General features: G+C 45.3%; 4 protein-coding genes, 2 long non-coding RNA genes, 1 other non-coding gene and 2 pseudogenes across 13 annotated transcripts; 4 read left to right on the top strand and 5 right to left on the bottom strand.

The window, feature by feature from the left end:
* The first annotated feature begins 16,644 nt into the window (after window positions 1–16,644).
* On the top strand, window positions 16,645–16,958 carry LOC136145462 (large ribosomal subunit protein eL38 pseudogene; annotated as a pseudogene).
* A 10,701-nt stretch (window positions 16,959–27,659) lies between these two features.
* VSIG10 (V-set and immunoglobulin domain containing 10) lies at window positions 27,660–68,603 on the top strand. 5 transcript variants are annotated; one of them, XR_010658845.1, is made up of 9 exons: window positions 27,660–28,051; window positions 34,981–35,268; window positions 47,745–48,022; window positions 49,581–49,680; window positions 49,950–50,210; window positions 57,023–57,316; window positions 60,769–60,879; window positions 62,696–62,907; window positions 63,788–68,603. XR_010658845.1 is itself a non-coding variant. In XM_065904375.1 (9 exons), exons 1-9 carry the CDS (start codon window positions 27,973–27,975, stop codon window positions 63,841–63,843), a joined length of 1,695 nt encoding a protein of 564 aa, XP_065760447.1. In that variant the 5' UTR covers window positions 27,660–27,972; the 3' UTR covers window positions 63,844–68,602. The 5 variants fall into 5 exon arrangements, 4 of the variants coding, with proteins under 4 accessions (XP_065760447.1, XP_065760449.1, XP_065760448.1 ...); XM_065904375.1 differs by having other exon boundaries at window positions 60,769–60,898; window positions 62,699–62,907; window positions 63,788–68,602; XM_065904377.1 differs by lacking the exon at window positions 49,581–49,680 and adding an exon at window positions 61,194–61,209 and having other exon boundaries at window positions 47,745–48,047; window positions 63,788–68,602.
* Window positions 41,236–41,487, bottom strand: LOC136145998 (anaphase-promoting complex subunit 13 pseudogene; annotated as a pseudogene).
* On the bottom strand, window positions 57,330–65,734 carry LOC136145755 (uncharacterized). The gene is made up of 3 exons (XR_010658846.1): window positions 65,607–65,734; window positions 64,500–64,653; window positions 57,330–59,538 (listed from the first exon to the last, which is right to left on the bottom strand). It is a non-coding gene; the product is annotated as an uncharacterized lncRNA (long non-coding RNA).
* A 1,184-nt stretch (window positions 68,604–69,787) lies between the features above and the next one.
* Window positions 69,788–89,475, top strand: WSB2 (WD repeat and SOCS box containing 2). Of its 2 annotated transcripts, XM_065905050.1 has the most exons (9): window positions 69,788–69,903; window positions 76,089–76,257; window positions 81,942–82,186; window positions 82,330–82,461; window positions 85,046–85,146; window positions 86,267–86,439; window positions 87,146–87,256; window positions 87,370–87,477; window positions 88,072–89,475. In XM_065905050.1, exons 1-9 carry the CDS (start codon window positions 69,891–69,893, stop codon window positions 88,232–88,234), a joined length of 1,215 nt encoding a protein of 404 aa, XP_065761122.1. In that variant the 5' UTR covers window positions 69,788–69,890; the 3' UTR covers window positions 88,235–89,475. The 2 variants fall into 2 exon arrangements, with proteins under 2 accessions (XP_065761122.1, XP_065761121.1); XM_065905049.1 differs by lacking the exon at window positions 69,788–69,903 and having other exon boundaries at window positions 76,070–76,257.
* On the bottom strand, window positions 81,108–81,214 carry LOC136146239 (U6 spliceosomal RNA). The gene has a single exon (XR_010658957.1). It is a non-coding gene; the product is annotated as a U6 spliceosomal RNA (small nuclear RNA).
* Window positions 89,476–89,878: 403 nt separating the features above from the next.
* On the bottom strand, window positions 89,879–100,261 carry RFC5 (replication factor C subunit 5). 2 transcript variants are annotated; one of them, XM_065905051.1, is made up of 11 exons: window positions 100,104–100,261; window positions 98,545–98,609; window positions 98,141–98,277; window positions 96,910–96,989; window positions 96,199–96,272; window positions 94,845–95,004; window positions 94,044–94,125; window positions 93,535–93,664; window positions 92,935–93,012; window positions 91,827–91,881; window positions 89,879–90,780 (listed from the first exon to the last, which is right to left on the bottom strand). In XM_065905051.1, exons 1-11 carry the CDS (start codon window positions 100,163–100,165, stop codon window positions 90,684–90,686), a joined length of 1,020 nt encoding a protein of 339 aa, XP_065761123.1. In that variant the 5' UTR covers window positions 100,166–100,261; the 3' UTR covers window positions 89,879–90,683. The 2 variants fall into 2 exon arrangements, with proteins under 2 accessions (XP_065761123.1, XP_065761124.1); XM_065905052.1 differs by lacking the exon at window positions 100,104–100,261 and adding an exon at window positions 99,645–100,065.
* Window positions 100,262–133,571: 33,310 nt separating this feature from the next.
* Window positions 133,572–553,065, top strand: KSR2 (kinase suppressor of ras 2). The gene is made up of 19 exons (XM_065904540.1): window positions 133,572–133,751; window positions 215,032–215,172; window positions 219,158–219,308; window positions 294,949–295,462; window positions 377,901–378,085; window positions 449,486–449,555; window positions 453,780–453,863; window positions 467,764–467,829; window positions 470,946–471,072; window positions 479,947–480,115; window positions 488,200–488,241; window positions 488,908–488,980; window positions 491,896–491,944; window positions 493,763–494,130; window positions 540,725–540,821; window positions 541,775–541,908; window positions 546,242–546,373; window positions 551,806–551,935; window positions 552,928–553,065. Exons 1-19 carry the CDS (start codon window positions 133,572–133,574, stop codon window positions 553,063–553,065), a joined length of 2,850 nt encoding a protein of 949 aa, XP_065760612.1.
* Window positions 470,829–476,270, bottom strand: LOC136145849 (uncharacterized). Its single transcript, XR_010658860.1, has 4 exons — window positions 476,164–476,270; window positions 474,516–474,656; window positions 472,183–472,354; window positions 470,829–470,941 (listed from the first exon to the last, which is right to left on the bottom strand). It is a non-coding gene; the product is annotated as an uncharacterized lncRNA (long non-coding RNA).
* Window positions 553,066–576,716: the final 23,651 nt, after the last annotated feature.

Genomic DNA, 576,716 nt, shown 5'->3' with positions numbered 1-576,716 from the left:
AAATGAATGTGTGTGTAAGGGAGAGAATAGAACCACTTCCATTAAAACAATGGTTGAAAGTGAAAGTCACTCAGTTGTGTCCAACTCTTTGTTATCCCATGGATATCCCATACATTCCATCAATTCTCCAGGCCAGAATACTGGAGTGGGTAGCCTTTCCCTTGTCCAGGGGATCTTCCCAACCCAGGAACTGAACCCAGGTCTCCCGCATTGTGGGCAGATTCTTTACCAGCTGAGCCAAAAGGGAAGCCCAACAGTTCTGCAGTGGATAGCCTATCCCTTCTCCAGAAGATATTCCCAACCCAGGAATCAAACCAGGGTCTCCTGCATTGCAGGCAGATTCTTTACCAACTGAGCTATCAGGGAAGTTAGAACCAGCCAAACTATATTTACTGACCATCCACTGTATTCAGGTCAGCCTGGTTCCATAAGGACTGCTGCCATTACCAAGTGCATGCTCCCTGTAGGTCAGTTCATTCCAAGGATGACTAACATTTACCAAGCATCCACTGTATGTATACCCCAAAACAACAATTATCATTACTAAGCACTGTGTGCAAGTCTGTGCTGCAGTGAGAACAACTTCCATTACCTGATGGTTATCACTTCCCCATGCCAGGCCTCGTCCGAAGACCTTGACGCTCAGAGTTTCTTTTAAGCCTCACACCAATCCAATGTGGGAGGCACTGCTCTTCACCCATTTCATAGATAAATAAACTGAGACTTGGAGAGGTAGAAGTGACAAAGCAGGTTGAAAGCCCACCTGGCCCCCAATGTCCGATGGACACAAAGTCCTTAAGCGTGCTTTAGCTGGAAGTGCTGGCAGTAGATGAGGCAAGCATGGTCTTTGACTCCAGAAAACTTTCCTCTGGTGAAGGTTTACACAGTAAATCACCATTACAACCCTGCCCGGTCGCCATTAGAATGCAGCTCTCACACCTCTGACTGCAGGGAGAGAAGTTGGCCAGGGCCCCAACTGCTGGTCTCTGCTCTGAGGCCAAGACTATGCTTTGGCAGACTGCCCCCAGCCCATGACCAAGCTTGGCAGGGTCAAGCTGCCACAGCTGGGAGGCTCAGGGCTTTCTGTGGTCAGGACCAGCTTGCCTGTTTCCTTGAAACTGCACCTCAGGCTAGGTTGCTACCTTCGCTAGCTCAGGTTCTCTCCCCATTTTTTCTCACAGTCATATCTCCTAATAAATCCCTTGCACATTGAATCCCATCTTGTCATCAGCTTCTCAGATGACTGAGAGTGACACTCCCAAGTTTAAGAGACAGTATGAGGACCACCTGCAGTGGAAACAAGCTTGGGGTGTGTTTGAGGGTGCTGGACTTGGACCAGTGAGCAGACTGGTTTTGCTAGAATGGGAGATTTAGGTAGGGGCAGATGGATGACATAACGAAAAAGGCTGAATAAGGCTGAAAGGACAGGGAAAGGAAAGTCCTTTTATTCATTTTTTAACATATAAAAAAATTTTAACCATCTTTAGTATACAACTGGGCTTCTCTAATGGTTCAGCGGTAAAGAAACTGCCTACAATGCAGAAGACTTGGGTTCGATCCCTAGGTTGAGAAGATCACCTGGAGAAGGAAATCGCAACCCACACCAGTATTCTTGCCTGGAAAATCCCTTGGAAAGAGGAGCCTGGTGGGCTACAGTCCATGGGATTGCTGGAGTCAGACACGACTTAGTGGCTAAACCACCACCACTGATATACAATTAATCAGTCAAATAACATAATCTAAGGGCACAGGAATGGAAATCAGAATGCACTCACAGTTCTAATTCATCACCTAGTACCCATGAAACCTTGGGCAAGGGAAACAGGCAGAATGGCTTCTCAAAGATGGCCACATCCTAATTCCCAGAGCCTGTGAATATATTCATTATGTGACTAGGGGGGATTATGGTTCCAGATGGAAATAAGGTTGTCAGTCAGCTGAACTTAAAATCAGGAGATTACCCTCAATTATCTGGGTGGGCCCAGTGTGATCACAAAGGTCCTTAAATGGGGAAGAAGGCAGGCTTTTTAGAAGGACAGGGATTCCGTGTGAGAAAGACTTGACCAGCCATTGCTGGTTTTGCAGGTGGAGGAAGGGGCCAGAAGCCAAGGATTGCAGGGAGTCTATAGAAGCTGGAAAAGGCAAGGAACTAGATTCTTCTCCAGAGGCTCCACAATGAATGTAACCCTGCTGACACGTTGATTTTAGCCCAGTGAGACCCATTTCAGACTTTTGACGTCCAGAACCATAAGATAATGAATTCACGTTGTCGTAAGCCATTAAGTTTCTGGTAATTTGTTGTAGCAACAATAAGAAAGTTATACAGAATATGACCTTTCCTCACTAAGCCTCAGTTTTCCTCTCTCTAAAATGGGTTTATCAACACCCTGAAATGATCATAGTGAGAATTAAACGAAACACAGGTGGTGTGCTTCATACACAACTTAGTACCTCCTAATGGAAGGCTATTATTATTTTTACATTATATAAAACTCATAAATACAAACAAACATAAAATTAACTAATTATTTAATAATCCAACCAACCAAAAGCAATGAGCATCTTGCGATTTTCCTTCCAGACTTTGCTGTATATAAATGTGAATATGCATATATGATGGTTTGGATTCAATATTAACTGGGTCAAATTATACATACATGCTACTGTGTAATTTGCTTTTCTTCACTTCCTCCTTTCATGTCTATAAATAAACCACTACAGCAACATTCTTAATGGCTACACAAGATTCTATTGTATCTATCGACTACTTGTTTAAAACACAATATTTCCCGTTTGGGAATACTTAAGGTGATCTCACTACTAAGCTCTAGAAACATCTCACAATATGTGTTCTTTGACATGTACACTTATTTGGTTGTTGTTTGTTTTCTCCTAAGGACAAAAATCATAGAAGTGAGCTAAACATTTGCATTTTAAGTTTGGGATACCATATTCCATACTGTGCGGGGTCTCTGTGACTGATTGATTTTTAAACCAAAAGGAAACCTTGTGGTCAACAGATTTACTCTGTTGTGTGTATGTCCTTTTTTTTAAATTTGGTCGTGTTGAGTCCGAGTTGCGGCACACAGGATGGGCCTGCTCAGTAGTTGTGGTGCTCAGGCTTAGTTGCCCTGTGGCATGGGGGATCCCAGGTCCCCGACCAGGGGTTGAACCCATGTCTCCTGCCTTACAAGGCAGATTTTTTTTTTTTTGAACTTTTTATTTTATATTGGGATATAGCTGATTAACGGGCTTCTGTGGTAGCTCAACTGGTAAAGAATCCACCTGCAGTGCAGGAGACCCCAGTTCAATTTCTGGGTTGGGAAGATCCCCTGGATGAGGGCATGGCAACCCACTCCAGTGTTCTTGCCTGGAGAATCCCCATGGACAGAGGAGCCTGGTGGGTGACAGCTCTTGGGGTCGCAAGGAGTCAGAGAGGACTGAGTGACTAAACACAGCCCAGCACAGCATAGCCAATTAACAATGTTGTGATAGTTTCAGGTGACCAGTGAAAGGACTCAGACAAGCAGATTCTTAACCACTGGACCACCAGGGACGGCCTTCCCTCATGGTTTTTGTTTGCTTGTTTTTGTTTTACCTTCTCATTTGTTGTTCCTTTCTATCTCCACGAAGTTTTATACTCATGATTTTAACAATATATATAGAATATATCTGATCCACATAAGAATACAAACTTCTGTATTATCTCTTATTTAGTATTCTATATTGAACATTTTCTGTTACTAAAGTGAAGTCGCTCAGTCGTGTCCGACTCTTTGCGACCCCACAGACTGTAGCTTACCGACAGTCCATGGATGGCCCCTCCATCCATGGGATTTACCAGGCAAGAGTACTGGAGTGGGTTGCCATTTCCTTCTCCAGAGGATCTTCCCGACCCAGGGATTGAACCCAGGTCTCCCACATTGTAGGCAGATACTTTACTGTCTGAGCCACCTGGGAAGTCCTAAATACTTCCTAAATACACCAGGGAAGTCTGTTACTAAATACATTTCAAAAAATTGTTTTTTAAGACAACTGTCAATTATGATATCATGAATAATTTGATCATGCATTCGTTGTTAGATGTTGAGTCTGGTTCTCATTTACCCTCCCATAGTTTAGGAAACTGATGTTCAGAAAGCCTCAGGGACTTGCCAAAGGCTTAAATCCAACTGAAAGGAGAACCTGTCTGGTCTGTGGGGAGAAGACTTCTGCCAGCCAGATTGGTGGAGCCAGGCACACCTGCAGATGCCTCCGGAAAGCCTTGTTTTTGTCTAGAAACCAGGAAGTGCCTTAAAAATCCTGGTAAAAGCTCAGCCCTGGGGCCTTTTGGGGCTCCTGGCATTTACTGCTTACTCAGGTCATGGTAGAGGTCTTAAAGGAGGTGGAGAAAGCAATTTTTAAAAAGAAAAGCAATATTAGTATTTATGGACACACATCTACTCTGTACACTTGCCTTTCTGGGTTATAAATTGTCTGTGAGTCTCGGCAAGGAACTTTTGTAGGGCTGCTGTGGGTAGACTAGAATGAATGAGCCTGTAAAACCACAGGCTGTTTTTGTTTGTTGAGTAAGGGCAGGAAATTCACTGATGTGGTTATTCAGCGGAATGGCTTCATTCCAGTTTTACTCTTGTGCTTCTGCTAGAGAAAGTGTTTCATAAAGGAGGTCTGGACAAAGATATATCTCCCACCTGTGGCCAAAGCTTGAGTTCATAAACTGTCATCAAGGCCATGTCAGTGACCTTGGAACTGTGACTCCAGGGGTCCAGGCTCTGGCTCTTGGCCGAGAAGATGGACTGAGACATTGTTCTAGAAATTGACCTTCAACTGGTTTCCAGCATTCCACTTGTTAGTTTTTTTGTTTGTTTGTTTTGTGGGAGTTTTTTGAGGTTTTTGCTTTTCCTCTACGAGAATTTCAAAACATTTTAAAACACACTTTCATTCCCATTGCATAAAATATTTTAGGAAAGAGGCAGAAAATTAATTTTGAAAACAAACAAATTCTAGTTCTTAAAAAAATTTAAAATGGAATTACCATATGATTCAACAACCCCACTTCTGAGTGTAGATCCAAAGGAACTGGAAGCAGAGTCTCAGAGAGCTCTTTGTAAGTTGTGTCTACAACAGCCTCATTCACAATAGCCAAGAAGCAGAAGCAGCCAGTGTCCATCAACAGATGAATGAATAGACAAAATGTGGCGTATACATACAATGGAATACTCTTCAACTTTATAAAGGAAGTTTTGACATAAGCTACAACATGAATGAAACTTGAGGACATTATGCTAAGTGAAATAAGCCAGAAACAAAAGGACAAATACTGTATGATTCCACTTACATGAGGTATCTAAAGTTGTCAATTCATAGACACGGAAAATAGAATAGTGTTGCCAAGAACTAGGTGGGGAGGAGGGAATAGAGAGTTGTTTAATGAGAATAGTGTTGCAGCTTTGCAAGATGAAGAAGTCCCAGAGGTTGGTTGCACAAAGGTCTAGTATAATAACACAAAATTCCCAAAAAAATATTCCCAAAAGGAATGAAGTGCTGATATAAGCTACCATGTAGATGAACCTTGAAAACCCTGATATCAGCGAAAGAAGCCAGACACAAAAATCAAATATTTCATGGCTCTATTTATATGAAATATCCAGAATAGGTAAATCCACAGACACAGAAGGCAGATTGATGGTCACCATGCCTAGAAGGAATAGAAAATGGGAACTACTGCAATTTTATTTTGAGGTGATAAAAATGTTCTGAAACCTGGTAGTGGTGGTAGTTGTACAGCACTGTGAATGCATTAAATGCCACTGCACTATTCACTTTTTAATTTTTATTTATTTTTTTTTGCCACACCACGAGGCATGTGGAATCTTAGTTCCCCCACCAGAAATCAAATATGAGCCCCATGCAACACAAGCTCAGGGTCTTAACCACCGGACCACCAGGAAAGTCCCTCCTTCACTTTAAAAATGGTTAATTTTTGTTACATGAATCTTCAGTTCAGTTCAGTTCAGTCACTCAGTCATGTCCGACTCTTTGCAACCCCATGGACTGCAGCATACCAGTCCTCTCTGTCCATCACCAATTCCTGGAGTTTACTCAAATGCATGTCCATTGAGTTTGTGATGCCATCCAACCATCTCCTCTTCTGTTGTCCCCTTCTCCTCCTGCCTTCAATCTTTCCCAGCATCAGGTCTTTTCAAATGAGTCAGTTCTTCACGTCAGGTGGCCAAAGTATTGGAGTTTCAGCTTCAACATCAGTCCTTCCAATGAATATTCAGCACTGACTTCCTTTAGGATCCAACTTTAGGTTGGATCTCCTTGCAGTCCAAGGGACTCTCAAGAGTCCTCCAACACCACAGTTCAAAAGCATCAATTCTTCGGCGCTCAGCTTTCTTTATGGTCCAACACTCACACCTATACGACTACTGGAAAAAACCATAGCTTTGACTAGATGGACCTTTGTTGGCAAAGTAATGTCTCTGTTTTTTAATATGCTGTCTAGGTTGGTCATAGCTTTTCTTCCAAGGAGTAAGTGTCTTAATTTACGGCTGCAATCACCATCTACAGTGATTTTGGAGTCCAAAAAAATAAAGTCTGTTACTGCTTCCACTGTTTCCCTGTCTATTTGCCATGAACTGATGGGACCGGATGCCATGGTCTTAGTTTTCTGAATGTTGAGCTTTAAGCCAACTTTTTCACTCTCCTCTTTCACTTTCATCAAGAGGCTCTTTAGTTCTTCTTCGATTTCTGCCATAAGGGTGGTGTCATCTGCATATCTGAGGTTATTGATATTTCTCCTGGCAATCTTGATTCCAGCTTGTGCTTCATCCAACCCAGCATTTCTCATGATGTACTCTGCATATGAGTTAAATAAGCAGGATGACAATATACAGCCTTGACGTACTCCTTTCCATATTTGGAACCAGTCTGCTGTTCCATGTCCAGTCCTAGCTGTTGCTTCCTTACCTGCATACAGATTTCTCAAGAGGCAGGTCAGGTGGTCTGGTATTCCCATCTCTTGAAGAATTTGCCACAGTTTGCTGTGATCCACACAGTCAAAGGTTTTGGCATAGTCAATAAAGCAGAAATAAATTATTTTCTGGAACTTTCTTGCTTTTTCAATGATCCAGCAGATTTTTTATTGCTTTTTTGATGATCCAACAGATGTTGGCAATTTGATCTCTGGTTCCTCTGCCTTTTAGAAAACCAGCTTGAACATCTGGAAGTTCATGGTTCATGTATTGCTGAAACCTGACTTGGAGAATTTTGAGCATTACTTTACCAACATGTGAGATGAGTGCAATCATGCGGTAGTTTGAGCAATCTTTGGCATTGCCTTTCTTTGGGATTGGAATGAAAACTGACCTTTTCCAGTCCTGTGGCCACTGTTGAGTTTTCCAAATTTGCTGCCATATTGAGTGCAGGACTTTCACAGCATCATCTTTTAGGATTTAAAATAGTTCAACTGGAATTCCATCACCTCTGCTAACTTTGTAGTGATGCTTCCTAAGGCCCACTTGATTTCACATTCCAGGATGTCTGGCTCTAGGTAAGTGATCACACCATCATGATTATCTGGGTCATGAAGATCTTTTTGTACAGTTCTTTGTATTCTTGCCACCTCTTCTTAATATCTTCTGCTTCTGTTAGGTCCATACCATTTCTGTCCTTTATTGAGCCCATCTTTGCAAGAAATGTTCCCTTGGTGTCTCTGATGTTGTTGAAGAGATCTCTAGTCTTTCCCATGCTGTTGTTTTCCTCTATTTCTTTGCACTGATCACTGAGGAAGGCTTTCTTATCTCTCCTTGCTATTCTTTGGAACTCTGCATTCAATTGAGTATATCTTTCCTTTTCTCTTTTGCTTTTCATTTCTCTTCTTTTCACGGCTATTTGTAAGGTCTCCTCAGACAGTCATTTTGCTGTCTTACATGAATCTTACTTCGATTAAAAAAAAATAAGCAAATTCTAGAAGTCACCTGCAAACGTTTTTAGACTTAGAGATTGCTTGCATGGTTACTCTGCGATTGGCTTGTGCTTTCAGAGACTGGGAAACAAAAATAGATTAAGGAATACAGACAGTGGTGTTGCTATTGCCAACACCCATTTTCTTTGAATTAATATCTCCCTACTCTTCCTTTGGAATCATTCCTCTGTCACTCTCAGTTCCTGTGGTTTAGGTGGGGCTGCAGGGATAATCATGTGACCCAAGTCTGGCCAATCAAAGCATTGCATCCCTCTTGTCTAGCCATTGGTTCATGGACGCACAGGTGAGTCAAGCCAAACCAGTGCGACTCAGTTCCAGGACCTCAGGTGGAACCATTGGGAAGAATGAAACTCTCTTCCAGCAGTGCTGCTGAGGAGAGAATATGTCAGCCTAGAGATGTTGGTGGTTACCTTACCACCAGGACTAAAGAAGCTGCCTGGAAAGGAGCCAATGCAGAGGAAAGTAGCTCTGCGACAGTCATCATGACATGATGACATTGACACTGTTTGACCCCTAGATGGAGCCAAGCATGAAACAAGATCTACCCTTGGACTTTTCAGATACAAATTCCATTTTGGACGTGTGCCTATTTAAGTTGAATGTTTTTCATTTGCAACAGAATGAGTCCTTGATCACTGCAGATGATTTGGTCATCAAAAAGTAGCTAGAAATAGAAACAAGGTCTCCCAAGTCATGCTAAAACTCAGTGAAGCCTCATTGATTCAGACCTTAAGCTTTCAAGACAGTGATTATTCAAACTGGAATCTTTACCATCTTCATGAAAAATGGCTTGCCTTATGTCTTTTTTAAAAATCCAAATCTCTGTATCCAGGAACCTGTTATTTTATTATTATAAGATTTATTTATTTATTTTTGGTTGTGCTGGATCTTTATTGCTGTGAACTGGGCTTTCTCCAGTTGCAGCCAGAGGGGGCTACTCTTTGTTGCCTTATGTGGACTTCTTGCAGTGGCTTCTTTTGCTGAGGAACACAAGCTCTAGGAATGCGGGCTTCAATAGTTGCAGTGCATGGGCTCAGTAGTTGTGGCACATGTGCTTAGTTGCTCTGCAGTATTTGGGATCTTCCCTGCCTGGGGATTGAACACATGTCCTCTGCTTTGGGAGGTAGATTCCACTAGACCACCCCAGGGAAGTCCCTTGCTTTATGCCTTAAACAAGAGAAGCCATAGAATGCCCAGCCTGCCCACAGCCCCTGGGAAGTCCTCATGAGTCCAGGAGTGGATTGCTGAATCATGTGGTAACTCTATTTTTATTTTTTTGAGGAACCTCCACGCTGTTCTCCACAGTAACTTTCTCAATTTACATTCCTACCACCAAAAGAAACACCTTACTCTTAAGGTGACTGACTGCAGCACTTTTCTGTCCCAAGAAACCAAAAGACCCTGCCCACGTTATTTTTATGTTAATCAGTACTCTTTCAGTTGCAAGTGACTAAAACGCAGTGCAAATGGAATCCTTAAAGAAGAAAAGGTATTAGTTCTGGTACTGGGATGCCAATGGATAGTTGACTTCAGAAGTATCTGGATCCACACGCTTAAATGGTGCCTTAAGTATCCCTTCTCTTTCTCAACTTTGTTGGCCTCTGGGCTGGTATCAATCCCAAGTAGACTCTCCCTTAATGTTACCGGACAGCCATTACGGTCAGCTGCTTCTAAGACAGCCCCAGTGATCCCTACCTCCTGGTATTCACAGTCTGGTGTAATTCCTTCCCCTTGAGTAACCAGCTTCTAATCAATAGACTGTGTCAATATTAATGGGATGTCACTTCTGTGATTAGGTTATATAAGACTGGGACTTAGCTCTGACTGGCACAGACTCTATTGCCATCTCCTCTGGTTAAATTTCATAAAATAGCCTGCCAAGTAGAAAGACTCATGTGATAAGGAACTGAGGGTGGCCCTTGGCCAACAGCCAGTGAGGACTTGAAACCCTCAGTCCAATGTCCCACCAGGAACTGAATCCTGCCAACAACCAGTGGGTGAGGTTGGAAGCAGATTGTTCCCCAGTCAAGGCTCCAGATGAATGAACTGTCTGGCTTCCAGTGAAAAACCTATGTGTGATTTCTCAGGCCTGATCATAGGCAATTCAAAGGCTTTACTTTACCTGGCAGGCCTCTGGGAGGAAAGCTGCCTTTCCCACACCAGACCTGGTGCATGGGCAGCGTATTGCAGTCTCTAAGGGAGTTGCATTCAAGGACTCAGCCCCTCTGACCTGTCAAACTCTCATGCATATTGTGCTCCTTGCTTCCTGGGTCCCTTTATCTGAGGTCCTGGGCAGAGGTCTTCTCCAGGCACCTCTGCCAAGGCCTCCTTATGGAGGAAAGTGGGACATGACTTTGCAGTCACTTGCTCACTCTGACCTTGTACCCAGTATTTTCCCCCCCTATCCCTCCTCTCTCTCCGTCCCCACCACAAAAGTCCCAGGGGCTATAAAATCCCTTCAACAGTGAGTTGTATATAGATGAAAATTCGACAGGGAGAGTAGGTACTTCCTCCAGTTTCAGTCTCTAAACCATCTAAGCAAGTGATCAAAGGCTTAACTTTTTCATTTTCAGCTTGTAGCTTTAATTGGCTACTTGCATACCTGACACTTTAGCACTCTATCCCAGCTTGACTGGGATCCTGACAAGGAGACCCCAGCTTATGCCACATCTTCACCAGGGATTGAACTCATGCTTCCTACATTGGGAACATGGAGTCTTAACCACTGGACCACCAGGGAAGTCTGACACCTTGATTGCAGTCTTTTGAAAGACCCTGAGGCAGAGCTCCTGGTGCACAGAAATTGTGAGATAATATATAATATATTAATATTATTTTAAACTGCAAAGTTTGTGGTGATTTCTTATGCAGCAGTAGCTGACCAATGACAGCCACCAACTGCTTCAGGCCTGAATTTGTTCAGGTTAGCAACTCCAGCAAGAAGAGGGGTTGCCCCATACCTCTAGCAGAATACAGGGACTGCCTTTCACTAATCCAGACCAGCTGTGGGCCCCGCCTTAACCCACTCATTATCACTCTGACCCACCTGGGTCCTCATCCACTCCATAGCTCCATTCCAACCCTGTTTGCTTAGAATTGGGGCAGGGCAGATTTCCAAAGGAAAATAATTGTGCCAATACCAGAAAGAAGAGAAACAGAGGCAGAAAAGCAAAAGTGAGACATATTCTACAGGTAGCAAGGGAGTAAAAGTATACACCTTTGCAGACATCTTATTAACCAGCTCAAAAGAGCAACTTGCAAGCACTGTATTAGTAAGCTCTTTGCATGAGTTCACAGCTAATACTAATTCTAATTACTTATGATACTGGCCATGTTTTTACACTCCATCATTAAAATTTTATGAGCTTACTAGAACTTTCTGCATACTCCAGAAATTAAGCAGCTGCAGCTGACCCTTGAACAACATGGATTTGAACTGTGCAGGTCCACTTATACACGGACTTTTTTCAATATATATACTGAAAAATCTTTTGGATATTTGTGACAATTTGAAAAAACTGGCAGATGAACCATATAAGCTCAGTTTAGTTCAGTTCAGTCGCTCAGTCATGTCCGACTCTTTGCGACCCCATGAATCACAGCACGCCAGGCCTCCCTGTCCATCACCAACTCCCGGAGTTTACCCAAACTCATGTCCATTAAGTCGGTGATGCCATCCAGCCATCTTATCTTCTGTCGTCCCCTTCTCCTCCTGCCCCCAATCCCTCCCAGCATCAGGGTCTTTTCCAATGAGTCAGCTCTTCACATGAGGTGGCCAAAGTACGGTCTGTCACGGCTGGCACACTTCTGCCCCATATAACCTAGAAATATAGAAAAAAATCAAGAAAAAGGTAAGATGAGTGCATAAAAATGTATGTAAATAAATAACACACCAAATTTTAAAAATAAAAATATCACATACAAAATATACGTTGACTGTTTATGGTATGAGTAAGGCTTATGGTCAGCATTAGCCTTGACCATGAAGGAACTGGTACCCCCTAACCCGTATGTTGTTCAAGGGTCAACTATACATTTATTAAAACACATTAACCTACCATTTGCTTTGACTTCTCCAACTTGTTCGAATTAGGAAGGTTTTGCTGTTAATTAACTTTTGTCCAGAAGTTCGAGGGAAGTGAACAAAGAGATTAGATAACCAAGGGGTGCCCAGATATTTCCCTTAGTCAAAGTTCTGGAAGGGCAAATGTCACAAATACAGAAATATATATGTATATTAAATAATAAATGTATTGTCTACATATATCACTTTTGTGAGTTCCATTTAGGAAAGAGAGTTTAATTAAAATGAAATTTACTTTAAAAAAAAGTATTTTATTTTTTGACTGTGGTGAGCCTTCATTCTCTAGTTGTGGCAAGTGGAAGCTACTCTCTAGCTGCAATGTGAGGGCTTCTTATTGTGGTGGCTTCTCTAGTTGAGGAGCACAGGCTCGAGGTGTGTAGGCTTCGGAAGTTACAGTGTGTGCGCTCAATAATTGTGGCACATGAGCCTAGTTGCTCCATGGCATGTGGGATCCTCCCGGGCCAGGGATCAAACCAGTATCTCTTGTATTGCAAGGAAAATTCTTAACCACTGGACCACCAGGGAAGCTCCCTGCTGAAAAAAAAAAAAGAGAAATTTACTTTTCAAATTCAAATTGACTATAATATAAGCCCCCTGCTGAAAAAAAAAGAAATTTACTTTTAAAATTCAAATTGACTATAATAAAAGCCCCCTGCTGAAAAAAAAAAAAGAAATTTACTTTTAAAATTCAAATTGACTATAATATAAGTAGTTTAGGGGGCTACATGTTAGACACTGATGTTGGACTCCTACATAAGATATGGTATATTGTTCTTCTCAGTTTCCTGTGAGAACCCTTGACTCTGATTTTACATCTCAATTGCTGTCATGGGAAGTAAGATACTGCATTTCACTGAAGTATCTTTCATCTCTCTAACACAACCCCTCCTCCACCCACAAAAAGTCTAGATACCCCCCCTTACACAGAAATATATATATACATATATATACACACACACACACACACACACACACACACACATACTATCATCCGATAACCTCTTAGACTAAGATAGAATGGTTCCCACACTCATTTTTGCGCTGAAAAAAACTACCCCTAAAAAAGTTCTTTTGGGAGGATATATGTGCCTGAAGGAAAGAGATGCAAGAACTAATGGAGACGGGGGTAACAGGGAGGGATAAACTGGGAGATTGGGGTTGACATGTACACTACTATATATATATAATAGATAACTAATGAGGACCTATTGTATATCACAGGGAACTCTACTCAATATTTTGTAATGACCTATATGGGAAAAGAATCTGAAACAGAGTGGACATATGCACATGTATAACTGAGTCACTTTGCTGTACACCTGAAACTAACACAGCATTGTGAACAGACTCTACTTCAACAAAAGTTAAACAAACGGGACTTTCCTGGTGGCCCAGTGGTTAAGACTCTGCACGCCCAATTCAGGGGCACAGGTTCAATTCCTGGCTAGGGAATTAAGATCCCTCATACTGTTAGGGGAAGCACACTGATTGAAACCACCCACCCTGGCCAGGCACCATAGTAACCATTTGCATGAGTTGTTTTATGGCAGGAGATCCTGATAAGGGATACGGAACTAATAAGCCACCACCAGCCGAAAGAGTTCGGGAAAGGTGGAGAGGAGACACTACCTGTCCGTCCTCTTTCCAGAATCCCTCTTGCTAGCATCCATCCTGGCTGAGCGATGCGTGCGCCACCAAGAAAGACTCTGAATTAGAATGATTGGCCAAAGACTACCTGGAAACGAATCCCATCACCATAAAACCCAAGACTGCGAGCCATGCGGCAAAGCAGTTCTCCTGAGTTCCCTTACCCTCCTGCTCTCCACCCGGGTGCCCTTTCCCAATAAAATCTCTTGCTTTGTCAGCATGTGTCTCCTCGGACAATTCATTTCCAAGTGTTAGACAAGAGCCCAGTTTCGGGTCCTGGAAGGGGTCCCCCTTCCTGCAACAATACCACGTGGGGCAGCCAAAAAATAAAACAAGTTTTAAAAAATTAAACAAAGAAACAAAAAAGAAGTCTTGGAGAACAAAGAAACTGGTAAATATATGGATAAATATAAATGTGCATTGATTATAGAAAGCAATTACAGGATATTCAAGAGGAGGATAGAGATCATGGTTAACTCTAGAGCAGCAGCATCCAATGAAATAAAAGTTGAGCCACATATGTAATTAAAAATTTTTCAAGTAGTCACTTTTAAAAAAGTGGTTTTTTTTTTTTTTAAAAAAAGGTAGTAAAATTAATTTTAATAGTATATTTCATTAAACACAATGTACCCCAAAATATAACTACTTCTACCACAAAATCTGGTGTGACTGCAAGTGGGCTTTGAAGTGACTTCTCTTTTAAATCTAAAATATACAGCATTTGGACTTCCCTGGTGGTCCAGTGGTTAAGACTGTGCACTTCCAATGCAGGGGACATGAGTTCGATCCCTGGTTGGAGAAAATCCCACATGTTGTGTGGCATAACCAAAAAAGTAAAGAAAAAATATATATATTATTAATAAGGGTGGGGGGCAATGGTCAGCTAACGTACTATTGGCAGGAGTAGAGAGTAGTATAACTTTTTTGATGGGCAGTTTGGGAGGATCAATCAAAATTCCAACTATGCATGCTTTTTTATCCAATAATAATACCTGTCCTATAAGACTTTTTCCTGCAGGAAATTTCACTAGGTTCATAAAGCCTGAACATTGCTGTGAAGCCGGGGGTGTTCATTGCTTTGTAGTTTGTGATAGTGAAAAAGAGGAAGCAATTTAAATGACCATTGAGTGGAGGATTAACCGAATTACAGTGAAGCCACAGTATGGAATCATCATAACTACAGAATACTGGGCAATCTTTAAAAGGTATTGCTGCTGCTGCTGCTGCTAAGTCTCTTCAGTCATGTTAGCTGAACTTAAATGTAGTGACAGGAAGCCAGACACAAAAGGCCATATATTATATGATTCCATTTATATGAAATATTCACAGTAGACAAATCCATAGAGACAAAAATTAGATTAATGGTTGCCAGGAGCTGGGGATGTGAAGGGAGGAAATGGGAAGTGACTACCAGTAGATATGAGGTTTCTTTCTGAGGTGATGAATTAGAATTAGTGGTGATGGTTGTACAGCCTTGAGAATTTATGAATACCCACTGAATTGTACACTTCATTTAAAAGAGTAAAAAACAAAAAAAGCAAGTCACTTAAAAATATATAGTGTATGATCTCATCTATGCTTTAAAAAAAATCTATTTGTTTACATGTTGTGTATAATACATGTATACATTAACACAACTGGAAGCATAAACAACACTTAACTGGTTTTTTTTAGCAAGAAATCTAAAATTTAAGAAGATTTGTTACAGGGACTTTTATTTCCCACAAGTGGACTTAATTATTTATTTTAAATTAAAGATTTACAAAATTTCCCTTTAAGACAACATATCTCTTCTTAGTTGACAAGCAAAAAGGGTTTTAAAAGATAGGAGACTAAAGTAAGCCAGATAGTTAGTATGGTCATGTTGATTATTTAATATATAAAATGTAGAGAAAATTATAATTTTTATAATTGTAATAGAAAGTATTATAAATTGTAATGTATTATAAAATTTTATAATTATAACATGATATGTATTATCCTATTTAATGAATAATATTGCTGAGGCAATCTGAACATGGGTTGGAAAAGAATTTCCAGACACAGAGCATTTCAGAAGGGAGTGAGTTTATTAAGAAGAAAGAGCAGAGATAATGTGAGCACAGTGAGCGCAAGGGGCTGACCTCCTGACAGACCAGGGAAAGCCAACTTTTTGTGGGTTAGTAGCCACTTTTTATAGCCTAGAGACAAAATTCCTCCTGGAAGGTTGGCAATAGGTGACTGGTTTGGGTGCTATAAGCTATATAGGGTGTTTACTGGAGTGGGCATCTTTGCCTAATTTGGCATCAGGAAGCTTGTTGGTAATGATCAAGGGCTTTTGACAACAGTTACAAAGGAACTCAATTAGCTTTGGAGGTGTCCTTGGTTCTGGGCTCCGTTTCTGTGGCCTTGGGGCAGGACTCAACAATTATCTTTTATATAATTATAATATTATCAATATAATAAGTTATAAAATAAAATAACACTATACATATTGTGCATGTCCCAAGTGACATAATGATATTTATTCAGCTTTCTTCTTTGTCAGGTTTCATGCTAAACATCTTGTAATGATTTTCTCTCATATAATCCTCTCAACATATCCTATGGTAAGGGCTATAATTATCATTCCCATTTATAGCAGAGGAAACTGAGGCTCAGAGAGATCTCTGGGAGAAGCTTAGAAGCAGTGGGATAGAATATAAATCCAAGTGTGTTTGATACCAGAATGCAGGGTCTTATCCTGCAGCCAGTTAGAAAAGATTGCAGTGCTGACCAGGGAATAGAGAGCATAGGAAAAGTGAAATGCCAGGGAGTGTTTCTCAGGCTGTACATGGGGAGTGGGGGCTAATCCATTGGAGCCTTGGTAATCCAGGCAGGGTGACGTCTGGGAACCCCAGGCCTAGATCAAAGGTTCTGGCCCCTCTCTCTGTGCCTCATTGCCATGCCTTGCAAAATTGAGGAAATCAAGGACTTTCTGTTTACAACCATGCAAAAAGACCTCAAGCCTGTTAAGATCCAGAAAAATAAGGATAATGTGAAGTTTAAAATTTGATGCAGCAGATACGTTTACACCTTAATTATCACAAAGAGAAGGCAGATAAACTGAAGCAGTCCCTTCCTCCAGATTTGGCAGTGAAGAAACTGAAACGAACTACATGTGCTGGTTTGAACTGTATTAAAAGCTTAAAAATTAAAAAAAGTAAAGTCACTAAGGAGGTAAATGTTGAGGACAAGAGCAATGAAACTTACCTGTGACTTTATATAAACTGAAATGAAGATGCCCCCCATTAAAGATGATCAGAAGACAAGCTGAGCCTGAAGCAGGGAAGATAAGCAACTCCTGGGGAGGCCAGATGTCCCCTGGAAAGGGACAAACTGAACTGATTGTCAAGAAGATAGTTTTGGGCAAACAAGAAATCTCATCAAGATTCTAGATCTTTGTGAGCATGAGTTGCCAAAATAAATCCTCTCCTGAGTGTTATATTCAGTTTTGCCATTTGCTTCTATTGGGACCAACACTCTATTTGTTCACGTACCGTTTGCTGAGGGCTTCCCAGGTGGCGCTAGTGGTAAAGAACCCAGCTGCCAATGCAGGAGACTTAAGAGACATGGGTTCAATCCCTGTGTGTGGAAGATCCCCTGAAGGAAATGGAAACCCACTCCAGTATTCTTGCCTGTAGAAATCCCATGGACAGAAGAGCCTGGTGGGCTATAGTCCATGGAGTCGCAAAGAGTCAGACACGACTGAAGCGACCTGGCATACCATTTACTGAACATCTACTAAGCCCTGTGCTAGACTCTGAAGACAGAGACGTGAATGAAACATTGTCCATGCCTTTAAAGAGATTCCAGACTGGAGCAGGAAGACAGACATGGAAAGTGATTCTCACAATTCAGAGCGGCAAGGATTCTAATATGAATGTCCACAGAGTGCTACGTGAAGGCAGAAGTATATCTGTCTCTGTTGTGTACATCAAGGAAGACTTCCTGGAAGAGGTGACCACTTGAGCCCAAAGAACTGCTGGAAATTAACTAGGTGAAGAACAAGTAACAAGTAGTAAAGAGCAAGAACATGGGTGAGGGATAAGGAGGTACAAAGAGTTCACCGCAACGTTCATTGTCAGACATGGCTGGAGCTATGGGAATGAGTGTGGGCTCCACAAGGGGAAAGCCCACTGTGTGTTTTGTTCTGTTTTGTTACTGTAGTATCCAGCACAGTGTCTGGCACGCATTTCCTTCTTCCACAAATGCTCTATATCCTGTGAAGGTACCCACCTGGAACCCTTACTTTCCAGAACCCAGTCAAGAATCAGAACTGCTAAGTTACAATACAAGGGCATAGAATCCATAATGGAGCAAGTATTTTTCTTATTTGGTGTCTCTGTATTCTTACTGATATTGTGTGTGTATGTGTGTGTGTGTGTGTATGTATACTTACTTGTGTATATATATATAAAAGGTCAGAACTCCAGTGAGGAGTGTGGGAACAGAGGGAAGAGATGGAGAGGGAAGAGTGTGAATGACTGAAGGGTGTACATCTCTAGAAGAACTTTGGCAATGAACATATCTACTGAAAAGTGAAATTTCACATTTCTTAGAGCTGTGCCTTTTGGAGATCTCCTATTTGTAAAAATACAATTTCATTGCTATTTGACATTGGAATTGTACAACAAAGAATGTTGCTCACCATCCATTTCTACAAGGATTAAGTCATTAGCCACTCCAGTGATTGACCAACAGTGCATCCTAAAAGGAATTCAGGATGAAAAACAGGGTGCGGCTCTCTATGCTTTGGAAAACAGGTCCCTTAGTTAATTAGGGTGTATTTTTCAGGATTAGTTTTAATGAACCCAGATTCTTACATCTTTCCATACATAGTAAATCACTAAAGTCATGAACTAAGATACCTGTTTCTTTTGACTAACAATCATCCTTTTACTGAGATACATGCTTGAGTGCAGGTATTCCCTCTCCAAAATCATACATATACTGGCCTCTCTTACGTCTTTGGAGCAGTTTCTCAGAGTTAGAGAGAGACACTTTCTCAGACTGTATTCCTCAGTAAGATCCCTGAATAAAACTGAAACTCACAAATCTTTTATGTTTTCTTCTTTCTGTCCACAGAATGGTCAGAAATACATGTTGAAAAGAAAGAAGAGGTCTAGGGAAGTTAAACTTAGAAGTAACTTGCTTATCAAGAAGTTTAACCTTCCATCTCCCTTCTATGTTCACAAATGCCCTACATCCTTTGAAGAAGGTTCTACCTGGAACCCCTGCCTCTCCAGAACCCAACCAAGAATCCAAACTGCCAAGTTACAAAACAAAGGTCATAGAGTCCATAATGGAGCAGGTAATTTTCTCATTTAGTGTCTCTGTATTCTTATTGATGTTTTGTGTGTGTGTTGCTATTTGCTTAGTCGGGTCCCACTCTTTCTAACCCCATGAACTGTAGTCCACCAGGTTCCTCTGTCCATGGAATTTTCCAGGCAGGAATACTGGAACAGGTTGCCATTTCCCACTCCAGGGGATCTTCTCAACCCAGGGATTGTGTCTCCTGCATTAGCAGGCAGATTCCTTAGCCCTGGACCACTTGGCAAGTCCCAGATATTTTACCCAGGTCTATTAAGTTTAGTTGTCTGTGTTCTAAGGTAGAGAATATATAAAGCAGCAAATTGACTGGAGCAAGAAGAACAATTATATCAGTAGTTATCAATTACTGAACATCTATTGTCTACAGGGTATTTTACTGGCACATGCCTCATCAAATCCATTCAATAACCCCCGGAAACAGAGGCTCTAAGAGGGGGAAATAACTATCCTAAAGACACAATGAAATGTAAGCAAATCTGACAGATAGGAAGACCCAAACCCAGTGCCTAATCTGCAGGAGGAATTAACAATGAAACAGCAGTCTGGGGCCATTCTGTGTGTGGGATAAGCTCTTCTAGTTCCCACAGTTAGCACGGTAGCAATGTTCACACACAAAAAAGCTCATTCCTGGAATCGGTATGAGAAAAGATTGCATTGTGTCCACTGTGCTCTGTTCAGAGTAAGGGAACTATGTGTTACATTTCAGAAATAACAGAATTTGGATAAGTGGGTGAGTTTTGGTTTTGTCCATGAGCTTTGACCTTGAGCAAACTGCCTAACAACTCTGGGCCTCGTTTCCTCCCCTGGATGGTGAAGGTTATTGTTTGAATCAACAATCTCTGAAATTCTTTGAGTTCCAGGCAACTTGGGCCAACTCCTATCTCTTGGAAGACCTTGGCTGTTGAACCCAAAGTCCATGCAGGGCTGAGAGCGCCACCTGGTGATTCAAACTTGTAAGTGAGATTTTTCACTTCTGTGCACAGCTAACCCAGTTTACAGTTCCAGTTTAGACCTGCAGGATGGTTTTTTCCCCTAACTCCTTGAAATTGCTTTTAAAATGTTGTGAATATGTGCATTTTCCTGGGAAGAGGGTACATAGTTTTCATCCAGCATTTCTTAGTCCTCCCTTTCCTCAGTCGAAGTTTTTACTACTGTCATTGAATGTGAGGCCCAGAGCAGAGGTGATTCATTCCATAAGCATGGGCTTGAGGCTATGACTTTGTTTGGAAAGTTATTTTATTTCTCTGAGCCTCAGCTTCCTCATTTATAATATGTAGATAAGATTAGTGCCTCCTTCTGAAGTTTGCTCAAAGGATAAGAGAAAATCCATGGAAAGTGTGCCTGGTAAGAACAGTTGGTATATATTATGAGGAAATTTTCTCAAAACTCTTACAAGAGGGACATCCCCAGCAGTCTAGTGGTTAAATTCTGCCTTCCAATGCAGGGGGCATGGGTTCTATGCCTGTTGGGGGAATTAAGATCCCACATGCCATGTTGAGCAGAGACAGGGAATTCTACCAGAGAGGGAATGCAAAAATCTTAAGAGTGGAATCAGGCATAATACACTTGTATTTGAGAAATGCGATAGAACTTATGCAGCATGCAGGAGAAAGAACCAAAGCAAACAAAGATCAGATGCTGGGACCCTAAGAGGTTGAGAATTCCTGGTTACACAGCCAAAGGAGTTTGACTTTGGAAAAAGAAAAAATAATGGCATAAAATGCTACTTGACCACATTTCAGGCAGGTGCCCTGGCATACAGAGAGCCCAGTCTAAGTAAAGAGAGGCAGACTTCTGTAAAATGCCAACATCTCCTCAGCCTCACAGAGAGTGAGAACAATCTCTTTCCAGATGTGAGTGGAATTATGGTTAAGGCAGAGAGGAAATTAGAAAAGAGGTGCCCCAAGTTCTCTGAGTCCCTTAGTAGCTTCATTGTCTGTTGAATGGCCATCAGGTGATGAATGGCTTAACACTATGTGGTTATCTCCATACACTGGAATATAATTCCAGCGTGAAAAGAAAAGAAGTACTGATACCCACTACAACATGTTTTACTAATTGAAAACACTATGCTAAGTGAAAGCAGCTTATTGCAACATATTCTTTGATTCCATTTATATGAAATGTCCAGAATAGGCAAATCTGTAGAGAAAGAAAGTAGGTTAGTGGTTGCCAGGGTTTACATGTTGCAGGTGGAAGGAATCGAGAGTCATAGCTAAAGGGTAGGGGGTTTATTTTGGGGGTGAAAAAAGTCTGAAACTGATTGTGGTGATAGTTGGACAACTCTGTGACTATACTAAAAAGCTATAGATTGAAAAATAAAAAATAAAAAATTTAAAATAAATAAATAAAATTTTTTAAAAAGCTATAGATTTTAAATGGCAGAATGAAAATATGGCATATGAAACATACCTCAATAGTTATGTTGAAAAAACTTAAAAAAAATAAAAATAAAGAAAAAACTTTTATTGAAAGTCACACATCTGGGTAATCATAATAGATGGATCTTCTATCATTACATGGGCTTTCATGGTGGCTTAGCTGGTAAAGAATCTGCCTTTAGTGCAGGAGACCCAGGTTCGACCCCTGGGTCAGGAAGATCCCCTGAAGAAGGAAATGGCTACCCACTCCAGTATTCTTGCCTGGAGAATCCCATGGTCAGAGGAACCCCACAGGCTACACAGTCCATAGGGTTGCAAAGAGTTGGACATGACTGAGGGACTTTCACTTCACTATCATTACTTCATATCATAAACTTTGAAAACAAGTGTTACTGGATATATAACATTCCAATGAGTACATATTAGGTAACCACCAAAACTAGTCTCTGGAAGTTGCTGCGTCTGGTTGTCCCTGGGGAAGAGGACGGAAGCCTGGGGGAGGTGGGCAGATGGCTTACTTTCAAGATATAACTGCATTACAAAAGTGCTTGGATTTTGTTTGATTTGATTTTTTAAAATTAAAAATCTTATTTTTATTTTAATTTAAAAATTAAAATCTTATTTTAGGCTGTTCTGGGTCTTCATTGCAGTGTTCGGGCTTCCCTCATTGTCCATGTCTAAGAGTCAGCGCTCCCGAGGCAGGGGGCATGGGTTCCATCCCTGATCAGGGAACTAGATCCTGCATGCCACAACTAAGAGCTGCATGCTGCAACTGAGACCCGGCACAACCAAATAAATAAATAATATATTTTTTAAAGTATACATAACATAAAATTTACTGCTTTGAGAATTCCCTGGTAGCCTAATGGTTAGTATTCTGGGCTTTCACTGCCGTGGCCCAGGTTCAATCCATGGTCGGGGAACTGAGATCCTGTAAGCTGCATGGTGTGGCCAAAATGAAAAACTAAAATTTACTGTCTTAACCTTTTAAAGTGTATGGTTCAGTCGCATGAAGTACATTTGCGTGGATGTGCCACCATCACCACCAACCATCTCCAGAATTCTTCATCTTGTAAAATGGAAATGAGAGACAAATTAAATATCTCCTCATTTTCCTATTTACTCCCTCACCCCCTTTACTTTCTGTGTCTAGGAATTTGACTTCACTGGGTACCTCTGAAATAACTGGTATCATACCATATTTGTTCTTTTGCGACTGCCTTATGTCACTTAGCACAGTGTCTGCAAGGTTCATCTGGCCTTTTTTTTTTTTTAAGCCACTAGCATTTTATTCATTTTCCAGTTAAATAAAATTAGTTATCAAAAACACACGAAGTCTACTTTTAATATAGAATTAAGGGGTAAAAGCAGGAATGAAAACTCCCTGTAAAATGTCATCACAACTTTGCATTTAAAAAATCATATATTGGAACTCAGCAGAAAAGACTAGAAGTTTCTAGTGATGATGGTGATTACTTCTAGATGACTATGGTTACATTTTATTTTCTCTTTTTCCCCCCATTATTCTAGAATGAGCATAACATGCCTATGTTGATAATCAGGAACATAGAAAAAGCTATTTGAAAAACAGACAACTTCAGGGAAATGCTTCATCAAGCTTTCTCAGGGTACCTTGAGTTTGCTACTTTTTTCTGTCCCTGTGGCTTCAATATATTTGTGATTGTCAATCCATATGTCCTGATCTGGAGTTAGGAAGATAACAGTTATGTTGCCCAACAGATGCACTCAATAGGTGAGGGTAAAGGAATTTCTTGGTGGTCGTGGCTAAGAGTCCATACTTCCAATGCAGGGGGTTTGGGTTTAATTCCTGGTCAAGGAACTAGAGCCCACATGCCATAACTAAGAGTTTGCATGCCACACCGAAGATCACAGATTCTGAGGTGCTGCAACTAAGACCAGGTGCAGCCAAATAAATAAACAAATAAATTTAAAAAAATAGGTGAGTGTGAGAGCAGAGAATAGGACTTTTTTGTTTGTTTTCCTTTGGTCACACACATTCAGGATCTATAGTTCCCCAACCAGGGATTGAACCCATGACCTCAGCAATGAGGGTGGCGGCCCTAACCACTGGACCACCAGAGAACTCCTGACAACAGGAGTTTGATGGGAGAATGTATTCACCTGAGTCATCTGATACAGCTGGCTCCCACGAGCTCTCCTCCTGGGTAATCCTGGCAAGTTTCCCACTTTGGAGTCGTCTCATAGAGACAAAGTTCCAGTGGTACAGGTTTGGGAGAGCTGGCTGTGCTTATGGCTCAGTAACTTCACAGGATAACCTGTGATTGGCTGTTGTGGAAATATTTACACTATGGAAACTGACAGACACTATACTCTCTCGTCTCACTGCCAGGAGTGATTCCACATTCACCAGCACGTGACTGGGCTCCTTTCATCCCTTAGGATGAGTGAGTCTTCCATCTCTTGTCAGTCCCTGGTTAACCCTTTCTCAGGGGACTGGTAGGATATTGTCATCCGCCTTTTAGTACTTCTTGAAGCAAGGGGTTCAGAGCCAGACCCCAGGGTCAGGCTGCTACTCAAGCTGTTCCTGACTGGCCCATCCTTTCTGAGCCCCCAAGAGGTTAAACAGAAAAGCAGGTTGTTGCTAAGAAACCTTTCAGCGTTACCTCTAGGGAGGGGACTTGGCAAGAGGAGTAGTGGGGCAGAAATAATAGGTGGCTGGATGGCTTCAAAGACCCAGGATGCTTCAAAGACTGTTGGCTCTGGTGTCAGGCAGGAGCCCCAGCACAGTCCTTCCACCAAGACTGATCAAGATGACACTGCCTCAGATATGTGTTCAAATCCAGATTCCCCCTTTAACTTGAGATGTAAATTGGTTGCTCTGAGCCATCTATCAATTGGAAATTTTAATGCCAATCTCTTAGGGTTGTGCTAAGATTCAGTGAATGGACACAAAGCACCTTAGCATAGAGAGAGTTTTTTCAATTCTTAGGAGGTGAAAATGAAAGAAAACAAAAGTAGCCATGCATAGCAGCCTGAGCTGAGAGGTGGTTGAGCCTCATGTTTAATATCCAATTGTGGGATTTAAAAGTCCTGACAGGTTCTGACAGGGTGCATCTCAAATAGAAACCCTAAACCTTTAAAGATTGAATCCCTCACTTTATTTTCATGACAGTATCATGATGTAAACATTGACCATGGAGCTTCCCAGGTGGTTCAGTGGCAAAGAATCTGCCTGCATTGCAGGACATGCAGGTTTGATCCCTGGGTCAGGAATATCCCCAGAAGAGGAAATGGCAACCCACTCCAGTATTCTTGCCTAGAGAATCCCACGGACAGAGGAGCCTGGGGGGCTACAGTTCATAGGGTCACAAAGAGTCGGACACAACTGAGCACACGGCAAATACAATAAACATTGACTATAAGGTACAGATAGTGAAACTAGGGCTTTGAAAGACTCCTATCTTGCTAGAGACCCCATAGTGAACCCCCAACTCACTCCCAACATCGTTGTTCTGGTAGGGCATTTTCTACTGTCCAGAGTGGCCTGGAACACATCCGGATGTTAGGGCAGGGTGTTTCCTAACAGGTCCTCTCTCAGAGTCAGTCACAGCCTTGCTCAAACCAGAGAGAGTGGGTGTTACCTGCACCAGCTCTGTCCCAGCTCTGAGTGGTCTGGAGGCTTCCTTTGAGCCTTTCTTAGGGGAATGCCCATGTCCGTTGGCCTGGTGACACCCAAAACATCCAGAGTGTAAAGAAACAGTTATCGCCTGCCATTCCAGTTCTACAAGGATCAAGCCATTAGTCACTACAGTGGCCCATGACAGTGCACCCTCCAGGAAATTCAGGATGGGAAAAAAAGCAGGAAATATTCTGTGCTTTGGATATACAGCCCCTTGAATACTTAAAATGCATATCTAGGGACTTCCCTTGTGGTCCAGTGGTTAAGAATCCGCCTTGTAATGCAGGGGATGTGGGTTCAATCCCTGGTCAGGGAATTAAGATCCCACATGCTGTGGAATAGCTAAGCCCTCGAGCCACAATTACTGAGCCTAGATGCTTGAGTGTGCCACAACTAGAGAGTCTGTGCACCCTAAGGAAAGATTCCGCATGATACAACTAAGACCCAAAGCAGCCAAAAAAAAATGTCTTAAAGATGCATATCTAAGGAAAATTTTCAAATGACCCCAGATTCTTGCATCTTTTCGTACACCGAAAAACATTAAAATCATTAATTCGATCTGTGTGTTTTTCATCATTGGCAGTAATCTTTTGAAGCTTGACTACTTGTTTTTCCCAGCAAGAAAGTTTATATATAACCTGGCTCATCCCTTACCTCTTCAAGCGGTTTCTCAGTGCTATTTGAGAGACTGTCTCTATGGTCATGATCTTTGGTAAGATTTTGGCATACATCTTAACTCGCAACTTTCACATTGTGCATTCTTCTTTCAAGTCGACAAGACTCAAGTGACAGGATTGGAACTTGCTTTGGGAGGAATTGGAGTCAGATAGACACGGTTCCAGTCCTGGCTTTACTGCCAACCAGCTTCAGGCCCTTGAGCTTAACCTCCGAGCTGTACTTTCTCACTCGAAAATGGGAATGAATGATTTTTAGGTCCAAGGGTTGGAGGGAGAGACCAGTGAGATTAAGTTTCTAAAACTACTTTAGAAAAAAGCCCCAGCTATGCAAATGTGAGGTGCTGTAATCACTGTTGTAAAACATTGTGTAGGAGGTTGATCCTTCTAGGAGTGGTGAACTGGGTGTAAGAGCAGTGTGTTTGATTCAGCAAATATACCAAGAGGGTGTGCTCTGAGCAAGTTCCCTGTGAAGCACCACTAGGGTCACAGAAAATTCCAGACCCTCAGCTGAAAAACTTGCCTCTTATTGATTTTACTTGTATCTTGTTAACTTCAGGTGAGGATGTGAGAGGTCTGTCAGAAAAGTTTGAGGAGATGTAATATCAAAACCAATGAACTCTCATTTGTTTATTTTACAAATATACATTGGGTGGTACCTGAGGTACCAGGCACTAGGAATACAGGACCTGTGCGTCCAGGATAGACTTTACTTTCCATCACCAAGTAAAAGATGAAAAACAAAGACAAAAGGAGGAGAGGAACGAGGAAAATTTTCAGGAGATGGCTGAAGACATAAACTCATTACAAAAGGTGGGGGGGGGGGGGGGGACTGTGCAACTTTATGTCTCAGGTCATGGGCAAAACACATTTTTATTGGTTTCAAGAGGATTTCCTGCTAGAAGAAGTATTTCAATAAGGGGTCTTCCGGCAACAGAATGAATGATTTTCTTATAGCATTGTTTTCTGTTTTTTCCCCAACATTTTACAATGAGGTGATGGGGAAATTTTCAAAGACCGAAAAGTTGAAAGAATGGGAACTCTCATATGTTCACCTCCTAGAGTCCACAGTTAATATTTCACTATGTTAGCTGCAGTTTTTTGTTTGTTTGTTTTGTTTTGTTTAGAGTAAGTTTCTGGTAGGGCTGTTTCAAGGATCATCTCTTCCTCAGGATGTCATAACCGCATTTTCCCTAGGACAGAGGATGGGTTGGGGGGTGTGGCAGGAAGAGGGGGATTTTAGCTTGGGAATGCAGTTCTCTGGGAACCAGACTGGATGGGGGATGGGGGAACTAGAAAAAACAAAAAAGCTCCCAGCACCCAGTTCCGCTGCCCTCGCGCTTACAGTGTGGTCTCTGCCAGTTAGCCGGAGGACCAGAGTCTCGTGGCAGCTCTTGGCTGGAAGGTCTAAAGGATCATCTTTCTCCTGCTCCAGACCTGCCTTCCTTCTGCAAAGGGTAGAGAAAGGCAGCGATGGCGGCTCAGGAGTCCGCCCGGGGGCACAGGAAAACAAATAGGAATCCCTAGAACAGCTAAACTGAGGGGACCGTGAATTCTGCAGCTTGGCAACGGCCCCTCCGAGTCGAGACGGTCCTTCGAGTGCCGCAGCCCGGGCGCCCGGGAGGGAGCAGCCGGCGGGTCGAGGGGGGATGCCGTCCTGCGGCAGCTGCAGGGCTCTGCGCCGCCCACTTTCCCCGCGACTCAGGGCCGCTGTCCCGGGCGAGTGGGCTCGGGGAGTGACCAGCCTCGGCGCTCCGCCCCCAGCCTGCCCAGACCCGACTCGGCGCGCCCGGGCGCGCGCCCTTTGCATAAAGCCCTCCTCCTCGGCCAAGGTAGAGGAAGTTGGGCTCCCGCCTGGATGGGAGGCGGGAGGGAACTCAGCTCCTGTTGTTTTCCGTCTGCGGGAGCGGGTGGCGGGCGCAGGGGGCGGGGTGCGCCCTCCCACCCCGGGCCGGGCGCTCGGGAGAGACAGTCGCGCTTGGAGCCTAGTGCAGCTTCTAGCCCTTGACATCGGGCTCACCCCAAGCATCCTTCCTGGGGGCTGCGGAAAGGGGAGCTACTCTGTTGTTCCGAGGACCTGGGAGGAGTACTGGGTACCCCTGGGTCTGAGCCCTGGGGGGCGCACACTCAGCCAAGCCGGACCTTGCGTTTCCCGAAGGGCCCCTGCCCGCATCTGGGGCGAGATGGCCGCAGGCGTCCGGGCGTCCGAGTCCTGGGTTCTCGTCTGCTTCGGAGCGCTACTGGCCCGCTGGGTCGCCACAGGTAAGGGGCGACGATCTGGAGGCAAAAGTTGATGCGAGGCAACGGTGGGAAGGGGAGAGCCGGGGACCGAATTCCCTCCGACTCCCTGGATCCAGTCGTGGCCGAGGCCTCGAAGTCGCCCTGGGGGGGTCTTGGCTTTCCTACTCGCAGCTCAGCTTTTTGCAGGAAGGAATTTTACCGAGCGCTTGATAAAGGGCAAGACATCCCTACCCTCTTAGAGTGGGCAGCAGGCGAGGCTGCAAAGGGCCTGCGGAGGTGAAAATTGGGGAAACTGAAAATGGAAAAGTTGAAGAGGTGTGGAATGTTTATTTTTATTATCTTTTTTTAAACGGCGTATATAAATTCGCGGTCTGGTTTTACGTGCTGCGCTGGTTCTCAAACTCGAGGCTGCTTCAGTTTCCTCTTCTCCCTCTGCCCGAGGTTGAACTCGCCTTGCACCTGTAACCTGTGGTTTCCCTGCACACCCCCGCAAGCCGACCTTTGTGGACTATGGCAAAATTCTGCTTTTCTCCTTTACTTAAAAGAAACGAAAAACTTTTATTTTGAAATAATTTCAAACTTACAAGAAACTTCCCCTACACTTGACATTGCCTCTTACTCTTGATATGATTGGCGAAGAGTCTTACTTGCTCCATCTGTGATCTGCCTTGGAGCAATAAAGAACAGAGGGTTGCTTACAAAAACAGTTTGCTGTTGCTGTTGTCTTGTCGCTAAATCCTGTTTGACTCTTCTGCGACCCCATAGACTGTAACTTGCCATGCGCTTCTGTCCTTGGGGTTTCCCAGGCAAGAATACTGGAATGGGTTGCCATTTCCTTCTCCAGGGGATCTCCCCAACCCAGGGATCAAACCCTTGCCTCCTGCATTGGCTAGCAGGTTCTTTACTACTGAGCCACCAGGGAAGCCCTTACAAAAACATACATAATTTTAAAAAGGCTGAAAAAATGTTTCTGAACTTAATTCACCAGTGAATGCATATCTTTTGCATGCAGGGTAGTGTGACAAGCAGTAAGAGGACCTGAGGTGAGGGAAAGGAGATGGAGTTTGCCAGAATACTTACAGAGTCCTATTTTCAGGGGTCACCCAGTTCAGTGTGGTCTGCTGATCTCTTGTAGGTGCCTAGAGGCATTGCCCCCTGTGAGCTTCCTAGCTGCTGCTGCTTCTAAGTCACTTCAGTCGTGTCTGACTCTGTGCGACCCATAGACGGCAGCCCACCAGGCTCCCCCATCTCTGGGATTCTCCAGGCAAGAACACTGGAATGGGTTGCCATTTCCTTCCTTCTCCAAAGCATGAAAGTGAAAAGTGAAAGTGAAGTCGCTCAGTTGTGTCCGACTCTTAGTGACCCCATGGACCGCAGCCTACCAGGCTCCTGCATCCATGGGATTTTCCAGGCAAGAGTACTGGAGTGGGGTGCCATTGCCTAGCAGCAAGTGCCAGAAGTTCCTAATTGTGAGGCTCTCACAAGTTTTTATTTTGCTTTGTTTTTAACAATAATTTAAAAACAATAAAATTCCTCATAAGCTAGATTTCTAGTTTAGGTGGGAAAGTCTGAGGCTCTTGCCATATAGGGCCTGCTTTCCCAAGTGGAACTGAGTTGTGGTCACCCATTTTCTTCTAGGATAGGTGACTTCAAATTTGTAGACATGACAAGGCTGGCACCTCCAAGCATATGTAGGGGTGGTCACTGGGCTTTGGGGAGAAGTGGATATACCGTCTCCAGTTGGCTGACCCTCAAAGTTAAAGGTGATTGTGTATTCCCTACTCCCCAACTGTCTGCAGTGTTTACTGTACTGTGAATATCAAGGGCCTGGGGACATCAGAACACTGGGTTGAAATCATCATTGTGGGATGAATTGGCTGCAGCTTTCCACACAAGGATGTTTCCTGCACTGCCGTGCCCGGTTTTTCTGATGCCCAGGTCAAGTTCATCTTTGTGTACAGTGCCAGAGGGCTTCCCTTGCTTAATGTATTTTTGTTCTTCAAGCTGGGAGTTGGGGAGAAAACCATCTTTCTCCTATCACTTAACTCCAGACCGTGTTCAAGACCCCACTGTCACCTCAGGTTGTGAACCAGGTGTCATTCTTGAGGAAAGAATAGAAAAAAAAAAAAAAAACTTTGATATAGTCTCAACTCTGTAAATGTTAATATGATGGCTGCTTCAGAAAAGGGTTGTTTATATTGTTCCTTCCTTTGGTCCATATTTTTCTTTTTTTAATTGGATATAACTGTTAGTTTCTACAGTACAACATTGTGAATCAGCTATATATTTATACATATATCCCTTCCTCTTGAGCCTCCCTACCACCCCTACCATCCCACTCCTCCAGTCCATATTCTGAATTTAAGGTTGGGGGACTTTCAGGGGCCCTCTGGCCACCTTATGGACCACTTTTAGTAACACAGAATGTCTCACTCTTCTGGTTGGGAGACCGAGTAAATTCCTGTGACCTGGCACATCAAAGACCTGAATGACAGTCCCAGCTCTCCCAGTGGCTTTTGTGGGAGCTTAAGTAAATCACTTAAGCTTTCGGGACTTAAGTTTTCTCAGCTGTAACATGAGGAGGTTTAGGATGATCAAGCATGGGACCAGTGTACCCTCAAGGACCACCTATTCCTTCTCCCTATCAGACATCACTAGTTGATGACTGTGTTCTTCCCTACCAAGCCCTGACTCAGCCTGTCCTGAACTCAGCCCTCAGGACTGAGGGATCTCTAAGGTCACCTTCAGCATCAGTGTTTAAAAAGAATGGAGTGAGCAAAGTCAGGAGAAGTGAAATGCCTTAAAATGGTGTAGTTTGTCATTTTGTCATTCTATTCCTTGGAGGAAAAGACAGTGTTAGCTCAAGTTCCAAGACTAAAGTTTCACTGGGGCTTTTCCAAGGCTTTTTTTTATTCCTTTGCCAAGGAGCCTGGGAAGGGCAGGTCTTCAGTCTCACGAACACATTGTTGCATCTATAATTCTCCAGTTTTTTTCTCCTCAGTGGGGATTGCCACTGAGAGCTTGGGTTCCCAGGCCTAACTATTTAAAAATAATTCTCACTTGTTTTTTAAAGTGATTGTTTAGAAGCGTTTCTTGCTGTTTTGGAATCTCAGCATTAGGTCACATTCTCCGCCTTCCAACAAGTGGTTAGATTTTTTTTTTTTTCATTTTACCCTGGTGTCGGGGAATTGTGTAGCCACAATGGGAGAGTGTGAGAACATCCTGTAGCTTCAGCTGTCTTGTGATTTTTCAGAGGTAGCCCCTTCCAACCAGATAAAAGGCCAAATACAGATAACGGTTACTCTTTGTTTTATAAAAGGGAATGAGTTCCAAAGGCAGGTAACATTTTTTTTACAACAACCTAATTGAGATATAATTTGCTTACATACTATATACTTTACCCTTTTAAACTGTACAATTAAGTGGTGTTTAGTATATTCACAAGATTGTGCAACCATCACCATTAGTTCCAGAACATTTTCATCACAACAAAAAGATGCCCTCTACTTAAATATTAAGAGTCTCTCCTGGGCTCCCCTGGTGGCTCAGTGGTAAAGAATCCGCCTGCCAGTGCAGGAGACACAGGTTTGATCCATGATGTGAGAAGATCCTACATACCCCGGAGCAACTAAGCCTGTGTACCACAACTATTGAGCCTGTGCAGTAGAGTCCAAGAACCACAGCTACTGAAGCTCATGCACCTAGAGCCCGTGCTCTGCAACAAGAGAAGCCACCACAGTGAGAAGACGAAGCAACACAGCTAGCGAGTAGCCCCTGCTCACCGCAGCTAGGGAAGGCCCACATGCAGCAATGAAGACCCAGCCAAAAATAAATAAACAAAATTTTTAAAAAGTTACTCCCCACTATGTGCCCCTGCCCCCAGGTAAGCCACTTCCCCAGCCCTAGACAACAGCTAATCCACTTTCTATCTCCATAGATTTACCTATTTGGACTTCTCTGTAGGTTTACCTATTTGGACATCTCATATAATTGGAATCACAAAATTTTATGACTGCCTTCTTTGACTTAACACAGTGTTTTCAAGATTCATTCATGCTATAGCTTTTGGCCTTTTTTAATGACCAAATAATATTCCCATTATATAAATATATCACATTTTATTCATTCATCAGTTGATGGGCATTCAGGCTGTTACCACCTTTTGGCTATTATGAATAATGTGAGCATGCATGTACAAGTTTTTGTGTGAACAAGTTTTCATTTCTCTTGGTTATACACCTAGGGGTAGAATTGCTAGGGTAGAGTCATATGGTAGCTTTACCTTGCTAGGAAATATCAAACTGTTTTCCAACGTAGCAGCACCATTTAAAAATCCTACTAACAATGTATAATGGTTCCAATTTCTCTACATCTTTGCCAACACTTGTTATTGTCTTTCATTTTAGCCATCCTAGCAAGTGTGAAGTGTTAGGTATCTTATTGTAGTTTTGATTTGCATTTTCCCTAGTGACTAATGTTGAGCTTTTCATGTGCTTATTGGCCTTTGTCTATCTTTTGGAGAAATGTCAATTTAAATCCTTTGCTCATTTTAAAATTGTTTTCTTATTGTTGAGTTTTGAGAGTTTATATATATATATTCCACATACAAATCTCTTCTCAGATGTGATTTGCAAATATTTTCTCTCAGCTTGTGGGTCTTCTTTTCACTTTATTTTTTTGTATCCAAAATGTGTTTATTGGGATGGTTTCTCATTCATCTTGTTTCCGCATGCTTTTTAAAAAATATTTATTTATTTATTTATTGGCTGTGCTGGTGTGGGCTTTCTCTAGTTGCAGTGCGCAGGCTTCTTATTGCAGTGTCTTCTCTTGTTGCGAAGCATGGGCTCTCGGGTGCCTGCAGGCTTAACTCAAAGTCACAAAGATACATTCTTTTGGGTTTTTTTTCCCTAAGTAATTTGTAGTTTTCTAAATATTTTATAGACCATATAGATCTGTGGTCTATTTTGAGTTCCTTTTCTTTTGGCCTCTCTGCCTGGCTTGCAGAATCTTAGTTCCCCAACCAGGGTTGAACCCAGTCCACAGCAGTAAAAGTGCTGTGTCTTAACCACTGGACTGCCAGGAAACTGATTTTGAGTTAATTTTTATATGTGATGTGAGGTAAGGGGTCCAACTTCATTCTTTTGTGTGTGGACAGCCAGTTGTCCCAATACCACTGTTGAGGGCAGTTTATTTTGTAATGAAATATCATCTTTCACGAAACCCCAGAATATTCACATACTTTGAAAACTTCCAATGTGGTGGAAAAAGCACTGAATGGAGCAAGAAATCTAGACTCTGGTCACATACTGCTACCTTCTCATTGTAGGACTTCAGGCCAGCCCACTTCCCTTCTTTGCATCACAGTTTTCTCATCTATTGAATGTGCCAGCATGAGTGAGACTGGTTTTGCCCATTATTCCTGCGCCTGTGACCTTTTGTATATGGGTGCTGATTGTGGAGGGGGCTGAAAAATTAGGACTTTTCTCAGCAAAATGGGCTGCTTTCGCTTCTTGTTACCTGGTGGCAGTCTTAATGCCAAATCAGTTGCCTGAGCATTAGTCAGTCTTGAATGAGCATCAGGGTTACCTGGAAGGCTTGTGAAAATGCAGAGTGCTACCTCCCACCTCACTCCTGGGTTCTGATTTAGATGTTCTGGGTGGGACTTGATAATCTGAATTTCTGACAGTGCTGCTGCTGATCTGCACTTTTCATTTTGCCTGGGAACACCAGCTTCATCTCTCCCTAGCTAGTTCTTTCCTGACCATCAGATCTCAGTGTGGCTTCCTAGAGGAAGCCTTCCCTGTCAAAAACCACAGCTAGACCTAAGAGCCCCTTCTCCAAGCTCCTATCATGCTATTTATCACACTGCATCCTAATTGCCAGTTTATTGTCTGTTTTTTTTTTTTTTTTTTTGCCATGACATATGGGATGACATATGGCATGACATATGGGATCCTAGTTACCTGACTAGGGATCAAACCCATTCCCCCTGCAATGGAAGCATGGAGTTGTAACCACTGGATTGCCAGGGAAGTCCCTATTGCCTATTTTCTCCACTAGACTGTGAGATCCTGCGGGTCTCTATTTTGCCTGTCATTGGCTCCCCAGTACCTAGCTCAGAGTAGGCCCCAAAGTCCCCACTTTGAGCCCCTTCCTGCATGGAGCTGCTGAGTGGTGTTGCATTGTACCTGAGATGGAGAGAGACAGAGGGAGCACAGGAAAGAGGAAACAAAGCCAGAGCCCTCTTCCTTCCACCTTTCTGGATTTCTAGGCAAGTAAAGCCACTCGGGTTCTGTATCAGTTATTTATTGCCACAATAATCTGTGTGACAAAGCATCACAAAATGACCATAAGTGCTTGTTTCTGAAGGACCTGGGGGTACTGGGCAGTTGGCCCTGCTGATCTTGCCTGGGCTCACTCATGTGTCTGGGCATCAAGTGAGTGGCCAAAGGCTGATCTAAAATGGCCATAGCTGAGAGGATTGAGACAACGGGGGTCTGCACCGTGTAGTTTTCATCCTCCCCTGATACCTAGCCCAGACACATCCTTCTCAAGGTGGTAGCAGAAGGTGAGAGTGAGCAAGCCCAATCACACCAGTGCTTTTTAAACCTCTGCTTGCAACACATTTGTTAACACCCCAATGATCAGAGCAAGTCACATGGTGCTACCAGAGTCAGGAGTGGGAGGGCGCTGTGGAGTGACATTGTGAAGGGCATAGACAGTGGAGGAGGGGCTGATTAGGACTGTTTGCAGTTGTGATCCACCACAAGTTCATTACTGTCAATTACTGGCCAATAATCCCAACAGGGTGGGGCTCTGTGTATTATTGCATCTCAAAAATACATGCCTGTTTTGTTTTTTTTTTTAAATCTTAATGCAGGGAGACTGCAAGAAAAGGAGATTGTCTAGGATCAAGAAAGATAGTAACAGCCTGACCTTTCCTTGCACAGGATTGGAGGCTGTCATCATTGGAGAAATTCATGAGAACATCACCCTGCACTGTGGCAACATCTCGGGACCTAGGGGCCTCGTGACCTGGTGCCGCAATGACTCGGAGTCAGTCTTCCTCTTGTCCTCCAACTCCAGCCTCCCACCAGCCCAGTCGCGCTTCTCTCTGGTGAATGCCAGCTCCCTGCACATCGAGGCGCTGAACCTGCAGGATGAGGGGAACTACACCTGTTCTGAGGTCCTGAACAAGACTGAGACCCGGAGGTTCCAAGTGTGGCTGCAGGTGGCCAGTAAGTGGTGGGTGGGGATTGCAACTGGTGGGGAGGCGCTTAAAGCCTTGGACCTGAGGAGGCCTTTGGAGTCAGTAGCCTGGGTTTTATTCTGGGCTCTCCCATGTGTAAGCTGAGTGATCTCTCACATCTGTCATTTCCTCATCTGTATAATGGGGATAATAGGAATTTTTGCCTCATAGAATTGCTGTGAGGAATAAATGCTGGTATATCTACATATATACTCCAATACTTTGGCCACCTGATTCGAAGAACTGACTCATTTGAAAAGACCCTGATGCTGAGAAAGATTGAAGGAGGGAGGAGAAGGGGACGACAGAGGATGAGATGGTTGGATGGCATCACCGACACAGTGGACATGAGTTTGAGTAAACTCCAGGAGTTGGTGATGGACTGGGAGGCCTGGCATGCTGCAGTCCATGGGGTCGCAAAGAGTCAGTCACAACTGAGCGACTGAACTGAACTGAACTAATATCTATGTAAATTGCTGTAAATGGCTCCTGGCATATTATTTATTAATAGTTAGCTATTACTTTTAGCTTATTAATATCATCCTTGCTATTAATCTCATTTTATTATGCAACAAAGTATAACATAATCAAGTCAGACTGCTTGAGTTCCAACCCTAAGGACAGGTCATCTTGAGTAAGTAACTTAATATCTCCGAGATTCAGTTTTTCTTATTTGTTAACTAGGGACAATGCCTTGCATGCCTTGTCAGGTATATGCTCTTATGCTCTAGTGCTAAGTACAGGGCTTAGTATGAACTACTATTACTACTGTCCTTCCTAAATCAGTCTATCATGTCTGTCAATATATATGCATGAATTTAGACCAATAGTTGGCAAATTATAACCTGTGGGCCATTTCTAGACTGTTGTATATTTTTGTATGACCTGCAAGCAGCAAATATTTTTTTACATTTTTAATGGTTGAAAAAAATCAAAAGAAGAATAATACTTGTGACATGTGAAAATTATATGAAATTCAACTTTCGGTTCAAATAAGGTCTTATTTGAACATAGCAATGCTTATCCAGTCACATATTATCTCTGATTGTCTTTAGTGCTATAATCTCAGAGCTGAGTGACTGTGAAACTGATTGTATGTCCCACAGAACCTAAAATATTTACTTTCTGGCCCCTACAGAAAAAGTTTGTTGATCCCTGTCTTAGAGGGACATCCACATTCTAGTTGAGTGGAAATACCCATGTGATCATTTTATTGCTCCCTGATTTTCTCATCTATAAATTAAAGAATTTACTCGTTCCTTTAGTCAATGCATATTTATTGAGAGCCCAATGCCAGATACTGTTCTAGGCACTGGGCCACAGGAATGGATCAGACAGAGACTGTCCCTACCCACACGGAACTGACATCCTAATGGCAGAAGGCAGACAGTCAACAGGTAAACAAATGCGTCAGGCAGTATCAGAGTGACAGGTGTTGTACAGAGAATTGAGATGGCGTGATGTGATTCTCTGAAGCACTTTACATGGGTGGGTTAGAGAGGAGCTTTTAGAAGGTGTGACATTGACAGTGAATGATATGTAGGAGCCAGTCATGCAAAAGTGAGAGAGAGGGATCCAGGCAGAAATTGACCTAGTGCACGACGGGTTGAACATGGTGCATGTGTAGGTGAGAAGAAGGCTGGGTGTGGTGGGAACCCAGGATGTGAGAAGGCAGGATATGTGAGATATGAGAGGCAGGGCCAGACCATGTGGGGCTGGGTAGGACTGGTGTTGTGGGTTGAATTGTATCCCCCGGAGAGATATGTTGATTTCCTAATCTCAGTACTTGTGAATATGACTTTATTTGGAAATAGGCACTTTGCAATTATAATCAACCTAAGATGAGGTCATTGTGTGCTCAGTCACTTAGTGGTGTCCAACTCTTTTGTGACCCCATGGACTATAGTTCACCAAGCTCCTCTGTCCATGGGATTTCCCAGGCAAGAATACTGGAGTCGGTTGCTGTGCCCTCCTCCAGGGGATCTTCCTGACTCAGGGATTGAACCTGCGTCTCTTGCATTGGCAGGCAGATTCTTTACCACTGCGCCACCTGAGAAGCCCAGAAGATAAGGTCATTAAAGTGGGCCCTAATTAAAATTGACTGTTATCCTTATAGGAGGTAAATGCATGCAAAGACAGAGACACAGGGAGAACTCACACAGTGGCAGGCAGAGATTGGAGTAATGCAGCTGCAAGCAAAGGAATGCCAAAGACAGATGGCCACAAGCAGCAGCCACCAGCAAAGAGGCAAGGAAGGGTTCTCTCCTAGAGCCTTGAGAGGAATATGGCCCTCCTGACATCTGATTTCACACTTCAGAATGGTGGGAGAGTCGGTTCTGTTCTTTTCTTTAAAAAATATTTATTTATTTGTTTGGCTGCACTGAGTCTTAGTTGCGGCATACAAACTCTTTAGTTGTGGTATGTGGGGTCTAGTTCCCTAACGAGGGATCAAACCCAGTGCCCTGCATAGAGAGCATGGAGAATAGCCACTGGACCACCAAGGAAGTCCCAATTTCTGTTCTTTTAATCTGTCTAGTTTGAGGTACTTTGTTAAGGCAGCCCAAGGATACTACTACAACTGGTAAAAATAATTGGGACGCTTATTCTAGGTGTAGGAGGCACCCCTGCGACTGTAAGCTAGCAGGGGTCTTGTATCATTTAAATTACACATAGAGAATGAATGTGTCTGGTCACAAAGAAAACTGGTAACATAAAAAACAAAGAAGCCAGTCAGAGGTACCAGATGTTAGTGGTCAGAGTTAGGGTGAAAATGTATGGTTCAGAGAATATTTTGGAGGTAGACTGCCAAGATTTGCTGCTGGATTGGAAATGGAGGATGAAGGAAAGAGAGGCTTCAAGGACTTGTCTAGATTTTTGGATGGTTTCTAAGGTTCCCAGCAACTCTCAAGGCTTATGGAATTTGCAAACACAGTGTTTTTGGGTCTGCATAAATTGCTGAATGACCCGGAATGAATGTGGGTGTATCAAAAAATGTCACCCAATTTGGCCCAGTTCTTATTGGTTCCTGGCGGGTGCCAACAGACCTCCCTCACTCCAGCTGCCAAACAGTAATAATTCCTTTGGGACTACCCTGGCGGTCCAGTGGTTAATACTGTGCTCCCGCAACACAGGGCACACGTTTGATCCCTGGTTGGGGAACTAAGATCCTGCATGTTGCATGATGTGACCAAAAATAATAATAATTCCTTCATATCAGTCTGTCAATAAATATCTTTTTTTTTTTTAATTTTTGGACACACCGTGAGGTATGCAAGATCTTCTTAGTTCCTTGAGCAGGGTTTAAACACCCCCCCCCCCCACCTGCAGTGTAAGTGTGGCGTCTAAACCACTGAACCATGAGAAAAGTCCCTAAATGTCTTTGCTTTTGACCTCAGAGGAGTAAGGTGGCATTACAACTTTGGGTTTTTATTTTATCATCACTGTCTCTGATTTATGATGATTTTATCTGACACTAACTTATTAATCATTGGCTAAGTTTATTGGAGGATGGATTAGTTTCATTATTGCCCTGAGGGAGATAAATGCAAGGTCTTCTTGTGATGAAAGTGAACTTACATTTTTTTAAAAAGTCACTAAACTCAAATGGTGCTTTGAGCTCTCTGAGTTACTGTGGTGTGATTTGTGTTATGGAAACTTCATTTGGAAACATATGGTGTCCCTGACTGGTTCATGAAAACAGGACATAGGCTGTCTTAGTCAGTTTGGGCTGCTATAACAGTAGCATAGAGTGGGTAGTTTAAAGAACAGACCTTTCTTCCTCACAGTTCTGGAGGTTGGAAAGTCCAAGATCAAGGTGCTGGCAGATGCGGTGTCTAGTGAGGGCCTGCTCTCTGATTGGTAAATGAGTATCTTCTCTCCTTGGTAGAGAACAAAGATGGAGGAAGCAAGCTCTGGGGGCCTCTCCTTATGAGGGCACCATAAGGGCACCCCTTCATGAGAGCTCTGCTCTCAGGACCTAACCTCCTCCCCAAAGCCCCACCTCCAAATGCCATCACACTGGGCACAGACTTCAGCATATGAATTTGGGGGGAAACAGGCGTTCAGTCCACAGCACAGATATCCTCTGGTCTCACATATACCGAAAGGAACCCTCTGCACCGTCAGGCTGTGTTCCCATTTCGGAGAGACCCTGAGCTAACACCATACCCCTCCAGACACCTGCTCCTCAGACAGTGGCTGAAGGGGAGGCCTTGGCATCTCAGATTGGAACTCAGCTCTCATTTCTGCATGGGAGTTTCAGAAAATGGATTAGGCTTAACCCCACTATTCTGGAGGGTGGTGGTGGTGGTGCTGAATGCCTGAGAGCATACTCTCTGAGGTCTAATTGCCCAGGTTCAAATGCAGGTCCTGCTTGCTGTTGTCTTTATGACCTTGGGGAAGTCACTTGAACTCCTCCACCCTTAGTTTTCATATGTGAATTCAGGAGTAATGGTACAAGCTAGGCAGAGGTTCCCTGCACACATATCATGAGATAAAACAGCATAGAGTTGGGCACACAGTGTATATGCACTTGGTTCATGTTAGCTCTGTCAGCTGGTTAAGCAGGTGACAGAATTCTTGTGGAAAAAAAATATATCTTAAACTCCCAACAATCAGTGCATCTGAGCTTTTCCAACAACATTTGCTGTGTCAGGGACTCTGTGGGCCCGGATTTCCCTTTTCCCATCTTTCTATTGATGTGGTTGATAACTTAAGTCTCTTAAGGAGAAAAGTTTGGAAACATTCTAACATGGCCTTAGAAACTAGGGGGAGAATTCTGAGATGTGACAAGTTGTTATCTGTAAGTGACTTTGGTTTTGTTTTGTTATTAAAAAATTTTTTTTCTTCCAGTTTTTTTGAGGTATAATTGACTTTGTGCTGTATAACACAATGATTTTACATATACACATCAAGAAATGATGACCACAATAAGTTTAGTGAACATATGTCATGTCATATAAATACAAAATTAAATAGAAAAAAAATTTTTCCTATAATGAGAACTCTTAAGATTTACTTTCTTAACTTTCATATATAACACATAGCAGTGTTAAGTATATTTATCATCTTGCACATTACAGCCCTAATACTAATTTATCTTATAACTGGAAGTTTGTACCTTCATCCAATTTCCCTTCCTCCCATCAGCCTACCTATGGTAACCAGAGATCTGATCTTTTTCTATGAGTTTGTTTGGTTTTGAACTTCTGGGTTGGCCAAAATTACAGATAAATCCGAACAAACTTTTTGGCCAACCCAATATAATTGACCTACAACACTATATTCTTTTTTTTTCTTTCACTATATTAGTTCTTGTTACACAACGCAGTGGTTTGATATTTCTGTACTTTTCAAAATGATTATTGCAGTAACTCTAGTTATGATCTGGCACCAGACAGAGGTATTATATAATTATTGACTATATTCCCCAACACTGTACATTTCATACCCATGACTCATTTATTTTGTAACTGAAAGTTTGTACCTCTTAATCTCCTTCACTTATATCTTTCCTCTCCTTACCTCTCTCCCCTCTGGCAACCACCTGTTCTCTGTATCTGTGGCTCTGTTTCTGATTTTTATATTTGTTCATTTGTTTTATTTTTTAGATTCCACATGTAAGTGAAATCATGCAATATTTGTCTTTCTCAATCTGACTTATTTCACTTGACATAGTACTCTCTAGGTTTATTCATATTGTCACAAATGCAAGATTTCATTCTTTTTTATGGCTGGATAGTATTCCATTGTATTATGTATATATATATATATATCTGTATATATACATATATGTACATCGTATATACCATTTTGCTACTGCAAAATTAGTTGTATATTTTTGAGTGCTGCTCTATCACTAAAAGATTCAAGTTAGGAGACTGAAAAAAAATGTTTTATATCTGTGTATTTTATTTTATTTTTTTGTTTTTAATTTTTTTGTATCTGTGTATTTTTTTTAAAAATCTGATGATGAACAAGGAGCCAGGCATCGGTTTCTTACGGGAGGAACACTATCATGGAGGTACTATAAGGCCAAGTCGGTCCACTTCATTTCTTGTTATTTAACAGATTCTGCGTTGCCGCTCTTGTCCTGTTCAGGAAGCTCATTCAGCGGCCTTGCAGCATTCTCATAAGTCAGCTTGTCTTCTCGCCAAGCATCATCAATCAAATCCAAGATCCTTCTATCACTCTGTACCTCACTGTCCATTCTGTTACAACTCTGATCTTGTCAGACACACAATTGTGACTGTCCCAGTGCTTGGAATGCTGTCTTCTTTTTTATCCCCAGTAATTTTTTTTGGGATATGTCTTCTCAGGCAAAGGGGACAAAAGTAAAAATCAACAAATAAGACTATATTAGACTGAAAAGCTTTTGCACAATGAAAGAAACTATCAACAAAACAGAAAGGCCAACTACTAAACGGGAGAAGATAGTTGCAAATGATAAGAGATCAATATCCAAAACATAAAAAGAACTGAAAATGACCCTGCATGTGTGAATGCATAGAAATGCTGCAGAAACACGAGGCTGGCCGTATAAGGGCTGGTGGCTTTCACCCTCCTTACCACCTGGATCTCTGCTTATCCATCAGTGGGCGTTTGGTGCCTCTGTCTTCTAGGAAGGAAGGTTTTCTATAGGCTTGGGGTGATTCAACCTGCCTGGAATGGGCGCTGTGATGTGATTTTGTTATTTGTCTCAGAAGCAAGGGCTCTGCACTGTTCATTATTAATTTAATGATGCGGTTGAAGAATCTAGCCATCAGGATTGGGGCTGCTGCTTCTGAGGGTACAAAAATTCCTTAGTCTAGAGCAGTTCAGGATTGCCATGGCTGTTTTTTTCCATTGCCTTACCCATCCCCTTCTGCCTCCATACTGGGTGGGCATGATGTTAGCACCGCTGTGTGTTTACTTGCAGAAAGTCTGGGGGGCTAGCTGTTGTTGTTCAGACACTAAGTTGTATTGGACTCTTTGTGACCCCATGGACTGTAGCACGCCAGGATTCTCTGTCTTGCACTATCTCCCAGAATTTGCTCAAATTCCTGTCCGTCAAGTTGGTGATGCTATCAAACCATCTCATCTTCTGCCACGCCCTTCTTTTGCCTCAACCTTTTCCAGCATCAGGGTCTTTTTCAGTGAGTAAGCTCTTCACATCAGGTGGCCAAAGTATTGGATTTTCAGCTTCAACATCAGTCCTTCCAATGAGTATTCAGGATTGATTTTCTTTAGAATGACTGGTTTGATCTCCTTCCAGCCCAAGGGACTCTCAAAAGTTTTCTTCAGCACCACAATTCAAAAGCATCAATTCTTTAGCACTCAGCCTTCTTTATGGTCCAACCTTTACATCTGTACATGGCTACTGGAACAACCACAGCTTTGATTATAGGTACCTTTGTTGGCAAAATGATGTCTCTGCTTTTTAATACACTGTCTACGTCTGTCATGGGCTTCCCAGGTGGTTTCCCAGGGGGTAAAGAGTCTACCTGCCAATGCAGGAGATGCGGGTTTGATCCCTGGGTTGGGAAGATCCCCTTGTGAGGAAAATGGCAACCCACTTCAGTATTTTTGCTTGGGAAATCCCATGGACAGAGGAGCCTGTTGGACTACAGTCCATGGGGTCAAAAAGGAGTTGGATATGACTTAGCAACTAAATGACAACAACAAACAACTAGGTTCGTCATGGCTTTTCTTCAAAGCAGCAAGCGTCTTTTAATTTCATGGCTTCAGTTACCATCCACAGTGATTTTGGAGCTCAAGAAAATAAAATCTGTCACTGCCTCCACTTTTTCCCCTTCTATTTTTCATGAAGTGATGGGACCGGATGCCACTATCTTAGTTTTTTAAACGTTGAGTTTCAAGCAAACTTTCTCACTCTCCTTTTTCACCCTCATCAAGAGGCTCTTTAGTTCCTCTTCACTTTCTGCCTTTAGAGTGGGTAGCATGGACCTTAACACATTCCAGTAGACTTTGTGCTTCTTTCAAGAGATAATTTCTTAGCCACTGGGGAGTTGAGTGGTACACTATGCCAGCTGCTCCTGTGTCTGTTTTCCTCAGGCCAGGCCAGTGTTGAGGGAGCATTGGACCTGGTGGGCACTCGGCCAGTGAGGAAGCTGGTTCGTATTAGCCTCCAGGAGCCCCTCTGGATGATTCAGTTGGGGCTTGGAGAATAGGAGTGCTTCTGTCTAGCCAGGGATGTGACTGCCATGCCAGACTTGCAGGAAAGGGAGTCTTGAGAAAGCCCCATGTTCTCTGACTAATTGGGCCCATCTGATTTGTACACGTTCTGTGATGGTGGTAGTGACATTGTGCCCTGCCACAACATAAGGTCCTAAGGAAAGGGGGTATTGGTGTACTGGAGAATGGTTGCTGGCCTCATCAGAAGATGGAGTAGCCCTTGCCTAAGATTGATTAACTCAAGTCTTGCCAAGCTCATCTGAATGCTTATAAGATCCTCTGGGTTTTGGCCTTTTGAACGGGAACAGTGGCCAATAAAGAGATGTGGAGTCAATGGGGTTGTTATATTTGCCTCTATATTTCATCTCTCTCTTTTTTTAATTTCGTTGCTCCACACGGTTTGTAGGATCTCAGTTCCCCAACCAGGGATTGAACCTGCACCCTCGGCAGCAAAAGCGTAGTTCTAACCAATGGACTACCAGAGAATTGAGTACTTTTTGGTACTGCAGGCCTACTAATGAGAAGAATGGAATTCTTTGTTGGGGAGATAGCATTTCACTTAGTTGAGGTTCAAAGTTAGTGTTTTCTCTCAAATCGATTGTGAAAGTTCATCTGTAAATACTGTCTTAGTTTGTGGGCTGTACAAAAAGAGACAGTGAGCTATCATTTGCCAATGCCTGTTCTAGAATCAGTCTAGAGGTGTACTATTGATAAAAATGTTAGAGAACATGTATAGAATATTAGTGAAGTGAAAGTCGCTCAGTTGTGTCCAACTCTTTGCGACCCCATGGACTATACAGTCAATGGAATTCTCCAGACCAGAATGCTGGAGTGGGTAGCCTTTCCCTTCTCCAGGGCATCTTCCCAACCCAGGGATCAAAGCCAGGTCCTGCATTGCAGGCAGATTCTTTACCAGCTGAGCCACGAGGGAAGCCCATAGAATGTTAACCACATATCAAAATACTAGGGTAAGTGTTCTACCTCTTTCATCTCATTGGAGCCTTTGATAACCTGGTGGCAGAAGTTACTCCTTTTCTTTTCATTTCATAGGAAGGACAGGTGACTGAGAATGGAAGGGAAGGACACTTGCTCAAGGTTGTTCATGTAGAAGTGGCAGAAAGTTTTATACCTAGGTGTGTCTGGGTGCAGAGTCCACACCCATAACCATTCGGCTAAGGTGTTCATCCACAAGTCAGAACTTGACATGACTATGGCCTCCGTAAGATACTAAACCTTTGTAACCACTCTATATTTTGTTTATTTGTTTGCTGTTTTATTTTTGTTTTCTCCCCGTCTGTCTCTTCGAGTGATTGCCACCATCATCCTGCAAGCAAAAGTGGCTGGTGGTTTCTGTTTAGGAATATCAGCAGGGTGGAGAGGAAGGTAGGAGGGATGGAAATGGGTGCCGCCTTCTTCATAGTCAGAGTAGGGGAAGAACCCTAAGGGTTTAAGAAGATGGCATCAGCTTTTTTTTTTTTTGGTGGAGCAGTTAGAACACACACATTTATTAAGTTCATCTTATATGGGTGGCATCAGCTTTAATTAAGAAAGCAGACTTGGGACTTCCCTTGCAGTCAAGTGATTAAGACTCCATGCTTCTAATGCAGAGGGAACAGGTTTGATCTCTGGTCAAGGAACTAAGATCCCACAAACCAAGTGGTGTGGCCAAAAAATAAGCAAATAAAACTGAGTATAAATTGACTCCTAAGTCCTAGGTTGGGAATGAGGAGTCCTACATTCTAGAACTATTAAAAAAAAAAAAAAGCAGACTCAACCCAACCGTTTATAGATGAACTGTAACTTTTGAACACTTAATTCAGAAAACCCTCAGTTTCCCTCATTTTATTTTTTTTAACCCTTTTATCTGCTTCATTCTCATCCATTCCTTGTATCCAACATCATTTTTTTTCCCCTGAGGATTGTGCTTGTCAAAAGTCCTTCCCAGTAAGTTTCTGAGGGTCTGCACTGTCCATGACAGGCCTCTGTGACCCTCCAGACCACAGTTTGGAAGACCCAGGCTGCCCAGTCTAACACGATACCTCTGCTGGTCCAGATGTGGACCAATACAGAGGTACCCTGTGCTTGACTGGGCGCATGCCAGCTGTGGGCACTCCCTAGGACCTGCTGGTCCACATACCTACCCAGCTAATTGCCAACATTCAGTGGGAGATTTTAGCACCTCCAAACCACCATATAACTTTTCCCCAGACCCTCTATGGGAAGTGACATGATTCCAGCAAATCACTGCACCTGTTAGAAGCCAGCCCCAACTAGAAATGCACATTGTCAAGAATAGTTTTCTCAGAAACTCACAATTCCTATAGTTACATAGTGGCCCCAAAATAGGTGAAGTAACTTCTGTACTTTAAGGGGCTCTGGGAAGGCCGTTTCCTCCCTCTAATAATGTATCCCCCTGGCATTTAAAAAAAATTATTTTTTGGCTGCGCAGGGTCTTCATTGCTGCGTGCAGGCTTTCTCTAGTTGTGGTGAGCGGGGATTGTGCTTCTTTGTGCTTGGGCCTCTCATTGCGGTGGCTTCTCTTGTTGTGGAGCATGGGCTCTAGGCACGCAGGCTTCAGTAGTTGCAGCTTGACAGCTCAGTAGTTGTGGCACATGGGCTTACTTGCTTCGCAACATGTGGGATCTTCCTGGGCCAGGGATCAAACATGTGTCCCTTGCATTGGAAGGTAGATTCTTAATCACTGGACCAACAGGGAATTCCTTGCTGGCATATTGTTGTTCAAAATTCTACAGTCATAGATTTATACATTTGGCCAAGCATTGCCATTTCTGAACTCTTCTTTTTTTTTTGAACTCTTCTTAAGAGGAAGTCTCTGGCAGTGGTAACACTCTACAGGACTTTAGCATAAATAGTTGATGGATCTCTTCATCAAAGAGGATGTGGCATCTTAGGGGTAAAAATGGTGGGAGGACATTTCTGGCACTGTTTTGAATACTGTATAATGGCAAGTCATTTAGTTGTCATGACGACCCCATAAAGTGGGTTCTAGCATCCCCCCATTTTACAGATGAGGAAACAGAGGCTTGCTGCTGCTGCTAAGTCGCTTCAGTCGTGTCTGACTTAAGAGAGCTTAAATACTTTGCCAGAAGTCACACAGCTAGTAAGTGGAGTTCAAGATTGGGGCTGGAACCAGTGTTCCTTCTCTTTCAGTGTGACACTGTGTGGGAGGTCCCCAAGACCACCCCCAGGCTCACTGATTCCCTAGGAGAATTCACAGGACACAGCCAGGAGCACACTTCCAAGAGTCCTTTGCCAGTGCAGTCACATGGGTCATGCTTAATTCCTCCAGCAACAAGTTGTGACCACACGTGTGAAATATTGCCTACCAAGGACACTCATCAGAGACACAGTGCTCTAGGTTTTTACTGAGGCTGGTCATGTAGTCATCCTCTGCCCAGCACATACCAAAATTCCAGACTCTCAGAAGGAAAGCAGGTGCTTAGCATAAACCACACTGTTTGTAGGAACAGTTTAGGCCCAGCGAACCCCACTCTTACCAGTTCTGGGAATGGTGGGAACCCCCCTGAAATCCAAGGTCTTAGTCACCAGCCAAGGCCAACCTTATAGACAGGCTTTTCTAAGGAAAGCATACTCAGGTCTGTTACCTTAACTCTCTTTTTGTTTGTGTTGTGGGTCCCTGACCAGGCAGTAAGAGCACAGAGTCCTACGCACTGGACTGCCAGGGAAGTCCTGCTCTGTTATCTCTTTAATGCCCAGATACCCTTTCCACTCATCAGTGTTTTTGAAAAGGATCAATTTGCGTTTTCCCTACTGTATAAGGATTAATCCCCTCAGTAAAGCTCATGTCGTTGCTCAGGAGTAAAGGAGAGCATGCCTAAGAGCGCTTGGCACAGCATTCGTCACATAATAAGTGATATCATGGGCTTCCCAGGTGGCTCACTGATACATAATCCACCTGCAATAAGGGAGACGCACGTTCAATCCCTGCTTCAGGAAGATCCCCTGGAGAAGGAAGTGGCAACCTGCTTCAGTATTCTTGCCTGGGAAATCCCGTGGCTAGAGGAGCCTGGCAGGCTACAGTCCATGGAGTTGCAAAGAGCTGGACATGACTTAGCAACTTAACAATAGCAACAGATGAGAGCATGCCTAAGGGCACTCAGCGCAGCCTTTGTCACATAGTAAGTAGTATCGTCATCTTCACTGGCTGCTCTCATCTTCACTGGCTGCTGCGTGATCATTTCTATGTCCCTTAATACTGCTGAGGGGCTCCAGTTAACTCTTCTGCCTTCCCCACCACCCTGTTGTCTGCAGACGGCCCCTCGCAGGTTGAGGTCAACATCTCCAGCACTGGCAGGCTCCCCAACGGCACCCACTACGCTGCCAAGGGCTCCCAGGTGGACTTCAGCTGCAGCAGCAGATCCCAGCCTCCGCCCCTGGTTGAGTGGTGGTTCCAGGCCCCAGATTCCACCCCCGAACTCTTTGGGAACAACCTGACCACCAGCTGCTTCACGCTGTTACTAATGTCACAGAACTTGCAAGGGAACTACACCTGTTTGGCCAAAAACGTGCTCAGCGGGAGACATCGAAAGGTGACCACCGAGCTCCTGGTCTACTGTGCGTAAGAAACGCTCCCCTCCTCCTCTCCTCCAACTTGACCCTTTGTGACCTGTGTGTGTGTGCCTCCCTTTGTGCGCAAAGACTTCCCTGATACATGGGTCCTAACCTGCTTCTCTGCTTCCCTCAACACACATGGACACACCCGAACTGCATGTCAGAGAGAATGTTGCCTTTTCTGGAAGCTTGCTGCTAACTAGGGGTACAGGAGTATGCTAGGTCTAAAGTTTTTTTTTTTGAGGTGAAACTATATAATGTAACATTAACCATTTTAAGATATACAATTCAGTGGCATTGAGTCTATTCAGAGTGTTGTGCAAGCATCATGTTTATTTCCAAAACATTTTCATCACCCCAAATTGGAAACCCTGTACCCATTAAACAGTCACTCCCATACCGTCTTTCCCCAGACCTTGGCAACCACTAATCTACATTCTGTATCTATGAACTTTCCTATTTGGGACATTTCATATAAATGGAATCATACACTGTGTGACCTTTGGAGACTGGCTTCTTTTTTTTTTTTCTTTTTTTTTTTAATGGAGGTTATTTTTGGGGGCGGGGCTGCAATGCATGGCATGTGGGATCATTAATTCCCCAAACAGGGATGTAACCTTCACCCCCTGCACTGGGAGCACGGAGTCTTAAACACTGGGCCACCAGGGAAATCCCTGGGACTGACTTCTTTCACTTAGCATCATGTTTTCACGGTTCATCCCTGTTAAGTAGCTTCTGTCAGTACTTGTTTTCACCTATGGCTGAAGAGTATCTATTTTATGGATCTACTAACATTTGTTTATCCATGCATCTGTCCTTACTCATGTTGTCCATGAACTCAGGCCCTCTAGTGCTGTTAAGAACACGTGGTTCATGAAGCTTTATTTTGCAGGTGAGGAAACAACCAAATACACTCATGCACACATTGAGTGGAGGAAAACCACTGTAGAAACGCAGGGTGCACCATAATCCACGCTAATGAAAGGGAGCATGAGGACAACAAATTAGAAGGCAGGGTAATGACACACTTTCTTTATACATTACTCAGAGCCTTTGTAAGTCTCAATGCTCTCTATCATAAATGACATGTATTGTGTATAAAGTTACATAAAGTCATTTCCTTGTTGTGGGAAACACAGATGAGTAAAAAGAAGAAAATAATCACTTGTACTCTCACCATTGTTTTGATGTATTTCCAATAATTTTTCTTGTAGATGCCACATATCTACCCATATGAGATCCAAATTTCTATTTATGCATATTATATAAAATATATAAAGTATTTAAAATATTTACATATTATAGAAAATACTTTTATATAAAATATTTATATATTATATAAAATATATAAATGTATGATATATACATAATACATAACTTTTATGTATAATTATGAATACATGGGTTACATTACAAGTTTGTAATTCGTTAAATTTTTTAATATATTTTTTTTAATTGTATTTGCACATAGTAAAAAACAGTGTGTGTTGAGGATTGGGGATGAATAAGTCTCTCTCTTCCTGTTATGCCCTCCAGGGATCAGCAGTGTCCAGTAGAACTTTCTGTGATGAAGGAGATGTTCTCTTGTGTGTGGTCTACTTCAGTGGCCATCTCCTACGTGTGATTACTAGGAAATGTAGGTAGTGTGATGGAGGAACTAAATTTGTAATTAATTTAAATCAAATAGCCACATGTGGCTAGTGAGAAATGCAAATCTCTTCAGAGACTTAACACCCAGTAGGGGAAACCCGACTTCTGTCAGGCACTGACTTGTGCTAGGATCTATTTCAAGATACACTAACTGGAGTTGCTGTTTCTCTGATACCCTGGTTCTGTAATCTTTAGAGTCAGCCCAGTGGCTCATCTTAGCCTGTGATTAAGGCTACGTTCTCTGGTATTTTGCAGCTCCCCCTCCGTCAGCCCCCCAGTGCTGGGCAGAGGTGTCACCAGGATTGTTCTCACTGCAGCTCAACTGTCGCTGGGCTGGGGGATACCCAGAGCCAGACTTCCTGTGGACAGAAGAGCCAGGAGGTGTGGTCGTGGGGACATCGAAGCTGGGGGTGGAGATGCTGAGCCAGTCCCAGCTGTCAGATGGCAAGAAGTTCAAGTGTGTCGGGAGCCACATAGTGGGGCCGGAGTTGGGAGCCAGCTGTGTGGTACAGATCAGTGAGTCTGCCTTGCCTTGACCTGGGGTTGGGGTCCACTCACCTTCCTGTCTTCTGGGACAACCCTTTGAAAGAGGGTCTAGGAAAGAGATCCTGGGGTGTTGGAGTAGACTGAATTACTTTCATATCTTTCTCCCATTTTCTTTTTTTAAGAAATCAAAGTATTATTAATTAATAATTATTTATGAACAAAATCAATCATTAATTTAAATTAATTTATTAAAATTAATTTTAAAAATTGACGTATAGTTGACTTACAATATTGTGTTACTTTTGCTGGGTAGCAGAGTGATTCAGTTATACACACACACACACATATACATATATACATATTCTTTTTAATATTCTTTTCCAATGTAGTTTATCATAGAATATTTATTTATTTGGCTGTGCCAGGTCTTAGCTGTGGTACACAGGATCTTTAATCTTCAATGTGGGCATGTGGGATCTAGTTCCCTGACCAGATATAGAACCTAGGTCCCCTGCATTGGGAGTGTGGAGTCTTAGCCCCTGGACCACCAGGGAAGTCCCTATCACAGGACATTGAATATAGTTCCCTATATACAGTAGGATCTTGCTTATCCATTCTGTATATGCTGGTTTGCATCTGCTAACTCCAAACTCCCACTCCATTCCTTCCCTACGCCCTTCCTTTTGCTTTATGCTTCCTTCCTTTCAAACTTTAAAGATGCATAATGAAACTTCTTGGCTCTAGTCCAAACTGGTGTTCTCTTGACAAGTAATAACTGAGCACATACTACATGTCAGGCACAAGTTTCTAAGTACTGAAGATGGAGCCGTGAACAAAACAGACAAGGTTCATTAGTCTGTCGACAAATGACAAAGGTTCAATTTGTCCACGGAACAAATTATCCCTAAACTTAATGGCTTCAAACAACAATCATTATCTCATGATTTCTGTGGGCCAGGAATTCATACAGGGCAAGGTGCTGACACCTTGATTTAGTTCTGAACTGTGAGAAAAAATTTCTGTTGTTTTAAACCACCCAGTTTGTGGTTCTTTGTTACAGCAGCCTCAGGAGACCAATGCCATGAGTAAGCCAGGGCCAACATATGTTGGATTGTGTTGGCCCTGGTGAGGTTGTCCTCACAGTTTATGAGAATAATCCACGGAGGTGCAGTGTGGAGAGCGGACACGCTGAGAAGTGAGCCCTGGTGTACCAGCAAGTGCTTGTTCTCCTAGGCAAGTGGCATTTGAAAGGCTGACCCTTCCCACTAATTGAGCACACTGTCCCCATGTGTCCCCTCTGTCAGGTACTGTAGCTGGCCTTGGGCAACATAAGGGACCAGGACTCACGTTCTGCCCAAGGACAGGGGTTGGCACACTGCGCCCCATGGACCAAATCTAACAGAACTGTTTTGGGGGCAATTTTTAAGAAATGAGATATAATTCACATAACATAAATTTCACTTTTTTTTTTTTTTTTTTTGGGTGGGGGAAGGTCTGCACCATGCAGCTTGTGGGATCTTAGTTCCCCAATCAGGATGAACCTGCTCCCTCAGCAGTGAAAGGGTGGAGTCCTAACTACTGGACCACTGGGGAATTCCCTAAAATTCACTATTTTAAAGTGTATAATTCAGTGCGGTGGTTTTTTTTTTTTTTTTTTTTTTTTTTTTTTTAGTATATTCACAGTGTTGTACTACCATCACCCTTCTAACCCAGAACATTTCCATCACCCCAAAAGAAACCCTGTACCTACTGGCAGTCACTCTCTCTAGAAAGACCACTCGAGGATATTTATTTCCCAGTATCTCCACCAACATTGAGTCTTATTAATTTTTAAAAATTTTTCCTGTTTGTTAGTTGGGACATGGCTAATTGTTTTAATCTGGATTTCTTTGATCACTGGTGGGGTTGATAATTTTCATACACTTACTGGCTTCCTATATATTATCTGTGAATTATCTGTTCATACCCTATCCATTCTTTTTTATTGGCTTCTTCGTCATTTATTATTTCACAAGAGTCACTTAATTTCATTGAACTGTCATGCACATTATAGATATTATTCTGGCATATCTTGTTCCTAAACCATATTTGTGACATTTCTGCTAGTGATGAGCAATTTCTGATTTTGAAAGGGTCGCCTCTGTCAGTCCTGTTTTAAGTTTCTGTGCTTAAAAGGTCTTTGTATCTTACTTGTTAACTTATTATCTGTAATCCTCATAGTAGCCTGCAAATTAGGATGATTCGTAACTTGTAGATGATAACATGTATGAACTAACTTACCCAGGATCAGCCACCTCTTAAGTGATGGAGCAGCACTTAGCTAGGCTGGTGTGACTACAGGGCCCTTGCTTTTATCCAGGTGACCTCTTTCCACACTTGATCTGGCAAATCTTTTCTTCGTGTGGGATTTAGGTACTCAGCATGGTGCCAAGTGGGGTTCGCAGGTGGCTAGTGATAAAGAACCAGCCTGCCAATGCAGGAGACATAAGAGATGCGGGTTCGATCCTTGGGTCAGGAAGATCCCCTGGAAGAGGGCATAGCAACCCACTCCAGTATTATTGCATGGAGAATCCTATGGACAAAGAGCCTGACAGGCTACATAGTGTTGCAAAAAGTCAGACAAGACTGAAGTCTGACACAGATGCATGTATGGTGCCAGGTGCTATGAAGGAATACAGAGTCCTTCCCTTTAAAAGACTTAAACTTGGGGAGAGAAGTCTGGCAAACTTAAACCAGAAAATGGCAATATCACAATACAGCTGATTCTTGAACAGCATGGGTGGGTTTGAACTATGAGGTTCCACTTATATGTGGATTTTTTCCCCCCAATAAATATAGTACCTATATTTTCATTTTATAGATCTTTAACTCAGAGTGGGGGAAAGTTTGTGTCTGATTAGAAAGCATAAGATGTGGAATCAAAAGAACTAGGGTTTGAGTCCTGATGCTATCCATAACTATTTCAGCTTCCTATCCTTGGGTGAGTCATTTTCTTTGTGTTTGAGGCAGGGATAGCAGGACATGGATTTTAGATTCCACACAGACTGGCCCCCCAACCCCCATGTTGTTCTAGGGTCAACTGCAATAGAGAGAGTAATGTTTTATTGAGTGCAGACCCGAGTATTTTGCACACAGCATCTCGTTCAGTCCTCAATCAGCGGTGAGCTGAGCCCTTGCAGTATTATCCCCCAGAATCAGTCTCCCAGAGTTGCAGTACTACAAACTTGGTGGTGGCTTAAAACAACAGTTGTTTATCCTGTCTCAGTTTTGGAAGCTAGAAGTTTGAAATCAAGGTGTTGGCAGGGCCATGCTCCCATCAAAGCCTTCATGGCAGAGTCCTTCGTGGCCTCTTCCACTTCCTTATGGCTCTGGTGTGTTCCTGCGGCTCCATCACTCTGTGCCTGCGTCTGTCTTCATGTGGCCTTCCTCTCTGTGGGTGTGTCTCCCTGTGCCTTCCCCTCTTCATTTTTCTTCTTTTGCTACGTGGCATGTGTGATCTTAGTTGCCTTACCAGGGATCTAACCTGCACCCCCTGCAGTGAAAGCATGGAGTCTTTAACAACTGGAGCACCAGGGAAGTCCCTCTCCTCTTCTTATAAGATACCAGTCCTTGGATTTTGGGTCCCCCCTCAATCCGGGATGATTTCATCTTGAGATCCTTAACTAGTTACCTCTGCAAAGACTCCATTTCTGAGTAAGACCACATTCTGGGCTTCAAGATGAACACAAATTTTGGGAGGACACTCCATTTTACAGAAGGTGAAACAGAGGGAACTGACTTGCCCAGACTCAAACAACCAGAAAGCAGTAGACACACTCAGGGTGGTACATAATGGGGAAATGCCCAAAGTGTGTCATGGACCGTAAGTCCCAGGAAGTGAATGAATGATGGACTAATGCTGAGAGAGGGTGAAATTGGCAGAGGCAGCAGGCGAGGTTTGTTATTTTGCCCTCACCCTCTCATTGTATTTGCACATCTTGCCTGAGTCATTATTCCTGTGGCTCCTGAGACTTGATCTGTAATCTGAATCTAAATATGTGCTCAGGGCTAAGAAATGTGTCTGGAAAAGGGAGCTGACCAGAAGTTTTCCCCATTCCAGGAGCACAGGAAACAGGCACAGAGCCAGGACCCTTCTCAACTCTGATACCATCCAGTTCTCCCCGCCTCCCTCATGGGCACTTGACCCTGGATGTGCATGCTGGTGACCTGAGGGGCTGGTTAAAATGCAGATTCTGACTCTCTGGGTCTGCGTGGATCCAAGACTGCATTTCTAACTGGCTCCCAGGAAGTGCTGATCTTGCTGATCTGAGGACCACACCTTGAGTAGCAATGCCTTGGGGATGAGGGGCTCTGGATCATTCCACATAGAAGGACTAGTGCATCACTGAGGGGCAATACTAACATCCACCCAGGGATGCAGGGCAGCATAGCCCCCAAGCTGATGAAAAGCAATGCTTTCAGGGATTCCTGCTGCCCAGATCTCTCTTTATTTTTCTCTTCCCCTTTTTTTTTTGGCTGTGCTACATGGCTTGCAGTATCTTAGTTCTCCAACCAGGGATTGAACCTGGCCACAGCAGTGAAAGCGCTGACTCCTAAGCACTGAACTACCGGAGAACTCCCCAGATCCCTCAGACTGGGGATCATGTCAGACTCTTTGCGACCCCATGGACTGCAGCATGCTAGGCTTCCCTGTCCTTTACCATATTATATGGCATGTAGGACCCCTAAAACTGAAGAAACCAACTCAACTCATGACAAGCTGCAGTGTTGTGGAGCCCCGTGTGTGAGGGCCCTAGCATGCTGTCCATCTCCTGCATATCTGTGAGGCTCACCAACCCTACCCCTGCCCCACCCTTGCACGCAGCATCCTCTTAAGTGAAACTGAATTTATAAGTGCCACCCGAGCTGGTTGGTGACATAGCTTTTTGAGGGGTGAATGCTGTGTTTGGCGAAAGTACATACCTTTGGATTGCAGGGGAGGTGTAATGGGGGGACTGTTTGTTTTGCCTTTAATAAAGGAAGAAGGGGCCATTTCTCAAACTTCAGTTTGGGACCCTGAAATACAAACGTGCTGATGAGGCTTGTCACTGCTGCCAGCTTTGTGAGCCCAAAGGAAATTCTGGTTAACCACAAGCAGGGAAGGAGCAATTTATCAACAACATGGGGGGAATCTGATAGTTGATTCAAGAAGGGGTGTTCGCAGGTGATTTTTCTGAGCAAAACCAGGTTTGGGCGATTCTCCTCTGTTGACCCGACCTAGAGAGAGGCTGTTCCACCCCCAACCCTTTCCCCCTTACCTCTTCCTTCTTCCCTAGACGCCAGCAGTGAAACCCTAGATTCTCTCGTGGAACAGCTGCCAAGGGGAAGCGTGTAGTTTCACTCTCCCGGGCAGGAACCCAACATGCCGCTCTGTATCCCTCAGCTGCTGAAAATTCGGATTTAATAAATCCTCCCAAGATGAATTCACTACCCTTCCCAAGAGGATGTGTATTAGGGGAAAGGCTTCCTGTGTGAAGGATACAGACTGATTCTCATGGTAGATCTCATGGCTCCCCGTCTCCTCCTTAAATTAGACCCCCAAGGCCACAGGGATGCAGAGTCTTTCTAGGACAGACGTGTGGTAGACAGAAGAATGGCCCCCCAAAGATATCCACATCCTAATCCCCAGAGCCTGTGAATTTGTTTCCTTACATGATAAAGGGACTTTGCATCCGTGATCAAGGATATTGAGATGGGGAGATTGTCCAGGATTCTCTGGTTGGGCCCAGTGTGATCCTGAGGTCATAAGAGGGAGGCAGGAGGGTCAGTGATTTGTGATGACAGATGCAAGCAGTAGGAGTAATTCATGGAAGAGGTCATGAGCCAAACAATGCAGGTGGCTCCTTTCTAGAAGCCGAGAAAAAAGGAAATAGGATTCTCTCCTTGAGTCTCCGGAAGGAACCAGCTCTGCCAACACCTTGACTTTAGTTCTGTGAGATTAGTTCAGATGCCTGAACTCCAGAACTATAAAACTATAAAGGGATTCATTTGTATTGTTTTAAGCTGTTAAGTCTGTGCAATTTGTTACAACAACAACAGGAAACTAATACAGGTGCCCTCCTGTCCCCTGGAACACCCTTGTCAGGGTGTGTGCCCGTATTTTATCTGATCAGTGTGGTTATTACACACAGAAGCCTAGAACATAGGAAGTAAGGAGATGTGGACCACAAAAGCCTGACTTCTTGGGTTCCATTCTTACACAGACCAGTTCATCCTGGTTTGCCTAGGACTTCACAAGCATTGAAAGCCCCCAGGTGCTAGGGATCCCCTCAGTCTTGGGCAACCCAGGACAGTTGGTCCCCCTAAATTCTAGTTGCTCACTTTCTTAGTTGTGTGACTTTAAGTTACTTGACTTTCTCTGTTCCTCTGTTTCCCCATCTGCAAAATGGGGATAACAAGATTTTTGTTGAGAACTAGTTGGGTTGATATATATGGTGCCTGCTGCTGCTAAGTCACTTTAGTTGTGTCTGACTCTGTGGGACCCCATAGACGGCAGCCCATCAGGCTCCCCCGTCCCTGGGATTCTCCAGGCAAGAACACTGGAGTGGGTTGCCATTTCCTTCTCCAATGCATGAAAGTGAAAAGTGAAAGTGAAGTCGCTCAGTTGTGTCTGACTCTTAGCGATAGTGCCTAGTCCATAGTAAATGCTCAACAAATATTATCTTTTATTATTTTATGAGACCAGGTGTGGTACAGATATTCCTGGAGTTGCTTTGTTCCAAAACAAGTAACATTCTTGAAATTCTCAGGTCACCGTTTGAATCTCTTTAAATGTTTATTTTTCTTTACCTTCTGATGGCCAGGGAGCCCCTCCCTTCTCTCTGAGCCCATGAAGACTTGCCTCGTGGGGGGCAATGTGACGCTTACCTGCCAGGTGTCTGGAGCCTACCCTCCTGCCAAGATCCTGTGGCTGAGGAACCTCACCCAGCCCGAGGTGGTCATCCAGCCCAGCGGCCACCACCTCATCACCCAGAGTGGCCAGAGCTCTACCCTCACTATTCACAACTGCTCCCAGGACCTGGACGAGGGCTACTACGTCTGCCGGGCTGAGAATGCCGTGGGGGTGAGGGAGCTGGACGTCTGGCTGAGCGTGAAAGGTGAGTGATGGAAGTGACCCTGAAGGAGCAGAGCTTCAGAGGACCAGCATGGGGGCAGCTTGTTACTTCCCTCTATATGTCTCACTGCCATCAGGGAGGAGGCATATCTGCTTACCTGTGGCTTGACAAGAGGGATGGGAAAATTACTGTCCAGTCCTAAATCTCTAACTATTGTATCAAGATAAAAAATTTATTTCTTCCCAACCCAGGGATCGAACCCGGGTCTTCTGCATTGCAGGTAGATTCTTTACTACCTGAGCCACTAGGGAAGATACAAAAGTTATTTAATATCAGTTACATCCTAAAGGAAAAAAAATTATATATATATATATAAAACATAAATATATATTAAAATACATGTCTAAAATAAAAGATATAATGAGATATATATATATACACACACATATATATATATATATAATGTAAGCTGTGAAACATAACAGCAAAATGAACACCCAAGAAACTACCATCCCACTTAAGATATAGAACAGTAACCAACACTGCTGAAGTTACCTGTAAGTAGTGTGACAGATTTAGAAAACAATAGCAGCAAAACTAAAAAAACATGCTGCTCACTTAAATTTGCACTTTAGAAAAACAAAGGATTTTTTTTTAAGTGTTATGTCCCAAATATTGCATCGGACATACTTATTTTTAAAAATTTTTATTTTTTATTTGGCTGCACTGAGTCTTAGTTGCAGCATGTGAGATATAGTTTCCTGACCAGGGACTGAACCCAGGCCCCCTGCATCGGGAACATGGAGGCTTAGCCACTGTCCCATCAGGGATATCTGGGATATACTTATTCTAAAAAAATTATTCATTGTTTATCTGAAATCCAAATTTAAGTGGGCATATTGTATTCTATCTGGCAACCCTACCTGTAGGCCTGTTTTCAGTCTCATCCTGGGCCTTCTGAAAAAGGTAACTCCTGAGTTTCATGTTTTATTTAAGAAAAACTTTGCTGCAAATGTACACATTTCTAGATAATATATTGTTTAGTTTTTGTTTTAGAGTTTTGAAAAGAATTTGTTGTTCTTATACAAATGTAGTCTTTTTGTGACTTGCTATTTTTACTCCACATTTTGTTTTCCAGGATTTATTCATGCTGACATGTGTAATTTTATTTCATGCCTCTTCATGGCTGCATAATTTTCCACTGTAGCACTATTCCACAACTAAATTGTTGATTTTCCTGCTGATGGACATTGGTGCTGTTCTGATTTGTTGTTGTGATGAACAGTTGCTGTGAAAGTCTTTTACCCACCCCCCTGTGCACATATACTCAGGTCTCCAGGCAAATATGTCTCCAGCATATCTGTACCAAGAAGTAGAAATGAAGGGTTATAAGTTATGTGCATTTTTATCTTTATGAGGTAATACCAAATTATTTTCCAAAGTGGTTATACCAATTTCCATTTGAAATGGCAGTTGTCCCAGATTTTCAACCACAGATTTTGTGATTTTTGCTCATCAAGTAAGTGCAAAATGAAATCTCACTGTGGTTTTAATTTGAATTTCTTTGATTACTAGGAAGGCTGAGCATTATTTCATATGCTTATTTGCTACTTAGGTTTCTTCTATGAAATATATAATTGTGCTTTTTTAAAAATAGTTTTCATTTATTTAAATTAAAAATTTTTTTTCTTGGAGAAGGAAATGGCAACCCACTCCAGTATTCTTGCCTGGAAAATCCCATGGACAGAGGAGCCTGGCAGGCTATAGTCCATGGGGTCTCAGAAGAGATGGACACGACTTAGCCACTAAACAACAACCATCCATCCATAGTCCATCCATAGTTAGAGGTAATTTGTGTTACTCTTTTGGAGTGATGCCAAATAACCTGTTTGTTAACATGTGAATTCAAAGCACTAACTGATTTGCTCTTGGAGCATTTGAAGCTTCCAGTCTGAGGAATTCTCAGGTTTCTCTAGGAAGAGGCATGATATATGAATCTGGAATAACAACAGCCAAGTCAAGAAGTCCCCCAAGGGCCAAGGTCAGAGGGGTCAGAACCACGAGAAGGTGATCCTTGAGCAGATGCCCAGGATGGAGACAGAGCCAAAGGGTGGACAGCACCCCTTCCCCAGCTGTGGCCACTGCAGGAAGGTTCCTGAGAGTCACAGGTCCACTAGCCTCCTCCCCATCCAAATGACTGCTCTTCAACTGCTTTCTGTGAGAAGAGTCTTAAATGGAGTCTCTGTTTCATAAACGATGGAACTCTGTAAAAAAAAAAAAAAATTTTTTTTCTTTTGGTCACATCACATGGCTTTCTGGATCTTCCCCAACCAGGGATTGAATTCAGGCCTGGAAGTGACTTGGCAGCAGCAGCAGCTGGAATCCCAACCACTTGGCTACCAAGGAACTCCCCATAATTGTCTCTTTTGACGTTTTCCTCTTTCTTATAGATATATAGGAGTTCTTCAGAAATTCCACACACTAATTCCTTGTTTTACATGTTACAAATATCTTTCAGTTAGTCCTTCTTGCTTTCTTTATGGTATCCTTTGATTTGCAGAGGTTCTTTAATGTGGTTGATTTTATGAATATTTTCTTGTATCAGTAGCATTTCTGTGTCTTAAGAAATCCTTATCTATCCTATGGTCATGAAGGCATTCTTCTATATTGTCTTCTTAATGTTTTATTGCTTGCCTTTCACAGTTAACTCTGTAGTCCATCTACAGTTGACTTTGGTGAATGGAGGAAGTAGCCATTAAGTTTCCTCCACCCCCAATCTGGATAACCATTTGGTCTAGCACCACTTCCTGAAGAGTTCCATTTTTAACTCACTAGTCTATCCTATATCAAGTTTCCTTTTGTTCATAGACCTGTTCTTATCGAACCCATGCCCTATAGAGTAGAAGCCCACTGTCTTAACTGCTAGACCACCAGAGAAGTCCCTTCCTATTCCATTCTGTTGATCATGTCATTGTGGCACCAGTAATTCACACTCCTAATTACTGTAGCCTTAACAACAGTCTTGATATATGAAGACACAGAGATTTTAACTTTCCAACATTCTTTTGCATCACATACTTCATTTGATTCCCACAAACTGTCTGAAGTAGGAAAATGAGATATCTGTCTTGCTCTACAGAGAGGTCATGAGACTTCCCTGTAGCTCAGATGGTAAAGAATCTGCCTGCAAAGCAGGAGACTAGGGTTCGATCCCTGGGTTGGGAAGTTCCTCTGGCGAAGGGAATGGCAATCCACTCCAGGATTCTTACCTGGAGAATTCCTTGTATAGAGAAGCCTGGTGGGCCACAGTTCATGGGGTTGCAAAGAGTCAGACACGACTGAGTGACTAACACAGTCCACAGAGAGGTCATATGCCTCATCCAAGGTCATGAAACCAAGGTAAGAGTAGGATCCAGGCAGGGGAGGAGAGGTATTGCACTCCTAGCTGAGTGTGTATCACGGGGATGAGTGAAGGGTGTGGTGTGTCTTTGCAGAACCCTTAAACATTGGGGGAATTGTGGCCACCGTCGTGAGCCTCCTTCTGCTGGGACTGGCCCTTATCGCCGGGCTCCTGTTCTATTACAACCCTGTGTTCTGCTGGAAAGGTAAGGGCTTCCCGGAATGGTAAGGACTTCCTGGGCCCCTTTGTTTCTCTTGTAGGCTTCCTGAGAGGGTATGGGTGGGGGAAGATGGTCCCTGTTATGCTCCCACCTGAAGCTCCATTCTGTAGGCTTCCAAACTGGGTCCAGATTTGCAATAATGAAGCACCCAAGTACCCTTCCTGAGCGCCCTGCCATCTCTCGTATTGGGTCAGTTTTCTCATTGCCCATCCTTTTGTAACTGTTAGCTGGCTTAGAAACTTCTGTGAGGCCAAAGTGGATCTTATTGGATATTAATGTTTTTTCCTTTCTCCTTTCAGTAGGAAGCACCTTCAGGTGAGTGTCCCCTAGACGCAAATCAGAAACCCATTTCCATAGTCTGTTTTCACTGATGTTTTGTTTATAACATTTCGTAAGAGCAGTAGTAACCACTACCACTGGGGACCCACCAGGGGCCAGACCCGGGGCTGGGGCTTCCTCAGGCATTATTAGAGACCCCATCACACACTCCTCAGGGTGCTGCTAGCATCCCCATTTTCCAGATAAGGCAAGGGAGGCTCACTGAAGCGAAGCAGTTTCTGCAAGCTCATCTAGGAAGTGATGGCCATGCCTGCAGTCAGACCCAGGTCTGATTGATTGCAAAGTCTGTGCTCCTTTTCAATGCCAGACCTCAGGGCGAGGCACATTGCTGGTTTGTCCTTGAGGTATAAAGACAGCATGTATGTGTTGAGCTTAGTCATTCATGTATTTATCTAATTTTCTGCAAAGAGCTAAAAGGAAGAATAAGTCATAATCTTACAGCATGCTTTGGAAAACTAGTCTGTACATGCCCAGAAGCTCCTCCCAAATGGAGGGAACCTTAGTAGGGGAGAAACAACTAAATGGAACTTCACTTTCCAGGAGAGCCTGCACAGAAGCAAGGAACGCTTCTCTTCGCTCCTCTTATCTGCTTATAATTTGGGGTATTACTGTTCTGGGATGAATAATGAGATTTCATTGTTCTGGCACCATCTCTCGTGGAAGAGTGTTACCTGTACTGCCCCATTTTGAGGGTCATTTTGGCATGAGTCTGTCCTTCCCCAGGCTTATTTCTCATAGAGGGAGCAGCTTGGCATAATGGGAAAAGGCTTTGGAATAAGTGGACCTGGGTTCACATGGCTGCTCTACCCTTCAAGCCTGCGGATCCTGGAAAAGCCCTGACCCTCTCTGAGCCTTTTTTCCCTCAGCTGTTTCTCAGAGGCAGGATGTGAGGATTAAATGAGAATGTCATGCTCACAGGATTGTGACTGGCCCATGAAATGTACAGTCTGGGTGGGGAGGCAGAACCAGCAATCATCTAGAGGACAATTCAGTGCCAAACAGCTGGCTGTGGACGCCAAACTCAGTCACACCTCAAGGCTGCAGGGGGAGGGAGGGGACTTTACTGGGGCTTTGAATAATGAAAAGGAGGAGAAATTTCAGTAAGTAGAGGAGAAATAAGGGCATTTCAGGAAAGGAACAGAGCATCTGTGTATGTGCTGCGAGGGGAACTGAAACGGTGGGTGCTTGGGACCATGAGGTCACCTGCCAGACGAACAGTGGGGAGACAGGAGGGGGGATGATAAAATTCACCCAGCACAAGGTGTGATTATCTAGACAGTCTGTGGCAGCACCTCTCTGAAAGGTCATCATCTCCATCTTACAACTCAACCACGTTGAGTCCATGAAGAATTGTCCATGTTACCAAAGAGGATGCAGAGAACTGAGTGTTCCTATTCAGTGAGGGCTGAAGTTGGAGAAAACAGGATATCTTCTTGATCATTTCTTCCCTTTTGGAAATTAGGAGGCAAGACATGGGTGATGTCATGGTTTTGGTGGATTCGGAAGAGGAAGACATGGAGGAGGAAGAAGACGCTGCAGAAGAGGAAGAGGAGGAAGCTAGTGAGAGGGAGGAGTCGCCAGTAGAAATAACCAAGTATGGCCACATTCACAGAGTGACTGCGCTGGTGAACGGGAATGTGGACCAGATGGGCAATGGACTGCAGGCTCTGCAGGGTAAGCTCTTTGCCCTTTAAAGCACTCTGCAAGGTTGCGGTGGGCTTCCCAGGAAGAAGTCTCCAAGGGTCTGCTTTTTAAGGGCTGGGAAAGACAGTTAAAGTTTAATCTAGAATCTGAGAATCTCCCATCAACTATAAACACAACAATTAAACTGACAAATACTTACTGAGGGCCAACTCTGGGAAAGACACAGATTGGTACTGTCAGGCACCAGAAAATCAAGACCAATGGTGATGGGCTTTACGAAAGCAGTTAGGACGAACAGACTAAAATATGAAGGGAAAATGAAAATAGAAGGAATATTTAACCAACGCTTTGCGAGGGTAGTAGAGTTGTGGCTCGAAGGAATGATTACTTGCCTGATGAATGATACTTTTACAAATTACATGATCTCAGGAGAAAGATGAGAGCCCAGAGGGATGCATTGGTTGGGAGACATTTTGTAAAAGATGTGGGCTATGAGGCATGTCTTTCAGGACAGTTGAGTTTGAACAAGCAGAAAGCAGAGGGTAGTCCAGGTGAGGGGAATGTCAGGAGCTAAGAAATGTGGACAGTGTCAAGCATGTCAGTGGATTCTGAGTAGAAAGAATGGGTACAAGGCAGGGAAACCCACCCTACTCCAACTGCTCATTCATGAAACTCACCAGTAAAGGACTGGAAATCAAGGTGACTGAAAACTGATGGGAGGGACTTCCCTGGTGGTCCAGTGGTTAAGACTTCCATTGAAAGGGGCACAGGTTCAATCCCTGGTCAGGGAACTAAGACCCTACAAGCTGAGCAGCCCCCACCTCCTGAAAAAGAAAACTGAAGGGGGAAACACAGTCATCTCTACTGAGAGCTCTGCTCAGAGTTGGGTCTACTTTTCCCTCCCGTACAGATGACAGCAGTGAGCAGCAGAGTGACATCATTCAAGAAGAAGACAGGCCAGTGTGAAGAAGACAACTGTCCTTTGCTATCTTCTCTCAAAAGCTTGGAAAGCTGTGTTCAAGATGAATTTCATATTCTGCTTTACTTGACTTGCACCCCTGCCTGAGGGCTGCAAAGGGTTTGGAGGTTCTCAGCGAAATAGGAAAACATATATACATCTTTCCTACCCTCCCCCTCCTTTTTTTTTCTAAATTGGTTTGATTTACTGTAACTTTTCTCAATGATGGTGAAAAGCTTTTGGGAATGGGTAGTGTATGTGGGGAAAGCTCCATTTGGGCTTTCTCCAGGTTGACTGATGCTGAGATGGGGAGCAGGAGTAGGGGGAGGCAGTAGGCCTCGATGTCCTTTGTCACTATTAAAGGTCTGTAACTAGCCCGTCCCAGTACACAAGGGAACAGTATGGGGTGATAAGGACATTTCCTTTCTCACTGCCTAGGTGAGCTGAGGAACCAGGTGAACATCAGCTCTCTGGAAAGGTGAAGAGGTGCCAGCTACTGCTGTTAATCAGAGGGAGGCAGTTTGCTTTGGGATTTGAGTTGGAAACACCCAGGCTTCAATCTGGACCCGGCTCCTTGCCTGTTTCATGGGCTTGGGCAGGTAGCTTTACCTTTTCCCCTGAGCCTCAGTTTCCTCATCTGTGAAATGGGTGAAATCACACTTACTTTACATCTCCTTTGCCTTCTCTAGTGGAAGGAAAAAAGATGTCAGCTGTTCAGTTACAAACTGCTGCCTGGGCCTTTCATTCTCTGTAGAATGGTTCCAGACCAGGGCATCATCAGAGTTCTGTGGATTTTTGCTCTCCTGGAGATGAAATTCCTTTCAAAAGAGATAGGGGGCGATAAGAGGAAATGCCTTTCACCAGAACGTCACATATGTCAGAGCTTCATATTTATAGAAAAGCCTCTTAGGTGATGCACAATTAATTTTGACTTTCCCACCCTTCCTTTCTCCTGTGGCTTTGAAAAAGGCAGGAGGAATGTTTTTTAACATAGTAGACCTGTGGCCTCGGTTTCTTGATCTCAGAAATGGGATTGGGAAAACATATTTCCTTCCTAAGGATGTTATGAAGATACGCTGCTCAATAATGCTAAGTTCTGAATGAAAATAACATGTGATGAGTTGAAGCTGCTATTGTTTCCAGTAGATCCCTGTATAGAGTTTTTTTTTTCCTTTTCTTTCTGATTTCATCCTAATCTCTTAAAACATCAGGGACTTTTTAAGGGTGTAAAATATGTGTGCTAAACTTGAAAATCTGACTTGAATTTGCACTCTTTAATACTGCATATTCTGCTCTAACAGGCAAGACTTAAAGGAGAACTTCCTCTCCGATAACAGGGCCTGGGACTTCTGAGAAGCTGGTTATCTGCAGGGTTACCCTGCAGGTGTGGTTGGGGCAGGTCAGTTTTCTTGGATGAAGGAACTAAACTGAGGAAGTCACCAGAAGTGAGAGCCCTGTCCTCAGCTCAGAACACTGGGGAAGTCAGAGGCTGGTTGCAGTGTCCACCGCTCAGGAATTCCTGTGGCCTTGTTCTCTTGATGGGCTGGATCTTTCGCTGCATGGAACCTCATGTTCTTAACCACTCTCACCAGTCTAAGTTAGTGTCATTTCAGAACGGGATCTTAAGACAGGCTGTGTTTAAAATCATTGAACACTGAGCTAGTCTTTGATGAATCCATTTCTGGATCTGACAGTCCACTGTGCAGGGGCAACCATATTTTACAAAGGAAAAAGCAAAAAAACTGTAGGTGGGGGGGGCAGAATTCCCTACCTGGAAGGCAGACAATGATTTGCAAGAGGACGGAAATGCTCCCCGTGACTTCCTCTTCTCTTGCGTGCACACCTGATGATAGGAAATCTTCAAGAAAGGATTTTCCCTTTGCAAATAGAAGCTTCAGGGTCATGGTGCCAAACTTGATAAACCCTTGTCCAGCTGAGCTGTGACTGCTGTCACGTATATCTGAGCCCTGTGTGCACAGATAATATTGTTGGGTCAGTTAAGAGCTGAAGTACTGTGCGGGGGCGGGGCGGTCTTCAAGCTTTAAGGATTTTTAAAGAATTAGGGCTTTTTTTCCTGTTCTTTTAAGATAACCCATCCCCAACTCCACTAGCACGTGGTCGACAGTGGGTTATAGACTTTTCTGTGGCAAAGTCCAACTCGTTACAGTGTGCTTTAAAAAAAAAAAAAAAAAAACTTACCTGAATGAATTGTGAACTGGAGACCAAGAGATATACTTATCAGAACCTAGAAGATAAATACTTCTGGGCCATTGCAACTGACATTCCTTTTCCGCAAAACCTGGTGGACCTTGGGGAGGGGGTCCCATAATCCTGTGGCTTTGATATCAGTTTCCATTCTCACAAGCACATACCTATACTCTTACTGCAGCAGGAAAACCCATGATAGAAAATCTCCCTCGCCTAGGCACTGAAACCTGGAAAATCATCTTCGTTGGGTAAAATTTATTATGATGCAACATGTGACCACTGGTATTTCTCACCATGGTTCTGGCCAGGAACTGCTGCAAAAAGAAATAGCTCTCTCTGCACTGCTTACATTTTAATATTTGGTATGGAGGTGGGGGGCTGGGAGAAATTCATCCTGATGTTAGAACATGGATTTGTTTTTTAAGATAATAGAATAAAGTTATTTTTAAATAAATGCTTTAGTGATCTTCATTTAGACCTGATTAGTCAACTAAAAGATTTTGGGAAATGGGATTGCCATCCACAATTTTTTTTAACTTGATTTCCCAATACTGATCACAATATTGTTCTTGCTGCCATTTTATTCTTTTCTATGACTTGTAGATGCTACCTACCCTTTCATCTCTCCATTGTATTTGCATATCCTCAAATACATATCTCTTTTTTGGTCAGACTGCCTGTTTTCTCACATTAAAGGGTTAGGGTAGGAATCATCATAGAGCAGTAGACTGATGGACGTCTGAAAAGACAGTTTCTGCAAGCTGCTGGGTCGCTGCAGTGGTTGGTGGTTTTGGAGGTTCTCACCGGGCTCAGCTAATAGTAGTCCCCATACTTCTGCTTCACTGACTACGCTAAAGCCTTTGACTGAATGAAAACAGACTGAAAAATTCTGAAAGAGATGGAAATACCAGACCACCTTACCTGCCTCCTGAGAAACCTGTATGCAGGTCAAGAAGCAACAGAACTGAAGATATACCAATGGACTGGCTCAAAATTGGGAAAGGAGTATATCAAGGCTGTATATTGTCACCCTGCTTATTTTAACTTACAGGCAGAGTACACCATGTGAAATGCCAGGCTGGATAAAGCTCAAGCTGGAATCAAGATTGCTGTGAGACATATCAGTAACCTCAGATATGCAGATGACACCACGCTAACGGCAGAAAGTCAAGAGGAACTGAAGAGCCTCTTGATGAAGATGAAACAGGAGAATGAAAAAGCTGGCTTAAAACTCAGCATTCAAAAAGCTAAGTTCATGGCATCTGGTCCCATCACTTCATGGCAAATAGATGAGGAGAAAAATGAAAACAGTGAGAGATTTTATTTTCTTGGGCTCCAAAATCACTGCAGATGGTGACTGCAGCCATGAAATTAAGACATCTGCTCCTTGGAAGGAAAGCTATGACAAACCTAGACAGCATATTAAAAAGCAGAGACATCACTTTGCCAACAAAGGTCTGCATAGTCAAGGCTATGGTTTTTCCAGTAGTCATGTGTAGATGTGAGAGTTGGACCATAAAGAAGGCTGAATGCCAAAGAACTGGTGCTTTCAAACTGTGGTGCTGGACAAGACTCTTGAGAGTCCCTTGGACAGCAAGGAGATCAAACCAGTCAATCCTAAAGGAAATCAGTCCTGAATATTCATTGGAAGGACTGATTTTGAAGCTGAAGCTCCAATACTTTGGCCACCTGATGGGAAGAAGTGACTCATTGGAAAAGACCCTGATGCTGGGAAAAAAGATTCAGGGCAGGAGGAGAAGTGGGCAACAGAGAATGAGATGGCTGGATCACAACACCGACTCAATGGATATGAGTTTAGCAAACTGTGAGAGACAGTGAAGGACAGGGAAGCCTGGCATGCTGCAGTCCATGGGGTGGCAAAGAGTCAGACAAGACTGAATGACTGAACAGAAACAGTAACGAAGTCTCACCTCAACTCCCACTTGAGGAAGCCCAACTCTACTCCCTATCCCTGTTAGAGGCTTTTTTCCTTGGGTCATTGTCTCTCCTGTGTTTCTTTACCTCACTCCAAGCTTCCTAAACTCTAATCAAAACTGTCCCATTTTCAAGTTCCTTACCTTCTAACCAAATCCATGTTTCCTACTGTCACCTGTTTCCCATGTTCGTTTTAATCCAGTCTCTCCATGTGCTGGGGCTTCCCTTGTGGCTCAGCTGGTAAAGAATCCGCCTGCAATGCGGGAGACCAGGGTTCAATCCCTGGGTTGGGAAGATCCCCTGGAGACAGGAAAGGCTACCCATTCCAGTATTCTGGCCTGGTGAATTCCATGGACTGTGTCCATGGGGTCCCCAAAAGTCGGACACGACTCAGCAATTTTCACTCCATGTTGTGTGTGTGTGTTTGTTACCAGCTTGCTTCTCCAGCCCTTCATTTTACCTCTGCCTGCTTTCACTTCTGTTCCCTGTTTCCTGGGTCACACTCAAGTTCATCTGGCTGGTCCACTTTTGGAACCCCAGTCTTTTTAACTCCTCTTTTTCTCTGGCTGTTTGCCCCTTGCCCTCTACCCCTTATAACCAGAGCATTTTCGTTTTCATCCTCCCTTTTCCAATGGGCTTCCTTTTTCCGGTTCCCATTTTTTTTAATAAAACGACCCCTTCCTCTGACCCTGCACTCCGCCCCTTTACTCCTCTACCGCGGCTCCCATTTAACCTCTGAGCTCCCTGCTGCCTCAGGTCCCCAGTTTTATTCCTCTCATTTCTTCCCTCTCTCCGGGGTTCCCAGCCCCTCAACCTCCCACCCCAATTCTTTCCTCAGTCTTCGCTTTTTGTCTTCCCAATACTGATTCCTTGGGTCTTCAGGTTCACCTTCCAAAGTGATTCTCGCCCCCCACCCACTCCGATTTTCACCCTGCCCCATCTCCCCCAGTTTCCTCCTCAGCTCCCCATGCGTTTTCGTACCCCAGCCTTCGTTTTCCCCTCAGCTCCACCGCATTCCTTTTTGTGTGTGTGTGTGTGTGTGTTTTATGTTTTTAACTCACACCTCCTCCCTCCATCTCCGGTCCTTATCTGGCCCTTATAGTCCTCCCCACTCCGTTTGACCCATCTCTCCCACAACCCGGATTTCTACCCCAGCACCGCCATCCCCGCCCCCGCTTTTCCACCCGAGCACGGCTTCAGCTTTACCACAGGCGTTCCCTCTGCCCCTGGTTCTCCCAACCCCGTGCCCTCGCCGGCCCGGGTTTCCTTTCAGCCCAGCTCCCCGAATACCCTGCCACCGCCCCCTTTTTATCCTGCGGGCCTCACCTGCCCGCCTCCCACGCCGGTTTTTCCCTCAGTACCACCCTCGCCCGGGATTACTTCCTGTCCGCACCGACCCCCGTCTTCCTCCGAGCCCCACCCCCACCGCTGGGTTTTACGCCGCCTCGCCCCCACTTTCCCCTGGACCAGGCTCCTCCAAACCCCAGGTTCTTCTGCCCGCCACCCTCCCCATCTCCTTATCAGCCCCGCTGCCCCTCCATCCGCGCTCGATCCTGCCTGAGGCCACCTGCCCCAACATCCCCGACTCCCCCTCAGGCCTCGCCTCCCCCCGGCCCCCAGGGTCCACCTGCCCGCCCCGCGTCGCCCGCAGCCGGGCTCCCGGCTTCTCCCCTGCGCGCCCCGGCCCCGCCCCCCGCGCGTCCCCGCCCGCGCCCGCCGCCATGTGACGGGAAGCAGCTGATGGCCTCTCCGGGTGGCGGCGGGCGCGGCGGCGGGCGCGGCGGCGGGCGCGGCGGCGGCGGGGCCGGGGCGGGGGCCGGGGTGGGGGCGGGCTGCGTGGGGGCGGCATGAGGGCCGGCGGCCCGGGGGGCTGAGGCGCCCGCCGCCTGCCGCGAGGCCGCGCGCGTCCTCCATGGAGGCCGGAGGTGAGTGGGGCCGCGGCGCGCGTTCCCCGCCGGCGGGGCAGGGCCCGTTCCCCTGGGGGTGGGGGTGCAGGCTTGGCCCGGAACGGTCCGCGGGGGTGGGGTGGCATGGGGCATCGGGCCTGGGACGTCTGCGTCGGCCGGCGGCGAGGTGCACGCCCGGCACCCAGCTTTGTTTCACTTTCGCTGTCAACGGCCCCCACCCCGTCTCCAGCCTCTCCCGTCTCCCGGCCGGACCCGGGGACTACGGGCCTCTGCGCAGCGGGGATCCCCCCCCCCGGGGCAGTGGGGGGCGCCTGGGGCCGGACGCCACCGCCCGGTTGGGACGGCGGGGACGCCAGGCCCTCGGAGCGGTGGGTGTTTTGATTCCCGAGAGGGGGTGGGTGCTCAGGTGTCAGGTGACGCACTCGAGGTCTGGGTGGGAGTCCGCTCTGCCCCATAGAAGCTATGTGATCGTGGACGAGCCACTTAACACAAGTCTCTTTTGTATCTGCAAAATGGGCTAATAATAGTATCTGCCTTCACTGACTGTTGGGAGCTTCTCAAACTTGACTGCGCATGAAAATCGGGTCTGGAATTTTATTTGAAAACCCATACTGCGAGCCTGGTGACATAGATGGGGGGACAAGTTAGGATACACCAGTGAGTGAGGTACTTGCTTCTATCCTTGTTAACAGCTGTATCAGAAAACGGTGTGAAAGTCAGAGAATATTGGAAGCACTTGGAGGGTCAGCCCAAATGAACATACAGTCTCAGTGGGAATGGTGTGCTTGTGCTAAGGCCAAACCTCAAGGCGCGTGCTTCAGAATCTTTCCAACCACTTTGCCTCTAAACCCTACTAATATAGAAACTTGGGGTGGGCTTGTGGTTTATTCTGGGAGTCCCAACTCTTGAATATACTCCCTTGCTTAAAGGCAGTTTCCTCAGGGGAAATTTCTCTGAAGGGGTCAAGGCCTGGGCTCAGAATTTGTTCCAGAACCTCTTTGTATTCTTCCAGTGAAGTGCAAGGTTTATTCTGGTCTGGAAGATTATGATTGTGGGTGTTTTTATGTTTCCCTGACTCCTTGGATGGAATAGGGATTACCGGTGGGTGGGTGGGTTGAAATCAGGGGATTCCCCCAGGGTGGTGTAACTTTTTAATTTGGGAAATGACATTTCTTTGTTGGAGTCAGGCATTCAATACCAGGTGTAGAGGTAGCTCTCTATGCTTTCCCATCTAGATAAGGGCTTTCTTTTCAGTGAGTGTGTTACCCATAGAACTCTTGTTAAAGGGCCTCTACTGTTTGCCTGAAATCTTACATGAATCTTTTTCTAGCTTCCGCTGTCATTTCCATTGACTCCTTTTAGTTTGTATCTGACAGTGATCTGGAGCTAGTCTCCCTTTTTAGCAGGAATCTGTTTCCAGTTCTGGATTTTTCCTAATGATTGACGACTGTGTTTTGGGGTGGGCTGAGCTACTGAGAGCTGCCAAGCTACAATTTTAAAAAAAAGGTCAGTTTTATTTTCTTTTGAAACTGAATAAAGGCCATTGTGATGGGATTACAATGGACAACAGTAGATCTCTTCAGAGCAGTGGTTAGAATGCATTGATACGTTGAAATATTTATTGAGTATCTACTGTATCCCACTCACTCTCTAGAGCAGCGCTGGCTGATAGAGCTATAATCTCAAGCCACATAGGCAATTTGAAATGTTCTAGTAGTGGTGTTAAAAAACAAAAAAAAAAGTGAAACAGGTGGATTTAATCTTAAAATTGAATGTGTGTCAATCCAGCATATGTAAAATGTCATCTCAACATATAATCGTGATAAACATTTTTAGATTTTTGTTTTTATACTGAGTCTTCAAAATAAAGCATGTGTAGCTAACAACCCATCTTAATTGGGACTTACCACATTTCAGAAGGTTAGTAACCACATGTGGCTAGTGGCTACTGAATGGGACAGTGCAGTCTGGTAGCAGTGAACAGTTTGAAGTGAGGCTGGGGAAGAGAGAGACTACAGTCACCTAAAAACAAGCAATCAAGAGAAGATGGGTGAGTGATGGTTAAAAGGAAAATTCAGTGCAGTGAACACAAGTCACTGGGCCACTTTGGGTAGTGAGGCCAGGAAGATCTCTCCGACATTGACACCAGCACTGAGGCCTAATCTGGACAAGTATGTGGGGCCAGCCAGGCAGAGTTTTCTAGGATGATGGAATGGCTAATGTAAAGATCCTAAGGCAGGATAAATCGTCAAGCTTCCTGCCAGCTAGAGTCCTTCATAGCTTCCGTCTCTGTGTACAGGCAAATCTCCTCCCACAGAAGAGGCCCATGGTACGTATCTTTCCACTCCGCCAAACACATCCCAATGTTTAATTAGAAAACTTGAATCCATAGGCCTTTTCACCAAGAAGGTCCAGGGCAGGTACAATCCCAGATGAAGCTGGATCCTCTTGCCCCTGGGTTTTTTGTTTTGTTGTTTTTTTTTAAATTCTGCACTAATTATGGCTTTCTCTTCCAGCTGCCAAGTTTAGTTTGAACCCAGACTCCCTTTTAGAATCTTCATAGTTCCTTCATTTTTTTTTTTTCCTCCTTATTTTAGTCTTTGAATTCCCGAGCCTGAGATAGCAAGAGATTAAATCCCCAAATGACAGAAATAGAGTGTGAAATCTGGATGTGGCTTATGTTTAAGAAGCATTTCATGTTAAATTTTTGGCAAAGGCATCACAACCGTCTAAGGGACTTCATTTCCTGTATATTATAGAGAGATACCATGTATATTTATTCCACAAATATTTACTGATGGCCTGCTCTCTGCCAGGAACACTGCTAGGCATTGGAGATAAACATACAAGGTCCCTACTCTGTGGCATTGATGTCCTAGTTGGAAGGTGACAGATAATGATCACAATGGTGTTTGTGCTGTAAAGAAGATAGAGTGAGAAGTTATGAAGAACCTTGACTTGGGATAAGAGAAGGGCTCTCTAAGGAGCCTCTCTTAGGGCTCTCTCTTTTCACATATTCTAAGGTGAAGAGAATAGCTGGTGCAAAGGCCCTGAGGTTAGAACTAATTGAGCACCACCAAGGGGTGAGAGAAGGCCTGTGTGCAGGACTTCTAGGGCAGGGTGAGGTTTTTATTCTGAGATGGAATGAAACTGAGAGGTGAGGAGAATGGGTGGTGGGGGCCAGAGAGGGGGCTAGGAGAGCAGTTGGAAGCTGCTTAGAGATAATGTTGTATAGATGAGCTGATGCTGATGAAATGGTGTTACATAGTTGAGAATAAACAGCCATGAGGTGGAGGGAAGTTAGATTTGCCAAGTCTTTTGGGAGCAGACTTGATAGAACTTGTTCATGGGTCTGGATTGGGAGGTCAAGAAAAGAGAGAAGTCAGGGATGACCCCTTTTCATATTGTGTGAAGCCTGCGTGGCGTTGAAAGGATGGATGACATGCATATCCTGGAGGAAACGAACCAAGTGTGACTCTTACCAGGATGGAATAAAGTCAGGTGATAAAAATATACCTTCAGGTCAATGTCGTTTAGTATTTGACTTCTTCTGGTTTCTCAGTCTCAACACCATTCCATTGACTTTTTTTTTTTTTTTGTAATAATTTTATTTACTTATTTTTTGCTATGTTGGGTCCTCATTGCTCAGGCTTTTCTCTAGCTGTGGTGAGTGGGGGCTACTGTCTAGGCTTCTCATTTTAGTGGGTTTTCAGCTGCGGAGCACGCACGGGCTTAGTTGCTCCATGGCATGTGGGATCTTCCCGGGCCAGGGATCGAACTAGTGTCTCCTCATTGGCAGGCAGGTTCCCCACCACTGAGCCACCAGGGAAGCCCTCCATTGACGTTTTAAGCAAAATAATTTTTTCTTGTGGGAGTCGGGGGGCGGTCATCCTGTGCGCTGTAAGATGTTTAGCAGCGTCCCTGGCCTCCACCCATTAGATACTAGTAGCACCACCCCTCAGAGAAGGCAATGGCACCCCATTCCAGTCAGTACTCTTGCCTGGAAAATCCCATGGACGGAGGAGCCTGGTAGGCTGCAGTCCATGGGGTCGCTAAGAGTCAGACATGACTGAACGACTTCACTTTCACTTTTCACTTTTGTGCATTGGAGAAGGAAATGGCAACCCACTCCAGTGTTCTTGCCTGGAGAATCCCAGGGACGGGGGAGCCTGGTGGGCTGCCATCTATGGGGTCGCACAGAGTTGGACACGACTGAAGCGACTTAGCAGCAGCAGCACCACCACCACCACCCCCAGTTGGGACAACCAAAATATTTCCAGATATTGCCACATGTCCCCAAGGGACAGAAGTGCCCGCAACTGAGAACTGGATTACATGAAGGAGGTGTTGACAGGGTAGGGAGGGTCTTGTTACCTTAAGATACCTAGAAATAATGAGAATAAAGAAAACACCACAGATTGATTACACAAGTAACTGTATAAATGAAAGGGTCACATATACAAAAATACAGATTTCTAGGAGGAATTACCTAGGCCTGTACAAATGCCAATTTAGACAGACCTGATATTTCAAAACCTAGATTTCCACATAGAACCTCAGGGAATGAATATTCTCTTTACAAAGGAAACTTTTACAATTTTCTTTAAATAGCAAAGCCGCGAAGTCTTGATATAATTCATTAAAATTCTATTTAAAGAGAATTTTCAGCAAAATATATCCACATAAATAAGATATACTCCTGTATATTCCTCTAATGCATGCATCAGGAAATATTATATATATATGCACACATAAAAATATACATATATGTGTGTTTACCATCTGATTCATTGAATCTGAGATATCATGGATTGTATTGCCATTATGTATCTCTGAAAAAATACTGCTTATTAAACTATGAGAAGTCATCACTTGACACACCCTGATTTTAACAAGGTCAAGCTATGAGAAGACATAGATATGTCCTAAAATACACAAAACAGGAGCTGTTAAATTAGTATCTATCTGGTAACAGCTATAAGAGGGTCAGACTCAAAACTGCTAAAGTGGAACATACTCATCAGATAGTGACCTCATTCAGGATGGAAGCCAGCTTTTGTATTCATATGTATCACAATCAAAGGATCAGTTCTGAAGGCCTTGAACTTACAGGCTTTGTCAGCCATTGAGAATCTTCTGTCAGAGGACAGAGTTGAATTAGGGACTGCCCTTCAAGTCAATGAAGAAGCACCAGTCCAGCCCCCACCCTTCACCCTGAGAAACAAGGATTGAATTGGCTTGGTGTTTGAAGGAGGCTGTGTAAATTCCGAGCTGGAGATGAGGTTGGGGCGGAGGGAATTGATAACTATAGGAAAACAGTGAAATAAGCAGGGTAGGACTTATTTCCGCTTTGATAGTGTGAGACCTGGGTACGCTTCTCAGTTGCTAATCTCGGTGGGATTCTCATAAGCAGAACATGAGTCCAGGTGTGAACTCGAATGAGCTACTTGGGGCATAACAGGGAGACGTGTGTGGCCGGCACGCGGCATGGACCGGAAAGGGCAGGCTGGGGCCAGTGGGGTGGGGAGGAAGGTTGCCTTTAGTGGTAGGCAGGTGGGTGCCTTGGGATGTATTTGAAAGAAATGTTGGGATGTAATGTGTGTTTCAGCTTTAGCAGGGTCCCTAGGGGCAGGAAAAAAAATGAATCTTGTAAAAAAAAATCTGGGCAAGATGGGATGAAGATTTAAGCCAGAACAGAGAGGAGATGGAAGAGGAGGGCAGATCAAGAGGTGGTGAGCAGGGCCAGTATTAGCCTTGGTGGTGGGAGGGATGCTGGTGAGTGAGGGGAAGCCTGTGAGTTTCAAATATTCCTTTCGGGAGAGAACTTACGTACATCTGAAGGCCTCCTGATCAGTACCTTCTAGCTCGATCCTTGCCTGGCCTGCCTCCTTTCTTCCTCTTTGGGCTTTCATGGGAAAACGAGGCCCCCCTTCACTGGGTTCACCCTGACAAAGGTTACTCTGAGTCATGGTTAACCAGCAGTGCCAGAACTGAGTAACCCCACTGGAATTTGGCCTGTGGCTACTGTTATTGACCAGGGTCATTTAAATGACAACTCCCTCCGGGAATCCAGACTGTCACTTTTTGCCAGGGGATGACCTCTGCTTTCCTGTGTCTGAGTCAGCAAGGTGCTGGGGGGCTGGGCTCTGCCCTTTCCGGTGAGGCGAGAGTGCCTTCTTGAAGTATGTTGTCTCCTACCCCAGAGGAGCCGCTGCTGCTGGCCGAACTCAAGCCCGGGCGCCCCCACCAATTTGATTGGAAGTCTAGCTGTGAAACATGGAGTGTTGCCTTCTCCCCGGATGGGTCCTGGTTCGCCTGGTCTCAAGGACACTGCATTGTGAAGCTGATCCCCTGGCCGCTGGAGGAGCAGTTGTAAGTTCTTTCACACCCAAAGGAATGAGGAAGCCCTGGGGAACTTTCCCAAATGACTTCCTGCCCAAGAGCAGGAGAGGGAAGGTGGCTGAACAGTTCAGAAATTGATCATTGGGATTTCCAGGGTCCTTCATCCTGTACCTGTGAAACCTCATTCTGTTGATAGACTCAAGTGTTTTTTTTTAACAGCTTTATTGAGGTATAATTTACATACTGTACAATTTTCCCATTTACAGTGTACAATTAAGTGACTTCAATATATTTACAGAGTTGTGCATCCATCATCATGACCAATCTTAGAATGTTTTTGTCACCCCCAAAAGAAGCCCATCATTCTTTAATACCCTTCTCCTCTCCAGCCCTGGCCAGCTTCTAATCTACTTTCTGTCTTTAAAGATTTGCCTATTCTAGGTATTTCATACGAATCTAATCGTACACTATGTCATCTTCTGACTGACTTCTTTCACTTAGGGTACTGTTTTCATGGTTATCTGTGTTTTAGCATGCTCCGTAACTTAATTTCCCTTTATTGCCAAATGATATTCCATTTTATGGAGACATCACATTTTGTTTTATAAGTTTTTCAGCTGGTGAGCATTTAGGTTGTTCTGACTTTCTGACTGTTAAAAATAATGCTGCTGCGAACACTCCGTACTGGTTTTTATGTGGATATGTTTTCGTATCTTGTGTGGATATATGTTTTCATACACGTTTAACCATTTGAGGGTGTGTCAGGCAGTTTTCCACAGTGGTTGCACCATTTTATAATCTCAGCAACAGTGTTGGAGATTCCCAGACTTTCCACATCCTCACCAACACTTGCAGCATAGCCATCCGAGTGGGTGTTAAGTGGCATCTCATTGTGGCTTTTGATTTGCATTTCCCTATTGACTGCTGATCTTGTGTGCCCACCCCCACCTCCCGCCCCGGCCCCCAGGTGCTTACTGGCTCTTTGCCTATCTTTGGGAGAAGTGTCTGTTCAGATCCTTGGTCCATTTTAAAATTGGCTAGTTGCCTTTTTTGTTATCAACCAAGTTGTTTCTGATATTAACTTGCTTTTCTTTCTCTGGGCTGGACAAGTCTCAGTGTTTGAAGGCTCTGAGCTCCCAGTCAGATGGCCCAGCATCTGTATTTTTTTCATTTGTCCCAGGGCAACTCTATGTCTGTATTTATTTATTCAGCCAGCAATTTTTGCAAATCCTCCTTGCCTGACCAGGAGCCAAGGGTTGAGAATTCTGAAATATATCAAACATGGCCCCTGCCCTTGAAGGTCTCATTTGTTTTGCTTTAAGCATTTTATAAGTTGCATATTAAAGTTTTTCATAAGTTCAGTCTGAAACTTGTTGCCTTGATAATAGGTAATGCTGATGCAAGTTTGCTGAGATGAGTACTTTGCACACTGCAGGGGTTGAAGGGTGTACATTTGTGCATTTTCTGGAAGGAAGGCCATTTCAACGATCTTAAAACTGTTCTTCCTGCAATCAGGAAATCTCAGAAACGAGGTCATCTGTTTATTTGTTTTTTAAAAAATTTTTATTGGCATATAGTTGATCTTCAATGTTGTGTTACTTTCTGCTGTACAGCAGAGTGAATCAGTTATACGTACACATTTATCCACTCTTTTTTAGGTTTTTTTCCTGTATAGGTTATTATGGAATATTGAGTAGAGTTCTCTGTGCTGTAAGTTGGTCCTTATTCGATATCAGTTTTATATACAGTAACGTGTATATGTCAATTCCAGTCTCCCGATTTATCCGTCCCCTTTTCCCCGTAACCATAAAATTATTTTCTACATCTGCAACTCTATTTCTGTTTTGTAAAATAAGTACATTTGTACCTTTTTTGTTTTTAGGTTCTACATATAAGTGCTATTATAATGTGTTGTTTGTCTTTCTCTAACTTACTTCACTCAGTATGACAGCCTCTAGGTTCCCCCATGTTGCTGTAAATGGGAGGTCATGTATTAGAAACACTGCTTTTCAACATGACATTAATCATATGATAGTTAAAAATCAGAAATAGCTTAAAATCTGGTAACGAGAAGAGCGGTGAAGGAAATCATGGCATTGCCATCTGATATTTTTGCAGCCATCAAAGATTGCAGTGTATGCATTTTTTTTTCATGTTTATTTATTTACAGTTGTGTTTGGTCTTCATTGCTGTGTCACCTTTTCTCTGTAGTCGCAGGTCGAGGGCTCCTCGTTACCGTGGCTTCTCCCGTTGCAGAGCACGGGCTCTAGGCTGCTTTGGCATCAATAGTGGCCACACGGCGGGCTCAGTAGTTGCAGCGCCTGGGCTCCAGAGCACAGGCTCAATAGTTGCTGCGCAGCATGTGGGATCTTACTGGATCAGGAGTCAAACCCGTGTCTCCTGCATTGGCAGGGGGATTCTTTACCACTGAGCCACCAGGGAAGCCCTGTCTTTTGTTTTTGTTTTTTTAAATCACAATTTTCAGTTGCTTCTGTACTCGTTTAGTGAAAATGTCAAAATCATTCATTATTTATTAATCCTGCAGTCTAAATGCAAGGGATTCAGCTTCGTATCCAGACTTGGGTCTGATGTAGATTTAGTCTGAAAAATAATTTTTTTAAAAAGTAGAAAATCTGTTATTTCCTTGAAAATCACTCCTGTATTCAAATAGATATATATATTACTAGACATAAATATATTTTTCCCATATTAATTAAGGAAAGTAGAAATTTGAGCATTAACCCTTTTTGTGTATCTTTTGTTTAATATAATGAAGGGAATATTGTTTAACATGTTAAATGGAATGTTACTTATTTTAGAGAAAAACCATATATTTTGAAGAGTAATAACTTGAGGAAATATTTACAGTAGAATGCTTACCCAGAAAAGCAAGCTATGAAACTCTTTGCAGTATGACCCCAAATTTGTTTTTGAAAAACATGTATATACATAAATAAAAGTCATGGTACAGTGTTTACTGTGGTTGGAGTGGTGTTCAATTCAGTCACTCAGTCGTGTCCGACTCTTTGTGACCCCATAGACTGTTGCCTGCCAGGCTTCCCTCTCCTTCACCATCTCCCGGAGTTTGCTCAAAGTCATGTCCATCGAGTCAGTGATACCATCCAACCATCTCATCCTCTGTCATCCCCTTCTTCTCCCGCCTTCAGTCCTTCCCAGCATCAGGGTCTTTTCCAGTGAGTCAGTTCTTCGCATCAGGTGGCCGAAGTCTTGGAGTTTTAGCTTCAGCATCAGTCCTTCCAGTGAATATTTAGGGCTGATTTCCTTTAGGATGGACTGGTTGGATCTCCTTGCAATACAAGGGACTCTCAAGAGTCTTCTCCAACACCACAGTTCAAAAGCATCAATTTTCAGTGCTCAGCTTTCTTTATAGTCCAACTCTCACATCCATACATGACTACTAGAAAAACCATAGCTTTGACTAGATGGATCTTTGTCGTTGTCATTAGGATCTGGGTAATTTTTATAATTTTCTCATTTCCAAAATTTCCCCATTTTCCACTGCTATTTTTATAGTTTTAAATAATTGTTATTTTCAAAGTTCCTTAAAAGAGAAAATTTGAGTCTTTTATATTCTTGTTAGGATTTTTACATGCTTAAGAAATCATACAGTGCTTTCAAGATTGAGCAAATAATTGATATTAATGAAATAATGTACTACTTTTAGAAATAACATTTTCAGACACTTTAATTTTGATGAATTTAAGTTCTAATGACTCTACCCGGGTCCCGAGCCACACCCACCTTCCACGTAGCTCATCCCTTGAATTCATTGCAGACTCTGAAGTCCAAGGCATTTGCTGGACACTAGGCTAGGACACCCAAGACTTGGCTCTGATTCTGCCTGTGATTTTGTGACCCTGGGAAAGTTATCTCTATCCCAAGCATGGAGATTTTAATATCTTGTTCTAGAAAAATTAAATTTATGATGTTAAAATGAATTAATATATAAATGTGCCTTAATTCCTTTAAAGTAGGTACAGATGCATCTCTTGATTCAAATACAGAAGTTAGGATTTTATAAAAGAAATAAAAGGAACTTTGGAGGTTCCAAGCTGTCCTGCAGAGCTCTTGCATGGCCAACTCGGGCTCCCAAGTCAGAGCCGGACAGGTCTTTGAAGTGCATGTGTCAGCCTGTCTGGGGCCATGTGTACACTGGACAGCCTTCATTGAAAAGACATTCACTGTCATATTCAGGTGTTCTGTCAGAATGACAAGTTTTCAGAGCACATTTGGCCATTTAGGCCAGGAGTCAGCAAACTTTTTCTTTAAAGGCCCAGATAGTAAATATTTTGGCTTTGGGGGCATATGTCTCCCTCAGGACAAGTCAGCTCTGCTGCTGGAGGGTCTCAGCGACCCTCAATGAGATGCAGGCAAACAAGCAGACTTCATGTGCAAAACAGACTGCCCACCTGGGTACTCCCTGCCAGCCTCTGCTGTGGAATAATAAGGTTTCCAGAGCTGAAAGAACCTACACTGGCCTCAGTCTCTTGTTGCCAGTTTTGTAGATGAACTTGGTTAAAATTCTTTAATATATTTCAACTATGCAATTGACAAAAGCATGATTTACCTAACTTTTGGGGAACAAATGTAGCACAGAGGTTCAGCTGCATGTATGTCGACTATAGGATTTTTCATGGAAATGAGTTCCAGCTTTATCATCACCATTCCTTCAGTTTGATAAACCCGAGAGTGTGGTCAGAGTCAGGTAGAAAAGCAGGACTGAGTACTTGCACTGATAAAGTATACCGCAGACCAGAAACTGCGTTTGCAGGCTGAATCGCAGGGCAATTTAATTGCTTGTTCCTTTGAGAGGTATGTGAGGCAGAGTGTGGGCAGGGCCCTGTTTCCTTTTTTTTTTTTTAAATATGGAACGCTTCACGAATTTGCGTGTCATCCTTGCGCAGGGGCCATGCTAATCTTCTCTGTATCGTTCCAATTTTAGTATATGTGCTGCCGAAGCAAGCACAGGGCCCTGTTTCTTAAGGACAGAGTCTTATTTAGCTTGTCTAGCCTGTGTTTCAGCATAAGTAGAAGGTAAAAGGCAAGGCTTGGGCCACAAGATCTTTGAGGTCAGCGTACCTCTGAACAGCTCTGAGTTCTTTCCTTGACTGCCCTGCTGGTTGGTTCCTGGGCTGAAAGAGTCATCAGAAAAGAAATGAAAGAGCCTCACTCATGGATCGGAGCAAAGTGAGGAAAGGTGGAAATCATGTGTACTAAGCAAATTGTTGGCCAGAAAGGAGTTTATTTTTCTGCTCCTAAGGTGGTTTCTAAGCTAGAGATAAAGGGGTATTATGAGGTAGGAGAGTAGCAAATGGGTAATCAGGCTCTAAGTTCTGTCCTAGTTCCAGACTTCCAGCATGCTTTCTTTCTCATGGGGAACACTGAGTGTCTCTCTCCTTCCATGCACCAAAACCCAGGAGAACTTTCTGAAGAAGAGAATGACTCCCTGGAGCATCTGTGATCTAGTTCTCCCACAAGGCAGGTCACCCCACTGCAGGGCTGTCAGAAGTGGAACGAGCCATGGCCAATGAAGTCCCTGTTACACGAATTCTAAAAGGAAACAGGAAGAAAAGTCATGCTAGAATTCACCAAATTTGTTTCTAGGACTTCAAAGACTTAGATACCCCAGAGTGAAAGGTTGGTTGACTTGGTGGCAGTTTCAGATTCATTAAGAACTCTTCTGCTTTCCCCAGCATCCCTAAAGGGTTCGAAGCCAAAAGCCGAAGCAGCAAAAATGAGACAAAAGGGCGAGGCAGCCCAAAGGAGAAGACACTGGACTGTGGGCAGATTGTCTGGGGCTTGGCCTTCAGCCCATGGCCTTCTCCACCCAGCAAGAAACTCTGGGCTCGCCACCATCCGCAGGTGCCAGACGTCTCTTGCCTGATCCTTGCTACTGGACTTAACGATGGGCAGATCAAGATTTGGGAGGTACAGACAGGTAGGTCATTTCTGGCTGGGATCAAGGCCCCCAGGGCTCGCACATGCTGATCAGGGATGGCCTGTTGACCAAGGGGTGTGGCCGTGACTGGAGGACCAGGGCTTCATCTCCCCCTGACCTAGTGCCCCTCTCTCTCATGCTAGGGCTCCTGCTTTTGAATCTTTCCGGCCACCAGGATGTCGTGAGAGATCTGAGCTTCACACCCAGTGGCAGTTTGATACTGGTTTCTGCATCTCGGGATAAGACTCTTCGCATCTGGGACCTGAATAAACATGGTATGGAGGTGGAGGGATGACTTGGAAGCCCCCAAATACTATTTATTTGCCCCTCTGTCTGCTTGACCAGTGTCATTTTATCCAGATCAGTGTTTCTCAACCTTTTTTCTATTAGTGCCTTCTAAGGAGACTTTTTAGATACACTTTTCCTAGTCACCTCCCGCTGCCCACTACCTGGGAGGTTTTCATACCAGAGATAGAGAGATACACTGTATCTGTTAAGGTGCTGAATGCTTATCTATGCTTCGTACTTAAAAACGGTAGGATTTTTCTGACCATCAAGAACCAGTTTTCACCCCTGATGAAAATACATAGTATAGCATAGGTTTTCTCAGCTCTGGCACTCTTGAACTTTGGGCTAGATAATTCTTTGTTATGGGCCAACCTTTGGGTTCTTGATTGTGGAGCAGTATACTTCTCGTACCCGTGAGATGCCAGTAGCACCTTCTTCAGTGGTAACAGCCAAAAACGTCTCCAGACATTGCCTGGTGTCCACATGGAGGGCCACAGTCTCCCTGGGTTGGGAACCAGCGATTGAGAAGAAATCATCCTTGTTGGGTACTTCCTGTTAGAGAAACAGAATCTAGGTTAGAAGGATTCTCTCAGGCTAGGGGTGGGGCGGGGCGGGGCGTTCATTTCTCCTGTGAGCAGAACAGTATCCAGGAGTGGCCTGATGAAGAATTCCATGCATCTCTGGTGTTGCAGCTAGAATGGTGACGCAGGGAAGAGGAATTTATTTCCAGGATATTTCTCCCTCACGTGGGCAGGGGCATGAGTGTGGAAGGAGGTGGAGATAGAGGAAGTGGCAACATGGACTGTGAAGCGCACACTTGTCCCCTGACAGTGCAGAGTCCGAGCCGTGACTGTTCCAGCCCCGCTTACCTGTCCCTTCTCTCAGAAACAAGCCTGATAGCTTGTCAGACAACTAAGGAGGTGCTTGTGGAGGCCTTACCTGGAGGCATCTCATCACCCAGAGAGCCCTGGGGCCTTTCTGCCCACTGCTGTGGAGCTTGTAGTTGCGTGGTCCGAGGTGGGCCTGCAGACTGGGAGGCCTGCTCAGAGGCAGCACCATTTGTAATGTGTGTCCGCAGGCAGCTTGCCACCACCTAAGGCGAGGAGCGGAAGGGAACCGAGGCCAGTTACTAGGGCTTTTCAGGGAGAGAAGGGGCTAGAGTTGTGTCTCTAGGAACCCGGCCCTGCCTTGCTATATTCACTCACACCTACCCCGGGGCAGGTGCTCTTCTTACAGCTAAAGAAACCATGACTGACTTTAAAAAATTTATTTCCAACATATAGTCACACATAAACTCATAAATGCATGTATGTGACCATGTCCATTTTCCCCCCTTTGTTGGGGTTTCTCCCCCTAAGCTGTCCCATCCTCCCCTCAACTACATTCCTTCATAGCCCCCTGTGGCGCTGTCACCCATGCTCAGAGCCTTCCGCGTTTCCTTCCATGTTTTTCTCTATACTTACATAATCTATGCAGACACTCACGTTTCCGTTTATGGATTTGAGGGTCATTGTCTCACAAAAATGGAATCTCATTTTTTACATTTTTTTGCATCTTGCTTTTTTTTTTAAATTAAACACTTCATGGAAAATCTAGTTCCTTAATTTCATGTGACTTAACAGGTGGATTACTACCCTTTATCCATCCATTCCTCTGTTGGCGGGCATTTGATTTTTTCCCAAAATGGAGACCTGGAGAGGTGAAATGAGTGTCCCAGCATAATGCGCTGAGTAGACAGTGGAGCCAGGCTTCAAGCCCAAGTTTGCCTGCCTCAGAGCACGTGGCCCTGCTCACCTGTTCATCCTGGCGAGGTGTGGAGAGTGGGATCCTGTGACTGGGGGAACCGTTACAGAGCATGGATGACAGAGAATTGAAGGTCTCAGATTTGGGAGGATGCTTCAGAGTAATCCAGGTGGTTGGGGGACCTGAAAAAAATAGTCTGCTATAAAAGGAGCCCTTATCCCATTGACCTTGTGGATTTTGGTGAAGCAGTTGATAATGATTTCCCTTGGGCATTATAATGTCACATTAATAGGTTTCAGGCATTTAAATGACAAGTCTTGTCATGTCTCTGCATTACAAAAGGAGCCCAAATCTAGAAAGATGGTACTGATAAAATCTATTTGCAGGGCAGCAGTGAAGATGCAGATATAGAGAACAGACCTGTGAACACAGTGGGGGAAGGAGAGGGTGGGATGAGTGGAGAGAGTAACGTGGCAACATATACATACCATACGGAGAAGAGCTAGCCAGTGGGAATTTTCTGAATGACTCGGGGAGCTCAAACCTATGCTCTGTGACAATCCAGAGGGGGTGGGATGGGGTGGGAGGAAGGTTCAAGAGGGAGGGGACATATGTATACCTATGGCAGATTCATGTGATGTATGGCAGAAACCAACACAATAATATAAAGCAACTATCTTCCAAATAAAAATAAAGAGGGGGGCGTGTGGCTCAGCTGCTGGAGAACCGCTGGATGTAGCAGGTAGGGGGGCCGCCAGCACTGGTTTTGGGCTTCCTGCTTTGTGGTTCTGGGAGTTGGCTAACCGTGCGCTCCCACTTCTCTGCCAGGTAAACAGATTCAGGTGTTATCGGGCCACCTGCAGTGGGTTTACTGCTGCTCCATCTCACCAGACTGCAGCATGCTATGTTCTGCGGCCGGAGAGAAATCGGTGAGTCTCAAACTAGGGGTGATCTTAGCTGTGTTGTTTCAGTTCCACGAGATGTGGAGGCCTGTGTGTGAGAGGGTAAGTGAGCTAGTGTCCTTGAAACTTGCCTGCAAATCTGCCCCAGCGGGAGCCGCGCTGCCCGCTGAGGCCCCTCCTGCATGCCTTCCTTCTGATTTGCACTCTGACATGGACCCTCTCCATTACTGGAGGGCCGTTGGCCTTCACAAGATGGGAAAGTGGTGTTTTTTAAATGTCTTTCCCCCTCAGAGTCTAAGATTTTTAAAAGTTGCTACCCACACTTGGATCCATATTTCCTTCGAACCGTCTAATCTGAATCCATTTGATTAGGATTTCCATTTCAAATCATAAAACATACAGAACCTTCTTGAACTTTGTCCTGATATCCTATCTATTATAAGAAAAGTACTGGAAACCCAGGAACAGTTTGGAAACCGTTTGAGTTTTGTATCTGCATCAGGCCGTTGGTTGCTATGACTGACTTGGGAAAGTTAAGAGTCCACTATTTGGTACAGCCCAGGAGGTTAATCATTGATTTGAGGTTTGGAGCTAGCTGAAAGTGAGAGTTTTCTTGAAGGAAAGAAAAAAATCATTCTTTTAATGATTCTCAGAAGTTTTAAGTAATGAGCTAGGTCAGACCTACAGTTCTGGGGCAGATTTCTGTAGTCCTGTAAACCAAAGGGGGGTGTTAGATGGCTCTGTTGGGTGCCCTGGAATTCCCCTGTGACCCCTGTTTTTGGTTTTAAGTGAAAGGGCAAGATAGCCACTGGCTTAGGTCTTCAGCATGCATTGCCCTCCTTGCTAAGAGAGCTCAGAAGCAGAACCCAGATGCCTGCCCTGAGCCAGGTTGGCAGCCATCTTCCTGAGGTCAGTCAACTGATCTCCCTTAAAGTAAGCGTCTTGAGCATGTCCCTTGCTCAGGCACCTCAAGAATTCAGACCCGTCACTTTATTTAAGCCTGAATGACACGCTCTGTAGAAACGTAGAAGAGCAGCTGGAGAGCTTGGCTTCCCCTGGCTGTAGAGCCAGGAGAGGCAGGGCTGTACCTTCCCCTCACTGGTCATGTCCTGAGTGCTGTCTGATCAGGCACCTGCTCTTCCCACAGGTCTTTCTGTGGAGCATGCGTTCCTACACATTAATCCGGAAGCTAGAGGGCCACCAGAGCAGCGTGGTGTCTTGTGACTTCTCCCCCGACTCTGCCTTGCTCGTCACGGCTTCTTATGATACCAATGTGATCATGTGGGACCCCTACACCGGCGAGCGGCTGCGATCACTCCAGTAAGGACTGCTCCCCTACTTCAGCTTCCTGGTGGGGTGACCGATGAGAAACCTGTCTTGGTGCAGGACACAGTGTGGTCCTGCGTATTCTAAGGCACTGGTGTGCAGCGGTGTTTGTCAGTGAAGTTCTTAAATGAGCCCCCAGTGCCTTCAAGTCTCCTGTGATCAGAAGCTCACTGTATTGCTTGGATTCGGCGTTATGAAACTTCACAGTGACTCTTTCTTTCCATTTACTAATAACTGTAGTAACAGGTTCAGAATGATCCTCTTATTGAAACTGTTATTTCCAAAGTGAGTTTTCATGTTCTCACCAACTTGGTCTCCTTTTCCCCTTTGTCTCTGTTGTTTTCTGAAGCAAATAATAGGTAGTCCTATAATTATCACGCATCTTAGCCTAGAAAAGACTTTCAGTTTGTACTGGGGCATTAAAGTGAGGGCTGACCTACTTTGCATAAGGAAGTTAGCGCAGGGAGTGTTGATAACTCTTCAGCCCTCTCCATGAGACACTGGGGCTATGAAATGCGCATGTTTCCAGTTGTCTTTTACCCAGTCTGCAGATCCCCAGGTTTTTCACACAGGGTCTAAGACATGTCTGGAACCTCTTTGTGGCCAAGGCAGTTTGGCCTCCTGCCTGGGGATGAACACTGAAGGGTGGAGGGTGGCCGAAACTCCAGGCCCACCTACTGTCCTGTGTCCTTCTCCTCAGCCACACCCAGCTCAACCCCCCCATGGATGACAGCGACGTCCACATCAGCTCCCTGAGATCTGTGTGCTTCTCCCCCGAAGGCTTGTACCTCGCCACGGTGGCAGATGACAGGTAATGAAGAGAAACCTCTTTACACAGCCTCAGAGCCAAGTGCTTGAAAGGACTTGTACCATCACCTTCGGGGTCTGACCTCAGGCCTACTGATGCGTCCCATTCTCCTCCAGGCTCCTCAGGATCTGGGCCCTGGAATTGAAGACTCCGATTGCGTTTGCTCCTATGACCAATGGTCTTTGCTGCACATTTTTTCCACATGGTGGAGTTATTGCCACAGGGTATGTATCTGTTAGCTGAACAGATGGGTAGCGATTTCTGCTGAGTATTCCTTGTAGCTTTTTAAGGAAATAAAGCATCTAGAATTTTCTTGCCTATGAGGAAGGCTTTAAGGAAATCTGAAATTACATAAAATTCTAATACTCACTTTTACCAGTAGGGTTCATCATTCGCTTTTAATATTTAACCTAAATGTAATGAAAGATCTACAATTCATGCTACCTAAGAGGCCAAGTCTGCAAGGAAACAAATTAAGATGATGCAGAATTTATATGGGAAACCATTTTGGGCAGAGACCACCTTACAGGGAACATCTATAATTCAGTAAGTGGCACTGCCCCATTACATTTGAAATCATAGTATGATTTATAAAGGCCTGCACTCCCAGAGATAGCACTTGGGAACCAAGGGTGTCTAGAGTTCTTGTAATACTCTCAGCAGCCTTAATTATTCAGCACCACAGCCTCTACATGTATTTCCAAGGTCCAGGTTGCATTTCGTTCTCTGCAGTCTCCTGCCAGTGCAAGTCAGTAGAAACATTTATAACTATCACAGTGAAAAGACATTTCCTAGGCCTGTCTTTCGTTTCATTTCAGGACAAGGGATGGCCACGTCCAGTTCTGGACGGCTCCTCGGGTCCTGTCATCACTGAAGCACTTATGCCGGAAAGCCCTTCGAAGTTTCCTCACAACATACCAAGTGCTAGCACTGCCAATCCCCAAGAAAATGAAAGAGTTCCTCACATACAGGACTTTCTAAGCCAGTCTCCGTAGTCTTACTTGGTGTTCTTCGTAGCAGGATAAATCTTCCCGACAAAGGAGTAGGTGGAATAATGGGCCAAACATCTGGCCTTGGGTTGAAATACAATTTCTCTTTGGGAAGCTGTGAACAGAATGTAGCAAAGCCAGATTCCAGTGGACCCGCCGGGGTCTCTTCCCCAGGACACACGAGTGTCAGTCATAGAAGAGGGACAGTGGTGGAGCCTGACCTTTACCTACTTACGCACAGCCGCGCTGGGCCCTCTGGTCATTTTGATTCCAAGTGCAGTTAAGGAGTTGTTTCACTGAGAGGAGCGCCTGGGCCTCACGCCTCTGTGGCAGCAGGGAAGTTCCCACTCCCTTGACTGGAGTGTGGCTTCTCCTAAGTGTCTGTCACTGATCCAGATGCAGAAGAGGCCTTGGTGAAGTTCTGTCCTGCTGGTCAGAGCGGCTCTGGTGTGAGCAAGGGCTTTCCTTCCCCCCGCTCCCCTGTGGCCCGCAGGACAGGTGTCATAGAGATGTCTGGTGGGAGGCATTTCTCAGCTCAAGTCCAGGTGACTCAAGAGGCCGTGCTCCTGATAGACACTAGACTTGGCTTTTTTTTTTAAATAATGGTGTACATGTGCCAGAGGCGACAAATTTGTGTGTCAGGTTACACAGAACGTATTCCTCAAATGCATGACTGTTCCAGTGGCTACTGAGTTATCTGTCAGTTGTTTGCCAGTTAGCATATTTATTTGTATTTCCTCAACAGATGTTAAGGTACAGCTGTGTGTTTTTCAATGGTATCTAAAAACCATAGTACTCAATTCCAACAGTTGTGAAGATGTCTCTTCTTAATTGTGTGAAGAATTGGTGTTGTCATCATTTCAGCTGATTTTCTTCTGTACGAGATCTGACTTGACTGCTTCAACTCATTGGACTCATCAGCCAGTCTCAACTCTGCCCCTAAACACAACTAGCTCCTTAAAAGTATTGTTCTCCTTCAGTGGTGTAGAGTTATCTAATCAAGACACCTCATTCAAACAAAATCTGCCTTTGGAAAATTTAATATATTTTAAATTATTTTAAAAGAAATGCAACATCTTATCTTTTGGCTTTCTTACTAGGTGCTTTGTGGAGGCCTGTGTATTATGAAAAAAACATGTTGAAAAGGTAGAGGAGCCTCTCCTCTGCTGCCTTTGTTGCTTCAAGAAAAACATTTGTTTTCAAGATGAGAGGCTTTCATTGAAGGAAAAAAGGTATAAAGCTTTTGGCTCACTGTTTCATTTTTTCCATTAAGGAAAAAAAAAATCACCTTTTAAAACAAATGAGTACAAAGCAGCTGGGAATAGATTGGGCAACATTTAGATTTCGTGTTCATCTTGAAATATTACATACAGTGTAGTCTGAGAGGCCCTGGGCAGCTTCCTTGAGACAATCCTCCACCCCCACCCCTAGGCCATTAGCTTCAGACAAGGGCCACCTGAGTGATGGGTGTAACCAACTTCTCCCTTTTGACAGTATAAGAATTAGACACCTTTATAAAGAACAGCCTCCAAAGAAAGTTAATTCTGTGATAATCAGGGACGGAGGCGGCTTTTTCATATAAATGCAAGTTGAACAAGGCAGCCTCTGTATAGCTGGCTAAGGAAAGAGGAGTCACTTAAACAGTAAGTAAGCTGCTTTATTTTTACTGTGCAGAACCCTGTCACAGATGTAGCACAAATGCTTGCAGATAAACTGTCTTCTATTTAAATACAAAGAGTTCCAATCCTTTCAGCACTTGCAGGCTTAGTCAGGCTTCATCTCATGTGCCCTGGGTTAAACAAGTCAGTGTTGGATGATCTCTGGCCCCAATGGCATCATTTCAAATGAATGTTTTCTCTCCTGTCTACACTACAGTTAGGAATAGGCAAGCAATTATTCTACTTCAAGAGCAGAAATAAAAAGGCCAGGTTTTAAAGGAAGAAAATTGAGTTCATTTTATAAAAGCATAATGGCTTGGGCCAGAAACCCATTAACACCTATTTAAAGTATATCACAGATTGGATTTACGAACGTGACTTTGGTGATATTCTTTTTACCTTGTGTTGGAAGATACTTGGGCCATATTAGATTTGAAAGCCTGATGTTCCAAATGGGGTAGGCCAGTTTCCTACCATCCAAGCAACTGAAGGGTTAAAGCCTTAAGGCTAAAAATGGGTTTTGCTTCTTTCCCTGGCAAGACACATTCGCATAGTGCAGCAAGAGAGCTGGACATTAAAACCGCTTTGTACAGCCCTGTTCCAAACAGCCACAAACACAGTGGTTTTTAAATGTCTGCCCATCCATGCCTGGAACAGTTTTACACAGTTGGGGGTGACTGTGTAAACACCCAGTCCAGGCAGCAGTTCATTTGTGACCGAGTCCCATGCTCTCCTGTCACTGCTGGGCCTGAGAGTGAGTTGGCAGCATGTGGTCCCTGGCATCTAGGCCTCAGTGACAATCAGGTCTCTGGTGACTTGAAAAGCGGCAATGAGGGAACTCAGCTGAATCTTCTCACTGGTGCCAACAGAAAGTCTGTACCTAAAAGAAAGCAAACGGAAGTAAGGAGAGAGAATAGCACGACAGCTGCCTTTTGACCAGAAAACAATAGCAATCAGACCTAAAGTCCGCTGCAGGACAGGAAGGAGGGCATGGAAATTCATCACAGGCAGCAATCTTTCGTGTTCCCTGACATTTTCTTTGCTGCCACAAATACGCATTCGTAAATCTGATTCAGACTACAGAGGAAAAATTTTTTAAAAATTGTTAACAGTAGCGGTGATCTGAACTTAACTTTGTTCAAGCTCTATGTGAATATGCAAAATGCATGTGACTAGGGATTATTTCTTCACCTACAAAATGCATTGAGAGGGATTTTAATTAAGTTTCCTTTCTCCTAATTCACTGGGAAGTTTGGTTTGCCATATCTGTGGTTCTGTGGTTTAGTCAATAAAGCAAGACTGGTATTTATCTTGCAACCTTTTCAAGTGCCCAGCTACTGAAAGTAAAATCATGCAATTCACAGTGTAGCAATAAGAAGTGACCTAATTGGTACGTGTGAAAGCCAGTGACGGTGAATTGGAGTTGGCTGATGAGGATGTCTATTTTGAACCCAGTGCTTGTTGTCTACTCAAATGAGAGCTGCCAGCTTCACTGGGGGCTAATAACTGTGTTTACTGAAGCAGCCAAAGTGGAAAATTGAGTTTTATGTTTACTTTCCCTGCAATATGCTTTCGTATGCCAAAATGCCTTAATAACAGCTGGATAGCTGGCTGTCCCCAAACAACCTAGATATTTGAACTAAAGCAAGCCTTCCAAATAACAGGAGCACATGGAGAACAAGGTGGACCCAGCCACTGAGGTTGAAGGAGAGGCCTTTATCTCAAATGTGTAACTGAGCTGTACCTGTCCTTGTTTAACCCCTGTGCTTTAAAAAAACAGCTCACGCCCTTCCCCCCGCTTTGTTCAGTAATCCCACCCAAAACTAGACTCCAGTTTAGACCAAACCATTGATACTAAATAAGTAGAAACAAAAAACTCACAACAAGGGGAAAGCAGGAAAACAAAACCGGGAAATAAATACTCACTCAATGTCTGCCATTTTGGTCAATAAATGTATTCGAACTGAAGATGGAAAGTCAACTGTGAGAAAAAAATCAAATAAGTGGGGTCTGTCGTCATCTACTGTTAAAAACATCATAGAAGACAAGTATGAGTTTCCACATCAACTAAGACTAATCTCTTGAAGCTACAGATCTTGAGACACCATGCTTCTAGGAAGTACAAAGTGTATAGGTTTTCAAAGTTTTTATTCTTTTTGAGTCTTTGTAGGGTAGCTAAAAAGAAAAATGAGCAGGTTCCAGAGTGATCATAAGAAGGTGGAAGAGCCGTTCCACAATGCTGTTTCAGCCATTGGGTCACTCTGTAAGTTACTGTCAGAGCTGAGTTCTCACTTGCTATCCCAGTTTTAAAAACGATTGATTTTTTAAGGGTAGATTCATTCTCAGTATCCACAAAGGGCAGAACTGGGCCTGAGCCAACCATGTTCTTGGGCAGAATTTCACACACCAGCCAGCAGCCTGGAAAGGAACTGGCAGAACAAGTGTTCATGGACCAGACTGTCCGCAGGTGATTGCGGGTCAGGGAGGAGCATCTCCATGAGGCTGAACAGCAGACCACTCGAGTTTGAAGACACAAGTGTCTGGTCCTCCCTCAAAGGGCTGACTGGATTGGCCTGTGATGGGCTGTGTGGGCCAGGGTCGAGAAGCAGTTCTCTGTACAGAACATACAACCAAGTGGGGGACTTAAGGTGATTTAGGTGAGACCACTCTGGCTGACATGAAGCTAGATCTTCCTTCTCTTTCTTTCCTTTTGGGGAAAATACCCTTTTAGAAATACGAATTACAATATCCCACTTACTGCTTTAAAATACGAACCCTTGGAGGAAATAAGTTCCTTTCAGGAATTTCTTTTCTTCTTTCTCCCCACCATTCTAGAGGTCAAGAGTATTTTTGGAACAAGGTTTTAAATAGCAAGATAAAACAAAAATTGAGGGACCGGGTTTACACCTCTTCATTCCTGTTTCTTTGTTTCCAAAGTGGACAGTGGAGCTCCAGGTTCCCTCTCCAACCATCCCCAACCCCAAAGCATGCTGCCTTATACACAGCTTCTGAACTGGGGAGGAACGTGAGTTACCTCTGTGCACGAACAGGTGTATCTCTGTCAGGATGTCGTGTAACGCCAACCCCTTCAGAGTTTTCAACTCCATGATATCTAGAGAGGAACAGTTAAGGCAAAGGGACCAAGTTCCAGGACAAATACTGTAGAGGGTGACTTTTGAAAGCAGGGCTTTTCACCCCAACATAGCTGTTGCTTTCCATCTGAAGTGGCATATGTTGGACCCAAATTCTGATTTTTGTGTTTTTATCTCCATCTAATAAGGGTTTTCTGAAAGATAACAGTTGTATCTGTCTAGCAGAGAATAGAACCAAATGTATTCCCTAAAAGGCTTTAGATCACTACACCTAGCTCTTAATTTTACAGGAAAACAAAGAGTAACACTGACATCTTGAAAATGACTGCATCTTCCACCCAAGGTCTAAGTGCTTCCCTCCCATCTGTGAGTGGAGTGGCTGCAAGCCACACCCAGGTCAGGGCCCTGCAGGAAGACTCTGTGGCATTAAAGACAAGCACTCATCCCAGCCACAGACATCGTGCTCCATCATGAGCTGAAACGACCTCCATGTTCAGACCCTGGGCACTTAATGCACCGACTGTAGGCAAGAGAAAGGATATTCCTGTAGGCCGTGGTGAAATCTTGATTCAACATCCAGTCCAGAATGTTGGCGATGTCTGACTTGAGTGGGTGCCCTGTGCAGGTGTAGACGGTCTCCTCTGTGACCTTCCCAAAGGCCATATTGGTGCTCTGTGCAGACGGGGCGGGGGGGGGGGGGGGGGGGATCACCATGGCTGCTGCAGGCGGATCAGGAGGCAACTGCGGCGGCGGCAGTGTGGGGGTGGGGAGGTACCGGACCGGCCAAACCCTGTACTTCTTATACTGCTAAGATCTGGCCATGTCCGGAGGATGCTGCCGCTTGTCAGCTATGTTACTGCTGCAGAGTCCTTCCCTATCTCTCCCTTGTTTGCAACAGATTATTCTTTCAATTAATCGAAACACAAGGGCGGGGGTACATCTTTAATATATAACAAGATCAAGTTTTTACCAGTTCTGTTGTACTGTTGCTTATGTCTTTCTTGGAAAACTTCCCAAAGCAACTAGAGATCTGCTTGGAGTGGTGCCATACCTGTAAGATGTTCAGAGCCCTTCGCATGTCTCCACTGGAAAGAGTTATGAGCGCTTTCATCCCGTCTTCACTTATATCAACTCTGAAAGGAAACAGGTCAAAGGGATTCAGTGGTCCTGAGAGCACAAATGCTTAAGGAGGGAACAAGATGGCCTGGGATGATCGAGGCATTTAAACAATGAAAGAAAGAAAATGGAAGGATGGAGTTAACAATACTCTCCTGATCTACAGACTCCGGAACTCACTGGCTTTTAGGGACACTGGCCTCATGTTGAGTCACAGTCCAGTCCAAGTCTAAAGGGACTCTTACTGGAATCAAGAGTTGCTCTGTTGCGCCGGTAGCTTTGAATCTGTTCTCTGGGAGGAGAGGGCCCTGGTGAGATCTACAATCGCACAGCCAAGGCACCTGTCAACACCAGCAGCGGCTCGGGCTGGTTACTTGCTTGGCACCTGATTACACAGAATGTGATGGCTCAGGACCCTCCCCTCCTAGTCAAGAAAGGCTGGAGGCATCTTAGCAGGAGGGACTTGGCAATGTGCAGTTCCCAACAACAAAAGAAGAGTAGGAAGAAAGTGGGACAGCTTCCAGGGGAGAAGGATGGAATCCAGTGAAGAACCAGTGACTTTCATGAAGGATGTCTGTGAGATGCCAGGGCAGCCGACAGACAAGGAGGCTTAACCTGTGCCAGGTTTCCTGAATTGTCTACAAACTGTATCACCTTGAAACATACCAGCCAGTCACCTTACCCAACACCCAGTCTCCAAGGTCCACCCCTCTTCCCTGCTTTTCAACATACTTACTTCTCTTCTTCTACGACGTGTTCCAGGCGGGGAACCATGAGTTCAGGAGTCAGTGGTCCAAATCGGAATCGTGTACACCGGGACTGCAAGGCGGGGATGATCTTTGACAGATAGTTACAGATGAGGCAAAATCTGGTATTTTCAGTAAACTTCTCAATCACTGGCAAGGGAAAAGAAAACCACCTCACTTCCATTCTGATTCTTCAAGAGACCCAGAAACCCTGCACTTTTCTAGGGTCACATGAAAGGTACAGAAAACAAGAATGCAGACACGTGGAGATGCTATGGTAGCGAGAGAGGATGTCTCTGAAGACCAGCCATTCTTTCCTGAGCTGATAAACAGGACTGTACAGAACACTTCCTTTTCCATGATTGGCCGTGATTCTGGCACTCTTGCCATTCTACTCCATTAAGATATGAAATCCAGTGTTCCTTCCCTTTTGCCTAAAATTCTACTTGGCAGATGGATGATGCCCCAACTTTTACTGGGCAGGGGAGGAGGATGGCTTTTTGAAGACTTGTGAGTAGACTTTGTCTCAAACTCTTAGAGCATTCACGAGAGCATTAACCTGAATTCAGAGATGCCTAAGACGCCAGTTTCATTCTGTACTAACATCCTCATGCTGGGATCTGCCCAGACTGACTCAACAGAACAAGATGCTGAAGAAAAGCTGCCAACGCCTCTAGGACCAGAAGATATTCTGTTCTCCTCCTCCTTGAACATGGGCTGCAATCTACTTCTCCCTAAAATTCTTAAAGATTCTCTTCTCTCCTAGCTGTTCACTGCAGGATCTTAATGAGAGAGATTAAGAATGTCCTTGCAAAGAAACTAACTGCACCAGGCCCCTTAAGACTTGACAAATTACAGCATACTCTCCCTTCCTGGCCAAATCATTCTCCTGGCAAGAAGTGAAGTCATGTCAGCTTTCTGATGCAACTAAATTTCTAGTATTATTTTCCTGGCTCCTTTGTATCTAAGGGTACCAATAGCAGAAAGGCCTATCTAGCAGTTTAGGAATGAACAACTTCTTACCTGCTCCCATCCATCAGTACAAATTCCCAACCCTGAAACTGAACCCAGGGAAAAAGGAGGATAAAACACCAGTGTCTGGTCATTACCCAAGAGTCCTCAAAAGGTTTATGTCTTTAAGTTACTAAAAGAGGTAATATTCAGTGCAGAGATTTTTGTCTAGATCATCAGGTGGGATATGCAGTAAAAGGCATACAGAGATTTCCTTGGGTCAGAAGATGAATGAAAACTGAAAAGAAGCCATGTCCTATCTCATGTCCAAAGATGCTAATTCTCCTCTAGAGCTGTCCTCACCAACACACTGTACATGGCCATACTCCTTACCTCTCCGCAGGGCGTTCTGGGCGTCCTGAGTCATGGCATCGGCCTCATCCAAGATCACTAGTTTAAAGCCTTTCCTAGGAAGACGAGTGTTATTGTCTAAAAGCTTCTTCAATCTCACTGTGACTTCCAGGCCCAAATCTACCCCTTTACATTTGTGCCATTGGGCCCTGGCTCATAAAGTTCATTTTTCCTAGAACTCTGGCCAAAGCAGACATTTGTGGTCACATAAAACAAATACCCCACTGCTCCTTCAACTCTTAAAATGAACAGAGGTCTAACTTCTGTGTCAGATTTTGTCCTCTGGCACCTTCATCTTTCTTCCACCCAGAATCCTATTATTCTAGTGCTGCTTTTTCCCCACCACCTTTACTTCTGCCTGTCTTTTCCTCTTTTTCCACCACCATCCTAGTTATCCACCCTGATCCCAATTCAAACTAGCTCACCCAGTCTTATGATGTTATCAGTTCTCTGTTAACCAATAAAATGAAACTAATGCTTCCCTAAGGTACTTGCAAATAGATTTAGATAATATTTTCATTTTAGTATTTCTTACCACCATTCCTGTACTTTATCTCTTTCTCATGGCTGCTTTTGACAAAGCCTCCATGCCCTCTTTTTAACACTTTTATAAACTGGCAAAGGAGAGGATTTAAAAAACTCAATTCACTGATCAAAATCTTTAGGGAGAGAAATCATGCAAGGAATTCTTACTTAAATATTGTCCTTGTGCTAGCAAAGCTCAGGATTGGTCCCCGAACGATATCTATTCCTCGGTCATCTGAAGCATTCAGCTAAATGTGAAAGAGAGAAGCCAGAATAAATAGAAAACATATTAGTGTGCTATGAATTAATGTATCTTTTTATCAGTCCTGCTCAGCAAGCTAGGTCTCTAGGTCTAAGGACAGATAAAGAGATGATCATTAAAAGACTGCAATTATATTTAAAACTCACAGCTCACTAGATCATTCCACTATATTCTGAAAGGCCAATGACTATCTTTCTTCTCCCTTTTGAGGACAATCACTGACATGCTTTGGAGGAATAATTAATTGGTTTGGTCACAGTGAACAGCACCCCAGGCAGGAGCAAAATGATGCTAATTTTAGCTACCACAACCCAGAGCAACCCAGAAGTTACCAAGTTTTTAATACACTGAAGCAAGAACAAGTAAGAATCTTGGTGGCAGCAAGATTCTAAGATCTATAACAAAAAAGTAAGTTAAACCATTTTTTTTCTTACAATAGACAATATTTAGAATTTCATAATCTAAGTGGATCAGTCATGTCCCAGCAGTAAACAGCACACTCAAATTCAGTAATTTGAAGAGAATAAAATGAAGATATTTTAAAAGGTGCTTGTGAGGTGTGGGAGAACACACAAGAGCTATGCAATACTTTATGGGCTACTGGGGCCCATTACCACTCCCAAGTCTTAAGGGGTTGGTGGGGGAGTGGTGCTGGCTCCTGGGGAATGCTGGGTGCTATGCCTTGTGGGTGGGGACACTGTCCATCTGTGGTGACCCAGGGCTGGATCAGGCATCATTCTTCCCCAACTTCTGCCAGGGTCCCTACTGGTCAAACCCAAAAGGAGCCAGAGGGCAAGAGAGCTTGTCGTCAACACAGCCCAGGTCTTCCAGGACAAGAACAGTGTGGAGCAACATGGAGAAGGGCACATAGAAGACGGCTAGCAACAGAGTGACCACTGAGCGTTTGAATGAAAGTTGGCAATAGCAAACAAAAACACCTGGCCCTACCACTGCCCTCTAGCTACACCAAAAATCTCTAGGCAAAAATGTCAATTATAGGAAAAGTGAACTGAAATATTGTATATCTGCTTCTTTCCCAACCACCAGCAGGGCAACTAACTTGTAAAGGAAAACAAAGCTAGCAGAACTAAAATTAAAGACCAGAGTCCTTTGAAAGTTAAGGGTAATCTCATTTACCTCCAAGACCATGGAGCCAAATTCCTTATCTTTGTACAGCTGTTTAGCACAGGCCAGGATGGTGGATGTCTTTCCTGTCCCTGGAGGACCATACAGAAGGAGGTGCGGCAGGCGGTCCTCACTGATAAACTTCTGAACTGAAGATGGGGGGGGGGGGAGAGATGCTATCAGTCTCAGAGTTGCTTCATTCACCGTGGGCCAGAGTTGGGCTGAATCCACTTCAACTCTATGTTCAAATCCAGGGCACACACAAGAATGAAAAATCTGAAGGACGTAGCTGTCAAAGCCACATCCCAAAAAGCTTAATTAGATTCTTTAAAGTTATTACAGCAGAGACAACATCCCTAAGAAATATATCCAGGTCCTTCAACCAGGATACCAGCCACTGACACATGGATACTTACTAGTACTCAAGATGTCCTGATGGGAAATGAGATCATCCAGTGTCTGTGGCCGGTATTTTTCAACCCTAAAATACAATGTAGCATGCATTACAACATATATAAAGGCAAGAATATTTTGTTATGTGCAGAAGAATCCTTTCATACAGATCCTAACAAAGAAGAGAGAGATACAAAAACCTGTACCCAGTGATTCTCACTCGGGGCAATTTTGTCCCCCAGTGAACTCTTGATAATATCTAGATTTTTTTCCCTGTCAAACTGGGTGGAAGATGCTATTGGCATCTAGTGGATAGTCATCAGGGAAGTTATTCAACATGAAATGCACAGGTTAACCCCCTTGGCCATGCCCCCCCCTCTCCCCCCGTATCTGGTTAAAAAGTCAATAATGCTGAAAAACTGCTCTCATTTCACCTTTCCAGCTATCTGCCTATAATCTCAAACTGGATGGGCACCTAAAGTTAATCCAAAATTGAACCTGTATCCAAATATAAATTAACAGATGAATGGATCAATAAATGGTGGTATATCCATACAGTGGAATGTTATTAGCAATAAAAGGACACAAACTGCTGATCCAAGAAGCCAGTCACAAAAGACTACATATTGTATGATTCAAGTTACATGAAATATCCAGAATTGGCAAATTCACAGAGACAGAAAGTAAATTAGTGGTTGCCAGGAGCTGAGGGAGAGGGGAATGGGGAGTGACTGCCAATAGGTATATTGTTTCCATTTGAGGTATATGAAAAATTTTGCAACTAGATAGTGGATGATCACACAACATTCTGAATGCACTTAATGCCAGGAACTGTACACTTTAAAATGGTTACAACTTTAAATTGTATGTTATGTATTTTTACTATAGTAACAACAAACTGAACTCATTATCTTGAAAACTTTTGAAAAGAAACAAGAGTTTTCCAAAATCAAGCCAAATCACATCAGTCTTTAAAACAACACTAAGACACAGTTGTGGAAGCAGACTGGCTAAGAGTGCAAGCTCTGAATCTGGACCACCTGGGTTCAAATCCAAACCTATTTTCCAACTCTAGACCTTAAGCAAGTCATTTAACCTTTTGGTAGAGCTAGAATAACAGTACCTTCTTCCTAGGGTCTTTGCCAAACTCCAACATGTAACAGGGTGCGTCACTGAGATCAAAGCTAAATAGGAAGCGCTGTCATCACCATCATTACTCTAGCTTAGAATGTGACCAGTAATCGCACCAAGAGAAGAGGCTATTTTGGCAAGAGAGAATATTCTGCCACAGAGGCCAAGGCAATGTCAGAAGACATGGGATCGAACCTCTGTGTTGTCACCCAGCTGGGGAAGCCGTTTTCCGCTTCCGCAACAGGAAAGGGGGCCCAGGGTTGCGGGTAAAGGGAGACCTAGCCAGTTATAAATAGAATGGAGCGGGACTGGGGAGTTGAGGGGTGGTGCGTCCTCAAGTCCGGGAACGGCGGGGCGAGGTCGGGCTGGAGACTGGCCCACTTGCTCACTCTGGCCACCGCCTCCGCGCGCGGCCGATCCCCTTCCCCGCAGCAGCTGGGCCCCCTCCTACCAGGGCAGGTTTCTGATTTTGGCCGCCTCAGGATACTGCTGCTTGTGCGCTGAGGTCTCCATAACGGGGTGATGATGGTGACCGGTAGGCTTGTCGCGTACCCCAGAGGCCCGCACCTCGCAACAACCGCAACCAGACCCCGGTACCCCTGCACTTAGAGTTCGCGCGCAAACGCAACTCTCGCGAGATTTAGTGGCCTTCGGACTTCCTCCCTAGGTCCCGCCCCCTCCCCGTTGCTAAGGTCCCTGTTGCCTGGTTGCCGGCAGGCCCGGCCGGACGCCTCGCGCCAACTCCGCCCTTCTCTAGTGTGTGGAGCTGCCCTCCCGGGTGTGGACCAGAGTCCTTAACCCAGAGGGAGCGCGCGCCGGAGAGGCACGGCCACCCCCTACAGCCACCAGTCGTCATTACAAGTTAAAGTCTCGCGGCCAAAGCCAATTCCAGTCGTCACCAAAGTTCTAGCTGTTACCGTTCAAAGGAACGGAAAGCTGCCAGCGCTAAAAAATTCTGAGGTAAAACAACCCCAAATTACACGACTAGTTCTTGAATACAGATGCCATAAGAAACAAGGCTCGAAATATTTTTGGCCCCAAAGCTAAGAGGTGAGCACTTCAAATTGAAAAACAACTCCAAGCACAACTCCAACTTCAGTCCGCCTCTCAAATCTGTGCCCCTCACCCAACAAAATTTACAGAACCGACCTCCAGAAACAACTCCAGAGAGAAAAAATAAATAATAAGTAACTTCCCGTCAGGTTAATATGTGTAACTGGAACTTACACAAAACTGTGTAACTTAGTTAGTAAGCGTAGAGGACAGGGTCCCTCTGACGTGAAGCTGCGGAGGAGAATCGGTATCAAAATGTTAGTATTTTTTCCTGAGGTGAGGGGATTATGAACCACTTTTGTTTTCCCTTTTGCTGGTCTGTAGTTCCCAGCAATAAGTGTGTATTATATCCGTAATCAAGTTGTTTTGGCTGCGCTGGGTTTTAGTTGTGGCACGTAGTATCACGCAAGATTTTCATTGCCACCTGTTGGATCACCGTTGCAGCACGTGGTCTCTTAGTTGTGGCATGTGGAACCCAGGAATGGAAGCCAGGCCCCTGCATTGGGAGCTCGGATTCTTAGCTACTGGATCACCAGGGAAGTCCCTGTGTCTTTTTCTCTTTTCTTGCCATGCTGAGAAAGACAATCCTGAGAGGAGATGAGGCTGACCCAGGATTACAAGTGTTCTGATTTAGAAGTAGCTGCTCCTTGCCTCTTACTACCAAACTGTCACCCATTTTAGGAGCAGAATAGAGGGACAGAGGGTAAATATAAAATGACAGTTATGGCTTCACCCTGGTCCCTGCCTGGGGAATCAGAAGAGGGTCAGATGGGGCTGTGATATGACAATGTCCATCTGTCTGACTTATTTCATTTAGTATAATGACCTTATTCTTTATCATATGGATATCCAGTTTTTCCAACATAATTTTTTGTAGAAACTATCCAATGAGTATTGTATTCTTGGTTCTTTGACAAGTATTGAAAGTGAAGTCACTCAGTCGTGTCCGACTCTTTGTGACCCCATGGACTGTAGCCTACCAGTCCATGGAATTTTCCAGGCGAGAGTACTGGAGTGGGTTGCCATTTCCTTTGTTGATCATATATGTATCTGGGCTGCTGATTCTGTTCCATTGGCCTGTCTTTTTTTTATGCCAGTACTATAGCGTTTTGATAATTAAAGCTTTGTAATAAAGTTTGAAATCAGGAATTGTGATGTTGTCAACTTGGTTCTTCTCTTACGGTCCTTTGTGGTTCCATACAAATTTTAGGACTGCTTTTTTTATATTTTTGTGGAAAATATTGGAATTTTGCTAGGGCTTGTGTTGAATCTATAGATGGCCTTGGGTTGTATGCACTTTCTAAGAATATTAATTCTTCTAATTTGTGAGTTCAGAATATCTTTCAATTTATATGTGTCTTCTTCAGTTTCTTTTACCAATGTGTTGTGTTCACTGTATCGATGTTTCATCTCCTTGTAAATGCATGTCTGTTATTTTTTATGCAGTTGGAAATGGGATTATATTCTCTGTTTCTCTTTTTGATAGTTTATTGTTAGTATATAAAATGTTGATTTTATATCCTGCAGCTTCATTGAACTGGTTGATTAATTCTAATAGCTTTTGATGGAGTTCCTCACCCAGTAAACATAGAGTTAAGTAAGAACAGTTGATTGCCAAATTTCTGTCTTATCCTTATGCCTGTGGCATTATTTGGGGGAAATCCTTGGGGCATCAGTGACAACCTTGGATCTATTCAGGGGGAGGAGGCAAGTTATTTCTTTCATCTACTCTGGTCTGTCATGATACATCTTAGAGCTATTGTTTTCCTTGTTCCTGAGGATGGGAGAAGTGAGAGAGAGCACTCGGTATCAAAGATCTTGATCTTGATGGACTTGGAATTTGTTAAAAATGTTAGAAGGTGCTCAGGGTCAGGATTTTGTGCAAGTTTTGCTTTCTTTTCAATTCCTTTGGTCCTTTAATTCGTGTAGTACATTTTAGTGATTTAAAATAGAGTATTTTAAAATCTGCATAAATATATAGTACAAGTATAAATATAAATCATATTTTTTTAAACTTTTTTTTTGGCCATGTTACTTGGCTTGTGGGATCTTAGTTCTCCATCCAGGGATCAAGCCCAAACCCTGTGCAGTGGAAGCTCAGAGTCCTAACCACTGGACTGCCAGGGGATTCCCAAATTATATTTGAACATTCTTTATATATAAGTGTAAGTTCAAATTTTACACACACACATACACACTATTGCTTCTGTTTCTCTGGAGAACCTGACTGAAAAAGCCATAACCTGAGCTTTATTCAGCTGACATGGTAAGAGCCATGCTGCTAAGAGGTTTTTGCATTAGAAACATTGCCACCGCCTCCTTAAGCTGGAAAATGTGAACAAGGTTGGACCAAGTTTTCACAAAGCTCTGTGTACAACTGATATTGTTTGCTTGGAATGCAAAATCCCTCTGTGTAACATACTGTATATTTACAAGGTCATCTATCATGCTCCTCCTCAGTGCATTGTAAGCTCATTGAAAGGCAAGGCTTTGCTTTCCTCACCACTGTACTCCTGGTGCCTGAAACAGTGCATTTCTCAAAGGAAAGACTCAATTTATAATTGTTTGATGAAGGAAAGAATGAATGATAATAGCTAATGTTCATTAGGCAGTTGCTGTGGGCCAGACACTGTTCTGATTGCTTTACATTCTAAGTTCATATTTAGTTGTTTCCATAAGGCCAGTCTTCTGATGTTATTGACCCCATTTTATTGGTATGTTAAGTAACTTGCCCATGTTCTGACTTGGTGTAAGGGGCAGAACTGGAGATTGGTGTGATTCTATAACCAAAAGTCTTAGCCACTCTGCTAGTGGCTAGTGTAGTCACCAGACCAGCAGCAGCAGCAGCCCCTGGGAACTTGTTAGAAAAGCTAATTATCTACCCCCTCTCCCCAACCAAAAGCACTGAATTTGATACTCTGGGGGTGGGCTTAGCCCTCCCTATTGTAACAAGCCCTCCAGAGGATTCTGATGTGCTCAGATTTGATAAACAGTGCCTTACACTCTACTGCTTCTTAGTCCTTGAGCTCCTCAGGACTTCACTTTTTAAGAAAAGGAATGGGTACTCACATGCATATTTTGGAAAAACAAAGCTGTCTTAGTAAATATCATTTCTCTCTCTCTCTCTCTCTCTCTCTCTCTCTCTCTCTCTCTGTGTGTGGTCTTGCTTGTGTCTGTTTTTGCTGTGAAGACACAGTCCCTTAGGCAACTTAGTATCTCTTTGGGTCTCAGTATTGGGATTTGTAAAATGGGTGGGGTTAGGGGGGCTGAACTGGAAAGAGGGTTGATATTAGAAGCACCACAGGATTTTTTTTTTTTTTTACAAAATTCCAATACCAGAAGTCTAGTCAGATCAATTTAGTCTGGCCTAGAGGGCATAGGCAGGCATTGGCATCTTAAAAAACTGCTCAGTTGCTCTAATATTCAGCCAGAGTTGGACTACTTCCTTAGGCTGAGCCAATCACAGTGACCCTAGTTCTCTGATTGGTTTAAAGCGTAACATGTGACCCAGTTCTGTCCAATGAGATGTAAGAGGAAATGCCGTTGGGTGGGGAAGGCGCCTCTGGGAAACTTTTCTCTTTACTTTGCTCATTGTTTCACTAGATGATCTTTAGCTTTTCTCCTAGTGACAAAGTTCTGTAACTTCAAAGAGAAAGAGAGAAAACGTAAGTTCCAAGCTCACATATCTTATAAGCAGCCTGAAGTTAATATATAAAGGAAGAAGTTTGGGTGGACTCTATGCCTTGCCTCAAAGGGAGCAGAGTTTGTAGATGAAAGATATAAACGGAAAAGGATTGTAGCAATGAAATATTGGATAGCTCACAATCAGTAAGAATCCTGGAGAACCCTGCTTGGAAAATGGAACAAAGACAGGCCATGGAACTGGAACCATGGTCAAAATTACTCCACAGGGCCAAGCCAATAAGGAAACTCTTTCTGCTACTTACCATTGGACCCTACTGCCCCTACTCACTGGATGTTGCGTTCACCATTTCTATTATCAGAAAGAATTCACCAATTCTCTCCTTTACTGAAGTCTTCCTAAAGCCAGTGACCCATGGCTGAGTCCCTTTGCTGTCCACCTGAAATTATCACAGCAATGTTAATTAGCTATACTCCAGAACAGACTAAAATGTTTTAAAACAACAGCAACAACAAAACTCTGGGGAGACTTGCCTAATTGGCCAGGCCTGGGTCATGTGCCAGTGAGTACCAGGTATATAGCTTGAGTAGTGGGAAGTGACATCTGCCTCCCACCAAGACTTGTGAACTGGTGACATCCCTAAATAATAGGAAAGGGGTTCAAATGCTGGCAGCCAAAAGGATCACAAGTGTCCACCAGTACTGAGCCATGAGGGACAGCAGCCAAATGTTGCCAACTCTTCTGATTTTCAAGAGAAACCAGAAACCTGGATTTGTATGTGAAAATTTTGTATGTTAAACCTTGATAACTAATTAAAACAAAACTGCTAGCCAAATTAAAACACTGTAGGAGCACTTGTGACTATTGATTTCTCAAGAACAGATGATCAGGGAAAGATACATCAATTCCTTCTTATCCTCTACCTTGATTTTAGACCTTCTGGAGGATTATGGCAAATTGGACTGGTATCTCCATATGAATTGTGACATTGATGAGCACAGGCACAAACTTTTCTTTTATAATCAGAACCAGACTTGAAAATGCTTTAATAAAACATCAGGTCCTGGAGATGGCGGGATCAGAGGTTGCAAACAAAATTAACAACAAAACACATTTGCTCTTAAAGTTGAATTAGGAAAAGGGAACCCTGAATTTTATTATTCTCAGCTTTGGAACAAACTTGGCTTTGGACACACAGCACTTACTGCCTTAGTTTATTTTTAAGACTTGTTCTTATGAGAGAATGGGATTCAAGGACTATCTTTGGAAGAGGCTGGCAGAAGAAAATCAAACTGGGTCTTTCTCTTGAACATGTTTATACTGGTGAAATTTATCATGTTTAAATGAAGAGCAGGGTCTGAAGGAGGGAAAAATCTCAAAGGGCAATTCAAAGAGTTTATATAGAGGGAAGGGCCATCTTTTTGGTGACCATGGCAAGTTCACTGACTGATGAAATTAAGTCCTCAGATCTTTGGGGGTAATTGTCCCCTACAAACAGTTTCTCTTGTCAGAAGTTCACATCAGAACTTAGGGAAATTCATTCAGCATCCCCTAAACATTTGTTGATTGAATAACTAATGAAATGGCTATTTATAGATTCCTGAATTTGATTCTTTTTAAGTTTGATATTGAAAGGGTACCTCATTTGAATGTGCTCCATGACACTAGTGCTCAAAAATTTCAGTTTTTCTACATTAAATATATCTGGCTCAAGGTCCTCTACTGCTCCCTCCACAGGGGAAGGTAGTTTGGAAATTTAGCCTACTGAGGGGTTGGGAGTTGGTTTCCTTCCCTTCTCTAGGGTCATTCAAGATGTCTAAGAGGTTGTGGGGAAACAGGTCAGAAAATTTGAGGAAGGACTCTTAGTTTTCAGTTCTTTACGTAGTCGGTTGGAGTAGATGCTCTTTGTACAGATGGGAATGATCCTTTTGAAGATGGACAATTCTGTTGGCAGTAGTATCCTTTCCCTCAACAAACAACTCAGCCACCCAGAACTTTTGTCATACCTCCCAATGCTACAGAATATGAAGTTTAGACTTCCCCGTGTCCCTCCTTAGAAGTCCTTCCACCACCTTCTCCTACTGTTTCAAGTGAGGCCCCAGGACGCTTAGTACGGGCACTACCAGGGAGCTTGTTAGAAATGCAGAGTCTCTAGACCCACTCCAGACCACCCAGATCAGATTTCCATTTTAACAAGTTCTCCAGGCAGTTTGCATGCACCTTTCAGCTGACACCTGGATCGCAGAATGTATCTTTCTCCCCGCATCCTGCTCCCCACAGCTGCTCTGCATCCCTAGTGTGGATCTTCAGGGAGCTGAGCCACTCCTCTCTCACAAGCAGCACTCCCACCTCTTCTGCTCTAATGGCCCTTCATTTCGATAATTCATCTCCCTAAGTTCGTAGGCATCCTAGCTCCCTTGAGCAAGGTGAGCCCAGCTCCCCAGGACTCTAAGACTTAATTGCTTGGAGAAAAAAAATTCCCCCTTAGTCATTTGTGATGAGTCTAGAGTAGAAAATAAGTCCAGTTAATCCTCAATCATATTATTCTGTCACACTAATAATAGGCCCTCCAGGCTAGTAAAATTTTATAGATATTTTTTCTTCTGGAACCTTTCCTGATTCTCCCTGCTTGGAGTCCAGCTTAATTGCCTTGGGCTAGAATCTCTGGGGTCATCCTGATTTAAAAAGAGAAAGGAGGGTTAATAAGGAGGTGATGGAAGTGTGGCTACATTGGCCTGACTCTGTTTGGCATTGGTCCAGTCGTGGACCATACCATCTTCATGTTTGTGAGACTGGAAATGCAGAGGCAAAAAGAAAAAAAGAGAAAGCAACTGACCGTGTACCTGTTGTAAGAGCTGTGTGCTAAAAAGGGGACTGTTAACCACTTGCTCCCATCATAGTAGGGACCCTGGGGACATAAGGAAGTGAGAAGTAGACCTTAATATTGGCAAAAGACCACAGATTCAATTCTAGGACAAATAGTAATAAGAAAATGCAAATTACTATCATTATTTACATTGTATGGCAGAATTACACAACACTTTACAGTGCATGCTACACAGAGAACTGCTATTTATAGACATTTCATCCAGTTCCTCCAATCCCCCTAAACTCACTCTTTCAAAGCATTTGGCCCAAGTTCAGTGGCAATGTGATTAAAAAAATGTGTATTTAAAATCAATTGCAATGCTGAAAAGTACAGCAAGAGAGTAGTACTGAAAGTTGAAGAGCCAAGACTGCTACAAGTCAGCCTGGAGGACAGTTTTTAAACTTGAAAGTATTTTAAGTGTTTCAACGATATAGATGGTCAAAATATATTTTTTAAAATTCTTTTTACTTAAAAGAAATTGTGTTTTTTAAATGGGGAGTCACCTTAGAATTGAATCCTGTTCTAAACTGAAGAGACTTATCAGATGTGCAGGAAATTAAAATATCTGGCTTGTTCATTAATATGAGGATTGGGCAATTGTATCTTGAAAAAGTCTTGAAATTTGAAGGTCATTTAAGGTACAGGTTTTTAAAAAATTCAACAGAAGCAAATTTCTTTCTCAAATGGGGTATCTAATTAAAGTTCCATCTCATGGGAGAAAATTATTTTATACTCTCTGCCTTAATTTTTTCACAATTTAAGGGGTATTGAATAAAGAGAACATATTCAATATGTCATATTTTGGCAAATGTCAACTGGAACTGATTTGTTAAATATGGTTATCTTCAATTTGTGCCAATTAATTAATTAAAAATGTTTTCTTAATGCTAAATTCAAGTAAGTTCTTGATTTTAATACAACTTCTGATTTTCTTCTGTTGCTCAGGTGATTTGAAATTATAATTGAGAATAAATTTTGCAAAATTAACACATAAAAGGGCATCACTGGAAATGTTTTCCATTGCATAATTCCAAATGCTGTGGAAGTAGTTGGCGTATTTGGATAGTCATGAAACTTAATTCCATACATACATATTTCAAAATTATCCATCTGCTTAACACCAGGAAGGGTTTCAATGGTAAGATCTTGGTGTACCCAATTACGGAGAACTTGGTGTGATAAAATTTGCAAAATCAAAATTGTGTTATTTCTTTAAAAAACAATTAGTGGGATTAAAAAGTTATTCCAAGCCTACAATATGGTATTATCAGAACAAGAAAACAACATAATTTGCTCATATCTTCCCATACTCCTAAGTGACTGCCAGGGAGAAGACACACACAGAGGTAAATGAACTGAAGGTAATCTCCCACAGGAACTCCCGAGCGGTCTAGTGGTTAGTACTTTGAGCTTCCCTTACAGAAGGAACAGGTTTGATCCTTGGCCAGGGAACTAAGATCCCACATGCCACATGGCGTGGCCCAAAAAATAAGAAAAATTAAAAATATAAAGGACTTTTAAAATTACTCTGAGATGTGAAAATGTAATAAGTCAAGTCATATGAAATTGCTGCTTAAAAAATAAACATATTAATAAAGGTAATCCCCAGATCCTCATGGCAAATTTGGCTTAAGTTTTAATGTTAATCAAGTGAAATTGTACCTCCTCACTTGAAACTCTTAAGTGCTGAATAATGGCAGTGACATTCAAACTCAGCCCTAAGTGTACTTATATTATTTAATAGGAAAATACTTTGACATCTTTAGTCTAAGTATTACAAAGTATTCTAATACTAGTTATTAAGCTTTTCTAAACTGTAGTTAAAACACCTCCCCTTTGATTTATAGCAACTTTATGAACAGAATGGGTGCTATGTATTTATTTGGGTAAAGCAACTGTGGTAGCCTGCCTAAAAATGGCCCCCAACAACTCCTCCCATCCCTGTGGGTGCGTGCCTCTCCCCTCTCAGGAGGTGGAGTCTTTATTTTCTTACTCTTTGGAGGCTGGCCTTTGACTTGCTTTGACCAATAGAATGTGGTAGAAGTTGGTGGAAATGCTATTCTGGGACTTCCAACCTGAGGCCTGGAAGTTTCCACTGTAATCATGTTAGGCAAGAAGTCCAGGTTAGGGACTTCCCTGGTGATACTGTGATTACAACTCCCTGCCACTTCAGGTTCGATCCGTGATCTGGGAACTAAGATCCTGCATGCCGTGAGACACAATCCACCCACCCCACCCCCTGCCACTACCCCCACCCCAAAAAGAGAAGGCCAGGCTATCCTGCTAGAGAAAGAGGCCTAGGGAGGGCACTCCAGGGACTCAACTGACAACTAAGTGGCCCCAGACACTTGAAGGCCCCAGACACATGGACCCCACAAGGAAAGAGGCCCAGCCACACAAGCCAACCTGGCTGAAGTGCCAGCCCTGTGAGTGAGGCTGTCCTGGGTCCTCCAGACCCTCGTGAAGCCACTCCAGCTGACACCACATGGAACAAGATGAACTGCCCCTCTGGGTCCTGCTGGAGTTCCTGACCTACAGGTTCCAGAACAAATTAAATGACTTATTTTTAGCCATTGCATTAGGTATGGTCTGTCATGCAGTAAAAGAAAACCAGCACAGTAACAGTTCTCCAAACTCCTTCAAACGAATTTATCAACTCTTAAAACTTTCTTGGAGGCTACGAAGAAAAGCTAGGTAGAATATTCACTAACCAAAGCTGACATAGCTAAGAGAATTTCTTAAAAGCCCTTTTGAAAAAGTTTTGTGACTGTGCTTATAAACTCTTTCAGTTCCTGATGATTCTGTCTTGCTGCTGCTGTTGCCAAGTCGCTTCAGTCGTGTCTGACTCTGTGCGACCCCATAGACGGTAGCCCACCAGGCTCCCCCGTCCCTGGGATTCTCCAGGCAAGAACACTGGAGTGGGTCACCATTTCCTTCTCCAGTGCATGAAAATGAAAAGTGAAAGTGAAGTCGCTCAGTCATGTCCAACTCTTCGTGACCCCATGGACTGCAACCTACGAGGCTCCTCCGTCCGTGGGATTTTCCGGGCAAGAGTACTGGAGTGGGGTGCCATTGCCTTCTCCAGTTTCTGTCATAGTAAGTGATTTATAAGTTAGCTAATGTGTAACCATGACTATAGCAATGACAAAAGTAGTCACTTTAATATTTATCTAATTCTTACTTGGAATTAGGTAAATGAGAAGTTCCAAGAAAGCTGTGAGTGAGAGTAAACAGTATTACAAACTGGACCCTCTTCTACAGCATCCCTAGGCTGGAAACATTAATATTTTTTATATAAAGTACACAGTATTTATACAGTATCAATAGAATGTTTATATGCATATATTCCTAGATCTAAGGCCAAAAGTAATTTATCTAGACCTAAAATAAGTTTGAAGCAAGTTAGAATTTTTGTTCAAATTATAGGTATGACTTGCATTCAGTTCAGCTCAGTCACTCAGTCGTGTCCAACTCTTTGCGACCCCATGGACTGCAGCATGCCAGGCCTCCCTGTCCATCACCAACTTCTGGAGCTTACACAAACTCATGTCCATTGAGTCGGTGATGCCATCCAACCATCTCATCCTCTGTCATCCCCTCTCCTCCTGCCTTCAATCTTTCCCAGCATCAGGGTCTTTTCAAATGAGTCAGCTCTTCACATCAGGTGGCCAAAGTATTGGAGTTTCAGCTTCAACATTAGTCCTTCCAATGAACACTCAGGACTGATTTCCTTTAGGATGGACTGGTTTGATCTTGCAGTCCAAGGGACTCTCAAGAGTCTTCTTCAACACCACAGTTCAAAAGCATCAATTCTTTGGCGCTCAACTTTCTTTATATTCCAAATCTCATATCCATACATGACTACTGGAGAAACCATAGCCTTGACTAGATAGACCTTTGTTGGCAAAGTAATGTCTCTGCTTCTTAATATGCTGTCTAGGTTGGTCATAATTTTCCTTCCAAGGAGTAAGTTTCTTTTAATTTCAAAGATGCAATCACCATCCGCAGTGATTTTAGAGCCCCAAAAAATAAAGTCTGCCACTCTTTCCCCATCTATTGGCCATGAAGTGATGGGACTGGATGCCATGATCTTAGTTTTCTGAATGTTGAGTTTTAAGCCAACTTTTTCACTCTCCTCTTTCACTTTCACCAAGAGGCTCTTTAGTTCTTCACTTTCTGCCATTAAGGGTGGTGTCATCTGCATATCTCAGGTTATTGATATTTCTCCTGGCAATCTTGATTCCAGCTTGTGCTTCATCTAGCCCAGCATTTCTCATGATGTATTCTGCATATAAGTTAAATAAGCAGGGTGACAATACACAGCCTTGATGTACTCCTTTTCCTATTTGGAACCAGTCTGTTGTTCCATGCCCAGTTCTGACTGTTGCTTCCTGACCTGCATACAGATTTCTCAAGAGGCAGGTCAGGTGGTCTGGTATTCTCATCTCTTGAAGAATTTTCCTCAGTTTATTGTGATCCACACAGTCGAAGGCTTTGGCATAATCTCTAAAGCAGAAATAGATGTTTTTCTGGAATTCTCTTGCTTTTTTGATGATCCAGCGGATGTTGGCAATTTGATCTCTGGTTCCTGTGCCTCTTCTAAATCCAACTTGAACATCTGGAAGTTCACGGTTCACATATTGCTGAAGCCTGGCTTGGAGAATTTTGAGCATTACTTTACTAGCATGTGAGATGAATGCAATTGTGCAGTAGTTTGAGCATTCTTTGGCATTGCCTTTCTTAGGGATTGGAATGAAAACTGACCTTTTCCAGTCCTGTGGGCACTGCTGAGTTTTCCAAATTTGCTGGCATATTGAATGAAGCACTTTCACAGCATCATCTTTTAGGATTTGAAATAGCTCAACTGGAATTCCATCACCTCCACTAGCTTTGTTCATAGTGATGCTTCCTAAGGCCCACTTGACTTCACATTCCAGGATATCTGGTTCTAGGTGAGTGATCACACCATGGTGATTATCTGAGTCGTGAAGATCTTTTTTGTATAGTTTTTCTGTGTATTACCAATACTGAATTTTTTTAAAACTTAGCTATTTAGTTTTACCAAGTTTGCCAGCCTTTTGACAATAGTGTGTATGGAAACATTGCTAGCAATTTTGTCCACCTCAAAATTATTTTATCCACAGACTGGGGTAGATTTTTTTTTAAACTATAACCTATCTTCTGAAGAGAAAGCAGGTGTATTTTAAAATATTATTTATTTTTAGTTATTTATTTGGGTACGTCAGGTCTTATTTGTGGCACATGGGATCTAGTTCCCAGACCAGGGATTGAAGATGGGCCTCCTTTATTGGGAGAACAGAGTCTTAGCCCCTGGGCCACCAGGAAAGTCCCTAGATTGATTGGTTGATTTTTTAAGAGATGAGCAGGATTTCCCTGGTGGTGCAGTGGATAAGAATCCACCTGTCAGTGCAGGGGACACAGGTTCAGTCTCTGGTCCAGGGAGAGTCCACATGCTGAGGAGCAACTAAGCCCCTGTGCCACAACTACTGAAACCACACTCTAGAACCAAGAGCTGAAACTACTGAGCCTGTGTGCTGCAACTACTGAAGCCCATGAGCCCTAGAGCCCGCACCCTGTAACTACTGAGCCCCAGTGCTGCAATTACTGAAGCCTGCATGCCTAGAGCCTGAACTCCACAACAAGAGAAGTCACCACAATGAGAAGCTCTTACAATGGAAGAGGAGCCCCTGCTCGCCAAAACTAGAGAAAGTCTGTGCAAAGCAATAAAGACCCAGTGTAGCCAAAAATAAATAATTAGTTTTTAAAAAAGAGAGAAGAGCATTTAAATGAGCAGGTGACATATAGAGCAAATACTAAGTATATTTGGTGCCTGTTCACTAGGAAATTACAAAATAAAGATAGAAAAGGGACTGAAAAAGAGCCAATAATACGAGCCAAATACTAAGGGAAAAAAAGAATAGTTTATACATGAGAAATTATTAGCATAAGGCATTTTGTTCTGTAATGTAACTTGTAAATGTAAGAGACTAGGAGAGAAGTGGTAAATCTATAGAAAATAAGAGAACAAAGTGACTTAAAAAAATAAGACTCATGCATGCAGAATTAGGGAAAGATCTGAAAACTAGTCCACTGGGTTTCCATTTTTGGCAATATTCTAGACTAGACAATCTAAAAACTTCCCCACATTTGATAGAAATCGAGGTAAAAATATAACAAACACCCTTTTAAAGGCAGAACATAGGAATAATCCTCTGGAGTCAGAGGATAGTGGAGGAAGGATTTTGAGTTTTAAAGGTCCCAAAGGACAGAGAGGAGATAGTTTGGGGGGACTTGACACTGTGGCCTCCACATGAACAAGGACCCTCAAAGAGCTCCGCCTTTATGCAAAGGGGTGGAGGGCCTAGAAAAACCTGCCCAACCAGCACAGGATGGTAAGAAGGATGTTTATCTGTCTTATTCTGGGCCCTGGGTGGGCAAGAAATGTCCCCTCTGAATCTATCACAATAAGGCCCTTTTCACAAAGATTTGGAGTTCTGATTTATACTATGGGGAATGCCCAAGCCAAGAAAGTAGCTAAACACAAGCTCTGGAAGGACAAACCTTCACACTCAATGTCCAGGATTCCCATAAAGATCCACTCATTTGAAATGACTAACCACACAAGGAAACAATTCACCATGAGCAAGAGACAATAGAAACAATAAACAACAAAATAAACTCCCAACTGCCTCAGATAATTGTATTTTTAAAGACTCCTTTAAAATATGTTGGATCACAGGATTAAAGCCACAAATAAATGAATAAAAACCACGAGAAAAGAACAACTCTTAAAATAGATAAGATACTTTTGAAAAAGAAAGTAGGATGCCTGTATTTTGGTAAGCTATCTTTCTCTTTTGTCGCTGTCAGTGGAAGCAAATATTCAACATGAGACTGTACCTACGTGTTTGTGTATTAACTAGAAGCAGTAAAATTTCCCCATGAGTCATTCATCATCACCCATTCAGCAAACATTTATTGACACCTGCAGTGGGCCACCAACTGTTCTATGTCCTGGGGATACAGCAGGTAAAGGAGACGGACTCTACAGTAGATGAGAGAGAAGAGCAGACAGCAAAGATGCTGAGGAAGTTAATCACTAGTGTGAAGCACGTACCCCGGGTGAAAGAAAGGAAAGGGAGACCCAGGCTGGGAGGGGCCGAAGAGGACCCTAAGGAAATGATGTATCAGCAGAGACTGAAGAATGAATAAACGTTAACTGGATTCCAGACAGGCTGGTGCAGTGAAGAGTCTGCAAGAAGACCACTAAGGCGGAATGAAGAAAGCCCATGGGGGTGTGGAACATGTGTGTAGACTGTTACCACTCAAGGCTGATTCTGGTCTAGGGGCCAGATTCTGAAAAATTTTCATGTTAGGCCAGGCAGTTGGGATGTAGATTTATCCTGCAGGGCCTTGGGAAGTTTGGGAGAGAAGAGATAATTAAACTCATGCTTTGAAAGGACCATTCTGGGGATGAGGTGCCAAATGGTTTAGCAAAAGGTATTACCTGTCGTTTCTCGAGGTTGTAACCAGGACTGAGCTGCAAAAGGAAGTTCTTATCCTGCAAGTTTAAGGGTGGAGGGGGACAATTGAAAACAGTTTTGATGAACATCAATAGGGGAATGAAATAGTTAAGAGGAAGTAAGCTTGACAATAAATCTATTGTGCCTTCCTAAATGGAAAAACAGGCATAAGAATAATACATAGAACATGTTCCCACTGGAAAAAAAAAGAGAGAGAGAGAAACAAAACCTAAACTGCTCCTGTACCTGTGTGCATAGTAAAAGTATGTATTAATATGAAAAATAGTTTGAAAGAGCTACCAACCTCCTCTTCTGGTTCTTCTGGTTTCTGTCCTGGATAGTTGAGGAGAGGGGCAATAACCATGATAGTTCCTCTTTTCAAATAATCTGCTCATTGTCTAAACAGGAAAAAAAATTACTCCAAGGTCACAATCATGACACCCTCACTGGAAGGTGGGCTCCCTTGGACGTAAACCACATGTTCTGTTCATGGTTGAATTTCTCCAGTGGGCAGCACATAAATGCCCAATAAAGGCATATTGGCGGACTTCCCTGATGGTTCAATGGTTAGGACTCGGTGCTTTCACTGCAGGGGGCACAGGTTTGATCCTCAGTCATGGCACTAAGATCCCATATACCATGTAGTATGGCCAAAAAACAAAAGTGTACTGGATTTGAGAAGGATAATATGGGATTTGGGAATGCCCTAAAAGTTATGAGGAAACTTGTAAGAGATGAGTTTTTTGGGAGTTAAATTCAACGTATATTTATTGAGCCCTTGCTGTGTGCCACTCTAAGCTGGCACATACGGTAAGGAGCTGTGTTTAGCAGTCTAAAGACCTAAATTAGCAACAAGCAAAGAAGGATTAGAGAGACACAGTCAAGGGCACCATTTGGAGTCAGGCAGACCTGGGTTTGAATGAGGAGTCTTCCACTTACCAGTTGTTTGACCAAAGGCAAATAGTTTAACCTTTCCCGGCCTCTCACACCTCATCTGCAAAATAAGGACTGTAAAAATAGTGCCTACCTCGGAGAACTGTTGAGAGAAATAATTGAAATATTCATGCCCAGCACTTGGCATAGTACTTGGGACAGAGGAAGCTTTCTATCCATGTGAGGTGTTATTGTAGACAAATGTAGGGATCAAGTTCACTGTGTTTGGTGCTACTCTCACTAGCTACTGTGGAATATCCTTCTCTGTGGTGACTTGGATAGGCAGGATAATGGTCCCCAAAGATGTTCACTTTTCCATCCCCATAACCTGTGACTATGTTACCTCACATGGCAAGAGGGACTTCACAGATGTGATTAAGTTAAGGATCCTGCGATGCGGAGATTATCCCAGATTATCCCAGTGGGCCCAGTGTAATCACAAGAGTCCTTATAAGTGAAAGAGGAGGCAGAGGAGGCAGAGAAAGATGTGACAACTGGAAGCAGAGGGATGTGATGGCTGGCCAGGGGCCAGGAGCCAAGAATTGTGGGCATTTTTTGCAGGCAGGAAAGGCAAAGAAATGTATTCTTCTCTAGAGCCAGAAGGAACAAAGCCCTGCCGACACCTTGACTAGCTCAGCAAGATATTTTTGGACTTCCAGTCTTCTGAATTGTAAGATAATAAATGTGTGTTGTCTATAGCCACCATGTTCGTGCTAATTTGTTACAGCAGCCGTAGCAGACTCAAAGGGTAATGATGGGCCTGGAGATGGTCCAGACTCTATTCAAGGAAGGACATGCTGTCCAGCTGCTGGGAGCATGATCTGGAGACATACTCTCCTGTTAGCTTCTTTGGAGTCAGCCTCAGCTGCAGAAAGCTATCTCCTCCAAGTTCGTGTCCTTTCTGGGGGGACTCACCCCTAGTAACTGAGGAAGGCAGGGATGAGGGAAGCTGTCCTTGAGTAAGGTCTTAGAGCAGAGATATTTTCAGGCATGCAGAGACTTAAAAAAAAAATTACCTCCCATTTACCCTTTTCTAGTAAGCTTTTGGAAATGTGTTCCCAAAAAATGACAGAGTAAAGTGAGAAAGTGAAAGACAAGACTCCAGGGAAGAGGAGATTTTAAATTGGTGAAAGGTAAAGCAAATTCTGAGGACAGTGACAATAAAATGATTCAAAATGACAATGGTGTAGCAGGCCCCAGAGAGCAACTTGTCCAGACTGGAGCAAGAAAACAGATTCTGGGAAGAGGTCTCCAGGAAAAAGATGAAACAGCTTCTTTGAATGTAGAGAATATTTTGTTGATCAGCCTATGGCGGAGATATCAGAGCACTTGGAGAATTACTTAGAAACAATAGTTAGAAAACCAGAGACACACACACACACAAAAGCAAGGTAGTTATTAACTCTAGGAAAAGCAAAGAGTTGTCTAAGAAAGGGGGCATCTACTTGGTTTGGTAGTAAACAGTATTTATGTGGTTGTAATAAAAACATAAGATAAACATTTTCCACTTCTGAAGTGCTATGTAATGATGTTGGACAGGAGGAGGCCAGGTAGGAAATGTTGTTAGTGTGGGGATAAATGAGCCAGTAGACATTCTAAAATGGATAAATCAAGAAATTTTGGTTTATGTTTCTTATTTAGAAGGACATTAATAAGTACCGGGATAAAAAATATGAAGGTTACAGGTGGTTGCCTAAGAGGAATAGGACCTGAAAGGTGAGATGGGAAAGAATAGAACAAATGGGTCCTTTAAATTAAAAAAATATAGTTGTTTTTCAACTATATTATTTTGTTTTGTTATTGTTGTTTTGGCTGCAAGGTTTGTGGGATCTTAGTTCCCCAACCTGGGATAGAACCCATGCTCCCTCAAACAGAGCATTAAGTAGAGTTCTCTGTGCTATACCATAGGTCCCTATTAGTTATCTAGTTTATATATAGTGGTGTGTAAATGTCAATCCCAATCTCCTAATTTATGCCTCCCCCCTTTTCCCTGGCAACCATAAATTTGTTTTCTACATCTGAAGTACATAGATTTTGGAGTCTGACAGTCACTTTTTTATCCTCAGCTCTGCCATTTGTAACCTTGGACAAATCACTTAACTTCTCTGAGCCTCGGTTTTTCTTGCTTCTAGAATGGGGATGTCAATAATATCTGTCATAGGAATGATTTGAGAATTAAATGAGATAAGAATAAGAAAAATAATAACTAAGGAACTGTGCTAGCCCCTTTATACATATTATCTCATTGAATCTTTAGGATTTGCAAAATTTATGAAGGGCATCGTATCACAACAATTATTTGTATAATTATTCATTGTTTAATGTGAATGGTTTTCTGTTATTAGGCTGATGCAAAAGTTGATTTCTGTTATTAATAGTATTTCAATGGGAATGATGATAACTAGGAGATACAGAATGTAAACAAGATAAACTCAGTAGCATTCTGCTTATTTTTAGACCAAATTTCCAATATCCTGTGTCCTCCTATTACCCATAGTCTTAAACATGAAATAAAAAGAACAATGTCCCCTGGACATCAGTTCAAAAGTGACACCTTTTTGGAACTGCATTCTTTTTTAAAATTGTGGTAGAATATGCTTAACATAAAATTTACCATTTTAACCATAAGTACACAGTTAAGTGGCGTAAGTACATATGCAGCCACCATCCATCTCCAGAACTTTTCATCTTCCCCAAATGAAGCTCTGTACCCATTAAACAGTAACTCCCCGTTGCCCCCTCTTGCTGCCCCTGTAACCATTTTTTTGCTTCCTCTCTTTATGCATTTGACTATTCTAGTTAATCAGCATAAGTGGAATCATACAATAGTTGTCCTTTCATGTCTGACCTATTTCACTGAGTATAATGTCTCCAAACTTCATTGATGTTGTGGTATGTATCAGAATTGCATTCTTTTTTTTTAAGGTTGAAAAATTTTCTATTGCGTGAATAGACCACAATTTGTTTATCCTTTCATCCACTGATGGACATTTGGGTTATTTCTACCTTTTGGTCACAGTGAATCATGCTGCTATGAACATTCATTTGCAAATATCTGTTTGAGTCTCTACTTTCAATTCTTTTGGGTATACGCCCCAAAGTGAAATTCCTGGATTATATGGTAATTCTATGTTTGATTTTATCATACTGTTTTTCACGGTGGTTGTATCATTTTACATTCTCACTAGCAATGCACCAGGGCTCCAACTTTTCCACATCCTCACCGATACTTGTTTTTCACATACATTCTTGTGCCCGTATGGAAGAGACTCTGTTGTGTAGATTCTTAGAAATGGAATTGCTAGGTCAAATGTATATGCCCTCCAGAAGGCTGTACCAGTTTATACTTCCACCATCAGCATATGGAAGTTCTTATTTGCCATTTCCTCACCCATCTTAAATAATATTGTACTTAATATTTGCTATGCACATGGACAAAAAAACAACTCAGTGCTTAAATTTTTATTTTTGTGATCGCTTTGGGAGTATCTTTTGCATTGTTGTTGTCTACCCATGTAATTTAGCTGTGGTGTAATCAGTTTTCTATTGGTGGTCACTTAGCTTGGTTACCAGCCCACTGCATATGTAATGACAAAAGAGGAGGGTGAATTTGGGAAGCTGTTAGAAAATGTGTCCCAACACAATCAAACGACTACAGAGATGTTCAAAATGATAGCCCTGAGTCATCAAGTAGTTGCATGGGATTTAGGAAGTAGAATTGCGTTTTTACAAAGAGTTCTATCAAAAATTATTTAAAATATGAAGGCTTGGTAATTTTAAAAAGCTACCATTTACTGAGCATCAACCATGCGTCACCCTCTGTGGTAGGGGCTTTCATACATCATTTTACGTCATCTTGGCTAGAACAGGCTTTATCTCATTTTACAGTTGTGGATATGGATTCTGGAGATGTGCCCGAGGTCACCAAGCATAGCAGGTGGGGGGGTAGTGGATCCCAACCCAGATCTGCCTGACATCCTTGAGAGTGACATCTGAAGGGGGTCCTGGAGCCATGTGGGTACACGTATGGACTACCTGAACCATAACTCCCAGTGTCTCGAATATTCTGGGGCTTTTTGTTTTTGTTTTGTTCTTTTGTAAGTGTGTGTGTAAATTCAGAGTCAGTAAACTTTGAGACGAAGACTTGATTGCACTTCTGCACAGAGTGTGCGCCGTGACTCACTAGGAAGTGACTTCAGGGGCTGCTCAAATACAATATTAAATGGCACTGAATCACCCAGCAAGGAAGTTACACCCCTCTCGATCCCTTGCAATCATTTCATCAAGGAGAATGTCCCTACATGGCGCTAGAAAGACTAACACCTCTTTAACCCGGGCCAGTTTTCTTTAAAAAGCAAAGATATACCTGCAAATTCAGAGCTTCAGTAGGTAACAGTGTCTAGGTGTAATTTAATAACATTATTTTTTTTAATTGTATTTACTTTTACGGTTATCATCTAATTGTGGCAAGATATCTATTTTTCATTTACTCAAATGAAATAAATTTCCCTTTTACAATAAATTTGCTTTTGTAAAAATAGCAAGTCACTTCATAGAAAATTATATGCTGTGTCAGACTGTAAAATAATTGGGCAAAAATTATGCATAAAGATAATACTCAAATGAAAAAATTAGATAATACTCAAATGAAGTTTTGGAGATACTGCTTTAGTGGATCTGTAACAGCAGTATCTGGGCTTCAGAGGTATTGCTATTTGTTAACTCTATTCAAAGTTTTCTAGCCTTAGGGTACATCACAGCCCCATGGGATGCTTGTTAAAATGTAGGTTCCCAGGACTTTAACCCCAGAGAGCCAAAATAAGTCCCAGGTGGGATCTGAGATTTTGAAATTTTTTTGACTGTGTCACATGGCTTGCAGGATCTTAGTTCCCCAACTAGGGATTGAACTTGGGCTATGGTAGAGAAAGCCCAGAATCCCAACCACTAGGCCATAAGGGAACTCCCTGGGATTTTGCGGTTTTGATGTAACTGGTTAGCATGGGGTACTTGCAGAAATTCTGAACTAGATCTTCCAATTTTAACCCAATACAGGTTTTTTTTTTTTTTTTAATGGATTTGTAACAGGGCTACCTATGTGCAAAACTGCCAAGCCACAGAAGAGCTTTTGCCTTTGTGCTACTATTGTGTTTCCAGTTACAACTAACATTCAGGCCATGTTCTCAGCACTTTACACTTGTTGAGTCGTTGACTCCTCATTACCACCCCAGGAGGCAGACAGTTACTACTCCTATTTTACAGGTGAGGAAACCTAGATCCAGAGAGCTGAGATCCCTTGAATAAGGTTACAGGGTCAGGAGGTTGGCAGAGCTGGGATGAGAACCTGGCCATGGTGCTCCAAGCCAGCATTTTCCCCTCTAGTGGTCTATTACCTTTCCTGGACCCCAGCTCTACTTGTGATGATGAAGAATCCATCGTATCAGGAAATCAGACTATTTATAATCAGAAATATATTGATATTTGGACTGAATACATAAATGAATCAAAGACTAGGTGAATGTTTCAACATTGAGAATAATTTACCTTATGTTGAAACTGGGGGCCAGGTCTGTCTTTTAAAAACTAAAAGTCAACATTTGTACTTCTTTTGATGAAAAAAAAAAAAAAAAGAGGTGTTCTCAGTTTACCAAGAAAACTAAACTGTTACTGACTTACCTGATTCTGTGCACAAAAAGCACAAGACAGGGGGAAAACCTGTGATCTGTCCTGCTAGACATTTCTAGTTTTCTCCCCCGTTTCTTCAAAGAAAAGGCAAGTCCAAAAATCACAGATGAGACTTCTAAAGGACCTTCAGTTCCATTTTTCCAATTCAGGTACAAAATGGGGCTCAGTGAACTCTGGGTCTGTACCTTTCAGGAGAAGGCAATCAAATTTTGGATGACTTGAGCCTCACCCAGGACGACCTGGGCAATTTTCTTCACTCACCGTATGCAATTTTTCTTCCCTCCCCACCCTCCCCCCACCCCACCCCCAGCCAAAGTCGCAGATTGGTGCTGGAAGCAAAGCCAATGCTGGCCTACCAGGCGAGTTGCAGACAGCTGTGGTGGGGTGTGAAGAGGAGGCACATGCTGCTTTTACCGACCAGACAGCCCCGTGTGAACTAGAGGCAGTGGTGGGCTTCATCTCTGACCCAGGCACAGCTGACCTCCACAAAGGTCTGGTACCAAGGTAGGAAGCATGCCCTGAATATACACAGACTGTGGAACAGGTTTTGTTTTTCCTGTCAGCAGATGCTTTTTTTGCACCGCTGAATTGCTCTGGTGGAAGAGAGCTTACAAGCAGGAGCACATGGAAAATGCATGGCCAGGATGTCAGCAATTGCGTCACAGATGCACTTTGCAAAGGGGTGATCACTTTGAACAATGCACACACATTCACATGACAAACCATTAAGACTCTGGTCCCAGGGAAACAGCATGCGTTCGTTATCAGATGGCTTCCTCAGACCGCAGCACTCTGTGGACTGGAGCCCTTCACACCCATTAAACAAATGTGGGGCTAACTTTTATATTTTATGAGACGCTTTAGATGTCCTTTTGATAATGAAGGAGTGAACTCTCCTCTAAAAAAAAAAAGAAGCAAACAGATGACTTATTCATGTGTTTCTTGTATCTGTCAAGATGACTGTTGGGCAGCTGAAGCTAGCCTGTGTCTGTGGGCATAGATATTGAGAGCTGCAAAAGACATGTTAGTAAAAACCAAAGAAAGATTTTCAACTTGTGTGCAATTTGATCTGTAAGGTCCAAGGCCAAAAAAGGGCGATTCTCTAAAAGACAGCAGTCAAGCCCTAATTCTCTCAACCCCAGTTGCATGTTTGAATTGCCTAGGGAGCTTTTAAAAATTCCAATCCTTAGGTTGCACCCCAGACCAAAGAAATCAGAATTTCCAGAGGTAGGACCCAGGCCTCAACACTTTTTAAAAAAGTTTCCTGGGTGATTCCCATGCATAGCTAAAGTGTACTGAATCACTGCTTTAAGGGGATATTTCCTTACTGTTTTGAAAGTCATATAGCATTTTGGGGAAAATAGTGATCCACTGATATCTCATTTACAAAAGAATGAAAATGGAAGTCACCGTGTAGCGTGCCTGATTTCTGGACGTTATCATCGGCCTCTCTTCTAATTGTTTTGTGCAAGTATCGGAAGGCCTATGCTCAGTGCCTCTGGGGGCCAGGCAGGCACAAACGAGGAGGTGAAGGCTGAGGAAAAGCAGTTGGAGGGAACTGGGACACCCCCTTTGCTCCACCCCTCCTCCCATCCTTTCCAGATGCAGATGCAGCCAAAGTAGGGCTAGGGTTTCAAATTCTTCTGAATAAATTGCTCATCAGAATGATTTTTATGTGAAATACCCCCCTGCTAGAACTGTTTGCCAAAATTTAAAACTCCCTGAAGCCAAATGAAACTCACCTACAGTCCAAATTTGGCTTTGTGGATTGCCTTTGCTTTATACACCTTTTGGGGATTTTTCTTTTTATTGCAGTAAAATACACTTAGCATTAAATTTACCATTTTAATCCTTTTTAAAGTATACAGTTCAGTGGCATTAAGTTCATTCATGGTGTTGAACAACCATCACCTCTATCTAGTTCTAGAGCTCTCTCAGCACCCCAAATAGAAATCCGATAGCTGTTAGGCACACACTCTCCATTCTCCCCCTCCCCCAGCCCCCAGCAACCACCCATCTGCTTTCTGTCTCTCAGATTTGCCTATCTGGGTATTCCATCCAAGCAGAATCATACAGATGTGACCTTTTGTGTCTGACTTCTTTACCTCAGTGTAGCATTTTCAAGTCCATCCATGTTGTAGCTGGAGGAGGAAATGGCAACCCACTCCAGCGTTCTTGCCTGGAGAATCCCGGGGACAGAGGGGCCTGGTGGGCTGCCGTCTATGGGGTCTCACAGAATCGGACACGACTGAAGCAACTTAGCCCAACAACACATGTTGCAGCATGTGTCAGTGCTTCACTCCTTTTTATGACTAAGTAAGATTCCATTGTGGGTTTCCCTGGTGGCTCACTGGTAAAGAATTTGCCAGTGATGTAGGAGACTTGGGTTCAGTCCCTGGATTGGGACGATCCCCTGGAGAAGGGAATGGCAACTCACTCCAGTGTTCTTACCTGGGAAATCCCATGGACAGAGGAGCCTGTCCATGGGGTTGAAAAAGAGTTGGACACAACTTAGCAATTAAATCACCACCAACACCACCAAAATTCCATTGTATGGAAAGACCGTGTTTCGTTTATCTGCTCATTAGGTGGTGGATAGGTGGCTTGTTTCCACCTTTTGGCTCTTGTGAATAAGGATGCTCTGAACAACTGTGTGCAAGTTTTGTTTCAACACAGGGCTCATATTTCCATAACAACATATGCTCCTGGAACACTGATCCCAACTCCAAGCATACTCCAAGTAGGTGCTTATGACTTGGGAACTTGACTCTAGGGTGACCGAGTCATCCCAGATTGCTTTGTACTGTCACAGTTTTAGCACTGAAGGTCCCACATTCCCAGCAAGCCCCTCTGGGTAGTTAGACCCCTCTAGAGGCTGCTGAAGCTAATAGGTAGAAGAAGGGCTGACAGGGCCTCTCTCATTCACCAGCTTGAGCCTTCTCAAGGCCAGGCCACATAGTTAAAGTATTTCCAGTGTGACTTTAAAAATCATCATGACAAGTATATGTTCCTTGTCCTTGTTTGTGATCACCAGTGATTTCAGGCCTCTGTGCTTTAGCACAAACCAGTGCTTCTGTGTGTACCTGGAGGATTCCCTTTTATTTATTCCTTCTTCTACTTGCTTATTAAAATTTTTTTAAATTGAAGTATAGTTGATTTACAATGGTGTGTTAGTTTCCGGAGTACAGCAAAGTGGTTCAGAAATACTCATGTATATACATACATAAATACATAGATGTACGTTCTTTTCCACGTTCTTTCCCATTATTGTTTATCACAGGATGTTGAGTACAGTTCCCTGTGCTATACAGGAGGACCTCATTGGTTAACCATTCTTTATATAATAGTCTGCATCTGTTAATCCTAAAATTCCTAATTCACCCTTCCCTTCCCCTGACCTCAGAAACCACAAGCCTGTTCTCTATGTCTGTGAGTCTGTCTCTGTTTCACAGATAAGTTCATTTGTATCATACTTTACATTCCACCTATAAGTGATACCATAAAGTAGCTTGTCTTTCTCAGTCTGACTTTTAGTGTGATAATCTTTAGGTCCATCTATGTTGCAGCAAACGGCCCACTCCTGCTTTAGTCTAGGCTTCAGAATCTCCTCCTCAACAGAGCTTTCCTAGAGTCCCACCCCTTTCTCTTGCACAGGTCTAAAGGACTCTTTTCTCTTTTTCCAGAGCATGTTTTAATTACAGGATTTTGTTTGCACTGGTCCCCTCACTAGACTGTGACTTTCCCAAGGAGGGTGGATGGTTCTTGATGTTTTTGTCTGACCAAATATACCCTCTTTACTTCTGATAATAATATTTCTCTTTCTGTCTGGGGGACTGGTCCTCCCCTAATCTCATACCACATGATTTGTGTAGACTTGATGCCACTTCCTGCTACCCAGGCCTGGCCCATCCTCACATCCCATTCCCTTGGCCAATGTAACTGGCTTGGGAATTGGTGGCCTGCACATTCAGTCCTGCAACTTATGTTGAAACTAGCTGGAACTATGTTGGAGTGAGCTAGAACTTCACTGGAACTAAGGAGAAAGGGACTACATTTCTCACAAAATTGCTAAGCTCTCTGTGCTTGTCTTTGTCACACCCTGGTAGAAAGCCACCTAAAAACAAAAACAAAAACAAAACAGAAGACAGCAGAACTGAGTGATAAAGAAAGAAAAGGATGGTGGCAGGCCAGAGCAAGATTCTTCCCCTTCATTTCCTGGTGATATCAGCCACATTTTTTTTTTTTAAACCTGAACTGGTTTGTGCTAGGTTTTTGTCCTTGGCAACTAAAAGAAAACTGAAGAACACACTGTCCCTTATTAATCTTTAAATCCCATGCATGTAGCATTTCCCTAGCACATTATAGGTACCCAAGAAATGAATGTGTTGATACTTTCCTAAGGACGCCATTATGATGTGTTTTTTTTTTTTTTCAGTAATGAAATAATATCAATGCAAGAAGGGTCAGGAGGGGAGGATGTAGAAAAGTTGGATCCCTCACACATTGCTGGTGGAAATGTAAAATGGTGCATTCCCTATGGAAAACAGTGACAGTTTCTCAAAAAGTTAAACAGAATTACCACACATGATAATTCTGCTCCTAGATATATACCTTAAGAATCAAAAACAGGTATCCAAACAAAAACTTCTACAAAGATGGTCACAGAAGCACTATTCACAGGAACCAAAAAGTAGAAAAATCAGCTGTCCCCCAAGATAAACAGATAAACAAATTGCAGTATAGTCACACAGTGGAATATTATGCAGCCATAAAAAGGAATGAAGTACTGACACATGCTATGAAGTGAGTGAATCTTGGAAACATTATGCAAAGGGAAAGAAGTCAGACACAATATTGTATGATTCCACTTATTGAAATATCCAGAATAGGTAGATCCATAGAAAAAGAAAGCAGATCAGTGGTTGCTTGAGGCAGGGAGAAGGAGGCAAATCTGGAGTGACTGCTAAACGTGTACAGGATTTCCTTTTTGGGTGAGGAAAATGTTCTGAAACTGGACAGTGGTGATAGTCACCCAAAACTGTGAGGGTACCAAATGTCACTACTGGTGAATTTTATGTTGTATATATTTTACAACAATAAAAAGAAAGGAATCAGGAGCTTCCTCTGGGCTTCTGCAGATAGATGCCATGCAGGTTGCAGTTGCCCAGAATGAGGCAAGTCTGAAATCCAGGCCATGCCCTGCCATATAAGCTGTGATCCTTGGTCCCCTTGCAGAGTGGATGCCTTGTTCTGGTTCACACAAAGTCTCCATTTGGGCTAAAGCAGAACTTCATAGACAAGATGGCATGAGAAGTAAGCAAACTTGGTTGATGGCATCACTTTATTAAAATTTTTAATACTCCTCAGCTGTGTACCTCTCAGCATCCACAGAGAGCCACAGTCTGCATCCTTTTCTATCCTGAGGATGCTGTGTCTGAAAATTTACAGTGCATCATTTGTGTGCTTAATTTGTAAACCAGCATAAATCACTGGACTAAACTGTCCATTACCATGACCTCAAATTATCTCGCCATCAAGAGAGTGAGCTGGTGATTTTGCTCATGTTGGAAAATTAAGAGGCAAAAGGCCAAAAGGAGAAGAACTCTGAAACAAGTCAGTTTTCTTATGTTGGGAAAACTTCACAAGGTTAAAGGCAGGAACTTTCTGCCTGCACTCATCAAAGGTATTTTTTTTTTTAAGCCATTTATGTTTTGGGGATCAATGAGTTAGAACAGAACAATAGTAATCCTTTCGCAGCTACAAAAGATTTGGTCATGTCCTGGGGACTAGTTTTCTGAATTTTTCCCCCTCCTTGAAGAAATCAGTAGGAAAAAAGAAAAAAAGCAATGCCCTGGGCAATTGCTTTAAGGACAAGTCAGTGGTAGTTGTGTTGCTTTTTTGTTTGTTTTTCAGTTTCAGGGTCATCAACCACCTCTCTGCCTTTGAATCTGCCATTTTCCAATTTGCATCTGCATTCACAATGCAACTTAGAAAATATTGGGGGCAGGTCATCACTAATGGGCTTCTCTAGTGGCTCAGATAGTAAAGAATCCACCTGCAATGCAGGAGACCTGGATTTGATCCCTGAGTTGGGAAGATCCTCCAGAGAAGGGAATAGCAACCCACTCCAGTATTTTTGCCTGGAGAATCCCATGGGCAGAGGAACCTGGTGGACTACAATTCATGGTGTCACAGAAGTCAGACACACACACACACACATCGCTAATACAACAGGATGTGGAATGAGACTTTTCCTGTCAACCCAGAACTATAAAAGCTTTGAAGGTGAGGGCAGTGGGTAACAGTACTTCGTCCTTCTGTTATGAGGTGGCCAGACTGGTCCTTTGACCATCAGTAACCATCAGCCTCCAGCTAATATAAGACATGGTCAAGATTTTATCCAGAGGAGGTTTCTCCAAGAGGTCTTTGTAGGGGGTGTTTTTTTCTCCCCTTTCAACCCCCAAGTCAAGAGAGGAGAGTTCAAAGGAGTATCACTCATGAGACTGGGCACACACAGGGGGAGTGGCTGGCATTTCACTTCCCGCTTAAGGCTGCCCATGGTGAGGAGAAAGGGCAGTGGGGCAAAGGTACATCTTGCTTCTCATGGGCCAAAGCACATATCCTTAGACTTGAGTCATCCTGAAAGACTCACTGGAGAGGGCAGTCTGCCAGGCAAGAGGCCCTCAGAAAGAGAATGTAGGGTCCTTCCTGGGGTATGAGTGGAAAGGGGATGTGCGAGAGATCATAGCGTGTGCTTTGAGTCTCCACGTGGTCCCCACGGAGGTCTCCAAAGATCCACCCTCCCGTGCACCCCCATGTGAAAGAACCAGCATGTAAGGACTCACCAGGACATGGTAGGGGTGGGGGGGGAATCTGACACTCAAGTGAGAACTTACCTGTTCTCACTTGTTTCATCTGAAGGTCCCTTGCACTCATTCCTCTGCTCCTGAACAGCAGCAAGAGGAGCTGGAGAGGAGGCAGGAAAGGACGTGCCTGCCCTAATCTCCATTGCAGGTTCCTTATGTACAGTCATAACAGAGGGGGTGGGGAAGAGGCATAAAACTGGATGTAAGAAGGAAGCTTTGGTTGGACTGGAATGGACTTCTAATAAGCAAAATTTAGATCATTCTTAATGGTTGAAGCTAAAAGCTATGGGATCTTATGAGGGTTTGCCAAGTTCAGCTCATTCAGTAGGCCAGTAACAATAATTTATTTCCACTATTGATGAAGCTACTCTGAGATTTTCATCATTTAGAGCTCAAATGCAGTTTCTGGGGTGAAATACGATTCTCATCAGTTAGTTTCCAGGCAGGGAGCTGCTTCTAGGGGACAGAGAAGTCACAAAACCTTTGGCAGGCTTCTAAGGTTGGAGAGACAAAACTGGGAACTTGAAAGGCTAATACTGTGTAAAGAGGGAGTGGGGGACAGAAAAGTGAGCTTGATAGATGGCAATTTCCTGCTTAAGGCATTTGGCAAATTCTGAAACAGTGCAGGCCAAGAGGCTAAAGAGCCAAGCAAAATGTTCCTGAAAAACAGAGCAGAGTTTTCAACAGTCTTGCCATGCTGTGGAGACAAGGATTAGACCCCAGGACCAGGGGGAGGGGCCTTGGTGAACACCTAAACTTCTCAGTTGGAAATACTGAAAGGCAAGGATTTACAAGTGAGAACCAGAGTTAAGTGGTGTCTTATCAAAACTGCTATGCAGCTCAGCCTCTGATTGGATTAGGATGGTTAGTCCTCATGCCATCTGTTTTGCAGAGAAAGGATAAGCCCTCTCCAGAGTTAGACAACATCAACCAGACACTCTAGATATTTCTTTCATACACAGATACTGCATTGCATTCAACAAACATTACAAGGCCTCCCAAGAGACAGGACCAAATCACGGAAAACAAAGAGAAAAATAGTCAGTAGAAATAGACCCCCCTCCCCCTAGGTGACTGAGGCATTGGAGTTAGACAGGGGCTTTAAAATAACCATAATTAATATTTTCAAGAAAAACAAAAGATGTGAAAAGTGAATGAAGAGAGAATTTTCTCAGAGAACTGGAATTTGTAAATTTCATAATCCAAAAGATTGAGAGCGTGGAGAACACACTTGACCTCCTCATGGATGGGGGGGTAATTTTGAAAATGCTGATTCAGCTCTTTTGAGCCATTAAACCCCATGGGCCCACAGTACAATAAAAAGTTTGATATCTCTAGTTGTCATTCTACATCTTAAGCAACTTCCTTTAAGGAATACATATTACCATGAGTTCTGAATCTACTCTGCTCTATAAGCCCAATCCCTGGAATGGAGCTCTGTTTACCTGGCGAAAGAGGTGCCTTTGGCCAATTATCCTAAATATATCCTTTGGGCAATGTATCTTGGGAGTATTATTAGTTAAGATGGTCAGGGAAATGAAACCTTTCTGAGATGACATTTGAGGTGACACAAAGTGACAGGAGCCAATCAGGAAAATATTGGGGGAAATGTGACCTGGGGAGAGGAGACATAGAGTACAAAGATCTCTAAGACAAGAGTATATTTGGCAATTTAACCTGGGGATAGCAAACTTTTCTGTAAAGGGCTAGATAGTAAATATTTTAGGTGTTCCAAGACATACAGTATCTGCTGTAACTAAATTCTGCTATTATAATGCAAAGGTAAAGACACACAACAAGTAAATGGGTGGCAGTATTTCAATAAAACTTTATTTATGAACACTTAAATTAGAATTTCTTGTTAATTTTCACGTGCCAAAATAGTCTTTTGACTTTTTTTCTGAACCATTTAAACATATAAAATCCATTCTTTAAAGAATTTTTTTATTGGAGTGTCATTGACTTACAATGTTGTGTTTGTTTCCACTGCACAGCAAAGTGAATCAGTTATACATATACATGTATCCACTTTTTTTTAAAGATTCTTTCCCCAAGGAGGTCATTACAGAGCATTGAGTGGAGTTCCCTGACTATACAGTATAGTATAGCTATACTATTTTGTATACTATTTTGTATAGCTAATAAATACTATACTATTTATTAGCTACCTATTTTGTACATGATAGGGTGTACATGTCAATCTCAACTCCCAACTTATCCTCCCCCTTCTTTAGTTCCTGGTAACCATAAGATGGTTTTCTATATCTGTAACTCTATTTCTGTTTCATAAATGAATTCATTTGTACCATTTTTTAGATTCCACATATAAACGATATTATGATATTTGTCTTTCTCTGACTTACTTCACTCAGTATGACAATCTCTAGGTCTCTTCATGTTGCTGCAGATGGCCTTATTTCATATTTTTTATGGTTGAGTAATAAGCAACAGTTAGAACTGGACATGGAGTAATGGACTGGTTCCAAATTGGGAAAGGAGTAGGTCAAAGCTGTATATTGTTACTCTGCTTATTTAACTTATATGCAGAGTACATCATGCAAAATGCTGGGCTGGACAAAACACAAGCTGGAATCAAGATTGCCGGGAGAAACATGAATAACCTCAGCTATGCAGTTGACACCACCCTTATGGCAGAAAGCAAAGAGGAACTAAAGAGCCTCTTGATGAAAGTGAAAGAGGAGAGTGAAAAAGCTGGCTTAAAATTCAACATTCAAAAAGTGAAGATCATGGCATCCAGTTCCATCACTTTGTGGCAAATAGATGGGGAAACAATGGAAACAGTGACAGACTTTATTTTCTTGGGCTCCAAAATCACTGCAGATGGTGACTGCAGCCATGAAATTAAAGGATGCTTGCTCCTTGGAAGAAAAGCTATGATCAACCTAGACAGCATATTAAAAACCAGAGACATTACCAACAAAATGTCCATCTAGTCAAAGCTATGGTTTTTCCAGTAGTCGTGTATGGATGAGAGAGTTGGACTATAAAGAAAGCTGAGCACCAAAGAATTGATACTTTTGAACTGTGGTGTTGGAGAAGACTCTTGAGAGCCCCTTGGACTGCAAGGAGATCCAACCAGTCCATCCTAAAGGAGATCAGTCCTGAATATTCATTGGAAGGACTGATGCTGAAGCTGAAGCTCCAATACTTGGGCCACCTGACTTGAAGAACTGACTCATTTGAAAAGACCCTGATGCTGGGAAAGACTGAAGGCAGGAGAAGGGGACAACAGAGGATGAGATGGTTGGATGGCATCACTGACTCGATGGACATGAGTTTGAGCAAGCTTTGGGAGTTGGTGATGGACAGGGAGCCTGGCATGCTGCCCCCCATGGGGTCGCAAAGAGTCTGGCACTACTGAACAACTAAACTGAACTGAATATTCCATTGTGTATATGTACCACACCACATCTTCTTTATCCATTCCTCTGTCAGGGGACATTTAAGCTGCTTCCATGTACTGGCTATTGTAAATAGTGCTGCACTGAACATTGGGGTGCATATATCTTTTCAAATTATGGTTTTCTCCAGTGTATGCCCAGGAGTGGTGTTGCTGGATCATATGGTAGCTCTATTTTAAGTTTTTTAAGACCCTCCCCTACTGTTCTCCATAGTGGCTGCATCAACTTACATTCCCACAGTGTAGGAGGATTCCCTTCTCTTCAGACGCTCTCCAGCATTTATTGTTTGTAGCGTAAAATCCATTTGTAATTCTGGGACCATAGTTTGCTGATAGAAGGTCAGTTAGGTAGTCTGGGATCAGATCATGCAGGACATGTAGGACAGGGTTAGCAATCAGATTAAGGCAAAGCCCCTTTCACTCTCCAAATGGAAAGTCACCCATTAGGGTGATTGAAGGCCTGGGTGTCAATTCTGGGAGGCAGCTTCCTACAGCCCAAGGGAGAGCATCAGGTTTGCTCCCTCCTACACACCATCAAGGGAGGACAAGCAAAAACACCCCCCCCCACCCCCCACCTACCCCCACCCCCCCACACCCACGCCCCTCCCCTTCTAGCCAGAAAGCCAGAGAGGACGTGCCCGGGTTCACGCTGACGTTTTTCCAGCACGCACTACGGGGTTTAAAGTTGGACGCACACCTGCCCCCAGCCAGAGCGCACCTGCTGAGCCGCGCGCCGGCCTCCTCTCGCGAGAGCGGTGCCGTAGTAGTGTCCCCCACCCCCGCCCGGCCACCGAATCCCTCTCCCCGCCCCCTCGCCCAGTCTCCGCGCTCTGGCACACTCCCTGCCATCTCCACCGCCCCCAGGAGCAGCCTCAGCCGCCGCGCGCTCTTCCCCCGCGCCCCCGCCCGCCGATCGCTCGCTCGCACGCACGCCCGGTAGTAATTTCACTTTGCCACGCGAGCTCCGCATCCCCTAGAAATCCCGCCCCCCGCTCCCCCTACCCGCGCCGGGAGCCGCGTCCCTTTCCCCGGCCAGGTGCGCGAGCCTGCGCGCTCCACCTCCGCCTTCTCCAGCGGGTCCCTGGCGCGCCGGAGCCCGGGCCCGGCGGGGGCGGATGCGCGCACGGCGCCTCTCCACCAACCCGCTCCCCTGCAGGTCCCTCGCTCGCTCTCCATCCCTCGCCGGCGCTCCCTCGCTCCCCCCTCCCCGTGATTGACAGGCAAGATGTCGGTGTGGAGCGAGGCAGGAGCGAATGCAGCAGCCGTCACCCCCGGATCCCGGCGGCGGCAGCAGCAGCAGCGCGAGGACGAGACAGCAGCCAGCCGCAGTCGCCGCCGCAGCCGCGGGAGCAATGCAGACAGCATCTTGAGAACGCGCTAAAGCACCCCAAACGGTGGACAATGCCGTGTCACTGCAACTGGGAGGGGGGCAAACCAGATTTTTTTTGACATAAAAGCCAACCAGCCAAAAATATATAATTTTGTCCTTCACGGAGCCGGTGTGTAAAGAGTGAGCGCTATTTTCCTTCTCCTCCTCCTCCTCTCCCTCCCCCCTCCTTCTCTCCCCCCCCCTCCCTAAGTGTACAGACAGCATCACATCACCTGGCTTGCTTCTGAGAAACAGCATCTCTCCTTCTCAGGGACCAGAGACTCAGAGAGGGGAGACGTTCTAATGAAGTCTGCTTGTCACCCCAAAATAAAATAATAAATTTTGGCTCTTGTCCCCTCCTCCCACCCCCACCCCCTCAACCCTGTGTGAGATGTTGGGTTTCTTCTTCATGAGACACTGTTGAGAAGTCGCAGTGGTTGGAGAGGCGTAGGGGGTAGACTACCTCTACTCCCCCCCACACACCCCCCTTTTTTCTCTCTGGGAGGAGGAGGAGGGGAAGGGGGCTTGCAGAGCAAGCGATGGATGAGGAAAACATGACGAAAAGCGAGGAGCAGCAGCCTCTGAGTTTGCAAAAAGCCTTACAGCAGTGCGAGTTGGTCCAAAACATGATAGACCTGAGCATCTCCAACCTGGAAGGGCTTAGGACCAAATGTGCTACCTCCAACGACCTCACACAAAAAGAAATCCGGACCTTGGAGGTAGGTGTTGCCTATGGGGAAAAAAAAAAAGCAATCCTTCCTCCCCTCCCCTTTCTTCCCCACCATCCCCTCTTCCCTTGATTCTGTTTGTTGGGGGTGGGGTGGAGGGGGTGGGAGGATTGCAAGGTGGGCACGGTTCGGTCTTCGATCTTCTGTGATTTATCTTGCAAACCCTGCGCTTGGATGTCCCTTCACTGTACCGCTGTCGGCTGCCGCTTGGCTGGGTGGTGGGAGCAGTAGTAGTAATTGTTATTCTTTATTATTGTTCTGGCGGCTGTGGTTATCGTTTGCTTCCTCTCTGAGGAGTGAGTTCTCTCTTTTTTCCGCTTGTGGATTTGTTGATATGCCGCGGGGGGCTTGTGTGCAGGGTAGAGACATTAAGGCGCTGCAGAGAACCCACGTGACCTTGCGCATTCTGCAGGTGGTCAAAAGGTGGTTTTTGTTCGCGGAATGGGGCTGCCTATAAATGTAGACCTCGTCTTTCTCGGTCTCCTTCCCAGCCTGCACACCGCCCCCCACCTTTGGCTCCTTGGATTTGGTTTGTTTGTTTTCAGGGGTATACATGTCAGGAGGCAAGATGCCTGAAAAAGAATTCCCCGTTGAGCTCCCCCGTTTCCAGTCGAATCATTTTGATGCAGGGAGCTGTTGCAGGCCTGAAGCATGCTTTTTCTTTCTTTCTTTCTTTCTTTTTTTTAAGAAAAAACCTGGATCAGCACACACAGGTGGTGTGAGAAAATACTCTGGAATCTTGGTGGGACGGTGAAAAAAAAGGGGGGATCGGGAGGAGGAGTTATCTTTGGCGTGTTATAACATTCTCTCTAACAGAACTTGAGGGGGAGTTTGAAGCAATTTTGTCCTGGGTTGGGGAGGGGGGGGGTAGGATGGGTGCAAAGTTACTCAGAAAGAAGATGGCAGAAATTATTCCTTCCCAAGGCCATTTGGTCAAAGGAAGGAGTTTTCAAGAGGTTTAGAAAATGCCTGGCATCAACCTTGTTCCAAACACCTGAAGGGTTCAACTGACCTCCCTCCCTCAAACCGCAGGTGGTACACATGGCTTGAGGATTGATGAAATGTGGGAACTCCCATTAGCTGGCATTTGCTGAGGGTGGTGGCCATGGGGCTGGGAGCAGAGGAAAGTGGTTCTCCCCGTGGTGGAGCTGGCGTGTGCAGAGCTGGGAGGGCCCTCCGTTCAGCCCGTGTGTTTCCAAGGCCTGCACTCTTCAGTCCCGGACTGAATCTTTTAGCCCTTGTGCTCCTGTCCTAGTATGGATGAGCACCTCTCTCTGATTCACTTTCAAGTCTTTCTCCTCTGTGATTTTAAATTTGGCCAGATGTCAGCAGGCAGGAAGGCCATCAGTTTGAAAGTGGAGTTAGTGTGTGTGTGTGTCTGTGTATGTTGAATATGCTATTTGCTCCCCTAGAATGTGTCTCTGTGTGCACCTGTCACCTGGGAAAATAACTGTCAGAAATGAAATAAGTGTCAAGGGGTAGCAGAGGCGTGGGAATTCTGTTGGGAGGCACAGGTATTTTCTTTCTCAGAGCTTTGGAGAGTCATGCAGGCTGGGACTCTGCTGATGGAAGAAAAAGTGTGGGATGCCCTGGTCCAGCTTTCCATCTCTGTCTGAGCAGTGCCTCAGAGAAGATTCTGTTCAGAATTGCATGCTGTGAATAAAGAAATAACCCAAAAGGGCCACCGGAGGTCTCTTCTGATCCTGAGTCAGGAGTCCGAAATGCTAGCTTGTGTATTAGTATGTAACTTTCTCTAGTTTTCTTTTCTTCTTTTCAACGTGCTTCACCCTCTGAGAGCTCTGTGGATCATGGTGATTGTTGCAGTGGGCCACTGATTCCATTGCTTCTTTTCTGCATACAGGTTTTCTTTTTAAACTGGAAGAGGTAGGCATTGGTATGGTGGGAGGTGGCAGTTACTGGGAGTGCATCTGTTTGTTAATTTCCTAATCCCAGTATGCTGCAGAGCATGCCAACTACTTTATCTATATTGCCCAAGAAAGGGTCTTGAGCAATTATGCCAATTTAGGCTTCCTAGATCTCCAGGGCTAGGGTGGGGCCCCTGAGTAGGGCTGGTGCCTTAGGGTCCAGCCAAGTCCTGCCAAACCTCACATAGGTTTTGGATCCACAGTTGTTTTTGAATCCCAGAAGTTGTCGAATTTTATGTATCAAAACCACCTGGGGGAGCTTATTGCAAATACCCATTCTCAGCCTTTAACCCCAGAGATTCTAATTCACTTGGGATTGGAGGGGGCCCAGTAAGCTGTGTTTAATAAACAGTCAGGTATTTCTGATGCATGCTTTCCTATTGACACCATGGAAAGACTAAACAGAAGACAGAGGCCATATTTCAGCTATTCGACGATGACCTCTCTCTGCTCACAAGCACTAAAGAAAGCAGTAAATTGAATAGACCATTCCTGAAATTCTTGCCTATACTCCTGTGAAAACAAAAATGTACGACATGGACTTAGCCTCCAAGAAGCGTACTTTATGATGAGAGAGATAAGAGTAATAACGTACGTGTGAGATAATGATTAAGTTCAACAGTAAGTGATATGGGAGACTGCATCTGCATCTATTAGGAATGTGTTCAGCTGCGTGAAATGGAAAATCCAACCGGCGTGGTTAAGCAAATAATGGTTTCTTTTCCTCAAGTAGCAAGAAGTCTGGAGGTATACGGCTGCTTGAGTTGGCTCAGTGATTTAATAATATCAGGACTGATGTCTTTGTGAATTCTCATGGCCTCTATCTTACAGTTTCAAGATGGCTGCTGAAGTTTTCACCATTACACCCAGGTTCAAGGCAGGGAAGAGAGGGACCAAGTGAGTGGGAGGGAATAAAGGCTTCATATCTTTGTTTGACTTCCATAAGACACCTCTCCTCCCAACCCCACAAATGTTGTTTTTGTAAGTCTTCTTGGCCAGAACTAGGTCAAATCACTCGTCCAAGTTGCAAGGCAATGGGACCACTGTCATCACTGGTTTAGGTGGTTGAAATCCATTGCCTGGTTTGACCTATTGCTACTCTGTATAAAACCAGGGTTCCACCTAGCATGGAAGAGAGCTAGAAGGGTTTTTGGGTGGACAGCCAGCCACACTGGCCACAGTACATTCTCAGGAGGCACTCTGGCAGAGAAGGAAGGTCATGAGCTTTGGAGTTAGACCTATGTAGTCTTGTGTTCTTGCTTTTCCACTTACTTTATCTTGGCCTAGTGATTTAAGTTTTCTGACCCATGGTTTCATTTTTGGCAAAATAGCAGTGGAAGAATACTACCACCTACCTCAGAGGTGGTTGTGAGGATGAAAAGAGATGACATTTTCAAGGCTCTAACACTGTCTGCAGCCCCGTGCCTGCTCCTTTGATGGTGATGATGATCATCACGTGGTGTGGAGTAGATGACATGGGAGGGCACAGCTCAGACTAGAGGGACAGCAGAAGGAGCTCGAGCAGCATTTCCAAAGTATGTTTTGTGGAACCCTAGTTCTGTGGGATATCAGCGTTATTCATTTTTTCAACAAGTGCTGAATTCCAGGCACTGTACTAGATGCTGGTGGTCAACAAGTATTCTGTAGACAAAATAAATCCCATAGTTTACTCAATGGGGAAAGGCTGAGTTCAGCAAAAGAGATAGCTAGGCATCTTGACCGCAGGACTTCTCAGAGCCTTTAATATGCCATATTTGTACATTGGGACTCCAAGGAAGGTGAATATCTGCAGGTGTCTTTTTCCAAAGATGTCTTTTGGACTTGATGTTCCATAGAATTCACCCAGGGAAATATGGGGCAGAGTGGTTAGGGAAGCATTCTTGGTTAAAGAGCTGCAACTCTGAGTGGAGTGAAGGATGGGGAGGGTTTAAATTGCAGCGGGCCAGGGCAGCTTTCTAGGCCAGAACAACAAACGGTAGAGGCACTGTCCTGCCTGTAAGGGGCAGCTTACAGACGGGTTGGCCCAGAGTGGAGAGTATCTAGGAGACTGTTGTAGGAAGCGAATTCAGGTCACAAACTCCTGGGGTCTGTCTTAGGACCGGGAAGTCAGACCAACAAAGTTTTTATCCCTTTGAAGGAGGAGGTAGAAATCTTTAAAGGTTTTGGAGTGAATACGATTAAAAAGTTGCTTAAAGGTTAGCCCGATGGCAGGAGGGACTAACAGGAGGGACCAGCCAGCTTTTTCTGTGAAGGGACAGAGAGTAAGTTGTTGAGGCTTTGTGAGCCATGTGGTTTTTATCGCAACCACTCAACCTGCTGCTGTAGCTTGCAGCAGCCACGGACAATCCAGAAATAAACATGTTCTTATAAAAATTCACCTAGGGACCCTAAAGCTTGAATTTGATATAATTTTCACATGTCATGAAATATTATTTTACTTCTAATTTTTTTTGACATTAAAAATGTATTCTTAGGTTTCAGGTCAAGCCTTACAAAAACAGGTGGTGGGTCAGATTTGGCCCATGGGCTGTAGTTTGCTGATCCTTGATCTTTAGGGTAGATGGGGTGAGAAAGGACCTGGAGGCATAGAGACCATCTGAGAGATGACTGAGTGGCCCTAGGACTGGTGGGCAATGGCCAGGTGTGGGTGGTCCTGAGTTGGGCTATATTTTGGTTAAATTATAAGAGGAGGGAGATATCAGGGATTGAGTTGGGAGATAAGTAAGTAAAAGAATCTCCTTATACAGCAAGGACATTCTAGCCATCACTTATCAATTACTTGTTTTTAATCTGTTCTATCTCAATTAATAATAATGGTTAGAGATACCATACCTAGACTTAATTATGTTTGGGAAACTGGACCTCAGACAATATTCCATTATTTTCAGTGATTCTGTGGGTTGGGATCGGCTGGGCAGTTCTTCTGCTGGTCTGGCCTGGACTTACTGTGTGGCCGATGCAATGGCTGCTGAGAGAGCCGAGCCTTTCCTTCCACGTGGCCTCTCCAGTGGGATCACCTGGGTTTCTTACATGGTCCCAGTATTCCAAGAGGGTCACAGCAAAAGTTGCAAGGGTCTTGAGATTCAGAAGTCACACAATGTCACTTTCATTGCCTTTTATGTGTTGGCACAAGTCACATGCCAGCCTGAATTTAGATGTTGGGGAAAGAGACTCCGCCGCTAAGTGGGAGAAGCTGCAAAGACCCTCTGGCCATATTTAATTTCTGACAGGGGTGGATACTTAGTGAACACTCACTGTGTGCCCAAAGCTGTTTTAGGCACTAGAAACACAGTGGTAAATGAGGCAGGTGAGGCCCCTGCTCTCACGGTGCTTACATTTATGGGTGAATGTCAAGGTGGGGTTGGGGCAGACAGACAGTAAACAGGTGGACAGAGAATCTGTTATGTATTAGTTAGGTGAAGCTATATAGATCCCCAAATGTGTAATGGCTCCAGTAGAGCCGAAGTCTTACTCTTGCCCTCTTGGCTGGTGGATGTTTCTCTCACGGTCCAGGCCCTTTCCATTCTGCACAATTGTCATTTGTTTGCATCCAGAAAGGGGCAAAAGTGTGGAGAAAGCAAAGCGTCTTAAAAGCCTCACCCCTGAACGTGCCCTCATCAGTCCTGCTTGCATTCTGTTGGGTAGAGTTTAGTCACAACATTGCCAACAAGATGGTGAAGTGGGCCTAAACTGGCTGAAGGTCTGGTGGTCTCTGCCACAGCTAATGAGAAGCTAGTGTAATAGTTACCTACTGCTCTAAAACTAGCCAACCCAGGACTTAGTGGTTTAAAACAACCACTGCTCACAAGTCTGCAGTTGGGACTGGACTCAGCCAGCCAGTTCTGCTGATCTTGCCTGGGCCACTGGTGTATTGTGGTTATCTGGTGGGTCCATTGGGACTGAATGGTCCAAAGTGGACTCACGTGGCTGACGGTTGGCTAGTGGTTGGCTGAGGCACCCCACTTCTCTTCCACGTGGCCTTTCCAGCAGGACACCCCTGATTCCTTCCTTCCTTCCTTCTATTCTGTCTCCTTAAAATTGAAGTATAGTTGATGTTTAGTGTCATCCAGGTTTCTTACATGGTGGCAGCAGCAGGTGTTCCAAGAAGGCAGGTTCTAATTCATAGCCCGTTTTCAGCTTCTGCTTCTGTAACCTTTGCTAATGTTCCACTGGCCAAATAAAATTATGTAGTTGAGCCCATGGTCTGTGTGGGAGTTAGTATTCAAGGGTATGGATTCTGGAAGGTGTGGTTCTTTGGGGACTAGTGAACAATCTGATGTAACTGAACCACATGGAAAAATTCCCAAATAAACCCAAAAAGCATAGGAAAGAGAGAGAGGGGTATGGGATGATCAGTAAAGGCCCCCCCTTGGGGAGGTTTCACAGATGTGAGGGAGCAAGACATGAAATGTCTGGGAAGTGTACAAGGCAGAGGGAACAGCAGGTACAGAGTTCTTGGGTGGGAATACATTCCACATATTATGAGAACAGCACGGGGATGGACCACTGTATTTGGAGCAGAGTGAGTGGGGAAGGGATGAGGGACACAGTAGGAGGAAGACTTGGGGCCCTGGTCATGGATGGCTTGGCTGAGATACTTGGATTTTGTTCTAACTGTGAAAAGGGTGGGGGACTGACTTATTTAAAAGATCCTTTTGGTTGCTGCAGGGAAAATAGTTGATAGGGGCATAAGACTGGGAGCAGGGAAACAAACTGGGTGGCTAGTGTGGGAGTCAAAGCCAGGAATGATGGTCCTTTTGACTCAAGTGATGATGGGGAGATGGAGCAAGAAACTGAACTCAGAAGGTCACGGGCGTGAGAGGTGCTCATGAATCGATGTGAGGAGTGAAGGAAAATAAAGAACTGAGGGTTATTCCTAGGTGTTTGGCCTAAGAACTAAGTGAATGGCAGTGCCATTGTCTTAAGTGCCGTTGTTTAAGTGTCAGATTGGGCTTGATGATTCAGTCCTGTTTAGATGTTTAATGTTTGTGAAGTAGACAGTTGGGTATGTGAGCCTAGAGATTTGAGGAAGGCTGGGTTTATAAAGTTCACTTAATATGTCAGGAATATCTTTTCATCTTATTAAGCAATATTTTTAATGGTTGTGTAGTGTTATATGAATATATCAAAATTTATTTAACTTATTTAATGTAATTCTGTCAGTTGTATATGTTTACCATTTTCTACTATTATAAATAATACTGTGGTAGACATCCTTGTGGCCTGTAGTAATGCTTGTCTTTGATTTCTCGAAGTAGAATTGCTAGATCTGGCAATATGCAAGGTTTCTGGACTTTTGATAGGTCTTGACAAATTACCTTTTACTTACAGTGTGGGAAAGGACCTGCTTTTCCATATTCTTAGTCTGGATTTATGTTTTGTTTTGATTTTTGGTTGCCTGTATTTTGATGACGAAGAGCTTGGGTTTAAGGAGGCAGTTGTCTTAGGCCAGAATTTCATCTTTCCTGTTTCTGGTTGAGAAGGACCTGGGAACCTGTGTAGATGAGAGGAGCACGTGGTTTTCCACAGACAGTGGCCAGCCTGCAGTGACCCAGCCTCTGCCTTTTTCTCGTAGAGACATGGGTGGAGTGTGGTCCCAAACTTCTGAGTCAGCGGCAAGAGGTATTTCTGAAGGGTTCTCTGTGGATGCTCTGGGGCTGGGGAGTGGGTTCTACTAGGGAGCTCTAATCCTTCCTCCACTGGGTAGAAAACTGAGGAGTCTTCCTCCTCTCCCTGAGGACGGCTGGTTTTCTGGGCTCTCTTCCGGCCATCCGCACCAGGCTCCATCTGTGAGACCTGGGCTTCCTCATTGCTGCTCTGGAGCTGGGCAGTGGAAGGTATTCAAAAACCAAGGAAGCCAAGGGGGACATGGCAGCCAGGAAGGAGGATGGAGAAGATGAGGGGTGGGGAGGGAAAAGGGACAAACATAGGAGAGAAAAAAAAATATCTGGTTTTCTTTGGCAGGGTTTCTGTGACCCTTGGAATGTCTCTCCAGTGGGGAGTGACCGTAACTATAGTTGTTCCTGTTTTACAAGCCAGTTGACTGAGGTTTGGAGTCACTGGCCCTGCAAATTCAAGGAGCCTTTGGTCTGGGAAGAAGTTGACAACTCCTCCCTGGAGTCCCAAAGAGGGCCTGACCTGGAAGCAAAGAAAGCAAAGCTGAGGGCAAGTGCAGGCGAAGGAGGAAGAACAGACAATCAGGACAGTGTGATCCGAGATGGGAGCTGAGGGATTCATGAGAATGGTGAGGATGGAATACTCCACCACTCACACGCTCCCATCAGTGACCATCCCAGATGACGATGGAAGAGAAATACAGAACTGATGGAGACAAAGTAGGACATTCACAGAGAAAAGGAAAGATGAGAAGAGTATTGTAGGTCTGAAAGGTCCAGCCATTTGCCACTTTGGCTATTGATCAGTTGAAATGTGGGGAGTGCTAATCGAAATGTGCTATCGTTGTAAAATACATGTGCTACGTGCTTGCTAAGTTGCTTCAGTTGTGTCTGACTCTTTGCAATCCTATGGACTGTAGCCTGCCAGGCTCCTCTGTCCATGGGATTCCCAGGCAAGAATACTGGAGTGGGTTGCCATGCCCTTCTCCAGGGCATCTTCCCGGCCCAGGGATCCAACTTGCATCTCCTTATGGCTCCTGCATTACAGGCAGATTCTTTACCACTGAGCCACTGGGGAAGTGCCTGTGAAATACACACCATATCCCAAACTCTTAGAATGAAGAATAGAATGTGAAATAGCTCATTGATATTTTTTTTTATATTGACATGTTGAAATGATACTATTTTAAACATATTGGGTTAAATAAACTATGTTAAAATTAATTTCATCTGCATCTTATTTTTTTCCTGAGGCTATTAGAACATTTTAAATGATACAGGCAGCTCAAAGTGTATTTCACTGGGTCAGTGCTGCTCTTGAGCATTGAGGTGATTTCAGGCTTCCCTGGTGGCTCAGATGGTAAAGAATCTGACTATAATGCAGGAGACCCCAGTTTGATCCCTGGGTCAGGAAAATTCCCTCGAGAAGGGCGTGGTAACCCACTCTAGTATTCTTGCCTGGAGAATCCCATGCACAGAGGAGTCCACAAGGTTGCAAAGAAGAGACATGACTGAGAGACTAACACTTTCACTTTCTTTCTTCCAGTTTTGTCATAACGGAAATCTTGTTCTTGATAAAGACTGAAAGCATGGGCCCCCTGGAGTTACTAGGCAGCCATTGATTAAAGCCATTAATGCGTTCCAAAGATGGATGCCTTCGATTTCCCTGAACCAGGAGAGAAAAATGAGATGAAGGCTCAAAAATAATAGCATAATTGAGTCCTTGGAAATTTGGGTCAGTACTCGAAGCAGTAGAGCTAAGTAGTTGGGAAGGCTTGGGCTCTGCAGTAAGACTGCTTGGATCCCGGTCTGAGTTCAGGATTTACTAGCTCAGTAACCTGAGGGTCAATGAGCTCTCCTTGCTGAGCCTCAGTTTTCTTGCTCATAAAATCGGGACAGTTTTACATGGGGTTGTTATGGTGATTCAGTGGACTCATGTATTACAAAGCTGCGTTAAGTGCCTAGCACATGGCAAATGCTTACTAGCTTTGGAGGTTTTGATGATCATACCCTCAGTAGATGGTCATGGGGAGGTGAGATGCTTCAGCCCTGGGTAGTTGATGGGGAGTTTCATTTATTCAGTCATTGATTACTGAGGCTGCAGTGTGTGAGAGGCAGAGACTAACAGAGCAAGACGTGAAAAGGAGAAGCCCATGGAAGCCTTCTATGGGATAATGGCATACCCGCTGGGCTGCAGGTGACATAAGCAATCAAGATTCTTATACCAGGTCTGCATCTTTGAATTTGCTCACAGATGACTCACTTCGCATCAGTGCCTGGCCAGGCTTTAGTCTTTAAACCACGTGCTCATCATAACTCCAAGTTGGATAACAAAATACCAGTTATGGGGCTGTGCCTTACTACTCTTGAACTTGTCTCAAACTTGTGCGGCAAAGAGAAGAGTCAGAAGCTGTGATATCCAAGGGCTTGAAAAGTGTGTTCTCTGAAGTTTAGAGGACCCTAAGAGGTTGTGCAGGCCCACTTCCTGCCCATGTCTAGCTTTGGCTAGGTGATTTGGGGCAAACACTACTTCAACAAGGCTGCCTTTTAAATTTTTTTCATTTTTAGAAAATTGTGGTAATATGTATATATATATATATCTATGTCACCTGAAATTTACCATTTTAACTGTTTTGAAATGTACAGTTCAGTGGCATTAAGGACATTCACGGTGTTATGCAACCATTATCACCATCCATCTGCATAACTTTTTCATCCCTCCAAATAAAAATTCTGTATCCTTTCTGTACCTGCCCCAGCCACATGGTCACCTCTATTCTATTTTCTGTCTCTGTGAATTTGGCTATTCTAGTTATCTCATGTAAGGTGAATCGTACACTGTGTGCCCTTTGTGTCCAGCTTTTTTCGTATAGCATAATGTTTCTAAGGTTCATTCATGTTATAGTACATAGATCAGTGTTTCATTCCTTTTTATGGCTGAATAATATTACATTGTATGGATAGTCTATGTTTTGTTTATCTGTCCTGTATTGATAGACCTTGAGTTATTTTCATCTTTTGACTATTGTGAATAATGCTGCTGTGAACACTATTTTACGAGTATCTGTTTGATTCCCTGCTTTGAATTCTTTGGGGTTATATATCTAGAGTGGAACTGCTGGGTCATATGGTAATTCTGTGTTAAATATTTTGAGAAACCATCATACTGTTTTCCACAGTGACTGTACCATTTTCTATTTCCACCAGCAATGCCCTAGGCTTCCAATTTCTCTATCTTCTTGGCAATACCTACTATTTTCTGTGTTTTTTTTTTTTTTTGGTTTTTTGATTATAACCATCCTAGTGGGCATGGAGTGGTATCTCACTGTGATTTTGATTTGCATTTCCCTACTGACTATTTGCATTTCCTAGGTGGCACTAGTGGTAAAGAACCTGCCTGCCAATGCAGGAGATGAAAGAGACATGAGTTCGATCCCTGGGTTGGGAAGATCCCCTGGAGGAGGGCATGGCAACCCACTCCAGTGTTCTTGCCTGGAGAGTCCCATGGACAGAGGAGCCTGGCGGGCTACAGTTCACAGGGTCTCGAAGAGTCAGACATGACCGAAGTGGCTCAGCTCAGCACAGTGACTGATGAATTAGGCGTCTGTTCATGTGCTGACTGATCATTTGTATATCCTCTTGGGAGAAATGTCTATTTAAGCCCTTTCATAAGTCAGCCTTTTGATATGGGTGAGTTATAGAGGTTAGAATTATCCTCTTTGTGTATACCTGTATCTGCTCTCTGATGACTTCTAGCCTTTGGTTCTACTCTCTGAGGAAAAGATATTAAGGTCAGTCCCTCCTTTGGCTGACAAAGTCTCAAGAAGTGCTTGCATTTAGATCTGGAACCTGCCAGGTAGAGATGACATAGCCGCATCCACAGATTCCTGACACGTCTCCAACCCAAACTTTGCAGCCACTGCCTCCCTGCTTTGTCCTGTGTGAGTTCTATTCCTACAGAATTCTGGATTCTGGGGTCGCTATTGATGGTGACATTTCCTTTGCCTGTGCATCAATCCTACCCAGAGTATCACACCAATCAGAAATTGTCATGAATATGTCTCTCTGTGCCCATCTACAAAGGCACTGGCATGGTGCCTTGGGCAGTGTTGGGCAGCCTGGCCTTGAGCAATGAGACTAATAGACAGGTATGATAAAGAACCCATCAGGTATAAGAAAGAACCCATCCAGGGACTTTGTTTTTATTGTTGTTGTCGTTCAGTCGCTCAGTTGTATCATCTGACTCTGTGACCCCACGGACTGCAGCATGCCAGGTTTCCCTGTCCTTCACTGTCTTTGTTCAAACTCATGTCCATTGAGTTGATGATGCCATCCAGTCATCCTGTCCTCTGTCATCCGCTTCTTCTCCTGCCTTCAATCTTTCCCAGCATCAGGGTCTTTTCCAGTGAGTCACCTCTTTGCATCAGGTGTCCAAAGTATTGGAACTTCAGCTTCAGCATCAGTCCTTCCAATGAATATTTAGGGTTGATTTCCTTTATGATTGACTGGTTGGATCTTGCTGTCTAAGGAACTCTCAAGAGTCTTCTCCAACTCCACAGTTTGAAAAACATAAATTCTTTGGCGCTCAAGCCTTCTTTATGGTCCAACTCTCACATTGTAAAAGTATTAGCATTAGATGCTGAGTTGTGTCCGACTCTTTGTGACCCCATGGACTGTAGCCCACCAGGCTCCTCTGTCCATGGAATTCTCCAGGCAAGAATACTGGAGTGGGTTGCCATTTCCTTCTTCAGTGGATCTTCCCAACCCAGGGATTAAACCTGGGTTTCCTGCATTGCAGGCAGATTCTTTACCTTCTGACTACTGGAAAAACCATAGTTTTGACTATATGGACTTTTGTTATTATTATTATTAGGTAGGAGGTAAAGCTAAGTTAGTTGCCACTTTTTATATTGTTATGCTTATCTGACTGGGATAAACAGTACATTGTGATAAACCCCCAAAGCAATATTATCCTTTTAATATGTTGCTATACTATTATTTTAATATGTTGCTGGATTTGATTCCTTATTGAGGGTTTTCTGTGTCTTTCTTCATAAGGGATATTGTCTGTGGTTTCCTTTTTTGTACCATCTTTATTTAATTATCAGGGTAATACTGACCTCATAAAATGAGTTGGGAATTGTTTCCTCTACTTCTCTTTTCTGGAGGAGATTGTGTAGAATTGTTGTTATTTCATCTTTAGATGCTGGTAGAATTCACTAGTGAAACTATGTGGACTAGAGACTTAATTTAATTTTTTTGTGGAAGGTTTTTAACTACAACTCAGTTTCTTTAATTTATTCTTGGATGAATTTTAGTAGTTTGTGGATTTGAAGGAATTGGTACAATTTATCTAAATTGCTGAATTTACTATGAGAGTTGCTCATAGTATTTCCCTATTATTCTTTTAGTGAGGTCTTGCATTCCTAATGTTGATAATGTATGTTCTTTCTCTTCTATTCTGTGTTAGTCTGGCTTGAGGTTTATTAATTTTAGTTTTATTTTCAGAGAACCAATTTTTAGCTTTGTTTATTTTCTCTATTGTTTTTCTGTTTTTAATTTTATTCATTTTTTGTTCTTCTTCTTATTTCCTTTCTCCTGCTTGCCCTGGGTTTATTTTGTGCCTCTCTGTTCTCTTTTCTTGAGGTGGATACTTTGTTGAGTTGAGACCTTTTTGCTTTACCAATGTAAATATTTATCACTGTAAATTTCCCTTGAAAGATTACTTTAACTACATGGCACAGGTTTTGGTATGTTATATTTTCATTTCCCTTTAGTGCACAGTATTTTATAGTTTCTTTTGAAGCTTTCTCTTTGATGCATATGTTCTTTAGGAGTATGTCATTTAATTTCCAAGTACTATGGATGTTTCCTGTTATCTTTCTATTACTGACTTCTTTTAATAGTTCAGTCCAGTTATGATGAGTGAACACATATTATCTTGATTATTTTAAAGTGTTTAAGATTTATTTCGTCACTTAGACTATATTCTCTCTTGGTGAAGGTAATGGGTGCACTTGAAAAGAATGTGAATTCTGGTATTGATAGGTGCAGTATTGTATAAATGTCAGTTAGGTCCAATTGGTTGATGGTACTAAGTCCTCTATATCCTTGCTGGTTTTCTCTTAAGTTTTATTGATTACACAGAGGAGAGTGTTGGTATCTCCTACTCTAAATGTGGATTTCTCCATTTCTCCTTGGAGTTCCATCAGTTTTTGTGTTTATGTATTTTGAGCTGTTTTTAAGTTTATACAAATGTGGGACATTTGTTTTCTTGGTGACTTCACCCTTCAGCGTTATGTAAAGTTACTATTTATCCTGATAATTTTCCATGCTCTGAAAACTATTTCTCTGATATTAATGTAGCCACCCCAGTTTTTCGTTTTCTAGGTTTTTAAAAGTTGAAGTAAAATATGCATAACACAAAATTCACCATTTAAATGCTCCTAAAGTATACAATTGAATGACTTTTCATATGTGTGCAACCATTGACCCCATCTAAGTGTAGAACATCTCCATCACCACACCTGCAAAAAAACAAAAACAAAAAAACTCAACAACCAAGAAAACTAAAACTAAATCTTGTACTTGTTAGCAGTCCATCCCAATTTTCCTATCCTCCATCCCCTGGCAACCTTTAATCTATTTTTGGTACTTTTTTTCCTCTTCTGGGTATTTCATATAAACGAAACCATACAGTACTTGGCCTTTTATGCGTGGCTTCTTTCACATAACACAGTGTCCTCAAGGTCGATTCGTGGTGTGACATGCACCAGTGCTTGATTCCTTTTGATGGCCGAATAATATTCCATTGTACGGACCTGCCCATTTTGTTTATCCACCCATCAGTGAGCATTTGAGTTGTCTCTACCTCATGACTATTTGTGATGAGTGCTGCTGTGAACGTTTGCCTAAGAGGATGGGGCCGTTTGGGGAGGAAACTGTTTCGCTTCTGCTACAAACAAAAGAAAGATGCCCCCAGGTTCAGGCTGGCACAGAGTTAGGAACTCTGGAGCTGGAGGTCCCTTCCATACCCTCTGTGATTGTACAGGATGGGTTCTGTGACATTTCCCTGGAGCTCTTGCAGGTGCTTCGGTGCTCTTCAGGTTGCGTATGCCAGGTTATGAGTCGTTCACACTGACTTCAGAAATGGAACTCATTAAATAAAATAGTGATTTAAAAGACATTTATAGCCATTAAAGCAAAGTATATTCACCCGAGGGAAAAAAGAAAATGTGCATTTAATAAAAAAGATAAATGAATACACTTATAATCAATCCCACCACCCACAGATCATCACTGTTAATATCTTGTTATAGAGCCTTACAGATTTTTCTGCATGCATACGTGTACTTCCATATGACTTTTATGAACAACTATATTTTATTTATTTCATAATGTTCTCTTATTTATTTCTTTTTCCTCTTAAAATTTGACTTAAGACATGAATGTCTTTCCTTGCCAAAACCATTTTTTTTTTTATAGCAATTCAAATGGCTGGTAACACTCCAGCATAAAGATGTAGCATAATTGAGTTAAACAACCCCCTTTAGTGAGTTAGATTTATTTCTGGTTTCTTGCTCTCATAAACACAGCCTTAGTGACTACTTTTGAAATGAAATCTTTGTAAAGCATCTTAAGAAATATGCCTAGAAGTAAAATTACTCTGTGCTTATAAGGCTTCTTCTCATGTATGACCATGGTCCTTTAGAAAGAGTGTCCATTTATAAAGCTCTCAGAGTTTATGAGAGTAGAGCTTGTCGCTTTGCATCTCCAGGAATGACAACTGTGAGAGGCAAATGTTACTAGCAAATCTGTGACTTAATAGAATATATATGTAAAGTCACTTTACTACATCTGTGAATCTGCTGTGATGATCTAAGAAACTTGAGGCAGGCTTGGTTTTTAAAAATACATACTTTCAGTTGAAATAAATGCAGTTATAATCATGTTAATAACAAGGACACCTAATTTAAGATGAAATGTTTCTGAAATGACTTCAGAAAGGGACGTGAGTTTTACAGATGAGGTCATCTGATTTCAGGGGATCACACAGTCAGTTGTTTTCTGGGACCAGACAGGGAACCCACAGAAGAAAAACAGGCCAGGGGCTGGATACTTGGGAGGAGACATAAGGGCCACGGTGAACTAGAGAGCGTATGTCATGTTTACAGACGTCAGAGTTGTCAGTGGATTGGAGGTAAGCCTCGTTTTATCACGGAATTTCCATTTTCCAACAGCACTCAGAGATCAAAACTGTAAGTAAAAAGCAGACACTGATTCATGATTATCTGATCAAGAACCTCACCAGAGACTTCACTGGTGATCCAGTAAGACTGCACAATCAGGGGGCGCGGGTTCGATTCCTGGTTGAGGAACTAAGATCCCGCATGCCTTATGGCATGGCCAAAATAAATAAAATAATAAGAATAATAAATTAATTTAAAAAAGAAATACTTTTTAAAAAGAACCTCACCATTCTCTCCCTTAGTATACTTAATGTTGGGTAAGGAAAAGGAAGGTACAGATAATCAGTACTGTCTTGCCCCAGCTTTGCTGGTATAACTTAAGATGTTCTTGAAAACTGTCTTCAGAGTCACTTTACAATAAAACAAGTCTCTTTATTTTCTCTTGACCTTAAATATAGCCTTCAAAATGGAAAGCTACCATCTTAACCTGGCTTGATTGATTCTCGATGACTTTTGTCCGTTTAAAACAAACAAACAAAAAAATAGGCAAGTCCACTCTCACATAGGCCGTGTTGCCGTTGCAGATGATCCTGACAGTGCTCTGGGCGGTGTGTCTGAGAGGAAACTCAAGGAGAAGAGTCATAGGTTTGATGCTGGGATAAGTGTTCAGCCATTGCCAATGTCTGTTCTGAAAGGCAACCTGGCTGATTAGCTTCAACATTCATTCACTAATTCATTCATTCATTCATCCCACTTTGTGTCAAATGCTTTAGACATACAAAGGAGACTGGCAAGACTTACAAAGTCTTGCCCATATGGGGCTTAGGATGTATATATTTATATACAGCACATACGGCAATGTTCTAAGTACTGGAACCTGGAATATATTGCCTCATGGATCTAGTGATGTGACGCTACAGCTAAGACATGAAGGGCCATGGAGTTAACTTGAGTTGAGGGAAAGTTTTTCCAGGGAGAGGGAAAGTGTGTGCAAAAAGCCTAGAGGCAGGAGATAGTCTGGGGCTTCTGAGGGACCCAATGGAGCCCACATGGCTGGCACACCAAGTGCTTCAGGCCCATTGGAAGGCAAAGGAATGGGACAGCATGCTTTCCTTTCTCTAAACTGAGTTCCTTCACATCTTCTTCCAACTTCATCTCCTCATTATAGAAAAATGAGGCATCTCATTTGCCAAATTGAATAAAACTCTCTAATGTATGATCACCACTTCTCAAATATGACTTGAAAGCTTCACATGAGTTTATTTGTTCCCTAAGGTGGGGACAAATTCTTTAACACCATGACAAATACAAGGCATCCCATAATAATAATTGATGGGAAAGACCTTGAGAAGGGTGACCTGGAGGGAAGGAAAGTAAACCCAGGAGAGAGAGTTGGCAAAATGGAAATACATTTTCAATCCCATGCTTTGTGGTTTATTATTAACAGCAATGCAGAAAACATCTCTACAGAGTTATGAAAAATTCATTAGCAACATGCTACAGGTCTGAGAAGCTGGTCATTGTTTGATCAGATTAACGATAATGACAGCAGTCTTATATTAACTCAGGTTAAGAGGAGGACTCTTCCCCCTACTATTTAGTCATTCACATATAATCACATTTCCTCAAAGCCAGTTGCCCTCAGTTGTCTGCTAAGATGGGAACTAGGGTCTCTGCAAAGATAGACAAGGATGGCAGAGGGTGGGTGAAGCCCAGATGCCACTTTGAACCTGGGGTCCGATAGAGGAAGAATCTCTAGACCTTCCCCTGTGTTCCAGCTTTTGTCTAGTTTCCCTGATGCTGCCCTTCTGTTTTTCAGACCCACCTTCCTCCTAAACCTGTGTCATCCCAACTCATGATTTCTCAGTGTGGAGTCCCTGCAGTGTTCTGTGTGGTATTCTATGTGCTAGGGATACGTGCAAGTGTAAAACGGGCACAGAGCCCTGCCGTTGTACAGCTCATATTCCAACTGGTGGAGACAGACAATAAATACATGTAAAGAAAAGGAAATATCACCTTTTCCAGCTTCATGGAAAAGGTGACATTTGAACAAAGACTTGAAGTGAGGGAGCCATCCTTGAAGCTGTCTAGGTCAGGGGAAGGAGCCCTTAGAGTAAGGCAACATCTTGTACAAAGGCCCTGAGGCCTTGGAGAAAGCTTGTATGACGGGTGTGGAGTGTTGAGGATCAGGTCAGAGCAGCAGAGTGAGACCAGATCAATAGGGGCTTTTGTTATTGTTTAGTTGTTAATTCGTGTCTGACTCTTCTGTGACTCCATGGACTGTAGCCCACAGGCTCCTTTGTCTTTGGGATTTTCCAGGGAAGAATACTGGAGTGGGTTGCCATTTCATTCTCCAGGGGATCTTCCTGACCCAGGGATTGAACCCACATCTCCTGCATTACAGGCAGATCCTTTACCACTGAGCCACCTGGGAAGCCCAAGGTTCTTTTAGACCAGTGTAAAATTTTTACTAAGTGCAGTGAGGAGCACTGGAGGGTTTTGAGCCGAGGAGTAACATGACCTGTCTTGAGTTTTATATATTTACTTTTAATTCATCGTTATTTTAAAAGGTATTTACTTATTTATTTTTGGTTGTGCTGGATCTTTGTTGCTGCACATGGGCTTTCTCTAGTTGTGGGGATCAGGGGCTACTCTCTTGTTGCAGTGTGCAGGCTTCTCATTGCAACGGTTTTTCTTGCTGTGGAGCAAGGACTCGAGGGCACGTGGTCTTCAGTAGTTGTGACACACAGGCTTAGTTCCTCTGAGGCATGTGGGATCCTAGTTCTGGATCAGGGATTGAACCCGTGTCCCCTGCATCGGCAGGTGGGCTCTCAACCACTGGGCCACCAGGGAAGTCCCTTTCTTGAGTTTTAATAGCATCCTTCTAAGTAACAGACTGTAGGGGGCAAAAGTAAAAGAAGATAGATGAGTTGGATTATCATGGATGGGAGACGATGGTGGGTCACACCAGACTGGTGAGCTGTGGTTGGATTTTGGATATGCTTAGAAATTATGGCAAATAGGATTTCCAGATATTTTTGACCTTGCCTGTTGATTGATGTAAAAAATGATGATGCTTACTGGTTGCATTAATTTGAACTCTTTTGGTCACAAGTGACAGAAACATAACTCAAATTGTTTGTGTAGAAAGTGGGAATTCTTTGGCTTATGTAACTGAGAAGTCTATGGGTCATGCTAGCTTCAGTGTGGGTGGATCCAGATACTTATAGAAGGCAGACAAGTACCTCTCTCTCCATCTCTCAGCTCTGCTTTCGTCCTCTCTTGTCTTCATCCAGTCTTTCTGTCACTTTAGGTACTATGGAGGAAGAGCACTGTTTTCTCCTAGGAGCTCCAGTGAATGTCTGGGATATCCTTTCTGCTGATCAGGTTTGGTTCATTCCTGTACTCCTCCTCTATACAGGAGGGCAGAGCATTCTTAAAGGTCAATTTTGGAACCAGGGTGAAAGGTTGGCATTTCCAAGCCTCATGGATTGAGCAGGGATGTTCTAACCAGAAGATAATAAGTTTGGCTGGAGGGAACACTAGATTCTCTTGTCCCAGTTCTTAATCCGGAATTTCAGCAAATGTAGGGAATTCTGAGGAGGATATAAGGAGCAAAGGGTAGAGCATACCCTGGGAATGTTGAGGTGTTTGGAGTGGGATATTTCAGAGATCTTTTAACTCAGTATTTACACAATCAGCAGATTTATCTAATAGTCTTACTCTGGTAGTCTGCTCTGGGCCTAAGGAACCTTTGCTTCCAATGTATTCTCATGACTGACCTCCCTTTTGAGGTGGGCTATGTGTCTCTCTTGGGACAGTGAGTAGATGGAGAGTTAGAATACAACATATGGGTCCCAGTTCTGCCACCCTCTTGCCACAAAGATTTAGGCAAATTACATAACTTTAATGAACCATTAAATGGCAGGATCAAAAGGAAGATACTTTTTATTTTTATTTTTAACTTTACTTTTTGGCCCTGCTGCAAGGCATACAAGATCTTCATTCTCTGACCAGGGATTGAATTTGAGCTCCATGGATTGGGAGTATGGAGTCTTAACCACTGGACCACCAGGGAAGTCCTGAAAGATACTTTTTAAAGTGCTTGGGTCCCATGTGTCAGGGCCTTGGCTGTATTGCTCCTAGTTAAAGATTGCTTTGTATTTTCTGATCATGGTGTTGCCAAGTAAAATACAGGATATTCGTTAAACTTGAATTTATGATTATGAATATTTTTCCAGTGCAAGTATGCCCAAATATTGTACAGGACATGCTTATATCAAAAATTATTTTTGTTTATCAGACATTCAGATTTAGCTAAATATTCTTTTATTTGCTAAACCTGACAGCACTGGATGATCATGACAAGGGAAATGTGTTATTATTACTGATTGCTCATGACTGTCTCCTGACAATTCATGCAAGGAGACATGACTAGTGTTTACAGATTGGACATAAATGGGTTTTTTGTTCTCTTTTTGGACTGTGGGTTTATGGCTAAGTTTGAATTCTTAAATTTGACTGTGTTAGAGTCATATATGTCAATCCTATACTACCACATTTTGAAATTCTCATTGTAAGAAAGGTTTAACTCTTGGATAATAGTGTTGCTTCTTCCAGTTATGAGTCATAACCTTGGGCTTAACCTTCTCCGTTTCTCAGTCTTCCCATCTGTACAAACAGGAAGATGACAGCATTTACCTCATAGTGTTGTTATGAGGATTGGAGAATATATGCAAAGTGCTTAGTTCAGTGTCTAGCATGTGACAAGAGTTCAATAAGCATTAGCAGCTGCAGTTATGGCAAAGCTCTAGAAATTAATCTGACTGGTCCAGAAAAATTTGTGTTTGGTTTTCCAAATTAACTTTTCAGCTCTATTTGTAAAATTTGGGGTTGAACTGTCCTATGGTTTGGGCTTTATGCTTACTAGATTGAACTCTTGAAGCAGTGTAACAAGAAACAGACTTGAACTTGACGTATATGTACAGTTTTGACCTCCAAACTGGGAGATGAGAGAGAAATGAGGAGTGAGAACTAACAGTGATTTGGATTGTTGTTCCCAGACTTGATTTTGGGCATGATTTTGGCAGTCTTAGCTCAAGATTTTGCCCCACATCCAAGGAGGCATGCCCTGTTTAGCAGGAGGATGGACTTAGGAACATGACTTGGATTTCAAGGCTATAGAGCTGTTCTCCTTTTTGAGTCATTTTCTGCAGCTCCTATTTCTGGTTCTATCTATTCCTTACCTCATGGCAAATGCCAGGATTGAGTACAGATGAATTCCTGGTCTCCAGAAGTGTTTGAGGGCTGTCCGAGAACTGAGGTTGGACAGGGCCTGCCCAAGGTTCACCCTGTGTGTTATGCATGCTTCTTTTTCCTTGGAATCATTTAACATGGAAATGTTTTCAACCTGGGTGTTTTTATTCATATGCCGTTGTGAGAGGAAAGTTTTTAGACAACTATGGGAGACACAGTGGCTGAAGTCTCTGCAAGATTCTTGTAACTTCTGTAACATGAGTGTGCTTGGGGTTATGAAAATTTCAGAGGCAAATCAAAACGTGCTGGTGTATACTGAATCCTGAGCACTCACCTGAACTTCAGGTACATGGTTCCCCATAATGTGGCCCACGGACAAGTGCTGTCAGTACCACTTGGAGGCTGGTTAGAAATACAGAGGCTCAGACTCTGGCTCAGACTCATCCACTTGGTTAATTTGTTTGTTTATTTTTGGTTGCATTGAATCTTGGTTGCTTTGTGTGGGCTCTCTAGTTATGGCACACAGGGGCTATTCTTCATTGTGGTACACAGGCTTTCTTTTCATTATAGGGGCTTCTCTTGCTGTGGAGCATGGGTTCTAGGCCCATGGACTTCAGTAGATGCAGCCCATGGGCTCAGTGGTTGTGGCCTGTGGGCTTAGTTGCTCCATGGCATGAGGAATCTTCCTGGACCAGGGATCAAACCCATGTCCCCTGCATTGGCAGATGGATTCTTATCTACTGTACCACCAGGGAAGTCCTGAATTGCATTTTAATACAATCAGCTTATCTGCATGCACATTAAATTTTGTGAAGCACCAGTTTAATCCTTAGAACAACCCCAATATTATTAGTTATATTAAAAATGTTTTTCTTGTGGTAAAATGTGCATGATATTTACCATTTTAACCATTGGTAAGTATACAATTCAGTGATGTTAAATATATTTACAATATGGTGCAAGAATCACCATTGTCTATACCCCAAACTTTTTCATCACCCCCAGGAAAAACTCTGTAACCATTAAAACAATCACTCCCCCTTCCCACCTCTTCCATCCCTTGGTAACATCTATTTTCATTTCTGTCTCTATGAATTTGCTCATTCTAAATATCTCATATAAGTGGAATCATACAGTATTTGTTCATTTGTGTCTGACTTATTTCACTTAGCATAGTGTCTTCCAGGTTCATCTATGTTGTCATGTGTATCATCACCTCGTTCCTTTTTACATCTGAATAATATTCCACATGAAAGTGAAAGTTGTTCAGTTGTGTCTGACTCTTTGAAACCCCATGGACTGTAGCCTGCCAGGCTCCTCTGTTCATGGAATTCTCCAGGCGAGAATACTGGAGTGGGTAGCTGTTCCCTTCTCCAGGGGATCTTCCAACCCAGGGATTGAACCCGGGTCTCCTGCATTGCAGGTGGATTCTTTACCAGCTGAGCCACCAGGGGAGTCCAAGAATACTGGAGTGGGTAGCCTATCCCTTCTCCAGGGGATATTCCTGACCCACGGATTGAACTGGGGTCTCCTGCATTGCAGGTGGATTCTTTACCAGCTGAGCCGCCGTCTGAGCCACCATAGAATATCCCCTTACATGGAGAGGTCGCATTTTGTTTATCCATTCATCCGTTGATGGACACTGAAGAGTCATTCCTGCCTCTTGACTATGGTGAATAATGCTGCTATGAATATTCATGTACAAATATCTGTGTGTATTTTTCCTGTTTTCAGTCCTTTTGGATGCATTCCTAGGAGCATTGACTCCATTTACACATGAAGAAATTGAGATGCAGAGATGTGAAGGAACTCGTCTCAAGTCACGCAGCTGTTGGGTGGTAGTGCTAGGTTTCTGGATTTTTAAAAAGCATTTTGGCCGCTGCGCCTTGTGGAATGTGGACTCTTAGTTCCCTGACTAGGGACTGAACCTGTGCCCCATGCATTGGAAGGCAGAGTCATTACCACTGGACTGCCAGGGAAGTCCCTGGGTTTCTGCATTTATTTGATCGCTTCTGCTGTTTCCAGGGGCCACATGCATAATTAAAGAGAAAGACAAGTTTTGTTCTTCCTTTCTAAGGGATGACAGTGTGGCCTGGTGGTAAATATTGGGCTTTGGGGCCTTCCAACTCTGACTTGAAATCCCAGCATCTGCCCTTGCTAAGCTCAGTGTCTTGCACTTATTACCTTTCTAGTCTTACGTTCCATTTCTCCATCTGTAAAGTCAAAATACCCACCTATGGGAATTGCTGGGGGAGTTAAATGGGAAAAAGTAATTCAAATGTCTGGTTTGTAAATACTTAAGAAGCATTAGTTACCATTAAAAATAAGGAGGCACCTTAAAAAATTAAACATAGAAATACTATATGATCCAGCAATTCCACTTCTGGATATATATCCAACAGGACTGACAACAGGGACTCAAATAGATATTTCTACATGAATGTTCATAAAGGGATTGTTCACAATACCCAAGAGGGTGGAAACAACCCAATCGTCCATCAGTGAATGAATGAATAAACAAAATGTGGTCCATCCATACAATTGAATATTATTTAGCCATGAAAAGGAATGAAGTACTGACACATGCTAAAACATGGATGATCCTCGAAAACATTATGCTAAGTGAAATAAACCAAACACAAAAGGATTAGCACTGTCTTTTTCTACTTTCATGTGATACCCGGCAGGGTGAAATTCATACAAGCAGAAAGTAGAGTTGTGGTTGTCTGGGGCTGGGAGAGAGGGAAATGGGGATTTATTGTTTAATGGGCACGGAGTTTCGGCTTAGGAAGATGAAAAGATTAAAGAGATGGATGATGGTGATGGTTGCACAAAAATATGGATGTGCTAAAATGGTATATTTTGTTATATATATTTTACTACAGTATAACCATAAGGAGGAAGAGAAAGGGAAGAATGATTTTTCTAGGTACTAATTTTTTGCTGGTATGTCCTGACTGCCTTGTTTTCAGCATACCAGTGTTTGACTGGTGTCCAGGAAAGGCTGAGTCCTTTATAATGATAATAAAATCATTACCCATAAGTGATCAGTGTTGTTATTGTATGCTGACAGTGCTGGACAAAGCCCTTTCCATATATTATTCTATTTTCATCCACACAACAACCCTGGGAGGTAGGTGCCCTCATACTCGACACATGAAAAAACTGAGAGATTAAATAACTTTCTGAAGGACGCACAGCTAGTTGTTGATGGAGGCAGGATTTGACAGCTTTAGGACCTGCTGTCCTACAAACCAAGCCATGCTTCCTCCCAGGATGTGCACCCAAAGGTGATCTGCACAGGGCACCATCAGACCTCTGCCTCTGAATTGTGCCTCTGAATTGCAGGAAGAGGGGAGGTGGTGAAGGTAATGGTCTATCTGTGGCTTTCCCCACCAGTGGCTACTGAGCGAATTTTCTCCTCTGGGTGGGAATGAATGCATAACAGGAGAAGGGGTGTTCAGGGGACCTTCCTTGGTGCCAGAAAGAGCTCTTGGAAATAGCACCAGTAGATTCCCTCCCAGGAGAGATCAACTAGTTTCCTCTGTTTAAAGCAGCTCTGACATATGCAAATCAAATTTATAATTCACCTCCAAAGCAGCAGCTTCCAGATTACTAACTGAGAGATGCTAATTAGGAATTATGGAGTGTTTGTCATCCTTGGGGTGCTTCGCACATGATGTTCAGTGCTCATAGCATCCTTGTCAACAAGTTATCAGGACTTTGTAGCAGAAAACAAGATGGGCAAGTGAAGCTTTGCCTGGTTTCCCAAGAAGGAAACCAAGGCGAGAATGGGGAGAGAGCTGACTTTTCTTCTCTTTTCTCTGTTGTTTACTTCCAGATCTACACAAGAAAGATAGACGGGCAGCCATTACTTCATTTCTGAAAAGGCTGCCTTGAGCAGTGTTCCATGTCAGATAAGCACACACTTTAGAATCAGCCCTGGGTTCAAATCTTGAATTTGCCGTTTATTAGCTGTGTGTCTTTGAACAACTCTATCAGTTTTATCATCTGTAAAATACAGAGTATAATAAGACCTACCTCTCAGGGTTAGGATTTAATGAGATAATGCATGTAAAATGCCTTATATCAGGCACGCAGGAAGTAATAATATTAATAGCCACTGCTATTGTCATTATTGTTGTTCAGTCACTGAGTCATGTCCAACTCTTTGCAACCCCTTGGACTGCAGCACACCAGGCTTCCTTGTCCTTCACTGTCTCCCAGAGGTTGCTCAAACTTACATCCTTTGAGTCAATGATGCCATACAACCATCTCATCCTGTTGCCTCCTTCTCCTCCTGCCCTCAGTCTTTCCCAGCATCAGAGTCTTTTCCAGTTGAGTCAGCTCTTTGCATCAAGTGGCTGAAGTGTTGGTGCTTCAGCTTCAGCATCAGTCCTTCCAACGAATATTCAGAGTTGATTTCCTTTAGGATTGACTGGTTTGATCTCCTTGCTGTCCAAGGGACCCTGAAGAGTCTTGTCCAGCACCACAATTCGAAAGCATCAATTCTTTGGTGCTCAGCCTTCTTTATACTTCAACTCTCACATCTGTACCTGACTACTGGAAAAACCATAGCTTTGACTATAGGTACCTTTGTCACCAAAGTGTTGTCTCTGCTTTTTAATATACTGTCTAGGTTTGTCATAGCATTTCTCCCAAGGAGCAAGTGTCTTTTAATTCATGGCTGCAGTCACCATCTGCAGTGATTTTGGAGCCCAAGAAAATAAAATTTGTCTCTATTTCCACTTTTTCCCCATTTATTTGCCATAGAGTAATGGGACTGGATGCCATGATCTTAGTTTTTGAATGTTGAATTTTAAGCCAGCTTTTTCACTCTCCTCTTTCACCCTCATCAAGAAGCTCTTTAATTCCTCTTCACTTTTTCCCATTAGAGTGGTATCATCTGCATATCTGAGGTTATTGATATTTCTCCTGGCAATCTGGATTCTAGCTTGTAATTCATCCAGTCTGGCATTTTGCATGACGTACTCTGCATATAAGTTAAATAAGCAGTGTGACAATATACAGCCTTCATGTACTCCTTTCCCAGTTTTGAACCAGTCCATTGTTCCATGTCTGGTTCTAACTGTTGCTTCTCTAACCTGCATACTGGTTTCTCAGGAGGCAGGTAAGGTGGTCTGGTATTCCCATCTCTTTAAAAATTTTCCACAGTTGGTTGTGATCCACACAGTCAAAGGATTTAGCATAGTGAGTGAAGCAGAAGTAGATGTTTTTCTGGAATTCCCTTGCTTTCTCTATGATCCAGTGGATGTTGACAGTCTGCCTTTTCTATATCAAGTTTGTATATCTAGAAGTTCTTGGATCACATGCTGCTGAAGCCTTGCTTGAAGGATTTTGAACATTACCTTACTAGCATGTGAAGTTAGTGTAATTGTACAGTAGTTTGAACATTCTTTGGCATTGCCCTTCTTTTGATTGGAATGAAAACTGACCTTTTCCAATCCTATGGCCACTGCTGAGTTTTCCAAATTTGCTGATATAGTCACCTCCACTAGGTTTGTTCATAATAATGCTTTCTAAGGCTCACTTGACTTCACACTCCAGGATGTCTGGCTCTAAGTCAGTGACCACACCATTGTGGTTATCTGGTCATTAAGACCTTTTTTGGTACAGTTCTTCTGTGTATTCCTGCCACCTCTTCTTAATCTCTTCTGTTTGTGTTAAGTCCTTGCTGTTTCTGTCCGTAATTGTGCCCATTCTTTCGTGAAATGTTCCCTTGGTATCTCCAATTTTCTTGAAGAGACCTCTAGCCTCTCCCATTCTGTTGTTTTCCTCTATTTCTTTGCGTTGTTCACTAAAGGCTTTCTTGTATCTTCTTGCTATTCTCTGGAACTCAGCATTCATTTGGGTATATTTTTCCCTTTCTACTTTGCCTTCCACTTCTCTCCTTTTCTCAACTATTTGTAAGGCCTCCTCAGACAACCACTTTGCCTTCTTGCATTTTTTTTTTCCTTTGGGAAGATTTTGGTCACCGCTTCCTGTACAATGTTATGGACCTCTGTCCATGGATCTTTAGGCACTCGGTCTTCCAGATGAATCCCTTGAATATATTCATCACCTCCACTGTGTAATCATAAGGGATTTGATTTAGGTCATACCTGAATGGTCTAGTGGTTTTCCCTACTTTCTTTATTTAAGCCTGAGTTTTGCAATAAGAAAAGTTGTCATTATTATACAGTTACTATTATGTAAAATATAATCACAAAAATTGTCAGCATTAACTATCTTTTCCTGTAAGGAGTAAGGTAAACAGGAGACTATTTAAAGTCTTTTTTAATGGAAAAAATGAACAGATTGAACAATAATCAGCATTTTGCTAGTCTTGTTTCATTTGTCTCTGTGTGTGTGTGTGTGTGTGTGTGTGTGTGTATGTTCGCAGTGTTTCAAAGTAAATCTCAAATGTAAGCTTTTATCTGTACTTCAGCATGTGTCTCAATCAGGTTAATAAACCTTTTAAGATAATATAACCACAAAGCTGTTAACCACAGCTTCCAATATAAAACTAATTTCTAAATATAATTTAATAATTTAATACACAGTTCATGTTCAGAGTTCTCCAGGTGTTCTTTTTTTTTTTTTCATTTATTTGTATTAGTTGGAGGCTAATTACTTTACAATATTGTAGTGGTTTTTGCCATACATTGACATGAATCAGCCATGGATTTACACGTGTTCCCCATCCTGATCCCCCCTCCCTCCAGGTGTTTTTAAGTGTCTTTTTGTAGTTTATTTATTTAAATCAAGATCCATATGAGGATCTTATATTGCATTTGGTTTCTGTGTCTCTTAAGTTCTTAATCTTGATAGTTCCTGGTCCTTTTGCCCCATGTTACTTATTTGTTGATGAAACGGATTCATTTGTCCTGTAAAGTTTGCATGCTTCCTTGGAGTATGGTTTAACTTGTCGTTCTATCCCCATGTTTCCTGTCAAAGTGAAAGTGAAAGTCACTCAGTCGTGTCATGTCCGACTCTTTGTGACCCCATGGACTATACAGTCCATGGAATTCTCCAGGCCAGAATAGTGGAGTGGGTAGCCTTTCTCTTCTCCAGGGGACTTTCCCAACCCAGGGATCGAAGCCAGGTCTCCCATATTACAGGCAGATTCTTTACCAAGTGAGCTATTAGGGAAGCCCATGTTTCCTGTCAAATGATAGCTAAATCTAGAGATGTTTGATTAAGTTAAGGCTTACTTTTTCTTTTGCAAGAATACGTCATAGGTGATGCTGTGCATTTTGTAATGATCACACCAGAAAACACATAACATCTGGATATCGCCTTTCTAGTGATGACATGATCACGCAGGATCGTGTGCTGCCAGTCTGATGTACCCATCACGTGTCCCAACAGTCTTTCACCTTATGACTGGCATCCTCTGATAACCACATCTAGATCCTTGATTCCCTTAGGGGGTTGCAGTAGCATGCTTTTCTACTTTGGTCATTCCTTCTGCATTTTAAGCTAGAAATAATTTATAAATAACCTTTACTTATTTCCTATATGGTTACTTTGAAATCAAGTTTAAATGGAAAGACAGGAGAAATGTTGATCATTCTCCTTTACTTAACCAGTTTTTCAAATGTAGAGATGGCAAGAATGGCCAGTGATTTTAAAAGAATATGTGTTCTTTGGCTGTGCTGTGCAGCTTGCAGGATCTTAGTTCCCTGACCAGGTGTCAAACCCATGCCTCCTGCTTTGGGGGTATGGAATCTTAACCACTGGAGCACCAAGGAAGTCCCTTAATATTATTCTGAAGTCATGGATTTTAAAAATGTACTTGATGTGTTACAATCCACAACAGCCATGACTCTTTTTAAAGCTCAAAATGCTCCATCTTTGGCCAGTGATAGCCCTTTTAAGTTGCCTCCCAAGTTCTTCAGATATGGTCTTGGCTGTCTTGAATGGCTTGCATGCCTTCTGGCACAAGTTTTGCCCGAATTATTATTTTGTCCCATTCTTAAAGAAGTCCTGCTTCCTTTGAGAGAAAATGAAATTTAAAAACCAATTTGGGCACTGGGGGTGCTCATTGCTACTTATTATCATTTTTGTAGATAGACTTAGAAGATATAAATTTTTCAGAAAGAGGAAAATGAATTTATAATTTTAATCTAAGATTATATAATTTTACTTAACTTTTGATTTTATATTTGTACTTCATTTCTCTTAAGCTAAGAATCTTGGTTTCTATGTGGATCTTAATACTAATTATATGTATTTCAAAGTAATGATATTTATACTGCTACTATTAAATAAGAATACTGAATATAATTAATATATTTTGAGTTTCTTTTTTGTCATTGTGATGTCTTACTCAAGGAAAACAGTTGAAACATTGTGTTTTAAAATCACACGAATATTTCCTGTATATAATTATGTCACTAACTTGATACACAGATTCTTTTGTTTTAAGTTTTATTTCTTTTAAGCTCCATTATTAAAAGCAAATATTTATTATATATGCACATATATACATATATGACAAATATATTAATTAATATTACCCCCTTTCTACATAAAAGGTAGAACACTATATACACTGTATATCCTAATAATCTGAAGTAAAGTTCCCCTGTTTAGTTCTATTTCAGCTAAGTTGTTGGCTTTGTTGTATTTATAGATTTGAGTGAGTTGATTCTCTTTATTCATAGCAGTTATGTTCTATAAAGTCATCGCTGAGTTCACAAATACTGAACCATTGCCCCAGGGAAGATAGAAGGTTAGGTTCCTGCAAGCCTCTGGTCACTGTTTTGCCAACTGATCAGAACATAACCTTGCCTTATGTGTGTTACCATTTAAAGATATCTTATTTAGTATCATGACCAACTCTAGTGTAGCTCACACCTGAATGAACCTTATCTAACACAGGTGTTTTCTCCATAAGTCACATTTCCCAGTTTTCTTTCTTAGGAACTCTAAACAGCTTTTCAGCACTATGCTTGAGTGCCATTTGAAAAAGTGCAGTCTTTAAAAAAGAAAAAGGCATAAAAAGTGGCTCTAAATAACCCTGAAAAGGACACTTGTTTATAGAACCAGAGCTGAAACAAGAAGTCAGAGTGTCACTCTGTTCAGCCTCAACTGACAACATACAGTGGGCAGTGGAATACTTTCACTGCTTTGCGTATGTCCCCAAAAGACTGTGAAAATGCTGTGAGTAATGATTTTGGGGTTACAAATGCATTTTAGCAAGTAGGCAGATTTGCAACAGGAAATCTGTGAATAATGAGGATGGATTGTGTTTTATTTGCCTATCTTTATCTTCTTTCTCCTTCATTCTCCACTGTTGTAAGCTCCAGGAGGGGAGAGCTTGTGTGTGTGTGTGTTTTGGATGTGGTAGAAGCTTAATAATGATGGATGAATGAATTCCCAAATGAGAATGGGCATTTTCTTCTTTGGGTCATATAGCTCTAAATATTGGTGTTTAACTTGGTTTAGACGTGTTTCCGTTCTTCTGAAATAGTAGTTATTTGTCTATAAGGCACTGGCCTATTGTATTAATCACCGAATCTATCAACTCTGTTGGTTCCGGGTCTTCAGAAATATCTTACATGAAGTCAGATTCATGTAAAATTTCTCAACTACTTCATTTGTGACTGTTGGTCACCCTGCCATATGATTTACCCAGGTTTTCTTTAAATTGGGAACTCTGCTAATATGTGCAAAATGTGCTTTCCTTTACCCCAAGTTGATTGATATGTACTGGTAGGTGATCTTCAGCCATGAATTTTTTTAAACCTGTTAGGCAGAATTTCTCACAGAATTTCTCTGAGAAGAGGTTAAAACATTTGCATTAGATTGGTTGATGAGATTTTGTTGGATGTTTCTAATTTGAGACTCGCTGGGTTTGCCCTGTCTTCAGATAGGTGGGAACATTTCTGGGTGTGATTAGCAGCCTAAATATACCATGTCATCCTGCCTGCAGAGGAGTTAGGCTTCCAGAGAGCTTGGGAAGGAGTCCTGGCTTCTGTCTGGGACTGTTTCTATTAGAGTCTTCATCATATTTTGTTTAAGTATGGTGCATCAAATTCTAGGCAAATAAAAGCATGAAGCCTCCATAAATAGCTGTCACACAGACATACATTTGCTAACCTCTTTAGGGATTTGCATGTGAATTTGTTAGAAAGAGCAACTACTGTTTACTGATCACTTCCTGTTATTTTGAAAGGTTCAAACCACTTTACTAGCTAGGCATCCTCTTTGGTTGCCCTTGTAACATTATTTGTGATGGAAAGGGAGTAGGATTAAGTGCACCCAATGTGGTGACTTAGTTGCTGATAGTGATTACTGTTATTTTAATATTTATTATGTACTAGACATCGTGCTAAGAGCTATATATTGATTGCATTTAATTCTCCCAGCAGTTTTGAGGGGATAGTCTCAATATCCATCTTACAAATGAGAAAGTTGAAGCTCAGAGAGGTGAAGCAATCTACCCAAATTCACACAGCCTGTTAGTGGCACAGTCTAAGTCAGCCCGATTCCAAAGCCTGTGTGTTGACCACCTCAGTTAGAAAAGTCTCTAAAAGCCTATTTGTGATAAGATCTCACTGTGTGGCCTCAAAGACAGTCTTATTCAACTTGCTTAATATTTATTGAACAGGTATCATATGCTAGACACCCCAGTTGGCTTTTATGGAATTAATAATAGCAGCTAGCACTTAATGTAGTATTTAATGTGCCCCATGCTATTCTGAGGATTTTACATATATTGGCTCTTATAAGCATTATAACAACCATTTGAGGTAGGTTTCATTATTACTACCATTTGACAGATGAGGAAACAAGGCCAAGAGTGGTTAAATAAGAAGTCAGAGTCACAAAGTGAGTGAATAGCAGCCAGGCCTCATGCCCGGGTGCCAGGGTCCCTGAGCTGGACCACTGCACTCTGACTGCCTCTCAGAGGTAAATCAAGAACCAGTATGGGGGTAAGAACACTACCTAAAAAGCCATAATTTAGCACGAGGAGGGTTTTGTGCTTCCATCCACAGTGGGTCCACAGTTTTTCCCTAGGCTTATAGTTTTCCCCTTGGGAGTTCGCCATCTGTGGACTGCAAACGCATTTTGAAGCCAGGTGGTCCCCAGGTTCAGAAACCCTGCTGGTTTGAGCTTGAATTCTTCCTCCCCTCTACCTCATGCTGCAGTGTGGGTAGCCACCCTGCCATCTCCACGTGGGCCCTATGTTTCCTTAGAGATGGTAGGAGACTGCATTTCAGGATGTAGTCTTAGGAAGGCTTCTCTGGCAGCTTGGATAGTAAAGGGTCTGCCTGCAGTGCAGGAGACCCAGGTTCGATCCCTGGGCCAGGAAGACCACCTGAAAAAGAGAATGGCAACCCACTTCAGTATTCTTGCCTGGAAAATCCCATGGACAGAGGAGCCTGGTGGGCTATAGTCCATGGGGTCGCTAAGAGTTGGCCATTTACCTTCCCAAGTCATTGTCTTTATTTAAAACTGAGAGACCATAACTGTACCTCTCCCATGGGACCCTTGTGAGGTTTAAAGTTAATGCATACAAAGTAGCTGGTTTAGTACCTGGCATACAGAAAGTGCTCAATAAATGGCATCAATGTATTACTATTATTCATCTGTTTTATTTTAATCCAAGCAATGGTTTCTTAACCTTCCTTTATTCCAGATCAAATCCACCATCATCAGACCTATTTTACTTTTCTTTCATTTATATTGGTAAAAAATTATTCATACAATATATGACTCATTATCTTGCTAAAAAATTAGAGTATTATGGATAGCGTTAAAATGCCCTTAAACACCCCTCCAATTCTATGGTTTGTTTCCTGCTCCTCAGAGCTAACTAGTATGATCAGCTTGCTACGTAGACTGTTTTCTGTGTGTTTACATATACATATATGCACTTGTAGGAAATACACATCATTGTTTTGTTTGTATATAAATATATATTTATACCTTTATACATTATTCTGGTTTTTTTTCACTTAATAGGAATCAGTTCCTACTTTTTCCAGCCTTCTCCATTTTTGCTGATTTTGTCTATATCTATCATTTGTTGAGAGTGGAGTAGTAAAGTTTCCAACTATTATTATTGGATTTTTTTTCTCCCTTCAGTTCTGTGAGTTTTTAGTTCTTGTATTTTGGAGCTTTGTTGTTAGATGTGTATTTTGTATGGTTTAGTCTCATCTTTTACAGTGCTGCATTGTATTCTATAGAATGTGTACCAGTCAGCATGGGTTAAGAAATGCTGCAGTGATAAATAACCCTCAAATTTCCGTAGTTTAACACAACAACAGTTTATCTTTATTTCATGCTATGAGCTCAGCTGGGGGGGGGGGGGAATTTTTGCTAATTAGAGTCACTCATGGGCATAGGCTGATGGAGGCTTCACCTTCACAATCACAGAGGCAGATAAGGCAGATAAAGGGGATGTAGAGACGACCACTGGCCCTTGAAGGTTTCCATTTGGATATGACACATCTCATTTCTGCTTGTGTTTCATTGGTCAGAGCAGGTCACATGGCCATGCCTTACCTTAAAGGATATGAGGAGGTGTAGTCTTTTGTGAGGCTTCCCACGTGGTGCTAGGAGTAAAGAACCTGCCTGACAATGCAGGAGATGAAAGTGACATGGGTTCAATCCCTGGGTCAGGAAGATCCTCTGCAGAAAGAAATGGCTACCCACTCCGGTATTCTTGCCTGGAGAATCCCATAGACAGAGGAGCCTGGTGTGCTGCTATCCATGTGTCACAAAGAGTTGGACACGACTGAAATGACTTAACACTTGTCTTTTGTCACACATGAATGTGGAATTAGTGAGTAGCACTAAGGAGAGCCATAAAATGGATGTTTGGTGGTTTGACATTTTACTAGTAAAAGTCATCTAGGATACTTTTGACTGTTTTGTTATTACAACCATTATTGCATCAAATAGCCTAGTACATGCCTAATGGAGGATTTATCTTCTGCCACACTGTTTTTAAAGCTGAGGATGCGCCTACTTATTCTTTGGGGCTCTGGGACTTGTTCACCAACAAACTATATGTACAACACAGGAGTTATTGAAAGCAGGGTTAAGATCATGCCTGGTCTGATGCACCAGATAAGGTTTATCAGAGACAGTATATGAAATGGGTATTGAAAGGTGGCTAGGAGACAATAGGGGGTAAGTGATAGGTTAAGTAAGTAGCCAACAGGGCTTTCCTGGTGGCTGAGCAGTCAAGAATCAGCCTGCCAGTGCACGTCTGATCCCTAGGTTGGGAAGATCCCCTTTAGAAGGAAATGGCAACCCACTCCAGTGTTCTTGCCTGGGAAATGCCATGGAGAGAGGAGCCTGGTGGGGCTCCATGGGGTTGCAATGAATTGGATACAACTTAGCGACTAAACAACAGCTAATAGGGGACAGGGCAAGGAGGTTTGGAGTTTGTAGTGGAGCATGCAGAAGTTGACCGTTGAGACTGGGGCCACATCACCAAGAGCTTTGAATACTTAGTTTGGTGGGCAGTGGGAGACAGTGAAATTTCATAAGCGGGAAAGTAGCATGATCAGAGTCGTGTTTTAGGATACTGTGCAAGGCGTCATGCAGGGCTTAGGTTTGCAAACTCCAGTGCTTAGAGATGCCAAAGAGGCCATCATAATGAATGGGGCAGTGTCCCCTGAAATAAACAAAGGGTCGAAGCTGCTTGCTAGCTCAGGGCATTTCAGGTCAGCCTCCTCTTTGAATCAGAAAGCCATCCCTGGTGGAGCTGCTGGTGACTGGATGAAAGATAATAAGGAGAGGAAGGCGGGGAGCAGACAGAGCAGGCTGGAAGGTGGAGACACCGGTACTGTGTACCAGCTGGAGTTTCCATGCATGAATGTGGGCTCAGAATTGCTGGACCTTCTGTTTGTTTTTCAGGAGAAGTCAGACATTCAGATTTTTCATGATTTCTCCTAACTTTCAAAGTTTGGCAACTAATGCACAATTAAAAGGACACTTTTATGGGCTGGATCTGACCTGTGAGTTGCCCATTTTCATCCTCTGGTGCTGGGTGGAAAACAGAGCACAAAGAGGCCAGATACAATGAGGATTCAGAGTATTGATTACATTCCAACATGTCTACAGATATATCCATCCATTGGGATGATACTCTGTCAGTTGGAGTTTGACAGGCTCACAGAATATTCCTTTTATAAAGGAAAAAAGACTTTCAGGAATGTTATATAGATTTAATTATCTTAAGTAAATAATTATTTAATTAAATCTCTACTGATGTAAGATAAATTCTTAACCTGGGGTAGTTTTGCCCCCTCCCAGAGGTCCTTTGGAGAAATCTGGAGACAGTTTTGGTTGTCTTGATTTTGGGGAGGATGACGTACCACTAGCCTCCCATATGAAGAGGACCCTGATCAACATCCTGCAGTGCACAAGATGGCCCCAACAACAACGGATTATCTGGTTCCAAATATCAACCAGATAATGCCCATGTGGAGATTCCCCCAACCCTCCCACCCCCCACCCTACCGCTGCACCGCCCTTGCACAAACCTAGATGTAAATGCCTTATACTTGTAGATGTTAAACAGTGATTAAAACAACACACATTTGCAAAATTTAAACACAAAGTGTTTCACAAACCCAGTATATTCCAGTGGATCCCATCAGTGGGGCAAAGGCTACCTTACGGAAAGCCAGATGTTTCCTGGGCGCCTGATGGGGCTCCAGGTACTCCGGCACGGCTGCTTTGTCTTTGGTGAGGCTCAGGTGTGCGCCTTGGTGACCAAGTGCTCCTGTCCCGTGAGGAAGGAAGAACGGTAGGATTTGGCCTTCATGGGGAGCCTGTTATCTCTGTATTAAGTCCGCTTCAGTCTGATGCTCATTAACCTGTGATAATTAAAGCGGAACAGCTTGGCACCAAAAGGTTCATAAATTACAAGCACTGAAATGGCTGGGCAGGACTGGTTTCCAAGATGGGCATCCAACAGGTGTGTATGTATATACATACACACACACACACACACACACACATATACACACATATATATATATTTAACTTGTGCCATTAAAAAATTAGCTTTGAAGTGAAAACTCAAAATTAAATTCTCGTGAAATTTACAGACCCCCCCCGCAAGAATTCATCTGAGGAGCCTCAAGGTTTTACGTTTCGTAATTTGAGGATCACCAGTGTGGACAACGTCAGGATGCGTTGAATTGGGGAAAAAAGGGAGAAACAGAAGTGAAATTATTTTGCTAATCTTGCATTTGGCAAAAATGATAAATTGGCCATTTCCTCCAAGTCTGCTTAATGGTAGAGAAGGTTTTGGTAACTCTGTGTGTGGGGGAGAGGGTGGGAGGGTGTTCTGGGTGTGCACGCAGAGAGTGTGCAGAGAGATTTTAAATCTTCTTCAAGGCTTAAAGAGGCTCCGAGGTAGAGGAGCTATTTGAATCAGGTCTTGAAAGAAGGGGGACATTTTTAGGGTATATCTCAAGCCAAAGCTTCTAAACTTGTCAGGGTCCATAGAAAATACACAGACAGGACAGTTTTCCCTGGATTTGCCAGGACAGGTTTAGTCTGGGATCAGCCTGATGGCAGAGGCCATATCTGTGTTCCTCTCCATTGCTTGCCTGCTGTCTGGTATGTACGAGTATGCAGCTAAGAATCTATTAAAAGGTTGAGTGCGTGGTCATCTCAGCTGAGAGTTCTCTGACCCAGCATTCTCCTAAGTGCACTGGGGGCTCATTAGATCTCTAATCTAGATTTGGGGGTAGAAAATAGGAGGCACAGGCTGATGCTGGTAGAGTAATGGCTCTGGGTGACCTTGTATCCCCCCACCCCCCGACACTTGCTGTTGTGGACCTTCACCCTGTGACTGTGATCCTGGGTACCCGAGTGTCCTTTATTGACCTCATCCCTCTGAGATGCTCTGCTGACTCACAGTCCCCCCACCCCGTTCAGATCCTTACATTCACACTCTATTTAGCTGTTGCATGTGAAAATTTATCACTCATCATTTTCTTTTTTTGAAAAAAAATTATTTATGACTGCGCTGGGTCTTCGTTGCTGCGCTTTCTCTAGTTGCAGTGAGTGGGCTTTTCCTTGTGGTGGCTTCTGTTGCGGAGCACGGACTCTAGGCTCACAGGCTTCAGTAGTTGTGGCTTGCAGGCTCTAGAGCACAGGCTCAGTAGTTGTGGCGCATGGGCTTAGTTGCCCCTCGGCATGTGGAATCTGCCTGGTCCAGGGAGTGGACCCATGTCTCCTGCATTGGTAGGCTGGTTCTTACTCACTGGACCATCAGGGAAGTCCTCACTTGTCGTTTTCATTAAAGTGTTGTCCAGCACTTATTATTACCAGACACTGAGACAGAGGCAGGGGTGTGTGTGTGTGTGTGAGTGTGTGTGTGTGTGTGTGTGTGTGTGTGTGTGGTAGCCGTTCAGTCATGTCTGACTCTTTGTGACCCCATGGACTGTAGCCCGCCATTCTCCTCTGTCCATGGGATTTCCCAGTCAGGAATACTGGGGTGGGTAGCTATTCCCTACTCCAGAGGATCTTCCTAACCCAGGGATTGAACCCAAGTCTCCTGTATTGCAGGCAGATTCTTTAGCTTGAGCCACCAGAGAAGCCCCAGAGGCAGGCATAGACGGGACAAATCAGGGATCTTATAGAGGTTCAATGCCTAGTAATCAAAATTCAACTCTCTGAGCTTTGCTTTTTCGTCTAAGCAACAGGGATAATAACTTCCACTTTGCAAAGTTACTGTTAGGCTCAAACAACTCATAAAGTGGAAGCAGTTTGCAAACTGTAAAGCGATACCATTTTTGGAATTTATTATCTAGCAACTGCTAATTTTCCTACCCAGTTCCAGAAACCTTAGAATCATTCATTATTCTCTCAGCTCCACTTTTATCCAAGGTTGTGCAGATCAGCTTAGGGATAACTGTCAATGAAAGGGGCATAAATAGCTGAGTAAAAGCATCACCGGATAGGAGAGATAAAATCAGTTGGATATTTCCTAAATGTTAGCTGCTTTGCATGGATTACTTCTTTGATCATCCTAGTAACAGGATATACCTAACACATTATTCTTCCCAGTATTCAGATGAGAAATCTGGTGCTTCGGGAATTTAATGTAATATATATCCAGTGTCACACAGCCGGTAAGTGGCAGGACCCCCTTAGAAACATTTTGGGGCCACTTGCCCCATTTGGAATGAAGAGAGCAACAGAGAAGTCACAGGGAGAGGGTGATGTGTCGGAGCTGGGATCACGGGGCCAGGGTGGAGAACTTGGGGTGGTAGGTGTCTTCATTACATGGGGCTGCTGTAACAAAATTCCACAAATTTACTACAGAAATGTATTCTCTCAAAGCTTCAGAGATCAGAAGTCCACATGAAGTCATCAGCAGGGCCGTGCTCCTTCTGAAGGCTCCAGGGCAGGATCCTTCCTGGCTGCTTCCAGCTTCTGGTGGCTTCAGGTGGCCCTTGGCTTGTGGCTGCATCATCCAGCCTCTTCCTCCGTCTTCACATGGCCTTCTTTCCTGTGTCTCTCTGTGTGTTCTATTTCTGTTTCTAATAAGGACACACTCATCGGATTCAGGGCCCACCCTAATTTAGTATGATCGCCTCTCAATTTTTACCTTAATTACATCTTCAGGGACTCTGTTTTCAAATAAGGTCATATCCTAAGATTCCAGGGGAACATGAATTTTGGAGGGGACACAACTCAGCACTAGAGTAGGATGGACAGGTTTAAAGAAAGAGAGGCCTGGACGGGGAGGGGGTGTGCGCAGAAAGGCTGGCAGTCGTTACTGCCCCACGGCTCAGGGTGGTGGTGACTGCTTCCCTGGGGATGACTTTCAGAGCTCCCGCAGCTCACTGACACGTGAGCATCTCATAGCCGAAAGAAACCAGGTCCCTGCGTCCTGTTCTAGAAACTCATCGTTCAAATCCCAGGATGTTTCTCCTTTTGGGCCACGTGGGGATGGGGCACTCTGCTTCTCAGGCCTTCTTGAGGTGGGGAGAAGATATGCCATTCATTTCCTGGTCTGAACACTTCCCTGCTTTTTGCTCCTGGCTCCCCTGCTTGGGATAGGGCCTCTCACCTCTGGGCCTGCTGGAGATTCTCATCAAAAGGTTAATTTGGAACAAACTGTTTTCAGAACTGCTGGTAACAGTGTCTGCCCTGAGGGGACTGACTGCCAATGAATTTTTTTTTCTTTTAACTAAGCAAGCCTCCCTAGCTGGCATTTCACTGTCTTTACAGGTCCCTGCTTGCATCTTCTTGAAATATAGCATTCAAGGGGCCAAGATCAGAGAAAACTCTATATCCTCTGGAGTGTTAAGCGCAAATCACTCCGCCTTTCCGCCTGTTCCCTGTATTTTATATTTGAAAATCTGGCTCCTTGTTGAACATTTGGATAGTATGTAAAAGTGTTAAAGAGTACAAAGCAGTCCAATAATCGTACCACCCAAAAGCATTCACTAAAACATTTTTGATATTTTTTCCACTTTATAATATCGAGGTGATCTGCATTTAATACTTTAAATCTTGCTCTTCTTACTTAATCTTATTTTCTTTTTATGCACTTTTAGAAACAGCTTCAAAATCTTATATTCTTATTTGACCATTTCTCTGTTATTTCAAAACTCTCGGACTTTCGATCCCCGTGGACAAACAGATCCGCGGTTTCCCCTGTTTCTGTTTCATTATAACAGAAATCTCTGGCAAGGTTTTACTGTAAGTAAAACCATGGTTCCAAATGTTCTTAAAGTCACAGGTGTATTTTTTGTTTTTCCCCGAAGAATATAATCTACTATCATTTGAGTAGTATTAATCTCTACTTTTATTTTAATAAGGAAGTTAAGATAAAGCATTAATCAGGGTTACAGATCCAAATAGCTAAATGCCAGCAAAATAGCTTTTCCCCAGTCAACTTGGCTGCTTAATTTGTTCTTGGGAGAAGTTAATTTTCATATATAGTATATAATGCACTGAACATGCAAGATTCTTGTTTATTCAACACTTTCTAGAGGTTGAGAGCGATCTAGGCGATGTTCCTTCTGCTTAGTTTCCTGGTATATTGGAAATGAAGAAAAATAAGGAGAGGCCCAAACAAGATTATGCAAGTTGGTGATTTGTTTTAAATGTTTTCATTTAGGAAATCAATACATTTTACCCTCACAATGTAGTGGGATTTTTGGCTTTTTGAGATGGTATTGGATGTCTGGGTCCAAGGTTCTTTGTGGATTCAAAGCTAAGGGTAGGGGCCCTCTTAACCTAAGAAGCCTAAGCCCTGGCTTCTTGCCAAGCAGTATGTTGGTGTGTTTAAAAATCCAGCTCATTTGCTATCTTATGCCTGTCATGATTGAGAATTCGTAATCATGGTGAATTGCAGTATCTGTCCAGTCAACGCTGGTATATCAAATACCTGTCATATAAGAAACTGGAAGAGATGTGGTTCCTGCCTGCAAGGAGCTGTCTTATGAGAACCTGGACTTGTACATAAGAGCATTTAGCGTATGGTAAGTCCTTGGATAGAGACGTGTTCAAGTACCGCCATAGTGGAGGAGGGGGTCTGGTTCCAGCGTGTATCAGATGACTAAAAAGTAATGCCAGGGTCAAGAGTATGCTGTTTGAAGGCAGGGGGATCAGCGAACCCTGCCTTCCTGAACCTAATACAGGAATAGGCATAAAGTAAGATCCCATGAGCTGACATTGGCTGTTTTCTATGCTGGGAACTGAGCTGGGCGCTTTTCACGTATCTATTTTGAACCTCACACCATCCTATGAGGCAAGTATTGTTATTACAAATGAGGAAATAGAGACACCTGCTTAGAAGAAGGAGATTAACAAGCACTGGGAAGTTGTTAAGGATAGAATAGCACCAAGTTGAGACTCTTTTGGTATAATCTTGATGTAGTTGAAAACGAATTGGAGAAAGTGGATACGTTTCATACCACGTGATTCTATGTGATTTAATGCCATGTGCAGGCACTGGCTAAATATCCCCTGATATTAACAGGCGTACACATACCACACTTTGGTAAACTGTATCTTAGGTAATTGTTCTGGAGGGTAAAGCCAGTTGAAAGACATAGGAGCTGCAGTGGGGGGGACAGGTGAAGGTGCAGAGAAGTGTCTCACACTTTATCACCATCCTTTCAGTAAACTATGTCAGATAACTTAGACCTGGTAGGGAGGGAACTAGTGAATTTGTTTTATAGGAGACAACAACTGGGGTAGTAACCTTTTTTCCAAGTGAAATCTTAAAGACTTCTATATAAAAAGTAGGTGAAAGTAAAAAACTACTAGGTTGAAGCAGTTGGGGTTATTGGAACCCTGAGGGTTCCATGGAACATGATTTTGTGCATATCCTTAGGTATACATCTTGGTTCTGGGAGGCACAACCAAGTGTGAGTCTCGGCGCTGGGATTAACTTGCTTCTTGGCTTTGCACGTTCACATCACCGCTCTGTGTCTTTCTGCACTTAGAGTTGGATTTGATGAGAGGCCCTCAGGCTCATTTTGGGTTTCAGTGTTCTCTAGAGTTATATGTTGCAGTGAATTAAATACTGGAATTGAAAGTGATATTTCATTGCCCAGCTACCTCGTTGCCTTAATAGTACAAAAGAAATTCTGTAACTTGCTTTCGAACCTCAAGCGGGGGGCTTATGCAAAATACATAATGTTTCCCTGTATTGTGTTAGAATGGTGATTTATTAGCTGTATAGCACATAATTTCACATTCTTAACAGGTTGTTTTCTTTTTCTTTGCTGTTTTTATTTTATCTTACTTTTAAATTTGTTTGGCCACACCACAAGGAATGTGGGCTCTTAGTTCCCCCACCAGGGATTAAACCTGCATCCCCTGCATTGGAAGCATGGAGTCTTAACCATTGGACTGCTAGGGAAGCCCCAACAACTTCACATTCTTGTAAGAGTCACAGGACATTGAAGCTTCTTCGACCTCAGAGTGGCTGTCATAACAGCTAGCATCTCTTTGGCCTTTGACCTCTGTGGATTTAGATCCCAAAGACAGGATTATCTTTGTGCTTTTTGTGTGTCCTAGAGATATATTTAAAGAGCTAAACTATAGACATCCTTCAGATAGTAGAAAGGGCAGCTTTCATGAATTGTGCTTCTGTTTACCATTCTATTCCTAAGGCTGGTTGCTTAGGAATATTTTGCCTTGACGAAGTCCCTTAAAGGTGAAGGTAGGTGTTCATTTCCACATTTGTTCATATTTCAGAAGCCTTGTTTTTCCTCTCAAGGCAGCCTCACTCAGTAAACATGCCAGCAGATTCTAAAATATAATCCAGAAGAAAGCCAAACTCAGTAAAGAATTAGTCTTGCAAGAAAGCATAAACAAGGCCACAGTGAATGAGTTTTCCAGTTATTTTTTTTTTTGGATGTTTATTTGGAAATGTATATAAATGGATGTATGACAGGTTCTATTTAAATATAGTCCATGTTTTGCTTCTCCATATATGGATTGTTTTCATTTCAACACGAGATACAAATAGAAGATATTGATGCCACTTCTTAAGTTGATTACTGTTAACCACTCTATCCTGCAAATACTCACCCAAATATTTCTTTTTCTCATTACATTCTTCTTTATAACTAATTTTCACTTTACTTTTAACCAACTTGAATCTTCCAATATCTTCCAACCCTCACTAGAAACTTTCACTTGATTCTTTTCTCTCTGAAAGACAAGCAGTGTGATTATATTGAATACTTTTTCTGTAAGTTGGCAGATCCCAGGAGGGGCTTATCAACTCAATGGGCATGAGTTTGAGCAAACTCTGGGAGATAGTGAAGGACAAGGAAGCCTGGCATGCTATAGTCCGTAGGGGTCACAAAGAGTCAGATACAACTGAGCAACTGAACAGCAGCAGCAAGGAGGGGCAGTGAGAGGATTATTATGGAGCAAGTATCATATAGCTTTAGAGAAAGGAAAAAGGGAAAAATAAAGATGTGGCTACAATGCCCCCCTCCAGATATTTCTGGAACCTTGCACGAGAATCTCTCTTCATTTGCATTTGATGACTTAGCGGTGTGAGGTCAGCTTCCTTTGACCTCGTGCTCTTACAGGTGGGTGGTCTGCTTGCAGATTTTTCCATTCACTTTTTCTGATAGTCTCCCTCTCTCCCTCTGCCTCTCTCTCTCTCTCTCTCTCTCTCTCTCTCTCTCTCTCTGTCTCCCCCTCCCCCCCTTCTCTGTTCTGTGCTCTCTTAATCTCTAAACAGGTCAGGGCAGGAGAGCAGTTTCCACTGTGGCTGACGTCAATCCAGCCCTGAAGATTAGTTAGCCGAGGGTGTTGCGAGAGGGGTGCAGCTGTTGTGCCTTCACCTGGAGACCAGGTCTCACCTGAGATGCCTGGCGAGTATCATCTTGAGCTCCCAGACCAGGAACATCCAGGCTTACAGGCTGGAGGACTCGTTTCTTTGCGTTTTATACATTCTGGTGGAAAGTGCACCTGTTCAACCTTCACTGAATCAGCACGGCAGGACCACCCTCCTGCTGCTCAAACAAAGACAGTTTATCGCAGTGGCAAATCTCAGAGATGGTGTAGTCAGAAATAACCGGCTGTGAATCTCGGTACTGTCCCTTACTTACTGTGTTACTTTGAGCAGGTCATTTAACCTCTCTGAGCCCCAGTTTCTCCAGCTGTCCAACAAAGAAAGCACAAGTACCTTTCTTGTAGACTTGCTGAAAGGCAGTGGTTCCCAAAGTGGGGCCCCCAACCAGCAGCGTGAATTAACGTCACCTTGACACGTATTATGCTGTGCTTAGCTGCTCAGTCATGTCCGACTCTGCGACCCCATGGACTGTAGCCCACCAGGCTCCTCTGTCCATGGGATTCTCCAGGAAAAAATACTGGAGCAGTTTGCCATGCCCTCATCCAGTGATCTGCCCAACCCAGGGATCAGATCCCATTCCAGAATCTATTGAATCAGCAACTTTGAGAGCGGGACCCAGGCGTCTGTGTTTTAACAAGTCCTCCAGGGAATCTGATGCACCCTAAACTTTGAGAACCACTGCCATAAGGAATCAAGGAAAGACTCGTTGGCACATCAGAAGCGTCTGCCTCTGTAGAGCAGAAGTTTGGTGAAGGCTAGTGATTTATAATATATTTCACCCACATCCCCAGCACCAGGCCTTGCATATAACAGGTACTCAACAAATATTTGTGGAATGAATGAATGAATATTAACTGATCCTGATCACCCAATTATCCCATCTTCCTACTTTTTAAGTCATGGAATCAGATGAGGAAATGGGGAAGGTTGTATAATTTAGTCCAAATCTCTTCAGAAGGATAAGGATATACAATTCCCATTTTGTGGTTACGACTCTCATGACCCCACGCATTGCAGCCCGCCAGGCTCCTCTGTCCATGGGATTTTTCAGGCAAGAACACTGGAGTGAGTTGCCATTTCCTCCTCCTGGGGATCGTTCCAACCCAGGGATTGAAACCCCATCTCCTGTGTCTCCTGCTCATTGCAGGCGAATTCTTTACCAGCTGAGCCATCAGGGAAGCCCATTTTATTTATTATTTTCCTCTTATTATGGCTCAGTCTAGTCCCCAGGCATAAGGAAGAACTGTGATTTCAACCCTTGTCGCCCACCTCCCAGGGTAATGCTTTTCTGCTGCAGAAAATATGTTCTTAGTGATGCAGAATTTTTCATAGCTGCAGTGCGTAGCCTACCCATTATGTTAGCTTTTTCTCTTTCCTCCTCTGGGTGCCTGCCTCGTTTCATTGTTTTTGCTGCTTCCAGAGTCTCAAGCATCCCAGACTGTGGCAAATTGACCAGCAATGGTACATGTACATAGTGATTTAGGCCCAGGGTGTGGCACATGGGCAAAACACTTTGCATTTTAAATAGTTACACATTTAATTTTATTTGTATTAAAAACACAGTACTAGCATATCAAAATTATGGCCTCCCAGATATTATGAGGTAGGACAAGGCCAGAATGAATAGTGATATTAGGTTTCCACTAACTTGAAGTAAAATTTTAAAGAAATAATAATTGTCTATTTTAAAGACATGGCAGTGACCATGGCAAAGGTCGGTAAAATGGTATACAGGTGACAAGTTTTGGAAACTGGCCCAGGGACTAAAAGTGTCATATTTGAGGTTAAACACAGCTGGGTGTGAGTTCAGGATCTGCCATTTACCAGCTCTGTGTGTGCGTGCATGCTAAGTCACTTTAGTTCTGTCTGACTCTCTGCAACCCTATGGACTATAGCTTGTCTGGCTCCTCTGTTCATGAGATTCTCCAGGCAAGAATACTGGAGTTGGTTGCCATTCCCTCTTCCAGGGGATCTTTCCCATCCAGGGATCAAATCCATGTTCCTTGCATTGACTGGTGGATTATTTACCACTGAGCCATCTGAGAAACCCCTACCAGCTCTGTAACCTTGGCCAAATCATTAAACATCCTTAAGCAATTATTTTCTTATTTGGCTGTGTTGGGTCTCAGTTGTGATGCATGGGATCTTCAATCCTAGTTGTGCCATGTGGCATCTAGTTCCCTGACCAGGGATCGAACCTGGACCCCCTGCATTGGGAGTGCAGAGTCACTGAACCACCAGGGAAGTCCCAGGCAACTGTTTCTTCATCCATAAAATGGGAATATTTTTTCTTTCACAGGTAGTAGGGAGGATTAAGTGAGAAATGTATCCAAAATGCTTAGCAGAGTGCTGGTGCTTGGTATGTGCCGTGTGTGTGTTAGTTGCTCTGTTGTGTCTGACTCTTTGCGATCCCATGGACTATAGCCCACCAGGCCCCTCTGTCCATGAAATTCTCCAGGCAAGAATACTGGAGTGGGTTGCCATGCCCTCCTCCAGGGGACCTCCCCAACCAGGGATTGAATCTGGGTCTCCCACATTGCAGGCAGATCCTTTACAGTCTGAGCCACCAGGGAAGCCCTAAATGCCCAATATACAGAAGCCCAATATGTTTAGGAGGGGAAGGGGCTTATAATACCATTGAAATCTGTTTTCTAGATTCTTAAAGATGGTCTGAAGTTAAACAAAGTGTTGATGTGGAATTGTTAATATGAATGGTATGATAGTCCTCCATTTTTCAGCTCAGAGAGGTGAAGGGAACTTGTCCAAGGTCACACAGCTCATAGGCGGTTCAGTTCAGTTCAGTCAGTCACTCAGTCATGTCCGACTCTCTGCAACCCAATGAACCGCAGCACGCCAGGCCTCCCTGTCCATCATCAACTGCCGGAGTCTACCCAAACCCATGTCCATTGAGTCAGTGATGCCATCCAACCATCTCATCCTCTGTCGTCCCCTTCTCCTCCTGCCCTCAATCTTTCCCAGCATCAGGATCTTTTCCAATGAGTCGACTCTTTGCATCAGGTGGCCAAAGTGTTGGAGTTTCAGCTTCAACATCAGTCCTTCCAATGAACACCCAGGACTGATCTCCTTTAGGATGGACTGGTTGATTTCCTTGCAGTCCAAGGGACTCTCAAGAGTCTTTTCCAACACCACAGTTCAAAAGCATGAATTCTTTGGCGCTCAGCTTTCTTTATAGTCCAACTCTCACATCATAGGCGGTAGAGTCAGGATTTGAATCCAAGCAGTTTGACTCCAGATCCTGTTGTTGATCTCTCTGCATCGTTCAGTATATGTTTAAGATGAATCCATAAATGAAACCTTTGGAGGAATTTTTCCATCAGATCTGGTTTAGCAGAGACTCCTTAAAATAGGAGTCTATTGACATTCATACCAAAGATTTACTTTTCCTTTCCTGGTAATTCACCTTTAGCAAGAATAGACAAACTTTGCTGTATCCAGAATTTTCAAATTTTCAAACTGAGCTTGAAATTGCATTCATTGTGTTTGGCCATTCGGTGTATATAAAGATGAAAGGGTTTGACTGCTGACTGCTGGCCAGGAAAGGTGGTTTTGATAGCAGAACCACATTGAGGCTTGAGGGGATAGGAAAAATGTGCTCCTTTCTATGTCTCTCTCAAAAGATCTGTCCAAGGAGTTCTCTGGTGGTTCAGTGGTTAGGACTCTGTGCTCTAATTGTCAAGGGTGAGGGTTCATTCCCTGGTCAGGGAATTGAGATCCTGCAAGCCACATGACATAGCCAAAAAAAAAAAAAAGATCTTATATTCTGAGCTAAGTGGGAAAGTTAGTTAAAGTGCTATAATAAAAAGCATGACCACATGTAAAGCCTGTATTGTCCAGTCTCTGAATGTCATTGTCAACCCCCATGAACCTGCTAAGTGGGGGACGTGTTGGCCTTACAGGTCTAGGGCTGATTGGAAAGGAAAACTCCTGTTGCATACTAATTCAGGGTCATAAAATGAGCCATCAACAATGGCCTGTCTTTTAGAAATACTTGAATATTTTGTTCATTAATCATTTTTTCATTTTTAGGGAAATGTGTTATTTTATTTATATTTTTATTTATTATATGTTTATTTACATTTTATTATTTACTTAGGAAACTTTATTTTATTGAAGTATAGTTGATTTGCAGTGTTGTGTTAATTTCTGCTGTATAGCAAAGTGATTTAGTTATACACATACATATGTACTTTTTTTCATATTCTTTTCCATCATGGTTTATCACAGCATATTGAATATAGGTCCTTGTGCTGTACAGTAGAATCTTGCTGTTTATCCGTTTTATATATAATAGCTTGCCTCTGCTAACCCCAAATTCCCAATTCCATCCCTCTACCTCCCATCACCCTTGATGACCGTAAGACTGTTCTCTGTGTCTGTGGAACTCCTTAAATTTTGTATCCAAGGTGAATGCCTCATCTGCCTCACCCTAGCCCTGGTCCCTCCACTTCAGTGACCCTGCTATGTGCCATCTCTATAGTGGTTCACAACATAGCTCTTTGTTTCTTCAAGGCCAGCAGGGAGGTCTTGTTCCCCAGTCCACTAGGATGGGAGTTTTATAGAATGAGTCCTAATTATAGGAATGACATTCCATCACCTTCACCATATTCTATTGTCTAGAAGCAAGCCACATATTCTACCCACACTCAAAAAGTAAGGGTTGTACAAAGACATAACAGGTCATGTTGTTGTTCAGTCACTAAGTCATGTTGAACTCTTTGTGACCTAATGGATTGCAGCTAGGCTCCTCTATCCTCCACTGTCTCCTGGAGTTTGCTCAAATTCATGTCCATTGAGTTGAGGATGTTATCTAATCACCTCATCCTCTGTTGCACCCTTCTCCTTTTGCCTTCAGTCTTTCCCGTCATCAGGGTCTTTTCCAATGCATCAGCTCTCTTCATCAAATGGCCAAAGTGTTGGTGCTTCAGCTTCAACCACACCTTCCAGTGAATATTCAGTGTTGATTCCCTTTAGGATTGATTGATTTGATCTCCTTGCAGCCCAAGGGACTCTCAAGTCTTTTCTAGCACTACAATTCAAAAGCATCAAATCTCCAGCATTCAACCTTCTGTATGGTCCTACTCTCACATCTGTCCATGACTACTGGAAAAAACCATAGCTTTGCATATGGACCTTTATCAGCAAAGTGATGTCTCTGCTTTTTAATACACCAAGTTTGTCATAGCTTTCCTTCCAAGGAGCAAGCGTCTTTTAATTTAATCGGCCATCTTAGAATTCTGCCTATTATAGCCTTCTTGGAGAAAACATGTAGATTTTAGTGCAAGGGCCTCATTAACACTAACTTCTCCTAGGACCTCATATACAGTTTACTTTATGGTTGTGGCCCAAAGTGGGGAAGTTGCTGGAAGTGTGGTCTGAGAATAAGTAGTGACTTCTGTGTTTTTATCATGTTAAGTATCCATGATACTTAAATCAAATTTATGTAGCTATTGAGACTATCTGTGTTTATGTTGGGATCCATCATATCAAGGTATTATGAAAGGGGGGACTTTCAACAACATTTTGCACAGAAGGAAGAATCTGAGGTCATCTGATCTTGCTTCCTGCCTCCAAGGAGGAATTTAGCTAGTTATTACCCCTCCCAAACAAAAACAACCCAGGAGACAAAACAGCCCCACAAATACCCCCTACTGTTTTCTAAAGTGGAAAAAAGAAAAGCTTCACTAACCACTCCTTCAGCTGGAGGACTTTTGAAGTATGATTGCATTTGGCTCTGTACTAAGAAGACAGTTGTTGAGAGAGGGGTGATTGACCATCAGTTTCTGTGTTCACAATCCCATCACCCTTTTGAAGTGCATTTGAGTGTCTTAACCCTTGGAGATGGGGAACTAGTTTGCAGGAGGCCGATGTGCAAATGATAGCTCTCAGGAAGCCACCTGGGAGAGGTGCTAAGTTGCTGAGCTGAGGGTAATATATGACTGTATGCATGCACATCCTTGTGCTCGCGCGCATACACACACGCACACGCGCACACACACACACACATGCTCATACACTCTGGCGGTGTGCACAATAAATTGCCAACCCTTTTGTGTGGGTGGACATATTCTCAAGCCAAGTGAAACTTATGCGGGGGTGTTTTCATAGAAGACTTCAAAATAAAACAATATTCCCGGCAATTTGGGGACTTGAGACCATTATATTTGTGAGGCATCTGCTTGGTGGTTTCTGCTGTGTTAATGATCTGGCATCACCAGGTTTCTTTGCCCTGCAGACAGCTAGCACCCAAGTCACCTAGCTCACCTTAAAAAAAAAAAAAGAAATAGGAAAATAACCAACCCAGTGCTTATTTTTGTACCAAAGGGGATTTCCACAGGGGGAGAATTTTCCTCCCTTCCGAAGGCTGTTGCTACCTCAAAGGCATGTCTGTTGAGCCAGGTAATGGGGACAAGCATGCAGACAGAAAGAAGCCAGGACTCGGCCCCTTGCATGGGAATCACAGGAGACGCCGGCTAAGCTTTGATTGTATTTTTGGACACGGCAGAGCTGATGTGGTTTCCTAGTCAACCTTTCATGCTTCCTGATAATGGAGGCTGCTAGGAAGACTGGAGTGCTTGCTTTTTCTCTTAAAAAGAAGCTGAGATCTCAGATTCGCTGGGTCAGGGAGAGCAACCTTCTCACCTTTCTGCACAGTGTGCTGAGCGCCAAAGCTATTCTTAGTTCGCGTGTATTTCCTTGGCACCCGTGCCTTGTTTTTTTTTTTTTTTCCCTCTCTCCAGATCATTTCTGCTATGGATAATGTGGCTCAAAACTGGCATCTGCCACAGTTTGGGAGACAGATCCTAATGAGGCGATAACTCCTGATAAGGGTAGATGCTACCCACTTCCTCCCCCACCCCCCACTGGAGCTGTGGACCAGTCCCTGTTGATTTGGGCAAAGAGGAACAGGGTGAAGGGGAAGATACTGTCCTCTCTAACACCTTCTGGTTAGCGGAGGAAGTGGCACAGCCCTGCCTTGTCAAGCTCCCCTAGTCTGATCGCTGTCAGAGCCCTGACCTTGCTGAGATGGGCGACTACCAGCACACCCATTTTATAAAGATGGAGACTTGACTGCATGTTAGTGTCATGTCGAGGCCTTTTTTTTCTAATTGAGATATAAATAATATAAAATCTCCTCCTTTTGTGTGTACAGTTCAATTGCTTTTAGCATTAAGAGCAAGGCTGTGCAACCATCACCACTGTCCAATTCCAGAATATTTTCATCACTCCAGGAAAATATTTGCATCACTCCAGGGGCCTGCTCTGCAGACTGGGGTCTGTTCTCCCCCACCTCTGGCAACCACCAACCTACTTTCTGTCTCTGTAGATTTACCTATTCTAGATATTTCATATAAATGTAGTCATACAATACATGGCCTTTTGTGTCTGGCTTCTTGCACTCAGCATAATATTTTCAGGGTTCATACCTTGAACCTTGAAAATGTTGTAGCATATGTCTGTACCTCATTCTTTTTTATGGTCAAGTAATATTCCATCATATGGCTAGACCACAGTTTGTTTGTCTGTTTCTCAGTGGATGGACATTTGGATTGTATCCGCACTTGGGCTATTGTGAATAGTGCTGCATTTGTGTACAAATAGTGTACATTTGTGTGCAACTTTTGTATGAACGGAACGTTTTTCAGTTTTCTTGGTCTATACCTAGTAGCAGGCTTCCCCCAATGGCTCAAGGAATGAAGAATCCTCTTGCAATGCAGGAGACCCAGGAGATGCATGTTTGAACCCTGGGTTGGGAAGATCCCCCGCAGGAGGAAATGGCAATCTGCTCCAGTATTCTTGCCTGGAAAATTCCATGAAGAGAGAAGCCTGGCAGGCTACAGTCCATGGGGTCATAAAGAGTCAGACATGACTGAGCGGCTGAGCACGCACAGTACTTAGAGCAGAATCTCCAAGTCATGTGGTAACTCTGTTTAGATTATGAGGAATCACCAAACTGTGTTCCACAGCAGCTGTACCATTTGACATTCCCACCAGCAATGTATGTGAGTTCCAGTTTCACCATATCCTCACCAACACTTGTCTGTCTTTTTGATGATAGACATCCTAGCGAGTGTGAAGTGGCTGTTGTTCAGTCGTTCAGTCATGTCCAACTCTTTGCAACCCCAACTGCAGCATACCAGGCTTCCCTGCCCTTCACCATCTCCTGAAGTTGGCTCAAACTCGTGTACTCTGAGTTGGTGATGCCATCCAATCATCTAATCCTTTGTCATCCCCTTCTCCTCCTGCCTTCAGTCTTTCCCAGCACCAGGGTCTTTCCCAGTGAGTCAGCTCTTTGCATCAGGTGGCCAAAGTATTGGAGCTTTAGCAGAGGAAGTGGTTAGGATATCTTTTTAAAAATTACCAAATGTCCGTACCACCCACATCTCTCTTCATTCCAATGAATTGGTCTGGGGGCTGGGCGTGGGCATCAGTTTTATCATTGTATGCTAAATTGCTAGTCTTGTCCAACTCTTTGCAACTCAATGGAATGTAGCCCTTTAGGCTCTTTTGTCCATGGGATTCTCCAGGCAAGAATACTGGAGTTGGTTGCCATGCCCTGCTTTAGGGGATCTTCCCAACTCAGGCTCTTATGCCTCCTGCATTGGCAGGTGAGTTCTTTAATACTAGCACCACCTGGGAGCATACGGTTGTATTATTACCATGTTTTAAATTCCCCTGATTGATTCTCTTGTACAGCCAGGTTTTACAACCATGGGCCTGGGAGCACTTTCTAGCACATTAGTAGATATTTTGTAGGGCTCTACCCAGGGCTGGGGGTAGGTGAGGTAAGCAAGGCACTCTGCTTGAGCACAAAATTTAAGGGCCAGATGTGAAAAAAAAGTCAGTGATCAAGATATCTAATATTTTAGTGCAATATTTAAAAATAAAAATTAATGTAAAAAGTTCTTGCTAAACAAAATACCACATTTTATATAAAGACAGCCTATGACCCCAAACTGGCATGACTTGCCTCATTCTCCTCACCCTAATCCTGGTACTATTAGATCCTATTTTTATTTAAGATTGTGAGCCTGATGCTGGGAAAGATTGAAGGCAGGAGGAGAAGGGGACAACAGAGGATGAGATGGTTGGATGGCATCACTGACGTGATGGACATGAGTTTGAGTAAGCTCTGGGAGCTGGTGATGGACAGGTAAGCCTGGCGTGCTGCAGTCCATGGGGTCACAGAGAGTCAGACATGACTGAGCAACTGAAATGACTGTGAGCTTTTATTCTTTGTAGATTTTTTTTTTGGTATTGATTTTGATTTTTTTAAAAGATATTGCATTAAAATAGAATCCAACTTGAATTTTGGTGCCTCCTTCAATTTTGCACCCAAGGTGAATGCATCACTCTCCTCAACTCTCTCCCATCCCTGCCTTTACCTGCCTCTAGATATGATGAAAATTAAGCACTTACTATGTTCTGGTTACTTTTAGTTGCTCTACCTGACTTCATTTTATCACACCTAGTTCTCTCAGCAATCTGCTTAAAATAGGTGATAGAACTCTCAGTTCATGGATGAAGATACAGGGTTCAGAGATAAAGTGAAGAGTGAGAGCATTAGTCTCTCAGTTGTGTCCAACTCTTTGTGACCCCATGGACTGTAGCCCGCCAGGTTACCTTGTCAATGGAATTCTCCAGGCAAGAACACTGGAGTGGGTTGCCATTTCCTTTTCCAGAGGATCTTCCCAACCCAGTGATTGGACCTGTGTCTCCCACGTCTCCTGCATTGCAAGCAAATTCTTTACCACTGAGCCACTGGAGAGATAGTGACTGTGACCCAAATCCCACAGGTAGCGTGGGTGGTAAGGCTGGCTTTGGACTCAGATCTTTGTGCCCAGAAATGATGCTTTTTGTATAGCACTATGCTGCTGCCTGCTGGGGTGTCTGACATGTTCACATTTACAAGCCTCAACCAACTCTGCAAAGTAGAAAGGATGGAAAATGTGGGTCCCCATGTGCAGATGAGAAAACTGAGCCTTAGTCACTAATTCACTGGAGACTTGGTCACTTTTTCTGAAAAGGCTTTTTTAGTTTACGTAAAATCTCATTCTGTTTTCCCCTTAAATTTAATTAGTAATTTATTTATTTGGCTCAGCAAATAATTACTGAATCTAGCTATGTGCACTGTGTCATATTGGTTGTGGAATCAGCAACAAGATGGCCAAAGTCCTATGTGTGGATTAGTGATGCAGTACTATTCATAAAAATTTATTTTACAAGCAATTCTCCTGAAATTGATTTTTATTTTTGTATGTGGAGCAGGGGTTAGCAAACTTTTCTCTAAAGAGCCAGATGCTAAATATTTTAAGCTTTCCAGGTTCTGCAGTCTCTGCAGTGACTATTCAACTCTGCAATTATAGCACGAAAGCAGTCACAGACAATATGTAAATAAATGGGTGAGTTTGTGTTTCAATAAAACTTTATTTACAAAAACAAAGAAAAGGCCAGATTTGACCTGTGGGCAATAATTTGCTGACCCCGGGTATAAAGGAAGGTGTATCTTTCACCAGAAGCCAGTATGTGGGGGGAAAAATGCTTGGGAATCTCTGAAATTGGCCCGTTGAACATAGAATTTTGAGAGGCTGGAAACAAAGTGAATTCTAAATGGCAGAAATGGAAGAGGTGGAAATACTGTGTTTTGAGAATCCTTAGCCTTTGAGGCATTAGGGGAATGAGAAAAAAAAAGATATGCCAGTTTTTGAGGGGGTGCAAGGACTTAGTTTTTAATTTAATCTTGAATTTTAAATAGGGAGAGGAAATGAGAATGTAAGTTAGAACAAAGATGTTGAAAAGGACATATAAACTATTTTTTTTTTTGCTTAACTCTCAACTGTCTTAACAAATTATTAAAAAATTTTATTGTGGTAAGAACATTTAACATGAGACATACCCTTTTAATAGTTTTAAGTGTATAATACACTACTGTGAGATTTCTATGGTCACAATGTTGTATATCAGATCTCTAGAACTCTTATCATCTTGGATAAGTGGAATTTTATACTTCTTGGTTAGAAACTCCCCATTTCCCCCTCCTCCCAACCAATTTTGAAAAATATCACTTTAGATATAGTAAGACATTAAAAAATTTTTATTTTCCCCTCTTTTGGTTGTGCAGCCCAGCATGTAGAACCGTCCTTTCCTGACCAGGGATCAAACCTGTGCCCTCTGCAGTGGAAGGATATAGTCTTATCCAACTGGACCACCAGGGAAGTCCCAAGATATTTCTAATAAAAGAAGTGAGCTCTAGTGATTGGAACTAGAGGCCTAAGAATTGAGGAACTTCACTTACTTTCTCCCCGCCTGACATAAACTCTTCTCCTGTGAACTTTGAATGATTTAAAGGGATGACAGTGCTTAACCACATAGCAAGGTGACCCAGTGGTAATTCCTTGTCCACAGGGAGTCAGTAGCCCTTGGAGGGAGAAAATGGGCTGTTGCAATATTCCACTTTGAGACTTCCTTTTCCCATCTGCTGGAACCCAAGTCTCCTGGCTCCCAGTCCAATGCTATTTCCATTACACCATTCAAGTGTGATGCAAGATTTGGCAGAAAAATGTCCCATGGTGGATCCAAGTGGGAAGAAAAAAAAAAACCCTATGGTTTATGGATATATAAACAACTTTAAATGCAATAAAATGGATCTGAATGAAGCATGAGGAAGGGGTCCCCACATAAAGTCAATCAGGCATGAAATCATGGGTAAAATATTTCTTCTATATAAAATTTCTACAAGGCACAAAAGGTTTTAACACAGAAAGGACTGTTAAATAGTGATCTTATTTAAAAATATTAGATTTGTAAGCAGTGTTTCCAGGAGAACACGATTATGGAATTCTAAGCTTGGTCCCCTTATTCTGAAACTTACAAGCATCACTGATAGAGGATGATTGTGGTTGGAGAAGGCACTTGCAAAATGGTACCATCCTGGCTTCCCAGGCCACAGTGACTGTGTGCTAAAGCCTTGGGGTCCACATGGAGGCTGGAGATTGTATACATCTGAGTTTGAATACTGGTTCTGTCATTTAACAGTTTGAGTGACTCTGGGCAACCCTTGTGCCCTTTAGAGCTTTTGTTCTCATATTCATAAGGTAGGAAGAACAGTGTTGATGCCTCAAGACTGTTGTGAGGATGACTCAAGACAGTGCATCTCACACTGTAGTCCCTGGACCAGCAGCATCAGCATCACCTGGTTGGATATGAAGTTGGGCCTCTCCCCAGACCTACTGAATCACAGCTCTGAGGGTGCAGTCCAGCAACCTCCATTTTTAACAAGCCTTCCAGGGGATTCTGATGCAGCTCAAGTTTGAGAACCATTGGCCTAGGAGAGGGTTTCTCAGTGTCTGCACTACTGAAATTTGGGGCTGGAAAATTGTTTGTGTGGGGGGTGATGGGGGGAAATGGGGGATTATCCTGCACACTATGGGATACTGAGCAGGAGCCCTGGCTTCTACCCACCTGATGCCCGTAGCAACCAACCCTCCGCCCCCACCTCAAAATGATAATCAAAAATGTCTCCAGACTTTGCCAAACATCCCCTGGGAGCCAAAATCACGCCTAGTTGGCAACCACTACTTTAGTATAAAGTAAGTTCCTAGAACTATAGTAGACTGCTAATTAAGCATTAACTTGCTTAACTTTCTTCTATGGTTTAGCCATTTGAATTTTAATAAGAAAAAAAGGAAAAAACAGTGAGATGAAAGGGTTTTTGGTGTTTTTTTTTTTTTTCTTTTAACTCCTGTGGGTGTGCTGACATTGTGGCCTGATGTTTCATTTAAAAATAGTCACACCCTTTAAACTTTCTAACAAAATTTTCCTTTGGGTTGAAGCTAAACATGGAAAATCTCAGCCCTGGGGACCCGCGTTAATTCTCCCCCAAGAACTAAGTGGCTGCACGTTGGGATTTTGGTGGAAAGTTTTAGGCCGTGGTGAGTGCAGGGCTTGCTGCCTAGATGCACGGGCACGCTGGCTTTGCACTTCATCTTGGGCTCCTCTCCCGTGAGAGCCACACAGCTGGTGCCTTCCACACCCGGCTCCTTTGCCCGGCTAATAATAACCAGAGGAGATCTGTTTTCCTTTGCCAGTGAACTGTCACTGGTGCCTGGATTTTCCTTCAACATGTGACCCCAGTGTGAAGAGGCATCTGAGACTGGGAAAGGGGGGCATCATCCCCGTGTGATGCCTCGGAATTGGGTGACCCCAGTTCTAACTCTGCCTCTGCTGCTGACTTGCACGGGAGATGCCAGGCAAGTCATTCGGTTTCTGCATCTCTAAAACGGACACTACAGCTCCTGGGGCTTCTGTGGGAGCATGATTTTTCTTTTACTTGTTGTAAAAGATACACACATAACGTTGTTGTTCAGTCGCTAGGTCCTGTCTGACTCTATGCGATCCCATGAACTGCAGCACTTCAGTCTTCCCCGTCCTTCACTGTCTCCTGGAGTTTGCTCAGACTCATGTCCATTGAGTTCAGTGATGCCATCCAACCATCTCATCCTATATCACCCCCTCCTCCTCTTGCCCTCAATCTTTCCCAGCATTAGAATCTTTTCCAATGAGTCGGCTCTTCATACCAGGTGGCCAAAGTATAAAACTTACCATTTTAACTGTACAATTTAGTAGTAAGTTTATTGGCATGTTGTGTAACCATCACCATGATCCATTGCCCAGAACTTTTTCATCCATCCCAAACTCAAACTCTGTATCCCTTAACTCTCTGTCAGCCAGGGCTGTCCTAACAAAATATCAGATTGGGTGGCTTAAACAACATGCATTTATTTTCTCTCAGTTCTGGAGACTGGAAGTCCAAGATCATGGTGCCAGCATGGTCAGGTTTTGGTGGGGTCTCCCTTCCTGACTTGCAGACAGTTGCCCTCCTGCTGTATCCTCACATGGTGGAGAGAGTGCTTAGGTTCCTTCCTTCTCTTTTAAGGCCACTCATCCCTTCACTGGGGCCTCACTCTCCTGACCTCATCTAAATCTTGCTTAGTCACTTCAGTCATGTCTGACTCTTTGAGACCCTATGGACTGTAGCTCTCCAGGCTCCTCTGTCCATGAGATTTTCCTGGCAAGAATATTGGAGTGGCTAGCCATGCCCTCCTCCAGGGGATCTTTCCAATCCAGGGATCAGACCTGCATCTCCTGCCTTGTTAGTGGATTCATTACCACTGAGCTACCAGGGAAGCTGCATTTAAACCTTATTGCCTCCTAAAGTTCCCAGCTCCAAATACCATCACATTGGGGATTAGGGCTTCAGCATATGAATTTTGGGGAGACCCATTCAGCCCATAATGCTTCCAATCCCTCCCCTTCAGACCTCTACTCTACTTTCTGTCTCTGTGAATTTGACTATTCTAGATACCTCACATAAGCGGAATCGTCCGATATTCGTCCTTTCTGAGGATGTACTTTTGATACGGTGGAAGCTTTTATTTGTAGCATTGGCCCTCTTTGAGTTTTCACAGAAGCCTCATTCAGGGCTGAATCAGAACTCTGGTGGAAAGTTCGGAAGTGCCCTGGGGAAAAACCAAAGGTCAAACATCTGAATAAAAACTAAAACAACAACAACAACAACAACAACAAAAAAACTGGTGGTTTTAGAGTTATCCTCAATAGGGGTTTAAGCCACAAGCTATCTGGGGCTGAATTGAGATAAACACTGGGTGTGGCAGACACTCCCGTTTGCCTGTCCAAAGTCATCCATCTTCCTCCCTGCTTCCTGAATTCTAGTATGATTTTGTTTGTGTTCATTTGAGTACCACTGCCCTTCAGTGGGAGAAGGCAATGGCAACCCACTCCAGTACTCTTGCCGGGAAAATCCTATGGACGGAGGAGCCTGGTAGGCTGCAGTCCACGGGGTCGCGAAGAGTTGGACAAGACTGAGCAACTTTACTTTCACTTTTCACTTTCATGCATTGGAGAAGGAAATGACAACCCACTCCAGTGTTCCTACCTGCAGAATCCTAGGGCCAGCAGAGCCTGGTGGACTGCCTCCTATGGGGTCGCACAGAGTCAGACACGACTGAAGCGATTTAGCAGCAGCAGCCCTTCAATGGGTCACTCCTAACTGGTCGAAGTCAATGACATTCTCTTTGCAATGATTGGCTAGTTCTTACCACATGACAGCCCCATTCTGGCCAATGGGATGCAGGGAAGGTCTAGAAGGAGGCGGGCTCCGGGAAAAAGTATGTATCACTCAGAGAAAGAGATCCGTGGTGAAAATGTTGCCCCTTCGTTGTCATCTATGGGGAAGTGCTGCAGCCACTTGCAGCCCACTAGGAGAGAAATCATTCATGGGTCCTTGCTGGTGTCAAAGAATGAACCAACCCCAGGAGCTGCCAGCCTCTGAATTTCTTGCTCTGTGACTAAGAGAGTCCTCTGTTGAAGCCAGTTTTAAGCTTTTAGCTCCCTAAAACAGAGCATCCTGTGGATAGGCTTGATTCTCAGGAATTGATCCTGGACCTGTGTGGTGTCATTGAGACCTGTGTATACTGGATTTTGACCAAGGTGGAACTGCATGTAAATATCACAGGCACCTCCTTCCTTCACTTTCAACACCTCTTCTTAGGACCTTTTTACAAAATAAGATATTTTTTTTTCTCTTTCCCAGGGGGATGACCCAGTGTTTTTTAATAACCCAGGTAATAGTTGCATAAATATGCATAAAAATGCATAAAATGCATAGCAAAAACAGAAAGATATACTTCACAATTACCTATATACATCTGTATGTGTGTATGTCATTGTGTTACACATTTGTGTATATACACGTATGATTTCATGTATATTATAAAGATAGGGTACATATGGCACACTTGCACACACACACACTTTTGCCTCAGAGATAACCCTGGCAGGGTAACATAGTGGTTGGGTGTCTGGGCTCCGAGTAAGACCTCCTGCATTCATTTTCAGGCTTCATCTTCTCTGGTTGTGGAATCTTGGGCAAAGTGACTAACCTCTCTGTGTGTCAGTCTCCTTATCTGTAAAAAGTGATTAATAATAATAATTAGGTTTATTGGCATGTTGTGTAACCATTACCATGATCCTGCTTCATAGTTTTGTGGCGCAGATCAAATGTGATATGCATGCAAAGTACTTAGCACAATGCCCAGTGTAGAGCGAGCTCTCAATGATTAGGGACAGTAATGACTCCTGTGATATTCACTGGAAAGGCCTGGATTCCAGGCCCAGCTATGCCGCCTTGTAGCTGCGTAACCCTGAAGGAACCCTTTTGTCTCTCTCAGCCTGGGCTTGGCCATCTGTACCCAACAGGGCTGTTGTGATCATGCCCATTGAAGTGGGATCCAAGACCCAGGTAGATGAAGTGACGTGTCCAAGGACACCCAACTTGGCTCTGTCCTCCCTCCTCCGGGCTGCGGCATCCTTTGGTATTACCTATTGAACATCGGGAGGGAAGACAGAAATGTATTAGTTACATGCAGTTTTTCTACATGGCAGATGCTATTTTTGCCCTTACTCCCATTTGTGAGACTTAAAGAGAAGGACCTGAGTGGACGGTAGAGAGGATGGACACAGACAGGGCTGGAGAATTCTAGTGCCTCATTCCCCAAGTTGGGTTTTGCAGAGGTCTATTCAGTGCTGTATTTTGTGTCTGCCTTTCTCTTTTCCACTCACTCACTATGCAACAGCTGCAGAGGTCAGAAATTTTAATTTTAATTTTTAATAACTCCTGCCAGATTGCTTTTCATAAATATATGACTTCTTGCACATCCACCAGAAATATAAGATGGTGTGTTTCCCTCAGTCTCAAGGCAGTATTTTTTTGGCAGCACTCTTCTGAGTATCATCTTTTGGAGGAAGCTGAATATATGAGGCTGGCCGGCCATCAGGATTCTGGGAAGCCTCCCCCCCCCCCCCCCCAAGTAATAGGTTTTCAGAAATTTCCCTTTGAGAAGACCATTTTAGTTCTGGCAATAGCTAGCATCGTTGAGGATTTTGCCTGTGTGATATGGAGCCAAAAATGTCCATCTCAGCTCCAGGACATGCTCATTAATGTTTGCTGTGCTGAAGCCTTGCTGGAGACAGGATCCCCCCTCATCCCAAGTTTCGTGTCTTCTTTTCTCTCTTTTGCTTCTATTATTTGCTCTGGGACTGGGGATTATGCCGGGGTGTATTTTGTAGAAGGACCTTTACTGTTAGAAGGCAGGAGGAAGCTGAAATGGCCAGCTGGGGTGGGTTACAGAGTTACAGATCCAGAACAGATGGAGAAGCCCCTTAATCACCTGGTGCCTCTGTTTACCCATTTGTAAAATGGGCACAGTGACATTGGCCAGACCCATCTCTCATAAGGTTGAAGATGAGATTGTTTACTCATTTTATCAGGTAATACCACCTCTTGCTTAAAAAACTTCTGCAACATGGATAGACCTAGAAAGTATCAGACTGAGTAAAGAATCAGCCTGCCAATGCAAGAGACTCAGGTTTGATCCCTGGGTCAGGAAGATCCCCTGGAGGAGGGTATGGCAACCCACTCTAGTATTCTTGCCTGGAGAACCCCATGGACAGAGGAGCCTGGTGCTACAGTCCATGGGGTTGCAAAGAGTTAGACACAACTGAAGTGACATAGCACTTATCACAAGCCACAGAAAGACAGATATATGATACCACTTATAGGTAGAATCTACAAATAATACAAATGAAGTTATTTACAAAAACAAATTTATTTACAGAAACAAACTCACATAGAAAACTTATGGTTCTCAAAGGGGAAAGGGAGAGGGGAGGAATAAACTAGGAGTTCAGGATTTGCAGATATAAACTACTATATATAAAATAGATAAACAAAAAGGAATTACTGTATAGCACAGGGAACTAGATTCAGTATTTTTTAATAACATCTAATGGAAAATAATCTGAAAAAGATATATATATATATATATATATATGAATCACCTTACTGTACATTTGAAATTAACACAATATTGTAAATTAACTATAGTTCAAGAAAAACAAAACCAAAACAAAGTAAACCCAAAAATCATCTACTGTTCCCTACGGCATAGGAATAAAACCTTACTGCTGGCCATGACTATAATAGGACCCATGTGATCTAGCCCCTGCCTGCGTCTTTGACCTCATCTCCTCCTTCTCTTCCCTTGCCCCTGATAATTCAGCTCTCAGGTCCTGAAACAGGCCGAGTGCTTTCTCACCTCAGGGCCTTTGCACGTGCTGTGCTTGGCTGCATGGTCCCTGACGCAGGGAGATTTCCTCTGGCTGGTCCAGGTAACCATCCTTGCCTGTTACATTCTCTAAGCTCTTTGTTACAACCATAGTAGTTATCACAATCTGTGATTCACGTTTATTTCTTACTTGTTGTTTCTCTCTCCTAAGATAGAAGTTCCATGATGGCAGGGATCAAGTCTACCTCATTCATCATTTTATCCCAAAGCTTAGCACAGTAGTTGACACTTGCAGGAAGTCAACTATTTATTCATTGTCTACTATGTGCCAGGCACAATGAGAAGCACTTCTAAAACAATATCTTATTCTACTCTGTGGTTGTTTGTAAACTAACTTCATTGTCAAGACTAGTAGAAATGTATATCACTTAGTTATAACAACTACCCAAAGCCTGATGTGCCCAGTGTGATGTCAGTGGCTTTCAAGATGGGAATCCATCCTGGCTTCCCTGTGTTTTCATTATATGGTGCTAGGCAGGTACCATCAACAACATGCTTATGTGATGAATGGATGGTTGCATGGATGAGTGGATGGATGAAGGAGTAAGTGGATGAGTGGGTGAATGGGTAGATGGTTGATGGGTATATACATGGGATAGAAGAATGGCTATGTTCCAGATCTCTGCAATCATAGGATACCAGGGTGGAAAGGAACCTCCAGATTCATCCAGTTCAATCCCCCATCCACACGTGACTCCCTCTGCTCAAATGAAAGCTGGTGTGGGTGTGTTTTTGTGTGTAGGGGACAGGTGAATGGTGACTGAGAACACAGGAAATTATGAATGTCTGACAAGGCTGGCCTTGGATGCTGCTTCCTCTGGGGAATTTTCTCAGATTGTCCCTCCCAGCAGTCATCTCTCTATCCTTGGAACACTTGGCTGCTGCCTCCACTCTGGAGCTGCTTCCCCTGTCATTGATTGAAGGAGCTATGTGTGTACCTGGCCACTTCACTACCCTCCCAGCTCCTTGAAAGCTGGGCCTGTTTGGGAGCTGCAACGTGCTTCCCTCTTGAGGTTGTCTGCCCTTTTACACCTGCTGAGGTCTGTATATTACACCTGCTGAGGTGTTTCCTTGTTGAGACCTAGAACTGCCTGCAGGTTTTCAAGGAAATGTATGTCTTCTGTAAATGTGCCCAGGATACCCCAAAATCCCCTTTGAGGGGCTCTGGATAGGACTGTGGTCCTGGAGTGAGGCCCTAAGCTATTTGGTGTCCTGTCCTCTCTCTGTTCTCATGACCTTGAGAGATGAATTGGGCTAAGATGCATGCAGTCACTAACCCTGCTAGACTTGACCACAGCCTTGGCCTCTGATTCTACCTCCTACCAACTCAACTGGCCATCATGGCTTGTGGAAGCCCTTCGGCTTTGAAGTAGACAGCCCACAGGTCAGCTCTGCCACTGGCCAGCTAGAGTTGCCCCAGACACCGACCCCCTGCTTTTCTCATTTGCAAAATGGAAACAGTGAAGCCAGTCACATAGGTTCTCAGTAAGGATTTGAGAGAATATACATAAAGAGCCTGAAAAATGGAGCCTGCTGTTGCCATTTATTAGCTGCTAAGATGACTAGGAGAAATGACACCGCAGGGGCTGTAGGATGGTCACTGTGCTAAAGAGGGTCACGTAATCAAAAGAGTCTCTCTTTCTTTGGGAAAAGAATAGCTTTCCACTTCTCTCTGTTGTCAACGACAACAGAGGTGAGTAGCAGCTGGTTGGAGTTATCAGTCTGTTGCGTTTGCATACCAAACCCCCTCCACACCCCAAAACACACCCAAACAAACAAAATAAAAATGGTAATCCAGAGTTGAGGGTGGAAATCTGAAGCCAGGGCCTGTGGGGCAGCTCTGGGTTTTGGGAACGGGGAAGGCCTTTTCTTTGGTCATTTTTGTGCATCTCTCATTCATTCAAGAATCCATTTCCTAAAGGGACATCACTCTGTTCATTGATGGGAGAATGCAAAGGTAACAAAGACAAGGCCCCTGCCCTTAAGATACTTAAAATCTGGTGGGAGAATTGAGACATGAATAGAGCCACCTTTAAAACAAGGGAATACATTTTAGCTGTCAGGGGTAAACATTGTGGTCTTGGAGTTGTAGATGGTGAATTGTACTTCTAGGTGGTTAGAGAAAAAAGAAGGCGTCCAGGGAGAGTGAGCATTGGAGCTAGAACTTGAAGGATGAACAGGAGATTGAAGGGTAGGGAGGTTATTTCAGAAGCACAGAATGGCCTAGAGCGAGAGCTCCCACGCTTGAATGTGCATTAGAATCACTTTATGAAAAACACATTGCTGGGTCACGCCCTGAGTTTCATTCAGTGGTTCTGGGGTGGGGCCTGAGAATTTGCATCACTAACAAGTTCCCAGCTGGTGTTGATGGCTCTGGTCTGGGGACCCCACTTAGAGAACCTCTGGTGAAGGCAAAGGGGCAGAGGAAGAAAGTGCGAGAGATCTTTCATTCACCCACTTTCCCATCAAACAGATATTACACACTTACCATGCATCAGGCCCTGTGCTAGGTGTTGGGGATATGGAGGAGGATAAGAAAGACTGCTGTCAGGACAGGGAGAGAAAGATATTAAGCAGAGAGACATCAGGGGATTATGACTGGAAGCTGTGGTGAGTGCTATGAAGGAAAAGAACATGGTGATACAGGAGAGAATAACAGGGCGGGGAGTCTCATCTGTTTTACTGGAATGGACTTGGCATGTGCGGGGGGCTCTGCAGGATAAAGAGGATCTGGCAAGACATGTGTAGGGAAGGTTCCTTGTGAAAGGCCAGCATATGCAAAGGCCTTCGGGTAGTAGCGAGCTTGGCTTGTTTGAGGAGTGGAAGAACCTTCTCATGGACTTGGAATAAACAGTTGTGGGGTTCATGGTGAAGTAGAAGTGGGCAGAGCCCTGCAACTAGAGTAAGGAACTTGGATGGTACTCTGAGTGCACTGGATATCCAGCAAACGCACATCTTAGGGGAGAAGTGGAGAGAGTTTAGGCCACAGGACAGGAAGATCTTAGATGACAATCTTGGGGCCCTGGACCTTCACCCATGGCCACAGAAGGATCTGAATGGGGACTGCCCTGAGCGAGGCTGCACAGTGCCACCTCACACCTCCGAAGGGACCTGCTCTTAGCAGACCCTCAGTCCTCCACAGTAGTTCCTTTGTTCAGCCCCTACACATGCCTGGGAGGTAGGGAGCGGCAGGCATGGCTTTTTGCTGAGGGGGAGGGAAATGGGGAGAAGAAACACCATGGAGAGGGGTGACATCAGTGCTGTCCAAGACGGCAGTCACTGGCTTCAGGTGGCTATTGAAAGCTAATCAGTGTGAAATACAACTTTGAATTCAGCTCCTCTGTCACACGGAGAAGCAACACTTCAGGTCCTCAGTAGCCACAGGTGACTATGGCTCCCATCTTGGATGCTGCACATACCAGACACTGGACAAGTGCTGCTGTAAGCAAGATTCTATCAGCTTGTCAGATGGGACAGTCAGATGGGAACCCGGTCTCCTGAACAGCTCCCAGCCTGGAACTCTTTTTGCTCCACGATTTCTGGTCCATGGCAGCCACCTGTGCTGTCACATGTATGGACATCTCCCTGCTCTCAGCTTTGCTTGCTTGCGTGCAAGACCAGGAGCCTGGCGCCCAGCCCTGAGCCCTGTCTGCCTGGCCAGCATTCTCTTCTGAAAACTGACCCTGTTCCCAAGACCCCAAGTGCAGCACAGGAGACACAAAAATGGTTTTTCCCTTGCTCAGCAAGGTCAAGACGTGTGTGTAAAAATTGGTAGGAAGCTTTTGCTTCTCCTTCATCAGTGTCACTTCTAAGAATAATCCTGAAATCTCTGAACTTGGGGTCACTCTGGAGAGTATTTCTAAATCTTTCATTGAATGGATAAACGAGCCTGTGAGGGCTCATGGGGCTTGCCTGGCACCTCACAGTTTCTTAGTTACTAAGCAGAGAGTTGAATGCAGCCCCCTGACTTTTAGTCTTTTTTCACCCTGGCATTCAAAGGGCACGGTGATGTCGTATGGTTCATCTTTAGTTGTACCTTTTTCTGGCTCATTTGCAAATTTCCAAGTTTATTTTTGAGTCAGAATCCTTTAGGTTGCCTGTGAAATGTAGCAAATGGGGGGAAGAAAACCAAACTCGATTAAACCACTCCCTGATTCCCTGTTCAGAGCTGCTCAGTACTGAGTGGGGATCAGAGTGAGAGCAATATCAAGAATTTGGCAAAACTCCATCATCAAATAAAATGGACAGGGCAAGAGGTTTATTGCTTGTATGCTTCCTCCTGCAAATTTTTATGGATATTCTTCATTCTGGAGTAAATTTCACAGCCAGCATTCCCTTTACTGTTCTCCGTCTCTCCCATCCCAAGTCCCCTCTGGAGCTTGCCTCTTGTTTTCAGGAGCCTGCATTTCCCAAGCATTTTCCAATCCTGAACATCTTGGAAAGAGTCATGTCCCTTCTGGGGGGAAAGGCTTTGGGGTGTTTGTTTCCCAAGAGATCTGCTAAAAGCTAAAGATGTGTGTAGAGGAAACACCCTATGAATGATGGACACAGCCCACTTCTGTGTTGTCCAGGACCACAACTGCTGGCCACATGTGGCTGCCGATGACCTGAAATGTGGTTAGTGCAACTGAAGAAATGAATTTTTACTTTTATGTAGTTATTTTTTGGTTTTAGAAGTTAATAGTTTATTAAAGCAAAAAAATTTTCAATACTCTTATTCTTCTTATGCTTTAAATTCAGCTGATAGGCAGTATTATTCTATTCGCATAAGTCCAGGACATTTTAGCAATCACATATAATGGAGTTTTGCATAATGTTTGCGTCCATTGACAACCTTAGTGAATTAAACACCTTCAAACAGTTTTAACTATATTTATAAATTTGAGATACAGAATTTTTTTTTAAGTATTCAGTTGACAGACAAGCCTCCCCAACTACTTACATAGCACATGGAAATCTAAAAAAAATAAACTTGTAAAATATACTGGGCCTTAAGCCACTTTCTGATATAGTACATGAATGGAGTACAATTTCAACTTAAAATGTAAACCAGTTATTCAGTCACACATTTGAAATTAGAGTTAGGAAGGTGAAGTCTTCTCCTAATTGACCCTATATAAACCATTAAGAGAATGTAAAAGAAATACTCCAAAGGCACAGATTCTTTAATTTAAATATTACTATTACAGGTTTAATTATCTTAAATATGTCTAATAATTCATCCTAGATTTTCCCAGAGCCTAAAGATGCTAACCCATTCAGGAAACTAGTTTAACTCACACAATTATAAGCTTCAATTCTAATGACGTTTTTGGGAGATGAATTCTTTGATTCTCTGAGGTCACTTAATGGCCAGTCAGGTGGCTTTCTGGATTTTTGTTAGCAGTGCCCATAAGCTGCCCCAAACTTGTTTAGTCACTATGCTGATTATTTATGTAATTTTAGTTACTTTAAATGTACCTATACAGAGAAACATGTGCTGAGTGGCTGGTGTATTGGAAAGCACAGCTGTAGATGGAATAGGTTTCCACTGTTACGGTGGAGTAGTTGCCCAAATGAGACCTGCTTTCAGCGTCCGCGGGTTTTGTGTCATCTGGCCTTGCTTTATGCCTGGGATCTTAGTTCTACGTTCCCTCTCATTTGGACAGTGAAGAGGAAGGCAACACATGGCCCAGGGCAGACCTTCCACAGATGTTCTTGGCTGCCTCTCTTTTGAGTCTGGATTTGTCCCCCCAGTAGCACAGGGACCACAGACAGGGCCCCCCAAAACTTCCAGCCATGCCTCTCTTGTGCCATGCCCAACCACTGGCCTTTTTTTTATTTTTTTAAAACAACTTCATCTATCTTTGTCACTTGCCAGGAAGTCTCATGCTTCGCAATGTAGGTACAAAGTGTGGGTCCCTGCCCTGCAAGCTTGTATTTCTCTGTACAGCTTAGCCCCTGGTGGACGATTAAGGGAGGAGGGCCAGGGGATGGGCAGTGGGAGATCATTTCGACTGTCTGGCTTTGCCCTCCTCAAGCCAGTCCTGGACAAAACTGTGTACTATTACTTATTACTCTTACACAGGCTGTCCTTGTTCCAGAAAGGTTGGGAGAGGTTACAGCGGGGACACAAGCTGAGGTTGCCTGAGGGGACCCTGCAGTCTTATTTTCCCCCTGCTTCTCCTCATTTTCAGGACGATTGGTCACCGTGCCCTCTCCGGAATTCAAGCCCCTCCAGACTCTCTCGTTTAATCAGATCACCTAATTGGCGCTGCAGAGGCAGTGGCTAATAAAGAACCCTTCGGCAGCGGTTCTGCACCTCTCTGCCTCTGTCAGAACTCTCTGGGGACCTTGTTTAAAAGAAACAAGAAGAAAAGCCCCCTCATCCTCAGGAGTATTTGATTCTGCACGTGTGGGTTGGGGGGAGCAGGGGCTCAGCCTGTGTGCTCTTAACAAGCTCCCCTAAGGGAGCTAAAGATCGACATCTTTAAAGTGTGGAATGGAAATAAGGAATGGACCAGGCTCTCAGCCCCTTCTTGTTATCTTCCTGACCTTAGGCAGATTATACCATCAGTCTGTACCTCCATTTTCTCATCTTAAAAATGAGAATAGGGCATTCCCTGGCAGTTCAGTGGTGAGGGCCCCATGCTTACACTGCAGAGGGGCATGGGTTTGATCACTGGTTGGGGAACCAAGATCCTGCAAGCAGCACAGCCAAAAAAAATTTTTTAAATAAGAATGGGGAATGATAAAGTTCTTGGCTCTTAGGGTACATACGACAATCAAATAACATGAAGGAAGCATTTAGCACAGTGTCTGATACATGGTAGGTGCTCAGTTAAACTTAGCTATGATTATGATTATATTATTGTATAATATGTCATTGATAATAGCATTATTCTTTTTTTTTTTTATTAGTTGGAGGCTAATTACTTCACAACATTTCAGTGGGTTTTGTCATACATTGACATGAATCAGCAATAGCATTGTTCTTAACACAACTAAAGCAGTAGGTATAGGGCTGGCATATAAATAGTATCAACAAATGTCAGTTTTATTATTATAAATATATATGCTGTGTAATATAGATATTTCTATGTTTAAAATTATCTTATGTACTATATATTTAGAATTAGATGGTAAAGAATCTGCCTGCAATGCAGGAGACCCTGGTTCCATCCCTGGGTCAGGAAGATTCCTTGCAGAAGGGAATGGCAACTCACTCCAGTATTCCTTCCTGGGAAATCCCACAGACAGAGGAGCCCGGTGGGCCACAGTCCATGGGGTTGCAAAGAGTCAGATGTGACCGAGTGACAAACACTTTATCACTATCTATGATATACATAAGAATATATCTATGAATATGTATTAGGCAGATAAATTATACATAATGTACAATCCACAGTAATGTAATACATGTGTTTACATATAATAAACTGTGTATGTTATGTAGTATAGCAAAATATATTGTCATGGCAAAAATATTAAAACTGTAATTTACCATTACGTGAGGCAGTTACCAGCGGGACTGGCACCTCAGTAAGTGTTCATTAAATGTATGAAGTCTTTTTTCCCCTAGCGTGTGTAATATTCATTAGCAGTAAGACTATAGAGAAAAAAGGAAAAGTCCCCAGGAGCATTGAGGACTTTAACCCCAGGGAGCGGGCAGCTGTGGGCAGGGGAGCCGGAGCCGGACCGGTGCGTGAGGTTGGCCTCGGCTGGAGGAATCCTGTTCTAACTGGGATCCGGTTCGGCAGAGCAGGAAGGGCGCGTCTCCCAGGCCTCCCACCCTCAGTGGCAGATTTGCCTGTGGATGCAAATGGCCGGTTACTTGAGACGTTTATCGAGTCAAATAATGCTCTTCTGTCAGCTGGTCCCCCCAGCGCCGGGGATGTTATGACAATGGTCGCCCTGGCAACCGGGGGAAGGCGTCGGGCCGCCGGGGCGATTGCTTTACCCTTGGAGAGCCTGGGCGGCAAAGTCAGGGCCTGGTTGGCCTGGTTCTGAACGTGCAGCACCCGCTGGAAAAGAAGTTGAGATTTCCGGATGGAGGCCTCGGCGCTCCCCCCCACCCCGCCCCCCGCCTCTCCCCACCCCAGTGATGCTGGTTCATACAACGACCAAGAAAAGTGTCTTGTATTGCCAGGCACTGATCTGAACGCTGGGAGGGAAGACAGGCAAAGCCAGTGCTCTTTTGAGCTGCTATTCCGATGGGTGTGTGAGATGATTGGGGGGGGGAGGGTAACCATGGAAACCAATAAACAGGATAATTTGTGGGATAGCCTGAGTGCTCCTGAGGAAAAAAACAGAGTGCTGTGACGGTGACATCGGGGGATGGTTGGGAAGGGATGACACCCAGAGGACAGGAAAATGCCATTTATGTCTAACGCCAGAGCAAAAGAACTCTGGGCGGTGGGAAGACATGAACCGTTCGGATTTAGTGCTTTGAGCTTTCCACAGCTAGCCGGTTCCTGTTAAAGAGAAGGCAGGAATATGGGTGGCTGCTGACAGGCAGCCCCGAGGGGTACAACGGGCTCTGGAACCTGCCTCTTCATTCGTGTGATTTTAAGGCCAGTTATAGCTCACTGCTTAGCCTCAGTTTCCTCATGTGTAAAATGGGCGCAGCCATGAGGTTCACACGAGATGCTCAGTGAAAGACCACATAGATCTCGTTCTGCATTGCACTCCTTTCCAGTATCCCCCGACTCTGCTTTAGCTTTTGTTGTTGTTGTTGGTTTGTTTGTGTTTTTTTAAAAGCATCTGAGTGGTGAAGGTTTTGAACTCCAGCAAACCAAACCCCAGGGGCTTGCTCATGGGTCTCTGGGTTTATCTTGGTTTAGATTCTGAGTGAAAAGTACCCATTTTCACATTAGAGATTTCAGACATGATTATTTATAGCTCTGTCACATGTCTTGACTTTAAACTTTTTTTTTTTGTTGTTTATGCTGCTAAATTTATCATCATGCTAATACCGAGTACTGTAATAAGGCGCGGAAGATGCTGAAATCCAGGAAGGTCTGAGAAATCATTCCATCTATTGTGGACAGTGCCAGGCTGCCCCCTGGTGGGAAGCTGGGGAAACACACATCTCGGTTCCTACTCTCCCAAGTCCTGTGATCCTCCTGACCCCAGGCCCACTGAGGCCTTATTTTGTACCTAACAGTACTGGGGCCCACCGTGGTGGGCTCAGTTTGGATGTGCTGCTTCCAGGAACCCAGTGTTTCTCACTTAAAGATGGGATGTCTTTGGATGTTTTGCAGTTCGGCTCTGCGTGGACTTAAATTGAGGGTGACCTAAAAAGAAATTAGGACACCTGGCAGGGTGAGGACATACCAAGGCCCTTTTCTAATTGTATTTCACAACCTCGAGGTCAGGTGATTTGAACCTTCTACTTTGGTGGAGTGTTACAGTGAAGAGGGAGCCGAACTGGAAATCAGCTCCCGAGTTCAAATCCTGACCCTCCTGCTTCTTTAGTGATGGGCTTTAACATAGTTCCCAAGCCTCTGAGCATCAGTTCCACCATTTGTAGAATTTCGTTAATAACAGCCCAACACCTGCTTCAGCATTGTCATGATGCTCTTATAAGGCAGTATCTTTAGAATCATTTTGGAAAATAGTTTGGTTAGTGGTGTAGGGAGATTGAGATCAATCCCTGAAAATTCCCCAAGGGGAGGTCAGTGCCTCTCACACCTTGTGTGGGGGAAGGATCATCTTTGTTCTTTCCTGGTACTTTGGAGCCAATACTCTTATAAAAACATGATAAAAACTGTATACTTACTAGAAAAATGAAATGGGCCCCAAACCCCAAACAAAAAGGAAGCTTCACTTCGAAACTATCACATTCAACAAAAGAAAAAATTGCTCTGTCAAATAGCCATTAAAATGTCTTGTTGTTGTTTAGTCCCTCGGTTGTGTCCGACTCTTTGTGACCCCATAGGCTGCAGCATGCCAGGCTTCCCTGTCCTTCGCTATCTCCCGGAGTTTGCTCAAAATCATGTCCATTGAGTTGCAGATGCCCCTCCAACATCTGTTAAAATGTCTAAATGCCCTCAGTTTCTGTCCTTAACTGAAGGGGGCTGGCCTTCAGGGCCTTCCTGTATTTGAATGGCCCTTCCTTAGGGCCAGGAGGGTGTAGCTGATCTTGGATCCCACCCCTCTCCCAAGCTCTTTGTATTTAGAGAGTACCTGAAAAATCTTGAATGAATGAGAGGGCTTACTTCTCTTAGGATAAACGTGGAACTCCCATTGTACCGTCCTGGGATCTTGGAACACTGTTTTGTGACAGGCTGTTCTCGTGATTTTTTCATCCTTGCTGCCTGTGCTGAACCCTGGCTGCCCTTCTGCTCGGACTCCTGTTCTCTGCCCCGTGATTGTGGTGATTGTGTTTGCCTGGCTGTCTCGTCTGCCCCGCTGGGAGCCCCTTCAGGCCTGGACCTGTGCAGCCTGCTCTTTGGATGCCCGTGGACTCCTCCCTTGAGCTGCTGCTAAAGGCCTGCTGGCAGCTGCGCCCACCGCCCTTAAAGGGCACTGCTGGCAGGGGTGCTGTACCCTGGCTTCTGGAAATGGTTTTCGGCCCTGGTTTTATTGCCCAAGAAAGAACCTAGATGCTTAAGCTTGTCTGAGAAGCAACCAGCTTTCATTACGTAATTCAGACAGGAGATGGATGTTTCTCATGCCTGCCTAACGCTCAGAATTCTGGGGGTGCCTGCATTTCTGTGGATTCCTGGGCCTTCTCTAGATTCCTTGTATCAGAATGTCTGGATCAGGGCATGGATCTGGAAGTCTGATTTTTAACACCTCCAGGTGATTTTTTATGGTCAGGAAATTAGGGAAAGAGGGAAGTAACTTGTGAAATTACCTAGTGCCTTAGGAGGGCTATTTAAGCTCTATAGCCCTCAGTTTCCTCATCTGTAAAATGGGATATGTGTGTGTGTTTATACATAAACATAATTTTATATTTGTTTGTATATTATGTATATATTTAAAATTTTATTTAATTTGAAATGGCTAACATTGTGAATGACCCACATCTTTATTTTTGGCAACTATCTGATTTTAATGATATTTATAACTATTATTTAGATAATTTAGGCTTGTAGAAAAATTACAAGATACACATGCACAGAAATGAGCAAATAAGTCTCATCTTTAATAACTCAGAGATGCGGGTGCTAACATTTTGGAGTATTACCTTCTTGTCTTCTCTGTGTGTCTGTACATGCATTTTATATTCAGAAAATGGGATTATACTGTTCCTGTTGTGTTATTGCTGTTAGCAAGTAGATCATAGCACTCTTTGTGTGTTGTCAAGAAATAAGAGTTTGTTAGACTTGGGTTCAAATCTTGATTCATTCACTTAATAGTTGAGTAACGTTGGGCCAGTTATTTAACCTTTCTGGGCCTTGATTTTCTCAGTTGTGGAGCTGGGCAGTGATCGAACCTGTGCTGTGATGTCGTCATGAGGATTAAATCAGTAATTCGTAAAAAAGCACTTATCACGGCATCTGGCTCAGAGGGAGCCCCTTTTAGCTGACAGCCTTGGTTGTGCTGCACCACCCGCCCCGGGTCCTGGTGGGAAGGGCCGCTGAGCCCCAGGGCCCCCATCTGGGAGGTGCCCATCTGGGAGGTGCCGCGTCTTCTCTTCCCAGTCTGACCTCACACTGGGGGCAGTTCCCTGGGTTCTTCCTTGCTTAGACCAGCCGTACTCTTCCCTGAAAGGTGATCTGTGCTCCTCTTTAACTCCCGGGGAAGCTCTGGGCTTGTCTCCCACCCTGACTCTCCCCACCCATCTGCTCCTACACTGGTCTCTCTCCCCACTTCTAATGAATCATAGTGGGGATGTTCCTTGCTTCTGGCTTCTGGGCAGGTGTAGGTCCAGTCTCTGGGTGACCCTGGAAACACCTGTCCAGAATCCAAAGTAGTCAGGACTCAGTGTGTGTGTGCGTGTGGTGGGGGCCTTAGCCTGTCTTCTGTACAGACATTATCTCCTGTGATGCCTCAGTAGGCATGTGAACAAAGGTGATATATGCCCATTTCACAGATGAGAAAGTAGAGGCCCAGGAAACTGATATGACTTGTCCAAGCCTCAGAACTGGAATTCGGAAATGTACTTCTCCCACAACAGCCAGTGGGTTTCCCAAGATGAGTGAGACTGTTTCCCTGCCCTTGCGGGGTCGATGCCCAACTTTTGGACTTCCTGTTTGATGGGAAGGACTCATGAACAACTCATAGTTTGGTATCCTGGCAAAGAGGGTGCTTTGGGATCATACCCTGGTTCCCTGACTTAAGTAACTTTGTGGATCTGGGCAAGTGATTTAACATTTTTACATTTTTGATGCCTCAGTTTTCTCATTCACAGAATGGGCTCAGAACATCAGTCTCATAGTTAGCATTCTTGTGTGGATTAAAAATGAACAAACATATTCAAAGCACTTATCTCATAGCACCAGACACACTGTGCGTATTCAGTGAATAGTGGTTACGTTCAAGGCCATTAGTCCTGAAAATGCTTTATGGGAGCTGACAAAGACACCCTGAGCAGACATCCCAGAACTGCTTGCATCATGGGCTTTTTTGACCCTGGTATCAAAAAAATCTCTCATGCAAAAGATTAAAAAGAAAGAGGTAGGTCAGTATGAACTGGTAGGGAGAGATCCTGGAGGCTTACTACCAAGTGAAAAAATATGATATAATTGACGTGGAAAAAAAAAAAACACAGCAAACAATCCTATGCATCAAACCACACTGCAGAGTTTCTACATGTATGTACATTTATGGAAAGTAGGGCTTCCCAGGTGGCTCAACAGTAAATAATCTGCCTGCACGCAGAAGACACGAGTTCGATCCCTGGGTTGGGAAGATCTCCTGGAGAAGGGCATGGCAACCCACTGCAGTATTCTTGCGGGGAGAATCCCGTGGACAGAGGAGCCTAGTGGGCTACAGTCCATGGGGTTGCAAAGAGTCAGACACACCTGAAGCAACTGAGCACTAACGCATATGTGAATGTACATAGGAAAGGTCTGGAATGATGGACACCAGAAGAATCTCAATAGTTACCCCCATTATCTCCATGGAGAAGGAGGCCAGCAAGAGAAGGGTGGTCACAGGGAGCTTTGTCTTCATCTGAAATGTTCTAGCTCCTCCTTTATGAGGAAAATATATAGAGGTGTTGATTAAATAATTAAAATAAGATTTTCCTTTCTGCAACACTGAGTCTTTGGAATCAGATTGGGTTTGAATCCCTGCCCTCTACTTACGTTGTGTGACAGTGAGCAGATAACAAACTCTCTAGGCCTCGTTTCCTCATCTTCAAAGTGTAGCTCTCAACAGCACCTAGCTCCCGTGGCTGTGGGGAAACACTACATGTAAGAGTACATGGAAGTACTCAATAATGCTACTTTTATTTTTATCAAATAGCAATGATGCTTATGGGCTTATGGGCTTCCCTTGTAGCTCATTCGGTAAAGAATCTGCAGTGCAGGAGACCCAGGTTCGACCCCTGGGTTGGGAAGATCCCCTGGAGAAAGAAATGGCAGCCCACTCCAGTAACCTTGCCTGGAAAATCTCATGGACAGAGAAGCCTAGTGGGCTGCAGTCTCTGTGGTCGCAGAGTCGGGCATGACTGAGCGACTAATGCTTACTTACTTCAGTTCAGTTCAGTCGCCCAGTCGTGTCCGACTTCTCACAACCCCATGAACCGCAGCACGCCAGGCCTCCCTGTCCATCACCAACTCCCGGAGTCCACCCAAACCCATGTTCATTGAATCGGTGATGCCATCCAACCATCTCATCCTCTGTCATCCCCTTCTCCTCCTGATGCTCATTTCACTTATTCTTCCAAATCTGCAAAGCGTTCCTTAATCCTTTAATGAAGGAATGAAGATTCCTGTGTCTTCATTGCTCACCAATTATGATGTGAGGAAAACGGTAATAAAGTTTATAATACTGTATGTACAAATAAAATGCCAGGAAGGAATTGATAAAGACTTGCTGCAGATGGTGACATCAGAGATGGGCTTTGGGGACAAAGTCAGATTTTCATGAGTTGATACGGTGGCGTATCAGTTAGCTAGGGGTCCCACTAATGCTATCCAAACATTTTTTTTCTTTTGATAAGCAGGCAATACATACACATTGTATTTTCTGACATTGCTACAGAGGAACAAACAGGAAAAAAAATAGGTCACTTGTAATCTTACTGCTGCTAATATTTTGTTATATATTTTCCCAAGGTTAAAAAAAGTTTTTTTTAAATGTTTTTCTTTCTCTTTGGCTGTGCTGTTGCTTTGCGTGGGCTTTTCTGTAGTTGGTGCCAGTGGGGGCTACTCTCTAATTGCGGTGCATGGGCTTTTCATGGCAGTGGTGTGGCTTCATGCAGAGCACAAGCTCTAAAGCATGCATGCGTCAGTGTTTGCAGCACGGAGGCTCAGTAGAGCTCGCGGGCTCTAATGCACTGGCTCAATAGTTGGGGCACACAGGCTTAGTGGCCCTGCGGCACGGGGCATCTTCTCAGATCAGGGATCGAACTGTGTCCCTGGCATTGGCAGGTGGAGTCTTTACCTCTGAGCCACCGGGGAAGCCCTCCCAAGGCTTTTTTGTATGCATCTATACCCACATAGTTTTATAAATCTTTTAATATATTATTTATACATTACAAATGTTACACATACATATTTAATACATTACCTTAACGGTATGGCATTGTATGAATACGTTGTAATTTATTTACATAGACTTCTGTCATTGAAGAGTTGGAAGGTTTCCAATCTTTCACATCTATTATCCACGTGCAGCAAGACCTCGTGAATATCTTTAATTATTTCTTTATGATGAAACCCTAGTGCAGCACTGTCCATTAGAACTATAATGAGAGTGACAGATGTGAGCCAAATGTATAATTTAAAATTTCTAGTAGCCACATTAATAAACAGATGAAACTCATTTTAATAATACATTTTATCTAACTCAGTGTATCCAAAATATCATTGAAACATGTGATCCATGTAGAAATACTAATGAAATATTTTATGTTATTTTTTTTCCTATCAAGTCTTCGATAGTGTGTATTTTACACTTACAGCATACCTCAATTTAGACACTAAAATTTCAAGGTTAAAGTAAAATGTGGCTCTATCATAACAATAAAATTATGTTTAACAGAAAAATATTGCACATGACTTCCGTTTTCAATTTTACATTAAATTTAAAGTTCCATTCCTTAGTCACACTGCTGCTGCTGCTGCTAAGTCACTTCAGTCGTGTCCGACTCTGTGCGACCCCATAGACGGCAGCCCACCAGGCTCCCCCGTCCCTGGGATTCTCCAGGCAAGAACACTGGAGTGGGCTGCCATTTCCTTCTCCAATGCATGAAAGTGAAAAGTAAAAGTGAAGTCGCTCATTAGTGTCCAACTCTTCGCGACCCCATGGACCGCAGCCTACTGGGCTCCTCCATCCATGGGATTTTCCAGGCAAGAGTACTGGAGTGGGGCGCCATGGCCTTCTCCACTAGCCATACCCCAAATGTTCAGTTAGCTACATGTGGCCAGTGAAAGAACCATTTTGGCCATTTGAGACTGAGATTAAGTCAACCTCACTAACATCCACTTCTCAGTGTGTGAAACCAAAGCACAGTTGGGGATGGGGCCTGAATTTGGGGTTTGAGAGCCCACTAGAAAATGTCAAGACCTGAAACAACAACTGCAACATGCCACAAACAACAGCAAGGCAAGCCACGTGATCTTGCAGTCCCACTCCTGGGCATGTATCCGGACAAACCTATAATTCGGAAAGATACACACAATCCTATGTGCATAACTGCACTATGTACAATGGCCAAAACATGGCAGCAACCTTAATGTCCATCGACAGATGAATGGATAAAGAAGATGTGGTATGTGTATACAATGGGATATTGCTGGCTATAAAAAAGAATGCAATAATGTCATTTGCAACAACATGGATAGACCTGGAGATTATCATACCAAGCAAAGTAAGTAAGAAAGAGGAAGACAAATACCATATCATATCACTTATATATGGAATCTAAAATATGACACAAATGAACTTATCTACAAACCAGAAACAGACATAGAGAACAGACTGTGGTTGCCAAAGAGGGTAGGGTGGGGAAAGGAGGGATGAACTGGGAGTTTGGGACCAGCAGATGCAAACTATTATACATAGAAGCGGATAAACAACAGTGTCCTATACTATGACACAGGGAAATACCAATGTATTCAGTATCCTGTAATAAACCATAATGGAAAAGAATATGAAAAGAATATATACGTGTGTGTGTGTGTGTGTGTGTGTGTGTGTGTAGCATGGGTGCATGCATGCTCATTTGCTAAGTTGTGTCCAACTCTTTGTGACCCCATGGACTGCAGCCCACCAGGCTCCTCTGTCCATGGGATTCTCCAGGCAAGAATCCTGGAGTGGGTTGCCATTTCCTTCTCCAGGGGATCTTCCCTGACCCACGGATCAAACCCATGTCTTCTGCATTGGCAGGCAGATTCTTTAGGTCTGAACCATCAGGGAAGCTCCATGAATATACGTCTAAGTGAATTACTTTGCTGTATAGGAGAAATTAACACAACATGGAAAATCAAGTATACTTCAATTAAAAAAAAGAAAAACAACCATAATACAGGCAGCAGAACTAGGGTGCGAAGGCAGCCCCGCAGGGGCCAGGGTTCCCTAGGGCATCTGGCAGGGCATCCACCAGGGCAGTAGCCTGGTGGAGTTGGGGAATTAACTAAATTCAGCAGATGGAGCCAATAAATATATTGGGGATTGTTTTTCCTCACTGTCTGAGAAGAGTGATACAAATATGGGGAGGGGAAATGCTAGAAGAAACCCTGTGGTGTTGGACTGGGATTGGAGGTGTCAGTTAGCTATACACAGAGATAGCAAAATCAACACAAGTGCAGATTTACGATGTTTATGTGTCTACATATTCATACATGCATTGCACATACCTCTGGTGCCCGGAGAAGGCAACAGCACCCACTCCAGTACTCTTGCCTGGAAGATCCCATGGGCGGAGGAGCCTGGTAGGCTGCAGTCCATGGGGTCGCGAAGAGTTGGACACGACTGAGCGACTTCACTTTCACTTTTCACTTTCATGCATTGGAGAAGGAAATGGCAACCCACTCCAGTGTTCTTGCCTGGAGAAACCCAGGGACGGCAGAACCTGGTGGGCTGCCGTCTATGGGGTCGCACAGAGTCGGACACGACTGAAGTGACTTAGCAGCAGCAGCAGCAGTGTGGTGCCTAGGCTGTGTATGGAGGGGACTGGAAATGTCAATGATCTCACCAAGTACCCAAATATTGGTTTCTGAATACCATGAGGAACCAAGACTCCTTGGAGAAAACACTGATTCCTGGGTTGGGGCAGGAAAAGATGAACCTGGAAAACTTTGTTGTGCCAGAAAGTATGGAAGTACTTCAGGAACAATGGGGATCTGTCAGAGTGTATTTTTTTTCTTCTTCTGTGTGGTTTTCCGTACCATGTAAAGATAACTGTTAAACCAGTCATAGAATAAGACAAAAGACAGACAGGAGAGTTCTATAGATGTCTCAGCTGAGAGCCTGGCTCTGAGTTCTCAGTAGGTCAGACCCTATTCATTCAGAAATCAGTTAGAGAAGAAAGACATTCTTTTGGACATTTTCTATTTTAACACTCGAAACTGAGATTCCAAATGACAGCTATTCTATGTACATTGGCTTACTAATGTGATTATGGTGCCTGTTGTTGCAATGGAATGTGGGTTTGTCAAGAATGGCACCTTTCTCTTTGTTAATAAGGTGAATAAAATTAATGTTAGCTTAAAAACCACTATTCTGATTTCTTCCAATGGGCTTCAGTGTCAGGCGGCAGGAATGCCCCAGCAGCTCCTGGCGTCTCTGGCACCCTCCTGACAGTTCTAGAGGGGAGTGACGGCTGTCTTCTGAGTGCTTGTGAAGGGAGCCTGGGGAGGTTTTCCCGTGGCCCAGCCCGGCTCACTTGTTACCCTGATCCCACTGCTGTGGCTGGGCCTGGGTCACCAGCCCGCCCTGCAGCCCAGGTGTGGTGGGCGGGTGAGGCCAGCCTCATCTCAACCATGTGAACTGGGAGCCAAAGAAGGAAGGTTCCCCCCAAAGAGGCTCAAACTGTCTTTACCAAAAGAGGGGCAGCGCTGACCAGCTGAACAGAAACACATGCCCACTCCTGTCATTCCTTGCTCCAAATTATGTGATCCTAGAATTCTAGGGGGCTTCTCTGGTGGCTCAGTGGTAAAGAATCCACCTGCCAAAGTAGGAGATTTGGGTTCGATCTCTGGGTCCAGAAGATCCCCTGGAGAAGGAAATGGCAACCTACTCCAGTATTCTTGCCTGGGGAATTCTGTGGACAGCGGAGCTTGGCGGGCTATAGTCCATAGGGTCACAAAGAGTCGAACACGACTTAGCAACTAAACAAGAACAACAGAATTCCAGGTCTGTCTTCTTGATAAATATTGGTTGACAGGTGCTTTGAAATGTCAAAGGCATTTATACACCTAAAGATTTTTATTTTTGTCTCATTGAATTATCTTTATTAAATAAATTTTACAACACCAAGATGATAATGTGCTTTGGGTAACTATTGAAACAAAGCAAAAATGTATAGAGAAATGCAAAACCATTTTTTGTCACCCCATCTATAGGGCCTCCCCATCCCAACTTAGCAGGCTGGGGTGTGTGTCTTGCACACTTTATTTTCTGCTCAGACATGCCTATTGCCTTTCTTTTGTTAATGTTGTTAGCTTTTACTAAATAGGCAGTAAAAAAAACTTGCCTTTTTCATGCCATGGCATCCCTCTAGAAGCATGAGTTCAGGTCCATCTTATTTTATTTTATTTTAAAATTTTATTTTTTTTGGTTGCACCGAGGGGCATGCAGGATCTTAGTTCCCCAGCCAGTGATGGAACCCGGGTCCCTCTGCAGTGGAATCACGGAGTCTTAACCACTGAACCACTGGGGAAGTACTGGGTCCATCTCATTTTAAAAGCATTTGTTAATTTGTGAATATCTGTATGTGACTTAAGATTGAAATAATACAAAATGAGTTAAACAAAGGTTCCTCTCACGTCTGCTACCCACCCTCTTCCCTTCCCTAGAAGATTAGAGATCCTTCCAGAGAGTGTCTGCATTTACAAAGATCTACAAATGTAAAATTTCCCACATGAATGAGAGAGTATTTTTTAAATTTATCAGCGCATCTTGTCTCAGTACAATAGCATGCTTCCTTGCTTTATTCTACAGCTGCGTACAGCTCCTTGTGGGCCTGTATCCTCATTTATGAAGAGTCTCCTACATGTGGCCCCTTGGGGTGTTTGCAATCTTTTGCCATTGCAAACAGACCTGTAGGAAGTATCCTTCTCCAGTCATTTGCCATAGGATGGGGGCTCTGAGAGAGGAGTTCCTAGAAGTGCAACTGTGAAGGTCAAAGGATCTGTGCAGTGGAGATGTGGATGGAGACAGCCCAGGTCCCACATCCCCACTGCACGGGAACTATACCTGCATCGCTCCCTGGCAGAATATTGGGACCTGCTTGTGTGTCCATCTTCAACAATGCAGTTGGGTCATGAGTGAAAACTGGGTCTCACTGCAGGGGAATGGGTCTTTAAAACAGAGTTGGGTGGAGCTGGGGTTGGAGGGAACGCTGGGGAGCTACTTGCCTGTCCTCCCGTGGCAGTACCTCTGAGACGTGGCCTCTGCCCTCTGTGTCTCTCCGCAGAGCAAGCTGGTGAAGTACTTCAGCCGGCAGCTGTCCTGCAAAAAGAAGGTCGCCCTGCAGGAACGCAACGCCGAGTTGGACGGTTTCCCTCAGCTCCGGCACTGGTTCCGGATTGTCGATGTGCGGAAGGAAGTCCTTGAGGTGACCGGAAGTGACCCCTGCCCCATGCCCCTTACCGGCTGGCAGCCAGCCCCCTCAGGCAGTGGGGTTTTGGCTGTGTCTGGCACACAGTAGGACTTGAATATGTGTGGGATGAAAATACAGAGCATCTCTGATACTGCTTGAATGAAGTCAGTAAGAGGTTGTTCCTAGGGACTTCCCTGGTGGTTCAGCAGTTAGGGATCCGTGCTTCCACAGCAGAGGCCACAGGTTCGATCCCTGGTCAAGAAACTAAGAGCCCACATGCCACACAGTATAGCCAAAAAAAAAAAAAAGAAAGAAAGAGTGTGGTTCTAGAGTCAGGTAGACCTTCTTTCAGCTCTGCCACTTAAGGACTCGCTCAGTGACTTGGGTCAAATCATTTTACCTCTTAGATCGGTGCTGTCCAGCAGAATGTTCCACTATGATGGAAATATTTCATATCTGTCCTGCCTGATGCAGTGGCCACCAGCCAGATGTAAGCTGCTGAGCACTGGAACTGTGGTTAGTGCATGTGACTGAGGAACGGAATTTTTAATTGTATTTAATGTTCATTAATGAGGCCAGTGGCCACTGTACTAGGCAGCACCGTCTTAGGACATTAGTTTTTTTCTCTTCTGTTAAATGCGGTAATGATTGTCTCCTCTTCTTAAGTAGCGGGTGTGATAAAAATGAGATAATCTGTGTAAAATGTTCAGCCCATAGTCTGAGACCTAACTGTACCCAGGAAATGTCAACTTACTATTATTGTTATTATTGTCATTGCTGTTGTTGAAAATTTCGGAAGTAATGGTTTTTCCAGTGACAAAACCAAAACACCTGTTGTCTTGTGTCCACCCTCCAGGGTGGGCCACATCCTTGAGGTTTCAAGGGTGGTGAGATTTCCTTACCCTCTGGGATCTTGGGCCCCCACTGTTATCAGTGACTGCGTGGAACCTTTCCACATTCATTGACTCTTCAGGGCCAGGCATAGTACTTAGGGCTTTACAACGCAGGATCTCAGCTCTGGAGAGTGTTCAGACCCTCAAGATGACCTCTGAGGTTGGTATGACCATTACCCCATTGTACAGAGCAAGGAAATGGCTGGGAGATGGAGGGACTTGCCCTGCTAGTGAGTGGGAGGGGCTGGCAGGAAAAGCCAGTTCTGACAGACCCCAGAGGGTGAGGGGGGAAGCACGATGCTTTCTTCTCATTTTCCTGATGCAGGGGGCCTTCCTGAGCTGGGCAGAGGGGGTGCTGGGTGTGGCCCTTGCCTGCAAGGCCAAGTGCCGTTTCTCAAGGCACTCCCTGCTTCCTTCTCGGAGAGGCCTGAAAGATCCTCTTCTGCCTTTTGTCCTTTTTGAACGTGTCCTCAGTGTGATCTTGCCTGAACCCACCACATATAACAGTCCTGAACTGGGGACGCAGGATCCCGCCACGTTTCCCCATCCCCTCCATCCCCCCGGCTCCATCTTGCGCACGCACACACAGATGCGTCTGTGTTTCTTAGTGTCATTCCCAGGATGGTAGTTTCTTGTGAATATCCTTCAAATGAAAGGTCTCATAAAAGTTCAAGCAGTACATTTTATTTGCTTGACCCCGTATACACTTTTCAGAGGCTTTTGGGACTATTTATTTATTAAGTGAGGCGAATTAGACGGAGACTAGTATCTTAAGGGGTTGAAAACTAGTGGCCCTCTGTCGCATCCTGAATCTGATGCACAGATTTTTTTTTGTTTGTTTGTCTGAAAAATTATTTTTGAGCACATGTGTAAAACTTGAGAGTTTGCATTAAAAACCCAGGTCTTTGACTTCTCTCGAAAAATAGGAATTGCTGACACACACAACTGAATTTGTCTGGTGTCGGTGAACCGAATTCTGCTGCCTCTTAGAAAACCTCAGGTGAGTTTGCAGCTTAGCTAATTTACATTTACCTGGGCTGCAGGTGCTTGAGCTCTGGTTCTCACTTTAAGTATTAGTCGCTCAGTCGTGCCCGACTCTGCGACCCCATGGACTGCAGCCCACCAGGCTCTTCTCTCCAAGAGATTTTCCAGGCAAGGATACTGGAGTGGGTTGCCATTTCCGTCTCCAGGGGATCTTCCCAACCCAGGGATCGAACCCGGGTCTCCTGCACTGCAGGCAGATTCTTTACCGACTGAGCTACAAGGAAAGCCTTGGCTCTCACTTTAGTCTGTTGGAATAAATGAAGTCCAAGGCCATCCACTAGGCGGTGTGGACGGAGCTGGGTTTCCAGCTCTCTCCGCAACTCCCACATATGTCCACAAGAGGGCCACCTCCTGCGGAGGAACGGGCACTTTAGAGAAAGTTCCCGAGAGACCGCCTGGGTTCAAACTTACTCACTGTGTGACCCTGGGTTGCGGTCTAACTTTTCTGAGTTCTAGTCTCCTATGTACAGACTGGTGATGATGGTAAAAGTACCTGCTTCACGTGGTCTTTGTGACCTTGAAAGAAAATCCACGAAAGCACTTAAAGTGTTACATCTATCTCATTTGTTATTATTATATCCAACAGAAATGCTTCTCTTTTGGCTCAAGCATGTTAAAGCCTTCTGCATTTTTTTCCCCTGTCATTCTTCCTTTTGTGATGTGTGGGTGTGAGCTATAAACTTTAGTGTAAATTGAGTGTTTTGGAGGATACGTAATAGGACTAAAACACGCAAGTGACTCTTGCAGCAAAGAGGAGAATTCTTTTATGTTGTGAATCATCCCTTCTAAATGTATCTCGTTTTATATCAATACTTCCAGATCCTGGTCCATCACCTTTCTTAAAGTGGCGCTATCCCTGTAACAGTCCCTATTTGAGATAGCCTCTATGTGACTCATTACTGTTCTCTCCACCCCTGACCTACTGAGTTGGAAAGGCATTGACTGGGTCTCTGCTTTTGCCTGGCAGCTTTTATTTTTTTTAATAGAATTTTTTTTTGTGCCGATGCTCTTTTCATTTTCAGCTGTAATACATAGATATGGCCACAAGAGGACAGAGTACTCCATAGTATTGCCTCAGAATTGCCATCCTTTGATATCTAAAACTTTTTTTCAAAATAAAAATAATACGTGTAAAAACATCAGTTATCATTGAGTGCCAAAATGTGAAGTCTAGTTTTTGTGAATACATAAACAGCAATTGGCAAACTTCGAGGTGTGTCCATACTGTAGTGTATGGAGACGCACGGTTTGGGGGAGGGGAGTGGTCGCTGCCAGGAGTAAAGGGACAGCTGACGCACACATTTATACCCGGGAATCTTCCTTTTCTTCTCCCAGCCCATGTCTTCAGAGGTGTCCTTTCCCCTACTCCATGCAGCGCTCCACTTTGTCTTAGGTTGCAAAATCATGCCTCTAGTCGGGCTCAGACACAAACCCTGTTTCATTGACAGCACTGAACCATCCACAGGGTTCCAGCCCCCATTCCCCCTTAGGGCTCCTGAACCCCCAGTCTGAACCCTAGAATGTGTGTGGCTTGGAAAAACAGAAGCAGGGAATGGAGACCAGCCATCAGGAGACTGGGGCTGTCCGGTTTGCTCTGCTCCGAGGTTACCCTGGATCTGCAGCAAGTCGGTGCAGTCCAAGCTGGGCAGGAGGCATGGAGGACCCTCCAAGATGAGTAAACTGGAGCCTTGCCCATAAGGAGTTCAGGAGCTGGAGGGGGAGACAGACAAGTAATTAACGGCCACCATTTACAGAGCTCTCTAACTGTGTGGATACATAGCATATGAGCATATGTGCTATCTTACAAAGCTCATGAGCTTAAGATTCCCATTTTACAGGTGAGCAAAGTGAGGCTCAGAGAGGTTAAGTAGTTTGCCCAGGGTTATCTAGCTACCGAGGTGGCAAAGCTGAGATTCAGATTCCGGCCTGTCTGACTCCAAGACAGCAATTCCAAGCAGATGTCCACCCAGAGCCTGGCGTTCCGCTAGGTACCACTAGAGGGCGGCATGGAGGCCTCAGGGCGCTTCTGGTCTGGTTACCCTCCTCTCTCTTCCCTCCGCTAGGAGATCACCCCGGGCCAGCTGAGTCTGGAGGACCTCTTGGAGATGACAGATGAGCAGGTGTGTGAGACCGTGGAGAAATACGGGGCCAACCGGGAGGAGTGTGCCCGCCTCAATGCCTCCCTCTCCTGCCTCCGGAACGTCCACATGTCAGGTGAGCAGACTCACGGGGATGGACGCTCGTCCCCAACGCGCACCGCCGTTCCCGCGGGTTCCTGCAGGCCAGGTTGAGGTGGGGTCGGTTCTGGATGGTGTGTGCCGCTCATGAGCAGAGGAAAGGGGCCTGGGGTTCGGAGCCAGACGTGGTCAGGGCAGCTGCTCTTGCCCACCCTTCTGAGGTTGTACGGCATTTGGTTCTGGATAATTAAGGTCCAGATACGGAAATATTGGAGGTGTGTGAAAGGCTAGGGGTCTTTTTACCTTAGATATTGTGACGTGCCTTTGTATTTGGGCTCAGCATCTAACTTATTTTCTTACATAAATAATATAAATTCATTGTAAAATAAGTTGAAAAAAATAGATAAAAATAAAATAACAGCCCCAAGTCCCCACCCTCTACTGTTACCGTTTTGGTATAGTTTTTGGTGTAATTCTTCCTGACAAATGGGTATGTATGTAGTGTCTTTACATGGTCAATAATAAAACCATAAAATTAGGGCTAGCCATAGATAAGATTTTGAAACCTACTTTTTTCACCCAGCAAAATAAGCTTTCACTTGTTTTATCAGTGTGAGGTCCAAATATATTGTCTTCTTCCTTTGCTATTTCTCATTAATTGCTCAAATCTCTGTTTGCCCTGATTAGCAAGACACCAAAAATCGTCCTGATTGAGACTTCCTGCTTTCCTCTAGTCTCGTGATTTCCCCACAATTTCCAGGGCCTTTTCAGTCCTAAGAATCAACTCTGCAAACATCAGCCAAAGAAAAGCATCATTAGTCCACCTGCGCTGTTGTTCCAGTTCCTGCCACAAGGAGTCACTGCTGAGCACTGGTCTGGCACGGTCAGGTGGATGTTTATAAGTGCTCTCGATGGATTCAACATGCAACATTTAATGAGTGTTTATGGAATGACTATATGTGCCAGGAGGGCTCGGTATACGGAAGTGAGCAGAGTAGAGCATATTTGAAACAGGTCATTGGGCCAGCTCCCCCACAGATGCCATTTTGTGTTTTTTCTTGCTAGTGGATTCTAATGATGGCTACAGTCATCATCAGGTAGCTCTGAGTTGGGGGCTGTTTTGCCTTGAAGGATATTTGGTGGCATTCCTGGCCTCTGTCCACTAGACACCAGTAACACCCCCTGTCACGACAAACAGAAACGTCTCTAGATGTTTCTAAATGTTTCAGGGAGGGTGCAGAATTACCCCCGGTTGACTAACTATAAAGGTCATGTTATTCTTCACTCTAGTACAATGCTGTTGACTCACCTAATATTTGCATAGTTAAGAAAGGCACTCAGCGCAGACAAAACCTGCTTCAAGGTGACTTCTCTCCCTGTACTGTGAGAAGCAGCTGGCAGTTCTCTCACCCTTAAAAAATTGCACTGAATTACAGTATTATATCACAAACATCGTCCTCTGTCAATAAATGCATTTGCTGCTCATTTTTAATGCCTGAATTCTGCCACCGTTTATTCCACCCATCTCCTAGTTCTAGAAATGTACGTTGTGTCTGTTTTTTCTCCTGTGATAAGCATTGCTGCAGTGAACAGTTTTGAGTGTTAACTTTAGGTACATCCTTGGTGATCCCTGTAATGTGAATTCATACGAGTGGGGTTCCAGCAAAGTATGTACATATTTTAAGACTTCTGGTGAACCTTGCCACATGACCTTCCCAAAATTTGTGCCAATTTTTGCCTCTCTCCCACCCCTACCCCCAGACAATATATGAGAGTGAGCATTTGAGGTTAGTTTCTTAATTGTTTTTCAGAGTTATTATCTTCTCTTCAGAACTGTGCTGCTGAGTTTGAAAAAGTCCTTAAAAATGAGCTGGACCCCAGTTCCTCCTGAGAGAGGGGTTTCTGTCACTTTGCCATGGGGTGGGCCATCATCCTCTGTAACATCCTGGGCTGGCTGAGACTTGAGAAGGCCTCTAATCTGGTGTTTTCCAAAATTTTTTGATCAAAATGCACAGGAACAAATATGACTTATGTTGCAACCCTTTACACACATGCAAATACACAAACACAGACGTACACATTCACATACACAAGTAAAAGTTTCATGAGACAGTGCTCATTCTTACTGTGCATGGTATTGTACACATTCTTTTCTGGTGTGCTCCATATCATTTACTGAATGCTGGTGATGACCCACCACTTTGGTCTCACACCCCACTTTGGACTTTAAGCCACAGTTCAAGAAAATATTGATCTTATTGATCCTCCTGCCTCCACCAACCCTTCCCAGGCAGCTAAGATTCCTTCAATGACGCCTACCTCTGATGCCACCCTCTGAGCCACTGGGGACCTCTAAGGGCTGCGCTCATGCCCAGATTCCTCCAGCACCAAGGTCAGCCTGGGGAGAACCTCAGTGCAGCAAAGCGCTGTCCACTCAGCTCTGAGTCTCTCTCTCTCTCTCTCTTTCTCTCTTCTGCGGCACCTTGTGACGTGTGGGATCTTAGTTACCCCACCAAGGATGGAGCCCATGCCTGCTGCGTTGGAAGGCAGGGTCTTAACCCCCGGAGCGCTGAGGAAGTCCCTGAGTCTCCTTGATATCAGTATCACACTCTACTTATGCCCTTCATCGACGTCATGGTGCTACCTTTCACAGTTTAAACTTTTTAAAGAGCGTTTTTTTCCTAAATCGATGCCTCTCTTCCTTAGTAGACTTAAAGCTGCGAGAGAACAGGGATCGTACCTGTTTTTGTTCACCATTTTATTCCTAGCTATAAAGCTAGCCCGTAGGAGGGACTCAGTAAATATCTCAGTACACCTTCCACCCTCATGTAGCCCAGGAAAACTCCCCAGCGCCTGCACGTGCAGACTCTCTTATGGATACCAAGCTCCTCAGACTCCAGCCCCCTTCTGGAAGCCCACTGTTCACATTTCCCCCCACAAGTCCTAAATACCCAATTAATCTATTAGTTATTTAGGGTTTCCTAGATCAGACATGGATTTCCCATCTCGACACCCACCCCTCTGGCTAGAATTCCATTCCCCTTTGTCCTCCTGATGAATTCCTGCTTATCCTCCTGCCAGCTCCTGCCTGGAAGCTTCTGCACCTTATTGAATGAATGGATGAATGAATGATTCTACCACCGACTGACCATGTCTAACAGTGACTTCCAGTGTCCTTGACTCACGCCCTCATTTGACCGTTACCTCTCTGAAGCAGATACGGTTGGCCGGGTGCCCTTCTCCCCTCTGTTGCTGGCAGCTGGCCCAGGTTACCTGCCTGTGGTGAAGGAAGTTTGGGAAGGTGGCCTGAGGTGCTTGCTACTCATCTCCACCAGGGGGAAGCAGTGAGCCACCCTTCAACAATCCCTGCTTTACATTCTCTTCTCTCAGAAATTACCGTTGGTTCCTTGAGGCTTCAGACTCTGGGGAGCTGGATGGTTCCTGCCATTTCCCCCGCCCTTCACCTTAACCAAAAATGTATCTCAAACTAGAGGAAAACACACACACACACACAAAACAACACATGAGTCTTTCCCACCAGATTCTTATTTCTCGAGGGTCATACCATATTCATCTTTGGTATCCCCACCTCTCAGCTAGAAAGCTGGAGCCTCCAACAGTCAGTGAAATCAGATATTTAAAATTCTGGTGGGTAGTGGGGAATCGATGTGTGTTTGTTGAGTGACTGAAGGACTAAAAGTTGTGTTGAGAAACCCATCTGGAAACCAAGCTTGTGGAGACAAGGGAGCTTTCTGTCTGGCCAGGAATGTGTGTAATTTCTGCCTCTGTCTCAGAGCATAGGGGCAGCTTGATTTTAGGGTTCCTTGGAAGGAAAGTTATGACCAACCTAGATAGCATATTAAAAAGCAGAGACATTACTTTGTCAACAAAGGTCCGTCTAGTCAAGGCTATAGTTTTTCCAGTGATCATGTGTGGATGTGAGAGTTGGACTATAGAGAAAGCTGAGCACTGAAGAATTGATGCTTTTGAACTGTGGTGTTGGAGAAGACTCTTGAGAGTCCCTTGGACTGCAAGGAGATCCAACCAGTCCATCCTAAAGCAGATCAGTCCCGGGTGTTCATTGGAAGGACTGATGTTGAAGCTGAAACTCCAATACTTTGGCCACCTGATGCGAAGAGTTGACTTATTTGAATAGACCCTGATGCTGGGAAAGATTGAGGGCAGGAGGAGAAGGGGATGACAGAGGATAAGATGGTTGGATGGCATCACCGGCTCAATGGACATGGGTTTGGGTGGACTCCAGGAGTTGGTGATGTACAGGGAGGCATGGCGTGCTGTGGTTCATGGGGTCACAAGGAGTCGGACATGACTGAGTGACTGAACTGAACTGAACTGAACTCTAATCTTAGTTTTCTCCTTGGGTTCTGGGGCTCTCCTGATTTCCGGGTTCCCAAGGAACCCGACTGAGGCAACTTAGCAGAAGCAGCAGCAAGGAACCCCAAAGATAGGAAAGCTTAACCCTTTTATCTCTTCTCACAGTGTGTTAGATCAGCTTTCACCTGACACCAAGGAATACTCAATCCTCCCTTTAACAAGCTCCAAGATCCCCAAAGCCAGGGTGTCTTAACCTTTCCTTATCATATCAGCTGTGACCTGAAACCAGAAAGCATTCATTCGCTCATTTAACAGAATTTATCAATGCCTCAGGTATGCCAGGCACTCTCTGAAAACACGTGCTTAGATATGTGTCTTTGTGGAGTTTACATTCTAGTGGCGGGAGACAGGCAATAAATTATATCATAATAAGCATGTACACTATAAAGTGTGTTAGACTAAGAGCTGTGGAGAAAATGAAAAGTTGAGCTGGTGAGGGGGGATCAGTAGTGTCCTCTGGGAACAGGAGACAGCTGTCATACTCTGTCATATTAAAAAGAGTGATCAGGCAGGCCTCCACTCCCTTCACTGTTTTCCTTTCCAGTGTCTCCTCAGTCCTCAGGCGTCTGCTTGGAGTATGGAACCTGGCATCAGACACACCTGTCAGCTGGGTGGCTTTGAGTTCGGTGCCTCCTGATTCCGAGCTCAGTTTCCTTAGTTTCCATGGCCTGAGTGGCCATGACGATCATTTCCACCCCACTGACTTTCGGGTGGATTACAGGAGATGATGCAGGCAGCAAGAGACATGAGTTTGATCCCTTGGTTGGGAAAATCCCCCTAGAGGAGGGCATAGCAACCCGCTCTTGTATTCTTGCCTGGAAAATCCCATAGATGGAGGAGACTGCAGACTACAGTCCATGTGGTCTCAAAAGAGTCAGACACGACTTAGTGACTAAAACAAGGATGGAGATGATGATCATTCCCACCCCACTGATTGTTTGGGTGGATTACAGGAAATGACAGTTCCTGGTCTTGGTTAAGTACATTGTCACTTTTACTGTTCTTATTGTAGTATTATCACCACCCTACAACCACCATCACCACCATTTCTGCTTCAGTTCCCAATCACCATCATCACCAGCATCATGACCACCATTACTGTCATTAGAGCCTTTCTCTGCTCCCAGCTCTCTTTCCTCCACCTTCTTTCCATTTTCTCTCTCTTTTTCCCTCCAAAGGGACCCTGGGTTTCAGTTTTCTAGCTCCATTCTCTAACTCTTTGTTTCTCTTTTATTTCCCTTCCCTTGAGCCACTCTCTTCCTCAAACTTGATGCTTCCTGAGAACCTATTTCCCACTTTTCGGTGGCTTGATTGTTCTCTTGTGGTGGCCTACCTTGCCCTGGCTAGAAAAACAAAAGTAGAAGTCCAAGCTACACCCCACTGCTGTGGTCACTAGAGACCTGAGGTCCTGGGGTGAAACTGATTTAGCTGCTAGAATAGTATGTTCTTGCCATTCTTCCCGTCTCCCACCCCGCCAGCCCCCACCCCCAGGCCAAGGCTTGAGACCTCGGATACAAAGACCACAGGCTCCCTTCCTGAACTTTCCTTTCCTGAGTCACAGCTGCCTTAACGGAGGAGAGCCTGGTTGGGGCGTGGCTCTGAAATCAGAGTGCTGTTGCTGTGGCTTTCTTTCTCTTTTCTGATGCTTCCTCTTTCTCTCTCTGCTGTTTCTTGGCCTTTTGATTATTTTCAGCCTAATAATGCATGGTCACTTGTGTCTTCACTTTCCGAAGGGAAAAACCCAGGTTCAAGATAAAGGAAGACCTTGCTTTTCTCCCTTTTCCTCACCCCTCCTTCATGTACATGTGTCAAGCACTCACTACACATCTGATACTGTGCTGGGTTCTGGGGCTTGAGGACTCTCTTGGAACTTCAGGGTGGAGCTGAGACCAAGAGGAGGAGGAGGGGGAGGTCTCCTGATGACTCCGGGATGGTGGGATCATGTGGAAGTGCATTGCTTCCACAAGGGAGCAGGGAGCATCCTAGGCGTGGAGAGACCCGTGTAGGGCTGGCTCATTGGGAATGCTGGGGAGAGAGGTTGGAGCTGGGGTCAGACAGAGGGCAGGCCTGCCCTCACGGTGGACCAGGGCATGGAGCTTGCATGGCAGGGTTTTGAGTAGAAGATGCCTGGATCACTTGTCTAGTTTTCAAACAAACACTGGCTGCAGATTGGGTGGCTGGCTCGGAGTGAGATGCCAGGAAGTGTCAGAGGAGCCCAGGGATGCCACTGGCAGATGGGTGCCCTGGGGGCTTGCTTTCTTGAGTACCACCCCCACTCCGCCCGCCACCCAGCTTCTCCTCCCCTAAGGGTTGGGGGTTAGTGGAGGGTCAGAGAAGTGGCAGCCAGGAGATAAACAGGAGGCAAAGTGGCCCCAAATTAGGACAGCCTCAGATGCCCTCTGGTTTCTCCGCAGTCTGGGGATTGAATGAAGCCCACCAGGACCCCGCCTTCCACTAGAGCCTTCCCTCCCCTGGAACAAAAAGTAGGAGCCATCTTGATTGCCCTATTGCTTCAGTTGCTTCTAACTTTGGGGGGGCTGACTTGGTGGTGCAGGACGAACCACCCCTCCCACAGCCCCCCGAGTTTGCTGTGTTCCAGCCCCTGTCCTTGTTTTTTCTCCAGAGTCTTGTTTTGTGGGTTCTCAGGAATCCCGGAAACAGCATGGCCCCATGTTAGGACTCTTGATTGCAGGTGACTGAAATCTAATGTGATCACCCTTACGCAGACACAGCTCATTCATTCACCCCATAAATTACGATTGAACGTCACGGCGGGGGACTAGAGACTCAGTAGCGAGCATGGCCAGCCAGCTCCCACGGACCTTATTGTGTTCTAGACCTGAGCCATCCATTATGGCAGCCACTAGACTCCTGTGGCAAATTAAGCTTATATTCATTAAAACGAAATAAATCAAAGTGTCACTTTTTCCATGGCACTAGGCACTCTTCAGGTGATCCATCGCCACCTGTGTCTAGCGGCTCCCCTGTTGGAACGGCCCGGGGTTCTAGATCGTTTCCATCATCACAGAAAGTTCTGTTGGAACGCTCTGCTCTAGAATATATCGAGAGAAACGATAAGTAAGAGAAGTAACAAACAGTGATCAGTTTTATGCAGAGAATTACAGTAGAGTGCTATGACAGTGACTCGGTGGCTGGTTCTGGCGGGGTGGCCGCAGAGGGAGTGTCAGTCAGGGCTCTACCAGAGAAGCAGAACCCCAGGTCAGCACCCCGTCGGGGGCCTAACCTGCCCTTCCCGATCCAGCCTCCTCTCCTGCTTTCTTGTAGGCTGCCTTTTGGCCCCTCTGTATAGCCCACTTGTTGCTTCACCTGCAGTGACCAACTCTGACTTTTGTGGGCGTCCCCACCATCCCTCTGCAATGAGAACAAGGAGAACCTGGTCCCCCGCCATCACCTCTGATGAGCACTGTGGTCGCGCCCAGCAGGTGCTGAGCAGAACTGGGCACAGAACTGACCCTGAACTTGTACTGAACGGTCTGCGGGGGCTGAGCTGTTTGAGGATTGAGGGTTCCGTGTGCACTGCACTGGATGAGCCAGGTCAGACCCAGACAGACCGTCACATCAGTGATCAGATCACAGCTCCTTCTCCCAGGCTCTCTGTGTCTTCACCAGCCCACCACGCCCGGCTCCCCCGAATTTGTTTTCCTTGGAAGGCCTGCCTCAGGGCCTTTGCATGGGTCATTTTTTCTACCTGGAATGCACTACCCTAGTCTGCTTCTGGCTAATTCCTTGTCACTTGGGTCTCAGCTCAAATGCCACCTTCTCCTGGTCCCACCTCCCTCTCAATCACTCATTTCTTCATGGTCCCTATCATAAATACAATGATTTTTTTTTGCTTAAATGTTTGTTTCTCTGCCTCTTCTCACTAGAACAATGGTTCTCAGACCTGAATATGCATCAGAATCCCCCAGAAGGCTCTACCCCCCAGAGTCCCTGGTTCAGCCAATTTGGAGCAGCACCCAGGAGCCTGCATTTTTTAACAGGTTCCCAGGGGAAACTGCTGCTCCTGGTTTGGGGCCTGCACTGTGAGAGCCACTGTGCCAGAACTGTCCCAGGGCCTGACTCGGAACCAGGGTGTCAGGAGGAGTTACTGAGGGGCTGAATGAGTGATGGCCCATGGCAACGGTCACAGCAAACACTGCCTTCTTGCCAGGCCAGGAGCTGTTCTGGTAACTGACATGCAGCCTTGGCTTACTCAATCATTTCCGCAATCTCGTGAAGCCCACGTGATCATTATTTCTATTTTCTGGTAAGAACACTGAGCCTCAGAATCACACAGCAACTGAGTATCACAAATGGTTTGTGGAGAAGGAAATGGCAGCCCCCTCCAGTGTTCTAGCCTGGGAAATCCCAGGGACAGAGGAGCCTGGCAGACTACAGTTGATGGGGTCGCAAAGAGTAGGACATGACTGAGCGACTAAGCGTGCTCCAGCATCATATCCTGGCTTGGAATACAGTCACGGCTTTGGGTTTCCCAGAGACAAAATCAAATCAGCTTAGTGGAAGAGCTTACTCCAGAGAAAGTACAGCGTATCAGTTCATAGAATATAAGAAGGTAGAGATTACTAGTCCTGATGCCCTGAAAACACTGGTATTTCAGACTTCATGGTTGGTTCTTTGAGTGGGTGAATTGCTTTAATATCTAGATTTTATCTGATGAGTCAGAAATCCCAAAGCACATTTATTTTACATAAACATTAAATCCAGACCAGCCAAACAGGAAAAAACAAAACAAAACACAGAGTTTGAACCCAGGTCCATCTAACTGCTAAGCTGTGGCTCCCTCCTAAGAGAGAGGTGAGGGCCGCTTTCCCCTTACCTCTGAGAGCTCCGTGTGTCTCCCTCCGTTTGCTCGGCTGAAGTGATTGCCTTTAGTGGGGGAAAGGGGTTGCAGGGATGTAACAGCTTAAGCCAGAACAGAGATAAAAAGAAAGAACATAAAGCCTGAATGATATGTAACTACCAAATTGTCTGTTTGCAGAGCACCTTCAGTTGTAGTAAGAACCCACACACAGATAGTTCCTTTCGATTCTCACAACCTGATGAGTGGCAGGTAGGCAGACGAGGATGAGTACCGATTCCACAGATGGCAACACTGAGGAAAAGAGAAGGTTACTTCGAGCTACCCAGGCTCTCACAGAGCTGGGATTGGAATAGCAATGTCCCTTTCCTGCTCCTCGGTGCAGAGCCCCTTCTCTTGTCTGGTGTCGGGAGTGGGGTGAGGATGATGGCAGTGGCCGTGTTTCCCCTCCAGGTGGGGTCCTGGAGCTGGGGAGAATGGGGTGCTGCCCCAAGCTGGGCATGGCTGGGAAAGCTCAGGAGTCCCTAGATCTGCTTCAGAGTCTGGAGAGACTCCTGCCTCTTCCTGGCAGGGCTGAGTCTGTCTTGGTGACTATTCCTGCCCTTTTCAGCCATGGAGGCATCCTCAGGTATATGAATGTGTTTGAAAAGTTCAGCAAATGTGCAGGAGGAAGGTAGAAAGGGCAGGGATGATGGAGAAAGACGTTATGATGTCATGATATTATTTGGAACCGAGCTATTTTCCCCTCCCCCTACAATGTCCCAATGTTGTGACAACAGATTGCTGGAAGTATGAGAGGATTCTGGTTCGTAATAGTCACACTTTTTACTCAGGTTGTTCCCCTCCCCCCCGATTGTTTAATAGTAAATAAACTATTTACTATTTAAATAATTTTTCTATTTCCTGACTTATAATCTTATATGAGAAGTATCCAAGCTATTGTTTGGGGAAGGGAAAAACAAGGGTTTGTTTTGACCATAATTTGCATGTTAGTATTTTAAAAATGGATTCCTAGGAGGAATAGTGTCTGGAAGGAAATGCACTTGGATATTTAGCACAGTTTTTGGATTAGGGTGATTGTGATTTCTCTTTTGCTTGTCTGCTTTTTCTGTCTTTCTGGGTAAGGAACAAACAGTTGTGTAATTTAAACAAAAAAAAAAGAAAGGAAAAAATTCCTCCTTGAACCCAGTTTGTTTAGCTTTTTCTGTACCCACCCCTTCTGTTATTTCAACAATTTCTTTGTTGATTAACCCTTTTCTTTGCACCTGTTCAAAAGGGAAAACTTCCTACTGCAATTTCCTGAAGTAAAATTCCCTGTAGCTTAGACAATTCTTGGTGATGCCCCGGAAGCAACTTATATGCCACCACTGCTGGGAAGGCTTCCTAGATTGCCCCTTCTTCACTTTGTGGTAATGATCCCACAGTTTTCTGGAATTTTTTTTTTTTAAGATTTTTTAATGTGGGCCACTTAAAAGTCTTTATTGAATTTGTTACAACATTGCTTCTGTTTTATATTTTGTGTTTTCTGGCTGTGAGGTATATGGTATCTTAGCTCCCTAACTAGGGTTCGAACCTGAACCCCTGCATTGGAAGGTGAAGTCTTAACCACTGGACTGCCAGGGACATCCCTCTTGTAGTTGTTTTGATATAAAAATCTCTCAGATTAGAAATTCCTCGTTAGTAGGAGCCATCACAAATAACGATGAGTTATTAAAAGCATGTTTTATATCAGGTATTGTTCTAAGCTGATTTCAAGGGTAACTTCACTTAATCTTCAGAACTTGACCATGAGATAGGGAATGTTGTAGTCCCCAGTTTTCAGATAAGAAGACTAAGGAGCGGGGAGGTGAACCTACTGACCCAAGGTCACATGAAGTGACTTGCAGAGCACCAGGATTTGAGCTTTGGCTGACCACAGGCTCTTTTTTCTTTTTTTTGCTTCTTTTGTTTCCTATAAATTACTTAACACAGTAGCAAAAGTACCAGTGAAGCAATTAAAAAATACATGAAAGTAAAAGTCTCTCAGGCGTGTCTAACTATGCGACCCCATGGACTATACAGTCCATGGAATTATCCAGGCCAGAATTCTGGAGTGGGTAGTCTTTCCCTTCTCCAGGGGATCTTCTCAATCTGGGGATAGAACCCAGGACTCCCTCATTGCAGGCAGATTCTTTACCAGTTGAGCCACAAGGGAATCCCAACAATACTGGATTGGGTAGCCTATCCCTTCTCCAGTGGATCTTCCCAACCCAAGAATCGAACCAGCATCTCCTGCATTGCAGGTGGATTGTTTACCAACTAAGCTATCAAGGAAGCCCTGAACAAATACATGAGTGGTCATAATTTAATCATGGAAATTATCCTTGGAGCGGGAGGTTGGTGCATTTCTAGATTTGCTCCAGGAGAGAGAAGTGAGAAATAGATGTTTTCTGCCTATATCACCAAGGGCTTGTGTGGTGGAGATAACAAACAGATAATGAAAGAAAATTTGCTCTGAATCAGGGGTCACCAGCCAAATTTGGCCCTCTGCTTGCTTTCAAAAATAAAGTTTGATTGGAACATTGCCACACCCATTTATTTACATTGTGAAACTTATTGCACATTTTATGACAAGATAAGAAAAATTTGAACATAAAAAATTTTCTCTGCCCTGTGACCTCCCCTCTCAGCTCTACTGTGCTTTGCTTCTCTGCATTATGCAGTGACCGACCTTCCCCATTGGCAGAAATACCTGCTCAACCATAAAAACCAACATTCTCCTAGCATCAACAAGACAACGCAAAGAGAACATTCCTTCTTGATCTTGTAAGGGGCCACGATGATGCTTAGATCTGGATTGTGTAAACTGTCAATAATGTGTCATTTAATCTACAGCCCTCTGTCTCAAAAAACTTACATGACTGTGCCTTGACTTCTAACAGGCAGAACAGTTCTTAGAACTTTCCGAGATGCCGTTCTTGGGTTACAATCCTCAATTTCACTCAAATAAAATTCTCCATTTCTTTCTTAGATCGATGGATTAAATGTTCATCGACAGCATAGTATGTTGTCTGTAGGTATTCTCAGACAGCAGCAGCAGAATGGAGACCATCTGGCCCAGAAAGTCTAAAGTATTTACCTTCTGGCTTTTACAGAGGAAGTTTGCTAATAACCCTTATTGTAAAAGACCAAGCAAGAGATACTAAGTGTTCTTTAAAACAAATGCACACATGCTCTAAAACAGGAGAGATCTCAGTCTGACATTAAGAGGAACTTTGGGAGGAGGGATGTAAGTACGTGACGAGACTGGGGGACGCTGATGGTGAGAACTCTGCCATGAGGGTGCATTGCTGTTTGCACAGTACAGCGTTACCGGGAGCTGTCCTTTATCGAGCACGCACCATTCTAAATGCTCAGAGGAAGGAAGAAAGGGCAGGAAGGATGGACAGGCCCAGAGAGGTTGAAGAGCTTGCTTAGGGTCACGCAGCTGCTACAGGATAGAGCTTGCACTCAGGCCTATGCCAGACTCAGTCAAAACACATGCTTTCAGGGAACTTCCCTGGCGGTCCAGTGGTTAAGACTCCGTGCTTCCACTGCAGGGGCCGTGGGTTTGACCCCTGGTTGGGGAACTAAGATCTCACATGCCATGCTGCTGCTGCTGCTGCTAAGTCACTTCAGTCATGCCCAACTCTGTGCGACCCCGTAGACAGCAACCCACCAGGCTCCCCCGTCCCTGGGATTCTCCAGGCAAGAACACTGGAGTGGGTTGCCATTTCCTTCTCCACACATGCCATGCATTGTGGCCAAAAAAAAAAGAAAACAAAATGGGAAAAAAAAAAAAAAACCACATGCTTTCATTGCAGCGTCCTGCATGCGACTTTTCTTGTCTGTTTCCTGCTAGACTGTGAGCTTTGGGGGGCTGGGGATCACACTGCATCTCTCGAGTGCCGCCTGGATTGTGCCCCTGCAGCGGCACTCTCATTTAGGGGGGTCTGCGGGTCTCTTTGGGCAAACATGTCACACCCTCCCTATAGGATTCTGAAGGCGGGGGTGCCTCGCACTCCAGGTCTCCCAGCTGCCTCCTTCTCAATTTGGAAAAGGAAACCCGAAATGCCTCCCTTCCCCCAGTGACACAGGCCTGTTGTGTCTACCCTCCACGTCAGCTCTGTCCTTGGGAACAGAGCTCAGTTTAGCTCCATCATCTGATCATCTTCTTTCTTTAGTGCTTTTGTTTTTCCCCTCTCCTTCTGGTACTTTGTGGAGGAGAAATGAGGCGGACAAGCTCTGTAATCGGATACCAGGACACCCTCGGTGACAGCGACAGTTTGTTTTTCTAGCTCTAACTCCTAACCTTCTGCCTTCATTGTCACGGAAGGCGGGGGTACTAAGTGGCAGGCTGTCTGTTTTGCTTTAAACCTTAGGCTCCTTGCTTGAAACAGTTGGGGTCAAATCGCCGACTGGCTGAACACACTTGGATGGGTTTTTCTCCCTGTGTTTGTTACCTTGGACACCATCCAACCGGGGCTATTACATGATGACTCCTGGTGGCCACCAGGGGGCGCTGCCTGACAACCGTCCTTTAGCTGAGCAGGGAGTGGGGGCGGGGGGAGATCTACATTAAGGTGCAAACTGGAAGAAGGAAGCTCAGTGTAATCATCTGAACTTTCAAATAGGGAAAAAACAGGGTCCAGGAGAGGAGAAAGGCCTGACCCATCTACAGGATGGAAGAAGGTGGGCTTAATTCTGTGTTATGGACAGAGCATCCGGGCAGGCTGAGAACCAGGGGAACTTCAGTCTCTTGTCCCAGCTGGCCTTGTGTGAGCTACACAGCGTCGGAGCAGCTCCTGGTTCCTGCCTGCCTCCATTCGGCTCAGATGGGGTCTTGCAGTCACTAACCTTCCTACAGCCCTCTTGTCACCGAAGTGCTCGCCCCCCAGTTCCTTGGCACCCTGCAAGACCAATTAAGAGAAGAAAGTGATCTGTAAAGAAGGAATGCTGAAACGCAGTCTCCAAATAATAACTATTGGACATGCAGCAGGAGCTCGACAGAGTCAGTGGCCTCATTCCCTTGGGAGATGTCTGGCAAGGGCAGGGGCCAGACGTGGGGTAACTCTGGCCGTAAAGGAGCCTCCTGGAGGTCATGAACAGGGTGACCACGAAGAGAAGCAGCAGGACTTGCTTTGATCAAAATCATCGTCTCAGCCTTTGCCACGTGCCCGGCAAGGGAATGTAGAGATTAAAAAAACATGCAGGCTACAGTTGGTAAGGGGCTGGGTTCCTGGTTTCCTTCTCTAGCCAGCCTGGCCAGGTTTTGGCAGAGTCAGGAGCTCGTGTAAGTCCTGAGCCTGGGATGTGAGTCCTGGCTGGGCCACTGGGCTGTACTAAAGCTGGTTCCCCTTTACTAAAGGGGAACTGTACTAAAGCCCCTTCCCCGTCAGAGTCTCTGTCTTTGAAGGAACAGGCATGAAAACACCTGCCCATCTAGTGTTGTCGGGAGGGACAGGTGTGATGATGCATGTTTCCTCCTCCATCAGGGTTGCCTCCCCCGCCCGAGCAGAACCGCAATGTGATCCTTTTGGCTGCAGTGAATCAGAAATCATATGAACCAACTGAATGGGACAAACCAAAGGTTTCTCTCTTTGCTCCCCAAAGGCAGACTCCTCAGGAGCTGAAAAGTCCTGGGGCCTCAGAGCTGGTGAAGCCCACTCGCCCATGTGCATGGGGAGCCAGGGGTCACGCCATGGCTTCAGACAAGCCCCCGAATTAGCCAGAGCTAATGCCCCATGGATGTAGGGTGGGCAGTGCAGTCGTTTTATTATTTTGGAGCAGAAAAAAGATAACCCATTACAGCCTTCTTTTCATACACTTGAGAGGTTGGAAAAGTTCTTGTCATCTTTTACAGAACCACAAGACTCTTATTTATCCCCCCAAAATGAGCAAGCTTCTAGACTAAAGAAAGGGCTTTTAAGGCAAGGCATCTGTCGATTTTCACAGGGTTCTTCCTCACACTGCTGACTGTCTCTGGATGTGGGGTGGGAGGCATTGTGCTTAAGAACAAGGATCATTGTCTGTTAATCCCATCGATGTCACGGTCACCAGATCTCAGGCCCCAGGCAGGAGGTTTTCTTGGGCTCCTCAATGACAGCAGACAAAGGGCAGCTCAAGGTTCTCAAACTTGGCACTGTCAGCACTTCTGGCTGGATAATTCTTGGTGGTCAAGGCTGTCCTGTGCATTGTAGACTGTTTAGCAGCATTCCTGCGTGCCATGAGCTTTGATGCCAGAAGCATCCATCCTCCAACCCCCTCCTCCTTTGTGAAATCCAAAATGCCTCCCAGTGTCCTCAGATGTGCCCAGTGGAGAACCACTGCCTTGACTTCTCTGAGGTGCTCCAGGCTTCGCCCAGCTGATGATGCTCCTGCTCAGATGATGGTGGTGATGATAAGGATGTCAAGGATGATGACAAGTGAAGTATTCTGAGGCCAGATGAAAGCCAGGAAATTTTGTGAAGACTGAGGGTCTATAAAAGCACAGAAAACCGTAATTGAGTTGGACTTGGGCTTATCATGCCCAGAGCATCTTTTTCCCAGGGGTCTTTAGTCAAATTTCCAGGAACCAGATGAAAGCCAGGAACCTTGATGTACCACCCTCCCTCCGGCGAGCGCTGTGCACACACACACAGACACACACACACACGCTCACATTCACGTGCGTAATCCTCCCCTCTCTCTCCCCAGGAACCTAGTTAAAACTTCCATCACTTCTGCAGGTAAACAGCTCTCGATGCCCTGACTTCTCTGGCTGTGACCCCCTGGACCAGCCACATGGCCTGTCTGTGCCGTAAAATGCCCAGGGACAGGAAGGATGGGCACGAACCCTTCCCCCGAGATTCTGTGTCTCAGGTTTGACCTTCACACCCGGCCAGTGAGCTGACAGCAGTGACCATGTCCCCACTCTCACCCACAGCTGTGCAGTTCAGACGGCAGCTTCCAGTTGTGATGGTTATTGTTGCATGGATGCCTGAATCAGCTCAGTGACACCTTCTGGGGATCCTTTGAACATAAGACGCTCGTTCCCACCCTTGCCCTCATCTCTTCCACCCTCTCCTGACACCCTTCCTGGGGGCTGGCTCCTTCCCACTATGTGCTGCCAGCTCTGGGTGTGCTCACTGCCCGTGGAGTTCCTCTGATTACTTTCTCCGTCATTACTCGGGGGAATAGGTGGGCTGGGAGAACATGGGGGGAGGGGCTGAGCATAGCCCCAGCGAGTTCCGGGGAACTTTCTAGAGGAAGGAACCATCTACACGGAGTTCCGAGGATGACAGGCTGTGTTTGGGCTTCTTTGCCTACTTCCCAAGTTGATTATTTTGTTTTATTGCCCACCAGTGCCAACTCTCAGATCTGCTCAGGGTGTCGTTTTTTTTTTTTTTTCTTTCAAATTATCCTAGCTCAAAAAAATTTTTTTTTTATATTTGCAATATCTTTTGGGGATGTTTTGGGGGCAGTATCTTCCTGAACCATTTTGTGTTGTAAAAGCTGTCTGCAGACTTTCAGTGCCAAAGTCAGTCATGTGCACGTTCTTTTTTTGGAAAGAAGGATGTTGTATATACAGAAAATGGTAGGATCTGACCCAGCTTTATCCACTTTCCTTTGATCCCTGTACCCATGGCCAGAAGGTGAAAGACGAATTTAAGTTAAGTTCTTTCTGAGCTCTGGCCATGGGTTTATTTGGCAAGGTGTTTCATGTTCCTGGGCGATGCCAGTTCTATGAGGAGACACTGGCAAAGGCAAATTATGGCAACAGGGTCAGGCCAGAAAAGGTTGGGCTCGAGTTTAGGTTAGAGGTTTAGTTATGCAGGAAGGGCTTGGTGTCCAGTAGATTTTTTCTAAACATTCACGGTGCCAATGAATGTGGAAAGGGAGGATTTAAAATGCTGCTCCTGCCCCTGCCTCGATGTCTCTCTCTGCAGAGATGATTGCTGTTCCCCATTGTGTCCAAGGCGTTGCTCCGTGCTTACAATGTGCTCAACACACGGCATGTGAGGACTTTCCGTGATGGCCACCTGTTGTCCTTATAAAAACTTAGTCAAGTTGGGGCTGCCCTGCGAAAAGGGAGGAGATGGGGGTTCAGAGAGGTGGATGAATTTAGCCGAGACTGTACAGCATAGGCGAGTCAGGAAGGCAGCCTTGCACTTGGGAGTTTGGAGTGAAACCACTGCTTTAATACCACACCCCGAGGCCCCGAGGAGAGACAGGAAGGGGGGTGGCATCGACTGAGAACCCAAGCGCCACAGAAGTCGCCCGGCCAAGGCCACCTGGACTCGGGCAGGTCTGCTTCGGCGTGTTCTGAGAGTCATGAACTCATTGGGTGGCAGTGAGCTCTGGGCCCAGGTGACGCCAGTGGTGATTTGCTGCCCCGGGAGTCGATGGGAACAGAGCCACTGACCGAGTTGCCCCAGGGCTGGGCCTGGGACAGGTGGTACGTGAAGGGGAGGGAGAGGTGAGGTGACACGGGAGGGGGCGGGTGGGCCCGAGGCCTGGCGCCTGGAGGGGAGTGCGGCTCTGCGGCCGCAGGCAGCTGCTGGCCCGAGCTCTCTGGGTCTCTTTAGTGGGAGCAGAGTGGTAGTACCTGTGAGTGAGTAAAGTGCAGTCGCTCAGCCGTGTCCGACTCTTTGCGACCCCATGGGCTGTAGCCCAGCAGGCTCCTCTGTCCGTGGGATTCTCCGCGCAGGGATGCTGGAGTGGTTTGCCGTTTCCTCCTCCAGGAGGAGTACCTGTGTCTCCCCGCAAAGGAAGGGCACAGTGAGGCGATGGTCTCCAGGCTGTGGCTCGGCCCTGGGGCATAGTATGAGCTCAGTAAGGGCACGGCAGACGCCGCTTACTCTGCTACTGCCAGAGGTCCGGCTCGAGCAGAAGCGGCTCAGGGGCCGCCTGCGAAAGTTTCTTTAAGTGAAGCGTCAGGCGAAGGGGAGGCCTGGGGTTTGGTGCAGCGAGAGGGGAGTCACAGCTGCCCACTTCCCAGTGTGCTGAGCTCACATTTCTGCAGACAAGGACTGGTTCTGTGGTCCGAAGGGCGCTCCCCTTTCCCTACCCTGTTTTCTGTGTGAATTAAGTGCCTGAGACTCATGGTCCCAATTTATGAATGAAGAAAGAGATACTGCTGTCTATGTCAACTGGTCCAGGTCTCAAAGAGGCAGAGAAGAGGGGTCTTGGGGTTGCCCCTCCTGTGCCTCTGTCAAGATGCACCAAATTGGGATGGTTTCTGCCAGTGCGATGCTTGCACAAAACTTCTCGTCTAAGGAAAGAAATGGCTGATGCTGGTGGAGATAGAGTATCAGCCAAAACGTAGGACGAAAGAAGAAAAAGTTGACCAAACTTTCTTTCCAAATGCATTTTTGGGGAAGGGGAAAGAGCAAAATGAACAAGTTCTGCCTTAATGGACATGATTTCATGTGGCCAGGGCCTATTGATAATATCAGGGAGTTTCTTGCTCTGGGCGAAGTATTTGGATTTTTTATGCTCTGCCAGTCCCCCAGGAGACAGGGCCCTGGGAGGAAGTTGGACTTTGGGGACACGTCATGTCTCTTTTCTTTTATAGTCAAGAGAATCTATTTATTTAATTAAATTTCCTTTGAGTTTGGTTTTTCCCTAGAGCTAATTTTCTCTTCTGTTTTCTTTCTTTCCCAAGACGTCAGTTAGGGCAGAATTTATCAATAGAAATGACAATATTAGTAACAATAACTATAAAGATTGTAATAAAATTCAAAGAGTACCACATCCTCTGTTATCTTAAGTATGTGGCTGAAGTCACATCTCTCTCTTTAGAGGAATCTGTCATTAACTTGCAGCTTATATACATTTTGTTCTTCCCATGTCTGCCTCAAAGGTTTGAAGCTTGGGGTTTGAGTTCCAAGAAAATCTTTTTAATCATCCAGAAAACTTTCAGGAAATAGCATATCCGCCCCCCTGCCCCCTTTCTTCCTTTCTCCCTCCCTCCATCCTTCATCCCTCCATCCTTCCATCCTTTCCTTCTCTATTGTAGCCTGGCCAGCTATCTTTGGGGGAAAGTAGAGGAAGTGTTGCTAAGAATGAGCCTATCTTCTTTACGCCATTTTGAGATATATCAGATAGTCTAATCCAGGGGCCAGCAAACTATGGCCTGTAGGTCAAATCTGACCAGCTGCCTGCTTTTCAAAATAAAATTTTATTAGACCACAGCTACACCTATTCATTTGTGGCTGCTTTTGCATTATAATGGCAGAGTTGAGTAGTTGCAGTAGAGGTCATATGGCTCACAAGTTGAGGTATTTTACTATCTTGTCCTTTACAGAAAACATTTGCCAATCTCTGTTCTAGTCCTTGACTGTACATGAAAATGATTTTTCACTCTTCTTCTTCTGTGTGTGATGTGAACCAGTAAGCTCATTCATTTATTCATTCATCAAGCATTTAGGAAGCACTTTTTTGGCACCAAGCCCCTTGTTGGGCACAAGGGGTGTTTTCTGTCTTTAAGAAAGTATTAAAATATAGTAAGATACAAATAGAGGGCTATGTATGCTGTAGTAGTGTCAGGAAGGAGGAAATAGGCAGAGTTTTGGAGGCTGAGTACAGGAGAAAGCTCGGGAAACCTTCCTAGAGGAGGAGACGTTTGAGATGGGTATAAAAATGGGAAGTTAGCAAACGGCTGGGGGACCATGACCTCCCCGGCCTGGGAACAGCCTGCAGTGAACCACTGGTTGTGATAAAGCATGGCCAGCTCAGAGAGTAGGACAGTTTGGGTGATGAGAGGAAAAGTTGAAATGAGTAAGAATATGAAAAGCTATGTGGGAGCACTTTAGGGACAGGAATGGTGACTTCTGTGTCTTTATTCTGTTGTGATTGTCTCCAAGCCACAGCTTTGGAGTGGTGTGTGGTTGATGGGGTCCATAAATCAGAGTTGTATCTCAAGGTCACCACATCTTCAGGGGGCGTTGAAGCTGGCTGATCTAGATGCAGGTTTACTTTCCATTTTTATACCCATTTCAGATGTCTCCTTTGAAAATACCTCTGCTTTTGAGGTCAGTGAGAATGTTAGCAGGAGAATTCTCCAAGGCACAGTTCCTATTTTACAGTACAGATGGCAGTTAGGAGGCTGACCAGGGGAGAAGACCCTGCAATCTGGTGTATTCCATAAAGTGTCTGAGCATGTCCCAGAGGGATAGCCATGTGGTCTGTATATTGGATTCCCCTGAGGGCCTGAGATCAGGGCTGATAAGTTCCAGGCTTCCCAGATGGTGCTAGTGGTAAAGAACCTGCCTGCCAGTGCAGGAGATATGAGAGACATGGATTTGATCCCTGGGTCAGGAAGATTCCCTGGAGGAGGGCATGGCAACCCACTCCAGTATTCTTGCCAGGAGAATCCTGTGGACAGAGGAACCTGGCAGGCTAATAGTCCATAGGGTCGCAAAGAATCAGACATGACTGAAGTGACTTTGCATGCACACACGACCTTGAACACTGGCTGCCCCTGTAACTTGGGACAGCCTGGCCACAAAGGCAGATCCAGGGTTGTACATTTGCTTTATAAACGGGCTTAGAGACTTGTGCTTCCTTGTCTGTGAAATGGGATAATTATAATTCTCACTTCTTAGGATTGTTGTGATAATTTAGTGAGTTATGCTAGAAAGAAATTGTCTTGGATAGTAAGCACTTGACAAAATGATTCAGCAATGAAATTGTTATCCAGGATAGCATTTTCTAAAGAATGTTGAAGGGTTTTACTTTAAAAAAGTCAAATGTGTTTGTTTCCTGTAAGGCTTCTTGGTGTAGGTAGTAAGTTGCTATGTACTGTGATTTTACTTATAACATCAGGATTCAACCCAAACTTGGCCATGGCTCTCTGTTTTCACTGAGTGTGTGTTGAGACAGTGTTGCACAAGGCAGGCTTTGGGGAATTCTGTTTAAGGTAAGGGTGGCGCCTACTGAGGGCTTCTTCTGCATCAGGCACTGTGCTTGGCTCTGGGGACAGACGAGTGAACAAGAAATCCTGGCCTCCTGGACTCTGATGGCAGTTCCTAGAGTTCACGTGAGAGTTCTGGGCTGCTGTGTGCCTCAGTGTTACACTCTGTAAAATGGGAACAATATGAGTCTCTGCTGCCTCTTATCTTGCCAGGAGGTTGGAAGGGTAATGAGAAATACTGACTTGGCAGGAGTTAGTAAAACTGAATTGGGGAAGAGTCGTGCTTAAGCCTAATGTAGGAGCTAATAGCACAGACCTTGGAATCAGTCAGCTGTGGTTGGAGAACCAGCTCTGCCTAACTATGGTCTCTGACTGTGTGATCTTGTGCAAGGTACTTAACCTCTCTGTGCCTGTTGCCTCTTCTACAAAATGAGGAGAGTATGCCTACCTCACAGGGTTAATATGAGAATTTAATGAGTTATAAGGCACTGATGTATATAAGGTGCTTTATAAGTATTTAATAAAAGAATAGTCAATAGCAATGATAATATTAACAGCCAACACTTGTGGATTGTTTGCCCTGTTCTAGGCACTTTGCATGGATTTGTTTAATTTATTCCTCACAACAACCTTACCTGGCAACGACTATTATTATCTTCACTTAACAGATGAGAAAACTGGGGCTTAGAGTTAAGCCCCATCAAGAGGACACAATTTGTTAGTGTCAGAGCTGGGTTGACAGACTCCAGTGCCTGAGGTTGTAACCACTGCCCCATCACTCTGTCGCTGAGATTATTGTGTCACTGGGCAGGGGTCCAGCTTGTGGACGCATGTGGAGAGGAGAGTCCAGCAGACAGGGGGCAGACTGCATTCGGTTTAGGATTTTCAAAGATCAATCAAGCCCTATCTTTCTTTCCTAGACTTTTAGGAACCTGTACGCCTTCTCCTTTTCTCCCTTTCAAAAGGCAGACTTGATTCTCTTCCCTCCTCCTCTCTTTAGCCTTTGTAATGGCCTTTTGAAGTCAGAGGTATAGTTCAGGGCTCCTAAGAACAGATCTGTAAAAGAGGGAACTACTTTCCACAGTGTTTAAACAAAAAGTGTAAGGACATGGGAGCCCTAATGCTTGAATCAGTTCTGTGTATATGTGTGTGTTCTGTATGTGCTCTTGCCAAATGCTAATATCTGCCTCTGCTGATGTCAGGCAGGGCTTCACAGAGGTCACCCTTCAGGCTTCGTGTGTCTCCTGCTTGTCATCCTCTGAGTATTTTGAGAGTGGGGGGCTTGACCCCCTCCGTAACAAGCAGGGTATTTTAAGAGTGGTTTTTTTTGTTGTTTGTTTGCCTATCCCAGTGTTTTTTTTTTTTTTTCCCTCCTTGTCTTTAAAAATCTTCCTTTTTCCTCCTTCCCCGTGCCCCGTAGTTTGACCCTGCCTTGCTTATCTAAGACAATAAAACAGGAACAAGCTAACGTTAACCCCTGGGGACAGGATGTTGCTGCAGTTCTGGCTGAGGCTGCAGAACAGAATTGCGATGCCCTTTCTGAAGAGAGAATTTAAGTCCCTTAGCACCTGGGAGGGTTGAGTGTCTTCTCTGCGACCACTCTGGGCTTTGTCAGCTGGTGATTGAGTGGAGGCTGAGTGAGACTTCTTTAAGCATGGTTAAGTTGTCCTGAGTGTGGATCAGAAGGGAGTGGGTGCATTCATTCACTCTCATTCATTCATCCAATTTTTCTTCCTTCTTCCTCTTTTACCCTCTTCTCTTTCTGTCCTTCTATCCTTTGTTCTGTCAATTGATCCATCCATCCTTATATCCACCCATCCATCCATATACCATTCATCCATCTATCTGCTCATTCACTCACTCACTTACCTACATGCCAACTCATACATCCACCTGGCCACCCAGCCATCTATCCACTCACTCACTCATGTCTGTTCATCCACCTATCCATCTTCCATCCACCCATGCATCTGTCCATCTACCCATCTATCACATTTACCCACCCATCTATCTATTTATTCATCCATCCATCCATCTATTTGATAGGTACCAAATCCCTTCTATGCACCAGATACTCAGCTGAGTGCTGGAGATTTAGGAATGATGAACAAAGCCCCTCCCCTTGTGGAGGACAGAACCAGCTAATGAGGGAAACAGACAATAGACCATTAAACAAAGAAATGAGTTAATTTGAGAATCTGATAAAACACTGTGAAGAAAGTTAAGTGAGAAAACCATGTTAGTTAGAAGAGTCAGTGAAGGTTTCTCTGAGGAACATTTGAACAGAAGCCTGAAGAATGTGAAAGGACAAGAAAGTGGCAGAAAGAGTTCTCTAGACACAGGGAATGGTTGTACAATGAAGGAAAGTAGTTCCAGCTTAAGGAAGTAACCAGAGTCCTCTGTGGCTGGAGCCACTGCAGCCATGCCCCATGAAAGTACCCATCTACCCATGCCCCTATCCATTCATCCATGTACATCCATGCACATCCATCCATCCCTGGATACATGCATGTATCTATCTGGGTATATCTATATATACCCATTCGTCATCCATGTTCACATCTATCCTGCACCTAGGCACACATTTGTGCATCCATCCATCCCAGAGAATGTACCCATTCACCCTTCTGTGCAACCATTCATCCATGCACTCATCCATTAACTCATTCATCCATCTGTGCATCCATTAATTATCCACATGCACAACCATCCACACATCCACACATCCATGTACCCATCCATCCATCTAACAAACTTTAGCTGACAACTTATATCAGATGCATCTCTTTTTTTTCTTGAAGGATAATTGCTTTACAGAATTTTGTTGCTTTCTGTCAAACCTCAACATGAATCAGCCATAGGTATACATATATCCCCTCCCCTTTGAACCTCCCTCCCATTTTCCACCCCATCCCACCCCTCTAGATTGATACAGAGCCCCTGATTGAGTTTTCCAAGCCATGCAGCAAATTCCCATTGGCTATCTGTTTTACATATGGTAATGTAAGTTTCCATGTTACTCTTTCCATACATTCCACCCTCTCCTCCCCTCTCTCTATGTCCATAAATCTATTCTCTATGTCTGTTTCTTCATTGCTACCCTGTGCATAAATTCTTCAGTACCATTTTTCTAGATTCCATCTATACGTGTTAGAATACGATATTTATCTTTCTCTTTCTGACTCACTTCACTCTGTATAATAGGTTCTTGGTTCATCCACCTCATCAGAACTGACTCAAATGCATTCCTTTTTATGGATGAGTAATATTCCATTGTGTTTATGTACCACAGCTTCTTTATCTACTCATCTGTCGATGGGCATCTAGGTTGCTTCCATGTTTTAGCTATTGTAAATATGCTGCAATGAACAATGGGATACATGTGTCAGACACATCTCTGTTATCTGACTTAATCTCTCAGGAGCAGTTACAACCATTGGCCACATCTTCCTTTTGGAAACATTCTCTTCTCTTGGCTTCCAAGAAGGCACACTCTCCCAGTTTACTTCTACTTTTCTGACTCTTACATGCCTAAAACAGAATTTGCTTATCTTTCTCTCAAATTGCCCTTCCAGTAATTTTTTTCTTCTTAGCAAGTGGCAGCACCAACTCGCTAGTTAAGCTGGGAACTTGGGAATCATCTGCATTTCAGTCCTACCCTCACTCCTCACATGCTCTACCTCCCCAGCTTATGCTAATTCTGTCTCCAACATGTATCTCAAGTATGCCCACTTCTTACCACTGCAGCTTTAATCTTCTGCCTGGATGACTGAAGCAGCCCCCTACCTGGTTTCCAAGCTTTCATACTTGCCCCCTCCACTGCCTTCTCTGCTTAGAGTCAGATTAATCTCTTATAATCCCAAATCAAATCATGTGGCTCCCCTGATTAAACTTATATGCCCACATAAAAAATACATTAGGAAGGGAAGTTCGGTAAAAGTAATTCAGACAATAACTGTATTCACCATGGATTAATTACTCTGTGCCAGGCAGTGTGCTAAGTGCTTTGTATGCATGATCTCACTTAGTTCTCCCAACAGCATGGTGAGGCAGATACTATTAGTGTACCCATTTTATAGATGAAGAGGCTGAGACACAGGAAGGTGGAGTCACTTGTCTAAGCTCTTACAGATCAGAGGCAGGGCTGGGATCAGGACCTAGAGCTATGAGAGTCTCAAATTCTTGCCTCTTAACCTCAGCCCTGCAGGATTTTGACATAGTGAAAGCTCCATAATCTACCTACAGACTTGGAGAAGGGTGGTCAGCTCTTCTGTTGGTCTTGGCTAAGCACGTGAACGTTCTTTTGCTTTGAGGAGAGAGGTAGACTAGATGAACCCCATTTGGGATTCTAGAACTAGTGCTCCTTGATAGGCCCTAAGTGACAGGGGCAACCAGGTGTTTTTTCCTTACACTCTGCTGCCAAGTCCTGTTGCAAATGTGAGGCCAGTCCGTCGCCGCCGCACGCCTGGGCTCAGGGCAGAGGTGCAGGTCTTTGCCTTTGGTGTCAGGTGGTCCTGGGTAAGAATGTGACCTTGCCGATGCCCCGAGTCTTTCCACTTCTTCCTATTCCTCCTTCCCCTTGGGATCTGGAGCCAGAGTCTGGTTTTCAAATTGCAAGATAACGATCTGATTTAGTGATTTATCCAATTAGGCTTAAATGTATTTATTACATGCTTAAACATATTCCAGTGAGCTCTGAAAACGAACTGCAGGACTGTCCTGGGATGAATTTCCGGGACCCATTGGAGTGAGTTCAAGAAAAGCATAATCTACTTAGAGGAAGACAGAACCAGGCCCTAATCCAATCGGCATCTGCGTTAGGGAGCACATCCTCCACCCCCTGCCCACAACCTCAGAGCCCCCAGACCTGGGTCTGGAGGTTAAAAGGAAAGTCTGATTCAAAGGGGCCAAGGTCACCTTGACATCAACATGCCTCTGTCTTCTCCTTCCCCACAGAAGTGGTGTGGGGAGAACACCTTCGTACCCTTTACTCTAAAGTAATATTTATTTTTCTTTTTGATGCTAAAATCATTTTCATTTGTAAAATTCTGGAAAATAAAGAAAATAGAAAAAGGAAACCCAAAGCATCTATCCTCTTGCTCGTAGTCACATTTTATGGTGGGTCCTTTCAATATTTAAAAATGCTTTCAAAATCGCCCAAGTAACACAGTGTGGTGTGTGTGTGTGTGTGTGTGTGTGTGTGTGTGTGTGTGTGTGTGCACACGCTCATGCTCAGTTGCTTAGTCTTGTCTGACTTTGCAAGCAACCCCATGGATTGAAGCCCGCCAGACTCCTCTGTCTATGAGATTTTCCAGGCAAGAATACTGGAATGGATTGCCATTTCCTCCTCCAGAGGATCTTCCCCACTCAGGTATCGAACCCATGTCTCTTGTGTCTTCTGGATTGGAAGGCAGATTCTTTACCACTGCACCATGTGGGAAGCCTAAATAACCCAGGATTGCATTTAAATTATGATAATTCCTCGGCTTTTTTCTATGCATTTTTAGCAAAATTGAAATAGTATCAAATTGTGTAAATTGTCTTATGCCCTTTTTCCTTCACTCGGTTTTTCTTTTGGCCATGTCATTAATTAACTTTTGAAAGTATCACACCTAGCAGCTACACATTATTTCTTCCTGTGGGTATGGTGAGTTTGCATAACCACTGTTTTTTGGTTATCTTGTCCTTTCTTTTCTTTTTTTTTTTTTTTATTATTATTAGCACTAGTGTCCTGAACATCTTTGTATCATCTGGTCTTGGTATCATCTATTCTCATTCCATTTCTTTTAAAGATGGTATATTTTTTAAGAGCTTCGTTGAGTTATAATCAACATATAACAAACTGCACAGATTCAAGTATACAATTTGATGAGTTTTGACATATGTATGCTCATTGGAAAAGACCCGGATGCTGGGAAAGATTGAAGGCAAAAGGAGACGACGGTGGTAGAGGATGAGATGGTTAGATAGCATCATGGATTCAATGGACATGAATCTGAGCAAACTCCAGGAGATAGTGAAGGAGAGGGAAGCCTGGAGGGCGGCAGTCCATGGGGTTGCAGAGTCAGACACGACTTAGCGGCCAAACAATACACATGCAAAACTGACATCACGAGTCGAGACAATGAATGTGTCTGTCACCCCCAACCTGTCCTTAAGTGACTTTGTTTTCCTTGCACTTTGAGGTGACCTCACATGTCTAGGATGCTCTTAGCAACTTTGGATCCCCTTCTGGGTCCCAGGGCACAGCTTAGGACATGCCCTGCATGTAGAAGATGTATGCCACAGTCCACCAAATGAAATAATGCAACTTCTCACACATCTGCCTTGAATGCCTTCAGTGACAGAGAGCTCACTACCCCCAAAGTCAGCCTCCTTTCATGGCTGACTGTTCTGCATGTTTCTCCCTTGACCAGTCTCTCAAATGGGCCTCCTGACTCAGTGTACACTCTATGGTTTTAATTCTGCCCTCTGATCTTTTCAGGGGACATTCCTTCTCTCCCTGCTGACTACAGCTTCTTTCCCTGTTCATTCATTCCTCACCCCGGGACCCGACGTTAAATATTTTGACCACAGCGGTGACTGTGACATACATTTTGATCTCTTCGGACTCATGATTAGGTGAGGGAGAAAGACATTCAACAGCCAAGTATGTAAATAACAGCTTAACCCTGGGATGAACCTCACGCTGAAGGAGAGGGGTGTAAGGAGCTATGAGAGCTTATCAGAGGGTGCTGACCTTTTTTAGTGGGGTGGAATGCCACAGTCAGGGAAGCCCTCTATAGTGGCATTTGATGTGCTTTTTGCTTGTTGACAGGTAGCATCTTATGCTTCTTTTCAGTTTTCTCTTCTCTGGACCAAACATTTTCAGTTCGTCCAGCTGTTTCTCATTGGGCAGGACTTTCAGACCTCTCCATCTGCCTCTGCTTTTTGTCATCCTTGCATCCTGTGACAGAAGGACATTACCTGCCTAATCACCCAGTCAATGACTGCATTCACATTCCTCCCCCAGACACAGGAAGTGTTCAGCAGGATCAAAGGCTGAGTGAGAAGCAACAATAACCGCAGTAAGACACCGACACCCACGAACAGCCATCAGATGCTCCTCTTACCTGTGCTAAGCCCCTTCCCGGGAACTCATTCACCTCACTGCTCCCATGACAACGTAAACCACTAGTAAGAGCCAACCCTTTATAGCACATGGTGGGGCGAAGCCTCCCTTGTGAGCAGTTTATGCCTTGTCACTCACTTCATCCTCATAGACACCTGCCAGGGTAGGTATTTGGACTGTTCCCACTTCACAGATGAGGATGTTGAGGCCAAGAGAGAGGTTCAGGAATTTGCCCCAGGCCATCCAACCAGGATCAAATCCCCAGAGTCAGTGACTGGAGCCAGCAAGCAGTCTATGACCTCTGTTATGGCTCCTGTTTTCCAAGTGAGGATATTAAAGGTTTGGGGTGGGGGAGTGGTTGGGAATCTCCCCAAGGCCAAGTGGTGACATTGGGATTTGGCCCCAGTGGTATGACTCCAAAGGTTATCCTTAAACCCCGCTCTGGTCTGCCTCCTCTTTGGAGGAGCATCTTGAGGAGAGGAGGTTGGGGGTGCAAGTCCCAGGTTCTGCAGAGAAGTAGTCTTTCTCCACTGTCCCAGCCCCCGGAGTCTAATCCAGTGTCCTGGGAACACAGTGTTGACCTGCAAACATGAGGCATCGGAGAGGACCCTTCATGGCGAGAGCCAGAGCTTGGATCCTGGAAGGGGGGTGCCTTTTTCTCTAAAAAGGGGCAGGTTTGCTGTGGGAAGGTAGCTCGTTCTGGGCTGAAACACGTATCCCCTTTTCTTTAATTATTGAGTCATTAATTAGAGCCGTCTAATTTCCTCTGCCATTTCCAGTTGGGGATGTGGGGAGGGTGGCAGAGGGAGGGAGAGATCAGATCATTGTCTCTTCTGCCACACTCCGAGTCTAATGAAGTTTTGCTCGAACAGCTTAGAAATTCAGATGTGATCCGACAGTAGGTCTTAAGGGACTTCTCTGTGTCAGCAAACTTTCTCTTCCAGAGGAAGAGAGGCTGTCACGGAGAAGCTCTGACAACCTCGAAATGGCTTATCAAAACTTGCACGAATTAGGAGTTGGTTAAAAGCTGAGTGCTGGGATTGCCGGCGACATTTGTCAAGAGGGCATTCTCCCTTGTGGACCGGCCACTCCAGACAGAAGCATATCCGTCTGTCTGGTATCTTCTTTGTGCCGCGTGTATGATGGGTGTAGACTATAGGACCCACCAGCACAGCCCTCCCTGGGTTGGAATTTCTGCTCTGTCCTTATGAGCCGGTGAACCTCCAGCAAACTCACTTTACTTCTCTAACCTTGTTGCCTTCTCTGCCAAGTGGGTGTTCATTCCTACGTGACAGGTGGTTGTATGAATTAGCTAAAATTGCACGAGGCCCTCAGCTCAGTGCCTGCTGCCCAGTGAACACCAAGGTTGGGCCAGTTTCTGTGCTGGGCATTGAGGACATGAGGATGATGATGACCTAGACCTTAACCTCCCAGGAACTCACGGGTTGCTAAGGGAGACAGAGATGTAAGCTAATAAATAAAATGAAGAGTCACACCAGCTATGCTCTAGGACTCTCCCCTTCAACCATCATGACTTTCCAGTTGTTCCATGATGGCCAAGTAGAGACAAAGCCACTTCACAGACATTTGTGAAATGTTGTCACAGTTAACACTGCCATGTAACAAACCACCCTAAAATTAATGATGTTAAGTAGCAACCATTTTATGATGCTCATGGATTTCTAGGGTCAGGAACTGGGACGGGGTACAATGGGGATGACTTTTGTCTGCTTCATGGTGGCTGGGGGCTGAAATCATCTAGAAACTGACCCCCACTTACATGTCTGGAAGTCGAAGCCAGTTATTGGCCAAAACCTCACCTGGGGTCCTCAATGTAACTCCTACTCTTGATCTTGCCCTGTGGCTGCTTGGGTATCCTTCCAATATGCCACAAATGCAGTTTAAAGTTTCCTCATAGCCACATTGGAAAAGAAACAGGTAACATTAATTTTTGCCAGGTTTACTGACATATAATTAGCACACAACTTTGTGTTAAGTTTAAGGTGTATGATATGATGATGAGATATCATGTATGGTAATCAACGATTACCACAATGAGGTTAGTTAACAAACACATCTTCCACCTCATGTAACTGCCGTTTTGTTATAGTTGTTGTCATGGGAAAATATTATAGCTGTACTCTCGTACCAGCTTTTATGGACACAGTGTATGATGATTGATGTGCGTGTGCGCTCAGTTGTGTCTGACTCTTTCCAACTCCACGGACTATAGCCCTCCAGGTTCCTCTGTCCATGGGATTTTCCAAGCAAGAACCCTGGAGTGGGTTGCCATTTCCTCCTCCAGGGGATCTTCCCGACTCAGAAATCAAACCCGCATCTATTGTGTCTCCTGCATTGGCAGGCAGATTCTTTACCAACTGTGTCACCTGGGAAGCCCCTTATGAATACAATATAGTATTGTTAGCTACAGCCACCACACTGTACGTTAGATCCTTGAAACTTACTCATTTTATAACTGAAAATTTGTACCCTTTGACTAACATCTCCCCATTCCTCCCACCTTCAGCCTCTGGCAACCATTATTCTGTTCTCTTTCTCTAGTTCAGTGTTTTTTTTTTTTTAATATTTTTATTTTTTCCGTTTATTTTTATTAGTTGGAGGCTAATTACTTTACAGTATTGTAGTGGTTTTTGCCATACATTGACATGAATCAGCCATGGATTTACATATGTTCCCCATCTTGAACCCCCCTCCCACCTCCCTCCTCATCCCATCCCTCAGGGTCATCCCAGTGCACCAGCCCCAAGCACTTGTCTCATGCATCCAACCTGGACTGGCGATCGGTTTCACTAGTTCAGTGTTTTTAGATTAAATGAGATCACACAGTATTTGTTTTTCTCCAGCGTATTTCACTTCGCATAATGGCCTTAAGATCCATCAGTATTGTCACAAAAGGCAGATTTCCTTCCTTTTATGGCTGAATAATATTCCTCTATCTGTGTGTATGTGTGTGTGCACATACACATATTGGATTGTACAAGTTTCTTATAAATTTTGGTTATTAACTCCTTATTAGATTTATGGTTTGCAAATATTTTCTCCCAGTCCATATGCTGTCTTTTCATTTTGTCGATTGCTTCCTTTGTTGTGTAGAAGTTTTTTAGTAAACAAATGTAGTCCCATTTGTTTATTTTTGCTCTTGTTTTTTGTGCTTTTGGTGTAATAGCCAGAAAATCCATTGCCAAGACCAATGTCAAGGAGCTTTCTCTGTGTGTTTTCTTCTAGGAATTTTATGGTTACAGGTTTTGCATTTAAATCTATTCCATTTAGAATTAATTTTTTTAATGAAATCCAGTTTCATTCTTCTACACGTGAATAATCAGTATTCCTGATACTATTTATTGAAGAAACTATGTTTTCCCCATTGAGTGTTCTCAACTCTATTGTCAAATATTAATTGACAATGTGTGGGTCTATTTTTGGGTTCTCAATTCTGTTCCATTGACCTGCATGTCTGTTTTTGTGTCAGTACCAAATTGTTTTGATGACTATAGCTTTGTAATATGGTTTGAAATCAGTAAGCATGATGCTTACAGCTTTGTTCTTTCTCAAAATTGCTTTAGCTCTTTGGACTCTTTTGCAGTTCCATAAAAAATTTAGAATTTTTTTCTATTCCTGTGAAAAATGATATTGGAATTTTGATAGGGGTTGCATTGAATTTGTAGACAGGGAACTAATTTTAGTGTGTTTTATTTAACTCTGCATATCCAAGATAGAGGTATTGCAATATGTCATCAAAATAAAAAATTATCGAGACATTTTACATTTTTTAAAAATATAATGCTAAGTTTTTGAAACTTGCATTTTTTGAAATTTGAAACTTATTTTACACTTAGAGCCCATCTCAGCTCAACTTCAAGGGCTTAATAACCACACCTGGCAGGCTGCTACCCTACTGGACTGGGCAGCTCCAGAGTTCTCCAAGGTGGGTGGTTTGTGAACAAGAAACATCTGCATTGGATTTTAGCCCAGTGTATTCCAAGCAGAATTCTGCTTCTCCTAGAACCCAGGCTCAGGGAGCTGACTCCCAGCAGGGACTTTCACCAGGCATGTTCAGCTGGCTTGTTGGATAAGGAAGCCAGTATCAGTTCAGTTCAGTTTAGTTGCTCAGTTGTGTCACTCTTTGTGACCCCATGGACTGCAGCATGCCAGGCATCCCTGTCCATCACCAACTCCCAGATCTTGCTCAAACTCTTGTCCATCCAGTCAGAGATGCCATCCAACCATCTCATCTTTTGTCATCCCCTTCTCTTCCTGCCTTCAATCTTTCCCAGCATCAGGGTCTTTTCTAATGAGTCAGCTCTTCACATCAGGTGGCCAAAGTATTGGAGTTTCAACTTCAGCATCAGTCCTTCCAATGGATATTCAGGACTGATTTCCTTCACAATTGACTGGTTTGATCTCCTTGCAGTCCAAGGAACTCTCAAGAGTCTTCAACACCACAGTTCAAAAGCATCAATTCTTCAGTGCTCAGTTTTCTTTATAGTCCAACTCTCACATCCATACATGACTACTGGAAAAACCATAGCTTTGACTAGATGGACATTTGTTGGCAAAGTAATGTCTCTGCTTTTTAATATGTTGTCTAGGTTGGTCATAACTTTTCTTCCAAGGAGCAAGTGTCTTTTAATTTAATGGCTGCAGTCACCATCTGCAGTGATTTTGGAGCCCCCCCAAAATAAAGTCTCCCACTGTTTCCATTGTTTCCCCATCTATTTTCCATGAAGTGATGGGACCAGATGCCATGATCTTAGTTTTCTGAACGTTGAGTTTTAAGCCAACTGTTTCACTTTCCTCTTTTACTTTTATTTGAGGCTCTTTAGTTCTTCTTTGCTTTCTGCCATAAGAGTGATGTCATCTGCATATCTGAGGTTATTGATATTTTCTCGGCAATCTTGATTCCAGCTTGTGCTTTATCCAGCCTGACATTTCCCATGATGTACTCTGCAAATAAGTTAAATAAGCAGAGTGACAATATGGAGGCTCGACATACTCCTTTCCTGATTTGAAACCAGTCTATTGTTCCATGTCTAGTTCTAACTGTTGCTTCTTGACCTGCATACAGATTTCTCAGGAGGCAGGTCAGGTGGTCTGGTATTCCCATCTCTTGAAGAATTTTCCATGGTTGGTTGTGATCCATACAGTCAAAGGCTTTGGCGTAGTCAATAAAGCAGAAGTAGATGTTTTTTCTGGAGCTCTCTTGCTTTTTCAATGATCTAACAGATGTTGGCAATTTAATCTCTGATTCCTCAACCTTTTCTAAATCCAGCTTGAACACCTGGAAATTCATAGTTCATATACTGTTGAAGCCTGGCTTGGAAAATTTTTAGCATCACTTTGCTAGCGTGTGAGATGAGTGCAATTATGCAGTAGTTTGACCATTCTTTGGATTGCCTTTCTTTGGGATTGGAATGAAAACTGACCTTTTCTAGTCCTGTGGCCACTGCTGAGTTTTCCAAATTTGCTGGCCTAGTGAGCACAGCACTTTCACAGCATCATCTTTTAGGATTTGAAATAGCTCAACTGGAATTCCGTCACCTCCACTAGCTTTGTTCATAGTGATGCTTACTAAGGCCCACTTAACTTTGCATTCCAGGATGTCTGACTCTAGGTGAGTGATGACACCATCATGGTTATCTGGGTCATGAAGATCTTTTTTGTATAGTTCTTCTGTGTATTCTTGCCACCTCTTCTTAATATCTTCTGCTTCTGTTAGGTCCATACCATTTCTGTCCTTTATTATGCCCGTCTTTGCATGAAGTGTTGTATCTCGAATTTTCTTGAAGAGGTCTCTAGTCCTTCCCATTCTATTATTTTCCTCTATTTCTTTGCATTGATCACCAAGAAAGGCTTTCTTATCTCTCCTTGCTATTCTTTGGAACTCTGCATTCAAATGAGTGTATCTTTCCTTTTCTCCTTTGCCTTTAGCTTCTCTTCTTTTCTCAGCTATTTGTAAGGCCTCCTCGGACAACCATTTTGCCTTTCTGCATTTCTTTTTCTTGGGAATGGAAGCCAGCATAACCGTGTCCTTTCCCAGGCTCCAGGCAGGACTGTGAATCTCCAGACGCTGCCAGGAGATGCTCTGGCTCCCTGCAGTGTCTCCAGATGCTAAGCAGGCAGATCCACAGAGACCTAAACCCAATTTAGGACTCGCCCACTCCGTAGCTACCAAACCTTAACAACTAGGTAGTGACAACACCAGCAACTAGAACCACTGCTTGCCAACATCCCCACCAGGCGCCAGGCACCGTGTTAGCCACATCACACCCCTTATCTCACTACCACCCTGTGATGTGGATACTTCTGATATGCCTGTTTGAGAGAGGGGGCACTGAGGCAAAAAGAGGGCAAAGTAACTGGCCAAGGTCTTAATGTGAAGCAGTACATTCCAAACTCGAGTGTGCATCAGAAGCCCCCAGAGAGCTTATAACAACACAGATTGCTGGTCTCTGCTCTCAGAATTTCTGACTTTGTGGGTCTGGGATGGGGCCTGAGAATGTGTGTTTTAAAAAATGTATTTATTTTTGGCTCTGCTGGATCTCTTTGCTATGCACAAGCTTTCTCTAGTTGGGGAGCGCGGGGGCTACTCTCTAGTTGCAGTTTGCAGGCTGACGTCAGGAGCTGCTGCACATGTGCTCAGTAGTAGCGGCTCCTGGGCTCCAGAGCACAGCCTCAGTGGTTGTGGTGCACGGGCGTAGTTGTACTGCAGCATGTGGGATCTTCCCGGACCAGGGATCAAACCCTTGTCCCCTGCATTGGCAGGCAGATTCGTCACCACCAAGCCACTCAGAATGCCCAGGAGTGTGCATTTTAAACAAGTTCCCAGGTGATGCTGGTGCTGCTGGTCTGGGGGCCACAGTTTGAGCAGCACTGTGCTGAAGTTAACCCTTCCTCCAAGTCGCTTCCCTTGCAGAAGGGTTGAGGGCACTGAAGTTATTTTTCCTGAAAGCAGAAGCCGGGAGGGGCACAGTCACACCTGGTTGTCACATATGAAGAGGGCTGTCAGCGGGCACAGGGGTCTGTGCTGTGTGAGTGTAGAGTGCAGAGTGGGGCCAGGAAGACAGAATTCACCTTGACTGGACCTGGGCTCCAGGAATGAAAGAACTTTCTATTAGCCAGACCTGCCCTCCCTCCTTGTAAGAGGGTTTGAGCTGAGACCTCACATTGGTCAAAAAGCAGGAGAAAAATCCTTTCTTTGGTAGATTTTATGAAGACATCAGTTTTTCAAGTTTGCTACTTTCTTAAAAAAAATCATAGCACATTTTAATTTGGATTTAATTTTATTTTGTTTCACAACATCATTGTTACTTATTCATTTATTTTTAGCTTTGTTCTGCTAAGCTCATTAACTCTGGCTTTTTTTTTTTTTTCATTTCTCTTTTCTCTTTTCTAAAAGCAAACAAAAATAATACCCACAAAACAAAATAAACGCAAAACAACGACTAGGTCCAGGATGGCTAAACGTTTTAACCATCTTCATATTGTTGTAGCTGTCTGTCATTTCTCCTGAATATTAGCTGGCTAAGGCATGATGGTTTAATCGCCAGTCAGGTATCACCTTTAAAATTGAGAAAGGATTTATTTAATATTAAACTGGGGTTTGGGCTTCCCTGGTGGCTCTGCTGGAAAAGAATCTGCCTGCAATGCAGGAGACCTGGGTTTGATACCTGGGTTGGGAAGAACCCGTGGAGAAGGGAAAGGCTGCCCATTCTAGAAGTATTCTGGCCTGGAGAATTCCATGAACTGTAAAGTCCATGGGGTCGCAAAGAGTCAGACACAACGTTCACTTTCACTTTCATACTGGGGTTTGATAGAGATACTGTAGAGTCAGAACTAATGGAGTGATAGCTCATGAATTTTATGGACTCTTTGTTGTTTGACCTAAAAAAAACAGATCGGTTTGTTAGGTTCCAGTGGCCAGACCACTGGTTGGTCTGTCCTTAAGGAGCAGATGCTTCAGCAAAATTTCCAGGGAGAAGAAACCACAAGTATAAACAAACCCCTGAGGTAATGTATTAGTTAAGATAATGCTGGTTATTATAGAAGTCTCAGCAGCTAAATATAGTAGAAAAGTTTATTTCTAACTCAGTTATAGTTTAAATGAATGTTGTTTTTGATGGGAGGCCGGGCAGGGGCTCTGTTCATTCAGTAACCCAGGGCCCAGTCTCCACCATCTTCAACACGGAGCTACCGAGGTTGTCCTGCATGTTGATTGACATCCAGAAAGTGGATGGTGGAGGGCAGGGTTCGGGGGAGGACTAGGCAGGTGTTTCTTTTTTAACACGCCTTTCTCTGTGGTCTGCCCTGCTTCTGTCCATGCTCCGCTGGCCAGAACTCTTAACTGGAAAGGAGGCTGGAAACGCTGTCCAGCTGTGGGCCCAGTAGGAGGGGGGTGCTTTCCGTGTTCAGTCAGCCAGGGTGGGGATGAGCCGGGGATTTGGGATTTGGAACTCCCGGTAAGGAGTTCACCAGGACTGGAATAGGTGGGAGAGGGGAGCGGGTAGGGGCTGAGGTTGAAGGGATGGTCCTGGCTTCAGTCTGAGGTAGACAGACACACTCTGTTTTCCTAGGAACACTGGCCAGTGAGATGTAGCAGGCAGTGGGCCCGGGCTAAGCCTCTCTCCATGAAAATCTCGTTTAATCCTCACACCAACTCCAGAGGAGGCAATGGCACCCCACTCCAGTACTCTTGCCTGGAAAATCCCATGGGTGGAGGAGCCTGGCAGGCTGCAGTCCCTGGGGTCGCTAAGAGTAGGACACGACTGAGCGACTTCACTTTCACTTTTCACTTTCAAGCATTGAAGAAGGAAATGGCAACCCACTCCAGTGTTCTTGCTTGGAGAATCCCAGGGGCGGCAGAGCCTGGTGGGCTGCTGTCTATGGGGTCGCACAGAGTCGTACACGACTGAAGTGACTTAGCAGCAGCAGCCAACTCTCTGAGACTGTTACTCGTATCATTCCCCTGTGAGATGATAAGATGATAAACCTCTGAGGTTTAGAGAGATTAAATAACTTCCCATAGTCATATATAGTAGCTAATGAAAATTGGAGCTGGAATTTAATTGCAGACACCAGGAAGCCATGGTAGAGATCCTAGGCTAGTGTTTCCTAAACTTTCGTTGCGTCAGAGTCATCTAGAAGGCTTGCTGGGTCCTGCCTTTCTAGTTGTGCTTAGACTGACGTGTGGGATTCTTGAAGAGCACCATATGTATAATATCAACTCACTGTAACCCACCCAGGGTTCTCCAGGAAGCTTCTCAGGGAGTCATTCAGTGGGGATCAATGGGGACGGGGGAGCAAACAGAGAGATTCCTTTCCCATTAGAGTTTACAATGCAGCTGAGAATCCAGGACATAAAACAGGAAATGTTAACAACCCGAGAGATCAAGAAATTTCCAACGTCATAATCTGGGAGCTGGTACAGGCAGAGCACAACTGATTTCCTCCTGCACAGTGCTGACCATAAATATTATAGGAGCTCAAAGAGGAAGATGTCACCGCTGATTGGAGGGCCCTGGAAAGCTTTGTTGAGAAGATCTTTCAGGCAGGCACTGAAAGAATAGATTCAGGCGTTGTTATTTTTGTTCATTTATTTACTTACTATATCTCCACCTACCTGAATAGAAGCTGCTTGGACGCAAGGATCACAACTCTTCTTGCTTCCACATCCCCAGTTCCTCAAATTGTGCCCGGCATATAGTAGGTTCTCAATAAACATTTGATGAACAAAGGATTCAATTTGTGAATCCTTTAGGGACTTCTAAGATGCCTTTACAAGCGAGGGTCCACACACACACAGGAATATTTCTGTGATTGGATGCATTAAATGAAATGACCATAGTTTCCCTTCTTGCCGTTCTTCTCAGGACCATTGATTTGCAAACTTGCTTAGAGAATCTTCAAAATGGGGAGCTGACAATCAGTGATACCCGAATTTAGAGCATCTGGTCTCTCTTTTCCAGAGCCCCTGAAAACCTGCTGTGAAGCACTATTATTGTGGGAGTACAGCTTGGGGGATATTCTAGAAAGTGATGGTGGTTTTCTTCTGTATCTTCTCTGCCTCTCTCCCTTGCCACTTTCAAGCCCTGCATGGTTTCCAGGTGGTTGAGGCGGGGCACACTCTAAGGTGCACATAAGTCATCTGGGGATGTATCACAGTGAAGATCTGGGCTCAGCGGGTCTGGGATGGTGTGAGAATCTGCATTTTCCAACCAGCTCTTGAGTGATGCTGATGCTGCTGGTCCAGGGACCAAATTCAGCCAGGGTCTAAAATGCAAATAAATCAACATGTGAAAATTCAGGTCCAGAAACTTTTTTTAAAAAGGATTATTTTTGTTTATTAATTTTTGTCTGTCCTCATTTGTAGAACAGGGTCAATCAAAACGCTTGCTTCAGAGAACAGGCGTGAAGACCAAAATGACCAGAGCATATAAGACAGAGTTCAATAGTCATTCTCTGGTGCTATATGCTTTTTTAAAAAATGCTCTGGGGTTTTCCCTGGTGGCTCAGCAGTGAAGAATTCACCTGCTAATGCCCATGGTCCTGGTGCTTTCCCAGTCTTACATGCTTTGGTCATTGTGAGGACACAGGAGGAGAGTGAGGCTGAGAGGCGGGAAGTGATGTGTCCACGCTTGTGCAGCCATACTGTCGACCTCTGCCTTCCCCCGCCTCCAGGGGAGGGACAGGGGCTGACCAGGCCTGTGTGTCTTGGCTCAAGATGGTGCAGCGATGGCCAGGGTAGTATTCAGAGTCCAAACTCAGCATAGCCACCTGGTCCATAAAAAGGTGTGTGTATGATAGGATTCAACAAGTGGGTCCCCTGAATTAAAAGTTCTGTAGTTGGAGAGACTTCCATGGTGGTCCAATGGTTAAGAATCCACGCTTCTACCACAGGGGGTGTGGAGTCGATCTTTGGTTGGGGAGCTAAGAATCCCACAAGCCAGGCAGATTGGCCAATCAAAAAGATCTGTAGTTGACCTTGGCAAGGCCTCCTGATGAAACAATCAAATCTCTGGGGCGCAGGGGTGACCAGCTCATCCTGGTTTGCTGGAGATGTCCCTGATTTTAACACTGGAAGTCCCCGTCCCTGGAAATCACCCCACTCCTTGGCCAATCAGGATGATCTGTCCCCTACTGAGAGCTCAGGAGTGCTTCCACAGCTTCCAAGGATGCTAGGTTGGCTATGGCTGGCAGGGAAGGATGTCTGAAGATGCCCCTCTTTTGTCCCCACGTATGGCCAGTCTTGGAGAAGGCCATGGCAACCCACTCCAGTACTCTTGCCTGGAAAATCCCATGGATGGAGGAGCCTGGTAGGCTGCAGTCCATGGGGTTGCGAAGAGTCAGACACGACTGAGCGACTTCACTTTCACTTTTCACTTTCATGCATTGGAGAAGAAAATGGCAACCCACTCCAGTGTTCTTGCCTGGAGAATCCCAGGGATGGGGGAGCCTGGTGGGCTGCCGTCTATGGGGCTGCACAGGGTCGGACACGACTGAAGCGAGTTAGCAGCAGTAGCAGCATGGGCCGTCTTGGTAAATGGTTTCTACCTTTGTCAACCTGTGTTCTTGTGGACATTCCTGGAATTGTGCTGTAATGGGGGAGGAGGGCAGCTTACATTTTCAGAAGAGCCTGTTGAAGGATGCAATTGCAATTTAAATTCTCATGAAGACGCTGTGCTGTTTAGTCGCTCAGTCGTTTCCGACTCTGCGACCCCATGGACTGTACCCCACCAGGCTCCTCTGTCTCTGGGGATTTTCCAGGCAAGAAAACTGGAATGGGTTGCTATGCCCTCCTCCAGGGGATCTTCCCAACCCAGAGATTGAACCCAGGTCTCCCTCATTGCAGGTGGCTTCTTTACCATCTGAACCACCAGGGAAGCCCAAGAATACTGGAGTGGGTATCCCTTCTCCAGGGGAGAAGAGAGCTTCCCTTCCCTTCTCGAGGGGAAATATCCCAACCCAGGAATGGAACTGGAATCTCCTGCATTGCAGGTGGATTCTTTACCAGCTGAGCTACAGGAAGCCCCATTAAGATGCTAGGAAAGTTGAAAAACTTAAACTCTTATGTTGAAGGTTCTTATGATTTACTGTAGAAAACAGCATTTATTATCTTGAAGGCTAGCTCCATGATGGGTGGTTGGCAAAATCTGTCTTTCTCAAGGAGGTAACGATGGTAAAAGCAGCCTAATAACAACAGTAATAAGAAAACAACAATAATAATGATAATGATTATTTTGGCTGCTATTTACTGAGCGCACAGTGTAGGGTCTCCAAATGGACCGTGAACTTGCTGGCAAAGGATATACAGCCAGGAGTCAGCAGGCTTTTCCTTAAAGGGCCAGAGAGTGAATATTTTAGACTTTTGAAGGCCATCTCATCTTTGTAAAAAGATACTACGCAGTGCTGCCATTGTAGGGCAAAATCAGCTCTAACAATCTGTCAACGAACGTGGCTATGTTCCAATAAAGTCAGTTACGCAAGTATTAGGTAGCCGGCCTTGTGCTGCAGCTTGTCGCCGCCTTGCGGGGTGGAAAGAGCACCATCTTCTGGAGTCCGGCTTGGGTTCTAGACCCAGCTCTGACACTTCCTAGCAGATAACCCTAGACACATGAAACCTTGTCCTCTCTGAGCCCCAGTGTGCTCATCTGTAGAATGGGGATGGTGGTGGGCCGAATCTCAGAGTTGTAGGAAGGATGCATGTCCAGAGAGCCCGCAGGGTAGCTAATGTTCAGTAAATGTTAACTCATTTATATAAGTGCCTCAGTGTGGAGTGGGGGTAGGTGGTGGGCACCCCAGGACCTCTTTCAGATCCCTTGGCAGGAGGGTGATGTATATTGTCCAAACTCTGCTCCTGCATGGCCTGCAGACGCCCACCTCTCCACCGTGCACCTCCCGGCTTTGGAAAGGAACACCGTGTTCCTTCCCGCAGGTGCTGTTTGATGGAGGGGAGGCTGAAGTCCTTCTCTCTCTTTGTTTTCACGCCCAATAAATCACTCTGACAAGGGCTTGTTATTATTTAACTCTGTACATTGTTTTGGGCGGTTGCCGGTAGGAGACCGGAGGGGAGAAAGGCATCATTTTGCCCAGAATTGCTTTAGGGATGGAAATATTTTTTTTGTGAATTAATATTCATCAAATAGATCAGGTAAACATTCAGTAATGACAATGCACAGGCAATTTATCAATTCTGGTTCAGAATGCAATTATCAGTCCAGTAGCACTGAGACACTGTAATGAAGCTTGCCTGAAAAATCCCATTACTCCCAGATCGGGATGGGAGGGGTGTGAAGACTCATTTTTCACTTTTATATGAAGAATGATACCCTCTTGTCAGAGTAAGTTTCTCCTGAGCCTCAGCCTTGGACAAGGAGTTTGGCAAACCCCAGTTCTAAAAATGCAACAGGCCTCCTGGGGTTTTAGGTAAAAGAGTGGGAGTGGGAAAGGGAAGGGGATGGCCCCCAAGTGACCCCCTCCCCACCAACCTGCTCTGTCCCTGGTGCTGTGCTAAGAGATCATTGTATCCTGTTGTCATCTTCACACAAACCCAGGGTAATTGATGCTTTTATTATTACTATGGCTTTCATTGTCTCCATTTTGCAGGCAGGAAAACTGAGGCTCAGAGAGAAGGGACTTGTTTGCTATGGACTCCAGAGATGTTCTTATTGCCCTAATCTCTGGAGTCTGTGGCTATGTCCCCTTACATGCAAAAGGGACTTTGCAGATGTGATTAAGGGTCTTGAAGTGGGGAGATTATTCTGGAATGTTCAGTGGGCACAGTGTAATCACGGGAGTTCTTGTAAGAGAAAAAGGAAGGCAGAAGCGTCAGCCTCAGAGAGAGGGACCTGAAGGTGGTACACAGCTGGCTTTGAAGACAGAGGAGGGGGCCAGGACCCGAGGAAGGTAGGCAGGCCAGAGAGGCTGGGAAAGGCAAGGAAACAGTAGAGCATCCACTGTAGTGAGGCCCTGATTGTAGTCCACTAAGACCCACTGGGGTTCTGACATCCAGAACTCTGAGACAGTAAATGAGTGTTACTTTGAGCCACTGAAAAGTGAAAGTGAAGTTGCTCATTCATGTCCGACTCTTCGCAACCCCATGGACTGTAGCCTACCAGGGCCCTCCGTCCATGGAATTTTCCAGGCAAGAGTACTGGAGTGGGCTGCCATTTCCTTCTTGAGGGGATGTTCCCCACCCAGGGATGGAACCTGGGTCTCCCGAATTGCAGACAGATACCATCTGAGCCACCTGAGCCACTAGGTTTCTGGTGCTTTGCTTCAGTGGCCATTGGAAACTGACGCACTTACCTGAGGTTAGTGCCTAGTCACACACCCCTTCTGCTACTTTCTCAGTCACTCTTTTCTTGGACACACGTTTCCATGGTGAGACACTCAGATCATGTAAACTTCTTCAGCCCCAGGGTCACTCAGGAGTCCCAGCCCAGCTGCCTGATGGCCTTCACTCAGCTACAGGCACTCCACCTCCCCTGGCCCTTCCCAATCCCTTCTCTATCTGGTTAGAATCTGCTTTTCCCACAACTGAGTGGCCAGCGGGCTTGGCCTCCCCAGACCCCCAGGGGACAAGCACGCAGGCCTCTGTGACTCTTCGGGTTCTCTGCCATGATGGTCAGGGTGAGCTGGTGAGGCGGCACTCGTAGGAGCTCCTTCTTCAGAGCGCCGCGCTCCCCGAAAGTGCCGCCGTAACAGCAGCCTGCCTTCCTGGCTCCTGTGACCATCTGAAAGGGTGTCCGGAGGGTCCTTGCCGCTTCTGCTGCCCCTTTTATTCCTAACTCTGGAGTGAAGTTACCAGAGGTGAGCCGGAGGCGCCCCAAAGCAGTCTAACCAGGGGTGGTGCTTGGGCGTGTGGGAGCGCCAGTGGCTCTTCAGAAAGGCTTATGCCCACAGTACCTGGGCTCAGGTATGTCCTTCATTTTGTTTTTAACATTTATTTTATTGAAGTGTAGTTGATTTACAATGTTGTGTTAATTTCCGCTGTACAGCGAGGCAATTCAGTTATCTATCTATCTACATGCATTCTTTTTCATATTCTTTTCCATTTTGGTTTATCACAGGATGTCGAATATAATTTCCTATGCTATACAATAGGACCTTGTGTTTACCCATCCTTTATATAATAGTTAGTATCTGCTAATCCCAAACTCCCAATCCAACCTTCCCCCAACCCTCTCCTTGGCAACCACAAGTCCGTTCTCTGTGTCTGCAAGTCTGTTTCTGTTTTGTAGGTTAAATTCATTTGTGCCATGATGTAGAATCTACATTTAAGTGATATCATATGGTATTTGTCTTTCTCTGTCTGACTTACTTCACTGAGTATGATCATCTCTAGGCCTATCCATGTTGCTGCAAATGGCATCATTTCATTCTTTTTTGTGGCTGAGTAGTATTCCAGTGTATATTCCATACCGCATGGAAGATGTCCTTTGGCTGTTTCTCCTAAGTCCCCAGGTAGTGCCATGATCGCTGAATTATTAATACACTTCACTGTCTTCTTGGAGGCACATAGCCGCCACGTCTCACAGAACCCAGCAGTCGGCCTCAGAGGCAGATTGCTTGCCCCTTCTCTTGGTGCCCGTCTTTACTCTCAACAAGGAAGGCTCCAGGAGGTGGCGAAGAGTTCTGGTGCCTCTTAGACACGTCAGTTCTTCACACTCATCACTATTGATTCAACATTTAAACTAGGCACTGTGGTTTACATCTTTATTTACAATAACCCTCATCTCCGGGTATTTTTTCTTTAGTCTTTCAGTTTATTTATTATAGCAGCTATCTTTGTCTAATTTGTTTAGAAAGAAAAGTAATAATCATTTTAATGCATGAAAAGAATGGGTCCTTTTACTTAGAATTTGAAGGAATCTTTGTTTCAAATTCAACTTCAATAACCTTTATTGCTGGCTTCTGATGTTCTGAGGGAATGTACATGGAGGATGAAGAATAGGACCTGTCACATATGGGAAATCAGAGTAGCTCTGGGTACTATTATAGATTGGAAAACTGGCTCAGAAACATAAAGTGTCTTATACAATGTCACACAGCTTGGAGGTGGTTGCAGCTGAGCTGCAGACACTAATCTGCTTGAGTCCTGACACCAGTTCTCTGAATTTTGCTTTTGGAAAGAATAAAGCCAATAACTGCCCATCATCTATTAATTTTTTAAACGTTTGTTTATTGTGCAAAATAGATTTGGAATAGCTCAGCTGGAATTCCGTCACCTCACTAACTTTGTTTCTTGTGATACTTCCTAAGGCCCGCTTGATTTCACATTCCAGGATGTCTGGCTCTAAGTGAGTGATCACACCATTGTGGTTATCTAGGTCATTAAGATCTTTTTTGTATAGTTCTTTTGTGTATTCTTGCCACCTCTTCTTAATATTTCTGCTTCTGTTAGGTCCAGACCATTTGTCCTTTATTGTGCCCATCTTTATGTGAAATGTTGTACCTCTAATTTTCTTGAAGAGATCTCTAGTCTTTCCCATTCTATCGTTTTCCTCTATTTCTTTGCATTGATCACTGAGGAAGGCTTTCTTATCTCTCCTTGCTGTTCTTTGGAATTCTACATTCAAATGGGTATATCTTTCCTTTTCTCCTTTGCCTTTAGTTTCTCTTTTTTTCTCAGCTATTTGTAAGGCCTCCTCAGACAACCATTTTGCATTTCTTTTTCTTGGGGATGGTCTTGATCACTGCCTCCTTTGTGGCTCAGCTGGTAAAGAATCCGCCTGCAATGTGGGAGACCTGAGTTTGATCCCTGGGTTGGGAAGATCCCCTGGAGAAGGGAAAGGCTACCCGCTCCAGTATTCTGGCCTAGAGAATTCCATGGACTGTATAGTCCATGGGGTTGCAAAGAGTCAGACACAACTGAGAGACTTTTTCACCATTTTTAACCATTTAAAGTGTACAGTTCAGTGGCATTGATGACATTCACAATGTTGTACAGCTATCACAATCCATTTCCAAAACTTTTTCATCGCCGCAAACAGAAACTCTGTACCTGTTAAGCAGTCCCTCCCCATCCATCTTTCTCTCCCACCCCCTGGTTAATCTACTATTCTTCTTTCTCTCTCTGTGACTTTGTCTTTTCCAGGTATTTCATATAAGTGGAATCATACATTTGTCCTTTTTTGTGTGTTTGGCTTTTTTTTTTTTTCACTTGGCATAATATATTCCAAGTTCATCCAAGTTGTAGTACTTCATTGCTTTGTACAGCTGAATAGCTATTACATTGTGTGGACACTATTTTGTTTATCCATTCAACCATCAATGGGAATTTGTGTTGTTTCCACTCTGGGGCTGTTGTGCATCATGCCATGGTGAACAATGGCATGCTGCCCCGGCGCTACACGGAGCACCTGGTGCTTCAAAACACTTACTCCTATTATACACAATTCAATCTTTTATTTAAATTGAGGTGGAACTTACATAACATCAAATTAAGCATTTTAAAGCAAACAATTCAGTGGCGTTTAGTTACACTCAGTCTTGTGCAGCCATCACCTCTATTTCCAAAACATTTTCATCACACCAAATAAAACCCTGTCCCCATCAGGCAGTCACTTCCCACTTCTTCCTTCCTGAAGCCCCTGGCAACTACCAGTCAGCTTTCTGTCTCTATGGATTTACCAATTCTGGGTATTTCATATAAATGGAATCATTGCATATTTTCCTTTTGCGTCTGACTTCTTTCACTCAACATCATGTTTTTGAGGTTCATCCATGCTATAGCATTCATCAATGCTTCATTCCTTTTTTGTGTTTGAATAATGTTCAATTGTATGACTAGGGCACATTTTGTCTACCCATCCATCTGGGTTTCTTTGACCTCTTGTCTACTGTGAATAGCTCTGCTATGAACATTTGTATACAGAGAGTTGTTTGAGCACCTATTTTCCATTTTGGGAGTATGTACCTCGGAGTGAGATCGTGGAGTCATGTGGTGATTCTGTTGTTTAGCTTTTTGAGGACCCATAACCCAGTCTTCCAGCCATGATGATTTGCAAGGGTCCCCCTGGGAACAGGAGATCCTTTCTCAAATTCCTTAAACAACTTTGGGAAGGGGAAGCCAAGAAAGCCCTCCTCTTGTCCATCCTAAAGGAAATCAGTCCTGAATATTCATTGGAAGGACTGATACTGAAGCTGAAACTCCAATCCTTTGGCCACCCAATGCGAAGAACTGACTCATTGGAAAAGACCCTGATGCTGGGAAAGATTGAAGGCGGAAGGAGAAGGGGGTGACAGAGGATGAGATGGTTGGATGGCATCACCTATGTGATGGACATGAGCTTGAGTAAGCTCCAGGAGTTGATGAAGGACTGGTATGGGTGATGGTGATGGGAAGCCTGGTATACTGCAGTCCATGGGATCACAAAGAGTCGGACACGACTGAGCAACTGAACTGAACTGAACTGTGAGCCCTTCCTGTGTTCCTGGTTCCATGATGAGAAACTCTGTTTATCTTCACACCTACTCTGGGAAGTAGACGTGGTTGGCTCCATTTTACAGCTGAGAATTAAGGACACCGTGCCTGGAGAATTAAGGGCTGGGATTTTAACCTAGGTCTGTTTGAGTCCGAAGGTCATGCTCTTTGCCCAATGGAACAGTACCGTTTCAGGTATAAAGCTTCCCTGGGCGCTCTCAGGTATGTAACATGGGTCTAGAAATTTACCCGGCTGCTTGCACCCCTTCCACACTTCCTCACAGGTGATGAAGGGACTTCCCTGGTGGTCCATTGGTCACGACTCTGTGCTTCTGCTGCAGAGGGCCCAGGTTTTATCCCCGGTTGGGAAACTGAGATACCACGAGCTGCGTGGTAGGGCCAAAAACAGAAAGAGTGATGAATATGATGATGATGGTGATGAGGACAATTCGGTGTTTACTGTATGCCCAGCTGGTGATGAGTGATTTCCTTGCGTCATGTCATTTAGTCCTTAACCACCACCTTACAGAGAAGATATTGTCCTCCCTAGTTTACAGAAAAGTAAACTGAGGCTCACACTTCTCTTGTTCACAAATGCCTAAGAGTAAGAGGCAGAGCTTGGATTCAGTTGCAGGCTTCTGACCCCACCCCTGACTCGTCCTCGCCCCACATTCTCCTGCCAGTGAGCTGGCGTAACCTCCTTCCTTCACCTTAGTGACAAATTTTTTGTTCTCTGGGTGCCAGGGACAACTGGGAAGATTCTGGATGGCTCCCAGAACATCTCCGTGTACTGATAACCCAAACCCCGCTGTGCCTCCCTGATGCTCTAGCCTGTTCCACCTGGCAGGCTGAGCTGTGAAAAGTTGGCATCGTTTTCCAGAGTGAGTGTCATTTGTCACGAGGAGGCAAGGGTGACGTCCCTGGAATGGTGACACCACAGACAAGTTGGGGTGCCTCTCTTTTCTAAGAAAGTCTAGAGGTTTTAAAAAACCTTGCGCTCATGGCCCCTGATGTATACAGGGAAGAAGCAAACGGTCCCGCAGTCGAGAGTGAATTTCTTCCCCACCGCAGCTTCCCAGGCACTTTCAGTGGCAAAGGATGTGTTTCCAGTAGCTAAAGAAAGATGAGTCCGCTTCCCTTTGTGTTGCAACTTGGGATGGCATGCCTGGGGGCCATTACCCTGCTAAAGGAGGGAAGCAAGACGGGCTTAGAAGAGCGGATGCTCTCGTGGCAAATGAGATCCAGAGAGGTCGCTAGAGCTGGAAGTCAGTGCCTCTGCTGTGGCTCCAGGGAAAACGTCACCTGGCCGCGTTCTCTGACACTGTAGTCAGGCTGCCGTGTCCTGTTCCCCATCCGGGCTGGCTACCAAAGAGGCCTCTAATAAAATGTCACCGGCCTCAACTCACCATGAGGGTGATAAAGGAGTAGAGGACTTTTCCTCCTCGGTTAAAGTTGGTGTGTTTCCCCATCCCATTTAAAGTGACTCCCGTGTGTGTGTGTGTGTGTGTGTGTGTGTGTATGCACGCACGCTCATGTGCCTGATGCAACCCAAGATTCACCGTGGCGCCTTCACTTATCAGACGCCGGGTTATTTTTAGGGATGACGCACCCGACATCAAAATAACTGGTTATTTTTGTGATTGGGTGCATCAATCACATTATGACATATTCCAGCTCCAGAGAAACAGCGGCTAAACAGCAGGCAAGATGTGGAAAGGGAGCAGAGTGAGTCAGACACGGGGAAGAGCCAGAGGGCCAGGGGCTGAGGGGCCGGGAGAGGCTGCTGAATTGATTTAAGTGGCCAGCATTCCTAATAATAGCTCCCTAGGTGGAGGGCTTGCTCAGTGGCAGGCACAGCGCCCAGCCCTCTACACGCAGGGTCCTGTTTACTCCGTGCCAGCATCTTCTGTGGTGGGGGAGCCATTTTCCCAATTGAGCAGACGCGAATACTGGGGCCCAGAAGTTAAGTGAGCTGCCAAGGTGTTGCACGGAGCGTAACCAGCTCCGTCCAGGGCACCATAGTCCCCTTGTGTCTTATTGAGAGAATACTGGTCTTTTCCTTCTTATAAGCTCCACATGTTTGTAAAGTAGCCGCGTATAAAATATTCCACTCTCTGTGGACGCCGAGCCGTGCAATTTATCTTTCGGGGTGGAGAGAAGTACAGAGAGAGAGACACGGAAAAGCCATTCCAGTTTCTGAAATTCGCAGAGAGCAGTTGAGTCACACAGACAAAATGTTTATTTCTATTGGCTAGTTGATTCGAGTATCTGGGCAGCGTGGTGGGCGGACCGTAATGGGGGTTTTGATCTTCGAGGCCTCCTTTCCTTGGCCTCTTCCACATCTTGTCATCCATTCATTTCATCCAAACGTCCCTCAAGTTGGTGTGTGTCATGCACACCACATACATCACACACACCACAGCCACAGAGAACCTGGCCAGCCTAGCCTCTGCTGGATTTCCAGGTCAGTCTCCAAAATGATCTCTCCCTTCCTCCCACCCCTTTGCACTTCCAGCCAGAGGGATCTTCTATAAAGTGCCTCTGTTCATGCCGTTCCTTGGCTGGAGACCACTCAGCCTTATTTCCACAGATGCAGTGTTCCGGTCTCACTGGGTAGTTTTTTTGGCCATTTACTCCCTCACTCACTCGTGCAGTAAATGTTTGTGGTGCTGTTGTGTGCCAAGCTCAGTTCGAGGTGGGAGAATGGTAAACAAAATAAAACAGAAGTTCCTGTTTTTCTAGAGCTTACATTCCAGTTGGGGGAGACAGACAGTAAATGAATAAATGGGCAAATGGAGAATGGCTCAGTGCTGCAAAGAAAATGCCACTTTGATGTAATAGAGAGTGACTGGCAGGAGAGGGGAGGCCTCCCCGAGAAGCTGGTGTGTGTGAGACAAGGGGCCAGCTCTTGAAGGGTCTGGGGAAGAGCTTTCCAAACAGGGAAAAGCAAGTACAAAGGCCCTGCGGTGAGCTGGTATGTTTGAAGGGAAGTAGGAAGGGCAGTGTGGCAGGAGATCTGAGGGTGGGAGAAGGGGAAGGGAGGAGGAGTGGAGGCTTGTAGGCCTCTGGAGGGAATTTGGATTCTAGGAGTAACAGGGAGCCATTGAAGTTGACAGTAGGGAGGTGAGGGGTTTTTGTATGATTGTAAGATCAGTCGTCTTTGGAGAATGGTTTGTAGAGGAGCTGGAGAGGAAGTGAAGAGACCGACCAGGAGTCTGCTACAGCTATGTAGCCTGAGATGGCAGAGCCTCAGACCAGGCAATGGCTGTGTGATGGAGAGAGTAGAGGGGATTGGGATGTGTGTGGAGTGGCACGGACAGGTCTTGCTGTGGGGAGAGAGGGAGAGACGCATCTGAGTGTATGACCTTGCTGTGTTTGGAGTTGGGGAGTCATGGGGAGTGATGGAGGTCTGGGTTGATGGCCAAGGGGTTGACTCAGGGCTCTGCTTTGAACAGCATGCCTTCCTCCAGCTAACTTGACCTCTCCCCTGAGATTCAGCTTAGAATCCTCCTCCCAGAAACCGCGTCTGAGTTGCCCTGTGTCAACGTGTGAACAAGGGGTGCATACTTTCTGACAGTTGTCTGTCTCCATGACTTTACTCTATCCCCAGCGGGGATGGATGCCTGGTCTTCCCCATTCACTGCTGTGTCTCCAGGTACCTGATGCTTAGTAGCCCTTTGAAGAACTGGTTAGAATTGCTTACAGGAGGAATCAGGGAGGGGAGGACCTGTTTCCCTCAAGAATCTATTCCCAGGGATTTCCCTGGTGGTCCAGTGTATAAGACTCCACACTTCTAGTGCAGAGGGTTCAGTTGGGGAGGTTCGGCATGTCGTTCAGTGTAGCCAAAAAAAGTGGAAAAATCTGTTCGCAACAGAGGGCTTCCCTGGTGGTTCAGTGGTAAAAGTATGCACCTGCCAATGCAGGAGATGCAGGAGACACGGGTTCTCCTGAGAGTTGGGAAGATCCCCTGAGGTAGGAAATGGCAACCCATTCCAGTATCCTTGCCTGGAAAATCCCACGGTCAGAGGAGCCTGGCAGGCTACAGTTCATAGGGTCCCAAAAGAGTCAGGCATGTCTTAGTGACTAAACAACATTCTCGATATAAAGGTAGAGGGTTGGAGGAAAGGAACTGGGAGGGCATGCCAGGTGGCAAGGAGAGGCTCATGTAGTAGAAAGAGCTCCAAACCCAAGCTCAAAGGATCAGGGTTCACACCCCAGCTCTGCCTCCTTCTACTGTGTGACCTTGGCCAAACCCACGTTACCTATCTGAGCTTCAGGTTTACCATCAGTAAAAAGGGACCATGGTAGTTTCCTGGCAGAGTGTGAGCAGAAGCACCTAGATGAGGTCTAGGGAAAAAGTAAGTGTGTGATTGGATTAGAACATGAGAGGTCTGAACAGGGCTGGGTGTCCTGTCCGGTCTAATAACACCCTTGAGTGTTCTCTGGTCACACAACTGGCGGGGGAGGGCTTTGTGGACTAGAGCTCCATCACTAAGGATCAGATTCCTCTTTCTCTCCCATCTCCACTTCCCACCTTATGAAGTGAGAAGAAAAGATCAGAATTATGAAGGCTTGGAGATGAAATTCGTGAGATGATATGGAGCTCTCTGACTCCAGGTTGGTCTTCATCTCAGATTCTAGACAAACGGCTTTCAAAGTGTGGTTCCTGCACCAGCAACATCAGTGCTACCTGGGAACTTGTCAGATATGCAAAATATCAGACTCAGTTCCGGATCCAAGGCATCAGAACCTTGGGGTGGGCCCCACATTCAGTGTTTTAACAAGCCCTATGGGGAATTCACAAGCATGTTCAAGTTGAGATCCAAAGCCTAGAGCTTCCAGCCTCTAATACTTCTTTCCCTTTAATGGAGAGAGAATCAGAATGTTCAAATCAAGAAGATCAGAGTTATTGTCTAGTTCAGGTTATTTGAAACACATTTTATAGACCATGAGTTTCACCCACGTGTGGTGGAAGTTAAGTAATTTGGATTCTATGATCAAATAAGTCTGAGAAATGCTGAATTTCTACTCTACAGGACTTGTCAGAGCCTTTAATATGCTAATGTGCTTTGTGAATCTCCAATGGAGGGCTATAACTGCAGTCTTTTTCAAATTTACTTTCAGGACTCATATTCCATGGCACATGGTTTGGGTAACACAGATCTAGTTCAGTCTGCCATCACATGGACAAACCCCATCCATGAATTTCTGTATTCAGCATTTTCTCCAAAGCTTCTAGATACAGGGAGTTGTTGACCTTATGAGGTCACCCGTTTCTTATTTTAGAGAGGCTGCTGGTAACTACTAGCATTTGATTTGTACTAAGCCAAATTTGCTTTCCTTTAGTTTCCTCTTATTGGTTTTAGCAATGACCCCCTCGAACCATCTGGGACAAATGGAATTCCTTTTCTGCCTGATGGCAGCAGAAAGATAGGTGTCCATCCTCAATTTCTTCCCAAGGTTTCTCTTTTTCATTTCCCATCCCATGAATATGGTCTGATTTCTGTAGTTAGGAAAGTGCTGGGATGTTGCCTCTTTAAATTGGCTTCTTTCATAGAGGTGATTACAAAGAACAAACATTTATCATTGAGCAGACAGTTATTTCAAGAATCTTCTGTAGTAGTTTATCATCATTCCATCCATCCAAGTAGTCCAGTCTATTAATAAAGATCTGAGGAGATCACAGTCTTTCTCATTCATCTGTTCTGGTGAAGACCAGTAGTTTTGCTCATCTGAAATCTCCTTCATATGCCTAACTGCATGGTTTGCTTACCCGTCTGCTCCTAAACCATATTTGCACTTCACTTGTACTAAACAACCAAATTGACCAGTTGACTGACTTCTCTCATTTGTCCATTTATTCATTCATCCACAAATCTTTGGGTGTCCACTCTGTGCCAGGCATCTACAAGGTGCAACAGAGCTGAGCAAGATGGATTTGATCCATGCAGTCAGTAGGAAGAAGAGTGATGATGAAATGAAAAGAACACATAAATATACATTTTAAACATGTACTAAGTGGCTCGGCAGTGATGGAGAATAACAAGGGGTGAGAACCATCCCAGAGAAGATGGTCAGGGAAGGATGCTTGATGTTTGAGCTGAGAGTTGATGTATGTAATCACAACCTTTTTTTTTTTTTTTTTGGTTTTGATTGTGTCATTATAGTCAGTCTTAGAGTATAAGGACTGAGAGGCCAGGGTGTTCAGTATAAAGACGTAAGCATTGTGGTGGATGTTGAGGAAGATTTGAACACCTCATGTACAGTTGGAATAAGCCTCTCCCTGTAGAAAAGCAATCCACAAGCTATTACCTTTCTTAAACATCAGAGTATACTAGAGCAAGAATAATGTCATCATTTATTAAGGGTCTTCTCTGGTCTGAGTTTCCACTCTGACGACATTATATTAATAGTTGTCATATGCGTTATGCTTGCAAACCTTGAAGTAGTCTTGGAGTGTCTCCTGGGTGTTTGGAATACTGTGAGATTCTGAACCTCCTTTGGAGAGAATTGATTATTGTTTGTTTGTTTTTTGTTGACTCTCTTAAGCAATCCATCCGGGTAGGTTCAGGCTGTCAGTTTTGCTTTACTTCCTGTGGGTCCAACACCGGATGGTTTCTCTGAGATTTTGCGATGCTTCCTTGGATTGGTCTGATCAGGTACAGTGTTCCACACACAAAATTAGGAAACCCCTTCTCCTGCTCTTTCCTTTTGGGGAAATCTTCCCCGTTCTCTGTTTCCCAGGGGCCCCTTTCTCCAGTTCTTCTGTCCGGAGGATGGGGTTCTCTCAGAGTGTAGCCTGCTGCCCTGTTGCATTATTCTGAATGACTGAGCCCAACCTTGGGAAGAAGTAGTGAGGAAAGAGAGAGGAAGACCCGCATTGATTCTCCCTCATGTTATGCACATCACACAGGCCCCTGTTCCCAGTCCTCTATCTAGAGGGATGGGTTTTCTCTTGGGATCCTAGGTGCCCTTGCTGTTTCTATGTCATATGAGAGCAGTTTTGTGTCTGGGGTGACTGAGGGCAAGGCTGGGAGAGGAAAAAGAGAGAGAAAAGGATTCTCCCTACCTTCTTCTGCTGTCTGGGCCCCTTGTCTCCACCCTTTGGCTAGAAAGATGGGCTGCTCTGGGGATTTTATCCTGCATGCCCAATTGCATAGTTGCTAGATCCTGCCCACTTTCAAGGCAAAACTGGGAGGCAAAGGAAACTCATCATATTGGTTCTTCTTCAAGTTTTTACTTTGCTCTCTTTTTCACCTGCTGTTATTCTCTTGTTTGAATCCTCAATTATCTGTCTTTTTGCATTTTTCCAAGAGTTTGGTGCTGTAATCAGCGCTCCTGAGATAGTCTTTCTCCATCATGGCCAGACCCAGAACCCGCAGATAGGTATTTTGTAAATGTCAACTCATTGGACCTTCCGAACAATCCTATGAGGTAGGCAATACTGCCCGCATTTTACAGGTGAGGAATCAAAGGCTCAGAGAGGTGAAGTCATGAGATAAACCCTCAGCTGACTGCTGTTCTCACACTACCTGGTGTCTTGCCTAAAGCATCCTCACAGCGTCAGAGCTGCTTACCTGGGCCCCTTACCTCCCGTCCTTCACTGGGATGCCTTTGGGGCCAGCGCCGATATCCTCCTTGTCCCTCATGTTTAAAATGGGGAAATACTCGTGTCTACCCCATAGCAACACTGCAAGGATTGGATGCGGTAATACAAGTGTTTAGAATAGTGCCTGGCATGCCATACACTCTCAGTGAAGGGTGACTGGGATCATTGCCACTGCTATTGTTTTTTTCCCTGTATATTAGACATTTCTCAGTGCAATGACTGGCATACTGTGGGATTCAGTAAATATTTACTGAGTTCAGTCATTTGTGACACCATTTTATCCTTAACCACAGTGGATATTACTTTGTCGTTTCTCTTTCAGAAATATGTTAGCACTTTGGGCCATTATTCCCTTTCCTCTCCCAGCGGCTGACATGGCCCAGAGGATGTGCCCAGGGGGCTGAGTCTCATGTTCCCATTCTCTGCCCTTTCCCAGTTTTCTTCTTCTTTTTTCACTTAGATGAATTTCTCCGACTTCTTCCTGATCATCCTCCACCACAAAAGGAAGAAAGAGGAGCTCTGGTTTCAGATTTTGCCTTTCTCATTTAATAGCAGTATAGCTTAGAACAAGTAAAACTTAGACCCGCAACCCCACCCCCCCCCCCCACAACATGCAAAACCTCATCTGTACCTTGTGAATAATTGCTTCTATCTATGAAATTTAAAAATACAGGCAAAACATCTAGCACAATGTCAGGCACATAGTAGGTCCTTTAAAAGTGTTCATTTCCTTATTAACCCCTGATAGTGTGATATTCAGTGTGCAAGGAGTTATTCCAGATGGAGGAGGAGTTATGGTCCAGATACAGTTGGCAAAAAGCTGCCCAAGGCTTCCGACACCTCACAGGTGCTTGCTGCAGAATAAGTGTTCAGTAAATATTTGTGAGATGAGTAAGCCACCTCACTAAGCCACATCACGACTTAATCTTGGTGCCTTGTCTGCCAGCATCAGATGGCCCTTTGGGGTGAGTAGCCGTGAGTGTCTGCATTGCTAATATCTAGACACCCTGAGTTCCATCTCAGGTTCTGATTTGTTTAAACCAGCTTAAAATGTTTAATTATTGTTTAGACCTGGAGGGATATTTTTTAACTTTGCATTTTTTAGAAATCTCTGGACTCGGCAGCATCTCCTTTTGAATATCCTTTGGAAGTATCGTCAATGTAACGCTCGGGCTCCAGTGGCAGCCTGGGTTCCAGCCAAGGTTAGTTGCTATGGGCCCAAGATGGTGTGAGAAGATAGGAAGCGCCAGGGTGTGGCATCTGACCTCCAGGAGTTGGTGGTCTAACTGCGGATGTGGACAGGTCCGCAGCTCCAACGAAGTGGGCTCGATTCCTGAGGGCTGGTTGCCAGTGCCCTGGGAGCACAGAGGGCACCGTCCTCAGCTTCCCACCTTGGCCCGCACCCTGCCTCACCTCCCCACGAGGTTACCATCATCTATGCCCCAGCCCCACTGGCCCCTCGAATTTCCTCCAGTGAGCCTCATCCTTAGACATGCGTGTCCTGGTTGGGGCAGCTGCCCCTCTCTCTTTGTCTAATTAATCACTGCTCATCCACCAGACCCCAGCTCAGGGGGGACTCTTCCCAACCCTCTGCTCTCTCAGTTCTAACTAGAAAATTAAAACACAAGTCTGTGTCTAACGCCTGCCTCATCTTTAGATGTGCTCTGGATCCTATATGTATGAGAAGAAGATAATGGAACCCATGTATGTATAGATAATTTAAAATTTTCTATCTGTCACAGTAAAAAAGAAACAGGTAACATTTATTTTTTATTCTGGCAAAGTGTACATAACATCAAGCTGCCCATGGTAAACATTAGAAGTGTACTGTTTCAGTGGCAGTATTTTCAGAATGTTGTGTTACCATCTCCACTATCCCTCCCTAAACTCTTTTTTCTCATCCCAAACTGTTACTCTGTAAACATTAAACAACTCAGGCTCCTGGCAACCACCATTCTACCTTCCCTTCTATATAAAGTTGACTAGGGACCTCATATAAGTGAAAACATAATGATATTTGTCCTTCTGTGAATGGATTATTTCACTTAGTGTGTGTTCAAGGTTCATCCACGTTGTAGCAGACATCAAAACGCCACCTGTTTTTATGGTTGAATAATACTCGGTTGTGTGGTTATTTGTTCTTTCACTCGTTGATGGAAGCATGAGCCGTTTCTACCTCTTGGTTACTGTGAATAATGCCACTGTGAGCATCAATGTACAAGGATCTGAGTCCCACTTTCAGTTATTTTGGGTATATACCCAGAGGTGGAATTCCTGGATCATATGGAATGATGTTTAACATTTTAAGGAATGACATTAAATTTTACAATATATTTTATGTAGCCCAGTATTTTAAAAAATTACCCTTTCAACATGCAGTTAACATAAAAATTATTCATAAGTTTTTTTTTAAGTTACTTTTTCATGCTAAATCTTCATAACCCTGTTTGTAGGGTATGAATTCTGTGTGGATGGAGAGCCACTGGTTTTGTGAATCCAGGTGCCTTGTACACGTGTGTGCTAACTTGCTTCAGTAGTGTCCGACTCTTTGCAACACTATGGACTGTAGCCCACCAGGCTCCTCTGTCCATGGGATTCTTCAGGCAAGAATACTGGAGTGGGTCGCCATGCCCTTCTCCAGGGGATCTTCCTGACCCAGGGATTTAACTTGCATCTCCTGCAACTCTGCATTGCAAGCAGATTCTTTACCGCTGGGCCACTGGGGTGGGTGTCTAATCTGAAAGATGTGTGTCTGTAGCTTCCTGGGGAAGGAAAGAGGATTACAACTAAGCAACAATAGCAACAATCGTGATGAGGGCAGGAGGACTGTTTTATTTTCATGAATTTTCAAAACAACCCTACAGAGCTAGTGCTTTTATCATTCCCTTTTGAGATACACAAATGTCAGTTCAGAGAAGTTAGGCACCTGACTCCAGGTCACACCGCTGTTAATTAGCAGAGCTGGGATTTATTTGGGTGCCACTATTCTGTGACAAGGAGTTATCAGAAGTGATGCTAAATCTGGAGGTCTCAGCAAAGCCCTCTGGTGCCCACAGAGGTGTCTGCCTTGGTCGAGAGGGGCGATGGAGGGTAATACAGATTTTCCCACCACCTTTTTCCTGGAAGCATCCATATTTCTGCCTATGTGGGTAACCTGAACAGATGGACTGCCTGCCACACACCAGGCTCTAAAGCTTTCACAAGCAGTTTCCCCGCTGAGGAAAACTGGAGAGAAACCAGGGCGGGCGCTGGTCCCACTGAATCCCCAAGGCGAGGGAACTGGCAGGAGGATTAAGAAGACCTGCCATCCCAGTTAGGTGCCTGGAGATAAAAATAGGGTGCCTTGCTGCACCTAAGTTCATCTAATGCCGCCTTCCACTTTCTTGAATTTGCCAACACCAGAAGTTATAAAACTAATATACCACCTGTCACTCAAAGGGAGATACAGTGATGGAGCAACAGAGGTTTCTGGAATTAGAGTCTCAGAGAGCGTCCTTCTCTAACGTGGCTTGTTCCTGTGTGGACTTTCCCCTTCTGCATGGAAACTGCTCCTAGCCCAGTGGGCACCCCCCCTCCAAATTCTCACCTCCTCCTCTCCTCCCTCAGAGGCCCATGGGGCAGACCATCCTTCTGCATGAGGCTGGAGCAGGGCAGAGACACAGCTATTACTCAGAGGGTGTAGAACCAGAAGGAGGCACGATCAAGAAAGGGACATCTTTTTCTTCTTCTTCAGTCATTATTTCTTTAAGGACTTTATTCCTTAAGATTTTATCTTTCCAGGGAAGCCCTGGGCATCCCCAGGGACTTTAGCTATGGTAAGGCATTTCCCATCTCACCACTCGATGAATTCAGGATGGGTGGTATAAACAAGATGATCAATCATGGCAGTTAGAATGTATGAAGAGTCGATTCAGTCTACAAATATTTATTGAAGCAATGTATAATATATGCATTGAGACAAAAGTCTTTATTTAAAAATTTTCCTCTAGTTTTGTGGAAAATTCTTAAGAAGATGGGAATACCAGACCACCTGACCTACCTCATGAGAAACCTGTATGCTGGTCAAGAAGCAACAGTTAGAACCGGACATGGAACAACAGACTGGCTCCAAAATTGGGAAAGGAGTACGTCAAGGCTGTATATTGTCATCCTGCTTATTTAACTTATATGCAGAGTACATCATGTGAAATGCTGGGCTGAATGAATCACAGGCTGGAATCAAGATTGCTGGGAGAAATATTAACAACCTCAGCTATGCAGATAATTCCAGTCTAATGGCAGAAGGAGAAGAGAAACTAAAGAGCCTCTTGATGAAGGTGAAAGAAGAGAGTGAAAAAGCTGACTTAAAACTCAACATTCAAAAAAACGAAGATCATGGCATCTGGTACCATTACTATATAATAGATAGAAGGGGAAATAGTGGAAGCAGTAACTGATTTTATTTTCTTGGGCTCCAAAATCACTGTGGTTGGTGACAGTAGTCATGAAATTAAAAGACACTTGCTCCTTGAAAGGAAAGCTATGACAAACCTAGACAGCAGGTTAAAAAGCAAAGACGTCACTGCCGACAAAGGTCTGTATAGTGAAAGTTAGGGTTTTCCCAGTATTCATGTATGGATGTGAGAGTTGGACCCTAAAGAAGGCTGAGCACTGAAGAATTGATGCTTTTGAACTGTGGTGCTGGAGAAGACTCTTGAGAGTCCCTTTCTTTGACTGCGAGGAGACCAAACCAGTCAGTCCTAAAGGAAATCAACCCTGAATATTCATTGAAAGGACTGATGCTGAAGCTGAAGCTCCAGTACTTTGGCCAGCTGATGCAAAGAATCACTTGTTAGAAAAGACCCTGTTTCTGAGAAAGATCGAAGGCATGAGGAAAAGGGAGCAACAGAGGATAAAATGGTTGGATTGCATCACCGACTCAATGGACAAGTTTGAGCAAACTCTAGGAGACAGTGAACGACAGGAAAGCCTGGTGCTGCAGTCCATGGGGTCGCAAAGGGTCAGACACAACTCAGTGACTGAACAGCAACAACCTCCAGTTCTATCAAGATATAACAACAGTTGATAAATAACACAGTATAAATTTTAGATGTGCCATATGATGATTTGATATACATACGGTTTGGGGGGAAAACATCTGTATTTATTTGTTGCCAAGTACTGTGCTAGGTGCTGGGTGATGCAGTGATGGGAAAGTTGGCCCAGGGCTCTGTGTTCTTAGAGCTCATATTTCAGTGAAGAAGACAGATGATAAACAGTCTTTTTTAAAATTAAAAAAAATTTTTTTATTTATACCTGCGCTGGGTCTTTGTTGCTCTGCGCGGGTTTTCTGCAGTCTTGGCGCTCGGGCTCCTCATTGCAGTGGCTTCTCTTGTTGTGGGGTACAGGCTCTAGGGTACTCAGGCTCAGTAGCTGTGGCACATGGGCGCAGTTGCCCCACGGACTGTGGGTTCTTCCTGGCCCAGGAGTCAAACCCACGTCCTCTGCATTGGCAGGTGGATTCTTAACCACTGGACCCCCAGGGAAGTCCAATACAGTCAGTCTTAATTCTTTGTGGATTCTGTGTTTATCTCCTTGAACTTGTCAACTCCCTAAAATTTATTTGAAATCCTAAAATCAGTACTTGCATTTGTGGAGTGGGGAGAAATGTGAGTGACTTGACGTGCACGTCCTCAGCTGAGGTTGCTATTTCAGCTCTCACACTGTCAAAAAGGCTTTAAATTTTTTTTTTTTCACATTTTCATGATTTTTGGAGGGGGGGCTGATTTCTCTGTTTAAAATGCCCCCTGAGCATAGTGCTGCAAGTGCTGTCTAGTAGTCCGGAGCACAAGGAGGCTGCCACATGTCTTATGGAGAAAACATATGTTATGTAAGATTCCTTTATTCAGGCAGGAGTGACGGTGCTGTTGCCCATGAGTTGAACGTTAATGAGTCAGCAATATAGATATTCAGTGACTTATTAAATTCTGTTTCTAAACATAAATATTCAGAAAACAAGATTATGTAGGGGTCAATAGATGAAAATGTGACCCAAGGTTCATAGGAACATAACCTTGCATTTCTTCTAGGAGCCATGGTTCAATATTGGCTAATTCAGTGCTTGCAGTGACTTTATAGATCTTAATGATGGTGAATAATGAGAACAGACAATATAAAAGAATAACTCCACCAAGTGGTGAGGAGTGTGAGGAAAATGAAGCGGGCGGAGGAGGAGGGGAGAGAGGGGGAGTGGTAGGGTGGAAGGGAGGACGGGTGCTCGGCGCTGTGGGGAGCTTGGAACCCAGGAATCCCGGTGTCCAGTGTGCTGTGCCATCCACTCTGCCTTTGCGTTAGGCTGCTCAGAGCCGCTGCGTGGCGCTGACGGTCACCGGGGTTCAGAACCACGGTTCCAAGGAGACTGCAGTGTGTGGTGTGAGCGCTGTCAGTACCTCCAGGGTTCACCGCTGTCAGACATCCTAACCACAAGATCCTCTGGGGGGTGTTTTCTTCCAGTGTTCTCCATGCAGATTTTCACCGTGTTACTCACCAGGAAGGGTTTTTTTTTTTTTCAGTTTAAGATGCCCAACAGATGGTGGCAGTTGCTCTCTTTATTCTGGAGACTGGATGCATCCCAGTCACAATTTTAATTATGCTTAACAATTAAAACACTCAATATTGTAAAAGAATATATAGCAGAGGGAAAAGAACATGGCCTTTGGAGTCAGAAGGACCTGGAACTTTCTAGGTGGGTGGAACCTAGGGAAAGTCCCTGCTGCTCTGTGGGACTCAGTTTCTCCATCTGAACAACTGGGCTGGTAATACATGTCACCTGCATGTCTGCGTGGATTAATTCAGATGTGCTATGTATGGCTGCCAAGAGAATGCAGTCTGTGGTTAGACTTACCAGGGTTTGGAACTTAGCCTCAAGCAAGTGTTTTAATTTTCCAAAGCCTTAATTTCCTCACCAACCCCACAGGGGTTGATGAAACGGTTTCAGGATGAGAGATGGTGAGGTGTACAGTAAGCTATGGCCATGATTAAAAGTGTTTTGTTGGGAATACTCTGATGATCCAGTGGTTAGGACTCCATGCTTTCTCTGCAGAGGGCACAAGTTCGATCCCTGGGTTGGGGAACTAAGATCCTGCAAGCCATGGGGAGTAGGGGGCAAAAATATATAAATAAATTAATTAAATTAAAAAGAAGTATTATTAAAAAGTGCTTTGTTAAACATTCATTAGGATGGCAATAATAATATAATAATAATTTTAAAGTAAGTAAACAACGAAACAAGAAAAAGTAAAAGGAATTGGCTAAGATTGGTAGAAATTAGACCCTTAGGACATTGCTGGTGGGAATATAAAATGGTGCAGCCACTGTGGATAACAGTTTGATGGTTTCTCAGAAGGTTAAACATAGAATTACCAGGTGACCCACAATTCTACTCCTAAGTGTATACCCCTAAAGAACTGAAAAGAGTTGTTCAAATAAATACTTGTATAATACGTAAATTTTCATAGCAATGCTACTTGAGACAACCAAAAGGTGGAAACAGCCCTCATATCCATCAGCTCATGAACAGATGAACAAAATGTGGTCTACCAACAGAATGGAATATTTCATAAAAAAGGAATGAGATTCTGATATAGACTGCAACATGAATGAAACTTGAAAACATGATGTAAAGTGGGAGAAGCCAGTCACAAAAGAGCACATATTGTTTGATTCCATTTATGTGAAACACCCAGAAGAGGTAAATCCAGAAAGAGAGAAAATGGATAAGTGGTTACCAGAGGCTGGGAGAATGGGGTGAGGTGAGGAGTGGCTCTTTAATAGGTATGGTATAGTTTTTTGGGGATTGATGGAAGGTTTTTGAAACTGATAGAGACAACATTGTAAAATGCCATGGACTTCTGCACTTTAAAAGTGGTTGACGTGAATTTTACTTAAATAAATTTTTTAAAGGAGCTTTGTTAGAACAGAAAAGCCACCCTAAGGTTAGTGACCAAAAGTTAATCTGTCTAGATCTCCTGTTGGATAATAAAATGACAAAAACCTCAAAGTGAAAGACCTAGGAAGCATTACTGGGTTGGAGCCCAAGCTTCCTGCTGTGACCCATCTCCCAGACGACCTGTACAGACTGGGGTCAGTGCATTTTTTTGGTCCTGCTTGGGACGTCCTGGGGGCAGAGACAGTGTCCAGCGGGACCCACAGTTTGATCAGATGCCAAGCTCATTAATGTGATCTTAGATTAAGATTCTTGCCAATGTTGAATTGCTTTGGCAACAGTGTGTTTTTCATTTGTCCTTATTTACTTCTCTTTGCCAGCACTCCAAACCAGAAACTTGAAAATCCGTCCTGGATTTCTGGTTTCACTCTTTCAGGCACAGTGGCTTAGTAATGAGTACAGTATTTGACTTTGGAAGGGTCACATGGCATTTGCCTCTAGTGCCGATCCAAAAGACTGTGTAAAACAGTTCAGCCTTTCAGGGGTTGCTGACTGGTGTCTTACTTCCTGAGGGCATTGGGAGGTTCCTAGAAAGAACTAGATGATAAGGGGTACAGACCTGCATTGCAAACCCCACTGTACCACTTATTAGCTGTGTGACCTTGGGTAGTTCAGTCTCTCAGATAATCTGAGATAATCTCTCAGATAATCTCTCAGATAACCGTTTCCTCTACTGTAACATGGAAACAATGGCAGAATTTTCTCCAAAGGGTCTTGTGGGGATAATGCGATGTGGTACATGTAGAATACTTAGAATACTCTCTCACACATAGTAAGTGCTCAGTAAATAGTAAATCTTACTAGTGTTAATTGTAAATGTAATTGTTACCTTTTTTTTTTTTTTTTTTGCTTTACCAATGGCTCCAGTGAAATGTTTTCAACCAGCATCTAAAAGTTCTGTTTCTTGTCACAACGTTATAAGGATTAAAGTACAAACTCTTTGTTTTTGTTCCACCAAGGGCTTAAGTCTATTCTCTTCAACCGGCATCTAAAAGTTCTGTTTCTTGCTGAAAAGTTATGAGAATTAAACTGACAAGCATTTTGAAATAGTCACAAAAGCTACAGGCAGGGGTGATTCTGAAATAGTAGCATATATGCATTCTGATGCTGGCTCTGAAACTCAGACAAGGACTAAGTTACACGTTTGCCTATTTATAAAATTTTAATGGAAAGGGACAAAAAAGTAGACCCTTGCCTAGACTTTCTGAAATCACTTTCTCTCTTGAGAATGGCTTTTATTTCTTTTAGACGCTTATCGGAGAATGTCAAAAGAAAAATCCCTGCACCTTGAAATGTCTTTAATCAATCCTCAGACCTTTCATTTCTTAAAACCTATTCCCTTCTCCCCACCCTTTCAAGACCTGAAATAAAATGATTTTCCAGAAATGGATGACAAGATAGCAAGGGCGACGATTAATAACCCCAGAGCACCTTGGTGCCACACCTTCCCTATTTAAAATGAAAAATTACACTCTTCCCTCAGACTTTATTAAAAAGAGGATCAAAAGAGAGAGGGGAAGGGTTGATGTCAGTGCAGACCATCAGTGAAACACTTCTGAAGCATTGGCAGAGAGAAGTCGACAGTTGAACAGTTGGCAGTTTGGTAATGAAATGAGGCTTTTTGCTTCTCCATCCCCAAACATTACATTTTAAATGTAAGAGTGAAGGAGAAGAGAATTTGATGGAGAAGTAAATTTGGAAAGAGTGAAGCTTTTTTCCCTCTTTTTTTATCTTTCAGAACTTTGAAACTTTAGGACAGGGATCCTTGGGGCCAACTCAGTACTTGCTTGAATTTCGTGAAGGTGTGTGTGTGTGTGTGTGTGTGTGTGTGTGTGTGTGTGTGTTTGGAGAAACTGTAGGCTGTGGGGGGACACTGGATCTCAGCTCAACTTCAGTGGCTACATGATCAAGGGAAAGATTGAAGGTGAAGTTTACTACCAGCTATGGGAACTTTAGCCCTGTCCCTCATCTAGAACTTATTTATAAAACAGCTCAATGACACCTACCTTATAGGGCAGGTAAGACAAGCACTGAATCCCCTAACTGGGGATTAGTTGATATAAACATTGAGATAAACACTCAGGGAATTAGAAGAATGGAGAATGATTGCCTCTCTGACTGGGGTGGAGAAGGATTGGGCAGGGGACTGCTGTTAGCAGCAAAACTGTTTTCATACCTTTTTGCTTTCAACCATGTGATATATTTCTTTGATTAAAATACAAACTTATTTTTATTTATTTATTTTTTTTGCTGCGCTGCAACAGCTTACAGGATCTTAGTTCTCCAACCAGGGCTTGAACCCAGGCCACCACAGTGAAAGCCACCAAGTCCTAACCACCTCCAAAGGCTAACTTTTGTACTGTTACTCCCCAGTCCAGATTCAGTAAATACTGTTGACTCCCTGTTGAAGGCTCTGTTACACTCCTAGATCTACTGTAACGAAACCACCACAAACTAGACAGCTTAACACAGCAGAAATGTACCCTCTCACAGGGGACTCGAAGTCGAGGATCAAGATGTTGGTGGGGCCATGCTCACCCCGAAGACTGTGGGGGAGAATCAGTCCCACACCTCTCTCCCAGCTTCTGGTGGCATCTAAGTACCAGTTCCAGTGGCTGCATCACTGCAGTGTCCGCCTCTGTCTTCACATGGCTTCCTCCTTTGTGTGTCCTTTCCTCTTCCAATGACACCAGTCATTGGGGTTAGGGTGTGCCTTAATCCAGTGTTTCCTCATCTTGATTTGATTACATCTGCAGAGACCCTGTCTGCAAATAAGGTCACATGGGAGTTAGGGTTTCAACATAGATTTTGAGGGGATACAGTTTAACTGCAATAGGGCTCAGAGGCTTTTGTATCTTGGGTTTGCTTTTAGTAGGGGATGGCAGCAGGCAAGATCAGGGGTATAGGCACTGAAGGCCAGTCATCTGTTTATTTATTATTATTATTATTGTTACTTGGCTGCACTGCGTGGCATGTGGAACTTCCCTGACCAGGGATTGAGCCCATGTTCCCTGCAGTGGAAGTGTAGAGTCTTAACCACTGGACTGCCAGGGAAGTCCTAAAGGCCAGACACATTATATATATGCATATCAATCTCATTTAGTCCTCACCAGCATCATGTAAAAATAGGTGGTTTTACTCCCATTTTCATTAACATTTATGCAGCATTGGCTCTGTGCCAAAGATTATGCTGAATGCTCTACCTGTACGGTCTTATTTAATCTTCAAAATAGTCTAATGTTATCGCCATTTTACAGACAAATAAACCAAATCACAGGAAAGGCAGAGGCAAGTTAATCTCTAAGCATCATATTGCAAAGTCCAGGATGTTCTGTGCATATAAAAACTCCCATTTCCAAAAGCAAAACTAAACAAATGGGACGTAATGAAACTTAAAAGCTTCTGCACTACAAAGGAAACTATAAGTAAGGTGAAAAGACAGCCCTCAGATTGGGAGAAAATAATAGCAAATGAAGAAACAGACAAAGGATTAATCTCAAAAATATACAAGCAACTCCTGAAGCTCAATTCCAGAAAAATAAATGACCCAATCAAAAAATGGGCCAAAGAACTAAACAGACATTTCTCCAAAGAAGACATACAGATGGCTAACAAACACATGAAAAGATGCTCAGCATCACTCATCATCAGAGAAATGCAAATCAAAACCACAATGAGGTACCATTACACGCCAGTCAGAATGGCTGCTATCCAAAAGTCTACAAGCAATAAATGCTCGAGAGGGTGTGGAGAAAAGGGAACCCTCTTACACTCTTGGTGGGAATGCAAACTAGTACAGCCACTATGGAAAACAGTGTGGAGATTTCTTAGAAAACTGGAAATAGAACTGCCATATGACCCAGCAATACCACTTCTGGGCATACACACTGAGGAAACCAGATCTGAAAGAGACACGTGCACCCCAATGTTCATCGCAGCACTGTTTATAATAGGCAGGACATGGAAGCAACCTAGATGCCCATCAGCAGACGAATGGATAAGGAAGCTGTGGTACATATACACCATGGAATATTACTCAGCTGTTAAAAAGAATTCATTTGAATCAGTTCTAATGAGATGGATGAAACTGGAGCCCATTATTCAGAGTGAAGTAAGCCAGAAAGATAAAGAACATTACAGCATACTAACCCATATATATGGAATTTAGAAAGATGGTAACGATAACCCTATATGCAAAACAGAAAAAGAGACACAGAAGTACAGAACAGACTTTTGAACTCTGTGGGAGAAGGTGAGGGTGGGATGTTTCAAAAGAACAGCATGTATATTATCTATGGTGAAACAGATCACCAGCCCAGGTGGGATGCATGAGTCAAGTGCTCAGGCCTGGTGCACTGGGAAGACCCAGAGGAGTCGGGTGGAGAGGGAGGTGGGAGGGGGGATCGGGATGGGGAATATGTGTAACTCTATGGCTGATTCATGTCAATGTATGACAAAACCCACTGAAATGTTGTGAAGTAATTAGCCTCCAACTAATAAAAAAAAAAATTAAAAAAAAAAAAAAACAACAACTCCCGTTTCCTTACTTGATATTTACTTAGAACCAGTTCTTGTTCTTTCAGCTCAGAAAGCAAGTCTTCAATGTGCGGAGGCATCTCTTCTCTTTCTGGGGGTGTCAGTCACTGGCTGCTGTGTTCATTATGTCCCTTCCCTGGGCCATGGATGTCTGCTCTGAAGATTCAGGGATCAGATGGGAAAGGAGGCAAAAGGTGAAATGACTAAATCATGTCATGTCTTTCTTAAGAAAATTTTTTTAAAATGAGCCTGACACTCCTCAATAGACTTGGAAGGTTTTAGAATCCCCTGACCAATTCTTTCAGGCTCGACAAATAACTTCTCCTTAAGCAGTGTTCCCAAGATTTCCAGGGAGCCAGAGGAGGAGGCGAAATTCTGCTGCATCCTGGGCATCGCCACCCAGATGTCCTGCAGGAAGCCCAGACTTGGCTGGTCTGACCCTGCACTTACCCCGTTTCCTTCATGTGCTCCGTGTGCTTCATTGCTCTATGTGCATTTTGCTCCGCATGCCCCATTCCTTCTGCATTTTCCATTGCTGTGCTGGATGCTCCCAGCCACCGTGTGACCCGAGATGAGGGGTGGAATCAGGATGTCAGCCTTGGCTTGGTGTCATGCTCAGGGGCACAGACTCCAAGCGCAGCGGTCCTTCTCTCCAACTGTATTGTCTTGAGTGAGTCATTTCAACACTCTGTACCTCAGTTTCCTTGTCTATGAACTAGAGTGATTTCTGTCTACTTTGTAGGATTGTTATGTGGCTATTAATTTGATACAAGTAAATCACTTGGAACAACAGTGTCAGGAAAATAGTAAGTTCTCAATCATGACAGCTATTTGTTTCTCCTCCTCTTACACTAGTCACCCCACCGGTCTCCATCTCTGCTGCCACCACTGCATTCCTGGTCCCCATCATCTCCCATCCAGGTGCCTCAGCAGCCTCAGGCTGGGCTCCTGTGGTTGCCCTTGATTTGTCCTATCCTTTCTCCGTACTGTGGCCAGATAGCACCTTTCCACAGCACTCACCTGGTCATGTCCCCTGTGCACAGCGGGTCCCACTGAGCTAGAATGGATGCTCACACAGCCCTGTGCCAGGGCCTCCGGGCCAGTTTTAATCACAGAGCGACAGGAGGAGTAGCCAGTGTGCACTCTGGGCCAGCACACCGAGTCCAGCAGGACTCTACGGCACATGGACCCACTCCCTTGGGCTGTGTGGTTTTTAAGCCATGGGGTCAGAGAAGCACCAGCCCCTCCCCTGGTATGAACAAGGGCTGGGATATAACAGTGATATGAGGGCAAACACTCTGGCCTCCAGCCTTAACCCATTTCTCAGCATTTGCCCACCGGGAGAGCCAGCCCTTCCCTTGGCATGAGCAGGGGTTTGGGTCTAAGGCTTGTGGATATAGCAGTATGGCCAGGCAAGAACGTGGCTTCTGTATCATCATCACTTATGGTTGGGGGAGTGCCAGTCCCTCCTTGGGTATGACCGCGAGGCAAGGTTCCAAGCTTCGAGCTTACAGCTGCGTGGTGTGTTGGAGCAGAGCTTCCCTCTTGTCATTACTGGGTTTGATGGCCTTGAGCCTTCGGCTGCCTCAGGTTTCCGGGAGCTCCATAGGAGCCCCGTGCAGGGGATCAGTCATGATCTTCTTCTACTTAGGAGAGTAAATCCCTGGATAGTTCCACTTTGCCCTTCTTTGCAGCCTCAGCTCGGATTTCTTCCTCCCTCGGAACATCTCCAGCCACATCAGACTGCCCGCAGTTCTCCAGACTCATCATGTTCTGCCATCATCTGGCTCTTGACCCTGCTGTTCCCTCTGCCTGCATCCTTCCTCCCACACCCTCCACCCCACTCCTTCCCAGGACCTTCTCCCTCACCCTCAAAGTCTGGGCATAGGTGTCCTCTCCTCCAGGATGCCTTTCCGCCTCTTTCCCGAGAAGGCTGGCGTCCTTCCCTCTGCTCCCACCTGCGCTTTCTCCAGCAGGGGTTTCCCTGTTTCATATTGTGAGTACTTCTTTAATTGAGGTGAAACTCACAGGAAATTAACAATTAACCATTTAAAAGAGAATGAGGGATTTCCCTGGAGGTCCAGTGGTTCAGACTCTGCACTCTCAATGCAGGGGGCCTGCAGTGAGATCCCTGGTCAGGGAAGTAAGAGCCCATAAACCACATGGGGTGGCCTAAAAAAAAAGTGAACGATTCTGCAGCATTCAGTGCGTTCACAATGGTGTGCAACCATCATCACCTCTGTCAAGTTCCACAACATTTTTATCACCCCAAAAGGAAACTCTGTACCTGTTAAGCAGTTGCTCCCCATTCCTTCCTCCCCCCCGCAGCCCAGCCCCTGGCAACCACTTGTCTGATTTCTGTCTTTATGGATTTGCCTATTCTGGAAATTTCATATAAATGGAATTGTGGACCGTTCTGATCCCACTTGGCATCATGTTTTGGAGGTTCATCCAAATCATAGCATGTAACAGTACTTAATTCTTTTTGATGGTGGAATCGTATTCCATTGTATGGACACGCCACATTTACCTTACCCGTTTGGCAGTTGATGAGCGTTTGAGTTGTTTTCACCTTTTGGCTGTTGTGAAGAGCATTGATATGAATATTCACATGCAAACACTTGAGTGCTGCATTCAGTTCCTTTGCATCTATACCTGGGAGTGCAGTTTGCAGTGGGTGCTTGTTTCATCATTGATCTTCCCAGTGGACTGTGAGCTCCGTGAAGATAGAGGAAGACAAACCCCAACCCCAGGGGCCGGCCCCGCGAATGCCTGGGGAGCGGATGGGACGAGGCTCCAGCATCCGGAGTCGATGTCTCACTCATCCTCACCCGCCTGCCCATTTGTCTGCACCATCCTGTGGTTCAGGCTCTACTGACAGCTCGACTCATTTTATCTCATTATTTCGCTCCTTTCTTCACTCTGATATGTGTTCAGATGCCCACTCATCCTTTCCTGACTGAGGTATCCCCAGCACCCTCTTGGTACCCAAGTCCAGTTTTCTTTTCCTCCATGGCATTTATTATCACTGACATATTATAGACAGCATATATATCATATATGACATCTTATAGATAATATACTGTCACTTTTTTGTTCATCCCATTCTCTTCTCTCTTTCTTTACCAAGAACGTGCACGCTGAAGACAGGGGCTTTCAGCTCTTTTGATCATTGCTCTATCTCAGTGCCTAGAACAGTGCCTGGTATATGAGAAGGGTTCAAATATTTGTGAAATAACTTTGATGAATTAATGAGTGTGTTTAATCCTCACTGAACCCTCCAAGGGAGCCACGAGCATTCTAGTTTCACAAACCCTGAAACAGAGGCTCAGAGAGGTCAGGTAATGGGCCCAAGGTCATGGAGCTGATCAGCTGGATCTCTCTGAGTCACGGCCCCATCTTTTCACTTCACTCAGAGAAGCATGAGGTCTAGTGATAATGTCCAAAGTGCTTCCTTTGGCCTTGGAGTGCAGTATATGATTAAGATAACTTAAAAAATAGATTTGCTTCCTTAAACATGCTTTAATTAGGCCCATTTGGCAATGCGTTTGTATTTCCTGAGCAAATACATCAGTCAGGAGTTTGCCAGGGGATGGGGAAGCTGATCCAGGCTTGATTCTCTGTTTTCCTCCAGCTCTCAGAGCTATTCGGCCTCTCTGAACCTCAACTTCCTAGAGGTACACAGGGTGGTGACGTCACCCGGTGTGTGGACAGCTCTCAGGACAGGTGCATACACTGTAAATGGGAGGTCACCATGTCATCATGGTGCGGGGATGACAATACAAGCAGCTAACATTTATAGAGTGCCCACTGCGTGCCAGGTGCTGGGCTCGGCGCATTGCGTGTGCTATTGCAATAACACATCTTTGATCCTTACACCATTCCCATGGGGCATGTCTATTATTGTCCTGTCTTACTGCCGATAAAGTCAAGACTCAGAGAAGCTTGACGAGTGCCAAGGTCACACAGCCAGGAAGTAGTAAGCCAGAATTAAGGCCAAGTCACCTGACTAACAGAGCTGACTCTCTTAGTCATGGGGCTGATGTGTATTTGCAAATATTTTGAGAATCGACACCATAATGTTGGTGATATTGGTAGAATGTTCTGGCAAAGTCTCGGAGGAGGGAACAGGGTCACTCTTGCCAGAAAGAGCCCTGGCTCCAGCTCCTGCTCCCATTTGGCTCATTACAATGGTCCAGGGTCTTCAGTGAATGCAGGTTCCACTCTTTCCCAGATGCCTGGTGCCTTCCTTGTTGGGGTGGCTGAGATCCTGGGTTTGAATCCTGGCTGCCAGTCCCCACCTCTGCAGTAACCTTGGAAACATCATCTCCACCCATACATTTCCTTATCTACAAAGTGGAGATCAAAATGGCCCTTTGCACACAGATTTATGAAAATTAAGTAAGATGTGGAGCAGTCTCAATATAACAAATGAAGAAAACAGATGACAAACCATTAAATAAGATCTTATGGCATTTCTTAAAAAAAAAAAAAAATGCACAGCAAACCATCTGGCAGGCTCCACAGCCGAGCGTTAATAGGGATGACGGTTAGGCTGTAGAACAGCACTGCCTTTCTCCTTATCTGAATTTTCTAATTTTTCTATAATGAATATGTAACAACAAAATGAGTTGTTTTAATTAAAAGGGGAGCAGTGAGTCAGTGTTCATGAAAGCACTTTATAAACTGTCAAAGGCCCTATGAATTAGCTCTTGTTATGGTCCTTATAATTATTACTGTTACTGCTAGTCAGCCACAAGTTGGAATTTATTTCTGCCCCAAATCTCCTTCCTTGGCCTGTCCTGGGAGGGCCCACTCGATCGCCTTCTGTCGAGTCCCACCACATAGGCAGACTGACACCTGCTGACTTCTCTCCACCTCTGCTGCCACCACGAAAGTGGAAGGAAGTATCCTCTCTCACCAGGAGCACTGTGATACCCTCTAACGGGGTTCTCCTTACCCATGCAGCACCCCCAGTATCTTTGAGAAATGAACTTTCTTTGCATTTATTTTTTTGGATTAGTTAAAATTTTATCTGTAATCATCACCCATCATCAATCTATCCATCATCATCTATCAATTCATCTATCATTTATTATCTCTATCCATCACCAGATGGCCAACACCAAAATCAAATTGATTAGATTCTTTGCAGTCAAAGATGGAGAAGCCCTATACAGTCAGCAAAAACAAGACCGGGAGCTGACTGTGGCTCAGATCATGAACTCCTTTTGCCAAATTCAGACTTAAATTGAAGAAAGTGGGGAAAACCTCTAGATCATTCAGGTATGACCTAAATCAAATCCCTTCTGATTATACAGTGGAAGTGAGAAATAGATTTAAGGGACTAGATCTGATAGACAAGAGTGTCTGATGAACTATGGATGGAGGTTCATGACATTGTACAAGAGACAGGGATCAAGACCATCCCCAAGAAAAAGAAATGCAAAAAAGCAAAATGGCTGTCTGAGGGGGCCTTACAAATAGCTGTGAAAAGAAGAGAAATGAAAAGCAAAGGAGAAAAAGAAAGACATACCCATTTGAATGCAGAGTTCCAAAGAATAGCAAGGAGAGATAAGAAAGCCTTTCTCAGTGATCAGTGCAAAGAAATAGAGGAAAACAACAGAATGGGAGAGACTAGAGATCTCTTCAAGAAAATTAGAGATACCAAGGGAACATTTCATGCAAAGATGAGCTCAATAAAGGACAGAAATGGTATGGACCTAACAGAAGCAAGAATACATAGAAGAACTGTACAAAAAAAGATCTTCACTACCCAGATAATCACGATGATGTGATCACTCACCTAGAGCCAGACATCCTGGAATGTGAAGTCAAGTGGGCCTTAGGAAGCATCACTACAAACAAAGCTAGTGGAGGTGATGGAATTCCAGTTGAGCTATTTCAAATCCTAAAAGATGATGCTGTGAAAGTGCTGCACTCACTATACCAGCAAATTTGGAAAACTCAGCAGTGACCACAGGACTGGAAAAGGTCAGTTTTCATTCTAATCCCAAAGAAAGGCAATCCAAAGAATGCTCAAACTACCACACAATTGCACTCATCTCACACATTAGTAAAGTAATGCTCAAAATTCTCCAAGCCAGACTTCAGCAATACATGAACTGTGAACTTCCAGATGTTCAAGCTGTTTTTAGAAAAGGCAGAGGAGCCAGAGATCAAATTGCCAACATTCGTTGGATCATAGAAAAAGCAAGAGAGCTCCAGAAAAACATCTACTTCTGGTTTATTGACTATGCCAAAGCCTTTGACTGTGTGGATCACAACCAACTGTGGAAAATTCTTCAAGAGATGATAATACCAGACTACCTGACCTGCCTCTTGAGAAACCTGTATGCAGGTCAGGAAGCAACAGTTAGAACTGGACATGGAACAACAGACTGGTTACAAATAGGAAAAGGAGTATGTCGAGGCTGTATATTGTCACCCTGCTTATTTAACTTCTATGCAGAGTATATCATGAGAAACGCTGGGCTGGAAGAAGCACAGGATGGAATCAAGATTGCCAGGAGAAATATCAATAACCTCAGATATGCAGATGACACCACCCTCATGGCAGAAAGTGAAGAGGAACTAAAGAGACTCTTGATGAAAGTGAAAGAGGAGAGTGAAGAAGTTGGCTTAAGGCTCAACATTCAGAAGACTAAGATCATGGCATCCAGTCCCAACGCTTCATGGCAAAAAATGGGGAGACAGTGGAAACAGTGGCTGACTTTATTTTTCTGGGCTCCAAAATCACTGCAGATGGTTACTGCAGCCATGAAATTAAAAGACGCTTACTCCTTGGAAGGAAGGTTATGACCAACCTAGATAGCATATTAAAAAGCAGAGATATTACTTTGTCAACAAAGGTCTGTCTGGTCAAGACTATGGTTTTTCCAGTAGTCATGTATGGATGTGAGAGTTGGACTATAAAGAAAGCTGAGCGCTGAAGAATTGATGCTTTTGAACTATGGTGTTGGAGAAGACTCTTGAGAGTCCCTTGGACTGCAAGGAGATCCAACCAGTCCATCCTAAAGGAGATCAGTCCTGGGTGTTCGTTGGAAGGACTGATGATGAAACTGAAATTCCAATACTTTGGCCACCTGATGTGAAGAGCTGACACATATGAAAAGACCCTGATGCTGGGAAAGATTGAGGGCAGGAGGAGAAGGGGACGACAGAGGATGAGGTGGTTGGATGGCATCACTGACTCAATGGACATGAGTTTGGGTAACTCCGGGAGTTGGTGATGGACAGGGAGGCCTGGCGTGCTGCGGTTCATGGCGTCGCAAAGAGTCGGACACGACTGAGCGACTGAACTGAACTGAACTGATCATCTGTCTATCCATCCACTGTCTCTATCTACTATCTATCTATATCTAAATATCTATCTCCCAGTTTTATTGTGAAATGATTGACATACAACATTGTCAATATTTAATGTGTCCAGCATAATGATTTTACCTACATACATCATGAAATGATGACCACAATAGATTTAGTGAACATCCATCATCTCCTGTAGATACAGAAGAAAAGAAACAGAAAAAAAGCATTTTTTTCCTTGTGATGAGAACTCTTAAGATTCTCTTAACGTTCATATGTAATAAATGAGAGTGTTAATTATATCAATTGTGTTGTAATGACATCCCTAGTACTTACTTATCTTGTAACTGGAAGTTTGTACTTGTTGACTGCCTTCATTCAGTTTCCCTCCTCCCCAGCCCCTGCCTCTGGCAATGACAGATTCTGATCTCTTTTTCTCTGAGTTTGTTTGTCTTTTTAAGTATAATTGACCTACAACCCCATGTTAGTTCTTGGTATACAATACAGTAATTCAAAATTTCTATATATTACAAAATGATCACCACGGTAAGTCTCATTACAGTGTGGGGGAATATAGTCAATAATATAATTCTTTGTATGGTGACAGATGGTAACTGGAGAAATGACCTTTAGGTCAAAACCCTCAATGGCTTTCCACTGAATTTGGTATAAAATCCACCTTGCACCTAGGCCCATGGGTCTGGAGGTCTGCCCTCACCCATTCCTTCAGCTGCCTGAGACACTTGCCCCATTGTCACCATACATCACCTTTGAGAAGGCACTGGAAAAGAGACCCAGGGAAGTACCTGCCCTGACTTACATGGTTTTGGAGCCGTAGCTTGGTATTGGTATTTGACTCTTATGCTTTTACATCTCTTTGCATAGAGGATGTAGAAGGACTGAATTTTGTGGCCTGAGGGTCTGTACATGTAGACCAAATTTGTGTTTGCACTCTTAATACAGAAAATGAGTGGAAAATGTTAATATACTAGTGGATTTATTTTTGTTTTCTGACGTAGCTTGTATCATGGTTGAAAACCTCAAGTTGTGTTCAGACAGTAGGATATTTTTATTATATTATTTTTTCAGTGCTTAATTTTTTTTTCTAATAAACTGTTGTAAGACAAAAAAAAAAAAAAATCCCCTTCCTACCTCTATGTTTTTGTCCTTGCCATCCTCCTCCTCTCTCCTCACACCTGCATGTTCTTTCCTTGGACAGTTGAGTTGTGGGCTCCCCAATCCTGGAGAGTGGAGAGCAAGGCTGTTGAATGGGGCTTATGGTGAGAGGGTCAAGGAAGGGTTTCTTTCTTCTTGTAGCGGCCAAGTGGGTGTGGTTGCATAGATGTAAATAAGCGTACAACTTATGGTGCATAATTTATGTAAATATGCATACAGCATATCGAACTCACGCTGTAACCAGCAGGCGGTGTTCAGGGTGTACACGGGTGCAATGTGCTTATATGGTAACGTGCAGATGGTGTAATTCACCAGCGTTCTCATAGCTCACCTGTCGTCTTTGCTTCTTTGTTCCAACTCAGGAGGCAACCTTTCCAAACAAGACTGGACCATCCAGTGGCCCACCACGGAGACGGGGAAGGAGAACAACCCCGTGTGCCCCCCGGAGCCGACCCCGTGGATCCGCACCCACCTCTCCCAGAGCCCCAGGGTCCAGTCCAAGTGCGTCCAGCACTACTGTCACGCCAGCCCCACCCTGGGGGCCCCCGTGTACACCCACGTGGACAGGCTCACCGTGGACGCCTACCCGGGCCTGTGCCCGCCACCGCCTCTGGAGTCGGGGCACCGGTCCCTGCCCCCGTCGCCCCGGCAGCGGCACGCGGTCCGCACCCCGCCGCGCACCCCCAACATCGTTACCACCGTGACCCCGCCAGGCACACCACCCATGAGGAGGAAGAACAAACTGAAGCCCCCCGGGACCCCGCCGCCCTCCTCCCGGAAGCTGATCCACCTGATCCCGGGTTTCACGGCCCTGCATCGGAGCAAGTCTCACGAATTCCAGCTGGGTCACCGCGTAGACGAGGCCCACACGCCCAAGTGAGTGCATGTGGTGGGCCGCCACCCCCGGGGTGGCTGAGCCTCCCAGTCAGCCAAGCCACAAATCGGCTGTATTCCCCTCCTCCTGTTGAAGGAAAGGTGGATTTTCTCTAATGGCTGGGCTGGAAAATGAATAGAAAAGAATTTCCCAGAAATGACTTCTTTTTATACTATTCATGCTCTAAAGTCAGATTTGGAAAACTGTAGCCCAGGAGCCACTTCTGAATTTATTGCACCACATCCAGGTTCATTCCCTTCTGTTTTGTCTGTATTGCTTTCTTGCTGCGATGGGTGAGTTGAGTATGGCCCCCAGAGTTGAAATCTTTACCATCCAGCCCTTTTGAACAGACCACTTGCCAGCCCCTGCAGAGTCTATCCCATTGCTGCCCCTAGAAATAGGATGCCAGCTGCACACAGGACCTTATGCTTTCTGGTAGCTGCCTTAAAAGATGAGTAAAAAGAAGCGTTATTCGTTTTCAAAATATGTCATTTAACCCAGTCTATCAAAACATGATCATTTCAGCACAGAATCAGTGTAAAATATTACTTTGGAAATTTTTCTTTTTCTTTTCTCCATATTAAGTCTTTGAAATCTGGAGCGTATTTTGCACCTACAGCTCATCTCAGTTGGTAGTGGCCATGTTCCCAGTGTGACCATGTTCCACCTGTGTCTGGTGGATGCTGCGCTGGGCAGCGCAGCTCTGATAGACCCTATGTGTAGGACTTGCTCTGAAAGTGGACGTGTTGTATGCCTGGCTTGGGTTTGGGAGGGTCTTGCTGCCAGCACACAGTATCTGTAGCTATTGCTGGCTAATGAGAGAAATGGGACAACTCTCCGGAGGGTCCCTCAGAGACTGACTCTGACCTGGGTCCCTTGCAGACTTTGAGGTTCTCCATGTGTTAGAAATGGAAGAAATGCTAAACAGGGTCACAAAAGTGGGTAGCATGTTTTAAATATTTACATTTAACAAAATTGCATCTGAGGCATAGAAGATAAAGTGGTTATGTATAATCTTGTTAGGAGACATGGGGAGGAGTCTACATTTGGGGATTGTTGTTTATGAGAGGTGTGGATCTTGGTTCTGGTAACTCGGATGTGGGGGAGCACTGGGGAATGTTTCATTATGTTTCCATCTCAACAATTTAGCGGTTGTTTCAGGAGCTCTCATTACCATGCATCCAGTGATAAAAGTTAAAAAATGTGCATCTTAGAATTGATGAAATAGGGTAGGTTCTAGGCTCTGGGCTAGTCTGCAGGAGTGTAATGGAAAGGAAAAAGAGACATAGCCTTTGGTCCTGTGAAGATCGACATTAATCAAATAACCACACGTAGGTGTTATACTCTTATGTCCAGTAATTACAAACAGTGTTACAGGCCATCAGGAGGAAGCATAGGAAGCTATCAGAGCTTATAACCAGATGGACCTGATTGAGTTTGCACTGTCAGGGAGGTGAGTGGTGGAGGCTGGGGGCAAGGTGGGGGGTGGACTGGGGAGGCTTCCAAAGGACAGTTTGGACTAAAGACCAACTGGGGATTAAGGTGGTGGAAGGGGTGGGAGGTGTTCCAGGAAGGGAGTGTGAGAGTGTGACCCTCTAGAGAACTCAACTAGAAGGCCTCTGTGGCCAAGGGAGCAAACAGTTGATGCAAAAAGAGACTCACAGCTTGGGCAGGTGGCAGTACTGTTCACAACAGCCAAAACGTGGGAGCAGCCCAACTGTCCATCAGCAGGTGAAGGGATGAACAGTGTGATCCGTCCATGCAACGAAATATTACTCAGCCACAAAAAGTGATGAAATTCTGACACCTGCTACAACAAGGAAAATGTCATGCTAAGTGAAATAAGCCAGGCACGAAAGGACAGCTATGGTATGATTCTACTGATGTGAGGTGTCTAGAACAGGCCAATTCACACACAGAGAAAAAAGGATAGAGGTTGTCAGGGACTGGAGGAGGGGGATGAGGAGGTCATGTTTACTGGGGACAGAGTTTCCGTTTGGGAAGTGGAAAACTCCTAGAGATGGATGGTGGCCATGGTGACAAAGCAGTGTGAATGCACTTAATGCCACTGAACTGTACCCTTAAAACGTTTTATATATATATATATATATATATGTATATATATATATATATATATATATAAAACATAAAATTACCATTTATATACAATATATAGCAGGAAAGCCAGGCGTGGGCACGTTTTTTTCTGTGAAGGGCCAGATAGTAAATATTTTTGGCTTCTTAGTCCAGGTGATCTGCGGCACCCCTGCCATTGTAGCGAAAGCAGCCACAGACAGTAGGTGGACATGGTGATGTCCCAGCAAAGCTTTACTTATAAAAACAGGTGCCTGGCTGCATTTGGCTAACCCTAACCCTAATCCTATGGGCTGTGGTATGCCTTGACAGAAGCCCAGTTGTAAACGGTGAGGGATTCTCTTTCCTGAGGTCTGAAAGGGAAGCCCTTAAAGTGATTTAAGTGGAAGACACGATTGCTTCTGATTTTAGGAAGGTTAGCAAGCTTCTGTGTGAAGTCTGGATTGGAAATACTCTGTTTCACCACACCTATTTGGGACATCAGAGACCGAGCCAGAGGGCCGATGCTTTTCTGATGGAGGTTGCCTTGATTTTTATGTTTTCATGAGATCCCGAGGGACTGGGAGTGCTGCTGAGACCTCAGGGTGAGGGTGTGGGAAGGGTTTCAGGAACGCAGGCTACCACTGTGGAAGATGGGAGAAGCATTTCAGGTTTGCTGGCCATGGTATCCCCAGATTATGCATCTTTCATACCCCTCCCTGTGTTGACCACAGAGCGAGGTCGAATTTAACCAGGAGGAGAACCTGGCTGGACAGACACGCCATCTTCTAATCTATGAGGTGGGGGCAAAGTGAGAGAGGCTGCCCTATGCCTGTTTGTTTTTTTCCCTAGCATTATTGAGATGTAATTGACAAGTAACACTCTGTAAGTTCAAGGTGTGCCTTGTGATGACTTAGTACACACACATGTTGGGAAAGGTTACCACAGTAAAGTTATTTAACACATCCATCACCTTGCATAATTACCTTTTGTGTGTGTGTGGTGAGAGCAGTTAAGATTTGCTCTCTTAGCAACTTTCAAGTACTAACAATATACATTGTTAAACAGTCAACACATGGTAAGCTAGATTCCCCAGTACCTATTCTTTTTTTTTCCCCCCAGTACCTGTTCTTATACCTGGAGGTTGGTACTGTTTGACCAGCATCTCCCCAGTTCTCTCACCCCTAGCTCTTGGCAACCACCATTCTACTGTTTTTATGAATTCAGTGGTTTTAGATTCCCCATGTAACTGAAACCATAGAATTTGTCTTTCTCTGACTTACTTCCCTTAGCCTAATGCTATCACGGTCAATCCACGTTGTTGCAAATGGCAGGATGTTTTCTTTTCTATGGTTGAATAATATTCCATTGTGTGTTATATATATGCCATATTTTCTTTATCCATTCATCCACTGGTGTGCGTTTAGGTTGCTTCCATGTCTTGGCTATTGTGAATAATGCTCAGTGAACATGGGGGTGCAGATATCTCTTTGAGATGATAATTTCATCTTCTTTGGATATATACCCAAAAGTGGGATTGCTGGGCCACATGGTAGTTCTATTTTTAAGTTTTCAAGGAATCTCCGTACTGTTTTCCATGGTGGCTGCACTGTTTACATTCTTGTCAACAGTGCCTAAGGGTTCCCTTTGCTCCACCTCCTCACCCACACTTGGTATCACTTGTCTTTTTCATGGTAGCCATTCTCACAGGTGTGGAGTGATGATATCTCATTGTGATTTTGTATTTCCTTGATGATTAGTGATACTGAACCCTTTTTCATGTAAATGTTGACCTTTTGTAAATTTGTAAATCTTCTTTGAAAAAAATGTCTACTCAGGTATTTTGCCCATGTTTTAATTGGATTGTTTTTGCTATTGAGTTGTAGGAGTTCCTTTTGTATTTTGGATATTAACCCCTTACCAGACATATGATTTGTAAGCATTTTCTCCCATTCTGTAGATTGTCTTTTCATTTTTGTTTCTTTGGCTTCTAAGTTTGATATAGTCCCACTTACTTTTCCTTTTGTTTCTTGTGGTTTTGGTGTCATACTCAAAAAATCATTGCCAAGACCGGTATTAAGGAGCTTATTTTTTTGGTCTGTTTTTTAAATTGAAGTCTAGTTGCTATACCACACTGTATGTTACAGGTGTATAATATAAAGATTCACAATTTTTAAAAGTTATACTCCGTTTATAGTTATTAGAAAATATTGGCTATATTCCCCATGTTGTGTAACATATCCTTGTAGTTTATTTTATACCTAATAGTTTCTACCTCTTATCCCCCTACCCCTCTATTGCCCCTCCCTCCTTCCCTCTGCTCAGTGGTAACCACTAATTTGTTTTCTATGTCTATGAGTCTTTGTCTTTTTTGTTATAGTCACTAGTTTGTTGTATTGTTCTTTTTTTTTTACATTCTGCACATATGTGATATCATGCAGTGTTTATTTTTCTCTGACTTATTTCACTTTAGCATAATGCATTCCAAGTTCATCCATGTTGCTGCTAATGGCACAATTTTGTTCTTTTTATAGCAGAGTAGCATTCCTTTACGTACATACACCACATCTTCTTCATCCTTTCATCTGTTGATGGACACTTAGGTTGCTTCCATGTCTCGGCAGTTGTAAATAATGTTTCTATCAACATTGGGGTGTATGTATCTTTTTGAATTAGTGTGTTTTATTTTTTTTGGGTATATACCCAGGAGTGGGCTTCCCTGGTGGCTCAGTTGGTAAAGAATCTTCCTGCAGTGCAGGAGACCCAGGGTCAACCTCTGGGTTGGGAAGATTCCCTGGAGAAGGGAATGGCTACCCACTCCAGTATTCTTGCCTGGAGAATCCCATGTACAGAGGAGCCTGTTGGACTATGATCCACGGGGTCACAAAGAGCCCAACACAATTGAGCGACTAACACACACCAGGAATGGAATTGCTGAGTCACGTGGTAGTTATCTTTCTAGTTTTTTGAGAATCCTCCATACTGTTTTCTGTAGTGGTTGTTCCAATTTGTATTCCCACCAACACTGTATGAGGGCTCAATTTTCTCAAGGAGCTTATTTTAATGGGCTGTGACCAGTGTTAAGAATATGAAATAGACTATCCCAGACTCAATTATGTTGGAATGCATTGCCTTTAATGAGGCTAAGTTTTAGTATTGCTTTGTGAAACTTGTGTCTGATATACAGTCATCCCTCTGTATCTATAGAGGATGGGTTCTGGGACCTGTCGAGGAAGTCCCAGGGTTGCCCCTTCATTTCCATGGTTCCAACCACAGTTTATGTATGATTTATTGAAAAAAAGTGTGTAAGTGGCCCATGCAGTTCAAACCTGTATTGTTCAAGAGTCAACTATATGGAGATTTTTTCTTTCTCTGGGGGTTCTTCTCACCCTGGACAGCTTTGGTTTGGGAATAAACCCCACCAGGGAGCAGGTGAGAAGGTTTGAGAAGGTGGCCTTTCATTCTGTGGAATGTGGCCAGAGGCACGTCCAGAATCGCTCAGCTCATTCTGGTTTCAGTTAGTCTGTTTGGTATCTGATTTCTTCTCTCCTTCTGTCTGGTAGCCCTGCTGGGGGTGGTTCTTTGCTGCCAACTTGGCAGTTTTCAGCCTGCCTTTATTTCCTCTCAGTGGGATGTGGGGTTTCAGAATGTCTTTCTCAACTTTTTAGAGGTCTTTCTAAACAGAACTGAATCTTTCAAAACCATCATTTCCTATGAGTTTTTCAGCACCAACACCCTGCTAGGTTGTGGGTTGGAGGAAGGCTGTGTTTGAGACAGTTTATCCTGGGCACTCTCAGGCATACCCACAGTGGTGTTTAGCAGAGATCTGTTGGGGTTCAGTCCTGTCTCCAGTTGCATCTCATGGGCATTTGTAGGAAAAGCACGGCAAGAAAACGAGAGTATATTTGCAGTAATATGTCTCTCACCACTGGAAGCCTCACAGCCCAGGTATGTTGGGCTGGATCACAACTGTTGTGATCAGTCTTGGCCAAAACCCTTTCTCCTGCTTTATATGCATCCTCAAAGATGTTTTTACTTTCTTCTTTTCCTTTTTTCTTTTCTTTTGCATTTGAGTTTATGAGTGTGATTTTACTCCTATGACATTACTAAAACACACACACATACACATAAACGGAGGGGGAGAAACTATTTTTTTCCTCCAGTAAAGTTATACCTGATTATTGTGGAAATTGAGACAACACAGGAAATGTGATGAAGACAGTGGAAAGTATATGCTAGTCCTTTTGTTTTACACATGCACACACACACAACACGCATTCTCACAGGGGTGAAGTCACTCCCAGTGGGGCACAGATTGACTTTTAGGGGAGTAAGGTGAGAAAAAAAAATCCTTGATATAATCATTTGCAAATCTCCATAGAGCAATATACATATAGATACTCAGTATATCTGTGGTGTTCAACTTTCCTTGGGAGTTGGGGGTGATGATTAGAAAAACCATCTATATAGTTTCTTTAGGGGTCATTGAAAAAAAAGTCTGGAAATGCCTACATAGATCTGTGGATATAATCCAGTGGATAGAGTTAGGCATAAACATTGACGGTTGCTAAGTCTCCCCAGTGTTCTTAGCGGTCTTTCTTTCTTCTCCATCAGCCTTCGTGGTCACATTTATATAGGTAAACTGGCACTGGTTCCTTACAGTCAGCAGTGTGAAAAGTTAAAAGGGAGCAGCCTCAAAGACTCTGGTTGTCTTGGCCTTCAGTACGTGAATTCCATGGTCATAGTGTGGGAAGAAAGAAAACCTAACAATTCTTAAGAGTGTGATGAGTTGTCTGTCTTTAATCCCCCCATTTGTCCTCCCATCACATAAATGACTTGCTTTCTCTTGTCAGAGCATCTGAAAGGGTAAACTGGATTTCTGTAAACTGAATCAGCTTTTAAATGCATAGGAGTAGCTCAGTATTAAAAAAGAATTCTATTGTAACCCTCTCCCCCTTTTGGCAAATTCCTTTTAAAAGGTTATTTCCAATTATAATTTTGTTTTAATTACAGAGTTAATTCCCAAGTATAGCTTCATGTGGAAAGTAAAAGCAATATAAAATGTAAACCATCCAAGGTCAGAGTCCCCTTCCCCTGGCCATAGAGAACACCTAGAGCTTCTCTTAATAAGAGTCCTTATGTACATAGGTTGTGATTGTGTGCATCTGTAATATCTCTACTTCCCACTCTTCATAATTGGAACCACAACGTATGGCTTTTCCAATGTGACTTGCCTTAATTAGTCCTGCATAAATATGAACATCCCACGTATGACTTTCTCATACCTTATCTCTTTTAGAAATTCTTTTGTCTCCCCAAAGCTCATCTAGAACATTGTTCCTATCTCTGCTTTCAGCCCTCTGTATCATTTCTGTATGAGCACCATTCCCCTCTGCCCTTCTGGGACAGAGTATGAAAACCTCAGCTGACCTGGGAGCAAGGAGAACAGGCTGGATGAAAGCCACACTCAGTCCTCATTCTGACCCTTCATTCCAGTGAGTTCACATTTCTGTATCTGAGATCTATGCCATTTGTAATTCGTATGAGAACAGACTCTCCTCAACAGATTCCTTATGTAAGTAAGACTTCAAGGGGGCTCTCTTCATTTATTTTAGAAAACTAATTATGGGCAAGCACTTAGACTCTCTGACACACACCTACAGATTATTGTGCTAATTAATACGACACTCACTAATATATTTATAAGGGCAAGAGTAAGTGATTAGTTTATATACCATAGCATATTCATTAAAATAGGAAGGCTTCTGCTAGGCTCATGCATGGGATTCTTTTAGGTCTAACTAAGCACTCAGACACACAAGATTAATACCGATCACACTTGGCATCCGATTGTTGCTGGGCAGCATCAGGCCTCTCTTCCGTGGGTCCCTGGGGGCTGCTCTTCCTCGCCTTCACCTCCAAGTGGCAGTTCAAGTGCAAGGTGGTGAGATACACATTAAGCAGGTGTGGGAACCATCCTGGCTTAGGGCACAAGAACTCTGGTAAAAACTTCATCAATACAGCTGCTAGGGTCCCCACAGGAGACGTGCCCAGCTAGAATAGTCATGCTGCTCCAAGATCCCCGAAGGCTGTGGATTCCTCATCAGGTATTTCAGGTTTATACGAGAACTCCCCGTCTGTATGCAGTTTACCCATCAGAGGCCAATTCTGCCACTAGCAACCGGGTCTATTAACAGAGTCAACATTCCCCCTTAAGATTCAAAGGATTAGGGCTCTGCAGAAGATGAAAAGATTGAGTTCACCCTTCACCTACAGCCTCTCTTGAAAACTCCTGTCATTTTTAAATGCCTCTGATTCGCAGTGAATTTCTTATTTTGAATCAGTGAGGTCTTTAGTAAGGTCTTTTGTAATTCATATAATAATATATAACATGTATACATTATATATGGTCCCATCACTTCATGGCAAATAGATGGGGAAACAGTGGAAACAGTGGCAGACTTTATTTTTTTGGGCTGCAAAATCACTGCAGATGGTGATTGCAGCCGTGAAATTAAAAAATGCTTACTCCTTAGAAGGAAAGTTATGACCAACCTAGACAGCATATTAAAAAGCAGAGACATTACTTTGTCAACAAAGGTCTGTCTTATCAAGGCTATGGTTTTTCCACTAGTCATGTATGGATGTGAGAGTTGGACTATAAAGAAAGCTGAGCGCCGAAGAATTGATGCTTTTGAACTATGGTGTTGGAGAAGACTCTTGAGAGTCCCTTGGGCTGCAAGGAGATCCAACCAATCCATCCTAAAGGAGATCAGTCCTGGGTGTTCGTTGGAAGGACTGATGTTGAAACTGAAATTCCAATACTTTGGCCACCTGATGCGAAGAGCTGACACATATGAAAAGACCCTGATGCTGGGAAAGGTTGAGGGCAGGAGGAGAAGGGGACGACAGAGGATGAGATGGTTGAATGGCATCACTGACTCAATGGACATGAGTTTGGGTAACTCCGGGAGTTGGTGATGGACAGGGAGGCCTGGCGTGCTGTGATTCATGGGGTCGCAATGAGTCGGATACGACTGAGAGACTGAACTGAACTGATACATTATATATAACATAATTATAATTATTTGCTATAAAATATATGCTTATTAGGGTTTTTTTTGGTTAAATATTGTCATTACTTTGCATAAGAAAGTTATGTTCACAGCTGAAACTTCCCATTCACCCCTGACCCATGCCCTCTGGTCTAGATGCCAGGCTGTCTTCCCTAGGACTGGAACAAGAGTAGACTCTTACTCTCATGAACACCTTTCCTTTCCCTCAAGCTGCTGAACCTTTCAGTCCTGTGATAGCTCCAGTGAAAGTCATTTAGAATAAGTTTAGCTTTCCAGATATTAACAAGACTATCTTTCTCTGTTTGCCCTAGAGACTTATAAACTCACCACAATGAATTATCCATGGCTACCCTCCTATTGACATAGCAGCTCAGAAGTTCCACAGTGAAAACTCAGCTGGACAATGTGCCAATTGTATTATGACATCTTGGGGTGAAGCATTCTGTGGGTTGGGGAGCAGGTATTTTGTTTCAGGTGCCTTGTACAAGGAATAACTGAATTTTTTATAGGTGAGATTTGTTCTATTTAGAGTCATTCTGCTTCCCCAGCCCTGCCTCTGTCTCTTGTTATTTCTTTTTAATAAGTTGAGAGTTTCCTCAGATCTCTCATAACAACTCCACCTGGGGTAGCTCCCTGTTTTAGAATGAGCTTGGGGCAGCCCCAGGGCTTCCCAGGTGGCGCTAGTGGTAAAGAACCCACCTGCCAATGCAAGAGACATGGGTTCAATCCCTGGGTTGGGAAGATTCCCTGAAGGAGGGCATGACAACCCACTCCAGTATTTTTCCCTGCAGAAATTCCCATGGACAGAGGAGCCTGGTGAGCTATAGTCCATAGGCTTGCCCAGAATTGGACACAACTGAAGCGACTTAGCTTGCATGCATGGGACAGCCCCAGTGTTGCTGCTGACTAGCTTGTGACTGCCAGCAAGTCCCATAGGAGCTATTGCTTCCAGTGAGAGGAAGATATGTATGCCCACATCTTGGGGCAGGTGAGGCCCTGCTGTCCCTGCCTGGGCTGGATGTTACCTGAAACTTTGGTGGACAGACCCTGTCCACCACACGCGTCTCTGCCTGGGCTTTTTGGGGCCAGTGGGCATGTCTTGCTTGAGCGCAGGGCAGCCCACGCCCCCAGGAGCAAGCTTCAACCAACAGGGGTGAGAGTTCATGTGTAAATTTGTCCTCAGTGAGGTCATTCTGATGTATTCTCTTGGAGGGTTCTCGGAGGGGCCACATCCCAGTTGCCCGTGGTGGTACAGACCCATCGTAACACATCTGTAAGCTTCCTTCCTTCCCTGCGTCACCTCTCCGCTTCATCATGTTTCCAGGGGCCACTTCCCAAGTATCCTACTTGTATTCCAGAACCTCCCTCAGGGTCTGATTTTGGGAGAAACAGAACTAAAACAGGAATAAAGGTAATCATTTATATAATCACATTAAGCTCTACACAGAGCTATATGGACACATTTCTACTTAAAAGATTTGCCGATTGGATGATTGTTATAATAATGCAAATTATAGCTGTCACATGTTGTATATTGTATAGCTTACTGTATGTTGGCACTTTATGTGGTGTATTTTATTTAAGCCTCAAACATTCCACTTTACAGGCAAGGAAATTGGCTTTAAGAGAGAATGTGCTGCTTCCAAACCCATTCAAACTAGTTAAGTACAGAATTGGGGTTCCTTCTAACCCAAAGTCCATGGTGCCATTGGGGGATGGGGTGAGTAGGAGCCATGGGCCCTGGAGTCAAGGGACCTGGTTAGCATCCTGACTTTACCACTTGTTGGCTGTGTGACCCTGGGTAAGTTGATGACTCTCTGTCAGCCTTGAGTTTTTCATCTATATAATGAGATTCATATGGTTCCTAGTTCATAGCATTGTTGAAAGAGTTAATATATGTCAAGTGCTTAGAACAGTGCCTGACCCACAGCAGGGGCTAAATAAGTGCTGCTCATTGTCACTATTTAAAAAAATACCAGAATCCATGATAATAACCTTGGTTATTTGTAGGTTTCCTGCAGGGGAATAATCCATTAATAATACTGTGAGGCATAGAAAAGAGGATCTCATAGGACCCCTACTGCTTTTAAGGAGCTTCAGTTCTAGTTTGAGACGACCAGCATATCGTTAAGGCCTAATCTTAATAATGTAAGGCAGCTCAAACACAAAAATAGATTTGGAAGTAGAAACCAAACTTAACTAATTTGTCACCCCCAGCCCTGGGCTCCAAGTGCTTCTGCACAGGGCGGCTGTGAGTGGCCACATTGCCATGGCTTTCCTCTGTTCCTTCCCTTCTTGCGAGCTGAGTTAGAAAACTTTTCTGCTAGATCTCGGGCTTTTCATAAGCCAAGCTCTAGGCTGGAACCACAAAGTTCATTTCAGGCTTTAACTAGGGCACTGCTTTCCTTTCCTTCCATCTTGCGGGACATACAATGTGACTGATAACAGTCTTGTGAGTCTACCAGCCCACCATCTGTAACCCAGTTACAGGTGGGGTAGGTCCTGGTACCCAGAGTGCATGGATATATGGGAACAGCATCACTGTAAATTCAAGGACGTAGAGAACTGACAATTACTGAATACATATATGGAGGGTCTGACACTCCGAGTGTGTGTGTGTGTGTGTGTGTGTGCGCGCGCTTAGTCGTTCAGCCGTGTCCAACTCTTTGCGACCCCGTAGACTGTAGCCCAACAGGCTCCTCTGTTCATGGCATACTCCAGCAAGAATATTGGAGTGGGTAGCCATTCACTTCTCCAGGGAATCTTCCTGACCCAGGGATTGAACCCGTGTCTCTTATGTCTCCTGCATTGCAGGCAGTTTCTTTACTGTCTAAGCCACCAGGGAAGCCTGACATTCCACGTGTGGTAGGGTAATTACTCTCATTGTAAACGGGAGAAGTCACCATCTTTATCCCCATTTTACAGACTAGAAAACTGAGGTTCAGGGAGGTTGACCAGTGTCATGTAGCTTTGTACGCAGAGGCAGGATGGGAACCCATCCTGACACCAGACCTCTTGTTACTGTGCCATGCTGGATGTGGTTTGCACTGAGCAGATGGTGTAGAAACCAAAGATTATAGGAATCGTATGCATTAGGGAGCATGAGGGCATGCTTGCTGGCTTGGGACAGTTGAAAGCCTCCAGGCAGTAAAGAAACTTCTGCTCTCCTGAGGCCCTCCGAATTAAAAGGACTCTACCATGCTTCTGAAATCCTTGCCATTTTAGAGCCAGCTTGTCCATCAGTGACAGAAAAGTAGTAAGCCTCAAGGCTAAGTGTGCAGGCAGTAGAGGCAAACAGACTTGGGTTCACATCCCAGTCATGCGACCTCCTGGCCAGATTTCCCTGGAAAGATAACTTGTCTGAGCATTCATTTTCTCTTTTGCAAAATAGAGACGGTTATAGTAGTTAGAGTACAGAGTTATTGGTGAAGATTCAGTGCTGTGTGTATGTACTGTAGCGCATGCATTCGCAGAATATACCCACGCGCATCACCGTGTGTATAGACTAGCGTTGTAGTCAGCCTGGAGGCAAGGGAGGAGCCCTGTGCTCCTTTTGTCCTCCTTGCCATTTGTAATCCAGTTCTTCTCATCTCTGGTCCGCCCTTTCCCCCTCTGGGAAGCTCACTGTGGCCTGGGATCCAAAAGCAGATTCTTCCACTGCCAGGACAGAGCTGGGGGTGACCCCAATCCTCAGTGAAGATGGGGTGTCCTGCTTACTCAGCTTACTCAGCAGAGGCTGGTGGTGATGAGGTGCTCTGCCGGGAGCCTGAGCGGTGTACTAAAGACTGTTTATTAGGATCTCTGTGTGTTTATGGGGGACACATGGTGATTGGCTAATTGCATTGTGTGGGAGAGACAAGTCCTTGACCTTGACCTGGAGAAGCTGGAGGTTCAGATTCTCCTGGAGGGGAGGGGTCTAGTTCCCTTCAAGAGCTCAAAGAGGTGATTGAGTAAATGTCATGGCCCCAGGCACATACTGCCAGATTAGCCACAGTCCGTAGAATTGAAGTAGGATATATATCAGCTGCATTCTGATCACAGATTTTGGCTCAGTTATCTGGTATGTGGGTTTCTTCATGACGTAACTATTCTTGCAGCGGGGGATGGCTTTGGTTCGGCGGAGAGGGACTTATTGATGAGCATTCTTCTATTCCTGTCTAGATTTTAAAGATTGACAGGGTTAGTTGTGCCTTCAAATACTTGGGAGGGAAAAGTCTCTTTAAAGTTCCCTAAAAGTCTGTTTAAAAAATGTTTTTGAAATTATTTCAGGCTTGTAGAAAGTTTGAAAGAATACTACAGAGAATTCCTTCCTAATTCTCTTCACCCAGATCCCAAACATTAACGTTTTATCACATTTGCTTTCTCCCTTTATCCACCCATTTATCCATTTGCCTCTCCATCGATCCATCCATCCATCCATCCATCCATCCATATTTCTTTCTGAAACATTTCAGAATAAGTGGCAGATAAATACCCCTTTGATCCTACCTTCATTAGTATGTATTTCCTAAAATCAAGAGCAGTCCCTTAAATAATTACTATATAATTCCCCAAATCAGAAAATTAACACTGATGAGGTACTTTTATCTAATCTCAGACTTTATCCAAATTTCAGTTGTCTTCATAATGCTCTTAATAGCAAAAGAAAAATCCAAATCAGGCATTGAATCCAGTTCCTGAGATATGCTTTATCTTGTAGACCATCTCTCAGTCCCATTCCTGGTGATGGTAGTTATGATCATCTGGTGAAAGTGGCATCTGAGGGAGTGCTCCATAATAAAGTTATTATTTTTCCCATTAAAATGAATAAGCATCTTGTGGGGAGATACTTTGAAACTATGGAAGTCTTTTGTTGCTCTTCAAAATTTCACCCCTCATTTTAGCATCCATTATTGATGATTCTTGCCTGAATCTGTTATCATGATGGTTTCCAAATGGTCCTTTTCTGATTCTATCATTTCTTTCACATTTGAAAGGAAGAGTTTTCCCTTCTCCTTCTTGATTTATATCAGTGGGGTCTCATGGATTCTTATCTTATTCATTAGGTTATAATCCTTTACATAATATCATTATTTATCTTGCTACTCAAATTGTATCAGATTTGCCCAGTGGAAGCCCCATCAAACTGGCTCCTGCATCCTTCAGACACGTTCTCATATTTCTTTGAGCATTGCCTTATTTCTGGGACAGGAAGTTGTGAAATCTCTATCCAAAGGCAGGTTGTTTTTATTTTTTCCTCAAGTATAAGATAATGTGTGTAAAGAGCTGAGCACCATGCCTCATATAAAGTAAGTGTTGACTCTTACCATTAATGCCATCACTGTGTTGTTCTGATATGCAAGCCCTTGACTCACAGCCCTCCTGATCTTTTTCTAGTAGCAGCAGGCAGGCAGGCTCTGCCAGACACAGCTGGCTGTCACAAGGCACAAAGGCTGTCTGTTCTGGTGCCCAGACTCTTAACTCACTCCAAAACAGTCTTCAGGGGGTATCCCCTTAGGGGTCCACTTTTTTTTTTTTTAAGAAATTAGAAAGTTTATAGAAAGATGTAATGACTCGTATAATGGACACTTAGGTTCCCATTACAAAATGAACGTGCCTTAACATTTTGTTCTATTTCCACTGCCCCCCAAATAGCAACAACAGCAACAACAGAAACGGACAGATAAAGTTGAAGATCCCTCTGAAAACTCAGCCTCATTCCTGCCACTTCTCAGAGGCAGCCACGATTCATTCCAGAGTGTGTCTTTCCTGTGTGCGTGTATTATTTTGTATACCTAAAATTTTTATGTAACTGGTATATTCATATGTGCATATCATTGTTTCTTGCTTTCCTTCAAGATGTGTTTGAGACCTTTCCATGTTGATATATACATAGCTTCATGTTATTCACATTGCAGTGGCTATATTGTATATTATACAAATATACAATATGTGTGTACAAATATGTATACAAATATACCATAGTCACATATTTATTGATTCCCCTGTTGATGGACATCTAGGTTGCTGTTAAATCTTTACCATAGCAACCAGTGAGAGGGTAGACACATCAAGTGTGGGCGACCCACATGTACAAGTTCATGGAGGTAGAAAGTTGTGTTTTGAGCTGAATATAGAAGATTTTGGATTGTGGACTGGGGAGGACTACAGTCTTCCCTGCGGCTTTCCAGTTGGTTAATCTTCATGCTTCCCTCCAAGCTGTGGGGTATGGTTCATGGTGGGGAGGAAACTCTCCTGCTTTGGAGTAAACTTACTGGCATTTACCATGGAAGTGTATCCATACACTTATTCGTTTTGAAAGTTTTTGGGATGGGATGAGAATGGGATGGAATTTGTTCAAATGCAACGTGAATTCAACAAATTATTTACTGGGCCCCTTTCATGATCCAGCCATGGTGATAAGCATGGTGGACAGAGAGATGAACATGAAGGCAAGTTTCCCTAGTCAGTGTCAAAGTGCTGAAGAAAGAGTAGAGTTTACTTTGTAAAAAGTTTTATTTTATTGAGCTATAGTTGATTTGCAATGTTGTGTTAATTTCTGCTGTGCTGCAAAATGATTCAGTTATACATATATATATATACGTTCTTTTTTATACTCTTTTCCATTATGGTTTATCACAGGATATTGAAACTAGTTCCCTGTGCTACACAGCAGGACCTCGTTGTTTATCCATCCTCTGTATAACAGTTTGCATCTATTAACCCCAAACTCCCAGTTCATCCCTCTCCTACCTCCCTCCCCGCTTGGCAACCAAATGTCTGTTCTCTGTGTCTGTGAATCTGTTTCTATTCCCACAGATGAACTTTCATAGATAAATTCATATTTTAGATTCTACATGTAAGTGATATCATATGGTAGTTGTCTTTCTTTTGCTGACTTACTTCACTTGGTATGATCATCTCTAGGTGCATCTATGTTGTTGCAAGTTGCATTCTTTCTTTTTTATGGCAGAGTAATATTCCATCACACACACACACACACACACACACACACACACACACACACACACATCTTCCACATCTTCCTTAACTGTTCATATGTCTGTGGACATTTAGGTTGTCTCCATGTCTTGGCTATTATGGATAGTGATGCTATGAACATAGGAGTGCATGTATCTTTTTGAATTATAGTTTTGTCTGGGTGTATGCCCAGGGATGAGATTGCTGAATCATATGGCAACTCTGTTTTTAGTTTTTTAAGGAACCTCCTTCTGTTTTCCATAGTGGCTGCACCAACTTGCATTCCCATCAAAAGGATGACTTTACATTTTTGAAGAAAGAAATACTTGCTCTCCCCAGGCAGAAGGGAACAGTGCCAAGGAAAGCTCAAGTGAATAAGTGATACCAGGTTACCTTTTAATGGCACCTTGTGGGAGGTGATTGACTTGACTGGGCACAGAGAATGGGGAGAAATTTCAATACCCATTTTACTTGATTCAGTTATGGTCAAAGGACCAAAGGTAGGGTTGGCATGTCTGCTATGTGTAAGACTGGCCATTCCCTTTCCAGTTCCAGGGGCAGGCATTTTTCATGGACCCTGTTAGTGACTTCAGAATCCTTCTCAACATAACACCTCGGGAAAGTCACTATCAGTCAGTTGAAGCTGGAATGTTCGATTAATTAACGTTTGTGCATTTCCATCCCTCCCCAAAGCCCTTCATTCTGTTGATTAAAATAAATGGTTCTTCTCTTGGTGGGCATGTGACTTCAAATATGAAACAAAGACAAATAAGAAAAAGCTGGAGAAAGAGTGTCACCCTTAAGCTGTTAAAGGTATTTCTTACCTACTGTTATAGAGCAGCCTGTGGTTTTGTGGTGCCGTAATTGTCTTATAGATGCACTCTCCCCAAATCATCCAGAAGTGTTGTCCTGTGGGCCCACTGTTCATGCAAGTCCAGAGCTGGTTGGCCGCAAGTGGAGTGAGACATTTTGCACGATCCTGGTATCGGAACTGTGTGTTCACACAGTGAAATAAGGCCCCACCTGACACTCTGTACCACTGTATGCCAAATGGAAGGACTTGATGATTGATTTTCAGTCATTCATCCATGCATCTTTTTGAATATATAACAATAGTTATTGTTATTACCATGATTAAAGGGAAAGCATTAGAATTAAACTTAGGATTGGGGTGCCTAGGAATAAAAGTTCGTCTTGCATACAGAAGACTGCAGGGTTTCCTGGTTGACCTCATTCGCTGAGTAGAATTTATGGGTCTTTTGTGGTAATGATGTTGAGTTTCTGCTTCTCGTTGCTCTGCCACTGGCAGGCACCAGGCTTCTGGGAGGATATGTCACTTGATTGCCAGATTAAATACCCCAGATCCATTCACTAGAGAGAATGGTATCATTTCTGGAAAAGACAAACAGGAGGCACTGTTCTCTATCTTGCTCTCTGGCCTGTCTGATAGAATTTGAGACAAGCCTTTTATTGTGATAAATGGAAAGAGAGAAAAGCTCCTCCCAGGGCCAACTCCACCCCTGTGTTTGGCTCCGAGATGACAACTTGGGTCATCGAGGGCAGCTGCCCAGCACTTTAAGATAACGGGGGCTGGGATGCAGGAGTGACATCAGCGTGGGGTGGAACAGTCACACTGAGGCAGGCTTACAAGTGAGGCCTTTGAGAACCAAGGCAGAAGTTGGGAACAAGGTTGGGTACAGCTGAGACCCCAGAAATACATCCAGAAAACTGGAAACCATGATGGAGTAGCTGTTGGAAGCCAAGTGTGTGGCCTCGGCATGCAGGTGCGAGATAGCCACAAAACAGTCATGACTATCCTTATGGAAGGTACTCTGTGTTCTGAAGCTTCTGTGCCCGCCGTGGTCAGGGAGCATTTGTGGGTCCACTGCAGAGTAAAATCAGGCCCCGTCTGACATTCTGTACTACTGTGTACCGCATAGAAGGATTTGATGTTTTGTGGTTCATTCATTCATGTATCATACATTTTTACCTACCTGGTGCCAAGTCCTACAGGGATTCCCTGGTGAGCAAATGACCCTCACTTTCCAGGAGCTTACAACTGAGCAGAAAGAATGGTCAGTTGGCAGACTAAATTAATAGTGTGTGCTGAGCCTTGGGGGCTGTCTTGGAAGGGACAGGATTTAAAATATGGGTCCCTACTTGGAACAGTCCATCCCCAACTGGTAGTGACCTTTTCTTCTCTTCTCTCCTTGTGTTTGCCCTGAAGCCATTCCCCAGGACATATTTTAGGGCTTCTTTATTCATTGGATGGGCTAATATTTGAGCCTTCCCTCTTTTCTCTGTTTATCCCAGGAGAATAATAATGCTGCTGGGAAGTATTCTGACCAAGTTGCCAAGAGCCTGAATTAGTTGTACCCTATTTAATGGTATTATTGGGCTCTCCAGCCCTGCCTCAAACACTCACTCATTTACTGATTCTTTCATTCAGAAAAAATGTATTTTTCCAGCACTTAGGATGTGTAGGATCTGTGTGAGAAGCTGGGGAAGCAGAATTGCAAAAAGAAAACAGTATTCCTTTCAAGGAGCTCAGGATTTAGAGGATACAGACTAGAAACCTATATTATAACTCAGTGGGGAAGGGTCTGGTGTAAGGGAAGTAAGAGTAAGACTTAAGGAGCCCAAGTGAGGATAACTCAAAACATTTGAGGAAGCCAGGGACAGCTTTGTGGAGGAACCATGATCTCAGGCAGCAGTGGGAAAGCTTTCTGTAGCCTTCTGTAGGGGTCAGGTAGTAAATACATCAGCCTCTGCAGCCCAGTGGGTTCTCTGGCATCCACTCAACTCTGCAGTTGTAAGCGAAAACAGCCATAGATGCACATGCAAATGAGTGGGTGTGGCTGTGTTCCAATAAAGCTTTATTTACGAAAACAAGTGGAAGTCGCTCAGTCTGACTCTTTGAGACCCCGTGGACTGTACAGTTCATGGAACTCTCCAGGCCAGAATACTGGAGTGGGTAGGCTTTCCCTTCTCCAGGGGATTTTCCCAGCCCAGGGATCGAACCCAAGTCTCCTGCATTGCAGGCAGATACTTTACCAGCTGAGCTACAAGGGAGGTCCAACAATTCTGGAGTGGGTAGCCTATTCCTTCTCCATAGGCTCTTCCTGACCCAGGAATCAAACTGGTGTCTCCTGTGTTGCAGGCAGATTCTTTACCAACTGATCTATCAGGGAAGCCCTACAAAAACAAGTGGTGGGCCAGATTTGGCCTTTGGGCAGTAGCGTGCCAGTTCCGGGCCCAAGACGAGACCTGTAGAGTGAGTGGAAATTGTTCAGGTGAAGAGAGAAGGGGAAAGGTATGCAGGCAGAATGGCAAGTGGAAAGGCCTGGAAGGGAGGGCTGCTTGGGGAGCTGAAAATATTTGTGTGACCAGACTATAGTGTGTGTGTGTGTGGTGTGGTGTGTGTGGTGTGGTGTGGGGTGAGAGGGAGGTTTAAGGAGAAGCTGTTGGGGAGTTTGGAGTGTCTCCCCGAGGTGATTGGTAGGGAACCTCTGGAAGGACTCTCAGCGCTGAGGAGCAGGACCTGTCATGAGTCATTTTAGCTGAGAGGCATTTTGGCCTTGAGGTCTCAGTCCAATTGCTCTGAGCTCTTTTCTTCATGTTTTCCTTTAATTAATTCTTTCAGGTATGTGGTGTCCCTTCCAGGACACAGGAGAGTATGGCTCTGGTAACTTGGGAGGTCGTACCATCTGCTCCTGGCAGCTGATAGTAGAGAAGGGGGCCCCTGACCCCACTTCTAGAGCTGCCCATTTCCTCCAGTACCTCCTGGCCTGAGGTTCCCTATGGGCCCCATCGGGACTCCGTAATTTAGAATGAACATGGCCGGGGGCTTTCCCCCCGACAGCAGTGAGTTCTCCACCCCCTGCTCTTGCTCTCCTCAGACTAGAGGTATTCGTTAATACTAATGCGAATTAACGGAGTAAGAATAAAAATTTTAGTAACTCTTAAGGCGTCCAGCTGGGGCCCTGGATGCTGCGAACAGGCGAGGTTAATGTTCTCAAATGGTGCTTAATGATTGTCAGGAAGCCTTCAGCAAATCCTTCCTTTCAGCCCTGGTTGTGTTTCGGGATCATGAATCTGACATTAGAGAGAGACGGCCTTTAGGTGTCTGTCCACTGGATGAGGCACAGGTGTGTGGATAATCACCTCACCAGCCTGGATCTCAACCACCAAACAGGGGTGCACTGTATCTGGGGAGACCCAGCTGTCAGGATGTCATCTCCTGGGACCCAAGGTTGGCACCGGCTTTGATGTCACTTTCCAAGATCCTGAGACTGAAAACATTTTGTCTTCTGGGAAGATGAGGGGGAATATCTAAGAAACATGTTTGCACAGGGAAGGCACTGATTAATTTTCTTACACCTTTGTTTCATCAACAGTTTGTGTGTGTGGACCTGAGAAATTTCCAATTTTCGGAGAGCTTTTTTTTCTCCCCAGAGAGCTTTTTGGACCACAACTCAGCCCTGCAGGGCAGTTAGGTGGGTTTGTCCTTGTTCTGACACATAGATGTGTTATTGTTGTTCATTCGCTAAGTTGTGTCTGACTCTGCGACCCCGTGGACTGCAGCACACCAGACTCCTCTGTCCTCTACTGTCTCCCAGAGTTTGCTCAAATGTCCATTGAGTTGGTGATGCTATTTAATCATCTCATCCTCTGCTGCCCTCTTCACCTCTTGCCTTCAATCTTTCCCAGCATCAGGGCCCTTCCTAATGAGTTGACTCTTCACATCAGGAGGGCAGAGTTTTGGAACTTCAGTTTTAGCAGCAATCTTTCCAGTGAATATTCAGGGTTGATTTCCTTTAGGGTTGACTGGTTTGATCTTACTGTCTAAGGGACTCTCAAAAGTCTTCTCCAGCACCACAATTAGAAAGCATCAATTCTTTGGCACTCAGCCTTCTTTATGGTTCAACTCTCATGTCTGTACATGACTGCTGGAAAAACCTAGCTTTGACTACACAGATCTTTGTCAGCAAAGTGATGTCTCTGCTTTTTAATACACTGTCTAGGTTTGTCATAGCTTCCCTTCCAAGTCTTTTAATTTTATGGCTATAGTCAGCATCTGCAGGAGATTTTAGAGAGACTCAAATAGGTAACATTGACTGTGGTTTCCCTCACACCAGATGGACCCTCCACTCCTTTCTGCCTCTGCCAGCGTAATTCTGTATTCATACTGTAGTGCAGTGAGTAATAATAAATAATAATAATAATTATTTATTACATCCTTCTAGCCAAGGCTATGGTTTTTTCAGTGGTCATGTATGGATGTGAAAGTTGGACTGTGAAGAAAGCTGAGTGCCCAAAAATTGATGCTTTTGAACTGTGGTGTTGGAGAAGACTCTTGAGAGTTCCTTGGACTGCAAGGAGATCCAACCAGTTCATCCTAAAGGAGATCAGTCCTGGGTGTTCATTGGAAGGACTGATGCTGGAGCTGAAACTCCAAAACTTTGGCCACCTCATGCGAAGAGTTGACTCATTGGAAAAGACCCTGATGCTGGGAGGGATTGGGGGCAGGAGGAGAAGGGGAAGACAGAGGATGAGATGGTTGGATGGCATCACCGACTCAATGGACATGAATTTGGGTAAACTCCGGGAGTTGGTGATGGACAGGGAAGCCTGGCATGCTGCGATTCATGGGGTCGCAAAGAGTCAGACACGACTGAGCGACTGAACTGACTGAACTGACCATATTGTGAGCACTGTGCTAAGTGCTTTACATGTAGTATCAGCTTTTGCCACCCATGCGATAGGTAATTATTATCATCTCTCTTTAGTATTGAAAGAAACCGAGGTGAAAGGTGATTATATAGTTCACCTAGGATGACATCTTCTCCATCAGATATTGACAAACTACCACCTGAGAGCCAAATCTGGTCCTCCACTTATTTATGTAAATAAAGTTTTATTGGAATGCATCATATCCATTCACACTACAATGCCAGTGTTGAGTCATTGAGACCAGAGCCTGAAATACTTGTTCTCTGGCCCTTTCAGAGAATGCTTACAGACTCCTGTCTTTAGCTGAAGTCGTGATTGTAATACGTTTCAGGCCCAGAAGCTGAATTCATGGCCTTACACACACTAGGCCACCTCTATAATTGCTATGCCCGCATCTGTCACTTTTCCTCCAGCAGGTGTTGTCTCTCTTCTTTTCTAGACCCTGGACTGTGAGTTCTTTGAGAGGAGGGATGCTGTGTCATTCATCTCTTTCACTTCTTTGCTTAACACAGCACTGGCTGCAGAGTTAAAGGCTCAATGAGTGTTTGTTGAATGACTGGATGAACGGGTGGGTGGATGATTCTCCCAGCACCCCCAGTGTTGGGAGCCCCCGCTTCCTACCCTCAGTCTAGTGCTCTTCCCGATACAGAGTGAATGTGAGAGAAGCTGCGTAAGGAGGGCCCTTGTCCAGTTTGCTCCTGTACGTCAGGGAGGGAGGTGAGTGATGTTGTCCCTGGCAAAGACACCTGCCCCATGGTTTCCATCTCCCGCCTGCTGGCAGAGTAATGTGGAAGCAGCTGGCAGAAGCCAGAGTAAGCAATCTTTACTGTTCGTTTGGGCAAATCTCATGGAGTTGTCCTTGTCTGGAATTCAGATTCTGAATGTTCCTGACACCCTATTCTGTTCAAGCAGCGTGTGTCAACCAGTATAGTGAGCACAATCCCGAGTGTGAACTCCTGCAGACCCTTTTCTGGAGCTTCTGCACTAGGCCTGAAGGAGAGGGGGGACTCTCACTCAGCCAGGAATCCCAGGAAGGGGCCAAAGCCGTGTCTCCCTCCTCACAGGGCAGCTGGGAGGCCAAGCCCAGCGGTGGGCCCAGAGGGATTCCACCCAATGCTAAGGCCACGGAAAATGAAGTCTCTAGCAGACAGCTTTTTTTTTTTTTTTTTAAAGCAGGGAATGCGATTCACATGGAGTTTACAATCTTTTTTAGGGTGCTGCTAACCTCCTTTCACAAGAGGAACCCCGTGTTTCCTGAGCACTAGTTCCCTATCTGTGTGCATCTTAGCATCTTCCCATTTCTCAGGTGGGGGAATGATGGTGTAAAGAGCCCAGGGAGGAGGCAGTCTGGATACTTGAACTCTGGGCTATCCGGAACCAAAGTTAGGGATTTTGGCCTCTCCGCATGTTTGCAGTGACTTCTGGTGTGGCTTGGCTGTAGGTGGGGCAGCAAAGAAGGCTTTGACCTCAGACGCTGCTTCCTGCCTGAGCCCCTAAGTGTCTGCAGCTCCACGCAGGCCAAGTCCCAGCATTGCCCACTGCTGTCTAGGTGGTGACAGCAGCACAGTCGTTAGCCTCGCTCAGAACTTTTCATGCTTTGATGCTAGTGAACCTCACAGGTTGCTCAGCAGGCACTGAGTTCTGAGTTTTTCTCCATTGTCCATTTATGTTTTCAAGAATATTCCCGAAGTGTGGGGTGGCTAGGGGCTCTTTGGGAGCCAGAGGGGCCTCTCAGAAGTTAATGTTCCATTCCAGGTTATAATGGACAGCAGCTGGGATGTCTGCCTGGGCCAATTTGCTGTGAACAGCTCGGCAAACTTGGCCTCCAGGGGGAATTTTCGAGTTTACTTACCCGTGGCGAGCACAGGTGTAACCAGAGTGACAAAGTCGTTGGAGGTGGGGGCACAGTGGCTGGTGTGTTTGTAGTTGGTCTGTTTCTGATGCGGCCACTTAACTTTCTTCCTCTTTTCCTTCTCTGACCCTTATCATTGTGAGAACATCCCATGCTTCCCAGTTTTCTTTTCTTTTGAGCCTCTTTATTTCCAGTTTTAAAAACTGAGCATTAGTTTACATGCAATCAAAAATACAGGTTTAAAGTTCAGTGAATTGCAATAAATGTATATCCCCGGATACTCCCCACCCCAGTCAAGGTACAGAACATTTCTCATCCACTCTGGAAAGTTCCCTTGTGCCCCGTTCTCTAGCTGTTTACCCTTACCTTGAAGGCAACCACACCATTCTGATTTTTATTACTTTATAAGAGGCTGAAATATCTTACAAAACTTCATTACAAACAGAATCCTGCCTTGTACATACACTCTTTAATGTCTGGCTTCTTTCACCCAGTATGACGCTTTTGCGCTTAATCTATGTTGTTGTGTGTATCAGTAGTTTATTCTTCTGTATCACTTTATTTTGTGTGTGCTCCATCACTCAGTTGTGTCTGACTCTTTACGGCCCCACCGACTGCCAAGCTTCTCTGTCCATGGGGTTTTCCAAACAACAATACTGGAGTGGGATGCCATATCCTACTGCAGGGGATCTTCCCAACCCAGGGATCGAACCTGAGTCTCTCACCTCTCACGCATTGGCAGGTGGGTTCTTTACCACTGGCACCACCGGGGAAGCCCATCACTTTATTATTATCTGTTAAGAATACCTCATTGTGTGACGACACCACAGTTTATTTATCCCTTCTCACTCTACTTTTTCCCTAGGGCCGTTATAACAAAGCAGTACAAACCTGGTGACTTGAAACACTCACAGCTCTGGAGGCCAGGAGGCCAGAAGGCCAGGGCAGGGTGACAATCGAGCCTTACTTCCTCCGAAGGATCTAGGGAAGAATCCGTCCTTGCCTCTTCCAGCTCCTAGCAATGCTTAACATTTCTGGGCTGGTGGTTGCATCATTCCAATCTCTACCTCTGTCTACACAGGGCCTTCTTCTTCCCTCCTCTTATAAGCACAGCAGTCAGTAGATGTCAGGCCCCCTCTAATTCGATATGACCTTATCTTAACTTGATTATACCTGCAAATACGCTATTCCTCTGTAAGGTCATAATCATAGGTCCTGGGGGGTTAGGGCTTCAGCATATCCTCCCCCCCCACCAAATTGGGTTCATTTATCTATTTATAGCTGCACTGGGTCTTCATTGCTGTGTTTGGGCTTTCTCTAGTTGCAGTGAGCGAAGGCTACTCAGGTCCAGTACTCGTGGGGCACAGGCTTCAGTAGTCGTGGCGCGTGGAATCTGCAGAATGTGGAATCTTAGTTCCTGACCAGGGATCAAACCCATGTCCCCTCCGTTGGCAGGCAAACTCTTAACTACTGGACCATCAGGGAAGCCCCTAACATATCCTTTTGAGGGTACAGTTCAGCCCCCTACACTCACATTCATTGACATTTGAGGTGTTTCCAGTTTGGGACCACTAAGAATAAATCAGCTATGAACATTCCATACAAGTTTTTTTTTTTCTTTTTGTCAATGTATATTTTCATTTCTCTTGGGTAGAACCTATGAGTAGAATTCCTAGGTTGTAGTGTATGTATATATTTAACTTTTTAAGGCTCTGCCAAACTGGTTGTACATTTTACAGCTCACCAGCAGTGTAGAGAAAGTCAGCAAGTCTGTATCAGCAGTTCTCAATGTGGGACAACTCTGTCTCCTAGAGGAGATTTAGCAACATCTGGAGACATTTTGTGTTGTCACAACTTGGGGGGAGGGTGCTGCTAGCATCTAGATCCTGGGTGGAGACCAGGGGTGCTGATAAATATGGAGCAGCCCCCACCTTCACCCTCCTCTCTTCAGCAAAGAATTTTCAAACCCAAAGTTTCACCAGTGCTGATGCTGAGAAATTGTTCTATATCCTTGTCACCACTCAATATTGTCAGGCTTTTGATTTTGTCCTTTTAATAAGTATGAAGTGGTACCTTATTATGTTTTTATTTGCATCAATTAATTGATTTGCATTTCCCTCATCCCTGGAAGTTCAGAAAGTAAAGAATCTGCCTGCAATGCAGGAGACCAGAGTTCAATCCCTGGGATGGGAAGATCCCCTGGAGAAGGGAAAGGCAACCCACTCCAGCATTCTTGCCCGGAGACTCCCATGGACAGAGGAGCCTAGTGGACTATGGGATAGCCAAGAGTCAGACACAACTGAGCAACAACACTTTGGGGGGCTTCCCAAGTGTCTCCGTGGTAAAGAGTCCATCTACCAATCCAGGAGACATAGGAGAGTTAAGTTTGATCCCTGGGTCAGGAGGATCCCCTGGAGTAGGAAATGGCAACCCACTCCAGTAATCTTGCGTGGAGAATTCCATGTTCAGAGGAGCCTGGCGGGCTGTAGTCCATGGAGTCACAAGGAGTCGGACACGACTGAGCATAACACATATGACTCAAGATGTTGAATGTTTCCTTGTCATTTAATCTCTCTTTATGTGAATTATCTGTTCAAGTCTTTTGCCTATGTTTTAATTGAGTTGATTATCATCTTACTACTGTATTGTAGACCCTTTATCACGTTATGCATTATGGATACCGTCTCTCAATCTGTAACCTCCCTTATCACTTTCATAGAGTTAGTTGTCTTTCAAAGAGCTAAAGTTTTCCATTTTAATGGAGTCAATGTATCACAGTTTTGTTTAATGCTTAGTGCTTTCTATATCCTGAGAAATTTTTGCAAATCCCAAAGTTGCCAAGATATTCTCCTGTTTGCTTTTTAGAAGTTTACAGTTTCAGATTTTATAATCCAGGTTTATTATCCATCTCACATTAATTTTTGCACATGGTTAAGGGTTAAGGTGTGAGTATCCAGTTGTTCCAGCACCTTTTGCTGTAAAGGCCACCTATTACCCATTGAATTACCTGGTAACTTTGTTGCAAGTAAATGGGCCATGTATATGTGAGTCTATTTCAAGCCTCTTTTTCTGTTCTATTCTTATGCCAGTCTTACACTGTCTTGATTACTGTAGTCTCCTCGGGCATGCTCTGCTCATCCATCTCTTCTGTTTTTTTCCCTCCCTAAATTCCCTCTTTCACTGGGCTTGGGATGAAGGCAATTGGGAGGAAAAAAACTATTTATTTCTTCCATTTTCATGCCTCTTTGCATGCCTCTCTTCCTTTTCATCTTCTCTCTCTCTCTCTCATGTGTGTGTGTGTGTGTGAGAAAATTGACTTAGCCAGGAATGAAAAGCAATACCTGACTGCACCCATCATCCTTGTTCTTATTAACCAGTTTCCTTATTTTTTACACATCCCCTTACTTCTCACTCACCCTAAGAACGTCCTGTTTAAATAGATTGGCTACAACTTATTCTTCCCCTTGTCTTCGATTCTGTTAACTTGAAATCCTTGCCCTCCTCCCCCAGTCTTCCTGGAATCAACAGAAAAAGGTCATCTTTCTCTCCTAATGAATGACTCATCAAACCAGGACTGAACACTCACAAACAGCCATCCCTATAAGGGATCAAAAATGTTTCTTGTCTCTGTTGATTCTGTTTATTCTTGGCATGTTCCTGTGCATCTGGGCTGATGCCACTGGTTATGTCCTGGCATTGCAGACCCCCCTGCCTGTTTGACGTGGCTCATGGAGTATCCAGCAGCTCAGAAATGCACAGAGGGAGAAGGGGGCAAGGCTGACTTTTGCTAATCATCCAGAGAGAGGATGCTTGTTGTGTAGCTACCAGCAGCAAAGCCACCTAAAGTCCTGTGACTCTGCAGGACTAAAGGGAAAGGTTATAGTGCCCATCACATCTGGGAAAGTCCGGTGTTTTTATATGCAAATGATCATTAGAACCTGCCTTGATTCCTCAGTATCTGAGAGGCATTGCTGCTTATTTCCAGGTATACCACAGTGGTCCCCAACCTTTTAGGCATGAGGAACCAGTTTTGTGGAAGACAATTTTTCTACAGACCAGGGACAGGCATTAATTTTGGGATGATTCAAGAACATTGCATTTAAAAAAAATTTTTTTTTTTTATTAGTTGGAGGCTAATTACTTCACAACATTTCAGTGGGTTTTGTCATACATTGATATGAATCAGCCATAGAGTTACACGTATTCCCCATCCTAATCTCCCCTCCCACCTCCCTCTCCACCCGACTCCTCTGGGTCCTCCCAGTGCACCAGGCCCGAGCACTTGTCTCATGCATCCCACCTGGGCTGGTGATCTGTTTCACCATAGATAATATACATGCTGTTCTTTCGAAACATCCCACCTTCACCTTCTCCCACAGAGTTCAAAAGTCTGTTCTGTACTTCTGTGTCTCTTTTTCTGTTTTACATATAGGGTTATCATTACCATCTTTCTAAATTCCATATATATGTGTTAGTATGCTGTAATGTTCTTTATCTTTCTGGTTTACTTCACTCTGTATAATGGGCTCCAGTTTCATCCATCTCGTTAGAACGGATTCAAATGAATTCTTTTTAACGGCTAAGTAATATTCCATGGTGTATATGTACCACAGCTTCCTTATCCATTCGTCTGCTGATGGGCATCTAGGTTGCTTCCATGTCCTGGCTATTATAAACAGTGCTGCGATGAACATTGGGGTGCACGTGTCTCTTTCAGATCTGGTTTCCTCAGTGTGTATGCCCAAAAGTGGGATTGCTGGGTCATATGGCAGTTCTATTTCCAGTTTTTTAAGGAATCTCCACACTGTTTTCCATAGTGGCTGTACTAGTTTGCATTCCCACCAAGAGTGTAAGAGGGTTCCCTTTTCTCCACACCCTCTCCAGCATTTATTGCTTGTAGACTTTTGGATAGCAGCCATCCTGACTGGCGTGTAATGGTACCTCATTGTGGTTTTGATTTGCATTCCTCTGATGATGAGTGATGTTGAGCATCTTTTCATGTGTTTGTTAGCCATCTGTATGTCTTCTTTGGAGAAATGTCTGTTTAGTTCTTTGGCCCATTTTTTGATTGGGTCATTTATTTTTCTGGAATTGAGCTTCAGGAGTTGCTTGTATATTTTTGAGATTAATCCTTTGTCTGTTTCTTCATTTGCTATTATTTTCTCCCAATCTGAGGGCTGTCTTTTCACCTTACTTATAGTTTCCTTTGTAGTGCAGAAGCTTTTAAGTTTCATTAGGTCCCATTTGTTTAGTTTTGCTTTTATTTACAATATTCTGGGAGGTGGGTCATAGAGAATCTTGCTGAGATTTATGTCAGAGAGTGTTTTGCCTATGAATAACATTGCATTTATTTTGCCACTTTATTTGTCTTATTGTTACATCAGCTCCACCTCAGATCATCAGGCATTAGATCTTGGAGGTTGGGGACCCCTGGTTTAAAAGATTTACAGTAAGTCCTGTCCCCCAAACATATTATGCTTTAAAGAGAGAAAAGTGAATGTTAGTTGCTCCGTTATGACCCCATGGACTGTAGCCCACCAGACTGCTCTGTCCATGGACCTCTCCAGGCAAGAATACTGGAGTGGAAAGTCATTCCCTTCTCCAGGGAGCTTCCCAACCCAGGAATCAAACTCAGGTCTCCCACAATGCAGGCAGATTCTTAACCATTTGAGCCACCAGGGAAGCCCCGTTTTAGTGTACATTGAAATAAACAGTAAGAGCAGGCTTTAAAGACAGTTTGAGTCTGAAATACTTACCTAAAAAATTTAGGATTTCCATTATCTTTAAATTGTTTTCTTTCTTAAATCATAAACTAATAATTTAATGTAAAAAACATACAATAAACATTTTGCACAACTTCCAAAAGACTCAACTTAAAAAAACTTTTTATTATAAAATGGTTTAAGATTCCCTTTGAGAATTCCTTGGTGGTCCAATGGTTAAGACTTGATGCTTTCACTGCTATGGTCCTGGTCTGGGAATTAAGATTCCATAAGCCAGGTGGTGAGGCCAGAAAGAAAAAAAAAGGTAGAACATCAAAATGGTTTGGGACTCCCAAGAAGTTGTAGTGCAGAAGTTTCTTCCCCCAGCTTCCCCCTGCATGGATGGTGTTTTACTAACCACAGTATGTTGTCAAAACCAGGACATTGACATTGGTACAATACTGCTCTTACAAGTGTGGATCTTGTTTGGATTTCATCAGTTTTACATGCGTGCTTTTTTTCAACTTTTGAAAAAAAATTATTATATTATCCAAAAGGTGACTTAAAAAAATTAAAGAAAATTTTGGAGGAGGAAAACCTGGGGGCAAATTTCAGCTTTGCCACTTATATGTGGGATCATGGGTGATTCACTTAAACTTTCTGAGCCTTAGTTTCTTCCTCCATAAAATGGAGATAACTGTAGAGTTATTGTGAGGCTTAAACAACTTACATGAGCATATAATGCTTGGCCACTGTTGTAATTGGTTTGTTGAAAAATCTAAACTCATCAGAGTGTGAACATGAAGGAAGCAGTTTGTTTTTCCTGTAACTGAGATAAACTGAATGTCTCCTTCCCCATCCTTAATGACAACTTGGGCAGGTTTGTTCTCTTTTGGTTGGAAAAACTTAAAGCCAGGCTTGGCTTCCGGTAATGCTCTGGTTTGGTCTTCTCTCTGAGTGGTTTCCCTTATGATTGGGGAGCCTGGTTTTCCTTGACCTGTATTCATGCTCGTCCTGACAGCCTCTCCCATCCCTGAGAACCACCCTCCTCAGAGGATCCTGTGGGCCCCATCTGGGGCACCGCCCTTGGCCCCTTCTCTAGTGGCCACCTAGACATGGACAGATGCCACTCACTCACTAACCTGCGGGCTTCTTCCCCTGGAACCGTGGGAGCACCGGGGTCCCTTCTCACACTGTCTGAGGGGGCAGAGATCTGGGATGAAGCAGAAAGTTTTCCCATTTCCTCCCCAGCCTCACCACTTCTGTGACCCCTCAAAGTGTGCAGATATCTGGTGACCTCTCATCCATGGAAACACCTTGACCTGTGCCATCCAATACGGTCGTCCCTAGCCACAGCTGGCAGTTATTTAAGTTGCAGGTAATGGAAATGAAATAAGGGCTTCCCCAGTGGCTCAGTGGTAAAGAATCTGCCTACCAACGCAGGAGACCAGGGTTCAATCCGGGGGTTGGGAAGATCCCTTGGAGTAGGAAAAATGGCAACCCACTCCAGTGTTTTTTGCCTTGAAAATCCCATGGACAGAGGAGCCTGGTGGGCTACAGTCCATGGGGTCACAAAAGAGTCAGACATGACTTAGCGATCAAACAACAGCAAAATGAAACAAAATTAAACTTTCAGTTCCTCAGTTACACCAATCACATTTCAAGTACTCAGTAACCATGTTTGGGTGGTGGCTGCCATATTGTGTAGCACAGGTATAGAACATTTCCATTATCACAGCAGGTTCTTTTGGACATTGCTGGTCTAGACATCCTTCACCTTCATCTCTTCCAAGAACTGTTCCCCACCCTTCTCAGCTTGGATGGTGGCATTAGAGCGTGGCTGTAGCATCAATATTTCAGCAGCTGTCTACTCAGGATATGAGATGCCTGTTTCCCTTTTCTTGCAGACACCCCAGGGAACTGGATTGCACACACTTTGTGAACTCTGTACCCTCACAAGGGCAAAGACCACCCCATCCCCCTCTTCTTCTGTAGAGGAGGAGGTGGCAGTGATCACTGGGGTGTGGGGCTGACTCTGTCCCCTCTGTGCTACCCTGATGGGAAGGAGTCTGGTCCCAACTTTAGCTTGTGGGCAGTTCTCTTTAGAAAGTAGAGTTATGTGTTTTATTTTTAACTTTAGGTCTAAGCCATAATTCCAGGATAGTAAGAGAAATCCCCCTTGATATCCTATTACACTGTCATTATTAATAGAATCATTCTGACCATATATCCTTCTAGACATGCCTACAAGTATGGACATATCTTGCCCTCCACTTCTTCTCTACACTCTTACATAGCTGTTCATTTCTCACATGCATGTCCCCAAATTCCAACGTCAACTAGAATTTCCCTTTTTAGATAATATCACATCATGTTGATGCTCATGGTTCTGTTAGTGATGCTTCTTTTAGTTGGAGATTTCCATTCTTTCCAGAGCTTTGATGTTATAGATAGCACGACTGCAAGCATCTTGGCGTATGTAACTCCTTGATTTGGATGATTTCTTTGGAGAAATTTTCCCAGAACTGGGACATGGGATTGAATTTATGAACCTCTTAACTCTGTCAGAGCTTAAGGTGGCCCCCCTTCCCATACTCATTGTGGATCTAGTGGCCAAACGGGGCTGTAAGAGTCTATCTAGTTGACCTGTCTGTTGTCACCTGTACTGCACACACCTGTCTTTGCTTTCCGGTTCCATCTCATTCCATTCTCCCAGCCCTCCTACCCCAGAGATTTTGCCTGTGCTGTCTGGATGCCTCTTCTACGTGTTCCTTTCTCCCCCTTGAATTAATTTCTCTTTATCCTTTAGATTTCTGACCTAGGCTCCAATGCTATTCTCTTTGAGAAATCTTTCCTCACTCCACGACCTGCAAATACACCAGACTCCCTTGTCAAGAACGGGGCCCATTCTTCTCCATCATAGCATGCGGCATGGTTTGTGCTCGGGTAACAAGTGGACTGGTGTCTGAGTCCTTCGTTAGGATGCGCAGTGGAGCTCAGCACCGTGTGCCTGGTGAGTGCCTGGCATCGGGCTGTGTTGAATGAATGCCTGCATCTGAATGCCAAACAAGGAGACTGCCAGTCAGGATGTCTGGGGTTTTATCAATCTTGTCTCTGCCTCATCTCACTTTGAATAACTCCTCTTTGGGAATGGAAACCAATCAGGGGTTGAAAACAATCTGAAGCCTGTGAATGGGCTTCGGGGGCTGTGAGCACCAGGGCATTATGTGTACAAGTGTGGTGTGAACAGGTGTGTAGTTTTCATCAGATTCTCAGAAGTGGGGGAAACGAACCCTCAAAGTGATGATAACTGTCATCCTAGATGATCGTCAGGGTCTTTGCAATACTCAATAGCTAGCTCTCCTCTCATTCCCTGCCTGAGCTTTGAATCAGTTGAGAAATACGAGTAAAGAAAGATGCAGATGGGGATCAAAATACAACCTTTACTACTCCCAATCTGGAGGAGGATGAGGAAGCATAAGGGATACACTGGCCCAGTTCTTCCTCCAAACTTTGACTTACTGAATCTCCCTCTCTCTGCAGAAGGAGTGACGGTGGGTGGAGAGGGACCCTGTGTGGGATGTGGGTGGAGTTTCTTTCATGTGAAAAGATATACTAAAGGTTTGAGAAGCACCTGTCTCCCTTCTTCCTACCTCCTCCTGCCAGTGGTCTCAGAAAGCTTGTACAGTTCTGGTATCTTCTGAGTCCAAAGGGGTCTTAGAAGCCTCGTCTTCTTTTACCTCCTTGTTTGCTTGAGTTTTACCAAAACAGTTTACTATGCAGTTAATTCATGTGCATTTTGCAGAGCTTGTGAACTCCAGTATTTAATAGGGCCAGGCAGGAAATTCAGACAGACAGAAAGGGCCTGGTGTAAGATGACAAATGGCAACTCACATTCTGCTTCAGATTCAAGGAGCACAATAGGGCAGGGTGGGGAGTGGGGCCAGCCAGAGAGCTCGTGCCCCCATCTACACTCCCCATCTCCCGCTGACTGTTGCCATGGAGAATGCAGACTGTGCATTGCTTCGGTTTATCAAGTGAAGCCAGAAGTATGGCCTTTTTTTTCATGTGAAATTTCTCTGTTAATAAAATGTTGCCAGCAACTCCAAACTTAAGCCTCGTGTTGAGCCAGATAAAATCTGTCTGCTGTCCAAATGGTACTGTATCAGTTCAGTTCAGTTCAGTCGCTCAGTCGTGTCCGACTCTGTGACCCCATGAAATCGCAGCACGCCAGGCCTCCCTGTCCACCACCAACTCCCGGAGTCTACCCAAACTCATGCCCATCGAGTCGGTGATGCCATCCAGCCATCTCATCCTCTGTCATCCCCTTCTCCTCATGCCCCCAATTCCTCTCAGCATCAGGGTCTTTTCCAATGAGTCAACTCTTCGCATGAGGTGGCTAAAGTATTGGAGTTTCAGCTTCAGCATCAGTCCTTCCAAAGAACACCCAGAACTGATCTCCTTTAGAATGGACTGGTTGGATCTTCTTGCAGTCCAAGGGACTCTCAAGAGTCTTCTCCAACACCACAGTTCAAAAGCATCAATTTTTGGGTGCTCAGCTTTCTTTATAGTCCAACCCTCACATCCATACCTGACCACTGGAAAAACCATAGCCTTGACCAGACAGACCTTTGTTGGCAAAGTAATGTCTCTGCTTTTTAATATGCTATCTAGGTTGGTCATAACTTTCCTTCCAAGGAGTAAGCGTCTTTTAATTTCATGGCTGCAATCACCATCTGCAGTGATTTTGGAGCCCCCCAAAATAAAATCTGCCACTATTTCCACTGTTTCCCCATCTATTTCCCATGATGTGATGGGACCCAATGCCATCATCTTAGTTTTTGGCATGTTGAGCTTTAAGCCAACTTTTTCGCTTTCCTCTTTCATCAAGAGGCTTTTTAGTTTCTCTTCACTTTCTGCCGTGAGGGTGGTGTCATCAGCATATCTGAGGTTATTGATATTTCTCTTGGCCATCTTGATTCCAGCTTGTGCTTCTTCCAGCCCAGCATTTCTCATGATATACTCTGCATAGAAGTTAAATAAGCAGGGTGACAATATACAGCCTCGACATACTCCTTTTCCTATTTGTAACCAGTCTGTTGTTCCATGTCCAGTTCTAACTGTTGCTTCCTGACCTGCATACAGGTTTCTCAAGAGGCAGGTATGGTGGTCTGGTATTCCCATCTCTTTCCGAATTTTTCACAGTTTATTGTAATCTACACAGTTGAAGGCTTTGGCGTAGTCAATAAAGCAGAAATAGATGTTTTTCTGGAACTCTCTTGCTTTTTGGATGATCCAACAGATGTTGGCAATTTGATCTCTGGTTCCTCTGCCTTTTCTAAAACCAACTTGAACATCTGGAAGTTCTTGGTTCACGTATTGCTGAAGCCTGGCTTGGAGAATTTTGAGCATTACTTTACTAGCGTGTGAGATGAGTGCAATTGTGCGGCAGTTTGAACATTCTTTGGGATTGCCTTTCTTAGGGATTGGAATGAAAACTGACCTTTTCCAGTCCTGTGGCCACTACTGAGTTTTCCAAATTTGCTGGCATATTGAGTGCAGCACTTCCACAGCATCATCTTTTAGGATTTGAAATAGCTCAACTGGAATTCCATCACATCCACTGGCTTTGTTTGTAGTGATGCTACCTAAGGCCCACCTGACTTCACATTCCAGAATGTCTGGCTCTAGGTGAGTGATCACAGCATTGTGATTATCTGGGTCGTGAAGATCTTTTTTGTACATTTCTTCTGTGTATTCTTGCCACCTCTTCTTTAAATCTTTTGCTTCTGTTAGGTCCGTACCATTTCTGTCCTTTATCGAACCCATCTTTGCGTGAAATAATCCCTTGGTATCTCTAATTTTCTTGAGGAGATCTCTAGTCTTTCCCATTCTGTTGTTTTCCTCTATTTCTTTGCACTGATCACTGAGGAAGGCTCTCTTATCTCTCCTGGCTAGTCTTTGGAACTCTGCATTCAAATGGGAATATCTTTCCTTTTCTCCTTTGCCTTTTGCTTCTCTTCTTTTCACAGCTATTTGTAAGGCCTTCTCAGACAGCCATTTTGCCTTTTTGCATTTCTTTTCCATGGGGATGGTCTTGATCCCCATCTCCTGTGCAATGTCACGAACCTCCGTCCATAGTTCACCAGGCTCTCTGTCTGTCAGATCTAGTCCCTTAAATCTATTTCTCACTTCCACTGTATAGTCATAAGGGATTTGATTTAGGTCATACCTGAATGGTCACAGGACCACAGCTTGCCTAACTCAGTGAAACTAAGCCATGCTGTGTAGGGCCACCCAAGACAGTTGCGTCATGGTGGAGAGGTCTGACAGAATGTGGTCCACTGGAGAAGGGAATGGCAAACCACTTCAGAATTCTTGCCTTGAGAACCCCATGAACAGTAGGAAAAGGCAAATTGATAGGATACTGAAAGAGGAACTCCCCAGGTCGGTAGGTGCTCAATATGCTAATGGTACTGTATAGGTCACCCCATTGCTTAGTAAATTTAAAGTCTTGTACATTCATTTAACAAATGTTTTCCTTGAAGTCCACCAAACTAGAAAGCCTGCTGGGTCCACTCCCGGGTGGTTTGTTAAAAGATTGAAAGTCCTCTTGGGACTTCCCTGGTGGTCCAGTGGTTAGGACTCCGAGCTTTCGCTGCTGAGGGCCCAGATTCAATCCTTAATGGAGACCTGAGATCCCACAAGCCTTGCAATGCAGCCAGAAGAAACCAAAATAATAATAAAGGTTGGAAGTTGTCTTTTTCAGGGAGATGGTGAATCTATGACATTAACTGGACCTTGTCAGTGTCTCCATGTTCAAGTTATATATGGCAGAAGGGACACATGGAAAACCAGCTGAAAGGCCATACTTCGCCTGGTCTGCTGTTGGCATATATCTTGAAGCCCATGCAGAGGAAGCTGAAAAATAGTCTAGGGTGTTGGGTGATTGTTTTAACCCCTCCCAGGTCCTTGACAATTGTCATCTTATTAATCTTCATGTCATGGAGCCTGGCTTGGAGGGCAGAGCTGGACTTCCAAAGTCCACACATTTATTTCTGACTGGGCATGCCACAGGTGACCCTCAGTTTCCCCATCTCCCCATGAGCCATCTACTCACTAACCTTGTGAGGTGTCCAGGAAGGTGACCAGCAGACCAGGATTTCAGGGTAAAAGTGGAGGTTTCTTGGTGGCATTCCTGGTGGCAAAAGGTTTTTCTCAAGTAACAAGACTAAAACCCTGAAGTCCAGATTAATTTAAAACCCCAGTAATCCAATTCTGAATTATTCCAAGTGGAGTGAGTTGTCTGAAGTTTACTTCTGAAGAGCAGTACCTTTCCTTCCATGGACAGTGAACAGTTGAGTTTCAGTAAAATGATCCCAGTGAAAGTGACCCTTTCATGAACTTCTGTGCATTCTCGGTGACTTTAGAAGAGGCTGTTTGTGGTTAATTCATAATCTAGTTATAAAGGATTCTTAGTGGCACCTATGGACAATACTCTGTTAAACTCTGATGGAGTTGTTGAATTAATTGAAAGTTATAGAAGTAAAATTCTTTTAAAATGCACTGTATTTGATCTCTTTTTGCTTTAGACAGGTTTCTTTTGGTTGCAAGTGATTACATCTCAAGTTAAACTGACCTCTCCCACAAAATGCACTTGTTGGCTTTTGGGGCTGCAAAGTTCAGAGGAATTTAGAAGTCACTGGCTGTGGGTATACTTGGATCTAGGTGACTAAACAGTGTTGAAGAGACTGTCTGCCTTGACCCTTTCTCCATGATAGTTCAGTTTAGTTTTCTCATGGTGGTCTGCTTCCCTCAACTCCATGTCTCAAATAGTTGCAGACTTACAATCCAGTGGCAAGATCAGCTCTTCTTTCTTGAAGGTTCCCCTAGATCAACTTGGGTCTTGTACCCTTCCTCAAAACCGTCACTGTGTCCAGGGGGATGGAATAAACTGATCAAGACAGGCATACATACACCTGTCTGCCCTACACTGACTATGTGGGCGAAGACCAGGGAAAGAATGGGTCCTTAATGGAGTAATGATTATGCATTTGTGGGAACCAGAGGAAGTGGATGATAGGCAGACTAAACCTATAAGGTTTCTACATTTTGAAAATAATTGAAACCTCAGCCCTAGGTCAGTCTAATTAATACAGAGCTCTCTCAAGGGTACAGTTGTCAATGGGCAGTTGTAGTACAAGAGGAGGCTGTCCGAATAGTTAAGTTTCCCTTGACACCACTGTTACTTGAAAGATCACCCTGAGTGGCATGGAATGTGACTAACACACTGACTTTGATGAACTTGAGAAGTGTGACAGTGGACTTGTCTTGCCAAACTCTTCAGCTTCTGGAATTCTGTCCTCAGGACAGGAGGGATCTGTCACTTGGGAGAAAGAACCAGTATTGATTCCAGAAGTCAGACCATGAAAATCAGAATTTGAAAAGGATGGAGCAAGTTAGGTCATAGTCAGAAGCCAAGGACGCAGGGGAAAAAACCACTTGGGGATTTAGAAACAGAGTAAAAAAAATCTCATTACAGACTAGATGACATCTATGTGGATTTTTTTCCAGGCACTTTCACATCCATTATCTCATTTGAGTTGCACCACAACCCATGTGCTTGGCAGGTCAGAAATATTCATTTGTTGCATAAAGAAACCAAGACCTGTTGAGGTTAATTGACTGGACCAACATCAGAGAGCTAATTAGTAGGAAGTCTGGGAATAGAATTGGGGCGGTCTAAACCAGTGCTACTTAATAGACATATAATGCAGACCACATATGTAATTTTAAAAACTTTAGTAGCCACATTTTAGAAAAAGGTAAAAAAAAAAAATCACCCAATGAGCAGATGAAATTGATGTAAATAATTTATTTCATTTTGCCCTGTAAATCTCAAATACCATTTCACCATACAGTCAGTTTAAAAACTTGAGATATTTTACATTATTATCTTTTTTCCATATGAAGTCTCCTAAATCTGGTGTGTGTTATATATGTGTGTTAAATATGGTGTGTGTTATTATATCTCATCTCAACTCAGACTACCCATATTTTAATTTCTCACTAGCCACATGTGACCAGTGGTCACCATACTGGATGGCACAGTCTAAGCTGTACTTGTTATAATGAGTGGAGGTCATACTTTGGCATGAGTTTTTCTGGGCTTATCAACTTACCAATTTGGTTCAATACCTATTTGTTGAGCATCTGTTATGTGCCAGATGCTGAGAATATAATGGCAAATGAGAAAGACTTGATCCCCACCTCTGTGGAATTGATATGCTAATAAGAGAGGCTGACACAAAACCGATTTAAAATGAAATAAATAAGATCATTTAACGTATACCAAGTGCTATGAGAGAAACACACAATGTGCTGAGGTGGAGAATGATAGGGTTGTCAGGAAGGCCTCTCTGTATCAGAAGCTGAGATCAGAAGGATCACGGCAGTGGCTAGGCAAAGAGCTGGTGGCGTGGGGCTGGAGGAGGGTGTTGTGGGGGAAGAGAATAGAGGCCCTGAAAAATATTCAAAGGTCCTGTGCAAGGAAAGCACTCACATGTTCCAGGAGCTTTCTGACAACCAGTGTGGCCAGAGCTACCTGGAGAAGGAGTTGGAGGAAACTCGTTTGTCTTGATATCCAAAGGTTCTGACATATGGTAGGTTGTCAATGAATGTTCATTGCAAGGATAGTTGGATGGATGGATACATTAATGAGCTGGTGGATAGACAGATGGATAAATGAATGGATGGATGGATGGTTGGTTGAATGGTTGGATAAATTAATGAATAGATGGATAGCTGGATAAATAAGTGAATGGATGGACAGCTGGATGGACAGAAGAGTGCATGCTGTATGTATTGTCTACAGCTGCTTTTCTGCCAAAAAGGCAGAATTGAATAGTTGTAACAGAGATCCTACAGACTACAAAGCCTAAAATATTTACTATCTTGCTCTTTACGGAAAAAAAGTTTGATGATCCCTGAGTTATAAAATGGAGTCAACAATAATCCTGACTTCTTTGAACAATGGTTGTGGAGATTAAATGAGAGGAGGCTGGCCCTTGCTTGACCCAGTGACTAGGCTTCGTTTACCCTCAAGTGGGTGGATTTTCTCCTTTGCGTCCCCTCCCCCATTCTTCTCTGAACTCTGTCTGTTCTTCCGTGGACGGCTCAAGTTCCAAGGCATGTGAAATGGGAAATTGACGCCTCTGTCTGGATCAGAATGTGGCGTTTCATTTGCTTGAGGGGATGAGGGTAGGATGGGGTGGTCTGTAGCTCATAGACCCTGCTGCCGTCAGCCTGTGCCACAAAGCGTGTGGGCTGTCTTAGGGGTTTCATTAACGTTAATTACAGCCACGCTTCATTTCAAGGGAGCCCAGACTCTCCTTACTGCTCTCCGTAGAGAGAAACTTTGACTGCACCCCCTTAATGAGAAAGTTGTGCTTCTCTCGCCACTGTGAAATTGTGAGCGTGAACATGAATTTAGATGAGAATTTATGTATCCAGGGGCAACGCAGAGAGGCAAGAATTCCCCACATACCTGCTCACTACCAGACGAGTTTTGTCCGGGCATTGGGCAAAAATATAGGCGCACCGGGTAGAATTTCTAGATTCCCAGGGTGAAAGCCAGGGGGCTGTGGGAGTGATTGCCCATGGCCTCCACATAGTACAGACCTTCTCAGCCTTGACACTGTGGACATTTGAGGCAAGGTAATTAAGGGGCTTTCCTGTACATTGGAGGGAGGTTAATAGCTTCCCTGGCCTCCAGTTAGGACCCCGCCTCCCCCCAAGTTGTGACAAAGAGATCTCCTGACATGACCTAATGTCCCCTGGAGGACAACTCTGTCCCCGGTTGAGAAGCAGTGGTATAGAGGGAACCATCAGCTGTGGACTCCTGTGTGAGTTAAGAGATAACTGCTCCAGGTTCGAGGCTTAGAGGTCAGACCAGCTGGCTTCAAGTCCCTGCTAGCTGTGTGACCCTGGGACCGCCACTTAACCTCTTGGAGCATAACTTCTGCTTGAAAGGTCATTGTAGAGATGCTATGGGATGGTTTCAGTGAAGTGCTGGGCACCAGGGAGGGCCTCTGTGAGTGTGGATTTCTTTCCCTGCTTCCTGCCCCCCACTGCTGCTGCCCCCTTGTCCTCCCTTCTCCCCAGATCCTGGGAGTCTTTTCCCCTCTGAGCTGATCTGTGAGGGCAAATGGGTGCAGGCTTCATTCCAGGTTTTCCCCTGTTCCTTCTCTTGCCTTTCTTCCATGAGATCCAGCATAGGAGAGCACCTGTCGGGGTGAAGAAAAAGTTGCATTTGATTACTTAAAGTTCTCTTCAAAGAATGGCGCAGTTTTCTAATTTGCAGCTGCATGAAAGAGTTCCACCTGCGGCTCCAAAAAGAATAATAGATCAGTGAGATTCGAACCTTAAATCCGATCATCCTCCTGGAACGGTGACAGGCATCCGGATGAATATTTAACGAGCCTGACTTTGATAACGAAAAGCTGCTGCTTCTCCCGATCCTGCCCCCAAATCAGAAAAGAAAATTCCTTTTCTTCATTCCAGCCTCTTAGATGAATGAGGAAAGGATAAAGTAAAATAGTGGGGAATAATTTGCCCTCCCCAGCCCCCAAACATCACAAGTAATACCATACCGCCCAACTCATTTAATTCTGACTTCAGAGCAGTGAGTTGCTGGCATCCAGGGAGTCTGAGTAGTCGACACTGAATCAGCCTCCGGGAGTAATTTGTATTTTTGCTGCATCCCCTGGGGAGCAGCCCCATTTCACCTCTCCCTCTAGAAACCCTTTCACTGGTATTTGCTCATCAGGTCTTACAGAAAACAGGAGGGAAGAGAAGGCAAGGATATGGTTGTGGAGGCTGGACCGGCTTTCCTTTGCTTGTCCTGCCCTGTCCTCTCATCCCTTCCCCTCACTGTCCCTGACCATTCCTCCCCTTCCCCTATTTTAAATGATAAAGATAAACTGTGCTCCTGTAACAGACAGACGACACACGAGTACATAGAGTAAAACAGTGATGAGCCCCCCTTCCCTCTAGCCCCAATTTTACTCCCCAGGTGACTGCTTTTAATCCTTTGCTGTGCATGCTTTGGGGGAATAATAGCCAACATGCCAAAAAATCTGTATTAGTCAGGGTTCCCAGAGAAACAGAACCAAGAGGGTGTGTGTATATAGCTGTCTCTCTAGATCATCTCTGTCTCTGTCATCTCTATCAATATCATCTCTATCAGTGTCATTTATATCTGCATCAACACCATCTATATCTATATTGATATCTGTATCTATATCAATATCATATATATCCATAGCACCTATATTTATATCTATTCAGGATTTGAGGGATTGACTCATGGGACTTTGGGGGCTGGAAAGTCCAAAATCTGCAAGGCAGACTAGCAATTCCAGAGTTGATGCTGCAGCCTTGAGTCCAGAGGCAGCGAGGTGACAGAATTCTTTCCCACATGCCAGGTGCTGTGTTAAGCCCTTTAATGGCATCGATTTGCTCCTAGAGATACCTGGAATAACAGGCAAATTTGGCATTGGAGTACATAATGAAGCAAGACAAAGTCTAACAGAGTTTTACCAAGAGAACGCACTGGTCCCTCTTCCAACAACACAAGAAAAGACTTTACACACAGACATCACCAGATGGTCAATACTGAAATCAGGTTGATTATATCTTTGCAGCTAAAGATGGAGAAGCTCTATACAGTCAGCAAAAACAAGACCAGGAGCTGACTGTGGTTCAGATCATGAACTCCTTATTGCCAAATTCAGACTTAAATAGAAGAAACTAGGGAAAATCACTAGACCATTCAGGTATGACCTAAATCACATCCCTTACGAGATTATACAGTGGAAGTGAGAAATAGATTCAAGGGATCAGATCTGATAGACAGATGGACAGAGGTTTGTGACATTGTACAGAAGGCAGTGATCAAGACCATCCCCAAGAAAAAGAAATGAAAAAAGGCAAAATGGTTGTTTGAGGAGGCCTTACTCCTTGGAAGGAAAGTTATGACCAACCTAGATAGCATATTAAAAAGCAGAGACATTACTTTGCCAACAAAGGTCTGTCTGGTCAAGGCTATGGTTTTTCCAGTGGTCAGGTATGGATGTGAAAGTTGGACTGTGAAGAAAGCTGAGCGCCGAAAAATTGATGCTTTTGAACTATGGTGTTGGAGAAGACTCAGAGTCCCTTGGACTGCAAGGAGATCCAATCAGTCCATCCTAAAGGACATAAGTCCTGGGTGTTCATTGGAAGGACTGATGCTGAAGCTGAAGCTCCAATACTTTGGCCACCTCATGCGAAGAGTTGGCTCGGAAAAGACCCTGATGCTGGAAGGGATTGGGGGCATGAGGAGAAGGGGATGACAGAGGATGAGATGGCTGGATGGTATCACTGATTTGATGGGCATGAGTTTGAGTAAACTCCGGGAGTTTGTGATGGACAGGGAAGCCTGGCGTGCTGCTATTCATGGAGTCGCAAAGAATTGGACACGACTGAGTGACTGAACTGAACTACAAATAGCTGAGAAAAGAAGAGAAGTGAAAGGCAAAGGAGAAAAGGAAAGATATACCCATTTGAATGCAGAGTTCCAAAGAATAGCAAGGAGAGATAAGAAAGCCTTCCTCAGTGATCAGTGCAAAGAAATAGAGGAAAACAATAGAATGGGAAAGACTAGAGGTCTCTTCAAGAAAATTAGAGATACCAAGGTAACATTTCATGCAAAGATGGGCTCAATAATGGACAGAAATGGTATGGACCTAACAGAAGAATACACAGAAGAACTGTACAAAAAAGATCTTCACTACCCAGATAATCACAATGATGTGATCACTCACCTAGAGCCAGACATCCTGGAATGTGAAGTCAAGTAGGCCTTAGTAAGCATCTCTACGAACAAAGCTCGTGGAGGTGACAGAATTCCAGTTGAGCTATTTCAAATCCTGAAAGATGGTGCTGTGAAAGTGCTGCACTCACTATACCAGCATATTTGGAAAACTCAGCAGTGACCACAGGACTGGAAAAGGTCAGTTTTCATTCCAATCCCTAAGAAAGGCATTGCCAAAGAATGTTCAAACTACCACACAATTGGACTCATCTCACACGCTATCAAAGTAATACTCAAAATTCTCCAAGCCAGGCTTCAACAGTTCGTGAACCGTGAACTTCCAGATGTTCAAACTGGATTTAGCAAAGCCAGAGGAACCAGAGATCAAATTGCCAATATCTGTTGGATCATCGAAAAGCAAGAGAGTTCCAGAAAAACATCTACTTCTGGTTTGTTGACTACACCAAAGCCTGTGACTGTGAGGATCACAACAAACTGTGGAAAATTCAAGAGATGGGAATAATAGACCACCTGACCTGCCTCTTGAGAAGTCTGTATGCAGGTCAGGAAGCAACAGTTAGAATTGGACATGGAACAACAGACTGGTTCCAAATAGGAAAAGGAGTACATCAAGGCTGTATATTGTCACCCTGTTTATTTAACTTATAAGCAGAGTACATCATGTGAAATGCCGGGCTGGAAGAAGCACAAGCTGGAATCAAGATTGCAGGGAGAAATATCAATAACCTCAATCACCACCCTTATGGCAGAAAGTGAAGAATAACTAAAGAACCTCTTGATGAAAGTGAAAGAGGAGAGTGAAAAAGTTGGCTTAAAACTCAACATTCCAAAAACTAAGATCATTGTACCCGGTCCCATCACTTCATGGCAAATAGATGGGGAAACAGTGGAAACAGAGACTTTTTTGGAGGAGGGGCTCCAGAATCACTGCAGATGATGACTGCAGGTGACTGCATGAAATTAAAAGATGCTTCCTCCTTGGAAAAAAAGCTATGACCACCTTAGACAGCATATTAAAAAACAGAGACTTGACTTTGACAACAAAGGTCCATCTAGAGAAAGCTATGGTTTTTCCATTAGTCATGTATGGATGTGAGAATTGGACTATAAAGAAAGCTGAGTACTGAAGAATTGATGCTTTTGAACTGTGGTGTTGGAGAAGACTCTTGAGAGTCTCTTGGACTGCATGGAGATCCAACCAGTCCATCCTAAACGAAATCAGTCCTGAATATTCATTGGAAGGACTGATGCTGAAGCTGAAATTCCAATACTTTGACCACCTGATGCGAAGAACGGACTTGTTTGAAAAGACCCTGATGCTGGGAAAGATTGAAGGTAGGAGGAGAAGGGGACGACAGAGGATGAGATGGTTGGATGGCATCACCGACTCAATGGACATGAGTTTGAGTAAGTTCTGGGAGCTGCTGATGGGCAGGGAAGCCTGGTGTGCTGCAGTCCATGGGGTCGCAAAGAGTCGGGCATGACTGAGCAACTGAACTGTTTGCTCCTATAAGTGACCTCGGAGGTAGGGATGAAGCTCAGTACCCCATCTTACAGGTGGAAGGAGTGAAGCCCAGTCACGAGAGTGTTCCTGTGGCTGGGCAGGGAAGAAAGCCCCTCTGGCCCGTGATGTTTCTCAGGTTCTCCACTGCAGATTCCCTAACTTGTTCCTAGGTGTAGTCCCTGCCTTCTTGGAACTTAGAGGCAGCCACAGTCTTTAAACAGACAATTGCACAGAGAGTTATGCACATGATAAAATTGTGTTAAGGAATAGGAAGGGAAATAACGGGCATGACGAAGGATGAAGCCAGGAGGATCTGACCTAGACGGGACAGATGGAAGAAGCATCTCTGATTAAGTGACATTCAAGACAATCTCTAAAGGAAGTGTTAGACATTAAGTGTTCATTGCTTAGTCTTGTCCGACTCTTTGCGACCCCATGGACTGTAGCCCCCCAGGCTTCTTGGTCCATCGGATTCTCCAGCAAGAATACTGGAGTCGATAGCCATTCCCTTCTCCAGGGGATTTTTCCAACCCAGGGACTGAACCCAGGTCTTCTGCATGGAAGGTATATTCTTTACTGTCTGAGCCACCTGGGAGGCCCAGTGTAGACATTAGCTGAGTGGAAATGTCGACGTTAGGCCCCTGTTCTACACAGAGGGAACAGCATACACACAGGTCTTGAGGCAGGAAGACTTATAGTGTGTCCCTGGAAAGAAGTCTGGCATGGATAAAGCCTCACAGTGAGTGAGGAGACGTGACCTGGTGTTTGGGAAGTAGGCAGTAGACAGAGCTTGCATTTGTTAAAAATTGCCGGCGTAGGGAATTCCCTGGTGGTCCAGTGGTTAGGACTCCACGCTTTACCTGCCAAGGTCCCTGGTTCAGTTCCTGGTTGGGGAACTAAGCTCCCATAAGCCATGTGGCATGGAAAAAAACAAAACAAAACAAAACAGAAAGTTGCCAGCATATTGGTGCTGCTGTGCTATGCTTCGTCACTCAGTCATGTTTGACTCTTTGTGACCTCATAGGCTGTGGTCCACCAGGCTTGTCTGTCCATGGACTCTCCAGGCCAGAATACTGGAGGGGGTTACATGCCCTCCTCCAGGGGATCTTCCCAACCTAGGAATCAAACTGGTGTCTCCTGCATTGCAGCTGGATTTTTTATTTACCAGCTTAGCTACCAGGGAAACCCCAGCATAATGGTACTTACCATTTATTCTTCCCTAATATGTATTAGGCCCTGAGTAAAAAGCTTTTTTGTAGCTCCTTTAATTCTTACAACCACAGATAAGATTATTCCTAGGGTATAGATGAAGAAATGGAGACTCCCAAAGGTTAAGTGACACATCCAAAGTCCCACTCCCACAGCCTGCAGGGACAGACCCAAATTTGAACCCAGAACTCCAAAGCTTTTAAATCCCACAGTGCACTTGTTTCCATTTATACTTTGTTCCAGTATCAGGTTCCTTCTTCCCAAGCATCCCAGGCCACCAGAGGTTCAGGGAGGTATGAGCATCCCCAGCTCCCCTATAATCCACCCCAGGAACCAGCTTTCTGACCAGCCCTAATATGGACATTTTTTCCATAGGACACTCAAATATTCTATTATTTTCATTCCCCCCAAATGCTCGGAAACTCTTCCATTTCCTTGTGTTTTTTTCCCCCCATTTCCTTGTTAAATAAAAGATGAGAAGCAGATAATGAAATCCAGACGCCCTCAAGGCCTGTGATGTCACCTGCCAATTTTTCTGTTGGTCATTTTTATTTTTTTTATTCTGTAAACAAACAGCAGCGATGGTTTGATGGTTCGGAGCAAGAGGCCATATTCAAATGGCATCATTACCTGTCGGGCCTCGCTATATTTTATTCACTCATTTCTCTCCTTGGATTCAGGGCTCCAATTCAATATTCCAATTGCCTTGCAGACAATTTTTCAAATATGTCTCAAATGCCAAAGGTCCTGTCCAGATCCACCCCCTTGAGAGCTGAGAGCCGTCTCACTCTGTGACCTTCTTTCTGAGGATAAGAACGGTGTGGAACTAAACTCTTTGTGATCAAGTGTATTTAGTACCTGTCTCTCCCATGGGCTGGTGGTTCTCAGTCTAGATGGTTCTGCTGCTCAGGGGACTTCAGGCAATGCCTGGGTCCGTTCTGGCACTGTTGGCATCTGATGGGAACAGCCCAGTGATGCTGCTTGATATCCTACAATGCATGGGACAGCTCCTCTCAGCAAAGAATTTTTGTTGTTTAATTGCTAAATCATGTCTGACTCTTTTTTTCAACCCCCATGGACTGTGGCCCGCCAGGCTCCTCTGTCCATGGGATTTTCCAGGCATGAGTACTGGAGTAGGTTGCCATTCCCTTCTCGAGGGGATCTTCCCAATTCAGGGATCGAACCTGCATCTCTTAAGTCTCCTGCATTGGCATACGGCTTTTTTTTTTTTTTTTTTTACCACCAAGCGCCCCAACAAAGAATTACCTGACCCCAAAAGTGTCGAAGCTGAGCAATCCTGAATCAGACTGTGACTTCCAAGGGAAGCTGTTATCTTCAGCACTGTGTCCTCAGGCTAGTTCTGGGCACTCAGCAGAGACTCAATAAATGTTGGTTGAACAAATAATCTCATTTGGCCACTCTCAGCTGGAAGTTTGGGAAATGGCCCATCTGCATCCCCCATCCTCCCGTGGTCCACTCCAGCACCCCCCAACTCTGTGTGGTTTCTTCACTTGTTCCCTTCCTTATCTTCATCTCCTGGCTAATTCCTGTTTACTCTTTAACACTCAGTTCAGGGGTCACCTCCTCCAGGAGGCCCTCTTTGACTCCCTCAGACTGTGCTGGTGTCTCTCTTCTGAGCCCATCACACTCTCCTCTCACCCAATCATGGTGCTTATCACTATGTGAAGTCCACTAAGTTGTGAATAAGTCCGGCCCCTTCCCTCCCAAATGTCCCCTCTGTATTGTAACCTACCACCTACTTCCCCCCACTTCTTGTTCCTACTGACCACCATCCCCTGATTCCCTTTCAGAGAAAAAATTCATATAGAGATTAAGAACTGACGTTTCTGGATTTGCAAGCTGTATGAGTCTCCCAGGGCTGCTGTAACCAATGACCACAAAGTTCATGGCTTAGATAACAGATATTTTATTCTCTCACAAATTTGGAGACCAGAGATCTGCAATCAAGATGACCTCAGTGTTGATTCCTTCTGGAGTTCATGCCTCTCTCCTAGCTTTTGGTGGAGGTTGCTGGCAATCCTTAATGTTCCTTGGTTTATAAACTTATTACTCAAATCTTTACCTCGTCTTCATAAGACCTTCTCCTCTGTGTGTCTGAGTTTCAAATCTCCCTCTGCTTTTTCTTAAAAGACACTAGGCATTGGATTTAGGGCCTGTCCTAAATCTATGATGATCTCATCTTGAGTTCCTTAATTACATCTGCAAAAATCTTATTTCCAAATAAGGTCACACTCCTGCTTCTTAAAGAACTTGGCCTGTACATCTACACTAGCAGTTGCTCCTCGCTCCTTCCCGTGCCAGCCCCTGACAACCACTAACCTATTTCTGTGTCTGTAGATTTGCCTGTTCCAGGCATTTCATATAGATGGAATCATATACTATGTGGCCTTTTGTGTCTGGCTTCTTTCACATAGCGTGATGTTTTCACGGCTCTAGCATGTGTCATTACTTCATTCCTTTTTATGGTTGGATACTATTCCATTGTATGGATGGACCACATTTTGTTTATACCCTCTTCAGTTGAGGAACGTGTGGGTTGTTTTGACTTTTTGGCAATTATGAATAACACTGCTGTGAACATTTATGTAAAAGTTTTTGTATGGACATATGTTTCCATTTCTATTTTAACCCTCCTATTTGTGATAGTATATATTTTGTCTTTATAGCCATGTTTATAGCCATTTACAGCCACATTGATCAGCTCATTTTGGGGGAAATATAATCATGTTTGTTCATTTTTTTGGGAAACAATCATATTTGTTCATGTTTAACCTACATACCATAAAATACATCCAATTTAAATACAGTGAATGCATTTTTAGTAAATTTACAGAATTGTGCAACCTTCACAATATCCTAATTTTAGATTGCTTGCATCAGATCAAAAAGATTTCTTATATCTTCTGGCAGTTAATTCCTGCTCCTACCCCAGGTCCGGGCAACTGTCAATCTGCTTTCTCCATATTATGTGTCTCCACATATGTGACTCAGCCACGTTAAAATCTGTTTTGCAAGCAGAATGGTTATTACCTAGAGAGAAGATGCTATGCTTTCTGAATGTCTATCCATGATGGAAAATGTGGATCGGGGATTTGGATGCCCAAGGTGATTTGGGTAGGTGATTTTGCCTGTTTCCCTAGATGTGAAATGGGATTGATTACTGTAGGATTGGAAGTTGTAACCAGTGAATATATTAAAAATACTCAGCTTGATGGTCTTTGTGTGGGAGGCACTCAGCAAATTTTGGGAATCCTGATTACTTCTTCACCTTCCTAACAGCTCTGTGAGGTGGGTATCATCAGCTCCATTTTACAGATGAATATACTGAGGCTCAGAGCAGTAGATGGAGGTGCTGGGAATGAATTCCAAAATCAGTAGCTTTCAGAGTCTGGGCCCTCTCACTTCACTGGCTTCTCAGATTTTGCAACAAGAAGAGTTCCCAAAGAGGAGGGCAAGCCCCCACCCCAACCTTGCCTGGCGGGTTCGGAGTGCTTTGTTATAGACCCATCTCTCAGGAACCAGTTAGGGCCGAGAGTACTTAGCTGTAGATGTGGTTTCTGGCTAAGGATGGTAATGAGGCAGATGGGAACTGTCATATGCAGCTACTCGCCATCAAGCTAAGGCCAAGCTCGAGGCTGGGACTGTGGGATCTGAAGATACCAGGATGAGGACTGGGTTAGGCACCTCTGCTCAGGGGCCCCTGGGGCCCTCAGGGACCCTGCCGTCGTGCACAGAAGAGCTAGGAAAGGGTGTCCCTGAGCCACACTGCCCCGTGTCCTGTGTCCCCGATTCCAGACTCCTAGTAGCTTCTCGACACACAGGGTCACTGTTGCATAATCCAGAGAGTGTGGGAGCAAACGGACAAAGCTGACGTTTCTTAATTCAGGTTGAGAAACTGCACATGTATGCATCTCCCACTCTGGGAACATCCTTTGCCTAACTCCATCTGGTCTTAGCTTTCTTGGGGAAACTTCCCTGGCCCCCTTCACTAGGCTATGTGCCCCTGATCCTCTCCGAGAGGCCCACCCTTCCATAGCACTTTCCGTAGTTTCAATGAAGCAATGCTTTATGGAGTGAGCTCTGAGTCCCTTGGAGGCGGCGCTTGGCTAGTCTAGTCCACACCACACCCCCAGCATTTAGTCCAGCGTCCTGCACAGTCTAGGCCCTTTGTGGGGCAGGTGATTGATAAAAGGCCAGACATCAAGCTCTTCAGACCTTGCCCTATTCTTTAAATGTAGAGTTAGTAGCTTCTAATGGAAATCATCTCAGCTCAAGATCCTTTTCCATTGCATCTCAAGTGTGGTATATTACAGAGGTCAGCATACTTGTTCATAAAGGGACAGAGAGAAAATACTTTAGGCTCCATGGGCCATACGGCCTCTGTTGCAACTAAGTGCATTTACGGTGTGCAGGCAGTCAGAGATGATATGTCAGTGAGCGGACTTGGTTGAGTTGCAATAAAATTTATTTACAGAAACAGGTGGTGGGCCAGATTTGGCCAGAGGGCCACAGTTTGCTGACCTTGGGTGTGGAGGGCCATGGACAAAAGATTGGACAATCAGGCATTGTGAAACCTGGGCTCAGAAGAGAAAGGTGGTCCAGATCGTGTCTTTGAATTTGGAAACGGATTGTTTTCAGGGTGTATGTATGTGTGTATGTTTTCAACTCATCAGATCCTATGCAGTGATTTCCATTGGAGGGATCAGAACAAGTGAAGTGGACCCAAGTTAAAAAAAATCTTTGGTTAAAGATAAAGCATTCTTGACCCTATGGAAGTCTTGGTTTAGAGAGTGTTTGTCTCAGTCAAGGTTGTAAAGGATGCAAGGAGCAGAAGTCCCTCCTTTTTAAGAACATTCACACTTTTACACACACACACACACACACACACACAGTGAGATTGGTTGGAATGGTAAGGGCGCTCCAGGGAGGCTGAAGTCGGGAACCCAGGGGCTACCACCCCCCTGCTCCTCTGTATAACCTCTGTTCCTTTGCAGGTCAACCTTCCTGACTCTGCAAATTCTGAGTGGCAGCCTGAACCCCAAGTTCACGTGCCCTCATAGTGCAGCATCTGCAGCTAACCAACCATATGCACTAGGTCCAATGCCAAAAATCCCAGGAGAGAGAAACTGATTGGCCCTTCCTAGGTCTGGAGCCCTCTCTCATCCAATCACCTGTTGCTGGGGCGGAGGGGCAGGAAGACGTAATACAATACTGGCTGAAGGGGGCAGGAGTCTTCACAGCGGGAGATATGGGTATCTTGAAAGATGTCTGCTAAGAGGAGGTGCTAGGGTGTTCTTCCTGGTGATTTTCAGGATTAGAAAGAGCATGAGCAGTGAGCGAATTGAACAGTGACCCCCCCAAACCATGTCCATCCTGAACTACACAATGTGACCTCATTAGGAAGAAGAGTCTTTGCAGATAAGAATCAAGTTAAGGTGAGGTCATTCTCGATTAGATCCAGCGATCCTAAATCCAGCGACCGGTGTCCTTATCAGTAGAGGAGTGGGACACTTGGAGACACAGAGTCGCACGGAGGAGAAGGCCGTGGGAGGACGGAGACAGAAACTGGAGTGAGCGGTTACATACCAAGGAGTGCCGAGGTGCACTGAGAACCTGCAGAAGCTGGATGGAGGTTTCTTCCCGGGAGCCTTTAGAGGGAGCGTGGCCCTGGCGACACCCTGATTGTGAACTGCCGGCCTCCAGAAAATAGACTTCTGTTGTTTCAAGCCACCCAGTTTGCAGTAGTTGGTAACAGCAGCCCGAGGAAATGAATACTCAGAATAGCTGTCTTGCTCGGATAGTAGCTGACATGGTCGTGATGTAGGAGCACCAAGGCTTTCCACACATTATCTCATGTGATCTTTACAACAACCCCACAAGAGAGACGTCATTATCATTCCCATCCTTCAGATGTAAAGCGTGGGGCTGGGGTTTAGACCCAGGCATCTGATACGGAGTCCACGTTCTTTGACACCCCTGCCTCTTGGCATTCCAGGGGCCCGATTCGGTGGTCTTCCTTCTCTCCCCAACCTGGGTCTCCAGGGTTGCCTTCATTACTCAGTTATTGAAGTGACACAGAAGTAAGCTCCAAGGTCAGTGTCAGCTGGGTTCTTCCGGCTTTGCCCAGTACTGATTTCCCCATCCACGCCGGAAACAGGCTTTCCCACTTGTCCACTTAGCTGGAGATGGTGGTGTGTGCGTTTACAGTCCTTGGAGGGAAAGACACGTTTCCGTCACTGGAAGTGATGGATGTGAAAGATCTTTCAGGGGCATCTGAAGCTCAGGAACTGTTCATCACCAAGGCATGAATAGGAGCATCTTCACCTGTGAATACAGAATGTCCTCCTCGAATTCAGATAATCCTGAAGATTATAGGTCTTCTATTGGAACCTCACAGAAAGCAGTGCACGGATCAAATAATACTCTCAAGTGAGACTCAGCTTTTACCCAGAAATCGCCTGAATGCCTTCTATTTATGTTGATACATCCCAGTTGTGGGCATGTCCTCTTCTGCCTTCCCCCCACCCCCCAGAGTTTCTTTGCAAAGTGAAGAGACTAGCTGATTCCACTGCATCTTCCTTACACTGAGCGGAGAGGGGGTAATTTCGGTGCTCCCAATCCAGACCCCGCTGTGGTTGGAGTGCCCGGCATTCAGATTGGGAGGACCGACACTCCAGCAGGGCAGGTCTGGAAGAGGCTGATATTTATTGGGTCTGCTTGTGTTAATTTCCTTTGGCCTCTAATCCTGCTCTCTGGGAGGATTGCTGGGTAGCTGTGAGTGTTTGATAAATTCAGCCTAGCCTAGGACATACGAGTGATTTTTCAGCAGGAGGTGGAATTGCCTTTTAAGAACTTCAGGGAGCAATTTTTTTGCCATTATTTTTGTTGTTGTTGTTGTTGCGGCCAAAGGGATCAGTGTCGTGTAGTGTAGACAGGCTTTCCCCCTTCCAGCTTCTAGACTTCATGACTGCAAAACTTGGTGGTGTTCACCCAAGACCCCTGCCCCAACACCAGAGCCAGAGTTGGGTGAGTAGGGAGCATATGGAGTTTACAGAGATGCTCACTCGGGGCTGGGCCTGTGCCTGAACCTTGGCCCCAGCTACCTCCCCCAGCTCCCCCTAGTTCCAGCCCTGCCTAGCACACTGTTGGCACTCCATGAGTATTTGTTGAATGAACAAATGAAATCCTGCTCCACAGCTTCAATGAGACTGTGCGTGCATGCTGAGTCACTTCAGTCATGTCTGACTCTGCAACCGCAGGGACTGTAGCTCTCCAGGCTCCTCCATCTGTGGGATTCTCCAGGCAAGAATCCTGGAGTGGGTTGCCATGCCCTCCTCCGGGGGATCTTCCTGACCCAGGGGTCGAACCTGCTTCTCCTGCACTGCAGGTGGATTCTTTACCGTTGAGTCACCTGGGAAGTCCCTGAAATAATTAATGGTTAAATAATTTGCCCAAGATTCGGCACATGGCACCTCCTGAGTTTGTGATTGGAACCTAGGCTTGACTCTAGGGCCATCTTGCTCTCCCACCATGGCCCCCTGCTCCATCCTGTTCAGTTTAATTCAGTTCAGTAACTCAGCTGTGTCTGACTCTTTGCGACCCCATGAATCGCAGCACGCCAGCCCTCCCTGTCTATCACCAACTCCCGGAGTTTACCCAAACTCACATCCATTGAGTTAGTGATGCCATCCAGCCATCTCATCCTCTGTTGTCCCCTTCTTCTCCTGCTCCCAATCCCTCCCAGCATCAGGGTCTTTTCCAATGAGTCAGCTCTGCGCATCAGGTGGCCAAAATATTGGAGTTTCAGCGTCAACATCAGTCCTTCCAATGAACACCCAGGACTGATCTCCTTTAGGATGGACTGGTTGGATCTCCTTGCAGTCCAAGGGACTCTCAAGAGTCTTCTCCAATACCACAGTTCAAAAGCCTGGCTTTCCTCAATTTCCCATTGTTTTTGGGTTGGGTTTTTGAAGGAGATTGATTAGTTTGAATTTGGAGAGAATGAGAAGGAACCAAGTCTGTTGCTGGAAAACTGTCTTTTCCTCACTTTTTCTCCTCCTCATCCCCCCAGGGGAAGCTGGCTGGTTTTTCCTCCATCCAGTCAATTGTCCAGCTGTGAATAGAGAAAAATGGCTCCAAACATGTAATAATGTAGCTCTGGGAAATCTCACGCCAAGCTAAACATCCCATTAGCCAGAGAGGAGCTTTAAGAAGGCCATGGTGTGCCGGTCACCAGCTCCAGCAGCTTCACTGAATTTTTCTCCTTTTGCAAATGATCAGAGTCTTGGCCTTGGTCTCTGGGAATGTTCCAGTTTGGTGGAGGCATGGATAGAAATGATGCTTAATGAGGAAATTAGTTCTGCCCGCACTAGGGAGTCTGGAAGACAAGATGTCCTGATTTGACACCATCCAAAGGCTCTGAAAGTTGTTCCTGAAAACTTTGATGTGGCTTTGGGAAAACAAGTCAGGCTAAATTGCCTGCTCACCTCAGAGACCTTTATCCCCCCTCCCTTTTTAATTTGATGGATCTATTTGAAGTCTGGCTATAGAACCTGTTTCTGAGGTTCTCAGAATTATTCCTCCCTTCAAAATTCAATCAAGTCTTCAGGGATCTATTATATATCAGGCACTGTGTGCACAGTTCTAGGGACAGGAGTAGAAGACCAATGTGATGCTCACCCTCGTGGAGCACTTTTGATGAGGGAGATTGAATTCCATACCTTGGCAATGGTAACAGACATGACTACCAAGGAGAGGGGAGTGGTAATGGGAAGAATTCTAACAGGGAGCTCACGCTTGGCCAGTGACATCAGGAAAACCTCCCTTAGGGCAGTTATGACTGAATTGCTCTCTGAAGGTGTAGGGGAAGTTAACTGGTGGCAGACAGAGGCAAGATCACGTGCAAAGGCCCTGGGGTGGGCAGGAAAGTGTGTTGCATTTGGATGTCTGAAGAAGGGCAGTGCAGGAGGAAGAGATCAAGAGCAAGTGTGAGGGGTAAATCCCATGGAGACTTTGGAGGCTGTGTAAATTTCCTGAAAATTGAAAGCGTTAGTCGCTCAGTCCTGTCCGACTCCTTTTGACCCCCTGGACCACGGCCTGCCAGGTTCCTCTGTCCTTGGGATTCTCCAGGCAAGAATACTGGAGGGGGTTGCCATTCCTTCCTCCAGGGGATCTTTCCCACCCAAGGATGAAATCTGGGTCTCCTGCATTGCAGGCAGATTCTTTACCAATCTGAGCCACCAGGGAAGCCCAGATTTCCTGGGGCTGCTATAACAATTTACCCTAAACAATAGGAATTAATTCTCTCACAGTTCTGGAGGCCAGAAGTCAGAGCAGGGGTGTAGCGGATCCCTGCCCGCTCCATAGGCTCCAGGGGAGGACTCTTCCTAGCCTCTTCCAGCTGCTGGTGGCATTAGGCTTTCCTCGACTTGCAGCTGCATCACTCCCATCTCTGCCTCCGTCTTCACATGGCCTTCTACTCTGTCTCCTTTTCAATCTGAAATCTCCCTCTCCCTTTCTCTTATAAGAACACTTGTCATTGGATTTAGGGCCCCACTGGATAAACTAGAATTTTTTCATCTCAAGATCCTTAACTTAATTGCATCTACAGGGACTTTCTTTTCTTTTAACAAACAAGTTTTTATTCTGAGGTTGGGGAACAAAATACATATGCTTTTCTCTTTATCATGAATGTATAGGTGAGGTTTTTTATACAGATGAGGAAGTGGCATGATCCCCACCCTGTCTGTGCCCCACATCTGAGTTTTGGGTCCCAAATGTACTTGTACAAGTAGTACAAGTACAAAAGTACAAATGTACTTCCCCCGAAATAAGGCAACGTTCACAAATCCCAGTGGGTGTATCTTTTAGGGCAGAGGGGGAGGGGGAAACCATTCAACTCACTAAAGAGGTGATGATAAAGAACTTGATATTTATTTTGTGACTTTGGGAAGCCACTAAAGGGTTCTAAACAAAGGCATAGCATGTCCAAATTTAAACTTTTAAAAAGTTTTCTCTTCTTTAATGCAACGAGAACTGGAAGGCATCGGATGCAGCCAAGACTCTTTTTCCTCCAGGAGAGAGATGCTGGGGGCTTATCCTGGAGCAGTGGAGGGAATGATGTTGAAGAAGTGAATGGAAATGCACTAGAAGTTCCTTGTTATCATCTAGAATCATTTATTCAGTGTTGCCCCGCACGGTGGCACGGGTATTGAGAATTTTTTTTTTTTTTTTTTTTGAGAATTGTTAAGAGGACGTTTCAGCAGTTTCAATGAGCCACTCTCTCTCATCTGAGAGATGCCGACATTTGCTCTCACACAGACAATTCCCCTCATTACATGGCTTTCTTGTGAATAAATGTTTTCTTCTGGGCAGTTAATAGCATCCTCACCTAGTTAAGTACACACAGTGGCAGGAAGCCAATTAAAGCCTGGGAAGACTTTATATATCTCCATATAGCTCCAAGGCATCAGTGCAGCATCATTATTTTCCAGTGACTTAAAAAAAAAAAAAAAAAACCGGGCCAGTCCTGTGCAGCAGAAATAAATAAGAAAAGGCAATTTCGTGGTTACTGTTGGTTGCATTTCATTTCCATTTCTTGAAGGATCTTGCTCTCCCATGTTGCTAGTTCAGATCATGGCTGGGAAGGCAGAGTGGTAGGAAGCGAGTGGAGGGAGCAAGGAAGGTGGTTCAGCCCGGGGGCTCTGGGATCCGGTGTCCCGCCATCAAATCATGCCTCTACTGCCCCATAGCTGTGTGTCCTTGGGTGAATCACTTAGCCACCCTGTTTCCATCTGTAAAAGGGGAGAATCCTAATGCCGACTTGATTGTGCTGTTGTGAGAATCAAATGAGATACCGCACTGACGATAGTCCGCCAAAGGGTAGTGATGGTCATCACAGACGTTTTACACAAACACTACAAGATGGATTTGTTCACAGGCATGTGTTGAGTGCCTAGCACATGCCAGGCACATGCCCAGCTACAAGCAGAACAGAACCTTGAAGGCCCTGTGCTCATGTGGCCTGGTGGGGGAGATAGACGTAGGTACAGAAACCAGTAAGTATGCTCAGTGTCAGGTGATGATTACTGCCATGAAGAAGCCAAGAGCCAAGGTAAGGGGACAGAGTGTGGCGGAGGGGGCTGCCATTTTATTTACTTATTTTCTAGATTAACTTTATTGGAGTGTAGTTGCTTTACTGAATTGTGTTAGTTTCTGCTGCAGGGCCAAGTGAATCAACCATACATATAAAAGGACCCTGGTGCTGGGAAAGACTGAAGGCAGGAGGAGAAGGGGACGACAGAGGACCAGATGGTGGGATGGCATCACTAACTCAGTGAACGTGAATTTGGGCAAGCTCTGGGAGACAGTGACAGACAGGGAAATGTGATGTGCTGCAGCCCATGGGGCTGCAAAGAGTCAGACACGATGGAGTGACTGAACAGCACCAACAGATACATATGTCCCCTCATTTTGAATTTCTTTCCCACTCAGGTCACCGCAGAGCACTGAGTAGAATTCTGAGCTATACAATAGCTTTCTCATTAGCTCTCTATTTTATGCATGCTATCAGTAGTGTATATATGTCAATCCCCATCTTCCAGGTGGGTGAGATGGCCTTCCTAATGAGGGCACGATGGAACACAGAGCTGAATTAAATGATAAGACAAGCTGTATGGACTTCCGTAGAAAGAGTATTTCAGGTTAGGACAACAGTATGTGCAAAGGCCCTGAGGCAGTCAGTAAGACTCCGTGGCCCCAGTCAGGAGACAGGCAGAAGATCAATACATAATAGGTAATATAACATCAGGTGGTGCTAGGGGAAAAATAAAGTGGGTGAGGGGACAGAATGCAGCATGGGAGACTGCTGGAAGTCTTTTGAGGGGGGACCAGTCAGGGAAGGCCTACTTGAGGATCTTGATATCAGGGTGGTGTATGATGTGCTAGAGAGCTAGTCTTTGGGAGCGGCTCTGCAGCATCCTTTTCGCTCCTCCATGTTGAAGGTGCTTATGATCTTAGATAGAGGGAAGTGATGCGGCTGCTCTTAGCTGTGGGCTGCTGCCCCAAAGGTCCCAGTGGGTACTACTCTGAAGTGGGCGTGGAGTTCTCAATCCAGGTGTACCTGACCCCTCACAGCGGAGCCATGAGCAAAGCGAAGAAGGGGTAACAGATAACAGTGATTAAAACACATTCTCTGGGAGTACACACAAGAAGCCCTTAACAAGTGAGAAGCTCTCAGGAGCTTGACTGAGAATGAGAGGAACAGAGGAAGTGTATTCATTTCGTAATAGCCAAGCACTGTAAACAGGATGGCGTACGTGACAGAAGTTCACTGTTTCACAGATCTGCAGGCTAGAAGTCCAAAACCAAAGTGTTGGCAAGGTTGGTTCTTTCTGGAGGAAGAGCCTGTTCTAGCCTCTCCTCTGGCTTCTGGTGGTTTCCTGGCAGACTTTGTTCTGTAGGAGCATCACTTTGATCTCTGCCTTCATCTTCACATGGTGTTCTCCATGTCTCCTCACTTGTCTGTGTCCAACTTTCCCCCTTTAGTAAGGACAAGTCGTTTTGGATCAGGGTCCCACCCTCCTCTAGTGTGCATACATGCATGCTAAGTTGCTTCAGTCATGACACCACCCTGATATCAATTCTGTGTGACCCCATGGACTGTAGCCCGCCAGTCTCCTCTGTCCATGGGATTCTCCAGGCAAGAATACTGGAGTGGATTGCCATGCCCTTCTCCAGACTCTAGTATGGCCTGGTCTAGATTTAACTGATTACATTTACAGCGATCATAGTTCCCAGTAAAGTCACAATCTGAGTTACTGGAGGTTAGAAAATTGACATAGTTTGGGGGCAGAGCCCACTTCAACTCAGAGAGATCTGAATTTTAACAGAGGGATCTGAAACGTTTTTTATTGAAGTCTAACATATATATAGAACAATGCATGTTAGTATGTGTATAGCTGTTGGGTTTTTTTTTATCAAATAAGCTCACCTGTGTGACCAGCACCCAGACCAAGAATCTGAATGTTACCAGCTCTCCAGAAGTCTTCCAGAGGGGCATTTCATTTTTCATTATATACCTTTTGATGCTGACTTTGACATTTTAAATGGCATGGGTTTGCTTTACACTAAAATCAAATTGAACTTAGAAATACAGAACTCAAGCCTGTGGGCCTCCGAGGAGCAGGAGCACACATGGGTCCCTCCCTCAGGGCGGAAGGAGAGCAGCTTAGTGTGTTGTTTGTGCTCCTGCTTTTCTGTGGAGCTTCTCAACCAGTGTCCTGTAAAATGACTTAAAGGTGCATCAAAGCATGAACCAGCTCAGTCTCTTGGGTGCCTGGGGCAGCTGGACCCCATCATCAGGGTCACTTTCTGCATTAACCATGGGGAGAACACAATTCAGGAGCCCAGCTTGACACATGTCATCTCAGGAAACCCTTCCTGAAACCTCAGGAGGCAGGCACTACTGTTAGTCCCGTTTTACAGGTGTGGAGACTGAAGTTCTTGGAGGTGACTTCACAGGTCCAGTTTCCTAGGTGTTTTCTTAACATCAACCAGATCTGGCAAGGGGAGGTCATGGATATCCTTGGATGTCTGGAATTGCTCATTAATTTCCATAGTAGTTACTCTTAGGCAGGGTTGGAGTGAGAAGGGTCCTTTTGAAAATGGTGCTCTCTAACCCAGCCCAGTCCCTTAATGAGAGAGGTTAAGCAGCCTCGCTGAATCAGCCCAGGTGCTCCACTGCAGAACTGACGCCTGAATCCCATTCCACCCCTTGAGCCCATATAGAGAACGGCTCCATGATACCGCCTCTGGCAATGCAAGGACGCAGGACATCCCTTTTTACAGAGAAATCCAAGGTGTAAGAGAAACAAGTTCCAAGCTGGTCTGACTCCAGATCCGCATTTTTCTTGGCATCCAGTGCTCTGGCTGCTCAGCTGTCAGAGCAGCTCAGATTATTGCCATGATCCCTTCTGAAAGTTTGTACAAGCTGTGCTCCTGAGAAATCCACTCTCCTTTGGGGTTCACTGTCCACTGGTTTCCTTACGATCCAGATAATGTGTCGATCATGGGTAGAGTGGGACTCCAAGGACGCCCAAGCTGGGGCTCAGCAGCCTCCTCAGGGTGGCAGGTGGCACTAGATCTACTTGAGCAGGTCTGGGTTTTACGGCTCCTTGGCCAATGTTCATAAACTTGGCATTTGCTTTTGGTACTTGGGGAGCCCTGACTCTCTAATGAAACTGGATCTGAGCAGGTGGAGAGCACGTAGCTGGAGGAGGTGTATGGAAGAGGCGGGAGACCTAGTCGGAACTGGCTGATGGCTGCTCTTTGTGGTGGCTGTGCGCTTTCATTCCCACAGCTTTGCTTCCTTTGCCTAGAAACTCACACCCTGGTGCTGCCACGGGTCTCGGTGGTCCTCTCTTTGGTCTCCTTAAAGAAAAGCAGTTTCCTCTCCAAGCATCTCTCTCTCTCTCTTCCCCCACAGGACTCTCCTCCGCAAACAATATCACTGGGTGGGTTATTCACTTGCTAACACAGTTTTAAAATTGTGATAAAATATGTGTGTGCTTAATCACTCGGTCATGTCTGACTCTTTGTGATCCCTGGACTGTAGCCCACCAGGCTGCTTTGACCATGGGGATTCTCCAGGCAAGAATACTGGAGTGGGGTTCCTATGCCCTCCTCCGGGAGGTCTTCCCAACCCAGAGATCAAACCCAGATAGTCTGCATTGCGGTGGATTCTTTACTGTCTGGGTCACCAGGGAAGCCCATAAATACTGGAGTGGGTAGCCTGTGTCTTCTCCAGGGCCTCTTCCCAACCCAGGGATCAAACTGGGGACTCCTGCATTTCATAAGGATTCTTTACCAGTTGAGCTATTATCATATCAGACATGTCACTTTAACCATCTCTAGGTGTATGGTTCAGTGGTATGAATTGAACATTGTTCTGTAGCCACTACTACCATCCATCTCTAGAACTTTCCCCATCTTCCCAAACTGAAATTCTCTTTCCATTAAACATAAATTCTTCATTCTTCCCTTCCCCTAGTCCCTGAAAATTCCCATTCTGCTTCCCATCTCTATGACTTGACTATTCTGAGTACCTCATATAGGAGGAATCATGCAACATTTATCCTTTTGTGACTGACTTATTTCACTGAATGGTTTCAGGGGTTCATCCTTATTATAGCATGTGTCAAAATTTTCTTCCTTTTAAAGGCTGAATAATATTCCATTGTATGGATAGACCACATTATGTTTATCCATTCTTCTGTTGATGGATATGTGGGTTGCCTCTACCTTTTGGCTATTGTGAATAATGCTGCTATGAATATGGGTAAACCAAGATCTGTTTGAGATTTTTGCATTCCATTTTGGAGGGATTATATACCTAGAAGTGGGATTTGGGGTTGTAGACCCAGAAGTCATATGGTAATTCTGTTTACATTTTTGAGGAACTGCCATATAGTTTTCCTCAACAACTGTATCATTTTCCATTCCCACCAGCAATGTGCTAGGGTTCCAATTTCTGTATATCGTCAATGCACTTGTAGGTCCTTTGGTTAACTCTCTAATGTCTTCCCCAGACTAAGTTCAAGGGCTGAATGATGACCCTTCAGCCATTGTAGACCAAGGAATATGGAATTGAGGAAAGGAATTTTTTTGAGTGGCAAGAGCAGAGTGGTTTAGCCCTAGGGTGGACTCAGAAAGAGGATAATTCTTAAACCCTGAGTTCGTTGCTCACAGAACAGATGACTTGAATAAATGGCGCTCCCTTCTAAGTCTTAGGTGTCCCAACTAATCAGTGGGATAACAGCAGAACCTGCTTTCTAGGTTTGAGAGGGTTCCATGAAACTCTGCATAGAAAGCATCTAGCATAGAGACTTGACAGGAGAAAAGCATTCTGGGAGTATCCCTAGTATGAATGGAAGGCATCCCTCCACTCAGGAGTTATCAGCCACCTACTAATACTCGGCCTTGGAATTCACAGAGACACCAACTATCTGTCATGCTTGTTGCTTCTCAAGGCCTGGGCTTCGAGATGCAGAGCTATAGTCACTCATCTTCAGTGACCTAGCAGAAATGAAGAGGAAGCCTAGATTTTGAAAAATGAGCTTATTTCTCCAGTTCAGGTATGTTTTAGAATGTAAGTCCCATCCTCTGGGCTTCGATCAGCATGAATTGTGAATCATTTATTGCCTGTAGGTGGTTCATTTTATGTTGGTTCTTACTCTACAGCATCTCCTAGATTCTTCTTTAAACAAGACCAACAGAGAGAGAGGGTAATTCTTGAAGCCTGAGTTCACTGCTCACAGAACAGATGACTTGAATAAAAGAACACTGTGTGTTCCCCTTTATTTTTGTTTATTTTCTGTGTATAACTTCTTGTGGGAGTCCATCTTGTCTCTGCAACTAGATTATCCACAACTTGAGGGCAGGTGCCTCTTCATATATCCTGCCCTCTCATTCAGTAAAAATTTGTTCAGAGATTGAATGGATGTTCTGACTGGATACTGCCTTGGTTTCCTTATCTGTAAAATGAAGACAGTAGGACTAGTACCCACAAGGGGTATTTGGAATAATTGAATTGATTTTATTAATTCACATAGGAATTCTGGCAAATCGGAAGTTCTTACTAAGTGTTATTTCATAGAGATGACAGTCTGCAGTGTACTACGGAGCTCTAGGAACTGCTGATGGTGAATATGATAGTTTGGGAAAACGTGAAACATTTACCAAGCATCCATTAAGCATCAGGCACATGCAAAGTTCTTTACACACGTCACCCCATTCAATCCTCATGACAGCCCTGGAGGGAGGCGCCAGGTCCATCCTACAGTGGAGCTGAGGACGTGCAGGCCCGGGGCCCTTGAAGTGACAGCTAGGACACAGCAGAGCCGCCATCTGGCTGCCTCCAGCGTCAGGTGACATGTCCATCTTCCCCTTTCCTTTCTCTAGTCTGATTCATCTTCTCCCTACGGTTTCGTATCCCACCACACTACGTATCTCATTTGTGCAACAAATATGTTCCCTTGAAGCAAGACAAGAAGTATGTGGGTGATGTCAAGTTCTCTCTCGCCTGCCTGAGGCTGGGACCTGCAGTTGTTCTCCAGACTTTATGACACAGCTGAAAGAGCCCCTGAGTGCAGGCTGAGAAATAGTAAATGGTGTCACCGCTCCCTGAAATTTTCAGGACTGAGTGCAACTCAGCAGAAGCCACATGGCCCTCATGCTTGTTTGCCTGTGGTCCTTTCTCAGGGGAAAGATTCTTTGCATGTCACGGGCACTGCCAAGCCCCACATTGCCCATCAGCGTAATCAGAATCAACTTGACCCTCTGCCCTCATCACATGCCTCTAAACCTCTTCCTTTGCCAGAGCTATGGGAACCTTCAAGAGTAACTCTGTCCCCACACCTGTCCTATTTCTATTTGATCCTGGGCATGTGTGTATGCTCAGTCGTGTCCAAGTCTTTGCCACCCCATGGACCATAGCCCACCAGGCTCCTCTGTCCATGGAATTTTCCAGGCAAGAATACTGGAGTGGGTCACCGTTTCCTATTCCAGGGGATCTTCCCAACCCAGGGATCAAACCTAAGTCTCCTGCATTGGCAGGGGGATTCTTTACCATTAGTGCCCCCTCGGAAGCTCCTGGGAGGTGATCTCAAAGGGTAGATAAAACAGGAGCTCGGGAGCTATGTCAAGCCAGGTTTGAGTCCTTGCTTTCCCATTTCCCAGCTGTGTGATGTCAGGCAAGTGAAAAAACCTCTCTGAGCCTCAATTGTCTCCTCTGCTCAGATGGGGTAGAGGGCTGGGTTCCCCCAGGAATCAGCCTCTTAGATGGAGCTAAGCACAGTGGATGTTTATTATGGAGTGCTGTGGGGATCCACCCCATGGAAGGGAGAGGGTATATGTAGGAACAGACAGAGGGGGATGTCGAGTGGTGATGGAGGTCAAGTGAGACAGCCTCAGCCCAGAGACCCCACGGGAGCTCAGGAGCCAAAATGTCCAACCAGAGTTGATTGCAATGGATCCACATGGCCAGGCCTTTATATTTCTACGTTTTTGGGTCATTGGATGAGGGCTGCCCCCAAGAGGTATGATCTGGGGTGAGCCAGTCCCTGGAGGGCAGCCGGGGCAGAGGGTTCTTCCTGAAGGCACATCTGGGTGGCGCCTCACAGCGTCTCACACTCAGGGTGCACAGCACTCTTGGCTTCATGGATCTGTAATGAAGATTCAGTTTTGAAAGACGTGTGTAAAATGGTACAGTGCTCAGACCATTGTACATGCTCTATAAATGAGAGTTACTAACATTGTTCATATTGGATCCCGTCTCAATCCCCCATCTTCCATAAACCTTTTGCTGATTTCTAGAGTTGGAATGAATCCCTCCCACCCCTACCCCCACTCAATTCTGGAGCAGCTAGATGGTTATGTAGTTCCTGCTAAATTCAGAGGTTTTGGCAAGCAGGCCTCTAACTTACTATCAAATTCCCAGTACCTGCACATAGTAGACCCTCAGTCAGTGCTTGTTGAGTGAGGGCATCTCCAAGAGCCTTTTCTGTGACTGTGTTATCCAGCAAGCAAGGAAGCTGAGGCCCAGAGAGACCGATGGATGTGACCCGTCATGGAGGCAGTGGTGACAAAAACCTCCAGGTCTCCTGACGTCCATGTTTCCACTTTTGCAACCACCCGATGTCTCCATTTCTTTGGATGCTACCCTTTTTTAAAAAGTATTTTTTAAAATTGAAATAAAGTCACTTTTGCAACATCAAGATTCAGAAAACATCAAACAAACTCTTGTGAGTGAACAATGCAGTGGCTTTTGGTAACTCCATTGTGTACAGCCACCATCTGTGTCTAGTTCCTAAATATTGTCATCACGCCAGAAGGAAAGCTCATACCCATTGAGTAGTCACTCCCTGTGCCCCCTCCCTTTAGCCCCTGGCAACCACTACTCTGCTTTCTGTCTCTATGGGTTTGCCTGTTCTGAACATTTTACATAAGTGGAATCATATGATATGTGACCATTGGTGTCTGGCTTCTTTTACTTAGCATCATGTTTTTCAGGTTCATCCGTATTGTGAATCTCCATTCCTTTTCACAGGTGAATAATATTCCACAGCATAGATGTGCCACAACTTGTTTAACCATCCATCCTTTGATGGGCATTTGGGTCATTTTCACCTTTTGAATAATACTGCTATGAACATACATGTACATGTATTGGTCTGAGTTGTTGTTTAGTCACTAAATCATGTCCCACTCTTTTGCAACTCCATGGACTGTAGCCCATCAGGCTCCTCTATCCATAGGATTCCCCAGGCAAGAATAGTGGAGTAAGTTGCCATTTCCTTCTCCAAGGGATCTTCCAAACCCAGGGATCAAACCCATGTCTCCTGCATTGGCAGGCAGATTCTTTACCACTAAACCACCAGGGAAGCCCACATTTGCCTGAGTACCTATCTCTATTTCTAATTCATTTGGAGATAAATCTAGGAGTAGGGTTGCCGGGTCCTGTGGTCACATCATGTTTAAACTTTCTGAGGAACCACCAAACTTTTCCATGGCAGCTTTGCCATTTTACATTCCCAGTAACAATGGGCAAAGGTTCCATACTCACATCCTTGGCAACACTTGTTATTTTCCTTTTTAAAAATTTTAGCCACCCTAGGGTGTGTGAAGTGGTATCTCATTGTGGTTTTAACTTGCGTTTGACTAATGACCAATGTTGAGCATCCTTTCATGTTTTGGTTGACCACCATTTGTAGATCTTCTTTGGAGAAATAGCTCTTCAAGTTGTCCATTTAATAATTGGATTGTTTGTCTTTTTGTTCCATACTCTCTTTGGATCGACATTTGTCATTTCTCCTTCTCTTGAGCCCCCACCAACTGTAGCAGTGGCACCTTTCAGAGGTAAAGGAGTGCAGACTTGTAGGCAGCAGGGTCTGGGTGGAGTACTTCCTTTGTGGGCCCTTGGGCAAGCAACTTCCATTCTCTGTGCCTCAGTTTCTACATCTATAAAATGGGGACATGGTCCTCTATTTCCTACATGAGCTCTAAAGATTGGAAGTAATGTAGGGGAAATGTTTATTCCAGTGCCCAGCATGGGGAGGCCCCCCCAAGAAATGGTAACCCTTTTTATTAGCTTGAATTTTATTCCTGCTCTCCTCGATTTAATTTGCAGCTCATGGCTGGGCTCATGACATATGCTCTCTTCCTGGATGCTTCTGCATCCACTAGCAATCTGGGATGGATGATGCAGATAGTGATGGAGACAGCTTAGGGATTCTGTACCGAAGTGAACAGGGGCAGGAGGGAGCCTTTTGCAACATCTTGATGGCTGTGTTTGCACTCAGCACGGCCTTTGGTGGGCAGCCGTCTGTCTCTGTCAATCTGCCAAACCTCTCCGATACATAATTCATCTTGATGCCGCAGTCACACTGAAGGCAGCAGAACCCAAAGGGCAGGCAGGTTTGCATATTCAAGAGGAAGAGGGGAGGCTGGTACTTATTAGCTTCCCAGGTGCCTGTGGCATAAGGTGAGGGCCAGTGACTCAGTGTCCACTGCAGCTATCTTTCTCTGTAGCAGTGAGACTCCAGGTTGTATCATTTCCCCAAGACTTAAAGATTATACTTGACATTGCTCCCTCCAGTCTGCCAGTCAAGACGCCAATTGCCCTTGATTCCCAGGCACCGCGGAACAAAGTGTCCAAAAGCACAGCAATTTTCTCACTGCTTTAAAAATCCTCTTGCAAAGCCTCCCATCTCTCCTCCCACCCCCTCAAAAAACATAGCCCCAGTACTTTTGAAAGTCACCTTTGCAATGTTGTCACCCCATATCGGTCCCCCCTTAAAGCCCTGTTCCTGTTTTTGAGAAGGGATTTGCAGATTTTCCTCCAAATCAGAATCTGTTTGCCTGTGGTTGGAAAACACTGTCTGGCATTTAGAGATGCGGTTTCCGTGGAGATGATGGAAACATCTGCCAGCAGATCTGGGGACCTGCATGACCGCAGACCAGCTTCTGTGCCTGGCAGGAACTGGGGGACCGGTCTCTAGATGTGGAACAGAAGCCAGAGTCCTGTTTCTCTTTTTCTAAAGCAGCCCAGTGCCACAGAATGAGACCCCTTTGATGTGGTATTGTGAGAATAAGATCACTGCCATTTAATTAACCTATATGCTGGCAGCAATTAGTTTAAGACATCTGAGTAACACACAACCGGGTTCCCTTTATATCTGCTCGTGTCAAGGGCTTAGGGTAATAGTTGACTTGTGAGTTTCCTAGGTTCATAGAGAGAGGCCAGGTTTTATTCATTCTTCTAACAGCTATTTCTTGAGCTCCTACTGTGCACCAGGGTCTTCTCTAGACACTGCCATGTCCCTGCCCTCACTGAGTCAGTATTCTAGATTAGATTAGACCATGGTCCATGGACCAACTCTGCCCACTGCCTGGTGTTGTAAATAAAGTTTTATTGGAACACAGTTTTCCTTCTGTTCATCCCCTTTCTCCCTTCTTCCTCCTTTGCCTTATTTCTTTTCCTCCCTTCTTTCCTCCCTTCACTCTTCCCTCTCTCTCCTTTCTCCTAATTTCCTCCTTCTTCCCTTCCATCTCTCCTTCTCTCCAAATTACACACACATTACACTCATGGTAAGCATTTTCACTTACTTTTCACATACATAGTCAAATGTGGGTGTTTCTCCAACTCTGTTACTCCCACTGCCTTTCTTCTGTGACCTTAAATACATCATAGGAATATATAGTAAATATATTCAAATATTGTGCAAATGTATCTGTACATATTTTTATATATTTGTAGAGATGAAATCACACTAGATATGTTGCTGGGCAGTTAGTTTTCTTCATAAATCACTGTCTGGTGGAGTTTTCCCCATCTGCTCATGGAGAACAGGAGTCGGCAAACCAGGGCCCCAGGTCAAATCTGGCCCACTGTTTGTTTTTGTAAAAAAAAATTTAATTAGGACACAGCCTCACCCATGTGTTTATGTGTTGCCCAGGACAACTTTTGTGCTTCATTGGCAGAGTTGAGGAGCTGTGATGGATACCCCCTGGCCTGCAAAGTCTGTAGAATTTGCTACCTAGCCCTTGGTAGACAAAGTTAGTTGATCCTGGCTATAGAACTATCTTATCCTTTTTCATGACTGCATAGTATTCTAAAGTGTGGATGCATTATATTTTATTAAATCACTCCCTTATTAAGACACTTCCTCCCCCCCCCCAATTATTTTTATTAGTTGGAGGCTAATTACTTTACAATATTGTAGTGGTTTTTGCCATACATTGACATGAATCAGCCATGGATTTACATATGTTCCCCATCCTGATCCCCCCTCCCACCTCTCTCCCCATCCCAGTGCACCAGCCCCGAGCACTTGTCTCATGCATCCAACCTGGACTGGTGATCTGTTTCACACTTGATAATATACATGTTTCAATGCTGTTCTCTCAGATCATTCCACCCTCGCCTTCTCCCATAGAGTCCAAAAGTCTGTTCGATACATCTGTGTCTCTTTTTCTATCTTGCATACAGGATTATCGTTACCATCTTTCTAAATTCCATATATATGCGTTAGTATACTGTATTGGTGTTTTTCTTTCTGGCTTACTTCACTCTGTATATTATAATGTATAATAAGACACTTCCTGCTTTAGTCTCTGTATGTACTCTAGTGGGGACCCACTAACTCAGTCTCTCTCTGTGATGCCTCCAGTTTGACATAAATATTGTGGACTTTTATGATGGGGAGCGCGGTGAAGCCTTAGCTTTCAGGCTTGCACCAGAGATGGGCAGTGTGGCTTCTGCAGCTGTGTCCCCATGGCTGTCCTGGGGAGTGTCTTTCGGTGATAGCTTTCCTCTCTTCTGGCATACTCTCACCCTGGTCTGGCCTAAACTCTCAGACCTTGAGGTCTGGTCCTTGGAGAACCTGAGCAGATGCTGGCAAGGTGAGTGGTCGTTCATTTCAGAGTGTCAGCCTGTGCCACACCTGCTGGTAATGGTATAGACCATTGGTGTTGAACTGGCAGACAGGGCAGCGGTTCTTGGGAGTGTGGAAGTGGTTTTGGAAAGCCCATTAAAATGCAGATGTCTGGGCCCCACCCCAGAGGATTTGAGAGACTGGAGTTGAGTTTATACTGCCCAACACAATGAAAAAGGGAACCATAGAATTCTTGAAAAAGAAACTCAGGTTTCATGGGCTCCCTCAAGGGTTCACTAGGGGTCTTGGGTTGCAAATGACGGAAGCCAATTCTAGCCGGCTTACACAGAGAATGGACCTACTTTGGAGATTCTGGGATAACTCTCAGGATCTACTGGAAAGCTTGGAAAGGAGCAGGATCCAGGGCATCCTAGAGGCTCTCAGTAGCAGGAATGACTTGAAAGGGTTTGGGGGAGCTGCCATAGATCAGCTGAGCTTCAAAATGTTTTTTTCCATTGTGTCACACCATTCAAAATTCACATTCCCTGGAGAGATTCTGATGGGTCTGATTCGGCACCTGGTGACTTGGGGTGGGCAATTCTGTTTCCTGGCAGACACCTCCAGCAAGATTGTGCACAGAGGTGAGAGAATTCCCCCAAATAGTGGGGGTGGGTGGGTGGTCACAACCAAATGTCCACTGCAAAGCAGCCAGACAGGCTATTGGCTAACAATTTTAAATACTTGAGATGTGCTGAGCAGAGAGAAATACATGGGCAAGTGCATTAAGTTACAATCCCTGGTGGGCCCGCCCTCTGTGTTATTTGATCCCCAATGAGTGCATTCTGTATCATAACAAGTCACTGTTGGATGCAGAAGTTGAAACCAGGTGGAAGGCCTTGGTTTGAAAAGCAAAGCAAAACACTGTAGGGAGAACAGTGTGGAGATTCCTTTAAAAACTGGAAATAGAACTGCCATATGACCTAGCAATCCCACTGCTAGGAATACACACCGAGGAAACCAGAACTGAAAGAGACATGTGTACCCCAGTGTTCATCGTAGCGTTGTTTATAATAAAAATAAATAAATAAAAGTTAAAAAAAAAACTCACATAGAGAAAGGGTTTCAGATCTTCTTCTCGGAGTCACTGTAGAACAGTCCCGACTTATCGGAAATTCCGCACCGCTGGGATCATAGCGCTGAGGTTTTACACGCTCATGCTGACTCATTTGCCCCCAGAGAAGTGAGGGGTAGACAAGGGGTCTGGAGAGGTTATCCCACGGTATAAATAAGAAGGCTCGAAGCCCTTGTGGTTTCTGACCCGCCAAAGGTCACGGTGTAAGTCTGGAGGAAAGAGGGCAGCATCACAGAATGATCACAGTGAGGATGGATGAGCTTTTAAGGATGATCTGCTCTAAGCCCTCATTTTACGAGTGGAGGGGCTGAACACCCGCTGGGGTTAAGTGACTGGCCCGAGTACCCAGCCGGCCCTGCTGCTGTCTGAATCCCGCCCAAGCCCTCAGAGCTGGCAGAGGCTGCTGTCTGTCTCGCCGGCTCTGATGGACGCCTTTCATGTGGCTCTCGGAAAACCACCAGATTGAAATACATGCTTTTTAGGCTTGTCTGTAAAGATTCACTCCCAATTAATTTTTCCCAGGGTAAAGGAAGCTTCTCTGAAGAGCTTTATAGGTGGCACACACACAAAAAACATGGTTTCCTTGAAGAAACATATCCTGCCGACCTCTAGCTTTGCAGAGAGAAGACTCTCTGCTGGCCCACCACCTGGCAGACAATTGTCAATTCTGCCTTTGCTTAGGATGCTGACCCTCAGTCAGCGCTTTCATTGGGGTATATAGGGGTATTAAGAATGCACGTGACAGCTTGCTTCTGTGCCCCAAGCAAATTCAGGTCTCAGGGAGGCTGCGATATATTTTAGGACCAAGAGCACTGAGGTCAGACAGAACCAATTTCAAGTCCTGGCTTCTATTCCTCACATGCAGTGTGATCTTGGGCGAGTGGCTCAGTCTCTCTGATCCTCTGTTTCTTCAGCTGGAGATGATGATCCCCATCTTAAAGATGAAAACAACCAAACACCTATAAAGTGCTTAGCACAAAACTAGGCTCATTGTAAGGGTTTAATGGATGGTGCCTGTCAAGATGGTGCCTGGTGAGAGCCAAGATACCTGGACTGGAAAGGAGCAGAGACAACTTGGCAGATCCCTGCTTTGACAGGAAGGGAAACCAGCCTCCAAGGCCGCAGTGTCCTGCTAAGTAATGACAGAGCCAGGTCAGCAGCTAGCCTCCTGCTCACCTACCCAGTGATATTCTCAGCATGGCACATGACCTCCTTAGGGTCACCCTGGACAGGCCACACCATCCCCGTAAGGTGGGTGTCACTAATGGTGGTGGTGATGCTGCCGAGTTTCCCCTTCCCAGCCTCCTTCTCTCTCTGCCTCCTTTAGTTGTTGTTCAGTTGCTCAGTCACATCCAGCTCTTTGCAACCCCAGGAACTGCAGCATGCCAGTCTTCTCTGTCTTTCACTATCTCCCAGAGTTTGCTCATACTCATGTCTATTGAGTTGATGATGCTATCCAACTGTCTCATCCTCTGTCACCCCCCTTCTCCTCCTGCCTTCAATCTTTCCCAGCATCAGGGTCTTTTCCAATGAGTCAGCTCTTCAGGTGACCAAGTATTGGAGCTTCAGCTTCAGCATCAGTCCTCCCAGTGAATTATTCAAGGTTGATTTCCTTTAGAATTGATTGGGTTGATCGCCTTGCTGTCCAAGGGACTCTCAAAAGTTTTCTCCAGCACCACAGTCTCCTCTAAGGTTTCTGATTTTAGGAGATGTTTAGTTAAATGATTCTCTGCCCAGGGGGAGGCCAAGAGAAGCGGGAAGAAGCCAATACCAGCTGTCACTTATGGGGCTGATGGAAGCCTGTCCACATCCTACTGTCCCCAGGGACACAGCAAGAACAGACCTCTGTACCAATTCATCTTGGAAATTGTCTTTTCTTTAGGCCAGGGGAGGGGGAGGGAAACCTAAAAGAAAACATCCAGCCACATGCCCGTGAAATCTCTGTCCAAAATCAGTCATCCTTTCTAATAATGAGGGCTGTCATGAGCCTTGGTTCAGTCGGAAATGATGGCCTGTGTAAATATTCGGTCTGTAACTGATTTATGGGTTGGGGAACAAAAATATAAGATTAGTTCCTAATCACAGAGATGCAGGAAAATCAGCGGGCCTGGATGCCGGCACAGATCAGGCCTGGAAGGCAGAATTGAGGGTGGCTGTCTGGGTGAGCTCAGATGGGGTGGGGGAGGCTGGAGAGGGAGCTGGAGAGGGGCCTCTGGGTCATTCCACGGGTCAGAAGCAGCGTTGTCTGTGTCCAGGTCAAGTACTGGTTGAAACCACAAGATGCCTGGCTTGCAAGTGTAAGATTGGTTGTCCCCAGCCAACCCCCATATCAACAACCTGGACAACTCCAGAACTGCACAGGCACTGCTGTAAGATGGGAATATGTGTGGTCAGCTCTTATGGTGGGATTGATAAAGCGATTAGGAATTGGCTTTGAAGTCAGTGAAATCTGTGATCATGCTCCTAGCCTTTATCGAGCTGTGACCTGAGTATGTTAACTGTGGAGAAACCCAGTTACCTTCACTGCAAAACAGGGGTCATGATTGTTCCTACTCCAATGAGATAATGTGTCCAGAACACAGCATCTGACCCCCTACCTCTCAGCCAGGCCAGTCTTAATGCTGACATTAGCAGTCCCAGGAATACTGGAATTCAAACCCCACTCCCTTCCCCAGGTGGCTGATAATGGGCACTTCCTGTCCTGCAGGTTAACTAGCCCCGCAGCCACTCCATATAGAAAATGTCTTCTACTAGAAATAAATGTATAGGGTGGGTGCCATTCTGGCACCCCCCACCTATGGCATCAAGGCAAAGTGGGTGCACTGGACTGTCCCCCGTCTCACTCACTGCCAGGAGGAGCCCCCGAGCATTCAGGTGATGTACAGTGGGCACACTTGGACCTTCAAACATTCATTTCATTAATTGAGCTCTTATTATGTGTCAGACTCCATACTGGGCCCTGGGGATCCACACAGAACAAGTCACACATGATCACTGCCCTCCTGGTGCTTCCAAGTGGATGGGAGAGGTCCATGTTCATCAAATAATTAGAAAAACTGATGTGTATTCCAGAATGGGGCTGGAGCTTGAAAGCATGTCCAGGTGTTATGACAATACCCAGACTACCCTGGACAGGCGGGGTGAGGATGAGGAAAGGAAAGGCATTAAATGAAGTCCAGCCAGCAAGGGTGGCAAGCTCATGGGATGAGCCAGGTGATGGGAAGTGAGAGTTGGGGTGAAACAAACCAGAGGAGTTTTCCTGCTTTCAGTGAGTGCAGACCCTGCTAGGACAGGGGTTGGCAAACTGCAGCTCACATCCAGCCCAGCGCCTACTTTTGTGGGTATTTTATTGGAATACACCCTGCCCATTCATCATCCATTCATCTGGGACTGAGCTTGTGCTACAAGGGCAGAGCTGAGTAGCCGTGACCGAGAGCTTAGGACTTGCAAAGCCAAAGATGTTTACTTTCTGGCTGTTTACAGGAAGTTTGTCGACCTCTGCACTGGAACATCTTTCCTTTCCTCTCCTGATCATTTTTTTTTTGTCTCTTGTACTATTTGTGCTTGGGAAATCCCATGGACAGAGGGGCCTGGCGGGCCACAGTCCATGGGGCCACAAAAGAGTCAGACATGACTTAGCAGCTAAACAACAACTCACCTTGGATCTGAAGTGTATCTTAGTGGATGAGAGGAGAAAGTGTGTGTGAGGACTGTTTGCTCTTCCCTAAATCAAGTCTTGGTAGAAATCTATTGGATATTGAGAGCTGATCTGTTACTGAGCAAAGTTTAACCTTAAAAAAATACAGTATATCTGTTCTTAAGACATTTTCAAGTGCATATTTATACATACATTCATATATGACATGTTTATATGTAATATATTTGTTTAGTTATATATTATGTACTATATAAAAGTTTACATATATTTAATTATATATCATATATAAAATGGACTTCCCAGGTGTGCTAGTGGTAAAGAACACGCCTGCCAATGCAGGAGACTTAAGAGATGCTGGTTTGATCTCTTGAGTCGGGAAGATTCCCTGGTGGAGGGCATGGCAACCCACTCCAGTAATCTTACCTGAAGAAATCCCCATGGACAGAGGAGCCTGGCAGGTTACAGTCCATCAGGTCACACAGAGTCGGACACGACATGAACAGTCTCATTTAAGCTGTAGAGCAGGATTTAGCACGCATGCATGCATGCATATATAATATATAAAAATGTATGTATATGTTTAATTATATGTCATATAAAGATAAAAGTACAAACATGGATAAATATATATATCCATAAAATTTATGTAATATTGTATATAATTAATATATACAAACATAATATTATATAATTAAACATATATGCTAAATTTCTAAGAATATATAAACAACCACATTTTAATATCTGTTAACTAAATCTGAGACACCAGTTACTAACTGGTACCAATCATATGGGAAACAAAATTCACCTCAAATTTGATCTTCAGTATAAAACTTGAAATAATAATGAAACATCATTGAAATATTAAGTGACAATTGAGCACATTATTCCATGCCCATACCTCTTGTTTTCTAGAGATTTTTTTCATTTTAATAAAATAAAGAGGAGAAATTTGAGCAAATAATATGGTATGCATTTAAAGATTTATTATTATTATTATTAATATAAAAGAATACTCCTGTTGCTAAGCTCAAATGGCAAAGAAAAGTCTAAGAGTAATAAAGTACGTACTCCGGAAATCCCAATTTGCCAGTTGCTTCTCATGTAACTTTAGACATGAGCGTGTCCACCTAAGACTGGGGGTCCATATGACACATCAGCTTAGCACACATCTCACGTCTCTTCCTCTTTCGCTCCTCACACTGAATTGGCCAGCACGTCCTGGGAGAGCTGAGTCCCAAATACCTCCTCTCCCTCTTCCTCCATGACCCAGACCTTGGTCCACGGCACACTCATCTTTGCCTGGGTGCCTTCTGCAGTCTCCAGTCCAGATTCCCTCATCCCATTCTCGCCTCCATCATGGTCAACTTTCTACATACCGGGGAGAGTGATCTCTTAAGAACAGAATCAGATTTCATCATCTTCCTTCTTAAACCTCTCAAACAGGTTCCCATCACTTTCACAGTCTCCTTTGAGTGTCCCCCCTTGCCTCTCTTCTCCTGTCTGGCTGTGAGTTGACCTGCCCTGGCCTGGACCTTTCCTCAAGGCCTGGTCCCTTCTCCCTTCAGGTCTCTGCAAGTCCTTGACACGCAGGTCTCGGCCTAAAGGCTGTGTCCCCAGATAGACGCTGCCACCGAGCAACCACATCACCTGATTTTCATTCTCCCTGTCGCTCTTATTATTAACCAGTATTTCCTTATCATTTCATGTATTTGTCTGTCTCCCCTACCAGGATACCCACCCAGGGAAAGCATGGCTCTTGTTTCTGCCTCCTTCATTGCTAGAGTCTAGCACCTCCTTGTCCTAAGAATATTTATTGGGTTCATGCTTTTCACTAATATATCTTTTAATGACACAAATGAGATCATACTATATACTCTGTTTTTTCCTCTTCCTTCCTTCACTTTGTAATAATTGGTATTCTCACTATCCAGATTCTTTCAAACACCTACACAGTTCCATCAAATGGACTTACCATTTCGTACCATTTAATGGATCAGCCCCCTGTGATACATATTTCTGCTGTCTCCAGCCTTTTGTGAAGCAAAGTTAATTTTACTATTAGGAGAGGGAGGGGGAAAATCAGAGAGAAGAGAGGGGGTGGGATGAAGCCGATGCTCTAATAGCAGAACAGTGATCACCTCACCCTGTGTGCTGGGGACAGGGTGCCTTAGAGCAGCAAAGCCCAAAAGAAGTTTCCGTGATGCTGGAAGTGCTGTGTCCAAAGGCAGCCGCTAGCCGCAGGTGACTGCGGGGCATTCGAATTGTGGCAACTTGAGACTGATGAACAGAATTGTACATTTTATCTTACTGAATTTTTAAATTTTAATAGCCACATGTGGCTATCGTTACTGTATAGGACAGCATAGATTTAGGCAAAGGGGTTTATACTTACACTCAGGGATGTGGCCGATGCCTGACCCTGGGTGAGTCAGGCCATCGTGGCTGAGCTGCAAGGAGAGAAGGGAATGGGAAGGCGGAGTGTTTATTATTTAGCTGCAAAAGGTCAAGAGATGCTGTCACTTGAGGGAAAATAAATCCCAAGCCGGCTCTGGTTCTTTTTAGGATTTACTCATGATTAACATCTATGGGCAGGGAGCCTAGAACAGGGATTGGAAAACTTTTTCGGTAAAAGGCAAGAGAGGAAATCATGCCTTTCCCCTTTGTGGGCCATACTGTGTGTGCTGCAACTTAACTGCCCCGTTGTCAAGCTAAAGAATTCACAGACAATGTGTTATGAATAGGCATGGCTGATAAAACTTTATTTACAAGAACCGGCTAGGAGGCGGATTTGGTCCAGAGTTGGTCCATAGTTTGTCAGTCCCAGGACTAGAAGAATCTGGCTGGATCTACCCAGCTCAAACCAGTAGGCAGCTTCCCAGAGAACAAGAGGAGAAAAATGCCCCAGGCATAACTCAGGATTTCTTACCTTTTGCACGCCCAGCCAGGGTGGGAGGTGGCTGGGATGACCTACTTCCAGTGAAAGACGATTTCTGGTGGGTTACACCTGAATTTGAGATTCCTGCTCTGCTTTGGTGGGATACCCACAGCCATAAAGCAGGTGTGGGACAGACTCCTGCTTTCTGGCCAGGTCTATACTGGTGTGGAAGTGGTATGCAAGGCGGGGCTGCTGAGAGCAAGCTCGGCTCACATTTCCTTTTTGTGTCCTGTGGTGGCCAACACAGTACCTTACACTCAGAGTGTGCCTGGGTGACCTGTGCCGCATTTACAGCCAAGTGCCACATCATCTCTGAGCTTCAATTTCCCCATCTGTAAAACAGGAATGACTGTGGCACACGCCCCACAGGGCGGTGGGGAGGACCGCGGGAATTACTGCCTGTGTAGGGTTGGTGTCTGGAATGCAGTGAGCACTCAGGCACGACGCACGCACATGCTGGGCTCTATGGCAACCCAGCGTCAGATGGTTCTGGAGGGATCAGAGCCGCTCATCCTCGAGTTCAGCCTTTAAGGATGTGCAGGGAGAAGACGTGAGAGGGTCCTAGGAGAGTGAAGGCGCAGAGAAGCTGAGGCAGTGCTCACTGGCAGTAAGAGGAAACAGGAAAACAGAGCTGAGGTCACGTGCCTTCAGGAAGCAGGAAATTGATGGGAAACAACACAGATTCATACCAAGAGGATGGTGCCAGGCCTCACACCTTTCGGATCCCTCTAATCTCCTGTGGTAATTTGCACACTTGGATGATAGCCCTCTTTGAAAAACAAGCAGAAAGCCTCAGAACAAGGAAGCAACTAGCCCATGACCACAAAGCTAACACGAGGGGAGCAGGACCTCCATCCAGGCTGCTTGACTTCCAGGCCTTGGGAAGTACATCACTGTGTTGTCTGCTGTCCTTATCCACAGAAAACCACAGGATATTGAATACAGTTCCCTGTGCTATACAGTAGGACCTTGTTGTTTATCCATCCTACAAAATATACCATTTTAAAGTGTACAATTCAATGGCATTAGGTATATTCTCAATCTTGTGCAACTATCACCACTATCCAGTTCTAGAATTTCCCATCAGCTCAAATAGAAACCCCCAGACCCATTAAACAGTCATTTCCCATTTACCCTTCTGACCTCAGCCCCAGGCAACCACTAATCTGATCTGTCTCTATAGGTTTTCCTATTTAGAATATTTCATATACATGGAATCATCATATGTGTGTGGCCTTTGCATGTGTTTTTTCCACTTAGCTCAAGTTTTTGAGGTTCATCTACATTGTAGCATGAGCCAGTATTTCATAATACTGAGTAATAGCCCATTGTCTGGATAGACCACAATTGGTTTATCCATTCACCTGTCGATGGACATGTGAGTTGTTTCCACCTCTTGACTATTGTGAATGATGCGGCCATAAACATTGTGTAGTTTTTGTGTGAACGCCTGTTCTCAGTTCTGTTGGGTATATATCTAGGAGTAGAATTGCTGGGTCAGATAGTAATTCTATGTTTACTTGTTGAGGAATCATCAAACTGTCTTCCACTGTGGCTGCACCATTTTTTACATTCCCACCAGCAGTGGACACAGGTTTCAGTTTCTCCACATCCTCACCAACACTTACTGTTTTATGATTTCTTGATCACGGCCATCTTAGTGGGTGTGAAGTGGCATCTCACTGTGACTTTGATTTGCATTTCCCTAATGACTAAATAATGCTGGACATCTTTTCATGTACTTGTCAGTCATTTGTGTACCTTCTTTGGAGAAATGTCCATTCAAACCTTTTAATCTTTCACTTTTTAATTGGGTTGTCTTTTTTTGCTGTTGTTTAAAAGACTTTTTTGCAAGGCATAACTTCCACTCAGAAGTAAAATGCACCATTTTTGTGTACAGTTTGACGAATTTTATTTATCAGTACCACCTAATCAGTACAGAGGACACATCCAGCACTGAGAAGGATTATTGGTTCCATTTCTAGTCAATAACCTCCCCCCAAGAAATCACTCTTCTGGCCTCTCTCACTATGGATCAGTCTTGCCTGTTTTTGAACTTGATGTAAATGGAATCATGAGGGACTCAGACAGCCTATGCTCTTCTGTGGCTGGCTTCTTTGGCCTAACACTGTATCTTTGAGACTCAGCCATAATGTAGTATAGCAGTAGTTTCCTCTTTTTCATTGTCATGCAGTTACAGTCAAATATATGAGTATACTAAGATGTATTTATCCATTCTATTATTGATGGACATTGAGAGTGTCCCCAGTGTTTGCCCACATGAACAATGTTGGCATGAACATTCTTACACAGGTCACTCTGTGGACACGGGCAGTCATTTTGGTTAAGGACATAATACCCTGAAGTGAAATTATTGGATCAAAGTACTTGTTCAGTTTCAGTTCAGTTAGTCACTCAGTCGTGTCCGACTCTTTGCGACCCCATGAATCGCAGCATGCCAGGCCTCCCTGTCCATCACCAACTCCCGGAGTTACTGTCAAATTGTTTTCCTAGATGGTTGTACCAATTCACAGTCTCACCAGGATTTTATGAGAATTCTGGTTGCTCTGTATTGACATTTGGTGCTGTCAACTCCATTAACCACTCTGGTGAGACCTATACTAGAATTTACTTGACATTTTTTCTTTTAAACCAATGTCTCTTCCTCCAGCTCCTTTCTTCTTCCTCATCTGCTTCTTCCTCTTTTTCTCTTTATTTTCCTTTTTCTTCTTTCCCTTCCTCTTCTTTTACTTCTTCTTAGTATATTTTACATCAGTCTGTATACTGGAAATTAACTGCATGAAATTATAGATTTGGTGTGCAAAATCAATATTTCAAATTTTAACTATTAAAATACAAACACGATTCCGTGTCTCATCTGAAAGTATTGCCTGTTCCTCCACACCCGGGGAAATGCAGCTTACGCTGTTTGACTGACTCATTGGTGCCCCTGTTTTTGCCAAGGCCCCCATTGATTCTTGCCCTGCTCCAGACATGCTTAAGCCAGAAATGAGGATTGTTGCCTACGGCTGAGGAACAGAGTGGATTCTCAATAAACACTCTCCCAGCCTTAGGCTTTTCCAAACCTTCCCCTTCCTCTGAGCAGCTTAGTCCAGTGTCCCTAAGTACCCCCCACCCCAACTTTCACCCCTTCTTATCCATGAACTGGTGTTATTCTTTGCTTTTTGAAAAGGGTCTTTCCTGGAGGGTACCCTTTAGCTAATTAGACGAGGCCGGCTGCAAAAAATTTAAATGGCCCAGTTTGAGAAGGAGGAACAGCTCACACAGCCCCGGGTTAGACCAGCGGGCATTTTTTCCTGTTTGGGGAAATAGCTCCTGGATTAGCCCCCTGCCACCCAGGGTAGTGTGTGAGAATGTGTGTTTTCGCCTGTCCTCCTGCCATGCCCACAGGGAGCTTGTCTGTCCTAGCCCTGTCATTTCCTCCCAGTCAACAGGGCCAGATGCTCCAGACCCCGTTAATGAGATGCTGAGGGATTTGGCCATTGAAGGCTTTCGATTTCAAGGGGACACAACCCCACCCCTGACGCAGCTGAGGGCCCATGTGAGCCGGCAGCAGACTTTGGAGAGAGGAAATGGTGCAAAGCCCAACCATCAGTTTGGGATTTCCCTCGGCAACCTTTGTGATGAGGCTCTGAGAGTCAGGTTGGCAAATGGGCATTCATCAGGAGCCTTCTGAGTGCAGAGCTGTCTGCCAGACCCAGGCGGAGGTGGCCGAGGCTGGCAAAAGAAATAAGGTGCATCTCCGCCCTCCAGGAGCCCACAGTTGAGAAGTAACTGGGAAGATGTTAATAAACAGTCCCCCGACTCACAGATCAAACCTGGGCCACAGTCCTCTAGAATTCTCACCAGGTGGAGGATGTCTGTTCCCAGCCTGAGTTGGGGCACATGGACTTGGTGGGAATCTGTAGGCCCGGCTCTGCCACTGTGGAGTGCCGGCTTTGAGTCTGCACCGACATCCAGCTTAACCTGGTCGTAGTTGCATTAATAGCAGGTAACCTGAACCCTCATTCTGTGCTGAGCCCCGTGTCATGCACGTGATCTCATAGAAGTATTAGTATCACGATTTCCTCCTTAGGTAGGTGCTATGATTTGCCCCCATTGTCCAGGTGAGGAAACTGAGGCACAGAAAGGCGGGATCACTTTCCTGAGGTCACAATCAGGACCTGAGCTCCAGTCCTCCCCCCGACCCCAAAGCCTGTGTGAATTTAACTCCTACATTCCACTCCCTCTGTGCAGACGCCTCTTTTGAACCTCCAGGGCTGGACGCTCATGTGGAATGAAATGCCGCGCCCTACCCGCCTCTCGTCCCCAACCACGGGCAGGGTGAGCCAGCCAACGCTGCCTGCCATTCTAACAAGCGGCCTTGCTGCCGACCCCTGGAGGGATAATAAGCAAGGCTGCCAGCGCAGGCGCTGCAAGGGGGCGACTCCACAGGCGCGCAGGCGCTGCAAGGGGGCGACTCCACAGGCACCGCTAGAACTCCTTAAAGCTGAGGAGCAGCAGACCTCCTGGAGAGAGTGACTTTTAGGCTGCCTGTGTGGGAGGCCTCCACTCTGAAAATTAACACACTCTCCCGCCCTCGGTTCAGAGCTGTGAAAATCTGCAAGGCGGGTTTGCTTTGACCACAGGAGGGCACCCAACTCCTGGCCACACCTGAACAGGGCCCTGGGGTGGGGGGAGGTGAGGGGGAGAGAAGTGAGGGTAATTTGGGGTGCAGTTTTAAACCAAACTCTCTTCAGCTGATCACATAAGCTCCTGGGGAAGGTCAGAAACATTTCAAAACCAGCCCAAAAGGGACCTTCTGTTCAGCTGAGGCTGAGCTAGGGGCCGAGAGTTCCAACAACAGAAATGACTGGGTCCAACCTTCCGAAGAGCGCACAGTCAGGAGAATTCAAACGTCGTATGCTACGCGTCCATCCAGAGCGATCATTTGACAAGCATTTCGTGAGCACCAACTGTGTGTCAGGCTTGGTGCTGGTTGCCAAAGACAGAAAAACGAAAACAGTACAAAATCATTGCCCTCAAAGATCCTTAGTCCACGTGGGAGAGAGTGTGTGTGTGCATGTGTATGCATGTGCAAGCTCAGTTGTGTCCAACTCTTTGTGACCCATGAACCGTAGCCCACCAGCCTCCTCTGTTCATGGAGTTTCCCAGGCAAGAAGGCTGGAATGGTTGCCATTTCCTACTCCAGGGAATATTCCCCACCCAGGGATTGAACCTGTGTCTCTTAGGTTGGCAGGCGAATTCTTTAGCACCGTGCCACCTGGGAAGCCAGACAAAGCCTACAGGAATAAATTTGGAAAAGACAGGAAAGTGCAGACACAGAGATACATAGAGAATACTTTCGAAGGATGGAGGAGGAGCACCAACCCAAACTAGGAGGAAATGGGGATTATCAGGGAAGGCTTCCTGGAGGAAGAACACTCGACCCTGGTTGGGATGGACTGTGGTGTCAGAGAAGTCTTCCTGGAGGAGAGGATATGAGAGCCACAGTTATAAACGACATGTGGGGGTTAAACTGGCAAAGAAGGAGAGGGTCTTCCAGGCAATGGGAACAGTATAAGCCAAGGGCTGGAGGTGAGGAACAACACAGAATATAGTGCGGGGAGCCTAGAGAGGGAAAGCGGAGAGGGTGGCAAGGCCAGGTGGAGCTGGGGAGTGGGTGCCGAGTGCTATGCTAAGGAGATAGGGCCCCCGGCTGTCTTTGTGTGTGCGTAGGGATACATTTTTCCTCTTCTCTTTCTGTCTCCTTTTCAGAGCCAAGAAGAAAAGCAAGCCCTTGAACCTCAAGATCCACAGCAGCGTGGGCAGCTGTGAGAACATCCCCTCCCAGCAGCGCTCTCCGCTGCTGTCCGAGCGCTCCCTCCGCTCCTTCTTCGTGGGACATGCGCCCTTCCTGCCTTCCACCCCTCCCGTCCACTCCGAGGTCAATTTCTCTGCAAGTAAGTCCTCCGCACCCGCACAGCGGGCGGTTGCAGCAGCTGCACTCCGCGCCCGGGGCGCGCCCTCTGCTTTTCCTGCCGTGAGAACACCGCAGTTGGGAGGCTGTTGTCACTGGTCCCGTGTGCCTGCAGTGTGTAGGGATGGCACCGAGAAGCAAGCTTGCAGGACATTCAAGGAAACAGCAGGCTTTTCTCTCCTCTGCTTCTCTGCTGCGCGGTCACAGGATTTTCCCTGGACGCCATGGGCTAAGGCGTCTCTGATTCAATTTTGTAATTTTCTCCCCCACGCCGGTCGATGCGTGTAACCTTTACATCTCCATGATGGATTTTGGTTCACACTGGGCTGAGCAGGGCCCGGGGTGGCTTACATTCTGCTGTCATGAGTTTTGCGGCAAAGTGGTTATTCCTAGGGGTGGAAATTGAACTTTGTGGTGATCAAGGATGAAGTCTCAAAAGGTGTTTAATCTTCTCTGCCCAGAGGCCCGTTTTGCTGAGCAGGCGCAGATGTGGTCAGAGGGGAGCCCCTAAAAAAAGCCCAACCAGTCCTCCAGCCAAGACAACAACTTTATTGCTTGGGAACTTGGGAGGAGGAGGAGGTGCTAGAATGTGAGGGAAATAACCCCCTGCCCTTAATACAGCCAGACTGTCCACGTGTTGCTACTCTGATAAGTGATGAATGATGCTCACTGAGCACTAGTGTGTGCATCAGACACATGTGTGATGTCATTTAGTTCTTGCAACAATCAGTGGTACACATGGATTATTCCCATTGTATAGATGAGGAAATTGAGGCCCAGAGACATCAAAGAATCACCTAAAGTCACACAGCTATGGAGTAGTTGAGTCAGGATTTGAATAGGATTCCTTCTAACTCCAGAGTATACCAGTTCAACCATCAGGCCTGATTTTGTAACCAAGTTCCTCAGATACCCAGCAGGAAATCTTTCTCTAACTGTGGGATTCTGCTCTTTATCTTTTCATAAAGGTTTTTAAAATTCTTTTTAGGGATCCCATGGGCCTGTTAAGGATTGGATACAATCTGTTAGTTCTCTCCCTGGAAAACTGCAGATGGAATGTCCAACACAAATGTTTGAAGTCAGGACTGTCAGGTTCAGAAGCTCTGCCTTACCCCAGCTGGATGGTTGGCCCAGAGCAGAACCGTGAACTCAGTTTACAGTCCACACATGTGTCTCCTGAGTCCACTGCAGGACTCAGTGGAGGGTGTGGTACCAGAAGAGACTTGTTTGGGTATCAGGAGAGGCTCCAGAGCCTGGCTTATCTCAGTGCCCAAGGCTCCAGGCCCTGAATCAAGCAAACTAATAGTGCTCACAACACACGTTGACGCCAGAAAGCCAGTTTATCAATTTGTCAAGAGAAATCACTGTCAGAGGGATTAGAGACACTCCATGATGGTGGCTGGGCCTGAGGTGAGCCTGGTCAAGGGAAAGGGGTGATGACATTTGCAGTGAGTATTGGCAGCCGATTGGGGCAGGGCATCATGGCTCTGGAGGGGGCTGCCTGGGTTCCAGCCCCAGCTCTGTTATTTCTGAGCAGTGTGCTGACCTCCAGCAAGTTAAGAGCCTCTTTGAGCCTCAGCTTCCTTAATCTGTGAAATGGGAGTAACAATAGCTTCACATCACAGATGTTTGTGAGGACTGGATGAGCTCATATTTGTCAAGTTGCCTACACAGTACTTGGCACACAGTAAGCGCCTCATAATGGCAGTCGCTATTCTGGTGTTTATTGTCTCCTTCTCCTAGAGTCATTTCCATCCTCTGGCTCCATGATTAATTTTGAGGCTGTGGCTAAATGCCTTTCAGTTCACCCCCCCACCCCCAACCCAACTCCCTTTTGGCCCTAAGAGTGCCTGGAATTTACCTTGGCCTGACGCTGGGCACTGCCTCTGGCAGCCATCTGTCTTCAGGCATCACCATCGTATGAGAGAATGTCAGCATGGCTGCCTCAGAGGGTTGGACCATAGCCCTGAACTTTAATTCTGGCCAGAGGAGAAATATCTCCATCTTACCTAATTAAAAAAAAAAAAAAAAACAAAAAAAAACCCAGCCGTCAGACGTGCACGTTCAGACCCCTGCTGCTGTCCCAGGGTTTTGCAAGGATTCACTGTAGTTCCCCATTTTCTGCCTGCCCCGTCTCCATCTGAGAGGCGACGCTTCCCTGCCTGCCTGTGGGCAGGATCAGAGTCATCCTGAATTAAAATCAGCTCCCGATACTATGAGGCCCTAGAAGCACAATTTTCTCTCAGGACAGTCCTGGTCCTTGTATGCAGAGAGGCCCCTCCCTGATCTCCCAGGAAGGAGAAAGCTAGCATTTGAGTCTCAGGGAGAGAACAAGTGTGTAACCCAAGTATTAGCTGGACTCCCATGGACCAGTCCTCTTTTCGATGATCCTAATAAATAATAGAAGCAGAGGCAGCCTGGTGGAAGAGGTTCCAGATCAGGAAATGAGAAGCTCTCCGCTGGGTCTTAGTGTTGTCACCAGTGACCATGTGACCTTTGTCCTTGCTGGGCATCTCAGTGGCATTGCCACAGTTCAGATGCGTTGCACTCTTTGGGGCCGGATATCATTATTCCCATGTTACAGATCAGGAAACTCATGCTCTGAAAGGTGAGTGATCTGGACGACATTATAGGTATTGAATCCAAACACAAACCTGCATCCCGCCTTCCTTTCTCTCTCTGGGTCTCAGTTTCCCCAACTGTACAATAAAAGACTCCATGCAGGTCCATTCCAAAGCTTAGGAACTCTAAGGCTAACCCAGGGAGTATGTGAGCGGCTTTTCCTACGCAGATATTTTGACTCACTCAGAATGCCGGTTTGGGAATCTCTGGGTCAGGGCTGTGGGGAGCACACAGCTGCAGGCACTGTCTCCCCCTTACCATTGACAGTCCGTTCTCACACCACTCTGAGTTCCAGAGGAGAACTTCCGGCCTCTGGGCCCCAGTGCCAGCCTTCCTCCCCTGACCCGGCTGAGGGAACCTCTGAGGCGGTGTCCCTGCCAGGCTGAGTCCGTCCTCCCGTTTGTCACTGTCAGCTCTGTCTGTGGCTGAGCTGTGAAGGGCGGTGAGCCTGCGTCTTGTTATCCCTGATGGTAACGCTGGAAGTCAGCCTTAGGAAGATTCTGGCTGCAGAGTGGCCGGGTCTTGGACCCGGGATGCCCAGCCACCTCGAATGAGCTGCAAGAAGGACTTAACCTCTTGGGGCTCGCCCTGCTTCCCTGGTCTGGGGGTGATGGGCAGGGGAAGGGAGGAGAGTAGAAGGAGTCCTGGCTCCTGAGGAATCCGTCTCTAAGATTAGCCGTGGACAAAACACCAGATATCAGACTCTGCTGCTCAACATGGAGGATGCTGACCCAGGAGTGAACCTGCTTCTCAGAGAAGTAGAGAACCACCACTTATCTCTCCATCCTTGCTGTATTTATTTACTCCATGCTGTGTTCGTGCATACCACATTGCCCCTGCATTGTCTCATTGGATGCCTTCCACCCATGGACCCGTTTTGGACCAAGAAGCTGTGTGTCTGTGGCACCTTGGAGGGCATCTCTGACCCCCAACTGACTCAGTTCAGGTAGCCTCTGTGATCCCTATAAAGGAGCTTCTTCCGAATTAAAAAAAAAAAATTGCTGCCTACATGGAAACAGTAATTATTCACCATTCAATACTGGATGGTGGAAGTAATTTGGGGGATTATAGCGACCAAGTGGTGGCTGACATATCATTGGGCACATCACTGAACCCCGTGAGTCTATTTCTACCCAGCAAAGATGGTAGTGAGGGTAAAATGAGGAAATCGTGTGAATTTCCTAGCATGGGGGCCAGAACTTAAAGCACCAAGTCTCAGTGAAGGGTCGTTTGGGGAGCTCTTGCTGTACATTATGTGATGGAATAGCTTGTAACAATGAGGAAAATGACGATAATAATAGCAGTCGGCATTTATTGCATGTTGACAGTGTCCCAAGCTTCATCAATTCAGGCAAAGCAATTTACTTCTGTTGTTTTGTTTAAGCTTCATAGTCCTCCATCGGGTAGGTACTCTTCAGTTCAGTTCAATTCAGTCGCTCAGTCACGTCTGACTCTTTGCAACCCCGTGGACTACAGCACGCCAGGCTTCCTATTAGGATGCCCATTTTACAGATGAAGAAGCTGGGGCTGAGAGATTTAAGTCACCGCCCCAAGGTCACAGGCCAGGAAGGGGATGGAGTTTGCTCTCATTCAGAATCCACCAAATCTGCAACACTGGCATGTGAAATGGCAACACCTTTTCCACTGAAACATCTTTGTTCAGCAAGTAGGGAGCTTACCTTGTTCGAGGTTTCTCTCTGGCGCCCTTGCCTAGTTGGGAGACTGTGTGGTGGGGGCCAGTCTTGCTCCAAGGATGCCTCTTGTTCCCCCAGAGCACAGTGCTTGCTCAACAATCACACCCATGCTGGCCAGCAGACTGTTATCCCACCAGACTCCAGTGTTTATATTCAGGGGATCCATTGTCCCAGGTAGTGGCCATCCCTGTGGGCAGGGGGCAGGCAGCTGCAGAACACACCCAAAAGATGGCATCCTGAACATCTTTGGTAGAAGATGAGGGGTGACGGGGACTTCTTTTGCCACCTGCAGTTTTTGGAGTGTTTATTAGCCGTCTGGATGGGTGGGTGGGTACTTCAGGGTAGCAGCTGCCAGAACGAACAAGTGACTGATGATACCTGGACATCCCCATCTTGGCCCTGAATACTAGCTGCAATTGGATGTGAGACCCCGGTTTTATGAAATACTGTCTTTCACCAGGTGTTTGAAGGATAGCGTGCCCTCCTCTTCTTGCCCCGTCTCACTGTGCCCTCTTCTCTCCAAGCAGCTCCTGCTCTTTGTTCTGGAGACACAGCGACAGGCAGCTGACCCTCAGCTGAGGGCCTGGCCTCGTGTGCCTTGGGGGGATGAGTCAGAAGCCCGGTTTGTTAGGGAGGCAGCTGCAGGTAGCAATAAAGACTGATGAAGCCGAGCTTCGCGGACTCCCAAGAAACCAGCCACTGGAAGGGTTATCAAGAGACTCGGGATGGAGGTGATTGTATAATGGGGTTTAATGAGGCTTGAGGCCAAGGTTCATTACCGCCACCCCCTGGAAGAGGGGGAAGACGAGTGCGTGCCTTGACAAAAAATGACTGCCTGAACCACATTCTTATCTCAGAATCTAGAGAAATTTTGAGAAATTTGAGTCTGACCTAGCTCAGTGGTGGCATATCTGAGGGGAAGACATATATCCCATACTAGTGACCCAAAGGACTTTTCTCCCCTAGAGTGAGTGAGCGGAAGTCCTGCTCCCCACCCCCCCACACAGGAGACCCAGGAACCGCCCATGTCCCATGCCACCTGGCATCTTTGCAGTATTTTAGAAACTGAGGTCCCAGCAGGTTGCTAACACTTACTGACCATCTGCCACTTGCCAGGCAGGTGCTTCTGTAGGTGCTTTATAGGCTTTCAAATATGTGCACGTGGGAACAAGTGAAATGGTACAGAAAGGTTCATAATGAAGACTTCTGTCCCTCACATCATCCCTGTCCCAGTCCTGCTTTTAAAAAATGCTTTCCATGTCTGCTGCTGCTGCTGGACTCACACAATTTAAGCTAGGTTATAACCGCTTTGCTGTTCTCAAAGCATGTCTCAGACCAGCATCATCCCAAAGCTTGTGAGAAATGCAAATTCTTCCTCTTCTCCTTCCAGACCCACTGCATCAGCACCCCTGAGGAGGATCCAGACTTCTGTATTTTCACCAGCCCTTCAGGGTATTCTGCACGTGAACCTTTGAGAATCACTCAGTTATCTCTGTCTCTCTTTTTTGGGACATAGTTTCAAGCTTACAGTAAAGTTGCAAAAACAATACAAAGGTTTCCTGAACCCCCTTAGCTCAGAGTCTGGAGAAGGCAATAGCGACCCACTCCAGTACTCTTGCCTGGAAAATTCCATGGACGGAGGAGCCTGGTAGGTCCATGGCATCGCGAAGAGTCAGACATGACTGAGCGACTTCACTTTCGCTTTTCACTGTCATGCATTGGAGAAGGAAATGGCAACCCACTCCAGTGTTCTTGCCTGGAGAATCCCAGGGATGGGGGAGCCTGGTGGGCTGCCGTCTATGGGGTTGCACAGAGTCGGACACAACTGAAGCGACTTAGCAGCAGCAGCAGCAGCTCAGGGTCATTGGTTTTTATCATTTCTTTACATTTGCTTCTTCTCTCCAATCCCCGCCCCCCCAACCTCAGTTTCTCTTTCCCTCTCTCTCCCTCCCTCTCTCTCTTTCTCTCCTTTCTGTGGACCATTTGAGACTAGGTTGCATATTCTCTTACATAACCATGGGTAGTTACCAGATTTAGTAAACTTGATATTCAGTCAAGACTTTCATCTGATCATCTTCCAATTTCAGCAATTTGTCTCAATAGCATCCTTTATAACTTTTTTTTTCCTGGTGCAGGATCCAATCTGAGGTCACATACTACATTTAGCTGTTATGTTGACCTTGAACAGTTCTTTAGCCCTTGTCATTTTGACTTTGACATTTCCTAAGAGTAGGGACCAGCCACACACCAGAATGTCCCTAAGTTAGGTTTGTCTGCTGTTTCCTTGTGGTTAGACCTGGGCTGTGCAGCTTTGGTGGGACTTCTGCTCACGCAGCGCCATGTTTTACTTGGTGCAGGCCTGTTCTCTGTGGGCCAGGCCTGCCAGACCTTTAGCTTTTTCAAAAAAAATGTCTGAGACCATGATGTTGATGAGAAAGCTCCAAATTTTAGGATCTAAGCACCCAGTGAAAAATCTTTCAACTCTGTGTGAACCAGTTTAAATAGTCCCATAGGCTTGTGGGTCCTACTTGGTCTTGGGTTTCCCAATTTTTAACCTCTGTTCTAGAATCATGGAGGTCGGAACAGGTAGGTGCCTCAAAAATAACCAAGTCCAAGCCCTCTTTTTTACAGATGTAGAAAGTGAGACCAGAGAGCAGAAGGGACTTGCCCAGGATTACAGAGCTGGGTTTGAACCCAAGTCTCCTGATGCCCAGCTAGTGGTTCTCTGTTACACCAAGATGGTTGGAAACCTGAAGCTTCAAAAAGTTTTGTGCTGAAAGTGCCCCAGAGGAAGGAAACAGTGTCTTTGATTAAAAGGTGATGTATTTTGTATGTATGGAGGGCTGGTGATGTGTGTGTGTGTGTGTGTGTGTGTGTGTGTGTGTGTGTGTGTGTGTGTGTGTGTGTGTGTGTGTGTGTGTGTGTGTGTGGTGTTTGTGTGTGTATGTATCTACGTTTCATGCAAGGCCACTATTGGATTTTTATCAACTCCTTCTCTGATGTGCCCATATATTTTGTAATTCCTGCCTTAGCACAAACAGTTTGGGCTCAGCATGCAGTGGACAACCTTAGACCTTTTGTTATAATTACTCCCACCAGGAACTATGGCAGCAAAAATTGGTTGGTAAGTGGTTGGCACTTGGAACTGGGTGGGGGAGTCATTTGTGCCTCTTGGAGTGAGTCCTGATCATCAGTCAGGTACACACTGTCGGCGTGGACATCCTGTTCCTCTGTCTGATTGTGCTTTTGTCGCACCAACAGCCCCTCCTGCACAAATAAATATTTTGAACGGACAGTACCGTTTGTGAGCATGCCCTTTGTGGCCAGCATTGTGAGTCTCTAGCTCCCCAGGGTCTTGAAGGCAAAGTAGAAAAGATTCTGCTTGTTGCCCTTCAGAGATGCTGAGCTGGATGGTTTGGGCACCACTGAGGCAGGAACTGAAGCTGCTAGACTTCAATGCAGTCTTTGTATTTTATGGATGGTTTTCCTGACCAGAGAAACAAGTGTCCAAGCAAAATTCTGCCAGAAACTATTTTGTTAATCAGAAAATAAGCAGGTCTTTATTGCTTCATGATACTGGTTGTACGGACATATGGCTTTGTTACAAGTAACAGTAAACAAACTTGAGCCTTTTTTTTTTAAGTGTGAAAGTCACTTATTGGTACATGTAAGTGAAAAGTCCAGGGGTTGTGTGAGCTTCAGGCATGGCTAGATCTAGGGGCTCAGTTCATGTCAGGACTCTGTATCTCTCAGCTCTGCTCCTCTCCAGGGCGGCTTCACTTTTAGGCTTTCATGTGGTGACTGTATGGCCTCAGAAGTTCCAGTCCCTTCCCTCTTCTGGTCTATGGTAAAGGATTGAGATTGTTTAAGTCTGAGATTCACTGGGTCAACCAGCATGATCACGTGCTCACCTCTGAACCAATCAGTGGAGTCAGGGAAATGGAGTGGAAACTTACTCGTTTAATCCTGAGCTGTGATTTTTACTTTGGGGCTTAGGAATGGAACCTTTTTGCCTAAGAAGGGAACATGAATGCTGGGGAAGCTGACAACCAGTGCCTGTTAGAGTAGAAATGAGCAACAATGGTCCCTGTCCTCAAGAGCTTTGAGGAGCATCTCTCTGGCCAAATTAGTTCATGATCCAAGTTTGTGGGGCCTTGTCTCCATTACTGTACAGAAAGCTCTTTCCTATTTCTGAGGGTCTCCCTTGGGCTGTATTTCTCAGTGATCCCTAGCAAGGAGTTTCTTTTCTATCCCTCTGACACCCCTGTGGTGGGGTCTCCAGGAAGCACACAGCCTGTCAGGGAAGGTTGACCCGTGGTTCTAGGTGGAGACTCGGCTCCACCGGCAATTTGAAGCCATAGCATCTTGGTATTAGCCAGACATGGGATGTCGAGTTGGACGAACCTGGGTTTGAATCTCATCTCTGCCATTTATTGCCTAACATCTCTGAGCCTCAGTTTCCCCATCTTCAGGACGGAACTTAATAGGCCTTGCTCCTGGAGTAGTTATTAGGATTTGAAATAAAAGGAAGCTGAGCACTGTGCCTGTTGCTTAGACAGCATTACATGTTTTGCTGTGATCATCAATACTATCATATAGGATTTGGGTTTCAGTCAGCTTTGATCCTCCCTGGTTTCTGCTGGACATCAGTCCAAACCACCCCTGCCACCCACACCACACCTGAATGGAACCATCACTACTGATTGAATTCCGGACGAGTAAAGTGTGATACTGAGCAAGTTAGTCCTGTGGGCTTTTCTGGTCCTTGTGCCCATACCTGCCTTTAATGACATGTCCTTTGCTAATTCTAACAACAGAAGGTTTTCTTTTCACAGACATAGAGTTCACTCTTCTCATCCCCAGGTCTGTGCTCCTGGACCCCATCCTGATGACCTTTTCCATCACTCATATGACACAGGCTGTCCTGTTCTAGGACGTAGCTCTGATAACTCTGATCTTCCTCCCGAACATTTTGCCTGTTACTCCTTTTGAGTGGGGCTTCCCACGTGGTTCAGCGGTAGAGTCTGCCTGCCAATGCAGGAGATGCAGGAGACATGGCTTCAATCCCTGGGTCAGGAAGATTCCCTGGGAGAGGAAATGGCAACCCACCCTGGTATTCTTGTCTGAAAAATCCCATGGGCAGAGGAGCCTGACAGGCCACAGTCCCTGGGGTCGTGAAGACTCTGACACGACCTAGTAACTGACCGTGCACACACTCCTTCTCAACGGGGAGAGTTGCCCTTCTCCAAAGACCAGGTTGTCTCCTGGGCCTCAGGTGGACCTGTCCCCGCCCCACCCCTGCTGGCCTTACTGGTCGTGGGTGCACACCCTTGCTCGAATCCCCCAGCCCACCAGCACCCAGGCAGGATCTGGGTACCTGTGTTTCATTCCAGGCACATTCTTCTCAGCCAGGACACGAGTGGTAAGTGTCTCACTGTGCTCCGCGCTGCTCTGTCTGAGGCCCCTGTTAAAGCGATTCTCCCCTCGGCTGAAAGTCAGGGCATCCCCAGGCAGGCATGGTGGACACAGTGCCAGCATCCTTTATCTTTGCCCCCAACTCCTCCCTTCTCTGTTTTCTCCCCTCCCTCTCTTTCTCCATCCTGTCTGTCTCAGTGTCTGTCTGTCTCTCTGGATTGGTCAGCCTCTTTTTCTGTTGGTTTTCCCTGGGAACACTGTCACCCTCCTCTTTTCTCCCGTGGTGTCACCTTCACACTTTCAGTCCCCCTCCCAGCCCTAGCCCTTGCTGACGTTCCCCCTCTCTCTTCTCCTCTTTCTTTCTGTCTTCACCCTGCTGTCTCCAGTTACCCACCTTCCCAGCCTGACTCTTCCAGCCACTCTGTGCTGCATTCCTTGATAGAGGTGATCTGAATTTGGTGGATTGGGGGCTGGAGAGAAGGACGACTAACCCTGCCCCCCAAGAAAAAACCCCCAAAGTGCTTGTCTCTTAGGGATTCATTACAAATCGTAGGGGTAGATGGCAGAAGTGTCCTGTCTGGGGCAGGGGCTGGCCTGCCTCTTCTGGATGAACCCCGCTGCTGATCCCATCATGACAGAACTGGGATCTTAGGTCCTTAGGTGCTAATTGGCACGACTCAGCCTGCTTCCAGCCAGGGTCATTATTTTCTGTTTCCCCAAGCCTTCCATGCTGCATTTGGCCTCAGCACTTTCTGGAAACCCCAGGAGACACTGAGAGTATTTAGGCCAGGGCTCAGCAATTTTTCCTGTGACCAGAGAGCAAATATTTCCAGCTTTGCAAGTCAACAGTCTCAACTACTAACTCTTTTTTTTTTTTTTTTTTAGTTATTATTTTTTCTCCAGTAGGTTTTGTCATACATTGATATGAATCAGCCTATGTAACCAAAGGGGTAGGGCTGTGTCCCAATAAAGCTTTATTTACAAAACAGGCTGTGGGCTAACTTGGGCTCAGACTTGGAAGCTAAACAAGCCCTGTTTTCAGCTCCCAGCTCTGCCCCCTACTGGCTAGGAGACCTCGGGTTGAGTGAGGTCTCTGAGCTGCTGTTTCTCATCTGCAAAATTAGGAGAACATTTGGGCTTCCCTCATAGGGTGGTTTTAAGATTAAATGAGAGAATGCCTGTAAACTGCTAGCACAGGGCCAGGCACATGGTGAGCAGGCAATAAATATCAGCAATTATTATTTATATAATGTTACTAATATGTGTACATGTTATATATAACACTCATATATATGTTATATATAGTATATATACACATATATTATATGTTTGTGTATATATATATATACACACACACACATGAAGACACACGCACAGGCATACACAAATGCTCCACGAGATGCAGTTGTTTTCTGTGATGGATTTGGAATTAGAGGAAGAATCAAAACAGTGTGGTTTTTGGTTAGACTTCTGCACCCACCTTACTTAGTGAGGCCACTTCACAGTTGGTCCTCATGAGAAGCCAGGGCTTTAATCCAGGACCCATTTCCTCTGTCAGGGTAGCCATACCCACCACCCAGTTCATCCACACTGAGGTGATTGCTGTTCACAACCCCTTCCAAGCAGCATGCGATTCGGTTTCCAGTGACAGTGAGTGGAGAGACAGACTATGAAATCAAGATTTGCACCAGGGCCAGAACAGCCTCTGCTTATATGTAAACTTAATCCCAAGAGCAGATGTATGGTTTGGGAGACCGAGGCATCTAGACAGAGGGAACAGTCCTTACTTACCCAGTTTCACTTCCTTTGGAAATCCCCCAGAATCTGGACAAAAAAAAAAGAGTGGGGGTTGCTGGTGAAAGAAGAGTATCTGGCTTAGGCACCTCCAAGACTGCATTCCTCAGGGCTTTTTCTGATGCAGAGACCTTCCACATACTGGCTTCAGAAGATAAAAGGGAAGTTGCTGGTTTAGGTACTGGGGGAAAAAAGCCTAGACATAAACAAGGTCTTCAGGAATGGCTGGATCCAGAAGCCAGTGTCATCAGACTGTGTTCTTTTTGTCTCTTGTCTCACATTATGCTTTCCATTTTATGAGTTTCTTTCTCAGGCAGGCGCTCCCTTCATGGTAGCCTTTGGCTGGCCCAGGTTTCCATCCTTAGAGATCTAAGTGCATCAACCCCCTGAAATAGCTGGATTGCCTTTAAGGGGACTAGATCTCCAGGGAACACCAGGGTGATGTAACCTCCAGAATAGGGATGCTGAGCAGACAAGAGCAGCAACTGCTCCTACAAAACTGTCTGTGGGTTGATTACCTATGATTCACGCTCTCACTTGTTTCTCTCCTCATTGAGGAGCCAGGGGAAGTGTGAATGATTAGTAAATCAGAAAAAGAGCGTGAACCTATTTAATGAGTTCCACTTCCCTTTCTGTTTACTTGAGATTCCCACTTTCAGAGGGTGTCAGGAATCTTTTCCCCTTCGATCAGCCATGAAATAAGAAGGAACTCAGTGGTTCCAATCCTGATTGTACATCCCAGTCACCTGGGTAGGGAGGGCTTTTCAAAATCCTGGTTCCCAGGCTGAAGCCCCTGTCCAGTGACGCCAGAGTCACTGGAAGGTGAAGCCCAGGCATCAGTACTTTTCAGTGCTCCCTGGGTGATTACCGTGTGCAGCCAACATCGAGAACCACAGATCCAGCTGGAGTGGCCAGCATATTCAGAAGCTATCCTAGACAGGCGAGGCTAAGTTCTTGTAGGACTTTCTGAAGTCCTACATCGTCTCTGTGGATACTGGGAACTGTCTTCTCGTCTCAAGCTCTAGAATTAAATAGAAGACAAGTTTTGGTCTACAGTGTGACCCGTGTGATTTACAGGTGTTGGGCCCCTGCTGGGGCCATGATTCACCGCTGCTGTTCCTGCCTGCTAGCACACTGATTACTGTCAGATTATCTGATCTCCTTGCTGCATCTTAAGCTGGGCTGACACTGAGGCAGCAACACGGGATTTTGAAAGCATATACACAGAGGTGGAGGAAGTGGGTGGGTGGACAGGTGTGAAATACAGACAGGACTGTGGTTCCTGGGGTGGATGACAGACAGATCAGGTTATGGCAACAGGGCCAATGAGGAGACTTGGACACCTGTTCAGAGGGCTTCAAATAGCTGCAGTTCTCCTCCTATGCTCATTCACTGCTGGTGAAGGGCTTACAAAATCAGGAGCTATGCAGACGCATCCGAACCTCCTCTTGTTGAGTGAGAGGAGACCCTAGAAGGTCCTATATTGGTTCTAATGTGTCAGCTGTTCAAGAGTCTCTTTCCCATTCCAATCTCTGAGGCTGGGCCCGGAATCTGGGAATTGAACAAGCACCCTTGAATTATGCCCCAGTTTGGGACCTTGGGCTGTTTTTAACTGGCTTCCAGCTAGATAAAAGAAACAAACTGTGTTTCCACAAAGTATACTAGTGAGTTTAATAAGCAGCCTTTTAGTTTGAGATTGTTGTTATTCAGTCGCTCAGTTGTGTCTGATTCTGCGATCCCATGGACTGCAGCAGGCCAGGCTTCCTTGTCCTTCACTATCTCCCGGAGTTTGCTCAAACTCATGTCCATTGAGTTGGTGATGCCATCCAGTCATCTCATCCTCTGTCTCCCCCTTTTCCTCCTGCTCTCAATCTTTCCCAACATCAGAGTCTTTTCCAATGAGTCATCTCTTCTCATCAGGTGACTAAAGTATTGGAGCTTCAGCTTCCAATGAATATTCGTTCAGGACTGATTTCCTTTAGTTTGAGATAATATCCATCAAAACTTTTTGGTATTAAATATCCTTTTTTAAAGTGAAATGATGGGTAATTATAGATGGTGTCTTTTTGTTCTTTTTTTTTTTTACACATAGTGTCCATTCTTAGAAACAGACATTGCTAACTGTAAGTCGTCTACTGTTTATTAAATATTCTGGTCCGTAAAATTCAAGTCAGGAACTTTCTCTAGATTGGAGTTTTCAAGATCAATTATTAATATTATTGAACCAAAGCCCCTTCTTCAAAAAGAAGCTCATATAACCCCTTACTGTATGAATCAGCAGACGAAAGGGGAGTTGTTCTGGGTTTTGTAAAGCAGGTGGCCTGGTGTTCCATGCCCTGGCTCTCCCCTCAGTGATGGCTTTGGAGATACTTCTTTGAAATTCAATTTGGAACTGCTATCTCAGAAATTTCTTTAAATGATTCAAATTGGAAACCCAAGACCCTAGGATGGAGAGCATTCTCTCAAACTCCTGATTCCTAATTGGGTCCAGTCATTCCAAGGGTTCATGTCACTGATGAATTAAAAAGACCCTCCCATCCCCCACCAACCCCAGAATGGAGTTAGTACCTGGTAGGTGTTGGGGGTATCATCTTCATTGTAATAGCCCTATTTTCTCACTTTGAAAATGAGAAGAACATAGCCCAGGGAAGTGAAATGACTTTCTCAGGGTCACCAAGAAGGAGGAAGGACTTGGGGTCAGGACTTGGTTTACCTTGAGGTCTAGAGCACCTTTCCACTTTCCCTTATGCAACAAAGCTGACTCTGGCGTCTCAGAGGGAGATTCAAAAATATTCAGGAACCATGGCTTTTCCGATAGTATAACATATGAGTCTGTCTCTTCAAGAGTCATTCCTCCATCTGTCCATCCAACCAAAAATATTTCAGATTGCCTCCTCCCTGTGTGGGTACCAGGGATACGGGGATGTGTAGACATTCAAGATCTCCATCTTCATGGAGCAGCCAAACTGCTGGGGGAAACAGATATAAAGAGCCACTGGCTATGGCGGTGATAAAAGCTGCGAGTGAATGTCCAGGATGCTATGCAAATTAAAACAGGAACGATGATGGGAGTGGGCAGAGCAGGGATGTCTAGTCCAGCCAAGGAGCCAAGGAAGGCTTCCACGAGCATGGGCTGTTTATGCTGAGACGTGAAGGCTAGGTGGGGCCAGCCAGGTAATGTGATGGACATGCATTTAAGGCAGAAAGAACAGCCTGGGCTGAAAGAGTTGGGCAGGTTTCAGGAACCCAGGAGCCTGTGGATGAGTCAGGGCAGAGAGAAAGAGATGAACAGGAGCCCAGATTCAGAATTTTGTTTTAGTGTATGGGGTTTAGTACTGCAGGAAGCTTTTAAGCCTCAGGTCTCAGGCACTTACTCAGCTGTGCTCCTTCACCCTTCCCTTTAACGACATCTCCTGCTCTCTGACAGGTGGGTCTGTTATGGGTTGAATTGAGATCCCCTCAAAAATATGTTGTAGTCCTAGCCCACCGGGACAGAACATGCTCTTATTTGGAAAGGGGGTCATTGCAGGTATAATTAGCCAAGTTACGATGAGGTCATAATAGAGCAGGGCAAGCCCTTCATCCAACATGACTGGTATCCTTCTAAGAAGAGGGAAATTTGGACACCAAGGCAGAGACTGGAGGGGCACAGCTGCAAACAAAGGGGCCCCCAAAGTTGACGGCCACCCCCAGAAGCTGAAGGAGACAAGGAAAGGTTGCATTTAGTCGTGATTTCAGGTTTCTGGCCTGTAAAGCCGTGAGAGAATACATCTCTGCTGTTTGAATGCATCCAGTTTGGGGCACTCTGTTACGGCAGCCCCCGGACAGTAATAGGCGTCGCTAAGGGGTACATCTTCAGCCCTGACGTATGCGAGGGCCATGCTCATGAGTCAGTCTCCCGGTGACTGTATAATGGGTCTGGGAGTAAACTGGGTGCTTTTTGGGAAAATGACATGCGCTCTTCTCAGCTGTGAAATTGCTCGTCAATCAGTGCGTTCGAGTGATCACCTCGCAGATGGCCTCCTAGTGACCATAAAGAGTTAGTGCCGCTTCCCAAGATGGCCCGCTGGCTCCCTGGATGGCCGTTTGCCACAGAAGAGAGTCTGGACGTGCAGCCCACGGGGCCTCTTGGCGGAGGAGGGGGTGGGAGCCGATTAGGCACAGCTGTTGCCGCCCACCCTCAGACGCACGTGTCTATACTGCCTGCAACACTATGGGAAGAAGCTCTTTGGAATCAGCCATTGTCCCAGCCCAGAAAGCCTCAGTGGAAGCCCCTTTGTACCCTATTGTCACCCCATTTTGTGATTTAATGGTAAACTGGGTACGATGCCCCTTAATTCACAAAGGGTGTTAGTCTGATGTTGGTGTCTATGTAACGAGTGTTGAATGGATTAGAAACTCCCCAGTGTGAGCCGGGGCCTGCGATCCCTCACTGTGCAGTGTTGGCAGGGTTAGTCAACCTCTCTGAGACTCAGTGTCCCCTTTGGAAAGTGAAGATTCTGCTACTTCCCCACACAGTAATATGATAAAGATTAGATTCAAGAATGGATGGCTAAGTGGCTTCTATACTGAAGAATTCTGCCCCATTGGGGAAGGTTGTTTGAAGGAGTTGCTAGGCAGGGTGACAGAGGCTTTTTTAAAAAAAAAATTTATTGACGCACAGTCGATTTACAATATTGTCTTAGTTTCAGATGTACAGATTTATACATATTATATATATATATTACATACATATTCTTTTTCAGAATCTTTTCCATTGTACATTATTATAAGATATCATGCAGTTCCCTGTGCTATATAGTAGGTCTTTGTTGGTTATCTATTTTATATATGTGTATATGTTCATCACAAGCTCTTAATTTATCTCCCCATCTTTCCCTTTTGGTAACCACAAGTTTGTTTTCTATGTCTATGAGTCTGTTTCTGTTTTGTAAAAGGTTCATTTGTACCTTTTTTTTAGATTCCATGTGTAAGTGATGTCATATGATATTTGCCTTTCTCTTTCTGACTTACTTCACTTAGTAGGATAATTTCTAGGTCCATCTGTGTTGCTGCAAATGGCAATATTTTATTTTTTGTGGTTCAGTAATATTCCACTCTGTGTGTGTATTTGTGTATATATATATATATATACACACATACATACATACATATATATGTATATATTCCACATCTTCCTTATCCACTCATCCTGAGAGAGGCTGGAGTGAAGCCCCCCACCCCTCTGTTTGGGGTTCAAGGTAGAAAACATCCTTTGATCTTACTGAAAATGACTGATGAGTGGTCGCTGCAGTAGAGATCTCCCAGCCCAATGTTGTTCTGGGTATCCTTCTCACTGTTTTTTCCTTCCTGTAAAATATTTACAAAATATATATCCCAAATGAAAAATAGTGTATTTGCATATATACATAATACATATGTGTTTGTTTACAATCTATATATGCTCAAAAGAAAAATATTACAAGTTTAATGCAATATTTTAAGATAACAGGTGGACAGACTACAGTGTGTGGGCCAGCTGTCAGTTTTTGTTAATAAAGTTTTATTCAAACCAGGGCTGGGATTAGGGGAGTATCAAGTGAGGCAAGGTCATGCAAGTGCTTATATAAAAGTTGGATATTTTGTTTCTAGTGGATTTTTTGCGCTCAGTTAAAAATGCCGCATCGAAATATTTTTATCTTGACACCGGAGTGTTCTGGCCACCTCCTTAAATTCCTGAGGGCTAATGCCCCACTTACCTTCCCCTAGTCCCAGCCCTGATAATAATGCTCAGGAAACCAAACTCGAACTTGAGAACAGGGCATCTCAGGCTCCTGTTTATGTGCATTCCTCTTCCATTCCCCTGAGGGACTGACAGCATCCTGGGTTTGTCTCACCACATCTTGCTTTCCTTTGTGGGCCACCTCACATATGCAAGTCCCTAAACAGTACACAGTTTAGTTTTGCATGAATTTGACTTCACAGAAATGGAATCATCCCTCACTTATTCTGTGGCTTTTCCCCCTTGAATACTCTGGTTTTGAGATTCACTCAGGTCTACATAAGTAATTGTAGATCATTTTCATAATGTCACATCCTGTGTTTCACCAACTCTAAGACACACATGTCCCCCCGCAGTTCAACACCACTGAAGCTGGGCTCTCACTTGCAGTTTCTGACACCTCTTGGTTGCTTTCCTCCTGGCAGAGTTTCAGGCTGTCAACATTTACCGTCCATCCATTGTACACAGACATAACTCTTCATAACGTTGTCACTTCTGAGGGCCTCTGCTTACGTGAGTTGAGTTTCATTGGAGTTGAAAAAGTCTTACACAGAAAGGTGTAAGAACAGAGCCGCATGATAACATGATAAAATATGTCTAAATAAGTCTAAAAGGTATTTTGTTTATTTTTTAATAATTTTTTTGTTTATTTTTCTGGCTGCACTGCATCTTCATTGATTCGTGAGCTTTTCACTAGTTACAGCATTCTGTAACTAGTGCACAGGGCTTCTCATTGTGGTGACTTCTCTTGCTGTGGAGCACGGGCTTTAGGGCTAATGGGCTTCAGTAGTTGTGGCTTCCAGGCGCTAGAGGACTGCCTTGAGAGTTGTAGCGCACAAGCTTAGCTGCTTTGCAGGAAGTGAAATCGTCACCCATCAGGTACTGAACCTGTGTCTCCTGCATTGGCAGGTGGATTCTTTACCACTGAATCACCAGGGAAGCCCTAAGAGATGTTTTAAAGTAATACCAAATTTTAAAGTTTTAAGTGTAAGAAAACACTGTGTCCTAGATAATTGGTAGCCTCCTTCTATCTTCATTTCAGTTCAGTTCAATCGTTCAGTCATGTCCGACTCTTTTGACCCCGTGAACCCCAGCACTCCTGGCCTCCCTGTCCATCCCCAACTCCCGCAGTTTACCCAAACTCATGTCCATTGAGTCGGTGATGCCATCTAACCATCTCATCCTCTGTTGTCCCCTTCTCCTCCTGCCTTCAATCTTTCCCAACATCAGGGTATTTTCAAATGAGTCAGCTCTTCGAATCAGGTGGCCAAAGTTTTGGAGTTTCAACTTCAGCATTAGTCCTTCCAATGAACACCCAGGACTGATCTCCTTTAGGATGAACTAGTTGGATCTCCTTGCAGTCCAAGGGACTCTCAAGAGTCTTCTCCAACACCACAGTTCAAAATCATCAATTCTTTGGCGCTCAACTTTCTTTATAGTCCAACTCTCACATCCATACATGACTACTGGAAAAACCATAGCTTTGACTAGAGGGACCTTTGCTGACAAAGTAATGTTTCTATCTTAGTGGTTCATAAATTGATGACCTTACACTCAATGGCATCTTGAAAGCCAGTGAAATATGGTAATATCCCATTGTATGAATAGGCCACAGTGAATGCATGTGTTCCTCTGTTGATGGATGTTGGGATATTTTTCCCTCTTTATTTATTTTTGGCTGTGCTGGTTCTTCGTTGCTGCGCTTGAATTTTCTCTAGTTGCGGGGAGTGGGGTTGCTCCCAGTTGCTCTGCACGGGCTTCTCATCGCAGGGACTTGTTGCAGCGCATGGGTTCTTGGGTGTGCAGGCTCAGTAGCTTAGTCGCCCCGCAGCATGGGGAAACTTCCCAGACCAGGCATCGAACCTGTGTCCCCTGCACTGGCAGACAGATTCTTCACTGAACTGCCAGGGACGTCCCTTTTCCCTCTTTTTTTACTGAAGTTTTCAACTCGAGGTCAGAGTTTCTCAGCTTCAGAACTATTGACACTTGAGGATAAGTCATTTTTCGAGGTGGAGTCTGTCTTGTTTGTCTTAGGATGTTTAGCAGCACCCCTGGCCTCTCCCTCTGAGATGCCAGGAGCATCCTTCCCCCAAAAAACACAGTTCAGAAACCAGAAGCTCTTTAGACATTGCCAACCTTCCTCCAGGGGCAGAAATCACCCCATGGCTGAGAACCACGCGACTAGAGGACGTATGATTGGTGGCCACAGTGGTTGCCTCAGTTAGTATGTTCACCCAGTGATGCATTGGGGTTCTCTATCCTCCTTGTTTTTGCCAGCTTTCATTAGGCCAGACTGTTGAACTCCTTTGCCCATGTGGTGAGAATGAAACTGCGTCTGGGCTTTGTTGCTGTTTGCATTTCCCCAGTTGCCAGTGTGGTTGAGGATCTTCTCAGAAGTGTTTGACCTCTCATGTTTCCTCCTCTGTGTCTCTGGCCCATTTTTTTTTTTTTCTAACAAGTTGTTTCCTTTTTTTTTTTTTTTTAACCTTATTGATTTTTAGGGACTAAAAATATTCTGGGTTCTAATTCTTTGTTATATGTGTGGCAAATATCTTCTGATTTGTGGCGTGCCTTCTCACTTTATTGTCTCTTTTGATGAATAGAAGTTTTTAACATTAATGTAGTCAGATGTATCATTTCTTTCCTTTATGGCTTTTGCTTTTAAGAAACCTTATTTAATAAAGTCTTTCTGCCCTGAAGTCATAAACACATTGTCCTGTCCACCTGGAATTGATTTTGATGTATGGTGTAAGGACAGCTCTCTTTCTTTTTTTCTTTCCCAAATGGGTAGCCAGTTTTCTGGCGTCACTTATCAAATAGACTTTCTTTTGCCCCACTAATCTGCCGTTGGTTGGTCAGGTGCCTAAGTTCACTCAGGACCATTCCTGTACTTTTTATTCTGTTCCACTAGTTGTCACTTCTTCCTATCCCTATTTTTTTTCTTTTTTCTTTTTCAAGTATATCTGAATAATTTTGAAAGTTTTGTTTTAATTTTCTTTTAAAAATAGTCTCTCTTAAATGCACTGGGGTAAATCAGAGCAGAAAAGGACACTGAAAAAACTAGTGAAATACAAATAAAGTCTGGTGTTTACTGAATAGCAATGTACTGACATTGGTTTGTTAGTCTTGACAGAGGTACTGTGTTTATGGAAGAAACTGCATGAAAGGTATATGGGAATTCTCTGTATTATCTTTGCAAAGTAGTATGTTGATTAAAACAGATTTCTGTCATTTAAAAAAAAATTTTTTTTTGGCCTTCTGTTACTAACACCATCTCTAATCCTTACACCCATCACTTACTTTTACATTTTTTAATTTGTCATCTCTCAGCTTTAAACCATTTGTCTTAATCTTCGAGCTCTTTTGCCCTCCATCTTTTAAATTTCTGCTTCCTTGACTGATAGTCATTTTTTATTTTCAGTCTCCTTTCTTTTCTCTCACTACATAAGGCAAAAACTCTTACTGTCTTCTGCTTATTGGCGTCCTGACTCATTTTGAACTTACGGGTTATTCATTGCTTTTAGTTCGCTCTCACCTTTCATCTCTTCATAACCATCTACCCTCCCTTTAAAATATTATATATTTAAAATATATAATATTATTACATGTTATATAAATACGTATTAAAATATGTAATATCTCTCTCCTCTGCTTCTCTCTGAATACCTTCTCTTAGTTTTGGTCATGTTTGTAACAGCAGAAAACCCTGGGCACAGGAAGCCAGCAAGGAGAAAACCCTCAGCATGAATGGGGACAGGGAGGGGGCGACAGCTGGCCTGCTTCCTCTCTCCCCTGAGTTTTAGCATTGGACTCGTTCTCCAGAGGTGCCCGCTCTGGGAGCCTTGCCGTGGGTTAACCCTCTACAGGCAACGGTTCTGAGTGCAGATGGCATGTTTGATTTGCTGGGGCAGCAGCTTCTGCAACACCTGGGGCAGCAGTCATCACACCTCCGTGGCATCTCCTCCTTGTAAGTCCCCGGCCCAGTATCATTGCGTCTGGGCCTCCTTCACCTCTGTTGACTGAACTTGATCTCACTGCTCTCACATCCCCGACTTTGGGAGGGTCAGAGGGTCTGCCTCTGGGTCTGACTCAATTTCTCCAGGAAGATGGATATGTTGTATGTCAACACCGACATTTTCCTTGCTGAGGAAAACACCTTCAGCTTGGAGGTAACCCTAGTTGACTCCAGAGTCCTCAGGGCAGGCCGGTCATCCCTGGGACTCTGAGTGCTGGACATGGCTGATCTAAGAGGACCCAGCCCTGAATTCCTACCTTCCTTGTGGTCAGTTCATGTGACAATGAAAGTATGACTTGAAATGGAAATTCTTCCTCAGTTGGTATATTTCAGCAGTAGGCTGGGGGAGAGACAATTCCTGTAAGATTTTATCCTGAGGGCATCTCTGTCTAGCCACTTTCTGCTTGAAGTGAAATTTCTTCTCCTTTTAATCTTGGCCTGGCAACTGTCTGCATTCATGATTGGCTTGTAGAAGTTGATGGCTGATGAATGGCTGGTGGGGGCTTTCAGATTCTACAGGGAACCTGAATTTTGCGAGGGCCTTTAAAGCTCCATCTTATACACCCGACTTTCTCCTTCCATCAGAATAAATAAATTTTTTATGAAGGCTTTAAAAGATTTTTTTTTTAACTTTGGAATTTTGTTTAACGCATGGTAACAGCTTACATGCTGTATAATGCTTTTTAGCTTAAAAGTGCTTTTTTGTTTATTATCTCATTCGATAAATAATGATAATTATCCCCATTCTGCCCCCAAGGAACTTGTTTCATCTTATTTGTGAGTATGTAGAAAACACTGAGGTATCATTTGGATTCCGGGTGTTAATTAACACTTAGTATGCTTAGAAAAGGAACCGACTAAAGATTATCTAGATTTATTATCATAATATTTAGCATATTGGAATATAGATGAAGAAAAATAATTAGGCATGAAAAATATAGATAAAAGTCAAGATTTTTTTTTTCTGATGAAGAAAAAAAGACTTAGATTAATAATAATCACAAAGAAGGATCATGAAGTTGTTTTTTGAGTTTAAGAGTCTAAATATTTTTCAAAAACAGAAATAGTTATAAGAGGTCAGGCCACCATCCAGGCTTGTAGTTTTAAAATGTCGGGTCCCAGGCAGCTGCATTCTTGGCCGATCGTTTATTCTTTCGATAAACTATTCAGAGCCTTGTTTTACCATCTGTCTCTATCATGGCAGCCTGGAGAAGAGTTTTACTTTTCATGGAGTCCACTGGCCTGGGTTGCAAATCCTCAGGTCTTTGGTGAATAGATACCAACAGGAAATAGTACTGTTGTCCTTTTTCTTCAGGGTCCCTGCTTTTTGCCAAAGACATAGCCCTCACCTCTACCTTGTCCAGCTGTCCTTAATGCCCTCCTTTCTGCCCACCAGAGCCTCTCTTCTTCACCCATTCAGCAACCACACACCCACAAAACCTTATGTCTCTGATTCCTCCCTATTGTCACTTCCTAGCGAGTTCTCAAATTGCATCTTTCCATTCATGTTTTCCTTCTGGGTCAAAGCCATCACAGCCACAACCACAGTCCCCTAACTCGTCCTCTCCCTTCACCTTCTTCCAATCCATGACCCAGCTGCAGCCAAGAGATGTGTGCAGAAGGCAACTCTGGTCAGTTCCTCCTGCTTAGAATCCTTTCAAAACCCTCCATTGCTCTCGGGTCAGCAGCATGCTAAGTCGCTTCAGTTGTGTCCAACTCTTTGCAACCGCATGAACTGTAGCCCACTGGGCTCCTCTGTCCATGGGATTTTCCAGGCAAGAATACTGAAGTGGGTTGCCATGCCCTACTCCAGGGGATCTTCCCCACCCAAGGACTGAACCCACATCTCTTATGTCTCCTGCAGTGGCAGGTGGGTTCTTTATCATTAATGCCACCTGGGAAGCCCTAGGTCCGAGACAAAACTCCTCAATGTGACCACCAGGCTGTGTGTTCTGGTCCCTCCCTCTCTGGCTTCATTTTGTACCCCCCCCCCCACACACACACTCTCTCTCCTCTCCCTCCTGCCCTCTCTCTTTGCCTGATCTCCACGCTCCCTCTTCCATATGTACTGGTTTCTTTCAGTCCCGCTTATACCACCCTGTTCCCTTCTGCCCCAGGACTTTTGCACATGCTGCTCTCTCTGCCTGGAACACAACTGAGCACCCAGAGTATGTGTCAACCCTCACCCTGCAGTAGGTTTGTGTTTCCATAAGGAGATACTGAGAGACATTACTCATGGGAGTACATATATTAGGCATGTGTACCATCACTTCCTTAGAATTTCAGGGTTCTCCTTGCTTCCTCCTGGATTTGCTGGAAGGACCCCAAACCTACCTAAGAGGACTCTGCCTGGCCTGTCTGTGAACATTCCCGTGACCCACTTCTGTGTGATCCCAGTTGGCTGAACAATAAAGCAGATGGTAGCATACTCAGTGAAGCTGGAGACAGTCCTCCTACTAGAGGACTGGCTAATGTTTCTTATTTTGCATAAAGTTGACTGAAGGGAGCAGAGCTTATGGGAGGTATGTGTACATTTCTTGATATACCAAGTAGGTCTCTGGGATGATACCAGGACTGAATCGTTTTGACTTCCCACAGGATTCCTTTCACTAACCTACACTGTGGCTCTTATATTTCCTCATTGTTAACGGAAACATTTTAGGATGGTCCCAAGAGGAGTTTGTGGCAGATGCTGGTTACCTTGGTAACCAGTATCCTATGGAGGACCTATTTCTGCTTTCATTAACAGGAAGAATTGTGATTCTCACACTCTCTTGTGTCATTTTTTTATATTATAGAAGCAGTGACTGGCTCAGGTGACTGACTGTATTTTCCTCTTTGTACGGGCTACCAGGAAGCTCAAGATCAAATCTTTGGCCAGCTGCCCACAACTGTCAGCTTAAATGCTACATCTGTTCTCCTAGGTTTTAGATTTATTTCCTACTTTCATTTTCTTTTTGCTCAGCATTTTTTATTAGCTCATTCAAAAACTTTTTTTCCCTCTATAATGTATGCATATAAACAGTTTTAGATCCTTTCTGGAATAAAGAAAGGCATTAAAGATGTACAAATGTTAAGTATTATTGTATATATGGCTACTCACCCTCCCCCCCTCCACCCCAAGGGCCTATGGGGAGTCTATCATATGGCAGGCACTGGTCTAGATGATCAGATTTGCATTATTAAGTTTAAATAAAAGGAAAATGAGACTCAAAGAGGTTGGATAGCTTGCCCAGAGTCACATGTCAGCATTGGGCTGAGTCTGGTTTCTTAAAAACTGGGCTTCAAACCACTAGCTTAAGCTTCCTCCAGTGGGGTGCTTGCCTACCTCAGGGCCTTGTAATTGTCTGGCTTCTTCTTTCTCCCAGATCTGACTGTGTATCTCAGGTGGACAGTGTTCACACTTGTGTCGTATTCCTGGCACTGAGCACCATGTTTAGAGTATAGAAGAAGTTCAATAAATATTTGTTGAGTGGGTATCAGCTTAAACTAGGTTTTGAGAACAATTTCCTCTTATTCCTAAAGGTGGAGTAAGGAACGTTTCTAAATTCATGATTCTGAAAATTCCACTTAAAGTTTTTTATTTTTTTCTGGTGTATAATGGACCTGGAAGTTTTGTGCAGATATAAGAGACCCTTTTTCAATCAGTGTGAGTTAGTCATGGTTTTGCCTTTGTTCAAGGCAGTGGAAGATATGAACATGTGTTTAATCTTGCTTGACCTTGTCTTCTGGGGACAGGGAAAAAAAGAAATCTTGATAACTAAATTGCACAACACTCAAATTGCACAAATAGGCTCACTGAGAAGGAGATGCCAGTTGAATAAAATGACTTTCGTTGTCTTATCAAAGAGACTCTCTGCAATAGGATCTTCTGCTTTGCAGCTGTTTGGGGTGCAGTCTGTGAAGGCTAATTGTGAATCCCGATCGTGTTGACTCTCTGAGCTCTTGAATTACGCATGTAAAATAAGATGCAGGAAATGATGATTCAATCCTGAGCGAATCACATCCTAAATCCTGGATTCTTAAGGATTGGGTGCTTTTTTCCACCTCTCCTCTTTTTTTTTTTAAGAAATCAGAAGTGCAGAGAATTATGGTGACCTGCCTTTGGTTGCATTGGGAGTCGTTGGTGGGAATGGTTTGAGTCTCTTCTATAAAGATGGGTTGAGGTTTGCAGCTGGTGCCATCTTGCTTGTGAGCAACACAGTTATGTAATTTTCATGTGCTGAATGAGATCATCCCTTAGTGCCTGAAACTGACAGAATAGAGTATGCTAATGCATCCCCAGGTAAACCATGGAGTGTCTCTGGCCCCTTCATCTGTTTCCCTTTTGCAAGTTAGTATTGTGGAGGCTAAAGCATGGAGATGTGGATGGTGTTGAGGAGAAGGTCTGTGTTATGATGATCATTTTTACATTTGGCTTAAGAATTTTGTACTTTTTTTTTAACTTTGAAATAACAGTGGACTCATGAGAAGAGCCCAAATAGTATAGCATTCCTGTGTACTCTTCACTCAGCTTTTCCCAGTGACCTTATCAAACATAGCAATCATACTGATCTATTACCATTACCAGGAAAATGACATTAGTATGATCAGTTCAGTTCAGTTCAGTTGCTCAGTCATGTCTGACTCTTTGCGAACCCATGGACTGCAACATGCCAGGCTTCCCTGTCCATCACCAGCTCCCAGAGCTTGCTCAAACTCATGTCCACTGAGTTGGTGATGCCATCCAACCATCTCATCATCTGTCATCCCCTTCTCCCGCCTTCAGTCTTTCCCAGCATCAGGGTCTTTTCCAATGAGTCAGTTCTTCACATCAGGTAGCCAAAATAGTGGAGCTTCAGCTTCAGCATCAGTCTTTCCAATGAATATTCAGGACTGATTTCCTTTAGGATTGACTGGTTGGATCTCCTTGCAGTCCAAGGGACTCTCTAGAGTCTTCTCCAACACCACAGTTCAAAAGCATCAACTCTTTGGTGCTTAGCTTTCTTTATAGTCCAACTCTCACATCCATACATGACCACTGGAAAAACCATAGCTTTGACTAGATGGACCTGTTGGCGAAGTGATGTCCCTGCTTTTTAATATGCTGCCTAGGTTGGTCATAGCTTTTCTTCCAAGGAGTAAGCATTTTTTAATTTCATGACTGCAGTCACCATCTGCAGTGATTTTGGAGCTGCCCCCTAAAAAAAGTCTCTCACTGCTTCCATTGTTTCCCCATCTATTTGCCATGAAGTGATGGGACCAGATGCCATGATCTTAGTTTTCTGAATGTTGAGTTTTAAGCCAACTTTTTCACTCTCCTCTTTCACTATCATCGAGAGGCTCTTTAGTTCCTCTTCACTTTCTGCCATGAGGGTGGTGTCATCTGCATATCTGAGGTTATTGACATTTCTCCTGGCAATTTTGATTCCAGCTTGTGCTTCATCCAGCCTGGCATTTCTCATGATGTACTCTACATATAAGTAAGCAGGGTGACAATATATAGCGTTGTCATACTCCTTTCCATATTTGGATCCAGTCTGCTGTTCCATGTCCAGTTCTAACTGTTGCTTCTTTACCTGCATACAGATTTCTCAGGAGGCAAGTCAAGTGGTCTAATATTCCCATCTCTTGAAGAATTTTCCACAGTTTGTTGTGATCCACACAGTCGAAGGCTTTGCTGTAGTCAATAAAGCAGAAGTAGATGTTTATCTGGAATGTCCTTGCTTTTTTGATGATCCAGCGGATGTTGACATTTTGATCTCTGGTTCCTCTGCCATTTCTAAATCCAGCTTGAACATCTGGAAGTTTACGATTCACATACTGTTGAAGCCTGGCTTGGAGAATTTTGAGCATTACTTTCCTAGAGTGTGAGATGAGTGCAATTGTGAGGTAGTTTGAACACTCTTTGGCATTACCTTTCCTTGGGGTTGGAATGAAAACTGACCTTTTCCAATTCTGTGGCCACTGCTGAGTTTTCCAAATTTGCTGGCATACTGAGTGCAGCACTTTCACAGCGTCATCTTTTAGGATTTGAATAGTTCAACTGAAATTCTATCACCTCCACTAGCTTTGTTCGTAGGGATGCTTCCTAAGGCCCCCTTGACTTCGCATTCCAGGATGTCTGGCTCTTAATGAGTCATCACATCATTGTGGTTATCTGGGTCATGAAGATCTTTTTTGTATAGTTCTTCTGTGTATTCTTGCCACCATTCTTATGATATGATACACTGGTATGATACTATTAACTAAACTAAGAGAGAAGGTCTGTATTATTTACATGCATATATATGTAGATTTTGGTTATCTGATGCAAACAGCCAGTTCATTGGAAAAGACCCTGATGCTGGGAAAGATTGAGGGCAGAAGGAGAAGAGAGCATCAGAGGATGAAATGGCTGGATGGCATTCCCGATGCAATGGACATGAACTTGAGCAAACTTTGGGAGATGGTGAGGGACAGGGAGGCCTGGTGTGCTGCAGTCCATGGGGTTGCAAAAAGTCAGACACGACTAGGTGACTGAACAACAACAATATGTGGATGCAATCACTGAATTCTTGCTCTGTACCAACCCCTTTGCATGCTGATACCATATAAGTTCTTATTAGAACCTGTTGAGGTAGATGCTATCATTGTCCCCAATTTACAGATGGGGCGAGTGAGACACTGGTTAAAAAGCTGCCTAAATACATGCAGCTAGTAAGTGTGCTGTTGTGATACCAATCTGAAATCTGACTCCAGAGCCTACATTCTTAACCTCTTTTCTCTACTGCCTTCCAACTCAGTAGTAAAATTCTTTGGAAGTAGAGGCTTAGATTACATATCCTCCTACTCTTACTGCAGTGATTTACCTGTCGTAGGGGCTTACTACATATTTAGGTTTGTTTGGGCTTCCCTTGTGGCTCAGCTGGTAAAGAATCTGCCTGCAATTCGGGAGACCTGAGTTTGATCCCTGAGTTGGGAAGATCCCCTGGAGAAGGGAAAGGCTGCCCACTCCAGTATTCTGGCCTGGAGAATTCCATGGACTGTATAGACCTTGGGGTTCACAAAGAGTCGGACACGATTGAGCGACTTTCACTTTCACTTTGAATACATGATGGGTAGGGTCTATGAACTGGGCTTCCCTGGTAGCTCAGCTGGTAAAGAATCCACTTGCAATACAGGAGACCCTGGTTTGATTCCCGGGTCAGGAAGATCCCGTGGAGAAGGGATAGGCTACCCACTCCAGTATTCTTGGGCTTCCTTGGTGGCTCAGATGGTAAAGAATCCACCTGCAATGTGGAAGACTTGGGTTCGATCCCTGGGTTGGGAAGATCCCTGGTTTGGGAAGATCCCATGGAGAAGCAAATTCCAGTATTCTGGCCTGGAGAATTCCTTGTACAGAGGAGCCTGGCAGCCTATAGTCCATAGGGGTCACAAAGAGTCAGACATGACTGAGTGACTTTCACTTTCAGGGACTATGAGGTATGACCAGAGTGAATCTTTTTTTCCCTCTACATCCCCAGAAGTTGGGGATGACTAAGTCTAAGCCATGAGAACTAGGAATGAAAGAGCCTGGGAAAAAAAAGGAAGAATGGGAAATAGTCACACTTTGGTTATTGGTCATGAACCACTTGATCTGATAGCAGCATCCTAAGCCATGTTGGCAGCGAATGGGCTCACCTTTCTGGCCTTTGCCTAACCCATCATGAAGCTAGGAGCAAACCTAACCTACCTCTGTTAGGGCACAGATATCTGTTCATCAGGGACTCTGAGGTCCGTGAGCTTCAGTAATAGTTATTCCGCAAACAATTGTGCTGCATGTACTTCCTTAATTTCTTCATTTTTCTTTGTTTGCCCTTGGTCAACCATGACACAAATGTGTGATCCTGAGGAATATATCAACTAATGACAGTCAATATAAGGTCACTCAGAATGGTACCTGGGGATAATGAATAAGGATAGGGGCAGGAACTAAATAGGATAAATTGACTTCAGTTCAGTGAGTAATTACTGAACACGCCGATGGGCCAGACACTGCTCATCACTCAGGATCTAGGGACCATTAGGACTAGCTCTAGTGTTCAGGCATCTTGCCCATGATGGCGGCAGTTTGGTAGAGGGAAAAAGCTCTCAGACATGGGTTCAGATCCCAGTGCCCTCGTTATTAACCAGCTGATGAACTTTGAGCAAGTCTCTTAACCTCTCTGACCCTCAACTTTCTCATTTGTAAAATGAAAGGCAGAGTACCTGCATTAAAGATCAACTGTGGTAAATTAAAGAGGCAAATGTAAAAGACCACATTCCCTACAGCTTCATTTATATGAAATGTCCAGGAAAGCAAATATATAGAGACAGAGAGAAGATTAGTGGTACCTGGGGCTGGGGAATGGGAGTAGGAAGTGACTGTAAATAGGCACAAGGTGTTTCCTGGGGTGATGGAAATGTTCTAAAATTGAGTTGTGACGATGATCACAACTGTGTAAATTTACTGATAGCTCAGTTGGTAAAGAATCTGCCTGCAATGCAGGAGACCCTGATTCCATCCCTGGGTTGGGAAGATCCTCTGGAGAAGGGAACGGCTACCTACTCCAGTGTTCTTGGGCTTCCCTTGTGGCTCAGCTGGTAAAGAATCCGCCTGTAATGTGGGATACCTGGGTTCGATCTCTGGGTTGGGACGATCCCCTGGAGAAGGAAAAGGCTACCCACTCCAGGATTCTGGCCTGGAGAATTCCATGGACTGTACAGTCCATGGGGTTGCAAAGAGTTGGACACGACTGAGTGACTTTCACTTTCACTTTCATTGAACTGTACCTTTAAACTGACTGAATTTTACAAATTTGTAGATTATACCTCAATGCATGCATGCTCAGTCACTAAGTTATGTCCAACTCTTTGTGATCCCATGGACTGTAGCCCACTAGGTTTCTTTGTCCATAGGACTTTCCAGGCAAGAATTCTGGAGTTGACTACCACCTCCTTCTCCAGGGATATTTCAAAAAAACTGTTTTTTAAAAAGTATTCGTGGTGAGGCTTAGTGAGATGATGGGAATGGAATCACTTAAGACATTCTGACATTCTCTACATGTGTGCACTATCATTAGCATTTTCAAAACTGGAAGTTGGCTGCTCTCTGAGGCCAGCTGCACAGAGAAAAGTTGCTGGGGACTACGGTTGCACCAACTTGGTAGCCTGGCAGTCTAGCAGACTTCCTTGTAGTAAATAATGAACATTGAAAGTTGTCGGCTTCTGGAAGGTAGGGGCTGGCCTTTTATCTGGGTCTCCCAAAGGCCCTGAAGAAATTCCTCCTGCCAGTAATGGCAATCTGTACTTTTGTGGACCAACTGTACTGCCAAGAATAACTAGAAATACTGGATAAGATATTTTTAAAAATCTGTCTAAAGACATCAGTAAGGTACGCAGTTAGTGAGGCTCCCAGAAAGAAAGGTCACACAGAGAAGTGAACCCATAGTTCAATGCTACTTTTCCTCTCAAGTTATTGGCTAAATCCAAAGTGGCAGCCGAGAGATTAGGAAGCTAAAAACTTCCTTCACCTCTTGGGGCTGGAGGAACAAAAATTGGAGCTCAGGACAAACAGAAGAAGACCTTGGTAAATAGCAATGTGTCCAGTAGGGACCTGAGAGGCTATGCTCTAGGAGTAAGGGTAAACTAGAAATATACCAGTGCTTATAAAGATAAAGCTGAGCTTAAAATCTCGTCAGTCCCTGGTTGGATTAACATGATTTCCCCCTTCCTTAACTGCCTGCCAAAAGCAGAAGCAAAAATCTCCAGCCCTTTCTGGAGAAAAATAACATTATCTAGAATCTCGAATTACCTCAATTTTCAGACAATTTTGGGAATTCAGTAAAAAAAAAAATTATACCAAGCATATTAGGAGGCAAAACCACATGACTTAAAACCAGAAGGAAAGGACAGACCAGAGGAGTTATTTGAATTATCACACATGGGCTTTGTCTTTTGTCTCATTAAGATTCAATTTCTTAATTCATGTGATTCAAAATTTGCCAGAATTAGAAGCTGTCTCCTCAACTAGCCTGGGTCTAATTTAGGTTTTATAAGATCAATACTGTTGAGGTATAATAAGTTGCACCCATCTAAATTTGCTGTTGGATAGATTTTGACAAGTGTATTCATCTAGGTAACCACCAGTGCAATGAAGATATAGAACATTTTCATCACTCCAAAATATTCTTCCATATCCTTTTGCAGTTAATCTCTTCATCTTCCCAGTCCCATCAACCATGTATCTTCTCTCTGTCACTATACATTATTTTTCACTTTATAAAACTTCATATAAATAGATTCATAGGGTGTGTATTCCTTTGTGTCTGGCTTTTTTTCCACTCAGCATAATGTTTCTGAAATTCATTTCTGTTGTTACAGTTATCAGTGGTTTGTTATTTTTATTGCTTATATTTCATTGTAAGACATGGATTTTAAATAACTATAATTAAGAGACATAAGAAATTTTATGACAAGAAGGAGAATTTCAGCAGAGATCTGGAAACGAGAAAAAAAATCAAATGAGCATTCTATAAATGAGAGGTATAATAATAGAAATTAAATATGTGGGTTCAAAAATTAGCAAGTTAGGCATGTGGAAGAGAGAATTAGTGAACTGGAATATGGGTCAGAAGAAAATATTCAGACCTAAACACAAAGGGAGAATAAAGATAGAGGAAACATTGAGAAGAATATATGTGAAACATATGGGAGATGCTTGGATGGTCTAATATACTTGTAGTTAGGATTTCAGAAGGGGTGGAGATAAAGAGACAAAAGCAACATGCAAAGTGATGATGATAGAGAAATTTCCAAAAATGACAAAAGATGTCAAGGTAAGAAGTGCCTTGAACCTCAAATAGAATGAATACAAAGAAAGAATACACCCACGCACCTCTTAGTAAAACTGGTAAGATCCAGTTCCTGTTTCATGGAGGGCTCTCAGTCATTGCTTGTTACATGCATGTATGTGTGAATGAATGATGAAGGAAAAGAAAGAAAGAATTAAAAATGGAAGGAAGATGAGTTGTGGAGCCCAGCTTTCTTTCCCTGACTTGCCTTATGTTGTAGGTAGTTTCCTGGGAAGCAGAACCTGAGATGGAAATTACCATGTGGGAAGTTTCTTGAGGACCGCTGCTGGAATCTAGAGTGAGGGGCGGGTAAAGGATGCAAACTGGGCAAAAGGAGAAGTTGGGCTGTGATACAGTCTCAATAAAGACCTCATCGAACCTCACAGGACACTTGAGCTGGGCTGGTGGTGCAGAGATGTTCTCAAGAGGGACAAAGTGCTCAGGTCTTCACATGCCTTCATTGGCCAGTTTTGGTAGTGGGCTGTCCTCAAGGAGAGGGGTGTGCTTTGGGCAAGGCTGCTTTCTTCAACCAAGAGTGGTTGCTAGGTGGAGAGTATATCTGGGGGGTGCCTCGCAGTGTTCAGTAGCTGTCTGATACTTCCTTTCATTTCTTTTCCCCATGAAAAAGAAATGGTATGGAAACCCAGCATCCTAAGGTTTAAAGCCTTCTGGAGTTACCCAGTTCTTTAACACTCATATAAAATACGTTAAGCCCTCATACTGTGTGAATGAAGAAAACCTGTTTACCTTGTTGGGCATGGTGACTGGAGAGGTACTTACCTATTCTGATTTTTTTTCTGATGCTTTTCTTTTTTTCAAAATTCACCCATTTCATGATTCATCATTATTAAAATATTTATTAAATTATTTTTGAGATACAGTACTAGGTACTAAAATTCTTTTTTCTTAAAAATCTGTATGTTATCTGTTACTGTATGACAAATTATCTCAAAACTTAGTGACTTAAAATGACATATCTTTATTATCTCACAGTTCTGTAAGGAATTTTGGAGCAGCTTAGTTGGATGGTTTTGGATAAGGGTCTTTCATGAAAGTGCAAGCAAGATGTTGTTGGGGCTGGAGTCACATCTGAAGACTTGACTAAGATGGTCTTAGTCGATTAGAGCTGCTATAACAAAATGCCATAGACCGGATGGCTTATACATGACAGACATTTATGTCTCACAGTTTCAGAGACTAGAAGTCAAGGATCATGGTACCAGGATAGTCATTAAGAGGGCCCTCTTCCTGGTTTGTAGCTGGCACCTTCTTGCTATGTCCTCACGTGAAGGAAGGAGCTAGGGATCTCTCTGGAGCCTCCTTTTGTAAGGCACTTATTCTGTTCATGAGAGCTCCTCTCTCATGCTTAAGCACCTCCCAAAGGCCCCACCTACCATCATCCTTTGGTAGTTAGGATCTCAACACATGAATTAGGTAGGTATGGGTTCAGACTGTAGCAGAGGCTGCAGGATCCACTTCCAAGATGGTGCACTTACATAGCTAGCAAGCTGGTGCTGGTTGGCAGCAAGACGTCGTTTCTCTCTATGTACATCTTTCTATAGGGCTCTTTGAGTGGCACAGCAACCACCTCTCCACATCGTGTTGGTCTCTGCAATCTGCTTTGTTCCAAGGTAAGCAGAGTCATAAATTGATGTTTCATTGAAGACTAGAAACTTGGGGATGGACAGGTAGTGGAGGAAGGGAAGGGGAAGTGGCAAAGAACAGTAAAGTATTTAGCATTGCTGCCTGGAAAATCCCGTGGACGGAGGAGCCTGGTAGGCTGCAGTCCATGGGGTTGCTAAGAGTCGGACACGACTTCACTTCACTTTCATGCACTGGAGAAGGAAATGGCAACCCACTCCAGTGTTCTTGCCTGGAGAATCCCAGGGACGGGGGAGCCTGGTGGGCTGCTGTCTATGGGGTCACACAGAGTCGGACACAACTGACACGACCTAGCAGCAGCAGATCATACTCTTCTCAAGGTGTTGGGTCATAGGACAGAATTTAACCCCTGTGTCTGAGCTGCTGTTGGGTCTTTAAAGCATAACAAGTTCCTCTAGACCAAAATGGAATATGATGCCCGAACAGGTTGTGTAACTGGAGAGAAGGGAACATGCTTTCTCAGCACTCTGGGTATGTTTCACCAGGAGAAGACAGAGTGGGTGGTCACCTTTGCTTTTACCCTAAGATTCTTCTCCCTGTAGCAGGTCCGCTGAAGTGGGGAACACCGCAGAGGCAAGGGTGTTCCTGGTGTATGCTGGTGTGGTGTATTCCTGGTGTGTGTGCTGAGTATTTCTGGTGCATATGTTGGGTGTTCCTGGTGTGTATATTGGGTGCGTACCCAGTGTGTATGTTGGGGTGAGAGGCGAAGAGAATGAAATTGATGTTCTTTTATTATTATTGTTTTCCCAATTATTTTTATTAGTTGGAGGCTAATTACTTTACAATATTGTAGTGGTTTTTGCCATACATTGACGTGAATCAGCCATGGATTTACATGTGTTCCCCTAGATGTTCTTTTAAAATAAATTTTATCACCACTGCAACCACTATTAACAAATTCAGGCCAAGTCTTCGCACGTCAGAGAAGATGTCAGGACAGGAAGCAGAGAGCAAGTGTTTCCACACTCCCATATTAATAGAGAGATAACACTCAGAATATCCAAGTAAATTTCAGAGGCAGTGGTGACATTTCCAGAATAAACATTAGTTAAACACTTATGAACGACCGTCAAAATTATTTCATGGGTGTAAATTAAAAGCCAGCCCTGTAATGTTGATTCATTTTCCTCTCCCCAAGTTCCCGCAGTTGAATATGCAAAAGTACGACAGGAAGATATTAAGCGACCTTTCTCCACACGGAGATGTCAATTGCCTTCCCTTTTATCGTCTATGAGGTTTCTTTTTCAACAGGATCTATCATTTATTCCTAATAGTGATATTAAATTCACATTTTATCAGATGATGAACTAGAGTTCTGAGCAGCCCACCCAGGGAGAAGTATTCCAGAGAGTTTCAGGGCATTTTTTTTTTATCCAGCCTGAACAAGTCCAGTCAATTCTGTTATCCATTTGTAATCTTTATTCTGTGTGTCTTATGCATAGATCAGATTTTCTCCAGATTTTTACAGCTTTTTATTTTAATTACAAAAAGTAATTTATGCTATTACAACAAATTCAAACAAACCAAGTGTATCACATAAAAAGGTCTCAAGTCCCACCATCAGGATATGTCCACATAAACCAATCTGGGTCTATCCTTCCTGAATTTTTTTTCTATACATATTCATCTCAGTTCAGTTCAGTCGCTCAGTTGTGTCCGACTTTTTGTGACCCCATGAATCAGTATTCTATTTTAAAAGTGTATTGACAGTTTGTGTATTTTCACTTAATATGTCAAGGACATCTTTTCACATTATCTGTATATGTCCATGCTTTTAAAGATATAATATTTCATACTTTGGAAACAATATAATTTATTTGCTTCTATATTTTTTAAACTGGAGGACAGTTGATTTACAACATTATATTGGTTTTGGGTGGACAACGTAGTGAATTTGATATTTTTATAGATTATACCTCATTTAAAGTGATTATAAAGTATTAGCTGTATTTCCCTGTACTGTGCATCAATTACATCCTCCTATCTTATTTATTTTATATCTAGTATTTTGTACCTCTTCATCCCCTTACCCTATCTTGCGCCTCCCCCACCCCCTCCTCATTAATAACCACTGATTGGCTCTGTGTGAGTCTGTTTTTTTTTTTTTTTTTTGGTTTATGGACTTTATTTTTTTTTATTTTATTTTATTAGTTGGAGGCCATTATTATTAAAATTGTGCCCATATTTTACCAAACTGTCGTTACCACAACGTCTCATTTGCAGCTCTCTTAGCATAATGTTCATTGTTTTAGCCTGCCTCGGAACACAAAGTCTGAGGCAAGGATTAAGTGCTAATGCTTTATTTGGGTGGTGCAATCCCAGGGCATCAAGAGTGAGGAATAAAGGAAGAAGGAGAAGCAACGCCATCCTGGCCAGCGGTCCACTGTGAGCCACACAGAAGCACCACATCACTCGGCAGGGGTATCTGCTCTTCCATGTGGGGTGTCCTCGGACAAGCTGGGCAGAGAAACTGTACCTCAAGAGCTGACCACTCAGGGGAGGAAGGGAGACAAAATGCATCTGCCCACCGGCCTCTCCCAGCCTGTCTTCCAATGGTCGTGGTTCAACCTGTGATGCATTAAGCCTCCCACCCTTAACAGGTTGTGTCATTCAGCCCATTTGGTAGCTGCTCAGAGGCCAGATCCCCTGCCTTGTGCAATGGTGGTGTTTCTTCTTTTCCTGTTTAATTTATTTTGTTGAAGTATAGTTGATTTACAATGTTGTGTTAATTTCTACTGTACAGCAAAGTGATTCAGTGATACATAGTCACACCCTCCTTTACGTATTCTTTCCCATCACGGTTTACCACAGGATATCGAATATACTTCCCTGTCGTGTTTTTTTTTGTTTCTGGGGCCAGTACAGGAGGCTACAGAGCCTCTGGATGTGTTGTTGATCAGCCTCAGGTGACTAAACAACGCAGGCCCCATGGGATGGGTCTGCAGGGTGGCAGTTGGGGGAGAATGAGGTTTCAGGAGGCACCGTTCAGTTCAGTCGCTCAGTCATGTCCAACTCTTTGCGACCCCTTGGATTGCAGCACACCAGGCTTCCCTGTCCATCACCAACTCCCGGAGTTGCTCAATCTCATGTCCATCGAGTCAGTGATGCAATCCAACCATTTCATCCTCTGTCGTCCCCTTCTCCTTTTGCCTTCAATCTTCCCCAGCATCAGGGTCTTTTCCAGTGAGTCAGTTGGAGTATTGGAACTTCAGCTTCAGCATCAGTCCTTACAATGAATATTCAGGACTGATTTCCTTTAGGGTTGACTAGTTGGATCTCCTTGCAGTCCAAGGGACTCTCAAGAGTCTTCTCCAACACCACAGTTCAAAAACATCAATTTTTCGGTGCTCAGCTTTCTTTATGGTCCAACTCTTACATCCATGTATGACTCCTGGAGAAACCATAGCTTTGACTAGATGGACCTTTGTCAGCAAAGTAATGTCTCTGCTTTTTAATATGCAGTCTAGGTTGGTCATAGCTTTTATTCCAGGGAGCAAGCATTTTTTAATTTCATGGCTGCAATCACCATCTGTAATGATTTTGGAGCCCCAGAAAATAAAGTCTCTCACTGTTTCCATTGTTTCCCCATCTATTTGCTAATGGGACCGTGATCTTAGTTCTTTGAATGTTGAGTTTTAAGCCAGCCAGGAGGCTGGGATAGCCTGGGGAGGCCAGTGAGGTGTGTCTAATAAACTCATATTTCTACAAAATGTATTACTAGAAGAATTGTTCATTCAAAGTTTATGTGCATTTAGAATTTTGATAGATTCCAATGAATTTCTTTCCAAAAAGGTCCTACGGATTTGTAGTCTCATGAGAGAATGAGAGAGTCATTTCTTATACTTTCACTAACTCAGGATACTGTCAGTCTTCATCAAGATTTCCAACTTGATAGGTGAAAATGGGTTTGGTTTCACCTGTGATTGTTTAATTATTGGTGAGGTTAAACATTTCTTTCATAGACGTATTGGTCATTGTTTTTTTGTTTTTTTTTTCTGTGAATTGCCCATTCATATGTCTTGGAACAACGTCAACTTCTCTATTTTCTAGCAAGTTACTGGATGCTTTTTCTAGGGAGTGTAAACGCATTTAAGTATGGTTCAAAGGGACCCTAGAGAAAGCAAAATTTCTGCCAAGAAAGAATTGCAAAGTCAAACACAAATGTTATTTTTTTTCCTTTTTTTTATTATGGTAAAATATATGTAACATAAAACTTAACTATTTTAACATTTTTTAAGCATACAGTTCTGTGGCATTAACCACATTTGCATTGCTGGGCAACCATTACTGACACCCAATTCCAGAACATGTTCGTCTTCCCAAACAGAAATTATGTACCCATTCAGTACTAACTTCCCATTCCCCCTCTGCTCATTCCCAGGAGACCACCATTGTACTTCCTGTCTCTATGATATTGACTACTCCAAGTATCTCCTATCAGTGGGATCAGACAAGATTTGGTCTTTTGTGAATTACTGATGTAACTGAGCATAATACCTTCAAGGTTCAGCCAGATTGTAGCATGCATCAGAATTTCTATCCTCTTTGAGGTGGAATACAAGTGTGACTTTGAATTATCACTGGTTAGGATTATCTGTTGGAGAAGGAAATGGCAACCCACTCCAGTGTTCTTGCCTGGAGAATTCCAGGGACCGGGGAGCCTGGTGGGCTGGCCTCTACGGGGTCGCACAGGGTCAGACATGACTGAAGCGACTTAGCAGCAGCAACAGCAGGATTGTCTGTGGGATTTCTTGGTGGCTCAGATGGTAAAGAACCCGCCTGCAATGCGGAGACCTGAGTTCAATCCCTGGATTGGGAGGAGGGCATGGCAACTCACTCCAGTATTCTTGCCCGGAGAATCCCATGGACAGAGGAGCCTGGCCGGCTACAGTCCATGGGGTCGCAAAGAGTCAGATACAAGCGAGCAACTAAGCACAGCACAGGATTGCCTGTAGTTTTCCAGTAGAGCATGGGTTTCTGAAGCCATCGTTAGAAGAGGCCCCAAGTTGCTATCTGAGCACTGGGTTCAGCCATCACTTCTGCTCCAGATCTGTTTTTTCTTGGCCACTTCATGGCTCCTAGGCGCCCTCAGGTGTCCCCTCCCCTTCTCTATCTGCTTCCCATGAACCTAAGCTCTATTAGCACCTACCTCTGCCTTGACCCTCTACTTCTCACCCTGCTTACTGATGGCAGACAGTCTGCAATGGATATACGTGTATGTGTGTGTCTTTTCAAGTATTGACAGATTTCTATCATGCTGAGGGGTGTGATTTGACTAGTTTAGAAACTTTGGAAGAGACTGTATGTTAACCCTGAAATTGCCAAGCCCTGTGGGACCTTCTGAGCTTTCTTTTGTAAATCCAGAACCAAGTTAGAGTTGCCCAAGCTTCCCTTGGGGCTTCCCAGGTGGCGCTAGGGGTAAAGAACCTGCCTGCAATGCAGGAGCCATAAGAGATGCACCTTTGATCCCTGGGTGGGGAAGATCCCCCGGAAGGGGGCACAGCAACCCACTCCGGTATTCTTGCCTGGAGAATCCCATGGACAGAGGAGCCTGGCAGCCTACAGTCCATAGGATCACAAAAAGGCAGACATGGTTGAAGCAACTTAGCATGGCAAGCTTCCCTTGAGACTGCCACCCCACTCCACCCATGGATTCCTACTCCATGCAGGCTTCATTTCACAACTCCAAGCCCACATGTGGTGCTGAGGCTAAGAGGAGAGGAGGGAGGAATGATGATTTCAGTTTCATTTAAAATTTAAAATTAACAACAAGAACTTGATTTTTACACAGTGCTGATAATGGTCTATTGCAGAAGTAATCTTGCTTCTGAGAGCGTGTTCTTAGTTATATTGTGAAATGTACTCAGTGTTTTTCTCCCCTCCCCCCACCACATGTATTTTTGTTTATATATAAAATTTTGGAATATCTGGGTCTAGATTTGCTAATTGGGATCAACTTTAATGACTGCATAGTATCTCATGTCCTGTGTTTTATTTACCCATTCTCTTATCGTTTGACATTTGGGTTGTTCTCTAATTTGGGGGCATTCTAAATAATTTTACAACTTCCAAACAATCTACATAGCTGCAGAGCTTTGTGTGCAACTGCGATTATTTCCTTAGGTGGTGTTTTTTGGAAGAATAATTTCTGTGTCACAGAGCGCGCATATTTATAAAGCTATTGAATTATGTTGCCAAATTACGCTATGGAAATTGTACTGATTTATACTCCCTGAAAACTAAAAATCTTCCTACCCAGGAGGCTGGTTAATAATATAGTAGGAAGAACACTCCGGAAAAATATAAAAATAAGAAAACTACCCAGCTGGGAGGATCTGGGCAGTTCTGTCTCCCTCCCCACAATGGTTTCTTCATTTATGCAGTAGGGAAGTTGGGTTATGGCTGGCGCTGGCAGACTTTTCCCTTAAGGGCCCGATAGTAATTATTTTAGGTTCCGTGGGCCCTATGGCAGTAATTTTCAACTGGGGGTTATTTTCCATTGCCAATGTCTGGAGACACTGGTCGTCACAACTAGGGAAAGAGTGCCATGGGCGTGTAGTGGGAAGAGACGAGGGGTGCTGCTCAACAACCGGCAATGCACAGAACAGCCCCTACCACGAAGATTTATCCAACACCAGATGTCAGCAGTGCCAAAGCAGAGAATCCCTGCCACAGGGTCCCTGCCACAACTTCTCAACTCTGTCCCTGAAGCCCAGGAGGAGTCAGGGATGGGTACCACTGTGCTCCAGCGGAGCTGTGTTTATGGACCCTGAAATCTGGATTTCATATACTTTTCCCATGTCACAAACTGGTCTTTAAAAAGCTTTTTTTTTTTTTTTTTTTTTTTTTTTTTAAAGTAACTTTAAAAATGTAAAAACCATTCTTAGATTGAAGCCATAAGTGGTTCACTGAGTTTGGCCATCAAGCCAGTTTGGTGACCTCTGGGTTGGTTGGGCCCTATAGCCTCTTGGGTTAGCTGCTCAGAGATGCTGTCAGAGGGAGGCAACAGATGTTACTTCTCAAGCATTCATTCTATGCTAGGTACTGTACGCGGATGGTTATCTTGCTTCCTCTCACGCCAACCTCGTGCAAGGTTCTTATCCCTGTTTTAAAGGTGAGGAACTTGAGACCAAAAGAGAGATGAAGTCACTTGTCTGAGATCTCTCACTTACAAAGCAGCAGAGCTGGGACTTGAACCCAGGGATGGCCCCTACTGGACCCAGTTTGTGAAATCCACATGCCGTCTGACTCCAAAATGATGCACCTCTTCCCCAAACCTAGATGTGTGTGTCTGAGGTTGGGACCAAGGTGAGACGGCAGGGGGTGGGGGGAATAGATGGGACCATAGGGAAGAATGAAGAGTGTATAAAGGAAGGAGGTTGAGAGTAAGCCCTGCTTCCTGTTCACAGAAGATAGGAGGGAGGCTCCCTGGCTAAGGATGCACCCCCAGTTTGAGCTGTTATTCCCTCGCCATGTCCATCTCAGACCTCACAGCACTTAGCTCCATCAAGTAGCCTCCACTCATGGGCTCCACATGTCTCCTTGTGGCTGTGTCCTCACTGAGTGCCCCAAGGCACTTTTGCCTTCATGAGCCCCTTCCTCCATTAAAGAATTTTTTAAATTCGGTTTTGCTACTACATTGTTATCCAGACTGTTGTTGATTATTATATACCCATTATTTATGCATTCATTTCTTTCTTCTAATTTATAAAGAAATGAAACCAGAAACTTCTTTCATGGGCCTCCAGCACTGAACTTCCTATGCCGAGCAGAGTAGCGGCTCCAATGCTGTTTCCCCAGAGTTCTGGGATCAGGTCCCGACTGCTCTGAATTCTAGAGCAAGTTTCTTTATTCTCAGAGCTGAGATTTCCTTGTTTCAAAAGTAATAACAGTGCCTTACAAATCTGAGTCAGGAGGCGATGATGAAATGATCTGAGGTTTCCTTCCTTTGTTCCTTCCTTCAGTCGGCAGATACTGTTCTTAATAATTGAGCCGCTACTACATGCCCGGTACTTTTCTAGGTGCAGCATAAGACACAGCTGTGCTTTGAGGAGCTTGTGGTTCAGGTTGAGCTTCTAACAAAACACTGGGGAGTCTTAGACATCATTAGGCACTTGATGGGCAGTCTGTCACTTAAGAAACCCAGGAAGCAGGCACTGTTTTCTGCTCCACTACTGATGAAGACGCTGAGGCTCAGATAGTTTAAATAATACTTCCCAGTGGGTGGGACACTCCCCTTGCACAGTCGAGCTGATCCCTCATGGTGGTGGTTCCTGTGGCCTGGGCGTCCCTGCTCAGGAGGCGTCACTCATGCTTCAGTGACCTTGGGGACAACCCAGTTTCATGTGGCAGCAACGGTGCCCAGACTCTGTCCTGCTCTCTCTGGAAGGTCCCCCATGGTGTCAGAAACCTTGCCCCCTCCTGTCATACCTGTCTTTCGGCCTCAGATCCTCAGAACCCCTGGGTTAATCTCCTGTCAGCTGGATGCCTGACACTGTCACCCACCCTGCCCATCAAGCCTGTTCATTGCTCCTCTGAAGTTTGCTTTTCAGGAAGCTCTGTTGATGCAACACGGGTGGTGGAGCATGAGTCCAGGACAGCTCTGAGCTTTGCCTGATTCCCCTTTAGGGATCGCCCTACTGGGGAAGAGGTTAGGGAGGTTGGAGAGGCAAGAAGATCCCCAGGTTCCCAGCTCCCCATGCCGGAAGGGAGTAGTGGTCCCACCAGAGTGGTGCAGACCTGACCCTCTGCAGCCTTCCCAGGTTGCCCAACCTGAGCTCAGTGCTGGCTTTGCTGCCAACCAGCCGTGCATCTCTCTGAGCTCAGTTTCCTTATCTGAGAAATGGGCACATGCATGCCTCCCCATCCCATAGTCCTTGGAAAGACCAAATGCAGTCACGTCTACCAGGCTCTTAGGCCAGTGAACACATTTCAGGTAATTACTATGAGAGGGAATCCCTCTGTGTGCAGACTAGCCTGGCCCAACCTCACTTTCATGCACCTAGATCTTCAGTAGCCATTTCTCTGAGCGATACAAATCCTAGGCCAGCACCCGGGAGGCTGAGATGAACCAGACCTGCCCCTCGTTCTTGAAGACCTTTGCCGTCATGCACAGAGAGATAGCCCAAGGCAGCCTGCAGGTGCCTCTCAGGGACAGGTCGGGGCTGCACAGGGTCCCGTCCCCCACAGAACTGCCTGTGCATTCCAGGGTAGGTAGAGCTCTGGGGAGGCAGGCAGGGGGGCTGAGTGGGTGGAGAGCAGCTTCCAGAGCCCCCTCCTTCCCATGTTGGGCAGGAACTTTATCTCCTGTCCCCACTTCTGGGTTTATTCACAGAAGCCTCTCTCTACAGCACTCATTTTCTTCTTTGTTTTCTAGCCATTTAGGAATGTGTCTAGAAGGAGCTGTTTGTTTCTTAAGGAAAAGGATCTCCCGTTATTCTTGTTTCCATGTTCCCAGAACCAAGTCCAGCGTGTGAGCCAGAGAAGGCAGTGAGCAGGCACTCACTGGTGGAAGGAGGGAGTCAAGCAGTGTGAGAGTCAGCAGGAATCACCAAGAAGACTCTTAGTCAGTTTGGGCTGCTGTTAACAGAAGTCCCCTAGACCGGGTCATCTAAACAACAGAACTTTGTTGCTCACTTCTGGAGCCTGGCAAGCCCAGGATCAAGGTGCTGACAGGTCTGATGTCTGGTGAAAACCCCTTTCCTGGTTTGTAGCTATATGCCTTCTCATTGTGTCTTCACAACGAGAGGGGAAGAACAGAGAGAAAGTGTCTGAAAGGGCACTAATCCATTCACAGGGGCTCCACCCTTATGACCTAATCACCTCTCAAAGGACCCACTTCCTAGTATTATCATATTGCAGGCTAGGATTTCAACATATAGATCCTGGAGGAGGGGAAAGCTGGATGGGAGGAGGGTCGCACAAACATTAAGTCTGCTATGGAGCCTGTCTCTGTTTTGATGAAGGCTTTAATGCTTTGTTTAAACTTTTTAATTTGCTCACCTTTCATCTGCACAGCCTGCCTCTGTGCTCGGCTCTATCCTTAAACACTTTGCATGCATTATCTCTTTACAGCATCTTATATGAATCATGACCGCCACCTGGGGGCATATACATTACTGATTTACAACCGGTGAAAAGAACAGAGAGCAGTAACTCACCTAAAGTGCCCGACTAGGCAGTGACGGAGCTGAGATTTGAGCTCTTGCTGCGACTCTCATTAATGGGTAGAGTTGGAGGGCTTTTCCTGTCCCACCCTTCTTTAGAGGGAACCTCTGTATCCTCACTCTCCCTTTTGGAGTGAGGGTCACAGTTGGAGAGGGGAGCCAGGAACGGGGGTTGAGGACTGAAGTCAGGATGAGGCAGATGGGAAGATGTTCAGAAGCTTCAAGGGGCTGTAGGCCAACCACCAACTTAGCCTCTTGGGGTCGCTCCATCGCCCCCTTTGTGGACCAGCCAAAAGCAAGGAGTGAAAATCCTGGGTGTCTCTTGTGTTTGTTGAGAATTAGTTACGTGGAATGTTAATAGGTGTGATGGGAGGGAGGGTGAGGACCCAGGTCAAACACATTTGGGAAATCTAGGTTATAACAAGTTAAGCAGGTCTCTTTAACTACAAGACTTTTCAAAACTGATAATGTTGGTAATGGTGACTCTTCAAAGCTCAGTGGACATGGCATCCTGGGTTTTTTCATGGGACATTTATCAGGATTAGCATTGTATATGTAATAAGTATGGGATGCACAGAATTATATCTAACAACCCCAAACACTTTGATCTTGCAAGTCAGAGAAGCAGGGAAAATGTTTACCAGGGTCTCCATCTAAAGGACAAAGAAACTGAGGCACAGAGAGGTTAGCAGAGCATCCCTAAAACCCAGCCTTATCCCTAGCCCAGTACTCTTACCAGCAGACAAAACTTTATGGCAAATCTCCCAACTCACTGCCATAAGTATTTTGGAAGAGCCTGTCTTCCTTTTGTGGATGAACCTTCTTCATTTTGGCCTCATTGCTTCTTTCATTGGTTTCTTCTGCTTATCTCTAGATTCCATCTGAGGCATGAAATAAGCCCATTGTCATTTAGTCCAGTGGCCCACTGCCCCTGAAAGAAAATGAAAGTGAAGGTGTTCAATCATGTTCGACTCTTTGTAACCCAATGGACTGTAGCCTACCAGGCTCCTCTGTCCATGGGATTTTCCAGGCAAGAATACTGGAGTGGGTTGCCATTTCCTTCTCCAGGAGATCTTCCCAAACCAAAGACTGAACCCAGGTCTCCCGCATTGTAGGCAGACACTTTACTGTCTGAGCTACAAGGGAAGCCTGCCCCCCCCCATTTAAGTGACAGGATAGGAGGTCTGGAGTCCTTATCGGCAACACTAGAGGAGCTTTAGTGGATATTGGAGCCTTGTTGGCTTGGAGAGAGCCTCCTTAAAACCCAGTCAACAAGTTTGTCACAGTACCACTCACCCGAACTCAGGATGCACTCATCTGTCCATCAACAGACTCCTGGGAGAGCCTCAGAACACAGATCCCCTCAAGAGACCAAAGTCCCCCAAGATCCCAGAGAATCTGTTTGTCCCTCTCTTTGGAAGAAGCCACCAACAAAGTTAGAAGCAAACACAAGTGATCAGACCTCTTGAATACAGACTGTTTGGCCCATGCAGATGAATCAGTCTTTCCCCTGAATTAATTGTCAATGTTTAAAACTTGGGAAATTTCATATAAAAATCTAAGTCTCTGGTTTTTCAAAGGAAAACCAGAAAATCTGGCAGCACTGGACCCTCGTTCCTGATTGGCCACAAAGGCCTAGAGCCGAGTGGCGGCCTCTGCTGTAAATCACGATGCAGAATGTACCTCATCACAGAACCCGCCCCTCCTGTTTTCTCTCCAGTAGCCAGGCAGAATGCCAGCTGCCACCTAGCACTGCGTGCACTCGCTGTTTTAATCTATGTTTAATTGGATTAATTATCATAAACAATTTCCTGCATCCATGTTTCTATAAAATTTAAGAAAATTATGAACAGACTGGGAGGGCCCATGTTTCATTTGTCTAACGCTGTGGCTGTTGTTCACTGCTCAGTCAACTCTGACGCTTTGTGACTCCGTGGACTGCAGCACGCCAGTCCTTCCCTATCTCTGGGAGTTTGCTCCAACTCGTGTCCATGGAGTCGGTGATGCCATCCAACCGTCTCATCCTCTGTCACTCCCTTTCTCATTTTGCCTTCAGTTTTTCCCAGCATCAGGGTCTTTTCCAGTGAGCTGGCTCTTCACATCAGGTGGCTGAAGTGTTGGAGCCTCAGCTTCAGCATCAGTCCTTCCAATGAATATTCGGGGTTGATTTCCTTTAGGATTGACTGGTTTAATCTCCTTGCTGTGCAAGGGACTTTGAAGAGTCCTCTCCAGCACCACAGTTCGCAAGCATCAGTTCTTTGGTGCTCAGTCTAACTTGTAGGCACTGAGATTTCATCTCCTTGCTCTAGATCAAGGATTGCCAAACTGTGAGTTGCCAGTGACACCTGGCCCCCTGAAGGCAAAATGGCAGAAAGGAAAACGGGGTCTTCCCAGGTGGCTCTGTGGTAAAGAATCCACCTGCCAATTCAGGAGACTCGGGTTTAACCCCTGAGTCAGGAAGATCCCCTGGAGGAGGAAATGGTAATCTGCTCCAGTATTCTTGCCTGGAGAATCCCATGAAGAGAGAATCCTGGCAGGCTACAATCTATGGGGTCGCTAAGAGTTGTACATGACTGAGTGCAACTGAGCATGCACGCACTGTGGAAAACAGTTTGGTATTTCCTCAAAAAGTTAAACTTAAAATTACCATAAAACCCAGGAATTCTACTCCTAGATATATCCCCAGAATAGAAAACAGGTTTTCAAACAAGTACTTGTACAGAGATGTTCATAGAAGCGGGATTCACAGTAGTCAAATGGTGGAAACTACTCATATGCCCATCAGTGGATGGGTGGATAAACAGTAGAATACTATTCAGCCATAAAAGAGTGAAGCACTGATGAAGTGAAAGAGTGAAAGAGTGAAGCTACAGCATGGATGAACTTGAAAACATGATGCTTAGGGGCAAGAAGACAGTCACAAAAGGTCATGGATTGTATGATTCCATTTATATGAAATGTCCAGGGTAGGTACATCTACTGAGACTGAAAGTAGATAGTTGCTGGGGGCTGCCAGTGGGTAGAAAACAGGGAGTGGGTTGCTTCATAAACCTTTTTGGGGGTTTATGAACATGGTTTAGAACTAGACAGAGGTGTTGTTTACACAGCGTTGTGAATATAAATTCCAATGCATCCTAAACATTGAAATAGCTAATTTTATGTTATGTGAGTTTCACTTCGTTAAAAAAAAAAAATCTAGCCCCCTTCCTGTTTTTGTGCTGCCCGCAAGCTAACAATGTACTTTTACATTTTTAAATAAGTGAAACAAAGCAAAAGAAGAATAATAGTTAATGACTCGTGACCACTATGTGAAATTAATTTTAGTGTCCATAAATACAGCCTTATTGGAAAACAGCCATGCCAGTTCATTTATGTATTGCCTGTGGCTGCTTTTGAGTTACAGCAGTAGAGTTGAGTAGCTGTCACAGAAACTGTGTGGGCTGAAAAGTCTCACATATTTCCCATCTGGTACTTTACTGAAGAAGGTTGTTGATCTCTGGACTAGATCTTTTTCAAAGTCAGGTGGAAATTAGTATCTCAGTTTCCCAGAGGGGAGCACAGTGGTCCCTGGTCTTGAGCCAGGAGGCAGAGGGATGGACAAGCAGGCTTCCCTGGATGTTCAGTGTGTTAGTCCTAGGGCTGCTCCAGCAAAGTTCCACAAAGTGGGTGACTTAAGCAACAGACATTTATTCTTCCCTGATGACATCAGACAACAGCCAGATGTCTGAAATCAAGCCACCAGCACGGCTGTGCTCTCTCCAGAGGCTCTAGGGGGGAATCCTTCCTTGTGTCTTGCTGGCTTTTGGGGTTGCCAGCAGTCCTTGGCTTGTGGACACTTTGCTCCAATCTCTGTTTCTGTCTTCACACGGCCTTCTCCTTGATTGTCACGTCACATCCTCCTTCCTCTTTGTGTCTCTGTATCCGTTTTCCCCTCTTCTTATAAACCATCAGGTTAGGACCCATACTAACCCGTTATGACCTCATCTTCAATTGATTGCATTCCCCAAAACCCTATTTCCAAATAAGGTCACAAACTCACAGACATAGAAAACAGACTTGTGGGCAGTGGTGGCAGGGGAGGAGGGATGTATTGAGTATTGGGATTAGCAGATCCAACTAGTGTATATAGAATGGATCAACAACACGGTCCACTGTAAAGAATAGGCAACTGTATTTAATATCCTGTGATAAACCATAATGGATAAGAAAAAACAAATCAGGTTGCATTCTGAGGTTCTGGGTAGACATGAATTTGGGGGGGGGGACCCTATTTAAGCCAGTACATCAGGTGCCCCCAAGATTTTTGATTCTGAACGAGTGAGCAAGACTACTCATTCCTTTATTGGAAGCATCCTGAGGCTGAATGGAAGTAAGCAGAGGGCTATTAAATATGGATTAAGCACCTTCTAAGTGCTGGGCATGGTTTTAAGCACTTGATTAATCCTCTGAGGAACCAGTGAGGCACAAAGAGGTTAGGCAAGAACTTTCCTGAAGTTTTGCAGCTGACACATAACAGAGAGAGGATGTCAACCCAGGCAGCATAACTCCAGGGCCTTATTGAATCCGACGGCCACCTCGTGGGGCTGCTGTTTAAATTTTCATTTCGCGGGTTAAGTAAGTAAACAGTCTCAGAGAGGATAGTGGACTCAGCCACCGGCAAAGCTGAGCTATAAACTTAGGAAGCAGGACCTTGCTCTCTCGAGCGCACAGGCGCCCCCTCCCCACAAGCCCCCCCCTTTAATCTTCATTTCTTCCTTACATGCGTGGAGAAAGTCTTTTGCCTGCCCTCACTCAAGGGTGATATCTAGGAATGAAAGAAGCTAGCGGATGCAAAAAGAGTCACCTGGGGGCTTTGATGAGGCTCCAAAATCCCTGAGCTGGCTCTGAGCATTCACCCATGAAAACCCTTTCAGCCTTTAGAGAATCAAGGTCCTATTGACAAATGCGAAGATGTTGACACGCGCTCGAGGCTGACTGCCCGCTCCAAGGTGAAAGGCATATATCAGACCGGTGAATGTGCTTCCTCAGAGTTCATCAATCCTGCCTTTGTTTTGTGCATAAGTGAGGATGATCACATTGAAGGAATCCATCATTAGGTTGTGTTCCTTTCTACAAGCACAGAGGCACCAGGGAGAGGAGACGGAGGGTGTGGTATGGTCCAGGAGTGCATTCAGAGCCTACCTCAACAGAGAATGGGGGCAGGTGGCGGAGCAAAGAGGCTCTGAAAACATGTCTGATTGCGTCCACACCCATCCATCAGCCCTGGGTTCAGCCCCTCTTCCTTTTTCCACCAGCTGCCAATCACGTGGCTTTTTCAAAACCTGAGAAATTTTCACCTTAGGGTTTGGCTTGCTGAGCTTGAGAATTGGGAACCTGGGGCCCCTTTTGTGAGTTTATTTTCCTCTGTGATATCTGCAATCACACCATCTTTGAACACTGGCCCTGAATGCCTTCGACAGCTCAGACTCAGTCCTCAGGATTAGTCTGAAGATGATGAGCCATGCGGCTGGTTGAACCTGTGGCTGCATGACTGACCTTGTGATGCCCACAGGAGTCACAGGCTTGGGCAACCTGTCCCAACCCCCACGCTCCATTCACCCCACACCTTTGATAAGTAGTTGGGACCATAGTCAAGAACCCCAAGATGTTTGGGGCTCCCATTAAGTGGTTCCCTTCTTCTTAAACATTCTCAGTGTCTTTGGCCTGCAGCAGCAATCCTCAACCAGGGGCAATGCTGTCTCTTCCCCACCCACTCCCCAGGGACACTTGACAGTGTTTGGGGACATTTATATGTGTCACAGGTCGGGGTGCTCTGGCATCTAGTGGTTGAAGACCAGGGATTCTGCTCAACATCCTGTAAGGCACAGACCGCTTCCAATGGGGAATTATCCGGCCCCAAGTGTCAGTCATGCTGAGGTCAGGAAGACCTGATCCAGAGCATCATTCTCAAGGTGCAGTCCCCCAACTTCACAGCAGTGTCCGCATCACCTGGAACTCATTAGAAACACACATTCTTGGTCCCCACCCCAGACTCAGTGACTCAGCAAATTTTACCAAGCCCTCCAGGTGATCTGACACATGGAGTTTGAGAACCACTGACCTAGGGCAATGCATTTATAAAAGGCCAAAGAGAAGCCACTGTGGGCCCACGTCTCCCTGCATATACCAGAGAGATGCCTCTCTGACCGCAGAGTCCACGCTCTCCATCACTCTATCTCTTGGTCCCTTTTGAAGTTGTGCCAGACTACAGATAGCTAACCTTCCACGCCAGGGCCTGCATGCTGTGTCCGACTCCTTGCAACCCTAGGAACTGTAACCCGCCAGGCTCCTCTGTCCATGGGATTCTCTAGGCAAGAATACTGGAGGAGGTTGCTATGCTCTCCTCCAGGGGACCTTCTGAACCGGTGTCTGTTATTGGCAAGCAGGTTCTTTACCACTAGCGCCACCTGGGAAGGCCCACATCAGGGCCTATTATTGGTCTAAGGATAAAGAATTTGCGAATTAAATGAAAACACTGCTAAACGGCCAATGGAGGTGAGAGCACACCTCGGGTTTCTCTGGATGTTGTCAGCTCTTGTGGGCTTGTTACATTACGTTGCTTGACTCCACAAAGAGCCAGGGCAGGGTTTCCCTTGATTTTGATTTCCATGGACTGTTGAATCTTATTCACAGATGCTACCATGCCTGCCTCATCACTTCAGGATGCTAGATGCGTGAACAGATTCCCTCGCTCCCCCCTGGGAAATTTCTGATAAAGGAAGTAGCAAGAAATTCCTCCCTCCTCCCTTTTGCTGTGTTGGTAAAGTACTGAACTCTGAGCTGCAGTCACCAACTCAAAGGAAATGAGTTTGAGTAAACTCTGGGAGTTGGTGATGGACAGGGAAGCCCGACGTGCTACAGTCCATGGGGTCGCAAAAAGTCGGACACGACTGAGCAACTGAACTAAACTGAACTGAGCTGCAATTTTCTCTCCTGTAAAATAGGATAGGGTCCTGGTCTTTCTGGAGAGTCCTGTACCTAAAATGCCATGCACAGAGTAGACACTTGATAAATGCCCATTTATACTTCTTCTTTGAAAGAAGAGTTGGGAGGCATAAGGCCCTGTCAGTTCCTTATTGCTGCAGTAACACACTGTCATACATTTAGTGACTCAAAACCACATGTACATTCTCTTACAGTTCTGGAGGTCAGAAGCCTGAAATGAGTCTTGTGGGGGCTAAAATCAAGCTTTGTGTGTGCAGGGCTGTTTCCTTCTAGAGGCTCCAGATGTGATCCAGGCATTAGGACATAGGTGTCTTTGGGAGGCCATTGCTCGGCCTACAGTGTCTTAGCCCATCTGGGCTGCTGTAACAAAAATGCTGCCGATTGGGTGGCTTAAATAACCAAACATTTAATTCTCACAATTCTGGAGGCTGGGAAGTCCAGGATCAAAGTGCCGGTAGGTTTGGCATCTAGTGAAGCTGGCTTCCTGATTCCCTGATGCCCATCCTCTTGCTGTGTCCTCATTTGGGAGAAAGGACCAGGGAACTTCCTGGGGTCTCTTTTGAAAGGATCCTAATCCCACTGAAGGAGGGCTTCACCCTTATGATCCCATCACCTCCCAAAGGCCCCACCTCCAACTACCAGCCCATTGAGGATAAGGCTTTCACCATGTGAATTTTGGAGGGACACAGATATTCAGTCCATAACACGCAGTGACTAAGGTCATTGGCAGTTCTATAAGTAAAGTCCTTTGTAGGAGACACAGTAGTGAAAGGACCCCAGCACTAGGTTTGGTGACAGGATGATGTTCGGGTGCTACCATTCCTGAGGGCTGGTCCTAAGTTTATGGCGGGTGGGGAGCAGCAAGCACCACGCAGTGTTTCTCAGAGCAGGGCGCCGAGATTAGAAGCACCACAGCACCCGGGAACTCGTCACAAATGCAGATTCCCAGGTCCTGACCCAGATGCAACTAAATTAGCTTCCCTGGCAGCAGAGCCCAGTTAATCTACATTTTAGCAACCTCTTCTGGTGATTCTGGCACCTATGCAAGTTTTTTTAAATAGTAGCTTTATTGAAATGTAATTCATATACTTTAAAGTTTGCCCTTTTAAAACAGTTCATTGGTTTTTGGTATATTCACAGGGTTATGCAACCATCAGTTCAGTTCAGTCACTCAGTCATCTCTGACTCTTTGTGACCGCATGGACTGCAGCACACCAGACTTTCCTGTCCATCAGGGAAGCTCCAACTCCCAGAGCTTATTCAAACTCATGTCCATCGAGTCAGTGATGCCATCCAACCATCTCATCCTCTGATGTCCGCTTCTCCTCCAGCCTTCAGTCTTCCCCAGCATCAGGGTCTTTTCCGATGAGTCAGTTCTTCGCACCAGGTGGCCAAAATATTGGAGCTTCAGTGTCAGCATCAGTCCTTCCAATGAATACTCAGGACTGATTTCCTTTAGGATGGACTGGTTGGATCTCCTTGCAGTCCAAGGGACTCTCAAGAGTCTTCCCCAACACCGCAGTTCAAAAGCATCAATTCTTCGGTGCTCTGCTTTCTTTATAGTCCAACTCTCACATCCATACATGACTACTGGAAAAGCCATAGCTTTGACTAGACAGACCTTTGTTGTCAAAGTAATGTCTCTGCTTTTTAATACGCTGTCTAGGTTGGTCATAGCTTTCCTTCCAAGGAGCAAGCAAGTGTCTTTTAATTACATGGCTGCAGTCACCATCTGCAGTGATTTTGGAGCCCAAAAAATTAAAGTCTCTTGCTGGTTCCATTGTTTCCCCATCTATATGCCATGAAGTGATGGGACCAGATGCCATGATCTTAGTTTTCTGAATGCTGAGTTTTAAGCCAATCTTTTCATTCTCCTCTTTCACTTTCATTGAGAGGCTCTTTAGTTCTTCTTCAGTTTTTGCCTGAAGGGTGGTGTCATCTGCATATCTGAGATTATTGATATTTCTCCTGGCAATCTTGATTCCAGCTTGTGCTTCATCCAGTTTGGCATTTTGCATGATGTACTCTGCATATAAGTTAAATACACAGGGTGACAATATACAGCCTTGACATTCTCCTTTCCCGATTTGGAACCAATCTGTTATTCCATGTCCAGTTCTAACACTTGCTTCTTGACCAGCATGCAGATTTCTCAGGAGGCAGGTAAGGTGGTCTGATATTCCCATCTCTTTAAGAGTTTTCCACAGTTTGTTGTGATCCACACAGTCAAAGGCTTTGGCATAGTCAATAAAGCGGAAGTAGAAACTCTGATGGCAAGAGTAAACAGCAATATTTTAGGAATCAGTGAACTAAAATGGACTGGGATGTGTGGATTTAACTCAGATGGCCATTATATCTATTACTGTGAGCAAGAATTCCTTAGAAGAAATGGAGTAGCCCTCATAGTCAACAAGAGTCCAAAATGCAATATTTGGATGCAATCTCAAAAACGACAGAATGATCTCTGTTTATTTCCAAGGCAAACCATTCAATATCACAGTAATCCAAGTCAATACCCCAACCAGTAATGCTGAAGAAGCTGAATTTGAATGGTTCTATGAAGACCTACAAGACCTTCTAGAACTAACATGCGAAAAAGATGTCCTTTTCATTATAGGGGACTGGAATGCAAAAGTAGGAAGTCAAGAGATACCTGGAGTAACAGGTAAATTTGGCACAGAATGAAGCAGGGCAAAGGCTAACAGTTTTTCCAGAGTTTTTCCAAGAGAATGCACTGGGTCATAGCAAACACCATCTTCCAACAACACAAGAGAAGATTCTACACATGGACATCACCAGATGGCCAACACCAAAATCAGATTGATTATATTCTTTGCAGCCAAAGATGGAGAAGCTGTAGACAGTCAGCAAAAACAAGACCAGGAGCTGACTGTGGCTCAGATCATGAACTTCTTATTGCCAAATTCAGACTTAAACTGAAGAAAGGAGGGAAAACCACTAGATCTTTCAGGTATAACCTAAATCAAATCCCTTATGATTATACAGTAGAAGTGACAAATAGATTCAAGGGATTAGATCTGATTGACAGAGTGCCTGAAGAACTATGGACTGAGGTTTGTGACATTGTACAGGAGGCAGTGATCAAGATCATCCCCAAGAAAAAGAAATGCAAAAAGGCAAAATGGTGTCTGAGGAGGCCTTATAAATAGCTGAGAAAAGAAGAGAAGTGAAAGGCAAAGGAGAAAAGGAAAGATATACCCATCTGAATGCAGAGTTCCAAAGGATAGCCAGGAGAGATTAAAAAACGCCTTCCTCAGTGATCAATGCAAAGAAATAGAGGAAAACAACAGAATGGGAAAGACTAGAGATCTCTTCAAGAAAATTAGAGACACAAAGGGAACATTTCATGCAAAAATGGGCTCAGTAAAGAACCTATTATACAGAGTGAAGTAAACCAGAAAGAAAAACACCAATATAGTATACTATAACGCATATATATGGAATTTAGAAAGATGGTAACGATAACCCTGTATGCGAGACAGCATAAGAGACACAGATGTATAGAACAGTCTTTTGGACTCTGTGGGAGAGGGCGAGGGTGGGATGATTTGGGAGAATGGCATTGAAACATGTATATTATCATATGTGAAACAGTCCAGGTTCGGTGCATGATACAGGGTGCTCAGGGCTGGTGCACTGGGATGACCCAGAGGGATGGGATGGGGAGGGAGGTGGGAGGGGGGTTCAGGATGTGGAACATATGTACACCTGTGGCAGATTCATGTCAATATATGGCTAAACCAATACAATATTATAAAGTAATTAGCCTCCAATTAAAAGAAATAAATTTATATTAAAAAAAGAACAGAAATGGTATGGACCTAACAGAAGCAGAAGATATTAAGAAGAGGTGGCAAGAATACACAGAACTATGCAGAAAAGATCTTCATGACCCAGATAACCATGATGGTGTGATCACTCATCTAGAGAGAGACATCCTGGAATGTGAAGTCAAGTGGGCCTTAGGAAGCATCACTGCAAACAAAGCTAGTGGAGGTGATGGAATTCCAGTTGAGTTATCTCAAATCCTAAAAGATGATGCTGTGGAAGTGCTGCACTCAATATGCCAGCAAATCTGGAAAACTCAGCAGTGGCCACAGGACTGGAAAAGGTCAGTTTTCATTCCAGTCCCAAAGAAAGGCAATGCCAAAGAATGTTCAAACTACCGCACAATTGCACTCATCTCACACACTATTAAAGTAATGCTCAAAATCCTCCAAGTCAGGCTTCAACAGTATGTGAACTGTGATCTTCCAGATGTTCAAGCTGGATTTAGCAAAGCCAGAGGAACCAGAGATCAAATTGCCAACATCTGTTGGATCATCAAAAAGCAAGAGTTCCAGAAAAACATCTACTTATGTGCAACTATCACCACTCTCTAATTCTAGAACACTTCTATCACCCCCATAAGAAACTCCTCACCCATATGCTGTCACTCCCTATTACTCCTCCCTCAAACCCTTGGCAACCATTAGTCCACTTTCTGTCTCTGTGGATTTACCTAGTCTGGACATTTCATGTAAATTAAATCATACAATATGGAGCCATTTGTGTTTGGCTTCTTTTACTTAGCATAAGATTTTCAGGACTCATCCATGTTGTAGCAGGAATAAGTACTTCATACTTTTTCATGGTCAAGTAATATTCCATTATTTGGATAGATTATATTTTGTTTATCTGCGCATCACTTGATGGACATATGGGTTGTCTTTACTTTCTGGATATTATCAATAATGCTGTTATGAATGCCCAAGCTTGAGAACTACTGAGAAAAAGAATTCATCAGAATTCAGAAATCTGGGTCTTGCTTTGCCAGTTCAGAATATAGAGACTTCTAGAGTTAGATTCACATTAACCAGACTTTTGAGACTGATGTATAAAGCTGAAATGTATGTTTGTTAATGTACAATGAGAGCTCACTGTCACCAGTACGGCATTTCTCAAGGGCCATGTGATTTGCCCATTTCCCCTCTGTAGTCTACCCTTCCTGAAGGCCAGATTTTCATTGGGATGCTTCCTGGTGATTCTGGAATATAGAGTAGGAGGGTTTCCTACATGAAATGTTGAAGATCCCAAGCTGGAATAACCTGCTTTTCCTGGGCTGGGTAACGAGGAGTACAGGCAGACTGCCCAGGGATGGATCCTGGCCCCACCACTGGAAAACTATGTGACCTAGAGCAAGTTACTCAACCTCTCTGAATGTTGCTTTCCTTCTCTGTGATTTTGAGATCATTAATAATGAAGATCTTATAGGACTATTGTGCAGATTAAATGAGGTAACACCTGTAAAGTGTTTAGCATTAGTGCCTAGTGTGTGGTCGATGAATCGTGGATATGAACACCTTCACAATGATTAATCATCTCATATTTGGGAGCAGGTTGCTATAGGGATTGGAGATAACAGAAGTCCGCTACAAGGTCTGTCTGTGTGACCTGTGTAAGGACAGTATTCTTCTGCTTATAAGTGAAACAACTCAAACCTTCACATGTTTAAAAATGAGGATGTAGTAGAGAAACTCCAGGGGCTCAAATGATCTATCGGCCCTTGGTTTCTCTGCATCTCTCCACTCTGTTTTCCTAGTGCGTTGGCTTTCTTCTCAGGCAGGCCCTTCCCACAGGGATCCTTAGGTGGCCCCGGGCACTCAGGTGTGCAACCCCCCAACTTAGCTACTCCAGGGAACAGAGGGTTTCCTTAAAAAAAAAGATCCCAGAGTGTTCTGTGGACTCTGGCCCCTCTTGGGTCACATGCCTGCCCCTGAACCAATCACAGTGGTCAGGGAGTTGGGATGCTTTCAACTCTCTGTGCCTGGGTAAATGCTCTGCCCCAGGACTTCGAGGTCCAGCCTACCCTGAACCTCTAGGTCTGAGATGCTGGAAGGGTTGTTTCCCAGTGGAAAACCAGGCTGCTGCGACTGGAAGAAGGAATAGGCTCTGGTGCCAGCATCCCCCGTCCCCTGGATGGGCTGCGGGAGGTGAGCCAACATCTGCCTCCTGGACTCTGCTTCTCGTTACGGTTGACTGAGGGCTTCCCAGGTGGCTCAGTGGGTAAAGAATCCACCTGCAAAGCAGGAGACTCAGGTTCGACCCCTGGGTTGGGAAGATCCTCTGGAGGAGAGCATGGCGACCCACTCCAGTATGCTTACGTGGGGAGTCCCATGGACATGGGAGCCTGGTGGGCTACAATCCACAGGGTCGCAAAGAGGTGGACACAACTGAAGCGACTGAGCGCACACACAAGCGTGGTTGACTAAGCTCCTCTTTCAGTCTGTCTTAACATTTAATCTGATTACGTCAGGCTCTGGATCTAGATCCCTTCCTAATAACTCTTTGGACAGGGATTCTCAACTATAAAACTGTGGCCATTTAGGGCTGGATAATTATTCGTGTGGGGGCTGACCTGTGCTTTAGCGGATGTTTAACAGCATTCCTGGTTTCCACCCACGAGGTGCCTGTCACAGCATCCCGCATTTGTGACCCTCCCAAATGTTTCCAGATGCTTGAGAACCACTGCTTCACGTTAATGTTGTTCCACTGCCCTCTGATCCATTAGGGGTTGTGCTAGATTCACTCTTGGAGGGTCAACTTCCTTCCCTCCAAGTTCTTGGGGTGGGGGCTCTCTATCGGCCCCAGTACCGACAACACATCGCTGATAACTGTGACCTTGGTGGAGCAGAGGTCTCCCATCTCCATGGCCTCATCTTCAGGGCTGCTGCATCAGGACCAGAATCTGATGTCACATCTCCATCACCTCAGCCCCATTTAGAGACGCTTTGGCATGTGGGCGCCCCATCTTGACCTTGGAATATGCTCCATCACAAGGCTGTCTCCACCGTGTCTGCAAACTGCAGACAGTGTGACACCTCTTTGGACATCACTTTGAGCATCACAGAACTGAGAGAGGGAGCAAATCTATTGCCTAAAGTTCAGACCCAAAGATGCCTGGCATTTTGGGTTTCTTAAAGCCAGACTAGGGTCTCTCCCAGCAATCTTGCCTGGTCTGTCCCTACTGAGCCCGCTAAGGCAGTAAATTCCACAAAATGACTCCACGTGGGGAACTTCTCAGCAGCCCTTTATTCTATGGACAATTAACTTCTGCCGAACACTGACTACTGGGTGACTGCATAATTTAGAAAAAAAAAAAAGTGTCACTCTTCCATGGGGGAAGAATTTCATCTCAGGCAACTCTGAACGGCTCTGATTTAAGATCCATAAGTTCAGTTCAAGGCAATAAATATATAAGTAATGGATGATGTAGTGTGCAAGCAACTTAAGACCCATCCATCACACCCGGGCAAGCGAGGGCTGTGGACACGCTCGGAGAACAGGATGATAGGAGGGGAATAAATGGTCAGAGGGACCTAGACAGTTCTGCTTTCCCCATAACTCACCACTGCTTCTCCAGACTCATGGCCTCATTCCCAAAAGAGCTTCCTCCACCCCCTAGTGTTGTCTTCTTGGGCCAGAGAGATGGGTCACTAAGGAAAAAGCAGACAAGAACCTGGGCTGCTCAAGGGGGAAGCCAGACTTGTTGCATACCTACTTTGTACCATGTACTTGCTTCATATTCCAGTGCCTAATCCCTAAGGAAAGCCCACAAGATGGGTTCTATCAGTCCCCTGTTATAGAGGAAGAGGTCCAAAGAGCAGAGAACAAAAGCATCACAAAGGCAGAGTCAGGGATTGGGACTCAGGTCTGCGGCTGTAATTAATGCCATCTTGTCCCTCTGCCTCTCAGGCAAAAGAGTGGGCGAGGGCCCCTGGGTTGCCTGGATGGTGGACCATGCCATCCATGAACGTGTTCATTGCCCATTTCTGGGTTCAGGTGTCAAGCCCAACTTTCAGATCCCAGACTGTGGTCTGCACGTTCCCCCTGCTCCTTGCCTGTCACTGATACTGCCTTTTCTGTGGGTCTGTTTCAATGTGAGGCCATTTATTAATACAACTGAAATTGATGGAGCACAGATCTGACTGTTTTCCTCCCTTCACAGGGACATTTGCTGTGATGGCAGTGTGGGGCCTCTGTCTGTCAACTCTTGCTTTGTCCTCGTTTAAGCCTGAACCGGGCGCAGTAAGCCAGCCTCTTCCAATTAGCATTTTCCTTGAGGTCAAGGAGAATGGCCCTGTATCTGTGTGGTCTGAGATGGCTCTCCATGGCTGGCGGGACCCCGAGCTTCTTCGGGTTTCCAGGCTGCCTCTCCTCTTGCTCGGGGCTCCTCTCCTAAGGAGGGTGCACAAGAAGACCCCCTCGCCGACACTCTGCTGGTCTCTCCTCCTTTCTGAATATCTGAAGAGAGGCCACAGTGCTCACGAATGGGGCTCTACAGTCCAGGAGTTTTAGGTTAAAATCTTAGAAGGACATATTCCACAGGTGACCTCTGAGCCTCCGTCTTGCCATTTGCAAAATGGGATCGTTAGTACCTACTTCACAGGGTAGATTCTCCTTTCGTTCATTCATTCTCTCTTCCATATTTGTGGAGATGCCACTTTGTATCTGTCCCTGTGCTGGCTGCTGGGGATACAGGAGGGAATGAAACAGACATGTTATAAAGAATCAGTGCGCTAATATATGTGAAACACTTAGGCCAGTGATTCTCAAGCTTACCTGGGCATTAGTAGGGTGTGAAGACATTTTGAAATGTTCAAAGCCAGGCCATACAAACCCCAGCATAATTAAATTGAGGATCAGCAAACTTTTAATTAAAGAGCCAGATAGTAAATATTTTAGGCTCTGAGGGCCATCAGGTATCCATCATGGCAACTCAGCTCTGATAAGTGCAAAAGCCGCTTAGAGTGCAAAAGCAGCTGTAGACAGTGGACATGTTGATGTGCCAATAAAACTTTATTTACACAACAGGTTACAGGTCAGATTTGACCCTTGCACTTTAGTTTGCTGACCCCTAAATTAAATCACAGTGCAGGAGAGGGGTGCAGGCATCAGACAATTCCAGGGTGCTGACAATTGGGGCACCACTGACTTGGGCAATGCCTGGGTCATGTTAGCTATTACAATTCCTAGGTTGAAGCTCAGAGAAGTCAACTAACTTGCCCAGTTTGGGGGCAGAACCAGGACAATACCCCTGGTCTTTCTAACCCTGAACCCCATTCTTTTGATCATTTTACTTTTCTGTTTTAAGCTCTTGGAGCCTCAGTTTCTTCACCTGTAAAATGGAATTGATACTAGAGCTCCTTGACACAGTAGCTAAGAGGCCTAAATGTGAACACTGATGTACCTTGCAAGGGGGACTCAGTGGTGAGAGTCAGGAGGAGCTGAAAATGTTCCAGTGGCTCTGGAAACCATGGGGCCCTGGACAGGCACATGGGAAGAAGTTTGAGTGAGGAAGTGGGCTCCGTTTTTGAGCAGATGGGCTTCAATTTGGTCAGCCACCCTAGCTGAGGTCCCAACCCCCATCCAGAGCCTGAGAGCTGGGGCTAGAGCCATGGGTGGGTGGCCAGGGCAAAGTAGAGTACCTGGCTTCCTGGGACCCCCTCCCTGGTCCAGGCGCTGCAGGGCCCTGGAGAAATGAAGCCTTCATTTATAGGGTTAGGCTTCTGGGTTATTTTAACTGGAAAGACAAGAAAAACCCTTCACCTCTCTTTTAAGCCAAACTCTGAACACATACAGATGAGTAATTGACAGCTCCTACTGTCCAGGACCTCATGGTCAAGTGGGTAGTCAGGAGATCAGGTGTGTTAGCAGAGGCTCTCGTGCAACAAAGCAAGTGACCTGGAGAAGTCAGCGCAGGATGCTACAGGAGGGGCATGGCAGGTGTGTCTGACCCTGTGCATCCCAGGAGGGCTTCCTGGAGGAGCCATGCCTGTGCTGGGTCTTGGAGAGAGTTGGCATGAGTTGGACTAAGAGAAGTAGGGAGGGAATAGAACATACAGAAGAATGTTCTAGGGAGAAAGACGTATCTTTGAAGGGTGGAGGAGGTGCAAAAGAGCAGATCCATGGTGTGAGTGTGACTGAGGAAGAGCCGGGGAACAGCAGTGCTGCCAGTGGCAGTTTTCAGGCCAGGACTGGCCCTCAGCGCTGTCCTTCTGCTTTCTCAGAGGCACTGGGCATTTCTTCCTCTCTGGTCTGGGATCAGTGTAGCCTTCCTACTCACCTGACTTGCCTTGGTCATTTGAGTAGATGCCATAACAGAAGTCCTGTGATATATCAAGTCTGCCCTCGGGATTGTATTTAAGGGATCCACTATCTACCCCCTCCAGAAGCACCGCACAGATTTCCTTGCATGCGTGCGTGCTAAAGTTGCTTCAGTCGTGTCTGACTCTTTGCGACCCTATGGACTATAGCCTGCCAGGCTCCTCTGTCCATGGGGTTCTCCAGGCAAGAACACTGGAATAGGTTGTCATGCCCTCTTCTAGGGCATCTTCCCAACTCAGGTATTGAACCTGCATCTCTTACGTCTCCTGCATTGGCAGGCGAGTTCTTTACCACTTGTGCCACCTGGGAAGCCCACATATTTCCTTGTTGATAATTAATTTCCTGAGTACTTCGCAAATAAACCACCATGGACCCACTATCCTGGTGAGATTCTTTTGGATTTCTAGATAGTGTTTTATTCTTCCCTTTTTGTGTTTTTTAAATCTTATTATATAAAGTGATTTTGACATTTCAAGGAGATGATCCCTCTCCTCTTTCTAGACCATAGGAGTAAAATTATATCAAGGGGAAATCCAAGGGGAAGGTTTGGAATAAGGATACAGGGAGAGAGAAGGAAGATGGGTTTTCTAATAGGTCTCATTTTTAGAATTGAGGGAAAATGGATAATTAGTACCACTCCCCCCAAGTCCAATCTGTGTGGTGTTGTCTTATGGAATTAGAGGCCCATTGCTTCATTTTCTTGTCATATCCACCCCCTTATCAGCCCCCACTTCCCCCATACTGCCTACACACATCCTCAGTCTACTATTACTGTCTTAGAATCTCCATCTATCATCCCCACAAGGAAGATAATTACTCGTGTGGCACCCGGGTGTCCCATTGTTTGGTTATGAGGTTAAAAATCCCTGATACACTTTAATAAATTCAACAGTGAGCACATTATAAAATGTAATTAAATGCCTCAGCCATCTTCACTTTCTTTACCAGCAATGAAATTTAATTGAGGCCACGTGAAAGGGCTGAGATAAATCATGGGTGATGACTCCACGTTTCACGTGTCTACTGGGAGAGGGCGTGATGTTATCCTCTGTCTACGCATGTAATTTATGGGCAGTTCAGGGGATCCCAGCTCAGCAGTTACCTGCTGGGACTCAGACATGCAGTGGTGATGGTCTTTGAAAAGGGGAACGTGGTTCTGAAGGGGGGGTGTTACAATACATACAATCTAGTTTTCTCACTGGATCCTGAAGGTAATTCCAGTTTGGTTTCACCATTAAATTTTTTCTTTTTTTACCCAGGCCGTGGGCCAGGAGGGACAGGTGATAGAGGAGAGCTTTGACTCTAACTCATTGTGATATCATCCCGTTACCTCCTCTGCACTTTTCTGCCTCTTGCCCCACGTATAAGCCCTCTCTGCACTCACATTGCTTAGCGCCCTCACTGCTCACCTGTCCTACCAAGGTAGGCTTTCACCTGGAGCCACCCCCAGGAGATCACTTCATCGCTTCCCCTCGGCCATGACCAGCACCACCACCTCTCCCACTGTAACTTACACGTCCTCAAGGTCTTCTCTCTGCTTTGATGAAGTGACAACCGGATAATTGTATTAATTAACCCGGACAGAAGCAGTGAGAGGAGAGGGTTAATTTTTTCCCCTCTGTCTCCATGAGCTGACATAGATTTCAGCAGTGGCATGTAATCAGAGACATTGCCTCATCACAGATTATTCTACCAGGAGACAGTGAGAGCTAGAAAGAAAACAGGCTTGGGGTGAGACTGGGATAGGCTAGAATCTTGGCTGGACCTCTTATTGGTCCTACTCTGCCTGGCTGTTCTCTTCTGTAAAATAGGCATGGAAACAACACACCCCATGCGGTGTTAGGATTAGGTGAGCAGAGGGGTGACACCCTGTGGGTCATGAACACTTCGGCTTGGAGAATGCACACCACTTGTCCGAGAATTCCCACCACGTAAATGGCTGAAGTGGGTCTACAACCTGAGCCTTCTGGCTTCAAAGAAAAAAAAAAAATTTTCACAATGTGTACGTACATCAGACCATCACATTATATACTTTAAATATCTTACAGTTTTGTCAATTATACCTCAATAAAAGTAGAAAAGTACTTTCTCACTAGCCAGCCAAGGAAATGAGTTACATAGCTCTTAGTCGGGGTTTGACGTACTTTTTCAATAAAGGGCCAGGTAATAATTAGCTTCTGACTTTGTGGCCCACATTGTCCCCGTCTCAGTTACTCAAACTCTCCTGTTAAAATGCAGAAGCAGTCACAACATGTAAATGAGTGGACGTGGCTATGTGCCAATCAAACTTTATTTATAAAAGCAGGAGATGGGCCAGTCTTGGCCTGAGGGTCATAGTTTGCCAACCTCTGTTCTAAATCATGGTCCCTGGAGAGCTTTGTCAGGTTCTAACTGGTGTGTTAATTCTAGAGGCAGAGTGATGATGACAATGACAAGAACAAGAATGACAATCATATGTCAGGCACTCGGCTGAGCTCTGTTCCAGTTGTATTACCCGCTTCATCCTCCTACGAGGGAGATAGTGTGACTCCCCCACCTTTCTTTTTTTGCCAGAGACAAGGAAAGACACCTTTCACAAAGGTGAAAATGCCCAAGGCCTCATAGCTGAGAAGTGGCAGAGCTGATGGGTGAACACAGGTCTGCTCACTTCAAAGTCCCACACTCTCCGGGCAGCTTGATAACCTGGAGGCCCTTCCCATTCAGAAGTGAAGTCTGCTGCCCTGTCTCCAGAATAGGTCTACACTCGGTGCCTTGTAGGTGGCTTGAACCCCATATACATGCAGGCTGGTTTACCCTATACCTCCATTCCCACAGTTTTCCCATTTCTAGGCTGGTGGCTTCACCATTGCCCTTTGTTTTCCCCAATGCCACAGGGACCCCTAAGAATCTCCTCTGAAGGGCCTCTTCCTTTAAGAGTGAGCAGCACAACCTTTGCTCACGCCAAGCATCTCTTTATCACTGTCCGTCCCTTCTGCCTTATTGCTTCCCTGCAAGACCCAGGACCCAGGTTCACTTTCATCTACATACTCACCAGTGCTAAGGGGTTCCCCGGTCACCTCCATAGCAATCACGAGCCCCCAGATGATGAAATTCGATCTTGAGAAGTGGCTTGTAGTTGTCACAGGGAGAAAATTATGTCCATCTACACCGAGAAACTCAATTTGGCCCTGAAGCACCATGGAGCTGTAACCTTTAGCAATAGCACAGAATGAAAAGACTCTTAGATCTGATGTTTTGAATTGGATATTAAAGCAAATAGAGTTGTTCCCCGCTATGTGAATAATACTGTGAACAGCTTTAGTCAAGGATTGGTCGGCACCTTGGATGAATCAGTGGGATTTTAGCTGGTGGCTTGAATGCTCTAAGTTTTATTAGTTTCAGGAGCCTAAAGAATTTGCTACTTAATTTGAGTGCAACACCATTGTTAAGTTCTCAGTCTGTCCTGTCCCTGGGCTGGAGGCTGAAGGGCAGCTGGACCTTCCATTTCATTTGTGGCATTTCTGAGGATGAGGCCTGACGTTGGGCTGTCCTGGCTCAAACCCCAGCTCTCTCGCCTAAAAAAGAGTTAGGAGATCAGATGAAATAATACATCTAAGCATTTAATCTGAGTCCAGTCATATAGTAGATACTCAATAAATGTTAGCCATTATTATTAATAGTACTATGTGCTCAGAAGTCTTTATCTCCATGGAAACGATAGCTCCTCTTCTAGCCAACAGAGTTTAGGGACTTGACTGCAGTAGATGGTTTCTTGTGGCCCTGTCCACCTCAAGGATGCACAATCTGAACAATGATTTTCACACTTGTCTCAAGAGACATAGCATAGGAAGGCAGGATGGTGTGGGGGTGAAAAGCAAGGCTTTGGTTTTTATAGGAAACTGAAGTCAAGTCTCAAGTGCACCAAAGACTAGCAGTAAGACGTTGAACAGTTAATTATCCTCATTTTCCTTATATCTGAACTAGGGGTACAACCTCGTGGGGTTGTCAGGATTCAATGAAGAAACAACTCCAAGAGGCGAATCCTTATTTGGGATACATACAAGAAATAAGACTGTGCCTTGCTCCTGGGCCAGCCAGTAGACAGATTACTGAGGGATATGGGTTTATTTTTTAAATCTGTATTTACTTGTTTGTTTTACTTTTGGCTGTGTTGTGCCAGCATGGGGATCTTAGTTCCCTGACCAGGGAGAGAACCCAAGTCCCCTGCAGTGGAAGCTTGTAGTCTTAACCACTGGACCACCAGGGAAGTCCCTGGGGTGTGTTGTTATTTTTTTTTTTTTTAATTGAGGGCTGCAGGTGAGATCGTGACATGACAGCTCAAATGGGAAAAGTCTGGCCTGGGAGATGAATGGCCTTATAAGGGTCAGGGCTCATATTTTGGACCCCAGCGGGGGTGGGGAGTTAGAGGTTGGAGTGAGGGTGGGACCCTCCTGTTATTGTCGAAGCCTGGCAGGCTGTTCTTCCCTCGGCCGCCAGAGGGAGCGCTTATATGTATAAGACCCCCACACAGCATCCCACTCTGTTTTAAGATACTTGTTCAGTCGCTCAGTTGTGCCCGACTCTGTGAGACCCCATGGATTGCAGCACGCCAGGCCTCTCTGTCCCTCACCATCTCCCGAAGTTTGCTCAAGTTCATGTCCATTGCATCGGTGATGCCACCCAGCCATCTCATCCCCTGACACCCTCTTCTCCTGCCCTCAGTCTTTCCCAGCATCAGGGACTTTTCCGATGAGTACTAGACGGTTCCCATTGTTTTAACACAAACCCCAAAGTCCTGTTTTATTTCATTCATCACATGTATCACATTACGTCTCCCCCCAGACTTAACTCTCCTGTTCACGATACCCACCCCAGATTCCTTCCTGGCACTTGCAGTGCTCTGTCAGTTTCCTGTGGCTGCAGTAACACATTAGCAAAGCTCAGTGGCTTACAAGAACATAAACGTATCATTGCACAGTTCTGGAGGTCAGGAGCCCACGACCAGTCTCGGTGCTGTTAGGAAGGAGTTTTCAGGGCTGTTCCTTCTGGAGACTCTAAGAGAGAAGCTGCTCTCTTGCCTTTTCTGGCTTCCAGAGGCCACTGCATCCCTTGGCACATGGCCTCTATCCATCCTCAGAGCCAGCAGATCTCCACGTCCCCACATCTCCTTCTCTGACTCTGACTCTCCTCCCTCCCTCTTTCACCTGATTACATCAGACCCACCTGGCTAGTCCAGAGTAATCTCCCATCTCAAGATCCTTAACTTGATCACACTGACAAAGTCTCTTTTTACCTGTTAGGTCATCTTATCTGTGGACATCTCTGGGGTTGGAGGGTGGGAAAATTAAACAAAATATTTACTGAGCAACGGCATGAACGATACTCGGAATACACCATGGCATCAGTTTCCAAGCTTCTGTGGCCCTTTGGTAGGTTTGAACCGGCTGCTTGCCATCTTCCATTTACTCTTCTCAGAAGTAGGAGGCATGGACAGTTACAGGGTGGGTTGAACTCCATGTATCGGGAGAGCAGTCTGGAAGGGAAGCATCCAGTTTGTTCCTGTCTGTGGTTTAAATCCCAGTTCAGTGACTTGTAAACTACAGACAGTTGCTTACTGCTTCTAAGCCTCACTATTCCCATCTGTGAAGTAGGGATGAAATTGGCTGTCATTTATTGAGCCCCAGCTAAGTAATTAAAAAAAAAAAAACAAAACCCAGTCTTAGCCTTTACATGCTGTGTGACCTTGGACAAATGGCATCCCTTCTTGATTTCCTCGTTGGTGAAGTGGCACCGACGGTAACAGCTGATACATCACGTGTGCTCATGCATGCAGTGTGTGGATAAAATGAGATCACATATGTGAAGGGCTTAGTTGGCGATAGTGCTTGGTGCATGATAACACTCAACACAAGGCATATTTATTGTTTTTCTTATTTCTCATTTTTAAAAATTCTTATCATTATTCTTATCTCTCTCCTCTTCTTCTTTTTCCTCCCTTTCTTTTGCTTTATCATCAGTCATTTAAAAAATTTTTAAATCACTCCAACTGTTAAATCTTTTTTTTTTTTTAATGTATCTATTTATTTATTTGGCCTCACTGTGCAGCATGTGGGATCTTAGTTCCCTGACCAGGAATCAAACCCATGCCCTCTGCAGTGGAAGTGTGGAGTCTTAACCTTTGGGCCTCCAGAGAAGTCTCTCATCACCCATCTTCACATGTTGTCTCTGTGGTAAATGTTTTCAAGCATGTTCCCCATGCCTGACTCCTCCATTAGCCTGAGTTCAAATTCACCAGGTCAGAGCCCAAGTTTTTAATTTTAAAGCTCTACCTACTGTGATGATTTTATTGATATTGGTTCCTTCTATCATGGGTCCTGTTTGTCTGGCTACCAAGGTGTCAAAGACCAAGTCTCCTGGTTTCTTCCCTTCTCTACAGAGGCACTTCCGAGAGGGCATCAACAGTGGGACCTAAAGGAGGGAAAAGGAGCCCTCCTTCCCTCCAACCCTCTTGTTTTCCATACCCCATGAATGAAAATATCTGGGAAGAAGTGTCTGTTTTCCTGGTATCTTGCCTCTGGAACGGAAGGCAACAGGGATGGTCACAATTCTGCCCCCGTGTCTGCCTGACTTGTTATCAGAAAATGAGAGTAGAAAAGAAGCTTTTGTTCAGCTATGGAGACATCTTAATAGGCACTTTGATTGTTAAACAGAAGTTTCTGTATCAGTTTAATTGCTCTAAATGCTGTTTGCCTTCTCTGTTATGATAAGGCCTGAATTTTCATAGATTTTCCTTTTAAACAGTTTTCCTTTGCTTTAAGGCTTGCATTGGCAAGTTTAATGAAATCCAAATGAAGAAAGTAAAGAGAAGATCTCAGAGTTCAGATCTGCACACCCACGGATGAAGCCGTGTGGAGGTTATTATTGCTTGAGACTAATGATGTCGCAGCCACTGAATGTAATTGACGAAATTCACCCCTTCAACCAGATATTGAGAAATGAAACCAAACTACTAAACTTAATTACATCTGCTTTTCTGAGAAGGTGCTGTAATTGAGAATAACAGAATAACTAGGATACGAATCCAGCGGTGAGATGTGCTTATAATAAAAGAGGATTTGTTCTCTGCTGAGTTGAGCTTCACAAGTACCATCTCAAGATGTTGCGGGGAGGGACGGGGGTGGGGAAACAGTCAGAGAAGTGAAAAACATCTTGATGAGGGTATCTTAACCTTGGCACCATTGCCATTTGGGTCTGGTTAGTTCTTTGATGCAGGGGTCTGTCTTGTGTATTATAGGATGTTGAGCAGCGTCCCTGGTCTCTACCTAGTTAGATGCCAGTACCCCACCACCACTACCACCTCTTCCACCCCAGTTATTTGGCCATATCTCCAAACAATGCCAAATGTTCCCTCGGGGCAAAACCTCCCTGACTGGGGCTTTTGGAAGGCTCATAAACCCTTGCAGAGTTACTCCTTGAGGATCTACCAGGGCTGAGCTGTGTGCCCTTTAGCAAGTCACTGCAGCTTTCTGAGCTCCTGTCTCTTCCTTTGTGCTGTGGGAATCATAAGAACACCAACTGCACAGAGGCATAGCTTCTGGGTATAAGCTGCACAGAATAGTGCCTACCACATATGGAATATTCAGTATATTCACTCTTTCTGTGACACTAATCTCAGATTCAGCAAACATGTATTACATGCTTACTTTGTCCAAGATGCTGTGCTATGAGACAGTGATGCAAAGAGGAAGATGTGGTCCTTGTCGTTGTAGGAGTGGCAGAAATATGCAGACTTGTTGGTACTGCCTCGTTCTCCACCCATGGCAGACATGGAGAAGGAAATGGCAACCCACTCCAGTATTCTTGCCTGGGGAATCAATCCCACGGACTGTATATAGCCACCAGGCTACACAGTCCACGGGATCGCAAAGAGTCGGACACAACTTAGTGACTAAACAATGACAAAATGGCAGACGTTGCTAATCAACCCCAATGCTCTTTCCTCTTGAGCCTCAGAATCCTTCTGAATACACCTTTCTAGACAGCTGCTACTAACATCCCATGAGATGAAACCCCATTGGTGCTGCTCCTGATAATTTTGTGGATTCCCCACGAGGAGGCTGTGTATCTGAGCTAGTGTACTAGCTTCCACTCCAGCATGGTCATTCCGCCTCCACCCATTCCTGGCCTGGAGAAAGCATTGTAAGGAGTTAGCAGGTAGAATCCTTCCTCCGAAATCTGACTTCAGTCCCCGGCTCTCTTTCCTTTAAAATTATTTTTCTTTCTTGTTTTTTTTTTGTTTGTTTCTCCCACAAGTCGAAGCAAGTTATAAAATGGGCTTGGACTTGATGACATCTAGTTTTTAGTTAACCTGCAGGAGATTCCACTGGCTGTGATTCTGACTGATACATCATGCTGTCTCTCTTCTGGGTTTTCTCTGCCCTTTGGGACTTACAAAGTCATTTGTTCTCTCAGAAATGGTCCCAGCTTTACAAGGGCAGAATTGGGGTTTTTGGAAACAGCTTTCAGATGGCTGTCGACAGTGCCATTAGACGGAAGGGCGGCATGAATGGGTTGGGGTTAAACGCTCCCTGATCGGTTCAGACATGGCCAACTCCCCGATGAACACGCCACTCCATAACAATTGCTGTGAAAAATGAGGCGTGCATTTGTAGCTCTGAGGACGGGGAACTGGCTCCATCCATCTGGCCTGAGAAATGAGAGCTGGCGTGTGGGTCAGCCACTTCCTTCTTCTCTCTCCTAACTGGTGGAGGCTTCACAGAAAGCACCAGTTCATTTCTGCTGTGGTTTCACACTTCCCTGGGGCCTGTGAGGTCTACGAGGAGGGTGATGCAGGCAGCCAGGCAGTGGAGTGAAGATGGGGGCTGGTGCTCAGAGGCTATGGCAGGAGTCTTGGAACTCAGTGATGGAGTGGTGGAATGGGTCACTGGGGATGTAGCCTAAGGCATGAGAGAAAAGCCCTGATGGAAACAGGCACCCAGTCTAAAGTCCATGTGATTGATTGTGTCTTCCTCATTCCCATTTATCCATCAGATTATCCATCTGTCTAGCTGTCCATCCATCCATCCTTCCATCCACTCACCTACCAGTCCATCCTTCCATCCATGCACCCACTCACCCACCTACCAGTTCATCCATCAATCCATCCATCCATCCATCCATCCATCCATCCATCCATCCATCCTTCCATCCATCCATCCACTCACCCATCTACCAGTTCATCCGTCAATCCATCCATCCATCCATCCATCCTTCCATCCACTCACCTACCAATTCATTCATCCACCTATGCGTCTGTCCACATTGCAACTCATCTGTCTATCTTCCCACCTATCCAACCATTCATCCACCCAGCTGTCCAAACATCCATCTGTCCATCCATCCACCTACCAGTCCATTTGCCCAACTTCCCATCTGTCCATCTATTGACTCTATTGACTCACTATTCCTGTCTATCTGCCCACCTATCTACCAAACATTCATCTGTCTATCAGCCCACCTACCAATCCATCTACCCATCCATCTATACATCCATCCACCCACTCATCCATCCATTCATCCACCCATCACATATTCTAGCGTGAGTTTAAGTTAGTACATGGTTAGACATTCTAAATAGTTACTTATACAGAAAGTGATACTGGTTTTTCGTATAGAGTTTACTTTGAGAAGGAATGTGTTTAAACAAACAAATAAGTCAACTTAATTAAGTTGTACAAGGGCAAACAAAAACTAGGAGAGTGGTAGTTTTATGACCCGCACTTGGAATCTGTCGAGTCAGAGCCTTGCAAGCACAGGCACGTGTTCTAGGTCCCTTAAGCCTGGACTCACAGCTGGTGTGCCATCTATAAGGTGTGTGACCTCGAACACATGACTTCCTCTCTCCAGGTCTCAGCTTCCTCATCTGTAAAGATGGGATGCTCACAGTCCCTAACTTTGTTTTGAGGATGTAACGAACTCAGGCATGTGAGTCACTTGGCACATGTCTTGCTCACAGTAAGTGCTTGCTGATGGGAGCCAGGTTCAGTTTTAATCTCCCTTGACTGCTTTCTTTCCAGGTACTAACTGGAAGCCTCATTCTGGGGACCTTACTTGAGTCAAGATAACAGAAGCTAAACCAGTTTTCCACTTCGCTTTGGTTTAGCAAGTGATGGTGGCCAGTGCCCTTCCTGAGGCCAGCAAGCCTGCCTCTTCCTTCCAGGGCTTGGTGAGAGCCCACCCCCACTTCCAGTTCTCTGTGTAACAGGACCTTCTCGTGTCTTCTCTCCTTGCAGACACACTGTCAGTGCCGCGCTGGTCCCCACAGATCCCTCGCAGAGACCTCGGCAACTCCATCAAGCACAGGTAGGCTAGATTCCTGAGTGCATGGGTGGGGGGGGCCCTTCCTAGCAGGGTGACGGCTGGGGGCTCTGGCCCCGGGGTGGAGAAAGACTCGGCAGAGTGTTCTACCCCCGTTCCTGTATCGTCCTGCTCCTCCCTTCTCTCCTCTGCCAGGCTGAACCTTGATGTGGCAGGGCAATGAAATGCCTGCTTGTTTTTCACCTGGCTCTTACGAACTTAACACCTAGTGGTTAAAAGTCAGGGCTTTGGAGTCAGACTGACCTGTATTCCATTCCCAGCTAGTAAAGCTTTGCACCCTTGAAGAAGTTACTTCACCTCTCTGAGGCTCAATTTTCTCAGCAGATGATTCTGCCTACTCATAGGGTGGTCATGAAGATTAAGTGAGATAACGTATTGAAGTGCTAAGTGAAGGCCCTGGCATGTAATAACCGCTTAGTGTTGAGACAAGTGCTTGTCCTAATTTTGAGTCTCTGCACCCAGAAGACAAGGTTGCAGGCTGAGGTCAGAGATGCTTACTTTCTGTCAGTCCAGAGCTCCAGCCCTGTTGGTTGCAGGGTTCAGTTTCTCCAGGAGCGCCCTTGCCTTTTTCAGGAGGGAAATTTTTGTCTGCTAAGTCACCCGTTACATGAAGTTAACTTTTCACTTTTTATCGTGTTATCCTCACAATCTGTTCACAAACTCAGTGGGGTGAGTAGTACAAGTGTGGTCACATCCATTTGACAGATAGGGAGACTGAGGCCCTGAATGATTATGTGATGAATCTACAAGCTGACCAACCTCAGCACTTTGCGTTCTTTTGACAGCACGACTGAGAGCTTTCTGTGCACTGAGGCCTCTGTGACCAGTAGAGTTCACTCATTCATGGTTTCTTTTCTCTAGTATTTATAGAGAATATCTGAACCAGGGCTGCAACGCTGAGCACCACCTAAGGCTTTGAGTCTTGGGGAGCTCCTAGTCTAGTGGAGGGATAGACAGTTAACAGACCATGACAGTACGGAGGGGAGCGGGGCTATAAGAGGTGGGCAACACCAGGGGCAGACACCTAACGGTATCCTGGGGTGAGGCAGGAGCGGGCAAACTCTCTCAGAATGGCATCTCGTGAACAGTTTTTGAAGAAATGTGTTGACAGGATAGTTGCTAAGACTCAAATGAGAAAACGGTTAAGGAAGCCTTGAGAAATACATGATAGACACATCAGTAATCAGGCAGTGAGATGCACAGAGAAAGACGTCAAAAAGAAGGGCCCCTTATTGTTTTCTTAGATTATGATCCCTGACAGCTCCACCCCTTGATTGGCCACACCCCTATCTCAGCTCCACCCTTGGATTGACCACACCCCTAGCTCAGCTCCACCCCTGGACTGGCCACACCCCTAGCTCAGCTCCACCCCTGGACTGGCCACACCCCTAGCTCAGCTCCACCCCTGGATTGGCCACACCCCTAGCTCAGCTCCACCCCTGGATTGGCCACACCCCTAGCTCACTTTCACCCCTGGATTGGTCACACCCCTATCTCAGCTCCACCCCTGGACTGGCCACACCCCTAGCTCAGCTCCACCCCTGGACTGGCCACACCCCTAGCTCAGCTCCACCCCTAGATTGGTCACAACCCTAGCTCAGCTTCACCCCTGGATTGGCCACACCCCAGCTCAGCTCCACCCCTGGATTGGCCACACCCCTAGCTCAGCTCCACCCTTGGATTGACCACACCCCTATCTCAGCTCCACCCCTGGACTGGCCACACCCCTATCTCAGCTCCACCCCTGGATTGGCCACACCCCTAGCTCAGCTCCACCCCTGGATTGGCCACACCCCTAGCTCACTTTCACCCCTGGATTGGTCACACCCCTATCTCAGCTCCACCCCTGGACTGGCCACACCCCTATCTCAGCTCCACCCCTAGATTGGTCACACCCCTATCTCAGCTCCACCCCTGGATTGGCCACACCCCTAGCTCAGCTCCACCCTTGGATTGACCACACCCCTATCTTAGCTCCACCCCTGGACTGGCCACACCCCTAGCTCAGCTCCACCCCTGGATTGGCCACACCCCTAGCTCAGCTCCACCCCTGGATTGGCCACACCCCTAGCTCACTTTCACCCCTGGATTGGTCACACCCCTATCTCAGCTCCACCCCTGGACTGGCCACACCCCTATCTCAGCTCCACCCCTAGATTGGTCACACCCCTATCTCAGCTCCACCCCTGGATTGGCCACACCCCTATCTCAGCTCCACCCCTGGATTGGCCACACCCCTAGCTCAGCTCCACCCCTGGACTGGCCACACCCCTATCGCAGCTCCACCCCTGGATTGGCCACACCCCTAGCTCAGCTCCACCCCTGGACTGGCCACACCCCTAGCTCAGCTCCACCCCTAGATTGGTCACAACCCTAGCTCAGCTTCACCCCTGGATTGGCCACACCCCAGCTCAGCTCCACCCCTGGATTGGCCACACCCCTAGCTCAGCTCCACCCCTGGATTGGCCACACCCCTATCTCAGCTCCACCCTGGATTGGCCACACCCCTATCTCAGCTCCACCCTGGATTGGCCACACCCCTAGCTCAGCTTCACCCACTGACTTGGCTCCACCCCAGTTGGCCTCTCCAGGGCTGAACCGAGACACCAGACTCTAGCACCCTAACATTAGATCTGGTGGTACCTCAGATTTAAATGCTGATGCCAAGAGGAGGAAAATCATCTGGTGATTTGGGGCATCAGGAACATCTTCTTAGAGGAGCTGGCACTTAGGATTCCCTGTTACTCTCCAGTCTCACCCTGTGTTTCTCCCCGGCTCCATGCCAGGACAGAGAGACCTGGACTCATCCCAGCCTTCGTGAAAAAATGAAATTAAAATCGCATACCATCCCCTGTCCTCGGAGTCACCTCAGTCACCTCTTGGGAAGAGGGATTGCTGATCCCAAGGACAAGAGAGGGCTGGAAAAGAAGGAATTCCCATCTGCCACTCATACTTTTGATCCCCACACTGCCGGCTAGTGGGTGGGACACGAGCCCATTTGCCATTCCCCAGAGCTGCCAAATCCTGCAAAGTAGATTCTGCCAAACTTGCTGGCCCTACTGAAGGGGCAAAATGGGACTTAACCAACCTCCAGTCCAAAACTGGAAAGGGAGTTTTCTTGGCCACAAGAGTCTGTGTTTAGAATATTGCTATTTGCTTATACATGGAGGCTTCGGGCTGCAGCTCATTCTGTTCAGAGAGTGACTGACCCAAATCAGGCAAGATGGAACAGCACAGGGATGCAGGCTTGCCCTCAAAATTTTCAAGCACCAAAGTTACATAATCACTTCCAATTTTCATTTTGACACTGTGAGGCAGTGAAGATTAGATACAACTCCTGCTGAAGGTGACAAAAATTGAAAATGAAAATTAACTCTGACCTGGCAACCTTCAGTACTTTTCTCAGCCCAGTACTTTTCTCAGTACTTTTTACCCAGCTCTGCTGTTGCCTGGTATCTCTGGGTGAGGAAAGCAACCTGGCAACAGCAGGGAACCCCGGAAGTTAATGCACCTCTGTTCCTGCTAGTTCTTAGCTGTATATCAGAAACCTCCAAACTGCCTTCTGTTTGCAGCAAGTGATAGTGGCTAGGGAAGGAGGTGAGCTGCTGGCCCGAAAAGGCTTTCCCTTTAGAGGCCTCTTCTCTGCTACTGAAGTTTGGGGATCTCCACTTTTTTGGGGGGATTCCCTCTTGAAGCTCCCTAACCAAGGGATGTAAATAGCAGTGATGGGGAAGGCTCAACTCAGTGATAGGGAACAGACTCCCAGGGAAACCACACCTTGCTTTGTGGTTCTCTGAGGATAGTCACAGCCCCATTCATCTGTCCTGGAAATGAAATTGGCACATAGTAGGCCTCCAGGCATGTTTGTTGAATGACCGAATGACTGTTTTGAATGTTTGGGCAATAATATAGTCACAACCCCATGTGGTGACCGCTTTCTGTCTACCAGGCCGTATGTAAAGCCCTTGACATGTGTGACCTTGTCTAATCCTCCAAACAACCTATGAGATCAATAGTGTTATTATGCCCAATTTCCAGATGAAAAGACCAAAACTCCAGTGGTTTAAGCAGTTTGATTAAGTCACCTAGTTTGGAAGAAGTGGGGCTGGAATCAACAGCCCATTGCTTCTCCTTCCAGTGGTCATCCTTCTAGCGCTAGGTCAGTCACCATCACCTTGGCCTTGAACACTTTCTCTCTCTTCCTCACAGGTTTTCCACCAAGTACTGGATGTCACAGACATGCACGGTCTGTGGGAAAGGAATGCTTTTTGGCCTCAAGTGTAAAAACTGCAAGTAAGTGACTGTTCCCAGAAGTGCCTTTTCACAGTGCCTGATGTCAGGCTGGAGCCAGCCTGGACTCTGAAATGGCTTAGGGGGTTTTGTTCCTTGGCTCTCAGGAGAGCTGCTTGCTCTGTTTTTTGCCAATAGGCCCTAAAAGAACACCTGTACTTGGGGAAAGGGTCAGGAGAATTCTTGTGAGTAAGAACTGGAGCTGACGGTCTATGCTGGAAACGCAGAGTGCTGTCTGCAGTGTACAGTGAGAACTGGCATTTCCACAGGCTCTGGAATCAGGGGTCGGCTAACTGTTTCTCTGGTCAACCAGGGAGTAAATATTTTAGGCTTTGCAGCCCACAGGGTCCCTCAGCTCGGCTGTGCTGTTCAAAAGCAGCCATTGACAATATATAAACAAGTAAGCACGACAGATTTATCAATTCCAATAAAGCCCTTTGTACAAAGACAGGCCATGGCTAGTTTTGGCCTCTTCGCCATGGTTTGCCAATCCCTGAGTTCAATTTTGCAAAGGGCTTTTGCCCTTTATTTTTTTCTCCTCATGGTGTCTCTCTGGGTGGAAGTGGTTCTGATTCTTCCCATTTTACAGATGTGAAAGCTGAGTTAACGCTAGGATAAGCCTGAGGTCACATGGCTAAGAAGTGGCAGTCAAGACTTCAACCCTGCCCCCCCCCAAACTCCTGTTCTTTCTGTGGCATCATGTTGTTCTCGAGTTCTGGCGAGAAGACTAGACCACACAAGCCCCACCTCTCCCAGCTTCCATGTACCCACCCCAGGTCGCGTCTGGCAGCAGGATGCAGGAGGGACTGTGATGCTCAACGTAGGCCTTGGAGTCAGACTGAGATAGGTTTTTACATCCTGGTCCTACCACTGTTCAGCTCAGTGACTGTGGGTGAGTCGCCTCACGTTTCTGTTGTGAGGATTTTCATCTGCACCAAAGAAATGATCATCACACCTGCCTGATTGTGGCGGTGAGCGTCAAATAAATCAACACCAAAGGACATAACCCAGTGCTGGGCTTAGGGTTCTTCTGTCAAAGGTCACAAATGCCTTTCTGTTTGGTCTTCCTCTTCCCTCCTGTAAACTTGTACTACATACCTGCTCTGGTCTATAAAATATTAATATTCAGCTGTATCAAGTGACAAATGAATATGCATCTGATTGCTTTATAGGAGCCACTAAGTTGAAAAGTAGGACTCTTTCTTTCTCCTCCAGCCTCCCCCTTCCTTGTCCAGCCCAGGTTGGGAACTGATTCAAGTTGCATCAGGCCTCCCCACATCCTTGCCCCATGAAGGAGTTCCTACTCTCCCTGCAGCCTGGATGTCTCAGTGATAAGGCAAGGCTGAGCCCCCTTCCCTCCTGGAGTTGTGGGGAGGATTAATTAGTTCCAGCCTCTAGGGAACCTTAAACTCCATGGCACACGGGGGCAGGGTGGGGGCAGTAGCTACCAGGTGCTAGTGTCTGGAGGCCCACGTCCCCACCTTGGTCTCAGGTGAGTCCCCAGGATGGCGGCCTCTGCTCTTTCTGACCCTGAGACGCACAAAGCCATGCCTTCGGGTCCAGGTGGAACTTCGGTCTGCTTTCCCTGGTACCCCAGATACTTCGGGGTCCGTCTCCTCTGTGTGTAGTCACACCACATTCTGAGGGGGAGACGGCAGCTTTCACATCCTCACACCTGCCGAGCGGAGGCTTTGAAGTCAGGTAATTAGGTGACAGGGACGCAGCCAGGAGTCCGCGAGGCTGAACGCTTCCTGAGCCGTTTTAATTTTCAGCGCTAGAGGCAGACGTCTGAGGTAGCCTTCGCTCACGCTCTCTCTGTTCTAGAAGTAATGAGCAGAGGCTCAGACCCTGCAGAAGGTTGGGGGAGGGATGGGGACCTGAAAGAGAGAGGTGGATGCCTGCCAGAAGCCGAGGCTCTAAAGCAGGCAGAGCTGAGCTGGAGTCCCACCTGCACCGCAAACGCCCTGTGTGCCCTTCCGAAGGGACTCTCACTGTGGGCTCAAGTTTCCTCACCTGCAAAGTGGGCGTGATGTTAGCGCCCCTCCCACACCCCCCACACCCCCACTCCCACCACAGGGCTGTTGGAAGGAGCCTGTGAAAGGTCCTCGCCCCAAATGGCAAACGTTTTATCAAACATTCCTCCCCACTCTTACCTGGTACAAAAATGCCTCCTGGAATTGTAAGAGGCAGGATTCAAGCCAAGCCCTGGTTGGAAGGAACCCTTAATCTAACCAATTTGTTCAGCCCTTAGGACTTTCCTGGTGGCTCAGACAGTGAAGCGTCTGCCTATAATGCGGGAACCTGGGTTCAATCCCTGGGGTTGGGAAGATCTCCTGGAGAAGGAAATGGCAACCCACTCCAGTATTCTTGCCTGGAGAATCCCCATGGACAGAGGAGCCTGGTAGGCTACAGTCCATGGGGTCGCAAAGAGTCGGACTTGACTGAGCGACTTCACTTTCACTTTCTTTCACTTTAGAACAACCACCCAAAAGGTGAAAGCAGAATCTGTAGCAGCCACAGACCTTCAGGATGCCTCAGGAGCTTTGATGCTGTTACTCGCCTGATGTCAGCAGAGTTTAGTGCTCTCTCTGATGTGTAATTGCTGTTGTTGCTCTTTAGTTGCTGAGTCGTGTCTGACTCTTCTGCGACACCATGGACTGTAGCCCACCAGGTTCCTCTGTCCATGGGATTTTCCAGGCAAGAGTACTGGAGTGTGTTGCCATTAGGAGCTTGCATTACTGATATCATCTGCTGAAGTTTGATTTTACTTCTCCATCAGTGAAATTCTGCAGTTTTTTTTTTTTGCATTAATTAACAGTGAGGAGGATGGCTGGCTGTTTATATGGGATTTCAAAGACTGGCAAAATTTTAGTTGGAAAGATTTGGATAAAGGACAGAAAAGGAAAACAGAGCCCATTGTCAAAGAGGTTAGGGGAAGATACACCTACAGAGAAATGAACTTCAGTGAAGCTGAAGTGCGGGCATACAGTCAGTAACCAGTAAAATCCCAGAGGGCAACGCTGAGAATGAGGAGGGAGCTGGTTAGAAAAATGGGCAGAACTATTTGTTCATTTACTCTACTAATGTTTATTGAGCATGTACTGTGTGCCGGGAACTGTTCTAGTGTTAGTTGCTCAGTCGTGTCTGCCTCTTTGCAACCCCATGGACTATAGCTCGCTAGACTTCTCTGTCCATGGAATTCACCAGGCAAGAGTACTGGAGTGGGTTGCCGTTTCCTTCTTTAGGGGATCTTCCCCACTCAGGGATCAAACCTGTGTTTCCTGCACTGCGGGGCAGATTCTTAGCCATCTGAGCAGATTTTAAAAATGGGCAGAGCTATTTGTTCATTTACTTGACTTATGTTTACTAAGCATGTACTATGTAACAGAAACTTCTAGGAACAGGGGAAACAACAGTCAATGAAACAGGCAGAATCCCTGCCCTCACGGAGTTTACATGCTAGTGGGGGTGGAGACGGGGAGGCCAGACAGTAAAGGAAGTAGTGAAATGGGTCATCTGTTCAGATGATGCTTAAGTGCTAAGGAGAAGAACAAAGCAGAGAAGGGAGGCAGGAAGGGCCAGGGAAGGGGCTGCAGTTTTAATTGGTGTGCTCAGGGAAGGTCTTAAACCTGACTGGGAACCTTGCGGGGTAAAGTGGTGTGTGATGCGGGTCATTTCCTGTTACCCTAAAGCATTTCCAGAGGCTTGGGTTTAAATCTGTCCCGAAGGTAGTGATTCTCCACCCCCCACCCCCCGCCCGATCCCTGCCTGTTTTAAAAAAGAAAACCCAGAACAGGGCTTACCTGGTGCCTCAGACAGTAAAGAATCCTGCCTACAATGCAGGAGACCCAGGTTCGATCCCTGGGTCAGGAAGATCCCTTGGAGAAGGGAATGGCAACCCATTCCAGTATTCTTGCCTGGAGAATTCCATGGACAGAGGAGCCTGGCAGGCTACAGTCCATGGGGTCACAAAGAGCTGGACTCGACTAAGCAACTAAAAAGTCTAGGACAATTCTGGTGGTGTTACTGCCAGAAACTCCCTGGCTTAGACATATGCTACTCCAAATGTGGTCCCTGGACCTGTAACCTGTAGCAGCAGCAGCACCTGGAAGCTGATCAGAAACTCAGACTCTCAGGCCTCACCCCAGACCTGCTGCCCCCAAATCTGCATTTTAAGATTGTCCCGGTGACTCTTGTGCACATTAATTTTGAGAAGCTCTGCTCTCGTGAGCTCCAAATCCCCTTGCAGAACCGATTTTATTTCTGTAGATTATAGATCTCAAACTGGAGTGTGTATCAGGATCCCCGGAAAGTTGAATAGAACACAGCTCCCTGGACCTACCCCGGAGTCTCTAGTTCAGCAGGTCTGAGGTGGGTCCCCAGAATCGCGTCTCTGACAAGTTCTCAGGTGATGCTGATGCTGCCAGTGCCGGTCCTGGGACCACAGTCCGAGAACCATTGCTCTATATATGAAAACACTGGTTTCCCAAGAGCAAACCTTATTTTAGCACATGAGTGTTTTTTTTTTTAACGTTGGTCCGTCTCTGCTGATTGTTTTTCAGTCTCTTCTGCTGTGACATCCCTTGGCCTCACTCTGTAGACATGAGTCTTGCTCGTCCTGGTCTCTCCAGTAAATTCATCCAGTAAATATTTGTGTGCGGAGTGAGTCAAAAAAGATACGCTATGATTAGGAACCCAGGTCAGATACACACACACCTCTCTTTGAATCCTGATTCACCACTAACTGTGTAATCTCTTCTAAGCTTCAGTTTCTTTCTACATGTGTGCTAAGTCACTTCAGTCATGTTCGACTCTTTGTGACCTCATGGACTGTAGCCTTCCAGGCTCCTCTGTCCATGGGATTTTCCAGGCAAGAATACTGGAGTGGGTTGTTATTTCCTTCTCCAGGGGATCTTCCCAACCCAGGGATCAAACCCAGGTCTCTTACATTTCCTGCACTGGAAGGTGTGTTCTTTACCACTAGCACCACCTGGGAAGCCCTCTTGCTATACAGAAAGAAAAAAAAAATGACATCTACTTTACTAAATTGTTTTTTTTTTAATTGACTAAATAAGGGAAAATGCTTAGCCTGGTACCTGGCCTATTATAAGAACTTAATAAGTGAAAGTTAATACTGTTATTAAATTAATTTGGGAGTACCCCTCCACCCAGGAAGCCGGAGTGCTTCTGAATGTCTAATCCCTTTCCCCCCTGCTTTGGTTTGGTGCCCACTTCCTCCGGAATTATCATCAGCTGTCTTGCCAGCATTCTGAATAGAGAGATTAATGAACTAATAGGAAATTATGCTCAGAAAGCAATTTGCAGTTATCTAAAGTGAGGCGTTTTCATCTAATAGGTTCACGAGCACAGAATGGAGTTGAGTTCTAAGTGGTCGGCTGTCAGTACAGACCATGTATTGTCTGATAACCATGGATTCAGCTGGCTGAAGTTTGCTTTTGTAGTAAGATGCTGATGGATTTCCTTGGCTCAGTCATGTCTTATCTGCACCCTTCCCCCTTCTCAGGGTCCTTCCAGAGAAGGACACTTCTGCGGGGCTGAGGTCAGGTTTCTTGGAAACCTCTCCACATCTTTCTGGGTTTCTTGCAGGAAAACTTGCAGTGGTGATTTGAGTGGTTGTATTCTAGAAAATAAGAGTTTGAACCAAGGTGACTCTGACCCGGACTCTGGGTGTATGGCCTAGAAATATGCATTTTTAGTCAGCTTCCCAGATAATTCCTATTTGCACATAAGCGTGAGTGTTCTGGGCTGAGGAAAGAGCACGGACAAAGGCTTGGCTCGGGACTTAGTGTTTGTCGCTCAGTCGTGTCTGACTCTTTGCGACCCAATGGACTATAGCCCATCAGACTCCTCTGTCCTTGGGATTCTCCAGGCAAGAATACTGGAGTGCATTGCCATTTCCTTCTCCAGGGGATCTTCCCAACCCAGGAATCGAACCTACTCTGAGCATATTTTGCAGGCAGAGTCCAGGGTAGAGAGGAGACTGGTTCTGCTTTGCAGCCACAGTACCAGCCCTAGGACTCCTGCTGTTGCCTCCTGAGGCTCCAGGTCCGTGGAGGGGAGGCACCCCTCACCACCCAGCCAGCCACTCTTCTGGGAAAGCGGTCTTGGGCTCTGGAGCTCCCACCACCCTGGATCAGCTTGCCGGCCAGGACGAGGCCCGGTGCAGGGAGGAGAATGTGGTGTCGGGATGGCCGTGCCTCTGGGCAGTGGTGGAGATCCTGCTGTGCTCTGAATCACCCGCTCTTGGGGCCTGAGACAGGAACCGTACGGGTATCAGAACCCCTTGCAGATGTATAAGACTCATTTTCCTCTAGGACCACAGAGTACTGGCTCCTCTGCTTTGAAGATAGGATGATTAACTTAGTAGCCACTGAGCACAGTCCCAGTGACCTCGTTTAGGGACGCCGGTGCTACCAGTTCAAACCTGAGACCTTCCCCGGGGGGCTTGCCCTTGGCTGATTGTAGCTTCTCCCCCAGGGGGCTCAGAGGCAGGCAGTCAGGGCGTACCTGGTGCAGGTGTGCAAAAGGCCAGCTTCCTTGCCTGCAGGCAGACAGACTCAAGGGTACAGTTCACACCCCAGAGCCCCCTGTGGAATCAGGCTGAGACCAGAGTCACCTGCAACCATGTCCTTGCTTAGATTCTCCCCCATCCTACCGTGCTAAGGAACGTCCGGTAGAACCCCCTCCATAAATCACTTGCCAGATTGCACATCTCAGGATCTGTTTCTAGGGAGCCCGATTTAGGACAGTAAAGCAGCAGCACGATCCAGACGCTGGAGCCAGAGAGAACAGGTCCTGGTTCTGCTGCTTCCAAGCTGTGTGACTCTGGAAAAGTTTCTAAACTTCTCTGATATAAAGTGAGGCTACTGTGTTCATTTGATGTGATGAGACATGTGAGTGCTTCAGTCACGTTAATGATTTCATGATTCTTTCAAATCAGACTCTGTAAGATGCTCAGCAGTTATTTCATTACAGAAGTGGATTCTCTATTAATATGAAATATGAAAAGAAACAGACTCACCAGATCACCTCCGAGGGTTTAAGCAATGTTGAAGTTCTGGAAAAGTTAGCCCATTTCCTACTTTTCTGTAGTCCTTTTTCTCCATTTTTCTTTGGGGATTTTCTGAACCAACCAGTTTCTTGGGAGACTAGTTAAAGGGTTCGTAACAAGGCTTCTCAATCTTGGCACTCTTGACATTTTGAGCCAGATAATTCTTTGTGGTAGGGAGGCTGTCCTGTGCATTGAAGATGTTTAACACCATTACTTCCACATACACACCTCCACTCCATCCTTCCCCTACTCCACCTTCAGCTATGACAATCAAAAATGTCTCCAGATATTGCCAAATGGCCCTTGCGGTGTGGAGGGGGCACAAAATTACCCTTGGGGGAGAACCACTGTTTTATATCGTAAATCCCTCATCCCCAGTCAGTGGGACTGTATATCCATTATTCAGCTTTTAAGTGCCAGCATTAGAGTGCCATTACTGAAATATTCAATAGAATGATCAAACTGCTCGGGTTGCCTGGAACTTCCCTGGGTCAAGCACTGAAACTCCCAGGTCCCAGGTGACCCAGGTTGGCGGAGGCAGGTCTGTGCTGGTAGAAACATTTTACATGCTCCGATTAAGGTCACTGCCCGCTTCCGTAGGCATGAGAGCCATAATCACTTCCCTGGAAAGGTAGAAAGTGATGTTTAGAAACAGCACACTATTTCCAGTTTATTCCAGTGTGTTTTAATGCATTTTCCATAGTTCCCCCTCCTCCTGCCCGCAGTAGCCTGGCTAGACATGCTTGCACTTAATTCTTTTCACGTAAGCAGTCCCTTTGCCATTTTACTGGCACTTCTTTATCTGGTTTTGCTCTGTTATTGGATCTTTTCGCTTGGATTTCACATGCTCTTCGGTGCCCTCCTTGCCCTGCGTGTCCTTCTCTCCAGTGTCCTTGCCTCAAAGTCCAATGTTTTATCTGAAATGTTCCTGTGTTTGCAAAATGACTTCAGCCACAGGTGACAAGGAGATAAAAGCAGGAAGTAAGCCATGGTTGGTTTGAGCCACTGGGTGCTCTAATTTTCCCAGCTCTTGCAAAACTGGGGAAATGATGAGCTGGTGTTGCAGCTGCTGCGAAGTTCCTGGAAGCTTCAGGAATTTGTACAACGGGCAGGATATTGGCAGGATATAATTATGAGCGTGCATTTCAGAGATCACCAGCTTGAAGCCTAAACTTATTTTTTCCACTAATAGAAACACTTCAGTTTTTGCAATAATCATCATGAGAATTAATGGTCCCTTATATGCGTTTTTACCTATTATGTGTGCTAAGTTGCTTCAGTCATGTCCGACTCTTTGCAACTCTGTGGACTGTAGCCTGCCAGGCTGCTGTGTCCATGGGATTCTCCAGGCAAGAATACTGGAGTGGGTTGCCATGCCCTCCTCCAGGGTATCTTCCTGACCCAGGTATTGAACCCAAGTCTTTTATGTATCCTTTCTTGGCAGGAAGGTTCTTTACCACTAGCACCACCTGGGAAGCCCCTTACCTATTATAGTTCGGTTCAATTAGAGTTGTATGTGAGGGTGGATTATAATTCTCCTGGAGGTTGAGGTGGGGATTGGATACAAGGATGATAGTGATGGTCATGGTATCATGTATCAAGGGCTTGCTGAGTGCCAGACATTCTGCTAAGTACTTTACATCCATGAATTCATTTAATTCTTACAACAACCTGAGAGGGTAGGGTCTATTATTATCCCCGTTTTTAAGAAAATAGAATAACTAGGAATAACTTCAGGAATAACTAGTTGGCCCCAAAGTCTCATTGTGGGTGAATCCACTCCTCAAACCCACTGATCCCTCTGATCCAAGATCCCAGAGCCTTAACCAGTTTACATGGGCAAAGGACCAGCCACACAGCTGCCAGTCCCCACTCTGCCTCTCCTTGAACCAGACAAGCAGAAGATGAGAATCTGATCTCAACCTGACCCTGGACCAGAGCTATCAGTCTTTTCCTCCCCCACCTGCTGCCTTCTCCCATCATCCCTTCTTGAATCGAAAGATGATGAATGAGTCTGTGATGAACCCGCCCGCCCCAGCCCCAGGTTCTGGGAACCCAGAAGACTCTGTGGTCACGCTCTCCTCTCTTGGGGAAGCGGGGTGCGGGGTTGGGGGAGGCGTCTCCAACAGGTAATAAATCTATGGCTTCCTTATAGAGACCTCTTACGGTAAGACCGGTGCTGGGGTTTTCCCGATTATTGTCCATTATGTTGCTGGAGTGTTCGTTCTGATTTCTATGTTAATACTCCCCATCTCCCTTGCTTATTTCGGCTGTTGCCTATCTCTTTCTAACACAGTTGAAGGTCAAAGAGCTCAACCAAAGTGAGCCGGTGTGGGACGAAAGAAAGGATCAGGGATTTAGGCTGCCTGGAGCAAACTTTTCGTAAATTGCTTCAACTCCGCTGGCAAACCACTTGAACATGTTTGTTTTCATCAGCAAGGGTCATGATGGTGCCTCATCCAGGAAGCCTGCCTTGCTGATCCCAGCCGCACGCCAGTCTCCAGGCTTGTGTCTGCTCTTAGGGGCTGCTGGGGGCCAGGTCACATCCATTAAGGAAAGGGCAGAGCTGCTCATAAAACTGTTTGTCTCATACAGTTTCTGGGCAGGAGCTCCACAAGTCCAGTTTGCTTGTGGTCAGACCCCCATCTCCCACCCCCGCGTCGGGGAGGAAGGAGGGCCGAAAGAAGGGAATGCAGAAGGGGGTGTGTCCGCACTTCACAAAGGGCAAGGGATACAAGTTATAAGAAATAGAAATCACTTTCTAAAAATTAATGGAGACTTGGGACTTCCCTGATGATCCAGTGGTTAAGACTTCACCTTCCAATGCAGGGGCCACAGGTTTGATCCCTGGTCAGAGAGTTAAGTTCCCACATGCCTCATGGCCAGAAAACCAAAACATAAAACAGAAGCAATATTATAATGTGTTCAATAAAGACTTTAAAAAGTAGTCCACATCAAAAGAAAAAAATTCAGAAAATTTGATGGAGACTATTCGTGTTCCCACACCAGGAGCAATCTGGGGGTGTTCCCTTCTGCTGGGCTACCTTCCTGTTTCTTTCTCCTCTCCTCTCTCCCTCCATCTCTCCAGCGTCTGTTCAGCCTGTATCAGGCACCAGCTACCAAGTCAGGCACTGACAGCAGGGAAGGAAAGTTGCTGCAAGGAGGAGAAAGACCCAAATCCTGCCCCCAAGATAAATTCACATATTTAATTTTCAGACAGAGAGGATGTCTCATTCGGCCAGCAGCTCCTTTGGAGCATGAGATATCCCACGTAAGCAACTTTTCTTGATAACTGAAGCTTATCCTGTTAGCCTTTGAAGTTGAAAAAAACGAACTCTTTTCCATGAAAGTTTTAAATAAATCCTTTCCAAGTGTCCAGGCTGCCTGAGACTCATGTGACATTTCCTGTGTGCCCTCAAGTGTGCCTTAGCCCTGCCTGCAGAGACATTGACCTATTTGCCGTCCAGGTGAGCACCACTCGGCATTTTCTCTCTGGATCCTCATGGCAGTTCTGCCTACGAGGAACCTGGAACTTAGCCAGGCAGGTGGATGCCTCCTTGGTCTGGAAAAGGTAGAACTGTGACCCAGGCTCAGGTCAGCTGGATTCTGAAGCCCAGGCTTTTAACCTGGAAGCACATATGACCTTTACCTGGTGCCTGGAGTTGATCAGAGTTACCATCCTAACTTGCAGGGCTCCTCAGGGCCATGTCTGGTACAGAGATTTGTCCAGAGCGGTCCACTGTGTCTTCCCCACCTCTCCGTTTTTCCTCCTTGTGGAATGGAGCACATGGAGGACGCAATTTGTTGACTGTGGGCTCAAGGGACACATGAAGGACAAGGAGCAGAAGGCTTGGTTTTGATGTAAGAGCTTTGGGGCAGACCATGTCGGTGTTCCAAACTTCCTCTAATAATCATGGTGAATTAGTTGGGCTCCCCTTTTTCTACAGACCCTGAGACAAAGATCTGGGGACAAGTAGTTTCTTTGAGAGGTGAGCCCAGGGCACCCCAGTGGAGGGGGGCAGGGGGGTGGTGTTGAGAAGTGAGAGAGGGACAGAAAGGGAAGGTAGTCTGTCCTGCGTCCTAGAAGAGCAGGTGACAGTCATGGGCACCTGGGGTCCAGTCCCTTGATAATACACCCCTGAGTTGTCCCACAGATTGTTAAGTTTGTGGAACACTGCGCAAACTAACAATAAACACAACCCCCACAGTAAAAACAAGAGTACCTGCAACTTCAAGTGCTCGTCCTAGGCTTCTTACCTCTGTTGTATCGTTCATCTCTACTGTCCTGTGAGACAGATGCTGTGATTGTCCCCACTTTACAGATGAGAAAACTGAGGCTCAGAGCGGGTCAGTGACTTGCCCAGCTTGTCACAGCCAGGAAGTGGTGGTGTCAGGCTTTGAACTCAGATTTGTTAAGTATATTATCCTGACACCATTTCCTTTTACTTTTTAATCTGTTTATTTGGGGGTGGGATATGGAGCAAGGAGGACCCTGCCTTCGGGAAGACTTAGACATCCAGACATCTCTTATCTGGGAAGTGGAGTGTGTCCCTCTTCTGTGTGGTCCTTGAACTCTGGTGTGCATTTGCTGAAAACCCACACTCCCAGCACTTCTTGAGTCAGAACCTGAGAGGGTATGCCTTGGGAATCTGACTCTGAAGTAGGTGGTCTACTGATAAATTACATGCTAGTGGCTCTTCTTTCTTAGGCAGTGAAAAGGAAAAATCTAATTTTGGTGGAATCATGCGTGTTTCCTGCTGGAAAAATGATTCTTCATAAATGAGGTGTGTCTAGCCTCAGTCCCTGTGTCCCCTCCCCTTCCACCAGTGGAATCAACCACTGGTGATTCCAGTGCCAAGCTCATCCTACTGTCTGGATCAGCAAGTCCTGGATGTGTGGGCTCTAGTTTTTGACATGAGAACCTCTGTGCAAGGTTTAACTGTCCGGGCATCGGGGAACGATCTCTTGGGGTTTCTGCAGGAGCAGGGGCCATGCTCCCGGCCCTGGCACTGCCCTTTGAAGCCATGGACGGAAGGATGCATGTTCCATCTCCCACCCTGCAGCCAGAGGTGGAGGAAGGCTGCTCCCTTCCTGCAGAAGACAGAAAGGAAGATGCCAGGAGGAGACAGGAGATGGCTGAGGTCACTAGGGGTCTCACCTGCCTTGTCCTGATTTGGACACGGTCCAAAGGTAACGTTGAGCTGCTTGCCCCCACTTCATGGCGCTGCCCATGACAGGGAACGGGGTGCTTCACACCTGCCCATCAGCCTTCCAGCTGGGTTTGCTCAAGAAGACTCCTAGGTCGGGGGTGGCAGAAAGGAACAATCTCTTTCTGGAAGTTTCCAGAAATTGAGCTATTTCAATCAGGGAAGAGTACAGAAACCTCTTGGTCTGACTATCATTTGTAATCAGCAGTCCCCCCAGTTCAGGTGCATTCATCTGACCCAGTCACAGTTGTCTAAAGCCTCTGATTTCTTCCGGGTGTTTGTGGGATTAAATACAGACTCTCATACTGGGGCTCTGCCCACCTTCCCTTCCTCAAATCTTCCTTTCACTCTGGTTCTCTTCATTTCAGCTTCATCAGCCTTTAACTTCTGACCCCTGAACCCATCAGGCTTGATTTTGCCCCCTAACCTCACTCCTGTCACTTTCCATCTCGTTTCCCTGCATTATTTTTTCACCATCTTCCCACACTGGCAACAATCCGATATTTATGTGTTCATTAACTGTCCCCATAAACATAGGGGCTTCATCTGCGTGACCATTGTGTGTGTCCCCAGGACCTGTTTGTAGAATGAATTAAAGGCTAATTTCACACTCAGCAGGGCTTTCCACCAGGGCTTTGATGCAACACTAGTTATCTCCATGGGAGCTGGGACCTTCCCTATGGGTCTGAGTCTGGGGGCCTTAGAAAAGAAAAAGAGAAAACCAGGTCATAGCACCCTTTGAAATTTGACAAAGGTATGGGGAAGAGCAAGGTGACATCTTGGATTTGTCTCAAAAGAAGACATTTTACCTCTAAACTCTTAAACATAGTACCAGTAAAACTTAATACCTGTTACTAATCTCATCCTAGCTGGAAGTCTTGGTTGGCTGTCTCCTATAGAATGAGCCTTTAAGAAAAAAATGAGCCTGCCTCAGGCACCACTGAGCCAGGGTTTCTGCTAGGACAAGTCAGTTAAACTCAGCTTTTCTATCTGTAAAATGGGAAGAATAATACCTATTTCATAAAAGTGCTTTAAAGATCTAATAGTCGACTTAGCATCTATAGAATTCTTGATACAATGGCTGGCAAATGAGTCTTTAGGTAAGCAGGTGGTGATTGAATGATGATGACAAATATAGATTGATAGATAACAATGTCTTTCAAAGCATGAAGTCCAAGTGGACACTGTTGGTTAAACAGTTACTTCCCACTCTTGGACCATCCAGGACTGACCTGTGAATGTGGGATGACAGAAAAACTCTCTCCAGAGTTAATTTCCTAGGTCCCAAGGGTATGTCTTTGCAGTAGCTGTCTTATCTCACCCCACATCTTGGTGTCCATAGCACCCAGAGCTTTCTGAACCATTGGTGTGTCTCATCCACCCATTCATCTACCCAGCCATATATCCATCCACCCATCTATCCACCCATTTATCCACCCATTCACTGATCTGTTTAAACATCCATCTATTCATCCATCCATTCATCCATCTATTCATCTGTCCACCCACCCATCTATCCATCTACTTAACCATCCATCCATCCATCCATTCACCCATCTATCCATCCACTTGTTCATCTCGACATCCATACATCTATCCATCCTTTTCTCTTTTTCTCTCTCAGGTTAAAGTGCCACAACAAATGCACCAAAGAAGCCCCGCCTTGTCATCTCCTGATCATCCACCGAGGAGGTAAGTATTTAACACTTCATGCCCTGGGGTAGTAGTGAGGGTTCCTGCAGGCCATCTGAGATAACTGTCTATCCAGGTCAATTTTGGATAACCCCTTGATCCTTAACCTTTGCCTGCCTCATTTCTTTCCCTCTGACCCCCTCCTCCTGACATCTGTCACCTTAATCCACCCCCGTGCCCTTTCTCCCTATTTTTTGTCCTCACTCTGGTCTCCTTGATAGTTTAGCCCTCAGATTCATCTCCCCTTCCTAATTCTTTTCTCTCATTCTTGTCCTCTCTCCTAATTTTTCACCCTCCTCTCTTTCCCCCCAGTCCTACTCCTTTCCCTTCCCACTTAAAAAGAGTACTAGCTGAGTCTTTTTCCACTATGTGCTCTTCAGACTGTCAGTTGACCCTGTAGAAATAGGCACAGAGAGGGGTCTTGATTGGACCTATTGGTTTGGGTCATCCGTGTTCCATCTCCAGAGGCCTGGGTAATGCCTGGGCCAACCTGGCTGGGCAGGGAGGTAGCCAGACACTACCTCTGGGAAGCCACTACCAGCCTTCCACCAGGCAAAAGCAAGACCAATTTAGTTGGAAGGGAAGACTAGAAGGAAAGTTTTTACCTGCCTGCCAAGAGTACAATAGGAGGCCTTGTAGTCCAACTTTCAAAATGTAGTTCCCCTGATTCTTGGGGTAGTTTTTCCATTATCGACACTGTACTTCATCTAGTGGGGGACTCTCTAAGCCTGTATTGTTCAATACAGTAGCTACCAGCCACATCTGACTATTTAGGTTTAGGTGAACTACAATGAAATAAAAATAAAAGTTTAATTACTCTGTCACACCAGCCACATTTCAAGGGCTCAGTGGCCTCATGCATCTACTGTACTGGACAGTACAGATATAGAACATGTTCATCATTGCAGATATTGGCCATCGCCGGTCCAGTCCATTACTCTTCCAGCTGTGGCCCGTGGACCAGCAGCAACACGGGAATCACCTGGGAGCTTGTTAGAAATGCACAGCTTTTGGCCCCACTCCAGACCTATCGAATCAAAATCTGCATTTTAAACAGCATCTACACGTGATTCGTCTGCACTTTACAGTTAAGAAGCACTGCCCTGGAGTAGAAGTTGCAAACTCAGATGCCTGCCAGGGCCAAGCAGGTACCCTGAATGACAGATGCTGGCCGGACGGGGCCATGCAAAGCAGGGAGAGAGCCCAGGCACCTCCTAGAAGGGATGGCCACTCCAGCAACGTGACTTGCATTGTACCACTTCTCATGTTTCTAAAAAAACCCAAATGGCTTCATATGCCATATACTTATTTTTAAAAGTTGTGCATGTGTGCTAATTCGCTTCAGTTATGTCCGACTCTTTGTGACCCTATGGACTATAGCCCTCCAGGCTCCTCTTTTCATGAGACCCTCCAGGCAAGGATACTGAAGTGGGTTGCCATGCCCTCCTCCAGGGGATCTTCCCGATCCAGTGATTGAACCCGAGTCTCTTATGTCTCCTGCATTAACAGACGGGTTCTTTACCACTAGCGCCACCTGGGAAGCCCATGTAAGCAACTTATTAAAGTTGTTAAAATTCTTGCTGGCCCCCTTCCCACCACCAGCCTTCTGTAGGTTGGGTGGAGGCTTAGTGCCAACTTTGGGGAACACAACTTGCTAGTCCTTGTCCTCCTCCTCCACCCCTCCCAGCCCTCCTGGCCTTGGGTCGGTGTGGGCTCAGGGGAACCTGCCCTGTTCTCAAACGAATCGAAGGGAAACTTAAAAAAGGAGGCAGATGGCTGCCAAAAGTGCTGGCTTGTCTTCCAGAGCCAATGGGCCATTGGTTTTCGATGATCTTTGCATTGCTTTCCTCCATGAGGAGAGGAAATTGCAAGAGAAGGAAAAGTCTGCAGCTCTTTCCTCTTGCCCCTTCCCACCTCACATCCTTAATTAAGAACCATCTGTTCCTTGAGCAACTGTATACACACCCCAAGCTTTTTTTAAACCTGAACTCTCACTGCTCTGGAGACCTTGTGTTGCATCAGATTCTTTGGGGGAAATTGCCTCCCACCAGACACCCCTCCGTGGTAGGCTGCTGGAGCCCTGACTCCCACGTGGAGACTGGAACCAGCCTGCTGGGAGGTGACCTGCTCTCAGACGCTGACATCTGAAGAAGGGCACCCTCCCGCCCACCCACCGTCAGGGCCATGCCCCCTTTACTCAAAGAGCAAACAGGAACTTTCCAGCATTCTGCCAGCTTCTTGCTCTACCCGCCCCTCTTTGGTAGGAAGTTGAAAATATAGTTGGTTTCCATGGTGATGGCAGCTCAGGCGTAAGAGAGAAATTAAATCCCTGGGTCAGTGCAAAGCTGTAACTTTCTCCCTAACGGCCCCACCCCCACAATAAAAACCAGCTAACCAGTAGCATTACCAGGCATCACATTTGCATGTGAGCTTCGCCCCTCCTGCGGCCCCTGTAAATAGTAAGTAACAGAGGGCTGACAGAGAGAGGGGCTCCGGTGGCATGGTTGGAGTCAGAACGCGTTTGTTTAGCACCGCCTGCTGGTCCAGCTTTGGTGTGCCTTCAGGGATGGATGCAGAGGCGAGGCTGGGGGAGCCGAGACTTCCCTTCAGGGATCCCCGATGACCTTGTCTAGGACAAATGTGCTTTGACATGCTAGAGGTCGCTTGGGCCTGAGAAATACCACAAGTGACGCAGGATGATCCTAACACACAAGCTTAGATGGGGGAGGGACAGGAGGCCACAATGAGCTGTCCACTGATGACAGCGCCTGAGAAATCCAGAGCCTCCTGTCTCTCAAAGGAGGTTCAATTCTGAAATGAACTCCAATGTGAAACAATTATGATACAGGAGAAAAAGATTCTGATAGCTTCAGTTTCATTATTAGAAGTTTTAATTGTCAAAAGCCATATGTTGACAGTATGAACATCTTAGAAACCGCAGGGAACACAGTGGGGAGAGTGTCCCGCTACTGTGACACAGCACGATGACTGTCATTTCTCGGCAATTCCCTTCCAGCATTGGGGGGTGGGCCTTTGAGGTGGGGTCTGCTCTCCTGGCATCGGTACGGAGCAGAAGTGGTACTTAAACTTCCAAATCGCTGTCTTTACCCCTACGGATCCAGCAAGGTTAGTCCGGACAGAGTCCGTCCCGTGTGACATCAACAACCCTCTACGAAAGCCACCCCGGTATTCGGACCTGCACATCAGCCAGACGCTCCCCAAAACCAACAAAATCAACAAGGTGAGACTGGGGTTCCGCTGGGTCCAGGCCTGCTGGGTCGGGGTGCTGCCGTATGAGGAGCAGGAGGGAGGAATGTTCTCAAACAGGACTCGGTGGATTGATCTGGGAGCCTTGCCCTTACTTCCCAGCACCCCTGGGCTCTCTTGTCATTCTTTGTGGTTTGTGTCTAGGAAAGTTTGGGGAGCATCCAGCCACCAGTGCAGAGCGAGTGTGCCAGAGATCTGTCTGATTTAGAGAGGGCACCTGGCCATGAGAATGAATGAGCGTGTTGACAGGGGCACAGTAGGGATGGGAGGACAGCCGGAGAGGGGGTCCTTAGTGGTTCAGGCTCCACCCTCTTTGCTCTGTGAGCTGTTTCATCATCTGCCAGGATGAGCTTTGTGGAAGGTTCTGCACTCTCTGACACATCTGTTGAATCTGATCACTGCGGGACAAGAGTCTGTTTCTGAGCTCCTCCTGGAGACTAGGTAGATGGATCTGTGTGGGGGCCCTGAGCTCTGAGCCATAGCCGATCTGGTTGGCTTCTGACTGATCCTCAGATGGTGGTCAGCAGCGGACCTCTCTGTGTGTCTTTCTGTCTAACATGGGCTGGAAATTTCCACTGGAGATTTCCGCGTTCTTGGTTTGATCTGTGGGTTGGACAACACCAAAGGGATCCTAGGGACACTTAAAGCCTCACGGAAGAGGAGGAGGTAGCACACGCCAGCAGGTGATTTCTCAAGCCCTGTGGCGCCTCAGTGCATTGTGTGGAAGGTGGATAAAGTGTGGTCCAGTCCAAGTGTGTGGACAGTCACCCACCCGGATGAGCATCTCTGGCCGCGTGACCCCTCCCTGGCAACCATACTCTCCCTTCTGTGCGTAAGGCTGGGGAGGGCCTAGCCCCCTCCCCAATCCATTCTCCACACAGCACTCAGAGTGATTCTTAATGAATGTAATTTGAATCATGCCACCCTCTGCTGAAAAACCCTCCTGTGGCTTTCTGTCGAGTGGAGGAAACAGTCAACCCCCTTCCTGCAGCCTGCAAGCCTCCATGCACAACTGGTCCCTCCTTCCTTCTCCAACCTCCCTACCAAAGCCCATATGTTCTTTCTCTCTCGAGCTGTCACCTACCGCACTGGGTCTCAGTCATTCACCATCTGGCTCCTGTGGCATCGTCTTAGGACTTGATGATACACTTGGCCTCTGAAGTCAGGCAGATCTGCCAGCCAGTCTTGGCTTCCTCCACTTACTCACTCTTAGAGTCTCTGGGCAAGTTACTTAATCTCTCTGAGCCTCAGCTTTCCTGTGTGTAAAATGGGCATGTTCCAGTAATCCACAGCTGTGCAAACCAACAACCTCAAACTTAGTGGTGGACACCGACAGCTTTTTAATTATGCTTGTGGAGGCTATGGGTCAGGTATCTGGAAAGGAGTCCAGTGGGGATGGTTTGTTTCTGCTGCACAATGTCCAGGGACTCATCTGGGAAAGCTGATGCAGCTGCGGGCTGGAATCATCTAGAATAGGGATTAGCAAACTATGGCTCACAGGCCATATCTATCTCACAGCTTGTTTTTTTTTGTGAATTAAGTTGTGTTAGAACAAGCCACGTTCATATTTTCTATGGCTGCTTTCAAACTACAGCAGCAGAGTTAAGTAGTTACAACAGAGATCTCTGGCCCACAAAGAGCCAGTCACTAAATGTGTACTGACAGCCATTTCGAGAAAAAAGTTGCCAACCCCTGATCTAGAGGGTCCTTCACTCGCATGGCCTGGGATGAGTCAAAGGCTGAACTCAACAGAGGGTCTCTCTGGGAGCAACTACACACAGCCTTGCCTTGTGGCTTGGGCTTCCTTACAATGTGGCTGCTTCAGGGTAGTCAGGCTCTTCTTACATGGCACCTCAGGGCTTGCAGAGCAACCTTCTCATCAAACAAGGTGGAAGCTGCAGAGGCTTTTATAACCTAGCGATATAAAAATCCCACGCACTGTCTTGGCTTGTCACTAGCCAAGGGCTGCCAGTGTCGGTTCTGCTGTACTGTCCTGACAGAAGCAGTCATAAGCCTTCTTAGATTTGGGGGGAGGAGGCATGGTCCCGCTTCTCAGTGGGAAGAGTCCAAGGAATTTGTGGCCACATTTTTAAAATGTCTCCTGCTGAGCAAGAAGAGTACCAACCTCAGAGAATGGGTGTGAGGATGAAAAGAAATAATCAGTGAAAGGCGAGGCGCTTGGAGAGGTTCCTGGCATGTGGATAAGTGTCCAGGAAATTCTAGCTGTTTTTATAAGCTTAAATCTTGGGCTTCTAATCACAGTGTCAGGCTGGGTCCACTTTTCTTTTATTTTTTGGCGAAATATGTAGGTCTTTGGGAGAGGGTCTCCCCCTTCTAGAGTTGGGGTGTTTAGGAGGTTCCAGTGGTGAGGTTCCTGGGAAGTAACTATAACCATCCTTTCCTTTGTGACCTCTTGAGGGGTGAGTGGCTCAGAGCCATCTCGAGACCTTTCTCTCTGGCTTTACAGACACAGTGAGCCTCTTGGTGTCAGGTGGGACAGAAACACGGGTCAGATAGATTGGTGACTCTGACATTGTTCTGCTTGTCTGCCAAGCAAGAGGATTTGATAAGAGAAATAAATTAACCTCTATTTAGAAAGTGGCTTTGGCATGAAGGTGGACAGGAACTATCAGAGAGCTGGGTTATTTTTTTCCCCTTACTTCTCTTCTCACTAGGTTCACACAGATTCTTTCTGTCAGGCAATGATGTGGTTAGTGCAGTAGATTTCTGAGCCAATTTGGTCTGAAGATTTCCTTTTCGTTGCTCTGTCTCCTCTCTCTTCTAGCTCTGTCAATCCAGCTTCATAAAAACCTAGCCTGTTCACCCAGCCTAATGGTTTGAATGTGCGTTTTGGAATCAGAAGGTCTGGGCTTGAAACTCGGTTTCTTCATACGCTCTGTGATCAAACCAAGATCCTTCTGCCTTTGTTTCCCCCCTGTGTAAAATAGGCATTATCGTAGTAGATGTTTTGGGGGTTGTGGAGAGGCTTTGGTGCAATGATAATTTTTAAAGGATTTAGCCCTGACGCTGGATCCTCAGGGCATGGAAGAGCTGGGGGTGAAGAAGAGAGACAATGGAGAGGAGAAGGAGGAACGGAAGGAGGAGTAGGAGGAAGAAAAGGGGTGGAGGAGGAGGGAGAAGAAGAGAAAGAGGAAGAGGGAGGAGCAAGAAGAGGAAGAAGAAAGAAGAGGAAGGAGGAGGAAGTGAAAGAAGAAGGATGAGGAGGATGGAGGACATGGAGGAGGGTGAGGGGATGGAGGAGATGAAGGAAGCGGAGGAGATGGAGAAAGATGAAGAGATGGGGGAGAATGAGGAGATGGAGGAGAAGCCACAGCAGCAGGAGCATCTGCCGGCTCCCGAGGGGTCTAGTCTGTAAGGCGCATGCTTCCACATCAAGGCATCAAAAGCCCCACCTACCTGGGTGTCCGAAGCTGAAGATCTACCCACTGCAGGGAAGCTTTCTGGAGTGGCTACCTACTTGCTGTCCTTTTCAGTTGGTTGCAAGGAACAGAGCCTCATCTCTGCTAGCTCAGGAAAAGGAACTGTCTCTTGGAAGGACTGGGCACGGGGCAATAAGAGAAAGAGGAATGCTGGTTAAGGAGTTCGGTCTCATGAAACTGGTCGTAGAGGACAGGCTTGTGCTCAGGTCAGCAGCTCGGACCTCCAGCAATACCATGGGTCACTGTTCTGGTCCACCATCGTGACAGTGGTCGACTGCTCTTTGTGGGTCCCCTCTGGTCTGTTACTGTTGACTGTTTTCCTCATCCTTTGCTCTCACCCTTTCTCTCCATCTTCACTTCTGCAGCCATAGAAGCACTCCTGCCCCTTGTTACTTCAGCTGGTTTGTTTTCTGGCCTGTCGTAGCTCTTCTGTCCCCTTCAACCTCATCTCCTCTCCACCTTTGCTCTGCTTTCTGCTATTATTCCTCTTGCCCCCACTCGTCTGATTACTCCAGGTATCATAGGTCATTAACCAGCTGCTGTGATGTCCTGACCTTTGGTTCTGAGTTGGGAGTGGGCTTTGGAGTTCACAAGAGAAGGAAGGCTGTTTGGGAGACTCTTTGGATTGGAGGTAGAGAAGGGAATGGCAACCCACTCCAGTATTCTTCCCTGGAGAATTCCACGGACAGAGGAGCCTGGCCAGCTACAGTCCATGGAGTCGCAAAGAGTCAGGCACAACTGAACGACTAACACTACTGCTACTACTATTGCGCCGGAGGGTGGGGATGGTTTCCTTAGGAGACAGTTTCCATGGAAGGGAGAGTTATTATTACTGCCACGTCAAAATCAGCGCACAGCTGGATGAGGGGGAACCTGGGGAGCAAACATGCTTTGTTTGATCCTCAGAGTCAGATGTGAGTTCTTATTACTTGGTTCAGCCTTCTGTTTTTGCTTCTGGGCTGGAAATGGGGACTTGGGCCACTAACTCTCTGTATGATTCCAGCACATCTCCCCTGTGTCTGAATCTCAGCGTCCCCATCTACAACATGAAGTGGGGGACTGGATGGTCTCTGAAGAATGTTTCCACATTTTAGCTGCACTCAGAAAGAGGAATTACGCCATTAGCCCTTCCCTGCATGATTTGAGAGAGTCTGAGTTTCCCTGTTACGGAAGACAGCCTCCTATTGGGACGATCTGGGTCTGGCCTGAGGAAGGAATTTCCCCTCCCATTTAGCTCTTCTGCTGGGGAATGTGGGCACTCTGTGCACATTTCTCTTTTGCTGATTCTGTTGATTCACATCAGCCCTGAGCCTCAGATATAAAAGAGACTGAATTGCTGCCTTAACTGTTTCCCCCATAAAGACAACTTCTCCTTGCCTCCCTCTCTTTGTCTCGCCTTCCCTCCCTCCTTCCTTTCTATTCACTAATACATATAACTTTTATTAGCCACTTCTTATGTTTTCGTTTCTGTGCTGTTTTGCCGATTCCAAAATAAATAAGCACAGTCTAGAAGGAGGACGTAAACCTTTTTTCCCCTCTCTCTCTCTCTCCTTGTCCATCCCTCTCTTCATTTCTTTCTCTTTTCCTTCCTCTGGCACACACACTGAGAATAGGGAACTTCTTACCTTGAGGACAAAGACAGATAGGCAAGCTGAGAAGTGGTGGTGTTGAAGCAATAGCAGAAGCCAAGACCAGTATCCGAGCAAGCTAGTACCAGGCAGGGCCAGTCCCGGGAGGAGGAATGTGCTGACCTGGTTGGTTGAGTGGGAGGTCAGGGGAGCTTCTCGGAGGAGGGGCAGTCTGAGCTGCATTTTGAAGAAAGAGTAGTCATCTTCCAGGCCAGCTGGGACAAGGCGGGGAGGATAGAGTTAGTCACTCAGTCGTGTCCAACTCTTTGCGACCTCATGGACGGTAGCCTTCCAGGCTCTTCTGTCCATGGAATTCTCCAGGCAAGAATCCTGGAGTGGGTACCCATTCCCTTCTCCAAGAGGTCTTTCTGACTCAGGGATTAAACCCAGGTCTCCTGCATTGCAGGCAGATTCTTTACCATCTGAGCCACCAGGGAAGCCCATTTCAAGCAGAAATAATAACATCTCCCAAGTCTTGGAGATGTGAAATAGCCTGGTTTGTGTTGGGAACTGTGGGCCATTTGATGTGACTATGGCAGTCGTGGTAGGAATGAGAGAACAGGAAGTGATGCAAGCCCAGGTCCAGCCTGAATGTGTGCATCATGAACCAACATTTTCATTTAAACATGCTCTGCCATTGGAGCATGATCTGTATGCCTAGCAGGACACTGTTTCTAGCACAAACCTTTATGCTTTTTAAATAAGGATAATGTTTTTTTGCAGAGCATCTATGGAAACTTCTTTGCCCATCTACGAGTAGAAGTTCAAAGAAGAGAGTCTTGCTAGGATGGATAGATGCCTGACTTCCATTTACCCTATCCCTCTATTGACACAATCAGTCGCTGACTTCCTCTGAAAACCTCCTGTGCCCCCTTTGACTGTGTGATAGCTTCACAGCCCAGCCACATAAACCTTAGCCCATATGTCACTGCCTTATTTTTCCTTACATTGAGTCTGTTGCCAGGAACATGTAATTACTGTTAGGTAAATTAGGATGCAGTGAGAAGGCTGGCTTCCTGATACATTACTATTAAAATCAGGTCAGAATTACCTCCAAGGTGGTCTTGCGTGGAAGGTGGCTGGAATGAACTAGAGCATGACCTTGCCCATTAACAGGACCTTGTCCAGGGCATGTTTGTAGTTCCTTGATCCACAAGAGCCACAGAGGGTGACAACCTATCTCTCCATCAGTGGATGGTTGATCAAAAAACTGGCTACATCCATACCATGAAATATCACTCAGCAATAACAAGGAACAATCCTTTGTTGCATGCAGTAACTTGGATGAATCTCCAGAGAACTATTCTGAGTGAAAAAAAGCCAATCCAAAAAGATTACATACTCTATGGTTCAATTTATAGAACATTCTTGCAATGCCGTTATAGCAATGAAGACTGGATTAGTGGTACTGGGGGTGAAAGATGGGAGGGAGGGGTTGTGAGGAGAGAGAAGGAATTGGGTTTAGTTAGAACAGGACAACATGAGGGATCCTTCTGGTGGTGGAAATGTTCTGTTATCTTGACTGTGTCAGTTCAGTGTCTGGGTTGTGATTTTATTGTACCCTAGTTTTGCAAGATATTATCATTGGAAAAAACTAAATAAGAATGCATTGTTGTTCAGTCACTAAGTCATGTCCAACTCTTTGCAACCCCATGGACTGCAACACACCAGGCTTCCCTGTCCTTCACTACCTCCCAGAATTTGCTCAAACACATGTCCATTGAGTCGGTGATGCCATCCAACCATCTCATCCTCTGTTGCCCCCTTCTCCTCCTGCCCTCAATCTTTCTCAGCATCAGAATCTTTTCCAATGAGTCAGCTCTTCACATCAGGTGGCCAAAGTATTCTTCAGCGTCAGTCCTTCCAATGAATAGTCAGGGTTGATTTCCTTTGGGATTGACTGGTTTGATCTCCTTGTAGTCCAAGGGACTCAAGAGTCTTCTCCAGCGCCATGATTCGAAAGCATCAATTCTTTGGCACTCAGCTTTCTTTATGGTCCAATTCTCACATCCGTACATGACTACGGGAAAAAGCACAGCTTTGACTGGGATCCCTCTAGTACTCTTACAACTGCATGTGAATCTACAGCTATCTCAAACTGAAAGCTTAATTGCAAAAATAAATGCTGTCACAAATATAATTGTTTCCGTTTATTGATAACAAAATGCCTTATCCCAATGCTAGGGATTTAGGTATATACATCACCTTAAAATTCACAACAGAGCCACACAGTGGGTGTTCTCAGCCCATGTGAAGGACAAGGAGAAACTGAAGCTCGCAGTGGAGAAGTCACTGATGTGGAGGCAGTATGACCTCGTGGGAGTGGAATGACCTCTGGGAAGGGGGCATGCACAGCCCGGTCGAGCACCCACTGGGCCTCCAGATGAGGAATGTCTGTTCCCCGCCCCCCACCTTCCACCCTTCTATGCTCGTTGGTATTTGCTATACTGACTCTGGGGTTTGGCAGGTAAACACACCTGTTGACAAAATCAGATCACACAAAACCATCCTTGGGTACCTGGAGCCATGCTGAGTGGTATAGATCTGAGTGATTCAGGGACCAAATTATCCATGTGCTGTGAGTGAACCAGTTAAGGTATCCCTGAGAATACTTAGCTCTGCCGACTTTGAGAGGCAGGAACCTCTTTCCTGGGATGCTGAGGTTTGCTAGTATTTAATCCTATTTTACAGAGGGCTTAACTGAGGAATGGTGAAGTTAGGCATTTTGTTCAGGATGCGTGGGAAAGAGGTGGCTGTGTTTCCCTTTCCATCACTTGGAATCCTACTCGTATTACTTTCCTGGGGCTGCAGAAACAAATTACTGCAAACTGGGTAGCTGAGACAAAAGCCATTTGCTCTCTCACAGTCTGGGGTCCAGGAGCCTGAGATCAAGATGTCAAGCAGGGTTGGCTCCTTAGGGAGAAACTCCAAGGGAGAATCCATTCCATGCCCCTCCCCTAACCTTCGGTGGCTCCGGCAGTCCTTGGCATTTCTTGGCTTCTAGAAGCATCAGTCCGCTGTCTACTGCTGTCTTCACAGCACCATTTCCTCTGTGTGTCTTTCCTTTCCTGTTTCTTGTAAAGACACTTGACATGGGATTTTATGCACCCTACCCCACCCCAAATCCAGGATGGTCCCATCACAATTAGGTCACATACTAAGGCTCTGAGTAGACATGTCTTGGAAGGGAGACAGTCTTCAGCCCACTGCATGGCTACCGTCCCCACCCTGACCAGCGCCATTCTGAGGATGTGCACACGGATTCTGTCTTCATCTTGGCTTTAGAACAGCTTCAAGGGCCAGAGGAGGCCGTGCTGGTTCCAGCCGAGAGGCAAGGGAAGATGCTGCAGGCCGGCTCTCTCACTCTCTCTTGAGCTGACAGGCTGTTGATTCTTTAATAAAACACTCGGGAGGAGAGGCGTTAGGACGGGAAGAGCTCTCTGGGCACCTCGGCGTGGGACTTTCCAAAATCAAAGAGGCCCAAGGAGTGTGGCTGTCACCTGCCTGGCTTTCATTACGTGGTAACCTTTCAGCCCAGGCTCCAGGCAGTGGGCAGGAATTTGACTCGAGAGACTGTGCCTTCCACAGCTGGATGCAACCCGGTGGGGGTGGGGGAGGCAGGTGGGACTTTGGGGGGGTGTGTCTGGTGGTTGAGGAAAACGGAGGAGGCACTGAGGATGCTGAGGGGGTGGTCTTCCCGGGCAGCTCAGCCTCGCTGCTGCAGTGTCTCCGCCTCTCTGCCTGCCCCTGCCCCCACCCTGCTCTGTTTTCTTCCTTCAGGACCACATCCCCGTTCCTTACCAGCCGGACTCCAGCAGCAACCCCTCATCCACGACGTCCTCCACGCCCTCCTCGCCAGCGCCCCCGCTCCCGCCCAGCGCCACGCCGCCTTCTCCCCTACACCCTTCTCCTCAGTGCACAAGGCAGCAGAAGAATTTCAACCTGCCAGGTACCTTCCGCGCGTGGGAGGCCGCGGGGCGAGGAGTCGGGTCCGTGCCAGAGCCGTGTCCGGGCCAGTCCACGTGAAAGGTGATGGGTTGGAAGCATATGGATTAAGTCTTACCATATGCAAGGCCACTGCTCCATAGTCCCTTATGTGATCTCTAGAGTAGCCACGAGGTAAGTAGGATTGGCTCCATTTTACAGATGAGAAAATCTAGACTCAGAAGGTAAGGGGGCTCTCAGAGACTCTGTCTTTTGGGAAGCAGCAGCTCAGGGTCCCACCTAAATCTGAGTCACAGGGAGAGCCATCTTCTCTGGAGCTGGATGTTGCCTTAAGTGTGAAATCAGGGGACTTCCCTGGTGGGCTGGTGGGTAAGACTCCATACTCCAAATGCAAGGAGTCTGGGTTCAAACCCTGGTCAGGGAACTGGATCCCACATGCTGCAACTAAATGTTTGCATGCTGAAAGCTAAAGATTCCACATGCCCCAATGAAGATTGAAGATCTAAGAAGAACTCAGACCAAGTGCTGCCAAAAAAAAAAAGAGCTAAATCAATTGAAACTGGCAACTGGATCCTGTGCCAAGAATCTCAGGGCCCATACACCTGAGCATGGCTACATTCTGAGTCTTATGCAGACATCAAGACAGGGCTCCAAAAGAGTGAGCTGGCGTCCATAAGTCAATAGCCAGCTCTCTCATGTCCCTGCCCTGTGACCTCTGGCTTCAGTTTTCACACCTCTGAAAGGATGCAGGTGGACAAAAGGGTCTTCTAGCTCACAAACTCCAGGGTACTCCGCCGCTGACCTGAGACCGTGTGCTGGGCTGTGAGACAATGGAGAAGCCCTCACGTGGTGTTCTGGCTTCTTGGACTTACAAAAGGGATCTTTCTCAGCTCTCAGGCGAGACAGACCTAAGTGTCTTCCCACCCCTTCCGGGGCTCAGCCCAACCCACCTCCTGCTCTCCGATCGCCAGGACACTTCCAGCTCAGCCATATTTGTAGCACCATAGCTGGCTTCAAGACGGAGGCTGGTGGGATGAGGTCTGGTTTGACGAGTTGGGACCAAAGTCTAGCTCTGTGTTGTTCAATATGGTACAGACTGGTCACAGATGCCTATTTAAGTTTAAATGAATTAAAATTAATTATAATTAAAATTTTAATTCCTCGGTCATGCTTGCCACATTCCAAGTGCTTGAGAGCCACTTGTGGCTAGTGGCCCCATGTTGGGCAGCACAGGTGTAGACCGTTTCCCACCATCGCAGGAAGTTCCACTGGACAGTGCTGGTCTAGGGGTGTGGTTTCCTCTTGAGTCAGAGAGCTTCCTACAGCGGGGAAAGAAAAAAACCCCAGGTCCTCAGCCACAGGTCACACCTCCAAGCCTACCCAGCCACGAGAGAGTATCTGGGAAACAAATGAAGACCCAGGCCCACGTTTGGGGGACACCCAGATACATCCACCCATTGAGCATAAGCTGCTCATGTCACCTGCCTACCTGCTTTGATCTGGGCTGTGTCCGAAGGGATAGAGTGCATCTTAAATACTTGCGTCATGGGGATTTTTTTGTCTAAGTCCAAGCCCAAGGCAGCCTCACACCTGTGGTGGGAGGGCTTCTCACCTGGCAGCCAAAAAGGACCCTAACGGGAGTCATCAACTGAAATCCGTCTCAGTTAGTGCCCCTGAGTCAGCTAGGCACCAGTGCCCAGCGATTCCATAGACCGAGGGTTCCCACCAGCACCCCCAGCCATTTCTACTTCCCTGGAAGGAGGTGGATGCGAAAAAGGCCCTTTGATACCCCCTTCACCCCTTTGACCCCCGTTGCCCAATCTCAGGGGGGAAGAGTCTGGATGCTTTCCTAGAGCTGTTCCACCCCTCACCCAGGATATTCACTTCAGGGCTATTTTCCCTTGTAACCATTTGCTGCTTGTTTGTAGACAGGGAGCTAGCTGGCAGAGGACCTCTTAAGGGGGAACCGTGTGTCAAAGTACCCACACTCTTTCATCTCTAGAAGACTCTGCTGGCATCTTTAGACAAGATCCCTGACTCACCAGGGTTGATCCCTGTTTCCTTCATCCCTTCACTCAGAGCCCCGGGAAGGGGTCTTAACCAAATTACTATGCTAGCCTGCCAGCAGGTCTGCACCTACCCTATGGCAGGTCCCAACAGTGCCCTGACCCTCTTTGGGGAGTGGACTCATGGGTCCTCTGGGTGAAGGCGCTTTAGAACAGCAGTTAAAAGAGTGTGAGCTCTGGAACTAGGCTGCTTGTTCCTACTAGGCTGCTCAAATCCCAGCTCCATCACTTAATATCTATGTGCTGTTGAGCAAACTACTGACCTCTCTGTGCCCCTGTTTCCGCATCTGTACAATAGGGATAATAATAGTACCTACTTTGTAGAACCCCCAAAGGGCTCAACATTATCATACATGTGCAAAGCTTAGCAGAGCATCTGTCTCATCCAAATGCTCACCAAAGGTGAGCTACTTTCATCATTATTAGATTAAACCCAGGATTAGCAAATTAGCATGGCTACCACTGCTAAGTAATATGCCCTAACCAGAATTGTGGAAATAAAGATGAGGTCCCCAGATACCCTGAAATTGGGAGTAGGAATCAAATTAAACTTTTAGGGGAGGTAATTTGGCATTGTCAGAGTTTCAAATGTACATTCCCTGGGCCAGCAGTATCACTTTTAAGAATTTATACACAGAAGTGTTTGCACAGGGATCTATAATGATTTTTTTTGGCAGCAGTGAAAAATCTGGACTCAACCCAAATGCCCATCAGGAGGGGAGTGTTTGAATACATTGTAATATATCTGTGTAACCAAACACTCAGCCGCCCTTGGAAAGAATGGAGTAGCTCTTTGTAAATATCCCGGACGTGGGAAGAAATCCATAATATCTTTTAAGTGGAAAATAAGTGATTTGCAAAAGCACTGGTATAATAACATCCTATTTGTTGTAAAATGATTTAATGTATTTGTATGTGTATATTTATACATGTGTGTGTGTATGTATTTGTATATGCAGACAAATGTCTGCAGGACTTTATGGCAGGTGTTCTTTCTAAGGGGAATTTTATTTTATGCACTTCTGTAGTGTATATAATAGCAAGAAACATGCATCCATTTTATAATTGAATAATAACAATAAAATGCAGTGTTGACATAGAAAACAAAATAGGACCCTCTAGAAGGATAGCCAGACCTTCCCCCCATACCCCGCCCTCCCCGCCTCCACCTGCCTTAGGCAGTTTTGGCAAAATTCCTCCAGGGTCACAGGCATCTATTCTGTTTACACAAGGCCCTGGTCACCTGTTACATACTCCAGACTGTGAGTCTCTGTTGATGGAAAAGGAGCTTTGGCTCTGGTTTCCTGCAGATGTTGAGTTTTCTGAAGACAATTCAAGCTAATACCTAGGCATAACAATGCTCCTGGCACTGGTTACTCTAGAACATTCTTTTCAAAAAGAGGCCGTGTGGTTAACAGGCTTTTGGCTCAACTGTTAACCTCAGGGCACGTGAAGGACACCCTTCACAGAATCTGGGATTGTGTTCTGCTGGTTGACTGGATCCCCTTGTTCTTTGCCACTCCCTTCAGAATCCTGGTGCCATGTTGGACATGGCACAGTGAAGGGTGAAGGGCTTTGTTTGGATCCCAGATTTGCCCTCTTCCACCTCTGTGGCCTTGAATATGGCACTGACTCTGTTTAGGCCTCAGTTTCTCTTCTGTAAAATGGGTCTGAACTGCCAGTTTGTATGACATTTGCTGTGGGAAGGTACATGAAGGGGCTTTGTAAGGGACTGTCGTATGGGTTCCTCAGACTGAAGTGTTCACACGCCTTCTTCCTTTGGAGTAACCTGGTGCCATGTTTAGTATCTCCTCCATCGAAAGTCAGCTCCATGACGCTAGGAAGCCTGTCTGCTTCACCTACCCCTCTACTGCCAAAGCCCAGCCCAGTGTCGACTGCTGAAGGCACTAATTAAATGTTTGTTGAGTGAATAAATGAGTGAACAAGTGACTTGAGACTCCCAGAACTGCATGTTCCTTTTCTTTGAACTGTCTCTGGCTCTGCATTCCATCCGTTCATTTCTTTAATGGATGTTTTCTGAGCATCCACTATATACCAGGTACTGTTCGAGGCACTGGGTAAGGAGCAAGGGACACATCAGATGTGCCCTGTATGAGTTGACTGTTGCCGCTGTAACAAATTGCCATGAGCTTAGTGGCTCAAAGGAGCAGAAGTTTATAACTCTATAGTTAAGGAGTCAGAAGTCCAAAATCAGTTTCACTGGGCTCAATATCAAGGTGTCTGCAGAGCTGTTTCCTTTAGGAGGTTCTAGGAACGAATCCATTCCCTTGCCTTTTCCCAGCTTCTCAAGGGCCGCCTGCATGCCTTTGCTCATGGCCCTACATCTGTCCAACCTCTGCTTCCATTATCACATCTCCTCCTCTGATCCTCTGACTTGGATCCTCCTGCCTCCCTCTCATAAGGACCCTGTGATTATACTTAAGTTTCACCCAGAGAGTCCAGGATAATTCCCTCATCTCAGGATCCTCAACTTAAACATATGCAAAGTCCCCTTGGTCATGTAAGGTAACATATTCCCGGGTTCCTGGAACTAGGATGTGGATGTCTTGGGAATGGAGTTGGGGGAGAAGGGCCTTATTCTGCCTGTCACAGTCTCTGCCCTCATTGAGTTTATAGCTTAGTGGAAGAGACAGGTGTTAGCCTAGCAAACAGACACATGAAAATAGGATTATAAATTGTGGTAAGTGCTGTGAGGAGAGAACAGTGCTATGAGCAAGTCAAGAAGAGAACAAGTTTAGGCTGAAATATCAGAAGCAGCTGAAGGCAGGAGGGGAGTTGTTCAGGCAGACAGAAGGGAGCACACGCAAAGCCCCTTTTATCAGAAAGGGCTGGAAACATGTGACTGATGGCTCGGAGTGCCCCATAACCAAGGCACCAGGCAAGGATCAGAGCTGCAGGGCTGAGGCCTGGTGGGGCCTTGCAGGGATGCATGGTTTGGGCAGGGGATGATTTGATCTTTCCACCTTCCTTCTAGATCCTTTCTTTCAGATGGCCAGTGAGGCTGCTTTCTGAGGAGTCCATAGGGAAGGAATGGGGGCTTGAGAGTGGAAGAGCCTTCAAAGTAGCCTGTTTGTCTCTTTGACCTCTGGTCACCTGCAACCTCTCAGTTCCCGAACCCTCTTTGATACCAGACAGCCAGGAGCCACTCAGAGTCATCAGCTGCCCCTCTGACCCGCTTCTTTCTGGTGTCCGTCATCAGCAAGAACAGGCGGGGCTCACAGCACCCTTTCCCTCCTCCTCTGGCCAAGACTCTCTCCCTTTCAGTCATCAGGAATGAGCTGTCCTCAGGCCACGGAGGTCCTGGCAGGAGTCAGAGGCTGTGTGTGGAGGCATTTGCCGGGTGTCCCATTGCTGGACACCTGTCGCTTCTCAGAGTGACACCCATTCTCCATCACCAGTCCCACCTCCTTAAAAGAATGTTTAACTGCCAGCTAACCTTTTCTGCAGACACTGAATCCCCAGTTCCAGTTGGGGAGGGAAGAGATCAGCTAAGTCTCTTGAGAATCCCATGAAGTTTTTCTTTTTTAATTTTAGCTCCTGTTGACTAATAAAATGTCCAAATGCAATGAAAAAAAAACCTAAGCTATCTAATGGAAGAAGGGTCCCTGACATCATGGAGGTCAGATTTCTTTTAAAGCTGTGTTCTGTAACCTTGAACGAGTTGCTGCCCAAACTAGGTACTTTGTTTTCCAGAATCAAAAAATGGATCCATTTGGATTCCAGCTAGATTCGATATTTGGGGGATTGCTGTTCTAAAAGAGACTTGAGTAACTGAACAAACATGAGCAGCTCACTCACTGGGTGCAAGGCACCAAGCCAGGTGCTTGGATCCTGAATACCAGAACTTGCTGTCCATTCTGGGATGGGGGTGAGATTTATAAACCAGTTCCACCCTCAGGACCAGCTCATGACTGAGTTCTTTGAAACTCTCTGTCTATGAATTATAAAGCATTCTTGTCTGTTAGTTAAGAGAACTTAGAAAGATACCAGCTTATGCATCACTGTTAACCTTGGTCTGCCTCATCCCTGAGGCAGATAAGATACTCTTATCTCATGTAATGATGAGCTCAGCCCTATGTAGGAGAGATTATTATTCGTCCCCATTTCACGTATCTGGAAACTGACACTTGGAGAGAGATGCCCAAACGTTCACAGGCAATCAAAGGAGGAACACAGATTCAATCCTACAGGATCGGCTTCTGGACTCCAGGTTTGGAGCCATTGTACTGATTCTTGGTGAGCCAGCTTGTCCCTGAATGGATGAAACTGTTTCTGGAAGTGTATCCACCAGCTGAGACTCATATCTGATCCCATCCCTGCTCACCGCCTTTACTTGAGGACATAAAACTTTCTGTGACCTGTCCCCTGCCCCTGACATCCCTCTTACCCCCTGATCCAGGTTCTCCACCCCACTGGAGGAACACTGGAAACAATGGGGATGTCTGGAACAACTGGCCTCCAGTGAACAGACGGAAAGTTAAATGAATTGTAGGAAAATCGGCAGTGAATCTGAGAAATTTTCTTTTATATTATCTTTCCTTAGATACGGAAATTAATTTGTGCCTTTGCTAGGCAGAATAATGTTCTGATCCTGGGTCCTGTGAATATGTTACTTTACACAGCTAAAGGAACTTTGCAGCTGTTACTGAATTAAGGGTCTTGAAGTGGAAAGATTACCCTGGATTGTCTGGGTGGATTCTAAACGCAGTCATGAGGATCTTTTATAAGAGGGAGACAAGGCAATCAAAGACAGTGGAAGGCGACGTCAGGATGGAAGCAGCGACTGGGGTGATGGAGGTGTGAGCCAAGAAATGGAGGTAGATTCTCCAGCTGGAAAAGGCAAGGAGAAAGTTCTCCTCTGGAGCCTCCAGAGAGAACAAGCCGCCCATGACTGTTTTCAGGCTTCTGACCTTCAGAACTCTAAGAGGATAAATTTGTGTTAAGCCATCCAATTTATGATAATTTGTTACAGCAGCAGTAAGAAAACCAATACAATGCTCAGTGCAGAAAATTAGAAAAACATGGAGACACATAGAGGAGACACATAGACCACCTTCATCCAGTGCTCCTGGCCGTATCCCCAGCTTCTGGCAGTCCCAAATCCGATCTCTGTTCCTGTGAGTTTGATTTTTTTTTAGATTCTGCATATAAGTGAGATTGTACTGTTTATCTTTCTCCATCTGACTTATTTTACTTAGCATGGTACCCTCGAGGTCCATCCCTTTTGTCACAAACAGCAATGGCAAGATTTTATTCTTTGTCATGGCTGAATAGTATTCAATTGTGTATGTGTGTGTGTGTGTGTGTGTGTGTGTGTGTGTGTGTGTGTATACACGTATTTTCTTTATCCATTTGTCTGTCAATGGGCACTTAGGTTATTTCCACACCTTTGGAAGCTGATTTCTTTTCCTTCAGATATATACCCAAAAGTGCAATTGCTGGGTCATCTGGCAGTTCTAATTTTTACTTTTTTAGGAGCTGCCTAGTGTTTTCCACAGTGGCTGCACCAATTTACATTCCCACCAGGGGTGCACAAGGGTTTCCTTTTCTTTACATCTTGACCAATATTTGTTATTTCTTGTCTTTTTTGGTAATAGGCATCCTAACTGTGAGGTGATACGTTATTGTGGTCATAAAGGATTTTCTTAAGCCACTATAACCACTCTGCCAGAAGGGAGAAAATTGATGTGTTAGATTATGGGTTTAGAGACTTCTCTCTACGTGTGTGTCTTTATGCGTTTAACAAGATGAGATTGTGCTCAGGATGGCTCTCCGAGGTGGGGTGCTCTGTCTTCAGGGAGTTTCAATGGGAGGGTTGGCCTGAATGTTTCTGGATTCTTTACACATGTTCTCAGTCCCTTCGAATTTGGGGTGTCTGCAGAAGTCTGGAAACTGTCAGGGGTGGGCAGAGGACCGCAGGGTGGCTACAGGAGCCCCATTTGCTACCTGAAGGGCCAGCTCCGGGGCGGCACTCACTGTGGTATTTTCTTTCTTTTGCAAGCATCCCACTACTACAAATACAGGCAGCAGTTCATCTTCCCAGGTGAGTTTCCTGTGAGCTCAGTTTCTTCCAAGCGAGCCCACCGAGGCGTGGCAGCTGCTGTGAGGGGACAGAGGCGAATGCTGCCGGGGTGGACGAGCCCAAAGAGGATCAGGTGGAACCCTCCAGACCACAGGCTAGCTACTGGATGTGGAGGCAGCGGTAAAAAGGGTGGGGAGTCCAAGGACTCAGTGGCACCAATGAGGTCCCAAAGCACAAATGGAAAGGCCTGAGTGGGTGGTCTGCAGTGCAAGGATGGGCAAGGGTGGGGAGGGGTCCAGAACCCCATGGCAGGGGAGAGATGGTCAAAGGGGCTGGAATCGGGCATGGGAGACATGAAACCAAGAGGCCTCATCATCCCAAAGGGGACTCAGGAGAGAGGCGAACCCAGAGATGATGCTTCAGTGGGTGCTTCGGGCCAGAGGCCTGGGGGCTCCGGCAGCCCCGTAGGTGTCAATGGGGAGTTTTGTTCAGGATGTCATCTTGACTACTCATGCATCTCAGCAGGTAAATTCAAGTGGCCAGGGAAAGGAGAGAGGGCATTGGGCAGCCAGGGACTCCTGATCTGGTGAGAAGTTTCCAGCCACTGGCATCTTCCAGGAATCAGGCTTTTGGGGGAGCTTGTGGACCCCTCGTCTGGTTTCTGACTGTCCAATCTTTGGCTCTCAGATGTGGTGCCGGTGCCAGAGACGCCAACGCGGGCGCCCCAGGTCATCCTGCATCCAGTGACCTCGAATCCAATGTAAGTGGGGTAGAGACCTCTCCCCCTGCCCTGGCCTTTCAGTTTGCTCAGGATCCCTGTCTTCTTTCTTCCTCTTCCTGGAATTGATGGGGTGGGAGGCAGGGTGGGGGAAGCATGAGGGGGCCACAGAGACAAGCGAATAACTTGGGCAAAGAGGGGGAGAACGAGACAGCCCAGGCCGAGAGGCACAGTGCCAGTCCCTGTGAGTCACTTCTGCCGTGTGTCTCGGGTCTTGCCAATCAGGTGTGACATCAGGGGCTGGACCATTTCCTTCAGACCCCCAGACCCTTGTGATCAGAAAGACAACTTCTCCCAGGCAATAGCTAAACCTTAATGGAAGGGCAGTTATTCTACATCATTATCCCCTGCTTAAAAAGGAAAATTTAGATTTATACTAGAGATCAGTAACTTACAGCCAATGGGACAGACCCATGTTTTTGTAAATAAATTTTATTGGAACACTGCCATGCCCATTTATTCACAACAGGCTATCTGTGGCAGCATTTGGACTACAACAGCAGAGATGAGTCGTTCCAACAGTGACCGCTGTGTGGCCAGCAGACCCTCAAATATTTACTATCTGGCCCAGCAAGTTTGCCGATCCCTGGTTTCTAACATTACAAAAACAAAATGAGCTTATTTTGTGAAATTTAAACTATTCTATAAAAAGAAGAAAAAGAATAATTTATAATTGCACCACTCTTAGAAGTATGCTCTATTCATATTTTACATACTTGGGATCTAAACTGTGTGCGATTTCCATCCTGCTCTGTTCATGCCTTAATGCTATAACATCATGTTTTTCATACTATTCCAGACTTTTCATACGCACTGATTTTAAAATACCATATTGATTTGGAATGATTTCCTTAACCGTTTCTCTACTGCTGGATTTTACATCTTCCCATATTTCACTGTTATAAACAGTTCTGCAATGAACATCTTTGTGTGTGATGTCTTTAGCATCCTTAGAATACAAGCCCTCTTTCTAGGGGGCTATTGCTCATGCAGCCAAAGTGAAATCACCTTCCATAACTTCTTTGATTGTGACCCAAGTCTAGGGCATGCTAAGGACCCAACTTTGGTTTGACATCTTTCCAAACTCACATTTTTGCCTATCTGGTTTTTCTTCCGGCTCCCCCAGCTGCTCCATCCTTTCTGACCCGTGTTACCGACTTTGTTAAAGACCCAAATGGTACATCTCTGAGATCCAAGGAGCGGCAGTTTGCCGGGGGATGTTGTGCTGACATCTAGCTCCAGATCGTTTCTCTGCAGCACATAAACCCGTTCCACAATTTGTGCAAGATGAACTCCAGGTTATTAACTGAGAGTCAGGGAGCGCTAGTGAAAAACGGAGTCAATAAGTGCCCACGATCTGCTTAAATGTGTGTGGAGTGATGGGAACTGACTCTTTGCAGCAGGGAAATCATTTAATAGCCCCGGCTGCTGTAATCACGCCTTAATGCAAGCCGAGGAGGGCAGCCCATTCTGTTGGGCGTGAGGAGGGACTCCATCTGCATTGTTCCACCTCCCCCGGGGCATCAGATTTCCAGCATGCAGTTTCTGCCTTTCAATGCTGTACTATAAATTATTGGCTAATAGGGTGGCAGATGCTACTTCTTTCTTCTTTGAGCTCTTACAATCTTTCAGCCTCCCTCTCACCAGGAGTCTCTCCAGCAAGTGGATTGACTCTGTCTGCAGGGTTGGCAGCTTCCTGGTGAGGTCTGAGAGTCAGGATAGGGGAGCCCCCATCAAATAAGGAGATGGGTTGGGGGAAGCTGCTAAGCTTCCACTGGGGAAATAGGAAGGGGCCATGGTGGCCACTGTGATCCTTTTCTTCTACCAGTTTCAGTTCACTGTGGAAACATCCTCTACCTTAAAAACCCACTCCCCCCACCAAATTCTTTAACACACGCTGTGCCTTGCATTTCCCTCATGTATCGTGTGCTCCAGCCGGCCCACAAATCCCCTGCATGTGCACCCAACTCACACGCACACAGAACAACTCCTGCACAGAGTGCATCCCATGACACCCACACAGCCCTCAGTGGACACTCAGCACTCGTGGTGTGTGTGCCCCCAGCTCCTATAGTCAGAGGAGTGGTTGTTCCTATACTTAGAACACAAATGCAGCTCAGGAACTCGAGAATGCATGGGATACACACACACGTGCACACACTCGCACACACACCTGTGTCTTCCAGTCCAATGCAATCTGCCTCCTCCTCCTCGTTCTCATCCACCCATCTCCATGGAATGTGATTGACAAGGTCCAACTCAAAACACTGCAAACTTTCAAATTCATCCAGTAATCCTCTCTCTTGGGCGTTTCCATCACCATCCATTTATTCAGTTCATACCTAACTTTTGACCCTTGTTACTTATAGCCTTTCTACACTATTAATATAAATATTCCTTAAGGTCAGGAAGCCATGTCAGTTTCAATGCTGTATCCCTCTAAGGGTCTGGCACTGTTCCTGACTCTTAATTCTAATCAAATGGGTGAATGAATGAATGAATGAATCCTTCCAAAGAATCCTTCCAAAAGATTCAGAACTGTAGAGATCTGATTAATTCTTTCCTAAGGAACACCTAGAGCTCTGGGGATTCTGCCATCCATGGCATTTTATAAGGAATTTATAAGGCCAATTTATACAGAAATTGCTAGATTAGGGGAAACCAACAAAGAAAAATGAGCCTTGAGCAGACCAGAAAGTCCATTTAAAACAATGTCCTTGTGCACCTCTCCTTGGTGGCGAGGTTATGGATTATTTTAGACACAAGCAGTGAAGGGAAATTGGAGAAAAAGGCTTAATAGAGAACTTCACATTTTAAGACGTTTCATACATGGATCAAGTCAGTGCATGCACCCATCATTTCACCCTAGGGTCACATTTATTTTTCTTTCTTTAAAGCTTGGAAGGAAATCCATTACTTCAAATTGAAGTGGAGCCAACCTCGGAGGTGAGAACCAGAGAGCGATGAAGCAAATGAAGCACCTTTTTCCAGGGGCTGCCCCCTTGGCGAAGGCGATTGATGTCTTTGATGACACAGAGGGCTTGGGGTGGACTGGGGGTACAGTGCCCTGCTTGATGGACGGCTAACGAGCCTGGGGCCCCTCCTGGTGCCAAGCCTAATGGGCCGTTAACATGGTGTGCATCACGGAAAAGCTAGTTGTGCAGAAGTTGGCAGGTGATCTGCATTCTTAGTTGAAAATTCAGCTCAGAGCCAGTGAGTACCAAGGGGGATGTGCCCCACTACTTTCTGAAGAATATGTGAGAGGAGGGGACGAGGGCCTCAGGGTCTCGGGCTTAATGTGGTGTTAAGAATGTTCTGGGGCCTCTTCCCACCTGCCAGAACCCCTAGAGGAATAAACGAAGTCTTTGGGGTGAGAACCAGAGCCCTGACTCCTCGACTCTGCTGGTGGGTCCTGAACTGAGGGAAATAGAGTCAGGGTCCCCAGAGCAAATCGTGTCCTTTTCTGGAACGATCACAGTAGCTGGAAAGTGACCCTGAACGAAGCCGTATTTCCCATGTCATTTCTCCTGAACATGCCTTTGGGAGTAGCTTGCTCAGGTTTGGGGTTTAGAGAGACTGCACCTGGCCAAGGGGCCTCCTTCTCCGGCCGTCTTGTCAGGCTCCAAGCCCATGAAAATCACCACCACCTACCCCCCCCCCCACCCCCCACTGGGCTCAGGCCGCTGCTGCTTGCACATTCCAGCTGAAGAAGCCAAGGCACCAGGCCTCAGGTGCCCCCGGACACCACGCTGGGAAGGCGGATCCCTAGGCCTGGAGTTTCTAACTGTTGCAGTGGTCACGTATAAGTGTGCCTGAGTCATGTGGGCATGCAGTGAAAATGCAGAGTCCTGGCTCTGGCCGGCGGATTTTCTGATTCAGAAAATCTGTCTGGGGCCCACGAGTCTGTATTTTTTTTCAGCCATCCCGGCAGCTGTTTCGTACAGGCAGTCAGGTCTGTGCAAAGAACTCAAGAGATCTTTGCCTTACAGAAAACCTCGCACCACCCCCAGGGGCAAATGTCATTAGCCCCACTTTATGATAAGTCAAGGAAGGCCCAGAGAAGTGAAGCTCCTTGCCCAAGGTCACACAGTGGCCAGATTCCAGCTCATCTGGTCTGACTGTTAAGCCCATTCTATCAACCTCTCACTCTTCTATCTCCTGCCTTCCCAACTGAACAGGAACCCCAGGCCTCCAGCCTATACCGAGTACCTCTGACATCTCCTGGTTTCTGCCTCATCAATTCAAATTCCTCCAAGGGAGCGAAGGCCCTCTCTGTTAAGGATTGTCACATGTTTTATGCAGGTGTATAGGCTGTCCGTATTTCAGCGTGTTGTCTTTCTTACTCCCACATAAATAACCAGACAAGTCAGAACATCATGGTCTAGTAGGATGGCATCAAATATTAGGAGTCGAGAGACCTGAATCTTAACCCTTGCTCTGCCTAGCGGCCTGACCAGAGCTAGGCACTTCCCACAGGGACCAACCATCCCTGTCTGCCGGTTTCCCAAGTGTGAGACTGTCAGCTCCCAAACAGGCAAAGTCCTGGGAAACCAGGATAGGTGGTCCCTGCCCTCCAGCATTTCTTCTCTCTGAGCTTCAGTTTCATGATCTCCCTTTCAGCTCCTTCACTTCAGCACAATGATAGACAGGAGGTACTTGGGCAAATAGAGAGACATGTGTGCACTGGCCAAAAACACACAGTGGGGACCTGGTGGGCAGGCGGGATGCTGATGGGAACTGACCCCTCTCCCGCTCTGGCCGTAGAATGAGGAGGGCCACGACGAGGCCGAGGAGTCGGAGGATGACTTTGAGGAGATGAACCTGTCCCTCCTCTCGGCCCGGAGCTTCCCTCGCAAGGCCAGCCAGACCAGCATCTTCCTCCAGGAGTGGGACATCCCCTTCGAGCAGCTGGAAATTGGCGAGCTCATCGGGAAGGGCCGCTTCGGGCAGGTGTACCACGGCCGCTGGCATGGCGAGGTGGCCATCCGGCTGATCGACATCGAGAGGGACAACGAGGAGCAGCTCAAGGCCTTCAAGCGGGAGGTGATGGCCTACAGGCAGACGCGGCATGAGAACGTGGTACTGTTCATGGGCGCCTGCATGAGCCCGCCACACCTGGCCATCATCACCAGGTCAGTCCCGCCCAGGTTCCCCACTGTCATATTCATTCCCAAAGCTCTGCTTCCGGCAGCATTGAGCAGTGGGAGTTCTGGTAGATTCAACATTCTGGTGAATAGAGAGTCTGGCTTTACCAATCACATCTATGGTTTGAAGCTTTGAGATTCCAGAAAATGCTATTCGTGCTGCAACTCTGGTTGAGAAGTTCTGTGGAGAGAGCTCCACGTGGGAAGTCAGAAAAACTGGTATTGAATCCCCTTGTGCTCTACATTTGTGAAAAAGCGTCTTTAAGACTCACTTTCTCCAAATGTAATTGAATGGATTAGACTAGCTCGGGTGTCAGCAAACTTTTCCTGTTCAAGGGCCTAATAGTGTTTTCGGCCTTGCAGGCCATAAGGTTTCTGCAGCAACAGCTCACCTCTGCTACTGTAGTGTGAAAGCAACCTCAGACAAACTGTAAGTGGGTGTCTGTAGCTGTGTGCCAATAAAGCTTTGTTAACACAACCAGGAGATGGGCTGGGTTTGACCTACAGACCCTAGTTTGTTGAACCTGGACCAACATTCTGATGACTTATTCCGGCTTTCATTGAAACAGCAGCGCGCATTTGTAGGGCTCACCGTTGTTCTTTTAAATATTCAGAATCCATGGTTGATAGCTGTACAAAACGGGTGGTTAACAGAGAAGTGACATCAGGAGCATATCAGATGTTGGGAACTTTTTTGGACTTGCTGTCTCTAACCTCCCGCAGTGATGTAGGCATGGGGAAAAATAACTGTAGATTCAGATGAGCAGTTGTGGAACAATCTTTTGATGTGTTTTTAAGCTGGGGCCTTTGCTCTCCTATCACTTAGGACGAGCCACAGCATCAGTGTTCTTATGCCAAGGGTCCATTAGGAATCTTCTCATTCTTAATCTCAACACAGGCAATAAGATCCCAAGTACACAAGCCTTGCATCTTGGTAAGTGCTATGGAGGGAGCTGTGGGTTCAGGGGAGAGCTGGTATGTCTTTGATCTATTCCCTTGTTATCCATGCAAACCCTCTTTGAGTCCATTTGTAAGACCTGGGTGATGGGTAGAAGCTGTGTTATCATCTGTCACCATTGATTATGCAGCTGGTGGGTTGACTGGAACTTGTGTGTCAAATGGTAAGTGCTTGCAAAGGATTAGCGATCTAAGGATGACTCTTCAACCCTTCTTTAAACCAAGGAAGAAATGGTCAGCTCTCACTTCTACACAGGACCAGAAGTGGCTATCAGATAATCAGCCAGATCATATTTGGGGCTGAGTTGCTCTGAGTAGAGGAGTGGATCAGTAAGCTTTTCTGAGTAACAAACACCCCCAAACTTCACAGTTTCTCACTAGTCTGTACACAGTTCTTCTGGGATAAGCCAGGCTCAGTGGCTGGGGTCTTGGATGTGTCTGTGGTCTGCTGGCAGGTCAGGTTGAGGGCTGGTCAGTCTCAAATGCCTTCACTCACGTGAGTGATGGTTGGACATGTGTCTGATGGTTGGCAGATTGTCAGCTGGGGTGCCTCAGTTCTTCTACACCTGGCCTCTCACCCCCCAACAGGCCAGCTTGGGCTCCTTCCCATGGTGGTCTCAGAGTTCCAAGTGCAGCAAGACAGCAAGAGGTCAAACCCTGATGCACAGAGGCATTCACATCTCTGTCTGTGTTTCACTGGCTGATGTCCAGTGGCCAAAGCAAGTCACATGGCCCACCTCTATCCAAGGCGTGCAGAACAGACTCTACCTCTGGCTGGGAGGATTTGGAACACCATTGTTGCAAGAATGTTTGTTCAGGGAGAGGGCCAGTGTGTGGTTGTTTTCCCGCCTACCACTGCCAGCAAGCCCCTTAGCTCCCTTTTCTTTCTCCTCTCTGGTATGTATCATCTATATTAGCAGGCTGTCTGCAGTCCTTTACTTGGGGTGCACAAGTCTGATTAGAAGATAGTCTCTCCCACCACCACTGGTTTCTGTCCCTGTTCCCACCAGTCTGTTAGCCCAACTCCCCCTCTCTGATCAGCTCCTCACCTTCTGGCCTGCTAAACCCCTCTTTTTCAAATCCTCAAATTAGAAATTCAAAATCCATCACCTCTTCTCCTGTGCCTGGACCCTCTAAGGACCTTCTGGCCTCTGACTTTTTCCAGGAGTATCAGTGGAACCCACTTACCCACGCCTCCCTCCCTTCTTCCCCAAGGGCTGGCTAATTGGAAATGGATGGATGCAGTTAGCAGCCTTCCTTGAAAAAAAGAGTGGCCATTATGAAAATGTGTCACTCCCCCTGCAAGCCAGCTGCGTTGGCGGCCCCTTTTCTATTATATACAGAATCCTGAGTCCCCCTCCCCAAGCACCATAACTGCCTGCAGATTTCACAAATAGCACAGCCTTTTCCTGGCACCGCGAAAAAGACTTCGCAGCTTTGGGACATATAATTGGTCTCTGAAGTGTTTTGGTATTTTGTTTGAAGAAGCCAGATGAGCCCCAAAGAAGTGGCATTTATTCCATATTATTGTGTCATTATATATTTATCTGAAGGAGGGGCCAGGTGCCCTCCTCATTCCCGTTCAACACCATCCACTTGTTGGCCACCCAGGTTTCTTATCTGAATGTTCAGTTTGAAACCAAATATTTGAGTAATTTGATTAATCACTTGCATTCGTGCAGTTGGCTGGCAGAGGTTGATGGTTGGATGCGAGCCAACCAACTGGAACAGCTTCTGGACCCTGGATTTATTTTACAGGGAACATAAAACCAGATAATCACCTGGCATATTCTGGATAAATTCACAATGGCATGTTCTAGCCAATTACTTAGTAATTATCATCGAAGTTAACACGTATTTCTAAGATTAGCTTCCTTGTAATGCGGTGTGGGTGGCTCTTGGGGAGTGAGTAATAACCAACTAGTTACCCAATTGCTAGAGCCACAAATGCAATTAGTAGCAAGATTGCTAAATCGTTTCACGATTGGGTCATTATAGGACTATTGCCAGGCTATTGACCGTCTGCACAATCACTCATTTTTTTAAAGCCCCAGATGGAATTTGAAAGCCAATAAAGATAGGATTGAATGAAAGCATCTCTTGTCCTTCTCCCTTGCCACAGAGTCTCTTAGATCTCAGTTTTCCCATCTGTAGAATGAACAGGTAGAAGCAGATGTTGGTTGCAGGGTCCTTCTTTGGTTCTCTGAGCCTGGGCCAGTTCAGAAGCAGTCTGGAACAGCCCTGGAACCATGCTTCCCAAAATACAGTCCACCAGGGCCACCTGCATCAGAACCACCAAAGGGAGGAAGGTCATTAAAATGCAGATTCCTGGGTGCCACCTCTATTCATTTCCTAGGGCCGTCAAGACAAATGGCTACAAACTTGATTGCTTAAAACACCATGCATTCATTCTCTTACAGGTGTGGAGGTCACAAGTTTGGAGTGGGTCTTGCTACAACCAAAGCAGGGCTGCTTTGTTTTCTGGAGGCTTTGGAGCTTTTAGAGCTCCCAACTTTTAAAGCTGCCTTCCTTGCATCCCTTGGCTTGTGGCCCCTTCCTCCATCTTCAAAGCCAGCAATGTGGCATCTTACTTCCACTGTCGCAGGTCACATCTCTCCTATAAGGACTCTTGTAGGACCTACCCAGGTAATCCAAGATAATCTCCCATTTCAAGATGTTTGACTTAATGGCAACTGCAAAGGCCCTTTTGCCATATAAACTGACAGTGACAGTGTTCAGCAATTAGGAACTGGATATCTCTGGGGGCCATTCTCCAGTCTATTGAATTGTCCTCAATCTGGTGGATCAAGTCTATTTGTAGGTGAAGCCTTTTTCAACCAACCTCCCACTCTAATTCCAACAAACACTTGGGATCCTGCCCTAAAGAGTATCGCCAGGGAGTATTATTTAAGTGCACAGTGTAGGTGTCAGATGCATCCAGCTACTGCAGAGAGAAATGGAAACAAGGAAATTTCCAAGGAAGACAGACTGGACAGAATTACAAAGGACTGGAACCTCAATGGGAGGTAATGTGTTACCTATCTGGTGACAGGAGTCTGGGCCAACCTGCCTTAGCTTGATGCCATGGAGACAAAACACATCCCTGAAGTTGATGTCTCCGGGAGGGCCTCCCCAGGGCAGCCTGATCCCCTGAACCCACCCTGGCCACATCACAGATGTGGAGACGCCAGAGGGAGCCAGGACAGGAGCACAGATCTCCACCATCAGTACGCCTCCTCCCCTGACAGTTTGAAAACCCCATCCTTCTCCAGGCTTGTCCATCCATCCAGCCAGCCATCCATCCATGCAACGGATATTGAGTAAACTCTAATTAAGCACCAGGCATTTTGCTGGATGTTAGGGGGCGATAGTGAACAAGACAGACATGGACCGGGTTAATAGAGAGCTATCATTATATTTGGAGAGACATCAGTAAATACTAAAGCAATAGAGATCGTTTGAGTAGGTCCCAGTCTGTTGAAGGAAACAAACTGGAGAGATGTGCCGCAGAGGGACTTGGGTGTCAGGGTAGTTTTAGCGATGTGTGTGTTGGGGCGGGGTGGTGTCCAGGCAGCCTCTCTGAAGCAGTGGTATTTGGGCAGAGACCCTGATGCTCGGAGCCAGCAGTGCAGACGTGGGAGCAGGGCACACCCCACAGAGCGAATAGCAAATGCAAAGGCCCAGGGGTAGGAATGAGCAGAGGGTGGTTACAGGACCAGAAAGAAGACTGTGGTGGCAGAGCCTGGTGGGTGAGGGCAAGAGGGTAGACAACAAAGGTCAAGAACCTGGCAGGAGCCAGACTGGGGAGGGAAGGGGCTCTCTAGCTGGTTTGGGGGGCAGGGTTTTAAAACAATACCAGCACCTGCCCCAGTCTCTCATCCTTGGCACTGTGACCTTCTCATCCCCAGCCCTGTGGCCTTTGGGGCTGGGTGATTCATTATGGGGGCTGTCCTGTGCATTCGAGGCACTCCCTGCCCCCTGCCCACTAGGCACCAGAAGGACCAACTCCCTAGTTGTGACAACCCAAATGTCTTTAGATTGCCAACACCGCCCGGGGGCAAAGTCGCCCCAGTTAAGGACTCTAGTTCCCAGAGAGTCTCTAATTAGTCTAGATGGGGCTCGGCCCTCAGTACAAAGCCTCCCCGGGTGACTCTTTTGGCGACCAGGAGACCCTCCTTCATAGAACCTAAAAGCTGGGATGAGAGGTCTGAATTTTATGCTCAGTGCAGCAGGCGGGGACAGTATCCAGTGTGTTTGGGGGCAAAAAGCGAGAAACTTCCAACATGAAGGGTATTGCAGAGTGTTTTTAAAGAAGGGAGTATTTTGATGGCTGCCAAGTTCAAAGAAATGTCACTTTTTCTGCCCTAACTTCCCAAAACGATCAAAGAGCTGGTGGCTTTGGTGGGTGCCAGTATCCACTCCCACCGCACATCCCATTGCCCCTGGCCAGACCAGAAAGCACTGTGTTATAAAGACCACCCTGTCGTGATTGCTATATTAACAGTGAATGAGGGTCTGCACCAGCAGAGGGGAAGCTGCCAAGTGTGAGTCTAGGGAGAAAGAAGCTGCCCCATCCCTCCCAGAAAGGTTTATCACAATGTCCCGATGTCCTCTTTACATTCTGCATCAGCCAGGACAGGAGGACTTGGAGAGCTGTGAGCCAGGTAGAGGCTTTTCTTGCCTTTTCTTACAGCTAAAGGAGGCAGCATAGCTGATCCTCATTGTTAAAACCATTTACCTGACTGAGGGGCATTTATTTAATGATAATAAATGCAGAATCCTCCAGAAGCAACAGATTCCACCAGCCTTCAGCAAGGCACAGTGACAGTCTCCTGGTTATCAATGTGCCCATTTTCAGTTAAGTTCAGTGGCTCAGTCATGTCCGACTCTCTGCAACCCCATGGATTGCAGCACGCCAGGCCTCCGCCTCCATCACCAACTCCCAGAGTTTACTTAAAATCATGTTCACTGAGTCGGTGATGCCATCCAACCATCTCATCGTGTCGTCCCCTTCTCCTCCCGCCTTTAATCTTTCCCAGCATCAGAATCTTCCAGTGAGTCAGCTCTTTGCATCAGGTGGCCAAAGTATTGGAGTTTCAGCTTCAGCATCAGTCTTTCCAATGAATATTCAGGACTGATTTCCTTTAGGAGGGACTGATTGGATGTCCTTGCTGTCCAAGGGACTCTCAAGAGTCTTCCCCAACACCACAGTTCAAAAGCATCAATTCTTGGGCACTCAGCTTTCTTTATAGTCCAACTCTCACATCCATACATGACTACTGAGAAAACCATAGCCTTGACTAGACAGACCTTTGTTGGCAAAGTAATGTCTCTGCTTTTTAACATGCTGTCTAGGTTGGTCATAACTTTTCTTCCAAGGAGTAAGCATCTTTTAATTTCATGGCTGCTGTCACCATCTGCATGATTTTGGAGCCCCCAAAAATAAAGTCTGCCATTGTTTCCATTGTTTCCCCATCTATTTGCCATGAAGTGATAGGACCAGATGCCGTGATCTTGCTTTTTTTTTAATGTTGAGCTTTAAACCAACTTTTTCACTCTCCTCTTTCACTTTCATCCAGGGGCTCTTTAGTTCTTCTTCTCTTTCTGTCATAAGGGTGGTGCCCATTTTACAGATGAGAAAACTGAGGTCAGAGAGGCTAAGGGACCTCTTGTCCAGATCATAGAACAGATAACTGGCAGAACCTGGAATTGAGCAGATGTACATCTGAATATATAGATATGCTCCTGATGGGTTGGTAGTTGAGGTAATTGGGAGTCAACATTACCAACCTTCTGGTCTGGAGTCTGCATGCTTGTGGGCAATGTGTAGATAACTTCTTTCACCTGGGGGTTTTAGTATCTGCAAAACAGTTCAGAGGATATAGCTCAGAATATTTTCTACAACCCTTGAAAGTGAAAGTGTTAGTTGCTTAGTCATGTCTGACTCTTTGAGACCCCATGGACTGTAGCCAGGTGGGCTCCTCTGTCTGTGGGATTCTCCAGGTAAGGATACAGGAGTGGGTAGCCATTCCTTTCTCCTGTGGATCTTCCTGACCCAGGAATTGATCCTGGGTCTCCTGCATTGGGGAGGAACTAAAGAAAGGTCCTCGACTTTGCTTAATGGTTAAACTACTATTATTTTGTCTTGTTTGGCTGTTTTCCTTTGTCTCTGCATTTTCTCACTTTTCTAATTAAATTTTTCCTCCCAGGGAAGGCCTGGAAGGCCAAAATTTTTCTATAAGTAAGAGGTAAGGGAAGGACATGGAGGGCGGGGTTTCTATCCCCAGAAGGCCCCATAGGGTTCCGCTCAGCTGTGATCCCCTCTATTTTTTGATACTCTTCAATCTTGAGAAGGAACAGGTGTAGGACGAGAAGGAGAAATCCTGAACTCGGCAGAGGAACCTGGCTTTAGGAGGGGACTAGGTTTCAAGGTGGAAATGAGATGGGCATGTCTGAGGATTACAAGGAAGCAAGAGCCAGTGATGGGGGGCGGGGGAAAGGAGCTACAGGGCCTCAGACATGCAGGTGAAGCCTTGGAGTCAGTCCTAATGCAGGGGGAAGATTTTAAGCAGGAGCTGCTCCCACCCCTCTAGAAGCTTCCTGAAGACCAGGCTGCTGCCTCCTTTGACTCTCACCTGCTTGAATCAACTGTGTCAGAACTCATTTGGTTGAGAGCAACAATGCCATCGACCAAGCCCAGCTCTGAGGGACGCAGACAGAGGAAGTGGGACTCTGGGGCGTCCCGGCCGTCAGCGTGGTGTTTCTAGAGCTTTGGGAAAGATGCTGAATGGTTCCTCTGCATTTGGGAACACAGTAAACTTCACCACGATGCTCTCACACGGATGCAAGTAGGGGAGAGTGACACATTAGGGGCATTACCTTAAATAAACATCTGGTCTCAAAAGAGGGGCTCGGGCTGTGCACCCCAGGAAAGAGAGCAAAGGAAGGAGAACATTTCTCCACAGCTCTTGAGCAGGTTTTATTTCTCCTTTAGTGAGTGTCGTCAGTCCCCTTGCTGGGTGCCTGGAGCCCAAGTGCAGTTCTGCAGTCGTGTCATCCTGACTATTCTGCCGGCACACACAGGACATCCACAGCCTGTCCTCATCTCCCAGGGATGAGATAGGAATGAAATCCCACGGGGCCTCATTTGCACAGCTTTTTAAGTCTGGTAAATATCAGGAGTTATTTAATAGGTTATTTATTTCCAGCTCCGAATCAGTTCCTGTTTTTCACGCTTTCAAGCATAATAACTCCAGACTGCTATCTTTGACACACGGAGGACCCTGCCTTCTTCTAAGATGGTAACTTAGGGCCTGAATGAGATCTTTTTTGTAACTCTGTACGTATGGGCTTTCTGATTTTTTTTTTCTGTCTTCAGGCCACTTTGATTGTCCTAAATATATCATACAAGAGTTGGGGGGTGGGGGGCCTGAGCACATGAAGATTCCGTTCCCCCCATCATCTAGTGGAATTGACTTCCTTTTATGTTCAAAAAGCTGAATTGCTTTCTCTTTATATAAAGCACAGCTGAAAAGATTTTTTTGTCTGTGGCTGTCTTTAATTGTGCTGGAATGTAAGATGCCCTGGGACCTTTGTGAAGGAAGACTATAAATGTGCTGCATCATCATCATTATTATTAGCATCATCTCATTTACATTGTACATGCCTGTTGGTAAATGATCATGCGACCAGCAGAGGACTTGTGTGGGTGAAAAGTCATGCCACTGCTTTCCTCAAATCTGAAAGATTCTACACTGGCCTGTGTGACACCATCTTCACTTGCCTGTTGTGTCTTACTACACAAGTGATAACTCATTTGTTGTTGAAAATACAGATCAGCAAAAAGAAGAAAGTGAAATTCACCCAGAGTGTCTGCAGCCAGAGGCATTTTTGCTATGTCTCATTCTAGGCAGTTTTCTGAGTATATATGCCAACTCACAGTTTGTGTTTGTCAGAGTAACAAGTAGCTGCTGTAACAAATAAGCCTTAAAACATTAAGTGGCTTAATACAAGAGAAACGTATTTCTCCTTTATGCAACAGTCCAAGATTTGTGTTTCTGGACGGCAGGTGGCTGTTCTCCGCGTGTGGAGGGGTTCATGCTCAGTCCCATCTTTTGGAGTGTTTCCCAGGGCTCAGAGTCCTCTGCCTTTCGTTGGGGAAAGAGGAGAAGCATGGAAGGTCACATGGGCCACACACCATTTCACTCCTATGTCATGCGCTGGCCCAGCCCCTGGGCCACACCTGACTGCCAGGGAGGCTGAGAAATAGCTAAACTATATCCCTGGAAAGAAAACAACTTGGGCTTCAATGAAGACCCAGCAACTCTGTCACAAACACATTTATGGGTAGGGTCGGTAAGATATGGAGAAAGAAAATGGCAACCCACTCCAATATCCCTGTCTGGGAAATCCCGTGGACAGAGGAGCCTTACAGGCTACTGTCCATGAGGTTGCAAAGAGTTAGATACAACTCAGCATATTGTTGTTGTGGTTCAGTCACTCAGTTGTGTCTGACTCTCTGCAACCCCCTAAACTTCAGCCAGGCTGCAGGCTTCCCTGTCCTTCACCATCTCCTGGAGTTTGCTCAAACTCATATCCACTGAATCAGTGATGCCATCCAACCATCTCATCCTCTGTTGCCCCCTTCTTCTCCTGCCTTCAATCTTTTCCAGCATAAGGGTCCTTTCCAATGAGTTGGCTCTTTGCATCACGTGGCCAAAGTATTAGAGTTTCAGCTTCAGCATCAATCCTTCCAATGAGTATTCAGTGTTGACATCCTTTAGGATTGACTGGTTTGATCTCCTTGCAGTCCAAGGGACTCTCAAGAGTCTTCTCCAGTACCACAGTTCAAAAGCATCAGTTCCTTGGCACTCAGCCTTCTTTGTGGTCCAGCTCTCACATCCATACGTGGCTACTGGAAAAACCATAGTTTTGACTATACTCACCTTTGTCAGCAAAGTAATGTCTCTGCTTTTTAATATGCTGTCTAAGGTTTATCATAGCTTTCCTTCCAAGGAGGAAGCATCTTTTAATTTCACGGATGCAGTCACCATCCACAGAGATTTTGGAGCCCAAGAAAATAAAATCTGTCACTGATTTCATTTTTTCCCCATCTATTTGCCTTGTAGTGATGAGATCTGATGTCATGATCTTAGTTATTTGAATGTTGAGTTTTAAGCTAACTTTTCCACTCTCCTCTTTCACCTTCATCAAGAGGCTCCTTAGTTTGCCTTTGCTTTCTGTCATTAGGATGGTGCCATCTGTACATCTGAGGTTATTGATATTTCTCCCAGCATCTAAACAACAAGTCCTTCTGCATTGAAAATAGACTCCTCCACCAACCCTGTTCACAGCTAGCTGTTTTCACTGAACGATTTTTGCATGAACAATATCTGTTTTGGATTTGAGTCTATTATTGCCAATGTCATCACTCCTGTTTGCCTCAGTTTCCTCATCTGTAAAATGGGGATGACATTGATCTCTTTTTCTAGAGAGGGATAAAAATTGGAGATCTTGTATGAAAAGGCTGTAGCTTAATGCCTCTGGTAAGTAGAGGTGCTTGATACCTTGTGTCTCCCAGTTGCTATAGTAATGACAGCATTCTAACAGCGATGACAACAATAATGAAAATGATAGCGACAATTAGGAAAAGTATGGGAAAAGAAATGCAAAAAGGCAAAATGATTGTCTGAGGAGGCCTTACAAATAGCTGTGAAAAGAAGAGAAGTGAAAAGCAAAGGAGAAAAGGAAAGATATTCCCATTTGAATGCAGAGTTCCAAAGAATAGCAAGGAGAGATAAGAAAGCCTTCCTCAGTGATCAATGCAAAGAAATAGAGGAGAACAACAGAATGGGAAAGACTAGAGATCTCTTCAAGAAAATTAGAGATACCAAGGGAACATTTCATGCAAAGATGGGTTCGATAAAGGACAGAAATGGTATGGACCTAACAGAAGCAGAAGATATTAAGAAGAGGTGGCAGGGAATACACAGAAGGACTGTACAAAAAAGATCTTCAAGATCCAGATAATCGTGATGGTGTGATCACTCACCTAGAGCCAGACATCCTGGAATGTGAAGTCAGGTGGGCCTTAGAAAGCATCACTACGAACAAAGCTAGTGGAAGTAATGGAATTCCAGTTGAGCTATTACAGATCCTGGAAGATGATGCTGTGAAAGTGCTGCACTCAATATGGCAGCAAATTTGGAAAACTCAGCAGTGGCCACAGGACTGGAAAAGGTCAGTTTTCATTCCAATCCCTAAGAAAGGCAACACCAAAAAATGCTCAAACTACCACACAATTGCACTCATCTCACATGCTAGTAAAGTAATGCTCAAAATTCTCCAAGACAGGCTTCAGCAATACGTGAACCATGAACTTCCAGATATTCAAGCTGGATTTAGAAAAGGCAGATGAACCAGAGATCAAATTGCCAACATCTGCTGGATTATCGAAAAAGCAAGAGAGTTCCAGAAAAACATCTATTTCTAATTTATTGACTACGCCAAAGCCTTTGACTGTGTGGATCACAATAAACTGTGGAAAATTCTGAAAGAGATGGGAATACTATACCACCTGACCCACCTCTTGAGAAACCTATATGCAGGTCAGGAAGCAACAGTTAGAACTGGACATGGACCAACAGACTGGTTCCAAATAGGAAAAGGAGTACATCAGGGCTATATATTGTCACCCTGCTTATTTAACTTATATGCAGAGTACATCATGAGAAACGGTGGGCTGGAGGAAGCACAAGCTGGAATCAGGATTGCCGGGAGAAAGATCAATAACCTCAGATATGCAGATGACACCACCCTTATGGCAGAAAGTGAAGATGAACTATAAAGCCTCTTGATGGAAGTGAAAGAGGAGAGTGAAAAAGTTAGCTTAAAACCCAATATTCAGAAAACTAAGATCATGGCGTCTGGTCCTATCATTTCACGACAAATAGATGGGGAAACAATGGAAACAGTGAGAGACTTTATTTTGAGGGGGCTCCAAAATCACTGCAGATGGTCACTGCAGACATGAAATTAAAAGATGCTTGCTCCTTGGAAGAAAAGTTATAACTAACCTAGACAGCATATTAAAAAGCAGAGACATTACTTTGCCAATAAAGGACCATCTAGTCAAAGCTATGGCTTTCCCAGTGGTCATGTATGGATGTGAGGGTTGGATTATAAAGAAGGCTGAGCACCGAAGAATTGATGCTTTTGAACTGTGGTGTTGGAGAAGACTCTTGAGAGTCCCTTGCACTGCAAGGAGATCCAACCAGCCTGTCCTAAAGTAAATCAGCCCTTGGTGTTCACTGGAAGAACTGATGCTGAAGCTGAAACTCCAATACTTTGGTCACCTCATGCGAAGAGTTGACTCATTGGAAAAGTCCCTGATGCTGGGAGGGATTGGGGGCATGAGGAGAAGGGGACGACAGAGGATGAGATGGCTGGATGGCATCACCGACTTGATGGCCATGAGTTTGAGTAAACTCCGGGAGTTGGTGATGGACAGGGAGGCCTGGCATGCTGTGATTCATGGGGTTGCAAAGAGTCGGACACAACTGAGCGACTGAACTGAACTGAACTGAACTGAGTGTATTTTCAGGTGCCAAAGCCTTGGCGCTACAGAAAGATGTTTTGTGTTTATTATAATATCAAAGGATACAAGGCAGTGACTGCAGCTTGATGCTTGGGCTTGTGACCCAGCTCTGCTCCAGGCTTGAGCCTTGGCCACGTGGCTTAACCTCTGTAAGCTTCAAGCTGCCCAGGAGGAGATGTCAAGTCAGGGCTTGGATATGCTGGTCTGAAGCTCAGATGAAAGGTTGGAGCTGGAAATAACTGCATGTGAGTCATCCGCGTGGAAGTGGTGATAGAAGCCGTGGGCTTCAGTGGAAGCTGAGGTCACCCTCCTCTCTCCTGGATGACCCTGGGCAGGGCAGTAGGAGCAGCCAGAGGTGCATGGACTTGGGGAGCCAATCCAAAGTGCCTCCTGCCACCCAACTTCCCCATCACTGGTCCGTCCTATGTTGTCATGTGCGCATGCTCAGTCGCTTCAGTCGTGTCCAACTCTTTGCAACCCTATGGACTGTAGCCCACCAGGCTCCTGTGTCCAGGGGATTCTCCAGGCAAGAATAATGGAGTGGGCTTCCATGCCTTCATCCAGGGTATCTCCCCAACCCAGGATTTGAACCCACATCCTATGTCATCACTATATTTTATTTTCTATAGGGTATTTCTCACCATAGGATAATATTTTGTTCCTCAATTCGTTTGCTTCTTGCCTCTTTTCCCTACATCCCCTCCCCAACCTTAGAATATAAACCCCAGGAACAGAGAGCCTCAGCTATCTGACTCACCCATGTATCCCCAGCCCCTAAACTATTAAGTCCTCCTTAAATACATATTGAATGAATAAATAACAGATTCCAGAAATACATTCACTCACATTATCATAGCCTGCTTCTCTCGGCAAGTGTAGCAGCAAACAATGAATGGTACTATTTACTTAGAATCACTGAGGAATGAGTGGGACATAAGTAAAATATAGTACAAACTAGTCAGGGGGTGGCTTGAGGATGTGGGAGAATTTGTGGTGATGGCAAAAGGAAAGATGCCAATAAGGTGATGTTGGTGATAAAAATACAGTAAAGAAGCTGAATGGCTTGGGGGTGTTTGCTTTGAATACTCATCACGTATAAGGTCCTGGCGCTGATGCTGGGAACGAAAAGAAGTGGGCATGGCCTCTCCATCCGTGGGGCTTACTGGTAGACAAGTAACTGGGTGATTCTCTAATGGTGTCCTAATGACTGCCATAGGATTCTAGGGGACTTACTGGGGCCCCAGAGTGGCCCCCTTATTCAACCAATTGGCCAGATGTACAAGAAGGTATTGGCATTCCCAGCAGAGGGACTGGCATGTGCAGAGGGCAGGAGGTAGGAGGCACCAAGACCAGGGGGCGGGGGTGGGGATAGGACGCAAGCTGGTGTCACAAGCTGGAATATAGGATCCACATTGGGAATAACAAGATATAAGAAGCTGGAGATGCTCTTAAAGGAGTTCAAGAGCCAAGCTAAGGACACAGAACTCTCCTCCTAAAGTCAGCAGGAAACCCCCCCCCCCCCCCAGAGTTGTAACTAAAGGAGTGACAACATCGGGTTTGCAATTTAGAAAGACCACTCCAGGACAATCCCTTCTCTTAGGAGAGCTTGTCACAGGGTTGTTGATGTGCTTCTCTGCTTTAAGAAGGGTGTGGACAGTCAGTGTTGATCCTCATCCGACGTCAGTGGGAACTAGCACAGGATTTAAAGCTCTAGGTCCTGAAGGATCTTTGGCTCGACTCCCTGAGGGGAAAGCAACTGTGAGCTGGCAGCCCTGTGGAAACGAAGGCGTCTTCAACAGCTTTCTCTATTTACCCGAGTCAAAAATAGCCAGCTGCACTCCCATGTTTTGGAGGCAAATGTGGGCAACATCAGCTCCTTACCATGTATTCCAGAAACCAGAGGAAAGGTTTCTTCTGCACGACTGGCAGGCAGTGGTTAAACAGAAATTCAGGAGTCCCGGGGGTGGAGGCAGCTTCATGGGGTGGGGGAGGTGAAATTGTCATTAAAAGCTGGTGCCCCGTATTCAATCGACCTGGGTACGCATTCTGGTTTTCCTGTCCTCCGAATCACGTTAACAACCCTCTGAAGTAGGCACCATGCAACCCTCCCATTTTCGACAAGGGAATGGAGAAAGGAAGCAGGAGGCCTAAGTTTTTAAGGCTTAGGAAGAGGCAGGGTTCAAACCCAAGACTGTCTGGTTCGGACCAAAGTTCACATTAAACCGTCTTCTTCTCTTCTTTCCCTTCCTAGATGCACCTAAGTCCGTCCCCTCTTCTCCATGCACCATGGACCTCTTAGAATCCTCCGCTGCTGGGTCCTCTGCCTCAGGGAAAGCAAAAGCTGACCCACGTCCTAGTCAGATTCATTGTCCGAGCCACCAATCTTGCCTGGCATGCAGAGCTGGCTCTGGTATTTGTCCCTCTCCCTCCCTCCCCAGATGGCAGACTCCAAGGTGGCCCCAGTGGGCAAAGGGTGGGAAATATCAGATCAGTGGTTTTTCACCACTTCTGGGAGCTTGCCAGCCTTGGGGTTAGGTTTGAAGGCTTCTCAACCCGCCTATAGTTGCTTGGCACTGCTCAGCTTCTGCTTTGTCCCTGTGTGATCATGTTTAAGATAATTAAGCCCATAAATCAAATAATAAATAGCTATTGACTCTTTGTCATGGAGTATATCAGAATTGATTGACCACTGGGGATACTGCTTTCCTCAATCAATGGGGGACTGGGGGATAAATAAATCTTGATAATGACTGGCAAGAGAAAGATCAATAGGTATACTACTATATGCATTGGGAGCATATATCTTCAAAAGTCAAATAAGAGTTTGTCCTGGCAGAAGGGGAGAACAGGAGAGCAGAGAGACTGACCATCGGTATCCCTGGACATGAGCAGGGTATTGGGCACATCGGAGGCACTTACTGACTCCTTGGTGAGCTGCAGAAATCCAAGGGGAGGTTTGCTTTAAAGAGAAACTATATTTAGTGTTTGCATGTGCGTGTGCGTGCTCAGTCCTGTCTGATTCTTTGCGACCCCATGGACTATAACCCACCAGGCTTCTCTGTCCGTGGGATTTTCCAGTCAGGAATACTGAGTGGAGTGCGACTTCCTCCTCCAAGGGATCTTCCCGACCCAGGGATCAAACCCGAGTCCCCTATGTCTCCTGCGCAGCAGGCAGATTCTTTAGTTCTTGAGCCATTGGGGAAGCCCCTATTTTGTGTTTACTGTTTCTATTCTCTGGATGTCCAAGCACCCAGAGATCCCCTCTGCCCAAGGGCTGTGTTGTTCTGTTCGTGTTTGGCCTTCCCCAGGTGGGAAGGACAGGAAATGATGATGGGGTGGGGAGGGCAGAGGAGGGGAGACCAGGCTGCTTGGGTGCTGGCGACATGCACAGAGAAAGAGATTTGCAGAACCTCATCAGGTTCAGGGAGCAAAATCAAGAGTTGGGCTGAGTTTGAGGGGCCACTGAATTTTTCAGGAGGAGATGTTAAGTAGGCATTTAGATAAATAGTTGTTCAGAGATGAGTTCTAGCCTTGTTGTTATTCAGTCGCTAAGTTGTATCTGACTCTGCGAACCCATGGACTGCAGCATGCCAGGCTCCTCTGTCCTTCACCAAATAACATCCGGAGTTTGCTCAAATTCATGCCCATTGAGTCGGTGATGCTGTCTATCCATCTCATCCTCTGCTTTCCCCTTCTCCTCCTGCCCTCAGTCTTTCCCAGCATCAGGGTCTTTTCCAGTGAGTCAGCTCTTTGCATCAGGTGGCCAAAGTATTGGAGCTTCAGCTTCAGCATCAGTTCTTCCAATGAATATTCAGGGTTGATCTCCTTTAGGCTTGAATGGTTTGATCTCCTTGCAGCCCAAGGGACTCTCAAGAGTCTTCTCTAACACCACAATTCGAAAGCATCAATTCTTTGGCGCTCAGCCTTCTCTATGATCCAACTTCTCATATCCACACATGACTACTGGAAAAACCATAGCTTAGACTATATGAACCTTTGTTGGCAAAGTGATGTCTCTGCTTTTTAATACACTGTTTGGGCTTGCCATAGCTTTTTTTCCAAAGAGCAAACATCTTTTAATTTCATGGCTGCAGTGATTTTGGAGCCCAAGAAAATAAAATCTGTCAATATTTCCACTCCTTCCCCATCTATTTGCCTAGAGATATAAAACTGGGAGCCAGTCTGTGCTGTGAGGAATTAAGAGCTATGGACTTGGGGAGCTGGCCCCGGGCAGTGCTTCTCAAACTTGATTGCATATTAGAATGCCCTGGAGGGCTCGAGCAGACACACGTGGTGGTCTCTATCCTCGGCTTCAGATACAGTTGCTTTTGGATGGGGGCCTAAGAAATTGCATTTTTAACATGTTCCCAGGTGATGCCGATGCTGCAGGTGTGGGAAGCCCACTTTGAGGACCAGCAGCCCTGGGGGGAAAAGATCAAAGTGAGAAGAAAACAGAGGGTTCCTGTAAAGACTGCTGAGTAGTGGCCAGAAAGTCAGAGGAATACCAGGAGAGTATGTTATCATGGAAATCTGGAGAAGACTGTATTTTTTTTTTTCCCACAAAGGAAGAGCGGTCAGCTGTGTTGAAATGACAGGCAAGATGCAACTGGAAAAGTGGCCCTCAGACTTCTTGCAGCCTTGAAATTTGTTGGGTTGTGATTTTAGACCTACTTGAATTCCCTATTCACTTGCCCAGTGACCTTTGACACCCCCACCTGTGATCCTGGGTGCCTACCATATGCATTCCAGATTAGGGTTAGGCTTCAGATCATAAGGAAGCACTTCACCTTCCAAACTGGAAGGATGGTGGGAACATTTCAGAGATAGCAGTGATAGCTGTCGGAGGGGCCTGAAACACAGGTGGAAGATCCATCCCCCCAAAACAGTTCCCAACAGGAAAGAGCAGAAATTCATCATGATGACTGTGTGGAGTCCCTAAGGCTGGAAGTGAATCTCTACTCCAGGAAGACACTGCACAGTATTGTTCTCAAAACCTACTCAGCCACCACCTTCCTTTTAAAAATAAGGGAAGTTGGTGGCTTGGTCGAACCATTGTAAACATGAAAGAGAGCTTTGCTGTGAAAAGGCACTCTGAATATTTGTTAAGGGAAACGTTTATTGAACATCTACTACGTGCTAGACTCTGTGCTAAGAACTTTGTAGACAGTGATTGTTGTCCCCATTTTATAGATGGTGAACCTGGGGCGTAGAGAGATGAAATGGTTTGTGTGAAGTTGAGTCAGGGTCTAACTTGATCTTTCTGACCCCAGAGTCTGAGCCTTAAGTACACCAGACTGTCCTGTGCCATCTTAGACTGAATTACCTCTTTGTTTGAATATTTTTTTAATTATTTATTTTTTCCTTCCAGTTTTATTGAGATATAATGGACATGCAGCACTGTGTAAGTCTAAGGTGCACTGCATGATGATTTTAATTATGTATGTCATGAGATGATTACCCAAAGTGTAGTGAACATCCATCATGTCACATAGATACAAGATTAACGAAATAGAAAAAATATATTTTTTTCCCTGCAATGAGAACTCTTAGGATTTTCTCTCTTAACAACTTTCATATGTAACAAACAGCAATATTCTTTTTGGCTGTTCCCCCACGGCCCTCCAGCTAAGTTTTATATAGCTCACCATCACAGTCCAGCCACTCCTCTCAGTCTTGGGAATGGAGTCAGATTTATGGGACAAGATCCCCATATAGAAATTTTAAACTGATGAAGACAGTTCTTGCATGTGAGTCAAGCTTCTGTGGGTCTTCCAGTGGCTGACCTTGTGGATTATCAGAAAATACCAAGCTGATGATCATCAAAACATCCCGTAGAGAAGTGTCTGGTTGACCAGTTGTCTGGATCTGGTGCAGATTTACCAATGCAAGTTTTTCTTTTGTACTGATAATGATTTCACCTTCCTGAGCCTTGATTTCCGCATCTGTACAATGGAGATAATGATAGCTTTCACCTCTTGGTTTTATTGTGGGGACTAAGTGAGCTCATATTTATAAGGTACTAAGATCAGAACCCGGCACACACCGACTGCCATTTCAGTGTTAGTTAGCATTTGTTGTTATTGCAGTTTTTATTACTACTAGCCCTGCACCAACGGAAGTGACAAAAATAGCACTCCTGTCCTATGCTGCAACAGAAAGAATGTCGGATATAGAGTTCGGAGTCCTGGGTGATTGTTCTAACCTGATTACTTGCTGACTGTTGGACCTTGGACAAATTTACGCCACCTCTTTGAGCCTCAGTGCTCTCGTCTGTAAACTGGGGATAATGTAATTCCTTGGGTGTCTTAAGAGGAGCACATGAAATACCAGAACTGAAAATTCTTCATAATGTGACCAGGACTAGAGAAATGTGGGATAATTTAAAATTTCATAATAATAATAATAGTTTAGGAAGCATTGGATATATGTCTGGTAGTGTTCTAAGCACTTCAGTGGTGGCTTATTCACTACGTTGTGTCTGACTCTTGTGACCCCATGGACTGTAGCCTGCCAGGCTCCTCTGCCCATGGGATTCTCCAGGCAAGCATACTGGAGTGGGTTGCATTTCCTTCTCCAGGATACCTTTCTGGTCCAGGGATTGAACCTGGATCTCCTGCATTGCAGGCAGATTCTTTACCAACTGAGCTGCAAGGGAAACCTCTAAGCCCTTTGACTTTTCCCCACTACCAGATAAGATTGATACTTTCGTGGTGGTGGTGGAGCAGGGATTTGAACTTAGTTCTGCTATTGTCAAAGCTAGTATACGTAAATACTTCATTGGCTAAGAGAACTTTCTGCTTGAATTGGCAGGCAGCAGTGACCCAAGTTTAAAGTTGAGGGGACCTGCGCTCGGTCTCCCTTTCTTGAGGTTCAAGCCTTTTGTTCTCTGGGGAAGTGACCATCCTTAGGATGTAACTGACGGATAAGAAGCAGGGACCCCTCTCCTGAGCCTTCTTGTCATCTTCTCTCTTTGATTGAAACAGAGAATCTTGTGGCTGAGAAGTTGCTCTTGCCTTTAATCAAAAGGTTTGTCTCTGAGTCCTCTTCAAAAGCGGATTCCTTTTCTTCTAGGCGTTCAAAAGACCCAGAGGAGCGCAGAGCAGGGAACAGATCAAGTACCTTCAAAGGCAAGGAAGGGGTTGCAACCATCTTCATCATTTCCCCAGCTGAGGCCAGTCCCTCCAAGGCAGTGATTAGCACAGCCCATGGGGATTTGAGGCACAGATCAAGAATTCTCAGTGGACTTGTTTGGAAGCGTTTGTTGACCATCGAGGACTGTCATAGCATCTCAGTCACTGGAATCTGATCTCTCTCTGAGCAACAACAGCTGCCTGTGACAGCCTCAAAATTGGAGAATTGGATTATTATTCAATCTTGTTAATAAGTCACTGTTTCTCTGGCTCTGCTCGCCTTGCAGCCCTTCCTTCTGCAGAACCTCTGCCACCTCTAGCCTCCCTGTTCACCTTCTTCCTCTCCAGCTTTCAGCCTTGGTGCTGGCATATCCCAGGGACTAATCCTACCACTCTGATATGGAGTATAGAGATGGAAAACTGGAGTTGTTTACTCAGCCTGTAGAACAATGGGTCTTCCATCAGGTGCTGAATATGAACAAGGAAAGGGCATGGAGGGAGGAAGGAACCAATAATTCAAGAAGTTCCTCTGCTGTGACCTTAGATAGGCCTTTAACCTTTCAGTTGCCTTGTTTGTGAAATGATTATAACTACTTACTTCCCACTTTGTAGGGTCATTTCCCTCCTTATCTGGACCTGAATGGCTTAAGCTGAATGCTTAGAAGTGAATGAACCTCATCCATCCATCTATCTTCTTATCAATTTGTCGATCCATCTTATACTCTCTCCCCCTTCACAGACCTGACCACCCACCCTTCCACCCATTCCCACATCCACCCACCCACCTGCCTTTCCCACACATTCATCCATCCAACATCTGTCTTTTCAACTACCCATCCATCCACCATCCATCTATCCTCCCACCTATCCATTCATATACCCATCCACTCAGCCATCTAATGATCTAGCCATCAAGCCATTTAGCAAGTTGTTGTTGAGAGCTGTTCTCTTAGGCACTGCCATTTTACTGAGAATGAGTATTTGGGGCTTTTCTTCGGGGACGTGATGGAGTCAGCCTGTCAGAGTTAGAGCCAGTCCTTTGATGCAGCACAGGATGGCAGAGCCAAGTGGGGAAACTGGTTAGCATCATTCTGGTGTCACTGGGCTGGAGCCAACAATAAGTGACTCCACAGGTGCATCCATGGATGGGAGTTCAGCAGACTGCACATCTGTGGAAAGGAACTGTAGGCCACATTCCCAGATGTGAAAAGGAAACAGACCACTCCGATGAAAAACCAGGTAGCAAGACTAAAAGATTAAGAATCATCTTTGCCTCTGTGTTTCCTTCCCTTTGGTTCTATTTTGGTGGAACTCTGCTGAGAAGTGTGGAAGCTGAGACCCTGGGGATAAATGGAGGAGGAGAGGCTGGTCAGAGGGTCATTTTGGGATGTGGGGGATGGGAGAAGAAGGTGCCCATTTAATAGGCTCTCTGGTAGCTTAGCACATTTTCCAAAAGTTGGTGCTTGGGTGTTGGGCGGGGGGGCTGCTGCAGACCAAAAGGCGCAGGGCTGTTTGCTGCCTATGTTACACCCCATTAACTCTCAACTCATGATAATTTATCAGTGGCAGGCTGAAGTTTACTTATTCATTATTTATTGAGAAAGTGTTTTCTATGCAAATCAACAATTCAAACAAGATCGCAGTGGGGTAGATTTAACCCACTCAAGAAATCCTACCAGAGCACTTTCACTGCCTAAAGGCAGATGGACTGCTGGTGGCAGATGGACACCCGCTGGCCTTCATGGTTCCTGCCTTGCAACCTTAGAAACCTTCACTTGCTCTCAAAATGGTCTCTCTCCTTCTTCTGCCCATCCAACCCAGTTTGACAGTTAGCTCTATGTTGCCATTTTAGTATCGTGGTAAAACCCTTCGGTCAACCTTAGTAAGAATATCTTTGGAGTCAAGTGTCCAACCCAGGTCCTTTGAGTCCCTTACCTTATATGAGGTAAATGGCCATGGCTTTCTTTAAATGCCCTGAAGATCTGGTCCTTTTGTCTGAGGAAGATCTCTTGGATTCAGAGTTGGGATCCCTGGTTTCCCAGCTTGATGCTGGATGGCCCCGGGTGAGTCATTTGGGCTCTTTGATCCTCAACTTCCTCATCTCTACATAGATCTGTACAAGGGCACATGGATCATTATTCCACAGAACTGTTTCAAATAGTAGATTAAGCCAAGAAGATGAAAATGTTTTGTAAACAGCAACAACAACAAAAATAGATGTGAGGAGGAAAATCATTTTTTAGAAGGATTTCAGTGAAAATAAGGGTTTTTTTTAAAATTCGTTTGAGTCAGGATGAGTGGTTTCAGCTTTTCCAGTAGTTCTGAACCTTTCACATTAGGATTAAAATCACCTAGGGGAGCTTTTTAATCCTGAGTGATGCCTGGACTCTCCGCCCCTCCCATCCCCCAAAAGTCCTGATTCAGTTGATCTGGGATGGGGCTTGGGTATGATTCTGTTGACCCTCTCCAGGTCATTCTATCCTGGAACCAGGATGAGGAACTTCTGCACAATTCCCAGAACGAGCCATGTCAAGCTTTTCTCCCCAGTCTCAGGATCAGAAAAGCTTTGTGACAGGGCACCTGGAATCCTGCAGACTCTGGTACAGCCATGCCTCTGTCACTTCCTCACTGCTGTGTTCATCCTTTAACAAGGGTAGAATGTCTCAGTGACCAGTGTTATTGAGAAGAGTAAATATGATAATAGCATAAGTGCCTTTCTTTACCTAAAACAGTTCAGGCTCAACAATTGGTAGCTAAGATCACTGTTGTTACTTGCGAGGGGAAGACCAATAAAATCCCAGGTACAAATGGCATTGGGGGTTCCCTGGGACAAAATCCAGTTTCCAAAGATCAGCAGAAGCCATGGTGATGGCAGTAGTTCTTGCTAGAAGAGCAGGAGTAACAGTAGTAATGACCGTCAGTATGAAGTTCCTACTAGGTCCCAGTTGTTGTTCACTCACTCAGTCGTGTCCAACTCTTTGCAACCCCATGGACTACAGCACGCCAGGCTTCCCTCTCCTTCACCAACTCCTGGAGCTTGCTCAAACTCATGTCCATCAAGTCGATGATGCCATCTAACCATCTCGTTCTCTATCATCCCTTCTCCTGCCTTCAATCTTTCCCAGGGCTCATGCTAAATAATCCCTTTACTTGGATGATTTGGGATCATCTTAACAGCTAGCTTCCTTAAGGAGCTATGACTGTTATTACCACTTGACACCTGAAGGACTCAATGGAGGTGATTTCCTAAGGCATTCAGGGAGGAGGCAGTCTGGGGTTTGAACCCAGCAGCCAGACTCCAGAGCCTCCACATCAAGAGTCAGGGAGAAAGCAGATATTAACCAGAGAGGTGCTGCCCTGGATGGTGAGGCATCGTCATCCACGTGCCTGGAATCTTTTAGATCCTGCTAAAGCGGTCCATTGGAGAAGGTAATGGCACCCCACTCCAGTACTCTTGCCTGGAAAATTCTATGGACAGAGGAGCCTGGTAGGCTGCAGTCCATGGGGTCGCTAAGAGTCGGACACGACTGAGCGACTTCATTTTCATTTTTCACTTTCATGCATTGGAGAAGGAAATGGCAACCCACTCCAGTATTCTTGCCTGGAGAATCCCAGGGACGGGGGAGCCTGGTGGGCCGCTGTCTATGGGGTCGCACAGAGTCGGACACGACTGAAGAGACTTAGCAGCAGCAGCAAAGCGGTCCATGGGGTTGCAAAGAGTCAGACACTACTGAGCGACTGAACTAAGCTGAACTGAACTGAAAGCAAAGAGAGCATCTCCACTCCTTGTCTTCTCAAAAGAATGTAGATCTGCCTTCCAGCCCGAGATCCCTCACTTAGTGCCCTAGTGAGAGCAGGACATCACTTCCCCTCCCTGAGCCTCACTTTTCTTCTCTGTAGAATGGGGATAATGAGAGGACCAACCTCACAGACTTACATGGAGGCTTGAAGGTGGTGATGCCTGTAACAGACTCAGAACAGTGCACATGAGGAGTGCTGGTGAGTGGTGGTGATCCTTTCAGCTCTTGCTGTGAGCCAGGCACAGCAGTAAGCCCCTAAATGCATTGTTGTTTTCAGCCACTCAGTCATGTAGGACTCTTGCAACCTCATAGACTGCAGAATGCCAGGCTTTCCTGTCCTTCACCATTTCCTGGAGTTTGGTCAATCTCATGTCCATTGAGTCGATGATGCCATCCAACCATCTCATCCTCTGTTGCCTCCAGCCCTCAATCTTTCCCAGCATCAGGGTCTTTTCCAAAGAGCCAGCTCTTTGCATCAGGTGACCAAAGTATTAGAGCTTCAGCTTCAGTCCTTCCAATGAATATTCAGGACTGATTTCTTTAGGATTGACTGGTTCGATCACCTTGCAATCCAAGCAACTCTCAAGAGTCTTGTTCAGAACCGCAGTTCAAAAGCATCAGTTCTTTGGTGCTCAGCCTGCTTTATGGTCCAACTCACATCTGTACATGATGACTGGAAAAAACCATAGCTTTGACTATATGGACCTTTGTCAGCAAAGTGATGTCTCTGCTTTTTAACATGCTATCTAAGTTTGTCATAGCTTTTCTTCCAAGGAGCAAGCATCTTTTAATTTCATGGCTACAATCAACATCCACAGTGATTTTGGAGCTCCCCCAAAATAAAGTCTGTCACTGTTTTCATTTTTCCCCATCTATTTGTCATGAAGTGATGGGACCAGATGCCATGATCTTAGTTTTTTGAATGTTGATTCTTAAACCAGCTTTTTATTTCTCCTCATTTACTTTCATCAAAAGGCTCTTTAGTTCCTCTTCGCTTTCTGCCATAAGGGTGGTATCATCTGCATATCTGAGATTATTGCTATTTCTCCCGGCAGTCTTGATTCCAGCTTGTGCTGCATCCAGCCCAGCATTTTGCATGTTGTACTCTGCATATATGTTAAATAAGCAATGGTGGTAATGGTTGGTTTAGTCGCTAAGTCGTGTCTGACTCCTGTGACACCATGGACTATAGCCCACCAGGATCCTCTCTCCATAGGATCTTCCAGGCAAGAATACTGGAGTGGATTGCCATTTCCTTCTCCAGGGAATCTTCCTGACCCAGGAATCAAACCCAGGTTTCTTGCATTGCAGGTAGATTCTAAATAATCAGGGTGACGATATATACCCTTGATGCAGTTTGGATATATATCCTTTTCCAGTTTGGAACTAGTCTGTTGTTCCATGTCCAGTTCTAACTGTTGCTTCTTGACCTGCATACAGATTTCTTAGGAGGCAGATCAGGTGGTCTGGTATTCCCATTTCTTAAAGAATTTTCCACAGTTTGTTGTAATCCACATAGTCAAAATCTTTGGCATAGTCAATAAAGCAGAAGTAGATGTTTTTCTGGAACTCTCTTGCTTTTTCAATGATCCAACGGATGTTGGCAATTTGATCTCTGCTTCCTCTGCCTTTTCTAAATCCAACTTGAACATCTGGAAGTTCACGGTTCAGATACTGTTGACACCTGACTTGGAGAATTTTGAGCATTACTTTACTAGCATGTGAGATGAGTGCAATTGTGCGATAGTTTGAACATTCTTTGGCATTGCCTTTCTTTGGGATTGGAATGAAAAGTGACTTTTTCCAGTCCTGTGGCCATTGCTGAGTTTTCCAAATTTGTTGGCATATTGAATGCAGCACTTTAACAGCATCATCTTTTCGGATTTTAAATAGCTCAGCTGAAATTCCATCACCTCCACTAGCTTTATGCTTCCTAATGCCTTACACTCCAGGATGTCTTACTCTAGGTGAGTGACCAGACCATCATTGTTATCCAGGTCATTATGATGTTTCTGTACTGTTATTCTATGTATTCTTGCCTCCTCCTCTTAATCTCCTATGCTTCTGTTAGGTTCTTACAATTTAGATGTATTATCCAAATGCATTTTCAGAACAGGGTTGTAGGCTCATTAAGCCCAGCTTACAGATGAAAAAACTGAGACTCAGGAAGGCAAAGTATTGGTGGAGGTAGGATTCACACTTGAGCATTTCCTTGACTCTCAGGAAGATGGTCTTATCACCCTTATCTCGGGTTAGGAAACTGAGGCCCAGAAAGGTTAAAAAATATGCCTGGGCTACTCAACTATGAAGCACTTGAGCCTGTGTGTTACTCTGAAGCCCATGAGCTCTCTCCTGGGTCTCTGTCCAGCCTCCGCCCTTGGATGAGAAGATCCTCCAAGGTCTGCTTCTCAGCTCTTCTCCTGGAAAAAGCCCCAGGGTGCTCCTGGAAAAAGCCCCAGATGTTCCCATCTCCTGTGTGCCTTTTGAAGCTGCCCTCGGAAGTAGCAGTTAGGCTTGTGGGCAACACAGGGCTCTTCTGACGCCAAGATGATGGTGTTTCTGAATCTCTGAAGCCAGCAGACCCTCACGTGCACACGCCAAGGGAGGATACAGTCTCAGGCTGAAATTGTCAGCTCGGTGGGGGTAGGGGGGAATTATCAATGTTTACTAAGTGGGAAAAGAGGTGATGTTGGCTGGGAGAGAAATGTCATTTTCAGGCTGCCAAAAAGAGCATAAACATATAACATGGAGAGTCAATAAAATCCATAGTCTGATTCTTCTGAGCTGCCTTGTTGAAATAATTTATGAAATTTCATCTGAGAGCCTTGTACATAGCTCCAAATCTTGATAGAGATGATGTTTTGTTGGCCCAGAGTGGTGGTATGCATTGTCAATGCCCAAAACATGTGTCTCCAAACAAAATGTTCAAAAACAGCTTCGTTAATAATTCATGTATCCGGCCACTCACTTGTCCATCCATTCATCCACCCACCCAACTCGTAAGAAACCCAGAAATCTAAAAAAAAATTAAAAAAAAAAAAAAAGAAAGAAAAGAAACCCAGAAATCATTATACCAGGTAGGAAGGGTTGAAACAAGTGTACAAAGTGTGATGAGAATTCAAGGAGCAGGGAGGTGGGCTATGTCCTGAAGAATAAGACATTTGGAAGAAATAGAGAAAGGGTGTTCTTGATGAAGGGAACAGTATAGGCAAAGGCAAGAAGGTAGTAGAAACAAGATGCGACATTTAGAAAAGTAACAACAGTTCAGTTGAGTTGGTACACGTGGTGTCAACTGGAGCATGTACAATGGGCACAAAAGTGTGAGGTCTCTTGACCCTCAAGGATAAATGATTATTGAGTTTTACTGTGTGCCAGGCACTATGCCAAGCCTATTACTTTGGAATTTTTTAATATTTACTTTTATTTATTTATTTGGCTGCACCAGGTCTTAGTTGTGACACTCAGGAGCTTTAGATGCAGTACTCAAGATCACTTTTAGTTATGGCATGCAGGATCTTTCAGTTACAACATGCAAACTCTTAGTTGTGACATGTGGGATCTATAACATGATACTTTGTTACTGAATGCTCACAGCCACCCTGAGAAATGAATGATTATTCTTCTCCATGTTATAGATCAGACTCTATTTTAGTCTGCTCTGGCTGCTGTAACAAAATGTCACAGACTGGGTGGCTTATAAACAGCAGACATTAATTTCTCAAATAGTTCCAGAAGCTGAGAAGTCCAAGAACAAGGCACTGGCAGATTCAGTGTCTGGTGAGAGCCCAATTCCAGGTTCATAGATGACTGTCTTATCACTGTAACCTCATGTGATGGAGGGGGTGAGGGAGCTCTGGGCACTGGTCCTATTCATGCGGGCTTCACTCTCATAATCTAATCAACTCCCCAAGGCCCCACTTCCAAGAACCATCACATTGGCCGTTAGGTTTCAACTTATGAATTTTAGGTTGAGGGACACAAATTTTCTCTATAATTCTGTCCAAGAAGTTTTGTTATTTGTCCAGGGTTCTCTGAGTGTGAGCAAAAGAAGCACAACTCAGTTTGAGCAGGAGGCTGGAGTGATCTGATGGGAAAAGATGAAGACATGGAAACAGAATGGTCTGGGTTCTACTCTTGGGTAGAAGAAGTAGCATGTCCACATGCTGGCTCCAGGGTTTGAATTAAACCCTGAACTTCCATTTCCTTGGTGTAAAATGGGGCCAACGAGACCCATTCAGGCAGCGTGCATGAACTGATGTAGCACAGAGGACCAGATAGGGACTGATATGAGGTCAAGACTCTGGTCCTGAGCTGTATAGACTGAATGACCTGGCTGGTCCTCACTTCTCTTATATGCATCCCAGCCCCAGCCCTGGGCATCCCCTCCCACAAACCTCCCTATAGCATCTCAAAGCACATGAACCTTGGGTGTCAAGGTGGCCGGGCCTTTGCTTGTCAAGTTCCCTGCATCTTTGCCCTGGAAGCTTTGCCGATAAAAACTAGAGTGCCTCTGGGAGTTAAGGAGGCCTGGAAGGGCAAGATTACCTGTGTGAATATTGGAAAGGAATTCTCTTCATGCCCTGGAGTTAAGAACTTAAGGGGAAAAAAGAACCCCAGATGAACTCAAGTGACGATTCTCGCCCATTTTGAGAAATTGGCACAAACTTACATTTTGTTCCTGTACCTTCTAAATTGGCTTGTGGGGAACAGCAGGACTTTCCATTGAAACAGATTACAAAAGTGAGGCTAGGTAACTAGTGGAAATATTTGTAATAGGATTACATGGAGTTTTCATCTTTCCCATGAAGATGCCACATTGTCATGTGACAATGCTTTGGGGCACAGAACCTGTGTTTTTAATCTCTCTGGACATTTATTTTCTGTTTTTAAATGATTGAGAGGTGAGGTCACATCCCTGGGATGACTTGTTTTCCATCTGTGCAAAGCAGGAGAAAGCTATTAACAAAAACATGAAATAGAATCTTGCTGAGCATAGGTTCCCATTTGCCTCTGCTTCTTTAAAACCACTGCCAAGTTATAGACAAATGGAGGTATCTGTGGGCCATTTGGTAAAGAACCATGCTTCTTCAGCAGAGAGGAAAGCACAGTTCTCATCTCAGAGACTGGTTTCCCTGGTGATGGTTGCTGTGGCCCTAGCAAGAGTATCTTATTTTTATTTTACTATTGTGTCTATTTTTGTTTTCTTAGGCCCTCACTCACTTCATTGCTGTGTCAGTCAGTACTCTTTGGGGCTGGTGGTACCTGTCCTACCTGCTGGGAAAGCCCTACACCTGCAGACCTTTCCCTCCTACTAATTACTGTGGTGGTGTTCAGTTGCTAAATTGTGTCCAGCTCTTTGCGACTCGTGGACTGCAGCATAACAGTTCTTCCTGTCCCTCACTATCTCCTGGAATTTGCCCAAGTCCATGTCCCTTGAACTGATGATACCATCCAACCATCTCATCCTCTGCCGCCCTCTTCTCCTTTTGCCTTCAATCATTCCCACCATCAGGGTCTTTTCCATTGAGTTGGTGGATTGCATCAATTACCTGCTAACCAGAAACTATAGTCAGGATGGGATAGGTTTATGCTGCAGTGACAAAGAACCCTGATATCTCTTGGGCTTACTCAAAGTTTCTCACTCACTTGAATTTGCTATAGGTTGGTCAGTGCTCCAGGGGAGCTGTCTTCCATGCAGTCATTCAGGGATCCAGGAAACTCCAGTCTTGTAACTCTACCCTGTCATCATGGGGCCTCCACATTGACCGTGGTAAAAGAAAAGAAGCAGCAGACTCAGCCACAGGCTTCTCTGTACCGCAACCAGAAAGTTCCAGGGGTCTCTTTCCGTTGACCCAGAACCAGTCACGTGGGGCTGCATACCTACAGAGACCGACAAGTGGTCTCCAGGGGAGTTGGAAGGGAGCAATAGGACACTGAACTTGGTGAGCATAGGACCTTTTGTCTTCCATGCAAGAGTTTTTTAATTTAATACCTCCAAACCTATAAGGTAGTTTCTGCCTTGTCCACCCACATTTTTTATCTTTAGTAACCTGTCCAGAGGCTTTTAACATAAGAGTTCCAGGCATGGATCTGGAGCCTAGTTCTGCCCAACTCCAAATTCTGAGCTCTTAACTGCTGTACACAGCTGCCTCCCTGGTGAGTTCTCTCCTCTCGACCCTCTTTTTCTGTTTCACCTATTTCTGTTTCTGACTTCTCCCAGTGCACTCCCCTGTGTCTGGATTCTCCGTTTCTCTCGGGGTAATGAGATGGTAGTTCATTTCCCTGCCAGTGTTCATCCCAGTGATTCTGTCCATCCAGCCTGTCTTAACCCCCTCTCAGTGTTGTAGATTTGTCTACAAAGCTTCAAGTGCAGAGGACGCAGAATTCCTTGCTGTCAGCCTGGCAAAGCCATGGGTTCTAGAAAGTTGAGGCAATCCCTCCCTGGTAAAATTTCTTCCCAGGCTGAGAAATCAGGATTTATTTTTTTCCCCCAGACCAGGGCTCCTCTGTAAATGTAGTGAGAATAAGTGAGTGGGAGAGTGGAAATTTTTGTGAACTTCCAGTTTTTTCTTTTTTAAACAGCTTTATTGATTTTGTATCTATCTGTCTAGATAGATAAAATCTATATATATTATCCATACAGTTCAGTGGCTTGTAATTTATTTACAAAGCTATGAAACTGTCACCAAATCTAATGTTATTGAAGTATAGTTGATTTACAATATTATATTAGTTTCATATATACAACATTGTTGTTGTTCACTTGCTAAGTCCTTCTGACTCTGCAAGATGTACAACACAGTTATTCAATAGTTTTATAGATTACATTTCATGAAATGTTACTATATGATGTTAGAACATCTTATCACCTCACAAAGAAACTCTGTACCCATTAACAGTCACTCACTATCTCCAGTCCCTGGTAACCTGAGCCTCCAGTTTTCAGACAAAAAAATTGAGGTTTTCATTGAAGCTTTCCAGAGGCTGAGGGAAATGAAGAGAGTGCTTTTCAAGGCAGGGGTGGGGGGCGGGGGGGAGGAGAGAGAGAGGCTGTGGCCAGTTCTGCAGCTGGCATGACTGTACCTACATTCCTTTCCCCAATTCTAGTCACAAAAAACATATCCATAGGTAGACTCTATACAAGTGTACTCATAAATGCAAAGACACCCCCCCACCCACATATACACAAGTATATACACATACTACTGCTTTCTTGCACACATACACTCATGAATTCACTCACATGTAAACAATATACACATATTCCTATGCACATCCGCATGCATATAAGCAGAGGCACTTAAACCCATAGAAACAAAGCACATGCACATATCAGTATACACAGACATGTCCTTTGCTACAAGGATCCTTTGCTGGCAACGGATCAGGTAATCTCACCCTGCTGGCCCTGTCCAAACCAGTGGTCTGCAAGAAAGGCATTCTAAAGCAATTTGGGATTTACCTCACTCCGGTGCACATTTGTCCAGCTAATTTCATGCCCAGGAGCCACCTGGGAGGGCTCTGGTAGGGTATGGTGTGGGGAATCAGGCAGGAAATGGCAGAAGAGGTAGGAAACTCAGAAGCATGTAAATTGTGTGACATGAACTTGGCTTGTGCTTCCCAGTTAGAGTCACGGCATGTCAGGCTCGGGTGGGTGCTTGATGGAGCCTCCCTCCAGATGGGGGTGGCAGCGGGCAGTGCATCCATCTCCACTGCTGTGGAACTTAGCTTGCAGAGAGGTTTCTACCCTGCGTTTACACTGGCCCCAGACTCTTGCCTTCTCCCATGTTCGTGTGGCTGAATCCCCAGCAGAGAGCTGTGCCCCTGCACCTGTGACACCACCTCACCCACACCTGGAGGGGAGTGTTGGCTCAGGGCGTGGATGGATGGTGAATGGTTGAATGAATGAATGAGGGAATGAATGAATGGAAAACCCACTTGACCTTGACCATACCCGGTTCTCAAAGCAGAGAATGGTTCAAATTTGTCAAACTCCTAGACCTAGCAGCCCAATTTCTGCTGAGCCACTCCAGTTTCTTAGAACAAAGGTCAACAGCCATTTTCTGTGATGAGTCAGATAGGAGATATTTCAGCTGTGTCTTCAGTCTCTGTCACAACTACTGGACTCTTCCGCTGTGACACAGACGTGTCCACAGACAATATGGAAACAAAGGGTGTGGCTGTGTGCCGACAAAACATTATTTCACAGAAATTTGAATTTCATGTAGTTTTCACAGGTCACAAAATACCATTTGTCTCTTGAATTTTTTAAACTTTTATTTAAAGGTGTTAAAAGTAGCTTGGGTTTTTGTCATATATGGCCTTTATTATTGAGGTATGTTCCCTCTCTGCTCACTTTCTAAGAAGTTTTTAGCACATTTATTTATTTTGGCAGCACCGGATCTTGCAGCATGCTGAAGGATCTTTTAGTTGAAGTACGTGAACTATAGGCTTCCCTGGTGGTTCAGTGGTAAAGAATTTGCCTGCCAGTTCAGGAGACAAGGGTTTGAGCCCTGGGTCAGGAAGATCCCCTGGAGAAGGAAGTGGCAACCCACTCTAGTATCCTTGCCCTGGAAATCCCATGGACTGAGGAGCCTGGCAGGCTACAGTCCATGGGGTCCCCAAGAGTCAGACATGACTTAGCAACTAAGCAACAACACCAATACGAACTCTTGGTTGTGGCATGTGGGATCTCATTCCTTGACCAGGAATGGAACCTGGACCACCTGCATTGGGAGCACAGAGTCTTAGCCGCTGGACCACCAGGGAAGTCCCAAATGGATGTTGGGAAAGTAGGAAAGAAAAGTCCCCTTCCCCACCCCCCAGGTCTCTGGAGAGGGGGAGACAGACACCAGACTTGTCTCAGGAGCTCGAAAACATTGGTTTCCTCAGCCCTCAGCCTCTGTTCTTTCCATTTCCCGAAGAGGTCAAGTAGCTTAGAGATTGAGAGCAAGATCCACATGTCAGATAGACCAAGGGGAGAATGCTGGTTCTGCATCATGTTTCTTAGCTGTGTAAGCTTAGCAAACGACCTCACCAGTCCGAGTCTCAGTTTTTCCATCTGTGAAGTAGGAACGATACCTCCTGAAAAGGGTCAAGGTTAAGAGTAAGACTAAATAAGATCATGCATGCAAAACCTTTAGCAGAATGCTCACGGGAAGGTTCGATGAATGATATTGCTTATTCTTAGGAGGCAGCATGGCTCTGTGGCTATGAGCCCACGGTTTCATCTCGGACAGGTCTGGGTTCCAGCTTAGCTATGCCATTCGAAGCATGGCCTTGGGAAATTCCATCCCCCTCCTGCTTTTTGGTTTCCCCGTCTCTTCCATGAAGGACGAGACCCCCACGGCTCTAGAAATTTCTACACATATTCTCTTTCCCTCTTCCCCCTTTTCTCCTCCCTCTCTTCCCTTCCTCCTCCTCCTTCCCTTCCCAAGGGTGGAAAGGACACAACTATGTTATGGGGTTACACACACCACTCATCTGTCTGCCCTGTCTCCTTTACCAGCGCCACAGTCACTTTGTCGGACTGAGTGAAGTGAGGCAGAGAAGGACAGATACCATATGATAGTGCTTACATGTGGAATCTTTAAAAAAAAAGGCGGGGGGAGGTGGGTACAAATGAACTTATCCACAAAACAGAAATAGAGCTACAGATGTAGAAAATAAACTTACAGTTACTAGGGGGTAGGCGCAGGGAAGGGATAAATTGGAAGACTGGGATTGACATGGACACACTACTATAAGGAGATCAAACTGGTCATTCCTAAAGGAAATCAACCCATCATTGGAAGGACTGATGCTGCAGCTGAATCGCCAATACTTTGGCCAACAGGTACAAATAACTGACTCATTAGAAAAGACCATGATGTTAGAAAAGATTGAAGGTAAGCAGAGAAGGGTACTACAGAGGATGAGATGGCTGGATGGCATCACCGATTCGATGCATATGAGTTTGAGCAAGCTCTGGGAGTTGGTGATGGACAGGGAAGCCTGAGGTGCTGCAGTCCATAGGGTCACAAAGAGTCAGACACGATTGAGAGACTGAACTGAACTGATATATAAAATAGATAGCTAATGATAACTTGCTTTACAGCATAAGAACTCTACTCAATACTCTCTAGTGGTTTATATGGGAAAAGAATCTGAAAAAGAGTGTATGTCTGTATGTGTATTAACTTTCACTTTTCCATACACCTGAAACTAACATGACATTGTAAACTAACTAGACTCCGATAGAATTTTTTAAAATATCAAATAGTCAAATTCATCTTCCTCATTAGGGATGCAATTTTTTCAGAGGGAAGGAGATCCATTGGGACTTTCAGGTAAGGGCCAGTCACTGGCTGTGTGCCCTGACTGGGCTGTAAACCCTGTGCAGGAGACAGGGAAGCAGGAGACTGCTTTCTGCCCCGAGAGTCACAGCCAGAGAGCCTTCCAGGTGAGGCTGGGCTCCTGGGAGGAGGAATTTGGTTCCCACTCTGCTTTCTCACTTCAGTCTGTCACCCATGCAATATTTTCCAAACTGTCTATAGCATAAACATGTGTCTAGTTTCATTTAAGTCTGACTCAAAGTTGCTTTTTTCCTTTTTTCTCATTTTACAAAAGTAATACATGTTTATTGGAGAAAAATTAGGAAAGAGAGATAAGCAGGGAGAAAAAATTTCTTGCAAAGCTTCTAATCCCACACCCCGGGACTAGGCCTGCTAACACCTTGGAGTCTATCTTCTCTGTGAGTTTTAATGCATATGAATTAGGTGGTGTATGTATACACTTTAAAAACAGTCATTCAGTTGACTGTTCAGTTTACAAAAATGTGGTTCTGGTCAGCTGAGTTTTGATATCCAGCCCCGGAGGGAAGGACCTGGGTTGGTCCAGTTGTTTTCTGCCACGGGCAGCCTTGGGCAGGGATGAGACCTGAAGCTTCCTTGCTGAGCGGGTCTGGTTTGACACATAAATCAGTTTCATGTGCTGAGCTGGTAGGGAAGACCTGCTTTGGCCTGGAGCACGGTTGACCCAGGTCCCACAGGCGATGGGAAGAAGGAAAGTGGTGGGAGTCCCTCATTTCTTTGTTCATCCATTCACCCATTCTAGAAGCATGTCCTGAGCTCCTCCCCAGACCTGGCCCATGCGTAATGCCCACTGGACTTGGCTTGCATGGATGCATCTAGAAGTTCTCCAGATCCTCTCCCATGGTCTAGCTCCCTGCAGCCTGCCCTGCCTGTCTTTGGGTGGCAGCTGGGAGTTCCCAAACAGAAGCAACAAAGTGGGTGATGAGGCCAAACATGGGCTGGCCCTGAATTGAAAGGGTGGAAGAAGAGGCCTAGAGTTGGGAAGGGAGGGAGAGTCTCAGCTCAGTGGATAAACAAAGGTTTCCAAGGTCAGGTCCTCTAAGCTGGGCTCTGCCAGTTCCTGCTCTGTGAAAACATCCTTTTCCCAGGGGATCTTAAGAAATCCTGGAAAGACGATTTGAGACCTGGACTTGGGTCCTGATCCTGTTGCCCACTGACTTTGGGCCCTGGGCAGGTTACTTAACCTTCCTGCACATAATTTTTTCCATTTGTAGCATAGAGCCTCCCCTCCCGTGCAGACTGGCGTGACAGGGTCTCAGCTCAGCGCCGAGTAGAGAGACCACCATCAGCTCCAGGCAGCTAAGTGTACCTAGAGATCACACTCCTACTCACACAGATCACCAACCCTTTTCCAGAATCACTTCGCCTCACAGTTCACAAAGCACTCTGAGTTCCAAAGGTTTCAGGTAACTTGCCTAAGACCACACAGCTAGGAAGGGACAGACTGACTCATTGCCTCAGCTTCCTCATCTATACAAAGGGACTAACCAGATCTATTTTGCAGAGTTAATAGAAGTATTCAGTGTCATGATGCCTGGGAACCTTTTGGCTCTGTCTTGGTCCCCAGGGAAGCCTCAGGTAGATGGTTGTCTTCATAAAGATGACATTGCCTGCCCTCCTTGGAGAGATTAGGTCAGGGGCATTTGATTGGATGTTGCCAGAAGTCACTCCACAGTCCTTGCCCTGAAACAAAGGAACAGGATGTGGTTGGAAGGGCTCCCTGCTGTGCACCCTGCTCACCTGTTCACGGAGGCACCCTCTCCGTCCTCATGGTCTGCCTGACCCCACATGTACCTCCTCATTGCCCTCATCATCACCTACAATTATTCTGTGTGTCTGTCATCTGTCTCCCCCACAAGAACATCAACTCCATCACCAAGGAAATGATTGTTTTATCTTGTCACTGCACATACCTGGCCTGTGTGTATGTGTGCGTGCTCAGTCGTGTCTGACTTTACAACCCCATGAACTGTAACCCTCCAGGCTCCTCTGTCCATGGGATTTCCCAGGCAAGAATGCTAGAGTGGGTTGCCATTTCCTACTCCAAGGGATCTTCCCAACCTAGGGATCAAACCCGTGTCTCCTGCATTGCAGGCAGATTCTTTATTCACTGAGCCACCTGGGAAGCTCCTCCCTGTTAATACCTAATTGGCAGGAGGGGAAGGTTGTCAGGCCTAAGGATTAAATGAGCCCAGATTTCCCAGAAGTTAGGACAGGTACCACCAGCCCCAGATAATGTTGAACCACTAGTGGGAGCATGATTTTCCTCTTAATTCTCTCTCTATCCTGATGACATTTAGGAGAAACTTTTCATTCACTTCTGGTATTTAATACCTTCCTAACCCTTAGTTTCAGAATTTTCTACAGTTTATTGTGATCCACACAGTCAAAGGCTTTGGAGTAGTCAATAAAGCAGAAATAGATGTTTTTCTGGAACTCTCTTGCTTTATCGATGCTCCAGCGGATATTGGCAATTTGATCTCTGGTTCCTCTGCCTTTTCTAAAACCAGCTTGAGCATCTGGAAGTTTACAGTTCATGTATATTGCTGAAGCCTGACTTGGAGAATTTTGAGCATTACTTTACTAGTGCGTGAGATGAGTGCAATTGTGCAGTAGGTTGAGCATTCTTTGGCATTGCCTTTCTTAGAGACTGGAATGAAAACTGACCTTTTCCACTCCTGTGGCCACTGCTGAGTTTTCCAAATTTGCTGCCATATTGAGTGCAGCACTTTCACAGCTTCATCTTTCAGGATTTGATATAGCTCAGCTGGATTCCATCACCTCCACTAGCTTTGTTCGTAATGATGCTTACTAAGGCCTACTTGACTTCCCATTCCAGGATATCTGGCTCTAGGTGAGTGATCACACCATTGTGATTATCTGGGTTTTTCCAGTGGTCATGTATGGATGTGAGAGTTGGACTGTGAAGAAAGCTGAGCGCCGAAAAATTGATGCTTTTGAACTGCAGTGTTGGAGAAGACTCTTGAGAGTCCCTTGGACTGCAAGGAGATCCAACCAGTCCATACTAAAGGAGATCAGTCCTGGGTGTTCATTGGAAGGACTGATGCTGAAGCTGAAACTCCAGTACTTTGGTCACCTCATGCGAAGAGTTGACTTATTGGAAAAGACCCTGATTCTGGGAGGGATTGGGGACAGGAGGAGAAGGGGACGACAGGATGAGATGGCTGGATGGCATCACCGACTCGATGGACATGAATTTGAGTAAACTCCGGGAGTTCTATGGACAGGGAGGCCAGGCGTGCTGCGATTCACGGGGTCGCAAAGAGTTGGACACGACTGAGCGACTGAACTGAACTGAACTGAACTCTTACTTGCTGAACATTTAAACAAAAAGAGGAGGCTTTAAGTTTCAACCATTTGGCAAGCCATGATGCCAAGCAAGGGTTTAATTTTTCTTTTTAGTGGGTTTGTTTTCATTGTATGTATATTTTTACATTTATTTGGGGCTAGAAATTCTGACTTTCCTTCTGATAGTTATAAAAGGTAATGACAAATTTTCTTTCTAAAGTACACTTATTTTTCAGAGACAGTGCACCTAAAGGAAAACTATTAGCAAGTGATAAATAATATGAGCCGGCCAATCTGGCGAAAGTCTTTAGGTGGTTTTGGAATGATTGCAACATGAGGGGTACCGAGTGAAATCCTCACTGAACTTTAGGTGATACTGAGAAAAGATACTGTAGAGTCCGGGAGGAAGATTCCTTGGATGTCTTTGGATAAAGTCAGAAGAGCAGGTCTTGGGCAGTGGCTGGACCACACACTGTGATGAGAGGCAAAGGAAGCAGCCAGAAGTTTTGCAGTGAACTAGAGGCCCAACCCTCCCCAGCTGGATGCCTGTGCCCCAGGAACACTCCCTCCCTCAGAAGACGCAGACCAGGGAGGACAGAATGTCACAGTCGGGGGCAGGGGCACCTCTTAAAATGAACAGGACCCCCATCTCAGTCCTTGTAGGGCCCAGAGCATTCAACACTTGGCCTCTCTGAATTTAGCAAAATCAGAGAGAGGAATCCAGTGAGGTGGAGATTATAAGCTTCCTTTTCCTTCCCACTTTTCCAAGCATGGCAGGGTATCAAAGGCTGGGGTGGGGTTAGGGGTGGTGCATTTGCAAAAATAAATGAAAAAGCCAAAGCCCTGCTTTCAAGCACTGCTGGTTCCTGCTCTGCATATTCCGAGGCCTTGAGGGTCCCTGTCATCTTTCTTGCCTGGCTGGGACATGAGCCTTCCCCAGCCAGCCCCTTACTTAATGGAGCTCTATAACTCTTCATTTCCTGGATGCATGTCGGGTTAAGCAGGTGGCACACAGCTGGCATTTCTCACTTGCTTTCTGGCATTTCCCATTTTTATGGGAAAGCTAACCTGCCTTTTTTATATACATATAAAGCCCCAGAGTTCCAAAGTTTAATATCCTCGGTGTTAGATTCTCAAAGGACTTGGAAGTTAGAGACTGCCTGCGGCTGGAATTTGATAGAGCAGCAACTTATCACTGGGCGTGTGATTTATTTGCTCAAGGGAAGGAGGAAGCGCAGAGGGCAATTAAGTGGGTTTTGAGTTTTGAGAGATTGGGGATGCTGAGAAGCAAGTGAGGAGGAGGAGCAGCTGAGGGGCTGTAAATCCCTTCTGACGGAACCCAGTGTTTTTAAAATAATAGCTGACTTTAAAACCAGCTAAAATCAGGCAGAGCTGAGGATGGTTCCCACCCAGCTGTTTCTTTTATCTGGAGGATCAACACTTGGGGAGGGCAGACACCTCTAGATGCTCTCTAGAGTCCGACCATATGGCTTGGGCTATGTGATCGAGTGTGCTGCATTGGTCCTGCCTCAGGGCCTTTGCACCTGCTGGCCCCTTAGCCTGGAGGCCTTGTCTCCCAGATATCCACAAGGCTTATTTCTTTTGTCTCAGCATGCCATTGCCTGGAGCAGCTTTTCCTGAGGGTCCTAGCCTAGAAGGTTCCTAGCCCCACCATGTTTTTCCCAATAAGTTCATTCTGTTCATAGCACTCATTCCTCTCATCAATTTGCTGGCTTCCTTATTTATCACCTAAATTCTCCTCTATCACATCAGACCCAGAAGAAGAGGGTGCACCTCACTCACTGTATCTATTACACCTAGAACACTACCAGGTCCACATGGCACTCACTAAAGGGATTGTGATTGTGAACTCTGGGTCTCAGTAAAACAAGATTGGCTTGAATGACAGGTCTCAAAAGTGGGGTCCCCAGATCACCCATTTTATTAATAGCATCACCTGGGAACTTGTCAGAAAAGCACATTCTCAAGGCTTACCCTGGACTCCCAGAATCGGAATCTCTTGCGGGTGGGAATAGCCATCTTTGTTTTCCTAAGCTCTTCCAGGGGGATTCTCATGCACACTCAAGTTTGTCGGCCACTGCTCCAGTGCTTAAATACCTGTGAGGTCCAGGCAGGTGGTGTCACTGCAAGAAGTGGACCAGGTGTGGCAGAGGAGACCCTACGCGCCTGGTCGAGGGACATCCAAATGTAAGACTGAGCCTGCCCAAAAGTCCAACACCCCTTCCTTCCTAAAAGGACCAATTGTTATTTTCATCCAGAGCCCTTTAGAACTCCCCAAAAAAGCCCACAAGCAAAACAAGCCAAGAAAAGTAAAGATACAGGACCCTGAGAAGGTGTTTTTGTTTGGTTGGCTGTGATATGTATGCTCTGGTGGGGATCCCATACCCAGAAACCCTGGAAGAAGAGGCCTGGCCATGGGAGGCACCCGTAGCATCGCATCTCTCCATCCTTCAGCAGCTTTGTATGTTGGGAGGACAGCGGCAGCCAGGTAGGCTAGACCCTGCCCTCGTGGCGTGTACAGTCCGGAGGGAGAGACGGCTCATAATCAAAGACTCCAGCTGACCCATGTGCAATGGCAACCACAACAAGGGCTGCAAAGATGGAGTGCCTGGTGCCACAGGGGCCGATGGGAGAAGGGGCCTGACTGGGAGGTTTCTGAGGCCAGATGGGGACAGCGTCGCGGGCCGAGAAGATGAACCAGTGGGCAGTGGCCCTGAGCTAGGCCGCTGTGGCTGGAGCTCTGTGAGCAAAAGGGGTGAGCCATCTTCAGGGGCCAGACTCTGCAGGGCCTTTGGGCGCTGGAGGAGTCAGGTCTGTGTCCACTGTTGGGCAGTGGGAAGCCATTGTAGTGGGGGAGTGACCTGGTCAGCTTTGCATTTTGAAGCCACCACTCAGAGTTCTGGATGGAAAATGAATTGGGAGAGGCAAAGTGGCCATGAGGGGCGGCACGGTCATCCAGACAGGCTGCTGCTGCTGCTGGGTCGCGTCAGTCGTGTCTGACTCTGTGTGACCCCATAGGCGGCAGCCCACCAGGCTCCCCCATCCCTGGGATTCTCCAGGCAAGAATACTGGAGTAGGTTGCCATTTCCTTCAGCATTATTATTAGTGGTAATATTAGAATATTATTAGGCATAATAATATTAGAAATAGCACTAACATTATTAGGCATGATATGAGCCATGTTCAAGGAGTACACTTTCTGGCCAGTCGCTGGGCCAAGCACTGTACTTCCGTGATCCCATTTCCTCCTCATAGCCCGTCTGCAATACGACTTACTACCCCTAAGTAAGTTGCTTGCTGCAGTAAGATTACCACGAACTCAGTGGCTTGGAACAACAAAAACGTATAGCTCTGAAGGTTGGAAGTCCAAAATGAGTCTCACAGGGTTATAATCAGGGCTTGGACAGCACTGCATTCTGTTCAGGGAGAGAGGTGGAGGTCCTAGGGGAGAACCTACCCCTTGCCTTTTCCAGCTTCTCTTGGCTGCCTGCATCCCTTGGCTTGCAGCCCCTTCCTCCATCCCCACAGCCAGCAAAGATTGATTCAGTCCTTCTCACGTCACGTCACTCAGCCTCCTCTTCCGTCCTCATCCTCAGATCTCCCTCTGCCTCTCCTTTGCCTTCCAGTTCACTTGCCACCTTCCCTCACTCAACTCTTGCCTTCCTTTTACAAGGACCCTTGTGATGACATGTTGGGCCCACCCTGACCCTCCAGAGTAATCTCCCCACCTCAAGAACCTTAATTAAATCACAGCTGCAGAATCTCTTTTGCGCGTAAATATTCTTTGCACATGCATGCTCTGTAATGTCTGACTTTGCAACTCCATGGACTGTAGTCTGCCTGGTTCCTCTGTCCATGGAATTTTCCAGGCAGGAATACTGGAGTGGGTTGCCATTTCCTTCCCCAGGGAATCTTGACACAGGAATTGAGCCCCTGTCTCCTGCTTCTGCCATGTCTCCTGCATTGGCAAGTGGATTCTTTACCACTGCGTCACCAGGGAAGCCTGTGGATATCTTTGGGGGACGGGTACTGAATTGACCAGTTACCGGTGGGAACACAGGTGAGCCACAGTGAGTCCCCAGGGCGTGTGGGCGCAGAGGGGGCAGAGATGGGCTGGGAACCGGTCTGTCAGTCTTCAGAGAAGGTTGCCCCCCACCCCCACTCCCCACCATTCACACTGGCTTGGCTCCCTGGCTTTGATGGTGAGGAGTTTGTGGGAGAGAAAGGAAACAGCTGCTATGGTGTTCAGATTTCTTTCCCAGTCACTGTTTTGGCAGAATGAGCCAGTTTGGACAGAGGCCCTTGGAGAGAAACCCACTGGATGGTTTTATCTGATCGGTTCTGACAAGCCTCTTTTAGGCCGGTTTACAATAGAAATCTTACACTTGCCACACCAAAGGTTTACTGTGTCACCTGGGATGTGGGATCAAAAACAGCCTTCTATGAGCTGCCTGGGGTCAGGGCTGGGAGGGACAGTGACTTGTAGATAAGATGGGAAATTCCCAGTCCTTGCTCTTCTTCTAGGAGGAACACGATCTTTGTTGCAGAGAGAGATGCTGTGTGTACGCTAACTCTTGGTCCTACCCCCCAGAAGCTAGAGAGGTTCTGAATATATCCATAAGCCTCTGAAACACCTTCTCTTGACCTCCAGACTGACTGCTAGCAGCGGAGCTCATTAATCTTCATTGCTATCGGTGATGTTAGTAGCAATATTACAGCCACAATTTACTGAGGGCCAATGATGTGTTGGAGCATGAAAAAAACTGTTAAAACTCAGAAGATGGGAGTTAAGAACATAGACCCTGGGGCCAACCTGCTTGGGTTCAAATCCCAGGCTGACTTTACCTCTCAGAGCCTCATCTGCAGAAATGCGGCTGATCCGAAACTCGATTAAATCAAGGATGCTGTCGACTAGAACACGTGTCATTTCTTCTGTGTACTCCAGAGAAAGGCCGTGCCTGGGAAACTGTCACCTGTCCACGAGTGCAAAACCCATTCTGATTTCAAAGATGTTCGTTACAATGTGAAGAAATGCCCATTGGAATCAATGAAACACCAAGAGAGTACCCACCTCCTGGGTTCTTAGGCTTAGACCGGCATCAGGCACATAGAAAGGGCTTGGCCCGTGTCAGCTGGTATTGTTACTATTGTCCCCATTTTACACATGAGGAAGATAAGGTTGGAGTCACTTCCCAAGGTCACCCAACAAAGCCGTAAAGGGTAGAGTTGGAATTTGGATTCCCTCTGCTCTGTGTCTCTTTCGTGGTCCCCGAATCATGTCCAGTGCCTGGGCATCCGCACCATGGATGCCATGGCTGTGTGTCCCTGACACAGGTCCTCTGCCCCTCTGGGTGTCTGCGTCCTCACTTGTGAGAGGTGGGTGACAAGGTGGACCCTGCAGGGATGCTGAGAGGAGGCTGGGAGTGAGATAGGTCCCACACGTGTTCAGAAAACCATCCCATCCTCCTTTCCCTTCCCCGCTGTACATCCATCCACAAGTGACTTTTAGGGCACTGGCATTAGCCACAGAAATCCCACGCTCGGAGCAGTTGCTGTGGATACTTGGACTGACCTGCCTGCACTGTTGGAGCCTCAGCCACTCATACGCCTTCCCAGTGCCTATTCCGGCTCAGAGCTCAGCCCTCAGCCTACACCTCTTGTCACTCAGCCACCTATACACACCCGAGCAGACACAGCCTGGCTCTCCCCTTTCCCCTGAAGGCACTGTCCCTCTGGACTGTGTGAAGCATTTAGAAATGGATACCTGGGATGTCAATATTGGCTGAGATTTTATTTTAACACCATGTGTTAATGGTTCATCTTTTCCTTGCTGATTTTTTTTGAATTTATTTTTAATTGGAGGATAATTGCTTTACAATAGTGTGTTGGTCTCTGCCATACATCAACATGAGTCAACCATAGGTATCCACATGTCCCCTCCTTCTTGAACCTCTGTCCCTCCCACCTCCCGCCCCATCCTACCCCTCTTGGTTGTCACAGGGTACTTGATTTGAGCTTCCTGTGTCATACAGCAAATTCCTACTGGCTATCTATTTTATATACGGTGATATGTATGTTTCCGTATCCTCGCTCAGTTCATCCCACCCTCTCCTTCCCCACTGTGTGCAGCAGTCTGTCCTGTACGTCTGTGTTTCCATTGCTGCCCTGCCAATAGGTTCATCAGTACCATATTTCTAGATTCCATATAAATGTGTTGATATACAACATTTGTTTTTCTCTTTCTGACTCACTTCACTCTGTATAATAGGCTATGGGTTCATCTACCTCATTAGAACTGACTCAAATGTGTTCTTTTTCATGGCTGAGTAATATTCCATTGTATGTAGGTACCGCAGCTTCTTTATCCATTCACCTGTTGATAGACATCTGGGTTGCTTCCATGTCTTAGCTATTGTAAATAGTGCTGCAGTGAACATTGGGGTACATGTGTCTCTTTCAGTTTTGGTTTTCTTGAGGTATATGCCCAATAATCACTGATTTCTTTTAAAGTAGATTTTTTTGGAAGGATAATGTACCTACCACAGTGTTCATATCCTAAGAGCTCAGCCTGATGAATTTTCACTAAACACACATCCATATAACCAACATCCACATCAAAACACAGAGCATCACCTGCCCCCAGCACCCATCACGCCCGTTTCAGCCTCCACTGCTGTGCTAACTTGTAGCACATAAACCAGTTTTATGTGCTTTTGGACTTCATATAAATGGAATCATTCAGTGTTTGTGTGGCTTCTTTTGCTCAGCATTTGTTTATAACTTCATGTCTTTTGCAATTAGCAATAATTTGCTTGTTAATAATCCAGTATGAATATATTTTGTTACATGGATATATCATCATTTTTCTGTTGGTGGACATGTGGGTAGGTTCCAGTGTGGGGCTAATATGAATGGATTGCTATTAACATTTTAGAATATTCTGATACCTTCTGGTACATGTCTGTAGGTCAATGTGAGTATGCATGCCTGCTGGGTACATGGTTAGGGAAGGAATTGCTGGTCCTGGCTTATTTGCATATCTCACTTTAGTGGATGTGCCAAGTTGTGATCCTACCAATTGATATCCTACCAGCCTGTGTGTGTGAATGTGTGTGTGTGTGTGTGTCCAGGGGGCTCCAGATGCCATAAGGTGGTGTGTGTGTGTGTGTGTGTGTCCAGATGCCCTAAGTTGGAAGGAGAAGCACAGGCTTTAGCAGACGCTGCTGGAAAGGTGGGTGTGAGCAGGGGAAAGGAGACAAGGATGAACATTTGAATCCTGCAACTTCTACACGATCACCCTGAGAGTCTAGGAGTCTCGGAGCCTGTTGCAGTCGTTCACCGTGCTGTCTACAGTGGGAGCGTATAATATTTCTTCTGGCGAGTAATCAGCGTAGGTGACTATTCAGGAACAGCATCTCTGGGCAAGGGAATCCACGCACGGTCTCCACCATCCTGAATACTTAAATGTCACTTCGGTCTAATTGGCTGTGCAGCCCACTCCCCCCTCCTCCACCTCGCCTCTGGCAGCCACAGCAAACGCACCGCCTGAGACAGCAAGAGGGGACAGCCCTGAGTCACCGTGGCTGCCGCCCGCCAACAAACTGGGCAGCCTTGGACAGGAGAATCAGCCTCCCTGTGAGTCAGCTACCCTGGGAATCTCACCTCAAGCAGGTGAAGAAACCAACCGTAGTCGAAGATCATGAGTGATTATAGGTAGCATGATAAGTGGATAGATGGGTAGATAATACGTGGACAGACCAATGTGACGTGTACATAAATATATAATTCTTACATATATATTTGCACACAAGTATGTGTGTGTATGTTCACCATTTTATTGATCATTTACCACCTCTCATAATAGCCAGCATTTCATGAATAGTGACTGTATTGGGCATGGAGAATTGCCTACACCCTTGACACACCCGATTTCATGCGATTCTCCTAAGAAACCTTATAAAACCAAAATCTGTATTGGCCCCATTTTACAGATACTGAAACTGAGGCTCAGAAAGGTTAACTCTCCTGCCCAGGGTCACACATTACAGACAAATGACGGTTCTAACCCGATCTGACACTAGGCCCCTGTCCTAACCACTGTGGACACCAGTGAGAGAGATCTCTCATTCAGTCCTCATACTAACTTTCTGGCTAGGTCTCCTTAGTTCCCTTGATAGATGAGGAACCTGAGGCCCAGAGAGGTTAGGTAACCCTCTGAAAGACACAAAGACACATGGTAGGTGAAGAGCAGAGCCCTTCGGAGACCAGAGTTCTGGCTATAACCACATGATCTCAGCTAATTCTAGCCCACAGCAGGGCTTGGTAACTACTAAAGCAGTGAGCACAATGCCAAGAACATTTTAGCAGTCAAGTCACAGATTAAAAGAAAAATTCATACCATCATTTTGACACAGAAAACGAACTTTCCTAGTGTCCTCCCTTCTTCTTTCAGCCAGTAGTGGATGCAGTGAGCAAGATGTGGTCCTAGGGGCTGGGGATGCCGTGGTGAATCTAGAACTCATTCATTCTCTCATTCATTTGGTGACTGTTCATCGAGTGCATGGTCTGTGTGCACCAGAAATCATGCTCATTGCAGAGGAAACGGATGGATAAACATGCCGGCAATTAAATGAGGTGTTACTGTCACTGTATAATGTCCTTTTTCATCTTGTCATTCATCTTGAACCGCTGGTCCTCAAAGTAAACTCAATGAGGCTGAACATAGCTTGAAAATCCTCTGTCTAGAAGGCATCTGGTTTGGGGGAGTGTTACTGGTGTCTACACACCCCTGTCCAAAGGCTTTTATATATCATTCACTTCGTACACATCAGCGATGGCTTTGCTGGTCTTTCGCACTGTCCCCACACACCAGTGGCTCCTGGCAAGTGATGGCAACTGGGATGAGGAGCCAGCAGAGCCCTGTCTGAGTGCTGCCTGTGGACTCCCACACAGAAGTCATAGGTTTCGAGCAGATTTTCACCTGTGAGAGCCTGGGTTAGACAGTATGTGGCATTCCTGCTTCTGGGATAGGCTAGACTCTGAAGGTATCCTTGGATGCCGAGGGGGGCAGGGGGAAGCTGGTGAAGATCCTGAAGAACCCCAAAGGACTTGCTCCCAGACCTGCATCCCAGAACCAGAACCAAGGTCCAGTAGCAGACTTAATATCTCACAGGCGTAATAGTGGCGTGTCCACACACGCCCCACTCTCTATGTGTCACTTTTTGTGTGTGTGCCGCACAGCTTGCAGAATCTTTGTCCCCCAACCAGGGATCAAACCTGGGCCCTGGCAGTGAAAGCGCCAAGTCCTAACCACTGGACCACTTGAGAATTCCCTCTATGTGTCGCTTTTAATAGCTGTTGTGGGTGGCCCTTATCTTAACTATTGCCAACCATTAATTTTGTTCTTTTGCTTTCCAGCCTCTGTAAGGGCCGGACACTCTATTCTGTGGTGAGGGACGCCAAGATCGTCTTGGATGTCAACAAAACGAGGCAGATTGCCCAAGAAATTGTGAAGGTACCGTCAGGTCTGGGGCCTCTTCCCTGAACCTCAGAAAAACCCGGCCCCATCTTGAGACTCACGGTCTGGCTTCAGACCAACAACTTGGGCTTAGAAGAAATTAAACTTGACCTGAATGACACCAGGCTGTGTGTGTGTAAGAATTTTGCTGAAACAGCCATTAGAGATGGTCAGCCAATATTTGGTATCCTTCTGGTGCCCCGTTGTCAGGATAATTGGGTGTGTGCAGGGCCCAGGGGGCTCTTCTCATTACTAGAATTCCTTACCCCGTGAATCCTTGAATTCCCATGAGTGTAAACCATCTCTCTCCATAGCTGCTGGGGAAATATCAACTAGTTAGGTGTTGTTTGGGATTAGAACAAACGGGAACATCCTGTTTTCTGGTGGGTACCTCGTGACTCCGTTGTATTCAGGTTTTCATTTTCCATTGGATGTGTTAGGACTGAACTTCAAAAAAGAAATAAAACTGTGACTGCTCGTTAAGGCAAAAATAGAAATCCAGGTATTTCACCCTTGAGCCTGACCTCCCATAAGCCCTTCTCCATGTTCTTGATTATTGCCTCATGACACGTCTCTTGAGGAACACAAGTGAATTTCTGCAGTGGTGTGGAATAAGATCTAGGGGATTCCTTTCTCTTAGGGGCCCTCTTTTCAGATTTGGTCCTGCCCCTTTCTCTCAGGGGAGATCTTCCCTTGCTTCTTCTTCAGGAAGCAGAAGCACTTAGATGGAGATGGTTTTGCTATGATCTGAGGCTGGTAGCAGATTTCTGCCTTGGGGAGCCAGCCTATTCCCACTTGCCATGCCTTCTGCACCCTACTTGCAAGCCTGGGTGTCTGGCCCCAGGTCTGCAGCTGTTCAGCGTTTGTGGTCTCAGTGGAAAGGCAGGGCGTGCGAACCAGGAGCCCAGGCCAGGCTACAGTGAGCACACAGCTATCCTTGTCTCCTACAGGGCATGGGCTACCTCCACGCCAAGGGGATCCTGCACAAGGACCTCAAGTCCAAGAATGTCTTCTACGACAACGGCAAAGTGGTGATCACAGACTTCGGGCTCTTCAGCATTTCCGGGGTGCTGCAGGCTGGCAGGTGAGTGCTGGTTGGAAGGGCCCCGAGGGGTTCTTGAGAGGTGGTGGTCAGGGGATGGGAAGTTACCCAAGTGGCTTTAGTGACCTAGACATGATACTGGGCCTGAGATCGTGTAACCGAGGGGCAAGGCTGCTATGCCCGTGGTCAGTGCTGGTGCCCAGGTCAGGCTCCGAGTCCCACGGGGCCTGTCTTGGAAGGGGTGCCTTTGAATGGGCACAGAGCTTCCTTCAGTCCTACAACGCCCTTGCCCTTGAATTTTACCCAAAGACTCTCTCCTTACTCCAAGCACACACATGGAAGTTGGACTCACCCAAGCACCCTTGCTCAGTTTTCATGTGAATTCCTTCATTTCAGAGCAGCTGGAGTATAGTTGAGAGCAAGAGACGTGAAGTCAGACCCACACAGGGCCTAGTGTGGCTTGGCCACTCATTAACTGTGCCTTCACGTTCCTGCAAGAACAATGATGGGTATGATGATGCCTACCTTAGGCTCTTTATGAGGGTAGAATAAGATAGCACACAGCGAATGTCCAGCACAGCGCCTGGAGCACATCAAGCCCTACAAACAACAGCCACTGTGGAGCTGTTCTAATTAGTATGAATTTGCATATACCTCCCCAGTATCACCCAGGAGGATCATTAACTATTGTTAAATAATTAAATCTCAGCCACCACTCACGCTGGAGCAAGCTGCCTTGAGCTGACCAGTGAAGAAACAGCCGGGATCCCAAATAAACAACCCATAATTCTGAAGGTCTGCCCTTTGTAACTTTTAATTTGGAGAGTTGTGCTCACGCGTGCGCGCACACACATACACACACTTTAAACCCAGTGTGTTTTCTCTAATCACGCCTCTATAACAAATGGTATGCCTCTCCAGAAAGACAGCTTTGCACCCCCCCATCCAGGCTTCTCTATTTGTACTCCTGTTTCAGCTGATTTGGGGAATCTCTGATCTCTTTGAGGTATGCCCCAGGAGCCCCAATACTCCTCCCGGCACAAGTGAATTTTGTTCATGCTTTATAATACTTTGAATCTCAGTCAGACCATCTGAGATTTGGCGAAACCTGATCTTGCTGTTCTTTGCGATGCAGTAACAATCAGAAGCTTAAGGGTTTGTTTGTTTGTTTTTTCAGATATTACTTCACCCAAAGAGATTCATCTTCCAAAATGATCTATAGTCCCTAAGATAAGAAAATAAGGAGACAGGAAATTAATAGATAGATGGAGAGGGTCATCAAGGCAAAACCTAAGAAGCCAGGAACTCACTGAGGTTCCAGTTTCCTGGTTGGGGAATAGCTTTTTCCATCACCCTAAGGTCAAGGGCAGAGAAGGCAGTTGGTGATGTCACTCTGAACCTAAGTACTTAGTGTCGAGACATGAAGAGTCTCAGCAGGTGTCTTTTTTAACCTAGTTCAAGGCTCTTTAAAAAAAAATATCAGATTCTTCCCTCCCAGTGGCAGGTCCTCACTCATCCTCCTGGCCAGTGGCTTTTCCCCCAAGTTGGGGAAAGCGGGGCAGGGCCTCTGCTTTGTTCCCCATTAACTCATGGTTTTCTGAAGCTATAGACTGAAGAAAAAGCAAAGAGAAATGGAATGACCTTCAGCTTATTCATGGAGGCCCCATGTCAACCAGGAAGAGAAGTCAAATCAAGGGCAAGATGGCTTCTGGCCTTGTCCCCCAGATAGCACCCCGCCCCCAACCGTGGCCCAGTCTGGTTATCAGTGCAAATCCAGTTAGTGTCACACGGGGCCAGGGAACCCTCAGTAACACCTCCCCACCAGAGACCCACATCACTTGGCTACCCAGGAGGAGCCATCAGTGCCTGCCTGTTCTTTTTTTCCTGTTGCTGGGAAAATAGGGCTTAATTCAGAACTTTGCTCCCAAATGGTGCCATGGAATTCTTGTAGAATTGTGGTTAGGAGTCTAGTCACTGGAGTTTTAAAGACTAGTGATCAAACAGATCTTAGTTCTTTTCACTTTTTATCTCCGTGGCTTTGGGAGGGTCACTTAAGCTTTTTGGGCTTCCCAGGTGGTTCAGTGGTAAAGAATCTGCCTGCCGGTGCCAGAGAACATGGCTTTGATCCCTGGTTGAGGAAGATTCCCTGGAGAAGGAAATGACAACCCACTCCAGTATTCTTGCCTGGAGAATCCCATGGACAAACTTTCCTGGAGGGCTACAGTCTATGGGGTCACCAAGAGTTGGATACGATTTAGCAGCTGAGCACACGCACACACTTAAACGTTTTGAGGCTATTGCCTCACCCATAGAACAGTGGTGATACCCAGTTGATTGTGGGCGCCTGAGAATTAAATGGGCTGGAACTCCTGGCATACAGTAGGCAGGAGTAACTGCCTACTGTATGCCAGGAGGCATACAGTACTCAGCAGGAGTTACTTGCCTTCCTACCCTTCCCTCAATTAGATCGTGGGGCATCCACAGTGCTCCATGCCCAGAAAGGGGAGATCAGCCATACCTGAGGCAAGGGTGAGGGTCACAGTAAAAGTGAGCACATTCTGAACATCCAGACAGACTCCGGGGCTTCCCTGAGCCCATCCCCAGCATTGTTTTGTCTACAGCTGTTCTGCCATCATCCAGAAAATGTGTCATTTAAGATGCCAGTGCTATCATGCCAGCCACCTATAGTGATACCCATAATGAAGACAATTTGGGTTGGTCACTGATAGGCCCATCACCAGGGGAACAGGACAGCCCAGGGTGTCTGTGCCAGGCCTGGGTCCCAGCCCCCTGCCAGGCATGTGCCTACATCCACCCCAGGATGATGGTTATCGAGTGACCCAGCCTTACAGTTCCAAAGCTCCACTGCCCCAGCAAGTCAGGAGGAGGCAGAAGGGGCTGTTGAGTGAGATGGAAACTGGCAGATTTGTCCTTCTGGCAGCAGCATCCCACCCCACACAGCCTGGTCATGCCAGGAGAAGGGCGGCTGGCCCAGGATACGACCCCTCTCTCTTGGGTGACATTCTTGCTTTGGACTCTAACCTCCATTCCATTTCTGAATCCTCAAGACGCAAAAACATCCACCGGGAATAATGATGTCCAGGATTCGTGTAGCCCTGGCAGCTGACCCAACCCTTCTCCTTTTCATTCTTGCACCAGTCACCTGGAGTTCAAGTTCAGGTGTTCATTTCACAGATGGGAAAGTGGAGACTCAGTTCTGTTCAACGACACACAGCTAGTAAGCAACCCCTGCAGGTGTCCCCGATTCTAGAAGCAAGAACTCATTGGACCCTGCAAACTAATGGTTTGTTTGTTCTTTTAATGAATGGATTTGAGTCCTATTTTCTAGCAGAGGATGTGTTCTATCAGGTCAGCCAATACACATGTTCCCAGCTGAGGTCCAAGGAGAGGCTGCTATGCAGTCTTGCTTCGGCTCTCACTTGGAGGCGACCAGGGATGGACACGGGAGTGGGTGGTGCAGTGCAGGGCAAGAAGCTCCAGCTCTGGGGCCAGTTGGATGAGTTTTGCAATTCTGCCTCCCTGGTAGAAGGGCAGCCTCAGAGCAAGTCACTTAATACCTCTGAGCCCCATTTTCTCTTGTGCAAAATAAACTAGACGAAGATGAGTGAGTTTTTTTTAGGATTTAAGATTAATGTATATGAGACACATGCCTGCAAGTGTATATGTTGTAGATCTCCTCCAGGAGCATTAACTCAGTCAGTTCGGTCTCTCAGTCGTGTCCGACTCTTTGTGGCCCCATGGACTGCAGCACACCAGGCTTCCCTGTCAATCACCAACTCCCGGAGCTTGCTCAAATTCATGTCCATTGAGTCAGTGATGCTATCCAACCATCTCTTCCTGTCACCCACTTCTTCTCCTGCCTTCAGTCTTTCCCAGCATCAGGGTCTTTTCTAGTGAGTCAGCTCTTCACAGCAGGTAGCTAAAGCATTGGAGCTTCAGCTTCAGCATCAGTCCTTCCAATGAGTATTCCGGACTGATTTTCTTTAGGATTGACTGGTTTGCTCTCAGTATTCACTAATCCAGTGTTTACCGAGGCTCTGTATAGAACATAAGTGCCATGAATAACGAGGACCAGCTCTATTTGTTCAATGAAGATGGAGGAGGGGCGCCTCAGTGGTGAAGGAACAGGATGACGGTTTGGGTGTTGAATGTCTCTCTCCAGACCATCCTGTCTTGTACCTCCCACTGGGTCTTGGCCTCAAGTACAAGGTCAGGTAGTGCCTGATGGGGAGCACGGGGCAGGGGAGGAACGGAAGAAAACCAGCAGAGATGGTCCAGGGGCTTGCAGTCAGTGATGGAAGACCGGTCCTCTCCGGGCTGTGAGACAGGCTCACTCTGTGCTTCACTCCTCCAGGCGTGATGACAAGCTGCGTATCCAGAACGGCTGGCTGTGCCACTTGGCCCCAGAGATCATTCGCCAGCTATCTCCCGACACAGAGGAGGACAAGCTCCCCTTCTCCAAACACTCGGATGTCTTTGCACTCGGGTAGGTGGCCCGACCCAGGCTCTTCAGAGCCCCAGCCTGGGCAGAGGGGCACTTCCCTTTTGGAAGGGAAAGGCATCTATCTGAAGATTTCTGGGTGAAATTATGGGGGGAGGGGTCTGAGCGGGCTGTAGTAGAGAGACCATAGCAAACCTCCACGCCTGGTTTCTAACTGATGATGCGAACATGGCAAATTGCCTGACTCACTCATTCATTCATTCATGCAATAGCTTTGTACTGGGTGCCTAGTATTAATGAATTGTCAGAAACTTAGTGGCTTCAAAAGACATTTATGATCTCAAGTCTCTGTGGTCAGGAGTTTGGGAGTGGTTCTGAGCTGGCTCAGCATCTCACATGAGGTCACAGTCAAGATGTTGACCGGGGCTGCAGTCTCATCTGATGGTTTGACAGCTGAGGATCTGTTACCAAGGTGACCACTCACATGGCTGTTGGCAGGAGGCCTCAGGTCCTCACCCCCAGGCCTTTCCACAGGCTCAGCGCCAAGAAGCTGCGCTGCGTTTTATGACCTGATCATAGAAATTATATATAGTCACTTCTACCATACTCTGTTTGTTAGAACCAAGTCAGTAATCAAGGTGAGGAGAATTAAGCTCTACTTTTTTTTATAAAAAGGGGTATCAATTTGTAGACATTTTAAAACCAGCATAGGTTCCCTATTCTCTCTTGTCTAATGGAAGACAGACAAGGAAACAGTTGTTTTTACAAAATTCCATGATAAATGCTATGCTGAGGATAAGCACAGGACTGTGGGAAGAAAGGAGGAACTAAATCCAGTCTGGAAGATCAGAGAGGACTTCCTGGAGGAGGGGACTCCTGAGCCTGTGTTAAAGCATAAGTAGTCCAGGTGAGGGTAAGGTAAAGTGTTCCAGATAGAAGGGACACATGAAAAGGAACAAGGGTGACAAGGAACAAATTGTCCACCATGGAGGACACTGGGGAACAGGGCAGGGGGAGGAAAGAGAGCCGATGGATGAAGAATCGGGGGGGAAATGATACTAAGGTGGTGAGATGAAAGCCTAGAGAGGAGAGAAGGCACTCTGCAGGGACTTAGAGGCTGAGTTAAGACGTTTTCATCTTCAGGGCACTAGGAAGCCACTGATGGTTACTAAGCAGGAGAATGACGTAATCACGTGTTGAATTTTAGAATAATCTCTACTGTGCCAAAAAACAGGAAGGAGGAGGACAAATGGGGCCAGGTGACCAATGCAGGGGGAGACCCTGAAATTCTGCACTGAATCAGTGCCGGGGGAATGAAAGCTGGGATTGGACATAAGAAGCAGGACTTGGGGAGTGGAAGTGATAGGGCTTGACTGTTGGTTTAAATGTGGGTGGTGCCAATATCTTCCTGAAACAACTGGGTGGAGAGTAGTGTCCTTTGCCAAAGTAGAGACCCTGCCTTGGGGGGGGGGGGGGCGGGGTGTACCAGCAAGGCAAAGAGAGCAGATCTGGACACAGTGAGTTTGAGCCACCTTGGAGTCAGCCGACGGAAGTGACCAGAAAGCAGCTGAATCTATGCATCTGAAGTCTGGGGACGAAGGGCGTAGGACTCATCAGCAAAGACCCAGAGTAACTGCAGCCGTGGGAGGAAATGCATTGTCTTTGAGAGTACAGAGGAGGGAGAGAGGCTCCAGGGCACTGTCCTAAGCTGGAGACCCCGGCACTACAAAAAGATCCACCAGGAGCCTCATCTTACCTTGACTGTGGGGGGCGGTTGCAGGGACTGGCAGAGATGACGCTGGGGAAGCTGTTTGGGAAAGCTGGAGGCTCGCAGATATGTGAAGTTAGATTTTAGCACCACCAGGAGCTGGTACAGAGACCATCTTCCACGAGAAGCACCCCCATTGTGTCCTCTCCATAAATCAGGGTGGGGGCGGCATTGCCTGGCACATCAGGATTCTCGCCATCTGTCACTTGGACCCCTTTAGAGGCTGTCACTTGTTCCAGCTAGTTTATGCCCAGATCTTTATCTAGTTAAATATTGTTATCTGAAACCAAATTGCAGTAATTAAGTTGGTATATTTTAGTATCAATTTAGCAAAAGAAAAAAAAAAAAGAATGTAATTAACAAGATGTACCAAAGTAAGTAATTGGTTTTCCACTGGAGTTTTAATCTTGAGCAAATTTTTTCCCCCTTAAAGCAAGTTTCTCTTGAAAGTTAGGTTTGAAAGGAAGTTTTAATGAGACCTTTATTCCTGACACTGCTGAATTCCGAGGGACCTGGTGCTCTTGGTTCCCTGCCAATTAGGTGCGTCTTGTTGCTTGGGAACCTCATGCTGGGACATGACTTGGAACAAAAAATGGATTTTTTAAAGTGTGTTGAGCACCGTGTTAAGCTTGTCATGGGCACTGTCTCAGGGCATCTTCAGAAGTACAACTTTGAAGCAGTTACCACTGTTCCCAATTGACAGATGAGGAAACTGTGGTTCCGAGTGGTCCAGTGACTTGCCTTACAGTAATTAACCATGGAGCTGGGAATCGGGCTCGGGTCATCCTGACTCCATAGTTGGAGCTTTTAACCAGGGAGCCCCCAATGGGCTTGACAGTCATTTCACCACTCAAAGCCCTACTTCCCTCAGCCACAAATCAAAGTTAATGAAGCCACTGTGATATTCTAAGGACTGAATGAGAAAACATCTGTAAGGCCCCCAGCACAGGGCCAGGCTTCCGATAGTCTCCCTTCCTCAGTTCACATGAGCAGTGCCTACTCGTGCCTCTGTCACCAGGCCCCAGCCATCAGCTATAGGGTCGCCCTCCCTGCCCCAGTTACAAAGGACCCAGAAATAGGACAGTGTGTAGGTTTCCCAGTAGCGCAGGATGGCCAATGGTGTGATTCTGTGGTCAGATGGTCTCAACTCAGGCTGTGACCTCTCTCACAAGCTATGTGACCCTGGGTAAGATACATAACCTCCTGAGCCTCAGTTTCCCCAGCTGTGAAATGGGGCTGATAATAGCACTTCTTGTTTTCAAATGTAGCTTTTTAACCTTCTTCCAGTATGGTGAAGCCAGTGGATCAGGAAACAACTTACCATTGGATTGTTTGTTATTCACAGCTCCCAAAAAGAGAGGGCACATTGTCCCATGCAGGGGCTCATGGGGGGCACCAGGGTCAATCAAGAGGCAGAAGGAACAGGAAGAGAATATAGGCAAGAGCCATTATTGTGGTTTCCCCAGGAAGGCATGGATGAGGCAGGGTAAGCATATTTAAGACTGGCTGGTTTGACTAACTTCAGTGCTGTCTTGAGTAGGACAGGGGAATACCAGACCTGAACCTGAGAGCCTGATAGAGGAGATGGGGGACAGAGCTTTGGATTAGTTAGTCTGTATATGAAAATCACCACTTACAGGTCAGCCCTTTACTGTCTCTAGAAATTGGCTGGCCCTGAGAGGGGCAGACCCTCCAGGGTCAGCAATACCCCAGGTATCAAACCATCAGAATAAAAAGGCTTGCTTAATACACTTCCTCTATAATCATAATAAATACAAAGGGCTTAGATTAGTGTCCAGCACAGAGTGAAAACTCAGTAAGTGTTATTGTTTATGATGATGATGACTAGAACCATCCAGCACCTTAACTTGAGAACTTCCTGGCCATCTGACTCAACAGCCCAACACCTGAGCATCATCACCCATGCCTGCCCCAGATGGATGAGGTTAGCAGGGGAGAGAGGATGCTGAGAGGCGGGTCCCTAGAAATAGCTGGTTTGATACAGTCCTCTATTAGCTCAGTTAGTAAAGAATCTGCCTGCAATGCAAGAGACCCTGGTTCCATTCCTGGGTCAGGAAGATCTGCTGGAGAAAGGGATAGGTTACCTACTGCAGTATTCTTGGGCTTCCCTTGTGGCTCAGCTGGTAAAGAATCTGCCTGCAATGACCTGAGTTCAATCCCCGGGTTAGGAAGATCCCCTGGAGAAGGGAAAGGCTACCCACTCCAGTATTCTGGCCTGGGTAATTCCATGGACTGTATAGCCCATGGGGTTGCAAAGAGTCGGACACGACTTTCACTTTTCATCATTAAAAAGGATGACCGAAAAAAAAAATAAAATAAAATTAAAAAAAAAAAAAAAAGGATGACCGAGTACTCCATATTCTTTAAAGCAAATTTACATAAATTATCTTAGGTTAAAGGAAAGATCATTTCCTAGTGTTGTTTCAGATATTCCCTGAGTTGGGGAATCTTCTCAGTGAGTTGGGACCTATCCCCATGGTCCAACTCAGTGATAGCCCAGCATCCTCTGAACGCCCCTATGGCATCCACCATGGTCCTCACTGCTGCCCACACCTTCATCCCTTCAGCACCACCCAGCCCATCTCCCCACCCATCCCATGTGTGCTGCTCACTGAAGCAAGCAGTGGTTTCTTCAGTCATTACCATATCATGATTATGAAACAGATGATAACATAGTTGATCCCTCTAGAATAATCCCAGCATTGGGTTGTTCTGATATTCAGTCTCCCAGATAAACATTCTTCCACTGCAGTTTTATCATCATTCTCATTTGGCAGGTGAGGAAACCCGGATTCAGAAGGGAAGCAACCCACCCGGTGACATACTCCTAGCATAGAACAGAATCAGGACTTGAACACTTCAAGGCAGTCTGGCCTTCAGATCTTTATTTTTTTCTTTCCATTATTTCACAGGAAGGTTCCTTCTTAGAAAACACAAATATAATAGAAAAAATATGTCCTTTCTATTACTGAGAAAAGACAGCTTGCTTACATTTTGCTGTGTTGTTATTAATTCTCTTTATATCCATATATATATGGGTATACATATATCAATTGTGTATTATTATTATACATTATTATATACATATATCAATATGTATATAATGGTTTTTAAAAGTGTAGCACATCTAATATACAGTTTTGTGTCCTGCTTTTTTTCACTTAAATTTATATATTTAGCATTTCTATGTCAGCAAAATTTCTTTGAAATTTCCAATAATAAAGTATTGCATTTCATTTTAATGATTTACCATCATCCCTATTACCAATTTTGTTGAACAGTTTTGTTATTGCTACTTTTTTTCAGTGTCCTATATAATGGTGTACAGAAGAGCCTTATAAATGAATTTTTGCTTATATCCCTCATTTTCTCCTTAGAATCGTTTCCCAAAATTACAAACATGGGGCCAGAGATCCTAGCCACATTATATTAAACTGTTCAGTTTCTAGCTTTTGATTCATTTTAATTCAGGCACCAGAGAAGATATCCTGGGATAAGCATGACTTCTAAGACATCATGAAAGCTTAAAGTACATCTTAGGTAGCAAAACAGCTGTCCTGTATGGCAGAAGCTCAGGGGCCAGTGTGATCAGCCAGCAGGCTGACTGGGTGGATGTGTGTTGATGAGGGGACACAGAGTTGCAGGTGACATATCACCCCAGCACCCCCTTAACAATGTCTGCCCACAGGACTATCTGGTATGAACTCCATGCCAGGGAGTGGCCTTTCAAGACCCAACCAGCAGAGGCAATAATCTGGCAAATGGGCACAGGCATGAAACCCAACCTCAGCCAGATCGGCATGGGAAAAGAAATCTCGGTAAGTCCCAGGATGGTGCCAGGTCTGGGAGACAAAGGGAGAAGTAGACACAGTTCTAGGCACTCCTTTTCCTACATGTTAAGGTTGCAAATGCTTCCCTGGAGGGTGATAAAAACGCCAGCCCACAGCCTTGTCAGATAATGATTTGAAGCTTCAAAGGCAAAGTTTTCAAACTATGCCTGCAATTCAGTTTCCTACCATCAGGGTTCAGTACTCTTGGCCAGATTTTTCCTAGCAAGGGATTGCTGAATCTAGTAGAACCAATGAATCCCTCTTTTTCTGTTATTTTTTAAAGATATATATTAAACTATCACCAGTATCAATTATTCTAATTTTATTTAAATCTACATAAAAAGTTTAAGGCATCATCCAACTCAGAACAAGATGCACAAAAACACAGAAGCCCGAGTATAAATTAATAAACATCCTCCAAAACAGAGGAAGAATCCTCTGTTGATCAGAAAATAGATGAATCAGGGAACAAGTAATTATCTGGTATGTTTTTAAAGGATTACTTGTCTCTAGATTTCCTTTCTCAGGTGAGGCGATCACTGGTAGAGTAATTTTCCCCTCTGAGACTTTCAGGGGTACTTATAGTATTAGATGTGGATAGAAGCCTCAGGATCTTCCTCCTCCCTTTTGAGAAAACTGCCAAGAGACTCCTTGCAGAGCACTATTAATTTCAGTGTATCCCATATCTTCTATAATGGGATTTACCTAGTTTGCTATATAGGCTCAAAAAGTGGATAAGTAAAAGGATGGATGATGCATGGATAAATAATGCATGGCTGGATGATAGATGAAATGTAAATACATGAATTGAGATAGATAAATGGATAAATGCACAATAGGTGAATGCATGATGGATGGATGGATGGATGGATGATAGTGGAATCTGGAAGTGGAACAAATGGATAGACAGATCCAATGAGATGCCAAGGAGTAATCAGCAGTTACTATTTACATTAAATCATCACGTTGGTTCCTTTTAGGACATTCTTCTCTTCTGCTGGGCCTTTGAACAAGAAGAGAGACCTACCTTCACCAAGCTCATGGACATGCTGGAGAAACTGCCAAAGCGAAACCGCCGCCTGTCTCACCCTGGACATTTCTGGAAGTCTGCAGAGTAAGTGTTCCTTCCCCCTTAGCATCTCTTCCCACTGCTCTCTCTCCTGTGGCTTTTGTCACCTTTTTGCTCCCCTACTCCCAACTCCTCTGCCAACTATCTCCTTTCCATGTACCCACCTCCCTCCCCTACACAAGACCCTTCCCCACTGCGTTTCTGTTCAGGGGGGTCTCCTCTGGAATCTGGGTCCTAGAGGTATCCACACAGGGCATAGATCCCAGTGACTACCATGGCTATCTCATTACCCATCTCTTCCTGATGAAGGTTGACACCCCAGTGCATCTGAGCATCACATGGTAAAGTGGTACCCTGAACCCACCAAGCCCTACATGTCAGCTATTCATCAAAGTACAAAAGCCCTGGGGAGTACCTATTTCATGGATGATAAACGTGTATGTGTTGTCTCTGCCCTATTCCTGTACTGATGGCAGGCATGACTAATCTGTCACCGCACATTCGCCATCACTCAGTGATACTCATCAGCAGTTACTTAGAATCAGCGCATTGATGCCTTTCCTGGCCATTCCAGATTTGGTCTAACTCCTTTTACACATGGAGATACTATGGCCCACAGAGACATTCAGCAGCTCACCCACATCTGCATGGGGTGTTGGTGATAGAACTGGAGACACGGGTCAGGCTCCAGTTCTATAATTTAGAATTTGCTCTCCCCACAACCTCAGCCCCTACAGACTCCTTACTCACACTCATCTGGCCTTGAGATGGTTACTCCAGTGGTGTGGTCCTTCCAGAAGCCACCTGGGTCAGCAGTGGATTGGGGGAGTGCTTGGCTAAAGTAGGCGCAGGATCTGGGCCCTGTCTAGGGCTTTGTAATCTGCAGAAGGTCCCAACCAAGAGGTCTCAGTTGCAGCCGACATGTCCCAAGGAGGTGAGCAGCTAACTCAAAACTCACCCCTGGGATCTTGGGTGGGCCCTTCCGTGGCTCAAATGCCAAAAGAACTGGCATTTCTAGAATCCTCGCACATGGCGAGTTGAAGGCAAGGCTGGGGCAAGCCTGTGTTCCAGAGCCATGCATCTCAAAATTTAATACGCATTCATATTACCCAGGGGCTTTGTTAAAATGCAGATTTTCATTCTGTTATGTCTGGGGTGGGGCCTGAGATCTTGCATTTCCAACAAACTCCAAGGTGATGCCGATGCTGCTGGTCCATGGACCACGCCCCCCTTCTGACCTGTGTTGTCCAATAACAGCCACACATCATATGGGGCTATTGAACAGTCGAAATGGGGTGAGTCTAGATTGAAATGTGCTCTGAGTGTAAAACCTACACAAAATTTCAAAGACTTACGAGGAAAAAAACAAGTTAATCCCTTCTCTCCCTAACCACTAATCTTTCATCTGTGTTCTGTCTCTATGAATGTGCCTGTTCTAGGTACTCCATTTAGCCAACGCATGCAATATTTGCCCTTTTGTGTTTGGCTTCTTTTACCCTGCATGTTTTTATGTTTTATCCACATTGTAGCAGAGCGGTCCCCACCCTTTTGGCACCAGGGACTGGCTTCGTGGGAGACAGTGTTTCCACAGGCCATGGAGGAGGGAGGATGGTTTCAGGATGATTCTCATCAGAAGCGTGCAACCTAAATCCCTCGCATGCCCAGTTCACAGCAGGGTTCGTGCTCCTATGAGAATCTGATGCCGCCACCAATCTGACAGGAGGCGGAGCTCAGGCAGTAATGCAAGCGCGAGGGAGCAGCTGTAAATACACAGTAGCTTCACTTGCTTGCCTGCCACTCACCTCCTGCTGTGTGGCGTGGTTCCTAACAGACCACAGACCAGTACCAGTCTGTGACCCAGGGGTTGGGGGACCTCTGTTGTAGCATATATTAGACTGTCATTCTTTTTTTTATGGCTGAGTGATATTCCATTGTGCATATATACCACAGTTTGTCCATTAATCTGTTGCTGGGCACTTGGTTTGTATGCGCTTTGGGGCTATTGTGAATGGCATTGCTGTGAACTTTGGTGTATGAGCATTTGTTCAAGTGCCTGCTTCCAGTTCTTTTTTCATTACCTCGACCACCAGTACCATCTCCATCATCTAGGCATCATTTATTACAAATATATGTGAAAGGTGCTATGTCAAGCATTCTATCTGCGTCATCTCATTGAATCCTCAAAACCCCCACCCCTTCACCAAGAGGTAATCTGGTACCCTCAAAGGAGTGCCCGAGAGGTTAAGTGCCTACTCCCAGGTCACACAGCAAGTAAGGAGCAGAGCATGTATTGGAACCCAGCTTGGTCTGGACCTTGATCCCTCCACTTTACTGCTTTCTAGGCAAAGACTGCCTGTGTACTTTCTGGGTCTCTTTCTAAAACCATCCAGGGAGAGTGGGCGTAAATTCTGCCCCCGACAGCCCAGATCTTGGCTCAGCAGCAGTCAGTAGAGCCTCCACTCAGAGCTGGAGTCTGTGATGTGGGTCTGGTCTCCCCTCCTCCTCCTGCATCTCCATCCCCCACCGAGCATTCTCAGCAGCTCCCCGTGACCTCAACCCAGCCACACCTGGGTGACCATCACTAGTCCAGAGGCCGCTTGCTCCAGTGAGGAGAGCCTGCTGCTTGCTGGCTGTGCACCCTTGGGCAAAACACCTAACCTCTCTGAGCCTCAGTTTTCGCATCTGTAAAAGGGGGGCAATGTGCCTTTCTTGCAGACCATCCTGACGTTTAAGTGAGATCAGGCATGTACAGCGCTCAGCCCTGAGCCCAGTGCCCAGTAGGACCAACCACCTTTTCTTGCAGAGCGTGGGAACCACTCATCTCAGACCACCTGCCCTCCGACAGGTCGCTGATTCACTAAAGATGGTGTTGTCATACCCATGTGACCTCTTACCACTCTCTCCCTTCTCTCCGCGCTCCAGGCTGTGACCACTGAACCAAGGGGACAGCGCTCAGCTGCCTCAGCTCCCAAGCCACCTCTCCTCCCCCGCTCTGCCCTCTGCCAGTTCAGGAGGCCAGAGGCTCACCATCAGAGGGTACCGACCCCGGCCGGCCTGGGAGCGCTGCACGACTGAGCCCAGCGGCTTCCCTGCACCCAGACTCGCGCCTTCACTCGGGCAAGGGCAGGGACCCCGCGCCAGGACTTCACGGGACCGGCTAGGGGGACACGGAGTTGACCAGTGAGCCCCGGGGGACGGTGGAGACAAAAGAACTACGGGCTAATTGCAGAGCCCCTGGGCCATAGAGATGAGGGCAGGGGGCCCATGCGGGCAGGCTCGCAGGACCCGTCTGTGTGCGTGTGTGTCTATGTGCGCGATGCCATCTGCTCTCAACTCCTCTTGACAACAGGAGTCAGGCTGCCCCGGGTCCAGAGTGGGGCACCCTACCCCCAGCTGTTTTGGTGTCTTCATGGGGGGTTTCGGCTGCGCTCTCTGCAAAGATGGTGGGGGGCTGCAAAGCTGAGCACCTGCTTAGTGGAGGCTACAGGGTTGAGATCTGGGTGGGGGACTCAGCTGTTCCTTTGCAAACGTGTTCTCAGAGGCTCCATTCAAGCCCGTCAGGGTTTGGGTACCTTTGCATCTCGTTCCAAAGTGCATGTCTTCTGCCCTCTGGGTCTCTCTGGGGTATGCTGCCCCCTTTCTGCCACCTTCTCCTGTTCTGTGACAGCCTCATCCCTTTTTTCCTCGCTACCCCCCACCACCACAGTTTGGAAAGCACAGTGGCTCCCTGGCCAGGATGACTTCAGGGTGGCTCCTTCCAGCTCACCTTTATCCATGACACCCTCTGAAGTCTGAGCCTTGGGGAAATGGGGCTCTGGGAGGGGTAGGTTCTAGGACATTCTTTCTCCCTCCCCCTGCCCTGGCACTCACACCAGCTAAGTGTGTCCACCACGATGACAGATACGGGTCGCTGGGTTATGTGTGTGTGTGTGACGGGTTGTATGACGCGTGCATGGCATCCTGTTTGCCAGTGATCTCTCCCCCACCCCCACCGCTGTGCCCTTAAGAAGTCCTTGGGGAGGCGAGGAGGGAGGCTGTGCTTCAGGGCTTGTGTCCTGGGCTCCAGCCAGTGCCGAGCCCCAGAGTGGCTTCCCCATCCGATGTCTCTGCACACTCGGTTCCCCCACCTCCCATCGTTTGCCCCTCCCCACCTGGACCAGCTGCTTTTTCTGACCACACTGGGGTCCAGTGTTCTACGTGAAGGTTGCCGGGAGCAAGTTAGGTGCAGAGCGATAAGGAGAGCCTCTATCTTATGTTCCTTATCTTACAAGGGAATGTCTTTCGTTCCCCAAACCCTGCATCCCACTCACCTGACCTGGCATTGGGGGAACTGTGTCCGCCAGTAGGGTACTAGCAGGACAGCTGGGCATTAGGCAGAAAGCCCAGGGCCGGCTCACAGTCCTGCCGAACATCCTGGGCACTGCCCGGGCTTGGCTTCTTCTGATCACCACCTCATGCAGACATCTCCCTCCCAGAGAGGGGACCTCAGACTTCAAAAACCCAACCTAGGCTCAGACTCAACATCCAACCAGAGAAACGGGGCTCTTTCCCACTCTGGGTGGCCCCCAGACAGGTTCATGCTCTGGGGGCCAAGCCTGCTTCCACACTGGGGAAAATGATGAGACCAGTCATGCTTCCCAAGACCCAGGCCGAGGGGGAGCCCTGTGCCTCCCCAAAGGCCTTCCTGATCACCTTCCCAGTGCTCCCAGCCACCTGGGACCAGAGACTCCAGGCCCTCACATGGGCCGTTCCTGAATGTTCCTCTTCTGGAGGCATCTGTCGCTGTGGCCCTTGGGCCACCTTTTGTGTGTCCTAGAGCCATTTGCACATGTTTGCACAAGCCCCAGCTGCTCTGATGCTGCTGCAGGCAGCTCTTCGTGGCTGCCTCCCTGTCCAGGCAGGTCCCCCAGCAGACGTGCCCCAGACCTCTGCTCTAGCCTCCTGAGAGTCTTGCACCTCTTTAGCCCAATCAGATCTCTTGGGTCCCCGGACCCATCTTTATCAGGGACCTCTGTGCAGGAGAAGGAAATGAGGGAGGGGAGGAGTAGTCAGGGTCAGCTGCCTAAGGCCAAAATGCTCACCAGAACCTCTGGCTGCTATTGTTTCCAGAATTAAACTAACATGCCACCCAGAGCCTTTGGCAGGGCCCAGTGGCATCTCCACAGGCTGATTTTTCCATTTGTTCACAAGCACCAGCTTGAGATGAAAGACAGGGCCTGAGAGACCAGGGAGAAGCCCCCTGTGCCTTTGCAGCTCCTCTGCCCGCAGAACTGGGTCCCGCATCACCTGCTCCCACCTTCTCCCTCTTTTCCCAAGTCTTTACTCGGCTCCCTCCTTCCTCAGTCTCCGCTGCAACCAGCCCAGCCCCTCCCTGTTACCTTCCTCTGGCTTCACCCACCCTGAATTGTTTAGAAGCCAGCTTTCACAGAAAGAACCAAACCGCTGCTTTCCCTGCTGACCTCCATCCTCATTCACTGAAGCACTGGGAGGAGGTCACGTTCATTCATCTTCTGCAAGGAAGGAAAAGGGGTGTGTGCATTTACATCATAGTTGCCAGACCCACCGTTGGCTCACTCTGCAGAATCCACGCGGCACAGATCGTGTGCACAGGTCCCACCACAGCTGCCCGCAGGTGCCCAGCACCCAACTGCCAGTCGCTTCTGCCTCTGCCTCGCTTTCAGCAAATGCCCACACACACCAAAGGGGCCAGTCCGTGGGGTAAAGATTCACTAGGGAGTCGTGACCCTGCCTTTTTTGCAGGGTGTGTGGATTTGTACACTGAATTCCACCCTGTTCTTCCTGGCCACGGGTCTTTCATAAAATGGGGGTGGGGGGATCCCCTTGGGGAGAAACTTCCTTGACTTTATGTGGGGCCATCTCCACATGGCACCATTCCCAGAGTGGACTGGAGATCAGAGTCTGCACTTAATTGTTTTGTCCTGGTTTTCCTTTTGCTGGTCAAAGAGAAAACTCTCATCTTGCCATGGAGCGCCCCCCTGCCCCACTCTCTCTCTATATTTCTATCTTGGATTCTTTGCCAATAGAAGCTCTGGATTGCTATCTGGAGACTAGATTCCTGTATCTGGGAAACCCTGGTCTGTCCCCTTTCCACCTCCCGCTGCACACATCCTGCCCCATCCCTCATCTCCCGCTGTTTTTGTGATTGGCTAAGGAACAGGAAAGAAGTCATATGCACTTAGGCCCAGTCACTGTGTTTAAAACTCTAGACTTAAGGTAGGCAGAATAGGCTGTATCCAGCCCATCAGATGGTTTGTACAGTGTTTAACTGAAGGGAAGAAAAAAACAAACAGGTTTCACAGTATGTGAAAACCCTCCGAAATTCAAATATCAGTGTGAATAAACAAATGTGGCTGGTGCATAGCCACACCCACTCATTTACATACAGGCCACAGTTTCATTTGTGCCAGGACCACTTGTAAGGGAGACAGGGTGGCCCTTCAAGCTGAAAATATTTGCCGTCTTTCTCTTCACTGAAGACTTGTCCTCACCTTTGATCTAGGCGACTGTCAGAAGGAAGGAAAAACCAGCTTGCACATGGCTCCCAGCTGGGGGAACCAGGAGCTGGGATGGGAGTCACAGGGGCCAAGAACATATCCTAGCAGGGGAAAGACTTTCCAACGGCTCGCTCTGGGAGGTAGAAAGCTCCCCATCCTGGGAGAGGTGTGCAGACATGGAGACCACTTTGTGGGCAGGATCTGGAGGGGAATTCAGGCACTACCTCAGGAGGGCTCCTGCTTTCATCCAGTCTGCTCGGGCTGCCGTCACAGAATACCATAGCCTGGGAAGCTTCAACAACAGAAACATATTGGCTCACAGTTCTGGAGGCTGGAAGTTCAAGATCAAGGTGTCAGGGTTGGTTTCTTCTGAGGCCTCTCTCCTTGGCTTGGAGACAGTCAGCCTCCCACTTTATCTTCACCTGGCCTTTTCTCTGGGCGCACACGTGCCTGACATCTGTCTCTTCTAAGGACACCCGTCACATCACACTACCGTCCTGCCCTTACGACCCAGTTTGGCCTTAATTACCTCTTTAAGGACCCTCTCTCCAAACCGCCACAGTGGAGGTTACAGCTTCAACATGTGATTTGGGGGAGGGCGGTGTGTGCATAATTCAGTCCCTCACAAGGACCCTTGGGATTTCAAGGACTCTGACGTGGGAGCCTTTGGAGGCAAAACTCCCATCCTTGGCTAGCTTTTCCATGCTTGTTCTCAACCTTGAGTTCTTAAATTTGCCCGCCCTGTCCTCATCCTTCGCTGGCCTTGTTTTGACCCAGCCATCCCCTGAGGGCCAGTCTTGTTCCAAATATGCCACCGATGCACTCAAGCCCCTTGCCCTCTCTGTACCAGCTGGCTAGGGCTGCTGGAGCGAAGTGCAAAGAGCAGCCATTGATGTTCTCAGTTCTGAAGGCTGGAGGTCTAGAATCAAGGGCTGGCAGGACCACAGTTCCCCTGGAACTCATAAAGGAGTTCTTAAGGAGTCCTTCCCGACCGCCTCTTTACTCCCCACGGCTTTCTGGCAGTTTCGGCATCCCTTGGCTTGTGGCTTCATCTCTCCAACCTCTGCCTCTGTCATCGCATGACCGTCTCCTTGTGTGTGCCTGTCATCTCCCCGCATCTTCTCCTAAGGACACGCCAGTCATGTTGGATTAGGACCCATCCTACTCAAGTTCAACTTTATCTTAACCAATTTCATCCACAGTGACCCTCTTTCCAAATAAGGTCACATGCTGAGGTAGTCGGGGTTAGGACTTGAATGTATCTTTTTTGGGGGAGAGGGGTTCATTTCAAAACCCCTGACATCCTCCAAGGAGCTTTCGGTTGTGCCTTGGGTGGTCACTGTGGTTCTTCCGTAGCAGACCCCCCAGAGATAGATTCGCTAGACCTCTGGGCCACAAGCGTCAGCCCAATGCTGCCACTTTTATCAAACCTGCCCCCTGCCCCACACATCCCATCACTGGGGTCCAGTAGCCCCATATTTCAGTTCTGTGGATGAGGGTGGGCAGTCCACGTGTAGCAGGACAGTCACTTGACCACTGAATGCTCCTCATCCCAGTCCGAAAGGGTTGGTGACATCATGATGGCTTCTGTTCACATCCTCTCTCAGCAACAAAGGAACAGACCTCAGTGAGTCACGCGTTTGCCGTGTCCTCTCTCAGCTTTGCCTGTGAAGCGAGGAAGGTTTTGGGCAAGCTCAGGCGGACACTCTCGCTGGCCCCCTGTTTCACCTTACCAGCCCAGCCCTCACCTGCATGCACCTGGAAGAATAGTCCTAACCCCCAAGGGGGATGAGGTGCAGCCAGGGTCAGCCTGGAACCCTGGAGCGTGGAAACCTGGTGTCTGGCAGGTTCTCCCCGGGCAGCCCCATTCCTCTCCAGTCTCTGCGGCTGATTATCACCCCAAGTCACTGACTCCCCTCTCAAAGGCGTGCCATCCGTGCCCTTCCTGTCAGCCAGCTGGGGCACAACGTTGGTGGGAGACCTTTAAGCCCCCCCAACTCTCTCGACTTACCTACACACTACCACCAAGCATAACACCTGGCACGTCATAGGTACTCGGTAAATGCTTGCTGAATGCGGGGGTCGGGGGGCTGGAGGGGGTCAGCGTGAGGCCCTGAAACAGGGGATCACACGGCCTTCCCTGCAGCCAGGAGGGCCCACTGGCAGGGCAGGGTGGTAATGGGATTTCCCACAGCCTGGCCCTGTGCTGTGGTTTCCACATCACCCCGATTGAATTTGCCAGATTCAGTGGTGGTGATTCACAAAGAGACTCGCTGGGGCTGTGTTGCACGTCCCTCAGTCCTGGGATGCAGAGCAATGATGCATCTCTAACAGCCGCTGTTCACCAAGCACTTGCTCTGTGCCAGGTTCACTGAATCCCCTGACAGGGTGGCCCTCGGAGGTGGGTACCATCACCCGCATTTCACAGGCGGTGAAGTGGTGGGACTCAGACATAAACCAGCCTGTGACGTGGTAGAGCCACCATTACATATGGGATTCTCTGGGCTCGTTCCTTCCCAGGAGCCTACCTTGAGCAGTAGATGCCTGGCTGTCTGTCAGGATGTTATAGGCCCCGCCCCTGATGTCACCTGTAGCTCAAAACCAGGAGAAGGAGAGGATGCAGGGGAGGGTGGGGACCCTCCTGGGAGTTTGCATGGAAGCTCCCACTTACACTCCCAGACTGACAGGTTGCCAGGAGCTGCGCATTTCCAGGAAATGTGCATCTGGGTTGGCAAAGCCACTCCCAAGTTTCTTCAGCATCTCTGCACCGAGCAGCCTGCACTTTCAGCCCAGCCCTCTTGCTGTCCCACTCTGAACATTGAACTATGGTCCTCTGTCTTGGGAGGCTTAGCAGTGAGTCCCCCTCCCTCCCACTGGGTCACGCTGAACACTAGCATCCTCCAGCCCCTTTTCCTAACACCAAGAACATGAAGGATTTGTCACCCTGGGGTTGAGATGGCCACTGTCCCTCTGTCGAGGGCTAAGCTGGAGGAAATGGCTTTGTCCGGAGCTTGCCCGAGCCAGGCTGACCCAGTTTACCAGGTGTGTCGCATAGGCCTTTAATTCCATGGCAGACTAGATGAATGTTGCATCGTTGGAAAGGTTCGAGACAAACATGCATTGGAAATGCTTAGGCAGGACAGGATTGAGCTGAGTTGTTGATTGCAGGGCTTATCAGAGCTCTGAAGACACTACCTTGTAGCTAAATCTCTAAAAGATTGACAGCAGGCCCGCTCTTTCCAAGCTTCCCCAGCTGGTTTCTGAATCCCCAGTAAAATCAACCTCTGTGAATTCGAGTTGATGTCCTGCACGGTGTTCTGAGAGCCAGTGCCAGCCCACAGAAGAGAGCAGTTGACCCCCAGCATTTAGCCATCACCTGCTAGGAGCCAGGAGACAGAGATCAGCCCTACCTCCCCTGTAGGCCGGCTTTGAGAAAACGATGGACCTGGAAACCGAACAGGATGCTCTGGACAGAGGGATGCAGCTGGAGAGTGGCCAGTGGCTATTCTGAGCCCCAGAAAACTTGAATTTGTCCCTGCCACCTCACATTCCCTCCCCAGGCCTGCTGAAGGAAGAGCCTGGTTCCGTTCATGAGGACAGTGATTCCACACACAAGGACCCCACAAAGAAAAACCCTGGCTGATCGTGTCTTCCAATGGACGGGTCAGATGTGCTGTGTGTCGGTGACTCCCCCATACACCATGGCCCAGAGACCAATGCAGAAATAAGAGGACAGCATGCCCTCATAGGGGCCAGCTAGGTCTTGACCTGAAATTTTATCTCAGCCTCATCATTGCGGCAAAGGTCTAGAATGATCTGTATTTAGAAGATTAGAAGGACAACCTGGTCCATAGGGTACAAATGTGTGACATTTCTGCCACCACTGCACCTCCTGTACTAGTGGCAGATATTGCTAATCAATCATAGCATGCCTTCCTACTTCATGTGGACACAAGTAGCCAGCCTTATCTCATGCTTCCCCTCCTTACACAGGAGAAAGAACTCAAACCCAGAGCACAGAAAGTGAACTCTCCCAAGCCAGGGCCCTTTTTAGAGACAGATTTAGAACTAAGGCCCCAGAAATTTCCAGAAACTGTCTTGGCTGTCGCTGGTGGGCTGTCTCAGTAGGCCCTGTGAAGCTTTATTTGCAGTCAGGTAACTTAAAATGCAGAAAGATTCTTTCCTAAGACCTTGAGTATGATCCCATTTGATAACGTGTTTGCTTGGAGAGAAATCATTTAACCCCCTGGGAACGGCCTCCGCTCCAGGCCTCATACCCACTGGGCTGGAAGGCCCAGGTGGTGGTGTTCAGTTGCTCAGTCATGTCTGACCCTTTGCGGCCCCATGGACTGCGGCATGCCAGGCTAACCTGTCCCGGAGCTTGCTCAAACTCATGTCCATTGAGTCAGTGATGCTATCAACCATGTCATCCTCTGCTGCCTGCTTCTCCTTTTGCCTTCAGACTTTCCCAGCATCAGGGTCTTTTCCAATGAGTCAGCTCTTCGCATAAGGTGGCCAAAGTATTGGAGCTTCAACTTCAGCATCAGTCCTTCCAGTGAATATTCAGGGTTGATTTCCTTTAGGATGGACTGGTTTAACCTCCTGGACCTTACAAAAATATAGTGTATGTGTGAGTGGATGGGTTTCTTCATTTGAGGCAGTTTGTAAAAGTTTCTGTGGTTCAGTCTGGACATCTGAGATATGGAATGCTGCCTGTAGAGAGGCAGAAAGGAAATCTAATTGCAGTTGTTTTTTGGTTGTTTCACTGTGCGGAAGGCTCAAAATCAAGTTTTCACCCAGATAAAATTCCCTGGAGTCCTAGTGGAGCAACAGCTCTATCCTTGAGCTTTTGAAATGCCTTTAGCGACCAGCATGGTGGCCGAGAGTACTTTTTATGCTGCTTTTCTTCCTTTCCTTTCTCCCCTTATCCCCTACCACCACTGCCTCCTGCCAGATAACATCTCCCCCGGACCATGAGCTGAGGAGAAAGTTACACAATAGTAGAGATGAAAAATAGCTGCCATGTATTTAGCTTAAATTAGCTCAGAAGAACAGTTCCCTCCCTCCATTGAGCGGGCAGTCATTGTTTATGCCAACGTGCTATTTGCATCCTGCTTTCTTAGATTTGAAAGTCTAATGATTAAAAACAAATCTTAGTTTTTCTTTTCCGCCACTTAAGGAAAAAAAAAAAAAAACCAGCTTGGCTAGTTCTTGTAGTTTAAAAATACCCTGACCTCCAGTGCTTAGAGTGAGAATTTTGGAGAGACTGGTGTCAGGATAGCAGAAAACAACAACAGACAGACAATAGGAAACAGAGAAGCCTATTGTGAAGGAAGGGAGCGATAGGCTGGTCAAGGTGGGAGATGAACTTTTTGCATCCCCACACAGATGTCAATGGCCGGATAAGTTCAGAATTCCATAGGGTTATTTCTTCATTTGCCATGTATGCGACAGGTTATTTATTGAGCATCTACTACACTGGTAGACCCTGGGCATTCAGTGATGAGGGAAATAAAGTCTCCCCTTTCTGAAATTTAGAGCCCAGTGGAGGATGTAGGCAAAAAGGCAGCCAATGACAACATATAAATTACCACGAACATAGCGCCATCCGTTCCCCCCACCCCCCACTACGAGAGGATCAGTAGCATGAGATGAGACTATAGTTGAGGGAGCAATTGGCAAAGGTCTTTGCTGGGAGGTGACATTTCAAATGAGATATCAAGTAAGAGAAGGGAAGGGGTGCTCGTTCTAGGTCAGGGTCCCTCAGCCTCGACACTGTTAATATTTGGGACCAGGAAGTTCATGTTGTGAGTGGAGCATCCTGTGTGCTGGAGTGTGTTGAGTAGCATCCCTGGCCTCCACCCACTAGGTGCTGGTGGGACCCCCACTCTCCTGCCACCCCTGAGTTGAGACAACCAAAGATGTCTCCAGACATTGCAAATGTCCCTGGTGGGGAGGAGGATAGAATTACCCTCCCTTGCCCATTTGAAAACACCATTGTAGGCAGAGGAAACACAAACACCCCCGAGAAGAAGACAAGTGTGGCACAGGCCAAGGCGTGGCGGGAGACCAGAGAGGGGATGAGCAGGGTGGACAGTGGATGAGCCAGGCTGGGGGCTGGGGAGTAGGAGTGTTCCAGGCTGGGGAGCATCTCAAGGTCTTCTAAGGGCAGCAGGGAAGCACTGGGCACTCTTAAGGGCTCCATTGCCACCATCGGATTCTCACTGCTTTGAGCGAAGGCGTAACATCGTTAGCACACTGTCTTCTGGCCATGTCACTAGGACCCACATTCAGCCTCCTGCCATTCTGAAGTCTTTCATGAGAGAAAGGGGAAATCAGACCGAGGGGAAATAGGAACCCAAGGAGGGGGCTCTTTGAGAACCTAAGGCATGGAAATAGGTTTTAAAGGCAACCTTCAATGGTTGGAAGGCTGCCTAGGCAAGAAGGAAGTGCCTAAGGCACGGAAATGGGTTTTAAAGGCCATCTTCAATGGTTGGAAGGCTGCCTGGGTGAAGAGGAAATTGACTTGCCCGTCACCATCTACATGAACATGACAAGGTCTGATATCCCAGCTCACAGGCTAGGAAGCAACCCACAGGTCATGCATCCGATGCCCCGGCTCTCCCTGCCACATCCTCCCCCGTTCCTTTCATGGTGGCCGGCTCCATCCTCTTACTGATGCAGATCCTCTTATTGAATGGAAATCTCAGCACTTGCATCAGCAACCCCAGTGCTGCTCTCAGGGGCTACTCAGGGAAGTCCCCTCTGTCCTCCCCAGGAAGGAGAGTCCGCTGACATCCGAGGGCCTCTCCCATCCTCTTTCCAATCCCCAGTTAACTGTGGGGAAGAGAGCTATAAGGGTTGTCTCTAGTGGGGACGGAGTCATAAAGCGGATGGTATGAACAAGAGGTGGCTGTTCAGTGCCGTGCCGTGTGACTGTTTTGGGGATGGAGGTGGGTGGTGGGGTATGGATGAGCTCTGTGGGTCCCACTTCTCCACCCCTGCAATCAGATCCTGGGGGGTTCCCACGGTCCCAGGATGGGGGGTGTGAGGAAGTCAGGCATCGCAAAGGACTGGGGCTGGGAAAGTTGTTTTGGGAATCAGGGACGCTCAAGCCCAAGCACCTTCCAAGAAGGATGCTGAGTCGAAACTGGGGTTCCATTCCCCGGGGTGTTGACTTTTCCCCACCCCAGCCCTGCCCAGCTTGGGGCAGTGGCAGTTTAAATGCATCCTTGTCAATGAATGCCATGCATTGGTCCCCAAGACTGTAGCCACTTCCCTCTGTTTATTTTCTCTCTGTGTTGCTACAACTACTAGTAATAAAATGGGTACCTATGAACCCGTGTAAGTTCAAGTAAGTGCTCTGTAGCCACAGTGCAGACACCATGCTACCCTAATGTACCTGTCTTGCCACCCCAAGCCCCTCCCAGCGCCCACCCACTCGTGCTCCCAACCAGCCTCCCCCAAGTCCTGCTCAGCCCCCCACAAGTGCCCAGCCAGCTGGGCAGTGCTGGGCCAGGCTGGGCCAGTAATGGAGGGGGCACAGCCAACACGGGTGCCCTTGGCCAGGCCTGAGCACAGCTGTGAGATGCCCGAAGACTTTTCCCAGCTTCTCCCTCCTCTCTCTCACGTCTTTCCCCTGCCCCAGTGCCCCCTACCTCAGGGAAGGCAGTAGATTTTCATTTCCCTTTCTTGGCCCCTTCATCCTCACCTTGCTGTTCAGAATAAATCCTCAGAAAACCCCAAGCCTTGGGGCTGGATGCCCGAACAGTGTCAGGCGTGATGTCACCCAGGCCTCTCTGACTCCCCCTTCCCAAGCTGTCATCCAGTTGGTAGCCTTTACCCACTGTGGGCTCCCCGAATCCACATAGACCCCCTACATTCCACAGGCATTGCTCCGTGTCATGGTCCCTGAGTACCTCTGTAGCTCCTACTTTCTGTCCCTTTGATGGGTTTAAGATGCTTCTCTTTGAGCCGTTGAAGGGTTCAAAGAAAGTCTTCCCATTATTTCGAAAGCCCATGTCCCCAGCCACACTGGCTATACCCCCAGCAGAACTCAGCATCAGGCAACATGTGTCCCTTCATTCCCCAGGACTTCATCTAGTACACTCATCCAGTAAATATTCAGTCAGTGCTTCCTGTGTTCCTGGAAGAAGTGAGGAGGTGGCCTGTCCCCGCAGGGACCTAAGTCCAGAGGAGGAGACAGGGGTTGTGACGGGGTTCTGAAGCTCCAGAGGATCACCCTGCCCCAGCAAGGGCCCTCAGGAGAAGCTTCTCGGAGGAGGGAACTCCTGGACCTTGTCTTGAGATTTGAGTCACTTGGGAGTGAGTGGTAGGGAATAGTGTGCCAGGTGGAGGGACCAGCCCATGTGCAGGTCCAGAGGCAAGATCTCAATTTATTGAAAGCCCGCCCCCTAGGAACCAGCTCTGCCCTTCCCCTGCCTTCCCCCAACCCTGGTGCCAGACCCTGGGAAATTTCATCCCCGAACAGAAGGTGCCCTGGCTCAGATGTGGAGTCCTCGACTTCTCCCCCATCATACCTGGTCCAGGTTCTCGGCCTTGTGCTGAGGAAGGAGGTGTCCCAAGTGAATCTGTGCTTGCTGCCTCAGACCAGTGCTTAGGCTGCCTTGGACTCCGTTTGCCCCCGCCCCTCTCTGGTTCTGTGCTTCCTGTCTCCACGCAGTATCTGCTTCTTACTACCCCTTCACTGGGTAGGACTCAGGCGCATCACCTCTGTAGATGGATTGGCCTTCAGCCCTGCTCTTTAAGGCATTTTCCTCCCTGTCTTTGCTTCTGCCTCTTCTTGCAACCTGTGTCTCTGATCACTGAGGTCCACGCATCTGTCTTGCCACAGCAGGAAGCCTCCCTCAGCTGTGTCACCAGGGCCTCTCTGCTGGAGAGTTTATGTCACACTGTTCATAGGCCACTGGAGTGTTGAAATGAAGCACACGCGTGAAAGTGGAAATACCATACTTTAAGGGTCTTTCAACTAGATGTGACAGGTGTGACGGGCAAAATATTGGCTTGTTACAGAGTGGCTGAAGAAGACCTAGGGGTCCTAGTGGGCCACAGGCCATGTCTGCAGCACAGCTGAAAGTGTGGGAGAAAATGCATCTACCCTGTTGATAGAATGGTGTGTGTCATTATGCCTATAAGTACGTGTCAGAGCTTGAAGAATAGGGAACATGGTATCTTTGCCAACCATAGGACTCCCAGGGATGTGTGTGTGTGTGTGTGTGTGTGTGTGTGTGTGTGTGCATGCGCGCGTGTGCACACATGTGTGTTGCTGTAAATTAACAGGGCTTGCTCACCTGTTTCATTGTGACAACGTGTATTTCGTAAGCCACGCTGGATCGTGAATAATGACCTCTCCATCAATTCTCAGCACCAGCACTTCCCCCCAAACATTCCTTAGATTTTCTTAGCTTCATGCAGCCTACGAGTGCTTCGTATATCCCTAACCCTCAAGGATACTGGAGGGAGTAACTGAAGTAATGCATGTCAGTAGCATCGCAAAATACCTGGCACAGTTGTAGGTGCTCAGTAAATGTGGTTTCTCTTCTCCATGACCCAACTGAAGCTTCCCCAGGAATTCCACCTCTAAGGGGATATTCCTGAAAAAAACAGAAGGACTGGAATAAAGAGATGGTAGGTGTTAACTATTTTCTTAGATGTTGATTCCCTGATAGACATGGGGTGGGATGCCCAAATCTCACAAGGACACCCCCCTCCGCTGCTGTGGGGGTCAGCATCCATAGGGCAGAGGCTCACCCTCAGGGAGCTGGAGAGCCTCCAGCAAGACCAGCTGCCCCCAGGGCCCCAAGACAGAAGCCAGAGGTAGGCACCAGGGCCAGATGAGTCTGGCCACACCTGGTGAGCGCCCTTGCCCATGGCTTGGCCAGGTTGAGACCATCCCACTCGGGCAGCCAAGTCCCACCCTAAGCCTTTCGTTTCTGCCTCCCTGAGCTTTGATCTTTCACTGGGGTCCCTCCACACACTTACCGCATGATTCATTTGGTTGATTACTCTCAAAGTTATTGACCTTAGGAAAATTCTCAGTTGTAAACAAACAAAAAAAAGGCTTTCTCTATGTAAATTATGCTGTTACTTTTTTCTATACACAAAGTATATATACCTATAAATATTATACATATATATTATATATTATATATAAAGACTAATTCTTGTACAGACCGACATGGACCGATGGCCCATATTTTCTTCATGTTCATGCTGACTGTCACAGAATGAGTTCATGTAAGAAGTTGGTTTCATGTTTTCCTTTTGGGGCCACTTCTTTCCTTTCCTTGTTCTATCTTTGTCTGTCTTCGTCTCTGTCTGTCTGTCCGTCTCTCTCATTGCCAATGTCTCATTGCTGGGAAAGAACTGTCGATTCAGATGCCATCCAAGAAAGGAAGGCCAGCTGGATGGAGGGTCCACTGTGTATATTTGTACAGAATCATTTATAAAGTTTTCTACACTTCTCAAAAAAGTATTTCTAACTTGGGCTGTTGGACAGATTGTGAGCCTCTGGGCCGGCAAGCCTATTGTTTCTTGTGTTTAGTGCAATGTTTAGTGAGAACCCAATGTCTGAATTATTTATGCCAATAAAGAATTTGAAAAATTACTGCATCGCACTGCCGCCAAAACAGGTGTGAATTCTGTTGTTGTCTGTGGTATAAAGGGAATCCTGAGATGTGACATCAGCCAATGTCTCAGTCAGCCATTGACACGACAGTGCTGTGTGACAAATTTCCCCACAAACTCCATGGCCAACAACAGCTAGCATTTATTCTCATGCTCCTAGGTCTGGAGACCCAGACTGACTTAAATAAGGGTCCTTTCAAGATCAAGTCTGCTCCACCCATCTCCCTATTTCAGGACCCAGGCTGAAGGAGAAGCTCTCTGGGGCATGCTCTTCCTATGGCAGGTCCCCAGAACAGAAATGCTAAGCCAAACTGCATGTAAAGACATTCAGGGCAAACCACATTCACTAACATTCCAGTAGCCAAAGTAAGTCACGTGATCCAGCCATTCATTGGGAAGGGACCGTAATCTCTATCCAGAGTAGGAGGGGGAGGAAGGTGAATGTTTGCTCAACAGTAATGCAGACTGTCATAGCCTGGCCAAGAATCCTTCCATCTGGCCAGCCGTGGATGAGTTTTCTCCCTAGGGATGCATATGGTGGGAATGTATAAATACATACACAGGTATGCACACACTATGTATACACACACACACACACACACACACCAACATGATTCTACACATTGAGCACCTGCTCTGTCCCTGGCCCAGAAAGTAGTAAGCATGGTCATTAATCCCCACAACCACCCGATTCCCTTTGACAGATGAAGCCGGTGCAGAGGGATGATGTAACCGGCCCAAGCCAAGGTGTGAACCCAAAGCGCACATTCTCTTGGGCGCACACAGAGCGGGACGGGCTCCCCGGTCACATGGATTACTAAAGCCCACTTTACAGAGCGCTTTTATGAAACCAGATCACTTCTCATCAGGAAAGCAAGCCAGTGAGGCAGGAGGAACTGAGAGCTGGGGAAACAAGCCGAAGGGTAACTGACTCAGATTCCCAGCCCCCTTCCTGGAGACCACGCTGCAGAGAGACGAGCTGGCCTCATCGGTCCCAGTAACTTCTTCCCAGCACGCACTCCAGGAGCACGGGCACGCTGATGGACCTGGAGTCAAAGTCTCGCTCTGCCACGTTCGAGCTGTGTGGCCTTGGGTAAGTCACTTAGCTTCCCTGGGCCTCAATTTTCATATAATAGGCACAATTGTAAAATAGGCATAACTGAGGCTTACATGGATGAACATAACTACTTGGAGCAGTGCCAGCCTCTAGTAAAGGCTCTATGGATGTTAGTTGCTAGTGTCAGAGTTTGTTACTAATATGGCTGTGGAGCGGGGCCAGCCTTAGTAAGTAAAGAACAATCTCTGCCCCAAGTTTCTGCACCCCCAGAGTGCCCCATCTTTGCTGGGAGGTGACCCAGGCACCAGCCCACCCTCAATGTCTCTCTCAGAGAATATCACCTGGTATCTAATGCTATAAATTCACTGACCTGCCTTCATAAGCATGATTTTTTTCCCCCCTCATCACAATCAAATGGGTGGGTGGTATGAGTTGCCTCATCTTCCTGGAAACTGAGGTTCCAGGAAGTGAAAGTCTCCCACAGCACCTGAATTTCAGTCCCAGGTTATATTACTTAGACCAGCCTTGTGACCTGGCTGGGCCGTGACGTCAACTGTCACAGCCTCCGTTTCTTGTGACTATAAAATTGGGATAATAATTGCTCTCACTTCAGAGGGCTGTGATCAGGATTAAAAACAGGTAAAATACTTAACACGCTGCATGACATAAACGACCAGTAAACATTATATATTTCCAGCCTAGGTCTGACATTTAGCTCTGGGATAGTGTTGATGTGGGAAGAAAGTGTGAGACAGGGCAGAAACTTCCATCCCCTCCTCTTCTATTTCGAGCAGAAAAGAAGGGGAGAGGTTTCCCTGGGGCCTGGAACTAATTGATTATCCCGGTTCTGACTTGTGGTCCTCTGTGGCCGCAGGGCCACCATCAATCAAACACAGCCGGTGTTAAGCTGAGTACGGGAGGCCTTGCAAGTCAACGGAACTGAACGGCTCATTAACCACCATGCACAGGCTGCAAGGAAAGTGCCTGGGAGTGAGAAACACCACCAGAGGCGGTCACCCAGCCGCCCCAGTGGCAGGGACGAGGCCTCTCAAACCTTTCTGGCCCCTGGGGTCCTCCTCACCTTTGCCCAAACTGAGACCTTCCAGAGCCTACCCTCATCTCCCATCTCCCATCAACCTCTTCCTAGGCACGATGCCACTAACGAGCCAAACAAGGGTATATGCATTCTTAAGCCCTGAGAACAGTGGCCTCAGTCAGTGCCCAGAGTTTTCCTGAAATATGTCAATAGCAGGCTAGTGAGTGTGATCAAAAAGCAAAGGGACACTGGGTAAAACGAAATGAGGTGCTGTTTCATTGCTACAGGACTTGTCAGGGCCTTTAGTATGCTCATGTGCCTCTCACAAACTCTCCCAGAGTGGACTAGAGGATATAGGTTTCCCAACTCTTTTGACCCCAGAACCCTCTGTTCACTGTATCTTAGAAGATGCATATTCCAAGGGACAAACATTGCTCTCAGCCATGGGAAAAATTCAAAGCATATTCTTGGGCCGTTTACAGGCCATATAGTATGAGAGTCCATGTTTCCAGCATTGTTAGATGAAAAGGGAAAATGGGGTAACTGATGAAGTATCTCCACTTCTTATTTTGTTTCGTCAAAAAACACCAAAATCCAAATAAGTTCTCTCCACCACTTTACTATCAGACTTCCCAGGTGGCTCAGTAGTAAAAAAAAAAAAAAAAAATCTGCCTGCCAATGCTGGAGACACAGGGGATGCAGGAGACTTAGGTTCAATACCTGGGTTGAGAAGATCCCCTGAAGGAGGAAATGGCAACCCACTCCAGTATTCTTGCCTGGGAAATCGCATGGACAGAGGAGCCAGGCAGGAGCCAGTCCATGGGGTCGCAACGAGTCAGACATGACTTAGGGACTAAGCATGTGTGGACCTCACTATCACCACTGTTTTATGAAAGAAAGGCTAAAACTTAGAGCAGCCACAATTTGGGGGAATAAAAATGAAAATATCCTTATATTTTTCATTTCTCCAAAGCCCAGTGAACACTCTGACACCGACCAGCACGAGTCCACATACAAGTGTTTGGGGGTCTCACGCTTAGAGTGGAAGGTCTGGGGCTGCAGGGTTTGACACCATGACTCTGAACCCCTGGTCCTCCCCTCCCTGCCCTAAGGCCCTGAAGAGCCGCCATTCCGTGTGCCCTTCCCCCTCCTCTAAGTCCAGCCGCACTGTGATCTCAGGAAGACCGTCCTCCTTCTGCTAGAGCCGCTCTTGCATCCCCCGGGGCGGCTGTTAGCCAGGACTGGACTGGTCGCAGAAGTGCCAAACCAGGCAGTCCTCGCCTTGAAGGAGGATGACCTCTGAGGCATTCCTTACGCTCTGGAGCCCTCCATCCCCCGCAGGATCAGGCTGAGGCTGGACCTAGCTTGCCTTCTCCCAGCCTCATCTCCTCACCCATCATCCCTGGGAACACGTCTTTAATAAATGACTCACTCATGACTCCTTAGGATCTGCTTCTGGAGGAAGCCAAGCTAAGACAGTCACCCATGCCAGTCTCCGAGTCTCAATTTCCTCAGGCATCATATAGGGACAATAATCATATCTAACTTCTTAACTTCAGGGAGCTGATATATGTGGGCCATTTAGCATGGAACCTAGCTCATAATTCAAGATACTTGATACTTGCCTTTGTTATTACATTGTTATGGGAGCCTATGTGTCCTTGGAGTTTGCAGCAACTCTCTCTCCAGCTCACAAACCCAAGAGATCAGTCTCATACAAGAAAGAATGACTTTTGAGCAATGGTGCACCTGTAATGTCCTCACCTATAGACCCAGCCCCTCCCCCGCCCCCACTTCCTACCAGGAGGTACTCCCAGAACAGGGGCTGGAGCTTCAAGCTCTAGCACCAGACTCCTTCCCCTCTGACTGTTCATCCAGATAGAACGAAGCTTCAATGCCTCCAACCGTACCTCTGAGGATTTCAATTTATTTGATTGCTTCCTTTTTTCTTTTTTTAATATCTGACTCCCTACCAGGAGCCTGACTATGGGGTTAGACTTCGGAGGGAGGGTGGGGAACAGGACTGTGATTTTCTGGTCCAGCATCATCTGATTCTTTGTTCTATGTGACATTTTCCAACCTCAATGAGACTTTTTTTTTTTTTTTTTAAGGAAAATCAGATCCCACATAAAGAATAATGGCTAGAAGTTCTTCAAGAAACAAGAAATTACAATACCACTTTGATAAGGAGGCCGAGGTAAAACATAGCTGAATGATGTCCCCTAGACACTGACCCGGAGAAGGAGGTGAATTGACCAGCATCACTCACTTAGGCTAGATTTGCAGTTGTTTTATTACATGTCTAATTAAGTCCTCCTAAGGTTGGTTTAGCTTTCACTTGTAACATATTTGAAGTGATGTTTGGTTCCACTGCTGCTTTCTCTATCTTGAAGTAAGCATTCAAATCAAAGGACTTACTGTTACTCTTCATGACAACAGGGGATCAGCAACCTCCAGCCCCCAAAACCCATCTGATTAGCCACCTAGTTTTGCACAGCCCACAAGAATGAGTCTTTTATTTTTAAATGGTTGAAAAAAATCAGAAGATTCTGTGACATATGAAAATTATATGGAATTCAAATTTCAGTGTCCATAAATAACATTTTATCAGAACACAGCAACACACATGGTGTAGTCTGTGAAGCTAAAAATATTTACTATCTGGTTCTTTACAGAAATTTTTCGCTGACTTCTGCAGTACAGAATTGTCAGCACTTTCTAGGGAAGGAGGAGACAGGTCTGTTCAGAGTAGGACAGTGAGAGGACATCAAGCCACACTGAGTTTGGAAAGAGGGTTCTTTGCCAAAGGTAAGGGTCCCTCTTTCCTTGGCTGCCCACCCTGTCTTCTCTGCATGGATGTGTATATCCCAACAGTCCTTTCTGCTCCATGACTATATGATTAACCCTGCCTACCCATAGCTGATTGGTTTAGGGGTAGACACCTGACTCAGACTGAACCAACCAGATGTCTTTTCCTGGCAATTTAGCATTCTGAACTGGGGCTTGCAGGGAGGGATTGGGTAGTGTTAGGAGTCAGTCTGTGACTCAAAGACCTTCAAGAATTTTTGCTGCTGAGAGAATTTCTGCATTTCTTCAGATTCCTTGGATTCTCCAGCTGGATTCTAATCAGTTCTTCTACCTTCCTCCTCTTTTCCCCAAACCTCAGTTAGAATTTTTGTTGATGTTGTTGCTTGCAAACCAAACAAACCTGAAATCCAGGGCTCTAGCCCAGATCTCTGCTCATCACTTACATGATATGATGTCAGGTCTTAAGGTCATTTCTTCTCACAAAGGAGCCTTACAAAACACCCAGAGTCAAGAGAATGAAGACAGTGACCCTCTAAGTAAATTAGAAAGATTAAATTTAAGCAAAGATGACAGGCTTTATTTTTAAATATAATAACATTGTACAAACCAATTTCAGAATCAATTTCATTAACAGTGTTCTTAACACTAATATTTTATTAGATAAGTTGTTAAACCTATTGGCGGCCCAGCTTTTTCACCATCACCAAATGACAGTATGACATGACCTTGTAAAGCTAATGTCAAGATTGATACAGAATCACTAAGAAGCCTTGGAAACATAAAGGGAGTTGCACAAGGAAACAGTATCACACAGTAGAGACAAGAGAGAGGGCTTCACAGTCAGCCAGACATGTGCTGGCATCTCAGCTCTGCTGCTGTGTGACCTTGGGCAGGTTGCTTAACAAATCTGAACCTCAGTTCCACCATTCACATAACAGAGACAGTACAAGTCTCAGTCACGTGTGCATGCTGCATCACTCAGTCATGTCTGACTCTTTGCGACTCTATGGACTGTAGCCCACCTGGCCACCCTGTCCATGGGATTTTCCAGGCAAGAATACTGGGGTGGATTGCCTGCTTCAGGGGATCTTCCCAACCCAGGGATTCAACCCAAGTCTCCAGTATCTCCTGCGCTGCAGGTGGGTTCTTTATCACTTGACCCGTTGGGGAAGCCCACAGGTCTCCATGCCATAGAGGTATTGTGAGCAGTAAATGATATAATTCACATTAAACCATTTAACTCCATGCCAGGCACAGAGGTAGCCCTCAACAACTGATAGCTGTTGTTACCAGTTTTATGATCAATTTCCCACAGAAAGGCCAGCACTATTTCAAGGGAGCAGTCACCCTTCCTCCCCATTTCTCACAGTTTAAGCAGTCCTATGGCCTCCACCTCACCTGTCCCTACCTCAAGTCTGTGGGCTACCTGGTTCCAGCTACCCTCTCTTTCCTTCTCATCTTCCCATCAAAGGTTGATGTTCAAGATGCAAGGTCTTTGCCCAAATGAGCTTGCAGCCTTCCAGCACCTCTGAGAGAGTAGGTTCTTCTGAGGCTTTCAGGGCCCTCCCGCATCCCAGTAAATCCTATCAAGATACTCGCATTTCCAATAGTCCCACCGTAATCCCCTCAGAGGCTTC

The sequence above is a fragment of the Muntiacus reevesi genome, chromosome 13 (assembly GCF_963930625.1).
Source record: "Muntiacus reevesi chromosome 13, mMunRee1.1, whole genome shotgun sequence".
In the NCBI taxonomy this organism is placed as follows: Eukaryota; Metazoa; Chordata; class Mammalia; order Artiodactyla; family Cervidae; genus Muntiacus; species Muntiacus reevesi.
Note: the sequence above shows the minus strand (reverse complement) of the source record. Positions and strands in the feature narration are given on the sequence as shown.

Coding starts and splice junctions, on each gene's coding strand:
- VSIG10 (XM_065904375.1), top strand. CDS start 27,973: ATGGCCGCAGGCGTCCGGGCGTCCGAGTCCTGGGTTCTCGTCTGCTTC. Junction 35,269..47,744: donor AGTGTGGCTGCAGGTGGCCA/GTAAGTGGTGGG, acceptor TGTTGTCTGCAG/ACGGCCCCTCGCAGGTTGAG. Junction 60,899..62,698: donor GGTAAGGGCTTCCCGGAATG/GTAAGGACTTCC, acceptor GGAAATTAGGAG/GCAAGACATGGGTGATGTCA.
- WSB2 (XM_065905049.1), top strand. CDS start 76,070: ATGTTGTCTCCTACCCCAGAGGAGCCGCTGCTGCTGGCCGAACTCAAG. Junction 82,187..82,329: donor GATTTGGGAGGTACAGACAG/GTAGGTCATTTC, acceptor CTCTCATGCTAG/GGCTCCTGCTTTTGAATCTT. Junction 87,478..88,071: donor GGTGGAGTTATTGCCACAGG/GTATGTATCTGT, acceptor GTTTCATTTCAG/GACAAGGGATGGCCACGTCC.
- RFC5 (XM_065905051.1), bottom strand. CDS start 100,165: ATGGAGACCTCAGCGCACAAGCAGCAGTATCCTGAGGCGGCCAAAATC. Junction 93,013..93,534: donor TTTCACCACGGCCTACAGGA/ATATCCTTTCTC, acceptor GTTCCTCTCTAG/ATATCATGGAGTTGAAAACT. Junction 91,882..92,934: donor ACACCTGTTCGTGCACAGAG/GTAACTCACGTT, acceptor TTTTTCTCACAG/TTGACTTTCCATCTTCAGTT.
- KSR2 (XM_065904540.1), top strand. CDS start 133,572: ATGGATGAGGAAAACATGACGAAAAGCGAGGAGCAGCAGCCTCTGAGT. Junction 295,463..377,900: donor GACGAGGCCCACACGCCCAA/GTGAGTGCATGT, acceptor TCTCCTTTTCAG/AGCCAAGAAGAAAAGCAAGC. Junction 449,556..453,779: donor GGCAACTCCATCAAGCACAG/GTAGGCTAGATT, acceptor TCTTCCTCACAG/GTTTTCCACCAAGTACTGGA.